We start from the raw sequence: 538431 nt of genomic DNA on the forward strand, positions 1-538431 counted from the left end.
GGGAGGGTTGGAAAAGGGGAGTCATACTGCGGACATTGGTGGTGGAGAATGTGCACTGATGGAGAGATGTGTGTTTGATCATTGTATGACTGAGACTCAAATATGAAAGTTTTGTAATTGTATCTCATGGTGACTCAATAAAAAAACCCAAAAAACAAAAAACAAGAGTAGTGGTTTCTAGAATATTTTTTAATTCACCTGTTTGCTCTCCAAAAATTAGTAGATAAGTTATAGTGGGTTATAATAGATACCTAAAAACTGATACAAGTAGTGGTCCCTATCTCAGACCTGTTATTTTTTTAAAAATTTTTTTATTAGTGAAACACCATGAGGTACAGTTGTAGATTTACAATTTTTTGTGCTTGGGTTTGATTATACAATGATCAGATACCCATCCCTCCACCAGTGCCCATTTTCCATGACCATGGATAATATCCCCCCACCCCCATCCCCCCACCCCCCCCCGCCTCTGTGGCAGGGCAATCCCCTGTGTTCTCTCTCTCCTTTTGGGTGATGTGGTCTGCAAAAGAGGCATTGAGTGGCAAACATGTTCAGTCCATAGTCCACTTTCGACATGCATCTCCCCTCCTGGGAGGATCCTCCAAACACCCTTTATTTGGTGTTCCCTTCTCTATCTGAGCTGCCCTTTCCTCTAGAATGCCCGACTGGCCACTAAGCTATGGAGTAATCCTCCTGGTGCTGATCTCAGCAATTCTTGGGTATTAATCTCATATTTTGTTACTTTATATCCCCCAGATGAATGCAATCTTTCTATGTCTATCCCTCTCTTTCTGACTCATTTCGCTTAGCATGATACTTTCCATGTTGTACCACTTGTATGTAAATTTCATGACTTCATCTTTTCTAAGAGCTACATAGTACTCCATTGTGTAGATGTACCAAAGTTTCTTTAACCAGTCATCTGTTCTTGGGCATTCAGGTTTCTTCCAGTTTCTGGCTATTGTAAAGAGTGCTGCAATGAACAAACAAGTGCAGATGTCACTTCGACTATACATTTTTGCCTCTCTGGGATATATTCCCAGGAGTGGTATTGCTGGGTCAAATGGGAGCTCAATTTCTAATTTTTTGAGAATCGTCCATACTGTTGTCCAGAAGGGCTGAACCAGTCGGCATTCCCACCAACAGTGAAGGAGTGTCCCTTTCTCGCCACGTCCGCGCCAGCATCGGTTGCTTTTGTTCTTTTGAATGTGGGCCAGTCTCTGAGGTGTGAGATGGTATCTCATTGTGGTTTTGATCTGCATCTCCCTGATGATTAATGATGTAGAGCATTTTCTCATGTGCTTTTTTGCCATTCGGATTTCTTCTTTGAGAAAGTTTCTGTTCATTTCATTGCCCCATTTTTGGATGGGGTTGGATGTTTTCTTCTTGTGGAGTTTAACCAGTATTTTGTATATCCTGGATATCAACCCCTTGTCAGATGTGTATTCGGCAAATATCCTTTCCCATTCTGTAGACTGTCTTTGTATTTTGGTCACTGTTTCTTTGGAGGTGCAGAAGCTTCTTAGTTTAAGATAGTCCCATTTATCTATTTCTGTTTTCACTTGCTCAGACAGTGGCGTGGCATCTTTGAAGATACCATTAGCTTCAATGTCATGGAGGGTTTTGCCAACTTTATCTTCAATGTACCTTATGGTTTCTGGTCTGATGTTGAGGTCTTTAATCCATTTTGATCTTACTTTTGTACATGGTGTTAGGCAGAGTTCTGAGCCGATTTTTTTGCATGTAGCCATCCAGTGATGCCAGCACAATTTGTTAAAGAGGCTTTCCTTACTCCACTTCACATTACTTGCACCTTTATCAAAGATTAGATGATCATATGATTGAGGGGAGATGTCAGTGTATTCAACCCTGTTCCATTGGTCTGCAGTTCTGCCTTTGTTCCAGTACCATGCTGTTTTAATTATTACTGCTTTGTAGTACAGTTTGAAGTTCGGGAGGTTGATTCCTCCCATTTTCTTTTTCCCAAGAATTGCTTTAGCTATTCGTGGGGGCTTATTGTTCCATATAAATTTCAGGAGTGTTTGCTCCATTTCTTTGAAGAATATCATGGGTATCCTTATAGGGATTGCATTGAATTTATACAATGCTTTCGGTAGTATTGCCATTTTGACAATGTTAAGTCTCCCGACCCATGAGCAGGGGATATCTTTCCATTTCCTCATGTCCTCTTTTATTTCCTGAAGTAGCGTTTTGTAGTTTTCTTTGTACAGGTCCTTTACTTCCTTAGTTAAGCTGATTCCTAGGTACTTGATTTTCTGGGGCACAATTGTGAACGGGATTGTTTTTTTCATGTTGCTTTCTTCTCTCTCACTGTTTGCGTATAGGAAAGCCATGGACTTTTGGGTATTGATTTTATAACCTGCAACTTTACTATACGAGTCTATTGTTTCTAGGAGTTTTTTGGTGGAGGTTATTGGGTTCTCTAAGTAGAGTATCATATCATCTGCGAATAGTGAGAGCTTGATTTCTTCCTTTCCTACCTGAATGCCCTTAATATCTTTTTCCTGCCTAATCGCTATTGCAAGTACTTCCAGTACTATATTGAACAGCAGTGGAGAGAGTGGGCATCCCTGTCTCGTCCCTGATCTTAGAGGGAAGGCTCTTAGTTTTTCCCCATTAAGGATGATGCTTGCTGTAGGCTTGTGGTAGATGGCTTTAATTATGTTGAGGAAGGTCCCCTCTATACCCATTTTGGCTAGGGTTTTCATCATAAAGGGGTGCTGGATCTTGTCAAATGCTTTCTCTGCATCTATTGATATGATCATATGCTTTTTATCTTTTCTTTTGTTGATATGATGGATTATGTTGATTGATTTCCGAATGTTGAACCATCCTTGCATCCCTGGGATGAATCCTACTTGGTCATGGTGTATGATCTTTTTGATGAGTAGTTGGATTCTATTTGCTAGTAGTTTGTTGAGGATCTTTGCATCTGTGTTCATCAGGGATATCGGTCTGTAATTCTCTTTCTTTGTGGTATTTCTGTCTGCTTTTGGTATCAGTGTGATATTTGCTTCGTAGAAACTGTTTGGAAGTGTTTTTGATATTTCAATTTCATGGAAAAGCTTAAAGAGGATTGGGAGTAAGTCCATTTTAAAGATTTGGAAGAATTCACTACTGAATCCCTCCGGGCCAGGACTTTTGTGCTTGGGGAGACTTTTTATTACCATTTCAATTTCCTTGATGGTGATAAGACCTGTTATTTTTACTGAAATAGAATAATATTGACCCTGGCACTTGAAATGCTCTATTTATCTTATTGTATTTCCTTATTCTCAGAAGGAGGGTCATCAAAAACTTACCTATAGATGGAAAGTGGAAGCAAAGCAAGATATATTTGCACTCTTGCTTTGGGCTATATTAATTCACCTTCTTTAAGTCACAACATAGCTTGTGGCAAACTTTGTCATCTTAATATCCTCTGAATACCATGCTAATAAACTATATTGATGGAATCATTTTCATTGGGCCCAGATAACGATATAAGTTATCATATTTTTTTGGATGTTTGTTTTAGGATTACACAGGTGGTACACAGAACTTAGTCCTGCTTCTGCACTCAGGAATCAATCCAGGTGGGCTCAGGGGACCATATGGGGTACTGGGGGGTGAATCTGGGTTCGCTGCATACTAGATGAGATCCTTAGTCACTATACCCTCTCTCTGACCTCAGATGTGATTATTCTAGAAGTCTTAGGGAGATACAGATATTTGACAGGGTGGGTAGTGATCACATAAGGTCAGGGGCCAGCTGTATTAGTAATGTCTGATATATGTCTGTAGTCAGATGCATTATCCATTGTCCCACTGGCCCAACGTGTATTAGTAATGTCTGTAGCTTGGCAGATCATATATTTTAAAATAGTTTTTGGGCTATGCCTGCTGTTAGTCAGAGCTTACTTTTGGCTCTGCAGTCAGGAATCGCTCGAGGTGAGCATCTGTGTTGCTGGGGATTGAACCCAGGTTAGGTGGTGTCAGGCAATTATCCTGCCTGCAATACTATTTCTCCAGCATCTTGAAGATCATCCTTTTATTATTTATTACTGCTACTTACATAATAAGATGATAGGACATACTGTGCTAGACCATGATGATCATTCCTCTTTACTATGTGACTTAGATAGTGGTCAAGTAAAAATGGAACCTAGAGTAAGAAGGATATACCTTAGTTTCTTTTCTTCTTTTTTTGTAGGACACACTTAAGTGATGCTCAAGAGGCCACACAATTCAGGGTTCTGAACTCAGGGTCCTATATATGGTGTCATTTTGTCTATCATTTGAGCTGTCTTTCTGTCCCCTGCAATAAGCCATGAAGCTTAGTGTATCAGATGGTGCTAGTTTCCAAGGTAGAAAAGCATTTTTTGGTATCAATGAAAATCACTCATAGAATTTAGAGCAAGGTCTTTTATTCTGTGGTAGAGAAATACCATTTAAAAAACAGTTTCTGGAGTAGTATTAAACCTTAGCAAAGACTGAGTGCCTAACCATACAAGTAATTGTCCATACAAGTGCAAAAAAGTTCATGATTTGAGTTTTCACATTTTGAGTTTCCATATATTGAGTTTTTATACAGTTAAATTTTATATACAAATTAATGTGAGGCACCTGGCCTGTACTATAACTATTTCAGGCAAACTGAGATACCATGTCATCCTACTTTGGGATGATATTTGTAATTAAAGAAAGGGAAGAAGTTGATTCATCTTCTTTGATCAGAAATTGAACATGCTGTTGGTGCTAAGGCTCATTGAACTCTGACACCACTCAGACATTGAAGAAGATTTGCCCTTGCCAATAAAGATTTGTCTTTATAAAAGACAAGTATAACTTGGAAGTTCACTTGGCATGGATAAAGAAGTAACATGAGTTATGGATATACATGCACAATGGGAAGTGACTAGTGGGTTATGTGGTTGGTCTGGAGTCTGGAAGGATTAAAATGTTAAGATCATAACCAGTGATATCTAGGAACCTACATTATGAATACTCTTGCCATATTAAATATAAGATGGATTTTTGTGACTCATGTTAATGTCCAACAAAGCACAGAGAAGTCCATCATCACTTGGATAGATTGAATGACTGGAAAGATCAGCTAGCTTTGTTCTGATATTGTTGCTGTGATAATCAAGGGTATTCTTACAAAGTCAAACTAGTATTGGAGAGTATTGTACTGAGACCAATATTGATAATTTTGTGTGTGCTCTTCTTTGGGATTTCAATCACAATCACAAATCATCCTGTTAGTTGTTGATTGCCTCGAGCAGGCCCCAGTAACGTCTCCTTCATCCTAGCCCTGAGATTATATTCAAGGCTGTTTAGGAGAATGAGACCCATCATTGTTACTGGTATTTGGCATATTGGGCATGCCACAGGGAGTTTGCCAGACTCTGCCGTGTGGGCAGGCTACATTTGGTAGCCTGCCAGTTTGTCCAAAGTTGGAATGAGGTAATAAGATGTCATAATAAAATGTCACGCTGGTGGTGGCTGGTCCTGGAGGTCTTTGTCTGCCAGAGCCCTGGTTGGGGCGGGGAGGAAAGCTCAACCCGCTCCCCTCCAAGGGGTCCCAGCGAGCGAGGACAGTCAGGCGCGGGGGCAGAAGACTGCACTCTTCTCTTCCGAGATCTGGTTTTTATAGTCTCTGAGTCTTGGCCGCTGATGGGATTACACGGTGCCAGGGGGCCAGTTGGTGGGTGTGACCCCCGCCTACTGGAATTTAGAGGATCTGGGTGGAGGATGCTCGGCCCAAATCCGGGTAGGCTTGGAGATCTTGGCCCCGGAACCCGCGTGACTTTGTCCTTCTGCCAGTACCTTCATGTGTGCGGAGAGTGGTCTCAGCATGGTGGTGGCTGGTCCTGCGGGTCTTTGGCTGCCGGAGCCCTGTCGGGGCGGGGAGGAAAGCTCAACCCGCTCCCCTCCAAGGGGTCCTGGCAAGCGAGGACAGTCAGGCACGGGGGCAGAAGACTGCACTCTTCTCTTCCGAGATCTGGCGCCGTGTAATCCCATCAGCGGCCAAGACTCAGAGACTATAAAAACCAGATCTCTTTGGGATTTAAATCAGATATTTTGTGGCAAGTGGATTTATCTTCCATCCTGGAGAGAGAGAGAATAGCAATTCATCCACATAAAGATGTATAATTTTCTTGCCTGCCCACCGCACTACTGCAAACTTTTGCAGGACAGAGAGCAGAATATAGTGGGTACAGTGAGTAGGGCATTTGCCATGCATGTGGCCGATCTGGGTCCAGGTCCCCGGCATCCTATATGGTTCTCGAACATTGCCAGGAGTAATTCCCGAGTATAGAGCTAGGAGTAACCCCTGAGTATTGCTGGGTGTGAACCAAAAAGCAAAAAAAAAAAAAAAAAACCCAAACTCTTTCAGGATGTAAAGCGTCTGATTTGTTGTCATGAATGTTTGGTACCATATAGTATCAAAGAAACATGACATATCAAGAGGTACTGGAATCTACTTGTCTTTCAGCGTAACTCATGGTCCAAAAGCAAAAAGGCAGACTGTCTTTCAAGGTTCAAGTCACACACTAGCTTGAGGACAAAACTGTGAGGGTTTGAATTTCTGTCATGTAGGTTTCATACTGTACTGAAGCAATTGCCAAAGTAGAGTGATGCTTAGTAACTAAATTATATTGCTCTGTGATGTAAAAGTGGGAAACACAACTGGTTTTTCTCACCATGATCCAAGTTGTTTGTATTTAATTTTTGGTTTGTGTTTTAACTTAAATTTTTTATTTTCTTGTATTTTCTGTGCTTTATTGTCTGGGACCTTGATGACTAGGGGGAGATTGCCCTTCCCATGAATGAACATATTTTTTTTAAAAAAATGAAGTTTAATTATTGCAGTTTAGATCAAATGTTTAGTTTAATTACCTGTGATTTTGTTGCACAGAGCTATCATACCTCACCACCACCTAAGTGCCCAACACTCTGCATCAGTGTTCTATATTACTTCAGTTCACTTCTTCATAACTTACCCAATCACCTCTACCTGGTATTCTCAGTTCTGTAATCCATGGCCAAAGCTTTGTTAAATGTTCAATATTGCCTATTCCCTTGCATTGTTTCTTTATATACAAATGAGTGAGAGCACCTGATATTTGTCTTTTTCCTCGGATATTTCTCTTAACATGATGCTCTTCAGTTCCATCCCAGCTGTAGGAAACTGTATGATTTAATCTTCTCGTGTGGCTGGATTGTTTTCCATTGTTTGTGCATACCCAAACCTCTTTATCATTCACCTGTCATTTGACATTTGGGTTGTTTCCATACTCTATCCATTTGTATTCAGTACCATAATAAGCATATACATATATAGTTTTGTGTTTGGGGAGTAGATGCCAAGATATTGAATCATTGGTTCATACGGAAATTCTATTCTTACTTTTTTGAACAGTCTCCATACTGTTTTTCACAGAGGCTGAAGGAGACAACATTCTGCATTCCTACCCAAAGTGAAAAACAGTTCCTTTATAACCATGTCCCTACAAATGCTGGTTATTTCCATTATTATTTTTATGTACTTTTCTTAATGGTGTAAGATGATATCACATTGTCATTTTAATTTGTCTTTTTCATATTAAGTGGCAATGAACACCTTTTCACCCACCTACTGGCTGACTATTTTCTTCAGTTAAGTGTCCACCTCCCCTCTCCATTTTTTTTCTTTTTTTTTTAATTTTTATTAGTGAAACACCATGAGGTACAGTTGTAGACTTACAAATTTTTGTGCTTGGGTTTCAATTATACAATGATCAAATACCCATCCCTCCACCAGTGCCCATTTTCCACCACCACGGATCCCAGTATCCCTCCTATTACCCCTATGAGGTAATTTTTTGTTGTTATTGAGATTTTTGAGTATTTTATAGATCTTTGATATTAGCCCTTTTTTGATGTGGTATGCAAATATTTTCTCCCATTCTGTATGGTTTTTTTCTAACCAGAGTTTCTTTAACAATGTAAAAGTTCTTTAATTTGCTGTAGTCCCATTTTTTATTTGTTATGTTACATTTACCAATGCAGTCAAATCATTAAAAACACCTCTGAGATCCATATTCTGGATATGATTTCCTCAATGTATTTTATGGATTTTGGTCAAATATCAAGGTCTAATCATTTTGAATTAACTTTTTTATGTATGGTATGACTTATGTGTCCAATTTCAATAAAATGATTTATCACAGTAAAAACCAGAATTTGTGAAAGACCATTATCTGTGGTTGTTTCTGGGGAATATAAATTGGACAGGAAAGATTCCTGTTTATTTTCAAATGTTATATTTTCACCAAATAAGTACATAGCTAAAAATAAAACCATTCTATAAATTTTATAAAACCTTCTGTGAAGCTTTGCATTTGTATTTAACTCAATTTTTTTTAAACGAAAGGCTTACCATGCTGCCTTTGGTTATTACCTAATGGAGCAATAGGTAGGTAAAAGCTTAGACCTTTACCACCCACTTGTATTCCTGTCAATATAACTTTATTTCTATTTATAGTGACTTGTAGTCAGTATTTGTATGTTACTAGAAATATCACTCATGGCTGGAAGAATGTGATTGCCTAAGTTTCCTAACTCATATAACCCTTTGCTTCATGCAGTTATGAATGCTTTCTGTATGTTTAGTGTGTTTTCCAAGTACACAGACAGCTAAGTTATAGACTATTCAGTCATTTATCCAAGGGTTTACACACAGGCTCAAGACCTATATCACATTTTATTTCTCCCCTTGGAGGACCTCATTGGCATAGCTCTCCATCTTTCTGTACAAACAAGCCCTGGAGCTATAGCTCTTTCTGTGGGATTTCCCTGTTCTCTTCTCCCAGATGTGGTTAATGCAAGAAAAACAATTTTCAGTAATTTCAACCTATAACTTTACAGACTAAGGAGGAAGAATGGAATGGTATAAGAAGTCTCGTAGATAAATAGATTGTTCATTCTCTTGTTTTATTCCCTCAATTGATTTTAAAACGTTTCCTCGTACATTTTTTCTTTTCTTTTCTTTCTGGACCATACCCAGTGGTGGTTCTCGGTGATTACTACTGACTCTGTGTCAGGGAGCACTTGGGGGAGCTAGAGCGCTTGGGGGACCATATGGGGTACTGGAGGTCAGTCATATGAAAAGCAAGTACTTTAACCATTGTACTCTCACGCCTTCCAGTTAATTCTTTACAAAGAAAGCAAGGTAGAAGTGTGTGTGTGTGTGTGTGTGTGTGTGTGTGTGTATGTGTGTGTGTGTGTACAGTGTTAGAACTCAGAATCTCTTTCTGTGCCTCATTGCTGAACCATAATCCCAGAACATGGAGACCAGGAGATTGTTTTTATTTTCGTGGTGATACCCAGAAGTGCTCAGGGTCTATTCCTAGTTATGGGCTTAGGAGTAAACCCTGGCTGTGTTCAGGGGACCATATGTAGTGCCAGAGTCAGCTGTATGTGAGGCAATCACACTACCTCCTATGCTATCTAAGCTAGGTGGCAATAATTTTTATATTTTTGTTTGGGGTTCACACTCAGATGTGCTCTGACTTACTCCTGGCATTGTCACCAGGGATCACTCCTTGTAGTGCTTAGGGTACCATATGGTCTTCCTGGGAACAAACCTGAGTCAACCACATGAAGGCAAGTGCCCTACCCACTGTACTATCTCTTCAGTCTAGATGATAAGCTTTTTAAGTCCTTGTATGACTAAAATTTTTTCATCTTAACTTGTCTTGAGATTACTGATATATATATATATATATATATATAATGATTTATATAGAATGACAGTTTTTCTGCTATGCACTGTCTTTCAGTAATTAGTATTTTATTTAGAGGCCAAAGGCTATTCTGATTCCCATTCTTTTGATAAATGTCCCCTCCCCCTTTCCTCCCCACCCCACCTCTGCCAAGATTTGAGGTTTTTCTGTCATTCATAAAGCAAAATCAGTCTTGTCTTCCATTCACTGTGCTCAGCACTTGGTTATGATTTACCACTAGAGACTATTGGTTTGGTTTTGTTCTAGTAACATTGCCTATTTTTCCTATAATTTGAGAGAAAGTCTTTCCCTCTACATTATGAAATTTGTTCATTATTTTTTCTGTCTTCAAGCATTCTTCTGGCACTGATGCACTGGATAAAGTTTATCTTTGATACAACAAAAAATTCTGTGGAAAGGAAACAGATCAACAATTAGAACCTTTTCGCTACAGATGTCTGTGAGAGACCTGGAGCTGTTGGGTTATCTTGCTTTTTGAGAATTTTACAGAGATGCTGCAGTTTGATTTAAATAGTGAAGCTAGTATTTCTTCCAAAATGCTGAAGTAAGTCTTGAGTATGAGAGTGTTTGACTAACATGTGAATAGGCCATCACTGATATGTGCTTTCCAGAGAGAACATGATTGCGTCTTTGGCTTTCAGCCATAGCTGTGAAAGTTCTTCCTCACTCAACAGGGGACCAACATCTGAGAGAAGAGATGGTGGCTTTGAAGAATTTTACCTGGTGTTAATAGGAGAAGGAAAGGGAAGAGGGGGAGGGGGGGTAGAGGGAAGGGAAGGGGGAGGAGGGGAGGGGAGAACAGCAACATGTTGTGAATGATGTGAACATCATTTCAAAGAATGATGTGGTATCAAAGAATATATGAGAAAAATTAACATAAAGGATATTTTGAAAAATTAAGTTTGCTATTTTTTAGCAATGTTTACCAGATAGAGCACATAAATCTGCATAGACTACTATTACTAGAAAAGAACCTTTGTAATCATGATGAGTGTATTTAGTAACCTTAAAAATTATGACTAGGTAAATGGTTGGATCTATACACAAGTGTGTCTGGGGCTGAGTGTAGATAGAGAAGAGACAAGTATGACAATAATGATTGGGAATGATCACACTGGACAAAATCTGAGGGTTAACAGTAGGTAAAGGGATACTCTTGATAACCTTTCAGTATCAGTATTGCAAACCACAATGCCCAAAGCGGGAAGGGAGAAGGAGGGGAAGAGGAAGGGAGAGAGGGGGAAGGAGAGGGGGAGAAGAGAGAGAGAAAAGAGAGAAGGGAAGGGTAGAGTAAGGGAAAGAGGGAAGGAGAGGGAGGGAGGGAGAAGAAAGGCATCTGCCATAGAGGCAGGTAGGGAATGAGGGATGATGGGAGGGAACCTGGGGACTCTTGTGCTAGGAAATGTGTACTGGTGAAGGGATTAGTGTTGGAATACTGTATGTTGAAATCCAATCATTGAATAGCTTTGTAATCACAGTGATTCAATTAAAAAGTTTAGAAAAATTATGACTAGGAACTGGAAAGATATTTAGGTGTTTTCCTTGCTTGTAGAAGACTGGTAAAAATCCCTGGCACCATATATGGTTCTCTAAGCACTGCCAGGGGTCACTCCTGAGCATATCATGAAAAGCCTCTGAGCATCCCTCACACAAAATTATAACCACAAAAATTTATAAATAAAAATGCCAACTATTTTCAGGTTTGTGTTCCCACTAGTAGAAATGTCTTTTACAGATGATCACAAAACATCAGCAAGATTTTTTGTTTTATATTTGACATGTGATACCTACTCTGTGTTATGAAGAAGCTCAGGCTATTTATTAAAAAATGGGAGTAAAGAGGAAAAAAAGTATTTTTATTAACATTTTGAATATTTTTTCAGTTGCTCACTATTGAGTCCAAAATAAACATTTCAACTTTCATTTTTCATCCTTAGCTTCAGTGGCATCACATAGATCATTTTGTGTCACAACTTTTTTCTGCACTATCAGTTATAAAGGGATTTAGTACAGGAATGTGCTGTCCTAACAGTCAGTGGGAGTAATGAATGGAGTGAAACATACCCACACAAGTCTCCATCTGTGAATATTTGCAGAGGGTGACATGTTATTGGAGACAAGTGAACACAAGATACTATAATCATCGTGTGAGAAAGGAAAATCCTAAAATCTGAGAATAAATTGAATTTTAGTAAAATGTAGTGGCATTTCTTAGGAGAAACATTTTCTGTATTTTGAAATAATGAACTTTGCCCAGTTTGGTGAAGATAAATTCTTCCCTTTCCCTCTTCCCCTAAATTTTCATACATTTTGATTTGTTATTAGGTCCATTCAGATTCTAAATTTGGAATTCATGTCTTTTGGATGAATTGGATTTTTTTTACCCTAAAGTGATTGATAACCTTTTCTTCATTATGCTTTTTTTCCTTTGATGTCAATTTGTCTGATACTGATAGTTTTTTTGTTAAAGTTTGCACAGTTAGGTATTTTCAGCACTTTCCTTCTCACCTGTTTGGGTTTTCTTTGTTTTTGTTTTAACCACACTTGACTGTGCTCAGGGCTAACTCCTGACTCTGTGCTCAGAGATTACTTCTGGCTAGGCAGGGAATCATATGCTGTGAGAGGATGAGAACGGGGTTGGATGGCATGCAAGGAAAGTGCTTTGACTCTGCACTCTCTCTCTAGCCCCAACATTGTTTTGATTATCAATTGTGTATTTAGAGCTTATAATTACCCCACTGAGTGTAATCTCTATGTAGATATTTGCATTAAAATATTTTCCAGGCCTAGAGAGATAGTACAAAGGTTAAATTGTTTGCATTATGCATGGATCAGGTTTGATGCCTGGCAATGCATATGGTCGCCAAGCACCTCAGGAGGCATCCCAGAGCACGGAGTATACCTTGAGCACTATGGGTGTGGATCCCAAACAAAAATTTTCCATAACCTTCTTTCTTGTCTTTTTGTCTTCTTATGATAACTTTTGAAGGCAAAGAATTTCTCTCTCATGGCCCATGCATTCAGGTTCTATTTAAAAAACATTGTCAATGTCAAGTTTGTAAAGAAATTCTACCATGTTCTTTTTTAGAAATGTTATACTTTAACTTTGATATTAAATACATGAAGCATTTAATTGTTTTTGTTTTGTTTTTGGTAAGTACTTCCAGTCCTATATGGAATAGAGGTGATGAGAGTGGACAAACTTGCCTTGTGCCTGATCTTAGAAGGAAGGCTTTAAGTTTTTCTGCATTGAGTATTATGTTTGGTGTGGGCTTATGGTGTATGGCCTTGACTATATTGAGGAAAGTCCTTTCAATTCCCATTTTGCTGAGTTTTTACTATGAATGGGTACTGGATCTTGTCAAATGCCTTCTCTGCAATTATTGATATTATTATATGGATTTTTTTCTTTGATATAATGTATTTGTTGATTGACTTGCATATATAAAACCATCCTTGCATCCCTGGGATCTTTTAGATAAGTCATTAGATTCTATTTGCTAGTATTTTGTTGAGGATCTTTGCAGTTGTGTTCATCAAGACATATATATGTAGAACCTCTTAGCTTTCAGTTCTGCCCTCAGATAAAGTACTTTCTTGTCAAGATTTAATCTACTCAACCAAGTGATGTTCAAATCTCCAACTACTATTGTGTTGCTATCAATGTCTTTTTTCAAGTCTATTAGAAGTTGTTTTAAGTATTTTGCTGGTCCCTTCCCTAGATTTTTTAAATTTTTTTATTGAATCACCGTGAGAACAGTTAAAAAGCTTTCAGGTTTAAATCTCGGTCATACTATGATCAAACACCCATTCTTCACCAGTGCACATTTTTTTACCACCAAGAACCTCAGTATATCCCCCATCTCCTCCCTCTCCCTGCCTGTGTGGCAGATGATTTCCACTTTACTCTCTCTCTTGACTTTGATTACATTCAGTTTTTCAACAGAAGACCCACCATTATTATTAGGAATTTTCCCCCAACAATCAGACCTGCTGAAAAAGCATCATCAGATAATTTGTTTTCTATTGATGATTATGAAGAGCATACTAAAATATCAGAAATTTTGTATTTCTGATATTTTAGTAATTAAGTCTGGAGGAATTTCTGCCAAAAGCTGCTGGGTTCCGAGATTGGTTTATGTGCCTCTGGGGTCATGGTAGTTCAGGAGCCAGAGGAGCCATTCGTGGGCAGCAACTCAGAGTTTTGTCCCTTTCCTAGATTCTTAAGATCAACATTTAAATAATTTGAGAGCTTGAATCTTAATAATTTTAACTTAAGCATTTTATCTATAGTTTTAAAACATTATTTTAGGTAAATAATATTTTTAATATTTTATGTTTTGATTTTCTTTCAATTAAAATTTTAAATTTAATAACCTATTAAGTTAAAGTAAGACAAAGTACTCTAATTTGTATTGAATATAAATTATGATTTCAATTATTAATAATATCTTAAAGCTTTTGGTTAGCTGGAAAATTATCTCTATATTATTTCTTTTATTACTGCATAGTTCTGCCTGTGAGGCCAGTTGCAAGGAACAACTGGGGAGTGACTGGCGTTAAAGATGGAGCCCCTGAGACTTGGTCTGAACAGGACTAGGGATAGGTGACCCCTCCCCCCCCACAGCTTCCCCTTTTGATTTTGCGCAGTAGCCCCTCTCCTTTCCCTTCTCCTCTCCCCTCCTGCAGCCAGCCATAGCATCCAGTCACCTCAGTGGCGGTGGTGCCAAAGGACAATTGAGCACACAGAGTCCGAGAAGGAATGACAAACCATAACATCCTAAAGCATTTTTCCAAGGGTGTGCTGAATATCCCCACGAAAAGTCTTTTCCTTGTTTCCCACAAGAAGTTCAGTCCCTGTTCCTTGAGGTATGTAAACCTGACCCTGCTTGCAATACATAGAGTCTTCTCCCTGCAGAGACTCCTGGAGTACATGTCTTGTCTTTCTATTGTCTTTCCATATGTCGCTACCCAATGCTCACTCTCTCTCAAAGGGCTTTCCCGCTCCCTACTATGGTAGCAAAGTAGGCTCCCAAGGCTGGCTTCCCTTCTGGTAAAATGATATTTTTGGATAATAAAAATGTTTTGAAAAACTAGAAAGAAGGACTTAATATTTCTAATAGTATATACAAATTGATTTAAATTTTCTAATTTTTATTTATAAGTTTTATTTACAGCACTGTGGTTTACAATACTATTAATGGTAAGGTTCATGCATAACAGTCCCGCACCACACCTTACCTCCAACATTGTCCTACTGTCCCTTCCCCCATTCCTGTCACACCCACCCCCATTGTCCCTATGCTGGGGTAAGTTTTTTTAAGATCAAGTCTCAGTTTCTGTTGTCTTTGGACATTTGCTATTTCCCTACTCTGTTTCTCTATGACTATTGTGAATAGTGCTACGATCAACTTTAAAAAATTATAATCACTGGAAATTTTTTGTTTTGGGGACACACCTCAAGACTTACTCCTGACTTTGTGCTCAGGGATCATTCCTGCTGGTACCCTGGAGACCATATGCTGTGCTAGGGATTGGTAAGCAAGGTAAGCATCTTACCCTTTGTACTATCTCTCTAACCCCAACCACCATGAGTTTATCACACTTCATAGTATTAACTTTTTTTTTTCTTTTAGAATCAGATAGGAGTGATTAGGGTGTTGAATCAATTATAGTATTAACTTGTATTAATTTCCTGTTTCTTTGTTTGCTCAGGGCTTACTCCTGGCTCTGGGATCACAGTGATCTGGCAGGTCAGGGATTATATGGTATACTGGAGAATGAAGTTGTTGATCTCATGCAAGGCAAATGCCCTATCCACTGCACTATTATTCTGGCCCCTGTATTAACATTTTGTATAATTTAATAGCCAAATTTTAGTTACAGTTCCAGTTTGCTAAAAAAAATTTTTTTGTTTTGTTTTACAACTGACTTTATTTGATTCAGATATTAAACAAAATCCATATAATGTTCTGTTCAATTAACAGCCTGAACTCTGTTGTAAATTTAGTGTCAGTTATTTTTCTGTTTTAATTGTTGCTGATCTCAACATAAACCAATTAGGTTTTAAGGATTGTTAAAAAAAAAGAAACATTTAATTTGATTATTCTTCTGTATTAAGTTCATGTTCTTGACAATTCCAACAATATTGAATTTGCATTGATGGGGGGGAGTGGTCCATCAGGTTTGTTTTGTTGTTTTTGTGGTCTCATGCATGCAAGGCATGCACTTTACCACTGATCCGCATCCACAATTCCTCAGGGGTTTTGAATAGATTCATTGTGCTTAACAGATTCCCTCTCCTGCATTTCTCTGTCACTTAAAAATAACTGTTGAGTGCCTGGGAAATAGCTCAGAGGACTGGTGCACATACTTTGCTTGCAGGAGGTCTGGTTTGATCCCTGCCACAGCATAGTCCCCTGTGTAGACTTTTTGATTTGCTCCAAGCCAAAAGTCTGTTCAGTATATGTTGTCTTCCTTGTTTTCTAATATTAACTATTATGTTATCCATTGGACTTATCTATATATGCTTACTCTTTACTATGAGAGATGAAGAGAATTTTATGCTTACACTATCCCTAGAGGGAAGAAAAATATTTTGTTGCTGATCTGAACCTAAACCAATTAGGTTTTAAGGATTTCAATGGGGATATTCTACTCTCCACAAAACCTAATGATTTCAACCCACAACCCTCCCCCCACAAACACTGCTTTAGGTTTTTCTTCTATTTGGTTTTGGGTTATGGCTAATCATAGAGGCACCAAGTCTGGAAATGTTCAGGAGATGCATAGGGTAGGTGTCCAGTCCCAGGTGCTTATATTTTCATCTGTGGATTCAGTTTGTTGACTCTGAAACAAGAGATATTCCACTTAAGCTTTTGTCATAAATTTTGAAAATTTCTACACTAGCCACCTTCGTGTTTAGTGTCTGACTATAGAATAAGGTAGCATTTGATGACATTAATTTTACAAAGCTGAATCAATGTTTTTTGTTGTTGTTGTTTGTTTGTTTTTTGGGGGGGATCAATGCAATCCTCAAAATGCAAATTTATTGAATAAAGCTGAGAAAAGCAGTAAACAGTCAAAAATGCATCTACCTAAATTAAAAAATGCCAATATTTATCAAGTTTGGTAACTGTTAAGATTTCACATGCAGAGGTTAATGCACAGGAAAATGCCAGTGCTAATGTCTGGGCATCTTGAAAAGCAAACACAGAAGCCTGGGGAGGTATCACTGCAGTCACTGAAAAGCCTATGTTACCCCTCAGGCATGCACTTCTGGTCTAGCGACTCATTCACAAGCAAAATCGCCACCTTCGTTCCCCAAATTCAGGGACCATGAGTGATTCTGGGTGCATTCCCCCACGGTAGACTCGTCCCCGCCCCCCCCCCCCCCCATAGGGCAGTGCTCCAAGGAGGAAGACAGTGTGAACAGTGAGATCCTATTTGTGACTTCGAATGGGGAACTCAAAGGAGCACAGAATTTGTGTGGGATATCGGTTTTTCTTTTTTTTTTTTTTTTTAGCTTTTTGGGGGTCATACCTGGCAGTGCTCAGGGGTTACTCCTAGCTCTACACTCAGGAATTACTCCTGGTGGTGCTCAGGGGACCACATGAGATGCTGGGGATCTAACCAGGGTTGGCCGCATACAAGGCAGATGCCCTCCCGGCAGTACTTTATCTCGGGTCTCTGTGTGGGATATTGAGGCCATGGCAGTCTATGAGTAAAACGGAGCTTGCTGGAGGAATGACCCATCCTGGGCATCGGAGACCGCAACAATCTGGAATTGCTCTCGTCACAGGAGCACTGCTGAATTGAAACACAAAAATTATAAGTGGTGTGTGGCTGCCAGGCGGGACCACAAAACCCACGGACTCCACTGGCCAGACAAGCCGGGGCAGGTGCAGCTCCGGGCTGTGCAAACCACATCACCCCAGCAGGCTCCTGGTTTCCGGTCTCATACACCTCCATGTCACAGAAATAGCAACAGGAATGTGTGGTCCCTGTTCCATGCAGGGTGACACTCGAGAGCACAGTGTTACAGGCATCGGGATTTTGCAAGCCACAGACAAACCTGTCATCTGAGAAAAGGAGGAAGGTGAATCAGTTCTATCTACCATTTTCACATTAACCAAGACCCAATTTTTTGTAGCCTCACAGGTGGTACATGAACAGTCATATGAACAGTTCTATCTTAGCTCCAATTACTTTTTTTTTAATTTTTAAAAATTTGTTTGCGTTTGGGTCACGCCCAGTGATGCACAGGAGTTACTCCTGGCTCTGCACTCAGGAGTTACTCCTGGCAGAGCTCAGGGGACCATATGGGATGCTGGGAATCGAACCCAGGTTGGCAGCGTGCAAGGCAAATGCCCTACCTGCTGAGCTATCTCTTTAGCCCCTCTATTTTAAACTTTAATTTCTCTTTCTTGTGAAAAACGTTTTCTTGGTTTCTAGCTGGGACATTATTTTTCCTTTCCGTTGAAAGGATATCTGTGATATCTCTTTCTTTGGGACACTTGATAGAAAGTTCTGAACATCCTATAGCACTGTAGCACTGTCCTCCTGTTGTTCATCGATTTGCTCGAGCGGGCACCAGTAACATCTCACAACAAATTGTGAGACTTGTTGTTACTGTTTTTGGCATATTGAATACATCACGGGTAGCTTGCCAGGCTTTGCTGTGTGGGCGAGATACTTTCCGTAGCTTGCCAGGCTAGCACAGCAGGTAGGGTGTTTGCCTAGCATGAAGCCGACCCAGGTTCAATTCCTCCGTCCCTACTGAGAGTATCCCACCCACACAGGAGAGCCCAGCAAGCTCCCTGTGGTATATTGGATATGCCCACAACAGTAACAGCAAGTCTCACAATGGAGACATTACTGGTGCCCACTCGAGCAAATCGATGAACAACTAGACGACAGTGCGATAGTGCTACAGTGCTGAACATCCTAAAGAGATGGAAGTCAATAAGATATTTAAGTGCTTCCAAAGCATTTCCTGGTAGCAAAAGGTTAAAAAAAAAAGTTGCTCTAAGCTTTACTCCCACAGCTGAATATTTCATAAATACATAAATTTCATGTAAAGTAAAAGTGGAAAGGTGGAAAGTCAGAATTACATATTACAAAAATTTAATAGCATAAAATAAAAAACTTCTAGTTGAAAATGGCAAAACTAAGGTGTATATAATTTATTTCCTTTCTAACACTAAATTATACAAACTTCTAAAGGAGTGAGAGTCATCTGTAATAACACTAGTATAGAGGGAAAAAATTCAACCTTCCTAACTGAATAAAAACCAACTTATGTGTAATTTTGGCCAAGATCATACTTGGAAGATTTTGACGGATCTGGGTCACAATGTCTTCTGTGGGAGAAGGGGGTTGAACCACACCCAGAAGTGTTCAGGGATTACTCCTGGCCCTATGTTCAAGGAGCCATATGAGGGGCCCAATATTGCTTGCGTGTGAGACCAGGATTAGGGTCTACTTTAACCTCTGTATAGTTGCACTAGCCTGGGAACATTTGTTTTTAAAACTTGAAGAGCCTACTCAGAGAGTCTTGGGGCATGTATGGCTATGGAAATGTTTTAGGGTGGAAAGTTCTGTGTGTTGTATGTGTTTTTATGCCATGAAAACATGGGCTACATTTATTTACAAGTGCCTTAGTACATTTAGGAAATTGACCACATAATGCTTTCAGGAAATTTTCTTAAACAAAAAATTTCTCACTCTCTTTCTTACTGTTTATAAAACAGTAAAATTAGTAAATAACAAATATAAGAAATGAAGTAAATCAAGGAGAGCATTCAGAAGGAATTTCTAAGAGTAAAAAAAGATAATAGAAAGCAGAACAGCAATAATAATCAGATCAAAAGAATAATTTTTAGAGAAATCAAATAAATTACGACAAAAATAAGTTCCCCCAAACTACCAAGTAAACAATGAGTAAAGTACTAACACACACACACACACACACACACACACACACACACACAAGCTTAGGTTGAAAGAATTATTAGAAAAGAGATTTATATGCTCCTAATACAAAGGTGTATTTCTATATTGAGGATTTTGTTTATTGTAATTCAAAGCTCTTCCACATTTCAACATCTCAAGAATAGGGTGTCAGACAGCTCCCTAAAGGGCATCATTGTAAAAACTGATGTCTGGGAAGAAGGGATCAAACTTGTTGAACTACATTCTTGTTGCTGGAGTCAAAAACAGGCCTGCTCCATGAAATTGCAGTGTCTTCTTAGGAGTCTTCATCCATGGTTCCTGCTCCTTGAGGGTCTAATTTTATTATTATTATCATTTTATTAATTGTTATTATAGTTTAGATAATATGGTTATAATAGAGTCAGTGTTTATGATCAATACATCAATATGTACAGATACTGCACCCCACCCCACCACAACCGCTAGTGTGCCTAAGACCCTCTATCTCTGGCCCTTGGTCACCTCTAGTCTATTTATCTCCTCCTCTCCTCACCTGCTTGGTAATCTGAGCTTTGTAATCCAAACGTAAGTCGCTGGTAGTACTCTCTGTTCCTTTGTGTTCTTTCTCTTTACACCCGAGATGAGTGAGCTCATCCAGCATTTGTCCTTCTCCCTCTGATTTAAGAAATGCCTGAGTACCAGGACTCTTGATTGCACAGTAGGGAAATTTTGAACATGAACAACTCAGTGCTGCAAAGGAATTTTGAAGAGTCAAAAGTTGAATTGTGAAACAATGTAGACACCCACTGCCCCCCCAAAAGTCTACTTATGATAATATTCCTGTAAAAATTATTTTAATATGTTCACCTTAAAAAGTATTAGTGATTTAAAAAATGTACTGTTCATTTAATTGCCAGAGGTTTTTTCCTTGCTACAACTGCTGACTTAGATTTGAAGAAATATGTATTACAATTAGGTTTTGGAAAATCAATAAAAGAGAAAACATTCCAAAATCATTTAAAGGAATAAAAATTCACATTAATTTGTTGTTATTCAACTGTCCTTCCACTGTTCATCGATTTGCTCGAGCGGGCCCAGTAACGTCTCCATTTTGAGACTTGTCTCCATTTTGAGACTTGTTGTTACTGTGTTTGCCATACTGAATATACTCTCGGTAGCTTGCCAGGCTCTCCGAGAGGGGCAGATTCATAATTTTGCAAATAAAAATTACATACCCCCAAATTGAATGCTATTTAATCAATCGTTTACCTTTTACACAGCCAACCTGGTTTGATCCTGTCATCCTATGTAGTCCCTTGAGCATCCAGGTGGAATTTCTGAGTGCTGAGCCAGGAGTAACCCCTGAGCATAAAATATATTTTGTTTGTTTGTTTTTGGGTCCCACCTAACGCTGCTCAGAAGTTACTCCTGACTCTGTGCTCAGGGATCGCACCTGATGGTCCTTAGGGGACCATATGTGGTACTGGGTATTGAACTGAATGTGCTGCAAATGTCCCAACCCCTATACTATCTCTCCAGCCCCCAAATATAAACACAGGTTTGGACTAGCAATTCATTATCTGCAAATTTATCTTCTAGTTGAGCATGTGGCTTCAGAAAGAGTCTCTGCATTATGTGCAATCAAAGAACAAAAGCAATATCTGTGTCAGTGAGTAGCTGAGTAAGTGATGGGATAGTCAACCAATATTATCTGGTTTCTTAAAAGGGAGGCAGATAAACATCTTTGTGCTAACAAAGAAACATGTATGAAAACATGTCCAAAGTATGTCTTCAGGAAAAGGCCTGGTTCATAATGATACTGGCCTATATATAAAGTATTCTTTTATTTGGGGCCAAAACAAGTCAAACAAATCACACAATTCTAGACATATATGCCATTAAAAATATGACTTTCTAGACAAAACACTAGGATGACAAAGACACAAGGTCATGGGACAGTTTGCACTTTGGGTGAAGTAGCCTCAGGCAGGGTACACAATGCCTCACAGAATTAAGCTGACATCACACAGTTTATCTGGAACTGTTGAATGTCTTTGTTTTCTTTGTATTTGTGTACATCAGGGGAGACCAGGCCCGTTTCATCCCCAAACCCTTGTAATTCCTTTGTCTAGTTCAGCCAAAGTTGACTGCTATGCTAGTGCTCTTAAGAGTTTCGTAGGTTTTTCACGTCGCTCTCTGTTGAAAGACAGTTCTGGTGTTTTGGTTTTGTTTTTGTTTCTCTCTCTGCATGAACTATTCTTTTTGATTATTCTTTGGGAAAGTGTCATAAGCTTCCATCCCGTCCATCTGTAGAATGAATATTTCAGTTCTTTGTCTCACCTCTGCAACTAAGGAGCTGCTTGTGGAGATTATAGCAGAAAGCAAGGCAGTTGCTGTGGTTGGAATGTGCTCTTTGTTTCTGATGATTGTTAGGACCAGCATTATTATTTTTGCTCTTGCCTGGGTTGAATGATTTATGAGAGAACTATTTAATTTTTGGAGCACTTGACATTTCTGACCTCTCATCCATCAACCCTTGGAATTACTTTGCTTGGTTAGATTGAAATACTGCTTCGTTCCTCCATGGATATTTTAAGTTTTCCTTATAGGAAATGTTGCCCTGGGTTTACCCAGGAGAGTTACCTGAGCAGATACTGCCAGGAAAGTCTAAAGAACCATTTCTCTGGTTTAAGTTTTTGCTAGCATGAAATTCTTACAAAATAACTTTATAGTTTTTAGTTCACTTTTATCAAGATGTAAAACAAATCAAAGCATCTGACTTTACATTATCACTTTTTTTTGTGTATTTTTGGGCTGCACCCACTAGTGCTCAAAGCTTACTCCTGGCTCTGTGATTGTTTCTGGAGGTACTTATGGAACTATAAATGGTTCAGAGCATCAAAAAACTAGGGTTGGATGCAAGCAAGGCAAGAGCCTTAACCCCTATAGTATCTCTCTGGCCCAATATTGTCTTAAGAATTCAAGGTGGGGCTAAGGAGCAGGGGGAAAAAAGATTTAAAGTTGGGTTAAATAAGCACAAAGCTTTAAAATGCTGCTACTGTCATGATGTTTAATACAAGTGGTTTTGTGACAGGTTATTCTCACCTCAATTATCTTTGCTAAAAGCATTTTGAAACTTCTTTCCACAGTGTAGGGGGAGAGATTCTCTTGTAATATTAAAATAGATTCCTCATTTCTTTTGCAAAACTGAAGGTGAACGACAAGACTATTCAACTTTTGTCACCTATATGACAGTTTTAGAGTGAAATTGGTAAATCCATCAGATTTTATCAATAAGGAAGGAAACTCTGAAACCTTGATTACCCCTCACATAATTAATTGAAAGGGGCTGTTCATATCTACATTTGCTTTGCTTTGCTATAAATTTGAGGATCCAATTAAATTCTCTATGATTTGACATCAGGACACATATTTATTATTTGTCTTTATAATATTGTCAGGGTTATATCTCTGGCCTTGAGGCTTACCTCAGAAAGGATATGAAATACTTCAAGAGTTCATTGTTATGAATAGATGCTGGAGTGGAAACAGCTGCTCTCACTGATGGAGAGGTGACTTTGTCGTTGGGACTGCTCTGCAAGGTGCTTCCTGCTGTCCAAAAATAGGTGCCGAATCAATCATGTTGTCTTCAGCAAAACTTTTGGAATTATGTTCAAAGAGCATGATTCAAAGTTTATTACACCCAAGAGTTTTCTAAAATGGGAAAATGGAACTGATTACCCAACCATCAAGAAAAGATGACTTGTTCCCCTCTTTCTGTTAGGCAATTTATGTCTCTTAAATGTAAGACATAAGATATTAACATTGTGTTCTTTTTACCTCCTTAGGCCCTTCAAGAAAATCTCTTCAATAATACACACTTAAGACAATATCTCTAAAGTTTGAGCCAATAGAGTTCTAGAAGTCATTTCTGTTCCTAATCCAGCCTTGAAAGGATAAGGCACATTCACTTGGCTATTCAGCATGTATTGGTTGTGTTCTTATTATGTACTGTATTCTTTTATATTTCAGGAATACAGCAGTACATGAGACAGCATATTCTACCTTTTAAAATATTCTGGTATTCTGGACTACTTATTGTTTCCCATATGCACAAGGACCCTTTTTTATACTTATTTATTTATTTTTGCTTTTTGGGTCACACCAGGTGATGCACAGGGGTTAGTCCTGGATCTGTACTCAGAAATTACTCCTGGCGGTGCTCAGGGGACTATTTGGGATGCTGGGAAACGAACCCGTGTCGGCCACATGCAAGGCAAACACCCTACCCTCTGTGCTATGGCTCCATCCCCTCTACTTAATGTTTAATATAAAGAACAATCTTATTGTTTAAAGCTATTTTCTCAAAATAGGCACTCTTACCTCTGCCTTTACTATTTTGTTCTCTTGTCTCCCTTCTTTGAGAAAGAAAATCTCTTGGAATCCAAATGATTTTCATTCTGATTTTTATGTACAATTGCTGATTCATGATCTTTATAGATTTACTCTTGAACTTATTCTGTCATCTATATTGCCTTAAGATATGAATTGTTTTTTGGTGATCTGGGTTGGAGCCACAGGTGGTTGTGTTCCTAGTAAACCTGCAGGCAATGCTGATAGTGTGGGTTTATGGACCATTTGGAGCAGCAAAGTTCTGTAGAAGACTGCATGGATTAGGTCTGACTATGTGCCAATAATGTAGTTCTTCAAAACTTAATGTTAACTTTCTTCATTAAAACTCTCCAAAAGAGGCAATTGTTTTTCATAATGTGTTGCTACATAGGAGATACTATAAAAATATTTACGTGAAGACTTGACCTTTATTGAGTCTTCCCATACATTTACAGCATCACAACTAGGAAATCATTTAATAGGCCAATGAATGAGCTTGGAATTTAGAATCAGAAGATGTTTATTAACCATTTCTTCATTTATCAAGTAGGGTGCTTGCCTTGCACATAGCCAGCCTGATTGAGCCGGATTCGATTCCTCCACCCCTCTCGGAGAGCCTGGCAGGCTACCAAGAGTATCTCACATGCATGGCAAAGCCTGGCAAGCTACCCGTAACGTATTCAATATTCCAAACACAGTAACAACAATGAGATGATCATGTGGAAAAAAAAAACTCATATAATTTCTGGACAGGTGGTGTGCTCAGTAAGTATAAGCGCTCCCCAGTATTATATACTATGACGTTCGAGGGCTATAGTGGATTAAAAATAAAGAAGCCTTTTACCCTATGTTTGTTTTTATTTTTATTTTTATTTTTTTATGTAGGACTACTGCTATTTATTAAGCCACTGATTAGCTGATTGAATTGGGCATAAACTCCACCGGGGGAGGGGGGGGGGACGGAAGGCAGAAGGGAGCAACATCCTTTCCCTCCCAGGGAAGCATGGCGCTCTAGTTTAAGTCATGGTCCATTCACTTTTCTGCTGCAAGCTGCTGGGCTCAGGATTAAGTCCTTTTGCCTCTGGAGCCATGGTCGTGCCGGAGAGCTGCTCATGGGGGGCAACTTGTGACCTTGGTAGGGTGTGAAGGATGAGCCTGTACCACCCCCCTTCCCATGAGACTGCAGTTGCCCGTCACCGCCAGCTCATACCTGACTTTCCAATAAGCTCTAAGGCAGCGGCCACCTTGTATGCGGTCTAGATGCATGTCTGCCAAAAGTCGCTGGGTTTCGAGATTTGTTTCTGAGTCTCTAGGATCATGGCCATTAATTGGCTTGATCAGGAGCCAGAGAGGCCATTTGTAGGCAGCAACTTGGGGTCTCGCTGGGATGGGGAGGAAAGGGCTGGTTCCACCCCCATCTGGTGAGGCTCTGCATGTCTCATCACTGCAGGCCCAAACCTGACTGTCCAGTGTCCTCTGGAGGATGGTGATCACTGGGCCGCCAAGGGGAACAGGCCAAGGCACAAAAACTATTCCCACCTGGAGTGGTCCAGCACCAGTAACCTACTGTAGGAACAGGATGCATTTCTGCCAAAAGCCTTTAGGTTCCAAGATTCGTTTCTGAGTCTCTGGGATCATGGCCATTAAGTAGTTCAATCAGGAACCAGAGAGGCCATGCCTCCAATTATATAGCTGAGCTGGAGGTGTTTTGTGGGTGTGTCTCCCACATACCTAACTTTTGACCGTTTACTTTCTTGATAAACTTTGCCCCAAGTTTTTGGGGTCTGACCAAAGGCACAGCAGCAATTTTGGGGTATCTGAAAGTCTGACGGTGCCCAGAGGCTGCTAATGCACTTACCTCACAGGTACAGATTGACCTGCTGGTGGCACCATACCCTCTTACCCTATTTTTAGAGAAGATACAATATGTCGTTGTAGGTAAAGGTAAAGGCCCTCCCATTGTTCGTCGATTTTGCTTGAGCGGGCCCAGTAACGTCTCCATTGGAGACTTTTGTTGTTACTGTGTCTGGCATATCGAACACGTCACGGGGAGCTTGCCAGGCTCTGCCGTGCAGGCGAGATACTCTCGGTAGCTTGCCGGGCTCTCCGAGAGGGGCGGAGGAATCGAACTCAGGTCGGCCATGTTGGCTGCATGCAAGGCAAACGCCCTACCACTGTGCTATCACTCCAGCCCAATAGCTCCAATGTCATTAGAGATAAGGTGTATATATTGTAGATAGGGCAATAGCACAGCTGGTAGGGAACTTACCTTGCATTTGGTCAATCTGGGTTTGACACTCAGCACACCATATTGTCTCCTGAGAAGCACAAAGAGTTATCCCTAAGCACAGAGCCAGCAGTGAGCCCTGAGAAGCACTGGGTATGAACACAAAATCAAAATCAATCAGTCAATCAATTAAATAAATAGTTAGAACTTGAAATAAGACTACGGGATCCCCTTTAAGAAAAAAAATTAGTATATGTTAATAACTAATTCCATGTTGAATGACTGGTAAAGAACCCACAAAGTATAGCTGGAGTCAGAAGAATTAGTTGGTTTCACTTTGGGACTGTGACAGCTCATTGTTGTTGGTTTTGATTTTTGTTTCCATACCCAGTGGTACCCAGGGGCTACTCCAATGTGGTGCTTTGGGGTTACTCCCTGCATACTGGTGCCAGAGCTTGAAACTGGGGCACCAGCATGCAAAGCATATGTTCCAACCTCTCCTGTTTTCTCATTGACCTGACAGCTGATCTTTACTAAGAACTCTCTATACTCCAGTTTTCCTGTAGCTTGGCAGTCACACTCACAAGCTGTCCCCAGCGCCATGTAATCTCATCAAGGGCCAAGACCCAGAGACAATAAACTAATGCTCCTGGAAGAGAGTGCCACAGAATTTCCTGTAGTTTATTACACTTACACTCTACAATCTCTTACACTCTATCTCACTTACTTATCAAAAGTGGCACACATGTGTTTGGTTTTAACATACTGCTTGTATTCCCTTATATCTGGGCTTAAATGGCTCCAGAATGAAATATAACAACCTTCCTACACTTCTTATTGTGGTGGGAAGGTGCTCAGTGGTGGGATTGGTGTTTGAATATTATCTGTAATAAACTATTGTGAACTACTTTCATGAAAATAAAGTATATATAAAGTAATAACAAAATAAAAAAAGAACTCTGTATCAGGCATTGTATATGTGTATATCTAAATACACACATGTTTATATGCATATATGTGCACATATATAAAAATACTGTTATCCTATTGATAGATCAGTCTTTTTAAATGTTTAGATTTTAAGTTTTGGTCAATATTGATTGACCATTTTAACCCTTTCACTTCTCTCTGCTGGTGTTGCAATGCCAAAGGTCATAAACATCATTCTTGGTTGCATTGCTCGTCAAGGGCTGCACATCAGGTTGTGATTCTTACACATTTAGTTGCAGAACTTGCCATGAGTCACGCTCTTTTGTTTGATTTTGTTTTGGGCCCACACTTGGTGGTACTTCGGGAATATTGCTGTCTCTACCCAGAAGTAACCCATTGAGTGGCTGGGGTGGGGGTGGGGCGGGTTGGGGACCATATATAATGCTCAGGATTAGAACTGGGCTTGGCAGGACACAAAGTGAGTGAGTGCCTTACATAGTGTTGTGTCCCCTGCTCTTTGGGTCACACTCTTATCTGTGATATCTGAAAATGTTCTGGTTATTGTGTTTTCTGTACCCAGGACTATGCTTCTGACCTCGGTGCTCCCCTTCTTTCAGTTATGGTGCTTGCTGGAAGTTGCAGGACTTGCATGTAAACCTCTCACCTCAGGAGTGCTGTTCGCATACAAACCTTGTGACAGTGCAGCCTGGAAATGACCTTTGGTCTAGGTAGGGATCACAGACAGCAAAGCTGCAAGGCTCACATTGGATGGGCACATATGAAGGCACCAGGAGTCAAACTTGCAGCCCTTTGTTTGTAAAACAGCATATGTTAGCCCCTGACTCATCTTCCACCTATACAAATAAAGTCTTTGATCTCCACTTAAAGAGGAGAAAAATTCAATAAAGACGAATCGAGATATCACTCACTAGGAAGTGGCTGATCTAAGTTTCCAATTCAGTCTGACTACTGGGACTACCAAATAACCACTTTTCATTTCCATCTGGTGAAAAACTGAAACAACTTGAAATCATCTCTGAGCAGTTCTTAGCAACCAAGAAATCCCCAAACCAAGGTGGGAAAAGGAAAAGTTTGAGAAAGGGATTACATGTGCAGAGGACTCCATAGGCCAAGGTAGTGAACTGGGAAAATGGGAGTATTTGTAATATGGGACACTTGTTAATAGGGCAGTTGGAAGTATTGGTCCAATAATTTGTATTATCTGGGATTTTATTAATAATAAATTAAAGACTATTTTAAGACTTATTAGGTTCTTGCTTTAGTGTTCCTTAGACTTCACTTCAGAAAGCAAAACCCCCAAAGGACTAGGAGTTAACATCTACCTAGGAGAAAACCCCTACATCTGTTTGGGTTACCTTTGGTGGAAATGTGTGTTGTTTACATGCAAGTCCTGCAACTTTCCAGTTCTTAGGAGGGTTTTCTTTTTATTCTCTAATGCTGTTATAAGAGGGATCAATAATATTTGCCAAACTTTAAAAATTTTGTTTTTATGTTGGAATGATTTTGGCTTTTTTTGGGAGGTCACACCCATCTATGCTCAGGGGTTATTTCTGGCTTTACCCTCAGGAATCACTCCTGGTGGTGCTCGGGGGACCATATGGGATGCTGGGAATCGAACCTGGATCGGTTACATGCAAGGCAAATGCCCTACATGCTGTACTGTTGCTCCAGCCCCATGTGTTGGAATGATTTTGTTTCCTCACTGAGCAGCTAGAGATTTGCTTGGACAGGATCTGTCCAGTCTGTCTGGTTTGTTATCATGGAAGTTCAGAGTCTTTCTATAAGAAGTAGAGCTGGCCAATTGCTTCCTCTTCTCTCTTAAAATTCTTTTCACATTCTCCCTCAGAACCTCCCTCTCACTCACCCAGCGAGCTCACAGATGTTATTCAGGAGAATTGGATATACTTCTCACTCTACCTTTCAACATCTGAGCAATTTTGGAAGAACACTTCTGTACTCTCAGAGCCTGTTGCAAGGCAGGGGAAATGCCTTTCAACTGGACTAAAATATTTGAAGACTTTATGAGAAGCATGAGAATATGAGAAGTACTTTATATTTTTCAGGAGATTTTTAGAATGATAACGTTGGTGATATTTTATTTTCAATAGACTCAATGGTTTTTCCCTAATATATGTTAGGTCCTACAGAAAATACCTCTAGTTTTGTGTAAGAAACACAGGGAAAACAAATCATGTCCCCTATCCCTTTAAACTATTGCCATGACCCTATTGTTATTTCTACTATTTATTATTATTATTGTGTGTGCATATATATATTATAGTCTTATACTAACCACATTCAGGAAACAATCCAAATATCTATTGATAGATAGTAGGGTTGACAAATCACAGTACATCAAACAGAGGAGTACTCAGCAATAAAAACAATGCAGCTTGAAGGAAGCCACACATTACAAAAGTAAACATAGGGCTGAAGTGATAACTATACCAAAACCAATAATATTGTGCAGTTTAAATAGGTGCAGTCTATAATGAGTTCCTGGCCCTAATTTTTATTTCTTTTTCTTTGTTTTTATTCTATTTGGGGAATACATCTGGCTGTGCTCCAGGCTTACTCTTGGCTCTGTGCTTAGGAATTACTCTTGGCAGAAATTAGGGGACCATCTCTGATGCTGAGATCAAGCAAGGATTGACAGCATGCAAGTCGAGTGCTTTAATGTCTGTACTGTATCTCCAATATTATTTTTAATTTCTAAATACTTCATACATGGACTGGAGCGATAGCACAGCAGGTAGGGCTTCTGCCTTGCATGCGGCTGACCCGGGTTTGATTCCTCTGTTCCTATAGGAGAACCCAGCAAGCTACCGAGAGTATTCCGCCTGCATGGCAGAGACTGGCAAGCTCCCCCTGAAATATTCAATATGCCAAAGACAGTAGCAACAAATCTCACAATGGAGACATTACGGGTGCCTGCTTGAGCAAATCGATGAGCAACGGGAGGACAGTGATACAGTGCTACTATATACATGCCACATAACCTGTTCAACTCTCAAGTCACAATCAGCAGTCATATTTGCACTGCATAGTATTTCTTTTTCTTTTTATTAGTGAAACACCATGAGGTACAGTTGAAGACTTACATATTTTTGTGTTTGGGTTTCAGTTATACAATGATCAATTACCCATCCCTTCACCAGTGCCCATTCTCCACCACCAATGTACACAGTAGCCATCCCACCTTCGCATCCCCCCCACCCCACCCCACCTCCATGGCAGGGCATTCTTTTGCTCTCTCTTTCCTTTAGGGTGTTGTGGTTTGTTGAGGTATTGAGTGACCATCATGTTTGGTCTAGAGTCTACTTTCAGCATGTGTCTCGCAACCCGAGCAAGTCCTCCAAACACCCTTTACTTGGTGTTCCTTTCTCTATCTGAGCTACATTTTCCCCTAGCATGTGCTTCCAAGCCATGGAGCAGACCTCCTGGTACTTATCTCAACTATTCTTGGGTGTTCATCTCCCATTCTGTTACATTATATTCCCCAGATGAATGGAATCTTTCTCTGTTTGTCCCTCTCTTTCTGACTCATTTCACTTAGCATGATACTTTTTCATGTAGAACCACTTGTATGCAAATTTCATGATTTCATCATTTCTAACAGGAGCATAGTATTCCGTTGAGTAGATGTACCAAAGTTTCCTAACCAGTCATCTGTTCTTGGGCACTTGGGTTTTTTCCAGATTTTGGCTATTGTGAACAGTGCAGTAATGAACATACAAGTGCAGGTGTCATTTCGACTATACTTTTTGCCTCTCTGGGATATATTCCCAGGAGTGGTATTGCTGGGTCAAATGAGAGATCAATTTCTAATTTTTTGAGAATCATACATATTGTTTTACAAAAAGCGTGAATCAGTTGACATTCCCATCAGCAGTGAAGGAGGGTTCCTTTCTTACCATATCCATGCCAACACAGATTGCTTTTGTTCTTTTGGATGTGGGCCAGTCTCTGTGGTGTGAGATGATATCTCATTGTTGTTTTGATCTGCATCTCCCTGATGATTAGTGATGTAGAGCATTTTATCATGTGCCTTTTAGCCATTCAGATTTCTTCTTTGAAAAAGTTTCTGTTCATTTTGTCATTCCATTTTTTGATGGGGTTGGATGTTTTCTTCTTGTGGAGTTCAACCAGTGCTTTGTATATTCTTAATATGAACCTCTTATCGGATGGGTGAATATCCTTTCCCATTCTGTAGATTGTCTTTGTATTTTGGTCACTGCATCTTTTGTGTAACCCATCAACGGCCAGGATCCAGAGACTATCACACCAAGCTCCTGGACTTCTTATTCTCTAATTCTCACTCTCAGAGAACCCGGCAGGTTACTGAAAGTATCATACCAGCACATATGTCTGAATAGGAACACCTGTAAAGTTTATTTGTGTTTTCAGACTGTCAAGAATATTCCACCCACATGGCAGATCCTGGGAAGCTATCTGTGGTGTATTCGATATGTCAAATCCAGTAAATACAATGGATCTCATTCCCCTGACCCTGAATATGGCAGTGTTGAGAAGGATGTGGAAGGAGAGGCTGATAAAATCTCAAGGCCGAACTAGACTGCCAAAATGAAGAAAGACAAAAATGACTGTCTGTACTTTCAATGCAAGTATACTGGCATCTGATGCATCCATTGAGGACTTGATGGTACAAGTGCAAAAGATCAAGTACAACATCATTGGTCTGACTGAGACGAGAAGGCATCAATCGCATCATGCCGTTTTCGACACTGGAGAAGAACTGTTCCTTGGAACATGTGACAAAAGAGGCGTCGGTGGTGTCGGTGTCCTTGTCAACACGAACTTAGCCATGAGCATTGATTCATTACAATGCCTAACAACCCGAATCAGATGATTACACTTGAATAGATTTGGCTCACTGCTGGCAGTTTCTATCTTCGTTGTCTATGCACCAACATCCAATTATGGTGAAAGAGAAATTGAGAAGTTCTACACGGAGCTGGAGAAGTTCTATAAAGAAGACCACACTTTCTACAAGATCATTGTGGGTGATTTTAATGCCAAGATAGGACTGAGAAGATCAGCTGAAGAACTCCATATCAGGACCCATGGCGTAGAATGGAAAGAACAGGGTGAGAGACTGTATGAGTTCATCATGTCGACCAAGACCATCCATGGTAACTCACAGTTCCAGAAGGCTGAATCTAAACGTTGGACATGGAAGTCACCCAGTGGACGGTTTCACAATGAAATTGACCACATCATATTTAATCAACTGATGTTGCTATTATCCCAAAGTTCCAAACGGGATTAGACCACCGTCTACTTCATGCAAAATTCTACTTCACAGAGTGGAAAGAGAGGAATGCAAAGTTTAAGAAGAGAACTCCCAGAACGACCACCAACTGGGAGCTCTTTGGCTCTGTTGCAGCAACATGGGAAGACGCCATTATTGACAACATTGACGAGGAATATGATCGACTGGTTCAGCAGCTCCATGATTGTGCGAGGAACGCCAAGAGAGAGATAACCACAAAAAGATGCCTGTCTTCGAACACTCTGGAGCTTATTCGCCAATGTGGCTTGACGCATGCCTCAGGCAACCACAAGCGACCATCAGAGCTCACAAAACAGTGCAGAGAAGTGATCAAGGAAGACCTCAAAGAGAGAAGAGCAGCAGTGCTGGTAGATGTGGCAGAAGCCGGGAAAAGCATTCATAACGCCCTCCTGTCCTTCACCAACTATAAGACCAAGATGACTGCCCTCCAACATCCTGATGGATCTATCACATCTTCCAGAAGGGCAATGGAGATTATTCATGACTTCTACTCAGATCTCTTTAATAGCCACGTCCACTTACCCACGTACCAAAGTCCGCAGGATGGATATATTGTTCCCAACGTTCTCTCTTCTGAAATTTGGCACACCATCTCATTGGTAAAGAAACAAAGAGCACATGGCTCAGACAAGGTCATACCTGAACACCTGAAGAACCTACTATCAGTACTCATCAATACACTGGCTTGGCTCTTCACATGCTACGTGTCTGAATGCAAGGTTCCATCCCAATGGAAAACCAGCAGTACTGTACTACTGTACAAGAAGGGAGATATCCACCACATTGGCAACTATCGCCCAATCTGCCTATTGTCTGTCATCTACAAGCTGTTCACTAGAGTGATCCTGAATAGGATTGGCAGAACAATAGATGAAGGACAACCATGCGAGCAAGCTGGGTTCTGAAAAGGATTCAGCACTATCGACTATATCCACATGATAACCAAGCTCATTGCGGTTTCTCGGGAGTTCAAGATTCTGCTCTGTCTAATATTCATTGATTTAAAGAAGGCCTTTGATTCTGTTGAAATGGAAGCGGTCATCAAAACCCTAGCCAATCAAGGTGTTCAAACTCAATACATCAGGATCCTCCATGAGCTGTATTACGGATTCACTACCAGGATCTCACCATTCTACAAAGAAGTGATCATCCATGTCAAGAGAGGGGTTCAACAGGGTGATGATACCATTTCACTGAAACTCTTCAGTGCCACCCTCGAGAACATCATGCGATGACTGGAATGGGAAGGAATGAGAGTGAAGATAGATGGTCAGCAACTACACCACCTCTGCTTTGCTGATGACATAGTTCTAATAACACCAAACGCCAAGCAGCACAAATGCTGGCCGACTTCGACCGTGAGTGTGGAAATTTCAGATTACAGCTAAATCTCACAAAGACAATGTTCATGAGAAACAGTCTTGTTCCTGATGTTCCATTCACTCTCAATGGAACGACCATCTTCAAATGCAGCAGTTATGTGTACCAAGGTCAAGAAGTCAACATGACAAATGACCTGACACCTGAGTTGAGCAGGAGGAAGAGAGCAGCTTGGAACGCTTTCAATAGCATTGAAGAAATAGCTAACAGGACGAAGAACCTCCAGCTCCGAGAGCATCTCTTCTATTCCACTATTCTTCCTGCATTAACATACGCCTCAGAGACTTGGGTTCTACGAAAACAGGATGAGAACGCTATTTGGGTCTCTCAAAGAGGAATTGAAAGAGCTATGCTTGAAGTATCATGCTTCACTCAAATGAGAGAAAGAATCCGGACCGACCTTCGTCAACGCTCAAGAATCATGGACACTGTCTCGTTTTGCCAAGGCATCAAAAATCAGATGGGCTGGACACGTAATGAGATTTAGAGATGACTGCTGGACTAGAGCCATTACCTACTGGATTCCACGGGACGTCAAAAGATCACGTGAACACCCACCTATGAGATGGTCAGACCTCTTTGTCAAGACCCTGACTGATAGGTTTTAGGCTCTTTATGTTCCTAGAACGAGCAGATGCCATTGGGCTATGCTAGCACCCAACAGGGATGAATGGAGACATTACTGGCACCCACTCGAGCAAATCAATGAGTAACGGGATATCAAGTAATCAAGTGATCAAGTGATCTTTTGTGGTGCAGAAGCTTCTTAGTTTAATATAGTTCCATTTGTTTATTTCTGTTTCCACTTGGTTGGTCAGTGGCATGTCATTTTTGAAGAAACGGTTAGCCTCAATATCATGGAGGGTTTTGCTGGCATTGTCTTCAATGTATCTTAAGGATTCTGGTCTGATGTTGAGGTCTTTAATCCATTTTGATTTGACTTTTGTGCATGGTGTTAAGTCGAGGTCCAATCCCATTTTTTTGCATGTGGTTGTCCAGTTATGCCAGCACCATTTGTTAAAGAGGCTTTCCTTGCTCCACTTTACATTTCTTGCTCCCTTATCAAAGATTAGATGTTCATACATTTGGGGTCATGTGTTCCACCCTGTACCATTGGTCTGTGGCTCTGCCTTCCCTATAAGATCAGGGAAAAGACAAGGATGCCCACTCTCACCACTTCTGTTCAATATAGTACTAGAAGTAATTGCAATAGCAGTTAGGCAAGGAAAAGATATTAATGGCATCCAGATAAGAAAGGAAGAAATCAAGCTGTCATATTCGCAGATGATATGATACTATATCTAGAGAATCCTAAAGCCTCTACCAAGAAACTCCTAGAAACAATAGACTTGTACAGTATAGTCGCAGGCTATAAAATCAATACCCAAAAATCCATGGCCTTCCTATATGCAAATAATGAGATAGAAGAGACATGAAATAAGCAATCCTGTTCACAATTGTGCCCCAGAAATCAAGTACCTCGGAATCAACCTAAGGAGGTAAAGGACCTCTACAAAGAACACTGCAAAACCCTACTCCATGAAATAAAAGAGGGTTTGAGGAAATGGAAACATATTCCCTGCTCAAGGATAGGAGGAATTAACACTGTCAAAATGGTAATACCCCCCAAGGCACCATACAGATTCAATGTGATCCCTATAAAGATACCCATGAAATTCTTCAAAGAAATTGATCAAATACTCCTATTCATTTGGAACAACAAAGGCTCATGAATAGCTAAAGTGATTCTTGGGAAAAAGACGATGGGAGCTATCACCCTCCACAACCTCAAACTCTACTACAAAGCAGTACAATTAAAACAGCATGTTACTGGAACAAAGGCATTGTATAATATTTCATCTTAATTTGAAACCTTTTGAGTCTTCTCACTTAGGAAATTTCTTCTGCTTATGCAGGTCTTGATTTCTGTTATTTAAGACTTGATAATTTTTAATAGATCCTAGTCATTTCTTGGTGCATAATAAAATAGACTCAGGACTTTATAATTTTTATTACTGATCTTAGTGGAACTCCCACTACTATATTCCTCCCTATTTTCTTTTGATATTATTAAGTAATTATTGCTAGTATAAAGTAAACCCATTGATTTTGTCTGAGTACATTTAACACCTCTGACTACCTTTTGAAATTATTATTCTAGTAATGTCTTAGACAAGTTTTTTAGGTTTTCTAGTTTTGAGTCAACATATCAGCAAATAATGATGCTTTAAAAAAGCTGTTGCTTGTTCTTATTGCATTGTAATGACTAGAAATTTCAAATATTGAGTGATGGTGGTAGCACAAACTTGGCCATGAACATTGATTCATTACAATGCCTAACAACCCAAATCGGATGTTTACATTTGAATAGATGTGACTCACTGCTGGCAGTTTCTGTCTTCGTTGTCTACGCACCAACATCTCATTATGATGAAGGAGAAATTGAGAAGTTTTTTCTACATGGAGCTGGAGAAGTTCTATAAAGAAGACCACACCTTCTACAAGATCATTGTGGGTGATTTTAATGTCAAGATAGGACCGAGAAGATCAGCTGAAGAACTTCACGTTGGGACCCATGGCCGTGAATGGAACAAACAGGGTGAGAGACTGTCTGAGTTCATCATGTCGACCAAGACCATCCATGGTAACTCACAGTTCCAGAAGGCCAAATCTAAACGTTGGACATGGGAGTCTCCTGGTGGACGATTCCACAAAGAAATAGACCACATCATATTCAATCGGCATTTTTGCCTGACCGATGTCACTGTTGTCCCAAAATTCCGAACAGGATCAGACCACCGTCTCCTTCGTGCAAAATTCTACTTCACAGAGCGGGGAGAAAGGGCTGCAAAGTTTAAAAAGAGAACTCCCAGAACGACCACCAATTGGGAGCTCTTTTGCACTATTGCGGCAACATGGGAAGATGCCATTGTTGACAACATTGACGAGGAATACGATCGACTGGTTCAGCACCTCCATGATTGTGCGAGGAATGCCAAGAGAGAGATAGCCACAAAAAAACGCCTGTCTTTGAAAACTCTTGAGCTTATTCGCCAACGTGGTTTGGCGCATGCCTCAGGCAACTGCAAGTGGAGGTCCGAGCTCACAAAGCAGTGCAGAGATGCGATCAAGGAAGACCTCAAAGAGAGAAGAGCAGCAGTACTGGTAGATGCGGCAGAAGCCAGGAAAAGTATTCGTAATGCCTGCCTGTCCTTTGCCAACTACAAGACTAAGATGACTGCCCTCCGACGTCCTGATGGATCTATCACATCCTCCAGAATGGCAATGGAGAAGATTATCCATGACTTCTACTCAAATCTCTTCGATAGCCATGTCCACTTGCCGACATACCAAATTCCACAGGATGGATATGTCATTCCCAATGTTCTCCCTTCCAAAATCCGACACGCCATTTCATCAGTAAAGAAATGAACAGCACCCGGCCCAGACAAGGTCAGACCTGAACACCTGAAGAACCTGCCGTCAGTACTCATCAATACACTGGCTCGACTCTACACATGCTACCTGTCTGAATACAAGGTTCTGTCCCAGTGGAAAACCAGCAGGACTGTACTTCTGTTCAAGAAGGGAGACATCCATGACATTGGCAACTATCATCTGATCTGCCTATTTTCTGTCATCTACAAGTTGTTCACTCGAGTCATCCTGAATAGGATTGGCAGAACACTAGATGAAGGACAACCATGCGAGCAAGCCATGTTCCGCAAAGGATTCAGTACCATCAACCATATCCACACGTTACTAAGCTCATTGAGGTTTCTCGGGAGTTCAAGATGCCGCTCTGTTTAACGTTCATTGATTTAAAGAAGGCCTTTGATTCTGTTGAGACGGAAGCCCTAGCCAATCAGGGCATTCAAGCTCAATACATCAAAATCCTCCGTGAGCTGTATTGCGGATTCACTACCAGGATCTCACCATTCTACAAAGAAGTGATCATCCAAGTCAAGAGAGGGGTTCGGCAGGGTGATACCATTTCACTGAAACTCTTCAGTGCCACCCTCGAGAACATCATGCGACGACTGGAATGGGAAGGAATGGGAGTGAACATAGATGGTCAGCAACTACACCACCTCTGCTTTGCTGATGACATTGTTTTAATAACACCAAACATCAACCAAGAGGCACAAATGCTGGCCGACTTCGACCGTGATTGTGGACAGGTCGGTCTACAGCTGAATCTTATGAAGACAATGTTTATGAGAAACAGCATCGTTCCTGATGCCCCATTTGCTCTCAATGGAACGACCATCTCCGAATTCAACAGCTTTGTGCACCTAGGTTGAGAAGTCAACATGACAAATGACCTGGCACCCGAGCTGCGCAGGAGGAAGAGAGCGGCTTGGAACGCCTTCAAGAGCATCGAAGAAATAGCTAAGAGGACGAAGAACCTCCGACTCCGGGCACATCTCTTTGATTCCACTGTTCTTCCTGCATTAACATATGCCTCAGAGACCTGGGCCCTACATAAACAGGATCAGAACACTATTCGGGTCTCCCAAAGAGGAATTGAAAGAGCTATGCTTGGAATATCACGTTTCACTCAAATGAGAGAAAGAATCCGGAGTTTCGACCTCCGTCGATGGTCAAGAATCAGGGACGGTGTCTCGTTTGCCAAGGTGTCAAAAATCAGATGGGCTGGTCACGTAATGAGATTTAAAGACGACCGCTGGACTAGAGCTGTTACCGACTGGATTCCACGGGATGTCAAAAGACCGTGTGGCCGCCCACCTATCAGATGGTCAGACTTCTTCATCAAGATCATGAACGATCGGTTTGAGGCTGTTCATGTTCCTAGAGCGAACAGACGCCATTGAGCTACACTAGCATGTGACAGGGACAAATGGAGATGTTACTGGTGCCCGCTCGAGCAAATAGACAATTAACGGGAAGTCAAGTGATCAAGTGATCAAGTAAGTGATGATGGTGGACTTTGGATATCACTACTTTCAGTGAATCCTTTGTTTCTGAGAATCAGGAAATTCTTCAGCTCAGGAAAATTCATTGTATTTCTTATTACTTTTCTTCCAACGTGTATCTACCTCCTCCCACTTCTTTTACCCAGATCTCATATCATCTGTATATGACATGTCTCAACTTTTCATCTTCCTCTGATATCTCTATTTCCTTTCATATTTTCGGTTTGGTTTCCTGGCAGCAGATCTTGAGAAGTACTTCTGGAGGGTATGTTCTCAGAAGATATCTGTAAAGGAGTGAAAAAGACGGGGATGAAACCAGTCAAACATGTGGGTTCAGCTGAAGCCTGTCCCTGAGCTAAGATTACAGGGAGCTGTATTAGATGAATGGTCCTATAGTGTCACCCAAAGAGCCAGCTTCAATGAGGCTTTGTCCAGAGGCTCTTGCTGGGAGCACTGATGAGTTTAGTGTGGAATCACTCAAGTCAAAATCAGATTTCTGAAGGGCTCAGCTATGAATGTTACTATGCTCAACATTTATGACAGTTGGAGAAAGGAACACACTGGCCAAACACATCTGGATGAGTCACCAAATGCATATACTACATATTCTCTTTGCAGATTGATTTCTTGGGGCCTGAAGGTAGTACAGGTGTTTAGGCACTTGCCTTTTATGCAGCTTGCTCTGGGTAGATCTCTAGCACTGCATATGGTTTTCTGAACACTTCTGAGCACAGAGCCAGAACTAAGTACTGATAAAAACTGGGTGAGTCTCAAGACATCCCCAACTCTCTCTAAGAAAAAAATTTCGTGGACTGATAAATAGCACAAAAGTTAGAGCACATGCCTAGAATCTGCTTCAGCCAAGTTCAATTCCTGCATCATATGGTTCCCTGAGTACTGCCAGGTGCAGCACATCCAGAGTGGACCTGGGATCCCCAGCACTGTGGGGTTCTGAGCAGCAGAGCATCCCTAGACCCTTGCACTGATTCATTTGCTCTGTCTACCAAGACATGGGACCCCTGGACTTCCTGAGCACAACTTGGGAGCACCCCACCCCAATAAATAGTTTATTAACATTTAAGAATTTATGAATAATTGGGGTCAGAGCAAAAGTAAAGTGGCTAGGGCATTTTCCTTGTGTGCTGCCAACCCAGGTTTCCCCAGCATCCCATATTATGAGTGAGGAGTAAGTCCTGAGAATAGTCAGGTGTGCCCCTTCCCCCATGCCACACACACACACACACACACACACACACACACACACACACAAACTTGTCAACATGACCAATGAAATGGTGGCAGCAATAATAATGCTGTTTTCAACTTTCATATAAAGTTAGAAGCATGTATTTGAAAAACGTTTATACATCTATAAGAAAACAAGCCTTCCAGCTCTTCTGTTCTGTGCTGTTTGTTTTGGTTTCAGATAAAGTTTGCTCCTTTTTCACATTTATGTTTTCAGGTCCTGTATACTTCAGCTCTCCTATACTGTGAAACAGCACTTCTCCCTCACACCAGACCATGAACCTGCATTTGTAACCACAGTAGTTTTCAACTGTTCTATATCTCAGAATGGTGGGTGCAGGCCACTGCTCTAGGTGTTCTACTTGTAAAATTATTTTCTCTCATAAGAAGTATCTTGGAGGAGTATTAAAAGTAGTTTCTCCATGATTTTGGTGCAACTTCTTTGTTTTCTTCCTGCTGTGACTAAAGCTTTGTACAAAGAGAAAACTCAACCTGTCTTCTAGTAGTCTAAACTGATTTTCCTCTTTGCTTTTCTGCAGAGTTTAAAAGAACTTCTAGGGATCAACTCTTTCTTTCTTTGTGACTGGTGGTGGGAGGTGTCATACCTGGCAGTGCTGCCCCGGGGGAGCAGTGTGGGACTGAACCTGGGTACCCCTACATTTAAAGCCTGTGCTGTCTCAAGTTGTCTCTCTCCATCTGGGACCGTGTTTCTTTCCTTTCTTAAAAATATAGGCTTTGTGACTTATAATACTTATAATAAAGTTTCCAGCATATGATAATCTACCTCTTTACCCACAACCCATGTCCACGTCCCTGCACCACTGACCACAGTCCCTTCCCATTCCCATCTCTACCCTTGGCAAACTCATGATATTAAAACATTTTGGTGGTTATAGTTTGTGTCAGTTGTTGACAATAGTGTCAATGTTAACATTTATGGTTTTAATGTACACAATTACCTCACTTCATCATGACCAAAGTGCCCAAGACTCACCACAAGAGTTCCTATTGTCCGTTTCAGTCTGGACCATGTTACTTTATATATATATATATACATCTGATTTACAACTGTTATTGATAGTTGAGTTTTAGGCATATAATATTTCAACACCAATCCTACCTCCAGTGTCAACTTCCACCACAGTGTTCCCATATTTGCTCCCCACCCCAATCCCCACCCCATTCCCACCCATAAGCTTAACAGGAACATTACGGAGTTTTAGAGGTTGCAACTTAGATCTCATGTTTTGAGTTTTGTTGAGTCTGTGCTCACCCATATGACAAGTATAACTGAAACTCTGATACCTGTTCACCTACTGCTTCAGGTTATATGCACATTATTATTCATTGCTGCAGTCAAGTACAATAGCTAAGATATGTATTCAACCTATGTGTCCAACAACAGGTGAATGGATTATGAAGATGTGATATACAAATGCACACAATGGAATATTATGCAACTGCAAGAAATGATGAAATCATGCAATTTGGTGCAATGTGATTGAAGTGGAAGATATGTTGAATGAGGTAAACAAGAAGAAGAAAGACAAACACAGGATGATCTCACTTATCTGTGGTACATAGAATACTGGATGAGTAGTAAAGGGGAAGTGTCTAGATCAGCATTGACTCAAATGTGTAGAGAGGAAAAAGACAAAGAAAGAAAGAAATCAAGGGGAGGGAGGAGAAGAGAACAGGAAATAATGGGTAAATAGATATCAGAGCTACAGTTATATGGGACTACGTGTTTTATCCTCTTTGGGTCACACCTAGTGCATATCTTCCACTTCAATCACATTGCACTCAGGGGTTACTCCTGGCGGTTCGGGGACCATAGAGGATTCCAGGAATTGAACCCTGGTTGGACGTGTGCAAGGCAAATGCCCTACCTGCTGTAATATTGCTTTGTCCTCAGGGACCACATTTCTTAATTAAGCCCATTTGATCCATCCCTTGTCATAGGAACAACTGCTTTAAAAGACTCTCCTTCTCTTATTATCAAGCAACTACCCATTAAGCAATTATTTCTCTATTCAGTATCTTTATAGCTCCTAAACATTGGAAATGACTCTTTAAAAAGAACAAGGATCTTGCAGTTTGCCCAAGTGGCTACAAGGAAAGCAGAATGGTTTGTTTAGGAAGAACAAACTTGTTGAATTCTTCAGCAACAGAAGAATTCAAGAAAATGCTCAGTTTGGTCTTCTATGTTCCTCTCTCACCAAGACCCAGTGCTAACCTTTTCATGTTCCTGGAAACCATTGGGACTCAGCAACCTGGGCTAGAAAGGCTTTGGGCAGAGAGGATGAAATGAGGCTCAAAACTGCTTTGCTCCACTGATGTGGCAAACAGGTGATTATGCTGTTCAGTGGAGCGATTAAAATAACTGTTTTCAAAATTCTGTCAATATGTGTAGATTACTAAATGCCACTGGAATTTAATTAGGTGAATGTCTTCCTGTGTCTCAAATATTGTGGATGGAAATGTGTGTGTATGCTCTGTACAGACCTGTCTTTTAGGAAAGGAATTGACTACCCTGATGAGATCCTCAGATAAAACTTGACTATGTCATTTGCTTTATGTGAAGGTAATTTATATTGAAAGGAATTTTAAACATAAGTTATTGAATAGCATATAATTAGGTGAATGGTGTGGAGAAATGTGAGTTAAGGGATTAGTTTGTCTTTCACAGTGAAATGTTGAAGTTTTAAAACCCCATAAGTAAAATAGCTGAGTTCAAATTAAAATGCACAGACATTAGAGACCTGGATAAGCCACACATTTGTTTTCCATATTGTGATAACACATTTATGATAAACTCAGATGTGTTAAGAATAAAAGATGTTTTAACAAGAAAAGATAAAATAGTCTTAGCAAATGGGCTAAGGGTGTGACTCACTAGAGCAGATGCCTCATGTATGAGGGCCTAGGTTCAATTCCTGGTACCACAAAAAAAATTTTCAAATGTATGGTTCTGATAGTATTGACTTAAGAACTGTATGAGTTTCTAATTTGCTAGTGTGACAAAATGCCACCATGTCTGTGGCTTAAAAATAATATACGTATTGCAAATGATAATGCCCAAAAGTAGAGGGTGGGAGGGGGAAGTGAGAAAAGGAGGGCAGGGAGAGAGAAGAAGGAGGGGAGGCAAGCTGGGTTGTGGGGGGTTGGATGGATATGGAGGATATTGATGGTGGGAAATGTACACTGGTGGAGGGATGGGTGTTGGAACATTGTATGAGTAGAACTCAATCATGAAAAGTTTGTAACTGTATTTCATGGTGACATGGTGATTCAATAATTTTTTTCTTTTTGGGTCACATCTGGTGATGCACAGGGGTTACTCCTGGCTCATGCAGTCAGGAATTACTCCTGGTGGTGCTTGGGGGACCATGTGGGATGCTGGGAATTGAACCCAGGCCAGCCACATGCAAGGCAAACACCCTACCCATCATGCTATTGCTCCAGCCTCGATTCAATAATATTTTTTTAAAAATCCTTTAAGAGTTGAAAAGATAATATAGCAAGTGAGGGGCTAGCCTTGCTTGCCAACCTGAGTTTGATCCCAAGTCCCTCCAGGAATGATCCCTGAGTACAGAGTTAGGAGTAAGCCCTGAGCATAGCCTGCTGTGGCCCCAAAGCAAAACAAAGAAACAAACAAACAAAAAACCAAAAAAACCCAAACAAACAAACAAAACCACTTTCTTAAATATATGTAGGTAAATAATAATGTCTGCTTATTACCTTACACTTCCTTGATTCAGAAATAAACATGAAATTCACAGGGATACAACAGGCTGCCTCAGGCTAAGTTCATTTTGGAGGATCTAAGGGAGAAACTTTTTTTTTCCGTTGTAGAGCTGCCTTTTTGTCTGGGCTTATGGCTCCTTCCTCTATAAAGCAGGCAGTACTATATCTTTGTTATCATATTTGCATTTCACATGATTCTCAGAACATAGGCAAGAAAGGTTGCCAGCAATTACATACTCTTGTGATTAGACGAAGTTCAAACTGATAATTTAGAAAAATCATCCTGTCACAAATTCCTTAACTTTAATCCTATCTGCTGAGTCCATTTTGTCCTAAAAGGTAAAATGCTCACTCATTGCAGGAGTTTGGATGTAGACATTTTTGGTAGGAATTACATTATTTTATTGACCACAGAGCAGGTAATTTCTTAGGAAAGTTAAAAGTTACAAGTCCACTTTCTTTAATGTAGTATACTCTTAAATTTCTAAAAATCATACCATGATAGTTGATAACATAAAGTCACAGACAACTGAAAGAACAATATGATATTTATTATGAAGAAGAAATAGGCAATTGTTATTTCACTTTGCCCCTTTAAAATGACATACCAATCAATTGAAGTTTAAGGTATGATTGATTACTTAGAAAAGCTGATAGCAATGAAGCTTCAAGGTTAGCAGTTCACAATCAAAGAATAAGTTTCTTATCCTAAGATAAACCAAAGTTTACCCAGAGATTTTAGCATTGATTTTTCATGAAAGACAAGTTTGCTTTATTTCATGTTTTCTAGGCTCTGGAAAAGCCACCGCTTTCTCTTGGCTTACACTAAATGTAGATAAAACCATGTGAATTCCAGTGTTTCCCTAAGCTAGCTGATTATGGATATTTGCAAATCTGTCAGTTCTTGAACTTACACAGTTCTTTGATTTCCTCCTTTACACCTCCAACATTTTTTGTTGACTGTCTGGAGAAATTGATTCTTGTAGACTTTGAATCAGTCTTATCAGGCTTCTGCTGTCAGTAAATGAGGTGCTCCTCCCTCCTGGAACAGCCTCAGATTCTGGGCTGGGCTGGCTTCCAGGCAGAAGGAAGCAGATGTCCTTCACCAGCCCTGCAAGGATTGTCTTAGAAGCAGTGCTAGATAGATTTTAGCAACCACTGCTATGTGGAATGTAAACAGTAACATTTTGCTTTCACTGGTCTTTTAAAATGTAATGAAAAGCAGCCAGTTTGGGAGAAATCTGCAGTGAAGCAAGAGCAAAGAATAGGAACCGGCATTAATATGGCCACTAAATGAGTTTAAATCAGCATTAATATGACCACTACATGAGTTTAAATCAGCAGTTACCAATTAAAGAAACCAACTCCTGGGCCAGGTATGATCCCCCCCCCCCCCAAAAAAAAAACCCAAAAACTTACTCTCCTGTGAAGGTTTAGATTGCACCTAATGGTGCTCAGGGCTTACTCCCAGCTCTGTGCTCAGGGATCACTCCTGGTGGACTTTATGCAGTGCCAGGGTTGACTGCTTACATGGCCAGCACCTTAACCCCTGTACTATCTCTTCATCCCATGTGTATAGTTAAACTCCACATTGCCCTTAAGGCAGAGTTACAAATCTCCGAGGGCACCAGCACTTACAATTGCCAGAGACTTTCGTGGACCTCCAGTTCACTGGGGTATTTATGGGCAAACCATTTTGGTTTGAGTGGGCTCAGGAGGGGCAATACTCTCAGTGTGAGCACCGTAAAAGCCCAAAACCAAATAGAATGGTTGTTTGTCCTCTCAGGTTAATAACCTTGGTCTCTTCACCAAAACTCTTGCTGAAACTGTGGGGAAAGAGATGCCCTTTGTTTGCAATAGCAGTTGCATTTCATGCAGCCTGGAGAAGCAGCAAGTCCTGAGAAGGGTCAACAGGGAAACAAAAACCACTGTTCTCTTAAGGGTAACTGGAAAGGAAGAGTTTTCTCTCTCTGATGACAAAACTCTACCTCTGAGTCCAAACATCTTGAATTTGGGTTTTGTTTTGTTTTGTTTCTGATTGTTTGACTATGCCCCGCTGTACACAAGGTCGACTCCTGTTCCTGTATTCAGGGATCACTCCTGGTGGAGTTCAGGAAACTTTATGTGGTATCTAGACCAAAATTTGGATCTGCTGCATGCAAGACAAACACCCTACCAGCCGTATTATCTTTTTGTTCTAATGTTCTGAATTCTACCTCTCTGTGCTCCCTGGCTTTCAGTCTATGAGCTAATAAATGGGGAAGGGGTGGTATTTTCTTTTTTTTTAACTTAAATATACTTGATTCTACATGCTACATTTTATGCCAAAATACATTTCAAGAGCTTAGACTGTTTTTTCTAGATCAGTTAAATGAGTATTTTATTTATTTATTGAATCACTGTGAGATACTGTTATAAAGCTTTCATGATTGAGTTTCAGTCATACAATGACTGAACAACCATACCTTCACCAGTGTACATTTCCCACCACCAATGTCCCCAGTATCCCTCCAACCTTCTTTACCCCACCCCACCCACTACCTTTATGGCAGACACTTTCCTTTTTATGCTCTGTCTCTACTTTGGGGCGTAATAGCTTCTTGTTGTCAGTCTTTAGCTTCTGCACATGATATTAAATAATAATTGTTGAAATAATAGAAATCTTTTTTAAAGAATAGAGATACTGATAAGGAATTTTGGAAATTACATTTGTGTATCCATACATCTTTATTATAATCTCAAAAATAACTCAATATTGTTTAATATAAATTAACATGTTTAACCTCAGGGAAAAAAGTCACAAGTTCCTAAAATCATGTTAAAGGATCAAATCTTCTAACCCAATAGTGTTAAAAATCACAAAACAGTTTGTGCCAGAATTCATTCCTCCTACCTTCCTTCCTTCCTTCCTTCCTTCCTTCCTTCCTTCCTTCCTTCCTTCCTTCCCTTCCCTTCCCTTCCCTTCCCTTCCCTTCCCTTCTCCTTCCTTCCTCCCTCCCTCCCTCCCTCCCTCCCTCCCTCCCTCCCTTCCTTTCTCTTCTCTTTCTTTCTTTCTTTCTTTCTTTCTTTCTTTCTTTCTTTCTTTCTTTCTTTCTCTCTCTCTCTCTCTTTCTCTCTCTCTCTCTCTCTCTCTCTTTCTCTCTTTCACTCTCCCTCCTATCCTGCTCCCACTAAGGGGCTAAGACTCAGGGCCTCACACGTGTGAGGCATATACACTGCCACTTTAACACATCCCTGGCCCAGAAGCTTATTCATTGTATTGCCAGGGTTTACTTCAATTGGTTAATGCAACCTTAAGAAAAAAATTCTTCCTAATGATTGACTCATCAGCATCATTTTACAGTCTGGCAAACTAAAGCTTATACCTAATGCTTCCCAGTAATTAATGGTGCTGGATTGCTTATTGTTTGTGAGGGCTTGCAACACACTTGCCATTTCTGCCAGAACATATTAGTGATAATAATACTGCTAAATGCCAGTAATGAAGATATCAGTGGTAACCTTTCACTTACAATAGTGACGCCATTTCTTGTACACCTTCTTTTCTCTTTTTTTATTAGTGAAACACCATGAGGTACAGTTATAGGCTTACAAATTTTGTGCTTGGGTTTCAGTTATACAATGATCAAGTGCCCATCCCTCCACCAGTGCCCGTCATCCATCACCACGGGTCCTAGTCCATCCCCCCCCCCCCCCCCGTCCCATCCTGCCTCTGTGGCAGGGTATTCCCCCTTGTTCTCTCTCTCTTCTTTTGGGTACTGTGTTTTGCAAGAGAGGCATTGAGTGGCAATCATGTTTGGTCTATAGACTACTTTTAGCATGCTTCTCCCACCCTGGGAGGGTCCTCACAACACCCTTCATTTGGTGCTCTCTTCTCTATCTGAGCTTCCTTTTCACCTAGAACGTGTGGCTGGCCTTCCATTCATGGAGCAAAATTCCTGGTACTAATCTCAGCCATTCCTGGGTGTTAGCCTCCCTTTTTGTTGCTTTATGTTCCCCAGATGAATGCAATCTTTCTGTGTCTATCCTGCTCTTTCTGACTCATTTCGCTTAACATGATACTTTCCATGTAGTACCACTTGGAAAGTAGTACCACTTGTATGTAAATTTCATAACTTCATCTTTTCTAACAGCTACATAGTACTCCATTGTGTAAATGTACCAAAGTTTCTTTAACCAGTTATCTGCTCTTGGGCACTCAGGTTTTTTCCAGATTCTGGCTATTGTAAAGAGTGCTGCAATGAACAAACAATTGCAGATGTCACTTCGACTATACCTTTTTGCCTCTCTGGGATATATTCCCAGGAGTGCTATAGCTGGGTCAAATGGCAGATCAAATTCTAATTTTTTGAGAGTCATCCATACTGTTTTCCAAAAGGGTTGGACCAGCCGGCATTCCCACCAGCAGTGAAGGGGGGTCCCTTTCTCGCCACATCCGCGCCAGCATTGGTTGCTTTTGTTCTTGTGGATGTGGGCCAGTCTCTGTGGTGTGAAATGATATCTCACTGTGGTTTTGATCTGCATCTCTCTGACGATTAGTGATGTAGAGCATTTTCTCATGTGCCTTTTTGCCATTCGAATTTCTTCTTTGCGAAAGTTTCTGTTCATTTCCTCACCCCATTTTTTGATGGGGTTGGGTGATTTCTTCTTGTGGAGTTTAACCAGTACCTTGTATATCCTTGATATCAACCCCTTGTCGGATGTGTACTTGGTGAATATCCTTTCCCATTCTGTAGGCTGTCTTTATATTTTGGTCACTGTTTCTTTTGAGGTGCAGAAGCTTCTTAGTTTAAGATGTCCCATTTGTCTATCTCTGTTTTCACTTGCTCGGCCAGTGGCATGACATCTTTGAAGATACCATTAGCTTCAATATCATGGAGAGTTTTGCCGACTTTGTCTTCAATAAACATTATGGATTCTGGTCTGATGTTGAGGTCATAAATCCATTTTGATCTTACTTTTGTGCATGGTGTTAGGCAGAGATCTGAGCCCACTTTTTTGCATGTAGCCGTCCAATTTTGCCAGCACAGTTTATTGAAGAGGCTTTCCCTGCTCCATTTCACTTGTCTTGCCCCCTTATAAAAGATTAGATGATTATATGTTTGGGAGGAAATATCAGTATATTCAACTCTGTTCCATTGGTCTGCAGCTCTGCTTTTGTTCCAGTACCATGCTGTTTTAATTATTACTGCCTTGTAGTAGAGTTTGAAGTTAGGTTGATTCCTCCCATTTTCTTTTTCCCAAGAATTGCTTTAGCTATTCGTGGGGGCTTATTGTTCCATATAAATTTCAGGAGTGTTTGCTCCATTTCTTTGAAGAATGTCATGGGTATCCTTATAGGGATTGCATTGAATTTGTACAGTGCTTTGGGAAGTATTGCCATTTTGATGATGTTGATTCTCCCCGTCCATGAACAGGGGATATTTTTCCATTTCCTCGTGTCCTCTTTTATTTCCTGAAGTAGCGTTTTGTAGTTTTTTTTGTACAGGTCCTTTACTTCCTTAGTTAAGCTCATTCCTAGATACTTGATTTTCTGGGGCACAATTGTGAATGGGATTGTTTTCTTGATGTCACTTTCTTATCTTTCACTATTTGCGTATAGGAATGCCATGGATTTTTGGGTATTGATTTTATACCCTGCCACTTTACTATACAAGCCTATTGTTTCTAGGAGTTAGTCTCTAGCATATTTAATGATTAGTGCTCTTTCTTTTTCAGTCACATCAGTAACTGTGTAATCTCAAGCTAATGAAACATTATCTATTTTTGCCTATTTGCTAAGTATGTGCTCATGTTTTCTTTATTTTAATTTATATTCTATAAGCTAATCGTAGATCATTATGACAATTATGAACCTAAACCAGTTGGTGTGATTAGAAGGAGAGAAAGAATTGATCATTAGCTCTGGGTCTCAGGGGGAAATGTCAGGGTGCTAAAGACACAATGAAGTGTCCAGCAAACAGAAGAGGAGATGGGATTTCTCTGTAGTGACCCTCTCCTTTGATAAGGCAAAATTATTGCTGAGTGGGAGGAGATGAAATGTTCCCCTGGGAATTCAGACTCCCTTAACTCAGTTTTGCTAAGTTTTCCCTGCTATTCAGATTCCAAAACCAGCAGCTGATTTCCATTCTTCATTCTCCATAACAGTTAACACCAGGGTGACCCTGCCATATGGAAATCTTCTCTCTTTTGGTTTCCTCCTATTCATCTCAAAGAAAAAGCAGTCAACATTTCAGTGACCTCTGAACAATGTGATTGGCATACATCCATAGTCAGATCCTGGACTTAATCCATTAGTAGAACTCCCATCCTCATTTTCTTGCCCATTGACTGCCTAATAAAGTCAGAGATAATAAAAAATTATTCTCTCTTACTCTCTCAGAAGGCAGAAAAAAGAAGGAACACTGAAGGCTCATCTTTGTATTCCTGTATTGTTCTTCCTTTCTGGATTTTCATCCAGTTAAGCTGGTTGCTAAAGTCTTCATGAATTTAAGGTTTCTCTCCTGTCCTGCTCTGTATCCATGATCAGTGTCTTGACGGGGACTTCTGCTAAGATAGTGATCCCCAAATGGGAATCTTCAGCTCTGACTTCTGTCTTGAAATCCTGACCCATATTCCTCATCTCTGTCTGGAAACCTTTATTTCCATATGCCTCAGATCTCTCAAACATAACACGTCCAAAGTTTAACTGCTCCAAATATTCCACCCTAGTTTGGTTTCTTGGTTAGTATTGCAATTCATTTTGCAAAAATGCCTTTCAATGAACTGAAGTTAGTCATAGGCAAACTTCCTTCTTTTAATTCACATCCTCATGCTACAGGAATATTGAATACTGTAGCAATAGGAATGTGAAAGAGAGGGTCAAGAAAAAAAGTTTTAAAATTAAAGTCAACCTGAGATAGTCCTTCTTCTGGTTTGCTTCATTTAACTTAATTAATTAGCTAACAATAATCTTCCAGTTTGATCTATGTTACAGCAAATTGCATGATTTCTCACTTACATGTGACATATAGAAAAACTGGATGAGGGAATATAATATTTTATAGGGAGATGCCTTGATCACCCTTAGCCCTGGCGTATAGGGAGCAGAAGGGCAGAAAAGGAAAGAAACCAGGGGAGAAGAAGAGATATAGATGAGAAGCAATGGGAAGCAGAGGTCAAGGGGATTGAGTACATCAATGTTGTAAAGGAGTGGAATAACTAAATATCCAAACCTCAGAGTGGACAACATGAAAACAAGAGATCCTATTTTCAACCAAATTAAAAAATGTGTCAACCAGGGTTTCAGGCTGAAGATGGTGTAGCAGTGGGGGGTAGAGAAAAGAACCTGGGAATCCTGGTAGAGGGAAGAAGACATAGATGGTGGGATTGATGCTGGAGGATCATCACGGTCACGGTCCTCCCGTTGTTCATCGATTTGCTCGAGCAGGCCCAGTAACGTCACCATTGGAGACTTTGTTGTTACTGTGTTTGGCATATCGAATACATCACGGGGAGCTTGCCAGGCTCTGCCGTGCAGGCGAGATATTCTCGGTAGCTTGCCAGGCTCTCCGAGAGGGGCGGAGGAATCGAACTCAGATCGGCCATGTTGGCTGCGTGCAAGGCAAATGCCCTACTGCTGTGCTATCGCTCCAGCCCCATTTAGACAAACTATGCTGGAGGATAGTTTGTCTAAAACCCAACTATGAATAACTTTGTAGATCATGGTGCTTTTATAAAACATGGTTTTGTTATAAAATAAAGTCAACTGAGTGATTAAAAAATATATCTTCAATCTCTGCTCCTAAGTGACGATCAGGATCCCTAAACTGTTCCTTTTTTACTTTCTTCTGATGCCCGCCTCTTCTGCTAGGGAAAATGTCTTGGATGCAAGGTTGATGAGGACTGCAGGAAGCCACAGTCTGATCAGGGCTTAGATTTGAAATGTCTTCTCACACCAAGTCCTTATCATGAGACACACTGGATCCTCATTCCTTTTTTCCCTTTAAGCAGTTTCCTCACTTTTTGGAATGGGTTGGGTTTTATCTTCAGTTTCCATGGAAATCTTGGAGTGTGAAACAGATGACTAATTTTCAATGGTCTGTCCCTACTCAGGGAAAATATGAATACATCAGAGCACAGAGTCCTGTCTGGGTCATGTTGGCCAAGATAATATTGTTTGTCCACTCACATTTAGGAAGAGAATATTTCTCTTGAAACTTTAGATACTATGATGGCCCAAACTTTAATTTTCTAAAGAAAAAAAATAAAATTTTCCAAACTCTTGTATTTTTTGGTCATAATTTCCTGAAACAACTTCCAAATAAAGGAGCTTTAAAAGATGACTATAAGGTAAAGAGAGAGAGAGAGAAAGAGAGAGAGAGAAAGAGAGAGAGAGAGAGAGAAAGAGAGAGAGAGAGAGAGACAGAGACAGAGACAGAGACAGAGGAGAGAGACAGAGAGAGGAGAGAGACAGAGAGAGGAGAGAGACTGAGAGAGATTCTTGCTTTGCATATAACCCATAGATTCGTTATCTAGAACCACATATGAAATCAGCCAGGAGTAAGCCCTTAGCACCACTGGGTATGTTCCAGAAACAAATGAACAAGTAAAAAGACTACAACCTTAGTCCTCACTGATTAAAGTAAACTCTTCGTTCTTCTTGTCTGTTTCTCCTATTCCTTCTTCTTTACTTCCAATTATATGTAAAACCTCTTAATTTTACTACAAAAAGTCTCTTGCATGTGGTTGGTATGATATACTCCAGGAATTTGACATTTTCCTCTTTATTTTTGGTTCGGAGGCCTCAGCTGAGCAGTGTGCAGGGGCTATTTCTGGTGTGGTGCTTTAGGGTTGCTCACAGAAATGCTTGGAGGACCATATGGTGCCGGGGGTTTGAACCCCAGAGTCCCGCATATGAAGCATACACTCCAACCTTTGAATTTATCTCTGGTTCTTAGCATATTCACTTTTTCAGAATACCCATCTCCTGATCTTTGAACATTCTGCAGTATCTTACTGTTCTCTACACAGGTCTTGTTACTTGACTACCTCTGGTATCCACTGATTCTTTACCCTAAATAACCACTCACACTCTTCTTTATCTTGAAAAACTTATCCCAAAACTTCAACTAAACGGGGCAAGAGAAAAGGAAAAAAACTAACCATTGATTTGACCACTTTATGACACTGTCTTTATGATACATTCTAAGAAGGATAGGAATATCTATCATCCTAGAAAGTGTATAATATCTCTGACTCCGTATCATATTAAAGAGTAAATGGCCAATGTAAACAAGTGTATTTGATACTAAAAAGACAGTGCTACTGCTATTAGCACTCAAAACATTAAATATTTAGATACAAATATAACAAATAGGTATGCAATTTGTACAACAGAAACCTAACCCAATTACAAAATTGCAGGACAGATTAAAACAGCACTACCAAAACTTTGAAAAATAAACATACTAAAATCACAGCCCAATAAGATAATCAGGAGTCTTAACCTAGCCTGGTTGAGTTCCTGTTAAAATGACAATTAAAAATAAATATTCCTTATAAAATATAAATATAATTTGTAGCCTCATTACATAATATTCAAAATGTCCAAGATATCAAAATTATTAAATTTTAAGGGAACTAGATGATGATAACTCACAGGAGAAAACATCATTCTAAACCTGAGATACCATTTTGTTGTTGCTTTTGTTATTTGTTCTGGGCCAGGCCAAGTGATGCTCAGAGCTCAGGAGACCATATGTGGTGCCAGGGATTGATGAAGTCAGCTGCATGCAAGGCAAGCGCCTAAAACCTCCTGTACTATCTCTGGCATATGAGATACTGTATATGTTGGAATTGTCATAGACTTATTACCTGCAATTAGAACCATTCTATGAAGTGACAGCAATCATCTGGGAATGAACCGAACTACACATAATCACACCAGATAAACAGAAACTGATAATACAAATGCAAATTTCATTCCTAAAAAAAATAACCAAATAAGTTTGGCAGTACATTGGAGATGACAGAAGACCCAGTTAATTTGAATCACTAAGGAGAAAAAACACATTTAGTTGTGCCTTAAATTGTTTATAAATATGCCACAATTCTGAGACTGTAATGAAGAAATAAAAGTCAGTGGCAAAATAGAAAATAAAAACAAAGCACCAAATATATATGTATATATATGTGGATATGGTTATATATATGTATAATTTATCTTTATATAAAATATTAGAAATTAAAAAGAGTCAGTGATGAAATTGAAGGTTATCATAAATTATATATAGAGAACACCTGTATAAATAGGGTTAACTTAATTGATGCCCACAAAAGTTAATGGCTTTGATTCCTTAAAAAAATTTAATTATTTTTCGATTTTTTAAGCCGCACCTGGAAATGTTCAGGGGTTACTCCTGTGTCTGCACTCAGGAACTACTCCTAGCAGTGCTCAGGGGACCATATGGGATGCCAGGGATTGAACCCGAGGTGTCTACGTGCAAGACAAGTGCCCTACTCGCTGTACTATTGCTCTGGCTCTATGCCTTTGATTCTTTATAGCTGTAGAGGGTGAAGTACTAATCTTGTAATTGAATATAGAATAAAAATGCATTATAAGTTTAGAAGAAAGTAAAGAAATACCTAAATTAATACAAGATAACTTAATGGGAAAAGGCAGGATAATTATTTGGAAAATAATAGCTTATAAGTTAGATAATGCATTGACTAGCTAAATTTTAAAAGTATTGTAACTTTTAAAGGATCATTATTTTGTAACATTAGAAATGAAAATGAGAAGTAAAATGAGCATAAAATGAATAAATGAATGAATAAGAGAATAACATGTTATTTTACATTTATCTTAATTTTCAGTTTTGATTTGGGGGATATAAATCTATACTGATTAAGAGAGAAGATACAATCAAGTCCAGGTGGAAATTTTGGGGTTTTGATACTGATTTGCTCAATATAGAGTCATAAAATAAAAAACAACTAATGGGCAAGACAGATAGTGCAGTGGGTAAGGTACACGCTTTGCATACAAATGGCCCAGGTTTGGTTCCTGGCACCACATAAGGTTTCCCAAGCACTGCCAGGAATGATCGCAGAGCATAGAGCCAGGAGAAAGCCTTGAGTACACCTGGCTGAGGCTCCCTGCCACTCCTGAAAAGACACAACTTTAAAGAACAGAGCAGCAATGAAACCATTAGCTCTTCTCTGCTCCACAGCTTAATGGAAGTAAATAATGATAAATACATAAACGGCACAATGCAGAGCATCCAACAATTTTATAAGACTTTTTGTTTCAGAAATAAAAATTTCAGTTATCTGAGTTTACAAAAACAACGTGCAACATCCCTTCCTTTCCCATTTCCTTTCTTTCCCCCTTTTCCTTTCCCTTTCCTTTCTCTACATTTGGATACACCCAGCTATGCTCAGGGCTTTACTCCTGTCTCTGCACTCAGGGAATCACACCTGGTAGTGCACAAGGGGTGGGGGTGGGGAGTGGGGCTTCTGTTTTTGCTTTTAATGTTCATTTCAACATAATGAAAAATGTGAACAAAAAAGCACTGAAAAGAAACTAAATCCACTACACTAAGAAATTTATAGCTGACTTTTAGAAAGAATATGCTGAGCTGGAGAGAAAGTACAGGATTAAGGTACCTGTTTACATGTAGCTAATCCTGGTTCAGTTCTCATTATTGCCCATTGCTCCCTGAGTAGCTCTATAGATTGTAATATCAGGAAGTTAATAACTGATTTATTGACAAGTATAAAAATTATATTGTTTATCTCAGTGGTACCTGAAAGGAATTTGATTAATTTCATCATGGTTCCAAGTATAACATAAAAATTACTGCAATATAAATTGAAGCTCACATTCTTGAGTTATGTAAGTGCAAGCTAAAAGCCAAAATTATACATAGCAAATACTGATAAAGCAAAATAATAGCCCATTATAGCCAGGCATAAACAAACAATAACATTAATAAAGTCATTTAAATTGATTCTGAAAGGATATTCTGCAAGTTTGAAAAAAGCATAATAAAATTGCATTAAATTGGGAAGAAACAGATGTTTTCATTATTTGATGTTGATTGCATAGTTGATCAATATAAGAGAATAATCTGAATATTGAAGAATGACAAAACACTAAGAAAGTTCATTTAGAGGTCTATGATAGGGTTTGAATATTAAGTTAGTAATCTTTATCTTGTACAAAGAGTTTAAAGCAAATAAGAAAATGCTATTAAAATTAAAATAGATATGTATAACATGCAGATAAGCATATGTGAGCTGTATAAAGAATATGTAAAGAAAACTGTAGAATTCAAGAAAGATATGTACAAATCATCTTGACCTAATGTAAAGACATTCCTGCTCCTGAATAGACTCAACTTTTTATAGATGTTAGTTCCCCCAAACTTAATCTTTAAATTTAATGTACTACCAATGGAAATATCTGCAGAAATTTGGGGCAGTCATCAAGATGATTCCAAGGTCAAAAATTAAAGGTAGGCCCAAAAATCTGTTAAGTAATGGGTTCAGTGAGCTAATATCTTTATCACTTATAAGACTGATTATAGAGGCTGCTATGATTAAAAAATTTAGATGGGGATACAGCACGTAGTAGAACACATGCTTTATATATGCTGATCCCTGGTTCTATTCTTAGTACCAAAACAAAACAAAATAACTCTAGCTTATAAAAAAAAAATAAGATCAGTGGAATAGAATAGAAAATAAATAAAAAAAAGTAATACATATGGAAGCGTATGCATACATAATACATATGCCTTCAGATCCTGCACCAAACTGAACCTTATCTGAAGCACCCCAGAGGGGGTGGTGAGTCCCACCACTCGCTGTAATAGAGCCCTGGCAACTGAAAACTTTCAGAATCCAATCGCTGCCATTCTCATGGCGATCTCCACAGGCTCAAATGAACCCCATCTATCAGTGAATCTGCTGAATAAATCAGGCATGCAGGTTTTATGACCAAAATATCCAAGCTCTCAAGTACTTGGGGAAGATTGACCTCCCTTTATCCCTTTATTTTTCCCTGAGCCTGACAGTCATACCCATGAACTACCTCTGGCACCATATAAGCTCATTAACCAGCCGTGATCCAGAGATTTACAAATATTGGAAGAAATTAATAAGCTACAAAGATGCCTCCAGACCCCAAAGTCACGATCCAGTTAAAAATTTAACTCCAGCTCTATCACCTTACTTAAACTTTTAGAGCACTTCATACTCTGTGCCACTGATGGACCGGGAGTAGCATACATTGGATAGAATGTAGAGTTGAAGGCATCCAATCTTGATTAAAAAATTATTAGCACACAAGGCTCAACCTATAACTATCGTCAGGAAGCTCCAGGTCTGCGCCAACAGCATCTGTCAGTGTCACTGTCATTGTCTTCCCGTTGTTCATCGATTTGCTTGAGCGGGCCCAGTAACATTGTGAGATTTGTTACTGTGTTTGGCATATTGAATACTTCATGGGTAGCTTGCCAGGCTTTGTCATGCAGGCAAGATACTCTCTGTAGCTTGCCAGCCTCTCAGAGACAGGCAGAGGAATCGAACTCGAGTTGGCCATGTCGGCCACATGCAACATTTGTTGACTTTCAGCACACATCTCCCATTCTGAGCAATTCCTCCAAGGAAAAGTGTGATTTTCAATCCTCTCTATTCCATTAGGGAGTGGCAAGATTCTTAAAATACACAGCACTAAAGGCTGAGATATTAAGCAAAAACATTTTTTAGTATTTTCACTTGATACTAAAAAGGACTACAGAGTCTCCTGCCCCCACACCTGGCTGTCTTCACTGGGGCTCCTTGGAGGGGGGCGGGTTGAGTTTCCCTCCCTGCCCCAAGCAGAGCCCCGGCAGCCGAAGACCTCCGGAACCAGCCACAGCCATGCTTAAGACCACTCTCCACATTTTCGGACAAGCCTTACATGAAGGAACCAGCAGAGGAACCCAGGCATGCGGGACCCAGGGCTGAGATCTCCAAGCCTGCTCTGATTGGGACTGGATGCCCTCCACCAGACGCCCCATCTTCCAGTAGGTAGGCATTATACCCACCAACTGTCCCCCGTGCCGTGTTATCCCATCAGCAGTCAAGACCCAGAGACTATAAAACCCAGCTCCCGGAAGCACGTGGCTGCACAACCTCTTATTATCTAGTTGGATGGAGAACCTGGCAGGCTACCGAGACTATCCTACCTGCACAGCAGAGTCTGGCAAACTCCCTGTGGTGTATTTGATATGCCAAAACCCAGTAGCAATGGTGGGTCTCATTCCCCTGACCCTGAAAGAGACTCAAATGTGGCACTTTCTAAAATCTCAGGGCTAGGATGAAGGAGATGTTACTGGTATCTGCTCGAGGAAATCAATGAACAACAGGATGACAGTGATACTAAAAAGGGAAAATTTGGAATCCCATATCAGGGCTGGAGCGATAGCACAGTGGTAGGGCATTTGCCTTGCATGCAGCCAACATGGCCAACCCAAGTTCGATTCCTCCGCCCTTCTTGGAGAGCTGGCAAGCTACCGAGAGTATCTTGCCCGCACGGCAGAGCCTGGAAGCTCCCCGTGACGTATTCTATATGCCAAACACAGTAACAACAAAGTCTCCAATGGAGACGTTACTGGGCCCACCCGAGCAAATCGATGATCAACTGGAGGGCCTTTACCTTTACCTTTATATCAGAACAAAAAACTAATATGAGGGTCTTCCAGCTCTTGAGTAAATACTAATTGAGCATTCAAAAAATGACCATAAGGGGGATACTTGACCATAAGAGGGCTACTGGTCTTATTATGAGGCGAGTCTGGACCAGGACTTTATTACAGGCCCTTCCTATGTCCTTGCAGAACAGTATGGGGTCTGATGACTTTTATAGGACTTTAGTATAATTAATAGATCAGACCCTGCATACAAAAGATTTTGAGGAGATCTAAATACTGTTTATACTGTTTATTTCCTTGATAAATGCCTATAAATCCCCTTTACCATTTTTTGTTCTTTAGTATTTGAATCTGTCCTTAAACTTTAATTCTATCCTTCAGTCAGTGAACATGACTCAAAATATTTACCCAGAGTTGGAAACTGAGTAAGCCAGGGCTTGTGATTCTTTCTGATGGGGCATGACAGCAACCGTTATCATGAAGGACTTCCTTGGGTTTTCCTCTAAGTTGTCTTGATGTTTATAGGGCATCATCAAGAAACTTTATGGGTTCCTTGATTTTGCATCTGACCTTCCTTTCTGCTATGCTAATACCATCAAATTTGAATCTTATGATTAAAGCCATGGCAACTTCCATGCAGGAATTGTTATCCCAATTGTCAGTTACAGTTCATCCTCTAATAATCCCCATCTACCTGCTCAGCAGAGGACAGGCGTTCTCAGTGCTCCCAGTACTTTAAAAAAACATAATGATGTGGAGTACATTGTACTTATTCTCCTGGTGAACACAGTCATCTGCTATTTTCTAGAACAAGTATATATTTGATCTATTCAAGTATGCTACATTTCCTTTGTCAACAGTGCCAAGGTAGTTCTAGTGCATTCACTTCATTAGGACTCATTTTATGAACTATTACAAGTATATGAATTCTAAGTCAGGAAATAATACCTTCTATCAGCATTAAGGAGATATATTCCATTCTATTTCTGCCTTGATTTAATGCTCTCGGTTTAATATTGTCAGGGATATTCTTGGTTCCTGCTTTGACACGTTTTGTAATCCTACAGACCCTTATGTGAATACTTTTATTTTTCGCTTGGGTCAGAAATTTCCCAGCTGGGCTATGCTGACGGTTTTGTCTTAGACTGTTGAGGTGGGTGAGTTTTTTCTTGCCTGGTATATACTTCAACTGAGACTTGTGTAATCTGTATGTGTGGGGGAGGGGGGCGGTGAATGGAATGATATTTCCCAGCCTGTTTATATTTGTGGGTCCATCTTCTTCTTTTAAAATCCTTGAGAGAGAATACTTTGAAGCAAGTCCTAAACTCAGATATGATCATCAAGGCATAAACTTGGCATAGGAACTAAATTGTTGATGAGAGACTAGGTATGAAAGCTCAATATGGGGGTCTGGCTTTGCTACACCCTGAAATACATCTAAGACTATTTTGTCATGCAAATACTTGTGGAAGCATTTTTTATCTGAACATTATACTGAGGAAAACGTTGTTAAGCAATCTTTCTTCTGCTAATCTTTGGCACTGCATATAGTTCCCTTCCCACCCAAAGCTGTTTTAAATGATCCCTGTGCCAGGAGTAGCCCCTGATCGCTGGTGTGGCCCCAAATCCAAAAAAGGTTTTGTTTTCTAAAGTAAGGAATGATATTTATTCCTATTCACATGAGATAGACTATTGGGAACTGTGTAGTTGTAGGGGCCTTATTTTTAGTTTTTAGCTATGTCTGCTATTATATTCTGGGTACTGACACTAATAAAATGAAAAAACAATGAAAAAAGACTTTGAAGTAATATCCAACTAGGTTTTATAATGCTTGAATGATCATAAAACAAGGATGATTTTTAAAAAAATTGTTTCAAGTTGAAATTATTAAAGGAGGTCAATTACTTTTTTCATAGCTTCTTAATCTTTTTTGTATTGACCCATTATTTTTGGTCATGATTCACTTTTAGCAGTTATCAGTGCATCTGCATTGGTAACTTTTACAGTGGTCAAGAGTCTGGGATTGAGATGGATTTTTATAAATTCTTAAGTTGTGCTTTGCCTTCAAGAAGCTGGAGTCAAATAAGGGTAGGTCCTGTGGTCACGATAGGAAGTGCTAAGTAACAGTAATGAGGAGTGCACTCTCAGGCTATATGGAATGCAATAATAAAAATCCACTCGACAGAAAAATTTTAGATAATTGGTAGGATCTGCTACATTGATTCCTTTGTACCACTTTTTGGGGTGGATAGAATATAGGGAATCCAAAAGAAATTCAAACTAAAAATTTAATTTTTTCGCTGTTAATATTGACCACCCAATTATAATCTGACTGGTTGTTTATTTTCCAACTTCATGCGGTTAACAACTTTGATAGTTTCTCAGTGTTGTATATTAACCCTGAGTGTTTTAGACTTCATCAGTGAATTGCCCCTTTTCCTCCCCTCAGAGAAGCTGAAAGTGCTCTTATGAGAAATATCAAGTTTATTTTTAATCTTTCCTTTGTGCTTTACCTCTCATTCTATTAGCTACTAAATTCCCCCAAGTCATACTTAGTTACTTATAAAGTCAAATCTTCTAGTGACTCTAAATTTTGTATTTGTAGTGAATTACTTGCTTTTCTCTTTCCCCTCTAATCTTTTCATAATTTGCCATAGTGCAATATTCTTTGCTTAAATATAGATCATTAACGCTATGCTCTTAATATTTTGTAGTTAAATGACTCTGAAATACATTTATTCGTGGGCATCCATTATAATTATTTGACTCAGGCTTCAGTCACTGTAGTTCCTAACACTCCCAAAAGCTGGGTTCCACAGAGGAATCTCTGGATGGACCCAGAGTAAGCAGCAAAACTACTCTGGCTTTGATATGGGGCAGTCTAGGAATCATAAAGCATGGTCTGGAAATAAGCAGTAATGACCTAAAAGACATGACACTGTGAAACCTGCGTGAGGAGGACTTAGTCTGGGATTTATGGTAAAAGCCCAGCTGGCTTTTAACCTTAGTTCATGGAGCCCAGATAACTGTTTTATAATTTATATTTCTTACTTTGTTTATTCAAATAATGCAGATTCTCTATAGTAGGTAGTCGGTTCTGAATTAAACAGTCTATTGACCATCAGTCTTAGTTCCCATCTCTTTGTTCCCCCACTGCGGAGTCCTTAGAGGCAGCTCTCGGGCACTGAAAGCTTTGTACCAAGGAACACCCCCACCCCCAACTCATTTTCTTCACACCAGAAGTAGTTCTTAAAGGTCATGTTGTAGAGACATAGTGCATTATTTTTTTTTGTTTGTTTTATGGGGCCACAACTGGCTGCTCATAGTGCTTACTCCTGATTCTTTGCTCAGGGAAAACTGCTGGTGTTACTTAGAGGACCTTATTGTGGTACTGGGGATCAAACCTGGGTCAGCCACATACAAGACCAAAAAAAGCAAAAAAAAAAAAACCCCAAATAAATAAATAAAAATAAAAAAATAAAAATTAGGCTAATTTAATTTTTTTTAAGTCACACCCGACGATGCACAGGGCTTACTCCTGGCTCTGCACTCAGGAATTACTCCTGGTGGTGCTTAGGGGACCATATGGGATGCTGGGAATCGAACCCGGGTTGGCTGCATGCAGGGCAAACACCCTACCTGCTGTGCTATGGCTCCAGCCCCATAGGCTTATTTAATTTTAGTTCTCATTTGTTTTTTAATAAGTTAAGGAGCTGTGTTTGTATGTCCCTAGATTATTGATTTGTACAGAGTAAACCCTTACTGATTACAGAGGTGACATCTATAGAAAATTTTGAATTTCTTATATTTTTTGATTATAAGAATAGTTTTTTTTCCATTATTGAATATTCATGACATAGACCATTACAAAGCAGTTCATGATTGGTTTCAGTCATACAATGATCCAACACTCATCCCTCCACCAGTGTACATTTCTCACCACCAATGTCCCCTGTTTCCCACAATCCCCCAACATTCCTCCAGCCGCCTCTATGGCAGGCAAATTTCTTTCTCTCCCTTTCCTCTTGTGGATTATGGTTTGCAATACAGATACTAAGAGGTCATCATGTTTGTTCAGGGATTTTGGTATTTTTATTGGGAAGGTAAGGCTGGAATTGCTTTTTGAACTGGGTGGCAGCTTTGGGATGTGGGTGTGGCTGCTGAGACTTCCAGCAGTGCAGGGAGGTGAGGAGAGGTAGCCATCCTGACCCAAGAAAGCCTGGAGATTTCATTCACAAAACCCACATATTTGAATTTTCAGCAGATTTTATCTCGGTGAGGTCCTTATCAAGACAGTGGAGCTGGTCGGGTATGGAAGTGATTCTGGATTGTGGGAGCAAGTGGCTGCCAGGGGCTCTGCTTGGTTAGGCACCAGGCTGACCTGCCCCTCTCCAATTTACCCTGGTCTGTTCAGCCTTGTGTGGATCCCAGATTAATTAACAGTGGCTTTTGATCTTTTTCAAGATGTATTTGTGGGTCTCTGAAGTAAAGCTGATAAATGAGTTTATAAGCTGAGTTGGAGGTGGTGTGTGGGTGTGGCACATACCTAACTTTTGGCCATTTAATTTCTTAGGAAATTTGGTCCCGATTTGTTGGGGTCCAGCCAGAGGCACAGCAGCAATTTTTGAATAAAAGGAAGCCTGAAGGCACCATCAGAAATAGGATGACCTGTTGGTGGCATCAGTCCCCCAAGAATAGTTATTTTATTTTAGTAATACTTTAAATTACAAACTTTAAACTTCTAACATTTCAGTTTCAAGACCTCTTTATGTTCTAAAAAAGTAAGTTTCTGAGCCAGAGACATAGTAAAAGAATTAAGGTGCTGCCTTTTAAGCAGTCAACTCTGGTTGGAGTCTCCAGCAACACATATGACCCCAATGAGCACCATTGGGAGTACAGGTGACTCCTGAGCACAGAGCCCGGACTAGCACCTGAGCATCTTCTAGGTGTGGTTCAAATACCCACACAATCATGCACTCCCTCAAAAAAAAATATGAAGTGAATAAAAGTGACTTTCTCAGCAGCATCTTAGCAGTTGTAAATAATTTCAACATTTAAGAAAATTAAATGTCTCCTGCCTCCACGCCTGGCTGTCCTCACCCGGGCGCCTTGGAGGAGGGTGGGTTGAGTTTCCCTCCACACCCCGAGCAGAGCTCCAGCAGCTGAAGACCTTCAGTTTCAGCCACAGCCATGCTTAAGACCACTCTCCACACTTTTGGACACGCCTCACTCATGAAGGAACCAGCAGAAGAACCCAGGTGTGCGGGATCTGGGGCATAGATCTCCAAGCCTGCTCGAACTGGGACTGCGGCTTCCTCTACCCCGATCCCCCATTTTCCAGTATGTAGGCATTACACCCACCAACTGCCCCTGGCACTGTTTAATCCCATTAATGGCCAGGACCCAGTGACCCTATAACCCGGAAGCGCACGGCCGCAAATGCAGTCACACAACATCTTATTATCTAGTTCTTACTGTGGAGAACCTGGCAGGCTACCAAAAGTATCCTGCCCATACAGCAGTCTGGCAAACTCCCCCTGGTGTATTCAATATGCCAAAACCCCGTAAGAACGATGGGTCTCATTCTCATGACCCTGAAGGAGCCTCGAATGTGGCACTTTTTAAAATCTCAGGGCTACAATGAAGCAGATGTTACTGGGGCCTGCTCAAGCCAATCGATGAACAACAGGATGACAGTGATACAGTGAAGAATAATTAAATATAAATAGCACAGCGGTAGGGTGTCTGCCTTGCGCGCAGCCAACCTGGCTGAGCCAGGTTCGATTCCTCCACCCCTCTCAGAGAGCCTGGCAAGCTACTGAGAGTGTTCAATATGCCAAATACAGTAACAGGAAGTCTCACAATGGAGACGTTACTGGGCCCGCTCGAGCAAATCGATGAACAACGGGAGGACAGCTCCTCCTCCTCCTCCAAATGAAATTAAACAACCACCATATTTAATGAAAACCTAGAATACAGATCTGAAGGGATTTCTTTGAATCTAAATTCCAATTGTCTTCACTTGCTTGTGGAAATGCTTTCATCTCTCAATTACATATTTATTTAAATGATAGATAAATATGTTCACTATATATGCTGATAAGGATCATATCAGGGCTATGGATCAAATTGTTTTATTAAGTTGTCTTTAGTCTGAGCTATTTCTCTTTGTTTTTTCTGAGAAATTGCCTTCTATCTCTGATAATAGTGGTAATTACAGTGATAATTATTTTCACTCTAATCTCTCTCTCTCTGTAACTTTTTTGGGCAATGCTTGCATTACTCCTGGCTCTGCACTCAGGGGTCATTCCTGGCACTGCTCAAAGGAAAATATGAGGTGCCGGGGATTGAATCTGGGTTGAACATGTGCAAGGCAAGCATCTATCTGCTGTGCTATCTCTCCAGCCCAAATATATATATTTTTAATTCAAAGAAGTCTAAGTAGCACTGTTAGAAAATATTGCAAACCCCATTCAATGCAGCCATTTTGATCTTGAAAAAAATTTCTTGAAAGTTTCTTGAAAAAATGTAATTACTAATTCAGCTGGCATTTGGAGCAAGTACTCTAACCACATCTGTCTAATGCATTTTGTTGCAGATGTTAGTCTTTTATTCAGGGCATCTAAAAGTTGCTAACAATGAACCAGTATTTATATAAAACTCAAATTTAATTCATTGATTTTGAACTCTCAGGGACCATAAATTCTCCCACATTGAAATTTCCAATTTTCTTCTTCCTCAATTTTATACTATGCATGTTTTTTTTTCTACTATAATTTGGAACATGAAAAAGTTACAAGATCTTTCCATCCCCCACTTCTCTCTAGTATTGCCTATCAGGAGTTAATCACAGCACAATGGACTCTTAACATTGTAAAACACTTTAATGAGTCAAGATTATTCAAACCTAAAATCCTTTTTCAATTGAAGTATAAAATAAATGAAAAATGCTCAGGGATACATAGATGATAGTGTCATGAAACATAATGAAACCATTATTATATAATAGTATCATATTCATCAGTCATTATTAAAATTCTTCATCCATTCAGATTGCTTAGCAATTACATTCACTGCTTCTATTTTCACCAGGCAATGTACAAAGCTCTTGCTGTGAGATTTTAATTATTTATGAAGCCAACCTAAGATCTTATACTTTCCCCCAGAGAGGAAATATTACTATTAATAAAGTTATAGATAATAAACAATTTTTCTTTCTGAAATTTCAAAAGTGGCTAAATAACCTTACTTCCTAAAAAGAATCAAACATTGCAGAACATATAAAATGAATTCATTGTTCTCTCAAAGTAAAGCAACAAGAGAACATTAGCAGAGAAGCTAGGTACTACTTATACCAATATGATGTCGGTATTCGTATTACTTTTTCTAGCTTTAGAAAGATGTGGATGTTATTTTACCATAAAAATATTTTTCCTCTAGGGCTGGAGAGATAGAACCTCCCCAATAATATCACTTGCCTTGCATGCAGAAGATCCCAGTTCAAGACCAGTGTTGCATATGGTTCCCTCAAGCACTATCTGGAGGATCATTGAGCACTGTCAGGTGTGACCCAAAACTCAAACAAACATGTTGTCCCATAATCTTCTGTCCTCTTACATTGTGCTTAAATCTCACTTTCATAAGGGTGCAGGAGGGGGATCGTTCTCCTTTCTCTTATTCCTTCGGTCAGTATTACTTGTTGGTTGCTTAAGGACCACACAGGGCCTCTTTTCCAGGCTCTCAGGATAGATTGATTACTAATTTTAACTTTTCAACCTTTCCTGAAGCCAATCTTTGCATAAATTCCTAGTTCTTCTCATGAAGAGGTACAATCTAGTTTAGAATCCCTTTTGGGAGAGTGGGTTTTCTTTTGGTTTGTTTTAGCCTGTGCAATGAGGTGGACATGGCACTGCACCATGTTCAAATCCAACGTCACTGCCTGCTTTCCTCACATCCTTGCAGTCTGCCAAGGCTGAGAGAACATGCTGCGTCAGCTGCCTAAAAAATGAAAGAACTGAACAAAATCAAGTCATGACTGACTCTGGAAGGGACAACCTAGATAAATCCACCGTATGTTCATATGTGCACATGTGTCTCTCTTCTTTAGTGCACTACTCATTACATAGATATCACCTATCCATGCCTCAGTTTTTGAAATATAATATTTTCTTTGTAGCCTATTGCCAGTGAAATATTTTTAGTCACACCCAACAGTATACAGGGCTTACTCCTGGCTCTGTGCTCAGGGATCACTCCTGGTAGTGCTCAGGGGACCATATATTCAGAGTTGAGGATTGAAACAGGTGGGTGACAAAAGGAGAGAGAGAACAAAAGGGAATGCCCTGCCACAGAGGCAGGGTGGGATGGAGGGATGGGGGGTGGGAGGGGTACTGGGATCAGTGATAGTGGAAAATGGACACTGGTGGAGGGATGGGTACTCATTCATTGTATAATTGAAACCCAAGCACAAAAATTTGTAAGTCTACAACTTTACCTCAAGGTGTTTAACTGATAAAAATTTAAAAAGAAAAAAAAGAAACAGGTGGGTGATATGCAAGGCTTCTATGTCTTACTCTTTGTATTCTCTATCCAGCCCCAAGACTCATTATCAATAAGGGAGTATACATACTTCGTTGCAGAGATTCTTATTCTTATTCTTCAGATAAATTCAGATTCTTATTCTTCAGATAAATCTTAAGTTTTAATTAGCTCTTTGGTCTGTTTGCTGTTTATTTCAGAAACTCCTTTTCTCACTCCCAGTCTCTTTCTTCTATTGCTTTTGCAGGGATCTGGGTCATGGTGTTCCTCCATTTGGAAGTGGTGCTTGCTGGGGGTGGCATCCAGTGGTCATCTTACTCACCAACAGTGATCATACTGCTCAGGCCTTTGTTGACCGGGGTCCCACTTCTGACCAAAGTGTTTACACATTTATTTTTTCTGTGGTACTTGCAGAGACTGTGCCTTTTTGGTCATGGTGCTCACACAAGGCCTGACTGCTATGTGACTGTGAATTGCTTGTGGCACTGAGGGACCATTAATGGCAGAGAGGATCAAATTGTGCTCCAGGCCTGGGGCAGCACCGGACAGAATCGAAAGCAGACATTTTAGCCCCTGAGTCATGTCCCCAGACTCCAAGGTTTTCATTTTTCTGAAAGAGCCTCTAATATTTTCTTAATATAATTTCTCAGTGTCTTCTAGTAACCTTATTAAATTTTAGCTTTGTATGATTCATCTTTGCTAAATGTGTCACTGTTGATAATTTCCTTTATGATAAAGATTACTCATTTGGTGATTATTTTGATGTTTTTTATTTTGTAATACTGTTTTTTATAATATTAATTTTTAGCACAGTGGTAGGGTATTTGCCTTGCATGCAACTGTCCCAGTCGAGCCAGGTTCGATTCCTCCGGCCCTCTCAGAGAGCCTGGCAAGCTACCGAGAGTATCTTGCCCACACGGCAAAGTCTGGAAAGCTACCCGTGACATATTCAATATGCCAAACACAGCAACAAGTCTCACGATGGAGACATTACTGGGCCTGCTCGAGCAAATTGATGAACAACGGGAGGACCGCAACTGTACTGATAATAAATTATTTTAATATAAAATGTTTTGTGCCTCACACATTCAGATCATTACATGACCCCCTTATGGGGCTATGATCCATAGTTTAAGAAGCTAGTTTCTAAGTCACTGACCTATTGACCCAGCACCTAAATACCTACTTTTAAAATTTTATTAAGATACCATGATTCATAAAGTTATTTATAGTTGAGTTTTAGGCATATTATGTTCCAGCACTAATCCCATCACCAGTATCAATGTCTCTCTCCACCTGTGCCCCCGTGTTCTCTCCCATCTCCATCCCAAAATCCCCAGCCTAACTACTTAACAGGAGTATTTTAAAATTTGGTTGTTGTGGTTTGGATCTGATGTTTCCATTGCTGCTCTTGACACTCTTGACTCTCTGGTTAGGATAGGAAGCTAAAGCACTCATGCATATCATTGATGCAGCTGAGACCCTTGACTCTTGCCTCCTGTTACTTCTCATCTACTTCTTGCTACCCCTCTCAATATCTTTCCCTCTTTATCCTTTCTCCTTATATTCTGGGGTTAACATGTTTGAGTTATCCCATCTCTAATATCTTATATTCACTAATATTCATTTTTAATACTTTTATTCTAGTTCACCCCATGTTAGAAATTCATCTAAATCACTTCAACTGCTCTTTTGTTTTATTAAAAATGTTATTGATCAAAGCTGGAGAATAATACAGAGGTTATGGTAACGTGCTTTTCATGGAGTTGACTGACTCAGTTCCCAACATCGCATAGTTTTCTGAGCATCCCTGGGAGGAGCCCCAGGCCTTCCATCCTCCTGAACACTGCTTAAGAGGACCCTCTTCCTCCTCAAAAAATAAAAAATAAAAATAAAAGCAAATAGAAATCCATCCGAATACTGTTGTAAGAGAAAAAGGTTAATAACAGATATCTTCAGTGTCTCTACTATGCCTCCTGCTCCCATTTCTTTCATATCTATCTCTCTGCTTTTCAGGAAAACATCTTGCTATCATCATTATTCTGGTTCCTTTTCATTCTCCCTGGAACCCTTTGACTTTCACTCTCCAACCTGCTTTTTCCAGCATCACCATGGTTGATCTCTCATTTGTTGATTCTTCTTCCTGTACTAAAAACCTTAAGGAAACAGAATTGTCACGCTTTGGTCCTCTTGTATTTGCACTTATTTATTTTAAAAGTGGGAGTTCTTAAATTTATACCTGTAGTATAAAACTCACTTCTGGATTTGTGAAAACCTCTATTTGGTGGCAAATAAGCATCCTAATTTTAATATGCTCAAAACTAAGTTGGTCTCCACTCTACCCCTACTACCTTTGAAAAACAAGCACCATTCTTTATTCTTTTCTGAGAAAGATCAGTGGTAATATGATCATTCCAATTAATCAGACCAGGAATCTTGGGATATGGAGTTGGTAGAAAAACTTTCCCCTGTTTCAATTCTTCCACTTACAGAGTTATAGAGATGTCAACACATGTGACTGGCCATACATATCCTTAGCTAGAGATCATCTTTCAGATTTTTTCTATCTATACAGTGCTGTGTAAATAAGTGCATTAAATTAAATAGGAACATGCAATTTCTGCTTCATCATTTTTGCAGTGGGGGGGTCTGAATTTTAGGGAGTGAGAGAGTAGAAGAGTTAGGGTTGTGTTGTGGAGCTACATCCAGAAATGTCCAGGAGCTATTTCTGGCTTTGGGCTCAAAGGACCATATAAAATCCTGGGGATCAAACCTGGGTCAGCTGCATATAAGGCAAATATCTTAACACCTATTCTTATCTCTCTGCTTCATAATGTTAAAATAGATTTTGCATGATCTCCATTTTCTATTTTTCTTCTTTGCCACCATCTGGAATTTTTTTGTTGTTCTTGGGAGCTGCATAATAGATAAGTATTTAGTTTAGGATGACAGGACCCCTCTTCAATCAAGTTGACCCCATAGAACCGGGTCCATCTGTCAACCAATACTCTGTATTATTTATTTTATTTATATAACTCTACCTTTTATCTCTTCGTAGCAGAAGTTTCTCCTTTTGAGTGGTGAGGGAGGGATCCCTACCTGTCTTAGGTATCACTTCTGGCTCTATGCGCAGGGAACAAACCTGGCAAGCTTGGGGTGCTATATTGGGTGCCAGGAATCAAATCCAGGTCAGCCACTGCAAGGCAAGTGCCCTACTCACTTCACTATCATTCTAGTTTCTGAGCCCACTGGTTTGTTTGTTTTCCATCTCACTTAACTTGCCTTGTTCCTTACCACTTTTCATCCAGCACGATATACGATTTGCTTGTTGTTTTTATTTTCTATCTCTAACCACTAACTTGAAATCTACACGACAGTCATTTTTTTCATGTTACAGATGTTTTATTGCTCCTCTTTGTACTCTTTTTTTAAAATTTTTATTAGTGAGACACCATGAGGTACAGTTGTAGACTTACAAGTTTTGTGCTTGGGTTTCAATTGTACAATGATCAAATACCCATCCCTCCACCAGTGCCCATTTACCACCACCACGGGTCCTAGTATCCCTCCCACCCACTATCCCCCCCCCCATCCCACCCTGCCTCTGTGGCAGGGCGTTCCCCTCTGTTCTCTCTCTCCTTTTGGGTGTTATTGTTTGCAAAAGAGGCATTGAGTGGCAATCATGTTTGGTCTATAGTCTACTTTCAGCATGCTTCTCCATCCTGGGAGGATCCTCCCAACACCCTTTATTTGGTGCTCCCTTCTCTGTCTGAGTTCCCTTTTCCCCTAGCATGTGTGGCTGGCCTCCAAGCCATGGAGCAAAATTCCTGGTACTAATCTCAGCCATTCTTGGGTGTTAGTCTCCTATTTTGTTATTTTATGTTCCCCAGATGAATGCAATCTTTCTATGTCTATCCCTCTCTTTCTGACTCATTTCACTTAACATGATACTTTCCATGTAGTATCACTTGTATTGGGCTGGAGCGATAGCACAGCGGTAGGGCATTTGCCTTGCACGCAGCCAACATGGCTGACCCTAGTTCGATTCCTCCACCCCTCTCGAAGAGCCCGGCAAGCTACCGGGAATATCTCTCCCGCACGGCAGAGCCTGGCAAGCTACCCGTGATGTATTCGATATGCCAAACACAGTAACAACAAAGTCTCCAATGGAGACGTTACTGGGCCTGCTAGAGCAAATCGATGAACAACGGGAGGACAGTGACCACTTGTATATAAATTTCATGACTTCATCTTTTCTAACAGCTACATAGTACTCCATTGTGTAAATGTACCAAAGTTCGTTTCTTTAACCAGTCATCTGTTCTGGGGCACTCAGGTTTTTTCCAGATTCTGGCTATTGTAAAGAGTGCTGCAATGAAGAAACAAGTGCAGATACGACAGCCATTTTTGATGAGTAAGATTCCCAGCATCTTCATTGGTACCAGGGACATAGCACACTCTTCATAAATACATATTTGTTGAATGAATAAATTATCTAAGTTCTTAGTGTCCTACATCAAATATCCTGATATTTGTTCAAGAAACTTTACCTAGGTACCTAGATCTCTCATTAGAGGTTATTTCTGTTATATTGTTTAGACTTCACTTCCAATTTTTCCAATGTGCAAGGTTTGGGGGGGGTGTATAGGGGGTTTCCTACAGCTTTTTCAGAGAAGATTGATACATTAAGTTTCTAAGGTTAGACTTTTCAACTTTATTATGGGCTCAGATGGATTTTATGATGTGGCTTTTCAGCTCTCTGAGGCAGTTTAATCTAAAGTTTTCCTCCCATAACTTGCCATAATGTCCCTTTTCCTGTAAGACCACCCAGCTCTCAGGGTTGTGCTTTTAATCTCTCATCCCATGGCCAGCATGAGCATCATCAGTTTTACGCTTTTACTGCTTAAGTATTTCTGAATAGGCCAGAGAAGTTACTTGAGATGTGCTCACAAACACTGAACCATTTACAATTATTTTTCTCTCCCATGTCACCCCATTTAATATTCCTCCAGCCCTTAACCTCTCCCAGGATTAAAAAAGGTGGGGGGGAATGTCAGGATATATCTTCTCACAATGCTAGAACAAATTTGCTCTGTTGTTGTATACAGATATTTTACCCATATATGGCGTTAGAGCATACCTATGAACATTTTTTGATGTGAATTTCTATATTTTCCCCTAATCTATCCACATAAAAATTAATTGACCGATTTGACTGTCCTGAACTTTGTCCAGGAATAATTGCTTCAGACTAAGTTCTTTATGTTCTTAGTATATCAGGTTTCTTAGTCTATTTTCATCAAGACAATATCGTATGCCTTATAGATTGGTCTTTAGAAACTATCAAAAGACAATAAAAATTTAAGTATTTGAAATCTTTCGGGGCTCAGTATATAATATCACTGGAACCCAATTAAATATCTTCAAATTTCAGGCTGTACACAAAATTTTATGGTTGGTGTGCATTTTTCATGCAAGATTCAATTTAGAAAGGTAAATTAGAATCTCTATATAATCGAGAAACATTTGGCTTAAATTACCGGTGGTGGGGAGAACATTATGTGGCATATTTTATTCTGAGTATATGCATTTGGATTTTATGAAGTAATTTTATAGTTTTGATGTTACAGGAAAGTAAAGACTTTTTTTTTTTTAAGATGACATGATTAAAAGGACTCTGATCTGTTACTCATCAGTGCAGACTAGCTGGCTTTTTGTTTTTGACATTATAGAAACATGATACTCCTCTATTGTTTAATGAAAAGAGCCATTCTTCTTGAGTTACTTTGCTTTGAGGTAAAATTCAAATCCATGGGAACTAAATAGATATGAGATAAAATGTATATGAAATATGCATTTTATAACTATAATGAATATAGAAAATCATCTTTATTTGTTTTTGTCTGAGGTGTAAGGTTGACTAAACAATTTAGATACCTCGCTTGACAAGAAAAATAAATGTTTACTAGAAAGGTGGCAAATATTTTTTTTAATGTGCTAACAATCTGCAAGCTCACAAGAATGTGTTTATTAAACAATACTATAAGTTAAGATTTTTGTTTTTCACCCCATCGCCTCCACTCCAATATTTAACACCTTGCCCATTTTTAAAAAATAGTGGATAGTTAATCAAATTTGTTCTAAAGCTTATTGGTTTTTTTTTTTTTTTTTGGTTAAGGAAGGGTAGGGCTACGCCTGATGGTTATCAATGGCTTCGCATTCAGGAATCACTTCCAGCCACCGGTTCAAGGGCAAAATGGGATTCTGGGGATCAAACCAGGCTTGGCATGTGCAAGGCAAGCACGTTACCGGTTGTACAATAATTCTTTAACAATAAAGTCTAAATTTTGAAACATAGGTTTTATCTTTTGAAAGCACATTATTCATCAAAATTGATTGTATATCTTGTAACAGGCCAGATCTTAACTAAAGAGCAAGACAAAATAATGATTTCTGTTTATAACCTCCATAAGATTTTTCTACTGGGTTATTCTGTAAAAGTGAATTACTTTACTAATGGATGAAAAAGACAATCACTTGTTCTTCTCTTAATATGCACTGATAACTAAGATAGACCTGTTATGTCATTTATAATGTTTGAAATTAAGTGTGTATCAGTTAAGGAGAGTTGGAACAACAAAATCATATTAAAAAAACACTCCATATCTCAAACCATTTTTTTAAAATCTAGGAATATGAAAAAATGAACATTTGTGCTATTTCTTGTGAAAATAAAAGACTGCTTTTGAAGTAGAATATTGAACATTTTGTTGTTGATTCATGAATGTGATGTTTTGCTTCCTTAAAGGCTTCTGTGACTTTAAGATCATGGCCCAGCTTCCAACAGTCATTGGTTTAAAGTTGTTCTGGAGTCAAGGAAGAATTTCATTCCTTAGAACTTGTGGAGTTGCCTCTCTGGGGTTCTCAGCAAATAGCCTTTGGTGACCAGAAAACATCTCTAGGCAATTATTAGTTAGTAATTCTCTTAAGACTTGTGAGTTAGTGAAATGATACAGTATAATTTCAGTAACTTGCCGATCCTTGAGCACAAAACCAGGAATAGGTCCTAAGTATGACCTAACCCCCGCCCCCCACCCCCAAACAAAACAAAAATAAAAATACTCAGAACTAAAGAGTCCACATACAGTATGAACATGCATTTTATCGCATAATTTTCACAGATTATATGCCAAGTTTTTTTTATTTTTGCAAAAAATGTGAAATATGGCCATTATAAGAAGCTTTTTGAGGAAAAATTGTGACCAGTATTTCTGAGAGGAAAAAATGTGAAATATTATGTGGTGAAGTAACTTGGTAAGGACTGTGAAGAAGCATGCCAGGCAGAAGGAACAGCATGAACTAAAGACGCAACATTTAGTACTTCAACTGAAAGAAAATTAGCACAGTGTTCTAGTAGGCTAGTGGGAGCATAGTAAAAATGAAGATGGAAAGGTCATTAGCAACAGATTATGTAAGACTTTGCCAGCAGATATTAAGATCTGGATCATACTGTCTGTGCCATAGGGAACTATTAGAGTTTCCAGCAGAAAAATACATTTAATTTTAAGATCACCCTTACTATAATGTGGATAATGGGTTGGAGAGAGGCAAGAGAACTCAGAAGAGAAAAGACGGCAAGGGGATGGTTGCAGGGTGGGAAAGTAGGTGACGGCAACTGAATTAATGCCGAGAGCACGGAAGGTACATGGCTTTGAAATTTACTGTGCAATTATCATAGAAAACTTTGTGATGGTATAAAGAGGGTCTAATTTTCTGACTCCTGAGTCTGGTGGGGACAGGGGTTACTGTCTAGTTCTATGCAGAAGTCTGAAAAGGAGGAGAGGTTTGAAACAGCAGATCTGGGAAGTTTAATCTGAACTGTCTGACACCAAAAAATGGAGTAGTGAGAAACACTAAGTTAAAACACTAGGTTAAAAATATTACTCTAGAAATTAAGGAGCACTTTCCTAACATCCTAAGAGAAGCCAGAAACTTCTCTTAATACTCATATCAAGGAAAGATGATTAATTTAAACAGGAAGCCCAAAGTGAAAATTTTTCACATTTGCATACAGGTTCCAGATATATAACAGTAAGAAAGCATGGAATGTTAGAGTATCTTCCCAAACCTTGGTGCTATACACACACACACACACACACACACACACACACACACACACACACACAATTGGACCAGCAAAGACAAATAGGGAATAATAACATCACGTGTGGTACATAAAGAAGGTGTGGGAAGAGACTGTGTGCAGCAAAAACCAATCCTTGAACTCTGGGTTACCTAAATTGGGTGAGAGGGACATGAACAGTACTGAATGAAGACAATTTGCACTTATGTGGTGGGCCTGTTAATTGGGTGGGTAACAGTGCACCTCTGAAACATATCAACATTTACACTTTTCTAGCCAATTTTATTCCAACACATTAACCATTTAAAAAGGCAATTGAGAGCCGAAGAGATAATAAAGCAGGTAAAGTACTTGCCTTGCATGTGACTGACCCCAGTTTGATCTTCATCATCCCATATGGTTCCCTGAGCATTGCCACGAGTGATTCCTGACTGCAGAGCAAGGACTAACTCCTGGACATTGCCAGGTGTGGCCCCAAAGCCAGAGAAAGAAAGAAAGAAAGAAAGAAAGAAAGAAAGAAAGAAAGAAAGAAAGAAAGAAAGAAAGAAAGAAAGGAGAAAAAGAGAGAAAGGGAAGGAGAGAAAGAAAGAAAGAGAAAAAGAAAAATTAACTAACTTTGGAAAAGAAAAACAATTGGAAAAACCCACACCAAGAGTAGGCTTATGAGAAATTGACTGAGGCATGCTGGTGATGGATAACCTGAAGGCTTGCAGATCAAGAACCCACTTGCTCTATTCTATTTGTAATTTTTTTCCAGTGCATTGGGACTTCTTTTTAATTCTCTCTGACCACAGTCTCATCTATTTCTGAGGCGAGTTATAGCCAGTACTTGGCAGTTCCATCCATGGATTGTAGAGATATCTCCAACTCCAGAGGCTGAACACAGACACCAAAATTTTGAGCTTCTTTTTAGAAGTACAGCTTGAATAGTTTTTAGGTCGCATGCCTGCTGAAAAAAAAAAGAAGAGCAAAAACACCCATTTAGATACTCTTCCTTTCCCACACAACAGCTGCACAGTCTTTTCTCCATTTCTCCGTCAGCCCTGATCTCTCTTTCTCTCTCTCTCTTCCCCCTCTCTCTCTTCTCTCTCTTTCTCTCTCTCTCTGTCTCTCTCTCTCTCTCTCTCTCTCTCTCTCTCTCTCTCTCTCTCTCTCTCTCTGTTTTTTTGAGTCACACCTGTCAATGCTCAGGGTTTACTCCTGGCTCTGCACTCTGGAATTACTCCAGGAGGGGCTCAGGAGACCATATGGGTCAGCGTGTTCAAAGCAAATGCCTTCCCCACTGTACCATCTCTCTGGTCCTCAATCTGACCTCTAAAGTCTCTCTTCTGGCAAGTCCTACAAAAAAAATAAAAGAGTTCAGGAAAGGATCAAAACACTGAAAGAAATAAAGGACAAGGAAACCTTTTACAATGGAGTACTCATTGATTCCATTACTTTTAATTTTTATATGAACTTAGTTTCTGAATATTTACCTTATTTTTTATTTTAAGCAAACTTACATATGATAAATGTTTGCTTATATTCATCAACATTTAAGATGGCTCTCCCAAAGAACATGCAATACTAATATGAAAATCGGGTAATGTAATCAGATTCTTCTGGCCCCTGGCTATTTTGTGGCACTTGGGGACTATGTGGTGCCAGAAATTGAAGCCAGTTCTCCTGAATGCGAAGCAATTGATCCAACCCTTGGAGATATCTGTCCTTATCATTAGAGACATTTAAAAGAAGTCACTGTGAATTCTGGATATTCTTCTTGTTTCTCTTTAACCTTCTATCAGAACAGTAGCAATAGTTAGTTTCAGAGCTGTCATCCACACTGACATCTGTACTCTGTGAGTCTTTGTCCAGGGAGACAGTAAACATTACTTGTACCTTTGTTGGGCATCTTTGTTGCTTGTGGTGGTTTGATCATAATCATGCTGTACCCCGAAGCTGACTATGTACCTACAATTGATGCGCAAGAGTTTACTCGGGGTGTTTTAGTGAACAATGCTGAAGTCCCACTGAGATTTGAGTTCCTAAAGCAAACAGAACTTCAAAGCACACTCTATCAACAAATAGGAGTGGTACCCAGTAACTGGTGAGACAAGAGGGGTGGGTGGTGACTTTTTAGTAAAACTGGAAGGTGGAAGACATCACAAAGAGAGTTTTGATCTCTTTTCTATGGCCTGTGGATTTTGGCTCCTGTGTATCTGTTAAGTGGTAATTCTAATCTTTGAAAGTCCATTTTCAACCCCATCTAAGGAAGTTTCCTATGATCTGAAGCCAAGGAGGGCTGGAAAGAACTCAGGGTTGTTATCACATTTATCATATAGCACATAGAACTGCAGAACATGCAGAACAGATTAGAGACCCATTTAGGGAATTTATGGGAAGGAAAGGGGTAGAAAGGAGTAAGAATGAGGGAGGCATTAAGAAAGAAAAAAGATATTTTGTGAAACTTTGTTGCTTAGCAAACAAAAAGACCTTTTATCTCATATAAAGTAATAACAAAAAAAAAAACAGATCCGAGTGAATGAAATAACATCCAGCTTAACCAATTTTTTTATCAGTTTCATAAATCCTCCAATTCTAATTAATTCTGAGCCAAGTCTCAAAAAAAGCTATGTTCTATGTCAACCTATGGGGAGAGTTGAAGGAAACAAGTTAAGGCAGCCTTCCTCTTATAGATGTTAGATGTCTATTCACAGTCATAGTGAGCTAGATGTGTATAGCTGCTAGATAGCACCTAGAATTTCATTTTAAAGGCAAGCCTTTGTCTTCTAATTCAACTTCTGAATTGCAGTGCTAAGGAAAATAATACTTAGAAACTTGCTAAAACAAAGCACTGATTCATACTATATGAAAAAGCTCAAGTCCTGGATTAAAACTGGTCAGGGAAAAAAATCAAAACTAACGCCATCAGCAAAGCCCATGGAGGCCTAGCATTAGACCAATACTAATTTCTTAGTCATAAACTTTGATGCTGGCAAAGTTTTCAACTAAGGCGCAGATTCATTAATATCCAATTTTCCTAACTGTTTCAGAGACCAGTGCTTAATGCTAGAACTTCCTTGGCCAAAAGATACATAATGTTATGGATTACTTAAAATGTTTTAAGTTTCAAACAACAGAAAGCAGTTTACACTAGCACTAGCAGAAACAATAAAGATTTTTTTCTATTGTAAATAAAATATTCAGTGGTAGTGTTGGTTTGATGAGGGAGGTTAATGAGGTGATATTCACATTGCACTCTAAGACTGGTTTCTTTCCATTTCTGGGTCCAAATCTTTACAATGCAGCTTCATTATCTGGTTGATTACTTCTAGGTAGCCAAGGTGACTCAGCCATTTGCTGTGCTATTTGATTGTGAGCATTAAAAAAAAGTCACTGAAAATTTTATAGCATTTACAGAAAATCCTTGATTTTCTTCTATTTGGATCATCTTAGGCCAAGTGCCCAGCCTTAACCGAATCACCATAGTAGGAAATGTGCTTTAGATTAGCTAATGATCAGGGATGGAGGTAAGTTGTTTAGAACCTATGAGTCACTAAGGAGGAATTTAAGATGGTAAAAGAAAGAAGAGGTGAAGGGAGAAGAGAATGTGGAGAAAGTAACAAAAAGTACCAGCTAGAAGAGTTTTCAACATCAACAATTATTAACTTTTAGAGGTTCTATTTTTATTTTTGCGGGGAGTGTGTGGGGATAATATCTAGTTGTGCCCAGATTCCGTGCTCAGGAATGACCCCTGTTAATACTTGGGGGACCATATGTGGTGCTGGGGAATCCAACTGGGGTCAGGCACATGCAAAGCAAATGCCTTGACCCCTGTACTATTTCTCCAACTCCATAGGATATAGGAAGCTATTATTTAGTTACTTGTTTTTTTTTAACTGAGTAACTGTAAATTACAAATTCATTCAATGTTCTAACACCAATCCCTCCACCAGTGTCCCCAGTTTCCCTCCCATGCCCTCTACGCCAGTCTGCCTCTATGGCAGGTACTAGGGTTTTTCTTTTTAAATAATTTCTCAAAATCTAAACAGAAAAGATTTTAATCAGTCATATGGAAAAACTCTTTATTATGCCCTTTAGAAACTGACAAATTTGAAGAATTTCCTGCCCCCGAGACAGGCTGTCTTTATTGGGGCTCCTCAAAGGGTGGTGGGTTGAGTCTCCCTCCCTGCAACAAGCAGAACCCCAGCAGCCGAAAACCCCCAGAACTCAGTCATAGCCATGCTCAAGGCCACTCTCCACATGCTCGCAGGAGCCTCACGCATGTAGGAACGAGGCAGAGGAACCCAGGTATGGGGGACCCATGGCTGAAATATCCAAGCCTGCTCAGATAAGGGCTGGGACTCCTCCACCCAGACCCCCAGTTTTCCAGTAGCTTGGCAGTCACATCCACAATCTGCTCCGGGTGCCGTGTAGTCTCATCAACGGCCAAGATCCAGAGACTATAAAACAAAGCTCCTGTAAGAGATGTGCCGCAGTATTTCATGGAGCGCTCAGACAACTAATGTAACTAAAGCATCACACATGTGTTTTTAACACACTTGCTTGTATTCTCTTATATACGGGCTTAAATAGCCCCAGAATGAAATACAACAACCTTCACATACTTTCCTCTTATTGTGGTGGGAAGATGCTCACTGGTTGGGTGGGTGTTTGAATATTATCTGTAATGAACTACTGTGAACTACTTTATGAAAGTAAAATGTATAAAAATTGCAAAAAAAACCTGACAAATTATTGTTTTATAGGAAACCAAATACTATAGACAGTAGGTATTGTGAAGGTGATTTTCTAGTAATGATATTTAGTTGTGCATATTTAAAAGTGTCACTGAATATGTGACTGCAGAACTAAAACCAGCTGTTGATAAAGAAATGTGGATCACATTTACTCTGAGATGACTTGGACTTGTTTTGTGATTAAGTTCAATCAGACAGCATATGCTTGTTTTTTATAGAATGAGTTACAGTTGTGTTATGCTTCTGGGTTCATTTGACATTGCTAGTTCCATAGGTTTTCACATTAAACTCAAGTCACTATATGAATGCTCATTTCACAAGCTCTCATACTCAGCTTAAATTACTATCACTATTATCTTCAAAAGTATGTGTTACCCATCTAGTTCAAGAGTTTTATTATTATAGATAAAATGTTTCCTCATCTAAGTTTTAAATGTAAATGATAGATTAAAGTTGACTTAAATTATTAAAAATGTAAGCAAACTTACTGAATTTTATACCCAACAAGTTGTGTATGAACCTCTACCTTAATGTTTATCATAATTTAGTGGAAAACCAATCCTTCCCATAGTCATAGCTATATATAGTCTTACTAATTTAATATTAGTATTTAGGGATCTTTGTAGATTAGTTCCCAAAGGGATTCTAGATAGTAGGCAAACAACATATAGGCTTTGTTGCAATTGCATTTTATGAAGAATTTGGAAATGTTGAATAACAGCAAAATATTTTTATAGTAACCAGTACTAGACTCTTTGTACATAACTGTTATATGAAAATACCATTTTGCATAAGAGAAAATAAGGACCATATGCAAAATTTTTCAAGGCAGTGGTAAAAAGATTCAAACTCAGAGGCTGACTTCAGAGTTAGACTTATCCCTTTTCTTTCTTCCATCCCTTTCTTTCTTCCTCCCTTTTCAGAATTTGATGAGGGAGGAGGCTTGTGATCACACTCAGGGGTTTAGTTTTCCGGTAACTACCTGGACCCTCCGGGAAACAGAGGCCTTTTCCTCAAGTCAGGGACAATGAATGTTCAAGACTTGTGCGCGCAGCATGGCCAAGATGAAACCACTCTCACAGCCCATAGACTCAAAGTCATATGACAAACTTTACTAGGAGAGGCAATGGTTAAGTAGAGGTTGGAGGACTATGCCTACATGCACTAATGAACAGGTGATGGAGGGAGGAAGGGAGCTGTTATGGCTAGGAAGTAGCTGCTGGAGCACTGTCCCTAAGGCACTAATGCAGAGTCAAGGTTGAAGCATCTCTGATGCTCAGAGATGTTTGTTTTCTACATTTCAAGCCATCTGCACCACAATCAAGGCCAATTAATTTATGTGTTCTTAAAAATGTCAAGTTTCCCTAACAACAGCATGGATCCCAGAGAAGTCAGGAACTAGGGCATTCCCTACGGGCCCAGTGACCTCTAGTGGCAATGGGTTGTGCCAGGGAGAACTCCAATATGGGAGTGTCCAGGGACTCTCCCTGGCTTTGTGCTAGGGATTAACCACTGGCGTTGTGAGGTACCATATGTGGTGCAGGAGATTTAAACTTGGTTGGCTAAATGTAAGGCATGCACCTTCCCCTATATCACTTCTCTCCTCCTCAGCATATTTTATCCATACAGAAAATTGAAAGCATTATGAAATACATTCCACTTTGTCATTTGTTATCATTTTACAAAAATGTTTTATATGTCTTTTTTTTTTTCACTTTTTGGGTCACACCAGTGATGCTTAGGGGTAACTCCTGACTCTGCACTCAGGAATCACTTCCGGCGGTGCTCAGGGGAACCATATGGGATTCTGGGAATGAAACCTGGGTTGGCCATGTGCAAGGCAAATGCCCTACCCGCTGTGCTATCACTCCAACCCCAATATGTATCTGCATTTATTTGAAAAATTTCTAAGTATTTGAAATCATTGACAACATGACATTTTATTCCAACATGCTTTAGCAAGGATTTACTAAAAGTTTTTCTGCTTACATGCAATGTTGGGATAGTATAAAACTCCCTACCCATCTGGATTCTTCTGAGACTGGATGAAGGGACATCTGTATATAGAATTTACGTGATTGTTAATGCTAAAAATAAGATAGATGCACCAAGAATCTCCATCCTGTGGTTAGGGAATTGGGGACTCAAACAGAAGAGGCGGGAAACTTGGATTCTTGCCATTAGTAAGGTAAAGGTAAAGGTAAAGGCCCTCCCGTTGATCGTCGATTTGCTCGAGCGGGCCCAGTAACGTCTCCATTGGAGACTTTGTTGTTACTGTGTCTGGCATATCGAATACTCTCGGTAGCTTGCCGGGCTCTCCGAGAGGGGCGGAGGAATCGAACTCGGGTCGGCCATGTTGGCCGCGTGTAAGGCGAATGCCCTACCCTCCATTAGTAAAAGGATGCAATTGTCAAATAGAACAAGTTCATTGATAAACTCCCCTGGGTCACACCTTTCAAGGTCATCAAAAGAAGGATATGATTTCTGCTACAGATAGAAAATGGATAAAGGCTGAGGCCAGGACAATAGTTCTCAAACTACTCTTAAGGTCATCTTAAAATCTTACTCTTACTCTTATAATCATCCTAAAATCATCTACATTTTTTTTGTTTTGGGGTCACACCAAATGGTGGATGCTTGGGGTACACTGCAGTGCTGGAGATGAGCCCTGGGGCCCACATTGCTCTCCAGCTTTTTGGGTTTTCTCCCTAACCTAGAATTCTGCATTTTTTTCTTTTTGGGAAACACTCAGTGATGTTCAGGGGTTACTTTTGGCTCTGTACTCAGAAATTACTCATGGTGGTGCTCAGGGGACCATATGCAATCACCATGCTAAGAAGACTCTTAGGACTGGGACCTACTCTGAGCTTAATGAGAAATCCAAGACCTTTTTCACACTTTGAGGGATACTGATCACATATCTAATAAAATTAATTTTTCATGTTATCCAACATCTACTTCATCCTCCAATTCTTACCTACTCTTCTCTGTAGATTTTAAATCTGGTTTGTTTAAATTGGCATTCTACTTGGGTGGTATGTATGTAGTTAGTATAGGAAACTGTGAACCATAAAACAAGAAGGTCATGAGGGGTTGGTTCTGAAATTGTCTATGGAGAATTCCCAGAACTCCATTTCCAGCAAGTCTCTACAAGCACAGAGGTTTACTGAAATAAGACATACCCATATACTGACAATAACTCAATTCAAACGACTAGATTCATTATATTGGGAAAGTTGTTATATCTCTTGAAATTGTAATATTTTCATTTCATCTGGTCAAGGTGAGGATTCAAAGATTATGGGCTCTGTGCTTAGCAGGGTGACCTGGTGTGTGTGAATACAGATGAGAGGGACTTTTCCTTGGATGAAAACAGTGCAAGTATGTGGGGGAAAGGTTTAGAATTTGGCTTTGGTCATTATTGTTACTGTTTTGGTGTCTGGGCCACACCCAGTGGTAATCAGTGTTCTATTTGCCTCTGTGTTTGTGGTGCTCAGGGCCAGAGATCAAACGGGAGTCATATGCAGGGCCAGAGATCAAACTAGAGTAAAGTGTATGCAAGGCAAGTGACTTAATCTCTTAATTTCCAGCTCCAGGCTTTGGTCATTTTAATCTCCACACAAAGTACAGATAGAAGTTCCAGACAATCATGTAAAATTAGGAAAGTTAGAGAGTAAAGCATCCCTTAAATTCCAATATTGTGGTAGCAGTAAGATTTAAAAAGTTTGGGGCCGGAGCAATAGCACAGTGGGTAGGCATTTGCCTTGCATGTGGCCAAACCAAATTCGATCCCCAGTATCCCCTATGGTCCCCCAAGCACCACCAGGAGTAATTCCTGGGAGCAGAGCCAGGAGTAACCCCTGAGTATTGCTGGGTGTGACCCAAAAAGCAAAAATAAATAAATAAAATGATACTAGGAGAAAGGAACAAGTAGAGGAGAGAATAAAATAAAAAAAAAAAGATTTAAAAAGCTTGACTCATGAGGTAGAATGTGGTTTTGAGGGCTACCAGACTATACCCCCATTTTAAATACACACAAATTTAATCATGATATATTTCTTTACAAAGTTTTACCACCTACTAAGTCAATAAACTAACCAACTTTTTTAATTAACTGAGGGAAAAGATCTTGACTGGCATTTCATGCAGCAATAATATTTTTCCTTTGTTCAAGGGGCAATGGAATGGGAATTATTTTTTTTTCAATCTGTAGAAAAATACCTGGATTGCAATATTATGTGCTAGGTTAAGTCTATCACTGATGATCTGAGCCACTATATATAGAATAAGATATGGGGGCTGGGGTAATAGTACAGAAGGTAGGGCCTGTCTTGCATGAAGTTAACCTGGGTTCATTTAAAAATAGCACAGTTGGGCTGGAGTGATAGCACAGCAGGTAGGGCATTTGCCTTGCGCACCGCTGACCTGAGTTTGATCCCTAGCATCCCTTATGGTCCCTTGAGCACTGCCAGGAGTAATTCCTGAGTACATCAGCCAGGAGTAATCCTGTGCATTTCCAGGTGTGATCCAAAAAGCAAAGATCCTGCGAGCTCCTCTAGGAGTGAGCTAGGAGTGCAGAGTGCAAAGCCAGAAGTAAGCCCCGAGAACAACCAGTCTAATAAAAAAGAAAATAAATAAACAGCACCCCCTCCAAGAAAATAACCCATACAGGTAAATTTTTTTCTTTATTATTGTTTATATTTACAACAATGAATATGGTAAAGTCTCTGGTACCATGTTATACAATAAACTGAGCATTAAATACGAAAATCACATGGATGTTTTCCATGTAGTTAAAATGTATTTATAAATCATTTCATTTGCCAGTGAAAAGATTATCTGATAGGCAGCAAGGGAGAATAAGTGTTGTTAAGAATTCAGAACAGGAGGCCAGAGATGGGATTACACTCTTTGATTGCATGTAGTTGATCCCAGTTTCATCCCTGGCACTGCACATGATCCCCTAAACCCAACCAGGAGTGATCCTTGCACCTTGCTGACTGTGACACTGGCAACCTCAATTAGCTTAGGGGGAGAAGTAGAGCCCTGGATGATCAGGCTGCACAATCAGAGTGAGTATCCCAGGGACCCCTGAGTACTGCTTAAGAAACATCCTGCCCAGACATAAACACAAATTCAGAGTAGAAGCAGAGCTTTGGGGGGGGTATGGTGCCACCAGTGAGTCAATCTGTACCTGTGAGGCAAGTGCATCAGCAGCCTGATGGTGTGCTCAGGCTACAAGATACCCCAAAATTGCTGCTGTGCCTTTGGCCAGACCTCAAAAACTTGGGGCAAAGTTTACCAAGAAAGTAAATGGCCAAAAGTTAGGTATATGGGAGACACACCCACAAACCACCTTGGGCTCAGCTATATAATTGGAGGCATGGCCTCTCTGGTTCCTGATCAAACCACTTAACAGCCATGATCCCAGAGACACAGAAACAAATCTCGAAATCCAATGGCTTTTTGCAGAAATGTATCCGGTCCCTGCAGTAGTTACCGGCTCTGGGCTAAACCAGGTGAGAATAGGTTTTCGTGCCTTGGCCTGTTCCTCTGGCGGCCCAGTGGCCTTCATCCTCCAGAGGCCACTGGACAGTCAGGTTTGGGTCCACAGTGAGGAGACATGCGGGGCCTCATGAGATGGGGGTGGAGCCGGCCCTTTCCTCCCCACCCCGAGACCCCAAGTTGCTGCCCACAAATGGCTTCTCTGGCTCCTGATCAAGCTGCTTAATGGCCATGTTCCCAGAGACTCAGAAACAAATCTCAGAACCCAATGGTTTTTGGCAGAAATGCATCCAGACCCCGCAGTAGGTTATTCTTGCTGGGCCACCCCAGCGGAGAAAGGGTGTTGTCCCTCCACCTGTTCCCCCTTGGCGGCTCAGTGGCCGCCATCTGCCAGAGGCCATTGGACAGTCAGGTTTGGGCCTGCAGTGACGAAACACGTGGGGCCTCATGGGATGGGGGTGGAGCAGGCCCTTCCCCCCCAGCCCAATAAGACCCTGAGTCGCCACCCATTAACGGTCTTTCTGGCTCCTGATCAAACCTTTTAATGGCCATGATCCCAGAGGCTCAGAAACAAATCTCAAAACCCAGCAGCCTTTGGAAGAAATGTGTCCGGTCCCTGCAATAGGTTACTGGCACTGGGCCATCCCAGGTGGGAATAGGCTTCGTGCATTAGCCTGTCCCCCTGATGGCCAGGTGGATGCCATCCTCCAGAGGCCACTGGACAATCAGGTTTGGGTCCACAGTGACGAGACACGAGGGGCCTCATGGGATGGGGGTGGAGCCAGCCCTTTCCTTCCCACCCCAACGAGACCCCAAATCACTGCCCACAAACGGCCTTACTGGCTCCTGATCAAGCTGCTTAATAGCCATGATCCCAGAGACTCAGAAACAAATCTCAGAACCCAGTGGCTTTTGGCAGAAATGTGTCCGGACCCCACAGTAGGTTACTGTTGCTGGGCCACCCCAGGTGGGAAAGGGTGTTGTCTCTCCGCTTGACCCCCCTAGGTGGCTTGGTGGCCGCCATCCTCCAGATGCCATTGGACAGACAGGTTTGGACCCTCAGTGACAAGACATGCAGGGCCTCACGATGGGGGTGAAGCCAGCCCTCCCCCCCACACCCCAGTGAGATCTCGAGTCACCACCCATGAACGGCCTTTCTGGCTCCCGATCAAGCTGCTTAATGGCCATGATCCCAGAGACTCAGGAACAAATCTCAGAACCCAGCAGGTTTTAGCAGAAATCCCTCTAGATCTAAGTGTTAAATTTCAAAATCACGCGGCCAGTACTGCAGCCACGCGGCATCATGTGTTACTCTTAACCAGCAATAGAAAACAAATTGTCTACTCTTGCATTTTCAGCAGATCTGAGTGTTGGGGTAAAATCTCAAATAATAATTGTGAGTCTGGTGTCAAAATATTGACTGTAATCAAAGTAGAGAGAGAGAGAGAGTGATATGGAAATCATCTGCCCCACAGGTAGGGGGAGGGTGTCGGATGGGGGCATACTGGGGTTTTTGGTGGTGAAGAATGGGCACTGGTGAAGGTACAGGTGTTTCATTGTATGACCGAGACTTAAAACCGAAAGCTTTGTAACTGCTCTCACAGTGATTCAATAAATAAAATCATAAAAAATGGGAAAAAAGATGCAGAGCTTTGAACAACCACAAAACAAGCTCAATGTCTTCCATAACCCCATAAGGTAAAATGTTTTGCTTTGTCATGTCTGTGACTGTCATGTCTACATAACCAGAAATTTGAAAGATAATTTGCGTGTAAATAAAAGGGAAATTAAAAATCTGGCAAATGAGGGGATGGAGTGATATAGCACGGCAGAGAGGGCATTTGCCTTGCATGAGGACGACCAAGGTGATTCCCAACACCCCATATGGTCCTTTGAGCACCGCCAGGTGTAATTCCTGAGCACAGAGCCAGGAGTAACCCCTGTGGATCACCAGGTGTGACCCAAAGAAAGCAAAATAAAAGTGTGAAAAAGTGCTGTCTAAAGTGGGTGAGTGGCCGATCCCACTTCCAGGGGCATGCAGGAAGGGCCCAGGGGACATTGAAAGAGCCTCCATCACAATCTGTCAGTTCCTTTAAAGAAGGTAGATGTCCAGGTGGTCACTGAGGGATTGGAAACCTCTGACCTAAAATAATAGACAGCATGAGTAAGTCCCCAAATACTGAAAATGTGTAATGTGTGCACATGAAGACAGTAAAGCAATGATCTTGTCTGGCTCCTTGGGAATATTGCTCAAGGATTGTGATGCTCAGGGTTTGGAGCCACCCTGATCTGTCATCAGACTATGACAGCTGGCCTATCACAGACACTAGCAAGCTGTTTCTTCATAGCCCGCCAGGCCTCCAAAGTTCTTACCCCCTCCCAGTTGTTCTGCCAAGTCAAGGGAAGATTTCACAATCCAGGCAATGCAAGGCACCTTTTTCTACTTTATAGAATAAAAATAAATAGAACCATCACAGTGATGGAGAAGAGATGCCACAAATTTCAGAGGGCAATGGATGTGGTTGTGTTTCTGAGGCACGTATATGTTGGTCTTGCAGAACGTCGCTCTGCAGAAACTATTGTTTGTTTATTCCAGAACAGTGTATGTAATCCTCTCTAGTGTAGTTGGGGTAGTTGGCTGTTTTTGAGTGCGTTTTTCTGTCTTTCTTTTTGGATTTCTTTTCTTGTCAACTAGGCAAATACTGGGCAAAATGCTGTTAGGTTTTCATGTTTCAGGTTATTTTTTATGCTTTAGTTTAAATTAGTTCACTAAATTCTGGTAATGCTGTGAGAGAGAAAGTAAATTCTCCAATAGGGAATGAACTGCAACCCAATGACATGAAAGAATAGCACAAAAGTCTGAATTTATCTTTAATTTTTACCATTAAATGATAGGACATAATCATTCGAATTGAGAATACACCATTACTTTCTAGATGATATTTGTGGTGCGGAAGAGGTTTGGGGTCAGACCCAGTGTTTCTTTGGGTCTTACTGGGGGGTTGCTCTCAGCAGTGCTCAACTGACTGTGCAGTGCCAGAATTTGTACTCAAGCTTCTTGTGTGTGAAGTCAGCACTTAGCCTATTGAGCTAATCCTGGCCTTCTAGATTGCTTTTTTTTTTTAAGAAATAAACAGATTATTTATGATTACTGGGGAATTAGAAGAAACTTTTTTGACACTGTATTTTTCTGATTACATCAGTGCTAAGAGATGTGTGTGTATGTGTGTGTGTGTGTGTGTGTGTGTGTGTGTGTGTGTGTGTTATAGGGGAGTGCCAGAGACCAAATTCAAGGCTGCATCTATGAAACATGTGATCTATCACTGATAGATAATACCCAGCCCTCAACTTTTCTTAAAACTCATATATTTTAAGCAATGTTAAAAATTATAAAATGATTATAAAAAATATAAGGACAGTGATAGAGGATCATGAGCATTTTTGTAGTGATAGTGGGGTATACATTGTACATCAATATAGTAACCTTTAACACTTTTAATTGTTACCTCATCTACCATAAAAATTAAATAAAATATAAACATTAAATTATCATATAAGCACCATCACGATCATGACCACGACCATCCTGTTGTTCATCATTGCCTCGAGCAGGCCCCAGTAACGTCTCCTTCATCCTAGCCCTGAGATTTTTTAAAAAATGCCATATTAAAGGCTCTTTCAGGGTTAGGAGAATGAGACACATCATTGTTATTGGTATTTGGCATATTGGATACACCACAGGGAGTTAGCCAGACTCTACCGTGTGGGCAGGTTACATTCGGTAGCCTGCCATTTTGTCCAAAGTAAGAATGAGATAATAAGATGTTGCTTCTGGGAGCTGGGGTTTATAGTCTCTGGGTCTTGGCCGTTGATGGGATTACATGGTGTCAGGGACCCAGTTGGTGGGTGTGACCCCTGCCTACTGGAATATGGAGGATCTGGGTGGAGGATGCTCAGCCCTGATTCGAGCAGGCTTGGAGATCTCAGCCCCGGGACCCGCATGCCTTTGTTCCTCTGCCGGTACCTTCATGCGTGTGGAGATTAGTCTCAGCATGGTGGTGGCTGGTGTTGGAGGTCTTCGGCTGCCAGAGCCCTGGTTGGGGCGGGGAGGGAAACTCAACCCGCTCCCCTCCAAGGGGCCCCGGCGAGGACAGCCAGGCACGGGGGCAGGAGACTCTGCACTGTTCCCTTTCAGGAGCAGGGTTTTATAGTCTCTGGGTCTTGGCCGTTGATGGGATTACCTCCAGAACCAGCCACCACTATGCTGACACCAATCTCCACACGCGTGAAGGTACCGGCAGAGGAACAAAGGGATGTGGGTCCCGGGGCTGAGATCTCCAAGCCTGCTCGGATCAGGGCTGAGTATCCTCCACCCAGATCCTCCATATTCCAGTAGGCAGGGGTCACACGCACCAACTGGCCCCCTGGCACCATGTAATTGCATCAACGGCCAAGACCCAGAGAGCATATAAGCACAATACAGAAAAAATAATAGCACTACACTGTAGCACTGTCCTCCCATTCATCTATTTGCTTGAGCAAGCACCAGTAACGTCTCCATTGTGAGACTTGCTGTTATCGTTTTTGGCATATTGTATATGTCACAGGGAGCTTGCCAGGCTCTGCCATGTGGGCAGGGTACTCTCGGTAGCTTGCCGGGCTCTCCGAGAAGGACAGAGGAATCGAACCTGGGTAGGCCATGTGCAAGGCAAACGCCCTACCCACTGGAGCAAATGCTCCAGCCCCACAGAAAAAAATATTAAACATAACATTAAATGCAAAAATAATATTAGAAATCCTCAAAAATGAATGTATACACATAATGTACATATGATATTAGGAATTAAACTAATATAAAGAAGAGACCTCACACTGCTCAAAAAGGGAATTTGGGCATTTCAAGATTTTTTAAGGATTTTAAGAGATAATTCTAAAAGAAAAAGTTTGGCAAATAAAAAGTTGGCATGAAAGACACTCAAACCTTCATATAACAGTAGTTTTCAAAGAATGAACTAGAGTTCTAGAATGTTACATTATTAATTTCTTCACTGTGCTATGGGAGTGATTTTATTCTTGATATTTTACTTCCAGTTCTACCTTTGATTAATAGTCTGAGATATTTTAAGATCTTTTACTGATGAAATGGCGTGTCGGATTTCAGAAAGGAGAACATTGGGAATGACATATCCATCCTGTGGAATTTGGTTTGTCGGCAGGTGGACATGGCTTTCGAAGAGATTTGAATAGAAGTCATGGATAATCTTATCCATTGCCCTTCTGGAAGATGTGATAGATCCATCAGGACATCGGAGGGCAGTCATCTTGGTCTTGTAGTTGGCAAAGGACAGGCAGGTGTTACGAATACTTTTCCCAGCTTCTGCCGCATCTACCAGCACTTCTGCTCTTCTCTCTTTGAGGTCTTCCTTGATAGCATCTTTGCACTGCTTTGCAAGCTGGACCTCCACTTGCAGTTGCCTGAGGCATGCACCAAACCACGTTGGCGAATAAGCTCAAGAGTTTTCGAAGACAGGTGTTTTTTTGTGGCTATGTCTCTCTTGGCGTTCTTTGCACAATCATGGAGGTGCTGAACCAGTCGATCGTATTCCTCGTCAATGTTGTCAACAATGGCATCATCCCATGTTGCCGCAATAGTGCCAAAGAGCTCCCAGTTGGTGGTTGTTCTGGGAGTTCTCTTCTTAAACTTTGCAGCCCTTTCTCCCCGCTCTGTGAAGTAGAATTTTGCACGAAGGAGACGGTGGTCTGATCCCGTTTGGAATTTTGGAACAAGAGCGACATTGGTCAGGCAAAACCGTTGAAAACCAGCAGGACTGTACTACTGTACAAGAAGGGAGACATCAATGACATTGGTAACTATTGCCCGATCTGCCTATTGTCTGTCATCTACAAGTCTTTCACTCGAGTCATCCTGAATAGGATTGGCAGAACACTAGATGAAGGACAACCATGCGAGCAAGCCGGGTTCCACAGAGGATTCAGCACCATTGACCATATCCACATGATAACCAAGCTCATCAAGGTTTCTCGGGGATTCAAGATGCCACTCTGTCTAACGTTCATTGATTTAAAGAAGGCCTTTGGTTCTGTTCAGATGGAAGCAGTCATTGAAGCCCTAGCCAATCAGGGCATTCAAACTCAATACATCAGGATCCTCTGTGAGCTCTATAACGGATTCACTACCAGGATCTCACCATTCTACAAAGAAGTAATCATCCATGTCAAGAGAGGGGTTCGACAGGGTGATACCATTTCACCAAAACTCTTCAGTGCCACCCTCGAGAACATCATGCGACAACTGGAATGAAAAGGAATGGGAGTGAAGATAGATGGTTGACAACTACACCACCTCTGCTTTGCTTATGACATTGTTTTAATAACACCAAACATTAGCCAAGCAGCACAAATGCTGGCCAACTTCGACCATGAGTGTGGAAAGGTCGAACTACAGCTGAATCTTACAAAGACAATGTTTATGAGAAACAGCCTCGTTCCTGACGCCCCATTTGCTCTCAATGGAACGACCATCTCTGAATGCAACAGCTATGTGTACCTAGGTCGAGAAGTCAACATGACAAATGACCTGGCACCCGAGCTGTGCAGGAGAAAGAGAGCGGCTTGGGATGCCTTCAAGAGTGTCAAAGAAATAGCTAAAAGGACGAAGAACCTCTGGCTACAGACACATCTCTGATTCCACTGTTCTTCCTGCATTAACATACACCTCAGAGACCTGGGTCCTACACAAACAGGATGAGAACGCTATTCGGGTCTCCCAAAGAGGAATTGAAAGAGCTATGCTTGGAATATCACGTTTCACTCAAATGAGAGAAAGAATCCGGAGTTCGTACCTCCGTCAACGATCAAGATTCAGGGATGCTGTCTCGTTTGCCAAGGCGTCAAAAATCAGATGGGCTGGTCACGTAATGAGATTTAGAGACTACCGCTGGACTAGAGCTGTTACCGACTGGAATCCATGGGATGTCAAAAGACCGCGTGGCCGCCCACCTACCAGATGGTCAGACTTTTTCATCAAGATCATAAACGATCGGTTTGAGGCTCTTTGTGTTCCTAGAGCAAACAGACGCCATTGGGCTACACTAGCATGCGACAGGGACAAATGGAGACGTTACTGGCACCCACTCAAGCAAATCCACGATTAACAGGAAGTCAAGTGATCAAGTGATTCTAAGATCTTATACTAAAAGTAAATGAAATGTTATCTCTTAAAATTTTCCTCTTAATGTATTGGCTTAGAATGACTCTTGGTTTATGGCATATTGGTTCTGATAATATTTACTATCTTTCTTTTATTTTGCTAAGTACTACATACATACATATATGTGCATTTATGTGTACAAATACACATATACATTAAATGGCTATACAAAAGCAGAAAAAATATAGAAAGAGTTTGGACTCTTATCACATGATGCTTTGAACTATTTAATTTTTGAGATCGTATATTTCTTAAGATTTTAAATTTTAGTTATACTGGAAGCTTTTTTTAAAAAAAGGAGTACAAAGAAAGAAAAGAGGACTGGAGCAATAGTACAGTGGGTAGGGCATCCCATACGAGTACTGCCAGGAATGATTCCTGAGTGCAGAGCCAGGAGTCAGCCCTGAGCATCGCCGGTGTGACCCAAAAAGCCAAAAAAGAAAAAAAAAACAGAGAAAAAAGGAAAAAACCCAGAAAATGTGATAAATTACAGTGTAAAATTTTTTTTTATTCTAGAAAAAGTTACCGTAGTAAGTCAAAAAAGAAAAACATTTCAGAAAGAGCAAGAGAATCATAATATTTATATTCTAAGAGTGGATTTATGTAAAATCTTTTGAAAGTGTATTGATTTTGCTCTCTAGATCCTCAGCTCTATACCAGTCACCTTGATGCATGAGAGTTTTATTGTTTTTGTTTGGTTCAGATATGTTTTAAGTTTTATGCTCACTAATCAGCTTTTTTTGCTAATTTGAATACTTTCTAAACTCTAAAATATATATTCAAATGCAAAACTCTAGTCATTCACTGAATAAAAAAGAAACCTATGCACACTTCACTCATTTAAGTTGTTACATTTTTACTCTGTTTTGTTGAAGTAATACATGGATAAAGGCTTCAGATATGCAATTTCTCACCTTAGCAACTGGGTATATTGATCAAGTGTCCATCATTCTCCACTGACCAGTCTACTCCCTACCTGTTCTGCTCTCCTATCCTCTCCTTGGAGAATCTTTTCTTTATATCTAAAATTTGCTTAGATTTATATGTTCATTTGCTTTATTTATTTTCACAAATAAGTGAAATTATATAGTCTTTGACTTTCTCCTTCTGACTTCACTTAGCATAAGCTCTTCAGGTCCATCCATGAACTAAATGAAAAGATTTTCTATTTTGTAAAGATGACTAGTATGCCCATACACACAAAGGCAACACCTTCTGTATCTAGTCATCTGTTATCTAGCCCTTAGGTTCTTTCCATATCTTGACTGTTGTGACTATGAGCATTTTGACCACTGAGATAATGATCTCAGGGTATAAAGATATATGCATATCTTTTCCCAATTAGTGTTTTCATATTCTTTGCACTAATACCTAGAAGTAGAATTAATGGATCTTAAGATAATTTTGCATTCATTTGTTTTTGCATAATTTTCATTTTTTTCCAAAAAGACTGTGCAAGTTTATATTTCCATCAACAAAGTATGATGGATCCTTTTCTCCACATCCTATATACCTTTTTATTTCTTTAAGTTTTCATAACAGCATTCTAACCAGTGTGAGGTGAAATCTCATTGTAGTTTTGGGAATGGGAGGTCTAGGTTTTGGGCTACACCTGGTAGTGTTTGAGAGTGACTCCCAGCTCTGTGCTTGAGGGTCACTCCCAAATGTTGCTTAGGGGACCATATAGTGTCAGGGATTGATGTAAAATATGCAGATGTAACCCTTTGAGCTAGCTCTCTGACTCTAGAAATTCTTTTTATGTGTCCCTTGATAAAATACCAATTTGGATCTTCTTCCCATTTTTGAAGCAAGGTTGTATGTTTTACTATTGAGCTAAATGATTTGTTTATATTTTTTTCATATTAACCCTTTTCCTGATATAGACAACGTCAGTTTTGTTTATCACTTCTATATGGTTGTAGTCTAGAAGTATCTTCCATATATTGTCTTTGACATAGAGATATGTCATGGTGGAATGGGGGGCAATAAGATGCTTGCTTTGTGTGTGACTGACCCTAGTTTCATCCCTGGCATCTCGTATGATCTCTGTGAGTGTGCCAGATATGGTCCAAAAACCTACAGAACCCACCCCCAAAACTCTGCTATAAGAATAATTAGCTAGGCCCATATGCTGCCTGAGCTCATGTGCTGCTTGCATCCACATGACTGAGCACATGTGGGATGAGCACATGTGTCGCCCGCATCTCCCCTCTTGAGATGTGTACTTTCATGCTTTTGTGTCTAATGCTAGGATGTGTGTAGGGGTCTCTCCACACCTGGAGAAGCCCGTGTTCTCTCTCTCTCTCTCTCTCTCTCTCTCTCTCTCTCCCCCCCCCCCGTCTTAAAAATCCTCCAAATAAAATCAATTTATTTTTAAAAAAAAAGAATAATTAGCTATCTATCATTGATAAATGATCTCTTATCAAAGTTCCAGAAACAGAAATCACTTATCCTCAAACAAAACATTCATGCAACATCATCAGGTATTTTGAGTTTTTTATGACAGTGGTCATTTCTTACACTTTTTCTAGAATCAGTCTAGAATCTAGTAGAACCAGTCTGCATGGGTTTGTAAAATTGAAAATGGCTCAAATTTATAAATTACTATGCAAGAAATGTAATATGAAAGAAGATTTAAGTGTAGATAGAGTATTTTTAAATTAGACTTGAAATAAAAATATTGAAATAAAATTTCAGCTATAAATATGACTGAAAGATACTTTAATGCAAATTTGTCAAAAATTTTTCCATCCGTATCTGATCTTTAAAAAATATATATTTCCACTTGCCACGAAACAATTTACAAGCATACTTCATACAAAGAAAGATGTTCTTAGCACCAACTAAATAAGGAGAAAAACAAAACTTTCTGTAGCCATCGTAACTCTGGCTAGTGGTCTGGTAGTACATTTCTGGGCATTTATTTTACAGTGTCACCTGAACGCTTCCCAAGGTAAAACTTAAACTGCAGTGTGTTATTCACCATCCCTTTACAGTATAAAATAAGGAAGAGTCACAGTCACGGTCCTCCCGTTATTCATTGATTTGCTCAAGCGGGGCTAGTGACGTCTCCATCGTGAGACTTGTTGTTACTGTGTTTGGCATATTGAATACCTCACGAGCAGCTTGCCAGGCTTTGCCGTGGAGGTGAGATACTCTTGGTAGCTTGCCAGGCTCTCTGAGAGGGGCGGAGGAATCGAACTCGGGTTGGCCATGTTGGCTGCATGCAAGGCAAATGCCCTACAGCTGTGCTATTGCTCCAGCCCAAGGAAAGAGTAGCTACTATATATTTCAGATATGTGTTTTTAAAACACTCTATGATTCAGGGTCTGGTCTATCCAAATGAACAAGAACAACCAGTGCTGGCGCGGATGTGGAAAGAAAGAGACCTTCATTCATTGCTGGTGGGAATGCCAACTGGTCCAGCCTTTCTGGAAAACAATATTGACATTGTCTCAAAATACTAGACACTGAGCTCTCATTTGACCCAGCAATACCACTTCTGGGAATATACCCTAGGGGGTCCAAAAACACATAGCAGAAACACCATCTGTACTTCTATATTCATTGCAGCACTATTCATAATAGCCAGAATCCGGAAACAACCTGAATGCCCAGGAACTGATGAATGGATAAAGAAGCTATGGTACATCTGCACAATGGAATATTACACAGTTGCTAGGACAAATTAGATGATAAAATTTGCTTATAAATGGATAGACTTGGAGAGTATAATGCTGAGTGAAATGAGTCTAAAGGAAAGGGTCAGATATAGAATGACTGCATTTATTTGTGGGATGTAAAAAAAAAAGTATGAAACTATTCCCAAGGCCAGGGAAAATGGATCAATGGCTGGAAAGCACCACAAGGACATGGTGTCGCTAGGGGTATGGGGTGGGTGGGGAGGAATGGAGGGTATTAAGATAGAGGAGAATCCGATATGACAACATTAGTTGGAAATGATCACTCTGGACAGGAACTGAGTGTTGAAAGTAGGAAAAGGATTCATGATAACCTTTCAACATCTGTATTACAAGTCATAATGCCTAACTATGAGAAAGGAGAAACAGAGATAAAGAAGAGAGGTGCCTGCTCCTATAAGTAGGCAGGAGAACCCAGGGACATTGGTGCTGGGAAATTACACTGTTTGAGGGATGGGTGTCAGAACATTGTATGACTGAAATCCAATCATAAACGGCTTTGTTAGTAAATAATTAATTTTTAAAAATATCACTCTGTGGATTGTTGGTCTCTGGTCTCTGTATTAAGCATTTTATCCCAGAGATGCTAAATTAGGAACCATCTAACAACTGAGAGCTTTTTCTGTTTGTTCTTCACTTTCAGTTTTATTTGAGGCCAAAGAATTTCATATTCTCCTACTAGTGAAGTGGTTTCTTGCTTTCTTATAAACCACATAACTTACCCATTCAAAATATTTTTCATTTGTACGTTTTGTTGTTATAGTGACATTATCAGTAAACAAAGAAAATGGTTATTTTGAAGGTTATCGGTAAGATGCCTTGACTTCTAAAGGCACTGAATAAAATATATTTGGAAACGTGAAAAAATACTGGGGCATAAAACTCTTTTTAAAAATTTTTTTCTCTTAGTCTTTTCAAAGTTTCTCTTGGTAATATTGCTGATAGCTGCAGCAGACTGGGAAAGAGAATCTTTAGACATATTTGTGTTCTGACCACAGATTTTGGAGGTATTCCACCAATTCCTTTAAAGGTCTGAATAAAAAGAATATGGTTATCTGGGAAAAATCAGAGTTGGCCTAATTCAGTAGAAGGATGACTAAAAGTATGGCACTTGAGCTTTTGGACAAACCATCTTCTTTCTTCCTCTTTGAGAGTAAAAGGAATGAGGAGTCACAGTGGAAAATGTGCTTAATAAGTAAAACAAGTGCCATTTGCTTCTCTAGCACTTAGTCATTTGATCTCTACCATATGGGAAAATCCAACAAGAATCCTGTTGCCATATTTTTCCCTATCAATCTCAGGGCATGGTGTATAATTAGAGTAGCTGAAAACATTAGCAATCTCCAAAATTGATTGAATTTCTACAATATCTTAGACACTATAATTATGAAGTTGTATATTTCTTTTGGTGCAGAATGCTAAACCTGAATAGATCAAGAAATTCATTTGGTTTTCTTCAAGTCTGAAAAATCTAAAATGAAAACTTGCAACTCACAATAATAACTTTTTATACTGACATTTTGATATTTTAGTTGTATTTGTAAATCTGTTTGGTAAGAATTAACATCTGTGCAGAGGCTCTTTACAAGGAAAACACGTCCACTTGATCAGAAGCATCTTTTTACTTAATATGCTCTACAGGAAATGGTTTGCCAACAAAATTCTAGAAAGTGCAGTAGGAAATCATAAAGTTTATATTCAAGTTAATTTAGCTTAAGAAACTCTATATAATTACAAACTTATGACTCCTTAAAGAACAAAATGAAAACTAGCAAAAGATATTACTCAACTCCAAGAGACTGTTTCATATTTACAAATGAAATATTTCTCTTAAGTTGTACCACTGATGTGTTAAAAAGAAAAAAAAAGCAATCTGTTTTCCCTTTTTTTTCCCAGAAGACTCAGTCTTAACCAACATGCAGAGATTATCAGTCATATCTTAGCAAAATGTTAGAGAATGTCTGGCAAGATAACTGTTCGCTAATTAAACTGTTCAGCTTCCTTTAAAGCAGTCACAGATGCCTTTTTTGTTGGGACACTGATTTCTGAAAGCTGGATTAAAAGAGCAAGCACTGTCTTTGATTTTAATTATTTTCACTGCAGTTTGCCCATTCTTACTATATTTTTTTAGTAAAATAGTTATAAAAGAAAATGCATGCTAAATGTAATACACGCATGTGGTATATAAAATGATGTAAAATGATTTGAGAACAAACTGATATTAGAGAGAACTTTAAGTGGACTTAAAATTTAATACTGAAAGAATTTTACCTCTAGTGGCAACACTGATTTATAGAGAGATTTAAAATATTCTTGAAACACTTATTTTGGGGTGTTTTTATTTGGGTACTATATCTATTTGTTGCTCCGGGTATACTCTTTACTCTTTTCTCAGAAATGACCCCTGCCTAGTGCTTTGGGGACCATATATGGCTCCTGCAATTTGAACACTAGTCAAGGGAATGCATATCAAAAGTCTTAACCCCAATACTCTCTCTTGGCCTAGAAGTACATTTTGAGCATGGAATTTTTATAACATATGTATGTAAGTGGTAGAAAGATGACTGACATTGTCTGTAAATCCAAGGAATTAACTTTACTATTTTATTCAAGAAAAATTTGGGGAAAAAAATGCTTGAAATGAAAGCACATGTACCAAATACCACTAGTCTGCCACCTATCTTCCATTTCAAACACATCATATAGTCCATTCAAGTGTTTTGTAATATTTTTTCTAAATAAGCATCCAAATGAATTAATCTGTAAGATATAGGATAGTTCTATGTGGTTGAACAGCATATGTGGTTTCTGTACATTTTTATCATTCTATTAAAGTAGGTATGTCCTCATAGTGATTCGCTAAGAAAATATGTTTAAAAAAATAAAGTAAGTATGTCATGTTTGATTTTATAGATAGGTATGCTTAGATTTTTCAATATACACCAACATGTTCTTAAGATAATTATAATGATGAAAATTGTCAAACTAATGCTATGATAAAAAGTGGTAGAAATAAAGAGAATAGATTATGACATAGGAGAATCATCTTCTATTCTTCATCTTATATACAGCAACATGCATACATCACACTCTTACGTGCATGTGCAAAATGAAACCTTTTGACATAACTTCACTTCAATATACTGCAGATTTTCAAAGACTCCCTGTAATTGAGTGAATGCTTAGAGTCAGGGAGGTAGGTCAAGTCAAGGAGCACATACGTAGCATGTGCAAAGGCCTAGATTCCATCCGCACCACAGCCTGGTCCTCTAGCATTTCAAGATATGGCCTCGACAGCAATAAGAAATATTAAGCCTAGGACACATTCCTTATTTTTATCTTATGAAAATAATTCAATTTCTTTGGGCTGTCAACTAAAGCTGACATTAGAAAGATGAATCGTTTGTCTTGGCAAATGGTAAGGGCTCATGGTAATCTTTCATCAACATTTTTATACATTGAGCTTAAGATTTTAAATTTTCTCTTAGATCTTTTGAAAATGAGATTCAGTTTAGATTTGAATAATTTCACCAGTGTGAAAATTTAAAATCTTCATTGTTTACATAGATCATTTTAGTTTTTAACCTACAGGACTGATTTTACTTCTAGAACAGATTGAGTAAAGAAGAACTTAAAAAGCAGACATTTATTTCTCTCGCATAAAATCATAGGTTGTGGTTCAGAGCTGTATAGAGGTTTCACAGTTTCTAGAAACCAGAATGTTTCCACTGTATTACTCTGCCATGTATAACAAAAATCTTCCATCCAGTAGGCAATAAAAGTTGTCCAAGTTCTTGATGCTGTGGTTTGTTTTCAGTAGTAAACTCTAAAGAGCAGAAAGGAAGACATGCTCCATTTTCCTAACATGCATATTCTCAATATTGTCAAAGTCACATACTTCCTTTCTGTTCACAATTCTGTGATCACTTCTACTTTCACTGGAGCCTAGAAATAACAGTCTTTATAGTATGTATAAAAAGATATAAAGTGAGGTCTCCAACAAATGGAAAATGGGGAGACTAGAAAATAATGAAATGCTACTATTTGTTTTACAGTCAGACAAGAAAAATGGAAAAAAGATGCCATTGCCTTTATTCTAGACCCTCGCTATTAGCCATGACTTCATATAGCAACTGAATGTGGAAGGGTCATGAAAATTTGGTTTTAAAAGTAAGTTTATGTTTCATATCATTAACTATGCTTCGTGTGTGTTTGTGTGTACATGTACATATATACCTGGTGTCACATAAAAATTTCTTGGGCAAAAAGAGATCATGAGTGGAAATGTTTAAGCAGCCCTTGTCTAGACTGCATTATGCCTTCATTTTAACCTATCTGTTCCAACAAATTTCCCACACCTCTCAGGGACCCACCACCAGAAGGACATCATTGCCCTGGCCCAACTCTTCTCTGTACTGACATTTTCAGAAAAGCACCTAAATTGTATTCATAACAAAGGCACACATATGTAAGGCTAATTAAAAAAGAAATTTCATTAAAACAAACAATACAATGAAAGCATTTAGGGAGTTGAAATGAAGTGAATCAAACTATAAGCCAAGAAAAGTTTGAATAAACATTCTTAATTAGTATCAATGTTAAAGATATAACCCTCTCGGAGAACCCGGCAAGCTAGCAAGAGTATTCTGCCCGCATGGCAGAGCCTGCCAAGTTCCCCGTGGCATATTCAATATGCCAAAAACTGTAACAAGTCTCACAATGGAGATGTTACTGGTGCCCACTCAAGCAAATTGATGAATAATGGAAAGATACTGCTATAGTGTTACAGTCAAAGATATATAGTCCTGGTTCAGAGTACAAGGTATTCAACAAAATTTAGCATCTTAAAACTAAAAGTTAAATCTTAAGCAAATTGATATATTTATTCCCTTTCATATCCGGGATCTCTGATCAACTCCCTCCTTTATTGTTGAAATTTAAATTTGATGAAGACTGCCACTATTTCAATACTCCAGAATATCCTTTCCTACTCATTACTCTTTTTTCCCCCATTTTATTTAAACACAATAATTTCCACGTTGTTTGTGATGATGTGTTAACAAGCATTCAATATTTCAACCTTAATCCCACCACCATCACTTACCCTCCACCATTACCTCATTTCCCCAATCACCTCTCAAGCCTACCTCAGTAGCAAGCCCACAATTTTTTAAATATTGCTTGTTACCACTAAATGGCTAATGGAATGATCAAAAAAGTATTTGCATAGAAGAAAACTTGTGAAAATTGTTGTATCTTACCATGGGTACATTAAGTCCATGTCTGAGGGCTTACTAAACTGTTGTTTCAAGTTAAGCCTCTGTGTTAGTGCTTTTAGTCAAGATTGGTTTCTGTGTTACATTACCATCTGATTTGGTGTGCTACTACTGGGATGTCAGTGTTGTAGAGTTCAGAGATATCAATCCAGAATATTTAGGTTGGCAGTCCAGCCACAGACACGGTGGCTGCTTTGGGGTGTAGAGTGGCTGCGGGATTTTTGGGCGCAGGAGCTGGCCTGCCTCGCTTCTCCCAGGAGGTCTCAACTAGGAATGGGTGTCCAAGAAATTTTTGCAGCTAGCTGATCCCTTTTGAGATTTATTATGAGTCTCTAGAACAAGGCTGGTAGATGAGCTTATATGGTGGCAGTGGTGGAACATGGTCATGGCTAACCCATTACTTTTGATTTTGGTTTGGGACCATACCTGGCAGTACTCAGGGACTACTCCTAACCAGGTGCTGAGGAGTACATGCAGTGCCAGGGATCAAACTAGGGTTCCCATGTGCAAAGCACATATGTTAATCAGTTAAGCTTTTCCTCCAACACAATGCATTTAGTTTTAAGCTGAACCCTCATTAACTTGAAATTCCTCTTTTTGTTTCTTAGAGATCCATGGGGCTTTGTTTTCTGAAAATCTTACTCAACCATGATTTATGATTTGCATTTATAGTACAGTTTTTGGGGGCTGGAGCAATAGGACAGCAGGTACTGTGTTTGCCTTTTACTCGGCCAACCCAGGGTCGATACCTCCAACCCTCTTGGAGAGCCCGGCAAGCTACCAAGAGTATCTCACCCGTACGGCAAAGCCTGGTAAGCTCCCCATCATGTATTCAATATGCCAAAAACAGTAACAACAAGTCTCACAATTTGTTGTGAGATGTTACTGGTGCCCACTCTAGCAAAACGATGAACAACGTGGGAGGATAGTGCTACAGTACAATTTCTGAAATTACCAGCTATTGGGTTTGAAGTCTGGTTCTTCCACCAGAGATGACCTTTCATTCTCCCTTAGAGTAGCAGAACTGCTTAGTACTCTTCTCAAGTTTCAGTTTTATTTTTATGTCATTGTTTTGGGGCCGTACCCAGCTGTGCTCAGGGTTGCTCTTGGCTTTGTACTTAGGGATCATTCCTGGTGGTGCTTGGGGCATTGAACCTGGTCAGCCACATGCAAGATGAGTGTCCTACCTGCTGTACTATTACTCCAGCCCCACAAGTATCATTTCTTTTTTTTTTAAAATTTTTTTTATTAGTGAAACACCATCACTTAATCACTTAACTTCCCGTTAGTCGTCGATTTGCTCGAGCGGGTGCCAGTAACGTCTCCATTTGTCCCTGTCGCGTGCTAGTGTAGCCCAATGGCATCTGTTAGCTCCGGGAACATGAAGGGCCTCAAACCGATTGTTCATGATCTTGACGAAGAAGTCTGACCATCTGGTAGGTGGGCGGCCACGCGGTCTTTTGACATCCCATGGAATCCAATCAGTAATAGCTCTAGTCCGACGGTCGTCTTTAAATCTCATTACGTGACCAGCCCATCTGATTTTCGACACCTTGGCAAATGAGACAGCGTCCCTGATCCTTGATCGTCGACGGATGTCAGAACTCCGGATTCGTTCTCTCATTTCAGTGAAACGTGATATTCCAAGCATAGCTCTTTCTATTCTTCTTTGGGAGACCTGAATAGCATTCTCATCCTGTTTGCGTAGGGCCCAGGTCTCTGAGGCATATGTTAATGCAGGAAGAACAGTGGAATCAAAGAGATGTGCCTGGAGCCGGAGGTTCTTTGTCCTCTTAGCTATTTCTTCGACGTTCTTGAAGGTGTTCCAAGCCACTCTCTTCCTCCTGCGCAGCTCGGGTGCCAGGTCATTTGTCATGTTGACCTCTCGACCTAGGTACACATAGCTGTTGCATTCGGAGATGGTCGTTCCATTGAGAGCGAATGGGGCATCAGGAACAAGGCTGTTTCTCATAAACATTGTCTTCATGAGATTCAGCTGTAGTCCTACCTTTCCACACTCACGGTCAAAGTCGGCCAGCATTTGTGCCGCTTGGCTGATGTTTGGTGTTATTAAAACAATGTCATCAGCAAAGCGGAGGTGGTGTAGTTGCCGACCATCTATCTTCACTCCCATTCCTTCCCATTCCAGTCGTCGCATGATGTTCTCAAGGGTGGCACTGAAGAGTTTCGGTGAAATGGTATCACCCTGCCGCACCCCTCTCTTGATATCAACGATCACTTCTTTGTAGAATGGTGAGATCCTGGTAGTGAATCCTCAATACAGCTCACGGAGGATCCTGATGTATTGGGCTTGAATGCCCTGATTGGCTAGGGCTTCAATGACCGCTTCCGTCTCAACAGAATCAAAGGCCTTCTTTAAATCAATGAATGTTAAACAGAGCGGCATCTTGAACTCCCGAGAAACCTCAATGAGCTTGGTTATCGTGTGGATATGGTTGATGGTGCTGAATCCTTTGCGGAACCCTGCTTGCTCGCATGGTTGTCCTTCATCTAGTGTTCTGCCAATCCTATTTAGGATGACTCGAGTGAACAACTTGTAGATGACAGACAATAGGCAGATCGGGGGATAGTTGCCAATGTCATGGATGTCTCCCTTCTTGAACAGTAGTACGGTCCTGCTGGTTTTCCATTGGGACGGAACCTTGCATTCAGACAGGTAGCGAGTGAAGAGCCGAGCCAGTGTATTGATGAGTACTGACGGCAGGTTCTTCAGGTGTTCAGGTCTGACCTTGTCTGGGCCGGGTGCTGTTTGCTTCTTTACCGACGAAATGGCGTGTCGGATTTCGGAAGGGAGAATGTTGGGAATGACATACCCATCCTGTGGAATTTGGTATGTCGGCAAGTGGACATGGCTATCGAAGAGATTTGAGTAGAAGTCATAGATAATCTTCTCCATTGCCGTTCTGGAGGATGTGATGGATCCATCAGGACGCCGGAGGGCAGTCATCTTGGTCTTATAGTTGGCGAAGGACAGGCGGGCGTTACGAATACTTTTCCCGGCTTCTGCCGCATCTACCAGTACTTCTGCTCTTCTCTCTTTGAGGTCTTCTTTGATCGCATCTCTGCACTGCTTTGCGAGCTCGGAAACACCATGAGGTACAGTTATAGACATACAAATTTTTGTGCTTGGGTTTCAGTTATACAATGATCAAGTACCCATCCCTCCACCAGTGCCCATCCTCCATCACCGCGGGTCCCAGCAACCCCCCCCTCCAACCCCCCCCCCGTCCCACCCTGCCTCTGTGGCATGGTATTCCCCCTTGTTCTCTCTCTCTTCTTTTGGGTACTGTGTTTTTCAAGAGAGGCATTGAGTGGCAATCATGTTTGGTCTATAGACCAACAAGTGTCATTTCTTAAAGCTAACTGCTAAGTTCTGAATATTTGTGTTCCCACCACCACAATTCATATGTTAAAGTTCTGTGCATACAATGACAATATTAGAAAATAGAGACTTTGAGAGACTTTACACTTATTGCATCAGTATTTCGTGTCACTTTTGTCATGAGGACAAAAATTAATGGATTTGATGCCTAATAAAGAGGTCCCAGAAGTCCCCCACTCCTCTGCCATCTTAGTCTTAGGCATACATTCCATGGGCTACTGAAGAAGGAAAACTTCAGTCCTTTCCTGGAATCCCCATGGTGGAATCACTGGCCTAACACTTAGTTCCTTTCATCACTCTCCTGTAAAATCATGTGAGCTTTTGAGAAATTGGTGGACAACTGCTTCTTCAGCCACTTATAGCCCATGTCTAGTAGCAGATGTTAGATGTTTTACATAGACGTCTTTAAATAATTAAAATGTTCCATTCTATACTTAGGGAAATATAAACTAAGACACACCACTGTAGGATTCTCTGAAATTCTTTTGTTGTTTTTTTTCCCCCACCATTATCCATTTCCACACTGGATTTTAGATCTGGGTATGGGGAAGTATATTCAACTATTTGTTCCTCACATTTTTTTCTCTGGATAACTCTCTTAGACTGTCCTTTGGAAATATTTCCTTTTGCTATCCTGGTAGATAGAAATTTCCAATTTGATATAATGAGTTTTCTCTAGTTATCAATTTATACATAAATTGACAACTAGATCATCAATATATTCATAATAACTAGATTATCAATTTATACATAAATTTATAACTAGAGAAAACTACAGACATTTTCAAATTACCCTTATTGCATCAATATTTCATGTTATATATTTTAGAACTGATAACATAAAATACATAGTATATATGAAATAAAAAGTTTTCATTATTCTTGAAATCAGTATTTCATTTATATGCTCTTAACCTTTTGATATAAATATATTATCAGTTATTGCAGTATGATCATAATATTTTATACTGAGATGATAGAAAAAAATGACTGTATTACTTTGAGAATTATTTCTCTCATTCTATATCCAGTCTTAGAGGGCTTGTATTTTAATGAATATGAGTAGACTACTTTATTTTGTTTTGTTTTTTAAATAATGTAGGAGTACTGCTACTTATTCAACCCATTGATTAAGTTAATTAAATTGGGATGAAATTCACATTATTTATTTTTTTATTCAGAATGTCAATTTTATTTTATTATTTTATTGTTATTATTATTATTTTTTATCCCTGTGAGGTAAAGTTATAAAGCTTTCCTGTTTGAGTTTCAGTCCTACAATGATCAATCACCCAACCCTCCACCAGTGCACATCTCCCACCACCAATGTCCCCAGTATCCCCCCCATCCACCTCTCCCTTTGCCTCTATGGCAGACAATCTCCCCCATACTCTCTTTTGTGTTGCTTGTTATGGATAGCATAAGATGTCTAGGCTGCACTCAACTGGAATTCTGAAATTTTAGATAATTAGGGTCTGGAGAAATCTCTGAAGGAAGCTGCTCAGTTGTAGATACTTTTGTGTGTCTCTGGATCATGGCTGTTAAGGAGCTTAAGTAGCAGCCCAAGACAGTTTGTGGGCATATTGCGAGGGATGAGAAGAACCAGCCACCCTGTTTCTTGAGGCCAGGAGTTTGCCATCACTGGACCCATGTACCTGCACTTCTCCTTGGGTTTTGGAAGTTGGCGGCCACTGCGGTTCTTAGGGAGCAGATGGAGGGACAACACCTGCCACCATCTGATACATCCTGATGAGAATAGGCTACTTTTCAAATACGTATTATATAACATGCATAAAATAACCATGGATTATATTATTAATCATTCATTAGTGGTGTACTTTAGTACAAAATTATTTTCTTATTGATATATACATTTTTAACTTATCTTCTTTAGTCTTCTAACCTGACTTTATTGATGTTTCATTAGATTCTATTTAGGTACTTTAAAAATATTATATTACACTCTAGAAAATACTGAGGGATAAGAGAGATAGTACAGGATTTATGGTGTTTGTCTTGTATATGGCTAACCATGCTTCAGTCTCAGTCACCACATGGGCCTAAGCAGCACTGCAGGTCCTCAAGCACCACCAGAGTAGTCTATGTAATAAACTCTGATACTGCCAGACCCTGGGGCTGGAGCGATAGCCCAGCGGTAGGGCGTTCACCTTACAAGCAGCCAACATGGCCGGCCCGAGTTCAATTCCTCCACCCCTCTCAGAGAGCCCGGCAAGCTACGGAGAGTATCGATATGCCAAACACAGTAACAACAAAGTCTCCAATGGAAACGTTACTGGGCCCGCTCGAGCAAATCGACGATCAATGGGAGGGCCTTACCTTACCTACCTTACCTTACTGCCAGACCCAGGTGGTACTTATTCTCAGCTGTCACATTGAATTGCCAGTCCAGTTAGTCAAGTATTTCCAAGAGGAGACCCCAGGCCATCTTAGCACTATGTGGGAGTACCCTCGCCTAAACATATATTTAGCACTGTAGCACTGTAGCACTGGCCTCCCTTTGTTCATTGATTTGCTCAAGTGGGCACCAGTAATGTCTCCATTGTGAGACTCGTTGTTACTGTTTTTGGCATATTGAATATACCATGGGGAGTTTGCCAGGATGTGGGCAGGATACTCTCAGTAGCTTTCCGGGCTCTCTGAGAGAGGTGGAGGAATCGAACCCGGGTTGGCTGCATGCAAGGCAAACACCCTACCTGCTGTGCTATCACTCCAGCAATATATATGTTTTATAAACATATATAAAAATAAAAATTGAAAGCTAAAGAGCTCAGATACCTGAAATCATTAACAACATCAAAGATTGTGAACCAGGGATGCTGCTCAGTGGTATAGAACATGCCTTACATGTGTGAGATCCTGGGTTCAACTCATGCCACTGTCACTGTCACTGTCCCCCCCTTGTTCATTGATTTGCTCGAGCAGGCCCAGTAATGTCTCCATTTTGAGACTTGTTGTTACTGTGTTTGGCAATCAAATACATCACGGGTAGCTTGCCAGGCTTTGCCGTGTGGGCGAGATACTCTCGGTAGCTTGCCGGGCTCTCCGAGAGGGGCGGAGGAATTGAAGCTGGGTCGGTTGGGTCAGCCACATGCAAGGCAAATGCCCTACTGCTGTGCTATTGCTCCAGCCCATGCCACTGTAATAATAATAATAATAATAATAATAATAATAATATTTTTTTGTGAAACAAAAGTATATGCATCTTGATATTCTGAAATAAAAATTATTATTATTATTATTATTATTATTATTATTATTTAAACACCACAGTTCAGGGGCCAGAGCAATAGCACTGCAAGTGGGTAGATGCTTGCTTTGCACATGGTTGACTCAGGTTTGACCCCTGGCGCCTGCATATGATTCCTGAGACCTGCCTGGAGTTACTCTGAGCTCAAGGCAATGAGTAAGTCCTGAGTATCACTGGTGTGACCAAAAAACTAAAACAAAAGCAAAAAATACCACACTAAAGGGTTTACCCTTACATTGAACTAATATTATGAAAATAAGTAGCCCGTAAGCATAACGTTTTGAATATCTTTTCTTTCTTGTCCATGACCTTGCATATTTCAAAACATTTTTAGCCTTAAACTGTAGAATTGGGGCAGAGATAGTACAGGTGGCCTTGCATGTGAACCCCGATTCTATCCAAAGCATTGCCTGGAATGAACCATGAGCACAGAGTCAGGAGTAGCCCATGAGCATTAATGAGTGTGGCCTCAAAACCAAAAGAAAGATAAAGAGAATACAAAATATTTCCCTTTTTTTCTGAAACAGAAGTATATGCATCTTGATCTTCTGAAATAAAAAGCAACAGGTAAAACTGTATAGAATATCATCTGGGGAATATAAAGAAACAAAATATGAGATTAATACCCAAGAATAGCTGAGATCAGCACCAGGAGGATTACTCCATAGCTTAGAGGCCAGCCGGGCATTCTAGGGGAAAGGGCAGCTCAAATAGAGAAGGGAGCACCAAATAAAGGGTGTTTGGAGGATCCTCCCAGGAGGGGAGATGCATGTTGAAAGTAGACTATGGAATGAACATGTTTGCCACTCAAAGCCTCTTTTGCAGACCACAACGCTCAAAAGGTGAGAGAGAACACAAGGGATTTCCCTGCCACAGAGGCAGGGTGAGATGGGAGGGATGGGGGTGGGAGGGATATTATCCATGGTGGTGGAAAATGGGCACTGGTGGAGGGATGGGTATTTGATCATTGTATAATCGAAACCCAAGCATAAAAAATTGTAAATCTACAACTGTACCTCATGGTGTTTCACTAAAAATAAAAAAAATAAATTAAAAAAAAAAACCTGTATAGAATATATAGTTGTTCAAAGCAGGGACTTTAGGTTAGACTGCCTACATTTGAACTCTGAATTCATTACTTACTAGAGGTATGTTCCTGGATAAGTTTTTCACTCTCCATCTAAGTTTTCTCATTAATAAAATGAGAGTGGTATGTCTTCTTTTCTTGGGTTTCATAAAATTTTGAACATTGCTCCAGTACTTTGCAAATACCCCAAATATTTTACTAATCTAATAATTATTTCTCATAAATGTGGGAAGCAACATCCACTAAGAACCACAGACTTTGAAGTTAGATTACAAGTACAGAAAGACAGCACCCAAAAGGAGAGAGAGAACAAAAGAGAATGCCCTGACACAGGGGTCGGGTGGGATGGGGCGGGGAGTGAGAGGGATGCTGGGAGCATTGGAGGTGGGGAATGGGCACTGGTGGAGGGCTGGGTATGCAATCATTGTATAACTGAAACCCAAGCACATAAATTTGTAACTCTACAACTGTACCTCATGGTGTTTCGCTAATAAAAATTAAAAAAAAAAAAAAAAAAAAGGAAGATCCCAGGGGAGGAAATTAAAAAAAACAAGTACAGTGAGAAAAGAACTTAAAAATTCAAAAGCAGATGTTGATCTCCAGCTGCACGTTCCATACTCTGCAGGTCCAATTCAGGGGTCTCTTGCTTGAACAGTAGTTGAGGAATGCCTCTCCAACTCCTATTTGATGCAGAATGTGGAAAGCAAACGAGAAAGACTGTGACAATGGGAACATTGCCTGTGTGCCCAAGAATCTAAGAAACGCTTAAGCTAGGCAGTTTCACACTTGCTGTTTCTGATTAGTGGAGAGTAAGTGCCAAATCACTATGTCAAACATCGCCATCTTCCCTGGCACCATTGTCCTGCTGGCTAGAGTAGAACACAGTCAGCACACAGATGGGAACAGTGTAAATGGGATGGAAACCACCAGTACAAACTGGAGCTGTGTGTTGCCCAGCTGTTCTTCAGCCTGACCTGTTGTTCTTCACTCCATCTGCTAAGGAAGAAGGAGGTCAAGAGAAAAATTTCTACTTTGGTACATTTAAAAAAAAGAGAGAGAAAAAGTTCTTTTCTTTTTTTTCCTGAGTAATAACCAGAAAGAAATCAGGATGAGGAGTACACAAAGAGATTGGAACAAGAGAGAGAGTATAGTGGGTAGGGTGCTGGCCCACACAGGTTGACTCTCCAGGACCCCATGTAGTTCCCCAAAATAGCCATGAGTGATTCCTAAGTGCAGAGCCAGGAGTAACCTCTAAGCACCACCAGATGTGGACCAAAACAAACAAACAAAACCAAAAGGGAAAAAAAAAGAAAGAAAACACTGTTGTACTCAAGGTCAAAGGATGCCATTACTTTCTGTTATCTTGTATTTACTTCCTGTCATCTTATATTAAATGTACAATATATTTGATATGGTAATAGAATAGTCATCCTCACTGTGAATGTCAAAACGACCTTCTAAGTTTTCATTGCTTGCGTGAGTAAGCCTTTTTTACTTTTGGAAAACGATTCAGTGATGCACTTTAAAAATATGGAATATTGCATTAACTGGGATGATGTAACAGGCAGAGTTGTTTGAAAATATTTTAAAGATGTGCACAGGATCAGTTCAGAACAATAAAAGAGATAGGACAATGAAAAAATTCAGGATGTTGTTTTTGTTATTTGAGTTTTTAGAATTTTCAAAATATATGACATAATTCTTTACATTATGAAATGACTGTTTTTGACCTTTGTGAATAAAAAAAAATTGAAATGGGTTTGTTTCATGGGTCTTTACTTATAAGAGATAAATGTTTGGAAGAGATAAGTGTTTGTAAAAATGTACAATAATGAGTAAAATATATGGAAATTATAGAAAAAAAACTTTTAATTGCAATAGTATAGGTGTATGCAACTATACATATTTAAGGGGAACAGTTTCACATCTCTTCAAAATATATGTTATCATACCATGCCCACTGGGCTGGAGTGATAGCACAGTGGGGAGGGCGTTTGCCTTGCACGCAGTCAACATGGCCAACCCGAGTTCGATTCCTCCGCCCCTCTCTGAGAGCCTGGCAAGCTACTGAGAGTATCTCACCTGCATGGCAGAGCCTGACAAGCTCCCCGTGTCGTATTTGATATGCCAAACACAGTAACAACAAAGTCTCCAATGGAGACATTACTGGGCCCGCTCGAGCAAATCTATGAACAACAGGAGGACTGTGACCGTGACCATGCCCACTACCAAAACACCAGGCTCTGCTTACCCGTAGCCAACTCACTTCCTCCCCTGTTCCAGATAGCTGCAGTGCTGCTTCTGAGTTCAGGAATTTGTTTTCTGTTTTCTGTAGGTAAGATCAAACTTTATCTTTAGTATGAGGACCTATTACAACATTTGCTTTCATTTAGACTTAATTTTTTTAAATGTGTAATCAAATAGTAATATTGTATTCAAGATGCCTACACAAAGATGCCCCCTTAAAATAGAGAAGTCTTCTGTATGAGTATCAGAAACATTAAATTTATATAACTATGGATGGATGTAAAGCTAAATAACAATGAATGCTATATTTTCAAAGAATGTATTTAAAACAAACATTGACAAGATATAAAAAACAAGTTAAATAAGAAAAATCAGGTTGAGAAGAGAATATAAAAATTGTTCAAGATTTTGGTAGCATTCTACTGAAGTAAATAGTGAGTATTATTCAGAGATGTTATTCAAGAACAAAATAATGAAAATAGACCATCCCCCTTACCCTCAAATGGCATAACACAAACTATCAAAAAGAAAATTCTTAGTGTGAAAATATTATATATAGAATTAAATATACTCCTAAAAGGGGTAATAGAAAAATATTAGCTAGAAAGCTTGCTTACAAAGAAACCCTACTATTTGCTATGTTCAAGATAGTCATCCAAACTAACATAATTAATAAAAGCACTATCTCAATAAAAATATTTAAGTTAAAAAAAGAGCTAAACAGGGCTTGAAAATACAGGAGTTAAGGCACTTGTTTTGCATGTGGCTGACCTTGGTATAATCCCTGGCATAAGAGAGCCAGGCTGGACTCCAAAACAAACAAACAAACAAAACAAAGCAAAACAAACAAAAAAAATGGTAGAAAGTAAAATTATGATCAAATCTGCACAAAAATTTAAACCAAACAAAATTATATTGATATAAGACCATCAAATACTTAATTTTTGTGAAATTATTAAAATTACTAAGGAAACTTTGAGGAAAAATTATTTACATTGTATTATAATCATGAGTGTTTGCTTGTGAAATGACAATGCTGAATTTGGCATAAAGATAAAATTATGAGAAGTAGGAGACATCTAGAAGTACAGGAGATTTTAATTCCTCATTATCAGCTCATAATTGATTAGAAGTAAGGAAATAAATAACAGTAGAAAAAATGGAAAAAAGCTGTTTACATTGTGGAGGACCTAGTATTTGCTATTTATTTTGTTTTTACCACTGTTATATGTATCAATGCATTCACAGTGCCCTTCAGAAATTCATGAGACATTGAAAAATAAAATAGCATCACGAGTCACATTTATTGATGATTGAATAATAAAATAGATGAAAACAAAAATGTACTATGATTGAATCAATTTTTAGGACCCATGTTTAATTCAACTTTTTTCCCAAAAAAAAAATTAGATCAACATTGTATATTGAGTATAAAAGTAAAATGCAGTAAAATCCTGTTATTCAACTTTTGGAATGCACTGACTAAATCAATAGCAATAATCTTTAATGATGAATTGTTGCATTTCTGAGAAAAATGGAATAATATAAATAGAACACCAAGCCCCAAATGTAATAAAAATATTCCTAACAAAAATGATAAACAGAATTTGTGATTGAAAAAATTATAAAATGAAAAAGAAATAAAGCTTATTTAAAATGAAGATATAGGATTTAGCAACAGCAACAGCAGTTGCCTTCTATGCAACTGACCCCTTTTCATCTCTGACACAAAATACTGCCTCAAGCATTTCTGGGTGCAGCCCAAAAGCACACTGAAAATAATTGGCTGTCTCCCCCAAATAAAATAAAAATAAGTATTAAACGAAGAGGTAATCTGGATAAAATATTTCCAAAGATAGAATGTATACATACCTAGCCAAGAAAGAAAATAAAGTTGGTTTTAAAGGATTTCAAATGGGTTAAAAGTTAATATTAGTCATCTCAGAAAATAACTTTGATCGGATTTAAAGGTAGAAACTGGTGCTGGAGCAATAGTAAAGCTAGTTGGGTGTTTGCTTTGTATGTGGCCAACCTAGGTTTGATCCTTGTCATCCCAAATGATCCTCTGAGCACTGCCAGGAGTAATTCCTGAGTGCAGCACCAGGAATAGCCCCTGAGCATTGCCAGGTGTGACCCAAAGCAAAAAGTAAATAAAACATTTTTTTTTAAATTGAATCACTGTGAGATGCAGTTACAAAGCTTTCGTGTTCGAGGTTCAGTCATATAAAGATCGAACACCCATCCCTCCACCAGTCCTCTAGTGTTCTCAGTATATCACTAGAGGTTGAATTGTTGCATTTCTGAGAAAAATGGAATAATATAAATAGAACACTAAGCCCCAAATGTAATAAAAATATTCCTAACAAAAATGATAAACAGAATTTGTGATTGAAAAAATTATAAAATGAAAAAGAAATAAAGCTTATTTAAAATGAAGATATAGGATTTAGCAACTTTCAACCTCTAGTGTTCTCAGTATATCCGCCTCCCCCATCCCAGTCCTCACCCTGCCTCCATGGCAGGCAATTTACCCAATACTCTCTCTTTAATTTTGGGCATTATGTTTGCTCCAATTTTCCCAACACCATTCAAGCCTGCGTGCCAGGGGCAGATGCTAGATCATTTATTGTCCATTGCTCATTTTGAATATCATGGGTGCCACAGCCAGGCACTTCTGGCATCCTAGATTGTAAATAGTTCGGTTCCAGAGACATTTCTTTAGAGCAGTAATCCATTTGGGGATTCAATTGGGCGTCTCTGGACGAGGGCTGCTGGTGTGCTAAGATGGTGCCTGGAGGAACATTGTGAGTCTGACAGCCAGGCCTACAAGCAGGCAGGGAGCCAGGGAGAGACAGCCCAGTGTCTCTGCCACCCTGCAGCATGGAGATTTAGTCCTGGAACCCGCATACCTGGGCCTTGCTTGTGGAATCTCTTGGTAGCCAGGATTCCATCTGGAATAGGAGGGGAGAGTGTACCTGCTCCACCTGGAGTGTCCTGGTGAAATTGGCTCAATATGGGCCCTGGAGAGATCTCTGGCTCTGTGGAGGAGAGAAAGACGGTCTATCTCTCTCACTCTGCCTCTGCCACCCAAGAGTCCCTGGGAAGACTAGGACTGGTAAAGTCTGCATTGAGCTCCTGCTTGGCACAGGCCTGAGCCCTGCCAGCCCACAAGGTGGCCGTCAAGCCACACCTGAAGTCCGCTTGGTCTTCTCAGCATGGGAGTTAATCCCCGCCACCCGATTTCTCAGGGAGCCACGGTCTCAGGTTGGGGCGAGAATTTGCTCTTTGCAGGAAAGGAGAGACCATTCCCAAGCCTTACCCCAGGGTTTCTAGGGTTCTTGTCTTGCTCGCAGAAAAGAATTTCAGGAATGACAAGCAGTGAAGTAACAGATTTTATTTGGAGGCTTTTGAAGAGGAAGAGAAAGAGATAAGCGGATAAAAAGGGGAATGGATAGTAAGAGAGAGAGAGAGAGTGAGAGAGAATAACGTGTCCAGAGAGAATGCGGGCTTCTCTGAGGGTAGAGAGAGCCACAAATGGACTCTTGAGCTGGCTCTTATAGATCCTTCAAGGGTCGTTTCTGACTCAGAATGTTCTGGAATCTCCTTGGGGCTGGGTCACTGAAGTTAACTGGATTAAAAGGGAGGTCCAAGGATTTTTGAAAAACAGGAACTTCATGGGGAGGAGGCCTATATCCTCAGGGTCTGTGGATGGTCTTATCAGGTCTTTGTTTTCTGTATCCACAAGGTGGATCAGTCCTAGAATTCTTCTTCTATGAAACTTTGTTGATCCAAGTTTCGTTGCCAAGGGCCTTTCCCTATCTACCTGCCTACATCACCGGGACTCACTGCTGTGTCTCTGGCTTTTGATCTTGCTTATGAAGCAAGGCAAATAATAGAGTTTACAGGTGGTGCTGGAGTTGGTTCATGGGGGTGACTGCCAGCGCCATGTGTATTAGGCAGTGGGGAAGGTAGCTACCCAATTCCATGAAAGCCTGGAGATTTCAGTTACAAAACCCGCACACCCAAATTTTCAGCAAATTTTCAGCAAATTATATCTTGGTGAGGTCTATCCTGAGACAATGGAGTCAGGCCGGGGGTATGGCAGCGATTTTGGATTGTGAAAGCAAGAGGCTATTGGGGGCTCTGCCTGGGCAGGCACAGACCAACATGACCTCCCCCCCCCCCCCCCCCCATTTATCTCAGTCTCTTCATCCATGTGCAGGTCCAAGATGAACTGTGGCTTTTGATCTCTCTCGAGATTTATCTTTGGGTCTCTGAAATAAAACCAATAAATGAGCTTGTATAGCTGAGCCAGAGGTGGTTTATGGGCATGGCTCCCACATACCTAATTTTTGGCCATTTAATTTCTTGTTAAACTTGGTCCCAAGTTGTTGGGATCCAACCAAAGGCATAGCGGAAATTTTGGGGTGTCAGGAAGCCTGAAGGCAGCATCAGGGTGTTGATGCACTTGCCCCACAGGTACATGTTGACCTGTTGGGAGTACCATACCCCCTGAATAAAACATTTTTAAAAATGTAAAAAAAAAAGAGTAGAAACTTAGATAAATGGACAAAGCACAAATGCTACTAATGTATCTAAGAGTAAAAGTATTTATTATTTCATCAAAAAAAAGATTCAATTGAATTCCAATAAATTCAATACCAACCTGAGTCAGGCATAAAGGGTGTAAATAAAAATGAGATTGTGAGAACCACAGACATAGACAGGGGTTAAAGCATATGCTTGTAATGCAGCTACCCCTCTTTGATCTCTGGCACCACATAATCCTTAAACATCATCGGGTATATCCTTATAGGACTTCTTAGGATACTGAGCTGTAGTCCTGGAGCCCCTGAGCTCCATTGAAATGGCCCCAATACTTCCTGGTGATGTAGGCAGGTAGATAGGGAAAGGCCCTTGGCAATGAAACTAGTATTAACAAAGTTTCATGGAAGAATTCTAGGACTGATCCACCTTGTGGATACAGAAAACAAAGACCTGATAAGACTATCTGCAGACCCTGAGGATATAGGCCTCCTCCCCATGAAGTTCCTCAAACCCTAGGACCTCCCTCTTATTCTGATTAAAATGCGATCCAGCCCAAAGACCATCACCACTCCCAACCTCCTTGGTAACCTCCTTAAGCAATGGACTTTTACCTAGGAAGAAGTCCCATGTGGGGGCCGGTTGGAGAAACCCTATAAAGGCCACCTTGAACAAAGGAAGGGTGTGCATATGCTGCCTGAGCCTATGTGCTGCTTGCACCCACATGGCCAAGCACATGTGGTGCCCGAGCACATGAGGCACCACATCTCCCCTTTTGAGATGTGTACTCTCATGCTTTCGTGTCTCATCCTAGGATGTGTGTAGGGGCTCTCTCCGCCCTTGGAAAAGCCTGTGTTCTCTCTTGAGTACATTACTCTCTCTCTCACTCTCTCTCCCTCCACACCTTAAAAATCCTCCAAATAAAATCTGTTATTTCACTGCTTGTCTACTCCTTAAATTCTTTTCTGAGAGGCGAGACAAGAACCCAGTAACCCTGGGTCCCAGGTGGCAGAGGCAGTTGGGGATAAAGTGACCATCTTTCTCCTCCCCGCTTCACATAAATCACCCATGTGGCCCACTGACAACACTGGCATCTCAGAGCCCATGCACTCAGCCCTACATTATTGGACCCTAACATTAATTGCCTGCTGCATTTGCCAAAGATTTCTGGGGTATGTTAACAAAGGGAACATTAAAACAAGACAAAGGGAGAGAGGAAAAATGCCTGCCACAGAGACAGGCTCAGGGGTGGGAGGGAAAGTGGGGACATCAGTGCAGGGTAATGAGTACTGGTGAAGGGATTGGTGTTGGAAAAACATATGCCCGAAACTCAGTCATAAATATCTTCTTTGTCACTTTGTAATTCATGGTGATTTATCACTTGATCACTTGACTTCCCGTTAATCGTGGATTTGCTCGGGCGGGCACCAGTAACGTCTCCATTTGTCCTTGTCACGTGGTAGTGTAGTCCAATGGCTTCTGTTCGTTCTAGGAACTTGAAGAGCCTCAAACTGATCGTTCATGATCTTGATGAAGAAGTCTGACCATTTGGTAGGTGGCCGGCCATGTGGTCTTTTGACATCCCGTGGAATTCAGTCGGTAACGGCTCTAGTCCAGCAGTAGTCTCGAAATCTCATTACGTGTCCAGCCCATCTGATTTTTGATGCCTTGGCAAATGAGACAGCATCCCTGATTCTTGATTGTCAACAGAGGTCGGAACTCTGGATTCTTTCTCTCATTTGAGTGAAACGTGATACTCCAAGCATAGCTCTTTCAATTCCTCTTTGGGAGACCCGAATAGCATTCTCATCCTGTTTGCTGCGTAGGGCCAGGTCTCTGAGGCATATGTTAATGCAGGAAGAACAGAGGAATCAGAGATGTGCCTGGAGCTGGAGGTTCTTCATCCTTTTAGTTATTTCTTCAACGCTCTTGAAGGCGTTCCAAGCCGCTCTCTACCTCCTGTGCAGCTTGGGTGCCAGGTCATTTGTCATGTTGACTTCTCGACCTAGGTACACATAACTGTTGCCTTCAGAGATGGTCGTTCCATTGAGAGCAAATGGAGCGTCAGGAATGAGGCTGTTTCTCATAAACATTGTCTTCGTAAGATTCAGCTGTAGTCTGAGCTTTCCACACTCATGGTCGAAGTTGGCCAGCATTTGCGCTGCTTGGCTAATGTTTGGTGTTATTAGAACAATGTCATCAGCAAAGCGGAGGTGGTGTAGTTGCAGACCATCTATCTTCACTCCCATTCCTTCCCATTCCAGTCATTGCATGATGCTCTCGAGGGTGGCACTGAAGAGTTTCGGTGAAATGGTATCACCCTGCCGAACCCTTCTCTTGACATCAATGCTTATTTCTTTGTAGAATGGTGAGATCCTGGTAGTGAATCCGTTATAGAGCTCACAGAGGATCCTGATGTATTGAGTTTGAATGCCCTGATTGGCTAGGGTTTCAATGACTGCTTCCATCTCAACAGAATCAAAGGCCTTCTTTAAATCAATGAAACTTCGTCATTAAAGAAGGTGATTTATTTAAAAAAAAAATTTAAAAAAGAACTTTGAAAACTTCAATGAAATAGCTCCTTTTCCTATGTATATCTAAATTACCTAAGGGGGTGTAGAACTGATTAAAAAAAAATCTAAACTGTTTAGCTCCATTTTAGACACAGAGTTTTGAGGCTGGACTGAGCTGTCAGAATGAGCCCATGTAGACTGCGCCGCACACGGTCAGGAACAAGATATCCATGAAAATGGGTGAGATTTCTCATGTGTCCTGACTGGTTTGGATGAAGCTGAACATCTTTTCCTTTAAGCTGCCTTCAGTAAATAATTTCATAAATTTTAGTATATTGAAGGAGACAGTTTTCCTTTTCTCACAGAAGCCTGCCTGGTCTTTGACATGCAGATTCAGGTGCTAGGCCAGCCTGATCTTTGACATGCAGATTTCAGGTAGGCTAGCCCAGCCTAGTTCTTGTGATGCAAATTTCAAATGCTTGCCCAGCTTGTCTTTGGGATGAAAATCCAAATGCTTGTAGCCCAAGAAAGGTTTTAGTTTTGCTTTTGTATCTCTTTCCTGAGGCCAAAATCCACCACTGGCCTGCCAACACTTTGCACATGAGTCCTAAATTTAATCCTAAACACTGCATAACCCCCATATTCCTTTGGTGACTTTAGGAGACCACTGGATCAGCCACTTACAAGAAATTTATATTGCAGACCAGCCTGATTTATAAGTATAAGTCTCTAAATTTTTATTTATAAAAATATAGAATCGAACTCGGGTCGGCCATGTTGGCTGTGTGCAAGGCAAACGCCCTACCGCTGTGCTATCGCTCCATGTACCTCGTGGTGTTTCACTAATAAAAATTTTTTTAAAAAGTGAATAAATTATTAGAATTTTATTTAGAAAATAAGTGAATAAATATATTAATATTTGTACACATAGAAAAATCATTGCCAAACTTAATGCCGGTCACGGTCCTCCCATTGTTCATCGATTTGCTTGAGTGGGTCCAGTAACATCTCCATCATGAGACTTGTTGTTACTGTGTTTGGCATATCGAATACATCACGGGTAGCTTGCCAGGCTCTGTAGTGCGGGTGAGATACTCTCAGTAGCTTGCCAGGCTCTCTGAGAGGGGTGGAGGAATCGAACTCGGGTCGGCCATGTTGACCGCTTGTAAGGCAAATGCCCTACCTCTGTACTATCGCTCTATTTTATAAAGTGGAAGTGTCTGACTCATGCTTGTTTATTTATAAATATATAGCACTGTAGAACTGTCTTCACCTTGTTCATTGATTTGCTCAAGCGGGCCCAGTAATGTCTCCATTGTGAGACTTGTTGTTACATGTGTTTGGCATATTGAATACATCACAGGTAGCTTGCCAGGCTTTGCTGTGTGGGCAAAATACTCTTGGTAACTTTCTGGACTCTCTGAGAGGGGTGGAGGAATAGAACTCAGCTTGCCAGGCCAGCTGCGCTCAAGGCAAATGCCCTACTGGTGTGCTATAAATATATAATGATATAGAATTTCCCATTATAGAATATATCCCTTTGTATATAATATCTATTCCTTTCAATTTTTCAAAAGAAATGAACAGAAATCCTGATTTTTTTTTTCCTGTAAAGGTCTAAAATAACAAATAATGTCCCATCACTACTGTCACTTCTTGTGCGGAGCAGAAAGTTAGCATTTGACATAATCATAGGATTGTGCTGATCCATGCATTAGGGGGCAAATATATGGACTAAAAACTGAATGAAGGACATCCAGAGCAATACATAGCAGGCAGGGAATTTGCTTTACATGTGGCCAACTCAAGTTCGATCCCCAGCACCCAATATGCTCCTCCAAGTCCACCAAGAGTGATCCTCTGAACACAGAGCCAGGTGTGCAGCCCCCACCGTCCCCACACACATACACACAAAAGCTTTAAAAAATAATAGAAAGGAGGAAAGTTGCAATTATTTTGCTGATAGGTTCAGTACTTTTTCAAAAAACAACCTACAAAAGCCTATTTGGAAAAATGAATCAAGTCCCTGCAACCAAGGCACTTCCTCAACTCTGCCTTGTGCAGTTCGCCAGAGTCTGTCATTAAGGAGACCACTTGTCCAGACCGTGAAACAGGGTGGTCAGTCTAAAAGAATCGGTGTTGCTGTAATGACTGATATTTTTATCCTGGTTGTTCTGAGCAGCTTGTGTGTTTTCCAAGCCAGTGGGCACCTATACTGCATCCCTCTATTTCTGTGGCACCCATCAACTCTTTCCAAGATGAAGGTGCACCACAGTGGGGTACATTCCACTCCCACCGTTATTTTGCCTTCACAGGACACATGTTTTCCCCAAGGAGATCACACAAAGTTTCATCTATTCATAGACTCCTCCCCAGAATACAGATGGGTACAGGCTGGCCTTGCCTTTAAGGTCACTTGTGGTTCCTCATGGTGCTTGCCTAAGAACAGCCAGTACCATGCCTTGTCAATACAGAAGTTCAAGAAATATGAATGATTTTCTTCTGTTGACCTTACAGGCATCCAGGTTCTGTGGGGTTGTTATTTATGTATTTTTTTTTTTTTAATAAAACCCGAATCTTCACACATAGGAAGTAAGGAGGGAAGAGCACAGACCTGAGACTTGCTGGATCTGGGTGGTGGCATGGAAACAACTTTGCTAGGAGGAAGACAAACCAAAGTAAATTTATGTCAGAGTAAAGTGAGCGTCTTAAAGAGCGATCATACTAGTTGGAGAGTGAAAGTAAGCCAGAGAGAGAGAGAGAGAGAGAGAGAGAGAGAGAGAGAGAGACAGAACTATCTAGCAGTCTCAGGGACCTTTGTATTGCATACCTCTGTGCTGTTTCAGTGGGAAGTTTCTGCTGTTTGCAGGTTATCTTGAAAAATTCTTAGGCAGTTCCAGGAAGTGGTATACCAGGAGATGGATAAAATATTTGGAGTCAGTTCTTGGAAGGGAGTAAGATGTATACAAAATATCCTGAGAGGACCCAGGAAAGGAGTGTGTGGGTCAATTCTAGGAATGGAATAGCCCCAAGATGCATTTGCTATTCTGGGCACAACTGATTGTTTCAGCAAGCACTCGGAGTATGTTGGGCATTTTAGATAACAGGAATTAAGTTATTTATATTAAAGTGATCTAATGTATGCCCATGAGGAGATGGGGTGTATCCTAGATCACTTTAATATAAATAGACTAGTCATCTGCCAATCTTCCCATCGCATGAATGCAGAAAAACACACTTTAAAGAACAAAGTTAGCAGCAATGAAAGTTCCTTTCATGGAAGGGGAGAATGGTGAGCAGTCACTGATCTGTATTAAACTAGCCCTGCTGGGCAAGAATAGTAGGGATCACTGTGCTGGTGGCAGAACCTATTTCTTACTTTGTGCCTTTGCATGAAACTTCTTGAGCCCTTTGTTTTGTACTCTTGGAGACCTTCCATTGAATCTGATGTGGTATTAGACACCATGCCAGTTTGAGGACTGCTTGACTTTCAGGTTAATATCAGTGCATGTTTAGCAGCCTGGGATTTGCTTTACAGACTGAACAGACACAAGAATTCACTGTATCACTCTCATCCTGTTGGTCATCTATTGCCTTGAGCAGGCCCCAGTAATGTCTCCTTCGTCCTAGCACTGAAATTTTAAAAGTGCCACATTCGAGGCTCTTTCCGAGTCAGGAAAATGAGACCCATCATTGTTACTGGTTTTTGGCATATTGAATACGCCACGGGGAGTTTGTCAGACTCTGCCGTGTTGGCAGGATACTTTTGGTAGCCTGCCAGATTCTCCAGAGTAATACCTAGATAATAAGATATCGCGAAGCCGCAAATGCGGCCACACACTTCCGGGAGCAGGATGTATAGTCTCTGGGTCTTGGCCATTGATGGGATTACACGGCACCGGGGTGCAGTTGGTGGATGTAATGCCTACATACTGGAAGATGGGGGATCTGGGTGGAGGAGGCCCCAGTCCCAATCCGAGCAGGTTTGAAGATCTACGCCCTGGGTCCTGCACACCTGGATTTCTTGGCCGGTTCCTTCATGCGTGAGGCTCGTCCGAATGTGTGGAGAGTGGTCTTAAACATGACTGTGAGTGGAACCGGAGGTCTTCAACTGCTGGGGTTCTGCTCTGGGTGGGGAGGGAAACTCAACCCATCCTCCTCCAAGGGGCCCCGGTGAGGACAGCCAGGTGCGGAGGCAGGAGACTCTGCCGACACAAGAATTACAGGTCAATTTTGGGATTTCCCTGGCAGTACTGTTGTTATGCCCGAAATTCAGATCCCCAATTGTGGAGAGACCAAGTCCACACATGATAATGCAAATGCAAAGGAACTTTATTCCTAGCTTGAACTATGGTCCAAGTCTCATCCAAAGCAGTGGAGTCTTGACAAGGACCCTGACTCCAAGTCACAAGCAGTTTATATAGGTTTCAAGGTTGAGTAAGCACTATGATAACAGTGATCAAGCAACAATGGTCGGTGATTAGTCAACATTTGACAACAGTTAGTTTGTGGTTCTTCCAGAAAAAAGGGAGATAGTGACTACTCATGACCAATCAGATGATTTAGCAGTTCCTTCTTTGGGCATGTTACCCAACTGAGAGTTTACCAGAAATTGCAAGTTCAGTTTCTGGGAAACAGAAACTTAGGCCTAGTCAAAACTTGTTAGCTGCGGCCTGTCATGGCGTCAGTTTCATCCTCACAGTAGAGAACCAAAATGAAACAATCTATTCCTAGTCTGTTTGAAAGGAAATCCATTCTCTAGAATCTCATCTCTTCAAAAATTAAAAACAGAACAGCTTTCTTGAGATATAACTGACATAATATAATGTAAAGTATACGATTTAATGGTTTTTAGTATATTCACAAAATTGTGCCACTATCTGGACAATCAATTGTAGGAAGTTTTAATCCTGCCCCCCAAATCCCATATCCGTTGAGAATTTCTTTCTCTATCAACCATCCCTTCTCCACACAACCACTGTATCTCTTTCCATGGTTTTGTCTCTTCTCAGATTTCACATAAATGAAACAATTCACTAATCTTTCTTTGATGACTATTTTTTAGCATGATGTCTTCAAAGTGCATACATGTTATAGTGAATAATAATTCCTCATCTTTTTAGTGCCTAATATTCCATGGTATGGGCATAGCAAATTTGATTTAGCTATTTGTTTGATAGACCTTTGGGTTTTCTAAAATGTTTGACTGCTGTAAATAATGCTGCTATGAATTTTCAAGGACAGAATATTGTGGATAGGGTTTTTTCCATCTTGCTTGTATGTCTAGGATATGGATTTTAGGAAAATCCAAAGTATTTACCCTCTTTAAAATCAGCAGTGCATTAAGATTCCAACTTCTTCCCATCCTTACCCATACCTGATGTTACCTTTTCTTTTGCTTATCTCGTTCTAGTGAATATGAAGTGCCAGTTTATGTCAGCTGATAATTTACTGTTGTTAGGCTTTAACTAAGATTGCTGAATGGTCTGTTGTTTGCCTACTTTCTTCATCTGCAAGTTAATGGTGCCTATCCTGTGGCCTCCTGAATCCATAGATCAGAATACCTTAAAACTTAAACTTGATTTTCACTGTTCCCAATACTGTTTTCTCTGATTACCAAGACCTGACAGAAAAACAATACGAGAGTTCTGGGAAAAGCTCTAAGTAAATTTTTTCTGCTGATAGAGGTATTGAGTTAATTGGTTTCCCCCTATATTGCTACTGTCCCTTTATGATTGTAATTACACTCAGTTTAGATTTTGAAACACATAAAATCTTAGAGTGTTTTTTGGTCACAGGGCATTTATAAAAGAAAATAATTTTATAGCTCTTCCCCATATTGCAGTACCTTGCTAAAAATTGTAAGGAGTCAGCAAAGGCAATATTTTGATTTTTTTTTATGAATGATTATCCTATAATTGCAACTTCAATTTCAAAAACTCAGCTAGCAAGTAGATAGCAGAGTTTTGTCAGAGAGCTGTAATAAGGATCATCCATTTTCTGGGTTATGTCACTTGTTTTCTAAGCTACACAAAACTAATCCATCAGTATCACACTACTTGTTGTGAGTGTATTCCATCTTTCTGGGATTGATTTCTAAGTAAAAGTAAGCTAATAAAATGAAGAGACTAAAAGAAACAATGATTTTTAAAAAAAAAAGGGCTAGTTTTTTCTTCTCTCACATAGTACTCCAAAGATTGGTAGGCAGTTTATGGCAAGTAGGTGGTTGTGCAACGCCCCCCCCCAAAAAAAAAAAATCAGCATTTGAACTTCACTTCAAACTCTATTATTCTCATTTTTTTTTTCCTTTTTGTGTTATACCAAGTGATGCTCTGTGCTCAGGAATTATTCCTGGTGGTGGTTCAGAAACAGTATGGGATACTGGGGATCTAACCCGCGTTGGTTGCATGCAAGGCAAACACCCTACCCACTGCACTATCACTCCAGCCCCTCTTTTTGGAATTTTCATTACCAACACAGTGTCTTCAAATTCTAATACATGTAGCAGATAAATGCTACTGATGAAATGATGACCACTATTTAAAAAGCTTGTATAAAATCTTTCTGGATGTGAAGTAACTTTACTTGAAATCTTCTATAATCTATTATCTATTTTTTCAATCAAATTTATACATAGGGCAGGGAGAAAGCTCAGTTGTGAAGTGGATTTCTTAAATATTTAAGGCCTGGAAGTTAATCCTGGGCATTTTGTGGTAACTCCAGCATCACTGGGTATAGCCCCAGAACCCCTGGGCTAAACAGCATCACATGACCTTGTCGAAGGATCAAACTGTCTGGTTCAGTTTGCCTACTATGACTGGAAATGGTTCTGAAGCTACTGAGCTTCAAGAGCTACTTAAAAAACAAAATTCCCCAAATTTTCTGTGATTAATTCATAACACTAATTTTTAAGATTTTTTTGAATTTAAAAAAATTTTATCATCAATTTTCTTATTAGTCATAGAACTTTTATTAAAAGAAGTTATATATTATTTGTTGTTATCACGGATGCATAGTGGAGATTATTTAACCATTATAAATTTTACATACTTGCCCTTTTGATTATTTCAGCATTGGGACTTTGGGGCAGAAAGACTGGAAAATATCCTGAAGATTTACCCTTGTGATAGTAGTTCAGACTCTCCGATACCATTCCTTCTCAAAATGTTTTAAATCTATTTCCCTTCCATTCTAAAACAAGTCACCAACTTTGGGGTTCATACAAAAGTGAATTAGTTGGATGAAGAGGAAGAGTTGCCTACATGTTTTGGTGAGAATAAATTCTTTGCTCTATCTTTTCATGTCTTCTTGTAACAAGTAAAATCAAAGATCTTAAGTAATTTTAGTTCTATGAGTTGACCTTTCCTAACACAGAAAAATCAGTTAATTGCCAATTAAGCTGATTTCTATGTCCATAGCTATGAACATTACTGCATTTGGGCCTAGAAAATTAATTTTTTTAGAAACTCTGAAAAATTTGAATAGAGGAATTAAATTTGTCTTAAGATCAAAGATGGACTAGATCTAACAATATCAGCAAATATGTTTGATAAGAGTTCAGAAAACACACAATTAGACATGTGTTTCCTATGGTCTCTTTTGTAATTACTTAGATCTGCTGCTGTTACATAAAATGACTCTAGACAATATTAAATAAATTTTTGATTCAATAAGATGTGTGTTTACAGAAGTGATTGAGATGCTAGAATTAACCCATGAGTCATTGTTTATGAAACTGTGAAAAAGGCAGAAGAGTATTTGGTGACAGTGTGCTATAAGATACTCGTGATAGAAACTCTAAAGGCAAGTCAGGAATTCCCAAAAAGGAAGTTAGGTAGTATTTTGGCCATTTTCAGAGATTATGACTTTTAAAAACAGTAAGGACTTGATCCATCTGGAGACTAAACAAACAACTAGATCATTTTATGTACATATTCAAGCGAGTACAGTAAGTTCGCCTATTGTCCTGCAGTTCTAACTTCTGTCCTTAGCCCATCTGAAAGTTTTACCTTGATTGTGCTATTGACAGGGAAAGCAGGCACAAAATACATTTTAAATTTTAAAAAAATGCAACAAAAGTGTATCAGTGTTGCTTTTAAAATGACAGATTTGTTCCTTTTTGTAATAGAATGATCATGTTTATTAAAATAAAATGCCATTGCTGTATGGAATTTCAGAGTTTCAAGTTTAGGATTGCCTGGAGGAATAACATGGAATAAACATGGAATTCTCAGAGTTTCAAGTTTAGGATTGCCTGGAGGGAATAACTTAACAGAGTTCTTAACAGTTCCCCAGTTCACGTCAAACACTTTTGTCTTTATACTCTTTTGACAAGTGGGTCATTCTCAGTTGAGGGCAGTTGTACTTTTGAGGGGCCTGAGCGATAGTATAGGGATAAGGAACTTGTCTGGCATGCAGCTGATTCTGGTTCAATTCCCTGCAATATATCAAAAATCGTATCCTGCTTAGCACTGAAAGGAATGGCCTCCAAACCAACACCAAACCAAAAATTGACATTTGAAGTAATGGAAGGAGAGACATCATTTTTCTCAAGGGAATTCCCAATATCCTGGCTGAACAGAGAAGCTCCATTTAGACTATGAGGTCTCTTACCAGAGGCAAGAAACATTTTAGGTGTAAGGACATGCACAGCAAGAATTAATGAGGGAAGGATGTATAACAGAAGATAGGGTGCTTTCCTTGCCCTCTATTGACCCAAGTTCTGTCCCTGGTGTTACAAAGGACCTTGGAATCCTTCCAGGCGTGATCCCTGAGTGCAAAGGTGCAAAGCCAGGAGGGAGGCCCCAAACAAAACAGGAGATAATGAGTCATCTTAAATTCTTCAAGAGACCCCTCACCCTCAGAAACTGCTAGAAAGTAGATAGCGATTGAGGCAGAGATTTCATACAAAGGGTTATTTCACCCCTCCCCTTATGAATAACTGAAAGGATTGCCAATCTGGCATGGTTCTGTACAGTCTTCTCTGCCATAATCAGGTGACTATTCTAAGAATATTGGGATTTCTTGAACATAGCTTGTAATCAGAGAATTTCCAGTATTCCTTATGTGTTGTTGACACTAAACTCTGCCATCCTCTCAAGATTTCTGAACTCCATTGAAGATTTAGTTGAGATAACAAAAGATCTTTTCTAAGAATGGCCTGGTTTGGGTCAAAGCAATAGTACAGAGAGTAGGGCATTTGTCTTGTACATGGTCAACTAGGGTTTTATCCTGGGCACCCTATATCGTCCCCTGATCCCATTAGAGTAAGCCCTGAGCACCTCTGGGTGTGGCCCCAAACAACAAAACAAAACAAAACAAATGGCCTTGTCAATATAACAACGAGCCAGAGTATTTCTCTTAGCCCCCAAAGCCCAGGTTCCCAAATTTACTTAACCTACCACCCCTTTTTCATTAAAAAAATCATTTAGTATCCCCCCAAAACCTATTTCTTTATATAGTCATGTACCCTTCAATTGCACCCAAGATTACTACAGCAACCCTATATCATTTCAATACCCCCTAAATTCCCTCTTGCTTCCACCTGAATAACCCCTCCTCTCCATGTTCCCCCCACCCCAACACACAGACACACACGTGCACACAGATGTACCTTCCACTTTGAGAAAAACTTCTTTAGATGATCCTATTTTCAATGTCTCTTTTAAGTACTTTTGTAGTTGGAATTTCTTTTCAGCCTTGGGCTGTCTAGAACTTGTTTGATTTGCCTCCTGTCTCAGGATTCTTTCTGAATTTGGAAAGACTCTTTTTTTTTATTAGTGAAAAACCATGAGGTACAGTTATAGGCTTACACATTTTTACTTTGGACAACCTGACAGGCTACCGAATGTAACCTGCCCACACGGCAGAGTCTGGCAAACTCCCTGTGGTGTACCCAATATGCCAAATACTAGTAACAATGATGGGTCTCATTCTCCTAACCCTGAAAGGTCCTGAATATGGCACTTTAAAATCTCAGGGCTAGGAAGAAGATGTTATTGGTGCCTGCTCGAGGCAATTGACTAACAGGATGATCGTGATAGTGATCATTGTTTTCCAGTCTGCTAGGCAACTTCTAGAGAAGATTCCTGGGTTTGTCCTTTGGACTGATTTTTACCTCTCATTACTGAATTATTATATGAGGCGAATTGGAGTAGTAAGACTAATACTTTCTAATTTTTCTCTTTAGGTATATGATCCATCAACAAACTGAGTCAAGTTTTGTTTATCCTGAGGCGTTTCTGGTAAGTGTTGCCATGAGACAGATAATCCCGAGAAATATACTGAACAGTTATTGTTTTCCCTTTTGATAAAAGATAAGAGGTGATGGCCATGTGCTATTGTGATAAATAATAATACACAAAAAAGAAGATAACATCCATGTAATGGAAGCCAATTTGTGACCAAGTAGTTTTTTGTAATTAGCAAAGTTTATTCAGTCAGAAGTCTAGAATATCAGGAGAAAACTTTGTGTTTTACAACAACTTCTATAGCCTGAGGAGTGATAGATTGGTATTTGTTAATGGATCAAGAGAAAGAGTGTAATTAGCTATCAGACTAACTGAGTGATTTATGGATGCATAGAGACAATGGTTTATGGAGCTAAGCAAAATTAAGACTGTAAAAGCTAACTTCAGTCTGCAAATAGAAGTCTTATTTTAGGAATATAGAGAAAATGATTACAGAGAAGTTGGGAACCCAACATTTGTAAAAGCTGTCCAAAAGTAAAATTCTGCAAAGCTACTTGAGCTCTCCTCCTAGGGAAGCTCTCAATGATTTATGAGCAATTAGATGGTAGAGACTTATTTCCTTGAGAGATATTATATCACAAGCAAGGTTACTCTAGTTCTTCTCCTTGACATTTTGTGTTTTTATATGGAAGGTAAATTTCAGAGCTTTCTTTATATTCAGTGTTATAAAACAGAAAATCCACATAAAGTATGAGAGAGAATTATTGGGAATTTGAAATTCATGAGATAGTAAAGAGAAAACTGTAAGATTTAAGACAAAGCCCCTTAAATCTCTGGGAGTCAAAGACATCTTTGCATATGTTGTTCATTATTTTAAGTAAAGGTGAATGATTATTGACTGTCTGAATGTATGGATGCTAAAGGAGACAGAACTGCAGATCAGAAATATAAAATGTTTTAAATGGAGTAAATAAAAATTAGTGTTCATAGTGCAGGGGATAAATTCATTGTCATCAGTTCTTCAAGAAAGATCTTTTATCCCCTATTTTTGATTCTGCAGGCTAAAAGTATTATATTAGCATGAGCCAATGTTTAGATGAATCAATATGAACATAGTAGTTTTAGCTTTAAGAAACATAGAATAGTGGTAGAATTCTTAGTCTATAGGGAAACTGGTAGATCTCTTATGACTCAGAGTAAGTTTAGTCCAGATAAACGGTCATTAACTTTTTAGGAAAAATTGAGAATGCCTAAGTTTAAAGGAATAGACTGTCTGAAGATACCAATTTGACAGCATCTTTGATATATAATAAATTTTATTTAATTAATTTGTTCAGTATTGATATTACAAAGGAAAAACAGAATGACAAGATATTTAACAAACAACTGATATATGTTTCAATATTTAAAAAACCTATACATTCCAGCTAAACCTGCTGAATATGCGATATTTGTATGTTTTTTAAAATCACAGATTTCATTACATTTAAAGCTGTAATAAATGCTAAATATAAAACTTTTTCAATCAGTACTATTTATTTGTAATGAGGGACCTGAATTTTTTTTTAATTGAATTACCATGAGCTACACTTAGAAAGCTTTCATGTTTGAGTTTCAGTCATACAATGATTGAACACCCATCCCTTCATCAGTGCACATTTTCACCATCAATGTCCCCAGTGTCCCTCTCCCCACCGCTTCCTATCCCTCCCTCTGCCTCTATAGTGATCATTTCCCTCTTACTCTCTCTCTACTATGGGCATTATAGTTTGCAATATAGATAATGAGAGCCATCATGTTTGGACCTGAGAATTTTGAAGGAGAAATAGAGTTTTATTTATCTTTATATTTCCTCTCAACATTTTTTTGTCTTTTTTTTTGCCCACCACATTTGTATAGACATCCATGACTCTGCTATGCCTTTTGCAGAGAACAACTCAAAAGATTTTATAAATTCAATGAAGCCTGTGTCTTACCAGATAAATGACCAGTTTCTGTCAATGTCACTGTCCTATAATAAAACTAATAATATCATTCTTTTGTTTTTACAAAACTCTACTTTGTGCATTGTTTCAAATCATGATTTCCAACCACAGAGTTTTGGTTATGTTTTGGTTTGCAGTATGGTACTCAGTTACTTCTTAACTCATTATATCCAGATGTTCTATACTAATGCACAATACAAATCTGCTCATTCAGTTAGTAATAGACAATCATTCTTGTCCTTTGAACATCTTCCTATTTATAAGGTGTTTTGAGGAAGAAAATGATCCAAGTCCTCATGGCAAATTATTCTTTTAAATTGTTGCAATATAAAGAATTTTCACTAATTTATATTTTAAGTACATCTTACCATGTCTAATTTGTTGACTCATTGAAGATTAAAATAACTGATTACAATTTAAAGTTATATAATGTACTTGAAAAATGTATACTTAGATACCATCATAACTTTATTTCTTAAAAGTAAACACTTCAATTTCATATCATTCATCTGCCTTTTTAGCCCATTGAATCACTGTTTTAGTGTTTTCTATATTCGTTCCACATTCCCTTCACACACAAGAGGAAATAGTGAATAAAATTGTTTATAGTGTTTCTCAAGCTTTTATTTTAAGACTTACGCTATCAAAGTGATAATGAATACTACCCTTCTGTTTATTAAATGTATTCTGTTTACATTTTAACAGTTGCAGTCCAAGACTGGTTCATAGCCTCTGATGAGTCATTTTCTTGATTAATTATATTAGGCTTATTTGTATCTGAACAACAAAGTTATACAATGGTTAGCTGAATTGTATAGTTTAAGACAAGAGCAGATGTTAAGAATTTATATTCCATCTAGTAAAAGAAGTAACCAAATAGTCACTTGTGTAGCCTTTAAAGAATAATATGATTACAAGAATTGCTTTATAAATGTTGAACTTTAAGCTCTTTTGAAAAATGTTGCTTTTTTTTCATCACCCACATTCACAATGGGAAATTAATAAGAACAATTGTCTTTTATAATTAGTTTAAATTCCAATTAGGTTTTCAATCAAATTAAATGTTAGCTATTAAAGACACTTCTCAGAGGTTTCCAATGTATACAATGGAATATAATCTGAGTCATAAATTGATTAGATTATTCCCTGTGTAAGATCTGTTAATACCTCTGCCCTGCAGCAGGTACCACACATATTCCAAACAACTCTTTTTTTAAATGAATCACCATGAGATACAATAACAGACTTACAAACTTTCGTGGTTACATTTCAGTCATACAATGATCCAGTAACTATCCCTCCACTAGTGCCCATTCTCCACCACCACTGTTTCCAGTATCCCTCCCTTCACTCCCACCCCTTCCACCCCCTACCTCTATGACAGGCAAATTCCCTCTTACTCTTTCTCCCCTCCCTTTAGGTTATTCCAAACAAGTCTTGAGGTGAACGGAATCTTTTGACTGACTCAAACAAGCCTAACCTCTTCCAGGAAGTGTAACCTTTTCCTGACCTATCAGCACAGTAGGTTCACTGTTTCCTTAATTTTATGATACTGTTCCTTAATGGATATGACTTCAGACACTTGACTTTGGCATTTCTTTTCTGAAAGAGAATGATTTAGGTTTATTACTGCTTCTTGTAAGAACTATGGAAGTGGAAGCTTTCTGTTGAGAACAGTCAAGTTTGTAGCTGTATTTGTTGAAAGTTGTCTAGTTATTTAATTACTTAAGAGTGAATTGTTTTCCTCATTAGTGGAATGTGTAGAAGAATCCCAGTCCATCTCACAGAAATTTGGTGTATTTCCAGTAAATAATATACATTGGATATTTTTCTTTGTTTTATTTAAAAATCTTAATTAGCACTCTCTTCCCGTTGTTCACCGATTTGCTTGAATGGGCACCAGAAATGTTTAAATTGTGAGACTTGTTATTACTGTTTTTTGGCATATCGAATACACCATGGGGAGCTTGCCAGGCTCTGCCATGCAGGCGGGATACTCTCGGTAGCTTCCCGGACTCTCCGAGAAGGGCAGAGGAATCAAACCCGGATTTGATTGCAAGGCAAATGCCCTACCTGATGTGCTATTGCTCCAGCCCCTCCCCCCCCCAAATCTTAAGTAAAGGTAAAGGCCCTCCCGTTGATCGTCGATTTGCTCGAGCGGGCCCAGTAACGTCTCCATTGGAGACTTTGTTGTTACTGTGTCTGGCATATCGAATACTCTCGGTAGCTTGCCGGGCTCTCCGAGAGGGGCGGAGGAATCGAACTCGGGTCGGCCATGTTGGCCGCTTGTAAGGCGAACGCCCTACCCGCTGTAAATAGAACAATTGTATTGTGATTTCACTTCCTCATCAATAACAGCCCTCTACTGGTTATTCTCCAGAAATCACTTGCAGAGATGTGCACTGAGATCTTTATGAGGCTAATCATTTTAGGAAAGTTGTTAGCAATTACTAGACTAGGCTTAGTCTTGGCTTAAGGACCTTCCCTACTGAGTATTATTTGATTAAAATAAAACAACCCAGAGTGGTCTTTCTGTGAAATAGGTCAAAATCTTTAATGTATGCTATTAAAATATCTCGGTGTCTTATAAAATTTCAATGGACAGGATTTCTTATCAGTACTATAAAATAGCTATTACAGGTGATGAAAATTAAGGAATAGTAGCACTTCTAAATCTTCATAAATCCGTATACTTGCTCCAACTCCTCTGTGATCAATGTGCCTTCTCAATATCTATTTTTGACTTTTTGATTCTTTTAAGAATCTGTCTATAGCTGAAAGCAGCAATGAAATATATATATGCATATATATATTTCATGATCTCACTTGCTTATGGGGGTGGCTAATGATACATAAGTAGGATCTACTGAGTGAAATTTGGGGAAAAGCCTTTGAGTGTTCTGAGCTGGTAGGGGTATTCTTTGCTTTTTGTCTGGCTTTTCCTATCTGAAGTGCAGTAGTGATTATGGAAGAACAGTAACTATCTTATAAGCACATGAAAAATTTAAGTATGGAAGTGGTGATATGTTAAGAATATTATATTATCTTAATAATATTAAAAGATCCTAGGAAACTGGGTGCCAATGACTTTGAAATTTTATATCCTAGTTTATATTTTGTGAAAGAAGAAAAGAAACTTTCATCAAGTGTAATCCACTGCTGTATTTTCAAATTTCTGCTATAGCAGCTCACTATCATCTCTTCCCTTTGTAATATAGGTACATTTACTTTTTTACTTTCCAATAATGAGAAAAAATGAAACAATAATTAAAAAGAAGCACATCTCTGTGTGTCTATAAGAACACTTGTAAATGAATGGGTCCAGGATAGAAAACTAATGAAGAAAAACCTAAGTATTAGGACTCTTACCTATTCATAGGTCTTTCTGTGAAAGTGAATGGTTTATTTTAAATGCAAAGGAAAAAAATTTAAATATTTTCTCTGGGGATTAATACTGGAAAATGTCAGAACAATAGCAAAGTACAATTTATAGACCTGCAGTGACTATCAGGACCCAAATGTTCCTGAAGATTAGCACTGTCATAAGCTTAATTATGATAGATAATTAGGTATTATCTTTGTCTATTTTCTCTGGCTTTCTTTTTTTGAAAAGTCTGTCTTAATTGAACCCAAATTGGAATGGGAAAAAAAGTCTGTCCTTTAACTCATTTTTTAAAATGTGAGCAGAGGAGTGCATCCATTTCCCATGCCCCATGTGCAGGCCGTGTTCTATCTGGCCACCTGCCCAACTCTTCAGGGTGCCACCCTACAGCACAGCTCTCCTCTGCAGGTTCCTAGGTCAGCTGGTTCCTGGGACCAGCTGGGAGAGTGGCCTCCCGTAGGGGGCGTGGCCTCCTCAGAAATGGGTGTGGCCTTCTCTGAGGCACAGCTGCAGTTATATTTTCCACTCCCAGCACTCTACTCACTTCCCAGCCTTTATCTCCTAATTCTGCGGAAAAATCCTGGCCGCCTCAAGTACAATACAACAATAATCCACTAGCCTACTCCAATTCTAATAAAACACCAGTACACAAGAAGCTGTACAAGCCAAATATAAAAGAACACCTCCTCCAATGCTTCACTAGATGCCCATCATAAGCCACAGAATAATGTCTGAGAGGAAGGACAGATTCTAGAAAGGGAGAGGGTGACTACCATCAACCGACCTTATTCAGAATCCTTTCCCACGATAAGAGGGAACAGTTTTTTTTTTCTTTTTTATTAGTGAAACAACACGAGGTACAGTTGTAGATTTACAAATTTTGTGCTTGGATCTCGGTCATACCACGATCAAATACCCATCCCTCCACCAGTGCCCATTTTCCACCACCAGGATAATATCCCTCCCCCCCATCCTCCCATCCCCCCATCCCCCCCTGCCACTGTGGCAGGGCATTCCCCCCTGTTCTCTCTCACCTCCTGGGCGCTGTGATCAGCCAAAGAGGCATTGAGTGGCGAACATGTTCAGTCCAGTCTACTTTCAACCTGCATCTCCCCTCCTGGGAGGATCCTCCAAACACCCTCCACTTGGCGTTCCCCTCTCCATCTGAATTGTCCTTTCCCCTAGAATACCCAGCTGGCCTCTAAGTTATGGAGTAATTCTCCTGGTGTTGTGGGTATTAATCTCATATTTTATTATTTTATATCCCCCAGATGAATGCTATCTTTCTATGTCTATCCCTCTCTTTCTGACTCATTTCGCTTAGCATGATACTTTCCATATTGTACCACTTGTATGTAAAGTTCGTGATTTCATCTCTTCTAAGAGCCACATAGTACTCCATTGTGTAGATGTACCAAAGTTTCTTTAACCAGTCATCTGTTTTTGGGCACTCAGGTCTCTTCCAGTTTCTGGCTACTGTAAAGAGTGCTGCAATGAACAAACAAGTGCAGATGTCCCTTCGGCTACACGTTTTTGCCTCTCTGGGATATATTCCCAGGAGTGGTATCGCTGGGTCAAATGGGAGCTCAATTTCTAATTTTTTGAGGAACGTCCATACTGTTTTCCAGAAGGGCTGAACCAGTGGACATTCCCACCAACAGTGAAGGAGTGTCCCTTTCTCGCCACATCCGCGCCAGCAACGGTTGCTTTTGTTCTTTTGAATGTGGGCCAGTCTCTGAGGTGTGAGATGATATCTCATTGTGGTTTTGATCTGCATCTCCCTGATGATTAATGATGTAGAGCATTTTCTCATGTGCTTTTTTGCCATTCGGATTTCTTCTTTGAGAAAGTTTCTGTTCATTTCATTGCCCCATTTTTTGATGGGGTTGGATGTTTTCTTCTTGTGGAGTTCTACCAGTATTTTGTATATCCTTGATATCAACCCCTTGTCAGATGTGTATTCGGCGAATATTCTTTCCCATTCTGTAGGCTGTCTTTGTATTTTGGTCACTGTTTCTTTGGAGGTACAGAAGCTTCTTAGTTTAAGATAGTCCCATTTATCTATCTCTGTTTTCACTTGCTCAGCCAGTGGCATGTCATCTTTGAACATACCATTAGCCTCAATGTCATGGAGGGTTTTGCCAACTTTGTCTTCAATGTATCTTATGGTTTCTGGTCTGATGTTGAGGTCTTTAATCCATTTTGATCTTACCTTTGTACATGGTGTTAGGCAGAATTCTGAGCCCATTTTTTTGCATGTAGCCGTCCAGTGATGCCAGCACAATTTGTTAAAGAGGCTTTCCTTACTCCACTTCACATTTCTTGCACCTTTATCAAAGATTAGATGATCATATGGTTGGGGGGTGATGTCAGTGTATTCAACTCTGTTCCATTGGTCTGCAGTTCTGCCTTTGTTCCAGTACCATGCTGTTTTGATTATTACCGCTTTGTAGTAAAGTTTGAAGTTCGGGAGGTTGATTCCTCCCATTTTCTTTTTCCCAAGAATTGCTTTAGCTATTCGTGGGGGTTTATTATTCCATATAAATTTCAGGAGTGTTTTCTCCATTTCTTTGAAGAATGTCATGGGTATCCTTATAGGGATTGCACTGAATTTGTACAGTGCTTTCGGTAGTATTGCCATTTTGACAATGTTAAGTCTTCCGACCCATGAGCAGGGGATGTCTTTCCATTTCCTCATGTCCTCTTTTATTTCCTGAAGTAGCGTTTTGTAGTTTTCTTTGTACAGGTCCTTTACTTCCTTAGTTAAGCTGATTCCTAGGTACTTGATTTTCTGGGGCACAATTGTGAACGGGATTGTTTTTTTCATGATGCTTTCTTCTCTCTCACTGTTTGCGTATAGGAAAGCCATGGACTTTTGTGTATTGATTTTATAACCTGCAACTTTACTATACAAGTCTATTGTTTCTAGGAGTTTTTTGGTGGAGGTTATTGGGTTCTCTAAGTATAGTATCATATCATCTGCGAATAGTGAGAGCTTTATTTCTTCCTTTCCTACCTGAATGCCCTTAATGTCTTTTTCTTGCCTAATTGCTATTGCAAGTACTTCCAGTACTATATTGAACAGCAGTGGAGAGAGTGGGCATCCTTGTCTCGTCCCTGATCTTAGAGGGAAGGCTCTCAGTTTTTCCCCATTGAGGATGATGCTTGCTGTAGGCTTGTGGTAGATGGCTTTAACTATGTTGAGGAAAGTCCCCTCTATGCCCATTTTGGCTAGGGTTTTCATCATAAAGGGGTGCTGGATCTTGTCAAATGCTTTCTCTGCGTCTATTGATATGATCATATGCTTTTTATCTTTTCTTTTGTTGATATGATGGATTATGTTGATTGATTTCCGAATGTTGAACCATCCTTGCATCCCTGGGATGAATCCTACTTGGTCATGGTGTATGATCTTTTTGATGAGTAGTTGGATTCTATTTGCTAGTAGTTTGTTGAGGATCTTTGCATCTGTGTTCATCAGGGATATCGGCCTGTAGTTCTCTTTCTTTGTGTTATCTCTGTCTGCTTTTGGTATCAGTGTGATATTTGCTTCATAGAAACTGTTCGGAAGTGTATTTGATATTTCAATTTCATGGAAAAGCTTAAAGAGGATTGGGAGTAAGTCTTCTTTAAAGATTTGGAAGAATTCACTGGTGAATCCATCCGGGCCAGGGCTTTTGTGCTTGGGGAGACTTTTTATTACCATTTCAATTTCCTTGATGGTGATAGGTCTGTTCAGGTATTCCAGGTCTTCTTGGTTCAGCCTTGGGAGTCTGTAGGAGTCTAGGAATTTATCCATTTCCTCGAGGTTTTGATGTTCTGTGGCATAAAGCTTTTCAAAGTACTCCCTGAGGATCCTTTGAATTTCTGTATTTTCTGTTGTAATGACCCCCTTTTCATTTCTGATTCGGTTTATTAGGGTTTTCTCTCTCCCTTTCTTTGTGAGTTTTGCTAGGGGCTTATCGATTTTGTTAATTTTCTCAAAGAACCAGCTCTTGGTTTCATTGATCTTTCGGATTGTTTTCTGGGTTTCCATCTCGTTAATCTCTGCTCTGAGTTTTATTATTTCCTTCCTCCTGTTAGGGTTGTGCTCCTTTTGTTGGTCCTTCTCTAAGTTCTTAAGCTGTGAGGTTAGTTTATTTATGTGGGCTCGCTCCTCCTTCCTGAGGAATGCTTGTAGAGCTATAAACTTTCCTCTTAAGACTGCTTTTGCTGTGAAGAGGGAACAGTTATTGTGAATTCCAATATATTACCTCTAGACAACAACAACAGCATGAAAAAACAGCGCAAATCTCCACTACAAGGAGAGGATGAAGAACAGAGTCCCGAATCCTCAACAGGGGTTACCCAGAGAGATTCTTTATCTCTCTGATAAAGACTTCTAAGATGAAATGCTGAGGATCTTCAAGGAAATACTCAAAGAATCAATGGAGGAGACATCCAGAAAATTAAAGGAAGAAATGAAAGAAACAGTAGAACGGATAGTCAAGAAAATACAAAAAGCTACAAAAAGAAGTGTCACAAATAAAGGATTTGGTAGACAAAATTAAAAACTCAATGGGTGCCCTCAGCAGTAGAATGAATACAAGTGAAGACAGTATCAGTGAGATTGAAGATGAACAACAGAAATCGCATAGGGAACAAAAAACATTGGGAAAAGACCTCAAAATAGCTCTAAGGAGAATCAGAGACCAAGGGGATGATGCCAAGAGGAACAGCATTAGAATCATCGGAGTACCAGAAGGACAGGGAGGCAACCCCAATGAAAAAGTCACAGTCAAAGAAATCATTGCTGAAAAGTTCCCAAAGTTAAAGAATGCAGACATCCAGATCCAAGGAGCCAGAAGAGTGCCAGCTAAAAGAGACCCTAATAAAAACACTCCAAGGCATATCATAGTCATAATGATGGATGCCATGGATAGAGACACAATACTGCAAGCAGCAAGGTCAAAGAAGGAAATCACATGCAAAGGAGCACCCCTTAGATTTTAAAGCATACCTATCAGAGGAAACCATCCAAGCTCGAAGACAATGATGGGATATAGTGAAAAAACTCAATTAAATGAATGCCTCACCAAGAATATTTTATCCAGCTAAACTCACTCAAACTCAATGGAACGATATACAATTTTGTAGATAAACAACAGCTCAGGAACTCCATAGACTCAAAACCAAACTGAAAAAAAGGATTAAAGGGGTTCCTGTAAGATAATAAGGAAAACACTTATAAACACAACCAATCTATATAGAAAGATGGCACAAAACCCCATGACAATAATCTCTCTCAATGGCAACGGTCTAAATGTACCAATCAAGAGATACAGAGTGGCAAAGTGGATCCAGAAACGGAAACCAACATTCTGCTGTCTACAAGAAACTCATCTGAACAGTCAGAACAAATACAGACTCAAAGATAAAGGATGGAAAACAATCCTGCAAGAAAACAGCTCTCTCAAAAAATCTGGGGTGGCCATACTAGTATCCGACAGCATTAATTTTGTGTTGAAAAAGATTAGAAGGTACAGCGAAGGCTATTTTCTCTTCATCAAGGGATATGTACAACAGGAAAAAAAAATCACACTCTTAAAGGTATACACACCTAATGAGGGACCAACTAAGTACTTTAAATAATTGCTAACAGATTTTAACATTGCTAGCAACACAATAGTAGTTGGAGACTTCAACATGGCCTTATCACTTCTGGATAGATCAACAAGAACAAAACTCAGCAAGGAAACATTGAGTTTGAAGGAAGAAATAGAAGAGAGAGGGCTAATAGACCTATACAGGGCTTTACACTCCAAAAAGAAAGAATACACATTCTTATCCAGTGCACACTGAATATTTTCCAAAGTAGACAATGTACTAGGCCACAAAACATACCTCAATAGAATCAGGAAGATAGAAGTAGTATCAACAATCTTTTCAGACCACAATGCACAGAAGATAGAAGCAAATCATACAAAGGCAGCAAGAAACAAATCAAACACCTGGAAATTAAACAACTCAATATTGAACAATGAGTGGGTCAGGAAGGAAGTCAAGGATGAAATCAAAAGATACTTGGAAACAAATGAGATTGAAGACACGAGCTACCAGAACCTATGGGACGAAGCTAAAGCCCGTTAGGAGGAAAATTTATAGCATTGCAAGCATTCCTAAGGAAGGAAGAAAGGACCTACATAGATAACCTAACCTCACAACTCAAGATCTTAGAAAAAGACCAACAAAAGGAAGCCAAATTTGGCCGAAGGAAAGAAATACTAAAATTTAGAGCAGAAATTAATGGTATGGAATCCCCCCCCCCCCAAAAAAAAACAATCTGAAAGGTCAATGAAACAAAGAGCATTATAAACAAGATTGATAAACCACTCACAAAGAAAGAGAGAGAGAACCCTAATAAGTTAAATCAGAAATGAAAAAGGGGACAACACAACAGAAACCAAAAAAATTCAAAAGATCATTAGAGACTACTTAGAGAGTCTGTGTGCCATGAATCAAGAGAAACTTGAAGAAATGGATAAATTCCTGGATTCCTATAATCTCCCAAGATTGAACCAAGAAACTTGGAATACCTGAATAGACCCATTCATATCAAGGAAATTGTAATCAAAGATGTAATCAAAAGTCTTCCCAAAAAATAAAATTCCAGGTCCAGACGAATTCACTAGTGAATTCTTTCAAACACTTAAAGAAGACCTTTTGCCAGTTCTCCTCAAGCTTTTTCCAGGAAATTGAAAAAACAGGAACTCTCCCAAACAGCTTCTATGAGACACATATCTCCCTAAAAACAAAAGCAAACAAAGACACCACCAACAAAGAAAACTATTGGCCATTATCCCTGATGAATATGGCTGTGGAGATCCTCAACAAAATATTAGCAACAATATGCAGCAACTCATCAAAAAAGATCATACACCACAGCCAAGTGGGATTCATCCTGGGGATGCAAGGATGGTTTAACATTCGGAAATCAATCAACATAATTCATTACATCAACAAAAGTAAAGATAAAAACCATATGATCATATCAACAGACACAGAGAAAGCTTTTGACAAGTCCAGCACCCGTTTATGATGAAAACTCTCACCAAAATGGGTTTTAACAGAACTTTCCTCAAGATAGTCAAAGCCATCTACAACAAACCCATGGCAAGCATTATCCTCAATGGAGAAAAACTAAGGGCCTTCCCTCTAAGATCAGGTACAAAACAAGGATGCCCGCCATCCCCACTTCTGTTCAATATAGTACTGGAATTACTTGCAATAGCGATTAGGCAAGTAAAAGATATTAAAGGCATCCAGATAGGAAAGAAAGAAATCAAGCTCTCACTATTTGCAGATGATATGATACTATATCTCGAGAATCCTAAATCCTCTACCAAGAAACTCCTAGAAACAATAGACTTGTACAGTAAAGTCTCAGGCTATAAAATTAATGCCCCCAAATCCATGGCCTTTCTATACACAAATAATGAGACAGAGGAAAGTGACATGAAAAAAAAAAACAATCCGGTTCACAGTCATGCCTCAGAAAATCAAATACCTCGGAATCAGCCTAACCAAAGAGGTAAAGGACCTCTACAATGAAAACAACAAAACGCTATCCGTGAAATAAAAGAGGACACGAGGAAATGGAAACATATCCCCTGGTCATGGATAGGAAGAATTAACATTGTCAAAATGGCAAAACTCCCCAAAGTATTATACAGATTCAATGTGATCCCTGTAAGGCTATCCATGGAATTATTCAAAGAAATAGATCAAGCACTCCTGAAATTCATATGGAACAACAAACGCCCAAGAAGAACTAAAGCAAATCTTGTAAAAAAATACGTGGGGAGGCATTATCCTCCCCAACCTCAAGCTCTACTACAAAGCAGTAATAATTAAAACAACATGGTATTGAAACAAAGGCAGGGCCACAGACCAATGGAAAAGGGTAGAATATCTATACACACAACCCCAAATGTACGAACATCTAGTCATTGCTAACGGAGCAAGAAATATGAAGTGGAGCAAGGAAAGCCTCTTCAACATATGGTGCTGGCATAACTGGACAACCACATGCAAAAAAGAAAAAAATGGACTTAGACCTCGACCTGACACCATGCACAAAGGTCAGATCAAAATGGATTAAAAATCTCACCATCAGGCCAAAATCCATAAGGTACATTGAAAACAAGGTCGGAAAAATCCTCCAGGATATTGAGGCTAACGGTATCTTCAAAGATGACACTCCACTGACCATCCAAGTGGAAACAGAGATGAACAAATGGGACTATCTTAAATTAAGAAGCTTCTGCACCTCAAAAGATACAGTGACCAGAATACAAAGACAATCTACAGAATGGGAAATGATATTCACCAAATGATATTCACCATCTGATAAGGGGTTGATATCAAGGATATACAAAGTACTGGTTGAATTCCACAAGAAGAAAACATCCAACCCCATCAAAATATGGGGTGACAAAATGAGCAGAAACTTTCTCAAAGAAGAACTCTGAATGGCTAATAAAGGCACATGAGAAAATGTTCTACATCACTAATCATCAGGGAGATGCAGATTAAAACAACAATGAGATATCATCTCACACCACAGAGGCTGGCCCACATCCAAAAGAACAAAGGCAACCGGTGTTGGTGTGGATGTGGCGAGAAAGGGACTCTCCCTCACTGCTGGTGGGAATGCCACTGGTTCAGTCCTTTTGGAAAACAGTATGGACGATTCTCAAAAAATAGAAATTGAGCTCCCATTTGACCCAGCAATACCACTCCTGGGAATATATCCCGGAGAGAAAAAAAAAAAGTATAGTCGAAATGACATCTGCACTTCTATGTTCATTGCTGCACTGTTCAAAATAGCCAAAATCTGGAAAAAACCCGAGTGCCCGAGAAAGATGACTGGTTAAAGAAACTTTGGTACATTTACACAATGGAGTACTATGCAGCTGTTCACACTTCACTTAATCACTTAACTTCCTGTTAGTCATCGATTTGCTCGAGCGGGCGCCAGTAACGTCTCCATTTGTCCCTGTCGCATGCTAGTGTAGCCCAATGGCATCTGTTCGCTCCAGGAACATGAAGGGCCTCAAACCAATCGTTCATGATCTTGACGAAGAAGTCTGACCATCTGGTAGGTGGGCGACCACGTGGTCTTTTGACATCCCGTGGGTAACAGCTCTAGACCAGCGGTCGTCTTTAAATCTCATTACGTGACCAGCCCATCTGATTTTTGACACCTTGGCAAATGAGACAGCATCCCTGATTCTTGATCGTTGACCCCAAGTCATCTCCCATGAATAAACGGCCTCTCTGGATCCTGATCAAGCTGCTTAATGGCCATGATCCCAGAGACTCAGGAACAAATCTCGAAACCCAGTGGCTTTTGGCAGAAATGCGTCCGGACCCATTAGTAGGTTACTGTCACCAGGCCACTCCGGGGTGGGGGGGGGAGGAAGGGTGTTGTCATTCTGCCTGCTCCCCCTTGGTGGCTCGGTGGCCGTCATCCTCCAGAGGCCATTGGATAGTCAGGCTTGGGCCTGCAGTGGAGAAACTTGTTGGGCCTCACAGGATGGGGGTGGAGCCAGTCCTGTCCTCCCCGTCCCAAGGAGACCCCAAGTCATCACCCATGAATGTCCTCTCTGGCTCCTGATCAAGCTGCTTCATGGCCATGATCCCAGAGACTCAGAAACAACTCTTGAAACCCAGCGGCTTTTGGCAGAAATGAGTCCAGACCGTGCAGTAGGTTACTGTCGCTGGGCCATCCCAAGGGGGAAATGGTGCTGTCCCTCCACCTGCTCCCCCTTGGTGGCTCGTGGCCGCCATTCTCCAGAGGCCATTGGACAGTCAGGCTTGGGCCCACAGTGGAGAAACTTGTTGGGCCTCATGGGATGGGGGTGGAGCCGGTCCTGTCCTCCCCACACCAATGAAACCCTAAGTCATTGCCCACGAACGGCCTTTCTGGCTCCCGATCAAGCGCTTAACGGCCATAATCCCAGAGACTCAGAAGCAAATCTCGAACCCAGCAGCTTTTGGCAGAAATACCTCCAGATTTAAGTGTTAAATTTTCAGAATTTCAAAATCGCATGGCCACTACTGCAGCCATTCGACATCATATGTTATTCATAACCAGCAATAAAAAACAAATTGTCCACTGTTGCCTTTTCAGCAGATCTGAGTGTTGGGGTAAAATCTCAAATAATAATGGTGGGTCTGGTGTCAAAATATTGAACGTGATTAAAGTAAAGAAAGACTAATGTGGAAATTGTCTGCCCCACGGGTAGGGGGAGGGTGTGGGATGGGGGTATATTGGGGTTGTTGGGGTTGGAGAATGGGCACTGGTGAAGGTATGGGTGTTTCATTGTATGACTGAGACTTAGACCCGAAAGCTTTCTAACTGCTCTCACGATGATTCAATAAATAAAATTATAAAAAATGAAAAAAATCATAAAATAAAAAAATTATTTATGTGCTTTAGATTTATGTTTAAATATTGATCATCATTCTGTTCTAGGGACTAAGAAAACTTTGGATAAACAAAACTAATGTAGATAAAACTAAAAATTTGGAAGAAATAAAAAAGGAACAGGGGAGGAACTTTTACATGTATATGCATGTAAGACATATAAGAATATGAGTTTGTAATATGAACATGAAAGAAAAGAGTAAGAGTGATTACTTTCAGTCACCAGAATTTGAGTTGATATATTTTTCTAATTTGTATTTTTATATACTTCAATATAATAAAATTTTATCTCTTTTGTAACAATATGAAATTACAAACAAGTACACTAAATTAAAAATGGTGTCATCTGCCATTGTAGATTTATGGATCTTTAAGATTGTAATAATCATAACCTTGTTTTTGTTTTCAGATAAAATACAGAGTATATTATTATTCTGGGCTGGAGCGATAGTACAGTGAGTAGGGTGTTTGCCTTACATGCAGCCAACATGGCTGACCCGAGTTCTATTCCTCCACCCCTCTCAGAGAGCCCGGCAAGCTACCAAGAGTATCTCGCCCGCACGGCAAAGCCTGGCAAGCTACTCGTCACGTATTCAATATGCAAAACACAGTAACAGTTGTCACAGTGGAGACGTTACTGTCCCGCTTGAAGAAATTGATGAACAACGGGAGGACAGTGACAGTGACAGTGATCTTATTATTCTACTGCACCATCCAACATATTCTTGATAGTGACTTAATATTTTAGGCACAAGTTATTTGTATCCCTTTAAAAGATAATGCTTAATTCTTCTATGTAGACTTCATATTCACATTTAACAAATTTGAATATGCCAGCAGTGACATGCCAGGAATTGTAGTTATATCAGCAGCAATGAGATATCACTTCCCTTTTCAGGTGAAAAAGTAATTGTTCTCTTTTTTTCCTCTGATTGTTTACTATGTAAGAAATAATCAGCCATCTTGTTAGAAGTCCTGGGAAGAGACCTATATGACAAGGATCTAAAGTGCTCAGTGCAGTAGTTGATGAATACCCGAGAGCTGGCAACACCCAGGGAAATGGAGGGTAGAATTGATTCCTTAGCCCCATTCAAGCGTTGAGATGACTTTATTTCTGGCTGACATTCTGGCTGACATATCAACAGCAACCTAATGAGAGACAGCAGTTGGAAGGTAATTCTAAGAAAAACCTTTAAACTGCCACCATCTGGATATAAATCACAGGTGTTATCCTGGACTAAGATGAGTGACTAATAGAGAATGGCTTTCAAGGGAGTGTTTAAAGGCCTATACTATTATGTTTTAATTTTTGTTGCCTTTCAAACTTTCTATTTGTTTTTATTGATTCTTTCATATTTTAAATTATTCTCATTATTTTCCTTATAAATTACAAATATATTTTATTCTTAATTGGCTTGATTATATCAATTTCTGTAAGCATACTTTACTTTGAAGACTAAAAAGGACCTCTCCCTTATTCCAGATTTCAAACCAATGAATCTAAAACTTAATATCTATAATCAACTATTAGAAAACTATGTTAAGATATTTGATTCAGCTGGCTTAGTTAGGGTAGACCTGGGAATCTAATCTACATTTTAAAAACTGGTAGTCCCAATTGATAATAATTATGTTTTACACTATCCTCCCATTGTTTATTGATTTTCTCAAGCGGGCCCAGTAACGTCTCCATTGTGAGACTTCTTGTTACTGTGTTTGGCATATCGAATACATCACAGGGAGCTTGCCAGGCTCTGCCATGCGGGAGAGATACTCTGGGTAGCTTGCCAGGCTCTCCAAGAGGGACGGAGGAATCAAACTCAGGTCGGCCGTGTTGGCTGTATGCAAGGTAAACGCCCTACCCTCCGAGAGGGACGGAGGAATTGAACTTGGGTTGGCCATATTGGCTGTGTGCAAGGCAAACGCCCTACTGCTGTGCTATCGCTCCAGCCCCCATCTCCTATTTAAAAAATATAATTCTAAATTATATTTATAATTTAGTTAAATTTTATAATTATAAATATAAAAATAAATTATGTTTTAATTTTATAAAATTATTTTAGCTGATTTTTCTTCTCTTTTGCTTTTTATTGTGGTATAACTGATTTATAACATTATATTATTATTATGGACTGGAGCGATAGCACAGCAGTAGGGCATTTGCCTTGCACACAGCCAATATGGCCAACCCAAGTTTGATTCCTCCGTTCCTCTTGGAGAGCCCGGCAAGCTACCTAGAGTATCTAGCCCGCACGGCAGAGCGTGGCTAGCTACCCGTGATGTATTCAATATTCAATATGCCAAACACAGTAACAAGTCTTACGATGGAGACGTTACTGGGCCCGCTCGAGCAAATCGATGAACAACGGGAGCACCGTGGCCGTGACCATGACCGTGATTATTATTATATTAAATATTGGGGCAGGGAGGGTGAGAACCCTCCCCACCCCAAGGGACCCAGCCCTGGTAGCTGACCTCCACTACCCAGCCACCACCACACTCCAGGCCACTTTCTGCCGACATCATAAGACACTTCCTACCCATTTTCCATAATTACCACACCATCATTGATGGGGTTCAGACATTAGGCAACAAATCATAGAGATAAATACCAGAGAGACCAGCAAGTTATTGAGAGTATCCTGCCCACATGGGCAGGGCCTGGCAAGCTCCCCATGGCATATTTGATATGCCAAAAACAGTAATGATAACAGGTCTCATTCCCCTGACCCTGAAAGAGCCTCCAATCGTTGGGAAAGACAAGTAAGGAGAGGCTGCTAAAATCTCAGGGCTGGGAGGAATAGAGACATTACTGGTGCCTGCTCGAGTAAATTGACGAACAACTGGATGACAGTGATATATTAATTATTGATTATTATTTTTAGGAGTATAATATAATTGTTTAATGTTTTGCCATAATGTCCAGTTATTATTTATCACCCTTCATAGTTACAGAAATGTTGGGGCTAGAGTGATAGCACAGCACATAGGATATTTGCCTTGCACATGGACAGCCCAGCTTTGATTCCCAGCATCCCATATGGTCCCTCGAGTACTGCCAGGAGTAATTCCTGAGTGCATGAGCCAGGAATAACCCCTATGTATTGCTGGGTGTAGCCCAAAATTTTTTTTAAAAAAGTAAAAAAAACATAGTTACAGAACTATTTTTGATATGTTTTGAGATTTACTCAATACTTTTCAAGTATAAACTACATTAATTATAGTCCCATGCTGTAAATTAAGCCCCATTTCATCTTTTCATAACTAGAAAATTTTACTAGTTCACCTACTTCTAAGTTTTTCCCCACTCTTCCATCCCCATCCTTCATCCCTGAGTCTTCAATCACACATTTGTTATCTGTAGTTACATATTTATGAACCTTATTTGGGGGGAGGGGAGTTAGACTGCACATTTAAGTGAGATCATGTGGTTTTAGTCTTCTGAGCCTTTTTTTTTTTTGAGGGGTGAAGGAGGAATTTGAATCACATTGTTCAGGAGCTATTCCTGTTTCTGTGTTCTTAAGTGACTGCCTGGTGCTTGAACTAGGATCAGCCACATTCTAGGCAAGTGCCCTGGTTCTACCACGTGTACTCTCTCTCTAGCTCAATATTAGTCTTTTTTTTCTTTTCTTTTTTTTTTTTTTTTGGTTATACCTGGCAATGCTTAGGGATTACTCCTGGTGGTACATTAGTGGACCATATGGAATGCCAGGGATCCGAATCCAGGTCAGCCACATGCAAGGCACACATCCTACCCACTATGCTATCACCCCTGCCCCTGTTTTAGTCTTTTTTGTTCTGACATATTTCATTTTACATAATGTTCATAAGACCCATCTATATTGTTGCAACATTTTATTCTTATGGCTATATCATTTCCTAGAACCATGGACATGACTTGGTAGTGGAGAGGCAGAATAAATAAACAACAAAACCAAAAAATTTCCTGTACACTTTTTAATTTTAAAATGTGAGGGTACTGGGTTGCCCCCAGAATTTTTTCTGCTGGTGCTCAGTGTATCATATGCAGTGCTGGAGTTTGGTTCATTTATATTTAAAGATATTATTGATAGGCATATCTTTATTGTTTTGATTTTCAAAAATTATTCTTGAACCATAGAGACGGTACAAGGATAAAGCACTTGACTTGTGCATGGGCAACTGGGGTAGAATCCCTGACACCACATATGATACCCTGAGTAGTGTTAGGAGTGAGCCCTGATTCCTGATCACAGAGCTTAGGTGTAAGCCAGAAGTAAGTCCTGAGAACAACAGGGTGTGTGGCCCAAAGTAAAGTAAAGGCCCTCCCGTTGATCATCGATTTGCTCGAGTGGGTCCAGTAACGTCTCCATTGGAGACTTTGTTGTTACTGTGTTTGGCATATCTAATATGTCACGGGGAGCTTGCCAGGCTCTGCCGTGCGGGCGAGATACTCTCAGTAGCTTGCCGGGCTCTCCGAGAGGGGCGGAGGAATCGAACTCGGGTCGGCCATGTTGGCCGCATGCAAGGCAAACGCCCTACCCGCTGTGTTATCGCTCCAGCCCAAATAGCTACAATAATAAAATTCTTCTCCTGGACCTGAAAGCTAGTATATCAGGTAAGCATTTACCACCACCTTGAGTGATTATTGAAAGTAGAGCCATAAGGAAGTCCTGAACACTAATAGGTATGGCCTCCAAATTAAAACAAAACCCACAGATCTCTTTCCTTTTTTTCTCTTGCTTTTCATTGTCATTTGATAAGTTTTTCCAGTCTTATATAATTTATTTCATTTTCCTATGTGCTTTAACTATAGATTTTTGTTTGAATTTTAATTAGAGGTTCACATACAGCATTGTATGTACATTTTATATTTCCTTATATGTATCCTTAAAGTAGAATTAGAGTTTTAGCTAACTTTCTTCTTTCGTCTTCATACTCAGTGTGTATCCGTTATTGATCCGCCACACTTTATTTTACTTTTGCCTGTGAGATTTTATCTTTTGTTTTCTTATTCTTTCTTTTCAGATTATAGCAGTTCCTTTAATAATTTTTATGTGTGTGAGATTCATTTAGTAGTGATAAACTGTTTTAACTTTGTTTCTCTTTAAATGTCTTCCGATTCTAAATGATGACCTTGTGATGTAGTCTTTGTTGGAAGTGTTTTTCTTTCAGCAGTTTGAATATATCATGTCACTCCCTTCTGGCCTGTCTTGTTTCTCCTATAAACTCTGTTGAAGGTTTTAATGTGACTTTCTTTTATGTAATGCTTTGCATTTCTCCTGCAGTTTTTAAGAATCTTTCTTTAACTTTTGACATTTTAATTACATTGTATCTTTGCATGGAACTCTTTGAGTTCATCTTGTTTGGAACTCTCTGTGCTTCTTGGATCTGAATTTGTTTCCTTCTGTAGGGTTGGGAAGATTTTGTCATTATTTTTTAAAATAAATGCTTTATTTCTACTTCACTGTTCTTTCTTGGACCCATACTACATGAATATCGTTCTACTTGATGTTGTACTTAACATCTCTTTGTTTAGGAGCAGGGTAAAGTTTTGTATTGGTTTCTAGTTTGTTTTAATTTTGGGGCCAAACCTGCCTGTGCTCAGGGCACATTCCTGGTTTTGTGCTCAGAGATCACTTCTAATAGTACCCTGGGGTTGAATAGAATCCAGTGCATCTATGCTTTACCTGGCATAATATCTCTGGCCTGTAAGCTATATTTGCTTAAATCTTTTTTTCTAGTATCTTTTTAAATTCTGTCTTCAAGAGCTCAGGGACATTAACTGCCTTATTCCTAGTTGGAATCCCCAACAATCAAGGAGAGCAACCAGATCTGTGGAAGATGGTCCTCTAGAACTCTGCTACCAAAGTTACTTGAATTTCTCAGTGTTTAAGTGTTTAATTTTTTGTGTGAAAAGTGTAAAAAATGGTAAAACTATAAATTTTCTTCTTTTTGTTTTGGTTTTCTGGGTCACACTCAGCAATGTTCAGGGGTCACTACTGGCTCTGCACTCAGGAGTGACTCCTGGTGTTTATCAGGACACCATGTGGGATGCCAGGGATAGAACCCGGGTTGGCTCCGTGCATGTCAGATGCCCTCTCCACTGTGCTATCACTCTGACCCCTATAAATTTTCTTAACTCAAGAATTTTCTGGATCATTATTCTATAAAACTTGTATATATATATATATATATACATATATATATATATATATATAAAACACTGTCTGAAGAGTTAGTTCCCCCCCATTTTTATACCCTGGAAATTATATTTTGTAAAACTGGAGTCATTCACAATTGTCAGATACTTTTAAAAATATTATCAATAAATGACATTTATGAAGATTTTATAAGAAAAGTGAATAGATACTCCCTGAATGAATGACTCATAGTTGGTGCTCACTGAGCATGTTCCATGAGTCCAGTTTCCCACCGAGCACTACTCATGGGGTTCACCCAGTGAACACAGTTAATGAGACAGGAAACACTGCCATCCCTATTTTTTAGTTATAGAAAAGCAAGCCCAAAGATATCAAGTCTCATCTTGCCTTGCACGTGGCTGACCCCAGTTCTATTCCCAGCATCCCATATGGTCGGTTCCCTGAACACCACCAGGAGTGATTCTGAGTGCAGAGTCAGTAGTAACCACTGAGGGCCATCACTGGGTATGCCCCCCCCCAAACCAACCACAAAAACCCCACAGAGATATCAAGTCTTGAAGCAGAGGAGGAACAAAACCAGGATCCAAATCTAACCGTGAGGCTAGGCTGCCGCCTGTTTCTCCCCCACTGGAAACACCGACTACACAGTCTTTCAAACCAGAAACTCTGAGTGGTTCTTGAGCATCCTTCCCTCATCCTTTCTGAGTCTCGGCTGCCCTTCTGTTCTATTGATATCATTCCATCAATTGGACCTCACTTCTCTGTGGATATCATCAAGGCTGGGACTAGAGTAGCCACATCAAGAGAAGTCTAGTGAGAAAAACCATTCAACACAGTGAAAAGAGCGGATTGGGCTGGTATGCACACATGGTGTACAGGAGGTAAAGCACTACATGCAGAGCCCTGGGGGCACCAGCACTGATGGCCTGAAGTGGAAATAGACCTGCACCATCACACAGAGGGCTGCCAGAAGTGAGCCCTGGGTCACTGAGCACTGCTGGGAAGGTCCTTCCCCAAGGAGGAATGATGTAATTTCATTGTTTACCTCCTTCCCCATTTAAAGGGGTCCTGCCCCTTGGCCAACCGGGGTTCTATTCCTCTGTCCCTCTCTGAGAGCCTGGCAAGCTACCGAGAGTATTCCGCCAGCACAGCAGAGCCTAGCAAGCTCCCCATGGCGTATTCGATATGCCAAAAACAGTAACAACAAGTCTCAAAATGGAGACATTACTGGTGCCCGCTCGAGCAAATTGATGAAAAACGGGAGGGCAGTGCTACAGTGCTATCTTTTTAAATTTTTTTTTGCAACCCTTCTATTGTATATTTCAGGTGAGTGGTTGTAATCTTCAGTTTTGCTACATCTTTTGCTTTCTTATATTACCTATCTTATTACTGAAGCTCCCATTGTATCCATCCATTATTCTCCCAAAATAGGTGAGCTTTAAAATTTTTTTATTAAGGTAATATATTTATGATGGTGTTAGCATTTATGATCTTGGTGTACATAGCATATTGATAACTATTACTTTGAATATTCTCAGTTATATTGCCAATCACTATTTTCTTAAAATCATTTTTGTGGTTTTATCTTAGTCTTCTGAGACACGTTACTGTTTTTTCAGTCTGTACTCCATTTTTTTGTACTCCATTTTCAAAAAAAATACAACTTTATTCTGATTCTAAACAAAAAGGAACTAGACAAGTTTTTATCACTGACTACTATGATATGACTGCATCAATATTACAATTAAAACTCAAAGGGAAGCAGTTACATTCCAAAACAACAAAGTATGTGATCAAAAAACAAGGATTTTTAAAAAAACTTTCAAATTAATGCCTATTTGTCTCCTTTGGCATTTCACAGATTCAGCATACATTCTTCTTAGCTCCATAATCTAGTGCTGAACGTACTGCACAACTGATCCCATAGGATAATAGCCTATAAAACAGCTTCTGGTTCCAGAACAACAGTACAGTATTAAGTACAATTTCTTTGCATGCACCTGATCCAGGTACTATCCTCAGCACCATATATGGTCTCCCTGAGTACCACAAGGAGAGATGCCTGAAGTCAGAGCCAGGCATAAACCCTGAGCACTACAAATAAAACAAAACTAGATTTCTGATATTGAGCTCCAGGTTTATCTTTTCACATGTCATCTGGGAAAACAGTTTTCTGAGAAGCCTCTCCTTCATTCTCATATTGTGCTGCTCAAGATAGGTCCATGACAGAAAATGGGGGAATGAGTAGGGATAGGGAGAAGGAGAAGGAGAAGGAGAGGGAGAGAAAAATTTCCTGCCTTAGAGGCAGGGGGTGGGAGTGGTGGGAGGTGTGGGAGGACACTGGTGAAGAGAGAGGTGTTGGAATATTATAAGACAGAAACCCAGCCATGAACAACTTCATAACTGTGTATTTAAAAAAATAATAATTTTAAGAGCTGGGTTCATGACAACCACTGGTGGGGTAAGAACAAGCGTGGCAGCAGACTCCAAATTTGGGTCTCCCATTTGTTTTCTAGTGAGTCAGAAGAAGGGCTTCTCAAAGTTCTAGTTACTTTTGGCAGAGATGTCATAATACTGAAAGTATTCTTTCCATGGGAAACAACAGATTTTTGCCTTTATTTTAATACAATACCACACCACAGGGATATTTTCACATTCTTATACCAGATCTCTATGCCAGTTGGGCACATTATTGTGAGCAACTTTTTCTCTTCTACCATTCATGTTTTGGGGGTCCACAACAGATGGTGCACAGGGCTTACCCCTGGCTCTGTCTATGTTCAGGGATCACTCTTGGTAGGCTCAGGAGACCACATGGGGTACTGGGAATTGAATTCAGTTCAGTCACATGCAAGGCAAGGGCCTTCTATGCTGTATTATCTCTCTAACCAAATAACTCTTGACATTACATCAAACATCATAACATACTCATTGGGCTACAATATAGTAGCCATCCCAGAGGGCCTGGGATTTTCCTGGGCTGCAAAGTCCCACAAATAGAACTGGTGTGAAGCACAAGCAGGTAGACCTTTATGCCCATCCAAAGAGGCAGCGTATTTCTTGATTTCACCCATCAAGTGGCTTTTCTCCAATGTCATCTTCCAGATGCCATCATCGCCAATCAAGATGGGATTGAACTGGTCTTGAAAGTTCTCCTTGAGAAGTCATGTCATGGGTACTTCCAAAAGCATATAAAAGCATTTCTGGGCCTGTCACGGTGCTAAAACATTTTTGTTCAATTTTTTTCCCTTTAGGATTTCTAGAGAGTCTGGTTAGTTCTGTATAGATCTCTGGTGTTAAGACTGTGCCATCAATGTCACAAAGCAAGAGATCTGTTTTTGCACCTAATTTTAGGCTAATGAGAGTTTATCCACTTATCCACCATCTTTTCAAGTAGGTAATATATGGGGTCCTATAAGACCACATTTCTAAACACTGCTGGGTTTATAGGGAGGTGTCCCATGGGAAAGAGCTGCGGCCAGAACCAAAATTCCAGGGAACATGTACTCTTCCTTTGGAAAGTGCTAGTAGAGGGCAAGGGTGGGCGCAGAGATAGTGTGTTCAGCCTGTGCTCCCTAACACTTTGTTTTTAACACCTGCCCTTCCTTCTGTTCCTAGAGAAAATTATACTAGACATTTTTTTTTGGTAGGCACTTAAAAAATTCTTCCTCTTATGTGTGTTTGTGTGTGTGTGTGTGTGTGTGTGTGTGTGTGTGTAATTGCTTTCCTTGCACTGCATATGAGGGTTAGTCTTTTTTTACATGCATCCTTTAAGCATGAATTGCCATTTCTACCTTCTCTTGGACCTCCTGGTCCTGTTGACTTTCAAAGCTAGAGGTTTGGGGGCAGCTGTGTGTTCAGAGCAGAACATGGCATGAGACTCAAATCTTGATCTCCTCAGGGAGCAGCCTATATTTGTGAGATCCTTCCCTGCTATGTCTTATTACACAGGCGTAGGGCGTTTTGGTGTGATAGAGACTCTACCTCTCTTACCTTTTCCAGCCTTTTTTTTTTCTGTACTGTTTTGTGGAGAGATTGTTCAGTTCATTCATAGATCCTTTTTAGTAGGTATTATTCCATCTGCAGTTGTGTGTTTGGTGTTTCTGTGAGAGTATTTCCAGGTGCTTACCACCTTTGAAACCTCAAGTTCATGTAGATCTTCCTACACTACCATCTTAAAACCCCCAAATTTTGATGCCTTTAAAGTAAATTCTGATAAGACAAAACTTTCTTAAAATCTCACCTATTAATAATGATATTCATATATCCAAAATATGTAGATGATTGTTGAATAGGCAAACTAAGAAAATGCAAGTAAATATGGACTGCGTTCCTAATAAAAACCCCATTAAATTTAGGATAGGTCATTTGGTTGATTGAGTTTTGTTTTGTCATGAGAATTTTCCTTCCTAAAAGCATTATAAGAATGAGACTATTACCCTTACATTGCACCCAGTCTTTATTCTGTTGTGTGGAAGTGACCTGGAATTCAACCGAGAAGCAGTTCAGATTCTCATTCTGCATTTGGTTTAAGGGAAGAAATCTAAGTTATGGATCTTCAAATGAAAGTTTTAAACATAAGGAATTTAGCCTTTTCTCTCAAATGTGTTTGCTTCATTAAGTTTCGGAAGAAACTGCCCCAATGAAGAAAGAGAAGAGAGATTTGAAAACCTCCAGAGTTCTTCATAAAGGGTTCCTTTGCATAGAATCGTTCATCAATTTCAACAGTAAGAGAAAGTAATGGAATCGTGATCTGAATGAGTAGCTGAAACTTGAGTAGTAACTTACAACTCCATTGAAGTTGTTCATCAGATAGAGGGCACGGGTTGGCCTTTGGGTTATAAATATTTAAATGTTATGGATATTTTTGCCAAAACTAAAACATTTCTTCCCAAAGAACAGCAGTGATTTACTACCCCCTGTATGTTAAAAAACACTTAACCTTCAATAGGCAGCAGAGACGTGGAATGAATTCTCATACATGATTTTAAATAAGACATGGGGCATTCACAAATATGCAAATCTTTATTCAGAACTGTATGAAAACCCATTCCATCCATTTGAAAGTTTATTCTTATTGAAAGTATTTTTTTCAGGGAATGAAATGACTTTGAAGTTGGAAGTATCTGGCATAGGGAATAGATTTTTTTAAAGGTATTCCCAGTCATGTGCTTCCACTGTCAAAGTTGGAAAATTTTGTTTTCTATTTGTCTGAATTTATGTAAGGATGATTTAGTCCTAGTTATAAAAGTTGTATGTATAGCAACTGAAATACACATATATGTGTATATATACTTTTATAATTGTTGAATAAAAAGTTCTCTGCTTGCCCAACTTCTGAAAAAAAGAGGAAGAGAAAATAACCCCAAAACTGTTTAGGAACAATTTAACTGAGAAGCATTGGTCACTGAATATCATAAGAAAACAGAGATACACAAAATTTTTCAGTATTCTTAAAATTTTTCTTTTCTTCAATAAATCTCTTTAAACAATTTAATCGTTTTGTCTGCTTAGTGATTAGTATATTGATGCTTAGTAGCTATGGATTTCTGTTTCAAAAATTGTTTTGTGATTTTTATAATGCAAAATAGTTTTTATGACTTTGAGCAGGAGGAAAGAGAAGGATGTAAAAGAGTTGGTGCTAGTGTGTGTCTGAAATAAAACTATAATAATGTGCATAGATAAAATGATGCATGGAGTAACCAATAAAATATGATGAAGACAAAATTATAGCAAAGTTCTAATTAATCTTAGGCACATGGACAAAGTAAAATGATATAATTTTGTATTTAAATATTCAGAAAAATATGTCAGCAGTACTATCAATTTTTAAAGTATATGAATACACATGTATATATTTGTATATGTACACAATTATTGATATATACGAGTAGTTTGCTCTAGATATATTAAAAATAAATTTAGTCCTTTCATGTAGTGAACTGTGATGAATTCTTTAGTGCCCAGAATTCTTATTTTTTTTTCTTTAAAATCAGCAAACCACATTAACACGTTCATGTTAAAAGGTCATAAAAGGTAGGGTGAAAGTACAAAGATAAATATGTGTATTAAGAAACCTCTTTACTAACTTTTTGTTCACTATTTTACAATTGAATTCCCAAAGGACTTAATGACTATGAATCCCAAATGTAAATCCACCTAAGTTCCAATCAATTGCAGTGGCTTAGGGACAAATGTGACTGTTTTCTTAAGCTTATCTTCTATAAGAACACTCCAGAATGTTCTTGAGTCAGCTCAAGATTAATTAATTAATTTCAAGGTTTCCCAAATCTATTAACATTCAACTTTTTAATCCTAATTTTTTCATATTTTTTATTTCTGCTATCACTTGTGTTGTTTGAGGTATTTCTTCCTCTGATGGCAGAGTTACTGTTAGTTGACCTTCTACCACTACTAAACCAGTGTGTCCATTTTAGCGGTTGCAATTTCACATTTTACCTGAATGTCTCCCAATCTACCAAGATCTTTTGTCTACCAGGGACATGCAGAGAGGAGTAAAATAATTTTTATAAAACATTCCCAAATCCCCTACTTAATACAAGTCAACTTTGGCAAGCAGCACTACCAAATAGTCTTCTGATGACCAAGGATCACATGAGTGCCACAAAAGAATTTCGTTGACCTAAACAGAATTCAGCAGAAATTCCTCAGGTCTTTTGTCCAGGCTATCATTTGGAGAGTGCACCAGGCTTAGTTTGTGCTAAGGGAAAGAAAGGACTCTCAGGTTCAGAAATGATTTCAGGAGAGTCCTACATTTCCTCACTAGTATATTCCCTTTCTCTGCTGTTGGCCTGATCATTATGCAGGAAGTAGCTAAACGGAGAGAATACCGTTCTGGGCCTGCAACAATAAGTGACCAAACTGCTTTTTGAAGTGCAAGAATCAGTAGGAGGTGAAGGAAGTGTCATGGGGCAGCATATCTCTCTATGTAGAAGCATAAAATACATGTTTCAGTTGGAAGCAAAAGTGTATTTCTTAAGTTATTCTAATTCAGAAGTGAGGTGGTCTTGGGAACAAAACCAAGTTCTGCAACTTGTAATGTGGTTTTGTTTTATGGAAAGTAATACCTATGTGTAGAATTTTAGGATAAGTTGGATATAGCTAAGAAGGGGCAGTGCACACACTAAGTCATATATCAGGAGTGTTATGTATGACCCACTTTCACTCAGAGGTGAAAATGCAAGCATAATTATTAAGGATGGTTAAGCTTACCATGACTCTATAAAGACTGGGGTGAAATGGCACAATTGGCTGAGGGATGGAGTCTACAGTGGTTTATCAGAAAATGGTCAGCACACCACCCCCCAGGCAATTGCCACTCAGGTTGACCTTGAAGGGATACCTACACACTTGCAAAGGGGTAAAAAATTTCAGGGTAGAAAAAGTAAAAGTGCTCATGTTTTCTTTTTATTTAGGGTGTGGTGTATAAAGTAGTCAAAAAAATTTGAATTTTTGTCTTTAAAGAAGTACAATACTCCTTTAAACAATGATTTTTTTTTTCTGAACTCACAGTGCTGCTACATAATACTGATCACCAGAGCCCTAGGATCTTTCTCTCAGTTCCCTAAAGTTTCCCTCTCCACACCCACTCCTATACCTTCAGATCACAATTTTATTAACCAACCACATCCTTTGCTTGTTCTTTTTACACTTCTCAAATGAGTTTCTTCTTCATTCTTGACTTCACTTCACTTAGCAAGATATCATTCAGTTATTGCATTCTACACACACATACACACACACACACACACACACACACACACACACACGTACCCCACAATTTCTTTATCCATTTTGAGGTCGTGGCTATTTTAAATAAGGCTGTGGTTAACATCAATGTGTTACAACCTATTTTTTTTTTTCTTTTTGTGTCACACCAGGCGATGCACAGATGTTACTCTAGCTCTGCCCTCAGGAATTACTCCTGGCAGTGCTTGGGACCACATGGGATATTGGGGAATGAACCCAGGTTGGCTGCATGCAAGGCAAATGCTCTACCTATTGTACTATTGTTCTGGTCCCTCACAACCTTTTAGGTTAATGCATTTTGTGATCTCAGTAGGTGCCCATTAGAGGCCAGCCGCACACTCTAGGGGTAAAGGCAGTCAGATAGAAAAGGGAGCACCAAATAAAGGGTGCTGGGAAGATCTGCCCAGGATGGGAGATGCCTGCTGAAAGTAATCTATGGACCGAACATGATTGCCACTCAATGTCTCTTCTGCAGACCACAGCACCCAAAAGGAGAGATAGAACAAAAGGGAGTGCCCTGACACAGAGGCAGGGTGGGATGGGGGATGGGGAGGGGTGGGAGGGATACTGGGATTGGTGGGGGTGGAGAATGGGCACTGGTGATGAGATGGGTACTCGATCATTGCATAACTGAAACCCAAGCACAACAACTTGTAAGTCTACAACTGTACCTCATGGTGTTTCACTTAAAAAAAAAAAGAATATGCAATACCTAGCATAGGCACGTTAAAGGAGAAAAAAAAAACATTCAAAAATTGTCAGACGTTGGAGGATGGGCACTAGTGGAGGGATGGGTACTTGATCATTGTATAACTGAAACCCAAGCACAAAAATTTATAAGTCTATAACTGTACCTCATGGTGTTTCACTAATAAAAAAAAATTGTCACACCTTGGTAAAAGGATGAAATATAGGGAAATATATATACTGCTTGACCATAATAACAAAAAGTTATTTATGATTATCTAAAAGCATGTTCGTGATCAAAATGAGCAAGCCACTGGTTCACAGTTATTAACATTTCAGAAGTTGTACTGAAAACTCAAAAAAATAAAGCAGCCACAGAGGTTAGGTCTGCTGATAAAAGAGTAATAAAAATTTCGAACAGTGTGTGTATAAGTTAAAAAAAAAGAGTGACATTTGTAGGTCAAATTGAAGCTTTATTATTATTTTTTTGAAGAGCCCCCAAGCCATTTTCCAAAATGGTTGAACTAAGCAACAGTTCTACTAGCTGTGAACAAATGTTCTATTTTTACCCTATCCCCAACAACACTTTAATATACTTTGTCATATATACCATCTTCACTGCATGACCTCATTATCAGTTTGATTTGCATTTCCCTAAAAATTAGTGAAGACTTAACAGGTCTGTTGGTCATCTTTATGTTATCCTAGGGAATTGTGTTTTTATTTCCTCTTTCCAACTTTTGATGCGGTTGTATTTTTGTGCGTTTGTTGTGATTGAGTTTTGATAGTGCTTTTTATATCTTGGATATTAGTCTGATGCAGCAATATATTCTCCCAATCAGTGAAGTGTTCTTTATTTTAGGCTTCATTTATTTTTCAGGTGGATGAATTTTAGTTTGCTATATTCCAATTTTCTTATTCCTGATTTTATTTGCTTTGCCATGAGATTGTATCATTGAAAACTACACTGAGGTCAAGATCTTGAAGAGCCCCTTGTTTTCCTCAATATACTTCATAGAGAAAAGTTTGATACCAAGGTCTTTTATCCATTCTGAATTAACCTCTGTGTATGGTGTGAGATAAGGGTCTACTTAAAAAATTTTTTGTGTGTGGCTATCCAGTTTTCCCAGCACCATTTGTTGAAAAGGCTCTATTTTAAGCAACTATTCTTTTTGTTATAAATTAACTACCTATATATCTGTGTATCTCTGTCTCTCAATTCTATTCCATTGATATGTGAGTCTTTGTTCTAGTAACTCACAGTTTTAATTACTATGGCTTTTCAGTAAAGATTAAAGTCTGGGAATGCTGTGCCTCCTATCTTTTTTTCTTGAGATTATTTTGACTATTCTGGGAGTTTTCTATTTTCATATAAATTTTACAAGTATTCATTATATGTTCTTGAAAAATTCCATGAGAATTTTGTAGAAGCATATTAAATTTCTTTGAATAAGATAGCCTTTTTATTTACATATTTAATTCTAAAATATTTATTTAATCACAGTCAGATACATAGATACAAAGTTGTTCCCAGCCCCTTTTTTTGGGCATTGTGGGTTGCAATACAGATACTAAAAGGTTATCATGTATATCCTTTTACCTACTTCCAACACTCAGCTCTTGTCCAGATAAGATTGTATTTGTAAGTGTTGTTAAAGAGTAGTCAAACTATCACTATTTGTAGAAGATATGGTATTAAACAGAGAAAATTTTTAAGATTCCACTAAAAAAGCCCTTGAAACTATAAATTTATATGGTAAAGTAGCAAGCTAAAAATCAATTAATGTAAATGTGTTGCATTTTCACATATTAGCATTGATGTAGAAGAGAAAAAATAAAATAACTATTCCATTTATTATTGTGTCAAAACTTCAAATATCTAGCAATCAACAAAGAAAGTGACAGCTTTTTTTATGAATAAATCATGCCAAAAAGGAATAAAAAGAATATACAAAAAAGTGGAAGCATATGTTCCTTGTTCATAGGTTACAAGAATCAACAGAATAGTCTTTGAATTGACAATTCAGGAAGAAAATGGAAAATTGGTAGAATCACTTGTTTTCCCATTGTTGAACAATCTTTGCACAACAAAAAGTTCTTCAAAGAGTCAAAGACAAAAGTGTTACACAATTAAATTTCAAGGGCTACCATATGTCAGCTAGCTAACTTGCCAAGAATGGCAATATTGTACCCTACATTGATGTCAACACTGGTGGGACATGAATGAAAATCTCAAACTAGACACGGTTCAAGATTTACCTGACTTCTGCCCATGGTGATTGTGATTTTACTTCTTTCCTGGCTCTTTGCCCCTGTGTTTTCATAGTAATTGTCTCTTGATTATTATTGGTGTCATCATAGACAAGAAGACAATATTGACTTACCTCTTCATATTTTATGACATCTTTGATTAATTTGGTGTCTGAAAAGAGTAAATTTTTAATTTGAGTTTCTACTCGGGAAGAAAATATGCATATTTGTACTCCTTTGGTCTAAATCAAGTTTGTAACCATTTCTGACTGAGAGCAGACTGAAGGGATGTCCCTGGATCTGCTGCCTTATCTGAGAAGTAAAAGCAATAGTCAGTGTTTGTCAGTGTAATAGAGATACGGAGCACTAAGATACTTCATATTTGACAAAGCAGTTTTCAAGTTACAATTTCATTTGCCTTTCCAAACACCTTTGTGGAAGGGAACATCCCTCTTTATAAATAAAATTAAGTGATTCATCCCTTCTTAGGCTATCTCAGAGCAGCAGAACTTACAGAAACTGGGCTCTTTATGCTGGGAATCTGGTGCTAGTCCAGAGCTGTCATTAAAGCTTTCCTTCCAGTAGGAAGGAATGATTACAATCTTTTGTTTTGTATGAGTAGTGATCTTCCTCTGCAACTTGTAAACGATTTACCAAAAGCAGTAGGATTTTTGATACTTAATTACAAGATGGGTCAACTACCAGAATGCTATAGATTCTCAAGCTCTCATTAGATACTTTTGATGTTGGGACTTTTTTTTTATGTGTACTGGGAGAAGCAGAAGGTTGATTTGGCCAGCCTGTCATTCTCCATCCCGCCCCCCAATTACCTGGATGATGTATTGGTAGAGTGGAGAGTGCCACTGAAGAATTCTTTCATCTGCCAGTAAAGATGAAAACAAACCAGTGAGTTTGCCCTGCATTGTTCGCCACTAGGTCTTTGTTTTATCTTCTGAAGGTTTGATGTTTGATAATGAATAAATTAGGGTAAAATATGAATGCACCCTCTGTAGGGACTCAGCAGGAAACATCGCGGTTGAGCCAGATCTCAATCAGCAAATGAAAGGGGCTCATTTTGGCATTAAACCCAGGCTTGTGAAGTCTGCTTATTTAGAGGAAAATTCAAGATGAGAAAAGGAAGTATGTGCATGGTGTTTATGTGTGTGCAAGAGAGAATAAGTATGCTGAGGAAAGTTTCCATTTTGTGCAAGCAACACACATTATACATAAAGTAATTTCCTTTGGTGGGAAGTTTAACTCTTTAAAAGAATTTGAAAAGTCTTATTTCTCTCCTTTATCAAGTGGACAAATAGGTTATCAATGTACATGAAGTTTCATCTCTTAGAGGTGAAACATTTTTGTAAACTCACAAACCTAATGTTAAAAAAAATGTGTGTTATTGCCTATGCTGTTGCTGACTCACACAGAAACAACTGGAGCCATTTGTGGAATAGAAAATTATACGGAGGTTGATTTGATTAAGATCATGGAGCTGGTGGAGCAAATTTCTTTGGGACTTAATTTCTCCTTGGCCTCCCCCACCTCTTTAGAAGCTGCCTCCTGTCAAGTTGCTCTGAGGATATGGCCCTCTGTGGCTCCGCCTTCTCCTCTTCAAGCCCTGATGTGGAGGCAATGTCCACACAGCCAGGATGTGCTGGGGGGTCTCTGCTTTTGCTATTCTTTTCACAGCTACCCCTCCCGGAGAGTTCTCACGGGAGGTGAGCTATTCCATCCCATCCTGTCTCTCAGCTTGTGGGCAAAGCTGATTGTGCCTGCAGCTGCTCTTCACCCAGGGCAAGTCTGGAAGGAAGCGATGGAAAGTCAGAGGCTTCAGCTCGAAACCTTACAAAGCAAACCAAGTCTGTTTGAAAAGTGGTCAAAATGTATTTCTGGCATGTCCTCCTCCCTTAAAAAAATTTAAAGATGTCTATTAACATTTATTTTTTAATTTTGAGGAAGTTAATTTTTTTTTAACTGAGGTTGGCTTACAAGACTAAGTTTTAGGGGTAAATTCCACACTCTTCAAAACATATCTTATCAGTCTGCACCCACCTCCAGAGTTCCAATATCCCTCCCATGGGACACCTTCCATTGCCTTTTCGATAACCTCAGTGCTGCTGTTTTCATTTGCTTCTTTCTGTCCCCCTGCTTTGATTCTCTGTAGCACTGTAGCACTGTTCTCCCTTTGTTCATCCATTTGCTCGAGCGGGCACCAGTAACATCTCCATTGTGAGACTTGTTACTGTTTTTGGCATATCCACTACACCACGAGGAGCTTGCCAGGCTCTGCCCTGTGGGCGGGTTACTCTTGGTAGCTTGCCAGGCTCTCCGAGAGGGATGGAGGAATCAAACCCGGGGTTGGCCATGTACAAGGCAAACGCCCTCTGTGTATTACTGCAAATTAGTGTGACCAACTGGTATTTATCTTCTCCTGCCTTTCTCATAATCCCCTCCTGGTCCATTCATGTTGTTGCAAAAGACAAGCTTTACCACCAGCTATTCTGCTTCCATCCACCATCTTCACTGAGCACTCATCCATCACTCAATACTCCTTTTTCCTAAAAAATTTGGCTTAACTATTTTTAGTCATTGTACTTTATAATAAAGTCAGTACAGTTTTATACAGTAAAGTTTCATTAGCTTTATTGGGGGGCCATACCCATACTCAGTATGCTTAGGACATACTCCCGGATCTGTGCTCAGGTTCAGCGATCATCCCTGCCCATGCTCAGTGAACCAGATGTGGTACCGGCTATGTACAAGACAAGCACTTTAAACCGTGTATTATCTCTCCGGCTATTTATTGGCCCATTTAAATGTTAGCCTCTCATTTAAACTCTACCAGTTTAATTTCTAAAGCAACAACAAAAGAACCCTGGATATCAAGTTTGCATGTTGCAGAGAGACACTGGGTGGCAAAGGTAGTTCTCTGATTACCTTGTCACAAGGAGCTGAGAAGCATGAGAATGTTCTGCTTATAGAGAACATACCAGCAAGTCAGTGCTCTTTTAGAAGCAATTTAAATTTCTGCACCCTGAGATTACCAATCTAGTCTTGTTTCAGTCACTGAACTGAGCCCACAATTGAATCCTTGTCTTTACTTATTTGGTTTTACACGGTACTTGACTAGACTTAGAGCAGAATCAACTGATTTTTATGTAGTGTCAGCATGGATTATGTGGGAGAGTATTATCGTTCTCCTTGGTTACCTTACCTAGCATCTGAACATGGCAATTACTGTATTGTTTTCTTTCTGTAGTCAGTTATATGTACTTTTTTGATCTCAAGAAAGAGGAAGATGTAGATAAGGCTGCTAAACTTCCGAAACAGCATAATTGAGCACTATTAAGGAAAGAAATAAAGGTTTTTCTGTTTTAGAATGTCTTAATCATTAAGATTTCTTGAAGGGACAGGATGAATAACTCAGGATAGGATATGCAGATATGATAAAATAAAAAGATGTTAAATGAAAAGTAATCTCCTTTTGTAATTTCTCTAATTGTAATTGACATCAGTGTATTTAGTAAGAATTTTCTCTAACTCTCTTCCCTTCTCACTTTGTTTTCATCTTCTATCAAAGCTGAGATCTTTATCTATTAATTAGTAGTACAAACTTAAGTTAGAGTTGCCAGGGGCAAACGTGTTTCAGCACATAAGTACTCCATTGCTACCATATAATTAGCTGACTCTTCACAAGAGAGAGACAGCAGAGATGAAAGAAAGAGAGGAAGAAACAGCAGAAAATTGTGAGATAAAAGTCTTCACTTTAGGAAAATGTATATTAATAAATCTGCAATTCTTCATAATAGCACTAGATGGCATGTAACTGACTTGAACAAAATTAAGAGAGGAAAGCCAGGAAAGTTATAATTTTAAGAAACAGCTATATTTGAAAGTTATGTTTTCTGTTTATATTTTCTACAGTTCACAACTCTGATATAAGATTTGTATTGAGGATCAAAGGTATGATGCATGTAAAAGTGCTCTTAACTATTAGTGTACTCTAAACACTCAATTAATTTTTGCATAACTGGGGAGCTTTTGTTTTACTGTGTACTTTGCTATTTAAGTGATTATCCTTATTAAGGGAAGCCAAAATTTCTATAACTAGCAGTGTGTTTCCAAATGTATGTAGAAATCTTTAAAACAAAACTATAAAGTGACAGTAAATATGAACATTTTGCTGAAATGCTTCTAATTATTTATAAATTTAGGTAAATAATCCTTTTGGAAGGATTGATGCCATCAACATTCTACAAAAGACTCTTAACTATTAATAAATATCGCCACCATATACTGAATTCAAGTTTATGAAATTTAAAACTACATGTATGCTTCACCTATTTGTGACTCTAAGCATGTTTCCTCATATTTATTTAAAAATTGATGAATTACCAAATTTCAATCCCCTATTCTTCACCCATGAAAATATAACTCAAATAGAATAGTAAAACTCTTCATCCTAAAAGACCTTTTTCTAAATAGTTTACATAAGGTAGATTAGAAGAGAGAAAAATAGAAAATTATAATAGTGCTTTAGAATATTATTGTTATATTGAATTCATTTGATGAATAACTGGACATATAATTCATATTCCCCTTTAAAGATCTTAGAGACGGGGGTATGGTGCCACCAGCAGGTCAATCTGTACCTGTGAGGCGAGTGCATCAGCAGCCTGATAGCGCCTTCAGACTTCCAGATATCCCAAATTGCTGCTGTGCCTTTGGCCAGACCCCAACAACTTGGGGCAAAGTTTACCAAGAAAGTAAACAGCCAAAAGTTAGGTATCTGGGAGACACACCCACAAACCACCTCCGGCTCAGCTATATAATTGGAGGCATGGCCTCTCTGGTTCCTGATGGAACTGCTTAACAGCCATGATCCCAGAGACACAGAAACAAATCTTGAAACCCAATGGCTTTTGGCAGAAATGCGTCCGGTCCCTGCAGTAGGTTACTGGCGCTGGGCCACCCCCTTTTTAAAGGCCTTTTACATGTGGAAATATTAGAGATTTTCATTTTGTTCTTCAAGGTTTCGTGCCTTTGCCTGTTTCCCCTGGCGACCCAGTGGCGGATATCTTCTAGAGGCCACTGGACAATCAGGTTTGGGCCCGCAGTAACGAAACAAGTGGGGCCTCATGGGATGGGCATGGAGCAGGCCCTTTTCTCCCCATCCCAACAAGACCCCCCTGTCGCCGCCCATGAACGGCCTCTCTGGCTTCTGATCAAGCTGCTTAACAGCCATGCTTCCAGAGACTCAGGAACAAATCTCGGAACCCAGCAGGTTTTGGCAGAAATCCCTCCAGATTTTAATGTTACAATTTCAGAATTTCAAAATCGCATGGCCACTACTGCAGCCACACGGTATCATGTGTTATTCTTAACCAGCAATAGAAAACAAATTGTCTACTGTTGCCTTTTCAGCAGATCTGAATGTTGGGGTAAAATCTCAAATAATAATGGTGGGTCTGGTGTCAAAATATTGAATGTAATCAAAGTAGAAAGAGTGTAATATGGAAATTATCTGCCCCACAGATAGGGGGAGGGTGTAGGTGGGAGTATACAGGGGTTTTTGGTGGTGGAGAATGGGTACTGGTGAAGATACAGGTGTTTCATTGTATGACCGAGACTTAAACCTGAAAGCTTTGTAACTGCTCTCATGGTGACTCAATAAATAAAATTATAAAAAATGAAAAAAAAAGCAAGGTGGAGTTCATGCCCAATTCAATCAGCTAATCAGTGGCCGAATAAATAGCAGTACTCCTACTTAAAAATAAAAAGATGTTAGAGACAAAGAATTAGCTTAACACTAGGTTTAAAAGTGCTAATGTAAGTTTTTCCTATAATGGGTTATTTATACAGATAAATTGTACACACATTTGAGATTATTACTCAAGGAGAATTTTTTTTTTTTTCAAAGAGAATTTTGAATCATTTCCTTTACAATAATGAAAAAATAAACTAGTAGAGACAGAAAAAATAAACATTCCATATGGTCCCCTGAGCACCACCAAGAGTAATTTCTGAGAGCATAACCAAGAGTAACCACTTAGCATTGCTGGGTATAACCCAAAAAAGACATAAAAAGAAGAGAGAAAAGCTATAACTGATTGAGCACTTTCACAAATAATGTGAATACTATATTGAGCTAATTAATAGTTCCAACCTAACAATAATCCATTAAAAGAGGTATCATTAACACATAATATTTATAAGGAAAATGAAATACAAAAAAAATTCAAACTTTCCCAGTCACTCATATTGTAAATAGAAAAACTTGGACTGAGGTCAGTGAACATTCACATCAGCTTGCCTCTGATGAATACTTCTAATTAACATTTTTTTCTAAGTGGTCAGTTAGAAATAAAGCCCATTTCCATAAAAATGCATTCACTATCTGTCGATCAGAGTTTTTAAAATAAAGAAAAAAATTTTGGGTTTGTATGTAAAAAGACTATGTTTGGCATTGAGGGTGTGTTTTGAAATAAGATTTTTAAATGGATCATATCTTTAACATGGGGAGAACACCAATGATATTTGAATATGTAGTACTGTAGCACTGTCCTCCCATTGTTCATCGATTTGCTCGAGCGGGCCCAGTAACATGTCCATTGTGAGACTTGTTGTTACTGTGTTTGGCATATCGAATATGTCACGGGTAGCTTGCCAGGTTTTGCCGTGCAGGTGAGATAGAATATGAATGATTTAAAATATTAGAGATCTCTTTGTTTTCGCTACAGTAGATCAGACCATCTGGCCTAAAATTCTCATGGAATTCATTAGAAAACCAGGGGAAATCATGTGTTTTGCAAACACTGGAGATTGGGGAGTGTTGGTATTTATCAGGTTAGAGTTAGGGAAAAGACTGAGCCTATCACTGAGGTAATCCAGGGACTGGAGGTGCTTTTCTCTCTGTATTTACTGCTCTGTACAGGATAACCAAGAGCTCAGAGATAAGTAGTCTTTTGAATAGTCTGGTGTAGAGGGGGAAATGAGGATTGAAGATTAGGAACCTCAAGAGAGGAAGAATTAGAAGCTAGGGAGAGAGTACAGTGAGTAGAGCATTTACGTTGCACATGATTGACTTGGATTTGATACCCAGCATCTCATATGGTTCCCTGAGCACCCAGGAGTAATTCCTGAATACAGAGCGAGGAGTAACCCCTGAGCATCACTGGGTGTACCTCCCTCTCCTGCCCACCCCCAATAAAAGACAGGAAGAATTGGAGAAACTCTCTCCCAGTAAGTTGGAACTGCAAAGGGCCCTGCCTTAGTATGAGAGTTTCTCTAAATGGTCTTTCCAAAGACCTGGGACTCAGAATTATATCATCTCAATTCCTCTCATTTTACTGGAGAACCCCAAATTTCTACTTTATGCAGCAAGTAGAAGTAACTAAACAGACTTTAGGAGGACAGAGAATATTTGGTCTCAAGTTATTCAAACAACTTTCCAAACAGATACCCAACAAAACGTAGACAATAATGCATGGCTTAAAACCAGCTGTAACAAAATAGAGCACTGTGGTACAAATGTGTGTTATTTCTTGGATTTCATATCAAAATAATAGTCCTCCCAGGGTATGGTTTGGTAACTGGGGCATTTGGGATGCAGTTAGAGTATGAGTAGAACTCTAATTAATGGGATTAGTGATTTTTATAAAAGTGATCCCAAAGATCTCAGTTCCTCAATGAGAGGCTACACAAGAAGTCTCCAACTCCAAAGTGAACTCTTACACAAATCATAATTGGTCCAACCCACAGAATTCTGAGTAATTTCTGGTTTTCATAAGCTTCTCAATTCTGTTATATTTTGTTATAGATTCCACAGTGAACTAAGACATATAGAAACAGATCTAAACTTTTCCCCATTTTTTTAATTGAATCACTGTGAGATAGTTACAAAGCTTTCATGTTTGAGTTTCAGTTATACAGTGATTGAACACATATCCCTCAACCAGTATACATTTTCCACCACCAATGTCCCCAGTATCCCCCCCAACCCTGACCCTCCCAATCCCTCAATGGTAGATAATTTCCCTCTTACTCTTTCTCTATTTTGGGGCATTACGGTTTGCAATACAGATACTGATAGGCCATCATGTTTGGTCTTTTATCTACTTTCATCACACATCTCCCATCCCGAACAATTCCTCCAGCCATCATTGTGTTAGTGATCCCTTCTCTATCCCAACTGTCTTCTCCCCCAGCTCATGAGCTAGGCTTATCCAACAATGGAGAAATCTTCCTGGCCCTTGTCTTTACTATCCTTGGGTGTCAGTCTCATTTTATATTCCACAAATGAGTGCAGTCATTGTGTTACTGCAAAGTCCCTCTCTTCTGACTCATTTCACATAGCATGATACTCTCCATATCCATCCACTTATAAGCAAATTTCATGACTTCATCTTTCCTAACAGCTGCATAGTATTCCATTGTGTAGAAGGACCAAAGTTTCTTTAACCAATCGTCTGTTCTTGGGCACTTAGGTTGTTTCCAGATTCTAGCTATTGTGAACAGTGCTGCAATGAACATACAGGTGCAGATGTCATTTCTACTGTGCTGTTTTGCACCTTGGGATATATTCTCAGAAGTGGTATTGTGGGGTCACATGTAAGCTCAATTTCTAAGTGTTTTTGAGTAAAAAGTAAAGTAAAGTAAAGGCCCTCCCATTGATCATCGATTTGCTCGAGCGGGCCCAGTAACGTCTCCACTGGATACTTTGTTGTTACTGTGTTTGGCATATCGAATACATCACTGGGAGCTTGCCAGGCTCTGCCGTGTGGGCGAGATACTCTCGATAGCTTGCCGGGCTCTCCGAGAGGGGCAGAGGAATCGAACTCGGGTCGGCCATGTTGGCTGCGTGGAAGGCAAACGCCCTACAGCTGTGCTATCGCTCCAGCCCCATATTGTTTTTGAGAAAGGCTGGACCAGTCGCTATTCCCACCAACAATGAAAGAGAGTCTCTTTCTCCCCAAAACCATGACAGCACTGGTTGTTCTTGTTCTTTTTGATGGGTTCCAGTCTTTGTGGTATGAGATACAAACAAAATTATAAAAAAAAAAAAAACAGGTATAAACTTTTATTTTGCTTTTAGGCAACACTTGGATGTACTCCTGGCTCTGTGTTCAGGGATCATTACGGGCAGAGCTAGGGCAGGGGTGGGTGGTATGGGGACCATATATGGTGCCAGAAATTGAATGAAGCCCAATTGGTCATTTGCTAGGCAAACTTCTTAACCATTGTACTATTTTTCTGGCTCAGGAGAAGAATTATATTTGTTTTTTATGTTATTGTTGTTGTTTTGGCATCATACCCAGGAGTACTCAAGATTTACTTTAGGTTCTGTGCTCAGATCACTCCTGGAGGAGATCAGCAGACCATATTGGGCACCTCCAATAGACCTAGGATTGCTGCACACAAGGCAAGCACCATACCAGTTAGAGTGTTTCTCCGATCCCTGATTAAAAAGCCACTCAATGCCTCTTTTGAAAACCACAGCACACAAAAGGAGAGAGAAAACAAAAGGAATGCCCTGTCACAGGGGTGGGGTGGGATGGGAGGTATGGGGGGTGGGTAGGATACTGGGAGCATTGGAGGTGGAGAATGGGCACTGGTGGAGGGATGGGTACTCAATCATTGTATAACTGAAACCCAAGCACAAAAATTTGTATATCTACAACTGTGCCTCATGGTGTTTCACTAATAAAAATTAAAAATAAATAAATAAATAAATAATGATCCTAGTTATATGCATGGTGATAATAGCCAGGAATCGAGTTTTAAGGAGAAAATTGCTAAGTATGAAAAACAAATAGAAATTTTAACATGGAAAATCAGGTAACAAATTTTGAGTTACAACTCAGTTGTAAGGCTTAAGAACAAATTAAAGAAAATGAGAAAGTTTATTGAGTATAAATAAAATAACAAAATAACTTGAGGGCTGGAGAGATAACTGAAGAGACTGAAGCACATACTTTGCATGTTGTAGGACTGTGTTCAATTCCCAGCACTGAATGATTTACCAAGAACCAACTTGAGTGACCCCCAACCATTAAACTGGAATTTTCTTCTCAACACCACTAGGTATGACCCCAAATCAAACCAAAACACACTATTGAGTACTGCACAAATAGATCAAGATAAGGGTACCTAGGTCGAGAAGTCAACATGACAAATGACCTGGCACCTGAGTTGTGCAGGAAGAAGAGAGCAGCTTGGAACGACTTCAAGAGCATTGAAGAAATAGCTAAGAGGACGAAGAACCTCCAGCTCAAAATAACAGTGAGAGACACTAAGAGTAGAATTAGAATATTCAACATGATTGGGATTGGGATCCTGAAGGGTAGAAGAAGAATGGAGCAAAAATATTTTTGAAGAGATGCTGGAGCGATAGCACAGCGGGTAGGGCGTCTGCCTTGCACACAGCCAACATGGCCGACCCGAGTTCGATTCCTCCACCCCTCTCGGAGAGCCCGGCAAGCTACCAAGAGTATTCGATATGCCAGACACAGTAACAACAAAGTCTCCAATGGAGATGTTACTGGGCCCGCTCGAGCAAATCGATGATCAACGGGAGGGCTTTTACTTACTTTACCTTTACATGACTATAATTTTTGTAAAACTGATTGAAGGTCAATATGAACCACATACACAGAAGAAAAACTAAAATAACTGCTGAAAACTAATGAAAAAGAAAATATAACAGCAATCAGAATGTGAAGGCAAAGATTTAAGGATTACATTTGAATATGTGACAATTAAACTGAAGGTCTCTTCCTGCAGCTTCAGGGGAAAGCAGGACACTGTAAAATGATTATTTTCAAAGTGTTGGAAGGAAATGCCTGCAACCAGCATGCCAAACTCTGCAAAAAAGTCCTTGGAACAGTGATGAAAAATGTTTCTTTCATACAAACAGATACTGAAAGAATTATCATTAACAGAGCTTACTACTTACTCTTACTTCGGAGCTGGGTTTTATAGTCTCTAGGTCTTGGCCGTTGATGGGATTACACGGTGCAGAGGGCAGATGGTGGGTGTAACGCCTACATACTGGAAGATGGGGGATCAGGGTAAAGGAGGCCCAATCCCGATCTGAGCAGGCCGCACGACATCTTATTATCTAGTTCTTACTCTGGAGAACCTGGCAGGCTACCAAAAGTATCCTGCCCGCACGGCAGAGTCTGGCAAACTCCCCATGGTGTATTCAACATGCCAAAATCCAGTATCAATGATGGGTCTCATTCTCCTGACCCTGAAAGAGCCTTGAATGTGGCACTTTCTAAAATCTCAGGGCTAGGACGAAGGAGATGTTACTGGTGCCTGCTCGAGGAAATCGATGAATAGCAGGATGACAGTGATACAGTGAGAGCTTACGACAAGGAAGAAAATACCTCATCAAAAGGAATATATGGGGTTCTCAGAAAATCAGGGAAGCCAGATGGTAGGAAGGGAAGCAAAAATGCCCAAAAAGAACAAATCTGAAGGTTATATCTGCCTATATTTATAATCACTTGATCACTTGATATCCTGTTATTCATCAATTTGCTTGAGCGGGTGCCAGTAACGTCACCATTCATCCCTGTTGCGTGCTAACATAGCCCAGTGGCATCTGATCATTCTAGGAACATGAAGAGCCTGAAACCAATCATTCAGGGTCTTGATGAAGAAGTCTAACCATCTTGCAGGTGGGCGTCCACATGATCTTTTGATGTCCTGTGGAATCCAGTTGGTAATGGCTCTAATCCAGCGGTCGTTTCTAAATCTCATTACGTGTCCAGCCCATTTGATTTTCGATGCCTTGGCAAATGAGACAGCATCCTTGATTCTTGAGTGTTGACAGAGGTCGGAACTCCAGATTCTTTCTCTCATTTGAGTGAAATGTGATACTCCAAGCATAGCTCTTTTGATTCCTCTTTGAGAGACCCAGATAGCATTCTGGTCCTGTTTTTGTAAGGGCCCAGGTCTCTGAGGCGTATGTTAATGCAGGAATAACAGTGGAATCAAAGAGATGTGCTCGGAGCTGGAGGTTCTTCATTCTCTTAGCTATTTCTTCAATGCTCTTGAAGGCGTTCCAAGCCACTCTCTTCCTCCTGCAAAACTCAGGTGCCAGGTCATTCATCATGTTGACTTCTCGACCTAGGTACACATAACTGTTGCATTTGGAGATGGTCGTTCTATTGAGAGTGAATGGAACGTCAGGAACAAGACTTTCTCATGAACATTGTTTTGTGAGATTCAGCTGTAATCCAACCTTTCCACACTCACAGTCAAAGTCGGTCAGCATTTGTGCCACTTGTCTGATGTTTGGTATTATTAGAACAATGTCATCAGCAAAGCAGAGGTGGTGTAGTTGCCCACCGTCTGTCTTCACTCCCATTCTTTCCCATTCTAGTCATCACATGATATTCTCGAGGGTGGCACTGAAGAGTTTCAGTGAAATGGTATCACCCTGCCGAACCCCTTTCTTGACATCAATGATTACTTCTTTGTAGAATGGTGAGATCCTGGTAGTGAATCCGCAATACAGTTCACGGAGGATCCTGATGTATTGAGTTTGAATGCCCTGATTGGCTAGGGCTTCAATGACCACTTCCATCTCAACAGAATCAAAGGCCTTCTTTAAATCAATGAACATTAGAGAGGCATCTTGAACTCCCGAGAAACCTCAATGAGCTTGGTTATCATGTGGATATGGTTGATGGTGCTGAATCCTTTGTGGAACCCGGTTTGCTCACATGGTTGTCCTTCATCTAGTGTTCTGCCAATCCTATTCAGGATGACTCGAGTGAACAACTTGTAGATGACAGACAATAGGCAGATCGGGCGATAGCTGCCAATGTCATGGATGTCTCCCTTCTTGAACAGTAGTACAGTCCTGCTGGTTTTCCATTGGGATGGAACCTTGCATTCAGACAGGTAGCGTGTGAAGAGCCGAGCCAATGTATTGATGAGTACTGATGGCAGGTGCTTCAGGTGTTCAGGTCTGACCTTGTCTGGGCCGGGTGCTGTTTGTTTCTTTACCGACGAAATGGTGTGTCGGATTTCAGAAGGGAGAACGTTGTGAACGACATATCCATCCTGTGGAATTTGGTATGTGGGCAAGTGGACGTGGCTCCTAAGGAGATCTGAGTAGAAATCATGAATAATCTTCTCCATTGCCCTTCTGGAAGATGTGATAGATCCATCAGTACGTCGGAGGGCAGTCATCTTGGTCTTGTATTTGGTGAAGGACAGGCAGGCATTACGAATTCTTTTCTTGGCTTCTGCCGCATCTACCAGCACTGCTGCTCTTCTTTCTTTGAGGTCTTCCTTGATTGCTCCTCTGCATTGTTTTGCGAGCTCTGATGGTTGCTTGCGGTTGCCTGAGGCATGCGCCAATCCACATTGGTGAATAAGCTCAAGAGTTTTCGAAGACAGGTTTTTTTTGTGGTTATCTCTCTCTTGGCATTCACAATCATGGTGGTACTGAAGCAGTCAATCGTATTCCTCGTCAATGTTGTCAATGACGGCATCTTCCCATGTTGCTGCAACAGAGCCAAAGAGCTCTGTTTTTATATTTATATTATGTATTCATAATACATAATTTAATAGTTGTAATATATAATATAATATCATATTTATTATGCTATGCTTTTTGAACAAGCACATATGTTGGCAAGTATACATATTAGGAATGAACAGAGAGATTAAAAGAGAGAAAAAGACATTAAGTATAAGAAATCCTGGGCTGAATTAGTTTAAACATACACAGAAAGTAATGTATAACATTTAAAATACCTAGCTTCTCAAAAAATTTATGTCTTAGTCACCCAAATTAAATTGAAATGAATGTAGAGACTACCAAGGTGAAATCTGGCATAAATGCAATCTGTAGTGGATATGTGGATATGTGCTCTTATCTTAATAAAATGATAAATTAGTGTGACAGTAGCAAGAATTTGGTATTCAATATTTTCACACATGATTTTCTTAACTTCAAAATCATCCCAACCCTCTTCATAGAGTATTTGTGGCACAGTCACCAATTGTTGAAGTACATACTTAAGAATGTCTCATGAAGAAGTGCCAACCTCAAAAGAACTCCTGTTTTAGAAACAGATCACTAAGATTGCTACTAGAAAAGCTTTTCATGCTTTTAAGACAGATTACCTTATGTTTTTCATGGAAATACTCAGTCACATACAGCTTTCTGAAAGGTGCCTATTTTGTGTCACTAGTCTGAACAATCATAAATTCAAAGACTTTTATGAACTGATCATTCATCTTTACAGGCAGTATCGAAGTGAAGAATTCCCAGTGGTTCCTTCTTTGCTGATAAGTATGTTTTATATTCAAAATACATTTATGGTAGGTTATGTCTTTTAAAAGATATATTAAACATGTTCTTAGAAAAAATGCTTTCTTTTAAAAATTTGTTTTTTATTCATTTATTTATTTGTGGGGCCACACCTGACAATGGTCATGGGTTACTCCTGGCTCTCCAACGAGGAGTCATTCCTGATGGTGCGTGGAGGATCAAATGGGATGGAGAGGATCAAACTCAAGTCAGCCATTTGCAAGATAAATGCACTATCCGATGTACTATCTTCCTAGCTCCAAATTTTGCTTCCTAATGGGAATATTTGTTGTATTCATTTGAATATGCAACATAAAGTAAATCTTGTTCCAAAATAATTAGCAGTTGTACTAATCCTCAAATGTTGGGAATTTCATGATATTAAAAAAATTGTACCAATAATATTTTGTACTTAACAATGCTGTTACCGCATAAAATTAGTTTTATCAGTATTTCTAAGTGTCTGTTGGCAGTTATGTATACTAAAGAATCATATAATCACATAAAACTGATCAGCAAAAGAGGACAAATATGGGCACATTATAATCTGAATTTTTCTTCCTGTCTGTACCTCTGTGTGGAATTCAGAAGATTTTTTTTCTAATACGCACAAGGAAAATAAGATTAGTTTTGCCTCTGAAAACATTGATTCTCAAATGTATTTTCTCTGAGCCACTTTGTAGTACTCTAGATGATGTGTGGATAGGTAAGCATTTCTTCTTTCCATGGCTGCCCAGGTCTTTCCAGTCTACCTCCTTCTGCAGTGTGTCTCCATAACATGGAGACACTATGATGGCCTACTAGTTCTACATTTCCGAATATTTGTTACATATGGATATTTTTCTGTGCTCTCAAATTTCACTCTATGCATAGATGTTTCTACAGACACTTTTGTTGGTGGGCACCTTGACTCTCTTTGTGTCTCAATTTTACTTGACCAAAAAGTCAGAACCCAAATAATATTTATCAAAAACATGCACTTTCCAAGACTAATGCTACCCCCTGTAGTTAATATCTGTAGAGATGAACAAATTCTTCCTGTGTAATGGTATTGGAATGAACACACAGAAGAAATGAGTTTGAAGAAGCAAATGGGGAATGTCTTGGCTGGTGTGCATTGGATTGCTCTGTTTTCCTCCTTCCTCCATCAAACAGGGGATTTCCCCCTTATCTTAAACCTGAAGGAGAAGCTTCACAGAAATCATTCAAAGAACAGTCCTTTAATATATGGGTTTTGGACATCTTTTTAGAATCAAGTTCCATGCAACTGACCATCCCTTATCATGACATGATCATTTGTATCACCATTGAATTACTATGAGAAAAATATAACAGTTGACTATGTCCATAATAGAGCAGGATGCAAGAAATCCTCTACTGAGAATTTTAAGAGTAAATGGAAGAAAAGATTTGCTCAGTCTGGAGGAGTCTACAAAAACACATGTCATGGATGATGGTTTTGAAGGGAAGATGGCAGATTAATTGGACTTACTCTACAAACTGGAGAAAATCTGGATAGATGCAGAGGTATGGAGTTTCTGATGAAAGTTTGACAATCAATAATGCTTGGACAATGAAGCAGAAGGATTGTTACTAAACTGTAAGGAACCTGAATGCCAAAGAATGTGATTAAAATGGAAGGAAATAGGAGAGAATTTGATGGCTTCTTAAAATTAAAGTCATCAAAATATTACAGAATCTTCTATATAATTCAAAGGTGAGATGGTCACTAATTTTGATAATGAAAATATTTGACAAAATTAGGCTACACATTGTAATTTAAATATCATGTGACTCTTAGAACAATCTCTAATCCCCCACTCCAATTGCCTACTTTATTTAAACACCATAGTTTACAAAGTTGTTCATGATGATTAGAAAACTCTTGATAGTAAGTAAAGTAAAGGCCCTCCCGTTGATCATCGATTTGCTCGAGCGGGCCCAGTAACGTCTCCATTGGAGACTTTGTTGTTACTGTGTCTGGCATATCGAATACTCTCGGTAGCTTGCCGGGCTCTCCGAGAGGGGCGGAGGAATCGAACTCGGGTTGGCCAGGTTGGCGGCTTGTAAGGCGAACGCCCTACCCGCTGTGCTATCGCTCCAGCACTGTAATGTAAATCCTGTCCTGGAACTGACATCTGAGAAACTCTCTTCTATTGTTTGATTTTCTTTCTATACCAAATATTACAGAAAGACCAGTGGATCTATTCTAGATGTGGGCATGAATAATATCTTCTGGTTTTGTATTCAGCAATTTTTCATTTAATATCCCAGGAAAGAGCATTTGAGAAATAGGAAAATATTTGATATATTCTTGTGTTTGTGGCCTCCATAATATTAAAATGCCATAGAAAGTAGAGTCTTCCTCCCCACTACCAAAAATTAATGATACAAAGTCAAACCTTTCAGGTGTGAGGTTTATAAATTCTGTAATGTGGGGAACTCTTTTACTGCTTCAGAGAAGAGGAAATTGAGGATGAGAGGATGAGACACATGGATTTCCTTAAAATTTTCGAAAAAAGAGTCCAGCTTCAAAACCAACCAGAAAATGCCTTACATTCTTTTCAGAACTCCAGATCCCTGGTCCTTAAGTTTGAATAATTTTTGCCTCTAAATTTGTTAGAGTTAAATTTGTTCTAGAGCTACTCTATATTATCACCACTTCCACAGACATACTTTTCAAATTGTCACATCTAAAGAAGATCCTTCAACCATTTAATTTATAATAAGGTACCTCCCTTTTCTGTGTGAGATTAGGCAAGAGAGTGAGAGATCATGGGGCACTCCTGGAAAGCTTAGCCGGGCTTAGTACCAATAATACCGTCATTGACTCAACAGAACAGCTTGGCAGCTGAGGACAGGGAACTCAAGAATCATGTCTTCATTGATTCATTTCATTTGTGAAAGAGATTTCTAGTTACATCATCTATATCCCAGTACCACTGCTCTTATGAGAATTACTTAGGAATTCTGGCATCTTATTTCAGAAAACCCCCTCAAACATAAAAACCTGATGATATTTTGTAACTTGGGATATCCAGGCTTGTCACTGTGTCTTTCCAGCATATTTTTAAAGAATCAAGCTAAATATAATGACTTTCTTTAATGCAGATTTTGAGTGATGGAGGAGGTCGCATATTATTGTGTGCCTTTGCTAAAATTCATTTATTTTTCCCAAGTCAGAGAAAATGGGAAGAGCAGTTTCTTCTTTTCCTTTAATTGTTTTAATTGAATCAGTGAGATACAGCTATAAGGTTGTTAATGATTGGATGATTGGGTTTCAGTTATATAGTATTCACCGATGTATATTTCTTCATCAATGTATATTTCCCACCACTAATGTCCCCAATTGCTCTTGCCCCGCCTGCCTCTGCGTCAGGCACTTTTCTTCTCTCTCTTTCTATTTCTCCCTTCTTAACCCCCACCCTCTCCCTTACTCTCTCCCCACTCCCTGCTTGGGGTATTATGGTTTACAATACAGATACTGAAAATTACCATGTATATCATTTTTATCCGAGAGTGGGTTCTTAAGAACTATTTCCTCTCACTTTCTGGTCTTCTTATTCCCCCTCCAATTCCCCATCAATGTAACTCCCAATCTTCACTGTGAGCTGCAAAGTGAGCTGGTAAAGCAGTGGCCCATGATTTATAAATTTTCCTGTCATTTAGCTAAGACATAAGAATACATCAGAATGAAGATAGCCATATTTTAGGAATTTCAGATTCCTAGAATTCAAAGTGATGTCATCTAAATTATATCATGCCAAAGAAGTTTATTGTTTGGGACAAAAACACCTGAGCACAAAGCAATAGTAGAAAAGTAATAAGGCAAAGTACTGAAAGTAGACCAGGAGGGGCTGGAGCGATAGCACAACAGGTAGGGCATTTGCCTTGCATGCGGCCGACCCAGGTTCGATTCCCAGCATTGCATATGGTCCTCCGAGAACCACTAGGAGTAATTCCTGCGTGCATGAGACAGGAGTAACCCCTGTACATCACCGGGCGTGACCCAAAAAGAAAAAAAAAAGAAAGTAGGCCAAGAGACAGGCTATGAGCAGCAAAGGTGTGTGTTTGATTAAACTCCAAAATCTTTTAATGCATTCTTACTTGAATTTGGAATAGATAATATAAACAAATAATATAAACTTCTTTATATTAATACCATAACATATTTCCTAATTTACAAGGAAGTTTCCGATTAGCTTTATAGAAGCAAAATAAGTTGATACATTTTTCAAATTAGTGATTCTTATTGGATATTACTGCTTCTTGTTTCATTTCCTATTTCTGCAAGTGGAAGTACACAGCAAAAGTTTGTTCCTAGAAATCAGGTGTTTAAATCAGATATGACATCATTTAGCCAAAATAAGAGCACAATGGATGCGAAAATCCATTAATGTTAAACTCTAAGAAAGGATATCTCCCTTGTTCAGTTCATACCCACACCCAGAATATGACTCTTAGAAATATTTACTTAATATTTGGCCTCCTTAGGAATCAGATAAATAAAATATTTTCACTAGAACCCTAACCAGAAACATTCTCATATAGACTCAAATGCCATACAGTCCCTTCTTTCAATTTAGCTCCCTTGGGATACAGTTTCAGATTTAATTAGTATATTAAGTGTCTTTTATACCAAGCATTGGTTTACACACATTTACACACATAATCTCATTTAATTTTTAAAACAGCAAAACCTCTCTTAGTGGCATCCAGAAGAGGGGAATTTGTTGAGATTTTTGAAACCACAAAACCTCTGGTTTGGATTACATAAAATGTGAGTAAATATATTTTCATGGATTGTGGTCTCAGAAAGATTATGGCCTGATCTTTTGAATAGGTATAGCTGCCATGCTTCCTGAAACAAAGTGAATTTGTTTCACATCTGTTCTATGTCCAAAGTACTTTACATTATCTTGATATAATGGACATATGTTTTGCTTACTCTCAAGCTGTAGCCTGACGTCTGCTTAGTGTTGCTTCACATTTATCCTCGATGCTGCTGTGATTTCTCCAAGAACAGTAAGAAGGTATGTACATTGGTAACAGGACTGTTTCTACTTTGATCTTTATCCCAGTGCTTCTGCTGAGCCTTCTCTACACATTCACACTCTCGCAGCAGGATTTTGCCGACATCATCTCAACTACCTGTGTTGAGCAAGCTTCTCTAGCTCTTGTAACAAGGATTTTTAGGAAGAAGCCAGGGAGGAATTAGCCATGTTCTCCAGTTGCACAGCTGCCATGCTAATATTTCTCCATAGCTGTGCTGTTGGGGCTTGTCATAACAAAATGTTAACTCCCAGCCCTCTCCTAGTCAGGCTCTCTAGGACTTTGCTTATTGTTATCACCCGGCATTCCTGACCACTGTGTTTTCCTCTACAAACCATTCTTGTAGAAAAATGAACTCTTAACACTCATTTTAGGAAACCTAAACTACTTTGGGACCACTTCCTTTTCTTTTAGATTTCCATTTTCTTTCCTTTCTCTTTGAACTCCAACCTTGTATTCAGGTCATTCCAAATTGGTTCTGCCTCCATTATACAACAAACTTGTACTTATTGGTGACCTCCATTTTTCTAGCTCCTGCTAAAGATTGTTTTATGTATGTTAAGATTCTCAGCACTATTTGCAATAATTACACTCTATTTTTTCTCAAAATAGTCTCTCCACTAGCTTTTAGTAGCTGATCTAGTATTGTACTGCTCCTTTTATGCATTTCTTTTTACTTATCTGTAATGTAAAATTTAGACATTGCAAGGACCAGATTCTAGATTTTCTCTTAACTCTGGACAGTCTCTGGTTTTTAATCAGTTTTATCCATTCTTGTGGCTTTCAATTTTGTCTCTAGAATTCAGGTAACTCACCCAAATGAGAACTGTTTCATACTTAGCAGAAAACTAAAATAGAAATGTACCAGTTAAGACCATTCACCTACAACTTGTTTTGCTAAAAAAAAAAAAGAAAATAGAAAAATAATTTTCTATTTTGTCTTCTGATTCAGAATTTGACTCTTTCTTAAAATTAGTTCCATCTTCTGTGCTTTCTTTATTATTTCAATCCTCTTAGTTTATTGGGCATCTGATTATTATAGGGTAGACAGTACTTTATGTGCTCACAGATGTGCACATAACAATTGGTATGGCATTTGGAGGAAAAAAATATGTATCAGCTGGTGTAATGAAAAGAAACATGATTTAGAAGAAACTTTCCTTTGAAAGATTGTTGTTTTAATTGTAAGATACATCTTCAATTGTTCAATCTTATTTTCTTAGAATTTCAATTTTAATTATAAGAAATATTCCAGTTGTAGATTATCAGTCACCTTTAAATATGATGAACTTTTTGTACCAATGATTGCAATTAATAGACTGTTCTTAAAGAATTTAAATCAATGTTTGGCATAGAATTTAGTCTTTAAGAATGCTTTTCAGAATGTTAACTCAAAATTGGGCAAGTGACAATAAGTTCTAAGCATCACTGGGTGTGGTCCATTCCCCCACCCCCATCCTCCCCAAAGCAGAATGTTTTTCAAAATAATAGTTGCTTGTATCCACTATCAAATGATTGGGTTTATTAACTTTGACACATTGTTAGCATATTAAACAGTATATTAAAGGCAGCATATGTACCAACTATGTAAAATAAAAACTGGAAATATAGGCTATGTAGAATTAGATCTTAATAGCAGTAGTACAACTTTGAATAGTTGATTTGAAGGGGTTAATATTTGTAGTTTCTCTATATTAATTTTATAAGGTTTTAACAATCAGAAAATGTGAGTTCAATAATGAAGGGTGAAAATTCTTCTAATATTTTTTTTCACAAAAGAAAATAGAAGGGGAAATTGCTCCCATCTAGATGCTCCTGTTAAGATTCATTTCATTCACACTTTTCTCTGTTTGCTCACACATCAACTAAAACATTGACTTATTTGTGCATTATGTGTCTAAATAACTGTAAGTATTGTGCTTTTTACTAGCTAAGGCTGGAGCAATAGTACAGAGGGTCGGGCATTTGCCTTGCATGCGGCCAATTCAGATTCGATTCCTCCACCCCTTTCAGAGAGCCTGGTAAGCTACCAAGAGTATCCCGCCCTCACGGCAGAGCCTGGCAAACTCCCCATGGCGTATTCGATATACCAAAATCAGTAACAAGTCTCACAATGGAGATGTTACTGGTGGCTGCTCGAGAAAATTGATGAACAATGGGAGGACAGTGCTACAGTGCTACTAGCTAGAAAGTAGAGCTTAATGTCTTTGTTCTATCTTATATTCATGGTGACGTTGAAATCCGTAGTAATATTTTTAAATTGAATCACTGTGAGATAGAGTATTACAAAGCTCTTCACAATTGGGTTCCAGTCATACAATGTGCCAACTCCCATTCCTCCAACTGTGCATATTTCCCAGCATCAATGTCCCCAGTTTCCCTCCCATCCCCTCTAATACCCTTCCCTGATTTTTATTTTTAATGTAAATATCTGTGTTTTTTAACATCTTGTGAAAGAAAATAAAGTCAAGTAAAATAAAGCATTTAAGTTTAAAGAATAACAATAAAATATATGTATTGCCCACATTTTAAGACATTTACTTAAATTATCTCCATGAAAATAACCCAGTGAATAACTACATATGCGTATGTTTATCATGTGATGACTTTTATAGTTAGAAATGTGAGTGCATAAACATATTGTTGATATTCTTGTTCACTTATATCGCCTTTTTGAGCAAAGATCTATTCCATCTGTCAATGATATTAATAGCAAAAATAAATATTTGAGCTTAAATTATATGTCAAGTTTATTACAAGATTCCTTTGAAGTGTTTTCCTATTAATACTGCATATGACATGGCTGCTGATAACACAGCAAGAAGAAACTGAGGTTTTGGAGTGATGAAGTCAGCCCATAAGGGCACAGAGATTCAAACCCAGGTCTGGGCTATTTCAAAGTCCATCAGTGCTGTTAGTCCCATTTACCCTAAATAAGTTGACCCAGTTTGGAGATTCCAAAAGAAGCCCTCTTCTTTTCCATGGCTATTTCTTCACTTTCCCTTTTCAGTCTCCAGACTCATTCTGATTTCACGCTTGATTTTGAAAGTTTTCTGTCATTGACATTTTTATATAGGTATTGGCAAAAATTGTCATGAGCTCTCATATCAATGAATAGACAAATTTTTATAACATAGAAATCAAGATAAATCATTATAAGTATAAAAATCAAAATAATTGGATTTTTATACTTATAATTGTTTGATAAGTAGACAGTGATGATAGTAGAAACATTTTCTCTCTAAGATCTTTATTTTTCACTTTCAATTAAAGAATGGTTGTAGACCTACCATTTAATATCCTTGTGGGGAAAAGTGAGGTGTTTCAACCTAACAAGGAGAGATTCATTGAAACTTACTTGGAGATTAGATTCTAATCAAATGCTTGCATTTTGATTTCTTTTGGAGTATACAATTATTTAGTTGTTTAAGTTAAGAAATATTCTGCTGTTCTAAGAATTGTGCTGACTTTTGTTGTCAATTTATTTTCAGAAGAAATGGTAGAATTTTAGAACTAGAAATGGACTATTGGAATCATCTAGTTCCACTTCCTTGTTTTAATAATGGAGATTATAAAATATATGTTTCAAATACAATTGTTAAATTCAAGTTTTAATATCCAGACACATTCACTGTAATTCAGGATCATGGATTAAAACTTGAATATTGATTTCTTCAAATGATATATAAAGAGTGATTTTTGTATAAAAAAGCATATGAATAATGCCATAGCTATTATTATTGTTAGTCTAAAAAATAATCTTAAAAAGACTGTCTCAAGATTTCAAGCTAGCAAGCCTATATCAACCTACAGATTTTTACAATCAGACTGCTACAATCATTGATCAGACATGTCATTTCTACATTATGTAATATTTATACACATATCAACTGCTTGTTTTATGGGACTTGTTTGTTTTATTGTTATGGAAGTGAGTCCTAAGATATAACAATCTTTTTCTTATGTATGTTTATCTGAAAACCAAAATGAAAACTAAAATAGTGCTTTAAGTTACCTTACAAGAGAATCTGAGTATAGATTAGAAACATGAAAAATATTGCAAAATTTGGGTCATCTGTATGTGCAAGAAGCCTCTTTCCCTCAAGCTTTGTCACAAGTCACAGAAATATGTAATAAGACTAAACCTATTTCCTGAAACTTGTCTTGCAAAGGGTTACCGTGTTTATAGGATTTCTCTGCTTTCTAAGGTATTGCTCTGCACTCTTGAGGAAGACAAAGAGCCTGTTGTTGATACTGAAAGCCCCCCTCCTCTTTTCATGTTATTTGATCCCTCATGGTTGCAAGTGATCTAAAGCTGTCGGGGTGCTGAAGCAAAGAAATGGAATGAGGCTTTTAGGACTTTTGTGCTCAGACTCTTGGGTGGGAGCTTTAGCAAGGTCTGTTTGTTTTTCTGCAGCTCTATATAGATGAAGATCTGTGGTGTGTTCATTTTCTCCTTGGCCTGGTTCCCACACCCTAATCCAAATCTTGCTGGTAGGTAAAGGTATGCATTTCCTGAACTCCTGAGACCTGCTCTTTTGGTGGGAGCTCATTTGTGGATCTTGGAGACAGTCTATGTTTTTGTTGTAAGTAAACGGGAGCTATGAAGCATCCTCTTAGTCTTGAAGCGGCTTGAACTCAAATAAGAAAGGGGGCAACATGGCACAAAGCACAAGTGGAGTAAGTCTACAAAGATAATCAGCAACAGTTTCTCCCATATCTGTTTGTCCATGTTGCTTTTTCCATCAAGTAGTGGTTTTATGACCTGTTCCAATTCTGACCTGGGCTGGTTCACCCCTCCTTAGGCAACCTGGTGGTCCTCTGCTCCTGGAGAGTTACATATTGATGCTGAACTTACTGCGTGGGCTGGAGCAATAGCACAGCAGGTAGGGTGTTTGCCTTGCATGCAGCCAACATGGGCTACTCCAAGTTCGATTGCTCTGCCCCTCTCAGAGAGCCGGCAAACTACTAAGAGTATCTTGCCCCCACGGCAAAGCCTGGCAAACTACCCGTGATGCATTCAATATGCCAAACACAGTAACAAGTTTCACAATGTTACTGGGCCTGCTCGAGCAAATTGATGAACAATGGGAGGACAGTGACAGTGTGCAGACACCCACTTGGAATAGTGCACTACAGCCCAGAACTCCTGGACTCAAGTGATCCTCCGACCTCAGCCTCTTGAGTAGCTGAGACTACAGGCGTGTGCCACCATGCCCGGCCGCACCACCACGTCAAAGCCTGGCAAGTTACCTGTGATGTATTCAATATGCCAAATACAGTAACAAAAAGTCTCACAATGGAGATGTTACTGGGCCCGCTCAAGCAAATCAATGAACAATGTGAGGATTGTGCAGTACAGTGCAGTGGTTTTATGTCCCTCCCTTAAGCCAGTCAAGTCCTTTGAAATCTTCCCAGTATTCTGTCATAATACAATGTGATAGAATAATGCTCAGGAATTTCTGAGACCAGAGACCAGTGGGCTCACATTTTGTTATGTTGATAAACAGCTGCCATTCAAAAGTCTCTACTACCCTGAGAGGACAACTCTAAAGGGAGGAAAAGAGGTCCAGCTTGCCTCACTTATTTCAATTCCATGGTGATGCAGTATATAAATCAATAGTTTCCAGAAGGCTCCATGTAGAGCAGAAGAACTTCCTGCTCAACCTAGCAACCCTCCAAATCATAAAAAAAAATGATAAATTACAGTTGTTTTCAGATGCTTATTTTGGAGATAAATTGTCAGCAGTCTATAAAACAGAATTCTACTGAAATCAACACAACAGATAATCTAACTTTAGCTCTCCTCCCCTCAGTGAATCTGTTGGGGTTGGGTTGTTTCTTTAGTGAGTGCTGCATTTTGTACCTCTGAGTATGTCAGTTCCAAACTTATGGTACATTTTGAACGTCTGAGTATGCCAGTTCTCAGCACCTGTGTCTGTTGATTCTTTGATAATTTCTTTTTTTTTAAAATTTTTCCTTTTTGGGTCATACCCGGCTATGTTCAAGGTGATACTCCTGGCTCTGCACTTAGGAATTACACCTGGCGGTGCTCAGGGAACCATATGGAATGCTGGGAATCGAACGTGGGTCATCGGAGTGCAAGGAAAACACCCTACCCGCTGTGCTGCTATCGATTCAGCCCCTGATCACTTCTTTTTATCGCCATTATCACCCTTTCTTATTGTATCCTTTCATATGGCTAATAACAAGCCTTGACTTGGCTTTTTTGGAGGTGCTCTGCATTCTTTCTCATACCTTCCTTTATAACTTGTGACTTCCTCAACTGTTTTCAAAATCTCCACAATTTCCACTATGAACCAATTTCTGTCAAATAGCCTCTCCTCTAAAATTATTAGCAAGAAAGCAGCTTAAATACCCAAATGCTTTTAACTTGATCCAAAACTCACTATCTGAATTTTTACCACAAAATGGTGTGCTGTGTTTTATTTTACTTATTGTATTCTATTTATTATGATTGTTTGGGCCACAATTACTGGTGCTTAGGGCTTATGTGTGGCTCTGTGTTCAGGGAGCCATATGTAATGCTGGGGATCAAAACTTGGTCAGGTACATGCAAGGGAAGCACCTTGTCCTCCATACTATATTCCAGACCCTGCATTGGTTACTTAACTATTAATTGATCTACATGATTGTTTTGGTCTCTAGATGTTCTTCTGGGTCAAATATTTGAGGAGCTCTTCCTTGGGCACCTCTTTCACAATGAATCAGCTATCATTCTTCAATCTGTTGTTCGTTTTTTCCTGACTGAACCTAAGGTCTTTGATATTTATTACATTTAACTAAATCAATTCTTCTTAACTTGTTTTCTTGATTTTGTTCCTTCAGTTAAACAGATTTTGCATACATTCTATAGCTTCCCACCTTAAATCATTAGCTGGCTTCCTTAACCACAGCATCTCTTTCTGTCTGGTATACTGGACATGATAACATGTGCACAGAGATGAGTCTATAAATTTTTAACACACATATTTATGTAAAGAAAGCATGTATGATTGACCCAGCAATACAATTCCTGGGAATATATCCCGGAGAGGCAAAAAAGTATAGCCGAAATGACATCTGCACTTCTATGTTCATTGCTGCACTGTTCACAATAGCCAAAATCTGAAAAAAAAAACCCAAGTGCCCGAGAACAGATGACTGGTTAAAGAAACTTTGGTACATCTACACAATGGAATACTATGCAGCTGTTAGAAATGATGAAGTCATGAAATTTGCAAACAAGTGGTACTACATGGAAAGTATCATGCTAAGTGAAATGAGTCAGAAAGAGAGGGTCAGACATAGAAAGACTGCATTCATCTGGGGAATATAAAGTAACAGAATCGGAGATAACACCCAAGAATAGTTGAGATAAGTACCAGGAGGTCTGCTTCACGGCTTGGAAACCAGTAGCATATGTTGGGGGAAAAGACAGCTCAGAGAGAAGGGAACACCAAGTAAAAGGTGTTTGGAGGACTCCCTTAGGATTTGAGATGCATGTTGAAAGTAGACTATAGAGTGAACACAATGGCTAATCAATATCTTTATTGCAAACCACAACACCCTAAAGGAAAGAGAGAGCAAAAGTGAATGCTCTGCCACAGAGATGGGGCAGGGTGGGGGGATGGGACGGTGGGAGGGCTACTGGGTTCATTGGTGGTGGAGAATGGGCACTGGTGGAGGGATGGGTACTTGATCATTGTATAACTGAAACCCAAGCACGAAACTTTGTAAGTCTACAACTGTACCTCAGGGTGTTTCACTAATTAAAAAAAAAAGAAGTCCAGTCTAAAAATCTAACATTTGGCCAAAGCTGGACTCTTGATTTAACAAATATTTTAATTTTAAATTAAATTTTGAAGTCATACCCCACAAAAAAAAGCATGTATGAGACACAGTCTCATATACATGTGTGAATATATACATACATCTCTACACACATGCATTTTGTATATTTTACTGACACAAAGAATGCGTGGCATGCAATTTATGCATAACAAAAAATAATTTTTTATAAGTACAATATAACCTTTGATTTTAATAGACTGATTATTTGGCCAATTGTTTTATCTCCAGCCAAACTATGATTATACTTAGTAAGGAACTAGAGTTTTGGCATAAGTGTTAATGGTATTTTTATTTACATTAATAAGGAACACAAATTATAATGACAGATTGAGCTTCACTCTTTAACATATTGATGCCAGAGCTTCTATTATATTAACTAAGACACACGCAAGTCACCAGTGTCAATGTGTTAATCAATGAAAAGAGCAACTTCTTTCCTGAGTTAGAAAGCCAATTCCTATAACTGGAAATTTATTTCAGTGCTTTTATAAAAAAAATTATTGACAGAACAAAAGCTACAGTTACAACACAATTAATATTTAATCTGCCATGTCAGCATTTTCTCCATCATTTACTTAGGTTCTGATGATCAACGAGCCAGTACATAAAAACCTGACTTGTTTCTGCTGATTTCTCTTTGAGTAAATATTCATGCCATGGTCAGTCTGAAGCTATAGAAAAAATATTGCTGTTTGCAGACTCAGATATGCACAGCAGCACACAACTGTATCACTTTTCCACCACCCAGATAACAATAGATAAAACAACTTCAAAAGCATAAAATATGTAAAAAAAAGCATAAAAGATGTAACAAAATCATTAGAAAGTTGATTTGTTATTAAGATAACATTGGTATAAGTTTAAAGAGTACAACTTCACATCTCTTCATATGTATGATGCCATACCACAGCTACCACCAAACTTCAGTTTCCTTGGCCCTTTGTTAATCACTATTCTGTTATCAGATTCCAAGGGTTTGGTTTGTTTCTATTCCACAAGTTGTACTGCAATCATGTTGTTTTTATCTTTAAAATATTTATTTCACTTATCACAACACATCCACCTGTGATGTCGTAAATGGGAAGTGTTCATCTTTTTTAGAACCAAGTAATATGATGTTGTGTATTTACCACTGTTTCTTCATCGATTCATCCATCCATGGACACTTTGTAAGTGTCCATGTGTATTACCTTCTTAAAGTATATTTACCTATATTTTTACTTTATGTGATTGTTAATAATGTCACCTACCTTGTATAATTTTCAAAATACGAACAATCAACTTTTTAAATTAGCATTTTTACTGATTCTTTCACTCAACTTGGTTTGCCCAAGATTTTGCTTTGCTTGTTCTAGAGGAATGTTGTGGGGCTTGGGCCTTAGTGACAGCTCATATTCCCATAAACTGTTAATTTTTCACTTCCTGGCTGAGGCTTATCCTCCACTCATGCTACTTAATCTCTCCTCCTGAGATATCTATCCCATGTACTATATTAGTTTTTGCTCTTTTTTTTTTTGATCATTACAAAGCTGTTTGTAATTGGGTTTCAGTCATACAATGATCCAGCACCCATCCCTCCACCAGTGTACATTATTCAGCACCAATATCCTCTGTTTCCCTACCACCATACCCCAACCCCCCTCCCCACAGCCTCCCTCTATGCAAGGGACTTTCCTTCTTGCTCTCTCTCCTTTTCCTTTTATGCATTATGGTTTGCAATACAGGTGCCAAGAGGTCATGGTGTTTGTTCAAGACATATGGTATTTTTATTGGGATGGTCAGATTGGATTAGCTTTTCAGTTAGGTGGTTGCTTTGAGGTGTGTATGTGACTGCTGAGGCTTCCAGAAGTACAGAGAGTTGGGCGAAGGTAGCCCATCCCAACCATGAGAAATCCTGAAGATTTCAGTCACAAAACCTGCATACCCTAATTTTCAGTAGCTTATATCTTAGTGAGGTCTGTCCTGAGATAGTGATGTCAGACCAGGGTATGGAAGCAAATGACTGCCAGGGGTTCTGCTTGAGGGGGCCTGGAGCGATAGCACAGAGATAGGGCATTTGCCTTGCACACAGCCAACATGGCTGACCCGAGTTCGATTCCTCTGCCCCTCTCGGAGAGCCCGGCAAGCTACTGAGAGTATCTCGCCTGCACGGCAGAGCCTGGCATGCTAGGCATGCTACCCGTGATGTATTTGATATGCCAAACACAGTAACAACAAAGTCTCCAATGGAGATGTTACTGGGCCCACTCGAGCAAATCGATGAACAACGGGAGGACAGTGATACAGTGATACAGTAATACTATACTAATAGTCTTAGAAGTCTATAGCATAGCTCTGTAATAATAGGGGTTGAGTTTAAAGTCTAGGAATAAATAGGTGAAAGATGACTGAATTGTTAAGGTTGATGGAGAACAGGAAAGTGAAAGTTGCTGCTGGAATGTTGGGCCTTTATAACATCTTGGGCAAATTGGCTTCCATGACATCATCTCAGAGGAGGAAAAAATACAAAGCACCCCACTTTGATCACGATGAGTGAGATAGCACTGAAGAGTCTCAGAGCAGTCTGTCATCATGATCCTCTGCAGAAGATGAGCAGGCTCTTAGAAAACTAAAATACTTCAAAAGACTCTCCATCAACAGAGCTGGCAGCTCTAAATTTTGTTGGAAATATGAAAGTAATAGGAGTATTCAGAGATAAGACAACTTAGTCTTAAAGGAGTCTTACATGCTTTTGATTACAATATCACCACTTTCAGAAATTTAAAATACCTCTAGGAAACTACCACATAGCCTTTGTGATATTCCAAACAGTACTTGTAATGAGTTTGAGTTTTCAAAGCCAAATAGTTTTGGCTGAATACTGCCTTCATTACCCTCATTTGATTTATTGTCTAGTTTGGGTTTGAACATGCTTTATGATGGGGAACTCACTACCTCTCTTACTTTTAATGCAATATTTGGCAAAACATAAAAACCAGTAAGACTGATAACAGAGGCCTGGAACTAAGCCACGTTCTTATCATCATGACTGCACAATGTGTAAACCCACTCTTTTGGGCAGGACAAATGTTGGCAGAAGATGATAGGACACTGTTTCTCTACGGGAGACTCTTGCCAGTGAGGCAGACGACTCTCCCCCAAAACCAATTTACAAATCTGAATGCTGCCCACACCACAGCTATATAATCAGAGAAAGAACAGCTTGTGTATTTTACCTTTTATTCATACAGTGAAAATCTTTGAGGTCACCACATATCAGCAATAATAAAAATAAGTTATAGACGTTTATTTACTATTCAATGTTTATTGACACTAGTTTTATAATTATATCGAATCAAGAAATTTTCCAGCAGACTAAATATTTCCATTTTGTAACAGGCACCTATAATAAATCTCAGATCCACTATCTCTAAATATTGGTAAATTTTTGAGACTTGGGCATTTTTACTAGTCTAAGATCACATAGCTAATACACAGAAGAGTATGATTCAAATGAAGACTGCCTAACTGCAGTGTCCTTTTTCTTCTCCATTTAATGGTGATTATGCTTCGTGCATGGGACATTAGCATTTTAGTTTCGACTGTTATCACCTAAGTCATAAATACAAAACACCATCTTTAAGACAAGATTAAACAATAATGATGTAATTCACTTCACTGTTTGTTGAAACATTAATATCCACTTCTATCACAAAATTGTTTATTAAAATTGTCTGTGTTGATATCTCTCTATTCTATTACAAGAAAGTTAGACTAATTTTTTTTCCATGCCCCAGCTTTCTCCCTAGAAAACTATGAGAAGTTTAAAAGTACTTTAAATTTCAAGAACTTGAAGGAGATTTTCAACTTGTAGTATAGTTGTAAAAAGCTTATGCTCTACAGCCAGATTGTTCAGATTTAAATCCTGGTTTTATTAGTTGCAAGATGTGTGATCTTGAATAATGTTGTCCTTTGATTTTCACTTTCCTTGTGCATAAAAGAAAATTGTAATAATACCATTATCACAGGTAAGTTAAATGTTATTGTGTACAGTTTTATCTTGTATGATATAGTTAAAGTAGTTGAATATTATTTACATGAGATTTTTAATATTTCTTATTTTATAAATGAAGTATTGTTGAAATTATACTTTAAAGAAGTATAACAAAGTATCATAAACGTAAAACAGTATAATACTTATTTTATAAATGTAATACTGCTGGGATAATGCTTTAAAGAAGTAAGGCAAGGCCAGAGCGATAGTACAGCGGGTAGGGTGTTTGCTTTGCATGCGACCAACCTCAGTTCAATCCCTGGATGCCCTACGGTGCCCCCAAGCACCACCAGAAGTCATTCCTGAGTGCAGAGCCAGGAGGAACCCTTCAGCATTGCCGGATGTTACCCAAAGAGCAAAAGAGAAAAAAGTAAGGCGAAGTTGCACAAAATCACATAGTAAAAAGAAATTAAGCTTTTTTTTAAAAAAAAAATAGTTTACTATTGTAAACCATAAGATTGCATGTCTTTTCTTTGTTCTTGAGAAGCAAAATATAAATTTCAGTTTTTCCATTAAAGGACTATTTTATTTATTATGGGACTAATATGTATCTTACTTGGAAATAATTTAAACAATTTATTTTTCATAAGTTTGTAATCTATGAAAGAGGTATGAACAAAAGGTAAAGATCCTTTGATGATTATCTGAACAGATGGAAACTAAAACTAGAATATTTTACTCAGTTTATATTCAAGAGCCTATTCTCAAAGACATGTTCATCAGTTTTGTAGATACATAAGAGGCAGCCTTTGATTTTAATAAAATTTATTGAAAGTTAATCATTTCCATTCAGTAATCACTAATAAAAATTTTACTAAAATTATGCGTGGAAATATTAGATTTTCCAGACATAATTTAGAAATAAAATGCACATAAAACAACACAATCATTAAATGCAAGGTCTTTTGCCTTATGTGATTTTCAGCGAAGACCAAATTTGAGTCAGGAATTAATTTGATTGCAAAATTACTGAACTGCCCAACAGAGAACAAGAAAATAAAAAAAGTGGCAGAAGAAATAAAATAACAGTCATGATAATTACAATTTCTTAGCAGTTACAGAAAGAGTAACTATTTAATCCTGATAAAGTTCCATCCTGCTATCATAGAGCATATACACAATAACGGTCTCTGGACTGGAATGCATAGTTTTATAGCTTAAAAGCAACTTATCTGACTAGTCTTGAAAGTTCTGAAGCCACTTAGAAATGTAAACTGAAAGGCTTTTTAAACAGCATTTTTCCTATAGGGGTATAAAAGGGATGCAAGCAAAATACACACTTTGACATTTGACTGCATTTATAATACTGACACATTTAGTAAACATTTTGATAATGTGGAGTTCAAGTTTAAACAAATGACAAAGATATATCCAAAACCTCAGTTTCCTAACTTAAACTTTATCTTCACATCTGATTAGTTACATCCCTTTTACATCATGCTTCAAAAGAATTTCATTAACTCACGAATCAATAGTGTCGATGAACCAAATTCTAAAACTTGCAGCTTAAATCTAAAACAAGTAAAAGCTAGTTAAACCAAGTAGACAAGATGTACAAATCATGTGTTTTATTTGTTCATCTTTCTTCTTGGTGTGTCTTGAACCAATTTTTGAAAACAAAACAAAACACACTACCCATTCTTTCTAATGAGACTCTAACAGAAGCAGGTTTGCCTTGTTCACTTTAGTCTCTGTATTATTAAGGCATGTGATAGAAGAGCTATTGTGGATAAAACAATATTTTAAAAACAATTACTGCCATCTAAAGGCTCTGTTTAGTATAAATTATATATAATACAATAATATATAAAACAATACGATAATATATAATGATCAAACCGTCACACTCTCCCCCCGTTGTTCATCGATTTGCTCGAGTGGGCCTAGTAACGTCTCCATTTGTTGAGACTTGTTGTTACTGTGTTTGGCATATTGAATATGTCACAGGTAGCTTGTCAGGCTTTGCCATGCAGGCGGGATACTCTCGGTAGCTTGCCAGGCTCTCCGAGAGTGAGGGAGGAATCAAACCCAGCTCAGCCGGGCTGGCTGTGCGCAGGGTAAATGCCCTACCACTGTGCTATCACTCCAGCCCATATATATATAATGATATCACTTAATCACTTAATCACTTAATCCCCGTTATTCATCGATTTATTCGAGCGGGTGCCAGTAACGTCTCCATTCATCCCAGTTGCGTGCTAGCGTAGCCCAATGGTATCTGTTCGTTTTAGGAACATGTAGAGCCTCAAACCGATCATTTAGGGTCTTGACGAAGAAGTCTGACCATCTTATAGGTGGGCGTCCACGTGATCTTTTGATGTCTCGTGGAATCCAATCAGTAATGGCTCTAGTCCAGCGGTTGTCTGTAAATCTCATTACATGTCCAGCCCATCTGATTTTTGATGTCTTGGCAAATGAGACAGCGTCTCTGATTCTTGAGCGTTGACGAAGATCAGAACTCCGGATTCTATCTCTCATTTGAGTGAATCGTGATATTCCAAGCATAGTTCTTTCGATTCCTCTTTGAGAGACCCGAATAGTGTTCTCATCCTGTTTTCGTAGGGTCCAGGTCTCTGAGGCATATGTTAATGCAGGAAGAATAGTGGAATCAAAGAGATGTGCTCGTAGCTGGAGGTTCTTTGTCCTTTTAGTTATTTCTTCAATGCTCTTGAAGGCATTCCAAGCCGCTCTCTTCCTCCTGCGTAACTCAGGTGCCAGGTCATTCATCATGTTGATTTCTCGACCTAAGTATATATAACTGTTGCATTCGGAGATGGTGGTTCCGTTGAGAGCGAATGGAGCGTCAGGAACAAGGCTGTTTCTCATAAACATTGTCTTCGTAAGATTCAGCTGTAGTCCGACCTTTCCACACTCACGGTCAAAGTCCGCAAGCATTTGTGCCGCTTGGCTGATGTTTGGTGTTATTAGAACGATGTCATCAGCAAAGCGGAGGTGGTGTAGTTGCCGACCATCTATCTTCACTCCCATGTTTTCCCATTCTAGTCGTCGCATGATGTTCTCGAGGGTGGCACTGAAGAGTTTTGGTGAAATGGTATCACCCTGCCGAACCCCTCTCTTGATATGGATGATTACTTCTTTGTAGAATGGTGAGATCTTGGTAGTGAATCCGCAATAGAGCTCACGAAGGATCCTGATGTATTGAGTTTGTACGCCCTGATTGGCTAGGGCTTCCATGACCGCTTCCGTCTCAACAGAATCAAAGGCCTTCTTTAAATCAATGAACGTTAGACAGAGCGGCATCTTGAACTCCCGAGATACCTCAATGAGCTTGGTTATTGTGTGGATATGGTCGATGGTACTGAATCCTTTTCGGAATCCAGCTTGTTCACATGGTTGTCCTTCATCTAGTGTTCTGCTAATCCTATTCAGGATGACTCGAGTGAATAGTTTGTAGATGACAGACAATAGGCAGATTGGGCGATAGTTGCCAATGTCGTGGATGTCTCCTTTCTTGTATAGTAGTACAGTCTTGCTGGTTTTCCATTGGGATGGAACCTTGCATTCAGACAGGTAGCGTGTGAAGAGTCGAGCTAATGTATTGATGAGTACTGATGGTAAGTTCTTCAGGTGTTCAGGTCTGATCTTGTCTGGGCCAGGTGCTTTTTGTTTCTTTACCGACGAGATGGCATGTTGGATTTCGGAAGGGAGAACATTGGGAACGACATATCCATCATGTGGTATGTTGTATGTGGGCAAGTGGATGTGGCTATTAAAGAGATCTGAGTAGAAGTCATGAATAATCTTCTCCATTGCTCTTCTGGAAGATGTGATAGATCCATCATGATGTCGGAGGGCAGTCATCTTGGTTTTGTAGTTGGTGAAGGACAGGCGGGCATTACGAATGTTTTTCCCAGCTTCTGCTGCATCTACCAGTACTGCTGCTCTCCTGTTTTTGAGGTCATCCTTGATGGCTTTTCTGCACTGTTTTGCCAGTTCGGACGTTTGCTTGTGGTTGCCTGAGGCACGTGCCACGCCACGTTGGCGAATAAGTTCAAGAGTGTTCGAAGAAAGACGGTTTTTTGTGGTTATCTCTCTCTTGGCATTCCTTGCACAATCATGGAGGTGCTGAATCATTCGATCGTATTCCTCATCAATGTTGTCAATGACGGCATCTTCCCATGTTGCTGCAACAGAGCCAAAGAGTTCCCAGTTGGTGGTTGTTCTGGGAGTCTTCTTCTTAAACCTTGCATTCTTTTCTCCTCGTTCTGTGAGGTAGAATTTTGCACGAAGAAGACGGTGGTCTGATCCCGTTTGGAATTTTGGGACAACAGCAACATCGGTTAGGCAAAACCGCCGATTGAATATGATGTGGTCTATTTCATTGTGGAACCGTCCATCGGGAGACTCCCATGTCCAACGTTTAGATTCAGCCTTTTGGAATTGTGAGTTACCATGGAAGGTTTTGGTTGACATGATGAACTCAGACAGTCTGTCACCTTGTTCGTTCCATTCCAGGCCATGGGTTCCGATGTGGAGTTCATCGACTGATCTTCTTGGTCCTATCTTGGCATTAAAATCACCGACAATGATCTTGTAGAAGGTGTGATCTTCTTTATAGAATTTCTCCAGCTCCATGTAGAATTTCTCAGTTTCTTTTTCACCATAACTGGATGTTGGTGCGTAGACAACAAAGATAGAAACTGCCGGTAGTGAGCCACATTTATTCAAGTGTAATCGTCCGATTCGGGTTGTTAGGCATTCAAATGAATCAATGCTTGTGACTAATTTTGTGTTGACAAGGATACCGACACCACCGACGCCTCTTTTATCACATGTTCCAAGGAAGAGTTCTTCTCCAGTGTCGAAAACAGCATGATGGGATTGATGTCTTCTCGTTTCGGTCAGACCAATGATGTCGTACTTGATCTTTCGTGCTTGTACCATAAGGTCTTCAATGGATGCAGTAGATGCCAGTGTACGAGCATTAAAAGTACAGACAATCATTTTTGTTTTTCTGCGTTTTGGCAGCCCATGTCTGCCTTGGTGTTTTATCAGCTTCTCCTTCCATATCCTTCTCGACTCTGCATAATCAGGGTTAGGGGAATGAGATCCATTTATTACTGGATTTGGCATATCAATTTGGTCTATTTGGCATAGATCACGGATAGCTTGCCAGGCTCTTATATAATATAATATATTATATAATGAGTACATAAGTATACCATGTGTGTGTATATATATATATATATACCTATAACTTGCTGTAGTAGAAATATTATGAAAATATTTTGTAAGGAGAAGTAATTATGGGAGAGTATTGTCAGACTTTTCAGAGAGACCAGTTACACGGGGGTTTGGGTTCCTCCAACTAGGGTGGCATCCTGCAGTGCTGGAGTAAGAGTTTTCCAACAGTGTTGTGTAAAACCCTGTGTTGTCTCTACAGCTTAATTCACATTCCCAATCCCCCAAGTTTCAATTTGAAACTGTCCAGCATGGTTAAAAGTGTACCAGAAGAGGGTTGCAATAAAAGGTTATGAAGCCTCGAAGACTCCAAGAACAAAATGGATCCTGAGGGCTAGATTATGGCTCAGAGGGGTGGGCCACATATCCTGGTTCACCCCAGTGACCCTAGCCCTGAGACCCACACCTCGAGACCAAGATTCTCCAGCTGTGCCCTCCAGCCCCCATACCAGCTACGATCATTGCATTTCTCCTTCCTTTAGGATATTTAATTCAGCAAAGCAGCCGTGGAGCTTTTTGATGCATTCTTATCTGCTCAGGCTTCACAGAAAGAGGTTGTCTGGGAGTGATAAGATCTCAGGTTCATGGCGATTTGCCTCCTTTTCAAGATGCCTGAGAACCTGTACATTTCTGCTCTGTTGCTCTGTTACTCTTCACAGCTTTCAAACTGTGCTGGTGCCAGAGTTTGACTTTTGGATTGTTCGCCTCTACAAAGCTGCTTGAAAATAATGTGTCTAATGCTATGTGGGCACCAGCAAATGTTCTTGCATTTTCCTTGTGGTCTTACAGACCCTGCTAGATGAGCTTCCACACACACAGGATGAGGAATAAGTGCATTGGGAAAGAATAATTCATAGCTATAGCATTTTTAACCTGCCAAGAATAATAGTGTGTCTCCTTTCTAAGAGAGCAGAGATATTCACCCACGAATTGAATGAAAGATGGCTAGTAAGTTAATTTCTTTGTCTAAGAAATTTACACATTGTAACTAGAATATTCAGTTTGCAACATTATTCACACAAATTGTGACAACCTTGATTTGATTATAAAGGTTATAATTTCTATTAATGTTTATATTGTTGATTCCAAATTGTTAGGAAAAGAAGCAATCTATGTAATTCATTGCCTATGCTGTGAAGTTTGTAAGAAAGAGAAGGAAGAGAGAGAAGTATACATTAAAGGTATTAAATGCACAAAAAATTAACTCCACAGAATTTCTAAGGACTAAATTTCCTTTTGTCCCTTGGAAGTCATTAAAGCATACCTTTCTGGCAGGTCTAACTAGAAGCTTGACAATTTATCTAGCTCACTGCTCCATTCTCAGAAAAAAGCTACTCAGCACCCTTTGTCCTCTGTTTACCCCTGTAAACAGACAGTATTCCCCACTTGTACCTCGGGAGAGACTACTACTAATACCCCTGGATCATGCTAGTGCTTCCTAGGGGGACATTTTCACCTACTTTGGGAAACACGGGTCTCAGCTGTTAACATTCATTTTTAATATAAATCCATGTGTAAGACAACCTTAAAAATAATAAACAAGGGGGTCAAGTGATAGTATAGCAAGTAAGGAATTTGCTTTGCATACAGCTGGCCTGGGTTTGATTCCCAGCACCCCAGATAGTCTTTTGAGCACTGCTAGGAGTAATTCATTATTGCAGAGTCATTATTCAATAATTAGTCATTAGTCAATAATTCATTATTACCGTTGTTGGTGTGACCTAACAACCCTGACCCCCTCAAATAATAGACAAACTTTTAAGAGGTCTTATAAATAAGCACTAATTCAGTGATGAACAATGATTATCTTATTATATTTTCTTGAATAATTTTTCATGCTGTTTCTGCTCAGAAAAAAATTACAGCTATCATGCTTTCATAAAGTTTGTCAGGAATTACTAGAAAAATCTATTCCATATTTCAAAATTGAATGCAATATTTAGTCTGATAATTTTTTAAATCTTAGGCATTATCTATTTTTTTTATGATTGAATCACCATGGGATAGTTACAGAGCTTTCATGATTGAATTTCATTCATGCAATGATTGATAGCACAGCGGGTAGGGCGTCTGCCTTACACGCAGCCAACATGGCCGACCCGAGTTCGATTCCTCCGCCCCTCTCGGAGAGCCCGGCAAGCTACCGAGAGTATCTCGCCCGCACGGCAGAGCCTGGCAAGCTCCCCGTGACGTATTCGATATGCCAAACACAGTAACAACAAAGTCTCCAATGGAGACGTTACTGGGCCCGCTCGAGGGCCTCGAGCAATGATTGAACACCCAAGCCTCCACAGTGTACATTTTCCACCACTAATGTCCCCACTGGGAGGACAGTGCTACAGTACTAATGTCCCCACTATCCCTCTGCCCCCCATTCCACCCCTCCCCTTCCTCTATGGTAGACAGTTTCCCTCTTTCTCTCTGCTTTTGGGCACTATGGTTTGCAATACAGATACTGAGAAGAGGCCATCATGTTTGGTCCTTTATCTACTTTCAGCACACATCTTCCATCCTGAGCAATCCCTCCAACATCATTGACTTAGTGATCCCTCTTTTATCCCAGCTGCCTTCTCCCCAGCTCATGAGGCAGGCTTCTCCAACAATGGAGCAATCTTCCTGGCACTTGTCTCTACTGTCCTTGGGTGTTAGTCTCACATTATTTTATATTTCACAAATGAGTGCAATCATTCTATTTCTGCAAAGTCCCTCTCTTTCTGACTCATTTCACAGCATGATACTCTCCATGTCCATCCATTTATAAGCAAATTTCATGACTTCATCTTTCCTAACAGCTGCATCAAATCTTAGACATTTTCAAAATTTTATTAAGTAACCTTCAGAACCTCCCAGCCTTACCACTCCTATCCCAGTTAGTTTTGATAAAAATCATTATTTGCACAGGATATTCTTGGATTGGGCACTAAAAATTCTAAAATTCAAGAAACTTAATAGTTAGCAAAGCAAGATGGGTAGAAAGATAGTCTCTCACTTATTTTGTAAATGATATGTATTTAAAAGGATATATATGTAAAGGATATGTATTTGATAGAGGATATCTTTAAAAGACCATCATAAATAGTATAACTAAAAATCTTTATTATTATCAAATATTTCATCAATGTTCACTTTCTTTAATAGTCATAAAAAATTTTCAGCATTTTGTTTTTAAATTAGTATCCAACTAAGGAGCATAAATTGGCTCATAAGTATCTTGCCTATTTTAGTTTAGTTTTGTCCCTAGACTTATCTCTGTGTGTGTCTTCTTTCGACTCTGTTTTAGTTTTATCTTTCAGCATTTTTTAAATTTGGGGGTCATACCTGGAAGTGCTTGGGGGACCAGATGCAACGTGAAGAATTGAAGTCAGGTTAGCTGCATCAAGACAAGTTCCTTAACTCTTGTACTAGCTCTCAACCCAGTAATTTTTTAAGTAACAGTGTATCAAATAATGATACAACTTACAATGTACGTGACTGAAAATTAAGTTGTGAAGCCAGGGATCAGTCTTGGTGGTAGATTGTGAGTCTTGCATGTTTGAGGCTTTGAGTTGGATCCCTGGCACTACTGGAAAAAGTGAAAAATATCAAATTGTGTATGTACTAAAAGTTGAATTCTGTTCTTCACCATAACTGTTGTGCCCTTTGTCATAATTTACCAACTACCCTTTTACTCTTCTCTTCTGGTAAGCCTAATTGGTCTAGTAGTAGTACAAAAGTTTATTTTTGTTTTATTTAGTTCATTTGTTTGCTTGTTTTTTTCTGTATACTATACATGAATAAAATCATACAGTGTTTGTCTTTATCCATCTGGTTTATTTCATGAAGCATAATGCCTCCTGGGTCCATTGATGTTGAAGAAATATTTTCTCACAGTCTGTGTTTTGCTGGTTGCGTTCTCCTGGTTAATTTAATATTCTTCATTGGTTCTTATTTATCCTGTAAAGTTCTAATGTAGAATGATGATCACCTTCAAGTTAACCATTTTGGTAGGTGTAGGGGTAGAACACGATTACTTCCGTATGTTTCTGTATCCAAGTTTGTCTGATGATATCAGACATTGCTTAATATTGCCTTGACTCATATGTTGTCATATGCAATGTGGTCTAGATAAACCAATATGAAGGTATTTAAAGACTACCTAAAAATTATACAGATGCCACATAATTACTTTTTCTTCTGTCTAGAGAGAACAATGAACAATGATTATCTTATTATATTTTCTTGGATATTTTTCCAATGAATATTTCTTTAAGGTTATCTTGACATTTAGAAGTGTTAAAATTTTGTTGCTAAGTACAATTTTCTTTTAAACATTTATACTACCCTTCCTTTCTTAATAATGCCCAGGTATTGATAGTCATTTAGGAATTCAGTTCTTTCAAACCACACTTAGCTTTTGCATGCAACTTGAATAAATTTTTATGTATTTATATAGGTTAGTAAACAGCCAATAATTTTGATTATTTTATTCCTAAAGAAATTAAATACCAGGTTACATTAACTTAATGAAGTGAGAGTGATTGCCTAGAGATGCCTGTCTAGTCCCTCTAGGAAAGACTGGTAAGCTAGGGGTAATTCCTGAGTGCAAAACCAGGAATAACCCCTGAGCATTGCTGGGTGTGACCCAAAATGCCAAAAATAAAATTAAATGAGATTTATTATTTTGGGGTCAAACTTGGCAGTTCTGAGGGGTCACTCTCAGTTTAGTGCTCAGAGGTTCTTGTAGCAGAAATCAGGGGACTCTGTGGTGCTGGGAATTGAATCAGGTACTCCTGCATGCAAAGTATGTGCTCTAGTCCATTGAGCTGTCTCTCTGGTCTCTTAAAGGGAATTTTAAGTCTGAAAAACTTTGAAAATGTATTGTACTGGTACAAAAGTAAAAAGAACAATGTTTGAGAACATGGTCTTATATTTTGCCTTTTCTGATAATATCTTTTAAATAATGGACTTTCTTGTTTATAATAATCATTTATTAATGATAACAATATTTTGGTGTTGTATATATTGCAAGTATTTTTCCAATGGATATTTCTTTAAGGTGATCTTAACATTTAGAAGTGTTAAATTTTTTTGTTGCTAAGTATAATTTTCTTTTAAACATTTATACTACCCTTCCTTCCTTAATAATGCCCAGGTATTGATAGTCATTAAGGGACTCAGTTCTTTCAAACCACACTTAGCTTTTGCATGCAACTTGAATAAATTTTTATGTATTTATATAGGTTAGTACACAGCCAATAATTTTGATTATTTTATTCCTAAAGAAATTAAATACCAGGTTACATTAACTTAATGAAGTGAGAGTGATTGCTTAGAGATGCCTGTTTGGCTGTTAGAAAGGCAAAAGTAAAAAGGGAGAGAGAAACATGCTGAAAGTAAATTTTGTTTGTTTTGGGTTTGAGGTCCACGTCTGATGATGTTTAGGGCTTACTCCTTACTCTAGGCTCAGAAATCACATCTGTTGGTGCTCAGGGGACCATATGCCATGCCATGGATTGAACCAGTGTCACCTGTATGGAAGACAAGCACCTTAACACCTGTATTATCTCTTTGGCTTAGGTTTTTGTTTTGTTTTTCTTAATAGGAGTCACTCCCTGTGAGCCTGAGGGAAGTAAGACAGTGAAGTTCTGGGGATTTATCTCAGGGCCTTGCAAATGCTAGGTATATGCTCTGCCACTTGAAATCTCTCCTGGGGGTTTAATTTTGAGTGCTGGCTTAGAACTATTGATTGTAAGGCATAAGACATAATATGGTGGCTATTTGTAAATTTGAAATTGTGTGAGTGTAGAGAGAAATAAAACTCTGATTATCTACCAATAACAGGACTAGGATTAGAGGAAATGTATGATGGTATACTTGCTATTTATTTGCTGACCCTTTCCAGAACTCTTTCCCCAGTTCTGTCTTAATCATGTAAGTTGACTTCCAAAGATTACTACCATATCCTAGACATTTTGAAAATGCAGCAAAATATGGTAGGTTTATTTATCTTGATGTGTAAATTAACTTTCAATGACTGAGAAAGACATAATGCCAAATATTATCTCTTGATGCTTTTGTAATTTTTATATATGGATTATTTTGTACATTGTAATATTCTGTAGTTATCATAAAGCTGAGAATATTCTAATAGAAAATACTCAGCTTATTTTATGGGGACATCTTGAAAAAATTAAATTCGTTTCAATATAGTAAATGTACAAAACCAGCCAACAGGAATCTTAATCTCTGGACTATATCTTATGTGAATGTTAAAAAAAAACTCCTGAATTAGAAATCATGAAAATGCTCAGAAGCACAATGGTCAGACCTAGAAAATATTGGGAACTACCAAATTTTACAAAAGCCTGTGTACCCTTAGTGTCAGAAACCTCTTTATGTCATATTTGTAAGATGCATCATCAGTCTTTGTGCCCAGTGTATCTAAATCCTTAGTCTATGTTCCTCCATTCAAACCACTAACTCCTTTCTTCCTCTGAGGACCATTTGACTTATGTTCACCTGGGTTCTGTTTACTCTTGTTCACTGCTACTTAATGGGCTCTTTTTCTTATTCATGTTGTTTACACTTGCCAAGCAAATGACTTCTGACTATTCATGTACAGTCTAGATTACCAAGGGAAAAGAAGCCTAGTTTGGGGGCAGCTTTTTCCAGCCTTTTGACTGACTAGAGGCAAGGGCAGTTCTAATGTGATCAAGTAAACTAGAGGGATGGTGCCCTGGCAACTCTGTAATGTGGACTCACACAAAAGGAGAATCTGAATGTTTTTGTAAAAGAATATTGGATTCTATTATGAAATGTGGACAGAATCTTAGTTTCAATACACATTAAATATCTAGGAAGCAAAGAACTTGTTAGGCACAGGCAGAATTCATGGGATGCATTCAATAAAGGCAAGTAAACAGTGTCATATTAATATTGACCATAAAGGAGTGGACAATGTATTCTATGTGTGAATGCATCACATTTTTCTTTCTTTGTTAGTGTATTGATGACATTTGGGTTGTTTATATATTTTTGCTCCACAGTATTAGAGTAGACATGAGAATATATATCTCTCTTTAAGATATTAATTTCTGTTCCTTTGGATATATATCCCAAAGTAAAATTACTATATGGTTATTTATTTCTAATTTTTGGAGGAATCACTGTATTAATTTCTATCACACTCTATACTTTCAACCAATCATGTAAAAGAACTTCTGATTCTCCATGTCCTCAAACACACTTTTATTCATTTGAACAATATGGCTGAACCTGAAGGACATTATGCTTAAGTGAAATAAACCAGGCACAGAAGGACAAATGCTGCATGATTCTCTTATCTGTGTTATTTACTATAGCCAATCTCACTGAAGCAGAGAATATAAAGAGTAGTGATCTGAGGAAAGAAGATAATTGAGTAGCATTTGTTCAATGCATGAATGGCATCTAGAAAAAGGATCTTTTAGCAGTCATGAGTACATTGTTTACCTTGGATTGATTGATTGTGGGCATATTCTAAAATAACTAATAAACTGTGTACATTACTTACATACACATTTAAATATTAATTTTACCTCAATAATATAAAAGGGTAAAGGCAATAGATAAATTAAGAAGTCTAATAGTCATTAGACCATTCACTACAAAATATTGATGATATAGTAAATAATTGAGAGGGTCTCAAATGCAAAAGTGCTGTCAATTTAGTAATCTTGAGTACCTAGTTTTATGACTTCAAATCAAGGTGACCTGGTGTGATATTTTATAAGGTCAAGAAATACAAATAGGGGCTGGAGTGATAGCACAATGGGTAGGGCATTTGCCTTGCATGGGTTTGATTCCCAGCATCCCATATGGCCCCCTGAGCACCACCAGGAGTAATTCCTGAGTGCAGAGCCAGGAGTAACCCCTGTGCATTGCCGGGTGTGACCCCAAAAAGCAAAAAAAAAAAAAAGAAAAGAAATACAAATAAATTTCAGGTCTGTTCAGAGACTGTGTGACATACTATCACTCTGCCCAGGCATACTTGTTTGTGTTTCTATCTTTTAAAAAATGCTTGTGTTAGGCTGATCCTGAGGTATTTGATTTTCTGGGGCACAATTGTGAATGGGATTATTTTTTTTGGTCACTTTCCTCTCTCATTATTTTTATATAGGAAGGCCATGGATTTTGGGGCATTGATTTTATAGCCTGCGACTTTACTGTACAAGGCTATTTTTATAGGAGTTTCTTGGTAGAGGATTTAGGATTCTAGAGATATAGTATCATATCATCTGCAAATAGTGAGAGCTTGATTTCTTCCTTCCCTATCTGGATATCTTTAATGTCTTTTTCTTGCCTTATCACTATTGCAAGTAATTCCAGTACTATGTTAAACAGAAGTGGTGATAGTGGGCATTCTTGTCTTGTCCATGATCTTAAAGGGAAGGCCCTTAGTTTTTCCCCATTGAGGATAATGCTTGCCATGGGTTTGTCATAGAAGGCTTTGACGATCTTGAGGAAAGTTCCTTCAAAACCCATTTTGGTGAGAGTTTTCATCATAAACGGGTGTTGTATCTTGTCAAGAGCTTTCTCTGTGTCTATTGATATGATCACATGGTTTTTATCTTTTGTTGATATGTTGGATTATGTTGATTGATTTCCGAATGTTAAACCATCCTTGCATCCCTGGGATGAGTCCCACTTGGTGGTGGTGTATGATCTTTTTGATGAGTTGTTGCATTCTATTTGCTAATATTTTGTTGAGGATTTTCGCATCTGTGATCATCAGGGATATTGGCCTATAGTTTTCTTTGTTGCTGGTGTCTTTGTTTGCTTTAGGTATTAGGGAGATATGTGCTTCATAGAAGCTGTTTGGGAGGGTTCCTGTTTTTTCAATTTCCTGGAAAAGCTTGAGGAGAACTGGCAAAAGTCTTCTTTGAATGTTTGGAAGAATTCACTAGTGAACTCATCTGGGCCTTGGCTTTTGTTTTTGGGAAAGAGGTAAAGGATCTCTACAATTAAAACTGCAAAACGCTACTCCATGAAATAAAAGAGGACATGAGGAAATGGAAATAAGACCCCTGCTCATGGATAGGAAGGATCAACATCGTCAAAATGGCAATACTTCCGAAAGCATTATATAGATTCAATGTGATCCCTATAAGAATACCCATGAAATACTCCAAAGAAATAGATCAAGCACTCCTGAAATTCATACGGAATAACAAACGCTCACAAATAGCTAAAGCAATTCTTGGGAAAAAGACATGAGGAGGCATTATCCTCCCCAATCTCAAACTCTACTACAAAGCAGTAATAATTAAAACAGCATGGTACTGGAACAGTCAGGACTGCAGACCAATGGAACAGGTTGGAATATTTGTACACACACCCCCAAATGTATGAAAATCTAATCTTTGATAAGGGAGCAAGAAATGTGATGTGGAACAAGGAAAGCATCTTCAACAAATGGTTCTGGCATAACTGGACAACCACATGCAAAAAAAATGGGCTTAGACCTTGACCTATCACCATGCACAATAGTCAGATCAAAGTGGATTAAAGATCTCAACATCAGGCCAAAATCCATAAGATACATTGAAGATAAGGTCGGCAAAACCCTCTAGGATATTGAGGCTAATGGTATCTTCAAAGACGACACTCCACTGACCAACCAAGTAGAAACAGAAATAAACAAATGGGACTATCTTAAATTAAGAAGTTTCTGCACCTCAAAAGATACAGTAACCAGAATACAAAGACAATCTACAAAATGGGAAAGAATATTCACCCAATATCCATCTGATAAAGGGTTGATATTAAGGACATACAAAGCACTGTTTGAACTGTACAAGATGAAAACATCTAACCCCATCAAAAAATGGGGTGATGAAATGAACAGAAACTTTCCCAAAGAAGAAATCCGAATGGCTAAAAGACACATGAGAAAATGCTCTATATCACTAATCATCAGGGAGATGCAGATCAAAACAACAATGAGATATCATCTCACACCACAGAGACTGGCCCACATCCAAAAGAACAAAAGCAACCTGTGTTGGCGTGGATATGGTGAGAAAAGGACCCTCCTTCACTGCTGGTGGGAATGTCTACTGCTTCACCCCTTTTGGAAAACAGTATGGACGACTCTCAAAAAATTAGAAACTGAGCTCCCATTTGACCCAGCAATACCACTCCTGGGAATATATCCCGGAGAGGCAAAAAAGTACAGTCGAAAAGCCATCTGCACTTCTATGTTCATTGCTGCACTATTGATAATAGTCAAAATCTGAAGAAAGTCCCGAATGCCAGAGAACAGATGACTGGTTAAAGAAACTTTGGTACATCTACACAATGGAGTACTATGCAGCAGTTATTAAAGATGAAGTCATGAAATTCACATACAAGTGGTACTACATGGAAAGTATCAAGCTAAGTGAAATGAGTCAGAACGAGAGGAACCTACATAGAAAGATTGCACTCATCTGGGGAATATAAACTAACAAGTTGGGAGACTAATACTGAAGAATAGCCGAGATAAATACCAGGAGTTTCACTCCATGGGTTGGAGGCCAGCCTCATATTCTGAGGGAGAAGGAAGCTCAGATATAGAGTGGAGCACCAAGTAAAGGGTGTTGGGAGGACCCTCCGGGATGAGAGAGGCATGCTTAAAATAGACTATAGATCGAACATAATAGCCACTCAATGCCTCTTTTGCAAACACAGAACCCAAAAGGAGAGAGAGAACAAAAGGGAATGCCCTACCACAGGGGTAGGGTGGGATTTGGGGTGGGGGGAGGAATGCAGGGAGCATTGGAGGTGGGGAATGGGCACCAGTAGAAGGATGGATACTCAACCATTGTATAACTGAAACCCGAGCATAAAAATGTGTAAGTCTACAACCGTACCTCGTGGTGTTTCACTAATAAAATTTTTTAAAAAATGGTTTTGTTTTTGGGGTAGTACAATTTCCATCAGTGGTCTTTCTTGCTAAAGCCTTACCTCTGATTGCCAGTAACCACAGGAAGGCAGAGGGAGATAGGAGAGAGAAAGACAGAGTATGTTAACCTGATTTACGCCAAGACTTAGATAGTGTGATCCATTCATCCCAAACTAAAATAGCCTATGTGTAAACGTCTCTATCTTTCTCCTGATGTCTTATTCTGTGTCTGATGATTAGATACCAATTTGATCTGTGAGTTTATTTATGCTGTGACCTTGATATTGCACTTGTAGGCCATTGTTGTATCAATCATGTAGTGTGATTCCTTACTCTTTATTTGACTTTCCCAAGATTTATAAATAACACATCTTTAATTTAGGTTTGTTGCTCACTGTTAACTAACCACAGTAGGAAGAAATAAAGTAAGTGTACTAGAAATCAGGGGGAGAACCTTGGAAAGAAGAGAATTAATATTCATTTCTTCATATTCCCAGTGCAAGTGAGTGAATAACCCCCAACAGATGGTTGCATTTAAGCTGTCTAGTATATTATTATCACTGATATAATGTCTAATCAGGATCTTTTCCTATTATTTATTAAATTCAAACCTATTAGCATTTGAACTCCCAAGAATAATATACCTCAGATCTATTATATATTGTCAAATTTTCTTGATATTTAAAATTACTTTCCCTGTCCCCAAACAACAGAAATGGATTTGATTAAAATTCACTTTCTATTTTTGTAGTTTCCATTGTTAACATTCAGAAGCAACAAGTATCTTTGTTTAATCAATGATGTTAGACTGTTTATAAGATGTCTATATAATTAATATTTAAGCAAATGGGGACTTACTGTCCATCTGGCCCGTCTGGCCCAATAGTTCCAATGAATATGAATAAGCCATGGTATACAAGTCTCTCCCGGTGTGCTCTATGTAGTTTTTAAAAAATATGGATTAGCAGGGGATCTCCTGATTCAATATTCTCTGTTATTCTGGCCTCAAGCAGCTTAGACTGTGGGTCACCACCCTATATGGGGTCACTAAAAATTTTGCTTAAAAGTAGACTCGAGCCCCTCTTCACTCCTCATGCTACGCTGATCTTGTCCCAAACCCAGGTCAGTTCATCCACCAGTACTTGAACCTGGGACTTGGATCTCTCCTTGCAAGACCCCAGGCGTCCTCCCAGACGCCTGGAGAAAAGCAGTTCTGAGAGTCTGCCTTCCCCTCTTCAATCCTCACACTGAGCTGATCTCCCAAACCCAGGTTTCCGTGGTGGGCGTGGCCTCTTACAATTGGGCGTGGCTTCTGTAGAAGTGAGCATGGCCTATTTTTCAGCAGGTGGCTGCATCTGCCACAGGTATTTTAGCCATACTAAGGAACCTAGTCCCCAAGGAACCTAGTCCCAACCTACACAGCAATATGAAGAAACAACGCAAATCCTCACCACAAGGGGAGGGCAATGAAAAGAATCCAGAAGACTCTGTCGATACTGCTTACCTAAGGGACCTCTCTGACATAGAATTCAGATACAAAGTCATGAAGATGTTCAATCAACTCAATGAAACAGTCAGACAGACATCCAGTAACAAGACAGAAAAAATCGAAAAATTACAAGAAGAAATGAGAGCAGAAATGTCACGATTAAAAGATTTCATAGATGAAATGAAAAACTCAGTCTCTTCTCTCAACAATAGAATGACCGCAGCTGTAGAGAGAATAAGTGAGCTGGAAGATCAGCTGCACCAAGCCAACAGGCAACAACAAACAGTGGCAAGGGACCTCAAAATAGCTCTAGAGCGAATCAGAGTCCTAGGAGATGATTCCAAGAGGAACAACATTAGAATCATTGGACTACCAGAAGCTCAGGGAAGCAATCCCAACAAAAAAAAACACGGTGAAACAAATCATTGCTGCAAAATTCCCAGAGCTCCACAATACATCCATTAAGGTTCAAGGAGCCCGAAGGGTACCAGCTAAAACACTCTAACAAAAACACTCCAAGACATATCGTAGTTAGAATGATTGATACTGCCGATAGAGACACAATACTGCAAGCAGCATGGTCAAAGAAGGAAATCACATATAAAGGAGCACCCCTTAGATTCAAAGCAGATCTATCAGAGGAAGCCCTCCAAGCCTGAAGGCACTGGAGAGATACAGTGAAAAAACTAACTGAAATGAATGCCTTGCTAAGAATACTCTATCTGGCTAAATTCTCACTCAAAATCAAAGGAACGGTACACGAATTTCTAGACAAACAGCGACTCAGGAACTTTACAGACTCAAAACCAAACCTAAAACAAGGGCTAAAGGGTCTACTATAAGACAAGACAAATCCTACAACCACAACACACCCTCACAGAAAGATGACACAAAATCCCATAACAATAATTTCTCTCAACATCAATGGTCTAAATTCACCAATTAAGAGACACAGAGTCACAAAATGGATTCAGAGACGAATGCAACATTCTGCTGCCTACAAGAAACTTATCTCAACAGCCATAGCAAACACAGACTCAAAGTTAAAGGATGGAAAACAATCCTGCAAGCAAACAGCTCCCTCAAAAAAGCTGGGGTGGCCATACTAGTATCCTACAGCATTAATTTCATGCTGAAAAAGATTAGAAGGGACAGCGAAGGCTATTTTCTCTTCATCAAGGGATACGTACAACAGGAAGAAATCACACTCTTAAATGTATATGCACCTAATGAGGGAACAGCTAAATATTTAAAACAACTGCTAACAGATTTTAAGGAGGACATTGCTAGCAACACAATAGTAGCTGGAGATTTCAACATCACCTTATCATCTCTGGATAGATCAACAAGAACAAAACTCAGCAAGGAAACATTGGCTTTGAAAGAAGAAATAGAAGAGAAAATGCTTATAGACCTATACAGGGCTTTACACCCAAAAAGAAAGAATACGCACTCTTCTCCAGTGCACATGGAACACTTTCCAAAATAGACCATGTCCTAGGCCACAAAACGTACCTAAATAGAATCAGGAAGATAGAAATAGTATCAACAATCTTTTCAGACCATGATGCACTGAGAATAGAAGTGAATCACACACAGCCATAGAGAAGCAAATCAAACACCTGGAAATTAAACAACTCAATGCTAAACAGTGAATGGGTCAGGAAGGAAGTCAAGGACGAAATCAAAAGATACTTGGAAACAAATGAGAATGAAGACACTAGCTACCAGAACTTATGGGATGCAGCGAAAGCCATTTTAAGGGGAAAATTTATACTTCTGCAAGCATATCTCAGGAAAGAAGAAAGGATGATCATAAACAACTTGACTTCACAGCTCAAGATCTTAGAAAAGGATCAACAGAAAGAGCCCAAATTGGACAGAAGGAAAGAGATCATAAAACTTAGAACAGAAATCAATGGCATGGAAACCAAAGAAACAATCCGAAAGATCAATGAAACCAAGAGCTGGTTCTTCGAGAAAATAAGTAAGATAGATAAAGCACTAGCAACACTCACAAAAAAAACAGAGAAAGAGAATCCTAATAAACCTTATCAGAAACAAGAAGGGGGATATCACAACAGAAACCAAAGAAATTCAAAAGATCATCAGAGACTACTTTGAAAGTCTGTATGCCACAAAACAAGAGAACCTAGAAGAAATGGATAAATTCCTGGATTCCTATCATCTCCCAAAGCTGAAACAAGAAGGTATTAGAGTACCTGAATAGACCTATTCACATGGAGGAAATTGAAACTGTAATCAAAATTCTTCCCAAAAACAAAAGTCCAGGTCCAGATGGATTCACTAGAGAATTTTTCCTAACATTTAAAGAGGATCTATTGCCAGTTTTTCTCAAGCTTTTCCGGGAAATTGAAAAAAAAAAACAGAAACTCTCCCAAACAGTTTCTATGAAGCCCATATCTCTCTAATACCAAAAGGAAACAAAGACACCACAAGAAAACAAAACTACCGGCTGATATCCCTGATGAACACGGATGTGAAGATTCTCAACAAAATACTAGCAAATAGAATTCAACAACTCATCAAAGAGATCATACACCATAATCAAGTGGGATTCATCCAGGGGATGCAGGGATGGTTCAACATTCAGAAATCAATAAACATAATCCATCATAACAATAAAAGAAAAGATAAAAATCATATGATCATATCAATAGATGCAGATAAAGCATTTGACAAGATCCAGCACCGATTTATGATGAAAACCCTCACCAAAATGGGGATAGAGGGGACTTTCCTCAAAATAGTTAAAGCCATCTACCACAAACCTACAGCAAACATCATCCTCAATGGGGAAAAACTGAGAGCCTTCCTCCTAAGGTCAGGGACGAGACAAGGATGCCCACTCTCTCCACTACTGTTCGATATAGTACTGGAAGTACTTGCAATAGCGATTAGGCAAGAAAAAGATATTAAGGGCATCCAGGTAGGAAGGAAGAAATCAAGCTCTCACTATTCGCAGATGATATGATACTATACTTAGAGAACTCTAAAACCTCTACCAAGAAACTCCTAGAAACAATAGACTTGTATAGTAAAGTGGCAGGCTATAAAATCAATACCCAAAAATCCATGGCTTTCCTATATGCTAATAGTGAAAGAGAAGAAAGTGACATGAAGAAAACAATCCCATTCACAATTGTGCCCCAGAAAATCAAGTACCTGGGAATCAGCTTAACTAAGGAGGTAAAGGACCTGTACAAAGAAAACTACAAAATGCTACTTCAGGAAATAAAAGAGGACACAAAGAAATGGAAAGATATCCCATGCTCATGGATGGGGAGAATTAACATTGTCAAAATGGCAATACTTCCTAAAGCATTGTACAAATTCAATGCAATCCCTATAAGGATACCCATGACATTCTTCAAAGAAATGGAGCAAACACTCCTGAAATTTATATGGAACAGTAAGCTCCCATGAATAGCTAAAGCAATTCTTGGGAAAAAGAAAATAGGAGGAATCAACCTCCCTAACTTCAAACTCTACTACAAAGCAGTAATAATTAAAACAGCATAGTACTGGAACAAAGGCAGAGCTGCAGACCAATGGAACAGAGTTGATATACTGACATCTCTTCCAAAGCATATGATCATCTAATCTTCGATAAGGGGGCAAGAAAGTTGAAATGGAGGAGGGAAAGCCTCTTTAATAAATTGTGCTTGCAAAACTGGATAGCTACATGCAAAAAAGTGGGCTCAGATCTCTGCCTAACACCATGCACAAAAGTAAGATCAAAATGGATTTATGACCTCAACATCAGACCAGAATCCATAAATTTAATTGAAGACAAAGTTGGAAAAACCCTCCATGATATTGAAGCTAATGGTATCTTCAAAGATGTCACACCACTGGCCAAGCAAGTGAAAACAGAGATAGACAAATGGAACTATCTTAAACTAAGAAGCTTTTGCACCTCCAAAGAAACAGTGACCAAAATACAAAGACAGTCTACAGAATGGGAAGGGATATTTGCCAAATACACATCTGACAAGGGGTTGATATCAAGGATATACAAGGTACTGTTTGAACTCCACAAGAAGAAAACACCCAACCCCATCAAAAAATGGGGCGAGGAAATGAACAGAAACTTTCGCAAAGAAGAAATCCGAATGGCTAAAAGACACAAGAGAAAATGCTCTACATCACTAATCATCAGGGAGATACAGTTCAAAACAACAATGAGATATCATTTCACACCACAGAGACTGGCCCACATCCAAAAGAACAAAAGCAACCTGTGCTGGCGCAGATGTGGTGAGAAAGGGACACTCCTTCACTGCTGGTGGGAATGCTGACTGGTCCAACCCTTTTGGAAAACAGTATGGACAATTCTCAAAAAATTAGAATTTGATCTCCCATTTGACCTAGCAATACCACTCCTGGGAATATATCCCGGAGAGGCAAAAAAAGTATAGTTGAAGTGATATCTGCACTTGTTTGTTCATTGCAGCACTCTACAATAGCCAGAATCTGGAAAAACCCTGAGTGCCTGAGAACAGATGACTGGTTAAAGAAACTTTGGTACATTTGCACAATGAAGTACTATGTAGCTGTTAGAAAAGATGAAGTCATGAAATTCACATACAAGTGGTACTACATGGAAAGTATCATGTTAAGCGAAATGAGTCAGAAAGAGCGGGATAGACTCAGAAAGATTGCATTTATCTGGGGGAACATAAAGCAACAAAATGGGAGACTAACTCCCACGAGTGGCCGAGATTAGTACCAGGAATTTTGTTCCATGACTTGGAGGCCAGCCACATGTGATAGGGGAAAAGGGAGCTCAGATAGAGAAGGGAGCACCAAATAAAGGGTGTTGGGAGGGTCCTCCCAGGGTGGGAGAAGCATGCTGAAAGTAGACTATCGACCAAACATGATTTGCACTCAATGCCTCTCTTGCAAACCACAGGACCCAAAAGGAGAGAGAGAGAATAAAAGGGAATGTCCTGCGACAGACGCAGGGTGGGTTGGGGGGCTGGGGTGTGGGAGGGATGCTGGGACCTGTGGTGGTGGTGGATTGGTGCTGGTGGATGGATGGGTACTTGATCATTGTATAACTGAAACCCAATCACAAAAATTCGTAAGTCTATAACTGTACCTCATGGTGTTTCACTAATAAAAAAAAAAACTAGACTCGAATTATTGTCAAACATTTGAGATTTTTGTACCTACTGTATTCACCTACATACCTTGGGCCATCCTTTTCATAGGTTAAAGGGGTTACTGGGTAGAAAATGTTTAAGAAGACCTATTCTAGCCCCCAGTTTCTTCAAGTTAGAACTACTGTTTTACATGTGGCTTTTTTATCATTTTTTTTTTTAGCAAGCAAGGTTTCCATGTATTGTGTATTAAAAAAATCAGATTTCAACATCCAGAAATGGATGCAGGGCCTGTGCTGAACGGGGGCCTCTCAGCTCCACCAGGTGAAGGTGGTTATTGCTCAGGACATCAGGCAGATGTGCCCTGCAGTGCAGGATCCAGACTGTTTCCAAATTAAGGAGCCTTCTCATCTTGTTTTGACTGATGCTTTCTGCCCACACTGCCTGGTAATTCACCTCTTTCAGCACCGAGTCATACAGAGAATCCTGTACAGCATTCATGTTTGTCACTTGGTTTATGAGAACTATGCAGTGCCTTTCCACAAAGTTCACAGACTGCCCGGTGCTCCTTCCTGGGGTCTGAAAGGAAACTGGAAAAAATAGCCCCTTTCCCCTCCACTGGCTCTGTCTAAGCTAGTTTCTCTATCTTTTCTATTCATTTTCTATGGATGCTCTAGATTAAAGGGGGGGAAAGGTACCAAAGCGTTCGTATAATATAGAACTCTATAATCTAGAGTTGTATGGGTTAAAGTCTACCACAGGGCTTATGGAATCAAAGTCAGGGTATTGTCAGGGCTGCTTTCCTTTGCAGGGATTGATTCTAAGGGAGAGAGTTGATTTCCTTCACTTTTCTCATCTGAGACTGGAGCCACCTCTGCTATTCTCAAAATACAGTATTGCATCTCGCTGTCTCTACTTTCATCACCACATCCCCTCAAACCACAGTAAGAAAATGTTCCTCACTTGTAAAGATCTTGTGATAGAGGCTGGGGATGTGGCTCAGTGGTATGTACTAAAGTCTGGGGTTGGGCCCTGGCATTTGAAAAACAAAATAATCTTCCAATTTTAAGAACTCCTAAAGACCTAATGATTACACTGTGCCCCTTTATTTAACTAGGATAACCTGCTCACCTTAAGGGCCTTGAATTAACTGCATTTATAGTTCTTTTTGCCTGCCCTGTAAGGTGGCCTATACATCAGTTTTAAAATTAGAATATTCATGTCTTTAGGGATTTACTGTTTGCTCCACTATATTTTTCTTACCCTATATTATTTCTAATATAGCCTTTAAAATATCTGACAATTAATATTTTAAAATTGTATTTTAAATAACAGTTTAGTGGATTTTACATTCTAAATGGTCAGAACATGCATATGATAAAATCAAGAGATTACATGTGATTCTATGAAGGACCATAAAAGATTTATTCTGCTTTCACTGACAGTGATATTACCACATTATGAACCACCCATTGGGATAAGTTATACATAGTTTAGCTTTTTACCATGAAGCAGGCAAAACTAATCTCAGAATTTATATAATCTAAGTGGTTAGATTTCTACTTTTTATGACTAAGAAAAGAGTTTTGAAAGATCAAAATAAGGTTTGATAAGTGTGCTTAATTAGGACTAGCTTCTAACTAAGATTTTCATGAAAAGTGAATTGTACCTATTGTAAAACTGCCTGATCAAACTTTAACCATCCCTCTGGAATCTTAAATAATTTGTGGAATAACAACATGTTCCTATCAACTCTATATATAGTGCTGCGGAAAAGGAATGGTTTCCAATAAAATTAACAAATTTTCTGAGTTAAATTCTCTGTATTTATTCTTTGGCTTTATAAGGAGGCTGTCTCTGATTCATTGTCTGATTAATAATATATTCTTAAAATTTTTATTCTAATCTAATTTTATGCTGTAACTTAATGAAGGTGAGTATATAGAGTTAGAAAGCACAACACCAATAAGAGATTCTAATCTATGGACATCCCTTCACTGAACTTGAACAGGGGAGGAATTAGATACCATTTAGCTTAAATTTAGAACAGGAAAAATTTATCTTCCTACTTCCACCAATATTTAAATATTATTCCTGGCTCTGCTTTCAGGGATCACTTCTTGTGGTGCTTGGTATGCTATATGGGGAGTGAGGGATCAATCCCAGGTAGGCCATGAGCAAGACAAGTACCTACCAATTGTACTATAGCTGTGACAACCCTTATCTGGGGAACATAAAGCAACAAAAAGGGAGAGTAACACCCAGGAATGGCTGAGATTAGTACCAGGAATTTTGCTCCATGAATGGAAGGCCAGCCACAGGCTCTAGGTGAAAAGGAAGCTCAGATAGAGAAGAGAGCACCAAATGAAGGGTGTTGTGAGGACCCTCCCAGGGTGGGAGAATCATGCTGAAAGTAGTCTATAGACCAAACATGATTGCCACTCAATGCCTCTCTTGCAAAACACAGTACCCAAAAGAAGAGAGAGAGAACAAGGGGGAATACCCTGCCACAGAGGCAGGATGGGATGGGGGGGGATGAGGGAGGGGTGCTGGGACCCGTGGGGATGGATAACGGGCACTGGTGGAGGGATGGGCACTTGATCATTGTATAACTGAAACCCAAGCACAAAATTTGTGGGCCTATAACTGTGCCTCATGGTTTTTCACTAATAAAAAAAGAAAAAAAATATTTTAAATTTAGTTCAAAATTGAAACATTTGTAAAATGTAAAATAAAAATAATTGAACATTTTAAGTGTTATTCTATAGTTTTCTCATGTAGTGGTCATACTTGACCTTTATTGAACTGCTTTTTTAAGCCTACTATGAATATTCTATTCAAGTTGCACAACATTCTCATAAGGTAGATGAAATTTTATAATCCTTTTCTTTCCTAATGAAGAAATTTTCACACAAAGCAATTGAATCACATGTGATGAAACATTTCTAGTGAATGGTAGAGACAAAATTTATACCACTCTGACTCCAGAAACAAACTTTGAATTATTAGACTATAAGATTAGAATGAAATATTTGGGGGAAATCAAAAGGTTTAACCTTTCTAGAGTAGTTCTTTCTACTCTTTGTCTTCTCTTTGTATAACTGGTGGGGGATACATCTGGTGGTGCTCAGGGCTTACTCCTGGTTCTGGTCTCAGGAATCATTCTTTGCTGACTCGGGGGAACCATATATCGTGCTGGTGATTGAACCCTGGTTCATCACATGCAAGGCAAAAGATTTACAGTCTGTACTATATTGAAAATGATCCATCCAAAGACATCAGCTGATCGTCTCTCTGGTCCTCACTCCAGTGGCATTTGTTTTTACTAGATGACCAATTTAAAGCCATAACAGAGGTCCTCCAAATACTGCTTTGATTCAGGGGTATGGTGCCGCCAGCAGGTCAATCTGTACCTGTGAGGCGAGTGCATCAGCAGCCTGATGGTGCCTTCAGACTTCCAGATACCCCAAAATTGCTGCTGTGCTTTTGGCCAGACCCCAAAAACTTGGGGCAAAGTTTACCAAGAAAGTAAATGGCCAAAAGTTAGGTATGTGGGAAACACACCCACAAACCACCTCCAGCTCAGCTTTATAATTGGAGGCATGGCCTCTATGGTTTCTGATTGAACTGCTTAATGGCCATGATCCCAGAGATTCAGAAACAAATCTTGAAACCAGCGGCTTTTGCAGAAGTGCATCTGGACCCCTCAGTAGGTTAATGTCGCTGGGCCACCCCAGGGGGAAAGGGTGTTGTCCCTCTGCTTGCTTACCCTGGTGGCTCAGTGGTCATCATACTCCAGAGGCCATTGGACAGTCAGGCTTGGGCCTGCAGTGACGAAACTTGTTGGGCCTCACAGGATGGGGGTGGAGCCGGTCCTGTCCTCCCCACTCCAACGAGACCCCAAGTCATCGCCCACGAATGGCCTCTCTGGCTCCTGATCAAACTGCACAATGGCCATAATCCCAGAGACTCAGGAGCAAATCTCGAAACCCAGTGGCTTTTGGCAGCAATCCCTCCAGATTTAAGTGTTAAAATTGCGGAATTTCAAAATCACATGGCCCTACTGCAGCCACGTGACATCATATATTATTCATAACCAGCAACAGAAAACAAATTGTCTACGGTTGCCATTTTGACAGATCTGAGTGTTGGGGTAAAATCCCAAATAATAATGGTGGATCTGGTGTCGAAATAATGAATGTGATCAAAGTAGCGAGAGAGTAATGTGAAAATCATCTGCCCCACATGTAGGGGGAGGGTGGGGAATGGGGGTATACTGGGGTTTTTGGTGGTCGAGAATGGGCACTGGTGAAGGTACAGGTGTTGCATTGTATGACCAAGACTTAGACCCAAAAGCTTTGTAACTGTTCTCACGGTGATTCAATAAATAAAATTATAAAAATTGAAAAAAAAGGTAAGGTGGAGTTCGTGCGCAATTCAATCAGCTAATCAGTGACTGAATAAATAGCAGTACTCCTACATTAAAAAAAAAAGAAAAAACAAATACTGCTTTGGGAATGGTGATGACAGGTCTCTGTGTTTATTCACAATTCCCAGATTTTTCAAATTTTCAAAAATAAAAATATTAGCAAGCTACCCATGGTGTATTCGATATGCCAAAAACAATAACAATAACGGGTCTCATTTCTCTGATCCTGAAAGAGCCTCCAATAAGGCAGCATTGGAAAGACGAGTAAGGAGAGGCTGCTAAAATCTCAGGACTGGGACAAATAGAGATGTTACTGGTGCCCGCTCCAAAAAATTGATGAACAAAGGGATGACAGTGATACAGTGAAACATGCTCAGACTCAGTTAGAAAGTAGAAAAGCTTATTGGCAAGTAGAAGAGAGGAAAAGGAACTCTGTATGTGGGGAGGAACTTATTACAGAACTAATTAATGATGGCTTTGTGTGTGTGTATGTGTGTGTGTGTGTGTGTGTGTGTGTGTGTGTGTGTGTGTTTTAATAGGAACACTGGGTCTTTGTGTTACAGAGAATGCAGGAAGTTAAAGATAAAGTTAAAGATACGGGTTTATTGTGTAGGCCCATTTAATAAATATTGGAACCTTCACATTTCTTAAGATTGAAAAGATTGTTACAGAAAATGCAAGGATCTAACAGATCCTTGTCTGGCCATTTGTCTTAGGTATTATTGCCCATTATTTTAGCTTCCAGGTAAGTCTAAACATTATCTTAGCCTCCAGGTGAGCCTAAACTCTGGGGCAGAATTTTACGACAAATGGAAAATTGTTAACTCCCTGCTCATCAGAAAGAGCGCAGGAATTCCCAGGAATTGGATAAATGTGGATAGGTCAGTCAAAAATTGGAATTCTCACACAGCTGTCAAGGGAAAACTGAGGCTTCCCCCTTCAACACCAACACTATGTCGAACACTGAATCCTCATTTGGGCACCAGTCCTTGAGGAGACCAGCAAGCCAACTGCATGCACCCCCTCCATTCTGGAAAGGCTCCCAGTTTGTTTCCCAAAGAATACTTAAGTATTCTGAGTTTGCTGTGCCCTTTAAAACTCCTGAGTCTCAGCTAGCATGACTTATCTGAAAACTCAGTTGTTGATTTGCTCACTTGAAATGTCACATGACCTTGCATCAGACCAAGTGACCAACTCTGTCGCAAAGAAGGCATTTATTTGCCTGGGGCACATGCTACTGGAGGCTCTGTAACTTTGTGAGAAAAATTCAGCTGCAATATTTTTATGAACTGCTCAGTGTCCCAGAGCTACATCTTTTCCTTCCTGACTTGGGTGGGGTGTGGGGTGTGGGGTGGAGGGAGGAAGAAGGAAAACTGAAGGAACTGCTGAAAATCATGGACTGGGGAGAAGAACCAGCTCCAGTCTCCTGTTAGAAACTGCAGCCAGACCCAGAACCTAACCCCAGTCCCAGTCTTAGCATAACAAAAGAGGAAAGGAGCAGAAATGAAAATCCATTTCAAAAGAGGGAAAAGAATATCAAACAATGGAGCACTCCCTGGGAGGAAGGCAGGAAAAATACTTGACAGCCAGCCCCCACCTCTAGGCAGCTGGAGGAAGGACTTGGCTGTAGAGTGAGGGTCACTTCCCAAATTCAGGGGGCCTCCTAAAACTGAGCCTTTGCCAGAACAGAAGAGAACTGTCCCTCTTTTCCCACCACTAAGCTAACAAACACTGAGTGAAAAATAGCAGGGTTGTACAGTTGGGAGAGCTGCAAGAGACAGATTCCCATGGGAGCAGGGATGTATTCCCTGGGGGAAGCAAACCCACACTTATAAGAGGTGGAACTAAAGGAGTAGAAAGCCTCTCAGATCCTGAAGGAACCATAGCAATGGCAAAAGGAGTTTGAAATCAAGTCCATATTTGGCTATGCCAACACAATACCCACACTCGAGGTATAGAAAGAGGAGAGGTATGCAGGTTTGTGCCAAGAACAAAATAAGCTTATCACAGAATCCACTGTGTCACAAGCTACCTGACTTCCAAAAAATAGTTCAAGGAATTTAATAAGTCAAGGGTAAATACAGCAGGAAGATAAAGTCATGATCAGAACTTGCTTCAGCTAGGACTCAGATGTTAAAACCAATAGGGAATTTAAAATCACCTTGATCGAGGCCTGAGAGGTATCACAGGTAGTAGGACGCTTGTCTTGCACACAGCTGACCTGGGTTCGATCCCTGGAATCACCTGTCGTCACCTAAGTACCACCAGGAATACATAGATAGGAGTAAGTCCTAACTCTGCTAGTGTGTGGCCCTAAAACAAAAAACATAACTGTTATTATTTAAATATGCTCTAAAAGAAAATATAAATAACCTCTAAGAACAGAGGGCTTGCCGTAGAGCTCAGCAGCCTTGGGGGGAAATATCAAATGAAAATACCGGGAGTTAAAAGCCCTGACCAGAGTGATGGTATAGTCACGATCATGATCATCCTGTTGTTCATCGATTGCTTCGAGCAGGCACCAATAATGTCTCCTTTGCCCTAGCCCTGAGATTTTAAAAAGTGCCATATTCAAGGGCTCTTTCAGGGTTAGGAGAATGAGACCCATCATTGTTACTGGTATTTGGCATATCGGGTACACCACGGGGAGTTTGCCAGACTCTGCCATGTGGGCAGGTTACATTTCTTAGACTGCCAGGTTGTCCAAAGTAAGAATGTCTCAGGGCAGGGAGGGAAACTCAACCCGCCCCCCTCCAAGGGACCCCAGCGAGGACAGCCAGGCACAGGAGCAGGAGACTCTGCGCTGTTTCCTCTGGGAGCTGAGTTTTATAGTCTCTGGGTCTTGGCCGTTGATAGGATTACATGGTGGAGGGGCGGGGCAGTTGGTGGGTGTGACCCTGCCTACTGGAAGAAGGAGGATCTGGGTGAAGGATGCTTAGCCCCTATCTAAGCAGGCTTGGAGATCTCAGCCCCGGGACCTGCATGCCTTTGTTCCTCTGCCAGTACCTTCAAGTGTGTGGAGAGTGGTCTCAGCATGGTTGTGGCTGGTTCTGGAGGTCTTCAGCTGCTCGGGGTGGGGAGAGAAACTCAACCCGCTCCCCCTCCAAGGGGCCCCAGCGAGGACAGCCAGGCACCGGGGCAGGAGGCTCTGTACTGTTCTCTTCCGGGAGCTGGGTTTTATAGTATCTGGGTCTTGGCCATTGATGGGATTACATGGTGCCAGGGGCGTGGGGAGGGGGGCAGTTGGTGGGTTTGACCTCTGCCTACTGGAAGATGGAGAATCTGGGTGGAGGATGCTCAGCCCCGATCCGAGGAGGCTTGGAGATCTCAGTATAGATGGTATAGTAGGTAAGGCATTTTTGTTTCATGCAGCTGAACTGGGAAGCATTGCCAGGAGTAATTCCTGAGTGCACACCTGAGCATCATCTGGTCTGACCCCCAAACAAAACAAAAATAACAGAGCTCAAGTTTTTTGTATTCTTCATTTTTTAGATCTCTGAAATGAAATTCCGTTGATAATGTCTTCCTAAACACTTTTACCTGACAACTCAGACAGATTTGATCTAGTGGTTTAAAAATATATATATTGTGATCACATTGTTACATAGTAGTTTCAGGTGCTCATTGTTATATATTAACATCTGTATATCCTAAACACCACAAAAACTTGTTTCTACCAATTTCCATATGATAATCCCCTTGATCTGGTTTCCTTTCCCTGGTAAGACAGTCTGTTCTCAAATCCTTTAGAATTTTTGTTTGGCTTGTTGCTTTATTTCTTTTCATTTCACATAAATGAAAGCATTTATGAAAGTATTTACCTATATATCTTTTTCCATATAACTTATTTGACTGAGCATAATCCCTGAAGATTCAACTTCCATGTTGAAGCAAATAGCATATTTTATCTTTTTAATTTTTAATGGGGGAGTAGATTTGGGGGCATACACTGCAGTGTTCAGGACTTACTTCTGGTTTCTGTGCTCAGAAGTCACTCCTGGCAAAGCTCAAGATGACCATGTGTGGTGCCAGTGATGAAAGCTGGGTTGAGCACGTATAATGTAAGCATCTTAACAGCAGTACTACCTGTCCAGCCCCCTCTTTCTTTCTTTTTTCTTGCTAAATAGTATTTTACCAGTTTCTCTGTGTGTATGTCATATCTTGTTTATCCATTAATTTATTAATTGTTGGACACTTCGTTTGTTTCTATATCTTGGCAAATGTTCACCCAGTAAAAATAGGGACTCACTGCCTATTTGAATCAATATTCTTTTGGTGAATATACCAGAAGTGTAAAACTGTGTCATATGGTGCTTCGATGACTAACTTTTGACCTCCCATATGACCTCCATACGGATTTCCATCCTCACTGTACCAGTTTATATTCCCACCAGATGTGTACAAGGTTTCCCTTTCCTCCCCAACTTCTCAACACTTGTTTTTTCTTATCTTTTAGATAACAGCATCCTATTCAGTTTAAGGTCATATCTCTTTGTATCACTATTTTTGATTTATGATTTTCTAATAATAAACTGGTCCTGGAGGTCTACCAAATGTAGCCTGCCCACACGGCAGAGTCTGGCAAACTTCCCGTGGCGTACCCAATATGCCAAATACCAGTAACAATGATGGGTCTCATTCTCCTAAAGAGCCTTTAATATAATCTCAGGGCTAGGATGAAGGAGATGTTACTGGGGCCTGCTCAAGGCAATCGACGAATAACAGGATGATTTGTGATTTGTGTGAATAATAAACTGATGAACATCTTTATGATCATCTGTATATATATTTGGAGAAATATATTTCAGATCCTTATATAATTTCATTTATTTATTTTTTTTGGATTTGGAGCCACACCTGGTGGCTCTCACAGTTTAATCCTGGCTCTGCTTTCAGGGATTACTCCTAGTGGTACTCAGGAGACAATAGAATGTGTCAGGGATTGAACCTGGGTCAGCTATGTGCAAGCCAGCACCCTACCCTCTCTACTACCTCACTTCATCATCATCATCATCATCATCATCATCATCATCATCATTATTATTTAAATTTTGCATGTGGTAGTGCTCCTCTTCAGTGTTCAGGGACTCTGAAGTCCATTCCTGATGATACTTGACTTTGTTGTGTGGTCTGATAGTTCAGTGCTTGGGTAGACCTGGCGAAGGAGTCTGTCTCATTGTGCTCCACAGGTTATATCATATTGGGTCCCAGACTCAGAGCATTCACATTCAAGATATGGGTCCAGCCTTATAAATGATCTCCCTTGTACCTCTGTTTATTTTTTAAAAATAAAATCAGCAAGAGATACACAGTTACAAAGTTGTTCATAATTGTATTTTAGTCATACAATAATATTCCAATACCCAACCTTTCACTAGTATACATTTTTCACTACCAATACCCCCAGTTTCCTTCTCACTATGTCCCTCTCAGTCTCCCTTTATAGTGACACTTTCTTAATTTTCTTCTTCTCTTTTTCTCTCCCTTTAGGCATTGTGGTTTGTAATACAAGTACTACAAGGTTATCATGTATATCACTTTTCACCACCTTTCAGCATTCAGTTTTTGTTCAGAGTGAACATTTCAAATTATCATTGCCATAGTGGTCCCTTCTCTATCCTGACTGTACTCCCCGCTTCCCACTTGTGGCAAGCTTCCAACCATGGACCAATCCTCCTGGTCCTAATTTCTACTGTCTTTGAGTATTAGTCTAATGCTATGTTTGTTTCACTCAGAATGATATTTTTCATGCCTGAGTAGTCACCACACAACTAGGAATCCCGTGGCTCTCTCTCACCACCTGCGTTAGGTGGTCTCGAGCCACTTCCCTACCCAGGATGACTGATGCCAACAGCAGACGAAGAAGGAAACAAGGGCCAGGCTGGTTGGTAATCAGTTGCCATTTATTCCATTCTCCCCATGTGCCTGCTCCTGCATTCTCCCCACCACATTCTTCTCCTCCACTCCCCTTGCTAGTCTCTCCTCACTCCCAGTCGCAGCCTTGGTCTCTCATCTCTCCCAACTTCCCTGCATTGTGGGTAGCAACCAGACCCAGGTCTGGTAGCACAATCAACATATGAAAGCCCTTCTCTCAAGGGTGAAATACCACCCTTGTGTGTTTCTCCTTTCCTTAATCCAACAATCATTTAATTAACATCTTAATTCTACTTCTTAATATTAGTTATTTTGTATGGACACAGTAAGAGATACATTAAGCTTGTAGGGTGGCTCTCCTGGGGGCATCTCACTATAGATCCCAGACTACAGTGCTCAGGCCATATTAATCTTTTCTAACCCTAGCAGGGTCCTAATCTAGTTGTTACTTTTTGGATCATGACAGAATTTGTCCATGAACATACTCTTTTTTTTATTATTATTATTAGTGAAACACCATGAGGTACAGTTGTAGATCCACAAATTTTTGTGCTTGGGTCTCGACTATACAATGATCAGACGCCCATCTCTCCACCAGTGCCCATTTCCACCACCATGGGTAATATCCTTCCCACTCCCATCCTGCCCATCCCACCCTGCCTCTGTGGCAGGGCATTCCCTTTTGTTCTCTCTATTCTTTTGGGTGTTATGGTCTGCAAAAGAGGCATTGAGTGACAAACATGTTCAGTCCATAGTCTACTTTCAACATGCCTCTCCCCTCCTGGGAGGATCCTCCAGACACCCTTTATTTGGTGCTCTCCTCTCTATCCGAGCTGTCCTTTCCCATAGAACACCCGGCTGGCCTCTAAGCTATGGAGTAATCCTCCTGGTGCTGATCTCAGCTATTCTTGGGTATTAATCTCATATTTTGTTATTTTATATCCCCCAGATGAATGCAATCTTTCTATGTCTATCCCTCTCTTTCTGACTCATTTCGCTTAGCATGATACTTTCCATGTTGTACCACTTGTATGTAAATTTCATGACTTCATCTTTTCTAACAGCTACATAATACTCCATTGTGTAGATGTACCAAAGTTTCATTAACCAGTCATCTGTTCTTGGGCACTCAGGTTTCTTCCAGTTTCTGGCTATTGTAAAGAGTGCTGCAATGAACAAACAAGTACAGATGTCACTTCGACTATACATTTTTGCCTCTCTGGGATATATTCCCAGGAGTGCTATTGCTGGGTCAAATGGGAGCTCAATTTCTAATTTTTTGAAGTGGACACTTCTTCACTGTTGGTGGGAATGCCGACTGGTTCAGCCCTTTTGGAAAACAGTATGGACGATTCTCCTGAACATACTCTTAACTTATAGTTAAGTATAATGTTGCTTTGGCCTGGTCCATTTTGTTGCCAGGGTAGCTCACGGCTTGCCCTGGGTCCATCCAGTCTCTCATTGGGACCCTGCTTTTGGGGTGCTATGAAGTAAGGGCAACAGAGGCTTAAGTTGAGAGAACAGATGCCCAGGACTGAATATTATTTGGAGTCAATTAACTCCCAAGTTACAAAAGCATAGCATTAGCTGCCTTCCTGTGTCTATACAAAAAGGACATTGCTCTGAATTAACTATGCAAAGAACTTAAGGAAAAGAGAAAAGCAGTATTTACAAGTTAACAGAGTCTGATTAGGAGATAAAGGTTATTGACCAGTTGGGGAAGCAGAGCACAAAGAAAGAGGTTACAAATAAACACAGACAAATGGGAGCACTGTGATGGGAGTAACCCAATAAACCTAAACTCTCTGTGGCAAGGCAGAAAGGACAAATCAATGTTATCCTACACATGTCCACCCAAGTATAAGCAAATTTTATGACTTTATTTTTTCTATTGGCTCCATAGTATTCCATTGTGTAGATGTATAACAGTTTCTTTATCCAGTCATATGCATTTGCTTGGGCTGGAGCCATACCACAGCAGGTAGGGCGTTTGCCTTGCACGCAGTCGATGTGGCTGACCCGGGTTCAATTCCTTCGCCCCTCTCAGAGAGCCCAGCAAGCTACTGAGATTATTCCGTCTGCACAGCAAAGCCTGGCAAGCTCCCTTGACCTATTCGTTATGCCAAACACAGTAACAACAAGTCTCATAATGGAGACGTTACTGGGCCCACTCGAGCAAATCAATGAACAATGGAGGACAGTGCGACAGTGTGATGTTTTTGCTTTGGCTATTTTTTAAATGACATTTTGTTGTGGTGGTGCTTGATTTGGTTTTATGAGTTCTTTATTTTATATATCAATTCCTTGTCATATTTGCCTATTCTATCTTCTATTAAGCAGATTGTCTTTTCATTTTGATTTTTTTTTTTTGCTATTTTTGAGTTTGATATAATCCCATTTGCTTTTTTGTTGTTGCTATTGTTTCTCTTGCAATTTGAGTCAGATGTACAGAGAAAGTGTGAATGTTACTATCAAGGATATTACCATATATGTTTGTGTCTATGTATTTTGTGGTTTCAGATTTAATATTCAAGTATGTAATCCATTTTAATTACTTTTTGTTTATGTTATAACAAAATAATATGTGGCTCTCAAGTTTGCCGAATACCATGTTTTGAAGAGACAATTTTTGTTTCATAATGTGCTCTTGTTTCATAGTATGCTCTTAGAGCCTTTATAGTAAATACAGTCCATATGTACGTTGGTTTATTTCAGGGCTCTCAAGCTTCTTCTAGTGATCTATGTCTATCTGAAACAATACCATGCTGTTTTGGTTATTATCAATTTTTAGTGTAGTTTGGGGTCAGAGATCATGATCTCCTTGGGGGAAGGGAGGATAAACCATTATTTGTTCTCTCCCTCCCACCTCCTGCCACAGAGTTTCTTTAGTTACTCTGAGTCTATGTAATTCTTTTTCTTTTTTTTTTTTAAGGAAGCCCATTGCCTGTTTTTCAACAGAACTATATTTTTCCCACCACGTGAATTATTGTTAATCTCAAGCAAAGCAAGAAAAAGTTACTTTTACTGACTAAATTGTGTGTAAATGTATCTTTAAGCCACTTCATCAAATTTAATCAAAGTAGATGAATTTATTTTCATGAAGTCACTGATTTTCAGTGAGTGGGATGGATGCAAAGATGGACTTTGGGTTAGAAACTAAGAATGCCTTAGTCTAGAAATTTCTGCATATCAGACAAGCATTAAACATATTTCTGTTTAAGCTCGAACTAAACTTCCCAGGGAATTCTACTAAATTGAATTGTTGCTGTGGAAACACAACACCATGTGTTATAAAACAGCCCCTAGCAATCTGCTAAATTGCTTTTTCATTAGGCTATATATTTAAAAGTATAACTGATCAACTTAAGCATTTCTTTTCAGCATAATAAACAAAAAACGAAGAAAAATCTTGAATAACAATCCAATTAGTGCTCTGTTGAATAATGCTATTAAAAATAATGATTATAAAAATTCTATCCACAAGTACTGCTCTTGATAACATAGCATTATTTGTTGAGTGCTGACAGTGAGCAGACAGCTCTGCTTTGAGGGCTTATAAGACCTAGAGTTAGGGGATCTGAATAAAGTAGAAGGTTTGAGGGCTTATATCCATCTCTAAATTTCTCTTCCTTTTTATTCATTTCCCCCCCTTTATTACTATAAAATATTGTGTATAAATACATTGGTGTAATTTCTTTTTAAGATTTCTCATTCTTAGCTCACTAAGTGAATCACATATTAATTGATAATAGCTGAAGTCCTTTAAGGAGAAATCTCTTGAAGCCCATGCCAAATCCTTTTAATCTCCAAAAGAAGATTAAATCCTTTGGCTATTGGAATATAATAAGATATTTTAAATCCTATAGTTATTTTATTTTCAGAAAAGGGGCTATTTTAGATAGATAAAAGAAAGAACAGTAAAGGGAACACCTTTTGACTAAGTACTACTTATCTGTAGCTATTCAATGTTTTGACCTAACTGGTTTTTATGTTTGAACGCTTACAAATGAATTTTTCAGCAAAGCAAAGGTTTCTCAAAAAATTAAAAAGTAAACTTTAAAGTAATCGCAAATATACGTGTACATATGAATGTAAATATGCGTATATACGTGCTCATGAGTAAGCATCCTTAGAGATGCATGTATCTTTAAGAAAATCTTACATATTTGTATAGGTATGCATGTATAGTTAAGTAAATATTTAAGCATACACATACACTATCGAATTAACAGTGAACATTTGGAAATTGTGAGTTTAATATGATATAAATTAAATTTAGAGTCATAAAAGACATTGTTGCTATCGCAAACGAGAACAGTGTCATTTTTCAGAAAGTATTTTTCTAGCAAAAAATCAAGATCTAGCACATATTATATATACATATATATATTTATATATGCTTCTGAGATGGAAACCCAGTTTATAATTTATCTTGAATTTTTTTAGTTTTTTTTTATCCCGAGATAACATTTGAAAGACTTTCCAGAAACAGGAAGGAATAAGTTTCTGGTTCTAATTTAAATAGTTATTTGATATGTGACCTTAATGTAGTAAGAGGTATTCCAGCCAGAGTAGTTTCTTCTATGGATCGAGTGTATTTTGTTAAATTGTAAAAATTTAAAACAAATGTCTCCCAAGCTGAAAAAAAAAAAAAACAAAAAACCTCCAGGGCATCATCAGTCATAGGTTTAAAACACATGCCCGAATAATTAACAGCTAAATCATTGTAGAAAAATATAAAAGCTTTTCCTGAACAATTTGTGGTATTAAAGTCTAAACTTAGAAGACAATTGTTCTAGAATGACTGTTACTTTCTTTGCACTTTCACTCAGCATGCAGAAATCAATCACTTATATGAAAGTAGAAATGAAGCAAACAGAAGCAATGAGTACTATCCATTGTGATTTTTCCTTAAAAAGTTCTTTATATGTATTTTAAATTACAGTGAATTAAATGACAAGAGAAAATATGAAAACAGTACCTATCAACTATGCCTAACAGCATTAACATTCACATGTTCCCTAACAGTGCCATTTCCAAGGATGGTTTAGCATCACTGTCACTGTCACTGTCTTCCTGTTGTTCATCAATTTGCTCAAGCAGGCCCAGTAACATCTCCTTATGACACTTGTTACTGTGTTTGGCATATTGAATATGTCACAGGTAGCTTGCCAGGCTTTGCCGTGCAGGCGAGATGCTCTCAGTAGCTTGCTGGGCTCTCCAAGAGGGACGGAGGAATCGAACCTGAGTAGGCCAGGTCTGCTGCGTGCAAGGCAAATGCCCTGCCTGCTGTGCTATCGCTCCAGCCCCATGGTTAAGCATATGTTCAACAATTTGTTGAACATTCTACCATTCCATTTGACACATTTATACAAATATATTCATAGACCTAAATCAGAGCACATACTAGGCATATTACATTTTGATTTTTTTTTAAAAAAAGCTTATAGTGTATAATTTCTCCCTGTATCAGTAGAAAAAGAGCCAATAGCTATTAAAAATAAATGAGAATATTCCAGAGTAAGGCATTCCGCGACTTATTCATTCACTTGCATTGAGACTTTCTCCAATTTAGTGCCACCACAAACAGTGACACAGCTCACGTTGCTGTGTAAAACTTCCTAGTCAGTGCCTGGGATGCCAATTTCTACAAGAGAGATTCCTGGATGAACAGCAGGCAAATATTTTTATACATTTTTCCCCAGATATACAGTTCCATTTTTTTACTTGTTTTTATTTGTTTGTTTGTTTTGCTTTGCTTAGGAGCCACACCTGGCAATTCTCAGCATTTATTCTTGGGTCTGCGCTCAGGAATATTCCTGGTAGTTCTCACAGGACTGTATGGGATGCCAGAGATTGAACATAGGTCAGCAAAGCAAAGCAAGCGACCTGTCTGCTGTACTATAATTCCTGTCCCCTAACAGTGCCACTTCCAAGGATGATTTGGCATATGTTCTTTGAAGCCAAGAAAGACTCTTCCAACGTTGCTCATTTCACCTGCACTGGCTGGTTTGTTTGTTTGAGAGTTTAATGAAATTCATTCATGAAACTAGCATAGAATTAACATTTTAGGGTGTTTTATTTTTGTCGCTCATTATCCTTCTTTGGGAGAGTGGGGGAAAGAAAGTTATAAAAAAAGATGTTTTAAAAATAGATTTAAAAATGGAATCGCTGTAAATTATACTTACAAAACTACTTGTTATTGCTTCAGGCATACAATTTTCCAGTTTCAACCCCTTCACCAGAGGCTACTTATACAAATATCCCCAGTTTCCCTCATGCCCCCCCCCCCAGCTTTTCCCGCCACCATTGTCCTAGTGTTCTTCCCTACTTTATCCCCCATACCAGTGGCAAGCTTCCTACTGATCAGTTTTCCTGCGCTTCATTTCTATTGCCCTGGGACATTGTTATTCCCACTTAAATGAGAGATCATATCGTCTGTCCCTCTCCCTCTGACTAACTTCTCTTCCCATGTTACTATCTAGATTCATCCACTTAGCAGCAAATTGCATGACTTCATTTTTTCCTACAGCTTAGTAGTATATCATAGTGTATATGTATCATAGCTTCTTAAACCAGTCATCTGTTCTTTGTGGTGTTTTCAGATTATTGTTATTGTTAATAGTGCTTCAGTGAACATACGAGTGGTGATATGTTTTTGTCATTGTGTTTTTGGGTCCTTGGGGTATATTTCAAGGAGTGAAATTGCTGAGTTTTATGAAAGTTAAGTTGCTAATTTTTTGAGGAATGACCATATTGTCTTCCAAAAAGATTGAACCAGTCAACATTCCCATCTATAGTGAATGAAGGTACCTTTTCCCCCACATCCTTCCCAACACTGATTGTTATTGTTCTTTTTCATGAGTGCCAGTCTATCTGGTGTGAGGTGATATCTCTTTGTTATTTTGATTTGCATTTCCCTGATGATTACTGGTATAGAACATCTTTCATAAACTATTTGGACATTCATATTTCTTCTTTCAGAAAGATTCTTTTCATCTCTCCTCCCCATTTTTAATGGGGTTGAAGTTTTTTTCTTTTAAAGTTCTGCCAGTGCTTTATATGTCTTGGGTATTATTAGACGAGTGGTGGGCAAATGATTTCTCCCAGTCTGTGAGCTGACTTGCATTCTGGAGAACCTTGTTGTAATAGTTCACATTACTCCTATGTGGTGAAATTGAATAGCTTTTCATGGATTTATTTCCCATTTGCCTTTCCTCTTATTTTAATGCTTATTTGATCTTTTACACACTTATTTACTGTTCTTTTTTACTGATGGTGAGGGGCTGGAGCGATAGCACAGTGGTAGGGTGTTTGCCTTGCACGCAGCCAGCCTGACTGAGCCAGGTTCGATTCTTCCACCCCTCTCGGCGAGCCCAGCAAGCTACTGAGAGTATCTCGCCTTCAGTGCAAAGACTAGGCCCACTGAAGCAAATTGACGAATAACGGGAGGACCGTGACCTTGCTGATGGTCTTTTTTAAAAGTAAAGCTTTTAAAAAATTATGAATACTACCCCATTATCTTTTCTATTTGTATTTTTACTTTTTTAACACTCTAGTTCACACATTTTAAAGGGAGGGGTCCTACTCAGTGATACTCAAGTTCCTGGCTCTGTGCTAAGGAGTCACCCCAGGTGGTGCTCAGGGGACTATATGTTATATTTGTGATAGAATTGAGGTCGGCTACATGCAAGGCAAGTGTTTTCCTCCTGTATTAGCTCTCTAGTCCACATACATTTTTAAAATGAGCTCAAATGTTTTCCTTTGTTTTAACCTGTATTGTTTCTGTATTATTTCCAAAGGCTTCCACAATTTAAGACTTTTTCAAATGTTCTACTGTAATGTAATGATTTGTTGGCTGTGGTGTTCTAGAGATTCAGAGGTGTTAGAAGCTGGATAAACATTAGTGAAGGAAGTAGAGGTGATGAGTCTGAACAACTTCTACACAGTCGGCAATGCTTTATAGTTTTACCTATTGATCAGTGATGAGGCTGTAGAGAAAAAGGTTGATTGTCTTCAGCAAGAACTACTTAATATTAACCCAGGAAGGAGTCCCTCTTGCAGAGAACAGGGGATTTTGAGGCACTTTCCCAGGGGATACAGCTACCTTTCAATCTGGGAAGATCTTACACATTATTTCAAGAAATTCATGCTCATATCTGTTACATGTGGTTCTTTCTTGCCAATCTTTTAATCAGACTCTTGCATTCTTTCTTATTACCTTAGCAAACCATTAACCACCATTCATTAATCAGTACAGAAATTCCATGCCATTCCTCTTTCCAACCAGATGGTCAAAAAAAGATGCACTGGTCACAACTCACGGCCCCCAGGACAGCCCCAGAATGGGACCTGGACATTGCAAACTCCTTTTGTAATTGCTTCTAGCACATTGCTCAACAACCTTAGTCCAGTCTGATTTTATTCCTATTTATTTATTTTTTTAATTCCTCTTTTGTTTTCAACTGGTCTTAATAAACTTAATTTGAAACAATAGAAAAGGTTATGTGTAGGTGCTGGGGGGGAGATTTGTTAAATAAAGATAAAATTCCTCATTTTCTGAGACAGAGTTTATGAAAAATGGAAATTCTAATCATCTTAAATGTGGTCTTTATATACAGATTCTCTCTGGTGAGAGTTCTGGAAAATTGTAGCTAGATTCCTTTCTGCCTCTCTTCCCACTTCCCTCTCTATTCGTTCTTTTTACCTTACCTCTATATGTTACCAGTAATCTTTTAAGTTTTTGGGGGGAGGGGGAACACCCCATTGTGCCCAGGTCTTACTCCAGGCTCATGGCTCAGGGATCACTTCTGGTGGGGCTCAGAGGACTATAAGTGGTGCAGAGTGTAGAAAGCAGTCAATCACATGCAAGGCAAGTAACTTCCCTGCTGTACTATTTCTCTAGCCCCAGTACAATGTATTTAATAAGTCACTATCATATGTTGGATTTTATTCCAAAGTCTGGGGTATAGTGAAAAAGACAGGTCAGTCTGTATCTTCATGGTGTTAATATTCTAATAGGACAGAATGACATTCTTGATGGACACCAGTTTTCCTGGTCAGCTCCTATCATGCTCATATACCTAGTTTCAATAAGATATTATTTAAATTAATTTTTTATTAAGGCAACGTTAGTTTATAAGATCTAATAAGTTTTGGAGTCAGATAAATAGCACAGTGAATAGAGAATTTGCCTTGCACACAGCTGACCTGGGTTTGATCCCTGGTACCCCATATGGTCCCTCAAGCCCTACCAGAAATCATTTCTGAGCACAGATCCAGGAGTCATCCATGAGCACTTCTGGTTTTGATCCAAAAACAAAATGAAAAAAAAAACAAAGTAAGTTTTTAAGGAACAAATTCACACATCTTCAAAATTTGTTACTATATCACACCCACAGAACCAAAGAACCAGTGGCTTTTACCACAGTTCTTAAGTTTTCTCCCTCCCTGTCCCTCTCCTCTGATACAACCTTAGTTCTGATATCTGAGTCCAAGTTGTTTTTTTTTTAAATTAAGATGGCTTTGTCTGTTTCTTTTCTTTGTTTCTTTATATCCCGGATCTGAGAAAGATAGAGGTTAAGGGTTCTTTGGTGGCAGTCAAGAGGAAAGTTGCCTTGTCAACACTGTTAATAGGGGTTTGTGGTTTGTGTAGAGAACTGAGTCTGGAAATTTGCTAAGGATGGTTATTACAATAAAGCATCAGACATAGAAAATATTTTTGTTTGCTTGCTCTGTTTATTTTGTATACTTTAAAAACAAAGAGCAAGTAGGATTTAATTTATTCATTCCAGTCATGTCCCTCATATAATCTTATGATATAGTAGCAATCACTGAAATCTTCCTGAGCCAGACCACTTAGAGATATATTTCCAGCAGAATTCACTTTAATCTTGAGGGTAAGGGCTACTCTGTTATTCAAGGTTCAAGGTGTCCCATTAGAGTTAGAGAGACTACTTCAAATGCAGCTACAACAGGGTTATAGCTGTTCCATAACCAAAAAGCCATCACTACTATATTTTTTAAGAGGATAATAGCACTCTATAACTAGAGAAGTCTATTGCTGGAGAAAATTCTGCTCTCTGTATAATGCCAGACAAAATGATTTAAAATGAAACTTTGTCACTGTGTGTCACAGAGTGATAAATTCCTACTGATTAGCACCAACAGAATGCCAACTGCTTTCAAACCCAACTCTGCATAGCTCCCCGCATTTATCTGAGGTCGCTTGGCCTGAACTTGCTCTCCGACACCAATTTATTTAAATCATGGTTCTTGCTTATACCAACAGAATTGGTTCCTGGTTAGCTTTTGAAAGCAGTTGAATAAATCATGCCACTGTGTAAGTTAAAGAGTTGATGGAAAGGTTTAAGGACCATAGTCTGAGAAGAAGCAGGAAGTCCAGAAGAGAGTCCCACTATTCTGAATGCCACAGATGGCATAGCCAGGTCACTGGCATGGTTATTAAGGATGCTGTGCAGCAGGTTGGGAGTTTCTAGTCAACTCCTGGCTCTCTTGCCACCACAACCCCTGGCCACAGCTGTGAAAAGTCATTCCAAGTTATTCTTCTGTCTTCTCTGTTATTTGTTTCAGGTTTGCCACCTATGAATGGTTCATAAGGAACATTCTAAGGAATCTGCACCCTAATGATTAAGGAGAAGGAGAACCTGTACTTTGGTACTTCTTGAGGAGGAAGTAGTGACCTTCTGTTCCAGCATATTTGTAGCTGGAGGTGTCTCAGAACAGAGCAAGAGAGGTCAAATCATGAACAGCTATGCCATAACTTCAACAAAACCAATATCCATTAAAGGTAAGGTAAAGGTAAAGGTAAAGGCCCTCCCGTTGATCGTCGATTTGCTCGAGCGGGCCCAGTAACGTCTCCATTGGAGACTTTGTTGTTACTGTGTCTGGCATATTGAATTATTCCCACTAATAAGAAATTCAAGTTCTTCACACCAGTGGTTACTTTTTCATCACCAATCAGTGACAAAAAGGAATGTCTTCAAAGTGTATTTCAGGATAATTGTAAAAACTATTTTTTTTTCACTTTTTTCTCACATACACTCTCACACACATTTAAAATATGTAGTAGAGGGGCTCGAGTGATAGCACAGTGGGTAGGGCATTTGCCTTGCACGTGACCAACCTGGGTTCGATTCCCAGCAAACCATATGTTCCTCAGCATCGCCAGGAGTAATTCCTGAGTGCTGAGCCAGGGTGTGCACCCTTGTGCATCGCCGGGTGTGACACAAAAAGAAAAAAAAATATGTAATAGAAATATAAACATAAAAGACACATCTTGGTCTCATCTGAGGCATGCCCCACAGCTGACAGAATAATGTCTATATGATATCCTTCGATTTTGTTCATTTATTCAGAAAACATGTACAATACATTTATCAATTTGACTATTTCTTCTGGGGTGCAGCACTGTAGATGGTGTTGGAATAAAGAATACCACTAAATGGGAGAAAGATGAGTAAATTATATAGCAGAGAATGCTTTTAGCTTTTATGTTAGCCTCAGATACTGATCTGAAGTAATAGTCACTGTTGCTCAGAGGAGTACAAGCATAAGTTCTTGGCCCACGATAGGTATTTCTTTGGGATTGAGATCCTAACATGTGTGTGAATAATGAGCAAATATTCAGTGGAACACACAAACTTCCTATTTAAAAGTTCAATAGTGTATGTCAATGCCTATAGTCTTTTGCATTCATGAGACTGAAAATTTTAAGTTCTAATATATTGAGAGAGTTATAAAATACCTGTTAAGCCAATGTTGCCTTGAGTTTGATATATAATCCAAACAAACCTGAGGTATCACAGGCCCAGTTTTGTGCTCAAATTTACAATATATGTTCTATATATCTCTTTTCTCAAAACAATAGCAATTCAACATTCACATGCTATAAAATCCTAAAAAATTCATGTGACACAAAGTTCTGTCATAATCTTCATTTATCAATATCTCCAAAATCTAACTACCACCACCACATAGAAATTTCCACCACAACATTTGGTCTCATTTTCACCAGTTCAATGACATTTTCAAAATTCAGCTTCTATGAATTTTGTCTTTCTTTTTCCCTCATTGCTTCATATAAATATAGAATTTTCTTCTTATGAAATAGGTCTTTGCACTGCATAGATTTGAAAGACTTGCTTTTGTCGTAGTAACTGACTAACCACTTGACCTTTGTACTGAGCAAGAGGAATTTAGCATGTCTTTCTGGAGGGAAGAAAGAGGGAAGGCCATGTAAATGTATATTTGATTTTTGTCTGTCATATAATTTTATCGTGGCTTATGTTCATGTTTTTGTTTTGTCTAAGAAGGCAAAGTGGTTATTATTCTAGAGGGTAATAACCTAGGAAAAAGAATTATGTGTGAGTTAAAGGGTTTTGCTGAAGTCAGATATTTAACACTTATAAATAAATACTACATCAGGGAAAACTGAATAGAAACATCAGGTATTGTTATGGTATTGAGCTGGCATTTCTGATGCTTGGGGAAGTGAAAAAGAAAGATATATGTAGTGAATAATTGGATTAGTCTATGTTGATATACAGGTTAGGAGAAGAAATGTTTCAGGCAGAGGAAACAGCATTATAATCCTATTGCTGGAAAAATTGTAATATGTTTTAAGAACTTTGAAATGTTCAAAAAAAGGAAGAGTACAATGCAATGGGATTGAAGATACAAAACGATTTAGAGTACATACATTCATTGACTCAAGAAGTTTGAATGTTATGCTCTGAATACTGAAGTGGACAGGTCACTGAAGGACTTAGATCAGGAGATACAATTTCTTTAAAAATCATAGCTGCCTGCCAATTTAAAGTTGAATTTTGGCAGAGGTAGAGTAAGGTAAGAGGTTGGTGACTTGAGTGTTTCCAATGAGAAATGATCGTATGGGACTGGAAGTGCAAAGAGACTGAATAAATCTAGGTGCTATATAAAATGAGAAAGAAATCCCATGATTTCATGATAATTCATTGTTGGTTAAAAAAGGAGTTAAGAATGATTTTTTGTGTTCATGGTGGGAGCATCAGGGTGAATGGATGATGGTGGCTCTTACTAATCGGCAATCTTGAAGAAGAATCTCTATTTCCTATATATAAACTCAATGGCTGGCTTAAATGCATTGGAAATGTTACATTTTTAACTTAAGTGTTTTTTTTTCCAAACAGTTTATTGAAATATTTTTTAAGGGGTGGGTCCATATTCAGTTGTGCTCAGGACTTGTATTCCTTGTTCTGCACTAGTAATCACTCCTATAGGGGCTCAGAGAACCACATGGGGTGCTGGTGAAGGAACCTGAATCAGTCCTGAGTAAGGCAAGACTTACCTGCTGTGCTGTCTCTTTGGGTCTTTGGAATGTATTTTTAAATACAATTTGAGATTGTATCAGCTACTTTTGAGAATTTCTCTTTATCTTTTGTTCTAAACAATTCTATTACCATATGTATAGGCCTATTTTAACTGTCTATGTTCTGCAAGTATGCATTTTGTGGTTTTTATTCAGTTCAGATAATTTGCAGCTATTATTTCTGCAATTCATTTCTAATACTTCCTCTGTTTCTTCTCTCCATCTGAATTGCTTATTATTCCTATTTAGGAGTGATATGTTATTTTTCCACAGCTCACTAGTGTTTAGGTCAATTCTTCATGATTTTGTGTGTGTAAATGTGTGCGCCTCCCCCCCTCCCACCACCACCACCACCACCACACACACACACAAACACACACACTCAATTTCATTGGGGTAGTTTCTATTGTTATGTCTTCAGCTTCACTAATCTTTTATTCCTCAAGGGTATTATCAACTTTGAATCTCAACCCATTAGTTCATATTTTCTTTTTCTTATAAAGTTATAGCATATCTAAAGTACTGTTTTCATGCTTTTCTTGGCTTATTCCATTGCTTCTGTCATGTCTGGATCTATTTTTACTAATTAATTTTTCCCTTCTTTGTTAGGGTAATATTTTTCTGCTTTTTGTTTAATCCCTGGAATTTTTTTGGATGCCAAAGTATAAAAATTTTTATATCTTTGCTGTTACTTGTAGCTTTAAATACAAAGGTCTTTGTTCTAGTTGGCAATTAATTAACATGGAATAAGAAGGATCATTTAGAGGCTTACTTTTAAGCCTCATTGGAATGGTCTAAATAAATTTTAATTATAGAGTTAATGGAGCCTCACCACTAAGCAGATAATTATCTAAGAACATTGTTAAAGTGTCCCATGAATTATGAAGTCCTTCCACTTTCTCTAATAGGAACTCACAGCACTTGAAGTATAGATTGCCTTTATGTTTTCTGCCTTCTCCAGACTATGGGTAATTTTTATAGGCATGTACAAAACAGAACATAATTGCTTCAAAGATTTCTCAGCAAACATCCAGAGTGGCCCCATTCTAATATTATTAAAAATAAAACCATATATTCTTTTATATTCCTCCCACTAAATGGTGGAATTTAATTCTGATCACTTTGATTATGACTTGAACTTAGTGACCTGTCTAGTTACCTACTAGACTAGGCAGGTTAATAATCTTTATTGTTTTAAGGTATTATTTCTAGGGATAATTTGTTATGTAGTCATAGATAGCTAGTGCATGTGATTGCTTAAAATTAGTATTGCTAAACAATTTGTGAGAGTGACTATAGACCTGGGCCTTAAGTGAGTGAAAGCCTTCAAGAGGCTTTTAAGTTTTATTTCTAAATAATTTTATACTCGACAACTCTGCCACCATCATAGGTATTTTCTATAAATACTTCATCTAGCCACCAAGGATAAATGTCCTAAATAACTATTGTATATTTCAAAATCAGGAAATTAACATTAGTGTTCTATTATTATGTAAACAGAAGTTTAAAAAAATACCGGATTTCATCAGTTGTGTGCATATGTCTAAGTTCTTCAAATATTACACTGGGTGTATTTGTGTAACCATAGTTAAGAAAAAGGACTGTTCCATTATCACAATGAAAATATCATTTAATTATTATTTATGCACACCCCAGAGCCTTCAATACCATAATTTTGTCCTTTCAAGAATAATATAGGCATAGAACACTGACTTTTTCATTCAGAGCAATAGCCTGAAGTTCTATTAATTGGATATGAGTGCTAGTCCAAACCACTTTCTTTTAAACACATTGTCAGTGTTCTGAATTTTCACCATTCTAATGGTCTTGTAACAAATTGTACTTAGTTATAACTGCAATTGAAATTTCTAATAATTTTATTATCTTTACATGTCCTTATTATACATACACACTTTTCATACCCTATGCCTTCTAGTTATATTGTTTCCTTTATCTTGACTTAAAAGATTATTTTTTTACATTCTGAGTATAAATAGATCATGAAGAGGAAAGAGGAGAGAAAATATCATGTATCTTCTTCCTGCTTTTGACCCAGTTTTATTCTTAATATGAGCTGTGCTAGAGATAACAAATGAATTTTATGTATTTCAATCTATCATTTTGTTTTCTTTATGAGTACCTTTTAAATTTTTTAATGAATTAGGCCTTAGGTATCTTATATAAGAATTCTTTGTGTCTGTAGTTCTAAAGAAATAACATTACATATTTTTTCTAGAACTTTTATGTTTTATGGTTTGATATTTTATATTTATACCTGTGATCCATTTGGAGTTAAAATTTCTATGAGTTTTTAGATTGAGTTTTGTTTTGTCTTTTATTTGACCTTGAATGTCCATTTGTTCCAGTACTACTTATTGGAAAGACTACGTCTCCATTGAATTGCTTTTGTATCACTGTGAAATGTTAGTTGATCACCTTTATGCAAATATTTCTGAAATCTATATTTAATTGATCTATGAAATATCAGCCTTTCTTGGATACTTTAGCTATACATTTTAACATTGGTGGTGTTGAGCCCTCAAACTTTATTTTCTTTAACCCTTCTTTCTATTTCTGTACACATACTTAAGAATCATTTACTTCTCTAAAATTACGAAAAATTTTATTGAGTAGGGTTCCCATTACTACATTGAAATAAGGGTGATGAGAATCAGATAGTTAAGAATTTCCCTTCTGTTCCAGTTTGCTAAGTATTTAAATTGTTAATAGATGTGAAATATTGTTACATTTGCTGTATCAATTGATATAGTAATGTGGTTTTCTTTAGCTGTTGTGTGGTGGATTATATTACTTGATTTTGGAATATTGAGTTATCTGTGCATTCCCTAAATTTCAGTAGATACTGATGAACTCACTTTACTAATTTTTTGACTTTTTATATTAATTTTCATGAGATACACTGATCCCTTTTTATACTGAACTTATCTGGTTTCCATTTAAGAATATTGGCACTCAGATACAATTAGTTTCTAATTGAGGGCTTCTACTTTCTGGAAGAGATGATAAGAATTGGTAGCACTACACTGTAGCATTGCCCTCCCATTGTTCATCGATTTGCTCGAGCGGGCACCAGTTAACATCTCCATCGTGAGACTTGTTACTGTTTTTGGCATATGGAATACATCACGGGTAGCTTGCTAGGTTTTTCTGTGCGGTCAGGATACTCTCAGTAGGTTGCCAGGCTCTCCAAGTCGAATGGAGGAATTGAACCTGGGTAGGGCACATGCAAGGAAAACACCCTACCTGCTCTGCTATCACTCCAACCCACTAAGAAATACAGAAGGAAAGATTTTGATAGATTTCAACCTAGGATTGATTATTGTACTTTAAGACTGTGTCTTCAGTGAGTATTTTAGACAGATGCTTATAAGAAGGATGTTTAGTAGAATAAAGAATACAGAGAATATTCTAGTTGGACACCTCTTATTGCTCTAAGTCAAAAAGAGAGAATTTCTACGAGTCTCATGTAAGTTTACATTTGATTAAATATTAAGAGCCATGGGGCTAAAGCAATAGCACAGCAGGTAGGACATTTGCCTTGCACGTGGCTGACGCAGATTCGATTCCCAGCATCCCATATGGTCTCCTGAGCACTGCCAAGGGTAATTCCTGAGTGCAGAGCCAGGAGTAACCCCTGTGCATCACCGGGTATGACCCAAAAAGAAAAAAAAATAAATATTAAGAGCCATATCAAACATATTCATATCAGAAAAACAAAAAACTTCTCTTAAAATTAACTATTGAATGTGTAATATATTTTTAAAAAGGTTATTGCATACAAACACTTGACATTTCACTTTGCATAAGCAATAAAATATCTTATCTGATATTCAAAATGAATAAATTATCAAAGAATACAATTTAAGAAATAAAAAAAATCATTCAAATGGCAATTTGAAGAGTGGCAAGAAGCTTAAGGGAAGAGAAATATTGTTACTAAATTAATGGACACAAGGGCATTTCCAGGTATGAACAGTTAATAATCAAATAAAAATCTGATAAGAATTGGTACTATTTTAAAAACATATTCAGTAGAAATAACCATTGAAATCATAGAGACTTGGAAATATCTTTTATGAAAATTTAATCTTAATTTTTGTCTTTGGTCGTACCTAGCTGTGCTTAGGGCTTACTCCTGGCTCTGTGTCGGGGATCATTTCTGGCAGTGTTTGAGGACCAAATAGGGTATTGTGAATCAAACCTGGGTTAGCTACATGCAGGGTAAGTACCTTACCTGCTATACTATTTCTGTGGTCCCCTATAAAAGTTTTTCAATTACAAATTTAATTTTTTTAATACCTTAAAAAGCTTTTAGTTGGAGCTCTCTGGCCTTTAGTAATGGTACAAATTAGGGAATTTGTAAGAAAATGAGGTGAATATTATTTGGAAACTAAAGGAAAGAGAATCTCTGATATAAAAAGGTTTCTAAGTTAGCCGCGGTGTTGTCTGTAGTGGAAAAGGGACCTACTGAGCTCATTCATCAAGGAAATTTAAAAAACAAAACAAAATTCTTTTTCAAAGTGTCATTTATTCAGAAAAAAATGCTTAAATTGAGAAAAATAGCACCAAAACAGAATAGAAATCCAGTGCATTTTCAGAAAAGCATGGTTTACTAATACCAAAGGTATGGATATAAAGTCCTTTATTACTAACTCATAACTATCACGTGGGCTTTCAGAGTACTTTTTGGTCAGAAGGAAGATTCTCCAGCATGTTTGAGTGTGTGCCTCTTAGATCCAGTCCAACAGACAAAAGGGTTCATAGGAAGCTAAAACGGTTCGTCTCCCAACAGTTTCATCAAAATCTCAAAGTAAATAGTAGATGATGTCACTCACCTGTAGAATATAAAGAGACAAAGCATGGGAATAGACTGTATCATACAATGATAAGCCTTTAGCCTTGGATTACAAACCTGGTTAGCAGAGAGTGGGAGGGAGAAGATCACATTAGAGGTGACTTAAGGACACTAGTGGTGGTGGACTTAATTTTGTAAGTAGCACTGTAGTACTGTCCTCCTGTTGTTCATCAATTTGGTTGAGCAGGCACCAGTAACGTCTCCATTGTGAGACTTGTTGTTTCTGTTTTTGACATATCGAGTCGGCCATGGGGAGCTTGCCAGACTCTGCCGTGTGGTCTGGATACTCTCATAGCTTGCCGGGCATTGAACCCGGGTGGGCCATGTGCAAGGCAAACGCCCTACTCCCTATGCTATTGCTCCAGCCTAATTTTGTAAGTAGGTACCATAAATTTTAACAATATAAAAAATAATAAAATACATTTTAAGAAAAATAACAAATTTATGACAAGTTGAGAATTTGTCTTTCATAAACCCCATGAAGGTTATTAAATATTGAGAAAATAATTACATATATTAGAAACAGCTTTGGCACAGATTGTATAAAATGGTATGTTTTCTTTAAAGCTTATCTTTCGGAACTCAAGAGAGAAAACACCTCCGATTCAAATGTATTCAATGTTCCAGGACCGCAAAGGATGAGAAAGATGAATTCCTGGTAGAAATGGGAATCTGAAGCCAGTGCGTATTATCTTTTGAGACATAATTAAGAAACTACACATTTTCTAAGTTGGATTTCAGAATTGCTGTCATTATGGTGCCTCCCTTTTTTTCTTGCTTTTTTTGGTGGGGGGAGGGCGGTGTTTCAATCACACCAAACAGGGCTCAGGGCTTACTCCTGGCTCTGTGTTCAGAGATTACTCCTGCCAGTGGGGATTGAACCTGGATCAGTCACAGGCAAGACAAGCATCTTATTATTCTACTATTTGTTCAATATTTTACCTGTTTTTGAACAGAAATGTCTATAGTAGTTATGGCATAACTATCCCACTATAATATTTTAGATGCTAAGGAGTAATTTTCCCTTTAGTTTCATATGTCTATAGATGGAGAGGTACCAAATTCAAGGAATTAAGGACTTCAGAGAGGACATTCATGCATAATTGATGTAATTTTTGAGGTGAGATTCTTGATTTTGAACTGATGTTGTAATAGAATGAGACTGCTTAGGGTCTGGAAATTGAGGTAGTTGGAAGAGAGAGTGAAGAGAATCCAAATAATATATGCCCATATACTATAAACGTTCTTTAATGGTTTTAAAAATCACCAATAAATTCATTGATCCTGCTCATTTTGAGTTTAAAAAAAAATTAGTGATTTGCTTCATATGAATAGGATGTAGTTAATGTGATGGTATGCCATTTTCAACATTTAGTCCAAACATTAGGCCAAAGTTCCAAACCGTCTAAGTTGGGTATATTTTATTGAATCATTTGTGTAGAACAGTCCTAGGGAGAAGTTCAGGTGATTAGTTTCCTGAACACAACCATGTGATTTTTGTTTTAGTTTTCTGGTCTTTGGGGACCACATTCAGTAGTGCTCAGAGATTACTCCTGGCTCTGCACTTGGAGATGACATCTGGTGGTTTGAGGGACCATATATGGTGCTGGGGACCAGGTCAGCCTTATGCAAGGCAAACACCCTACCCATTGTATTATCAGTCCCTTCCAGGCATGTGATTTTGAAAACAGAACATTTATCTCCTGTTCAGTCTTCATAAACTAGCCACAGCCAGGAATTTGACAGCTATCTTGTGGGAGGTAAGATCTACTTTAGCTACAACTAGAATCCCAATCATCAGAAATCGTGTGAGAAAGTGCGTTTCTTTTTTTTCTTTTTTAATTTTTTAATAGTGAGACATCATGAGGTACAGTTGCAGACTTACACATTTTTGTGCTTGGGTTTCAATTATACAATGATCAAATACCCATCCCTCCACCAGTGCCCATTTCCCACCACCACGGATCCCAGTATCCCTCCCACCCCCCATCTCACCCTGCCTCTGTGGCAGGGCATTCCCTTTTGTTCTCTCTCTCTCTTATTGGGTGTTATGGTTTGCAAAAGAGGCAATGGGTGACAATCATGTTTAGTCTATAGTCTACTTTCAGCATTCTTCTCCCATCCTGGGAGAATCCTCCCAACACCTTTATTTGGTGTTCCCTTCTTTATCTGAGTTCCCTTTTCCCCTAGTATGTGTGGCTGGCCTCCAAGCCATGGAGTAAAATTCCTGGTACTAATCTCAGCCATTCTTGGGTGTTAGTCTCCTATTTTGTTACTTTATGTTCCCCAGATGAATGCAATCTTTCTTTGTTTATCCCTTTCATTCTGAGTCATTTCGCTTAACATGATACTTTCATGTAGTACCACTTGTATGTAAATTTCGTGAGAAAGTGCATTTCTTATCATTAACTTCTAAGTTTGCTATGCAGTAGATAATAATTGCATTCTATAACCTGCAGTCTCCTTTTTGATACTCTGTCCTATAAAGTCTAGGTACCTCAACTCAGCTGCTCTTCAAGGCTGATTGGATTTCCCTTCCTTGTGGTAAAGCTTGGGAACTCCCTCCAGGCAGTTGTAATCTCAAGAATTTTTTTAATGATTACTTATTTTCTTCCTGTCTCTCAAAGGTTAGAATCTTGAGCTCCTCTTATCTAATTTCGCAAATCGTTTTTTTTCCCTTTTGCAGTCTGTTTTCATAGTTATGTAAATTAAATCTAGTTCCTGTTACCCTATCATGGCCAGTAGCATAAGTTTTGATATCAAATTAGATGTGAATACTACTGGGAGTAGGCACCCTCAAGCAACTTTGTCAAAGGAATCTGGATTTTCTTCAAGCTTGTTGGAGGGCAGAAGATTTAAAATTTGTTTTTGGTTGTGACAGGGATAATAAAGAGGGAAAAAGAGGGTAATGGCATCAACACTAACTGCATAAAGAAGCACAGGTTATAAAATGCACCATGTGAACACCTTGTATAAAAGAACAGTTGGTTCCACTTATACTCTAATGCTTTGTCACTTGGCTCTACCCTACAAAAGCTATGCGTGGTTGATGCTAGCTACCATCTGGTGACATATGGAATTACCTGTCTTAACCAACATATTTTTCCCAGCTGCTCTTTTTTTTCCTCCTGAGGTTGGCAATGCATGCACATGCTACAGTTCTGCTTTTTGTTATTTCACCACATATACTTTACCTGATTCCAGGCCAGTACTTTCTTTCATATACATGCATGCAAATACAACTTCACTTTAGTTGATGTTCTTGTTTACACATCAAAATCTCTCCTGGAACATAAAAAAAACCTCTCACTAGTCATTTCTCTCTCAGGCTTAGACTCTTACAAGTCAAATAAATCATTCTGATGGTGGTTGATGACCAACAGAGTTTGTGTTGTATATATCTCTACAAAAAAGCATTGGAATCCAATAAGATATTATATAGAACCAAAAATAGCCGAGATAAGTACCAGGAGGATTACTCCATGGCTTAGAGGCCAGCGGGGCATGCTAGGGGAAAAGGCAGCTCAGACAGAGAAGGGAGAACCAAATAAAGGGTATTTGGAGAATCCTCCCAGGATGGGAGATGCATGCTGAAAGTAGACTATAGACCGAACATGATTGCCACTTAATGCCTCTTTTGCAGACCACAACACCCTAAAGGAGAGAGAGAACAAAAGGGAATGCCCTGCCACAGAGGCAGGGTGGGATGGGGGGGATGGGGGGGATGGGGGGGATGGGGGTGGGAGGGATACTGGGATCCATGGTGATGGAAAATGGGCACTGGTGGAGGAATGGGTATTTGATCATTGTATAATCAAAACCCAAGCACAAAAATGTGTAAGTCTACAACTGTACCTCATGGTGTTTCACTAATAAAAATTTAAAGAAATAATAAATTAAAAAAGATATTATATAGAAGATATTATATTATATTGACTTCTTCATCAAGATCATGAACGATCGGTTTGAGGCTCTTCATGTTCCCAGAGCGAACAGATGCCATTGGGCTACACTGGCACGCGACAGGGACGAATGGAGACGTTACTGGCACCCGCTCGAGCAAATCGACAACTAACGGGAAGTTAAGTGATTAAGTGATTATATAGAAATCAATTTACATTGTCTTCTACAGCATCCTAAAAAGTTTTCTGAGATTTTTCACATCCAGTACATGTAAATAACGTTAGTAATTAAATATGGTAGGACTAATATAAAAAAAATTATTCCTACCTTTTAAAACGTTAGGTCTTAGAGAAGAGGTGCATAGGTAATTACAACCTAAAAATTTATAAAAAGCTTTTATAAATATACCAATAAATTTAATAATTTTCAAGTGGAGAAGAGTAGTAGTAATTAAAAATATGTAATCCTAGGGTTAGTAGGAATTGTGAATGGTTCAGAAAAAAAAGCAGAGATAGGAACTTTCCTATGAAGATTGTGCTTTTGAATATTTTTAAATTTAATCATACTGATGAATGAATTTTCAGGAATCACAAATGATTTTTAATAAGGTAAGCAATTTTACATATATTTTTCTATATTATCCTGGTATATATACATATATACACACATATGTAATGGTATATATTAGAATGCATACCCTTATATATATTTTATAAAATTTTATTTAAAAGAGGCTTGCTCTTCAAGTCCAACTTCTCTCTTGAACATGTATCTCGCTTACCTGTTTCTTTGCTTGCTTATTTCCATTCTGAGGAAACTTGTGTTCTCTTCTGAACACATTTCCTCTCTTTCTCTCCTCTCACATCTTTCTAAGCAAGTTTTGTTCAATAAAAATTCTCTTGCTTCATTGAAAAAGAAAAGATATTTGAAACATTTTATCTAAGACATATCCCAGTGGAGGTGTTTATTGAACAAGTCTCCCACTTGTTGTGTTTCTTAAAAAATGAACTGATTTGTTACTTAGTCTTTAGAGGTGAGTGTGTAGGTTTCTTAAGTAACCCACATATTTTTTGAGTATCTGGAAACTTACTTTGGTTAGTCCCCTTTGAGAAATTTTACACAACAAATTTTGGAGATAGGACATTCTTGACAAACACACCTAGAGTGTCCATATTTGTTTTTAAACTCTGGACAACTTAAAGTATTCCAGGTCACAGCTTATTCAAACACTGGCTTTCCTTTGAAATCAGATCATCTGCCTCCCTTAAAGGCATAGTAGTCACCTTTGACACCAGAAACAGAAGGTAAAACAACAAAGGATGTGGAGAACCAACCTCGGTGCTGATTTTTTTTTCTTTTTCAAAACGGATTTGCCCCTTAATCCATTTCTAGGAGGCTGTTCTATTCCAGAGGATGCAAGTGGTACATTAGATAAATGACCCTGAAGTCTGGCGTGAAAGGTTAAAGGTTTGATGTGACTGGGGAGGTTATGCATGCAAAGAGGCATAGGCACCTTACAAGGCTGTAACAAAGGAAACAAGACTGTTTAAGGTTGAATTTCCCCCAAAGGACAGAACCATGCTTTAATGTCAAAAAGAGTAACAAAGGAATCTCATCAGATCTGAGATCTTTCTTTAGAATTCAGTATTGAATATTTTTCTCCTAAATCTCGCCCACATCACCCATATGCAATGTGTGGAGAGAGTGAGCAGGTGTGAGATTGATAGCACAGATGAATGAGAAACTAGGGATAAGGTAGGATAGGAAAAAGGGGGTTCTGAAACCTCAGGGTTTTTGAGAACTATTCTGAGAATCTTTGAAGCACACTCTACACACAATCTCCAGGAGAGAGAGAGAGAGAGAGAGAGAGAGAGAGAGAGAGAGAGAGAGACAGAGAGAGAGACAGAGAGAGAGACAGAGAGACAGAGACAGACAGACAGACACATACAGACACACAGAGAGAGAGGATATGGGGGGAGGGAGGGATGGAGGGGGGTAGAGGGAGAGAGGGACAAATTAAAGGTCTTTAGAAAATGGGGCTGTAGATTTGTGCTCGAGTCTGCACTTAGTTTTGCTTTGTGTAGGAGGGGACGAATTGGACAAAAGAGGAGGCCCGAGTAAGGGGGTGGGATAGACACTGGGCGGCACTTCTACCTGCACGCACCTCAGACTCCAGCCGAGCTTGGGGGAGTCTGGGGGGCGGGGTTGAGGATGCAAATAGGCTCTCTGAGTGTCCAATCCGGAGCCAGGTGAGGAAATTTGGGTGCCCACCCCACCAGGGAGTGCGAGCACGTGTGCGAGGTGTTCTGGGACCTTTGTCCCGGCAAAGTCACACTTGGCGGGGATCCCCAAGCTTCCTCTCTCTTCGTGGATTTGCATGTTTCTTTTCTTCTTTGTTTTTTTTTTTAATCCCTCTGCATCCCACCTCGCGAATCGCGTCTCTTCTTCATCCCTGCCTGTTGACCACAGCTCAGCGCCGCCCGCACTCGCATCCACAGGAGTGTGCGGAGCCGTTCTGAGCGGCTGCGGCTGAGGCACGAGTCCTGAGCCCGGGCTCTCCTGCCCGCACGCGGCTGCACTGCCCCGCCCTGTGTTGCCGGCTGGCCGCTGAAGGTGGGTCTGTGCTGCGTGGCTCCGGCTCTAGCCTGCTTGGCTTCGGAAACTCCTGCAACGTCCAGAACACAGAAAATAGACTCATCACCTAATTCGCCCGGGAACCAAGCGCTTGCTGGGGCGCGGTGCTGCCCGCCCCCCTTGTTCCTCCTCCTCCACCCCACCCCGTCCGTGCTCCGGCGGCCTCTTGGAGTCACACAGCACCCCCACACCAACCCCCAGCAGACAAAGGGCCTGGGCAAACTCGCCGCCCGCCTCGGCTTCCTTGCGCTCCGGGGAGGCAGCGGCTGCGCCCAGGGTGGATTGTGCGCAAGGAGGCGCGCTCCGGGACGGGAGCCGCTGCCGCGCGGTCTGGGAAAGGGCACAGAGATGAGCCTGACTCTGACTCACGTTTGCTGCTGCTGCCTCCTTTACCAGCTGGGGGTCTTGTGGAATGGGATGGTTGCAGGTAAGTTCTTCCGTGCCTTTAGGCTTGGGGAGTGCCTGGGGGAGTGTCCTCCCACTCCCCCAGCAGAGACGGAGAATTCATGGGTAGATGGGGCTGATGGAGCCAGCAAGAGGGTAGCAATAAAAAGCCGCCCCTGGTTGCCAATAAGGGGGTCACGCTCCGGAGCGAAAGCGTACTCATCTCGCCCTTAATTTAACCCGCCGCGAAAGAATTTACATTTACCCAAATGTATTTAATGAGATTTGCAGAGGTACATGTGAAGCACCTGGAGGCAGATGCTTTGATACCTAAATTTGGTATCTAAATTGATACCTTAATTGATAGTTGCCTCTGATTCCTTCAGAAAATCATTCAGCTGGGCTGTAGTCTGCGCCAACTTGTCTTGCAATAAACCAGACTCAACTGACCCACTGCCTCTGCCCTCACCCCCGTATAATTGTACTTTTATTTGGAAACTGCTGGGGTCTGTAATCTGATCGCAGGGCTTTGGGGGGTTGCCTGAGGTTCAGGGCTAGACAGGTGGTCTCCCCTGTTAGTGCCAGCGCCTTGTGTCCCTGCTAGAGTGTGAGCCTGCAAAAACTCTTGCTCCTGGAACCTCAGATCTTCAAGCCCGCTCTTCTCTGTCTGCCCCGCCCGCAGGGCTACATTTCACCCCAGACCACGAGGAGTGGGAAGTCGTGTTTCCTGCATTCTGGAGCCGGGAGCCAGTGGACCCGGCGGCGGCGGGCGGCAGTGGGGGCAGCGCTGACCCAGGCGGGGTTCGCGGCTTCGGGGGCGGCCGGGTGCAGTCTGCAGGCAGCTCCCGGGAGGTGCGCTCGGTGGCCCCGGCGCCTCTGGAGGAACCCGCGGAGGGCCAGGCTGAGGAGCCCCAGCCTCGGCCCCCTCCGCCGCTAGGAATTGAGGAGGATGAGGAACTGGAGTCTCAGGAGCTGCCGCGGGGATCCAGCGGGGCTTCTGCCCTGAACTCAGGTGCCAGGGCCTCCTGGCAGCCCCCGCCGGGCGCGCAGCCACCTCCACCCCCACTTCCTACCGAGCAAGCCAAGCAGGAAGGCGACGAGGTGCTGTTGCGGATCCCGGCTTTCTCCCGGGACCTCTACCTGCTGCTCCGGAGAGACGGCCGCTTCCTCGCGCCACGCTTTGAGGTGGAACAGTGGCCGGAACCCCGCCCCAGCCCCGCGCCCTCAGAAGCCAGCCCGCACCCTCCTGCCTCCTCCAACGCATCCTGCTTCTACACGGGGGCGGTGCTGCGGCACCCCGGCTCACTGGCCTCTTTCAGCACGTGTGGAGGTGGCCTGGTAAGCTCCTTCACCCCTACCTCCTCCCAGCCTACACCTTCCCTGCCACACCCCCTTACTCTCCACCCATTTCAGACGGGGCATGTCTGCTTGCCCTCGTCTTCCTCCAAAGGACATCACTGAACTTTGCTCTACGGAACGTCATCCTGGAGTCTTTGCACTATTTATCTCTTCTGGTGTTACTCTACAAGCTAGAAGGCTGGTTGAATGACTCCTGCGCCTTGTGCTTATGTTTCTCTTCGTTACTTATAGAAACAACTCCTTGCACCTTCTGTACTCTGGCTCTGCTTCTTCCCCCGCCCCCCGCCCCTTCCCCCCCCACCCCCCCCCCCCGCCCCCTGCTCCCTGCTCTCTAGAGTTTTTCAAAGTTAAGTCCCCGTTGTGGTTTTTTAGAAGATAGAAGACCACCAATCTGGTCGTGCTGACTCTTCTCCGTGTCTGCCCGCACACCCCGCCCCCAGGTCCTCATTAACCATCTTATTGTTTTGGGTGGTTGAATTTTGTTTGTTTTTCCATGTACTATTTCAAAGTTGTCAGAAAGGGTCTCTGGGGAATTGTATTTTGCCAGCTGTCTGGAATTGAAACACATTCACAACTACTCCGGACACCTGTTCTCCTTTTTTGGTAAGACACAAGGATTGAACAAGCATCAGCTGAAAGACAGAAAGCTGTTGACTGATGGTTGACATTAGAGTCCAATAAGCCTACCCAGGATTATGTTTCTGTGATTTAACATTTCCCCCCTAAGGTTAAACATTTTATCTGGCAACTGCTCCTTTCCTCCTCTTCAGTTCATAGAGGAAAGTATCAAGGCTAAGAGGTTTGCTAAAAGGGTTGTTGGAACTAGAAAGTAATAGTCATTTGCTCTGTCTGAAGAGTAAAAATCATTTGATCCTTCTCCCCTCTGTCTTGGCTGGTTTGGAATAATTGTTACTCCCTGTAAATCGTCCTTTCACTTTGTCTTTGTTATAAATTGTCTAGAACAGAAAACTCACACTATAACTATTTTTAGATGTACAGATCAGGAACTTTAAGTGCATAAGCCACCCTCCACATGACATTTACTGTGGATTTAAAGGGGAAAAAATCCACAGATATATTGAAAACTCCCTTGTGATTTTTGGCCTCATATTGCTGTTCCTGGTGAGCCACTGATGAAATCCCCAAGGATTTGTATGAAAGCTACCTGCTTATTTGGAAAAATATCCAGGAGTAATGGATAACAGAAAATGCCAGCTCCATCAAAGTCACCCAAAGTCATGAATGGAAAAAAGATGGTTAAAAACCTAAACAAAATGAAACTGGAAATTTTTACCTATTCCTTTCTGAAGTCCCATAGTCAAATGATGTAAATTGCTGGACAGGACAGTATTTCACCAGATGCTCATAGCAATGAATATTCAAATGTGGACTTTTTTAGCCATGAGTGAAAAAAATTGGCATGAAAAATTTACATGAAAGCTTTTAGAAATGTTTTCAGTGGAACTGATGTCTGAACACTTCTACTAGGGGAAATATTTTGTGGGGCTTTCATTGTCTACTAGTTTCTGGCCAAGGATTAAATAATTACATATAGAAAGTTCCCGGTGTGGTAGAAGCAATAGGGGATAAAGCATTTCACTGTGTTGAAATGTGGGCTTTGGGTCAGATTTTCCAAATGAGCTATGCCTTCTTTTCATACTTAAGGGAGCAAGGTTAGAATTATGAGTGGGTTTTTCATAGACTGAATAGGAGTTTGACATACCTCCCTGTTTATCACGTTGGACTTTTACTCACTTTTCCTATTTGCCACTTGTGTATATGTTCCTAACTGGGAAGTCTTTGTTATTGAGGAAAACTGACATTGCCAGCAATACAGTGTAGCAGTCAGACTTGGAGTAAAAAGTCAGGCAAATTGCCAAGTTGGGTGGGTGTGTAACTCCACGCTCTCCCATGCCAGCCCTTTTCCCTTATGAAGATGGATTAGGAGAGAGTGAGCCTAATTTGTTATCTACAATATGCCTTTGGGTTGCTTTCTAATGACTGACAGGCTCCTGCCTTCTCTGGGCTTCGGTTTTCTTAAGTATAATGAGAACTGGGTGACTTAATTTAGATGTGGGATGGGGGAATTAAGTCTTTGTTCTATTGGATGTCCAGTGGATTTTAGGTCTTGCATTTGGAACACACATACTTACCTTTTGGGGAGCCCCAGTTAGGAAAAGAACCTCCCAAATAGGGAGGACTTGGGGAGCATTGAAACAGTATTACAGTAGCATGAACAATCAAAGATTCTGCCTATGGTGAAAGAGGGGAATTGAGAAAGGAACCCCAGAGCAGGATTAACTGCATTTTGCAAGATGCGGAGGCTTACTTCAGACAAAAAAGAACAAAAGTTCTATGGACAGAGGGAACAGATTGAGAGGACAATATCAAGGAAATGGGGAGAAAAGTATTGTGATTTGGCTAGTAGATAAATACACTAAGGGAATATGATCCTAATCATGAGATCAGACCTCAGAAGTCTTGTCTGCCAGAGTCTGGGCATTGCCTCCCCAATGGCTGATTATCAAGACTTCATTCTTACACCTCTGTGCTTCCAGAATTCTGGGATCCTGTCAATCTGATTGCAGAAATAATGATGTATAGATGTGAGGGATTATTATTTATGAATTCATTCGCCTTTTGTTTGATTTATCTTAGTTGGCAAGAGTTTTGTACTTGTACTAAATGACCTATTGAATTTTCTTTTCCTTTCTTTGTTGCTAATTATGCTTACCAGTCTCTGCACTCTGCAACATCTTTGGCATTATTCTATATGGGAAAAAATTCAAAAGTCTGTAGCAAATAGAAATAAGTGATTGCCTATGCAGTAATGCAAACTCAGCTATATAACAAGTGCTGTGAAGAGAAAAAGTGCTAGAACACAAATACACAGATTTGAATAAAGGGTCATGTGCCACCTCTTCAAAGTTCTTAATGTTTTCAGATCTTATTTTGCTTATTTAAAAAATGCACAAGTTATGTATGCATGTATGGCAGTCTTGTTTGTATGAAATATTCTTAGTACTTCTATTTAGTAGAAGTAGAAGAGGTTAGTAGTCTCTAAGAACCTTGGTAGTCTATAATATGGGATAATAATCAATTTAAGTCATTAATTAAACTTAAGAGGTACAAAAGTAGAGTAATAGAAATCCATTAAAAATTTATTGAGCAGCTCTCATGAGCAAGACATTGTGCCAATATAGAAACAACAGAAAGATGAGAAGAAGCTTTGGCAAGTGTTAAAAAGATTCCCCACATGGTTTGCTTGTCTTGAAGGTAAATAGGGAGATAGAATAAGTCAGGATGTGTGAGAAGCATAGAAAGGCCCAAGTGCTGTGATGATACTGGCTTTTCATTTCCAACACAATATAAGTCATTTTCATTCAGCACTTAGTAAAAATATATGTATGCAACATATACTTTAGAGCACAGTAAGTTTTAAGTAAGTTTCTAAAATATTAGGATACACAAAAAGCACGAAATTTTCATGAAAGAGTGCAACAATTATGTATGAAATTAACACATGATTTTTTTTTGCTTTTTTGGGTTGCACCCAGCGATGCACAGGGGTTACTCCTGGCTCTGCACTCAGGAATTACTCCTGGCAGTGCTGGGGGGACCATATTAGATGCTGGGAACTAAAGCGGGTCAGCTGCGTGCAAGGCAAACACCCTACCTGCTGTGCTATTGCTCCATGGGGGCTTACATGGGCGCAATATCCCCCAACACATGATATTTTAAAGCAAAGCTAAGCCACTAAACCAAGGTGACTAGATCAATACATTCATTGCCTGTGCTTATCTTTGGTGGACTATTGAAATTATTGTAAGAAATGCTGCATTATTTTTCCAGGATGTTCCAAGATGACTATAAGATTCCAAGATGACTACTGATTTATATCAAGAATTTTGGGGCTGGAGAGATAGTACAGTGGATAGAGCATTTACCTTGCATGCAGCCAAACCTGTGGCATTGCATATGGTCCTCAATGCCAACCAGATGTAAGCCCTGAGCACTGCAATGTGTCACTCATCCCCCATACATACATAAGATATGTATAAATATACATTTACATACCTATATATGCATATATCTAGTCTCTCCCTACTCACTTTATCCATAACACTACTTTTCTGGGGTCCAGATAAGCTTGGGATATACTGGGAGAACCTCTGCAGTGTGAAATTCATTTCAGTGTTGGATTTCCAGAAGCCAATTGGTGTACTTTGTACTCACTGAAAACTTATGCTTGGTAAGCATAAATGAGGACACTAAGATTCAAAACTATTAGTAACTTTACTAAACTACTAATAGCACAGTGAGTAGGGTGTTTGCCTTGCATGCGGCCGACTTGGGTTTGGTTCCTCTGTCCCTCTCGGATAGCCTGGCAGGCTACTGAGAGTATCCTGCCCGCATGGCAGATCCTGACAAGCAACCCGTGGTATAGTCAATATGCCAAAAACAGTAACAACAAGTCTCTCAATAGAGATGCTACTGGTGCCTGCTAGAACAAATCGATGAACAACGGGAGGGCATGGCTACAGTGCTATATATGCAAAAGGAGTTTTATACAGTAGTCATTGTGATTAGCTATTCTTTTAAAAATTTTTTCGAGGCTTAAATTTTGGGTCACACCCAGCTTAGCCCAGGGTTCGAGGTCACCTCTAGGATGGGCTTCAGGATAATATGTGGTGCAGGAATGGGACAAGACAAGAGCCTTGATCCCAATACTATTTCTCCTGCACTGTGATTAGCTTTTTATTCAGAACCTGCAGCTTTGTAGGAATTCTTTTTTTTGTTGTTGTTGTTTAATTTTACATGTCACAGTCTCATTGAACATATTCAATGCCATGCCAAGTTTTGAGCCCATTTCTTTCTTCTTTCTTTCTTTCTTTCTTTCTTTCTTTCTTTCTTTCTTTCTTTCTATTTTATTAGTGAAACACCATGAGGTACAGTTGTGGACATTACAAGTTTTTGTACTTAGGTTTCAGTTATACAATGATTGAGTACCCATCCCTCCACCAGTGCCCATTTTCCACCACCAATGATCCCAGTATCCCTCCCACACCCCCGTTCCCCCCATCCCATCCTGCCTCTGTGGCAGGGCATTTCCTTTTGTTCTCTCTCTCCTTTTGGTTGCTGAGGTTTGCAAAAGAGGCATTGAGTGGCTATCATGTTTGGTCTATAGTCTACTTTCAGCATGCATCTCCATCCTGGGAGGATCCTCACAACACCCTTTACTTGATGTTCCCTTCTCTATCTGAGCTGCCTTTTCTCCTAGCATGTGCGGCTGGCCTTCAAGCCATGGAGTGAACCTCTTGGTACTTATCTCAACTATTCTTGGATGTTAGTCTCCTATTTTGTTACTTTATATTCCCCAGATGAATGCAATCTTTCTATGTCTGTCCCTCTCTTTCTCTTTTCACTTAGCATGATATTTTCCATGTAATACCACTTGTATGGTGCTGGAGCAATAGCACAGCAGTAGGGCATTTGCTTTGCATGTGGCCAGCATGGCCGAGCCAGGTTCGATTCCTTTGTCCCTCTCAGAGAGCCCAGCAAGCTACCTAGAGTACTCTCCCGCACGGTAAAGCCTTGCAAACTACCCGTGATGTTTTTGATATGCCAAACACAGTAACAACAAGTCTCACAATGGTGATGTTACTGGGTCTGCTCGAGCAACTTGAACAATGGGAGGACAGTGCAGTGCAGTGCTACCACTTGTATGTAAATTTCATGACTTCATCTTTTCTAACAGCTGCATAGTACTCCATTGTGTAGATGTACCAAAGTTTCTTTAACCAGTCATCTGCTCTTGGGAACTCAGCTTTTTTCCAGATTTTGGCTGTTGTGAACAGTGCAGCAATGAACTTAGAAGTGCAGATATCATTTCGACTATACTTTTTTGCCTCTCCAGGATATATTCCCAGGAGTGGTATTGCTGGGTCAAATGGGAGCTCAATTTCTAATTTTTTGAGAATCGTCCATACTGTTTTCCAAAAGGGCTGAACCAGTCGGCGTTCCAACCAGCAGTGAAGGAGGGTCCCTTTCTTGCCACATCCGTGCCAACACCAGTTGCCTTGTTCTTTTGGATGTGGGCCAATCTCTGTGGTGTGAGATGATATCTCATTGTTGTTTTGATCTGCATCTCCCTGATGTTTATTGATGTAGAGCATTTTCTCATGTGCCTTTTTGCCATTCAAATTTCTTCTTTGAGAAAGTTTCTGTTCATTTCGTCACCCCATTTTTTGATGGGGTTGGATATTTTCTTCTTGTGGAATTCAACCAGAGCTTTGTATATCCTTGATATCAACCCCTTATCAGATAGGTATTGGGTGAATATCATTTCCAATTCTGTAGATTGTCTTTGTATTCTGGTCACTGTATCTTTTGAGGTGCAGAAGCTTCTTAATTTAAGATAGTCCCATTTGTTCATCTCTGTTTCCTCTTGGATGGTCAGTGGAAGTGTCATCTTTGGAGATACCGTTAGCCTCAATATTGTGGAGGGCTTTGCCGACCTTGTCTTCAATGTACCTTATGGATTTTGTTGAGCCATTTCTTATTTGGGGGCGCCAACTTTGGAGGATCCTGTTGTCAAGTAACAGGAAGAAATCCAGGTAGGGAGGGCATCGGGGCAGTGGGCAGGGTAAGGTGTAGTGCTTACTCATGAAAACTGCAGAGGAAGCAGAATAAGCATCCAAAACTAAAGAGAGCAGCTGCAGACTAACTTCACATATTCACCTTCTTCAAGTCAAATCCTGAATTCTACACATATATTTTCTGCATTTCCTTTTTATTTGAATCTTATACAGAAATAAGTATTGAATACTACTTTTGGTACATGCTGACCCAGGTTCAATGAGTATCAGCTGTCGTCTCATCTATACTCAAAGGATTGTCATCTGGTCTCATAATCAGGGCACAAACTGAGAAGAATGTAGTTAAGTAATATAAACAGAATAAAGTACTTAGAACAAATTTGTATGCATCTTTAAAATTATATCCATTAATTAAAAATTTAACTACGAGAAACTTTGGACCATCTAAAATAATATATGAATTCTGCACTGGAGCTATAGTATAGTAGGGAGTGCACTTGCCTTTCATGTGACCAACCTGGCTTGATTCCCAACATTCCCTGACATCCCAAGTGGTCCCTACAAGACTGTTAGTTTCTAGTAGACGAGCTAGAGATAGTTGTTTCATAAATATGTACTTGCCTAATCATATAGCCCTTTCAAAGGGAATTTTATATTAAATACAAGAAATTTCTTTAAAAAGAAATTAGGGCAATCAAGCCAATCAGGGCATTCAAGCCCAATACATCAGGATCCTCCGTGAGCTGTATTGCGGATTCACTACCAGGATCTCACCATTCTACAAAGAAGTGATCGTTGATGTCAAGAGAGGGGTGCGGTAGGGTGATACCATTTCACCAAAACTCTTCAGTGCCACCCTCGAGAACATCATGTGACGACTGGAATGGGAAGGAATGGGAGTGAAGATAGATGGTCGGCAACTACACCACCTCCGCTTTGCTGATGACATTGTTTTAATAACACCAAACATCAGCCAAGCGGCACAAATGCTGGCCAACTTTGACCGTGAGTGTGGAAAGGTAGGACTACAGCTGAATCTTACGAAGACAGTGTTTATGAGAAACAGCCTCGTTCCTGACGCCCCATTTGCTCTCAATGGAACGACCATCTCCGAATGCAACAGGTATGTGTACCTAGGTCGAGAAGTCAACATGACAAATGACGTGGCACCCGAGCTGCGCAGGAGGAAGAGAGCGGCTTGGAACGCCTTCAAGAACGTTGATGAAATAGCTAAGAGGACGAAGAACCTCCGGCTCCGGGCACATCTCTTTGATTCCACTGTTCTTCCTGCATTAACATATGCCTCAGAGACCTGGGCCCTACGCAAACAAGATGAGAACGCTATTCAGGTCTCCCAAAGAAGAATAGAAAGAGCTATGCTTGGAATATCACGTTTCACTCAAATGAGAGAGAGAATCCAGAGTTCTGACATCCGTCGACGATCAAGAATCAGGGACGCTGTCTCATATGCCAAGGTGTCGAAAATCAGATGGGCTGGTCATGTAATGAGATTTAAAGATGACTGCTGGACTAGAGCTGTTACCGACTGGATTCCATGGGACATCAAAAGACCGCATGGCCGCCCACCTACCAGATGGTCAGACTTCGTCAAGATCATGAACGATCGGTTTGAGGCCCTTCATGTTCCCGGAGCGAACAGATGCCATTGGGCTACACTAGCACGCGACAGGGACAAATGGAGACGTTACTGGTGCCCGCTCGAGCAAATTGATGACTAACGGGAAGTTAAGTGATTAAGTGATTAAGTGATAAGAAATTTAGGAACTTGAATGAATAAAGAGCTTCCTTTCTCTTTGAGTATTTCATTTTTATCTGATTCTATACTGTAATCAATTTAAACATTGATGCTAGCACAGCAATCTGCACTAATTAAGCCACATTAAAATGTGATCCACTGATGTTGCATATGTGTGTCAACAATTGATTTGGTGTTTGGAATACAATGACTGATTCTAATATTTTCCACTAATAGACATCACTAGATATCTACTAGGACTCAGTAGAAAAGCAGTTTTTCCTCTGAAGTACATTCCTATGTGAAAGGTATGTGTAATTGGGCCATGAGATGGCTAAATGAGGCTGAGCTGATGCTTTGCATGTAGCAGGTGAGGATCTGATCCCCCACACCACATGGTACCCTGAGCATGACCCCATCCAGGTATGACCTTGGAAGTCTCAACGCACCATAGGGGTGGTCCAGGTAATCTCAGCACTTCAGAGTAGCACCACACACAGGGGCCTAGTGTGAATTGCAGGTCTAGTTGGTTTCAAACTGCTTGGAGTGACCCTTAGACTCCAGGCATTGTTCATGGTTTAGGAGACCCTTCCCCAGTCCCCCTTCTCCCCCCATCCCCTGCTCTTACTATTTTCAATATCACAGATGGTCATGGTTGGGCTGATAGTGACACCAGGGAAGAGTGGGGTGATATGCTGGTACTTGAGTCTATTGAAGAAGTGATTGTGATTTCTCATAAAAAGAACCAGGAAGTTGATAGAATAAGTGATATTGTATATTAAAAGTGGATAAACAGTTCAGGCATGTCTAATTCAAGTACTAATCTGGAGAGAATTCATACAGGGCTCAATTCTGTGAGAAGAAATTAGGTTTGTGTATTAGTAGCTCTCAATATTAATACTCTGTATTTGAAGTGTATTAACTGAGTGATAAAGAGTATACATTTTTAAAACAAAAAAATTTTATATGACATTAAAATATTTTCTATGCAATACTGAAACAGCACATTTTAAATTTAACTCGCTTAATTACAACTACAGTTTACCCCCGAATGGTTTGTGATTTTGTCTCTGCAGGAGATTAAGCAAAAGCATATGAGTTCCTAGGAGTGGGGATTGTGACATGTTAGGGGCATCGTCTTGGCAGGACTGGAGGCAATGAAAGATCCAGTGGTCCCTCCTGGATTAGGATTTGAGGTTAGGGGGCATTCCTAGAAGAGAGTTTTAAGATTCCTTCAAATAAGGGGGGGTGGTCCACATTCAGGGTACAGCTACTGTGAGCACGTCCTCTTGTCTCCATCTCATTTTTATTCTGGGGCTAAGCCCTGGACTGAATGAAGTGAAAAAATAAGAAGTCCACCATTGCTGTCTACCCATATTCTCACACAATGTGAAGGTGTTGGACAACCAATGGGATTGAATAGCTTAGTCCTTGCCTTTCCAGCATGAGCAATGTGATTTTATTTCACACTGAATGTGACTATATTGGCAATAAATTATTAACTAGCTGGTTCCCTTAACTGTTTAATCACTCTCAAGCTCCATCATCAGGAATCTGGATGACTCTGATGTTATTAAACAAGAGCCTCTGCTTTCCTGTTGCTATGAGAAAAATAATAAGATAGTGGCATTTTTCTTCCCATCATAAGCAGATAAGTGTTCTGTCCCAGTTTCAAAAAATTCTTTTACTTTTGCCTGATATCATTTGCAATAAATGACTTCTTTCTACAGTAGTCCACATTAGTAGCTTTTTGCTCATGCTTCTTTATTCTTAACCCTGACTGTGCCCTTCCCTCCAGCACACACATACACACACTCTTTCTTGCTCTTGTTGCACTACTGAGGGTCACCATGATTGACTGTGGAACTCACACACAATTGGTTGCCATGTGCCAGAGATTGCACACTGTACCATAGTGAGGAGAGTCCAGACAACATAACTGCCAGGACTATGCAGGTGCATATGTATTGCTCCAGGAATAGAACTCAAGGTCTTGTGCTTTCAAAGCAGATGTTTTTGACACTGAGCATTCTGGTAAACCCCTGCACATGTTTCTTGATGCTATTTCTTAAAGCCTGGTCTGCAGACAAAATGATGGTTGAGGATAAGATAGAGGAATCTGAGAAGACTGGAGGGGCTGGAGCAATAGCACAGCGGGTAGGGCATTTGCCTTGCATGCGGCTGACCTGGGTTTGATTCCCAGCATTCCATATGGTCCCCTGAGCACTGCCAGGAGTAATTTTTGAGTGCAAATCCAGGAGTAACCCTGGTGCATCATTGGGTGTGACCCCTCCAAAAAATAAGAATGAAAAAAATGAAAATATAGTCAGACCTAAGCCTAAGCAATATATTTAAGCATAATCCAGTATCATTGTAGTGCAAGCTAAAAATCATAGGCCACTTCAGTGCCTCATTTGCTTTGGTTAAGTTCCATACATGAGTGAGGCCATTTGGTAACTGTCTTTTATTCCCTGACTTAGTTCACTTAATACTATTATCTTAAGCTCACTGACAGTGTCTCTAAAGGCAAGGTTAGTCTTTTTTTTAAACAGCTACATAGAATTCCATTGATGTTATATACAGCTCATATCTTTATCTAATGTAGTGTTTTCCCTTGTGTTTCTGATTTTAAATATCTTGCACCAAGCTTGTATTGGGAAACTGTTTCTTATTGATATCTAACAAAGGATCTTGCATATGTAATGTAGATGGATCTGACTTTTTGGTTTATTTAGATTTTGGGCCACTCCTAGAGGTGCTCGGGGCTTACTCCTGGCTCTGTGCTCAGGGATCATTCCTGATGGGGCTTGGGGAAATATAAGAGGTGCCAGGGATCCAACCAGGAATCTTCACCTTAGCCACTATACTATCTTTTTGGCCCCAAGGAATTGCTTTTTTATCTTAAGAATTGCTTTTTTTTTTGTAATTTATAATAGAATGTATTTAATATACACACAGAATGTATATTAGTAAAAGTGTATAATACATACTTCTAACTTATAATAGTATATTTAATACATATCTTATGACAAATAAAATAAACAGAAGAAGCAAATCTAATGAATTAGAGAAAACTTTTATATATAACTTTATAAACCTTTTATATAACTTCACAAAAACACTGTAGTGTGTGCCTCCCACTCAAAGATTATGGAAACCTTCATTTTTTTTGAAATGCTTATGGAATAACATACTAAAGTGGCTTTGAGTACAGCCTAATAGTGTACACTAATATAGTTTAAAAGTCTCTAGTACCTTTTTTGACAGTTAGCTCAGTTGCAGTGCTTTAAGTGGTCTAATAACTTGACTGCTCTTGCCTTTGACTATACAGTGTGGTGTCCAATTTTGGGGTGCTTACTCAAAGGGTCTTACATGTTCTGAGCCTATTAATAACTCACCATGGTCTTGTAAGAGAATCCATCAGCTGCTATATTAGAACTGCATATTCAGTTTCTATTTAATCCTCATTTATTTCCATTACTTCTTCCTTCAGAACCAAAGTGGGCAGTAGTGACCCCAATGGGGGTACTCATGCTAGAATGATCTAGGAGGATGATAGTAGTCTTGATATAATTGGGAGGTTCTTTCTATTTGTTGGTTTAAAGAAGATTGATTTGGGAGGGAATTAAACCGTTTTTCTTTTTTTTTTTCCTGAAAAAGCGGCAGTAGGCCAAATAAGTTTGGGAACTTCTGCTTTAGAAAATATACATTCATTCCTATGCCAGTGCTTATTTATCCTATGCTCATCATTCTGAAATGGATTTTAGTAAATTAGTCATGGAGTGTTTTATATATAGATACATATATTTATATACATGCATATATATAGTTATATGTTATATATATGCTCTGCATGTGTACTCTGGGGCTTTAAAATATTTTTTAAAAAATATTTATAAAAAACTTTTATAAAATATTTTGGTTGTAGAAAATCTGAATATTATTTAGAAAATAAGTAATCTTAAATGCCATACATATATAAATTTAGTTTTTATAAGCTGAATTGTATTATGAGGCCCTATGGGATGTTGCTATGTAAAGGAAATTTATTATAATTTTTTTCATAAACAAAATTCCAGTTTCTGCTTTACTGTTAATTTCTTAGAGTAAATATGGTTTAAATATGACCTGCTATCTTACCTTTTAGTAATTTACTTAAATTCTATAAACATTTTGACAATTTTCATTGACTTTACATTTTGAAAATTTCAAATAGATTTCTGTAACATGCAGTAGTAGATAGCAAATGAATTTAAAGCTTTCCTGCAATAAATAGAGTGCTATCATCTTCTAATCAGGTCAAGGGCAGGTGTCAAATGACACCTCCACTTTTCTTAATCAAATCAATAAGAAAAATTAGTAACTTGAAGATGCTGTTGTTTCTATTTGCAGTGGTTAAAAAAATAAGACTTTTGATACTCAGAATTTGGTAATAAATATTTATTATACACTATCTTTTTTGGGGGGTGGGGGTGGGGGTGGTAAACTCCCAGCGGTGCTCTGGTTTTACTTCTGTTTCTGTGCTACTCCTAACTGTGTTTGGGGGTGCCATATGCAATGCTAAGGATTGTACTCAGTTTGGCAAGCAAGGATCTTAAAGCTTGCACTATCTCTTCAGCACCTAATACCACTTTATGCAGTACTCATACTGCTATGAAGAATGGCAAGTTTTCATTCAAACACACTAAGACACATATTCTCACCTGATTTTATAGATAAGAAAAAGGAAGCTCATGGAGGTTGAATAAATCACCCCCAACAGGCAGCTGCAAGGCCTGGAGGTGAAATTCAAAGCCATCTATGTGTGTGTGAGGTGAGCTATTATTGGATTAGTTTCACTTATTAGAAATTTAAAAATAACACATTTGTTTATTGTAGTTCTTCGATCTGAGTTATGGGTAGAAGTTGGGGTCATCAAGAGGGGTCAAGAAGACCAGAGCATGTCCTTTGTATGTGGAAGCCCTGAGTTTGATTGCTGGTACCACCCAGTTCCCATCAAGTATCACTGGTGTCCCCCCCCCCCCCCCCAAATGCTTGAGCAGCACCACATCTTTTGTTAGAGCACTGAACCTTCTGGCACACACAGTGTGGCTACATGTCAATAGGAGTGGCCTCTGGGCCAAGTACAACTCACCTGCATCCTCTCCCTCCAGCCCCTCCCCCCCGGAAAACAAAAACAACAAGAAATTAATATGAAATGGTGGGGAATGTACACTGGTGAAGGGATAGGTGTTGGAAAATTGAATGACTGAAATTCAATTCTGAACAAATTTGTAACTGCATATCTCACTGTGATTTAATTGAAAAATATAATTAAAAAAGAATTTGACCTAATAGAACTCATTTCTAATGTGACTATTGTCCTTTCTCCACCTAGTTCCCATCTTGTATTAGTTGCATGTTTTGAAGCAATGCATCAACACAATCACACAAAATGAAATGATCTTTTCCTTTATTGGAGAATTTTATTGTCAACCTTCAGTAATACAGTAATAGATGTGTTGTTGGTAATATGCATGTGGAACATAAGGAAGTCCAGATATAGATTTTATCAAAATTAGATTTAGAGCTAATTTTAATGAAGCTACCAGTATGTTTTATGGATAGATTCTAGTCTTTAATAAGTATCTTCTAGAGAAATTAAATATCTGTATGATGACAGTGAATCCTGACTCCTCTCTTTTCTACCTTAGTTAGTTGCAAACATCAAGTGAATCAGAATCTATCATGAGAACAAGTAAAAGAAAATATGTACTGCATTAAATATTTTATATTGGTCACAAAGTTATAATCATAAAAATCTTAAAGAATCAATAGACACCCCCTGACCCACCCACACAAAGTAAACTCTTAAATTTTTTAATTCAATTACTATTTTGGTGGATGGATGAAGAAGTTATGGTAGATATATACATTGGAATATTATAAAGCCATAATGAAAGATGAGATCATGCAGTTTGCTGCAACTTGGATGGAACAGGATAGTATCATGTTAAGCAAAATTAGTCAGAGGAAGAAGGACTAATACTGGATAATACTAAAGGTAAAGGACTAATACTGACTAATACTAAAGGTAAAGGAAAGCTTTACCTTTACCTTTTTAGGCCCTCCCATTGATCATCGATTTGCTCGAGCGGGCCCAGTAACGTCTCCATTGGAGACTTTGTTGTTACTGTGTCTGGCATATCGAATACTCTCGGTAGCTTGCCGGGCTCTCCGAGAGGGGCGGAGGAATCGAACTCGGGTCGGCCATGTTGGCCGCTTGTAAGGCGAACGCCCTACCCGCTGTGCTAAAATGATTAGTGAAATTATCAAATATTACTCCACTAAAAGAAAATTTGTGAAGGTTGTTTTATCTCACTGTGGAGTCATTAAAATCATTAACTGAGGGGTTACTGAGCTGTTTGTTATGATTTGAGCCTTCTGTGTTACTGCTTTTGTTTACTGACCTTGGCTTCTGTGTTATTTTTCCCATCTAATTTATTTTGCTCATAGTGAGCTGTCAAGTCATTTTTGTGGAATTTGGGGGTGTCACTCCAAGAATTCCAGAATCTGTAGAATTTACCTGATGAGTTTCAGCAGTAAGCTTGGCTTGCATTTCTTCTGAGATTCGTGGTGAAGCTGAGATTTGTGGTGAAGCTGTGGCACTGAGTCGTTGCTTACTTGGTGGTGGCTACAGGATGTGGATGTGGCTTCTGGAATTTCCAGCAGTATGGGGGGACCGTGAAGAGGCTGCTGGCCTCCATTCTTAGTAGACCCAGAGTTGTCACCATACTGTTTTTTGTTAGTTTGTTTGTTTGTTTTGGGTCACAACATGTGAGGCCCACTTGGTGAGGCCCAGGGTTTACTACAGGCTCTGCACTCAGATATCATTCCTGATAGTGCCTGGGTTGGGGAGTGTGGGGTTGGGGGACTACATAGGATTCTACAAATCGAACCAGGTCAGCTGAGTGCAAGACAAGTGCCCTACACGCTGTGCTATTGTTTAGACCTGAGCTCTTGATGGAGGAGTTTGTATTCTTGTGTGTGCTGAGTATTAATAAGTGATGACATTTTTTTCCATATGCCTGTTGATCGACCATTGGTCTTCTTGATAGAAGTTCCTGTTCATTTTAACTCCCCATTTTGGATAGGCTTTCTGAAGTTTTAATGTTGTACTTTTTGTAAGTACTTTATGTATTCTGGATATCAACCCTTTATCTATTGTGTTGAATCCAAATATTTTCTCTCATTCAGTTAGCTGTCATGTAGTTTCAACCCCTGTGTCTTTTGCCAATTGGAAATATTTGATTTTGATGTAGTCCCACTTTTATTTTTGATGCTGTTGCCTTTACTAGTGGTATTGTATCTTCAAAGACACTTTTGAAGCCCAGGCATTGGAGTATTGTGCCTATACCTGTGTAGTTTTTAGATTCTGGTCTGATCTTAAGGTCTTTGATCTACTTTGAAGTGACTTTTGTATAAGTTTGTATACAGCTTTATGTTTTTTACGTAGAGTAATCTAGTTTTGCTACTCATGGTCAAGGTCCTCCCGTTATTCATCGATTTGCTCGAGCAGGCCCAGTAACATCTCCATTGTGAGACGTGTTGTTACTGTGTTTGGCATACTGAATACGTCATGGGTAGCTTGCCAGGCTTTGCCATGCGGGCGAGATACTTGTTTTGCTAATACTATTTGTTATATAGGCTGTCGTTACTCCATTCCGTGTTCTCAGCCCCTTTGCCAAAATTTATCTGACCATATATATATGGGGGGGTTATCCTTGGATATTCTATTCTAATCCATTGATCAGTATTTCAATACCACACTGTTTTAATCACTATGTAAATCCTTTTTAAATGTTCATGACATGAATATGAAAAGATAATCTCAAGAGTGGGAAAAAGTACTTGCCAAAACTCACCTGCTAAGTATCTGTTTTGAGAATGCCTGAAAGAACACTCATTCTTTATCATAAGAAGTCAGATACTGCCATTGAAAATAAGCAAAATACCCAAATGAAGAAGACAACCAGATGGAGACTAAGCTCATCGGGAGAAAAAGGTCTTATATTTTTAGTTATTAAGGAAATGCACATTCAACCACAATGCTATACCAATATATATGAACAATAGAATGAAAAAAAATTAACTGACAGTAGTAAACGTTGGCCAGCATGTGGAGCTATGAAAACTCTCATTAGCTGTTTGAATGAATGGAAAATAGTAGAATTACTTTGGAAATTATTTTGTCATTTTGCTATGAAGTTCATTGTGTTTATTATTCCAACTAGCAATTCTGCTTCTCTGTGTTTACTCAAGAAGCAAAAACAAATGTCCACATGAGGGTACTCATATTTTCACAGCAGTTAGAGTCACAATATACCCCGCACTGTAGAACAAAGAAATTGTGCCGCATTTGCGCAAAAGAATACTACTCAGTGAAAGGGTCACATTCCGTAAAATGGATCAAGGCTGGAGCCAAAGCACTCATACAAACTCCATTTGTCAAATTCTAATTCATTGTACAAGACTCTGGAAAAGATAAACAAAAAGCCAATCTAAGGCAACAGACTGTACCTCTTCATTATGCAGTCTCTCACCTCAGTTAGTCTAAGAGCATTCTCCTGACTACTCTGTTCTCCCCGGATAAACAGGAGAATGTGTTGACCATGCTGTCCCCTTCATATGGTGTTCCAGAATTTTAGAGTGAACCTTTACCTTTTTTCAGCCAGAAAAGTAAAAACACAAAATAATAAAACTCAGAAATAGACGGCTAAGGAGAGTAATTCCCATCACCAAGCCATGGAGGGTCACTTCAAATTGCCCTGGAATGTAATTTCATCATGATCTTTTCTAAGGAATTAGAGACATTGCCTAAAAGTATGATATTGCATTATTGAGAATATTCTTGCCCCTCAGATTTTCAGGAATTTCCTCAAAACTTCAGTCTCCAGCTGTGGAAGGTCTGAGGCTCTAACTTGAGTTTCTGCTAGAATTGGTGTCAACAGGAAGGAGTGTGGGCCCTCATTCCCAGCTTCATCCTGCCATCCTGTACTTCTTTACGTCAAAGTGCATGTTAGCATTCATTGCCACCAGGCTTTCCAAAGAGTATGTTCATCTCAAGAATTCTAGGAAATCTGATGAAGACTTGGGGAATTGAGGAACAGAGCTGTATTCAAGACCCCACGCCTACTGGTACCTCATTGTCTAGTAAGCTTTCTTTCCCCTATCATCTTAACTCACACACTCTCTTTTCTCTCAGAATTGTTTCCAGATGCTCTGAATTCTTCACCCTCTATTATGCACAACTCCTGTTCTCTTACCAAAGAAACTTTCTGCATTGAACCCCTCTAATACACAGAAAACAAAGGATCTCCCCATCAACTTGAATTTTCTCTTTATTGAGTGCTTTTTCGTTGGTTTTGCTACTGTTCCATAGGAATGAAATAGGAGTTATTTCATGTGGTGTATGTTGATCTATTTTTCATTGATCTATTTTTCACAAATTAAAGGAACTACCAGAAAATAGGGAATATGACTTCTAGCATCCTGGCTTGTTGGTGATCTTTATACACTTTGACTATTAATATGTATTAATTATGTATGTTATCGTATCTTCTTCAAGTCCATAAACTGTAGATCATCTCATTCATTTGACATAACAATGCTTTTACAGATGTGTGATGTTTTATAATGTGAGAGCACAATAATTTGGTATTTACATGATATTAAAAGTAAAGTAGGCCATCTTTGAAACGTTCAGAATAAGAGAAGGAACACATGGAGGGTGCGGGATCCCGGAGGAAAAGAAAAAAGAAAAAACAGGTTCCAAAAAGAGCCGAGAGCACCGGGAAGTTCCAGATGGAGTAGGCGCCGCATCCCGCCTCCCCCAGATGGAACCCTGGTGACCAGAAGCCTCTACAAACACAGCTCGAGTAGGCGGGAACGAGGACTTTTTCTCAAATCTGCCGGACTACACCTCCCAGGTAACCTCTGATCCCGGAAGTCATGCCCACAGCCCGCCCCCCAGCGCCATCTTTGAAACGTTCAGAATAAGAGAAGGAACACATGGAGGGTGCGGGATCCCGGAGGAAAAGAAAAAAGAAAAAACAGGTTCCAAAAAGAGCCGAGAGCACCGGGAAGTTCCAGATGGAGTAGGCGCCGCATCCCGCCTCCCCCAGATGGAACCCTGGTGACCAGAAGCCTCTACAAACACAGCTCGAGTAGGCGGGAACGAGGACTTTTTCTCAAAACCGCGCGGCCGCTTATGCGGCCGCGCGACATCTCTCTATATACAAAGTGATCAATGAGAAGTAAACCACCCAATCTTTCTCCCTGAAAATCAGAGTTAAGTTTGGAGCATGGCCACAGCCCCAGAAACACAAGGACTTAATGCAGAAACCAGCAGCTTAGAGCAGAAAAGTGAACGGACGATGCGTTAACCCAGGCCATCATTTCTGCCCAGAGGGGAAAAGGGTGTTGCCCCATTCGCCCTCTCTTCTCTGGAAAGAAGGATGGCGGCCGCATGGGAGCCTTGTGGACAGCAGGTATGAGCCGGGGGTGTGGGGGCGACTAAAACCTCATGGGAAGGGGGGCGTTCCGGTCCGTCCTTCACGCCCTACCGAGGTCACCAGTTGCCCCCCACGAGCGGCTCTCCAGCACGGCCACAGCCCCAGAAGCACAAGGGCTTAATGCAGAACCCAGCAGCTTGGAGCAGAAAAGTGAAAGGACTATGCGTTAATCCAGGCAATCATTTCTGCCCAGAGGGGAAAGGGTGTTGCTCCCTTCCGCCCTCCTCCCTCTGGAAAGAAAGATGGCGGCCACATGGGAGCCTTGTGGACAGCAGGTATGAGCCGGGGGTGTGGGGGCGACTAAAACCTCATGGGAAGAGGGGCGTTCTGGTCCGTCCTTCACGCCCTACCGAGGTCACCAGTTGCCCCCCACGAGCGGCTCCCCAGCACGGCCACAGTCCCAGAAGCACAAGGACTTATTGCAGAACCCAGCAGCTTGGAGCAGAAAAGTGAAAGGACTATGCGTTAATCCAGGCCATCAAGTCTGCCGGAGGGGAAAGGGTGTTGCCCCATTCGCCCTCTCTTCTCTGGAAAGAAGGATGGCGGCCGCATGGGAGCCTTGTGGACAGCAGGTATGAGCCGGGGGTGTGGGGGCGACTAAAACCTCATGGGAAGGGGGGCGTTCCAGTCCGTCCTTCACGCCCTACCGAGGTCACCAGTCACCCCTCACGAGCGGCTCTCCAGCACGGCCACGGCCCCAGAAGCACAAGGACTTAATGCAGAACCCAGCAGCTTGGAGCAGAAAAGTGAACGGACTATGCGTTGATCCAGCCCATCAAGTCTGCTGGAGGGGAAAGGGTGTTGCCCCATTCGCCCTCTCCTCTCTGGAAAGAAAGATGGCGGCCACATGGGAGCCTTGTGGACAGCAGGTATGAGCCGGGAGTGTGGGGGCGACTAAAACCTCATGGGAAGGGGGGCGTTCCGGTCCGTCCTTCACGCCCTACCGAGGTCACCAGTTGCCCCCCACGAACGGCTCTCCAGCACGGCCACAGCCCCAGAAGCACAAGGGCTTAATGCAGAACCCAGCAGCTTGGAGCAGAAAAGTGAAAGGACTATGCGTTAATCCAGGCAATCATTTCTGCCCAGAGGGGAAAGGGTATTGCTCCCTTCCGCCCTCCTCCCTCTGGAAAGAAAGATGGCGGCCACATGGGGGCCTTGTGGACAGCAGATATGAGCCGGGGGTGTGGGGGCGACTAAAACCTCATGGGAAGAGGGGCGTTCTGGTCCGTCCTTCACGCCCTACCGAGGTCACCAGTTGCCCCCCGCGAGCGGCTCTCCAGCACGGCCACGGCCCCAGAAGCACAAGGACTTAATGCAGAACCCAGCAGCTTGGAGCAGAAAAGTGAACGGACTCTGCATTGATCCAGGCCATCAAGTCTGCCGGAGGGGAAAGGGTATTGCCCCATTCGCCCTCTCCTCTTTGGAAAGAAAGATGGCGGCCACATGGGAGCCTTGTGGACAGCAGGTATGAGCCGGGAGTGTGGGGGCGACTAAAACCTCATGGGAAGGGGGGCGTTTCGGTCCGCCCTTCACGCCCTACCGAGGCCACCGGTTGCCCCCCGCGAGCGGCTCTCCAGCACGGCCAGGACTCCAGAACACAGAAACCAATTTCTTAACTATCTGACTTTCAGTAGAAATACTTCCAGGGTCAATAGGTAAAAGAGCAGAAATCCAAAACCAACATTTAATTCTTGAACCCAGCCGTAGAAAGCAAATCACTTCACAATGCTTTTTCAGCATGTCTGATTTGGGGGGGGGGGTAAACTCTAAATAATAGTGGTGAATCTTTTATTGAAACAATGAATCTAATCAAAGCAGATAGAGTGTTAACTAGAATTCATCTGCTTCACAGGGACGGGGAGGGGTGGGGGGTGGGGTTTTATTGGGGTTTTTCATGGTAAAAAATAAGTATTGGTAAAGGGAAATGTGTTTGATATTTGCATGACTGAGACCTAAACCTTAAAGCTTTGTAACCTTTCCCACAGTGATTCAATAAATAAAAAAAAAAAAAAAAAAAAAAGTAAAGTAAAGGCCCTCCCGTTGTTCGTCGATTTGCTCGAGCGGGCCCAGTAATGTCTCCATTGGAGACTTTGTTGTTACTGTGTTTGGCGTATAGAATACTTCACGGGGAGCTTGCCAGGCTCTGCCGTGCAGGTGAGATACTCTCGGTAGCTTGCTGGGCTCTCCGAGAGGGGCGGAGGAATCGAACTCAGGTCGGCCATGTTGGCTGTGTGCAAGGCAAACGCCCTACCCACTGTGCTATTGCTCCAGCCCATGATATTATCATATATATTAGTTATATGCTAAATAATACAAATCTAATATAAGGTAAAATACTGTTGCAATTAGGAGCAAACAGTTCTGCCATCAGTTAGCCTTGTTATTTTGATTAGGGTATCTAATCTGTCTGAAACTCCCTTTCTTCATTTGAAAAATAAGAAAAAACATTTCCTACTTTATATGGTTGTAGTTGAAGTTAGAAAAATCAGATAAGAAAATTACCCCAGAGTAGGATTTTGCAACCTCAGCATAAATGACATTTTGGGCAGGATAACCATTTGTATAAGGACAATTTTGTGCACCACAGGATTTTAGCAGCATCCTGGGTGTCTACCCATGTCCAGTGACTGCAGAAACTGTGTTCAGTCACTGTCAAATTCTGCTCTCCTTCCCTGGTACAGGTAGTGGGTACTGGCCACTATTTCAGAAAAAACTGGCACATGGTGTCAGTCTGCTGCAGGACACTGGATTTGTGCAATGTCAGAGATGCTCTTTGTGGATTTTGGTGTGAATAGCTATTCCAGCAGTGATGCCAAGGAGTCACCCTAAACAAAGATTCTTAGTGCTGGGGAGCAAGCTTAAAGGACTAATGTAAAGCATGTGCTAGGCCCTTATGCAATCCCCAACATTGCAAGGTGCTCTGAGCATACCAGGAGCAACCACTGAGCACAAAGCCTGGAGTAGCCCACAAGCACTTTTGCATATGGACACCATCCCCCATGAGACAGATTCCCATATTACTAGATATTTAAGTTGGTGCCTTTATAAAAACACCAATGCAAGTAACAGTAATTCTATAGATAAAAAAGCTATCAGTTATTTTGTCTTTTGTTCCTATGTGAATACACTTGCAAGAAATTTCTGAAATAATCTCTTACTAGAAAGGTGATAAGGGGTGGAATTGTTGAAATTTCATAGGTTATGCCAAAGCACTTTAGGAAAATGTTAATGTTTGTTGTACAGTGGATAAAAGTGTAAAAGTGTTTCCTCCCTCTTAACCTTATTCATAGTGAATATACTACTTTTAAAATATAGTTTATGAAATTAAATGTCTCTACTTAATTTGCTTTTCTGTGGATTGTATGCTAGTGTTTTTGGTTTCCTGTTCAATTAAACATTTAGACATTAAAAACTACACCTAGATCTCCTGCCATAAGATTTCAAATATGCAGACAAGTACAGAGTTAAACCAGACATCATTGGCTGTTTTTATGTAATCTACATTTTAAAAATTTGTACATGATGTTGAAACCCTCATGATACTCTTCCTACAACTAATTATTTTTGAAGTCCTCGTATGCAACCATTATTCTCAAATTTGTAGACAGCTTTCCATCTCTGTTTTAATAATTTTATTAAATAGTATGTATCTATAAACATATTTAGCATTGTTTTAATTTTTTACATAAATAAAATTATTCTGTACATAACCTTTTATAACACTCCTTTATAAAAGTTTCTATTTTGAGATTAATCTAAGCTGACACAATTCCAAAATACTTTACAAACACTAATACAAAGTACTACAATTACTTACAAATACTTACAAATACTAAGTATTACAAATACCTGTAATAACAGATACTTAAAAATACTAAGTAAATACTGGCAAGCAAATCTAGCCAAGATTAAAAGGATAATACATCATTACTAAAAAGTTTAAATCAAGATTTCAAGATTGGCTTAACTTTAAAAAACTATTAGTATAATTCAGTACTTGAAACAAAAATTTAAAATCTATACACAAAATAATATTTGTACCATTTAAAAAATAAACTCATTTAAAAGAGTAACATAAACTTAAAATTTTCCTTATTTACAAACATGGGTAGGTACTTAAAAACCCTAAGGAATCTTATCTGATAATTGGTTGAATTGTGTATGAGAGAAAGCGAGGGAGTGAGTGATCACATGTATCCTAACTTTTTCTTTTCTGTTAGTATGTTTTCTCCTTTCCTGTTCTCTTTCTCTCTCTCTCTCTCTCTCTCTCTCTCACACACACACACACACATATCACATACTTCATCTTGCTATAGTAAAACTTGAACAAGATATGCTTTTAATATTTCCATAAATAAACTTTCAAATATTGTTACACATTGAGGTAATATAAAAAGTAAACCCTTAGGTAATATAGACATCTTCATTCCTTTTCATTCATAAAGCATTTAAATATTATTCTCAGATGGGTGTTGGACATCATCAAGATACAGAGAAAAAAAATGAGTTTGCTTAAAAGAAAGATGGCATAATATTTTAAATACTCACTGCTTTTATTCTGGGATAAAATTATCAGTTAAACAATAAAATTTAAGCAACAATTTTAAGTTCTGTAAATCCACTTTAAAAGTTCATTCTGGGGGCTGGCGGGATAGCACAGTGGGTAGGGCATTTGCCTTACACGTGGCCGACCCAGGTTCGATTCCCAACATCCCATATGGTCCCCTGAGCACTGCCAGGAGTAACTCCTGAGTGCAGAGCCAGAAGTAACCCCTGTGCATCCCCAGGTGTGACCCAAAAAGAAAAAAAGTTCACTTTGTTCTTATCCAGAGTGATCATTTCCAACTATCTTTGTCATTGTGGCCCATTCTCTATCCCAACTGTCTTCTCCCCTAGCACTTGAGGAAATGAACACTTTGGATAGGAACTGCATGCTGAAAATAAGTAAAGGGACAAACATGATTACCTCTCACTATCTGTATTGCAAACCATAATGCCCAAAGGGAGAGAGGGAGGGAGAGAAAGAAAGGGGTGGTGGTGAGAGGGAAACTAAGGACTCTGGTGGTGGGAAATATACTGGTGGAGGAATGGGTGTTGGGACACTGTATGACTGAAACCCGACCATGAATAGTTTTGTTATCCTGTATCACGGTGATTCAATTAAAAAAAAAAATTCACCCCGAAGAATTCAGAACAAATATTTCTATTAATTTCAAGGAAATTTTGAGGCAAGTTCTAAATGAATAAAAGTGAGCTTCATTAAATATATATATTTATGTTTATATATATGTTTTCTACTGTTTTTGTTATATAAAACAAAAATATATGTTTTCTACTTAGCTTATAGTATTTGAATTTATCATCTAATAATATGGTGTCTTGAGTCACTCATTTTATATGCTAAGGCAACATTTTTTGAGGTTTAAAAATATGTGTGCTCTTAATGCATTAATCTTTTTTACTCTGACTCTGCTAAGGGGTTACTCCAGTTGGGACTCAGGGGACCAGATGGGGTGCCCTGGACTGGGTCAGGGATGTGAAAAGCAGGTGCCTTAATACCTGTATTATTTCTCTGACTCAAAAATATTATTTTTAGATGAACTTCTCCCAATGTTAAATAACTAATTTCACTTTGTTAAAATAATTTCAGATTACCCATAAAGAGTGATCTGTGTTTTCACAAATTAAGAGTTTAATTCAGTGAAGCATGTTTCTTCAACCCTTTAAAATTTTTAACTCTGGCAGTACTGAATCAGTGAACCTTGTCATTTCTTTAGATTCTTGGGTAGTTGTTGAATTAGATTTGAAGGCATTTATGCTCATGAATTTGAAGTCTGCATGTTAGATAAGTGAAATAAATAAGTCAGAAATTGCATGACCAAAAAGAATGAAGCAATGTAACTGCCTTTATGGTGGAATATTTTTCAGATTTCTGGTTTTACTTATTTTCTGTAAGAGATCTTATTGATAGTCATAGCAAAGGAAATATATGAAGTTTTATGTTAAAAATCTTAATTATCAAGTGCTTTGTCAGATACCATATAAGAATAATAATTTACTTTCTGCAGAGATTTATAGTTGTATAGAGTGCTTTCACATGTATCATCAAATTTAATGGACAGGAAACTAAGATAGGAAAGGGTTGCTTTACTTTCAGTCAATGTTGCCTTTGTCCTGACTAAACTTTACATAGACACTCCCAATTTTATCTGCCAAGCATCAGTCCAGCTTTGAGGGCCAAAACATGAGCCAAATTTGGCATGCGTGCTCCTTTAAATTAATGAGTACTGTTTAAGGAAATTAATCCAAAATATAGATTGCAGTTTATAATGTTGTAAAGTCTTAGTAGTATGTGGAGATCTGGCTTTTAAAGTTATAATTGAGCTTACTTAGCTTTATTTCCTAGTTTTGGCTGACTACTCGACTTAGTAGATAATAATTCTGATGTCATCATTCATCAAGGCCAACATTTAACAAGTGCCCATTATAAAAATTGAAATGTTATTTATACATGCATATGAAAGAATCTCTGACTCTTCTGAAAGCTTATTATCAGGAAGAAAAGTGACTTTGGCACAAGTGAGAGGAAATCGTGCCCTGTGAAGGAAAGGGTTACTCAGAAATTCTGTTTTCTTCATCATTCTTTGTGTTCAAATCTCTCTGATTTGGAACATGTTAGTCCATAAGATCTTTTTGGTAACCACGGTGATCTCATCTCTGTAGCATGTGGTGGGATATTTAGTGAAGTCATTAGGAAGTTCATGTTGTTCAAAATCTACTGGTCCAGGATAATTTCAGTGTCCACACAGAACTGCAGGACACTTAACCTTTCCTTTCACTAAGTCAGTGATCTCAGCTCTTCCATTTTATCTTTTATGAGTATCTAAGTGAGGCCAGTGGCCTGAAATCTTTTGAGTGAACAATTTGGTTATTACTTCTGGAGGTAGCTTGGCTTTACATATTTTAGTATGCATATTCTGAGGTATGCAAATGATTTAAATTTTCCAATTTTCAGAAAATTAGCACTCTTGTTGGAAATAGTTCATAGTGTTTGTTGATGGGAACTGTTTAGTAGATCAAACCTCTATGGTTCAACAGCTATTACAGACAGATCTTAGTATTCCAATACTGATAGTGAGAAAAATAGGAACTCTAATATTTTTATTAGAATAAAATAATTTGTTTTAGGTCATATAGATGCCAGGTGATGACTCAGACACGGTCTTGTCTGCGGGGAGCACAATCTTCAGATTTTCCTTTATGGTTGAGGTTTCTTATAATTAGGACAAATGATATAAAATTGTTTTATGTGAATATTTGAACCCCAATAAAAAAGCCACTTCATTTCCTGCCACCTGTGGAATGAAAAGAACAAAAAAATTTCATTTATGATCATGTTAATTCTATGTTCCTAATGTTAATTATATGTATGTATATATGCACACATATATGTAATTAAGTGCCAAGTTTAAGGGAAAAATTAATCATTAATATCTGGAAGTGAAGTATCAGAGCAAAGAAGCTTCTATTTTGCTGTGTGGGATACTCTTGATTTGATGAGAGAGTGGGTTTGAATTAATTTCCCCTATTCCTTCCCTACTAGTTGTGTGACCTTAGAAATTAACCTCTCTGTGCCTCTTAGATTCATCTTTTAGATTAAGTAAAGCTACTTTGCATATCAACACAATTTCTGAGATGCTTACACACATATATGTTAAATAAAATGGAGATGAAAATTAGAGAATGATTTGGTGAATGCCAAATACTTATTTAGACCAGTGTTTCTTAGCTGGAAATCACCTTGTTTGGCACCTCAGTATATTCCAAGGTGGGGTACATATGAAAATCAAATAAATGGGGGGCATGGGAAAGAATGAGGGGGCCAACCAGTATGACAGGAGATCCACAGGAAGGAACCAAGTTTGGAAGGATACCACAGTTGGCAAAGATTGAGAAAGACTAGTTTAAACCTTTCTAAATGGTACCTCTTAGCTATTTTTTAATTACACAAAAGCAGATTATTAAAGTAGGTTACTGTATGTCACGTTGTGCTGTTGGTACATTAACTTATTGCCCTAAAATTCCTTCCAATTTTCAGTGCTAAAATACTATCCAAAAACTGATCTCCAGAAGGACTCTTAACACTTCCTCTTCAAATATAGATAAGTGATAAAGTGACTTTCCTTCACCAAGAGATCAAAGCCTCTATAAAACAATCACTGAGTTAATGCTTATTTATGTTGGTTTGCTTATTTTCCTGTACACTTCCATTTCTTTTGTGAACCTTCCAAGCATTTCAAGAGAAGCGTATAGGAAACAGAAGTTAAAAGAGAATCTGAATTGGACTGTGCTAAGTACTTCACACAGTAAGAATAAATTCTGGAGTTAGGGATATGAGTAGGGGAACACATATTTGGCATGTGTGAGGCCCTAAATTCAGTCCTTGGCATTCTGTGTCCTTCTGAACACTTCTGGATGGGGCCTTCATTGGACTGCTTGCATGAGATCCTATGAAAGAGTAAACAAATTAATAGTATTGCATGAGAAGGAAATGAACTTAAATTCCCATGTCAATGCTACCAAATAAAATAAAAGTGAATAAAAATAATTTCAGATTTGTGGTAGAATAAATTCTTATCAAATGGAATGGAAATCTTTAGCAGTAATGATATAAGAGAATTCACAACCCTTCAAATGAATCTTTGGGGTTTTTTTAAAAGATTTTTTTAAATTTATTTTTTATTTATTGGGCCATACCCATAGAATTCAGGGCTTATTCCTGGCTCTGTGCTCTGGGACCACTCCTGGCAGGACTTGTGGGATTATATATGGTGCTGGGATTGAATCTGGGTCAGCTGCATGCAAAACAAGCCATTGCTCTATCACTCTGACTCCCCGTAAATCTCTGTTTTCTTCCACAAATAGATCTATTCATCCCAGATCTATGAAAAATTAAACACAGAACTCAAATTACTTATCTTTTAGAAACATCTATTTTTTTTACTACTTAATTCTTTTAGATTAGTCCATGTAGAGGTTTTTCAAGTTATTGTTGCTTTTTCAAATTAGGAGGAACAATTTGCACTGCTAATTTTCTCCTTACCCATTTCCTTATGCACACTGCCAAATATTTATTTTTGATGAAACTGAGAGCCATTCAGATTATATATTTGAAGAGAGCAAAAAAACATGCTCCCCAAGTATCTTTACAATCATTTTATTACCAATACTATTTTGTAGTGCCTATTTCTCCAATCCTCTTTCAATCTGTAATAATCTCTAGTTTACAATTTTATTTCATGTAAATGACTGCAAAATGCCATTCCACTATTATTTTTGTTTCCTTGATAATTGGTCTGAATGATCATCTTTTCATGACACAGCTTTTAGAGTTTAACCTGTTTTAATTTTCTATAGTATAATTTGGAGATTCTTCTACTTTCATTCTAACTTAAAATTATTTACTTTTAAATAACTTTGTTACAGTTACATTTTTTCTTCTAGCTGGGTAGAGTTTATTCTGGATATTTTGTCATAAAGCGCTTCTACATTTTAATGGTGTCAAGCATGTTAACAAAGTCTCTTATGATTGCAGAATGTTTGAGCTTCTTTAAGATTTTCTTTTTGCTTAATCATAATCAGATCTCTTCACTGTTTTTATTTTTCCCATTCTTTCATACATTGGCTTCAATAAAAAAGCAAGTTGCAGGACTCTGTTTAGATTATATTATTTATTTATATTTTAAGGAATTCAACATGAATCTTCTGATCACATTCATCTTTTTATGTGTGATCATGAGCATGAAGATCTAGAAGAAATCAGATTAAATTTTAAAAGTGACTATTTTTTAAAGAAAAGTGAAAGGTGTAGGACTGAGATTGGTAGTCAAGGAGATCCTTAAGCTTACCAATAATTTGAATGGGAAGTGTTTGTTATATTGCCCAGTAACATGTCCATTGTGAGACTTGTTGTTACTGTGTTTGGCACATTGAATACATCATGGGTAGCTTGCCAGGCTTTGCCGTGCTGGTGAGATACTCTCGGTAGCTTGCCGGGCTCTTTGAGAGGGGCGGAGAAATCGAACTTGGGTCTACCGATTGTGCGGCATGCAAGGCAAATGCCCTACCCGCTGTGCTATGGTTCCAGCCCATGAAATTAAATATAATTTATAATATAGTTATGATTTTATATAACCCATATGCATTTTATATATAAATCATAAAATATAAAAGTACAATCACAAAAAATTTAGAAAAAGATGTTCATATTTTATACTGTATAACCGCTATTAAGAATTTGGTGTATTGTTTTTATCTACCTGCCTGTTTTCCTTTGTATTGAGTTATTTTGAACATTAAAATTAAAGCATACTTAGGATTTACAGTATTTTAAAAGAAATGTAACATAGTAAATGCATTTTAAGTATTTTCACTTGACTTCAGTAACGTCATCACAATGTAACATATGTTTTCCCTTAGTATACCATAATTTAGTTTATTAATCCCTAATGGCAAATATTGAGGTAGTTTCCATTTCATTCTCTGTGTAAAATATTTCTCATTCAACAATTCACTTTCATACTTTAAAATCAAAGTTAAATTTAAGAAAGGCATTTGTAAGCTAGAGAACATTCAAGTCAAATGAAAATAATGATGAAGGATATAGAGCCATTTCATATCAGGAATGGTTGTTGTAACTGGACACCAGCAGAGAGACTGAGATTATCTTAGGTATGAAAAGTAGAAAGGTTCTTGGATGCAAAAATCAGGACTCAAGGTTTAAGGTAATACTGAAAAAGCAAACGAGACTTTCATGCAAATTTTTCTAAGAGTTACTGTTGTCCAGTAGAGGTCTGGATTACTTCAGAGTCAAATTGCTTTTAGTGATTGGAATGCACAAACAGAATATTCAGTATTATCAAAGATACTGATGAATGATTTCTTCTTTGGGTGCAATTTAAAATGAAGTGGACTCGAATTTGTTGTTTGGATGTGCTCTGGTATATATCTTTCAGATAATGTGCTGCAGAGACAGCAATCTTGATGTGGTTTGGGATATCCAGAGTGGTTGGGTTTTCAGCATATCACAGATTATTTCACCTGAGATTACAGTAGTGTTTTTAATCTTTGTATATTCACTGTTGGGATGGACATGCATGAAAGAGAATAGAAAGGAAGGGTGGGAAATGGGTGGAGTGGTGAGTTAACTGTGTTCTTTCAGTTCTTTCTAGTCAAACAATAGTTTGGGGGATTTTGTAGTTAGGAAATCTGCCTTGTGAGAAAGAACTTTGTTGGTACAGGAGTTATTACTCCCTAATATAAAACCACCAATATAAAATCTTGGGTCTTACTTAATGCTATACAAAATGGAGCCGTGGGAGAATATTTCAGTTCTTCAAGGGTCTTAATTGGAAAATGACAACATACAATTTTTTGATTGGTGGGGGTAGGAGTTAAAGTATTCATTAACCAAAGTAAAGGATATTTTAAGATTTTCTCTTTTAATGTGACTGTGATTCTACCAGCTGCCTCCAGCACATTCACTGACCTATAGCCTGCACTGGGTAGCATTGTTGAATAAGCAAATTAATGTATTTATTTGACCTTTATTTGCATCTGGAAAAGTAGTTGCAACACATTTTCCATGTCTCTTGAGCACCATTGCAATGGACCTCGAGTAGTTTGCTACAATCATCTTGTTTCCATGGTAAAATGAGTGTGCAGCTACTCTCCTGGGGTATGTAGGAGGCTGGCAGCATCTCTGTCAATTGTGAGGTCACCAGCGAGACCTGGCAATGATGAGTCCTTCACATTGCAGCTGTGCAACTTTCTCAGCGGTCTCATTCAGTTCTACTTAAAGTGCATAACTGGGCTGGAATTGCATGAGATAAGTGCTGGAAGCATTCATCACCATGGTGAACAGACCTGAAACACCATGGGGTGACTAACCCTATAACCACTAGGTGAATAACTGAATAGGCACCAAAGTCATTAAGTGCTAGGGTGGGTGGCATGTTGGAAGCCACTTAAAAAAACATATAGGTCAAAGTTAAGAAAGTTTAAAATTTCAGGGCTGGTGGTAACTCAATGGGCTAATTACATGCCTTGGATCTGGGCTTGATCCCCTGTACTGCATGGTATCCTGAGTACTGCCTGGAGTGACTCCCTAAGCACTACTGGTATGGTACACACTCATGCCCTCCCTCCCCACACCACCAAAGGTAAAGACGTTGTTTGAATTCTCATGACTAAACAAAATAGAACATGTAGTAGAAAATGAGAACATGAAAGTCTCTCATGTGCAACAAAAGAAAGTCAGGTGGTTATACCATGGGGCAATCCTGAGCAATATAGGCAGGGGAGATCCCTTTTGTTCTTTGGGGTTTTGATTTTTGGAAGTGGGCTTTGGCAGGAGGCATTGGGCCATATCTGGTAGTACTCAGGGCTTACACCTAGTTCTTTGTTCAGGGTTTACTTCTGACATTTCCCCAGGAAACTATAGGTGGTGCTGGGGATTGAACGTGGGTTGGGGCCGCATGCAAAGCAAGTGTCCATACTGATGTGCTATGTTTCTGGCATGTATTTTTGTGATTGAATTTAAGAGTAGTGTGAGCATTTGTGTTTGATCATCTTGTGTAGGATCCCAGATTAAGAAATCTGAGCAATATGGGCTAAGCAGAGCAATTAACTCAGAGTGAAAGAAAAGGAGCAGGAGCGTTTACTCTTTAACGCCTTGATGTCCGATATCATGCAAGGCTTATGTTTAAAGAAGACTTAATTTGCAGTGCTGGCATGACTGTATTAAAGCCAGTTCTAGAGTCCTAGAAAGAGTTCATTCTGGTATTTAAAATCAACTCTAAAAGCGTTTGCCTTTTTTTTTTTTTTTAGCTTCACTCATCCTTCTTCATCAGTCTTCCTTGCTGATTCTTTCTCCTCTTCCCAGTGTTAGAGAATTTATGGTTTGGTCATAAGCCCTCTTCTGACTTTCCACATTCTGTCTTGAAAATACTGTTTCTTCTTATTGACTGCAAAAATGACATTTATGTGGGGGGACTCTCAGATACAAATTTCTAGCTCAAAATTCTCCACTGAGCTCTATACCCAACTTTATTCTGACTTCTTTAGTAAGCTGTCACACACAGATATGGTATAACAAATACAGTTCTATGGGAAAATGTTCTTTACCCCTTAAATCCTTTTTTAAAAAATCCTTACTTTCTAAAATTTACATCTCAATTACAAATCTCTATCTCCCCTTCTTGGGTACTTGGGTCAGACACTTTGGAGTTCTCTCCAATGAACTATACCTCTGCCCTTCTGAATTCTTCCTTTTGAAACATCAACAAATGTTGATGGCTATTCTCTCGTTGATCCTAGAATGGAAAATGGAACTCAAGTGTATTTACTTTTCTCCACATCTGTAGTCTAGCCATCATGGCCTTACAATGACTTTAATGGACTCCAAAGTTTTATCCCCTCTACCCTTCTTACCATAGAATCTTCTTTCAAAAAAAAAGAAAAAGAAAAGAAAAGAATGATTTTCCTCTGAATATATGTGATTATACCATCCACTGACAGACGTTTCCAGTTACACTTCAAATAAAATCTATCTCATTATGGTCTTCAAAGCTCTGCGTGAAGTGTGCTCTGCCTACCCCTCTGTTGTGTTTCGTGCTGCTGCTGTTATTTTCTATGGCTTCTGCCACACTGCCTTGGTCTTTAGGGTAGTTTTTCAATATAGGTCCTGACTCAAGGATAGATGTTCCTTGCTGGTTGAATTTCCTCTTCTCACACCATTATTTACTGCCCTAATGACTGCAATGGCCTCCTAACAGGTCTCTCCTCTTTCCCCTTCAGCCTGTCTTTGATGTTAAGGAATAATCTAGGCCATGGCTTTATGCCATTACATAAGTGAATATGTATTATGAGAAATATAATGGGAAAAAATCATCCTTGATTTCTTATTGCCATCCTTGATTTCTTGCCCCTACCCCAACAGAAGCAACATTTTTTGTTGTTGCTACAGCACTTGTCTTGCCTTTATCTTGCTAAGAAATGCATTTTTCTATTCCTTTTAATTTTAAAATGTTTTATGATGAGATACATATAGAAAAAAATGTATGTTGTAGTGAGTAATGATTTTTTAATGTCTTCCCTTGGTGGTGTGGGTTAGGTCACACCAGCAGTCTCGGGTTATTCCTGGCTCTGTGCTTAAGAGTGACCCCTCATGCTTAAGGGACTCTGTGCACTACCAGAAATTGAATCAGGGTGAACCAGGACTGGTGGCTTTGCAAGGCTACCTTACCACCTGTCCTCTCTCTCCAACCTCAATCTGTTTATTTTTCAAATCTAATGTCATGATATCATTCCTTTAATGTCCCCAAGGTACTCAGCTTGGTCTATGGCTTTACTTCACCTAGTCACCATCCTTCCCCCACTTGCATTCCTTCTCACTTCTCATTTCGTAGTCGTGCATCAAATATTTTCTTCTTAGAGATTTGTCACTGATTCACCTTCCTCTCCCAGTTTCTTTGGAATCATTGTTTCTTTAATGTAAGTTTTTGTATTTAATCACTTATTAATTATATCTGTCTGAATGTCTATTTTTTTACCTGTATTTCCTTCTAATATATAATAGTCATTAGAGACAAATGTTAAATCTTTCCTCTTCCATCACTGTGTTTCCTTGCATATTGTCATTATGATAGGGATTCAACATAGTCATAAACGTTTGTTGTGAGAAAGGCACATTGGAACTTAGTAGTTTTTGAGTAAACTTGATAAATTTAGAAACAGACCTAGAACTAAATGTACTTTGTTTTCAACTTTAAAGGAGCACCAATTTAAAAAAAAATCCATGGGGCTGGAGAGATAGCACAGTGACCGACCTTGCACGTGGCACGGCCTTGCACGTGGCCGACCCGGGTCTAATTCCCAGCATCCTATGTGATCCCCTGAGCACCGTCAGGAGTAACTCCTGAATGCAGAGCCAGGTGTGACACAAAAATTAAAAAAATCCATTTTGATTTATCCTTAAAATCACTGTAAGCAACAAGAGATTCTGATAAGGTGGATGGATGGAAAAAATCATATGAAAATTGATGGCTTTTATTAAGGGTGGGGCTGTGTGAGGGATTAGACTGCCAAGGATGGGAGGAATGATAGCTTTTCTTGGGCAAAAATTATGATGTAAAATAAGTAAAGGCCATCAAAATGAATCAATCATTTTGGATAGCAGTATTGCAGAGACTATAAAACCCAGCTCCCGGAAGAAAACAGCGCAGAGTCTCCTGTCCCCGCGCCTGGCTGTCCTTGCCAGGGCCCCTTGGAGGGGGACCGGTTGAGTTTCCCTCCCAGCCCCGAGCAGAGCTCTGGCAGCTGAAGACCTCCAGAACCAGCCACAACCATGCTGAGACCACTTTCCACATGCATGAAAGTGCCGGCAGAGGAACAAAGGCATGCGGGTCCCGGGGGCTGAGATCTCCAAGCCTGCTCGGATCAGGGCTGAGCATCCTCCACCCAGATCCTCCATCTTCCAGTAGGCAAAGGTCACACCCACCAACTGACCCCCAGCTCCACATAATACCATCAACGGCCAAGACCCAGAGACTATAAGACCCACCTCCTGGAAGCATGTGGCTGTGCGACATCTTATTATCTCATTCCTACTTTGGACAACCTGGCAGGCAACTGAATGTAGCCTGCCCACATGGCAGAGTCTGGCAAACTCCCTGTGGCATACCCAATATGCCAAATACCAGTAACAATGTTGGGTCTCATTCTCCTAAACCTGGGACAGCCTTGAATATGGCACTTTTTAAAATCTCAGGCTAGGATGAAGGAGACATTACTGATGCCTGCTCGAGGCAATCGACAAACAACAAGATGATCGTGATTGTGATTGCATGGAACTCTCATTTTTCATTTTATCAATTTTTACCATTCTTTTAATTTTTTCAGTACCCTAACTATGTTTATTATTTATACTTCGAGTGCTCCATTATAATCAAATTAAAAAGGAATATTTTAGGGCAGCTGTGCATGTTTTAGGGGCCTAGTACCATCACTTAATCACTTAACTTCCCGTTAGTTGTCGATTTGCTCGAGCGGGCGCCAGTAACGTCTCCATTTGTCCCTGTCGCGTGCTAGTGTAGCCCAATGGCATCTGTTCGCTCCGGGAACGTGAAGGGCCTCAAACCGATCGTTCATGATCTTGACGAAGAAGTCTGACCATCTGGAAGGTGGGCGGCCACGCGGTCTTTTGACATCCCGTGGAATCCAGTCGGTAACAGCTCTAGTCCAGCGGTAGTCTTTAAATCTCATTACGTGACCAGCCCATCTGATTTTCGACACCTTCACACGGAACAGCCTGGCAAGCTATCCGTTGTGTATTTGATATGCCAAAACCAGCAACTACAACTGGTCTCATTCACCTAGTACCATGCTTCCTCAAAATATATGTTATTAAAGTCCAGCAGACTCTCACCCTCTTGTGCCCATCTCACTTGGCACCCCATAACCTTAGCAATGTGGTTTGGGTCCAGGGTTTGTCTTCATTGGACCTTTATCTACTCTCCTTCTTGGTGTCTTTATGTAGCACACAAGTGTGATCATCTAGTATGCTTTCTGTTTCTGACTTCAGTAACGTGACCCTTTCCAGTTCTATCCATGTGCTCCTAAACAAATAATTTCATCGGACAGTTGAGTGGCAATCCATTGAGTGTGTATGTGTGTATATGTGTGTGTGTATGTATGTATGTGTATGTGTGTATACAACGTATCACAGCTTCTTTTTACCAAATGTTGGCTGTTGAGTGCATGGGATGCTTCTAGATCTTGACTTTTGTAGACAGAGCTACAATGAACACAGGTGTGACTGTTTTTGAAAAACTGTGCTTGTAGACTTTCATGACCTCAGTGCCTTTCAGCAACTCATTACTGCTTTGTAGAAGTGAGAGATGTGGGCTCTTTCCAGTGCTCATTAAATCTCTTACACTAATTCTCTAACAGTCGGGCAATAGAGTCATTGTTCTCAGCTTTAGGACAATGACTTTCCTTTTCCTATAAAGAATGCTGTCATCTGACATTGTTACATGTTTATTTGGGGGCTATAGTTTCACTTTTAATGGCTCAAGTCAGACTGCTTTATGAATTGTTTAGTAAGCTGCACCTCCACTCTGTCCTGGTTCCTTATCCAAATCTTGCAATCCTGAAATTTGTCCACCATTAAGACTTGGGGTATTTTGTCCTGGTGATATGTTACATGTGATTTTTAAATGAACTATGATTCAAGATTCCCAGATAATCACTTTGAGCCTGTCTACTAAAAAGTTTACCTCAAATTCCAAGGCTCTGGAAAATAAAATTTCCAGAAAGGAAGAAGAGAGAGAAGCTGAGAGAGGCTGGTAGGTATACTTGAGTTATTTGAAGAGAAGAGAAGCAGTGGAAGTAAAGGAGTTAATCTAGAAGCATGGATCGTGAGAGAGCCACTTTGCTCTTTAACATTTTGTTGTTATGCTTACTTTGGGGCTTTAATTTTTGGGGTTTGATTTGATAGTTCATAATTACCTTGAACTTTAACAAATAAAACATTTATACTAGGCAAACTGAAGCAACAATATATAAACATTCATGCAGTTTGGCTAAATTGAATTTCATGATGATAATCACATGATTGTAAATGCTACCTAATTGGATTACAAAGCAGCACTTGAGTAGAGCAGCTAATAGGGACTCATGTTTGTCCATGTAAAGCTCAGATGAAGCAGCTTATTTTGTTAGTGGAAAAGTGGGAACACAGAAAACCTCAAGATTTTCTGCAATTGTGTTTTAATGAAAGTCAGTGTTGAGGGAGATATAGCTGAAGGAGCAGCCTGCACTATAGGACTGCGTCCTTGTCTCTGACCCAGAAACCTGAGGACAGAACTCAGAGCACATAGTGCTCATATACCCCAGGACTGAATGCAGTTGTGCCTTGAGGTTGCATAGTGGATCCATATTGAAATGAGTCACTGTTTATATTTATTCCATCAGTTTTTTTCTTTTTAAAACTAGGGTACTCAATCATTGTATAACTGAAACCCAAGCATAAAAATTTGTAAGTCTACAACTGTACCTCATGGTGTTTCACTAATAAAAATTAAATAAATAAATAAATAAAATTGGGATTCTCATTTAAAAATGTCTATAAATAAAATTCTAGCAGCAAATAATTCTGTGTCATGGGGGTTTCTAAATACTACAAAAATAATTTATTTTAGACAATGTTTAGTATTCCATTATGGTACAAAGAGACACATTTTGGTTCTTTGGTCTCTCAGAACTCATAAAGTGCATAGTAAAATATTTTGGTGCTTATATTTATTATGACTTGCCTCGTGAATAAAAAGTATGGCAAGTGTTAACTGACTTACTCTGTATTAGATCCCATGATAAGAGTTTTACAGGTGCTTTTTAAAAATTGGTCTGAAGGGGCTGGAGCAAACGCACAGCAGGTAGGGTGTTCGCCTTGCACACAGCCAACCCAGGTTCGATTCCCAGCATCCCATATGGTCCCCTGAGCACTGTCAGGTATAATTCCTGAGTGCAGAACCAGGAGTAACTCCTGTGTATTGCCAGGTGTGACCCAAGAAAGAAAAAAAAATGGTCTAAAAATTGGACCTTTAGTGGTGAACTTTAGTCTTACTTTAAATGTGTGGTTTTTTTTTTTTTACTTTTTGGGTCACACCCAACAATGCACAGTGGTTACTCTTGGCTCATGCCCTAGGAATTATTCTTGGCGATGTTCAGAGGACCATATAGGATGATGGTAATCAAATCTGGGTCGGCTGCATGCCAGGTAAATGCCCTACCTGCTGTGCTTTCGCTCCAGCCCCATATGTGTTGAATTTTAACCATGCTTACATGAAACTTATAAAGCTCGGATACATCTAAAAATTACTAAGAATTAAAAAATTTGAAATGTGGGGCTGGAGCGATAGCACAGCGGGTAGGGCATTCGCCTTGCATGCAGCCAACATGGCCGACCCAGGTTCGATTCCCAGCATCCCACATGGTCCCCCGAGCACCGCCAGGAGTAATTCCTGAGTGCATGAGCCAGGAGTAACCCCTGAGCATCGCCAGGTGTGACCCAAAAAGCAAAAAAAAAAAAAAAAAAAAAAAATTTGAAATGACTCTTACAACAACCTTATGAAGTTTTTGTCTAAGTAAAAGTGTGAAATTCTCATAGTTACATCACCATGAACAAATTATGATTCAACAAGTCTTAATCTAAAATCTGTTCTTAGGGCCATTGTATTTTTTTTCATAATAATTTTATTTCACTTTGTTTTTAAAAAATATTTTATTGATTGAGGTTCTGTGATTTGCAATGCTGTTAGTGATGGTTTCCCATGCACATACTTCTAATACCAAACCCTTCCCCAGCATCCCACCTCCTTCCCTCCTGGACCCTAACCCCCTTTTTATAATTCTCCCCCAACTCAGTTGTGTGGATCAGTTCTCTCATTGTGAGGTTTTGGGTACAGCCCTTAACTTTTATATGAATGCATTCAGTTAAATTTTATAGAGATTATTGTTAGAAATCTAACCATCCATGTAACCTGTTTAATGAATGCAACATTACAAATTTATGATTTAGGAAAACAGCATTATTATTATCTTAATTATCAGCCACACTATCTGTTCTACTGGTTCCCTTGAAGATTGCCTACAGCTCAGAATCATATTAAGACAAGTATTACATAACTAGATATTTTTCCCATCCTTTATCAGTATTGTATAATTTGGACCTATTCTTAGCCCAAATATAGGTATGCATCAACTTTTAAAATTATTAATTTTAAATTTTTTCCTTAAAAAAAAACCTTCTCATCAAATTAGACCCAGAGAAAATTTTTTGGATTTCATTTTAAGTTTAAGCTATAGTTTCATATTTAAAGTCATGAAAAAAATGTGGAAAATAAAACACTAGAAGCAATCTTAACATATGCTACTATTATACTTGCCAGATATTATAAATTACCCATTAGAAGACAACTTTTTGCAATATACCCATCCCTAGTCGATAGCACAGCGGGTAGGGCGTTCGCCTTACACGCAGCCAACATTGCCGACCCAAGTTTGATTCCTCCGCCCCTCTCGGAGAGCCCGGCAAGCTACCGAGAGTATTGGATATGCCAGACACAGTAACAACAAAGTCTCCAATGGAGACGTTACTGGGCCCACTCGAGCAAATTGACGATCAACGGGAGGGCCTTTACCTTTACCTTACCTTTACCCATCCCTAGGGTGTGTGTGTGTGTGTCTGTCTGTCTGTCTGTCTGTCTGTCTCTCTGTCTCTCTGTCTGTCTGTCTAGGATAGAAAGGGAGTGTCTGGAAGAGAGAAAATTAAGAGGAGAAGCAGAGGTCGTAACAATTTCAATAGTGAACGAAGTAAATAAAATAAAAATCATGAGGAATCATACAGCGAGTAGGGTGTTTGCCTTGCATGCGGCTGACCCGGGTTTGATTCCTCCATCCCTCTCGGAGAGCCCGGCAAGCTACCGAGAGTATTCCACCCACATGGCAGAGCCTGGCAAGCTCCCCGTGGCATATTCGATATGCCAAAAACAGTAACAAAAAGTCTCACAATGGAGAAAATCAATGAACAATGGGAGGATAGTACTGCAGTGTTATTATTATTTTGTATTGTAGGCCATATTATATGTTGCCAAGAATCAAATCAGGGTCAGCCACATGCAAGGTATACAATCTTAACTTATGTGTTATCTCTACAACCTTAGGTTTATTTTAAAACATCTTATAACATCAGTTCTGTACAGAGTGAAATGTGGAAGTGTGTAGCCATTGGCTGGGCTTTCTGTGTAGGGGATGCAAATCACTTTATTATGAAAACCTCTCTATGCTAAGTAGAACTTATATGTGCAGATTCCTCTGCTCATATTCCATTTGGAAGAATTATTATATGTATAGAAGTAATTATGTTTTTCTTTTGTTAATTATATGTGGCTTATGTTAAAATGAATTATACATTTAATTCACATAGTAAATTTAAAACAGAATTAGGAACTTTGATGTTGGCATATTGGATATGCACAATGAAGGTTCTAGTATATAATTTCTTCAAAAATAATTGCTAAAGAGTTCAAGGAATAGTTAAACATATGTTATGTATAGGTTGGAGTAAAATAGTAAAAATTAAAAGGACCAAGTTATATGTCTTTCCATGTGGAATATTTTCCCAGTTATAATGCAATTTTATATGCTTAAGGAGGAAGGAAATTATAATAGACTTCAATATATTAAAATGAGCTCTATTTGTGAGTTCTTTTTTGCGCCCCCCCCCCCCCATTCTTCCCCCTTTTTTTAATCTTCCCTTTTTACTTACTCTGATATCAGGGACACACACAGCCTTGGTTGCAGTATGTTGGAGATCCCCCTATTTTTGCTGTGGTAGTGCAACTGGGATCAGACTTGGCATGTGAGTGCTCCTATATGAAATGCAAGGGCACATGCTTTCAAGGAGGCCTCTACCGTTGACCTGGCCCTGGACCTATAAATTCTGTTTATTAGTCATAGCACAGCAGGTAGGGCGTTCGCCTTACAAGCGGCCAACATGGCCGACCTGAGTTCGATTCCTCCGCCCCTCTCGGAGAGCCCGGCAAGCTACCGAGAGTATTCGATATGCCAGACACAGTAACAACAAAGTCTCCAATGGAGACGTTACTGGGCCCGCTCGAGCAAATCGACGATCAACGGGAGGGCCTTTATCTTACCTTTACCTAGTCACTACCATGTTTTACAGCCTTTTGCCCTCTGTCCACAGTTGGTTATGATACTGTACCAAATGAACCTAGTTTATGTAAGCAGTACTTATTTTCTTTTGTAATTTATTATTCAAAAGATTTTACAAATGTTCAGTGGAAGGCTTTAAGATTTTATATTCATGCCACTTCAGTGTCATCATGCATTTGCTTTTGATAGGTGACATGAATTTATTAAATATGACTGTCTAAAAGTTGGACTCTCTGGTGGAGGCAATTAAAAATGGCATTGCTCTTCTGTACATGCTGTTCTTGTAAGTGACCCTACGGGCCTCCCATAGGGAGCCTTCAACATTCCAGAATTTTTACTGTGCATCTGTTGCTGGCATCTCGCCTCCCACCCATACAGGCTAAGACTGACTAAATGAAATTTATGCTCGTGCAATACAGTACATAAAGATGAGGTCATGAAAGGGGAGACAATCACCTTATTGGTCGGGTTGCTGCCATAGCTTTCCAAGGAAGTCAAGCATTTTAATGGTATTTTTTGAGTATCTCCTCTTATGTTTTATGTTCCAGATGGGGTTTATACAGCTCAATGAGGACTTCCTCTTTATTGAACCTCTCAATGATACAGTGGCCATCACAGGTCACCCACACCGTGTCTATAGGCAGAAAAGGTCCGTGGAGGAGCAAAGCACAGGGAAGTCAGCTCATTACTGTGGGGTGATTCCAGGTAAGTCTCTCCTGAGAGGATTGGGCTATGTAGTGTGAGAGCAATTATTTTTTAAAAATTCTGTTACTCTGGCCCAGAGAGAGTACGGCAGGCAAGACTCTTGCCATGCAAGTGGCTAGCCCAGATTCTATCACTGGCACCACAATATAGTTCCTACCAAAGTCTCACCAGAAATGATCCCTGAGCACAAAGCCAGGAATAAGCATTGAGCACTGCTGGGTGTGTTCCCAAAACAAAAACAACCGTTTTAAACTCTGTCTATTCGTCTACTGTTTTTTATACTTTTTAAAAAATGTGCAAAGCATTGGGACCACAGATATAGTACAGCAAGTAGAGTGCTTACCTTGCATATGCCTGACCTGGACTTGATCCTTGGCACCACATATGGTCCTTGAGTACATCAGGACTGACCCCTGAATGCAAAGATAGTAGTAAGCCCTGAGCATTGCCAGGGGTGGCAGAAAAACAAAAACAAAAAATAAACAAAAACCAAAATCAAAGGAAAAAACAAAAAGAGTGAAATGTCTTGTGGTTAGTGACAAATTTTAGATTTATCTTTTAACTTTCTATGTAGCACTCATTATAATATATTTTTAAAAAGAACTCCAAAGAACTTCAGAGGTCAATATATAACAAGACCTATAGATTTCTTGGACTGTGAAGTGTTCCTCATGGCATGCTGTTCATCTCACTGGAATAGAAATGCCATCCAGGTCATTCCAGAAATCCTGAAACAGAACACTGTGAGCTCATGGCCATATTTTAGTCTCACTCAGTAAAAATAGTATGGCTAGCTCATTACTTTGACCAGAAGTGCTCTCACTTCTCTCTTCCTCTGCCCCTCCTTCTCTTCCTCTTCCTCTCATCCTTCCATTAACTTGGGGAAAAATTATTCTGGAAACAAAATGAACAGAGGAATAATAAGAAGAGTATATATACACTTTTATTTTCAGTTTTATTCTTAGAATGCTGTAAATCTGGAAGTTTCAGAGCTTCAGACACATTCCTAACATTGGTGGCCTTGGGTTTGTCAGTTCTTCACAAAAATTAAATGGTGATTGTTCAGTAGACTTCTTTACCTTCTCTGGCAGATTTTCAGCACTTGCAAGAATGCTAGAAAAAATAAATGAATGGTTTCTTTACCAAAGGGTATCTGAAAGTCAGAGACAACATTCAGAAAACAATGACAAATTTCACTAGGAAACTGCCTTAGCATCTAATCCACACATATCTCAGTGATTATTCACAATTGTAAGCAATAATTCTAGTTAGAAGATGGGGAAACATGCAAATACTGAAGTTATTACTGTCAAGACATTGAAATGTGATTGCCAATAAAATATTTGGAATTAATGTAGTTAGGACCAAGATATCAATTGTAAGTTTTTGGTTTATTTGTTTAAAAACGATGGTATTTGATCAGGAATATAAATTGTGATAGTAAGTATTATTTTCAGATACCATAGGATATTTATGCCATCAATTATCTGGAGCTTTAATTCAGAATTACAGTATGTTCTAACTCAATGTAGTTTCATTTTTCCTCTGTAATAGGTTGCAGTATTAGTCTATGAGCATCGACTTCAGAAATCTTTAGTGAACCTATCTTTATGAACACAGTCAAGTTGATTTAAATAAGAACCATCCCTCTTTTATGTTCTTTATGGAAATAAAAGATATTTAAAACACAAACAGCTAAATAAAACTCAGAGTATTGGAACCCAGGCAGATAGTATAGGGACTGATTAGAGTACTTTCCTTAAATGCTACCAACCTCAGTTTGATTCCTAGAACCAAATACAGACCCCTGAGCACTGCCATAAGTGATCCTGAACACAGCCAGGAGTAGCCCCTTTGCATTGCTGGCTATGGCCTCCAAACAACAACAAAACCCCCAAAATATCATGAACACGTAAAAAAGAAAAGGCTGGAGGTTGAGGATATAGTTCTAAGGACTGGAGCTTGTGCCTTGCATGTGTGAAGTCCTTGGGTCCATTCTAGCCCTTTTGGGCCAAGCAGCACTCTTGCTAGGCCCAAGCAAAGTATTCTGGCCTCATGACTGAATACTGCTGAATATTGGCCCCATCCTGAATATTGCTCCCCATTAAAAAAAAGTGTGTGGGTAAAGCTTTTGAATTGTAAAACAGTAACAATAGCAGCAACAACTTGGGTTTAGTCTGTTGAAGGAGATTGCCTTGTAGGAGTCATATGAAAATCTGCATGCTGCAACTTTTGAATCATACTAAGTTCCAGCTGTTCTAATTACTCATGTACGTGGATGACACAAAGCAGACTTTGTGTACCGTTATGCATAAAGGAGACATGTCTAGAAAAGTCTTATTTTTAATAGGTTTGTAAAGCATGGTTCGTATTTGCAAGCATTTTTCATAAGCTATCTAATTCTGATTTTTTAAAAAAAAGGCAAGACTGTTTTATATTAATGTTGACCTATTTGGATTCAGTACTTGCATGCCAGAAGAGCTGAACTGAATGATTTACTAGTTTACCTATTTCAGATGCTTTCTAAAGGTCTAGATTTTAAAATGAGCCTTCTATGTAATAAAATGGTCACTTAGTTATACTTATGTGTAACTAGCTCTTCTTCCCTTCAGCCTCAGATATTAATATATTAAACATATGAGGCAGTTTCGGATAATGTTGCAGTATTTGTCTTTGTACAGTAAAATCCTGAGGTTTATTTGTTTTCATCTTGGTTGTTTTCCCTATTTTCTTTCATCATTTTTATGCCTTGGCCTGATTACCTTTACAAGTTATTGATTTCAGACATATTTTAAAACAGGGACAGTGATACTTTAGGGTGACTTTATAATGATCTTTTGATCAAAGATAAAACTGATAAAACTGAGAAGGGGCAGCCACACAGGTTTAGAGTCAGAGATTCCCAAAATTATTTGCCCTACAGCCTCATTTTCAGAGAAAAAAAATGACTCAATGTGCCCTGGAAATCTACCTTCTTTAAGCAAACTAAACACCTACTAGTTGCACTTGATGCCAACTCTACCCCTTTGAATTAGGTCCAGCATACCACATGGGGCAAGCAGTAATATCCACCTTTGCTCTGATTTAGGGGTTGGAGAGCTAGTAGAGGGAGTAAGGCCCTTTCCTGCACACAGTTCACCCAGGTTACCAGCACCCCACATAGTTCTTCAAGTACTGTCAGGAGTGAGTCCTGAGCACAGAGCCAGGACTAAGCCCTAAGCACTGCTGGATGTGTCTCCCCCCGAACCTCCCAGCACACACACACACACCTACAAACATACACACACACACATACACACACACACACACACACAAGAAAATACTGCCTTCGAGTCTTAAGTTCTAGGTTCTAGGCAACTTCATTTTCACTTTAGCTAGTTCTTATTCAACTCTCTTCAACTTCTGAATGTCTTTATTTATAACATGTAGAGAACTAGATATGGGGAGATGGAGTCAAATTAAAGTAAAAAAGTAAAGGCCCTCCCGTTGATCATCGATTTGCTCGAGCGGGCCCAGTAACGTCTCCATTGGAGATTTTGTTGTTACTGTGTTTGGCATATCGAATACATCACGGGGAGCTTGCCAGGCTCTGCCATGTGGGCGAGATACTCTTGGTAGCTTGCCGGGCTCTCCGAGAGGGGCGGAGGAATCGAACTCGGGTCGCCATGTTGACTGTGTGCAAGGCAAACGCCCTACCGCTGTGCTATCGCTCCAGCCCTAATTATAGTTATTAAATCAAGAGACAAAACATGCATTATTTTACATAACTTTGTCTGGTTTCACTATAGTAGGATTAGAATGAGCACAGATTAAGTAAATAAGACCCTAAACTTGTGAGAATGTGTGGGACCAAGATTCAAAGCTGAAGACTCTTAGAGCATAAGAGATAGTATGGCAGATAGGGTGCTTGCCTTGCATGTGACTAACCCTTATTCAATTCCTGACATGTGTGGTTTCCCCATTGTGCTGAGCCCACCAGGAGTGACTCCTGAGCACCACCAGGTGTAATCCCAAAACAAAAACAGACAGACAAAAATAAAAAGAAGGCTCTCTCCCAGGCTCCAGGGAGGAAAGGGAGCAGTATACGAGGTCCTGGGCTTTGGGCTCTGTTCAAAAACTTCTGCTACTGCAACGCAGCTTCAAGGTCTCAGAACCTTTGTTCTCTCTCTCAGGACATCCACTTACATTATATAAAATGGGAAAATGGGAAATATGTTAGCTGAGCCCTAGGGGCTATGTTTAAAATTAAATGAGATTATGTGTGACGGTCGGCAGAGTCTGGCAAGCTACCCGTGATGTACTCAATATGCCAAACACAGTAACAACAAGTCTCATGATGGAGACGTTACTGGGCCCGCTCGAGCAAATCAATGAACAACGGGGGCACTGTGACAGTGACCAAATGTGTGATAGTAAAATCAAAATTCTTAGTTTATGTTCTTAGAAGCGGAATAGTGTTTTAGGTAGAAAGAATGTCATGTACACAAATAAAAATGTTGGGTAGAGCACCAACTAGGGAAGCTGAAGCCATATAGTTGCAAACTGGACAGAGCTTCAGCCTTGAGAAAGAACTCATGGTCTTAACCAGGGTTTCTTAGCTTCTTTTTCCACTTCGTTTCCTTCCTGTGCCTACTCCATTCCCTGAACTACTAACTACCCTAGTCTAATGTTTTGCTTCCATCACTTATATGATTTTTATCTGTGACATACTTGGAATAGCCTGAGGACCCACAGAGGGGCAGTGGTCCCAGTTGAGGAGTACCAATCTACAGAATGAAGAGACTATCAGGAAGTGAAAAGGGACTTGGGCTAGAGAGATCATATAGAGGTTAACGTGTTTACCTTGTATGAGGCCAACCCTGATTCTGTACCCAGCACTAGATAGTCCCTGAGCATCTCCAGATGTGGTGATCCCTGGCACTGCAAGGCTTGAGCAGCACAGAATCCTTGGGCACTTGTGGGTCCAGTTGGCCCACACTCACAGGGAGGGACTTCTAGAAAAAGAAAAAATGAAAATCGTGCTCTTTGAAGATTTTCAGTAGGCAAATGGCATTACCTCTTGGTAAAATGTCAATCTATTGCCTGTGTAGCTCATCCTTATCTTTTTAGTATAAACCAGTTCAGGCCGGGTTGTGCACAAGGAGATATGTGGAAGTGATGAAGATCAGCGACAGCCTTGAGCAGCACACAGACAGCATCTTGATTCTCAGAGCTAAATGAAGCAGGCCACCCCTGAAATAGCTTCCAGACGCCATCGGAACTGGTGTGCAGATGACTCCCCATGGGTGGGGGGCATTAGGCAGGGCACACATTGAGCTCTAATGAGCAGCCACACTCTAAAATGTCCTCTCTCACTGCAAAATGTGTGGTTTCCACTAAGTTGTCTTTCACCATGCATGTGGGCAGAAAATGGTCTCAAGATTTAGGAGATAGTGAGCTCAGCATAGTTGATGTGGACAATGAAGACATCAAAGGCAAGGACTTAATAAAAAGATTACTCCAATATGTGTGGTTTTCACACACAATAGCTAACTTATATGAAGGAGTCTACCAGAAAGTTGAGACTTAAGAAACCTAGAATGTTCTAAGTAGCCTATTTAAATGTGACAGGCAAGTACGAATGCAGCACTCTGACTGCTAGGGCTGAGACAGCTGCCACAGGCTGAGGCAACACTTTCTATTTCTTTTGCACTCGATCTCTCTAACACAGACAGATCTTGGTACAGTTAAGCAGCCCCTCCTTTTCTCACTATTCCCTGGGCGTCTATTGTAGCTCCTCTTTGATTTTCTTTATATCCCTCTTTCCTTCGTGAGCAAGTCTTCTTCCATATGTACACTCCTAAATGCGGACTTCCCCTTCCCCCATCTTCTTCCTTCCCTTTCTGCTCCTCACACCATGTGCTTTCTGGGGTGATATAATCCAGATCCATGGGCTCAATTTCACTTACCCAGTGATTAGTTGCCAACTCTATCTCCATCCTAACCTTGCTGCTGACTGCCAGATGTTCAGGGACTTCTCAGATGTCTTTCTGGCATCTCTAACTTCATAAATCTGAAGCGGAACCCATCCTCTCTCCTCCCAAGCTTCTCTGCCGATCTCCCCACTCTACCTCGTCACAAAATAGAAGCGAAGCAACTGCCCTCCCTTCCCCCCCTTCCTAAACCAAACCAGACAAACAGCAACAACAAAGGGTAATTTCTCTTCTTCCTCTAGGTTGAATTAATTTTGTTCCTGAGGATATCTGCATTCTTAGGCTTTGCTTATATGACATGGCAAAGACAACAACAACAAAAATACCCTACAAAATTAATTCCTAACTGTCCTTGATCTCAAGTTACTAATAAAACCAATGTCATCATTTGTCATTCATGAAGGTCTTTGAAATTAAGTGGTGGTACTAAATCTAAATCCATAAAATTTACATGTAGTGACAGTGGTTCTGTTGTTGATGACTTTTGCAATTCCTGTCCCTTTTGCCTTTCTGTGTCTCATACCTATTTTCATTAAATATGGAATATTGCCATCTGTTTTCATATGCTTTGGTAAATTTAGCTGACTGATTCTACTTGATATTTAGGTAAGTTTTAGTATATTTTTAATCTTTCACTACTGAAAAAAATGACAAAAAATTATGGAGACAAACAATTAAGAAAAATGAAATTTCTTACAATGATGGGGGTTATAGTCAATGCTACATCTCTGAATTAATTCACTTGGGGCTAAAAATCAATGAGAGATGGAAAGGCACAGTTCAGGAATTCAGGAGGTAAATTTATCCCAGCACCATGAAAAGATGTTAGAGGACAAGAAAGGTGGAGTAGGAAATTACTAAAGTGTTACAGGATGGAATTGAATTGTCAAGCCAAAGTCAAAGAGCATCTGGTGCATCTGAAATAAGATTCTAAAGGAGGAATTGGTCAGAGTCCAAGCCGGGGGACCAAAACTTGGAGAGCTGGTATCTCCAAATGTAGAGTTAAATTAGAGCCACCCAGAGAAGCTTGATTAATTGAATACACATATTTATCTCCATGTACCTCCACTAAATGAATGTTTGGGACTGTGCTAAAATAATAGACTTAAAAAATATAAAAGATGACAACTCACAGGGACAAAAGTTTTGTACCTTACTCCCAGTAAACTCACTATCCTGGCTTCTAGCTATTAGTTTCTAACATTTCTATAATGAAGTAATGCATCTCCCTATTCTTTTTGGAACTGATTTCTTTTGCTCAGTCTTACATCTATGAGGTTTGCTTGTATGTTTTTTTTTTCTTTTTTGGGTCACACCAAGCGATGCACAGGGGTTACTCCTGGTTCATGCACTCAGGAATTACTCCTGGCCATGCTTGGGGGACGATATGGGATGCTGGGAATCGAACGCGGGTTGGCTGCGTGCAAGGCAAATGCCCTACCCGCTGTGCTATCACTCCAGCCCCAGAGGTTTGCTTGTATTTTTATACTTTGCAGTTGCTTCTTTTCTATCATTGATATCAGACTTCCATTGTATAAATAGGTCAAATACTTTAATCCATTATTGATGGTTGCTAGAATTATTTGAATAGTGAAACTAAATTTTTCATGTGTGATTTTGTATGTATTTCTGATGAATGTATACTTTAGACCTCGGGATATGCAAATGATGAACTTTGGTGCCAAACATTTTTAAAAAAAAATGTTTGTTTGTTTGTTTTTTTTGTGGGAAGGGGGTTTGGACTATACCCAGCAGTGTTCAGCACTTCCTCCTGGCTCTGCACTCAGAGATCATTCCTGGTGTGCTTGGCAGAACCATATGTGCTGCTGGGAATCAAACCCAAGTAGGCCACATGCAAGGCAAGTGTCATGCCCACTGTACTATCAATCTGACCCTATGTTGTGTTTTTTTATCCTAATTCAAAATATTGATATGCATGTGTGATACTTAACAGTTATCTGCAAATTCTTATCTATATTTTGTGTAATTATTTATTTTAGCTATTCTAAGGACTTAAATTAATTGAATTTATTTTTTTTAATTTGCTCTTCCCTTAAAGCAAATTAATTTAAGCAATTTCTTATATGCTGTTTAGTCTTAGATAGATGATAGATAGATAGATAGATAGATAGATAGATAGATAGATATAGATAGATAGTCATTCCAGAGATTCTCAAATCTTGGCCTGGCCATATAGTTTGGGATATACACAAGGTGTGGGGGAGAGATAGGAGACATATGGTGCTAGGGATAGAACTCAGACCTTATACATGCAAGGCATGTGCTCTACCATTTGTACTATCTACCTTGTCTTTTGAAAATTTATTTTTGTGATAAATAACCTAGTTCTTTTCCAGATTTTCATTTGGAATATCTGTCATTGATTTAGAGCTTTGTAATGTATTTATGTTGCTATTAAAGTATTTATTGAGGTAATATTACTTCATAAAATACAAGTCTGAGATGCACAGTATTATAATTAGACATCTATACATTAACTTTTTGTTTTTTCTTACTGTGGAGAAGTCTGTTGAGATCTTCTCTCACTTGGAGTGCTTTTCAATCAGATTGCCCCATGTTTCTATAGACAGCAGTAGGGTGTTTGCTTTGTGCACTGCCGTCCTTGCCGAGGCAGGTTCAATTCTTCTGCCCTTCTTGGAGAGCCCAACAAGCTACCGAGAGTATCTTGCCGGCACAGCAAAGCCTGGCAAGCTATGTGTGACATATTCAATGTGGCAAACACAGTAACAAGAAGTCTCACAATGGAGACATTACTGGGCCCGCTCAAGCAAATCAGTGAACAAAATCGGAGGACAGTGCTACTACAGTGCTACTGTTAAAAATGTATGTTGATATTTATTTGTGGTTACTTTATTTCACTCAGTGCTTTAAGAATTATTACCTTAAAGTCATAATTTCTATGTGATCTTGAAGGAAAGCAGAAATGCATTGTTAACACCTATATGTGATGTTTTAGTGATTAAGAGCACTGAAATAAAGTTAGCATATGTAGGACTGTCATTCAGACATTTTTTGCAGATAAAACTTATATATGTTTTCTCACTAGTTTGTCTTATTTCTGTGAATACGTGTTCTATCGCTGAAGCGTTAGCACAGTGGGTAAGTCGTTTGCCTTGCACGCGACCGACTCTGTCGGACCAGGTTTGATTCCTCCGCCCCTCTTGGAGAGCCTGGCAAGCTACCGAGAGTAGCTTACCCACAAGCTACTTGAGGTAGAATAAATCTCGCCCACACTGCAAAGCCTGGCAAGCTCCCCATGATGTATTCGATATGCCAAATACAGTAACAGCAAGTCTTTCAATGGAGATATTACTGGGCCTGCTCAAGCAAAACAATGAAAAAGGGGAGGGCATGTTCTAGAAATGTTTCTAATATCATCTTATTATAAACTATCAGTAAAGTAAATTTCACTTTTATTTATTTTATAGGAGACACTAAGCCTGACTAGGTATTTATTTCCCAAATGGCACAGCTAGTTAGTGTGATAGAAGTCAAGTCTAGTCTGTCTGATTCCAAAGTCATACCATAGTATCCAAGACCCAGTAGTGCTGAGAGGACAGTCTCAGCTCCAGCTAGGGAGTTACTCCCTGCAGTTACTTAGTGAGAGGTCAGGGGAGCTCATGTTATGCTGGAGATTGAGCCCAGGGCTCCCACTTGAGAAGCCTGCGCTCCAGTCCTCTGAGCCATTTCCCAACCCCCTGAAATGCACTTCGAATTCCAGGTGTGGAGGGACTTTACAGGTTTTGTTTACCATTCTGTCATCAGCACATATTGGTACTTAATAAACAGTCTTTTGATTGTTGAAGAAATTAAAATTTTCTTTTTATTTTGCAAAGCTGACAGTACATTTGAAAATTCATTTCTTGGTTGCAGATAAAGGAAGACCTCGATTGAAAAAAATAACTGAAAGTGGAAGAGGGAAACGATACTCCTACAAATTGCCTCAGGAATACAACATCGAAACAGTAGTAGTTGCAGACCCTGCAATGGTCTCCTACCACGGAGCAGATGCTGCTCGGAGATTCATTCTGACCATCTTAAACATGGTAGGCAAATTTTAGAGTGTGCAGGGAATTTCTCCAAGGACCATTCTAAGGAAAAAATAAGTGAATATAATGAGGGCATTGCTCTTTCTTTTATTGACTTCAGTAAAATTAAATTCTTTAAGTGAAGAAACTGATCTATCATGAAGAGATATTAAACAAAATATACACCTTAAAAGAAAAATCCAAATTGTAAATGTTGATATAGCAAAAATATTAGTTTTATGACTTTGTGCACTCTCAATTCGCTTAGAAAAGTCAATTTGTTGTAATTAGCAGAAATGTTGTACTATGTATATGCGTATCAGCAGAAATGAAAATTTAGCAGAAATATTGTAATGTGTTTGCTTTGCCCCACAAAAGTACTATAGATGATGAGTTAGAACAAAAACGAACGCTAGTAATGTACTGAATTCTTATAAAGATATGTGAAACTGGCTGAGAGATACATTAGTTAATGAATAATATCTGATAATTAATAATTAATCACTTTAACCAGCTGAGTGGCATTTTGGTAAATTTTTGACAGTTTCTTACAGAGTGTAGTTTGCATCATTTATACCTAACATCTTAAATATTCTTACAATGAATTCATTGAATTAATTACATAACACTATTGAGTAAACCTTCTTCATTGTAGAATTAGAAGAATATAATGAAGGGTGGTTCTTGAGGTGGAATAAATAGAATTGGGAGACAAATATATATATATATTTACATATACATATATATTTCTTATACATATATCTCTTTATACATGTATATCTGTATACACAAGTACATAGAAATATGTAAATTAAATATATGCATATGCTTTTATACATTTATGCATATATTTATCATTCAAATTACCTTATAGGCAAGGTGAGAAGTACTGATTTAAGAAAATATTGTATTTTACAAAATTCCTTTAAAAAGCTTTTTATTGCTATCATTTTTCTTTGTATGCAGTGGCAGGATTCCTCTACCCTAGATTATTTCTGTGTATATGTAGCTGCCTTCTGAACATTTCACCAGCATTCTGTCTGCAGTGGACATACATAGCCTACCAACTTGGTTCTATTCAATTGGCAAGACTTCTGAAAGCATGTGTCTGGCATGCCAGTTTCCTTTTTTTCTATCATAAGTCAAGTACTAAATTTTACAAATCATGCTACCACATTAAAAAAATACATATCCCTTTGCTTTCCCACATGGCTACATACTTCCCATTTTGGGAAATGCAGACCTTATAAAGTTCTAAAACGAATCAGTAGCCATGGCCTGTGAGCAACCTGTCTTCTAGGACAGCTTTGAAACCCCCTTTCTTCTCTCAGCAATATTGGGAGAAAAAACATTATGTAAAGGAATGAACTGAGATCATATAAGTAGTTTGAGTGTTTAGAACTGTTTCCCAGGAATAAGAAAGCCCCTGCATTGTGTGTTCCTAAGAGAAATTAGAGGATGCAGTTACTAAGGTGCTTCTTTGCTTTATCATGAAAAATTGCATGTTCCACAGCACCCCATAGGAGGGCCCAGAGGCTGAAGACATAGTGAGTGCCTAAGAACACTAGGTCTAAAATTCTAGGTATTTGAAAGAATGAACTGTTTCATTACTGTTTATTAAGCTAATAATTAAATAATTAAAAACAATTTTATCCATCAGAGTTTTCTCAACTATTTTGAGATTTCTTAACATGTCTTGGTTTGAAGGAAATTTCAGCTGTTTTTCAGTTTTATTTTAGACTTTTAAATTTTTATTTGATTTTAGGTTTTTAACCTTTTTCAACACAAGAGTCTGGGTGTCCAGGTCAATCTCCGTGTGATAAAGCTTATTCTGCTTCATGAAACGCCAGTAAGAAAGTCTTATTTTTTATGCTTGCTATACTATCCCTCCAAGCACAGATTGTATTGGCTTAAAATCCAGAAATATCCACTGACTCTCCTAGAAAATATATAAAATTGGCCTTTAATTTTGGTGACTATTTCAGGTATATTCCAAAAAAATGCAGTATTCTTAGTGTTCACAGATCCTGAAAGTAGATTTAATTTCCAGAAATGTAATTTTAAAAAGATGTTTTCAATGAGAGGAAACTTTCACTTATCTATAGTTCATTGTGACATAATTTTACAATACTTTTAACCTGGTACATTAGAAAAGTTTTGTTGTAACATTGAATAATGATTTACTTGATCTAAAAATTTTATATTTTTCATTGTCTATTTGTTGTCTCTCTTTTTTTCAGAATATCATTAAGCATAATTTTTAAATTATTGTAGTCTTTAGAATTTTTACCTCAGGCTAAATTAATCCTGAATGTCTTTTAGTTTCTATGTCATGGAACTGCCTGCTTTAATCATTCAAAACATCCCTCTATCTATAGATAGGTGAGCTGGTTAGAGACAGGTCTGTGTGAAAGATAGATAGGTGATAGGTGATGAGAGAGGGAGAGAGGGAGAGCAGGGAGGAGAGAGAGAAACCCAAAACTGTTTACCCCGAAGTCAAAATCTCTTGTTCCGTAGGCAGATCTCTATATAGGACATCATGGAGAGAAAATGCTGGAGAGTTTTTGTAAGTGGCAACATGAAGAATTTGGCAAGAAGAATGATATCCATTTAGAGATGTCCACAAACTGGGGAGAAGACCAGACTTCTGTGGATGCAGCTATACTGATAACAAGGTGAATCTTCCAAAGCCAACTAAAGAGCTTTTCTAATTTAATGATCATGCTGTTAATCCTATCAATCTCCTTATATAGATTTTTTATTTAGATTGTGAGTGCCAAAACTGTTTTGGCATAATAATATTATGAATCTTCCTTATGAACTCAAAAGAAATGATTTATGAATAGTCATGTAATAGGTGACATCTTAAACACTAGGTTCATTGGTTTCAAAAACATGCTTCCTCTCAATTTTGGAAACTGACAATTAACTATTGATGGTGGTAAACTACCATCACCAACAATATGTGGTGAATTTTGTTAGAACTTTAGATTTATGAACCCACACTATTTTAGTCATCAGCATGTAAAATAGGTCAATAAATTCTGTTCAGCAATTGAGAAACTTTGGTTCTATCTGACAAGTTTTATAAACTGCATTGTGAATGTCTGTACTATTTTAAGCATTTGCAATGCAGCAATAAGTATAAATAAAAGAATGTGAAATCATGAGTAACAATATGCTCTGTATCAATGTCTCTCTACCTTTTCCTGACTATGGTTCACTTTTGACTTTGTTCCCTGTCTGTGGTCTCCCTGTTGGTCTCCCTAAGCAGTAGTGCTATAGACCCCATTTACATGATTTTAATCTGTTTTTCCTTGGAATATCTTGGGGGGGGGCCCAGGGGACCTTATTGTCACCAAGTTAAGAAAGCTACACTCTATGATCACTCTATAGTTTCTACTATTTATAAATTTATCTTTCTTAGAACTGGCAAAAATAATTCATTGTTTACTTGTAATTTAACATTAGTCTCAATATTGTTGACAACTCACATCACAGCAAACAGTAACATTTAACCATGATTTTATGTAATTAGTCTATGAATTTATGATATCCTTTTTTGCTTAATAATACATATAAACAGTATTCTAGTGATAAATAATAAATAAAAATAAAAAATAATCTAGAGTCTGATGATGGAAGCCTATGCTGGTTCAGAGTGAATCTCCACAACGAGTTCTGATGGACTCTTCTCCCTCCCCCTCCCTCCATTTCTCTCTTCTTTTTTATTCTTTTTTTTTAAAGATGTATAAGTTTGGGGTTTTTTTTTTAATTAGTGAAACACCATGAGGTACAGTTGTAGATTTACAATTTTTTGTGCTTGGGCTTCGATTATACAATGATCAGATACCCATCCCTCCACCAGTGCCCATTTTCCACCACCATGGATAATATCCCCCCCGACCCCCATGCCCCCATCCCCCCCTGCCTCTGTGACAGGGCAATCCCCTGTGTTCTCTCTCTCATTTTGGGTGTTGTGGTCTGCAAAAGAGGCATTGAGTGGCAAACATGTTCAGTCCATAGTCTACTTTCGACATGCATCTCCCCTCCTGGGAGAATCCTCTAAACACCCTTTATTTGGTGCTCCCTTCTCTATCTGAACTGCCCTTTCCCCTAGAATACCCGGCTGGCCTCTAAGTTATGGAGTAATTCTCCTGGTGCTGATCTCAGCTATTCTTGGGTATTAATCTCATACTTTGTTACTTTATATCCCCCAGATGAATGCAATCTTCCTATGTCTATCCCTCTCTTTCTGACTCATTTTGCTTAGCATGATACTTTCCATGTTGTACCACTTGTATGTAAATTTCATGACTTCATCTTTTCTAACAGCTACATAGTACTCCATTGTGTAGATGTACCAAAGTTTCTTTAACCAGTCATCTGTTCTTGGGCATTCAGGTTTCTTCCAGTTTCTGGCTATTGTAAAGAGTGCTGCAATGAACAAACACTCTTCCTCGTGACAACACAAGAATTGACATTAGTGACCCCTTCATGCCAACAAAGAAACCAACGCCCAATAGGGTTACATCATTTACCTGAGAATACAGCAATCACCATAGCTGGGCCAAGCTACAAACCTGAGTTAGTCTAACTTCAAAGCTTGTGTGCACTAGTCACTATCTCCACCACCAGGTATGATCTCTGTCATCTGGTCTGACCACTCAGGAGTAAATCGTTTTCAACAGCCACTATGGCCCCATATTCACCCACATCAGATTCTGCTCTCTCCTGGTTCACAGGTACTCTCTCTTGACAAAGTCCTGCTGCCCGGCTGGTCCTTCCATTCAACACACCATCCACCACTTCCCACTCTATCACCCATTTAATCCATAATGTGGTCCCAGTTCTCCCCAAGACCCACCTTCTCCCTCATACTTCTACTTTGGTCCCTTTCTCCACGGATCTCCCTATTTCTGCTCCATAGCCTACATCACCAGTCCATTCACTGTGTTCTCCAAATTTGGTGTTCAGATTCAGCTTCCCGGAGTTCAGATTCAGTTGTTCCCACTTCATTTTGGTCCATGCCTTGTGTGCTCTGTCTTTGGGTCTTGGTACCTGCCGTTGTCACAGTTGCTGGTCTATGCACCTTCATTTTTAAGGATAGCCGTGCTTCCTGAAGATTCTTCATATATGCATGTCTTCCTTGGCTATCCATAAGGACTTTGGGCCTCTTTCCCTCCTCTGTCTTTATTCTTACACCTGGTATTTGCTGAAGCTGGGGTGGGGGCAGACCCAGGAGGGTATTACAGGGAGGACTTGTCTTCATATGTCATGGCAGTGAGCCCATATGGAGAGGGAAATGAGGATCCTCTTGGGGCCAGAGTGATAGTACAGTAGGTAAGGTGGTAGCCAGGCTTGGTCCCTGCCATCCTATGTGGTTCCCCAAGCATTGTCAGGAGTAATTCCTGAGTGCAGAGCCAAGAGTAATCCCTGAGCATTGTCTGATGTGCCCCCCCCCCCCCCCCCCCGCCAAACCAGCCAACCAAAATAAACAAAAAACAAACAAGACCCCTGTTTGAGACACTCTTCGGGGAGTGTCTCTCGGAAGGCCAACATTTCTGCTGTGCTTTTTTGTGTTATCTTTGTGACAATAAAGTCTTATGTCCTGTGCTGGGTATGTTACCTTTCTGACAACATTGAAATCTAGCAAACTGAAAAAATAAATAAATAAAAAATAAAATAAAAAATAATCTGTCAGGACACAGTTGGATTTCTATTTTCAGCTATGTAGGTGTGCCTGATTCTAGACTTGTGCAAAAAACAACCATAATGCTAAAAAATAGGTGACAGATGCTTTCAATTTATTCAAGAATGGTCAACAAAAGATTATAAGTAGAAGATTTGTGAGATGACCCCCTCCCCCCCAAGGTCATCCTAGCTTTTATAAGGGGACAGTTTATTGGCAGGGACAGCAGCTGGAATCAAGGTAGAGCACAGTGATCTTACTGAAACTACTTTTCACTTTCAAATGATAGTGTGTAATGCTAATTTATAATAGAGTATAGAAAACTATGTGAAAGCTAAAACTATTTAAACCCAGAATATCTTCATGACCATGGCAAGGGCAATGATTTCTTTACTACAGTACAAAAAAGGTATCAATAAAAATTATTTAGAATGATCATTTAGCTTTTTAAAGTTTAAATCTTTTGTTCAGACTTTGAAGAAAATGAATAACCAAGTCACAGAATTAGAGAAAATAGTTGCAATACATACATACTTCTATTAGAGTTTGTATTTGTGCATGTTTATAAGTACCATTAATAATATATTACTATAAAATCTGAAAATTTAATAAAATATGTATAGAGAAAAGTTCCTAAGATCATTAATCATGATAAAAATGCAAATTAAATTCATATTCATTGAAGATCATAGCTCTAAAAATTGAAAATACTTAACAATGCTATTTCAGTGGTGATTAGTGGAATTATAAATTGGTTCAGCCATTTTGGAAAACAGTATAAAGTTAAATATTCACTGATAGATAACCCAAAATGTGAACTTTTAGATAGTCATTCATAAAGGGTAAGAATAATTTTTCATTAAAAATTCATATTTGAAAATTCCTAGCAACTTTTTTAATAACTGCCCAGACTGAAATAACAAATTTTCTTATAGGTGTTGTGTATGTTGTTACATATTCTGAATCTTTTCCAAACTATTAATAAATGCCAAAATGTGTACTGGTATTAAATGATATGATATGCTATGCATATTTCAGGTTTATAAAGTTTAAGTAATTAGACAAACAATCTATTTGTAGTTCTAGAAAATCAAAAACTTAATGTATAGGGTTCATTGTTCCTTTAAGGATGGAGAAGTTGGCCAAGAAGGGATTTAAGATCATATTCTTTAATTTGTTTTTTAGGTTTTGCAATTTTGGGAGGGCCCACACCTAGCAATGCTCAGGGCTTACTCCTGGTTCTGCTGAGGAATTATTTCTGGCAGTGCTGGGGGAATTAGCCATTGGCAAGACACATACCTGATCCCCTGTAGCCTGGCCCCTGCTGATTGAAATAATGTTTATCATATGCACACCACATAAAAAGGCTTATAGTACTTTAAACCTATGAGTTTACACATGTCAAAATTCTTTAGTATGCTCACTTTAATTATATGTACTTTATGTAAATTTTATTGCTAAAAAGTTTATTAAAGAGACTACTAGTACATTTTATTTATTTCAAGAATAGTCAGTCCTTTTATCTGCTGTGTAGAAATGGTGTAAAAATGTTTCTTAATTATTGAAAAGGGTATTACAGTTGTCAGGTAGGCTTAATTTTTATTTCAATATAGCAAGAAAAAATTGTATCAAATGTAATGATCAAATAGGTCATCTCATTACATTTATTAAGGCAGGAAAATAGGGTGATGTAGATAAGATGTTTTGTATAACATAAAACATAGAGTGAGCCAGCAATATTTTCCAAACATAAATAATTGTGGCTGGTCCTGGAGGTCCAAATAATTGTATAACCTGGAGGTCCAAATAATTGTATAACCTCATGCAAATTTTTATTCATGTGCTATCACCATCACTATCAGAAAAGTTCATATCAATTTAACAAAATAAGATTTTTTTCCCTCAGTCCCAACTTAATGTTTACATTACTTTTAAAGTTGTGTTAGGATTATTAAAACATTATTTTGTATCTTTTGGGGCCATACCCGGCAGAACTCAAGACTTACTCCTGGCTCTTTGCTCATGGATTACTCCTGGTGGGACTTAGGGGACCACATAGGATGCTGGTGATTGAACTCAGGTCAGCTGTGGGCAATTCAAGCACACTCCCCACTGTACTATCTCTCTAGCCCCCATTAGAACATATTTTCTAATGTTTTAGAAAGAAGGAACATGCACCTTCTCCATTATAGACATCTTCTAATGACAAGTCAGAATGATGATAGATTTAGAAAAGCCATATAATGAAATATACACAGCCTGTTTGAAATCACTTTATTTTGGGGGTTCTCCAGGAAAATGGGTTATAGTAAAATTTATCTTTTTTAAATTTAATTTGTTCAGTATTTTCTCATCACCAGTTTTTTTCTTTTTTAAAATTATCAATTAAAGCGCCATAATTTACAACATAATACTAATTTTTTTTACTTTTTACTTTTTAATTTTTAAATTTAGGCATCATTATTTATTGTCACTGTCCTCCCGTTCTTCATCGATTTGCTCGAGTGGGCACCAGTAATGTCTCCATTGTGAGACTTGTTGTTACTGTTTTTGGCATATCGAATACGTCACGGGTAGCTTGCCAGGTTCTGCCATGCGGGTGGGATACTCTTGGTAGCTTGCCAGGCTCTCCGAGAGGGACGGAGGAATAAAACCCGGGTCAGCCATGTGCAAGGCAAACACCCTACCCACTGTGCTATCACTCCAGCCCCACATTATATACAAAGTAACTTAATTTTTTAATTTAGGCACCATAATTTACAAAGTAATACCAGTTATTTTTACTTTTTAATTTTTTAAATTTAGGCACCACGACTTAAAAAGTAATATTTTAATTTAGGCACCATAATTTACAAAGTAATACTAGTTTATTTTACTTTTTAATTTTTTTATTTACACACCATGATTCTTAGCTGAACAAGTCTCGCAATGTTACTGGGCCCACTTGAGCAAAATTGATGAAAAACAGGAGGACAGTGACAGTAACAGTGATTCTTAGCTGGTTTTCAGACATATAATTTTTCAATTTAAGTTGATAGCTGGAGAGATAGCACAGTGGTAGTGCGCTTGCCTTGCAAGCTGCCAGCCCGGTTGAGCCGGGTTCGATTCCTCCGCCCCTTTCGGAGAGCCCGGCAAGCTACCGAGAGTATCTCGCCCTCACGGCAGAGCCTGGCAAGCTACCCGTGATATATTCAATATGCCAAGCACAGTAACAACAAAGTCTCGCAATGGAGACGTTACTGGGCCCACTCGAGCAAATCGATGAACAACGGGAGGACAGTGCAGTGCAGGACAGTGCATTTCATCACCAGTGTCAACTTGTCTTCACCAATGTCCACATTTCCCTCCTATCCCCACAACCTGCCTCTCAGACAGGCATTTTTCAGTTTGCTTATTGTAGTTTGAATCTCAGACTTTCAGCTATGTTGGTTCTATGGTTCAGCTATGTAATTACCAGGCTGTTAAGCCCCTACCACCTGCCCCTGTTACCATTCTTCAGCTTTTCCTTCCTTTTCCCTCCACAGTTTCTTTCCTTCCATATCCTCAGCTTTGTAGTTCAGATTCGAGGGTAATCAAGGTATCCTATCTTTGATGCCTTGCTTTCCCTTGTCCTGTTATTCCATATACTAGAGATAAATGAGTTCAGCTAATGTTTATCTTTCTTTTACTTATTTTTATGTCCTTTAAGTACAACTGCTTTTTGGTGACTAATTTTTCTCACCTAGAGAAAAGTTCAATTTTATTCAATTTTAAGCATGAAATATACTACTATTTTCGTACCTTAAAATTAAAAAATCACTTGTTCTGTAGGAAGGGTAAAAAATATTTAAAAATATATTCTCCTTTTCCTCCGCTGTGATCATTATTTCTGTTTCCAGTATCACTGAAAGGCATTTGTTCAAAAAATGTTTTATAGCCAAGTGACCTAGTTCCATTTAATGCCAGTCTAAATTGTTTAGAATGCCTCGAGTAACTGAGACGGAAGAAAAATGCCTTAAGTAACTGAGAGGGAAGAATCTCATCTTAATGGTGTAAGTAAAAATAAAGATATTCAAAAGTTTAGCTTTGTAAAGAAGGAGGGGAAACAAAAATTTTAACCTTCATGGATTCCTTGCTCTACATTCAATAAACTGAACTTGTAACCAGCCTAGTTTCTAGAGAATGCTCATCTTAGATCATTATTAAATGTTGTGTGTCTTATAAGAGCAGGAAGAAAATTTAGCTATGCTGTCATTTTTAGTTTTCACTAAAATGAATGATGTTTGTATAAATCTGAGCCTATCTGCATTAATATATTGTGTTAAACTGTCCTGTGTGATACAATAAAGCTTATAGCTGATCTCATCCTTGTGGGCTCACAGTTATCAAAACCACAAAACATGTTCTTCCAGTTGTTTAATGATTTCTTAGTGTCCTTTTTCACATTTATATTTGAAATCTTGGGTAAGATATAAGTTGTGTTCCTTGAGAATTCATTCTAAATTAGAATTGCTTTTATGGTAATACTTTTATTATATTTTTATTATAGTTTTTCCTTTCAGATGTACTAAAAATGCTTTTGGTTCATGCACACTACTTTTGAAAACAGTTTCAAAATAATGACATGGCAAATAAGTTAGGATATTGAATAAAATATGGAAATTGTCAAAGTACATTCATTTTATACAAATCAGAATACTTTTTAAATATTATTTATAGGTATATCCTAAGACATTATAAAACTTTATAATAAAACTTATTCTCAGATGCATCTTCATTCCTGGAAATCTGAGGCTACATTTCATTTTTTTCAATATAAATCAGAATGAAAGTAGAATTTATTGGCCTTTCTTGTTGCCAAAGTCTAACAATATCAATTCCAAAAATGCACATAATGAAACTGTGATGCAGACTTTAGTCACCTGAGCCAACATGAGCCCAAAATGAGAGAATGTGATTTTAAATGATCAGAGATTTAGGCAGTAAACAGTTCCTTTGTCCCTCAACCCCTCCCTTGTAATACCCACTTCTCCCAAAAGAATGTTGAATATTGTGAATTAAAGCATATATTGTTTTGGTTCTCTGGAAAGAAGTTGACAGTCTAATATCTGGCCTAAGGTTTTAAAATGCTGTAGACAATTCATTCTGCTTGTGTTATGAGACATATTTCCAATGTTTATTGTTTAAAAAAATACATCAGAACTTGTAATATGAAGAACTCTAAGTGTCCCTTGACAATAGCAGATTCTTTTTTTAAAATTTTTAATAGTGAAACACCATGAGGTACAGTTGTAGATTTACAATTTTATGTGCTTGGGTTTCAGTTATACAATGATTGAGTACCAATCTCTACCAGTTCCCATTCTCCACCTCTAGTGATCCCAGTATCCCTCCCACCCCTGTGGCAGGGCATTCCCTTTTGTTCTCTCTCTCTCTCCTTTTGGGTGCTGTGGTTTGCAAAAGAGGCATTGAGTGGCAATCATGTTAAGTCTATAGCCTACTTTCAGCATGCATCTCTCATTTTGGGAGTGTCCTCCCAACACCCTTTATTTGGTGCTCCCTTCTCTATCTGAGCTGCCTTTTCCCCTAGCATGTATGTGTGACTGACCTCCAAGCCATGGACAGAACCTCCTGGTACTTATTTCGGCTGACAATAGCGCATTCTTTATCATACTTTTATCCTTTTTTTATACTTTATTATACTTTTATCATATTATTGTTTAGTTATCAAGTCATGTTGCTATAGTTTCATGTTCTGTAAATCTAATAGTCATGTTGCTGCTTCATAGATTAAGATATAAAATCTCTCTCTACATCTAAATATACTTTATACTTCATGATACTTGTCCCTAACATGAAGATTGATTTTATATGGCTCCTTGATTTTCTACATTACTCTCATATTCAGTATCATTTATCTTGATTGTTCCTCCTCCTCCTTCTCCTCCGCCTCTTCTTCTTCGTCTTCTTCCCCTTCCGCTTCCCCTTCCTTCTTCCTTCCTTCTTCCTTCTTTCTTCTTTTCTTCTTCCCCCCCAATCCATAACTAACTACAAGTCCTCAGGCTTCTTTCTTGCTAGTTCTTAGGTCCTTGTTATGCTACAGAGGTGAGTATGCTGATTCCTTTCTTTAGCTTCAGAGTAGATGCCTTGTTTTGTTTTGTTTTTGTTTGAGAGCCATACCCAGTGGTACTCAGGACTTACTCCTGCCTCTTTTCCCTGGGATCACTCCTAAGTGCTTGTAGGTGGGTGCCATAGGTCGTGCTGGGGATTGGATCTGGGTTGGCTGTGTGCTAGGCAAGCATCCTACCTACTGTACTATTTTTCTCGCCAGAGTAGAAACCTTTTTATTTTCCTGTAATTTTCCTTTTATCCATGTAAGTGGTCCTTCCTAAATTCTTACACATCCAGTTATATATGTCATGAGTTACACAACAGCAGAGGGAGCCATTTACATTGTCGTGTATGTACATCATCATTAAATAATGTACAAACTGTGCAAGCAGCACAGGGTCCCTGTTATAAATTCAATGATCATAGCTTTTGGGACAGAAATGTTATCAGGTAAATATAATAAAAAGTAAAATCAAGGTATTTTTCATTTCTTCAGCCATGAATATAATACATGACTGATATAATACTGAATACATGACTCTACCAGAATTTCTGTTTTTCTATATTATTTTGTGTTGTTTTTGAGCCACAGAGATCAACTTTACCTTAGTTTAACACCAGAGCTATCATTCTGAAGTTTTGGGTAGGTGGAAAAGAGTCTGTGCACTTCTCTGATTCAAAAGATCTGCAGAACAAGACTTTAAGAATGACAGTGCAGAGAGTAACTCTAGGAATTTTAAATGGTGGGTAATTTGGAACTTTATATTAGCATTTTCATTATTTTAAATCATGGAGAGCATCTGAATTAACTAAGTAAATTTAGATCCTTTGCAAAAAGGGGTATAGTATGGGTGGAAAGAAGGAGAAATAAGTGTTTGAAGCTGGTCAAGAAATATGATGTATTTGAAGGTGGTTTCCTAACGGAAAAGATGCTGGAGTTGTGAGTGGTTAGGGTGCAACTCAGTGACAAATGCAGATTTTTTTAAACCCTTGCTTATAACCCTGAAAATATTTCAAATAGGAGAAGTCTTGTATTTTACCTTAATTTATAAGCTTTCTGGTTTTCCCTATCCAGAATATTGAAAATGATGAAAACAGCTAGTTCAGTGTAGAGATTGAGGATAGTAATCTTTCAGGGACTAGCTCAAGTGGTAATTTTTTTTTTAATTTTTATTAGTGAGACACTATGAGGTACAGTTGTAGATTTACAAATTTTTGTGCTTGGGTTTCAATTATACAATGATCAAGTACCCATCCCTCCACCAGTGCCCATTTTCCACCCCCACGGGTCCCAGTATCCCTCCCCCCCCGCCACCCCTCCCCCATCCCATCCCACCCTGCCTCTGTGGCAGGGCATTCTCTTTTGTTCTCCCTCTCTTTTTGGGTGTTGTGGTTTGCAAAAGATGCATTGAGTGGCAATCATGTTTAGTCTATAGTCTACTTTCAGCATGCTTCTCAAGTGGTAATCTTTTAAAGATTTAGTTTCTGTTTGGGCCAGAGAGAAAGGAGCAAAGGCTCTTACCTTGAATTTGATCACAGTTCAAATCCTCAAGCCCACATATGGTCCCCCTAAGTACTGCCAGGGATTACACCTGAATATCTCTAGTGTGGCCTCAACCAACCTCCCTCACCCAACTCATTTTGTTTCCCCAGATTTATTTTAAAAATTTTGGGCATGCGTTTTTCAGATCAGGTTTTTATAGCAAAAGACATATGTATTAAAGTTCCAAGAAATTATAGACTATCTGATTATTTAGTTCATTAAAATCTCTTTGCTTTTTAAAAATATTTCACAAAAAAATGAATCTACTTTGTGATATCCATTTAATTAGAATACAGATCTAAAACATATGTGTGCAGAATTAATTGAATTAGGACTTATATATGAAAGAAAATGTTATAGATAGAATGATAGCAGCGAATATTCAGTTATCCAGGATGGGTTAGCTGGTTTGCAAATCCATCAGAATAAAAACATAATATGTTACTTGAGAAAAATATGAATATCTTTACTATTTGGCAAGGACATGTTATGATATTCCTGGTTAGAAACACAATAATCAGTTACAGAATGTTGTCTAACTGTATTATATGTGTTACATTTGCAGGGAAGCCTTTCTTTCGTGTTGCTTTTTTGTTTTGCTTTGTTTTTTTGGTTTTGGGTCACACCTGGTAGTGCTCAGGGTTTATTTCTGGCTTTGTGCCCAAGTATTACTCCTGTCAGATTCAGAAGACCCTTTGCAACGCAAGCATACTACTGGCTATACTATCACTCAGGCCATGGGTGATGTTACATCAGATGAGAAGTCTTGGCAATAGGCCTTCAATAAAGTGAAGATACCTCTGACTTGCATTTAAAATCTGAGGCAGGAGATAGCATAGTGAGTAAAATAAACCAAAACCAAATACTTGAGGGTGAAGGTGGTGAAGGAAACAAAAGAAGAAGGGGTAATGTGCCAAACCACCCAAGAATCTGCTTCTATGAATCTGAGTGAAAATGGAAAGTTGTTCTCAGCTAAGAGACACACCAGAATACTAAATTTTCGTATCATTGTTTTTAAATGAAGGAACTCATGTTATAAACTACTATACTTGTATCATTTTTGTTATTTATAACTATATAGTATTATGATAAATTACAGAGAAATTGTATAAAGTATAACAAAATCCTTTTACATACATAGCAAAATATATGATTTTAAGCTTCTGGAATACTGTGTTTCCACATAGAGAGATTATGCACATAGAAATGGAATTGAAATGGTTATATAAAACCAGAATCCATAGAAATTTCCAACTTTGGCAAAAGTGTGATCTGGTAAAAGCAGTGGGCTGTTAACAAGGGAAAGTTGGTAGCAAGAAAAATTCCGTCTCAGTTATAACTCCAGGTTACGGAAAAAATGGCTCCTCTAGGTAGGTACTTGTTATTACAGATATGTTTCTGACATTGAAGTCTTAGTGAAAACGAATGTAAGAGTGCTCCAAAAGAACTCTTCTACATATCAGTATACAAGGCAAGCACAAGGGATAGCTGAATGAGTTGTTCACAGTCACAATCACAATCACGATCATCCTGTTGTCAGTTGCCTCGAGCAGACACCAGTAACGTCTCCTTCGCCCTAGCCCTGAGATTTTAAAAAGTGCCATATGCAAGGCTCTTTCAAGGTTAGGAGAATGAGAGCCATCATTGTTACTGGTATTTGGCATATTGGGTACGCCACAGGGAAGTTGCCAGACTCTGCCATGTGGGCAGGTTACATTTGGTAGCCTGCCAGGTTGTCCAAAGTAAGAATGAGATAAGATGACACTGGGTCTTATAGTCTCTGGGTCTTGGCTGTTGATGGGATTACACAGAGCTTGGGGTCAGTTGCTGGGTGTGACCCCTGCCTACTGGAAGATGGAGGATCTGGGTGAAGGATGCTCAGCCCTGATCCGAGCAGGCTTGGAGATCTCAGCCCCGGGACCCGCATGCCTTTGTTCCTCTGCTGGTACCTTCATGAGTGTGGAGAGTGGTCTCAGCATGGTTGTGGCTGGTTCTGGAGGTCTTTGGCTGCCGGAGCTCTACCCCGGGTGGGGAGAGAAACTCAACCTGCCCCCCTTCAAGGGGGGCCCAGTGAGGACAGCCAGGCACAGGGACAGGAGACTCTGCACTGTTTCCTCTGGGAGCTGGGTTTTATAGGCTCTGTGTCTTGGCCTTTGAGGGCATTACACGGAGCTGGGGGTCAGTTGGTGGGTGTGACCCCTGCCTACTGGAAGATGGAGGATCTGGGTGGAGGATGCTCAGTCCCGATCCGAGCAGGCTTGGAGATCTCAGTCCCGGGACCCGCATGCCTTTGTTCCTCTGCTGGTACCTTCATGTGTGTGGAGAGTGGTCTCAGCATGGTTGTGGCTGGTTCTGGAGGTCTTCGGCTGCCAGAGCTCTGCTCAGGGCGGGGAGGAAAACTCAATATCCCCCCCTCCAAGGGGCCCCGGCAAGGACAGCCAGGCGCGGGGGCAGAAGTTCACAGTAGAACTTCTAAATAGCGAGTGGCAGTACCCTTTTTGTGAGAGCCAAAATCAAAATGAATCATTTTTAAAATGTAGAATTGAGGCCAGTGAGGTAATACAGCATGACTGACTTTGGGTTCAAACCCCGGTACCCAATATAATCTCCTGAGCCCTGCCAAAAGTTAATTACCAGAGCAGAGCCAGGAGTAAGTCCTGAGCTCCACCGTGTGTGGCCCAATAACAGAAAATTAAATATATATATATATATATAAACTGGTAGGGATTACAAAAATGTTTACAAGATTATGAACAATATAATGAACATCATCCATTTAGAATGAACAACATTCTAAATATGAGAAGAAGTTGCTTTTTGACAAAAAGCAATTATATGAAAATAAAGAAAAATAACATTCAAAAAGGAAATATGGCACTTACACTTAACATTCCAATCTTGAATTTGAGCTGATTAGATACAGCTATAGAGAGCAATAGTGGATTGGAATACAGCTGAAGAAGTTTCCCAGAAGGCTACATAAAATGATGAAAAGATGGAAATATGATAGAATTCTTTGAGAGTTAATTTTTTTTTGGTTTAGAATTCCATGTTTCAAGATAATATCTTGTATGAGAATATCATAAAATTTAATTAAACGTATATTCTTAGATTGAAAACTTAGTTTATCTAATTGACAGTTGTATTAAAATACTGGTTCAATTAGTCATACATTATTAAAAACAAGGCAATTTTTTGTGTGTGAAATATTTATCTCAATTTTGTGTTTATTTTTTCTCTTTAGGAAAGATTTCTGTGTACACAAAGATGAGCCTTGTGATACTGTTGGTAAGTGAACATAAATGTTTTTATACACTTGAGTTTGGGGTCCTTAAAACTGCATTGGTTTAAATATAAAAAAATTATTTGTATATGGTGGTATTAGTAGATTATTACTACTTTATCTGATATATATTTTTTTCATGTTTTCAATACCTTAGTTATTAGTGAAAGCTTAAAAATAAACATTTAAATGTTTTCCTAGAGAAAGAAACATGAGATTATTAGATTCTATTACTGGAAAACCAAGACAACCCATGTTATGACCATATTCTTGTCCCTGTTTTATTTCTGAGTTCTATGTGCTTATAATTTGTAGCAGGTTACACCAAAGAAAGCTTATCTGATTTGCCTGATATAAGGATTTTCTATAAAAGAAGTAGCAAATATTTTGTATGTCGACTGATATAAATTAATACCTAATCCCTAAATCATAACCATATATGATTTACATGAAAACTCAGTACTTAGTTTTACTTTATTTTATTTTTTATTTTTGGGCCACACCTGGCAGTACTCAGTGCTTACCCCTGGCTTCATGCTCAAGAATCACTCTTGGCAGGGCCCCAGGGACCTTATGGAATGTTTGGGATCAAACCCAGGTCTGCTATGTGCAAGGCAAACACTTTGCTCACGGTACTATCTCTCTGGCACCTCAGGACTTAATTTTAAGACAATAATCATACATATGTTATATAAACGCATCTATATAAATTAACTTATCTAAAGATATGAGGGGCTGCAGAGATAAGTACAGTTGGTAAGGTGATTACCTTGCACATACATGGTCATCAGTAGCTGAGCATCTTAATTGTGCTCACACATGTGCTTACCAGGGGTCACATTCTGGGTTTTGATGCCCCCGGAGCTTTGCAGTTGTGATGGCATGCTGCAAATTGCAGTGCTTGTGCACATTTGGTAACAATGTTGTTGGAAATGGTCTGTGGTTCCTGGGATCATAGACAGCAAAGATGCATGAATCAACATTGCACACAGGTGATATCAGGCATCAAACTTATGACTTCGTGCTTGTGGGGTAGGTGCTTTGGTCATTGACCATCTCCCTGCCCCCCCCCCCATATTTATACCATTACATTATAAGTATAGAAGAATCCCGTTTTTTCTTTGCTTTTTGGGTTACGCCCGGCAATGCACAGTGGTTTCTCCTGGCTCATGCACTCAGGAATTACTTCTGGCACTGCCTGGGGGACCATATGGGATGCTAGAAATCCAACCCCGGGCCGAATGCGCGCAAAGCAAACGCCCTACCCACTGTGCTATTGCTCCAATCCCAGAATCCCTTTAAAAAATACTAAAATATATGAAGACATGACAAATAAAACTTTTATTTATCAGCATCTATATTAGGCAACTTTGGTTTTTTTTTGTTTTGTTTTGTTTTTTGTTTGTTTTTGTATCGCATCCAGTGGTGCTTGAACTTACCTGCACTCAAGAATCACTCCTTGTAGGGCTCTGGGGACCATATTGGGTCTCAGGGATTGAGCCCATGTTAGCCGTATCCAAGGTAAGTGTCCTACTTGCTGTATTATCACTCCAGTCTTCTATTTAGCAATTTTGCTACTGCAAAAGATGTATATATTTTATTTAAAACATTTTTTTCCCTCCTCAGCTATGAGTGTGATTTCTGGGCACAGTAGGTTATGCGTTTGGGCTTGATGGTGTTAGGGGCCAATCAGCGCTAGCCTTGGCAATGATCAGAAACTTCACAGTGTCAGGAGTTCAGCTTGGGGCCTTATGAATGCAAGACATGCACTACCAAGCGCAACATTGTATTTTAGATGAAGTGAACTTTCTCAGTGTTGTGAACTATTGTATAAATGCTTCAGCTTATTGTACTTATTAAGGTTATATTTTGAGTGTCATTTAGAGGGTTTGAAAAATAAAAGTAGTTTTATCCACCCCTCACATAACACATTTTTTTCTGTTGGTTTGGTCAGGTAGGTGGTTTGGTAGGTTTGCAAGCATTTTTATAGATACTGGAAGAAAAATGCTACTTGATTTCTTTTTTTTTACTATTTCCTCCTTTCCCTTCATTGTTGCAGTTCTAGTGATGGGTGGCCATCATGCCTGGCAGTGGTACTTGCATTTCTTTGTGTTGCTAACTGTTTTTGCCCTCTTATTGTGGTGTCACACACATTTTTGTTGTGCCTGCAGGAGGCACTGCAGCCTCCCACAGGTGCTTGCCAAGGGTCAGACTCCCTGGCCAGGTGCTCACATGTACTTGTAATGATGCTGTAATGTGGTAGCAAATTGTTTATCTCACTGGGAATCACTTGCAGCAGAGCTGTCAGGATTGTGCTTGGTCCATGTGGTGGCACGAGGGAATAAGCTGTTGGCCTGATGCCTGCAAGGTAGGTGTTCCAAGCCACTGTGCTCTTTTTCCAGATCCCTGCTATTTGATGTTTGAATCCACAAAATCAGAATTCTAAACTCTGTACAACAAATGGTTTCATAGTAAAAGTCATAGTTTATTTCAGAGTTTTAGAACCTAGGTTACAGAACTATGATAATATCGTTATATTTCAGAGAAATAAAGTTTAATTTTAGTTACAAATGATAATTATATATCAAACTATAGTGCTTGTAAGGTGTTTATTTCCTGGGGTGGACAGAATTAGGGACAAGTGGAGTTATGAAATTATGATCCCCAAAGATGTTCGTATTCTAATTCCTGGGACCTAGAGACTGGTCAGCATATACCATGAAAGAAAATTACAATTGCTGATGAAGTGATGACTCCCAATTAAACCTTAACAAAGGGAGGCCAGCAAGTGTGCACAGTATAGTTGCCAGGTTACTTAAATGTGGTCAAGGAAAGTCACTCAAACTTGGGTCAGACTCAGAGGTGTGATTACTAAAGAAAAGCACAAAAGTACAGAATTGGCCTTAAAATTATTTTTGAATCACTTGGACCACTTGTCATTCCATTGCTCATTGATTTGCTCGAGCGGGTGCCATTGGGCTATACTAGCATGCGACATGGACAAATGGAGACGTTACTGGCACCTGCTTTTTTAAAAATATTTCCAATAAATACAGGACTGTAATAATTTTATAATGATATCTAGTGACAATTTTAAAAACAAGATGTTATTATTATGCAAATTATTTTAGAGAATGGAAAAGAGTGCATTAGAGCCACATAATTTTCTTATCAAACCCCAGAGTGGGTAGTGTAAGAAAGGAAAAATAAAGCAAGTTACAAGTTCAAAGCCAAATATTATCTTTTTTGGGGGGGATACGCTGGTCAATGACTCAGGGCTATTCCCTTCCATATATTCAGGGATCAGTCGTGGTGGGGCTTAGAGGAACATATAGAGTTCCAGGGACTGAATCCGGGAAAGCCATTGCAGAGCAAGTGTCCTACCTGTTGTATTATCACTGTAGCCCTAGTAGATATTATTTCATAATTTATCATTTAATAAACAACTAGTTATTTTGAGACATTCTATAAATTCAGTGATGGCTTGACATTAGAAGTTCTTTAGGCCTGTTCCTGTACGTCCTCAGTGCTGTGCCGGTCTTCTTCCCCTCCCAGATCAGTTTACCTGCCAGTATTTGAATCTGGGACTTGGCTTTCTCTGTGCAGGTGCCCCAGGCATCCTCTGGGACCCTGAGATGATCGGCAACCCTGAGCTTCTTCCTTTTCATCCCCAACCAACGCTGTGCTGGTTTCTTCCCCTCCCAACTGATCCCCCGCCTCAACCAGGTACCCAAGAGGGCGTGGCCTCTTAAGAAGAGGGCATGGCTTCTGTAGAAGTGGTCGTGGTCTAAATTTGGGCCGGCCAATGCTCACATGGCACAGGGAATTTAATCACACAAAGAAATCTAGTGTAATATCTCAGTACCCATACCTCCACACCAACATGAAGAAACAACATAAATCCCCACTACGTGGGGAGGATGATGAAAGAGTCTAGAAGCCTCTGTAGTTGCTACTCACCTAAAGGACATCTCTGAGAAAGAAATCAGATATGAAGTCATGAAGATGTTCAATGAACTCAATGAAACAGTGAGACGGATATCCAGTAACATGAGAGAAACAATCGAGAAATTACGGGAAGAAATGAGAGCAGAAATTGGAAAGCTATGCACGGAAATGTCACTAATAAAAGATTCTGTAGATGAAATAAAAAACTCAGTCTGTGCCTCAAAAGTAGAATGACCACAGCTGAAGACAGAATCAGTGAGCTGGAAGATCAGCTGCACCAAGCCAACAGGTAACAATAAACAATGGCAAAAGACCTCAAAATAGCTCTAGAGCAAATCATAGTCCTAGGAGATGATTCCAAGAGGAACAACATTAGAATCATTGGAGTGCCAGAAGCTCAGGGAAACAATCCCAATGAAAAATCCATGGTTAAACAAATCATTGCTGAAAAATTCCCCGAGCTGGACAATGCAGCCATTTAGATTCAAGGAGCCTGGAGGGTGCCAACTAAAAGAGATCCTAACAGACATATCATAGTTACAATAATGGATGCCTTGGATAGAGATACAATATTTCAAGCAGCAAGATCAAAGAAGGAAATTACATACAAAGGAGCACCCCTTAGATTCATAGCAGACCTATCAGAGGAAACCCTCCAAGCCCGAAGGCAATGGTGGGATATAATGTAAAAACTCACTGAAATGAATGCTTCACCAAGAATAATCTATCTGGCTAAACTCTCAATCAAACTTGAAGGAATGGTACACTATTTTCTAGAAAAACAGCAGCTCAGGAACTTCATAGACTCAAAACCAAACCTAAAAGAAGGGCTAAAGGGGCTACTATAAGACGAGACAAACCCTTCAAGCACAACAGACCCTTACAGAAAGATGACACAAAACCCCATAACAATAATCTCTTTCAATGTCAGTGGTCTAAATTCACCAATTAAGAGACATAGAGTGGCAAAATGGATTTAGAGACAGAATCCAACATTCTGCTACATACAAGAAACTCATCTGAACAATCAGAGCAAACACAGACTTAAAGTTAAAGGATGGAAAATAATCCTGCAAGCAAAAGCTGTGGTGGCCATACTAGTATCCGATAACATCAATTTCAGGTTGAAAAGGATTAGAAAGGACAGCAAAGGCCATTTTCTCTTCATCAAGGGATATGTACAACAGGAAGAAATCACACTGTTAAATATATACCACCTAATTAGGGAACAGCTAAATATTTAAAACAACTGCTAACAGTTGGACAGAGGACATTGCTAGCAACACAATAGTAGTTGGAGACTTCAACATTGCCTTATCACCTCTGGATAGATCAACAAGAACAAAACTCAGCAAGGAAACACTGGCTCTGAGGAAAGAAATAAAAGAGAGAAGGCTTATAGACCTATACAGGGCTTTATACCCCAAAGAGAAAGAATACACATTCTTCTCCAGCACAACCGTAACATTTTCCAAAATAGACCATGTGCTAAATCACAAAACAAACCTCAATAGGATCAGGAAGATAGAAATAGTGTCAACAATCTTTTCAGACCACAATGCACTGAGACTAGAAGTGAATCACACACAGACACAGAGAACCGAACCAAACCAAACACCTGGAAATTAAACAACTCAATGTTGAACAATGAGTAGGTACAGAAGGAAGTTAAGGACGAAATCAAAAGATACTTGGAAACAAATGAGAATGAAGACATGAGCTACCAGAACCTATGGGATGCAGCTAAAGCCATGTTAAGGGGAAAATTTATAGCTCTGCAAGCATTTCTCAGGATGGACAAAAGGGCCCACATAAACAACTTGACCTCACAGCTCAAGATCTTAGAAAAGGATCAACAAAAGGAACCGAAATCAGGCAGATGGAAAGAAATCATAAAACTTAGAGCAGAAATCAATGGCATGGAAACCAAAAACAATCCGAAAGATCAATGAACCAAGAACTGGTTCTTTGAGAAAATAAGCAAGATAGATAAAACACTGCAAGACTCACAAAGAGAGAGAGAGAGAGAGAGAGAGAGAGAGAGAGAGAGAGAGAGAGAGAGAGAGAGAGAGAGAACCCTAATAAACCGAATCGAAAATGAGAAGGGGGATATCACAACAGAAACCAAAGAAATTCAAAAGATCATCAGAGACTACTTTGAAAGTCTTTATGCCATGAAAGAAGAAAACCTCCCTCCCCGCCCTGAGGAGAGCCCCGGCAGCTGAAGACCTCCTGAACCAGACACAGCCATGCTGAGACCACTCTCCACAGGTTCATTTCACTAATAAAAATTTAAAAATAAATAAATAAATTCTTTAAATATAACTATGCAATTTAATCTAGGACAAACATGTATGATTACTATAATGAATAAGGAAATATCATAAGATTAAAATTAATCATAAAGACAACAAAATAGTGTAGAAACTGTACTCACTAATAAATGTATATGCAATTAATGCATATGTTTTTGAAAATTATAGTTTTGAAAGAAATCCTTTCAAAATAAAAAAGAAAGGAGAGGATTCTACTATCAATACTGTTTAATAGTATATTGGAAAATTAGGCCATAAAATTCAGTGGATACTATAATTGTCTACATTTTAAATAAACTTAGAAATGATAATATTCTTATAACAATTAACAGTTATGAGGATTTGCATGCTTAGAAAAGCAATCCTTACTGGTACTGCCTCAGAGGACCCCTGAAGCACTGCCAAGGTGACCCTGGTGGTCTCTGGCTTTGTTGAGGTCCCCATCCAACCCTGGGTCCTGGCATTCCCTAAACATTCAGGTCATACTATCAGGGCTGAGCAGTGCCAAAAGTGGCCCTTGACCTCTGAGCAATGTGAGCCACTTCTCTAAAATGTATTTTCTCAGGGGTCCAGAAATAATAAAATGGTGCATTTACAGTTTTATTTGAATTTTTTTGATTTTTTGTTTTTGGGCCACACCCGGCAATGATCAGAGGTTACTCCTTGCTCTACACTCTTGAATCACATCTGGCGGTGCTCAGGGGATCTTTTGAGAGGCCAGGAATTGAACTCAAATTTGCCACAGGCAAGGCAAGCACCTTATCCATAGAATCTCTCCTCGGCCCACATTTGGACACCTTAAGTGACTTGACACTTGGTTTTCTCCAGGGAGTGAGTGAAAGTGTAAAATAAAATGAACATGAAGTCAGTAAAGTTTTACAATGCTGCCTTGACATTTTTTTTGTGTGGGGGGGGGAGCAATTACATCTACTATTTGTGGGGAGTCACATCTGACTGTGTTGAGCTGCTTCACTCCCTTATGGGACTTAGGGAACCAGTTGGGTGCCAAGGATCAAACTGGGTCAGCCACCTGCGAGGTAAGTGCCCTGTACTGTTGTTCAGACCCTGTATCTACTCTTGCTTTTCCATCATCAATACAAATGTTGACAGTTTTCACTTTGTGAACTCTGTTCACTTTTACACTTTACAATCTAGGAAATACCTTAGGGAACCCACTGAAAATATTCTGTGGAATCCTGAGGTTCTGAAAAATTCTCATTGATAAATTGAGTAACAAACTTGTAATAATTGACCATGGTTATCATCAGTGACCCAGGATATATTTTGCACATGGTTCATGAAAATTTAAAGAACTTTAAGATTGAAAAAAATGGTAAATGCACAGCACTCACAAAAGTACTTGGTGATCTACACAAATCATCAGCCTTTATGAATATCTCTACTATGCCTATAAATAAGAAAGGTCATACTGTTTGTGAGGAGTCATACTCAGTAAAAGTATGAAAGTATGAAAGGTCATACTTTCTTATTTATAGAAATAAATCTTTTGCCATCAGATTTACAATTGGAGAATGTGTTCATAGTCCTTGCATTCTCTTGCTTAGGGTTTAGACACTTTAATTTGATTAAAAAACTTATTCTGCCTTTTAGCGAGTTAGAATAATAATTTATTCTTGTGTATATGTACAGAAAGAACCAATTTTATGTACATGGAAATTATGAAATAGGCAGTAGACCACCTAGAAAGCAACTGCCAAAAAGAAACATATTCAGAGACTGAAACATACTTAAATATTCCTTTTATGTGACATTATACATGTGAGAATCTCCAGACACTTCCCTTTCCAAACACCACCACATTCTCCAAACCACATTTCAGCAGAAGTAATCATTTTTATTGGGTGAGAAGAGGTCAAGTCATTTTTTAAAAGTAGCTTAATTTCATTAAAAAGACATTGTGACATTTTATCATGCATTTTCTTGCATGTAAAACACAGAATTCCTCAGATTTAAGAAATTACTGGCATCATTTTTCTTCTTTAATTCCCTTTGGGTTAGGATTCTTTCTTTCTTCTGAAATCCATATTTAATATTGAGTGTTTTGAAATTTACTCTTTTTGGGGGGTTCTATACAGAAAAATAAGTTAACTATTTACTATATGTCTTACATCCTAAGTGAATTAATGAAAATAATTGTCTTCCAGGGAATTAAAATAATTTATTGAGTGTTGATATATTCAATGTCCTGTGCTCTATAATGACTGTGAGGTGTTCTTGTTCAATTAGCTAGTGGATGTATACTTTAGCAAAAATATTATCAAGCATAATAGAAGTTTGTATCAGCTGTCTTTAATTTGACATAAACTAAAAGCAGTCTTGGAATAGCCAGTAGTCACTGTGCCCATATGAGAAGCACTACATACTAATCTATGTAGTGCTATCAAAGACATTTACAGATGTAAAGTTCAATACTCTAGAAAAGAAATGGAGATCCTTTGAGGATTGAAACCAACACTTTAAAGCAAAGAGAATGAGTTTAATTGTTTGAACAACTGGAATGAATTTCAGGCTGGTGCCTCCCCTTTAGATTTTAATTTTTAGGTAGGAACCAGCTGAATGGCATCTTAATTTTGCCCTTGTGAAATCCTAAGAAGAGGACTCAATAAACCTTCCTCAGATTTCCAATCTATAAAACTGTGCAATAAGCCCATTTGTAATAGTTTGTGATCCAGCAGTAGAGAAAATGAACCCATTCAGACTAAAAGATGCCTACTAGTATAGATTGATTTAGGATTTATATGCTGATAAAAGCAACAAAATCCCCTTGGGTGAGAGTACACTTCATGTTCTTTGTTCACATTGAAGCTTTGCATACGGGGCACATGATCCTAAAAAGTTTCTTGGAGAAATGAGTTGCATAGTCTCCTGTATTGCAGATGTAATCGAGTGACTGACACAGATTTCAATATTAATATGAATATTTTGTAAATGGGTCAGGAAAATTTGCCAGGGAAATCAAAGACCTCCAAACCATGGAAGTTTGTCGGTTATATTCTCAACCTAAGTAGGTTGAATTTTATGTAAGAGAAATTTTTTAATACTCTTCAAAGATATAAGGTCAAGAATCTTATAATATTCAAAATCTCTAGGAGACAATTCTAAATTATTTGTAATGCAACTGGAGAAAATGATTTGCATGGGAACAGACAGTGTTTCCTGAGATGGCAGATTACATGACAAAGACTAAGACTTGTTTTAAAAAGGTGTTAAAACAAGTAAAAGCAAACATTATTGAAATATAAGAATAAAATGAAAGTCTTAGCAGATAGATTACGTGAAGAAAAGCAAAACAATGATGAAATTTTAAAGTTAAAAAAAGAATGACACAGAAAGTTAGTGCAAAAACACATGTATTTTAGACTATAATGAATTATATAAGGGCTGGAGTGATAGCACAGCAGTAGGGCACTTGCCTTGCACGCGGCCGACATGGCCAACCCAAGTTCATTTCCTCCGCCCCTCTCAGAGAGCCTGGCAAACTACTGAGAGTATCTCGCCTGCATGGCAGACCTGGCAAGCTCCCCATGGAGTATTCGATATGCCAAACACAGTAACAGCAAGTCTCATAATGGAGACGTTACTGGGCTCACTCAAGCAAATCGATGAACAATGGGAGGACAGTGCTACTTGACAAAGACTAATATTACAGATTACTTGACAAATATTAAGACTTTACTTGATTACTTGACAAAGACTAAGTAGTATTACTTACTTAGTTTTTTATTGAATATTTCCTGCTAGGGGTGGCAAAGGGTGTGCATATTTATGAAGGAATTCATGGAAAAAATATAGCAAAAGGAAAATTTAATGGGAAAATAGACATTTTTGAAGAAGTAAGAATGCCTTTACTCCATCATAAGGGACACAGAGTAATAGACCAAGTCTTATCTGTTATCTGAATTTATATAAGGGATGTCTAAGTTACTTGTGTTCAGGAGTCAGGCCTGAGCATCAGACTTGATGTCAAATGGGACAACCAGGTTGAAATTTTACTGATATATAGTTCTTTCTTTGGCCTAAATCTGTGTCATGTGAATAAGAATTTTTGCTGAAAGGTTTCCTCTTGTGCATATTTGTAGGCTGGTATCTGGACCTTGAGACCTGGGAATAAAAACTTGCTGAGATATTCTGAAGGCAAGCATTGACCTTATTTCTCCATTGTGGTTGCCTGAGAGATTTATGATGTGTATCCCCTGGCTTCCTATGTCCTTATTTCTACAAATAATCAGTTGCACAGTGACATTTTATATAACAGTGTCACCCCCTTAGACTCATAATGGAGGTATTTTTTCCCAATATTTGTGTAAACACACAAAAAATAAAACGGCCGGCGGTCTTGCCGTTTCCCCACTCCAGGGAGGTCGAAGGCGATGGTCAGGTGAAGGAAGGAAACGAGGCCAAGCTAGTTGGTCTTAGTAGCCGTTTATTACATGGAAGAGATGTATGTCATGGAGGCCTCAGGAATCCTCAAGCACGCGCATCTTTGTTCTCTCAGCTTCTGTCCTCAGCCCCATCTTCCCAGGTTCTCTGATGCACGTGTCCCCCCAGAGAGCCCTGAAATCTCCCTTATATAGATCATAGTACCTCTAAAGGGCGCAATATAATGATGTCATCAAAAGGAATTACAGAAAGAACACTGAGGCGGCAAACATACATTGTTTCCTTACATCCACAGGCCAGTAATCCTGGCCTCACCTTTTCACAAGCTACAAGCACTTAGATTAGCACAACAAAGACCAGTCTGCTAGAGCTTGGAATCTACATCTCCAAAAAGCAGTCTCATCCAAGCTAGTTAGGACACACAGAAAACTGCTTCTAGGACGTGTTTCTCCTCTCCTTGTCCAAACAACATATAAGCATACATAATATTAATCATTTCGTATGGACACAGTAAGAAATACTTTGAGCTTATAGAATTGCTCTCCTAGGGCCATCTCGATCTCAGACTGCAGTGCTCAGGCCAGATATCTTTCCTATTCCTAGCAGCAGGGCCCTAGTCTCGTCGTTACTTTTGGATCATGACATCATTTGCCTATGATCAAACTCTTAACTTATAGTTAAGAATCGTGGCACCTTGGCCTGGCCCATCGCGATGCCAGGGTAGCACATAACTTACCGGCTTGCCCTGGTTCCATCCAGTCCCACGTCGGGACCCTGCCCTTGGAATGCTAGGAAGTGAGGGCAACTGAGGCTTAAGTTGAGAAGGCAGATGCCCAGGAGTGAATAATATTCAAAGCCAATCAATTCCTAAGTTATAAAGCATAATATTAATTAATTGTCTTCCTGTATCTATACAAAAGGACATTGCATTAAGGTAAACTGCTCAAAAGACATAAGGAGAGGAGAAAGGCAATATTAACTTACAGTACAGCTTCAGTGTCTAAGAAGGATGAGACCTTACAAATTGGTTGGGGAAGAGAGCATAGAAGAGGTTACAGACAGACAAAGTAATGGGAGTGACTCGGGAGCACTGTGATGGGTATAATCTGATAAACCTAAGCTCCGTGTACTCCAACAAATATTCATCATTTCATTTCCAGATTTGGAAAGACTTGATTTTTTTTCACCAGGAGTGTGCTTTTTGTTTGTTTGTTTGTTTGTTTAAACCAATGCACTGTCCTCCTAAGAACTGATAATTTTTACAGATTTGGGTATACATTCAAATGTACTTTTGTGTGAGTGGGAGTCAGGGCAGTTACTCCTAAATGTTGCTTGGGAGACCCAGTGGTCCGCCTGGAGATTTTCTGCCAAACCAGCTGGCAGTTCAGCCTTAGGGGCAGTGCTGTTCAGTCCCTGGAGTGCTAGGGATCAAACTGGTACAAGTCACTCACAAGGCATGTACCTTAATCCCTACTACCTCTTAGAAAGTCTCTTAGTTGTGCCTTTCTCCTCTTCAGGTCCTTGATTTATTTTCATCGTTGAACTGCTGGATTATTTCTTTGCCATGAATGCCTTGGTGTCACACACACACACACACACACACACACACACACACACACACACACTTTTCCCACACCTTTCATTTTATCACTCCCGTTCTTAGCCTCTTTGTGGTCAATGATCTTGTCTCTCCCTTTAGTACATGGCACAGTGTTTCTACATCTCAGATACTCAAACTGTGTATTTCTGAGTAGAGATGAATCCTAATAAGAAAATAACATCTTTCATATGGTTTACAATAAAAGCAAGGCTGAACTCATCTTGTTTAATTTTTGGCTACACGTGTATATCATATTAGGCACAGGCCAGGAAATAAATCAGAAATTTTATATTTCTGTTTTGGTGAGACATGTGGAAGTGATAAGACTTGGATACATAATTCTTAAGGAATTATTATGAAAAGTCCTTCTTCTCAAGACATTTCTTGTCTTGACATCTTTTACTAAGTAAGCTTGATTTTAATTAAGGAATATTTTTATATTTGAAAATGAATTGATGCTATTATTAAATGCTATATGAATAATAGAATATGCTGAGTATATTCTTGGGTTGATAAATACCTCAATTTACAGAACCTCCCTTCCCCAGGTCATCCTGTCAGTGATGAGAGTTGTTGTTATGAGCAACTGGCAGTATGACTTTCATTTCATACATTCTTTCAAAGTGTTGACAGTGAACAATAACACTTGTTAACTATCTACCGAGTGTCATGGGACATTAAGCACATCACCACCTTTCATGAGTTCTCAATTATGAGGACAGTTATCTTATTTACAAATAAGAAAACTATGTTTAATGGTTACCAGGTTTCAGTGTGCCAGTATGTATTTGAAAAGAAATGCAATCCCAATTAGCCAGCACTCCTCAGACAAATGACTAATTTTGTAAAGTGAGTGTGAGAGACCTGAACCTCAGAAATAGTACTTTCCTGTGGTTGCTGGCTAAAACTTGAGACTGTGACTCAAACTCTAGAATATTTGACACAAGGACACCCATCCTAAAAATATATTATTTAAATTTTGCTTTTTTAAAAAAAATACTTAATATGGAAAACAGGACATGGAAATGTATTGTTGAATTTCAATAAGGATTTTAGAAGGTTTCAAATAATTTGTGAAAAAAAATGTAACCAACCTCTCTAGTATTAACAGCTTTGATGTATATATCCAAAAATTATGGTTTTAAAAATGCACTAAAAGTTGTTATCTCTTGGTCTTAAACACTGATTTATTTAATTTTGTCAGGAGCTATATGATATAAACATTGTATACATTATATACAAAGTCATGTTTCAATATTAGTTGAAATTTAAGACCATTAGATATTTGTAATCATAAGCGCATTATAATACTAAATTGCTCTTCAGAGTTTTTTCAATTGGTAGGGTTTTTTTCTTTACTTGAGATTTTAATTCCTAATCATACTGAGTAGAAGCAACTTTTGAAAAATAATAAAATGATTAAGATTGGTATGATGATAAATGCCCAATTATGGATGCATGGATCAAGATCTTGTGGTATAGGGGTTGGAGAGATAGTATATTAGGTAGGGAGTGTGCCTTGCAAGTAGCTGACCCAGATTTGAACCCTATATCCCATATGGTCACCCAAGCCCCAACAGGAGTAACTTCTGAATATATAGGACCAGGAGTAACCCCTGAGCAAGTAACTTGTTCACTCCCCTTCCCTCCAAAGAACTGTGGAATGAACTGGTGAGATAGTACAGCAAGTAAAGAACTTGCCTTATATTCAGCCAACCTGAATTTGATACCTGACACCCCATGCCAGGAGTAATCTTTTATCACAGCTGAGTTTGGCCTAAAATCAAAAAGGTACTTGTGGTGTATATACATGTTGGAATACCATGCAGCTGGGAGAAGGACAAATCATGTAATTTGCCACTATATAGATGGAACTAGAGAGTATCATGCTGAGTAAAATCAGTCAGAGGAAAAGGGATAGATACAGAATGACCTCTCTCATATGTGAGATTTAGCAATGCACACTAACATAGTAACTATTGACCAAAGGCAACAGAATTAAGTTTTAGGAGAGGAGGTTTTGAAAAGGAGGGTTGGGCTTTAGATTCTTGAAGGAGGGAAGTGGGTACTCTGATGGTGGCTGTGATACTGTAGCAGTGTATGCATGAAACCACCATTAATAGTATTATAAATCAGAGCACCTCAATAGAGATTTTTTTTTTAAAGATTAGTAGTTTCATAAAGGAATGTTTGGTAAACCTTTTGAATTTCGGTAGGTTAGTGGTTGTAGATGCTTTCAATGTTTGTAGTTGTATGCTAGAAAAGCACTTCTTTACAGCTTTTTAGTCACCTGATATTTTTAGTTTTAGTTGTCCCTGCTTAATGATTCCAGGATATGGTTATGTTATAACATTGTAAAAATGTGTTAGCCAAAATTCCTGATTTATATGCAATCAGAAAATATAAATTTTCTCAGTTGTAACCTTAAACTTCGTGAAAATCTTCAACTGTGATTTATCTCACCTATTTTTTAGAGTTAAGACATTTTTTAATCTCCAAGGCAGATGAAATCATTAATCGTAGTACATAGTTTTTGTTTTTTTGTTTTTGGCCTATGAACAAGGTCACATAGAAAGGCTAGAAATGCTGATTTACTTTTCCTTCAGTTAGCAATCAGAATGCTGGTTTTTTAGCCATGTTTGTGGTAGACAGCACAGTGCAGCTTTCATTAATGATTTACAAAAGTTAGATGTGTGATCTACCATGTGTGGTTTTTTCTAGTGTGTTACAAGAATTCTATTTTCAGTGTTGCACTAGAACCTAAATTAAGAGCTGCAGATGGAATATATCACTAATGACTTATTCAGAATATTTCAAAATCATAATAATGTGTATTGGAATCTGACTTAAACTCGTTAAAGATTTAATCTCTTTAAGGATTTGAATTTTACTTCAAAAACCATCTAATAATGTAGTCTTAAATTTTCTGAGGACAGATGAGGAATGAATGTGAAACAGAGTAAATCTTGAGTACATAGCAGGAGCACAAAACTAATCTGTAGGCATAAATTCTCTTAGTTAATCTTTTTTTTTTTCCACACAGAAGCAATTCTTTCCATTGTTTAATTGAAGGAAGAGGTGAGTGAGCTTAGTAGTGGGTTTGTACTTAAAGCATAGAGCAAGAAAGATAAAAACTAAACCTAGTTTGGAACATGCCCCTGACCACGTTATCTCTCCATCTTTTATCAGAAGAAAAACATTTACAAGAGTGGCCACTTCTTCTGGAATGCAAATCATTTTTCCACTGAGCTCAGTCTCTTTTTCTTTTCTTTTTCTTTTGCAGGGAGTGGGGTGGGAGCTCAGGTTTGGACCACACCTAGCAGTGCTCAAGGTTGATCCCTGTCTCTTGTGTTCAGGAATCATTCCTGGTGGTGCTCGGGGGACCTTAAGGAGTGCCAGGATCAATCTGGGTCAGCTGTGTGCAAGGCAACTGCCCTGCCCACTGTGCTATTTCTCCAGCCAACTCTGCTTTTCTTAAGTGTTGTCACGAACCAACTTTCACCTTCTTCTTATATTATATTTCATATGAAAGCTTGTCAAAGAGTTTACAAGTCGTTTCCATATGCTACCTAATCCAGTAGTTCAGTGACTTGAAATACCTCCTTCAGAGTTTAGTCCAATAAAATGAACAATTATTTACTGATTTATGTCACACACCCACAACCTGTTTTTCAGACCTACTATTCCCTCTGTAGTTAATTATGTGTCAATACACATAAAAATTAAAGGATTAGGCTAGTTGGTCAAAAGAAAACATAGTAAGTTTGGCTTTATGTGTTGCATTGAATATTTCACAAGTCTATATCTCCCATATTCTAAGAAGACGAAACTTTGAACTTGAGAATTGAAGTTATTTTTCTTCCAATCTAAATGACTTTATTTTTAATATCTGGTTTTTGTTTATCTGCTTTAATTCTCTCTTTATTATCCCAAATAATCTCCTTGCCTGTCTCATTTGGTCCTTTCCAAGAGGCCAGGGTGATGTGCATTACGTCTGAATGGTGAGAATTTCTTTTCTCTACCTGGCAGTAGCACATGCTAGACACCCATCCAGGAATGTGTGTCAGACAACCCAAGAATGTTGGCTTGTTAGGACCTGTGACCTTCCTATTAAACTCTCCACCATGCCTCCCAGTCCAAACTCCACCCTTCTAGCTCATTCTTCTGTTGAAGAGTCTGCTATGCTGTATCATATATCTGTCATCTGTGTCACTCACACTGCCTGCTCTTTGGCCTCCCTGACAGTGAGCATCAAAGCAGAATCAAAAAAATCGCTCCATCTTTCTCTCTTCCTTCTTTCACACAGCATTTTCATTGTCTCTCTACTTCAATCATCCTATGTTCTTTTGGGATCTCCCAGTCTCCTCACCTCCTGAGTTCCAAAAGAATCCCATTTCTCATAGAGAAGACTTTTCATGACTAGTCTGAATGAAAATACAAAAGAGAAATGCAAAAGAATATGTACATTTTGTGTCACTAAAACTTATTACTATAATCTTATCTATAACCTTATTTTTATTGAGCATGCATAGATTGATTCCTCAGCACTTTCCTGACCTTATGGTACTTACATTCTGATGGGAGTGGGAATCTATCGTCAGTCGTTGGGTGTCATATAAAAAGATAATACTGGTAAAGAAAACTATAGGCCAAAGTAGGAGGGCATCTGGGAATTCAAGGGTGGAAATAGAGAATTTAAATTTTAAACCATGATGATCAAAGGCCAGAGAAAATGTATGGGGCATGTAGTCCTTGCCTTCCACGCAGCTAATACTGGTTTGATCCCCAGTGCTGCATATGGTCCCCCAAGCACTCCAAATAAGCCATAAGCATAACTGAATGTGTCCCCATTCCAGAGAGAGACATAGACACACAGACACAGACACAGACACACACACACACACACACACACACACACTGAGATTTGTAGCTTGTGAGTATTGCTGAGTATGACCCCTAAACCAAAATAATAAAATATGATGATTAAGTAATAGGGGCTGGAGCAATAGCACAGCGGTAGGGCATTTGCCTTGCACGCAGCCAACATGGCCAACACAAGTTCGATTCCTCTGCCCCTCTCGGAGAGCCCAGCAAGCTACCGAGAGTATCTCGCCCACACAGCGGAGCCTGGCAAGCTCCCCGTGACGTATTCAATGTGCCAGACACAGTAACAACAAAGTCTCCAATGGAGATGTTACTGGGTCCGCTCGAGCAAATCGATGAACAACGGGAGGACAGTGTTTGTTTGTTTGTTTGTTTGTGATCAAGTAATGCTTCAGTAAGGGGGAAAAAGTGATATTTGAAAATGAGATTTAAGAAGAGAATGTTCTAGCTAGAGCAAAAAGCCAGTGAAAAGGTTTGAGAATAATGTGTTTGTCTCCTCTGTTTTGAAAAATGATAAAATTATGCTCTTTAAGATTTACCCCTCTATTGGTTGCTTTTCCTATTGCTGTTTTTTACTATACCATAGGGGAAAAAAAGTTCAAGCAGTAGGAGTGAATAAAGGATAATATTAGGATATTTGTGTTTTGTGGGGTTTTTATGCATATAGCTGTGTTAAAGTGCCAAATTTATTGAAATTTTAAAATTTACCTTGAAGTAATTAAAAAAATTACCTTGGTTGTGTTTAGAAAATTTAGAGACATTAATTTTTAGTGCCATTAATTTGTATTTGTGCCAATAGTTTTAGATATATTACTATAAGGAGTTAAATTCTTTTTTTCTTGGCATTTTGGGTCATGTATCGTTCCAATTTTAGTATATGTGCTAGCACAGCGGGTAGGGTGTTCGCCTTACAAGCGGCCAACATGGCCGACCCGAGTTCGATTCCTCCGCCCCTCTCGGAGAGCCCGGCAAGCAACCGAGAGTATTCTATATGCCAGACACAGTAACAACAAAGTCTCCAATGGAGACGTTATTGGGCCCGCTCGAGCAAATCGACGATCAATGGGAGGGCCTTTACCTTTACCTTTGGGTCATAGCCGGTAATGCTCAAGGGTTACTCCTGGATCTGCACACAGGGATGACTCCTGGTGGTGCTCAAGGGATCATGTAGGATGCTGGGGATTGAACCCAGGTTGACTGCATGCAAGGCAAAAGCCCTCTCTACTCTGCTATCGTTTGTCCCCAGGAATTAAATTTTTGTCATTTCTTTTTACATTTGTTTTATTCCTCATTTAATTTTCCTCTTTATTATTTCTTCCTTCAACTCTATTTTTTCCTTTTTGAGTGGGGGTAAGGACCATGGTTTACAAACAGTTGTTAGTATGGTTTCTTATGTGAATGATTCCAGCACCGAATGCTCCACCCAGGTATCTACTTCTCTCCACCATTAGTCCCAGTGTCCCTCACTGACTCACTCTTCTGTGGTAAACTTCTTCTGAAGACAAGTTCTCAGTTTCTATTGTTTCTGACCCTATTCTCTTTCTTTGTATATCACATATGATAGAGATCATTCTGTGTCTGTCCCTTTGTCTCTGACTAACTTCACTCAGCATGATACTCTCAAGATCTATCCAGGAGATATCATGATCTTAATGTTTCTTACAGCTCAGTAGTACTCCACTGTGTATATATACCACAGTTTCTTTATCCAGTCATTTGAACTTGGACACTTGGGGTGTTTCCAGATTTGGGCTATTGTGAATAGTACTACAGTGAACATAGGAGAACAGATAGCTTTTCTTTCTTTCTTTTTCCTCTTTCTTTCTTTCTTTCTTTCTTTCTTTCTTTCTTTCTTTCTTTCTTTCCTTCCTTCCTTCCTTCCTTCCTTCCTTCCTTCCTTCCTTCTTTCTTTCTTTCTTGGGCTGGAGTGATAGCACAGCAGGTAGGGCATTTTCCTTGCACGCAGCCAACATGGCCAACCCGAGTTCTATTCCTCTGTCCCTCTCGTAGAGCCCGCCAAGCTACCGAGAGTATCTCGCCTGCACCGCAAAACCTGACAAGCTACCTGTGACGTATTCAATATGCCAAACACAGTAACAACAAGTCTCACAATTTGTTGTGAGATGTTACTGGTGCCCGCTCAAGCAAATCAATGAACAATGGGAGGACAGTGCTACAGTGCTTGCTTGCCTTCCTTCTTTCTTTCTTTCTTTCTTTCTTTCTTTCTTTCTTTCTTTCTTTCTTTCTTTCTTTCTTTCTTTCTTTCCTCCTTTCTTCCTTTCTCTCTTTCTCTTTCCCATCCCCCCCATCCTCCCTCCCTCCCTCCCTCCCTCCCTCCCTCCCTTCCTTCCTTCCTTCCTTCCTTCCTTCCTTCCTTCCTTCCTTCCTTCCTTCCTTCCTTCCTTCCTTCCTTCTTCATGATGGTTTGTTACAGACATTCAATATTCTAGCACTAGCCCCCATCATTACACCTTCCCTCCACTATTGTCTCCAATTTTCCCAACCACCCATTAAGCTGCTCCCATAGCAGTCTCTCAATAATATATTTTATATTGCTTGTTATCATTAATTTGCTAACAGTGATCAAAAAATGTTTCCTTAGAAGAAAGTTAGTGAAGATTGTTGTAACTCACCATGGAGTCATTAAATCCTTGTATAAGGGGTAACTAAGATGTTGTTACAGGTTAAGCCTCTGTGTTGATATTTTGTTAATTGAGATTGGTTTTCTTCTATGTTACATCCCATCTAATCTGGTGGGCTCTCCTGATTAGATCTGACTGGACTCTACAAATCTATTTGTAGATTATCAAGGTAGTAGAGTTTGAGATTCATGCCCACACTCTTCAGGAAATCCAAAATTTTTAACAGGGTGATATTGATGCAGTTAAATTTTTAACTGGGTAGCAAAGCACTGGGTGTGTGCTGGACTGCAGGGGCTTCCAGAAATACGGAGAGATGGGGGGAGGTAGCCCATCCCTGACTCTATGGAAGATTAGAGATTTTGGTCACAAAGCCTGCATACCTGAGATATTTAACAAATTAATGTTGGGGTGGGACTGATCCTAAGCATTGAAGTCCAGCCAGGGGCATGGCTTCAGTTGTGGAGTGTGGAAGCTTTTGGCTGCCAGGGTTGGCAGATGTCTTTTCTAAATTGAGTTTCAGGTCCTTGGGGTTGAGGCCCAGATGTGGAATTGCTGAGTCATGTGGAAGGTCAATCACTATTTTATAATAAACATTCGTATTTTTAAAAAATACTGTATCAGTCAACATTTCCATCAGCAGTTAATGAGGGTTCCTTCCTCAACCTTCCCTTCCCCCCATCACACAAACACACACACACACACACACACACACACACATGCATGCACAGACACAACCACCCCCAGATCCACACCAATAGTGGTTGATTTTGGGTTTTTGTGTGTGTGTGTGTGTGTTGTGTGTGTGTGTGTTGGGTGTCTGTTCATACCCCATTTTTCCATGGGGTTGAGTTTTTTATTTATTTATTTATTTTTTTGTCCAGCGAATTGTGGGCAAGTATCTTCTAAGCCTGTGGGTTGTCTTTTTTTTTTTTTTATTATTTGCAGTGTAGAAGCTTCTAAGTTTGACATGGCCCCATTTTTATACCTCTATTTCAGTTCGCCTGAGCAGATTTTAAATAATTAATGATATTTCTCACTTCACCATGAGCTCTACCTATGTTTTCCTCAGTGTAGTTCATGGATTCAGATCTGATACTGAGACTTTTAATCTATTTTTATTTGACTTTTGTGCATGGTATTAGAAAAGGACCTGAGTTAATTTTTTTTCATGGACTAAGCACCATTTGTTTCAGAGGCTTTCCTTTTTCAACTTCATATTGTTTGCTCCTTTATTGAATATTAACTATATATATATATATATATATATATATATGGATCTGACTGAACTCTACAAATCTATTTAATCTTTCTTTAATGTTCTCTTCTTCCCCCAAGTCCTGAAGGAATTTTAGCCATTGATTTTCATCCTTTTTTTCTTTCCAAATCTATGCTATGAAATTTCCAAAAGTTCATTGGATTCACAGTGCACACAATTCTTATGCTGTCTAATTTCAGTCAGTGTTTCTTTTTTTACTTACAGAAGTATATTGTCTCCTATCTAGGCAGTTTGGATTTTTCTAATTCTCTTTTTAGGTTTTGGCTTCTAGATTATTCATTGTGTAGTCAGTGGAAATATTTTGGATAATTTTTGTTTTTGAATTTTGTTGAAGATTTTTCACTATATAGTGTATATGATCAAATTTTATACATAGATTGTATATACAAAGAATGTAAATTTGTTGGGTGCAGATTCTGTTATGTCCATTGATGCTGGCACATACCAGACATGAATGTGGCTTAGTTAACACCATTTGCACAATCAGCATCAACCTGTTAACAAAGACTGCCTTTCTGTGGTTGCTTAGATCTGTTATATTCTCAGTGAATATCTTAAACATGGAGAGACAGCAGTATTTGGGGTAGGTAGGGAGTGGGCCACTCTCTTTGCTTGATTATCCAGGACCAGAAATGTAGTGATTAGCCTAGCCTAGTAGAGCTCGGTGGATTATGTAGTGCCAAGTGTCAAATTCAAGACTTCAGAAATACAAAGTACACTGACACTTTGAGCTACCTCCCTAGCCCCTTGGGAAAATATATTTTTATGTGTAAGTGGGCCACAACAAGCAGTGCTCAGGTCTGACTTCTGGCTCTGCAATCAGAGATCACTCCTGTTGATGTTCAGGGAACCAATTGTGGTTCTGGGGATTGGACCAAGGTTGGTTGAACAAAGGTCAAGAATCTTAACTTACATCCTATCTCTCTGGTCCTCTAGTGATTTTTAAAAAAAAATTCATTCCAATAGCTATTAAAAGAGACATGTTAAATCTCAGAGATTAATAACAGTTTCACCCCCAAATTATGTTCATTTTGGTTAATTTTTTTGAGGTTTGATTACTGAGTAAAAATAGATTTAGAGTAAAATGATTCTATTAAAAATGACCTTTCTTACATTAAAAAAGTATCAATTTCTTCTGATTTTGGCTTAAGTTCAATTTGTCTGAGTTTATGTATTGGAAATGTTTATTTTGTCATTCTGCTCTGTTTTGGTTAATGTTTGCATGCTGTATCTTTTCCCATTATATATATTTTTGACCTATTTATATTCTGATATCTTATGTTTAAAGTACATTTTTTCTGTAAAGGATATAGAGTTGAGGTTAATTTTTTATTTCAGTTTTAAAATTTAGATTTGATTTAAAAACTATGGTTTTTAAAATTTAATAAAAATTTTTTAAACTAAGTGCCATGTTTCTCTTTATTATTTGACTTTATTTCATGATTATTTTCTCCTTTTTGTTTTTTATTTATCTTTTGTAGTTGTGAGGGCAGGATAGTGTTCAGGGACTATTTCTGGCTTTGTGTTCAGGAGCAATCCTTAGTGGAGATCAGATCCTTGGGCTCCATTGTAATATCATTCTAATTTTTTTTCTAACTAGTGGAGAAAATACATTTTGATTCTTCAGAATTACACTCCTTAGTCCCTGATTAGAATCACATTATGTTAGTAACTATCTCAGGAAATTTTATCTCTATACTTCTTCAATATGCCTTTTTTGAAATTGTTTTTTATTTTTTAATGAATCACCATGAATTACAGTTACAGATTTATAAACTTGCGTGCTTACATTTTAGTCATACAATGATCCAGTACCCATCCCTCCACCAGTGCTCATTCTTCACCACCAATGTTCCCAGTATCCCACCCCTACTCCACCCTCACCCCCCCCTACCTTTGTGGCAGGCACATTCCCTTTTACTCCCTTTGGGTGCTGTGGTTTGCAATACAGACATTAAGTGGCCATCATGTTCGGTTTATATTCTACCTTCAGCACACATCTTAATACACCTTTCAATGAGGCTCTGTAAAATAGTATGATGTACTACTGGGAGTACAACTTTAAGGAGCCATAACCACACTTGTATGAGAATCATCAGTTCGTCTCATGAACTCCCTACTCCTTCCCATGCTCAGGTCTTTGTTCAGGATTCCCTTCCACATTCCATTGGCTTTCCTAGGATGATCCCTGCAAAGAGATTCCCTCCAAAAAAAGTTTTTTCCTACTTTGACTTTTTACCCTGTCTTATGTCTTCAGGTCAATGGAGTGAGGTGCTGGGGGAAAGAAGAATAACTTCCAAATAGTGCTCAAGAGGCTGGACCAACTGCACTAGAGATTCAATGCCAGTGCTCCAAGTTAGGGGTGCTGTGCACACACCAGAGGTTACTCAGCCCACCCTAGGAGTGCTCAGAGACTTCTAGGGCTGCTCCTGGTAGTGCTCAGGGATCTCCTGGGCCACACCAGGCATTGTTCAAGGGATCATATATAATGACGGGGACCCAAATAGGTCAGATGCATGCAAGTCAGTTCTTTAATCACTGTGCTGTCTCTCCAGCTTCCTGATGGCTTTTGATTCTTCCATAATCCTACATACATCTTCGAGTCTTAATATGAATAATTGTTGACTCTCTGTCCTAAGGCACTGTCAGCTGGTATTTGTGTTTGTGACTTTGATATTTTTCACATTTTACATTACATGTACTAGTAGGTCTTAAGTAATAATAAGTTTTATACATAAAAATTTTATAGATAAACCTCAGAGGGCAGAATCATGGGATAAACAGCTTACCTAAGAATTTTGAAATTCAGTGGTTATGCTGAGTGACTAAAAATTAATACTTCTGGAACTAGACTGTTTACTTTTTTTTAGGATACATTCATGATGCATCTGACATAAACTTTGGTTTCCCAATTGGTTCAGTTTTGTAATATGTGTCGTTATGTTTTTTGGCGGGGGGGGGGGGCGGATATCTGATCATTTTGATGAGATAGATCACTGTTCAAAGAAGTGTGCTTTATTTTATAATAAAAGACTTGTCTCCTGCTGTAATACTTGATTCATGTTTAGGTGAAAAATTGGGAGACTCTTTTGATTTTCTTTGTGTATTAAAGCAGTATTTACAAAGGCCCTGTATTACATCTATCTTTAAATAACAGCTGTGTTAAATCCTTTCTCCCCTCTAACCTCTACCCCCTTATTATAATAAGAAACATGTGGGCTCTTGAAAGGAACTGAAAAGTATGGGCTTTTAAACAGAACAATGCAAGTCATTTAAATTAGTCATGGTTACAATTATTCTCCATAACTCTCAAGTCGAAATTGCCTTCCTGTGCCAAATATCGGAGCAACAAGATTCAAATTGATCAGAATCTTAGTTGAAGTCTCTGACTTTACATTTAAGTAAATGAAGAATAGAAGCAGAAGTTCAATTTTGGTTGGTAAGCAACACCTTTGTCTGTAAGAGATTCTATAATTACCAGTCCAATTTTGTATGCATGAGACCATATTTACAAGTTCTCATTATGAAATTATTACAAGCACTTATGGCTTTGAAATATGGGGGAAGAGACTCATAATTTTATCACAAATTACAATTGCAGTTAGCAAATTAGCATGCTTTTAAGTAATGTTTGCCTATGAAAATGTAGAGGTATAGATTTTTTAGTCTTTAATTGTAATCATGTATCGCTGATAAGATTTACTCGTGTTGGAACTATGTTTTATATATTCATTGTCACTGTCGCTGTCCTCCCGTTGTTCATTGATTTTCTCAAGTGGGCCCAGTAACATCTCCATTGTGAGACTTTGTTGTTACTGTGTTTGGCATATCGGATATGTCACGGCTAGCTTGCCAGGCTTTGCGGTGGGGGCAAGATGCTCTTGGTAGCTTGCAGGGCTCTCCAAGAGGGGTGGAGGAATCAAACTTGGGTCGGCCATGTTGGCCTCTTGGAATGCAAATGCCCTACCTGCTGTGCTATCGCTCTAGCCCTTATATATTCATTATAGTCTAAAATACATGTGTTTATATTACAAATAATATATATATATATCATTGTGATTTCTGTTTGATTTTGTTTTGAGGCCACACTTGCCATGTTCAAGACTTAGTTCTGGCTCTGTAGTCAGGAATCACACCTAGTGGTGCTCAGAAGAACATATGTGGACCTCGGTCTTGCACCTGGGTCAACTGCATGCAAGGCAAAGACACTATTCTCTGTACTATCTCTAGGTTCCTCATTGACTTTTTTTATATAACTACACAATAGTTGTTCACTTCCAGGGAGCTGGTGAGGAAGATAAGACCCCCCCCTATCTCCCTCCCGTCCTGGAGCTAGGAAGATAAAGTTGCAGACCTGTTGCTTGATTCCTCTTGATACCCACTCTTGCTTCTAAGTCTCAACCTCTTCATTTGGAGTAGAAATACTTCCTCTTCATTGTCTAATCCTTCCGAGGATGATCAGTGGCTCTCCTTTTTCTTGCCCATGTTTCTCATGAATTTGGGCCACCTTGCCTATCTTTCTGAGTTCTTTGTGATCAAGGGCAATTTCATTGTACTCAACACCACCTTACTAATTCTTTAATCTTAGTTTATATGACCGCTACCTTTTAAAAAATTCACATTTTGTTTTGGTTGAATTAAACTATGTAAAATTGATTTCCTTCACCAAAAATAACAGCAATATTTTCATATTATTCCTGGGAAACCCACAAAACAATAATTCTTGTGGGTTCTCCAAGTTTTACTTATTAATCAAGATAAGGCGGTAGATAATAGTCATGGAGAAAAGACAAGAAAGCAAAACAAATCAGTTGTCAGTATCCATGACCTCTGATCCTATCTTGACCATGAAACCGAAGTGTTCAATATATACCTGCTAAAAGCGTATGGTCGAGTCCTGGAAGTTCACCTCAGAAATATTAACTCCTCAAATCCTACCTTTCAATCACAATTGCCAGTGCATTTTTGGAAAGTCCTGGTTCCCATTCTTTATTGATGACTCAGTTCTGACTTCTGGATTTTATCCTGCAAATTCCTGGAACTCCTTTCATCTTATTTACTATTAGACATGGCATTAGTCTACTGTCTTTTCATTTACTATAGTGGAAATTCATACAAATTCTTTCTTTTTCTATCTTATCTCTAAAACTTCTATGCAAATTCACTATAACTATCATGCCTCTCTGTTTCAGCCATTCACTTAGAGATCATGTATCAGTGAATAATAGTGTCATTACAGACAAAGGGTCTCTGTCTTCAGGTGAACTATGTGTTTTCTGACCCACTTACAGTAAGTATTTCCTTAGTACTCAGCTCTTTTTCCTGTTTCCCTTGGTTGCTGTTCCAAGCCACCTTTAACCCAGGCATCATATAACATCACCTTCTCAGCGGTAGGGCGTTTGCCTTGCAGACAGCCAACATGGCCTACCCGAGTTTGATTCCTCCGCCCCTCTCGGAGAGCCCGGCAAGCTACAGAGAGTATCTCGCCCAGACGGCAGAGCCTGGCAAGCTCCCCGTGACGTATTCGATATGCCAGACATGCCAGACACAGTAACAACAAAGTCTCCAATGGAGACGTTACTGGGCCCGCTCGAGCAAATCGATGATCAACGGGAGGGCCTTTACTTTACTTTACTTTTACCATGGAAAGAGGTCAGAAAGAAATTTTCTTAGCAAAACTATAGGTATCAAAGTCTTATAGCAATCATATCATATTACAAAACTGAAAACAATCCTATTAGGTCAGTAAGAAGAGGAGGGGAATCAATGACATCTACATTTCAATAGGATGTTGAAAATTCTAGCCAATGTAGTAGGATTAAAATACTAAAATATAGTATAAAAAAGAAAAATAAATTGGTAAGAACTGGATACAAGTGTAAACTCTATTTGGGGACAATATATTTAAAGGTGCATGAGAAAATAAATGTGGAATTTATTAAAGTCCTTAAATCTGATGTGAGGGGGATGGATGACCTGAGGGCAGCCCACATTCACTGGGCCATTTGGTGGGGAAGAAAATGTGATCTGATATACGGGCACCATTGTGTTAAGCAGCAATCATTGGCATGCTAATTTTAGTGGAGCCTCTTTTTTGGTGAGACAAGCACCAAGAATTTTACTGAAAATTAAATATAATTAAAATTAAATAGTAAATGTTCAAATATTTGAATATATATATATTCAAATATATATATATTTTTATATATATATAAAACTCTGGCCCAGACAAGGTCAGACCTGAAGAACCTGCCGTCACTAGTCATCAATACAGTGGCTCAGCTCTTCACATGCTACATGTCTGAATGCAAGGTTCCGTCCCAATGGAAAACCAGCAGAACTGTTCTACTGTACAAGAAGGGAGACATCCAAAACATTGGCAACTATCGCCCGATCTGCCTGTTGTCTGTTGTCTACAAGCTGTTCATTCAAGTTATTCTGAATAGGATTGGTAGAACACCAGATGAAGGACAACCATGTAAGCAAGCCGGGTACCTAAAAGGATTCAGCACATTCGACCATATCCACACAATAACCAAGCTCACTCAGGTTTCTCAGGATTCAAGATGCCACTCTGTCTTATGTTCATTGATTTTAAGAAGACCTTTGAATCTGTTAAGACTGAAGCGGTCATCGAAGCCCTTGCCAAACAGGACATTTCAACTCCATACATCAGGATCCTCCATGAGCTATATTATGGATTCACTACCAAGATCTCACCAATCTACAGGGAAGTGATCATTGACGTCAAGAGAGGGGTTCAGCAGGGCGGTACCATTTCACTGAAATTCTTCAGTGCCACCCTTGAGAACATTATGAGATGACTAGAATCAGAAGGAATGGGAGTGATGATAAATGGTCGGCAACTACACCACCTCCTCTTTGATGATAACATTGTTCTAATAACACCAAATATTAGATAAGCTGCACAAATGCTGGCCCACTTCGACCATGAGTGTGGAAAGGTTGGACTCCAGCTGAATCTCACAAAGACAATGTTTATGAGAAACGGTCTCATTCCTGATGTTCCATTCGCTCTCAACGGAACAAACATCTCTGAATGCAACAGTTATGTGTACCTAGGTCGAGACCTCAACATGACGAATGACCTGGTACCTGAGTTGCTCAGGAGGAAGAGAACGGCTTGGAACACCGTCAAGAGCATTGAAGAAATAGCTAAGAGGATGAAGAACCTCTGGCTCCAGGCATATCTCTTCAATTCCACTTTCTTCCTGCATTAACATACACCTCAGAGACTTGGGCCCCACGAAAACAGGATGAGAACGCTATTTGGGTCTCCCAAAGAGGAATCAAAAGAGCTATGCTTGGATTATCATGCTTCACTCAAGTGAGAAAAAGAGCTCGGAGTTCTGACCTCTGTTGACGATCGCGAATCAGGGACGCTGTCTCGTTTGTCAAGGCGTCGAAAATCAGATGGGCTGGATACATAATGCGATTTGGAGATGACCACTGGACTAGAGCCGTTACGAACTGGATTCCACAGGGTGTCAAAAGATAGTGTGGGTGCCCACCTACAAGATGATCAGACTTCTTCGTCAAGACCCGAATGATCAGTTTGAGGCTCTTCGTGTTCCTGGAGCAAGCAGACGCCATTGGGCTACACTAGCACGCAACAGGGATGAATGGAGACATTACTGGCACCCGCTCAAGCAAATCAACGAGTAATGGAATGTCAAGTGATCAAGTGATATGTGCATATGTTTGAAAGAAGAAGCAATGTTTTCTTTTTTTTCTCTCCCTTGTTTTCTCACTTTAAAAGAACACTAGTTCACTACTTACTGCCAAAATTTCCTTCCTTTACCTTCTTTCCCTCCCCCCCCCTTTGGAGTTTGGGAATGAAATCAAGGCCCTGTTCACCTGAGTGTGTGTTCTCACACTGAGTTGCTATCCCTACTGCCTGCTGTCCATTTTGTGTTATATTCATAAGTCTGTGTTTTAGCTCTTGTAAAGTTCATATTTCATTTTGAATTTTACTATTGTTGCTCTACTTGTAGAGGCCACATCCAGTGGTAATCAGGGGCTGAGGCCACTCCCAGTGGACCAGGGCCTCCATTTCCATGCAGTAACATGCAGGGACTGTTATGTAGGGAAGAGGTTACTTTGGTGGTGAGTGCGAGATTTGAATGATGATTTCTCACAAGCCATGGAAAGTGGTGTTTATAAATTCTTTTTTTCAGCATGTCTTCGAGAATAAAATAATTTTACTTAAGGCATAAAATTGCCAAGTAGGAACAGTTTGAGTGACTTATGCAATTGCATGCATGGAACAGTTCAATATTTACATATTTCAGTAGAAAAACTATAAATTTTTATTTTGTCTGCTGATACTATAGTAAGTATTTAAATTTATGGAGGAAGGTATGCCCAGCAGTGCTAAGTTCTTACTCCTGACTCTGTGTTCTGGGATCACGCCTGGCAGCGCTCAGGGACCATATGGGGTACAGGATTGCACCAAAGTTGGCTATGTACAAGGCAAGTGCCCACAGTACTATCACTCCAGCCCCAGCATTTAAATTTTAATTTGTTATATAATGATTGATGTTTGTGTCTTCTAGGTATAGCTTACTTGAGTGGAATGTGTAGTGAAAAGAGAAAATGCATTATTGCAGAGGACAATGGCCTGAATCTTGCATTCACAATTGCTCATGAAATGGGTCACAAGTAAGTACTATTCTGGTATCCTAGCACATTCATATCTGTCACTCGAATTGTTGAATTCAATACATATATTTTGTTTTTCAACTTGTACTTTAAGTTTCTTAAAAAGTAGTGGAATAAAAGAAGTACAGAAGGTCATCTAATTATAAAAATGTCTTCTCAATATTGTAACCTTCCCTGAAATTTTGACTCAGATCATATTGCATCATTATACTCCATATCAGAACAATCATTATGTGGCATGTGCTTGGTTTCATTACAAATTTCCAAGTAATATAAACATTGCAATAGTTGTGACACAATAATGCTATAAATTATTCAAGAGTCCAAAGAAAACAGTATGTATGAATTAAAATATTTCCAGCTTATAATAGTACTTATATTAGTTATTACCTTATACAGAAAGGAATTATTATGTATGATTAATAGTAATGTACTTGATGGGGCCAGAGAGGTAGTATAGGGATTAAGGCACCAGCCTTGCATGCAGTTAATCACTGTTTGGTGCCTGGTACCATATATGGTCCCCTTAAGCACCTCCAGGAGTAATCATTGAGCACCTCCTCATGTGACCGCCTCAGAAAAAAAGTACTTGAAACAGAATTAAACCAAATAACATGTATTATTCACTTTGTCTCAGCATAGTTTGTTTAGTCATTTCATCTACATAATTTAAAGGTCAACAAAAACAAGGATGTAATTTTACAGATAATATTAATAACAGTGACAATAATTAGAACAGCACATGAATAGCACTTCCTATATGCCACATGCACTTCTATGTACTTTATAATCTCCAACATTCTTGAGAGATCATGATTTTAAAGTACCCAGTTAGGGGCTGAAAAGATAGTATAGTTGATAGGGCACTTTCTTGTTTAAAAAAAAGATTAATTTTTATTGAATCACCCTGAGATACACAGTTACAAAGTTTTCATGATTGAGTTTCAGTCAAACAGTGTTCCAATATACATTTTGTGCCACCAATGTCTGAATAGGGCGCTTGCCTTATATGTTGGCAACTTGGGTTCAATCCCTGGCACCCTATGTGATTCCCTAAGCCCTGCCAGTGGTAATCCGTGACCAGGTGTTGACTCCTCCCTCCAGAACCAAACAATAAAAGTATCCAATTATAGGGAGAAAATAGAAAGGATGTAAAAGTTCATTTACCCTCCAGAATTAAAAAAATAGTGCCAGAGAAAAGTTTGAACTCAAGTCATCAAACTCAGGTCACAACATCCTGAAATTCTGCATTAAGATGTTTGCTATCTTGGAGTCTTAGAGTCTCTTCTTAAAGCCAGAAATTTCCTGGACTATGAGTCTGCTTATAGTAGAAATGATAGAAATGTCCTGGGTTAGGGAATCAGTCTTCTCTATAAGCTTCCGTACCTGCTAACAATATCAGCAGTACAATATGAAGTATTTAAATTGGACTGAGATTTGGTAAGGTCCTTACTCAAAGAGGTGATCTTTCTGCAGGCCTTTTTGGTCACTACATATTCATTTGGTAGTGCTCAAGAAGCTGGATCAGTTCCCAGCATTGACAAAAACATTAATTGGACATGAAAAATTGAATTTCCAGACATAGCTATGCTAGGCTCTTAGTCTGGCCTCAGAGCAAAGCAGTGTCTGCCCACAAGGCCATCCTGCCTGGGTCTCATGGGCTTTCTATTCTAAAAGAAAGAATTTATTTATTTATTTATTTATAAATGTATATCTATTTCTTTCAATTCTAAAAGAGCACATTGAGCTCACAGCATCTGTCTTAAGTGCCTGGGCTGGAGATCACTGAGTAAAGCTGAGTTGGCAATGATATTTAAGTGGTAAAAGAAAGCTGAGAAGAAAGAATTCATATATAACATGACACTGTTGGACTGAAAATGAACACTTTCATTCAAATAAACTCAAGGCTCTCCAGTCTTCCAAATAGGACATTATCAATAGTGTTTGTCTTTTACCTGATTTCATGATTGATTTTTAGTGTCACTGCTTTCAGATGTGAAGATATATTGTCCTTTTTCCCTTGTAGGAATTCAGTGTTCAGTGCTCTAGAATATCAAGGAGATTCTAATATTTTTTTAAAAAGATAAATAGATGCAAAAATAATTGTTCTTTAAAGAAAGTGTTCAAGGCAGCTGCCTCCCTCAATATTGTGCTCCAGGAGATAGGATTTAAATTCTGCATTCTAAAGATATTTTAAAAATCTGAACATATTTCAGTTTAATCCTACCAGGAAAAATATTAAGCATATTTGAATGAAACTGGCAGCGAATGATGTTTAGAGATAAAGAAAGGTTATTTCTAAAGTTTTAAGTGAAATTATTCATGATATCATTTCTATTTACTTATTATCAATTTTGCTCATTAGCTGTACATTTCTGATTTGACATACAAGTATATTGTGTACATACATTTTCATGAAACAGATATAAGATGAATAGTAGAAATGTTGGACTGGAGCGATAGCACAGCGATAGGGTGTTTGCCTTGTGCACAGCCAGCCTGGCCAAGCCAGATTTGTTTCCTCCAACCCTCTTGGAGAGCCCAGCAAGCTGCTGAGATTATCTTGCCCGCAGGGCAAAGCCTGGCAAGCTACCCGTGACGTATTCGATATGCCAAACACAGTAACAAGAAATCTCAAAATGGAGACTTTACTGGGCCCTCTCGAGAAAAAAATTGCTGGACAATGGGAAGACAGTAGAAAGATTCAATTTATAACAGTAAAAGTTGTGTTCAATTTATAAGAGTAAAAAGGTGTGATCACAACTCAAGTTACTTTTATTGACATGCAAAAACTTCATTGAAAAGCTACCACTAACTTTATTTTTTTTCCCTTTTTTTCTTTTTTTATTAGTGAAAAACCATGAGGTACAGTTATAGGCTTACAAATTTTGTGCTTGGGTTTCAGTTATACAATGATCAAGTGCCCATCCCTCCACCAGTGCCCGTCATCCATCCCCATGGGTCCCAGCATCCCGACCCCCACCCTCATCCCCCCCCCCCCCCCCGTCCCATCCTGCCTCTGTGGCAGGGTATTCCCCCTTGTTCTCTCTCTCTTCTTTTGGGTACTGTGTTTTGCAAGAGAGGCTTTGAGTGGCAATCATGTTTGGTCTATCGACTACTTTTAGCATGCTTCTCCCACCCTGGGAGGACCCTGACAGCACCCTTCATTTGGTACTCTCTTCTCTATCTGAGCTTCCTTTTCACCTAGAGCCTGTGGCTGGCCTTCTATTCATGGAGCAAAATTCCTGGTACTAATCTCAGCCATTCCTGGGTGTTACTCTCCCTTTTTGTTGCTTTATGTTCCCCAGATGAATGCAATCTTTCTGTGTCTATCCCGCTCTTTCTGACTCATTTCGCTTAACATGATACTTTCCATGTAGTACCACTTGTATGTAAATTTCATAACTTCATCTTTTCTAACAGCTACATAGTACTCCATTGTGTAAATGTACCAAAGTTTCTTTAACCAGTCATCTGTTCTTGGGCACTCAGGTTTTTTCCAGATTCTGGCTATTGTAAAGAGTGCTGCAATGAACAAACAATTGCAGATGTCACTTCGACTATACCTTTTTGCCTCTCTGGGATATATTCCCAGGAGTGCTATAGCTGGGTCAAATGGCAGATCAAATTCTAATTTTTTGAGAGTCGTCCATACTGTTTTCCAAAAGGGTTGGACCAGCCGGCATTCCCACCAGCAGTGAAGGAGGGTCCCTTTCTCGCCACATCCGCGCCAGCACCTGTTGGAAAAGCTACCACTAACTTTAGGGCTGAAGATATAGAACAGATGTTAAGGCATTTACTTTTCATGCACGTGACCCTAATTTGGTTCCTTGTCCATCCATGGCATCACGTGGCCTCCATCCATCCATGGCTAGCCTGGCCGTGGTGACCCTGAATGTCAACAACCAAGCACCACTGGCTGTGACCAGTTGATAAAAAGGGAACTGGAAGGGCTGGATTGATAGCACAGTGGGTAGGGCATTTGCCTTGCACACAGCCAACCTGGGTTCAATTCCCAGAATCCCATATGGTCCCCTAAGCACCACCAGGAATAATTCTTGAGTGCAGAGCCAGGAGTAATCCCTGAGCATCGCTGGGTGTGACCCAAAAAGCAAAAAAAATAAAAGGGGGGAGGGACTGGAGTTATAGTACAGCAGGTAGGGCTCTTGCCTTGCACATGGCCAACCTGGGTTTGATCCCGGTATCCCATAAGTTCCCTGGAACACCACCAGGAGTGATTTCTGAGTGCAGAGCCAGGAGTGTAGTAACCCTGAGCATCTCTGGGTGTGGCCTCAAAACCAAAAAAAAAAAAAAGGAAAAGATGTGAATTATGTCTGTTTCATTCCTATTGTAGTCTAAAATGTAGGATAAAAAGGTGTGATCACAACTCGAGTTACTTTTATTGACATGCAAAGACTTCATTGAAAAGCCACAACTAACTGCTTCAATAGAAAACTAAGTGAGATAATTGTAAGGAAAGGCCACTTCAGCTTTATGGAGCAGAAACATTGGTTTATGACCAGGAACTTAGGTTGGAAGGACTAAAATAGTAGTAAAATATTATTTTATTTGACTTTTATAGAGTTTTACCCAAAATCAATAGAGCTGTGCCAGAGGGATGTGTAATGCTTGATGGATTAAAGCCAGAACATGATATATGTTGAACTACTTAGCTGCTAAAAATTCTCCATTTCAGTAAGCATTATTTGTTGCAAAAGTAAAGATGAATGTTTCTGATGCAAAGGACACTAGCATGAGATTAATGGTTTTTATAAAAGTAAACAGGACTAAGTTAATATAAATAATGTCTATCATCCAGTGCAAGGTATAAAGCACAATGGAAAAAATGTATGGGGCAGGGCCAGAGAGATAATACAGCAGGTAGGGCATTTTCTTTGCACTTGATTGACCTGGGGCTGACCCAGATTCAATTCCTGACAACCCTGGTCCCCCAAGCATATCAGGAGTAATTCCTGAACACAGAATCAGGAATAAGTTCTGTACACCCCTGGGTGTGGCCTCCAAACCAAACCAAACAAAAAAAATGTAAGGGGAAGAAATTTTTCAAAAGATAGATGTTCATATATGAAAATAAGGCAAATTTTAATGGAATGTATATCTATAAATTCTATTTATACAGTAGTTAAATTGACAAAATATATGTCTACTTATTGGTACATATAGACTTAGAGATAGATAACTATAATCAATAGTTAAGGTAAAGCTGTTCCAGCAGAAAACTGTTTTCCTTTTGAACTTCTTTCTTTCCTTCTTTTTTCTACTTTCTTGTTATTACTTGCTTGAATATATTTCCTAAAAAAACAGAGAATAAATCAAATAATTCCATAACCCACATTTTAAGAATGGCAAACTTTTATCACTTAAACTTTTCCATTTCATTTCCATTACCTTTGTAATCACAGCAGAAATACCTTTGTAATGAAATGGTTCTAAACTGATTTGAGGTGAGTTGTTAAGTTTATTGTCTTGAATTTATTTGTAGAAATTCACAGAGCACCAATGGATATAGCAGGAAAAATCAATGTGGGCCACCACATATGAAAAGACTCTGGGGGTGAGATTATGAGTAATTGATGAGAACAAAAAACTTCTTGTTTCACTTTTGCACAGGAAACTCAAATAATGTCAACAAAATGTATTGAATTTTTCCCCTGGAGAATTACTCTTTTCAAAAAAAGCCTCATATGAAATTGTGTACAAGAGTCTGTAAGAATCTGTAGCAAGAAAGAGGAAATAGTTATTATATCAAGGTTTATAATTCTCTTCAAAAACTATTTTTCTTTCTAAACAATGCATGAGGGGAGTGATTATTTTTCTTGGAGTCTGTAGTTTTAACAATGGAATGTTTCTATTACTCTTAAGTGTTTTCATACTCATTAAATAAAAATGGAGTCTTCGTTAACTTACTCTGAAAGCAATGACTTCATTTAAAAATATTGGGACCATACCCAGTGTTACTCAGGTGCTGCTCCTGGCATCATGTTACTGTGGGTTACTTCCAGTGGTACTTGGGGAAACGATGTGGGTACTTATTTGCAAACCCCAACCTCCCATATGCAAAGCATATACTCCCAGCCCTTTAAAGCTATATCTACATCACCATTTTTTTTAATTAAAAAAAAAACCTTAGGAAATTGTTCAGAAATTTAACAGGATTTGTTGATTTTGTAACAAATCAACATGTTTCGGTATGTTTTATATACTTATATGGTCTTATGAAAGTTTTTTGAAATAAGAGATTTTACTTTGATTTCAAGCTCTAATTGATTGTTAACATAGTAACTGGGGTTAGAGTACCATGTTTAGGAAGGATGTCTCCAAGATAACCCCCAGGTTCTAGGACTCGCAAAATTCAATAAAGCTTTTTGACTCACAATTTTACTTCATTACTGTGAAAGGACAGATTGCAATCAATGGGAAAAAGGTGCTAAGAGTGAGAGCAGGTTCCCGGCAATACCACTGCCTTCTCCCCATAAAATTCAGAAGAAACAATATTGTAACCAGAGAATACCTGACTTGAGCATTGGTATCTAGGGTTTTTGCTGGAACTTGATTAAGTAGACATGGTAGTACCCATGGCACACCTTCAGGCTCTCCCCTTGTGCAGATAAAGCCACCCACAGTCCACTGCCATAAATACATTATTGGCATAAACAGTCTGGCATGTGCCAGGGCCCCTAGTAAACAAATATTCTTATCAGACAGGGTATCTGAAGTTATGTCCTAGAATTCAGACAAGGTTCAAACCTTTATTTAGGAACATGCATTCCTGAAAACACCAAAACTTGCAGCGTTAACTCCTCACACAACAAATTCCATGTATTTTTGAATTCTCAAAAGTTTCATGCTGAAAGTAGTAGAACAAATATGATTGCCACTCAATGCCTCTTTTGCAAACCACAACACTCAAAAGGAGAGAGAGAACAGAGGGGAATGCCCTGCCACAGAGGCATGGTGGGATAAGGGGAGTGGGGGGTGGGAGGGATATTGGGATCTGTGGTGGTGGGAAATGGGCATTGGTAGAGGGATGGGTATCTGATCATTGTATAATTGAAACCCAAGCACAAAATTTGTAAGTCTACAACTGTTCCTCATGGTGTCTCACTAATAAAAAAAAATTTCATTATTATCAGGTGCTAGAGGCCCTCTAATAAAAATAATATCAGGGACATAAAAATATTTAAAGATGATTTTTAGTAACATAATCCTGGAGATTTGCTCAAGCGGGCCCAGTGACATTGTGAGATTTGTTACTGTGTTTGGCATATCAACTATGTCATGGGTAGCTTGCCAGGCTTTGCTGGAGTGATAGTACAGTGGGTAAGGCATTTGTCTTGCACATGGCTGACACAGTCGGCCCAGGTTTGATTCCTCCACCCTTCTCGGAGAGCCTGCAAGCTACCAAGAGTATCTCACCCACATGGCAAAGCCTCCAAGCTACCCGTGATGTATTCAATATGCCAAACACAGTAGCAACAAGTCTTACAATGGAGGCATTACTGGGCCCGCTCGAGCTAATTGATGAACAACAGGAGGACAGTGCTACAGTGCTACAATCCTGGAGATATTTTTGTGACTTTGCTAAAGTTGGAGATAGAATGAGTAGCAAAACTGTGCCCTGGCTTAACACTTTGAGCTTCTGCTCCCATATGAAGAGACGGAAGGCAAAAATATTTTTGAGATAATGATTGCCAAAGCTCACACAGCTTATAAGAGATTCAATGGATGTTCAAAGCCAACTGTGTCCAAATCCAAAGCCCATGTTATTAATTTCTGTGCTGTGCTTGAAACATTGAAGGGGACTTTTATCCAACTTAGTTTTTGATTTTTAACTCGGCTTACTTCTGAGTTGCCTCTCACTACCTGCTCTGTTCAGCCACACATCATGTTTCACTGTGGTGCTTATAGTAGTTTCCCATTTTTGTTTAAAGTTACTTTCTTCTTCCACTAGAAGTAGATTTAATAGGTTTTAAGTGCCAAAAAGTAGTGAAGCATGCCTATTTTTGATTATCATGAGATTCCTAATATATTTGCTTGTGCTCATTAAATAATTAACATTCTAAAATTACTGTTAATTTTGTTTTTATTTATTTTTTGTGGGGATGGAGTGTTCAGGAGGGGTGGGGGAAGGTTTTCATTGTTCCTTACCAACCAGCTACAGTTCTGTTCGGTGCAAGAACCTGAAGATTTGGTGCTGCTCAGGAACTGTGGTGCTGGGGATTACCCTGCTACCTTGGCGACACTCCAGGGCTTCAAGAGTTGTTGCTCATGATGCCCTGGGGACCATGTGGTATCAGGGATTTAACTGGAGTTAGCCATGTGCAGGCTGTGCTTCTCAGGCCCTGTACTATCTTTCCAGCCCCTGGAATATTTTCATATAGTACTTTCTTAATAAAGTATGTCTGTGCATAGAATATCCATTAAAACTTGTTAGAAAAGTTATGATGTGTTGTATTTAAATTAAATTTTGAGGTCTATGGAATTTTAATAAATTACCAGGTAAATTTATATAATTAAGATAATATACATCTTCATACTGTTTTAGAAACAATATTGATAATTTTTTTTGTTTGGGGGCCACATTCTGGTGCTTAGGATTCCCTCTCCATTGGACTTGGGGAACCCTACATTGCTGATCATCCTGCATACCAAGCATGTGTTACCACCCATTGAGCTATCTCTCTGGCTCTCACAATGTTTTAAAAAATTTTCTTGTTTTAGTTTTAGGATCACACATGCCATTGGTCAGTGCTTACTCCTGGCTCTGTCCTCAGAAATTACTCCTGGTTGCTTGAGGTACCATATGTGGTACCAGGAATCAAACCAGGGTCAGCAGCATGCAAGGCAAGCATCTTCCCTCCTGTCTTAGGTCTCTAGCCTCCTTTTTGTAAAAAAAGAAAAAAAAAGTACCAAAGACCACATAGAGTGATACATAATTCCATTGTGCTCTTTAGGAAATGATTCTTTATACTCTAGAATAGCTCACTTTGAGATCTTCCTATCACAGCAAATGGAAACTTTGACCTTCAAGTTGTTCAGTCAAAAATCATGAGTTATTCTTGAGTTCTCATCTCTTCTCATTATGTACATTCAGTCATTGTTCACAATACCGTCATAATATATCCAGAATTTTATTAATTCTCAGTAATTTTGCTACCATTCTGGAGCAAGTCACCCTCATTTCTCATTTGGATTATTCTAGGAATCTCCTCAAGATTATCATTTCTACTTCATTTTTTATCTAGTCTGTTTTCAACCTAGATCAGGAGACTTTTAAAACAAAGTTAATTTTTTGGGATATTTGCTTGAGCAATGAGCTTCCTGTTTCACTGGTGAAATGCCCTGCCCTTATAGTATCCACAGGACCCTATCATGGTAGCCTCATTTTCTGCTCCCTACTAGTCTCTGTCTTACTAAAAGGTGTCTGGTTGTGTCCTTCTGTCTCTTTTCTATAACTCAGATACATAAAGCAAACACTCTCCAGGCTCCATCCTCGCTTTTCATTCACCTTGAGTGTTCTCCAGATGATGTTCTTCATTTCTCTTTAGGTCTCTACTGAATTAGCACCTTTTCAGTGATGCCTTATTGATCACATTTCTTAAGTATGTAAGCATAACTTCATTTCAGCTTATTTCCTTTGGTTCTCCTGGTATTCTCCATAAAAAATTTGAAAATTCTGTCTCTCATCTATCTAGATATTTATGTATCTCTCTCTATCTATCTATCTATCTATCTATCTATCTATCTATCTATCTAAGAATTCTTGACTCCTTAGTTCAGTGTTATAGTCCCAGTACTAGAACTATTTGATGGAATACCTGAAAAATTGTACATACTGAAGAATATATTTATCAAATGAAGATTAACTTTCTAAAAGCATAGAGTAGAAAAACCTCCCGAACTCTGTAGAAGAACTGCAGAGATTTCAGTGACTGTTTCATAAGAATGAGTAATATGTTCTTCTTGAAATTCGTTTCATATCTGATTAGTAATTTGGAATTTCATTTGAAAATTCAACTTTAAAAGTCACATTAAGATGTGGAATAGAGTTGAAGAGACAGTGGAATATCCCAGTCTCCATTCAAATACTAAACATCCTCTGAAGGGATTTTTACAAATGATACAACGAAGGTTATTGTAGACCTGAGAAATTTACATCTTATTAGAATGAGGAATTTATAATGAGAAATTTCTACACACTAGGTAGAAGGGATCTGTTTACATAAATACATTGGGATTTCTCTTTAAGACAACAAAGTGTTGATATTGAATGAAGGAATCAAGGATTTGATGCATTCTGGTAGATGGAAGCCAAAGTCCTTTCTTATAATCTGGCAATAAGAAAGTACTGTTCAGTCTATTAAAACACACCAGATTCTTTCAAAGTATGGCTGAATATTTTTTAATTCTATGTCTAAATAGGTTTCAAAAAACTAATATGCAGATGTATTTTTCTGCTCACAATAAAGTTAAGCAACTAATGACAAAATGAAAGCAAATACTTAAAAACTTTACAAGTTTACTTTTGCAAAGGCCCTAGAAGATCAAAGAAGCAATCACCAGGGAAACTAAAATATTCTCACGTTTAAGCAATAATAAATAATCTATTTAGGAAATTTTTAGCATGCAAATAAATCAGGACTTAAAGGCAAATCAGTGATCTTATGGACACACATAACATTAGATGATAGCATTGACATTTCAATTTAAGTAGCTGGAAAAAAGAAACACCATCCTTTGCTAAAGTTAGAAATGACTCGATGGGCAAGTAGCAGATAAAGGGCACATTTCTAGGGATACAAGGGATACAGCTCAATTTTTTCTCCTTCCAGCTTCTTACAGAATGTGCTTTGAGCAACTTAGTGAATGTCTATAGTAATTACCATCATCTCTAAATTCTGAATAATTTTTCCTTTCAAGCTTTATTGTTAGATTGGTGATGCTCTCATTGCATGACCCAATGGTTGACACCTAATACAGTACAAATGACTCATAGTCATCACTGGAAGTGATAGAATTATTTTTAATGCTTTCATTTGAAAAGGGAATAAAAAAAAGCTTTCAGATTTGGTGGCCACATATCTCTCTTCATTCAGAGTGATTTCATTTTCTTCAGCGTTCTTGCTAGATTTGGTGGGAACTTTTCTTATCATGGAGATTGTTGAAGACCACTGATATAGTTTTTGTATTCGATATTTTATTGAGACAGTGATACCAGTTAGAGTCATAGGCAGTTTGTCCAAGTTAATAATCCTAAAGGGACAGATGTGGCAGCCCTCCCACACCAGATTCTCTCCAAATGTAGGTTTGGATGTCATAGTGAGTAGGTGGAAAAAGGGAAAAAATCACCCAGCTAACAAATGGCCTTGCAAGTTTTGGCTTTCTGTTTGCCTTGTTGTAACATATCTTGGCAAAAGTCTGTCTGGAGTAAGGCAGGCAAATTTTCTATAGACTTTTCAGACTTAGAGTTTTCCTAAGTCAGCAAGAAGACACATTAATTTCAGGCTTCTATCGACTTACAATATGTAGCTTGCCTATAATTCTATAGCAATAGATGTTTGCTTTTATTTAATAAGGCATTGAAGTAAGGAAGTTAAACAGAAAAAAAGGTAATTCATGTTTTCTGAATCTTTAACTTCTGGTTAGTGACAATTGGTATATTTAATCTCACCGGAATAAGAGGTTTCAGGGGCCATCTGTCAGTGTCTGCAGAAACTGTGGAACGTTAGACATACATGCTAGATTTTATTGGAGTTCGCTGCAGATGAAAAGAGTCTTAAAATTTCTAACACTATAGATAACTGGGAAAAACTTTTTGAGTGAAGCAAACTATGCAAAATGGTAATATGGCAGGGCTGGAAATATAGTACAGAGGGTGGGGTTCAATCCTCAGCATTCTATATGATTCCTTGAGCACAGAATGAGCCCTGTCCACAAAAAAGTAAAATAAATTAGCTGATCTAATAAAAATTGAAAAGTATTTAATCCCAGATCGTTCAAAAAGAGGATAAAAAGTTTCAGATTTTATCCTGTAGATCACACAGAATTTTGAGAGTGGAACCACCAGGAATAAGTGATAAAATGTGGTTTCTCAGACTATGCTAAGTTTTACCTTGTTGCTATCATTATGCTTTTGATTCTGATGCATACATGGATTCATTGGCCATACCTTCAATGTCCTAGCTTGCCATGGGAAATTAAATAATTTTGCCTAGGAAGCTAACCTTTTTTGTGTGAGCATCTTAATAAGAAATCAGAGTGCTTAAAGCATGATTTCATAAGGCAAATAGTCAAAAGGTTTGATCCCAGAAATGCATTTTTCCCAGCACTGCTGGATGTGGCTCCTATAAACAAAAAATTAAGAATAGGCATTCAGTCAGTTTGGCTTTGTAAAAATCCAGGAGTGAAGAAAAGCTGTTAATTTTGATTAACTGAGAAGTGAAAGAAAGGAAAGACTTGGTGGGAGAGTGTAAGGAATAGCATCTGCAGGAGTCCAGCATCCATTAGCTAGACGGAGCAAGGAGAGTGTATTCCATCCCCAGTAGGTAATAAGCTCTGTGGTAACAACTGCATTCAACTCATTTTGTGACCACAGCTCAAGTATTGGTTGGAAAGCTGCTCAGTCCATTCTATGATGCGCAGTAAAGAGAAAGAAATCTATTTTATCTATGATTAATTTCCTTTTTTAAAAAATAAATGAGGTAATGTGGTTTTTGGCAGATTCCATTTTTTTTTGAAACAGATATTTGCAATGCTATGTCACCATCCCTACCACTAGTGTCTGGCTTAATTTCTAATTTTATTTATTAATTTCATTATTATTATTGAGATATCCTAGCAGTGCTCAGTAAGCCTAGCAGCCCTGCCAGTGATTCTCAGTCAACTGTGCCAGTGGTTTAGTGCAAGGGCCTAAGGATGTGATGCTGTTCATGTCCTGTAGTTCCAGGGAGCCCCTGGGCATCCTAGTGGTGCTGGGAGCTTCCAGGGCCACACCTTGCAGTGCTCAGGGAATCACGCATTGAGCAAGTGCATGTTAGGCATAGGCTCTAACTGCTATTCTTCCTGGATAAAAACTTTAAATATTTTTTTTTACCTCATTGCTGACTTGCTTTGCATTGCCTTTTGACTTCCTAACAGAAGAACCTATCTAGTCATTCTCTGCAAACTGAAATGATGTCAGTGGTGTGGACCATAAAAAAGTAATGAAAGTTGGGGAGATAATTCAAATGACTGTGAGGTCAAACATTGCATGCGAGAGACATGTACAATCCTTAGCATTCATTGATCCCCTGAGCTCTGTCCAGTGTGCCCTCAAAATAAACACCACCGGAGGCACCAAAAACCTCTCATGTGTGTTAATGACAGACTTTTCCCTATGAGCACAGACCATGAGGCAATCAAATCACATGATATCAGACAGCATCTCTGGATTGTGTTAAATTATCATTCTGTAGACACATACTCCACTTCAATTAGACATTGTGATCATTTCTTTTCAAAAATTAATTTTTCATAGAATATGTGGCTTCTAGTGAGAAATAATGAGTCATAAAATGGTTAAATAAATCCTGCACCAAAAAAGTGTGCTCTTTTCAAGTATTATGGTTTACAAATCTGTGCTTTTTTCAAATCATTCCTCAAATGTGAGTGCATTTATAAATGTTCTCTTCTAACTCTTTTAACATCAAAAAGGACCATCTTCGAAATCCAACTCTTGCTCCAGCTTTCCGCAGGATATCACAAAACTTCCTGGCAGGGAGTTTTAAACAAGTTGAGAAGTTTTATATGATAAAAATATTTTTTCAGTTGACTTGACAACCATGTACAATGTTAGTGGAGAGTTTATTTGCCCAAGGCTCTTTGTCAAAATGAATTTAAACAGATTATTAAAATGCTGCTTTATTTTAGTGAGAGGAGAGATGTTGCTAATGTCATTAAGAATGTGTTCTGTGCAAGATTTGTGACTTGGTACACACTATGCATGCAATATATCTATTTCTCCTAATAGAGAGGAGACGTCTACAATTATTCAGAAAACAACTAATTAAAATTAGTTGTGGAAAGCTTTGTCCAGAAAAAAAAGCACTGTGGTTTTGTGGTTTTAGAGGCTATTTGTCTGATATCAGAAGGCCTGGCTCTATGTCACAGCTCTGCTATTTCCTTCTATATTTTCCTCATCTGTAAAATAGAAATTATGATAATAGAAACATGATGGAGACATTGGGAGGACAAATGATATCATCCTTATAAATGATTAATATAGTGACTGGCACAGATAAAAGTTCTAAATTAATTATTTTATTTTAAATCTGTAGAATCAGGACCAAGCATCATCTCCTGATAAATTTAGATGTGCCATTGAAAAAAAAAAAGGAAAGGGGAAAAAAAAAGCCTTGGCCCAGTTTAATGATTCTGTTTCCAATTCCACAATAGTAAACAATACTTGAATCACCAGATCTCTCCATGATTGTAGCAAATTACTTACATGAGAATTAGGATCTCAGAAGGAGCGATAACCATTTATCTCTAATTTGGCAGTAATCTGCCCAATGTAGAAAATGACATTATACTACCTTGAGGGAATGTCCAAATTGCTAACTTGTACAAGGAGTTGTGTTGCTTTTCTCAAATGATTTTATTATTTAGGAGGTCTCACTGGTTTTAAAAAAAGACCAGGTGTCTCTTAGAAATAATAACATTTGTGCATGGATTGAAATATGGCAGGCCACAAATAAAAGAATTGAGCATGTTTCACAGGACAAGTCTCTTGATCTAACAAAGTTACCAACAGATGTGCTCTAACCAGGTGGAGGTGAGATAGTGCTGTAGGCAGAGCCAGGGTGAGAACTGCAAAGCTGTAGCTGAAATGCTAGAGAGAAACTTGCAGATTGGAGGTCTCTCAATCTGCGAATTGGCACCATAATTATAATTTCTAGTTTAACATCCAATCATTTTTATTATTATTTATATTTTCCCCCAGGCTGGAGCAATAGCAATAGCAGTTAGGGCATTTGCCTTGCATGCAGCCAACATGGCCGACCCGAGTTTGATTCCTTAGCCCCTCTCAGAGAGCCTGGCAAGCTACCGAGAGTATCTCGCCCGCAGGGCAAAGCCTGGCAAACTACCCATGACATATTTGATATGCCAAAAACAGTAACAACAAGTCTCACAATTTGTTGTGAGAAGTTACTAGTGCCTGCTGGAGCAAATCGATGAACAATGGGAGGACAGTGTTACAGTGCATATTTTTCCCTTAGGATAGCATTTTCATCAAATCTCTTTTAAAGGTCTTTCAAATCTCTTTGATGACCTTTAATGATGTTTATATCTTTCTGAATTTTTTACTGCCCCCACAAAAAAGGAGAAATTATGGGCTCCCACAAAATTTCAAGAATGGCACTAGCACTTTGCATCTTCATGTAATCGTCACAGATCATCAGTTGGGAAAAAATATGTTTAAAATGGGAAAATTAAGATACATTTTAAATTTTTATTATCTGACTTTCCTCTGCTATTTCTCCAGCCTGCTGGACTGGAGCTATAGCACAGTGGTAGGGCATTTGTCTTGCGCGCAGCTCGCCTGGCTGAGCCAGTTTCGATTCCTCCACGCCTCTCGGAGAGCCCGGGAAGCTACCAAGAGTATCTCGCCCATATGGCAAAGCCTGCACGGCAAAGCCTGGCAAGCTACTCAAGATGTATTCAATATGCCAAACACAGAAACAACAAGTCTCACAATGGAGACGTTACTGGGCCTGCTGGAGCAAATCGATGAATAACGGTAGGACCATGACTGTGACTTTCCTCTGGTCATATGAGTGGGGAAAGGCAAAGGCCATTTCCCAAATGGTCTGACCAAAAACCTTTTACTCCCATTCCCTGTAAGGAAAAACTGGCCCTCAAATTACCCCTTATCTGTTGTCTTTTCCCCCTTTATCTCAAAAGGAATAAAGATTTATCTTCTGATTTTCTGTCACTTATCACAATAGAGTGTGTGTGTCTGTGTGTGTGTGTGTGTCTGTATATGTGTGTAAAACCCTATATGAAATCATTAGTCTGAGATAGAAGAAAAATATGATTTCTGTCTTGTTGAACTTTTCTAACTCCAGAAGTGAGAAATGATACCAGTAATGGATTTTAATTATATTTCTACCACAGCTTAGCAAAAATATTTAATTTTTTTTTGGTGGAGGGCATACTCAGTGGTGCCCAGGACTTACTCCTGGATCTGTGCTCAATTATTACTCTTTCAGGTGGGGCTTTGAGGATGATATATGTGACAGTGATCAAATCTGGTCTGCAACATGCAAGGCAAAAAAGCCTTACCTGCTCTACTATCTCTCTGACTCCCATAAATCATTTTTCTATCTTAATTTATTCTGTCTGTAATAATTTATTTTTAAGATAGATGAAATATGTTGATTTCAATTCAAACTTGTATTTATCTTAATGAAAATGTAGTTTAATACTCCTGATATTTTAAAATTTTCAAGAAAATATAAGTAGTCTAGTTGTGATTTATCTCCTTCTGTAACAAGTTTGTTAGTTTTAAAATACAATGTAGACATATTTGCGTTTTCAGAAGGTTCAAGGAGTATAAACCAACACAGTAGATACTAAGATAAGGATGTTAGTAACATCATTGTGAGACGTAACAATTATCACACAAGTTTTGGTAATCATAGTAGGAGTGTAATAGTCTTAAGTGGATTCAAATTTGTGTTAGTAAAAGATCTCCAGACAAGAGCAAGTGTCGTTGAATGCATATTACTATCTTTAAGTGTTCTACATAGATAAAATATACCTGTATGTTGCCAAAATGGAGATGATATTTATACAGGTGGCAGAAACGTGCCATTTTCTAAATTGACTGGGAAACTGACTCACTAAATAAAATTTATCTTTAGTGTGAACAACTTAGATTTTAAATATAGTCTGAAGTCTACTTTTATTTTTACCTGTAAAATTTCTCTTCTGTGATTTTAAGATATTTCACTGTTGTTTAATTGTGGTCATGAAAAATTTAAAAGATGGTATTTACTTGACATAATTTTAACTTTCAATTATGCTCCAAATCAGCATGGGCATTAATCATGACAATGACCACCCATCCTGTGCTGATGGTCTGCACATCATGTCTGGTGAGTGGATCAAAGGACAAAACCTCGGTGATGTTTCCTGGTCCCGGTGTAGCAAGGAAGATTTGGAAAGATTTCTCAGGTACTGGGGCCACCTCACTTCTGCTGCTGCTGGTGAAAGTTTGTGTGCCTGCTTTCTGGTCAGCTGGGAGGGCAGATGGCTGAGAGCACCAGTTTAAGAATCAAGGCGAGTGTTTGCAGTCCTGATCCCTACCCTGACTCATGGTGTGGATAGAGTCATATTATTTAACCTAACTTCTGACTTTCTGATAAAAGAATGGGCAGGTTGGTTGGTGAGGTTGAAAAATTATACTGATTTTAAAAAATCCATTCATTGGTGGTGGAGAATGGGCACTGGTAGAGGGATGGGTACTCGATCATTGTATAACTGAAACCCAAGCACAAAACTTTGTAAGTGTACAGCTGTACCCCATGGTGTTTCACTAATAAACATTTTTTTTAAAAAAAGCATTTCCAGAAAAAAAATCCATTCAAAGCATAGTATAAACTACACAATGGAATGTTATACAGCTGTTAGAAAGAATGAAGTCATGAAATTTGCTTATAACTGAATTGTCATGGTAAGAAACATTGTTGAGAGAAACTGCATTTATTTGAGAGGTATGTGTGTGTGTGTGTGTGTGAGAGAGAGAGAGAGAGAGACAGAGAGAGAGACAGAGAGACAGAGAGAGAGAGAGAGAATGAGACTAATATCCAAGATCAAGATGAGGGTAAACAGGGGCCAAGAGGACAGGTCAATGGTTGGAAGCTTATCACAAGAGTGTGTGTGGGGTGATGGGCACAGAGATATACCTGATAAACTTTCATTATCTATATTGCAAACCCTAAGGCCCAAAAGAGAAAGAGAGAGGGAGGGAGGGATGGAAGGAAGGAGGGAAAGAGGGAGAGAGGGAAAGAGGGAGAGTTGTAAAGAAAGAGAGAGGAAGGGAAGGTGGGAGGGGGGAGGGAGAGGGGGGAAGAGAGAGAGAGAGAGAGAGGAAAAGTGCCCGCCATAGAGGCAGGTGGTAGGATATGGTGGGGGGCAGGAGGGAAACTGGGCACCATTGGTGGTGAGAAAAGTATACTGGTGAAGGGACAGGTGTTAGAACATGGCATTACTAAAATACAATCATAATCAACTTTGTAAATGTGTAGCACTATCCTCCATGTTCATGGATTTGCTTAAGCAGGCACCAGTAACATCTCACAACTAATTGGCATATTGAATACATCATGGGTAGCTTGTGTAATTATTAAATAAATGATAATTTTTTTAAAAAATACATTCAAGTATTTAATTTGTATCCTCAAAATTTTCTTTTTCTTTTTTTAATTTTTTAGTGAAAAAACCATGAGTTACAGTTGTAGACTTACAAATTTTTGTGCTTTGGTTTCAATTATACAATGATTGAGTACCCATCCGTCCACCAGTGCCCATTCTCGACCACCACAGATCCCAGTATTCCTCCCACCCTCACTCCCCCTATCCCACCTTACCTCTGTGGCAGGGCATTCCCTTTTGTTCTCTTTCTCCTTTTGGGTGCCGTGGTTTACAAAAGAGGCATTGAGTGGCAATCATGTTCATCTATAGTCTACTTTCAGCATGCATCTCCCATCCTGGAAGGATCCTCCCAGCACCCTTTATTTGGTGCTCTCTTCTCTATCTGAGCTGCCTTCTCCCCTAGCCTGTGAAGCTGGCCTCCAACCCATGAAGTGAACCTCCTGGTACTTATTTCGGCTATTCTTGGGTGTTAGTCTCCTATTTTGTTACTTTATGTTCACCAGATGAATGCAATTTTTATGTCTGTCCCTTTCACTCATTTCACTTAGCAAGATACTTTCCATGTAGTACCACTTGTATGTAAATTTCATGACTTCATCTTTTCTAACAGCTACATAGTACTCCATTGTGGAGATGTACCAAAGTTTCTTTACCCAATCATCTGTTCTCACGCACTCAGGTTTTTTCTAGATTCTGGCTATTATAAACAGTGCTGCAATGAACAAAAAAGTGCAGATGTCACTTCGACTATACATTTTTGCCTCTCTGGAATATATTCCCAGGAGTGGTATTGCTGGGTCAAATGAGAGCTCAACTTCTAATTTTTTGAGAATCGTCCATACTGTTTTCCAAAAGGGCTGAACCATTGGCTTTGCCATCAGCAATAAAGAGGGGTCCCTTTCTCGCCACATCTGCACCAACACAGGTTGCTTTTGTTCTTTTGGATGTGGGCCAGTCTCTGAGGTGTGAGATGGTATCTCATTGTTGTTTTGATCTCATCTCCTTGATGATTAATGATGTAGAGCATTTTCTCATGTGCATTTTAGCCATTCGGATTTCTTCTTTGAGAAAGTTTCTGTTCATTTTGTCACCCCATATTTTGATGGGTTTGGATGTTTTCTTCTTGTGGAGTTCAACCAGTACTTTGTATATCCTTGATATCAACCCCTTGTTGGATGTGTATTGGGTGAATATCCTTTCCCATTCTGGAGACTTTGTTGTTACTGTGTCTGGCATATCGAATACTCTCGGTATTCGATATGCCAGACACAGTAACAACAAAGTCTCCAATGGAGACGTTACTGGGCCCGCTCGAGCAAATCGACGATCAACGGGAGGGCCTTTACCTTTACCTTTATTCTGTAGTCTGTTTTTGTATTTTGGTCACTGTTTCTTTTGAGGTGCAGAAGCTTCTTAGTTTAAGGTAGTCCCATTTGTCTATCTCTGTTTGCACTTGCTTGGCCAGTGGTGTGACATCTTTGAATAATTCATTAGCTTCAATGTCATGGAGGTTTTGCCATCTTTGTCTTTAATGTACCTTATGGATTCCGGTCTGATGCTGAGGTCTTTAATCCATTTCGATCTACTTTTGTAGGCTTTAGCTATTCATGGGGGGGCTTATTGTTCCATATGAATTTCAGAGTGTTTGCTCCATTTAAATAAGAATGTCATGGGTATCGTTATAGGAATCTCATTGAATTTGTACAATGCTTTGGGAAGTATTGCCATTTTGACAATGTTAATTCACCTGATCCATGAGCAGGGGATATCTTTCCATTTCCTCATGTCCTCTTTTATTTCCTGAAGTAGCGTTTTGTAGTTTTCTTTGTACAGGTCCTTTACTTCCTTAGTTAAGCTGATTCCTAGGTACTTGATTTTCTGGGGCACAATTGTGAACTGGATTTTTTTTATATCACTTTCTTCTCTCTCACTATTTACATATAGGAAAGCCATGGACTTTTGGGTTTGATTCTATAGCCTGCAACTTTACTGTTAAAGTCTTTTGTTTCTAGGAGTTTCTTGGTAGAGGATTTAGGGTTCTCGAAATATAGTATCATATCATCTGCAAATAGTGAGAGCTTGATTTCTTCCTTTCCTACCTGTATGCCCTTAATATCTTTTTTCTTGCCTAATTGCTATTGCAAGTACTTCCAGTACTATACTGAAGAGCAGTGGAGCAAGTGGGCATCCTTGTCTCATCCTTGATCTTAGAGGGAAGGCTCTCAGTTTTTCCCCATTGAGGATGATGCTTGCTGTAGGTGGTTTTAACTATATTGAGGAAAGTCCCCTCTATACCCATTTTGGTGAGGTTTTCATCATAAACTGGTGTGGGATTTTGTCAAATGCTTTCTTTCCATCTAATGATATGATCATATGGTTTTTATCTTTTCTTTTGTTGATATGATAAATTTTATGTTGATTGGTTTCCGAATGTTAAACCATCCTTGCATCCCCGGGATGAATCCCACTTGGTCATTGCATATGATCTTTTTGGTGAGTTGTTGAATTCTATTTGCTAGTATTTTGTTAAGAATCTTTGCATTTGTGTTTATCAGGGATATTCGCCTATAGTTTTCTTTTCTTTGTTTCCTTTTTGTAATAGAGATAGATGGACTTCATAGAAACTGTTTGGGAGAGTTTCTGTTTCTTCAATTTCCTGGAAAAGCTTGAGAAGAACTAGCAATAGTTCCTCTTTAAATGTTTGGAAAAATTCGCTAATAAATCCATCTGGACCTAGGCTTTTGTTTTGGGGAAGACTTTTGATTACCATTTCAATTTCCTTGATGTTAATAGGTCTATTCAGGCACTCTAGATCTTCTTGATTCAGCCTTGGGAGATTATAGGAATCCATGAATTTATCCATTTCATCTAGGTTCTCTTGTTTTGTTGCATATAGACTTTCAAAGTAGTCTCTGATGATCTTTTGAATTTCTTTCATTTCTCTTGTGATATCACTCTTCTCATTACTGATTCAGTTTACTAGGGTTCTCTCTCTCTCTTTCTTTGTAAGTGTGGCTAGTGGTTTATCTATGTTATTTATTTTCTCGAAGAACTAGAACTTGGTTTCATTGATCTTTCAGATTGTTTTTTTGGCTTCCATGTCGTTGATTTCTGCTCTAACTTTTATGATCTCTTTCTTTCTGCCTGATTTGGGCTCCTGTTGTTGATCCTTTTTAAGATCTTGAGCTGTGAGGTCAAGATGATTATGTGGGCCCTTTCTTACTTCCTGAGAAATGCTTGCAGAGCCATAAATTTTTCCCTTAACAAGGTTTTAGCTGTATCCGATAGGTTCTGGTAGCTTGTATCTCCATTCTCATTTGTTTCCAGGTATCTTTTAATTTCTTCCTTAACTTCCTTCTGTACCCACTCATTGTTCAACATTGAGTTGTTTAATTTTCAGGTATTTGATTTGGTTCTCCGTGTCCGTGTGTGATTCAGTTCTATTCTCAGTGCATTGTGGTCTGAAAAGATTGTTGATACTATTTCTATCTTCCCAATCCTATTGAGGTATGTTTTCTGGGCTAGCACATGGTCTATTTTGGAAAATGTTCTGTGTTCACTGGAGAAGAACGTGTTTTCATTCTTATGGGGTGTAAAGCCCTGTATAGGTCTATAAGCCCTTTCTCTTCTATTTCTTCTTTAAAGCCAATGTTTCCTTGCTGAGTTTTGTTCTTGTGGATCTATCCAGAGATGATAAGGGGATGTTGAAGTCTCCGGCTCCTGTTTTGTTGCTAGCCATGTCCTCCTTAAAATCTGTTAGCAGTTAAATATTTAGCTGTTCCCTCATTAGGTGCATATATATTTAACAGTGTGATTTCTTCCTGTTGTACATATCCCTTGATAAAGAGAAAATAGCCTTCACCATCTCTTCTAATCTTTTTCAACCTGAAATTGATGTTGTCGGATACTAGTGTGGCCACCACAGCTTTTTTGAGGGAGCTGTTTGCTTGCAGGATTGTTTTCCATCCTTTAACTTTGAGTCTGTGTTTGCTCTGACTGTTCAGATGAGTTTCTTGTAGGCAGAAGATTGTTAGGTTCTGTCTCTGAATCTATTTTGCCACTCTGTGTCTCTTAATTGGTGAATTTAGACCACAGAAAAATCAACCACTTTTTCATTGCATTGTTTCCCTGAGCTTCTTTTGAAAGGGATTATTGTTATGGGGTTTTGTGTCATCTTTCTGTAAGGGTCTGTTGTGCTTGAAGGGTTTGTCTTGTCTTATAGTAGCCCCTTTAGCCCTTGTTTTAGGTTTGGTTTTGAGTCTATGAAGTTCCTGAGCTGCTGTTTTTCTAGAAAATAGTGTACTGTTCCTTCGAGTTTGAGTGAGAGTTTAGCCGGATAGATTATTCTTGGTGAAGCATTCATTTCTGTGAGTTTTTTCACCATTGCCTTCGGGCTTGAAGAGTTTCCTCTGATAGGTCTGTTGTGAATCTAAGGGGTGCTCCTTTGTATGTGATTTCTTTCTTTGACCTTGCTGCTTGCAGTATTGTGTCTCTATCCATGGCATCAATCATTCTAACTATGATATGCCTTGGAGTGTTTTTGTTAGGGTCTCTCTTAGCTGACACCCTTCAGGCTCCTTGAATCTGAATGGCTGCATTGTCCAGCTCGGGGAATTTTTCAGCAATGATTTGTTTAACCATGGCTTTTTCATTGCATTGTTTCCCTGAGCTTCTGGCACTCCAGTGATTCTAATATTGTTCCTCTTTGAATCATCTCCTAGGACTCTGATTTGCTCTAGAGCTATTTTGAGGTCTCTTGCCATTGTTTATTGTTGTCTGTTGGCGTGGTCCAGCTGATCTTCCAGCTCACTGATTCTGTCCTCAACTGTGGTCATTCTAGTGTTGAGAGCACAGACTGAGTTTTTTATTTCTTTTACAGAATATTTTATTTGTGGCATTTCTGCTCTTATTTCTTCCCGTAATTTCTCAATTGTTTCTGTCATGTTACTGGATATCTGACTGTTTCATTGAGTTCACTGAACATCTTCATGATTTCATATGTGAATTCTTTCTCAGAGAGGTCCTTGAGGTGAGTAGCAACTACTGAGAGTTCAAGATTCTTTCCATCTTCATCCCCACTTGGTGGGGAATTGCGTTGTGTCTTCATGTTGGTGTGTAGGTATGGGAACTGAGATATTACATTAGATTTCTTGGTATGAGTAAACTACCTGCTGGCTCGGAATTTGGCCATGCCCCCTTCAGCAAAAGCCACACCCACTTCTGAAGAGGCCACGCCCCCACAGGAACCTGGTGTGTGGGGGGGGGTACTAGCTGGGAGGGGAAGAAGACTTACACAGCTTTGGGGATGAAGAGGAAGAGGCTCAGGGCTGCTTTTGTCTGGAGTCCTAGAGGACACCTGGGGTGCTTGCATGGAGAAAGCCATGTCCTGTGTTTGAATACTTGTGGGTTAACTCACCTGGGAGGGGACGAAGACCAGCACAGCGTTGGGGACAAAGAGGAAGAGACATTCTCAAAATTTTCTAGTGAAAATATTCTCTTTGCTCATCCATCATTTCACCAGGTATTACAAAGAATTCTTTTAATGAAGCCTCTGCCTTTTCATTGTTATACTTCTAAACTCTAAATATTTCCATCTGGTTGTAAAAAAGTGAAAAATCTTAGTTATTTTAATTTTAAAGTCCTTGTCCTTTATTCCTTTGGTAATATGTGTAGCTGAAGTACAAGATGATACATAGTGAAAGAGGGATGCTTAAAGTATCTCAAAGTCTAAGTAAAATATGGAAGCCAGAGAGATAGAGTATAGCAGGTAGAATGCTTGCCTTGCATGTGGCCAAATAAAATATGCAAGCCAGACAGATAGAGTATAGCAGGTAGAATGCCTTCCTTGCATGTGGCCAACTGGAGCACCTCCAAGAGTGATTCCTGGGCAGAGAGCCAGGAGCAAGCCCTGAGCACTGCCAGGTGTGGCAGGAGGAAGGAAGGGAGGGAGGGAGAGTGGGAGGAAAAACTGACTAGATAAAATTACAAGACAAAAGTTCTGGAGAGATAAAATATTTGATATGATATTCAATATGTAATAGAATATGCAATAGAAGAGTTTATAAATAACAGTAAGAACATTTTGGGAAGGGAACTCCTGGTGGTACTCTGGGGTTATTCCTGGCTCTGTGCTCAGGAGTGACCCTTTTCCATGCTCAGAGTACCAAATGCAGGACTGGGAGTTCAAACCAGGGTCACAGATTTTATGGCCACATTCAAGACAAGTACTTAGACCTTGGACTATATCTTTGGTTCCAGAACATTTTCATTATTCTAAGAATGTTTCCTGTTGCTATGCTGACAACAACTTTGACATTGAATTCAAAATTTAAGGTTGTCCGCCTATTGCCAGGTCCAAGGCCAGTAACTGCTTGCTACAGACAAATCCTCAGAGTGTCAATTCTGTGATGGTCCCCTCCAAGTTGCCAGGGATGACCTACACCGCCGATGAGCAATGTCAGATTCTCTTTGGGCCACTGGCTTCCTTTTGCCAAGAGATGCAGGTAAGGTTTGTGTCTGGGGTGAATTTGTAGATGATCACATTCATTGTTGAGAATTATTGATTGGAGGAAGGCAAGTTGGCTGTATTTTACAATCTGTGATGCAGTAACAGCTCAATGGTAGCAAAAGGGAGTTTCTAAGAATTCTTTACTCCTGCTACTTTGACTGTAAATCAAATTTAGAAATGACTCAAGAATATCTACTTGCAAATAGTACTGGAGTTAGGAAAGTACTGGTATATGCCAATTCACTATTTTCTTTTAGATTTCTTTATTAGATGGTAGGTTAACTGGGTAAAAATGTATTAAAAATGATGTATGACATGAAGCTGTAAAAAAAGATACTATTTTTCAATCCTGGATACAAAATTAAAAATAATTTTTAGGCCTGGGTATGTGGCTCAGTGGTTGAACACATAGCTTCCATTTGCAAGGTCCTGGGTTCAAATCCTGGAAGTGCAAATATTACAACTTATAGAAACAAAACGTAAAGCATATTTTTCTAAATAATTGAACAAGGGAAAAGACATAAATGTTGGAAATTTAAAAGCAGTGTATATATTATACTAAGTATATACTATACTAAGATATATTAGTATCCAATTTGTCATTGATTATTCAGAGATCACTTATATCCCTCTGGAGACTAAAGTCTGAAGATTGAACAAAATGGTATTCTGAGTATAAGAATTTTAATTCTACTTACCATTCCATTTTTTTAATTCTCTCTCTTGCTTCATTCTATTTGCCCATCTTCTCCCACTCTCTCCTCTTTTTCCCTTCTCTCTGCCTCTCCAATATACCGATAGACTGAATTGGTACCTTTATTTTGCTTTCCTAAACTTCTGTGATTATTCTGTCAAAGGAATTTGATTTTTTTTGGCTTTTTGGGTCACACATGGCAATGCACAGGGGTTACTCCTGGCTCATGCACTCAGGAATTACTCCTGGCGGTGCTCTGGGGACCATTTGGGATGCTGGAAATCAAACCCGGGTTGGCTGCATGCAAGGCAAATGCCCTACCTGCTGTGCTATCACTCCATCCCCAGGAATTTGATTTTGTTAATGGTAAGATTATCTTTGAATACCTGAGACATAATTGAGAACCACTCTAAGGAAAAGTGTAAATAGTATAGTGATACAATTTATCTCTGTAGTGTTTTGTTGTTGTTTGTTTTTAAACCTACCAAACAGTGCTCAAGAGGTCTTGGGGCCCTATATCAGAACTGCTCTGGGGCCCCTGGGATTGCCCTTGGCAATGTTCCAGGGACTATGTGGGGTCATAAATCCAGTCTGATCAGGAGCATGCTAGGCATGAGCCCTAACCATTGTACAACTCGTGCAATGAGTTCATATGAATTCGTGCAATATGTAGTTCATATCAAAGAAATTCATTTGCTTCACTGCCTTGCTGTTATTTTCTTCCTACCAGTTTCTCTCACTAGTGAAAAACTCCATGAGAGCAGAAAATTATTTCTCCAGTCTGTAGAACAGTATACTGACAGAAAGAGAGGTCAGTGAGTTTTATTTGTCTTATAATTAATGGGCTGGAGCAATAGCACAGCGGGTAGGGCCTTTGCCTTGCACACGGCTGACCTGGGTTTGGTTCCTCTGGCCCTATTGGAGACGCCGGCAAGCTAGGAGAGTATCCTGCCCACACGGCAAAGCCTGGCAGCCTGGCAAGCTACCCGTGGCATAGTCAATATGCCAAAACAGTAACAACAAGTCTCACAATGGAGACGTTACTGGTGCCCGCTCGAGCAAATCAATGAACAATGGGAGGACAGTGCTACAGTGCTATGATTAAAATAAATGAATGCATGAGGTAGGAGGAGCTACCCTTAATATGCCTTGTGAAAAATTGTGTAGGCAGTATTAGGCAGCTGGGCAGAGCATAGTTCAAAAGTAGCTGGTGACTAGGATGTAACTCCTGCGATTTATAAATGGCCAAGTCAGCATCAGAGATGAGAGCTTTGCCAACAGATGCGCTGGCTCTCTTCCCATCTGTATCCTGTGCCTGTCACTCATCTCACTAGGTAATTTTTGTATTCACACCATTCACATCTCCAAGCCTTTGGACAATCAAAAATTGGGCTACACAGTCGTGACGGGGGGAACTGAAACCTCATGGGAAGGGGGGCATTCTGGGCTCATCCTTCACGCCCTACGGAGGTCACGAGTTGCCCCCCACGAGCGGCTCTCTGACACGGCCATGGCTCTAGAGCCACAGAAACCACTCTCATAATTATCTGACTCTCGGCAGAAATACTTCCAGGCTAATAAGTAAAATATCAGAAATCCAAAATCACGTGGCCGCTATTGCGGCCATTTGATTCTTGTAACCAGCTATAGAAACAAATTATTTCAGAATGTCTTTTCAACAGGTCTGATTTGGGGGTGTAAACTCTACATAATAATAATGCATCTTTTGTCGAAACAATGAATCTAATCAAAGTAGATAGAGTGTTAACTAGAATTCATCTGCCTCACAGGCACTGGGAGGGTTGGGAGGGAGGTATATTGGGGTTCTTCTTGGTGAAAAATAAGTACGGGTGAAGGGAAATGTGTTTGATGATTGCATGACCGAGACTTAAACCTGAAAGCTTTGTAACTTTTCCCACAGTGATTCAATTAATTAATAAATTAAAAATAAATTGGGCTACAGTCTTTCTTAAATCTTCATGGTAAAGCGAGTACTGAAGGTACATAGGGTTGGTTTCATGGGTAGACACTTCACCTGCTGAAATTGGTATTGCTTTGGAAACCAATGAGCTATGATTGCTGTAATAGCATTATGTACAAGATAATTTTAGTTCGTCTATTTGGAAAAATTGATAGTACTAATAAATGGAAAGTTGTTAGGTTGTGTTTTTTAAAATAAGATCACATCCAACAGTGCTGGTGGGAGGGATCAAATTCAGGGCTGCTCACATGCTAAGCTTGTCCTTTACCACTTGAGCTATCCTATCTCCTCAGCCCCTCCAATTTTTGTGTTTTTTCCCAATTTTTATGTTTTATAAGGTATCCTAAGTCTTAGAAAAACTCAACCACAAATATCTATTAAATGTTCAATTACTTTTATAAGCAGTTTTTAATGCTTTTAGAAATTGTTTTCAATGATACTTTACGTTGTTATTAGTTAAATGTTGCTAGTAATAATTTTCTTAACCTCTAAAATATGTGCCTGATAGTTTGTGATTTGATTTAACTGAATTCTTAATACTACCTGGAGTAAACATTTGATTCTTAGAGTGGTTATAATCGCTAGTTATTATTCAGCACCACATCTTAAATAAACTTCACGAGACCTTTTGTCTATTATTGTAGAACTTTAGTAACACAATTATGTTTTTACATTTATCAAGAGGGAAGAGTTAGTTGAAAATCTAAAGCAGAGGGTGAATTATCATGCTATGATATATTGCCTCAAGTTTTTTTTACAAAACATACGCAGCTTCTTTACATATTATTTTCTGTTTTTTAATGTAATGTGTTTTTTTAATTGAATCATCATGAGATACACAGTTACAAAGTTGTTCATGATTGGGTTTCAGTCATGCAATGTTCCATCACCCATCCTGTCACGAGTATACATTTCCCATCTCCAGTGCCCCCAGTTTCCCTCCCGCCAATACTCCTACGTATTATTTTCTATAAGGAAAAATATTTGAATCAGATCCATTTTTTTAAACCAAATTTGTTTTTACTGACCCCTTTTTAGAGTTAAGAAATATTTCATTTGGGGACCAGTTCAGCAGTTAAGGTGCTTGCTTGCCTTGCATGTGCCTGATTCAGGTTTGATCCCTGGCATCCCAATATGGTTCTCCAAGCATATCTAGGAATAATGCCTGAGCATAGAGCAGGAGTAAGACCCGAGCACAGCCAGGTGTTTCCCAAACACCTAAAAGAAAAGAAAGAACTAGGTCAGTTGGTTACCATACAGACAATACATGCCTGATCCATGTTTGATCCCTAGCACCCCATATGATCTCCATACCCCACCAGAAATGATCCCTGAAAACAGAGCCACGAGTAACCTTTGAACACTGTTGGGTGTGACCCTCTCTTTGCCTAGAGATCCCTGCTGAGAGAGTCCTGAAGGGTCTCTCAGTGTGCCTCTTACTTATTGTGTAAGAATCAAGTCTTACTTTGTACATCACCCTCTCATGCAGGAGGTAGGACTGTATTACCTTTCAGTCTCTTAGATCTAAATGGAAGAGTTTCTGTAATTCCAAGCTAGAATGCTGCTAGATCCCACTCCTGAAAACCATCATTCCGATTCCAAAGTAGGGCAGCATGCAAAGTGTAGGAAGAAGATGGAGAGGGATAAGCTATTAAAAGATGATTCAAAAGTTTAGTTATTGATTTGACAAACACAGACTGTGAGTTTCAGTTATGTTCCAGGCTCTGTTCTATGGGCCAGGAAAGCAATAGCATTCAAAGCCCCACCTACTTTGAGGTTTTAGTTGGGGGAAATACACAATAAGCAAATAGATGCATAATATGTTAGGCCATGCCAAGTTTTGGGGAAATAAAAACTCAGGTAAAAAGAGTTGGAGTAATGGTCAAAAACTGAAAGGTGGGGAAAGTGCTAATTTATAAAGATGAATCTGGGAAAACCTTTGAGAGAAGGTGACATTTATTTAGAGCTCTGGAACAAAGTGAGAGCAAGTCCTTAATTTATGTGGGGAAACACAGCATGAGGTAATAGAAAGAAAAATGCCCTGCAGGGGGATTTGGCTCTTTATTTTGAATTCAAGATGCTTGTGAGACATCCAGGTAGAGGTGATATTAGGTCCAGGCATAATCTAAAAATCTTTTATCCAAAAGTCATCCTCACCTTCAAGTATGGTTCCCACAAAATAAACAAAAATGTTACCCTCAATTAAATTATTTTAAGGAGAGAACAATTAATAATAGCATAAAGAAATGAATTAAAGAGAAAAAAAGTTCCAAGATTGAATACTTGATCTCTGCAAAATGTAGAAATTAGGAAGATAAGAAGAGAGCAGCCATAAAACTCTACAACAGTCTTGGTAAAAATAGAACGAGGAGAAAGTAAGATCAGAGAACCTAAGGAGAGAGGTGTTTGAAAATGGAAATAATTAGCTGTTTCAAAAGACAAGGGGAATATAATGAAGTCTAAACATAAGCAATTGATGGAGTTTTCCCATAGGGTTTTGAACACTCTTATTTTGAAGTACCCTGGAAATCCCTGCATACATAAGTATCAGGAGGCATACCTCCAAATTATGAAGGGAAATTTTTATACAGGAGTAGCTAATGGAAGCTCAGCTTGTTAAGGCCTGCACATATGTTGCCACATCTAACCATCTTTCACTTAGGTTTCTGCTAGAAGATAAGCTCCAGAACATCACAAGAGTTAGTGGTCAGTTCTTTTCATCACTGTACTCTTAAAGGTGTCAAGTACTTGTTGAATGACAAGTAAATCAGTTCAATTATAATTCTAAATTTTCATCTCATGTAAATGATTCTCTGACATGTCTTCTGTGAATATAACATAAAGCTGTCTAGAATATTCACTAATGATAGAAATCTAGCCTAGAAAGCCAGAGAGCTTGTTCCATAGCTTTTTAATGACTTAACATTCTTAATTAACACAAATCCCATTTCCAATAAGTTATAAATACTAAGCTGCATGGAGTAAGTATTTCTTAGCAAATTTTCAACATGTGTGTTTCTGGTAAAATGTTGTTTTGGCGGGTTTTCCTTTTTTTCTTTTTCTTGAGGAGGGGTGAGAGGGGCGGACAAAATGCACACCCCCTGTATTGCCCTCAGGGGACCACAGATGGTGATAGGAATGGAACCAGGATTTTTCACATGCAAAACAAAAGCCTTAACCTCTGTACTATCTCTCTGACACTGGCAGAATCTTAACAGTGCTGTACCTCTGAATCTGACAGTCTAGTATTTGAATTAGATACTTGTAAATAGATAAATATTAAAGACTATAGTATTACATATGCTGATCTAATTAATGACCCAAATTTACCCTTAGGATAGCCACATGCACCTGCAAAATGTTTAAAGCCATAGCTATAGGGGTGTTTATGACACATCTTGACTTTCAGCAATAATAGCTCGCTCTTAGCATTACTTTGCACATGGCTAACCCCTTGGATGACTTGCTTCTGAGTACCGAACCGTGTGGTGTCCAGAGTGAGCCAGCTGCTTCCTCATCCAGTCATTGTTACAGCTGCCTGAAATATGACTACAGAGATGTCTCTCTGGGAACATTAAGAAGTAGCTACACAAAAGTTATTGAATAAGAAGTAAATATGCTAAAAAATAAAAAACCTCCAGGAGAACTATGAATTGCATAGGCTTTATATTGTGTTAAATACTTTCCCTATTATTGAATTATATGGCAACTTTAAAGAGTAACATGGAAAATTCCAGTTTGACACTATTCTTATATCTACATGATATATCAAACATACGAGAATTTTCAAACCTCTTATTTGATGCTTTGAACTAGCAGGCATTGAAATGAAGTCGTTTATGAAGAATGTTAGAGGGCTGAGTCTCTAAGTGTTGGCATTGTGAAATTCCAAAGGCAGTAGGAATTTGGATTTAGAAAGGTTTAACATGAAATAGTCCTTGCTGGCTAGTCGTGGCTTGGAAATGTAAAATAGCATGATCAATAAATTATGCTGTCAAGATTGGTAAAGTCATAAATTTTAAAGTTCCCCCTTCATGTAATAGCACTAAAATTGTGAAGCTAAAACTACCAGCAAATGTTTTGACTTGGAAGATAAAGCTTTATCTCATCTTTTGAGCATTAATTCCATAGAGTACAGGAGCATGTTCATTCAATGATGGCTTATTTAACTGGATAATATAGCTCTTTAATTTCTATTCTTAGCACTGTAGCACTGTCCTCTTTGTTTATCTATTTGCTCGAGCGGGCACCAGTAACACCTTCATTGTGAGACTTGTTAATGTTTTTGGCATATTGAATACGGCACAAGGAGCTTGCCAGGCTCTGCATTGCAGGTGGGATACCCTTGGTAGCTTGCTGGGCTCTCTGAGAGGGATGGAGGAATCGAACCCGGGTCAGCTGGATGCAAGGCAAATGCCCTACTCTCTGTGCTATCGCTCCAGCTAATTGTTCCATAGTTTCTCCTTGATTTGGATTTTATTTTTTAAGTCATCTTCTTTGTAAATCACCTATTTACATGTTCACTTATTTTTTTATTTTGCTTGCTGAGTTGTAGAAATTCTTTCTTCAGAGGAAAATCCAATTTTATTTAAAATGTATGTTTAGCACAGCAGGTAGGGCATTTGCCTTGCACGCGGACAACATAGTTGACACTAGTTCAATTCCTCTTCCCCTCTCGGAGAACCTGGCAAGCTACCAAGAGTATCTCGCCCATAGAGCGAAGCCTGGCAAGCTCCCCGTGTCATATTCGATATGCCAAACACAGAAACAAGTCTCACAATGTTACTGGGCCCACTCAAGTAAATCAATGAACAATGGGAGGACAGTAACAGTGACAGTATGTTTGTAAGTTTTTACTCCAGTTTTGTCTTTTAATTCTGAAATGGTCAAATTCCTAAAAATTGTCATTAAAATTATTCTTTTCAAAACTATTTTCCTCATATGTATTTGTGGAAATAAGCTCTTCTAAAACATACTACTATTCTTTCAGCCTAAATATTTCTTTAGAGGGGCTGGAATGAGAGTATAGTGGGTGGGATGTTTTCTTTGCACGCGGCTGACCCGAGTTTGATCCCCAGCATCCCCTATGGTTCCCCAAGCACCACCAGGCGCAATTCCTGAGTGCAGAACTAGGAGTAATCCCTGAGCATCGCTGGGTGTGACCCAAAAAGCAATAAATAAATAATAAATAAATAAATATTTCTTTAGTGCCAGAGACATTTTGGGTTTTGGTTTTAATTAATGAAGGAAATTTTTCAAAGAGAGTGTTTTACTACTCATATCTACATTTATACCACTGTAACAAGATGAAATCTATATGATGCCAATTTTTTAAAAAATGACTAGCTTCCCAGTTTACTATAAACTGATAAATGATATAAACTGAAACATGATTAATGTTGGTATTGTTCTCTGTGTACTTGAAAGTTGGTGTTCTTTATAGTTTATTCTTCTTCGCTAGATCTTAGATGAAACAAATCAACATGACTTCAAATATCTATTATTTTTCATTTAACTGATAGGCAGGCATTAAAATACCCAATTCTACTCTTGCTTATTTGCTTTTGTGTTTTATCTTCTGGTCTAGTTTTTTCCTTTTTCCTTTTTTTTATTGTATCTTTAAAAATATTTTTTCTGGCATTAAAACTACTATCAAAGTCAATATTTTCCATACTTATGTATTCAACCCATCCAGATATAAATACATTCATATTAATACTGGTAGTCTACTTAAAAAAAACAATTTTCTAAACTTACGTTTTCTTTTTATTCTGATTTTTCTTTTTTGGTCCTTTGTATTTTTCTGTTTAAACCTAATATACTTTTATTTTGGTGTTGTTGTTAGCTAGTTTAACATGTTTACATTCATTTAAGTTCATGGTCTTTATTATTTTTTATGTAAACCTATTTTGTGTTTATAGATAACATTTTATGCTTTAGTTTTTATTTCTCTCCCACCAATTCCTTGTTGAAGTATCCAAATTTTACTCAGCACTCAAACATCATATGTTCTTGCTAAATTGTATCTCTCATCTGGTATATAAAATAAAAAATGAGGGAGCAAATAATGAAAACAAATCCTTAAACTTTGACCACAGAACTGAGATTTATTAGGACTGCAGAGAAATGGCTAACGGGTTCACTGTCTGTGTACTTGTTGGTGGTAACATGGTATGGTAACATGTAACCCTAAAACATTGTCACCTTATTAAAAATATTTCAATGTAAACCAATGTCACCTCATTAAAATATTTCAAAAATAAAATTCATACTGTCTTTATGCATTTTTATACAGTAATAATTTTTTTGACAGATAGAAATCCACTGGGAAATCATTTAATCAGTTCACCTCTTACTAGATATCTAGGTTAGTGACCACTATTAAAAAGGCTTCTTACATGTTTTGTGTAAACATGTATGTTCACTCTGCAGTATTAGTACATGAACACCTTAGATATTGCTTTCTTGTGAATTGTGAACTCCCTGTTTCTATAAAAAAAAAAAAAGTTCAGCTGCAACATAGGCTTCTGTCCAAGTCTTCTTTGGCAGCATACACATGTCGTGACAGTGCTGAAGAATTACAATAGAGACCAGATGGCCCACAAGCCAAGAACATGTATGATTTGGCTTTTCATGGAAAAATTTGCTGACACTGAGGTAGATGGCCCAGATTCTGTTTTATTCTTCCAAATATTATTTTGTTTTTTGTTTTGTTTTGTTTTCACGGACAATTACATTTGTTAAATTCACATTGTAATTACCTCTGGTAAGGCAGCAGCTTCTATCTTTGTTCACTATCCAGAATTACAAAAAGTTCCTTTTTTGAATTCTGTCAATAGTTCATGGTGGTTAACTGCAGAAGGATTTGTCTACTGCAAATCCTACTTTGCCGTTCCAAAGGGGGAATCTTTCATAATAGAAAATTCTGCATCGCTTTTCTATCGAACGTTTGCTTAGAAATAATTTAAATAGCTATATCCCATTTTTATTATGTTCTTTGGAGTTTCATTAATTAAACATGCAGCTTTCCTTTCTCTACTTTTTATTTCTTGCTCTTAAACTCATTGTAGCATTTCCTTAGGTGTTCTACTTAGGAGTTCTTTAAAGATTTCTGCTTTGATTGTTAGTTAGACCTAAGTTACATTTTTTTCTGCCAATGTCTATTTACTTAGCTTCTGCCTCATACTTTTACATATTGAATTTTGTGAAGTGGGGGAAATGAAAGCAAAGACATCAAAGTAACTTATTGGCATTAGTCAAATATTCTCCATTAAGCGAATAAAGATTTTGAGATCAAATGAGCCTGAGTCCTAGTTACCTGCAAAGTAAATTAAAAATACTGGTCATAGGGGCTGGAGCCATAGCACAGCAGGTAGGACATTTGCCTTGCACGCAGCCAACCCAGGTTCGATTCCAAGCATCCCATATGGTCCCCTGAGCACCACCAGGAATAATTCCTGAGTGCAGAGCCAGGAGTAACCCCAGTGCATTGCCGGGTGTGACCCAAAAAGCAAAAAAAAAAATACTGGTCATAATTCTATTATTTTAGTGGCCAGAGAGATCATACAAGGGGTTAAGACACTTGCCTTGCATGCAACCAGCCTGGTCGAACTCCTGGCACTGCATGGTCCCCTGAGTACCATCATATGTACTCATATGTACAGTTCAAAAATCAAAGGAAGTGAAGTTCATGCACAATTCAATCAGCTAATCAGTGGCTGAATAAATAGCAGTACTACTACATTTTAAAAAATCAAAGGAAAATAAAGTCAATTATTGTAGGTTTATAGCATCAATCTTAGATTAATTCTCATTTTATCACCCTTTCACATAATTATACTATCATTTCCTATGTCAGATTCTTTCTTGAAGTATGGTCATTTAGAAACTTCCTTTGGGGAAAAGAGCTGTGGGTAGCAGACTCCTTTTGTTTTCTTGGAAATCTTTCTTCTGGTTCTGCAATAAAATGTTAGTTCAGTTCAAAAATTAGATTGACCTTTTTTCTGTTCTTTATACTTTGTTTATATTTCATAATCACTTAGGTTATAGTTGGGTTACCATCTTTATTAATTACTGCCTCTTAAAAGCTGCTTTCAGTGTTTCATTATTTTGATAATATTTGCTGTAGACATTTTTAGATGATATTCCTTCCATGACAAGTTTACAAAGTTTTAATTTTCTTTTATGCGTGAATAATAAATTGTATGACTGCTTTGAATCCATAAATATTATATTCAGATATTCTAGAGTTACTGATGTGCTTAGTCGCATTAATCAAATCTTTAAGGTGCTAATCCTGTACTTCAAGGAAACACCAACTTGGTAATGGTACATTGCGGGCTGATTTGAGTAGTATATAATATGCTGAGTGCTGCACCTTCTTTTTCTCTAGGGAGTTTATGTAAATTGAGAGTCACTGTTTCTTGAAATTTTTTTGCATTTTTGGACCAGATATATTCTTTGGGGAAAGATTATTAATCAGTTTCAACTGATTATTATGACCTGATTGCTGAATTATTTTCCCTTGTTCTTTCTTCCTTGATCTGTTATGTTTCACTGTGTAGCTAGTACATTTTTTAAAAAAAAAACTATTTTGTTTTCTCTAAGTAGTCACTTTCATTAGTGTAAATTTCACAAAGTCTTCCTATTTTGTTTAGCTTTTACATTATTTGTAGTTACGCCCTCTTTACAATTTTTAATTTTTCCCTCTCTTTTTAAAATTTTCAGTTTATGAGTGGTTATGAAGAACTAGTTTTGTGGTTTTTATTATTTTTAAAGTGTTTTACACGTTAATCTTTTTGCCTTACCCTCCTTTCTCTGTCTTTTCTCTTCTCTCTCCTGCTATTCCTCTCATCCTTGTTTCTCTCTTCTGTCCCCTTAATATTGAAATGTTCTGTGATGAAAAATATTGGTTTTGCAAATATTTTTCCATTTTGAGGTATGTGTATAATCAAATGCTATTAAATTGCTTTTGTTTTCATGGTGCTGGGGATGGATCCCAGAGCCTCACACACAGGGCAAGTGCTCTCTACCACTGTGCCACATCCCCTATCCCTAATATTTGACTTTGAAAGATCCTTTGCGAAGGTGCAAAAAAGTTATGTGTTCAAGTTTAATAACTAATTTCAAGTATGCACACAGTTTTTTAAAAAATTTACCCAAGTGCTTAAGGAAATCTTAAGGGAACTATTTGCTCTAAAAACCCAAGTACCACTTATCTTTGAAGATACATTTTCTGACATATTGGACAATTGCTCCCCCATTTAAATCATTCTATTTAATACAGAATTTTATGTCAGCATTTTAAAAAATATACTTGAGATAAATATTCAAATTTGCATGATTACCTCTAAGTGGTTTTCCAAGTCTCAAAGAATGAAAAAGAAATATTGCATTTTTGTTGATTTTCTGAGAAGGGCCAACCTATACATTGCTACCCTGGAATCTTATGTAAAGCATGTTAAGTTAAAAAAAATTTTTTTTCCTTAACTAGACCTATTAAGTGGTTTCAGCAATTAAAGTAGAAAAAATTAGAATTTACTCTGGCTTTTGTGACATATAGCGAGTATTTGGTTCGAACAAAATACCCTACCTTTCCACTTATCTCATGGTGGAGCTTGGTATTGCAGAGGTCTAATATCACCCACAGGAGATGTTTCTCTTTTCAGGTGAAGATTCCTACCACTTCTTCCAACGGTTTCTTGCTTTAATTTTGACAGTTTGATTTGAAATCTTGAATTTGAGTTATTTTTGAGAATGAAGCTGCCAGCTCTAGCTAGACCTGAAGAACATAAAGGCTAAAGAGATCTCCTCTGTGAGAGAGATTTATTCTACATGACTGTGCTTATCTTGAAAAGTTGCCAAGTTTGCTTTTATGTTCTCAGTGCCTCAAGTGGGAATCAATTAGAGTACCTGCTGTTTTGAATAGCAGATAATGGTGAAAGGTCAGCATTTGGACCACCAACAGTGTTCAACAAACAAGCATTATTCTTAACTACAGTATAGAATATTTGCCTTTTAGTTCCGTATTCACTGCTTAACTGTGAACTTAGCTAAACTAATACTTGTTGTGACACATCTGTAAGCTTTATTGAACATAAGTAAAGCAAAATTCTTCTTTAGTGGAAGATCCTGCATTTGATCTCAGGATTCTCAAACATTCTACACACAAAGATGAGACAGAAGCCTTTTAGGAACTAACACTCTTGGGTTAGAGATTATTAACTGGAACACTTGTGTCTCTCCCACGCCCCCACCAAAGTACCTGATGGACAAGAAACTCTGTTTATTAAAGAGTCTTACATTTTTTTTAGAGAATCTGAATTAGATAGTCTTTAGGTTCCAGAATGAATTTTTGATAAATACTGTATGGCAAATAGAAGCACATTCGTTAAGCAAAGTCATACTGTAAATGTAATAAGACATATTGTGTAAGATTTGTGAAGCAGAAAAATGTATCACAGCAGGAAAAATAATAAAAAACTATGTCACACTTGCCATAGATTATTGAGCTGACAGATCTTTTAGAAATTCAAATTTTTAAATAAATAAAGACTAGGAAAATTATATTTTTGGAGTGGTGACAAATTTAGTATTAGAGTAGTTTCAGACCTGTTTGAAAAGTTCGTTTAAATATATCTTTCCCCAAATATTTAATAGATTTGAGCCCTGTGTTAAGTTTTGCATTACATGACTTTTTATTTTATTTTATTTTTGGTCTGTGTCGAAAGCTATTGTCAGTGTAAATCTCCCAAAATAATTTATTTTTAAATATTAACAATGAGTCACCTGCTAAGTGGTTTTCTTTTCTCTACAAATAGGAAGAACACTCTTCTAATCATCCAAGAGTTGGCCCTTTTGTCTTTAAAAACCTCTCACCTTTAAACCAGTGTCTCCTCACATTACACGGGTGTCTCACCCTTATGTGTTACTTTGTCACTCAACTACTCTGTCCTGCCTGATATTCCATCTTCTACTCCAAGCTTCTGAATAGGTAGTAAGCCTGCTGATGGCTCAAATCACCTTTAAATGTCTCTTCTGGATATCATATTTCTACACATTTTGCTGTTAATGTGCTTATGTTTGATATACTTCAGTGGTTTTAGAGAAATAGACTATAAGGATATGTTGGTGTGTCTTTTTGTTTGTGTCTCTGGATTGACTACTTGCCCATCTCCTCTTTCCTCGCCTCTCCTCCTTTCCCCTTTCCTCTCCCCTCCAGTCCCCTTCCCTTCCTTTCTCTCCTCTCCTTTCCCCTCTTCTCCTCTCCTCTCTTCTCCCCTCCCTCCCCTTCAAATGTGTTCCCAACATCACCCCACCCTGCAAAAAAAAATTGAAGTCTACTTTTATTCAATGAATTTCTATTGTACTATCAAAATAGTCTTCTCAGAAACATTGAATACACTTCCAAAAATGTGATACTTTTACCCTGATTAGTTTAATGCTCCCTTTTTCAGCATGTGATGTGCACAGGGTTGTGGTGCAAGGTAGAAGGCGAGAAGGAATGCAGAACCAAATTAGATCCTCCAATGGATGGCACTGATTGTGATGCTGGTAAGGTAAGTCCACATGTCAGAAAGAATGTTAAATGAAACTTAAGAAACCTGCCAGCATAACTCAAAAGTCATTGTTGTCTTTGGCCCTTCACATATGTCTCCATCTTAATCCTAGTGGAATACTTAGAGTACAAGTAAAACTTCAATGTCTCATTATTACTCTTAATTTACCTATTTTCTTCAAATCCATGGTGGTTTTGCTAATTATTGCTGCAAGTAATTTTCTACTGTTGTAAATTATAATGCTGAAAAATAGATGAATCATTACTTGAACACAAATGAATTCATTTTTTAATATTTAAATTAAACATTGGCAAAATAAACATAATGATAACATAAATAATACTTCTCAGAGCTGATGAATAGTTCCTGGTATGAAATATCTCCTAAGAGACACTGAATACTATAACTTTTCCTTGTTACTTCAAGCATCATGCATAAAATATTCCAATTGATATTTGGGGATTAGTAAATATTTGGCTGTGTAAGTTGTATATTCTAATGGGTTTCATAAGACCATAAGAATTTATAAGAATATGTTGCCAGATCAAAATAATCCCATTGAAAATTTTCTTTTGAAGAATGCGAAGTAGTTGGAACTCAGCTATAATTATGCTTAATTAATCAAAAGATAACAGTTCAGTCATTTATATCTTTAATTTTTATTTTCTGACTAGAAAAGAATTATGGGTAGAAGGACACTAGATCCTTGCCTCTGAAGGACATTGAATTTAAACAAACAACAGTAGCATAGAGAATCTGAAGTTTACTGGTATGGATTACTTAGTGAAAAGAATGTATGGATTATGTCAGTTTAGAAATATATCCATTTTAAAAATGGACAGAGTGGAAATCCAGCAATTTCACTTTTAGAATTTTATCCTCAGGAAAGACACATGTGCACAAAGATGTATGTGTGGGAATGTGAGTTAAGTGGACAATAGCACACATACACACACAAATGTTTATGTGAGGACACAATTGCAGTGGTGAGCAATGGAAAAGAGCAGAAATAGTCAGAGAAGAATTATTTCAATGTAGCTGTTTATAGACTAAGGTAGATACATGGGATCCTACAGAAAAATCTGGGAGACACCAGGGTTAGTATAATTGGTGTGCTGTAGGCATGTCAGAAACTTCATACTTTTTATACCATTTGAAATGTAAGGGGAAAAAAAGTTTGTATACAGATGACACTATGTAGATATAGTCTTGTGTTTCAACCCATAGAAAATGTTTAAAAATACCAACTTCTTACTATAACTTTTAGCTAATTCTTAGAAAAGAGAAGTTGGATGAAAATAAAGCCATGGGAAGATGAATTTCATTTTTCTGAACATTTTTGGGCATTTTACTTAAGCTTGTAGTCAGTTATTCTATAATCTATTTGAAAGAGAAATCAACTTTTGTATGAAAACAACTTTCATACGAAGAGAAAAAGTGTGAAAGTTGTTCAAGTGCAAAACAATTTTAATGACTAGAAGTGTCATTAAAGTGTATCACTTACAGATAGAATCAGTGGAAAAATGTTTCGTTAGAAGGGGACCCCAGTTAAATATCTGCCAGTTGTCTACAGATTGTGTTAGATATTTTTTTGTAAGCTTGTATGAAAAATCAGAAATTGGTCCATTTTATTTATTTTTATTTTAACTTTCATCTTTAAAAAAAATACAACCATGGGGCTAGAGCGATAGCACAGCAGGTAGGGCATTTGCCTTGCATGCGGCCAACCCAGGTTCGATTCCCAGCATCCCATATGGTCCCTGAATGCAAAGCCAGGAGTAACCCCTGTGCATTGCCAGGTGTAACCCAAAAAGCCAAAAAAATAATACAACCATGTGTGAATTGGTTGGGTCTCATCATGCTTAGTAACATATTACTTGAATCATAAAGCTCTACATAAGCAATAACTTTTATCATCCCTGAAAAACAGAAACAGTAATAGAGATATTCAACATGCTTCAACTATAACCAGCCCATTCATGTCACCTAATTCTCCTTTACCAATATAAAGTTTCTTCAGTTTCATAATATGCTGTCCCAAGATTTTTGGGGTAATGGGTGGTACTTTGTTTTAATTATAATCTTTAGAATAATTTGCATTTTTAAGTTCTTGCAAATAAATACATTCATACAGATTAAAATGAATTGCTCATCAAAAGTTACAGATTTATCTCCCTATAAATGTGCTAATGGTATTCTTTTAGTGCTTCTATGTAATGCTATGTGTTGAAATAATTAATGAGCTTCTCAGTTCCACAGGCCATATGGGCTTCAAATATCCATCTGTTCCAGCAGTTGTAGGTGTGACATGTGCCCCTGCACTCTGCAGTTGAGAGCTGTCTACAGAGCTAAAGTCCTTGAGAACCTGCAGCCTCACACTCAGCACTGATGACTCAGTACATCACAAAGCAAAAAAAAAAAAAAAAAAAAATCCTAGAGTTTTGTATTGTGGTGTACTCCACTCATGCTAATCTAGCTGTCAACTAATTCTTCTCAGCGTACATAATTGAGTCTGAAAATGTGCCGACAAAATTTTATAATTCAGAATGATTGGGATGGCACGAATATTTCTACTTCTCTATAGACAGTATTTTCCAAATTAAAAGCAGGCTATTTTCTTTTTTTTCTCCTTTAGTCTTTATTATGCTACCACCTATGTTTACATTTAACAAAGATTAAATACTTGATAAATGATTAGGTTAAAACCAAGAAAAGTGTTTACAGTACTTGTTAGAAACCAGGAGTTAGGAAAGTTACCAATACTTTTCTAAGTGGAACTTCTTGGTTCCCTATATTCTTTAAGTTAAAATGAAGATTATACTATCTTTACAATCACATATTTGGAGGTACAGATAATTTATTTCCTTTTCAAATAATGGTATCCTTTAACATCTTCATGAACCTCTTATAATGGGTTATTTTCATGATTTTTCTGGATATACCCACAGAGAAACATGAGAAAATACAAACATACTTATTAGATCATGTATGACTTACAAAGTATCTTTGTGAAATATTTCTTTAGAAGTTTCACAAATTAAGCTGAACTCATAGATAAGACTGTGGTTTTGGTTTTTAAGCCATCTATGATAAACTTTAGGCTTGCTGTTAACTGGGCAAGGAGTTATGATATACAACTCTGGAAAAAGTACACTTTCACGTGGGCCCAAGCAATATAGACAGTTGAAGTCTGATGACTTTCAACTTGGATTGTTTTTCTGTGAATGGCATTATGTTGTTAAATTCTTCAAACCAGTAACTTGTTGAAAGATTTCACAAGGTCTGTTTTCCTCTCCTTTTTTCAATTTTTAGACGTCATACAAAATAACAGTGATTTTCTAATAATTAAATATCCAACAATTTTGAGTTGTTGAGTCGTTTTAAAAAATAAAAATTTGATTTAAAATTAGTTGAATATAATTAAAATTTAAATATTTAATTAAGAAAATTTAAATTTAAAATGTAACATTCTTAGAGAGTATCTGCAGGAACCACTCATTATACAAAACTGGGCTCAGAAAAAACTTTATAGCAAAGCTTTCTAAATTCCCCAAAACATTTATAATACATATTCTTAAAATTTTCATAAAAAATAATTAAAGATCTGAATGAACAGAAATTTATCTGTTTCTGCAACTTCATTAATAATGAAAATCTCATAAAATGGTGCAACCTCATTAATAAGACTAATTTGTATTGGTTAACATCAGTTAATCAGATCCTTGCATTAAGTTTAACAATTCCTTCAACCCCTAAAAAATAAAAGGTTTATTAAGTATAAATAATTATCATTGACTTTTAAAAATGAAAATAAAATAGGATCATGGTATTTCTGTTATTTCTTCAAAATTCCTTATGTCTATTTTCATTAGGTACAGAAAAGAGAAATTTATCTAGATTAGGGCTGGGACAATCAGTTGGTAACTCTCATCTTTGTGGAATTAATTTAAATTTTCCTGATCTTTTCTCAAGATAATTTTTTTCAATTAGTTTTTCCTTTAATATATTTTCTCTGATCATGTACTTGCTTTTTCAAAAATAAAAAATTCTAATAATTTGTTCAGCAAGACCTGGTAATCATTCATTGGTGATGACAGAAAGTCTCTTTTCTTACTTTGTTTGAAGTTAATGGAAAAATAAATATTAAAAAGGGAGATGCATACTCCTTTCTCTTTTTTCACAGTTATTTTTCTCAGCTAATAGAATCAAATATTCTACAGAATAACTGGATTTAAAGGTCAGAATTGTAAAGAATCTAATTTCCCAGGTCTTCCAAAGAAATAGTTTTCAAGAAAGGAAATTTGCTCTCATTATTGCTTAAATTTGATGGAAATTTATTTTAGGAAAGGGAACAAATACATAAAGGGAAGTGCTAAAATTGTATGTATTCTTAATTATAATGAGACTAACTCAAATATACATGCAAAATGTATACTAAATATATAGGTATTTTACATTTGGAAATACAATGCTACAAATCCAATCAAAACTTTAAAATTTTGCTAAAATACCCAGCGTCACCCTAAATATAGAAAGGTATATATTTCTTCTTTTCCACTCTAAATCTCTCTCTGCTTCTTGTTGTCTCTCTTAAATTTCTATGTTTCTCAGAAAAATGCACATTCTTTTCTTCCCCTGCAACTCCACACCTTCTCTTCATGCCAAGTGCTATGTTCTGAGGGCTGGAGTACCCATGTTAGGGTGCTAGTTTCCATGCCACATGCTGGGGAATCTGACCCAGGACTGGCAGAACTGGATCTTAGGAACTATGACAATAAACAAATACTAACTTACTTTTGGTCCCTTTAGCTTCCACACATGTGAGCTCTTGTAGCTACTGTGACTTAATGACCATTCCAGTGATTCTCTAGGGTAGTGAATGATTTTTCCATTGTGCCCTGATTTGTTCACCTAAGACCTGACTTTTGGAATAGTGGTGTAAGGCTGGAGAATGTAGCAGGAAGACCTCATCCTCTGGACAAATGGCTGGAGAGTGGAGTGTGTGGAGCCCCTGTAGCCGGACCTGCAGTTCTGGGATCAGCAGTCGAGAGCGCAAATGTCCTGGGTAAAGGCAATGTTCCTGCACTGGGGGTGGGCATTTGTTTCTTTCAGATTTGATTTGTACATGTTTGATGGGTAAACCATGCTGGAAAGCCAAAGGAACCCCTCAACCTTACGCCACTTGGGAAAAATAGAAAAAACCCTCAGATAATTTTAAGTAAAATAAAGTAAAACCCCTATTTAAGAAGAAAATAAGATCAACCTTTTGAAGAATAGTCAATGAGATGGCTCAGAGTGCTGGAGTGAAGGCTATGTGGGAGCCCTGAGTTGGATCCTTAGCCCTGCCTGGTCCTCTGATCAGTGCCAAGAGCAACTCTCCAGTATTCAGGAATGGCCCTGAAACCAAAATGAATTTCAAAATAATAACAAATATGGGACTGAAAGAGAAGACAGAGATTAAAGTGCTTGACCTGCACGTGGCCAACCTGGGTTAGATCATTACCACTGCCTGTGGTCCCTGAGCCCAGCAGGAGTGATCCCTGAGCACAGAGCCAGCAGTAAGCCCTAAGCACTGCTGTGTGTGTACTCCCCTCAAAACAAACAACAAATAACCAAGTACTAAAGTACTATTCAGTCTTTTGAGTACATCAAATAAAATGTAAATAAGAGAGTTGGGAGGAAAAGCTATAGGAGACAATCTAATAAAGGGATGACACTTTGGTGGTGGCTGTTTTGAGGCTTATACACAAATAGAGTTGTGAAGCTGTATTCCTGAAATGATATTGTGTTATAAACCAATGCTTGATCAGTATATTTGGGCAAGAGAGATTTGGGCCACCTCAGCTATCCTCAGGGCTTACCCCTGATTCTGTGCTCAGGTGTCACTCCTGTCAGTGTTCAAGAAAAAATATGAAATTATTGGGGTTGAACCAGAATCAGCAATGCTTGGCAAGTGCCTTACCCCCTGTAATAGCTCTGCAGTCCCTCAATACATATTTTGTTACCCAATACATTTTTAAATTTAAAAATGATAAGTCTTTAGGAAAAGAGGAAATGAGAATAAAATTTATATCAGTGAAACTGAGAATGAAGTAAGAATTTACTTAAGCACACATATAATAAGGATCCTTACAGTATCAGCTTCCTCAACCCATTCTAGAGTGATGCTGGGCATGTTTGTAAGAAACTTATTCTATTAATTTTATTTTTTAGAAATGTCTTTGTGTTGAAGTGCCATTGATTTCTGAGAGTACAAATGTTTACCCCCTCTAGGGGTACAATGTTACTACACTAAGTCCTCAATCAATGTCATTTTAACATACATGCTCTAATTTATGCTCTGTACCCAGTGGGCCAATGGCCTCACAAGGAAAAAAATTTTTTTTAATTTTTGGGTATTCTGGTGGCTACACCCAGTAGTACTCAGAGCTTACTCTTGGCTCTGTGCTGAAGGGATCACTCCTGCCAGGGCTCAGGAGACCATATTTGGCTCCAGGGATTAAACTGGCATCAGCTGCATGAGAAGCAAGTACACTAACCCTTGTAACATCCCTCTGGCAGAGTCTTAATGAATACATATAAAATTCCTGGAAGAAGAAGCTACTCAATAATTCTAAAAACTAAACATCATGAAAATCAGTCTTTCTGTTTTGCCCTCTGTCTCTGCCATTACTCTAATGTTTCTTTTATATGCCAAGTTGTCTTTTTGTCTTATATAAATGAAGTCAAGTTGATCAAGATTTTTAAAAAATACACAATCAGAAAGAAAACTGTAGATTTCTTTCTAATATAAGCCATTTAATGTATTTACATTTCCTACATAAATTTATTGTAAAGTCCTAAATATAATGATTAATATAATGACCTTTAAGATTTTTAAATGATTAGTTAACAAAAACCAAGATTTATTATTTGTACTGTCTTTTCTAGGCTAGGTACTGAAGCCAGGGATTGTAATGGTCCCAGAAAACAATACAGAATATGTGAGAATCCACCTTGTCCTGCAGGTTTGCCTGGATTCAGAGACTGGCAATGTCAGGCCTATAGTGTTAGAACTTCATACCCAAAGCCTGTTCTTCAGTGGCAAGCTGTCCTGGATGAAGGTACGCCCAAGCAGATCTCACCAAGTTCATGTGTTAAAATTGAGGGTGCACAAAGAATTGATAGCAGCAGGCAGTGCTGTTTTGCAGGTTGTATTCGAGTCATTTCAGATCGTTGCTCCTTCCACTTTTAGTGACATATGTCAACTCAAAATCATTTGACTGGAAAATGTATTTTAGAGATGTCTCAGAGAGGAGATGAATATTTACTTGAGGTGTTGTTTGGGGGTGAACAGTATGGGTCAAGGGGATGAAAAGGTACCAATGTCCAGTGATAAAGATAATTCATGGAACAGATGATGATTATAGTGAGTAATGCTGAATAGAACATCTGACAGTCACTATACCTATGCATAGATCTTTAAAGTCCTTAAGAAAAGAATTGTAAACATATGTGGTTACAAACACTAGACATGGTATGATTATTTCACATTATGCACATCTCAAATCATGCTGTATAACTGAAAGTGATACAAAGTATATATTAATTATATAATAATTTAAAAACTGAAATAACCTGAAAGTTGCTAAGCACTTTATGAATTCAAGTAAAGTTAAAAAGTGATTATATCAAATATTTTTGAGGATGAGGAGAGGCTCAATGCTAAATTCATTGGTGCTGGGAATGACTATGAAGCAATCAATCTGAAAATTACTTAGAAGTTTCTTAAACCACTGAAGACAGTCTGAAAAACATGGTTTAACAGTCCTGGGCATTTTTCCCAGAAAAAATATGACTTTCAGAAAATCCTGTACAATTGTTCATAGAAAGTTTATTATTAAATATTCAAACACTGGGAACAACCAAATGGATCTTAATGGCTGAATGATGAGTAAAATGAAGCCCATACATGGAATATAAAGAAGCAACTATTGATAAGTGCAATGACATGATGAACTTTATAGCATTGTGTTTTATGAAAAAAGCCAGTCTCAAAGACACAGCATGATTTTTGAAATGACATAACTATAAAAATTGAAACTGAGAGATTTGTCTTTGCTAGAAGCTAGGGATCGTGGTCAGAAGAAGAGTGGGTATAACTATAAATGTGGAGCTTGGTGATAGATTAATTCAATATTTTGACTGTGATGATGCCTACAAAATCTACATAATAAGCACATGTGATAATATGGTGGAGAATCAGGCACACCCATATACAAATTTCACTTTCATGGGTTTGTACAGTGGTGACCTTACTCTGTACTGTGGCGACTGGGATGTAACCCTGGGGGAAAACACACACAAACAAGACCTATTTTTGTGATTTCTTCCAAATTGTTAACTATTTGAAGGTAAGTATTTTAAGACAATTGTATGCTATCTTTTTTCAATTAAGAATAATAATACTTGCCCATGATCATGTGCTGTGAAGTCATTTTTATATCTTTCATTTTTTCTAAACACTCAAAAAATCTATGCAGAAACTTTTGCCCTATCCTTAAAATTTACCCAGAATTGAACCATTTTCCAACATCACTAGAGCGGCTGTGCTGATCTTAGACTATTTCTCTTACCAGGATAAGTGCAAACTAGATGCCTGACTCCCCCTAAATCTGTTGGTTTCAGTGTAACAGCCAATGGAACACACTTGAAATACCAGTCGTGGAGCTGGGGATATAGCTGAGCAGTAGAGTACTTGGCATGCCTGTGTGTGGCTCTGCATTTAATCCACTGCACTGCAAAATAAAGATAAAAGCAAAATGTCAATCATAGATAACATTATTCCGTTCACTCAGAGAAAAGTACAGAGTTCTTCTAGTGACCTTGAAGGGCTACCTGGCTGCCTTTTACCTTTGAATGCTTCTACCTGCACTGACTGCTCTGCCTGGAACAAGTCAGGTACCTTCTTGTCTTGGCTTTGGAAGGTGTTCTTCCTGCTGAAAAACAGTTTTATACCCTCTTAAGTAACAGTTATAAGAATAGTGCTTGTTGTCAGTCTTAGGAGTTTCTCTCTCTCTAGAATCACTAATAGTTCCTGTACAGAACAGGCAAATAATGAGTACCGGGTGGATGACTGATGTGCCTGATGGGAGTGTTGGGGTAATCCATCCTGTTTCTTCTCTTTTCTAATGTATCATTCTCTTGGGATGGTCTCAGTTATTTGCTAGGTATTGTTTATCATGTCTAGGCTAAAGAAGTATGTAAATATTTATCATTGAATTTCTCTCTGACTGTGAACTAAGTTCCAAAGCTTCCTAGCAGCTTTTCCATCTACTGCAAGGGTATTTCCACTCAACACCCCCCCCCCCCCCACCATTCACATCTAGATCAAAATCCTCTAAATAGAAAATCATTCTCTTCCTTCTGGTCTTTAACTCCCAAAGTCTCTCTTCCTGCACTCACACGTTAAAGGACCCATTGATCAATCATTACCAAGCAAAACAGGAACCCTGGCTCCTCAGTCTTCATCTACCTGCTGTCAATCACAGGCTTGTTTGTCCAAACCTTCTCTACTGCTAGCATGTTTGTTTATGACAGTATTGTTTCTTACCTATATTCATGTTTATTCATGACAGTACCATCTCTGACTGGGATTCCTCAAATAGCTGCCACAGCAATTGGGTCCCAACCTCTACAGTCTTCATGTCATCTGGCCAGATCTTTTTTTTTTCAAATCTCCCAATTAAAATTAAAAAATTAAATCACCATGAGATACACAGTTGCAAAGCTGGTCAAGATTGGGTATCAGTTATAGAATATTCCAGTACTAATCCCTCTATCATTGTACATTTCCTACCACCAATGTCCCCAGTTTCCCTCCAGCCACCCCCCACATCCCCTACTTTTCTTTTCTCTTTTTCTCTGTCTCTGTCTTTCTCTTTCTCTCTTTCTCTCTCTCTCTCTCTCTCTCTCTCTCTCTCTCTCTCTCTCTCTCTCTCTCTCTCTCTCTCTCTCTCTTTCCTTTTTGGGCATTATGGTTTTTTATAGCCCACTCATGATTGCAATCATTCTATGTCTGTCCCTCTCCTCCTTCCTCATTCTATTCAGCATGATACTCTCCATGTCCATTCATTTATAAGCAAATTTTAGAACTCTATTTTTCCTAACAGTTGCATAGTATTCCACTATAGATGTATCATAGTTTCTTTATCCAATTGTCTGTTCTCAGATACTCAGGTTGTTGTTTCCAGATTTTGGCTATTGTGAATAGTGCTGCAATGAACATAGAAGTGCAGATGGTGTTTCTGCTTTGTGGTTTTGTGCCCCCAGGGTATATTCAAAGATGTTGCCAGATCTTCTTAAAGGCCCTATCTCAAGCTGTCTGTCTATCATTGCAGTGATAAACTCCCAGCCTGAGTCCTTTGTTCAGACTTATTCTAGAACCTGGCTTATTAGGATTTGTGACCTTCACTTTTCAGAATCTCTCACCTTATTTCCTTCTTTCCTTTCATCACCAGCACCACTGGGCCAAATTCTATTTCTCAGGTACACAATGCACCCTTATTTTCAAACTACTTAAGGGTGTTCATTTTGGGGGGCATAATACTTTCTTTTTCAAACCTTCATCTCTCCTTATTGTTTATTTACCTCAAAAATGTATATTGACTTTTTCATCTGATTTATGTCAATTCCTCTGTGCTTTCACATTAAGATACGCATCCCCATCTGCCTGTGAGCATTCTATCGTAATATATTTTAATGATTGTGTTTATTTTGTTCTCTGTATCTAACATGTGGTCAGGTAGTTATTAAACTCCTTAAAAATATGAGTTTCATGAATTTGTATCCATTTAATAATATATGTAGTGGGGCTCATGCAGAGCTCAGCACATCTCGGATCCCTCCCTTCCTGTGATGCTGCTCAATAGGGCTGGTGGGTCCATGTTTGGGTCCTGCAGTGTAGTGAAGACTCAGGTCATCCAAGCAGTCTTCAATATTCTTTTAGGCTGCCCTCAGCAATGCCAGGGACATGTACCATAAATCCTGAATTATCTTTCTGCCCCCCTCTAAATAATACATTTGTCAAAATATAATCAAAGTGACTATTCAAATTATAAAAAGCCATTGTGGATTATTTGAGACTAATCCTACTTCTGGCTCGAATTGATGATGGGATTTGGAAATAATTTCATTTGAAATATGTTTAATGACATATAAGAAAGAAATGGGAATAAAATTTCCCACAGACTTAAACAGAAAATCAGAATAGGGTGGGTTTAAATTAAAAATATTAAAGCTGTTGGAAATTATAATTAAAGAAGCTCCTAACACTTATAAAGTTTATCATCAAATTGATAATAATCCATAACAGATATTTATGTAATAAGCTGGTTAGTTTGGGGTGACAAACATAAAATAAAGTATGTTGAATGAAAAATAAATAATAGTTTTTAGTATTACAGAACTATAGGAGGAATATATAATTATCCTTGAAATGCAATACATAAGAACAAATGACACATTAGAATGCAAACAACTTTCTGTTATTCTTATGTAGACTATGAATCTATTTTTAGAAAAATTAAATGGAGGGTGTCAATGCATTAGTGAGCATTTATTTTTATAGAAAAAAAGATGCATGGCTTTAACATTCAGCTATTTTGCATGCTCTGTACTAAAAGTTGGCAGAAATCCATGTTTAATGCATATTTTGGAAAGGGTTGGTCTCGTAAATCAAGATAGAGCCTGCCTGCCAGTACTGGCACATAACATAGATCCCATAATGTCACAATCTCAAGGCCAAACTCCAGGAAGCAAGATTGATATCAAGTGTTTATGTCATCCATAAGACTAAGCACAGGTGACAATATGTAGTAGAATGAGAAATGCAAAGATTCTTTCCCCAATTTGCATGTTTCCTTGAAACATGAATGTAATTTTCTACGGTAACCCCTTTTAACTTTATTTGTATGTCCAAATGCAAAGAGAGAATTTTGTATATGTATTGAGAGAAATGTATGAATATATGTGCATTTATATATATTCATACACACACATATATTATATATTCAATCACTATTTAGGTCTTGCCATTATAGCAGCTATTTTCAAGTCCAAAGGTAGGACATAGTGAGCAGTGAATAAACATAACCTTCTTTGAGGTGTGAGACACACTGAAATGCTTTATTGCAGCTTATAATGTCATCTTCAAAGAAAATTTCAAAACCATGCACATTAAAGGCTATGTTCCAACTCCACAGAATTGTTCAGTGCATTATTCAGAAGCCACATGTGCAAGCTGTTTGAAATGTTCAATGCTGAAGGCTCATTTAACTGTCTTTTTTCTCTTTGCAAAGTGATACCCTGTTCCATGTTCCATGCCTCTGGCTGTTATTTGGTATTTATAGAATTCCATCAGCATACGTGGAACTTTACCGAAGACATAGCAAAGATCAGTGTCAGAGACTGTAAAGTATTTTCCATTCGATTTATATGAGCTTAATAAATAGCAATGGACCTGACTGGTGTCAAGCCAATAGAGTAGTAATGTAGCATGGAAATCGCTCTGAAGTTTCAGATTTGGATAATTCTACTACTGGTATTACCAAATCCTGAAGCTCCTCTGCAGGCTGCTTAGTAATACGGAAGCATTTTAAGAATACTTTGAAGTGTTCTGAGTTAGTAGGCAAATGTTTTAACTCCCAAGGTCCATATTGCCTAGAAAAGCTCCAAAGAACCTGCTATCCCTGGATGGTTTGCCCAGAGCAGTAGTGTTCGACTGAAATACTATAAACACCGACAATCTAAGTAAGCAGGACATGATAGTTGTAGCTCTGATACTGAAGCAATAGATCATATCAGTGGATTGTCTCATGATACGGTATTGCATTTCTAAACATCTTCCAATGGAAAAATCTACTATAAATTGTTTATGTTAGACATTTTTCTTGTTTGTTTTAGTCATTTTAAGTAAGAAAATGCCAAAGGCATGGCATTGAAATTTAGAGTATTGAAAATTTGAATGTGATGTTAATAAAGGCTTTGTGAATTAGATACAGCTTAAAGACACACAATTCTGATATGTACTTAAGATAAAGGGAGTTTATTCCAAACAATAATTTATTATGGAAGTGCAAATTATTTTTCAGAAAGAATGATTTGTGTAGTGGGAGAGATTTAGTACCAAAAAATAATAAATGATGCCATTTTTAGAAGCCTGATGATGTATTTCTTTTTCTTTCTTTCTTTCTTTCTTTCTTTTTTTTTTTTTGTTTCGCTTTGGATCATACCCTGTAGTGCTTGGGATGTACACTTTTGTCACTTCATTGGGGATAGGATGATCACTCTGAACAGTGCTTGGGAGACCATGTGGCACTGGAGAAACAACCCTTTGTCTCTCTCCCCAGACCTCAAAACATTTCTGAAAAAGGAAATTAACATCCATTGGATACCTATTACTTTCCCAAGCACCATCTCATTTAATTCCCAGAAGACCTCTCTGGTATTATCTATTCTGCTCAGTTATCAAATTATATTTTTTACTTAACTGTTTGGAAAAGTAAAGCTTGAGAAAAAAATCTGTAGACTATATATCAAAAATAATTGCATATATTAAATAAAAATTTATAAAATATATCCAAAACATTTATGGAATAACTATTGCTCACTTCTTTTCATTTATTTTATCTGTAGAAAAACCATGTGCATTGTTTTGCTCTCTGGTTGGAAAAGAACAACCTGTCCTTCTGTCAGAAAAAGTGATGGATGGAACTTCTTGTGGATATCAAGGATTAGATATCTGTGCAAATGGCAGGTGCCAGGTAAGACATTCTACACAGACAATTTCCATACTCAGGGGAGATTGTGTGAGTATTGAGCAGATTTGGTCTGGTAGACTCTGAATTAAGATTAAAAGGATGAAGAAAAAAAAGACAGGATGTTGATGTATTATTGACCAGATTGTCCTCTTAATTAAATATGACCTACTTTGAAACTTCTTTTCTTCATTGTTATAATGAGTTTGGGCTTGATGATCTATAATAATCTGCTAGTAGTTGTGAGAATCTGAAAATTTGATGCTGCCATGTACATATTATAACTATAAAATGATAATACTTCTGAGATTGTCAAAACAGTTTGGACCAAAAATTTAAGTGCATGCACTGCTCCATGTCTTTTGTCTAAGAAGGAGCAAAAACTGTAAATTCAGTCCTGTTACTTTCTATCTTTCTTTTCTTTTTTTTTTAAACTGGATTAAAAACATCCAAAATGTATTTATCCTTATACTTATTTTTTAAAAATGTTTTATTTAATATTGTGAAATAGATCATTACAAAGCTGTTCATGATTGGGTTTTCAGTCATACAATGATCCAACACCCATCCCTCCATCAGTGTACATTTCCCACCACCATTGTACCCCGTTTCCCTCCCACCATCCTCCAACACCCCGCCCTCTCCCCACACACACAAAGCCTATCTCTATGGCAGGTACTTTTCTTCTTTCTCCCTCTCCTTTTAGTGCATTTTGGTTTGCAGTACAAGTATTAAGAAGTCATTGTGTTTAGGGTATTCAGCATTTTTATTGGGAGGGTAATATACATTTTATGTATGTATGTACACGAATATATATCAGGGAGGTAAGGCTTTTTTAATGGGTGGCAGCTTTGGAATGTGGCGTTACTGCTGAGGGTTCTGGGAGTCCAGGGAGATGGAGGAAAATATCCCATTCTGACCCCGAAAAAGCCTGGATATTTTAGTCACAAAACCTGCATATCCGAATTTTCAACTTCATTCATGGTGGTGCTGGGGTTGGTTCATGGCCATGACTCCCAGTGCTTCCAGGGGTATAGGGTAGTGGGAGGAGTTTGTACATCCTAACTCTGAGAAAGACTGGAGATTTCAGTCACAAAACCCTCATATCCTAATTTTCAACATGTTAATATCTCCATGAGGTCCATCCCTAGACAGTGGAGTCTGGCCGGGGTCAAGGTAACAATTTTGGATTGTGGAAGAAAGTGGTTGCCGGGGGCTCTGCTTGCACAGGCACAGGATGACTGCCTCTCCTCTCCCCACCCCCACCCACACACTGATTTACCCTGGTCTGTTCAACCTAATGAAGGTCCAAGTTTAACTATGGCTTTTGATCTCTTTTGAGATTTATTTATGGGTCTTTGAAGCAAGACCTCTGAATCAGAGGTGGTTTGTGGGTGTGGCTCCCCCATACCTAACTTTTGACTGTTTAATTTCTTGGGAAACTTGGTCCCAAGCTGTTGTGGTCCAAACAGAGGTGCAGCAGCAATTTTGGAGTTTCAGGAAGCCCAAAGGTACCATCAGGCTGCTGATGCACTTGCCCCATGGGTACAGGTTGACCTGCTGGTGGCACGGCAGCCCTCCTGTTGCTTTCTAGAAAGTAATTTCAATAAATTTAAAACAACAGATTTTCAAATGGATATCTATTTTTCTTGTCACAATTAAACATTTAATTTTATTTCTTCTTTTAAAAACTTAGCTTTTACTATGTATACACATGTAATTTATTTATCATTGTCATAATAGTACTATACTGCATGATAATGGTAATTCATTTATCATTAACAATGTATATACACACATACAAAATTCATTCGTCTTTGAGAAAGTAGAAATTCAATTAGAGAACGAGCAGCTTTGTGGAAAAATTAAAGACCAGATACAAGGAATTACTAGTCATAGTTCTACTACTGTCTCAGATTGGCCTTCCCTGAAAGATGAATGTGCAAGAAATTGAATTCCAAGTGCTTTTCTAGCATCTCTGTAGAAAGGTCAGGATCGGGCTCAGGGAGAAATTGAACTGTGGTGTAACTACAAAACCTCTGCTATCTATAAAACTGATTGCACACTTATCTATGCATTTTTTTCAGAACCATATATTATGCAATTAAAGCTTTTAACTTCATTTTACCATTTTATGTAAGTCTGTCAGATTAGTATCTTGAATTAATTTAATTTTCAAAAAGAATTATTTTTTTTACGGTATATGCCAAATGCAATAGCCTAGAATAGCTTTTCACTTAACGGTGCCATGGAAGCCAGATCTTTTACAGAGACCCCAGCTAGACATTAAAGTTATAGCAACAACAACAAAATTTTTGCACCAGTGCTAAGTGAATTTGAAGATTAAAATTAAAGGTCTATGAAATAGAGTGTGACTTCTGACAGCTTTGGGATACTTGAAAAATTCTGGCTTTTTAAGTAAAATGTCTCATTGAGACTTTCAGTATAATTAAACACATGCCTCTTACACACACACACACACACACACACACACACACACACATCACACATACAACTCCCCTTTGACAATCCTCTCTACTGAGTTTGGCAGAATAGAGCATTTTACTTTATCACAAAATATAAGCACTGAAGCCAAATATAGAATTCTGAACTTGTCGAATACACTAATGAGCATAATTGAAAATTGACAGTGTTCAGAGGCAGGGTGAAGGAAATAATCCATTCCAGCTCTAAAATAGTAACAGTGATGTAATGCAATGTATGTATGGTGGGTATAGTGAATAATACTGTATTTTAAATTTGAAAGATGATAAATGTGTGGGGTTTTAAAGCTTTCATCACAAGGAAAATAATATATGTAGTGGATATTAACTAGACTTAATGTGATGGTAATCATTTTATGGCACCTATAAACATAATATAGTTTAATGTTACACTCTTGAATTTAATATAATGTTAGATGTCAGTTATGCCTCAATTAAAGAAAAGGAAAGAAAATCAAGAGCTTTCTGCTGGTGATCCCACTTGGCTCTGTAACCATTAAGGAATAGGTTAAAGAAAGTGTGATTCTGCCCTGATAATCTTTGTCAAGAGTTTGACAGTGGCATTTTAGTTTCTGCTGCCAGAGAAATGGTGTTGCCTGCTCTGTGGAATTGGGCCTCTATTTTTGAACTCGTGTGAGACTATCTTGATCCTTGAAAAAAAATTATGAAAAATTTTCATTGTATGCTAACTAGACATGATTATAGACATATGTCTAACTCTAACTTTTTGTTTTTAAGACATAATAATCCAATTATTACAATTCAAAACAAAAAAATCCCTAATAAGTAAGCAGGTTCAAACTTGTTTACTATTTAATTATTTTATTTTCATACTCTATTTACTTCCATACAAGCTGAATGCTGGGGATGGAGCAATGAAATGAAAGTGCTTCTATAGTTCACACCACTTTAATCTGGTTTTTTTTTTTTGTCATTTGTAGCTAAAGAACAGTTTTTCCTAACTCTAGGGATCCCCAATTTTTTTTCTAGGTTCCTGCTGAGTGAACTCTTCCCCTGCCTTTGTTTTGAATATTTCCTGTGGTGGCTACCTCTTTCATCCAGACACATTTTCTTCATTTCTCCCTGGATAAGCTTTGACTTGCAGATCAGAAAGGAATACCCAGGAAGGCATTGTTTTGTCTACCTCTTGACACTAATAGCAACACCCCCATGCCCCTTGACAAAAGGATCAGAGGAAAAGGTGCTATGTTATGCAGGTTTAAATCCGATGAAAGTCCCTAGACATTCATCCTACAGCTGCACTTTATAATCTACTCATTTCCTCCACATCAGACGATCTCGTTTTCCTATTTAATATATCTTAAGAGTTCCTTTAAAATTATTGTGAAACTTGTTATAAATGGATGCCATTGATCATGATCCCTTTGTTTCTAACAATATTGACAGATCAATTTCTGCCCTTTGAGTATGTACAGCATTGTAAAATCTGGTTATGTTCTGTGAATATCAAAAGAGACTAACATATTTATTATGTAAGAACCTATGATTTAGTCTCAGAAGGTTCATTTTAAGGGAATTCTTAAGTGAATCAATAAAAAATGAATTCACCATTGTTCATACTTTCTTATAGCTGCCATAGAATGTGAGTGGTTCTCAGATCCCTGTGCTACGTGCCAAAGACGATAGGGATAGAGTTTATTTGTTAGCTACAGTGAAAACAAACATTTATATATGGTTTCAGAATACTTGTATCTAGCAATTGTTTTGCAACCACTTTTAGAAGCAAATTCATCCAGATAGTTAACTCTATGTTGAGTTGAATGATTTAGATTAATCATGTTATATTTAATTGAAATATGATTTCATTTGATATATATAAATTGCATCTGTATCAATATTTTTATGTTTCCTTTAGTTATAATTTGTTTCTTTAATATAAGAAAAGTGGCTGGAGATATAGTACAGTAGAGGGGTTCAGGCATTTGCTTTGTTTGCTATTGACCCCAGTACCTCATGTAGCTCTCCAAACACCATATAATGCTCCTGAGCACTGAGCTGAGTGGTCTCTGAGCACCACCAGAAGTGGCTCAAGTCCCAAACCCTCTCCCCTAATACTCTCATCACCATCCTGCTATTTTAGGACACTTGACAGTCTTTGAAATGAATCTGTTGAATTCATTTGCAGCAGAGAATAGAGCATTTTACGAATTTGTCAGTTGAATATAACTATAGAGACTAGAGTTGTCCTAAACTAGTGAGTGGTTCTAAAAGAAAAGTACAAAGATAAATAACTGATTTTATGTTGTGCTTTTCATCTTCTCATTACAGAAGGTTGGTTGTGATGGTTTATTAGGGTCTCTGGCAAGAGAAGATCATTGTGGGGTATGCAATGGCAATGGAAAATCATGCAGAATCATTAAAGGAGATTTTAATCACACGAGAGGAGCAGGTAATTTTTTTAAATTTTATTTTAATTAAAGCACTGTGATGTATAGTTATTCATAGTTGAGTTTTAGATACAATATGTCCTAGCATGGATCCTGCCACCAGTGTCAACTTCCCTTCACCAAAGAATGTTTCAAGGTTCCCTCCTCTACCTCCCTAACTCCAGGCTGCCATCTTGCCAAGCACCTTTTTAAGGTTAGTTGTTAAAGTTTGGGTCTCATGATTTTAGTGTTGTTTATCTGCAGTTTGAATAGTTTTATTATTCTTTAACACCCCACATGTACCTGAATCTCCTTAACCCCTGCCTCCTTGTTCTCCAGAAACTCTTTTGTTTCTTTTATTTTCTTTCAGGAGCAGATAATTATTTATTTTTTAAAATTAATAATTCAAACAGCTTTTGAAAAGAGAGATCACTAAGCTCAGGAATCACTGTTCTGATTCTATTGAAAATTCTTGCAGTGGGTATTGGACAGTTTTTCATGATGATATATAATACAAGTAATAAAAGCCATAAATTCCAACTAGGGGGGCTGGAGTGATAGCAGAGCAGGTAGGGTGTTTGCTTTGCACACGACCGACCCGGGTTTGATTCCCAGCATCCCATATGGTCCCCTGAGCACCGCCAGGGGTAATTCCTGAGTGCAGCACCAGGAGTAACCACTGAGCATCGATGGGTGTGACCCAAAACGCAAAAGAAAGAAAGAAAGAAAGAAAGAAAGAAAGAAAGAAAGAAAGAAAGAAAGAAAGAAATTCCAACTAGTCCATTTCCCAATAATGAAAATATGAAGTCATCTGTTGTGCATTTAATAAGTTGGGGCAGCAAGGGAATAATCAAATTTGCATTGGCTAATGTTATCAGTTTCTACAGACATTTATGACAAAGCATAACATTCAACAGAATATAATGATTTATAATTGCCTGCAGCAGTGACAAAGCATTAATCTTCAGGTTTTCAGCTTTCTGCTTTTGTTATTCTTACTGTTTTTACTAAACTCAAAGCAAGTACATTTTTGGAAAGAGTGTAGCCTGCTGTTGCATAGTGAAAACCCTAACAAGGAAATCTGAAAGTGTGAGTTGCTGTTCCAGATTATTAACAACAGGCAGTCTTCCTTTCTTGTTTTGCTTCAGTCTTCCTTTCTTGTTTTGCTTATTTATCTGTCAGTAACATTCAGGAGAAAGATTGATGGAATAGCTCTCAACAATCTATATGGTGTTCATTTTAAAATACTACCGGATACCAAAAGTGGTATCATCCAAATTAAAAATAATGCACATAAAAATGTGTACTTTATACCCAGAAAATGTTTTATATTCAGGTCCTCAAGCTTACCTAGAAAAAGCAAATATTTTTGCATTGATATTACCACCTTACCTGTGTGTCTCTTGAATCTGCATATTATTTGTGAATTTATTCTCACCATCATTAAGATACTAATGATGAATTTCACCATTTTATAGTTTCAAACTCCTTTCTTGTCCATTAGAACAAAATAAAATGAATGAGACTAAAATTGGTATGTATTTAAGTAAAAGACCAAGTCATTTGTACATGACTACTGACAAAAATTGAATTTTAGATAAAGGAACTTTGTTCAGAAAAGAAAACTAGGCAGAGCTCCTTGAAGTTGATAGTAAGCCCTTTCAAAAGCCTCCACAGAATTAAAAATGAGTTAGTTCAAAGATCTCAAAAACTCAAAAATAATGAATGCCTTGGGTAAGTTGCAGAACCAAATCTCAGTCTCCAAAGCTGTGAAAAAACTGACGGGTCATACAAGTCAAAATCTGTCAGAGCTCATTTAGAAAAGTCCTATTTTCCTGTAGCTGACTCCCAGGTGTTACACTTCCAACTGATAAGTACATTCACAGTCAGCTTTTCTGCTTGGTTATGATGAGAAAGGTTTTTATAATACAGAAGTTCAAATAGACTGAAAGATGGAAGAGCTTTACTATACTAGAACTTTTAAAGAATACTCTGATCTAATTAATATGCATGAAACTAGTTCATTAAAAATACTGATATATATTCAGGATTGGTATGTATAATTATAACTACTCTTTTTTCCCCCACTAAACTTATAAGACAGAAGTATTGGTAAAATAATTAGATGCTTTTTATTCTGTCCTTACTTGGGTTAACCTGTTTCCTCCTTCCCAAATTCAACTTCAAACTCATTTTCACTGTTCTTTAACCTCTAGTTCATTTGTTGATTTGCTATAGGTAAATTATGTTTACAACATTTGTCACTTGAAAAACATCTGAAATGCCTATGGCATTAAAATTAATATTGTAGAGACAAGTTCCTGTCAATTGCTCACAGGGAAGAGAGCAGGAATCTTTGCTCAGACCTTAACATCTTAGGTGCCGAGTTCCCTGCCCATCTCTAGCAGGTCTCGTACTAATGTCTCTTTCCTTCTCCAAGCTATTACATTAGTAAGCCTTCTCCAGTTTTCTTACATTAGTTTACTAAACTTTCTTCCTCCGGTGCCTTACATTTAAGAATATTGTTCTCTCTACTTCCTCTGTGCTTCGTTAAGAAGATTGTGACATCCTAGGGCTAAGTCTTACACAGCAATTGATCTCAGTTCTCACGTCAGTTTTCAGTAAGATACTCCCTGAATCATCTCCATCCACCTCTTAACCTCTAATGACTACTTAAGGAACACTCTAGTATCCATGTGATGTACTTCAAACCATATTTGGAAATTTTTTGTCATTGATCTTTCTTTCCCCACAGATCATAAACTCAGTGAAGAAAAAGTTCATGGGTATTTTTGCTCAGCACTATTTTCTCAACAACCAGCAGAGCACATGATCCATTAATATTGCTAATTTCATACCCATCAAATGTTTCATTGTTGAGAACTTTAAAAAATTAAAACTTGTGAGTGCTTAGTATTTATGTTTTATATTCATATTTATATTCATATTATATGAAGTATTACTTCATCTATTTATGACTAGGAATTTTGTGTTTCTCTTCCTTTTGAATTTTCAGTTTCTCTTGAGACAATTTTATGTTTATAGTTTATGGACTTCCTAGAATTTCTGAAAGGAATTTCAGGCTTATGTTAGTCCAGTTGGCCGTGACACGTGCAGTCGCATATCAGAATTTTCAGTCCCTGTGCTCTATTTAGTTTGCTAAATCATTTTTGTTGGAGCTAGAAAATAAACTCAGAACGTTTGGGGGCTTTTTCTTTTTTCTGAGTGCATTTATCATGTCTTTCATTGTACCTTTTCTAGCCAGGGTATCATTTATTTAAAGAAATTTTTATGGTAAATTGTGTGTTCAGTTGTGGAATTATATAATTAATGACATGCAGTTGAAAAGGATATAAAATGTGTTACTCTGAGTGTTAGAGGTGATAGTGTGATTTTGTGGGGAACACGTGCTTTTAGGTGTTTTTGGCCATATGCTTTCCACAGCAGTAGGAGAATCACGGCTTCATGTTTTTATTTTTATTTTTTTATCTCCTTTTAGTCTGTTTGTTTTTTGTTTTGGGTTCACACCCAGGAAGGCTCAGAGTAACTCTGCACTCAGTAATTATTCCTGACAGTGCTTGTGGGATCACATGGGATGTCAGGGATAGAACCCAAGTTGGCCAGGTGCAAGGCAAACACCCTACCCTACCCATTGTACTATCGTTCTAATCTCGCATGTGTTCTATTTATGAAGTATAGTAACAGAAAATGCATAGTGGATTCAAAAAGACGTGAGTTAACTGACCACGGTCTTGAGAGGAGTAGTTTTTTCTCTACCTTTATTTTCACATTCATAAAATGGGAAGTGTACCTAGGATGATATTGTTGTGGTTAAATGCAATAGTTTAAAGTACCTACCACAATGATTAGCATATATAGCACATAGCATTTTAAAACATAGCATTTATTATTTCTACTAAGAACACTTAAAATTAGCATTTTTAAGATAGCTGATTAACAACTGTCTTTCTGGTAATGAAATTGAATCTTCCAATGTATAAAGAAATATGTTCACAGATCAGAGAGATAGTATAGTGAGCAGGGTTCTTGCCTTGCATGAGGCTGACACAGGTTCAATCCCTGGCACCACATATAGGCCCTCAAACTCCAGCAAAATTTATTCCTGAGCGCAAAGCCAGGAGTAAGCCCTGACCACCACTGGGTGTGACCCCAAAACAAACAAAAAATGTCCAAATTAAGAACAATTTTTTTTAATTTTTAAATTTTATTTTTATAAGGTTGTTCACATTGATTACATTCAATATTTCAACCCCAATTCCACCACCATTATACCTTTCCACCACCATTATTTTGAATTTTCCCACTAAAGAACAAATTTATAACATTAATATAAGAAGCATTATTCTGGGCTAGGGAGATGACTAAAAGGGCAGGGGCACATGCTTTACATTCAGAAGATGTAGGTTCAGTCCCTGGCACCACATGTTTACCAGAGTCCAAAATAAAAAAACAACTCTATTCCAACTTTCAAGCTCAAGATAGCTAATAATAAACTCATTATCTATTTTTTTTTCTTTTTGAGTCACACTCGGTGATGCACAGGGGTTACTTCTGGCTCATGTACTCAGGAATCACTCCTGGCAGTGCTCAGGGGACTATATGGTATGCTGGGAATCGAACCTGGGTTGGCCACATGCAAGGCAACCACCCTATCAGTGTGCTGTTGCTCCAGCCCCCAACTCATTATCTTTTTAATGCTCATTCTCATTATGCTAAAATGGCTTATGTGAGGAAAAAATAGATAGATGCCCATTCATTGATTTTCTTTCTCCAGATGTCTTTGTTTAACCTTTTTCTTCCTTAAACTTAGTTCAACTCACTCATCTTTTGTAATTTGTTTACTTAATTTGATTTTGGGATCACATCCAGCAGTGCTCAAGGCTCTTGGCCCTGAGCGCCAGGATCACTCCTGGATGACTTGGGGGACAATATTGGCTGCCAGGGATCAAATTCAGGTTAGCAAGGGGCAAAACAGGCAACTCTCTGGGCCCCTCAATTGTCTTCTTAGCTATCCCAATTGATCACTGGGGAATTGGTTTAAGTAGAACTATAAACAAAGATATTACTCTGGTCCTGATGCTCAACATACTTCTGAAATTACTCTAAATTCAGACAGAACATTTGCAGTAGCTGCCTCTATTTTTCTCTCTACTCTCCTTATTGGATGTCCTGAAATTTTACGTTCTTTCCTGCACTTCATAAATTCATTTCCTTAGAGATAGGTGGCAACCTCTTGATTATGAGATCCAGTAGTTTCTATTTAATCACCTTTGCATTTAGTTATCGCATGTTTTCATATAGTTGACAATGTAACTTCTTCCTGAGATATTCTAGCTCATAGGATTCCATGCTGCCAAAATATACCCAATCTCCACCTAATCATAATTATTCTTTCTCTTTACTCTTTCTTGATCTATGTCCAATCTCTGTTAAACACTATAACTGTCTGAGATTAAGTGGCTTTGCTCTATTTCTTTTCTCTAAACCCCTTAAGTGACCATTCCTATGAAGGTAACTCATAAAGGTACATTGTATTCTGTTCTTTTTCTGGATTTTCAGAAGTCCTACAGTTCTTGCTGGCTATTTCCTCAGCACATTACACAGTTTCCATACAAGCTACAAAGCAGAATTTGACTGCTTTGAAGTCCATGTCCCAATAGATGATGAACTATCATCATGCAAATAATGACATACTACACCAAGTGCTTGTTTCCCTGTTTTCAATTAGTTTCCAAGTTCATAATATTTGGTTCCTCAGGGTCACTTCTGAATTTTGTACTTATGCCAATCCTGGGTTTTTATTAGATTTCTGCCATGTTCATTTATAACTATATTACTCAGCATCCTCATACTGTTAGATAAATCTTTCAAACCAGTATATAATGACCAAATTCCTGGTCCAAGTTCCATCAAGCTGCCAATTGATAAATTCAGTGTCTTAGATGGACATTTAAATACTTTAGTTTTGATTTTGGGTTCACAATGGCAGTGCTTGGGAGTTATTCTTAGTTCTATGCATAGAAGTGACCTCTGGCCATATTTGGGGGACCATATATGTTGCTGGGATCAAACAGGTCAAGTCACATGAAAGGCAAGTGCCTTAACTCCTGTACTATCTCTGGCCACTTAAACTCTCTTGAATAGCACTATTTTATATCTTACACCCACCAACTGCCCCTGGTGCCATGTAATCCCATCAATGGCCAATACCCAGAGACTATAAAACCAAGCTCCCAGGAGCGGCCACACTTGCGGCCACACTACTTCTTATTGTCCAGTTCTCATTCTCAGAGAACCCGACAGGCTACTGAAGAGTATCCTGCCCGCACTGCAGCATTTGGCAAGCTCCCCGTGGCGTTTTTGATATGCCAAAACCCAGTAACAATAATGGGTCTCATTCCCCTGACCCTGAAAGAGCCTCCCATGTGGCACTTAACAAAATCTCAGGGCTAGGACGAATGGAGATGTTACTGGTGCCTGCTCGAAGAAATCAATGAACAACGGGATGACAATGATTTATATATTCTTCTTATTTTGAGGGGTGGGGGTGATTGCTCAGGGCTTAATCCTGGCTCTGCACTAATGGGTCATTCCCGACAGTGTTCGGGGAACAATATGCTGTGCGTGGGGTCCAGCTGGAGTCTACCACATGGAAGATGAGCCCCTTCACACCTGTCCTATCTCCCTGGCCCTATATTTTCTTCCTTGTCAAGATATTTTATGTGCAATTTAAAATATATTTTGAGTGCTTTGCTTTAGATACTGTGAACATATCCATCTATATTTTCTATTTTATATCCTTTCCATATTTTCCTACACTTTACCTTAATTTGGGGGAATGGGGAAGTAGTCCACAGCTGTTCTCAGCAGGCCTAGGGCCATTTCTGGTAATACCAGGCCAGTCAAGCTGGCAATTCCATGCTTGGTACTGAGGATGTGGTGTTGTTTGGGTTTTACAGTACCAGGGACCACCAGGGCCACCAGGTAATGCTCAGGGATATCACAGTGTTATTTAATAGACCTTACAATGCCAAGAGTCCAGTTGGGGCATCTTCATTCTAGCCAAGAGCCCTAATGGTTGAGCTGTCTCCCAGGCCCCTTCTTTGAAGGTAGATTATCCATTTGCTTCTTTGTGAAACAAAGTTAGAAAGTGGGGAGGAGAAGGAAGTGGTTGTGGCCATAGAGCCAGGTAAGACACTTGCCTTGCAAGCACCTGACCCAGGTTCTATACCCAGCACCACAATATTATTCCCGCAGCACTGCCAGTAATGATCCCTGAGCACAGAGCCAGGAGTAATCCCTGAGCATCATCTGATGTGGGCCCAAACAAACCAAAAATAGCAATGATGCTTCTGAGTAGTCATGTAATTAGTCAAGATAGACAGTTTTTTCCTTCAAGGTAGACAGTTTAAGATACATTTGGCTTATATTCCTCCGTAGGGAATTAACCCTATAATCTTGCATCTCATCTTTTTTATATAATATTGAAACTCTATTTTGCTCACTTATAACAAATCATTATACTTTGTCTTTTTCATTCAATTGAAACAATGTTAGAAAGCAATCATCTACGTTGACTTCTTTTTATTTTTATTTGTTTTGGGGGGCTCGACCAGTGGTGTTCAGAGTTCACTCTTTACTATGCTCAGGGATTACTCCTGGTGGATCTTGAAGGAAATTATGGGATGCAGGGGATAGAATCCAGGTTAGCTTTGTACAGGGCAAGTGTCATTCTGGCTATACTAGTTCTCCAGTCCTTCCCTGCAGGATCTCAATATATACAAAGAGGCACTTGGTATTTGTTTCAGCTTGCACTGATGACTATTTTGTTCATGTAACAGATACTACTGCTGATGGGACTGTATAGTAAGTAGGGCACTTGCTTTATGTGCAGCAGATCGGGGTTCAATCCCTGGCATCTCATGTGGTCCTTCAGGCACTGCCAGAAGTAATTCCTGAATGTAGTGACAGAAGTAATCCCTGAGCATTGCTGGGTGTGGGCCAAAAACTAAAACATCCCCCAAAAAGATGATGCTTTTTAAGTTTTTTGTTATTGAAAATTGAGTAAGTGTTCGTGAATGGAAATTATGATTCCAAAAACACATGCTTCTAATTTCAGACACTGCCACCAGAGGGGTGTCTGCTACCATTTGGTACACTACGCTAATTGCAAACAGTTTCAGGAATTCATATAATCAATCGGAGACATTTCTGGGATGAACAGTTGAGCCTTTTAAAAAGTATCCTTGACATTAAGAGTTTTATCAGATATCTGCGGTTACATAAAATAATATTTATTATCACTTATGTTAGTTTAAAACAGAGAACCATTTAGGAAAAGATGGGTGTCTGCTCCATCGCTATTCTAAACTAAAGGAAGTCTGTGTTTTGAATTTTTCTACACTCTCCTTATGCCACTTAATCTTACTTTGTTTAAAGCATTACATTCCTAACATCTGTTGAAAACCCTTTTCTAAGAAATGCTTATTGTGCCTTGAATAGAAGGTTCAGGTGAGACTAGATTGCTGGTGGCACTTCTACTAACTCTGGCTCCATTTCAAGGCTTTTGTTAATCTCCACGGGGGAGTACTCCTTCCTCTTATCCTATGATCAACTACTCCAGGAACTGATCGGGCCAGCTGTATTTCCTGCAGCTGTATTTCTGTCCTCCTCACACATTCTAACTTACCGCAGTGCCCAGAGCAAAGTCTGCTGTTATTTGCGCTGATCCAACATCATCCTCTTGTGTTTTGAACCTGCTATCCTGTAGCACTTTTTCTCTCTTTACAATTCCTAAGATGCCATTGGGGGCTTTTGTTGGGTTTTTTGTTTGTTTGTTTGTTTGTTTACATAAAACACATTTGCCTATTTGTTCTTGATGTTTGACCTGTGGACTCCACAGCTTTTCAAGATACTTCACTTAAAATTATGATAACTTGTATATATAAACTTCCCCTCCCCTTTATATAGGTATTGAAATACCATAGCAAAAGACAAAAGAAAAAAAAAGTGGGCAAAAGTCCAGTTAAGAAAAGACATTGTATAAAAGCCCCAGATTAATTTATGATTATTGACTCTTCCAGGTTACGTAGAAGTTCTGGTAATACCTGCTGGAGCAAGAAGAATCAAAGTTGTGGAGGAAAAGCCTGCACATAGCTATTTAGGTAAGCTGGTTATAGACATGACCAAACTTATACAAGTGTGAGCCCAGATAGCTGTCCAGAGGGTTCCATGAGGCAGAGGAAATTGATCCATTTCTTGTTGCATATTTGGATAATTCAGGGAGCGTCTCTTAGTATATCAAAGAGGAATTTTGCCCTGCTCTTGTAGGGATTTCCTAGGAGCAAAAGCAACTTGGTTGTGTGTGTGTGTTTTTTTTTTGGAGGAACTAGGAGTTGGGGGCGGAGGGGTATATATTTACTCATTATATATTTATTATATATTTACTCTGATGATAGCTTCTTTTGATGTGCAAAAGTTTTAGTATTTCTTCACATATTATTCCTTTTTTCTTTCACATATTTCTTTCATATAGTATTCCTTTGTCTTTTTTTTTTTGGTTTTGGGTGTCACACCTGGCAGTGCTCAGGGGCTACTCCTGGCTCTGTGCTCAGAAACCATGCAGTAAAGCAAAATAAATCTAGGCCTCCTCAGTAGGCATGTGCTTGGCTGTTGAGCTACCTCTCCAGCTCCCTTTTCTTATTTTCAAATTAGATTAGTGGCTGATTTTGTTGTTGACGATGAGTTTTAGGAGCTTGCCATTCTGGATATTACTTTTAAAAATATTTTATTTTAAAAATATTTATTACCATTTGTTATATATTTATGCTAATGAAAGTTTCTTTTGATATGCAAAAGTTTTAGTTTTCAGGAAAATCTGTTTTTTTCTTAAATTTTATTTTCTATATCTTTGGTTTTATAAATAAATCATTGCTAATTCCAGTGCCGTGAAGCTTATGTTTTCTTCCAAGAGTTATAGTTTCAAGTTTCACAGTGGTACATTTTGTGTTAATTTCTATATAAGGTGTTAAGAGTCCAGGTTCATTCTCTTGCATGTGGATACAGTGTTTACAACCCCATTGGTGGAAAGACTCTTATTTCCCACTGAATTGTCTTGGCACCCTTGTCAAAAATCCCTTCATCATATACACAAAGGCTTAATTATATTCTATTTGTCTGTTTGTCTTGTCAGTATTATGTTTATAATCACTCTGTTTTGATTATTACAGCTCTCTTATGTTTTGAAATTAGAAAATATAATTTGAAGTATTCCCCTTTTCAAAATTGTTTTAGCTCTTCAGGAACACTTGAGAATCTGAATACATTTTATGATAGATATCTTTTTCTACTGTGGTTTTGGTAGGGGTTGCAGTGAATTTGTTCATAACTTTGGTTAATAGTAATATATCAATAATGTTAAATCTTATAAACCATGAACATAAGTTTTTATTTATGAGTTTTAAAAAGTCTTTAGTGTTCTGTATTTTTTATTCTATAAGATATGCACCCCGTTGATAAACAAATGATCAAGATTTTCTTTTGCATGCTATCATAAAATCTATTATTTTTGGATTTTTCTTTATTTCAGACTGCTTTAAAGTATAGAAATACTATTTTTGTTTGTTGGCATTGGTTTTGGGGCCATACCTGGCAGTGTTCAGGGCCTCCTCTTGGTTCTGCATCAAGGATCACTCGTAGCAGTGCTCGAATTGGGGAGTTCATCATATGGGGTGTGCCAGGTATTGAATACAGGCTGGTCTCATGCAAGGCATGTGCCCTACCCACTGTACCCTCTCTCCAGCCTCCTGCAACTGATTTTGTGTCTTGCTATTATATTCTACTACTTTTCTGAATTTGATCTAACAAATTTTCAAATTGACAAAAAATTGTTTTTCCCCCTGAGACATTTTAATTATTAATTTATGTTCTTACTGATAGTCTTATTTAAAACTTCCATTTTTTGGTGTGTGGTTCAATCTTGGTAAGTTTTGTATTCCTAAAATTTTGTTTTTTTGATTTAGGTTATCTAATTGGTCCATATACGCTAGTTCATATAATTTTTTTTTCTTTTTGGGTCACACCCAGCGATGCACAGGGGTTACTCCTGGTTCATACACTCAGGAATTACTCCTGGCAGTGCTCGGGGGACCATATGGGATGCTGGGAATTGAACCTGGGTTGACTGTGGGCAAGACAAATGCCCTACCTGCTGTGGTCTTGCTCCAGCCCCAATAGAACTTTTAGTGCTTTTTATTTCTGCAGCAGTCTGTTGTGATCTTTAAGTATTTCTTATTTTAGCCATAAGTATTCTTTTTTCTGCTTATTTGTCAATTTAAATTTTTACCAGATTTATTAATTAACTTCTGTTTTTATTTAATCTATTATTTCTCTGATTTCTGTTTTATTTATCTCTAATCTTTAGTTCTTTTTTTTTCTGGTATCTTCTAATACATTATGTTTTCATTTCTATGTGTCTTGGGAAACTTTCTAATTTCACTTGTGTTTTTTACCTTTGGATATTAGTGTTTTATGTAATTTTTCACAAAATTGTGAATTTTCCTTTTTCTGGAGAGATAGCACAGCAGGAAGGGTGTCTGCCTTGCACACAGCCAACATGGCCGACCCGAGTTCGATTCCTCCACCCCTCTCGGAGAACCTGGCAAGCTACCGAGAGTATTCGATATGCCAGACACAGTAACAACAAAGTCTCCAATGGAGACATTACTGGGCCCGCTTGAGCAAATCGATGATCAACGGGAGGGCCTTTACCCCCCCCCTTTACCCCCCCCCCGGGGGGGGCCTTTTTCTGTTACTGATTTTAACTTCGTTTAATTTTTGGTCATAAATTATACCTTGTAGAATATCTGTTGCTTAGGACAGGTACCATTTGAAAGGGTATTGTTTATTCTAATACCTATCCAAAGTTTGTTATAGATATCATTTTTCCTGAACACCTACTTTCTCTACCATTCCAATATGATGTCATTTCTTTCAATCTGTAACTTCTCTCCATCAGCACAGTGACCCCTAATGAATCATTCCCTCTTCTATTGTTCTGCTATATTTATAGCATTTGTCACTGCCCAGTTTTCATTTTGTTTTATTTCATTCTAGTTTCATTTGTTTTGATGCATGCTTTTGTATTATCAATTTCTATTGTTAATCCTTGCAGGAAAAGATTCTGTCATTTTGCTTAAAACTGTATCTACAGTGACAGAGACTGACAATAAGATGTCTGGGAATAATAAAGACTTTTGACTGAATTTATATAGAAATAATTAATTTTAATTTATATAAGATATATTACATGACTTAAAACTATTAATATGGAGCAGGCATTATATTCATTTACAAACCATATCTGTATGAGGTTAGAACCATCAATTTCCCAATTTTCTAAATCAAAACAGGAGTTGAGATTTCTTGCAGGGACCCATATCTAAAATGCTGATATTTTAAATTTGAAGACAAGTGATATGGTCATAGTATCTGGATTCTATTTTATTTTCATTTTTTAAAGATTATTTTAATTGAATTACTGTGAGGTAGATGCTTATAAAGCTGTTCATTATCAGGTTTTAGTCATACAGTGTTCCAACACCCATTCCTCCACCAGTGTACATTTCCCTGCGCCAGTGTGGCAAATTTCATGATTTCAATTTTCCTAACAGCTGCGTAATATTCCATTGTATAGATGTGCCATTGTTTCTTTATCCACTCATCTGTTCTTGGGCACTGGGGTTGCTTCCAGACTCTAAAGCCTAGTACTTTAACTGCTGTTTACAGATCTTCAGCAATCACTTATTATAGCAAGTCACTGTTTGTGTGCTTCCTATTTGTGGCAACATACTTATCAGTAATATACTCACTGCATAGCTTGTGTGTTGCTAAAACCCCTGAAGCAATGAATAATTGATGTGTTTTGTTGACTCTTATGTCAACAGAAAGGTCTAAGAAATCTCCATCTTTACTGCTTATACTGACTAATCCAAAAAAAATGTTCATTGACTGGGAAATGTTCTGGACCAGTCTCTACTCTAATGCCGAGGCATTGGAACCCCAGGTACAGAAGGAGGCGACTCTGGAGATGGTCATTAGGATTCCCCTCCACCCAGCGCCACCTTCCACCTAATCAGAGTGGTGACGGGCAGGGGAGTAGGGGAACTGGGCAGCCCAAGGGCGGACCCTGAGCCACACTGAGCCCACTTGTCCGCCGCAGCTTTGGGGCCAGCGCCTGCCCGCAAAGCTACCACCGCACACCCGGCCAGTGTACAGTGGCAAACCTCAGTATCTGGATTTTAGATGTTGAATCATATTCTTGCTTGTTTTAATTAAGAGAACTTTTTAAAAATAAATAAATAAATAAATAAATAAATAAAAGCATCACTGTATAACTGTATCACTGTCATCCCGTTGTTCATTGATTTTCTTGACCAGGCACCAGTAATGTCTCCATTCATCCCAGCCCTGAGATTTTATTTTTTTATTTTATTTTTTTAAATTTGATTAAATCACTGTGAGATAGTTACAAGCTTTCATGTTTGGGTTACAATCACACAATGATCAAACACCCATCCTTCTACAGTGTACATTCCCTACCACCAATATCCCCGGCATACCCCCCCCCTTTCCCACCCTCCCTTTGCCTCCATGGCAGACATGATTCCCCATAATCTAAGAGAACTTTTTGTGTGATGTCCATATAAGTGGTCATCATAAGATTCAGGGTACACTCATGGCGATATTCAACCAATTGGACTGGTGGTTTCAACACTCTGGCCCTGTGGTCTAGACTACTAGGGCAACACCCAGGAGTGCTCACGGTATTTCCATAACTACACCAGGTAGTTCTTGCGCTGGATGCTAGGGGTTCTTTGGGGGTTCAAAGTATTTACCTCTGGCTTCCATTCTCTTCCCCAAGCCCACCTTTGCTTTTACTAATCCTTGCCTTTCATATAACCTTTGTAATTTTTAAGCATGTGTCTTATATGAATGAATTTTCCTTAATTTCTATCCAAATTATCATTTTTTCATTTTTGGTGAATGTGACCTACTGTATAGCATTGACTTGTGGTACATTTCATGAAACAATTGTGTTCTTCAAACATCACCTCCTATTCTAGATGACATCTTTGTTTCTCTGTTGCTGAACTCTATAAACATTAATCTCAAATTAGGTGTAGCCACTAAAAGACCACTCACTTGAAAGGTGGAATTCTGTATCTGTGTTAAATGTCTGGGTCTTTGTCACTCCCCTTGGACTGAGTAGCATCAGGCCTAAGTGACTGGGGTCTTTTGCTAATATAAAGAAACAGCATTTGCACTTCTAACTATCCATAATACTAGTCTAGAGATCAAATTAATGTTGAAAATACTGATCATTGCTTTCATGTTTATTAAAGAATTTACTATGTTTCCCAAGGACATTCCTAACTGAAATAATAGAACTAAAATAAAAATAGTGATGGAGCCAGAAAGATACTTGTTAAGGAAGGCACTTGCATACAGCTCACCCAGGTTCAATCCCCAGCACCCCATATGGTACCCCAATTTCCACCAGGGGTGAACCCTAAGTATAGATCCAGGAAAAATACCTGAGCATCACCTAGTATGGCCCAAAAAATTGATGAAGCAAGGGTGCAAAAATAAGGACAAAGCCTAGCTGCCTAATCTTGACAGGGAAAAAGGAATAGGGAAACCCCACTGCCTTCTAGAGACATTAAAGTTGAGGTGGTGGAACTTGTTGGGGAAAAAATGTGTTAAATTATCGAGGCAAAGATTCCAAAATGCCTTCTATGTTCATGGTTTAAACAAATGGTCAAGTTATAAGGCTATTATTCAATAAGGATTCATGAATAAGGTGCAAACTTAGAAAAAAAAGAAATAACACAAGATTAAAAGCCTTAGATTTCAAGGCTAAGGAATGATAGAGAAAAGATAGCATAAATCATGTTTTCTAAAAGCTCCTTTGGGTGTAGGAAGGAAGTTAGTGGAAATCGTCATCTGAAATAACGTTAGCAAAAAGAAAATAGATCATTTTTTGGCAAACTAATCATTCTTTAACAAATTAACTTGTCTACATGAAACTATATATTATCTCATAAGAGACATTTTATCCCCTCCCAAAACAATTATTCTTTTTCATTACTCTTGCTTTAACCTTTTCCCATATGGAATCATTATCTTCTTTTTTAAAGATATGGTTTTGCTATTTTGTTAATAATTTATCACAAAACCTTAAATAGGGAAAACTTCAGACAGAACATATATCTTTACAAAAATCATTGTAATTTTGTGACTTGAAAATCCAGAAATGGTCTTCTGGGTTCAACTTCCCTTGCCTGCAGTCTTAATGCAGCCTACGATGATATGCATCCCAGTAAAAACAATTCAAAATGTTAAAATGCAGAAGGAGGAAAAATGTATACTTTTAATTTGATCTCCCAATGGACAAGAAATTAAAGAGCCCTCAAATGCTAAAAGTAAGTGAGAAAAGGAAGCCCAAGTATTAAGTTGACTGGAGCCCCACTTATGCTTAATCCTGAGGACCAGCTTAGACTTTCAGAGTCAGGGATACTTTAGACAGAAAGCAGGGCCCTTGGCTCTTTCCACAGGAGAACCTCTAATAGGAGACCCCCCTATATTAAACAAGGACCCCAAAGGACTGCAAGGTCAGTGCCAAGGAGAAGTGAAATGTTTTTGTACCTTAAAAGAAGAAAGGAAATGTGTCTTAGAAAAGCAACCTCTAGAAGTTGTTGTCCAAGAAAAATGCTACTGTGTTCTGCACCACCCATTTTCCTATAAAGTTCAAAGCTCTCAAAACACAACATTGACTTTCAGTTACCAAGGTAGCAGGAATGCAAATGCAAGTCCTCTTGGAAGTATCATATCTTTAAAGGAATTCTATCCAGTCCAACAACTAGAATTTTAGAGTAAAAAATAAATGTTCAAGAAACTCAAAAGAGAGAAAGATAGTTCAATGGGTTGGAACACAGCTTTGCATGCAGGAGCCCCAATCTCCAACACCGCATGAACCCCCAGAAACACTGAGCACAACGCAACCCCTGAGAACTACAGTATTTGGCTCTCCACCTCCCCAAAAATCACACACCAGAACAAAAAAATACGAATAATAGAAATCTGAATTAGAAATAAATAATTGTATCAAGTACAGATTGCCTATAAGTAACTATGGTTAAATTTAAATGTATAAAATTGTAATTTTAAAATCAAAATAAAGAATATCACTATAAAATTGGCTAAGCATGCTTTTAAAGAACCAAATACCATTTTTAAAACAAAATATGCGAACTTCAATCAATAGTAATCAATATAGGAGAAAAAAAATATATATATATCCACTGGGGGTGAGAAGAAATAAAATAAGAGGATATAAATCCAACCATTCCAGTAATAGGACCTGAAGAGACAGTACAGTGAGTAGGGCACCTGTCTTGCACTTAGCTGACCTGAGTTCAATTGCCAACTGTGCATGTAATTCCCTAAGCCCTGCCTGGAGTGATTGCTGAGTGCAGAGCCAGGAGAATGCTCTGGGAACCACCAGGAGTGGTCCCCAAACAATCAATTTAAAAATCCAGTATTTTAAAACAAACAGTTTAATGATCCAAATAGGGGGTGAAGATATCAAGAGTTCCTGGGGACTGGAGGGGACAAAGAAAAAGCGTGCCCACGGCAGTGGCAGAGAGGAGCAGCATTGCGGCATGATGGTGATCATTCCCAAAGAGCCGGTGCTATGCTTTGCCTCTGAAAATATTGACCCGTTCATTGAAAAATGGATTAAAAGTTTTTAATGAAACATGGACGTGGATATTGATCTGTGATACTGACTTATTATTCATTGAATGTTGTGACCTCCTTTCTAGCTCTCCGAGATACTGGAAAGCAGTCTATTAATAGTGACTGGAAGATCGAACACTCCGGAGCATTCAATTTAGCGGGAACCACTGTCCATTATGTAAGACGTGGCCTATGGGAGAAGATCTCTGCCAAAGGGCCCACGACATCGCCTCTCCACCTCCTGGTATGGGAGCATGAGTCTTCATTTTGCCTAGCTACTTCTGGTGCCAACATTCTCATTATGCCTTCTCTACTTGTTTTCTCAAAATATAATTTGGCTTTTTGGTATTTTTATCAAAAATTTACTTTAAGGTTTGATTTCTAAGGAGAAAAATTTACAAGAAGAACAGAGATTTTGTGGATACAGAGTAGAGGTAAATCCCAAGTCAGTAGGAACCTCTTTTTCCCATCAATACATGTTTACTTACCAGAGTGGATGTTTGTAAAAGAGTTCATAGCATCTCATACATTCATGAGCATTGCATAAAGTGACCTTGATAAAAAAGCTATTGTCCTCAGAGAAAATATTTGATAAGTTTACCTAAAAATATTTCCAACTATCTGCACCTATTTTCTTTCTTGTTCTTTTCTTTCTTTCTTTTTTTAATTTTTTGTTTTGGGTCACACCCAAAGGTTCCCAGGACTTATTCCAGGCTTTGTTCTCAGAACTCCTAGAAGGACTTGGAGAACCATATGACATGTGGGGTATTTAACCCAGGTCGTCCATGTGTTAGGCCAAGCGCCTTACCCACTGTGCTCTCTTCATTCCCTTTTCTATATTCTTACAAAGTTGAATGACTCCTGCTAAGAACTGTGAATGTTTGAACACTTGGAATAAGTTTCGTTACCATGAAGTGAAACACTAGCAGAGGACAAATGAAAAATAGCAGCACAGTGTGGCCCTAAGCCCAACCCCATGGCAGGGTCTCATGCCTAGTTGACCATGACCTTAGTTTTTAGTGGGAATAGCTTAGAATCCAGAGGACCAACTCCTCAAGTGGTGTGTTTCTATCTTAATGATGAAGTCTAAAAATCACACTCTTCTACTCTTGCTTAAACCCATATTTGAGACCAACTCTAGAGCCAAAGCAGTAGTACAGCAAAAAGAGTACTTGCTTTGCATGTGGCCGACCTGGGTTCAATCCCCAGCACCTCATATATGTTCCCCAAGATAGCCAATAGTGATCCATGAGAACCAAACCAGAAGTAAGCCCTGAGCACTGCTGGGTATGGCCCCAAAAGAAAAAAAAAAAGACCAATTACAAAGTGTCATCAACAGAATAATCAAAGTGTTTGGTTCCACATTACTTAATACCTTTGTATGTTTTAAGCTGAATTTGTCGCCAACTGGAGACATCTGTGTTACTAGTCTAAGAGCCAGAGGTTAAAATTATTTATTGACCCTTTTGATTTCCTTGCTTTAATGTGCCTGTACATACATGGGGTTCCTGTTTAAATGCTCATTCAGAATTATTTGATCTTGGGTAGAACCAAAGATCTGCCTTTCTAACAGCACAACCCAGGAGGCTCCATGGATCACATTTCAATTAACAGTGTTTTATGTAATTACAATTATTGCATTACCAATAAGAACAAAGGGAAGTAGCAGAGGATATAGTGTCCTTTTGTTCCTGCCCTTAATGTTATTAATTATTTTTTATAAATATAAATTATAATATGTAATAAAAACACTGTCCTCCTGTTTTTCATCGATTTGCTCAAGCGGGCCCAGTAACATCTCCATTGTGAGACTTCTTGTTACTGTGTTTGGCATATTGAATACTCTCGGTAGCTTGCCAGGCTCTCCGAGAGGGGCAGAGGAAATGAACCTGGCTTGGCCAGGCTGGCTGTGCACAAGGCAAATGCCCTACCGCTGTGCTATAAATCATAGTTTATAGAAATTATTAATAATTATAATAATTATTAATTATTATAATCACTTTAATAATTATTTTAATAATTGTGTGTGCTCCACCCCCCAATGCCTTTGAATTCTATTATTTAGTTTGAATTGGTAATGCTGCCCTGAGCCCTAGCCCATCTGCAGGGGGAAAAACGACTAAACAAACATTCTGTGACTCATAATTGGCTCTTTTGATGATCTTGGTTATTTATAATAACATCATCAACAGCAAACATAGTTTTAATGATTGGGTTGCAGAAAATGTCATTCGGTTGCCAGATTATATAAACATGACATAGACTTTTTGGTGAAACAATACTGAGGTCCATTTCCTGAACTCAATTCAAGCTTCATTTTAATTTTTAAAACATTATATATGAGACTTCATTCAGTGTCAGGCACAGGAAGTTTCCTTGCTACACAACCTTTAATAGAACTGGTAATTATTTAGGTTTTTCCTGGAAGCATGAAGCATAATTAAAGTCAGTGAACTATGTCTAAAAGAAGCCATCTATATGACCTGGATTTGCTCAGTAATCCAAGGGAAACTGCACTTCTAAGATATTTTTCTTTAATGACTATCACAGATTGAAAGCCTGTACTGACTTTTGAAAGGCAATCCCTTCTTCTGCCATACTTCACTCTGCCCCTCAACTGAAACACGGTCACACTTTCCTTCTTGCAAAGAAATCTGCCAGATTCAGTTGGTTTCAGAAAGACCCAATGATTTTGTAGCCAATGTCTCTATTTTAAATGGCACAAGATATTTAAGGACAACCTAACCTTTTATTAATAAAAGGGTAGTTTATTAGGGGAAATATGTGTGTTTTCATTAAATTAAGTTGGCAAATAGTGACTATTTCTAAGCTCATTTTATTAATTTTAAAACTATGTAATAATCTGGTTGTGGTTATAAACAAGGTAAGTCAATATCTCTTTTCTGGCAATAGAAAATGCTGTTTTTTTAAGCCAAAATAAGCACTTTAATGTACTTAAAATTAGTACCCGTATGTTATACATGTATAAATTAAAAAGCTGGTATTTTGATTATTGATATAACTGATTTATAATGCCATCAAACTAGTTCCCCTATCGACATGTTGAAATATGTCTTAGTAGTTTTGTTGATACATTGAACAGACTCTTGAAAAGAGGTAGAGAAAATGTAATAGTAGAGTTTAGTCCTTAACCTTGAGTTCATGAATATTTTTACATAAAGTAGAATTAGCATCAGGACCTTGGAGATATTAGAGGGATTAGGGTGCATGCCTGGGACCTTAATTCAATACCAAGCACCACATGGCCACTGAGCATTTTGTTGGCTGCTGATAACCCCCAAGGACCTCCAAGATGTCTCTCATGGTCTTCAGTACTGCAGAGCTCAAGCAGCACCACATCTTCAGACTTTAGCATTCAACCATCTGGTCAAGCTGATTAGCTGAAAAATTGCCAGAAGTTCTCTCCAAAGTTCGCTGAGCATTGCTTTGGAAGTCCTCTCTCAAAAATGAAGGTAGAATTAACGTTGTGAAAATCACCCCTTTACCAAAAGCAATAAATATAATGTTTTCTGTAGCAAAATCCCAGTGGCATTGTTCAAGGAAACAGAACAAACATCACTGCAAGTTTATATGAAAACAAAAAATTCCAAGTAGCCAAAACAATCCTGAGGCAAAAGAAGAATGGAGGTATTACATTCTTTGAATTCAAACTATAATACAAACCTGTTGTAGTCAAACAGTATGGTATTCAACAAAATTTAGATTTACAGATGAACGGAATAGAGTTGAAAACAGAATTAAATCACCACACATATGAATAACTAATTTAGGACAAAGGAGCTGAGAGCATAAAGTAGGGTTAGAAAAGTCTCTTCATTGAAAGTGTTGGGAAAATTGCATAGCTATATGTATAAAAAATAAAATGGATCTCTCTCTAAACAAAAAATTTAAATAAAGACTTGAATTGAAAAATTGAAGAAAATGTGCAAAACACTCTGTGAATATTGCGTTATTGATGTTTTTGTAAATTCAACTCCAATGTCAAGGGAAACAAAATCAAGATTAAACAGCATTATATAAAATTAAAATTCTTTTTTTTAGGAGTACTGCTATTTATTCAGCCATTGATTAGCTGATTGAATTGTGCATGAACTCCACCTTACTTTTTTTTTTCATTTTTTATAATTTTATTTATTGAATCACCGTGAGAGCAGTTACAAAGCTTTTGGGTCTAAGTCTCGGTCATACAATGAAACACCCGTATCTTCACCAGTGCCCATTCTCCACCACCAAAAACCCCAGTATACCCCATCCCACACCCTCCCCCTACCTGTGGGGCAGATGATTTCCACATTACTCTCTCTCTACTTTGATCACATTCAATATTTTGACACCAGACCCACCATTATTATTTGAGATATTACCCCAAAACTCAGATCTGCTGAAAAGGCAATGATAGACAATTTGTGTTCTATTGCTGGTTATGAATAACATATGATGTCGTGTGGCTGCAGTAGTGGCCACGGGATTTTGAAATTCCGAAATTTTAACACTTAAATCTGGAGGGATTTCTGCCCAAAGCCACTGGGTTTCGAGATCTGCTCTTGAGTCTCTGGGATCATGGCTTGATGAGGAGCCAGAGAGACTGTTCGTGGGTGATGACTTGGGGTCTCGTTGGGGTGGGGAGGACATGCCCGGCTCCACCCCATCCCATGAGGCCCAACAAGTTTCGTCACTGCGGGCCCAAGCCTGACTGTCCAGTGGCCTCTGGAGGATGACAGCCACAGAGCTGCCAGAAGGAAACAGGCGGAGGGACAGCACCCTTTCCCCCCTGGGGTGGCCCGGCAACAGTAACCTATTGCAGGGGGTCCGGACACATTTCTGCCAAAAGCCGCTGGGTTTTGAGATTTGTTTCTGAGTCTCTGGGATCAAGGCCATTAAGCAGCTTGATCAGGAGCCAGAGAGGCCATTTGTGGGCGATGACTTGGGGTCTCGTTGGTGTGGGGAGGACAGGCCCAGCTCCCCCCCCCCCCATCCCGTGAGGCCCAACAAGTTTCATCACTGCAGGCCCAAGCCTGACTGTCCAATGGCCTCTGGAGGATGACGGCCACCAAGCCGCCAAGAGGGAGCAGGCGGAGGGACAACATCCTTTCCTCCCTAGGGTGGCCAAGCGACAGTAACATACTGTGGGGTCTGGACGCATTTCTGCCAAAAGCCACTGGGTTCTGAGATTTGTTTCTGAGTCTCTGGGATCATGGCCCTTAAGCAGCTTGATCAGGAGCGAGAGAGGCCGTTCGTGGGCGATGACTTACGGTCTCGTTGGGGTGGGGAGGACAAGCCCGGGTCCACCCCCATCCCATGAGGCCCTGTGTGTCTCATCACTAGGGGCCCAAACTTGACTGTCCAGTGGCCTCTGAAGTATGGCAGCCACTGGGCCGCCAGTGGGAATAAGCCAAGGCACGAAACCTATTCCCACCTGGGTTGGCCCAGCACTGGTAGCGTACTGCAGGGACCAGACGCATTTCTACCTAAAGCCGCTGGGTTCTGAGATTCGTTTCTGAGTCTCTGGGATCATGGCCATTAAGCAGTTCAATCAGGAACCAAAGAGGCCTTGCCTCCAATTATATAGCTGAGCCAGAGGTGGTTTGTGGGCATGTTTCCCACATACCTAACTTTTGGCCGTTTGCTTTCTTGGTAAACTTTGCCCCAAGATTTTGGGGTCTGGCCAAAGGCACAGCAGCAATTTTGGGGTATCTGGAAGTTTGAAGGTGCCATGAGGCTGTTGATGCACTTGCCTCACAGGTACAGATTGACCTGCTGGCGGCACCATACCCCCTTAAAATTAAAATTCTTTTGTACAGTAAAGAAAATTATTATTGAACAAGAAAAACATCCTGTTGAATGAAAAAAACATATACCAAAAATATGACAAAAAGATCAATAACAACAAACTCAACAATAAGAAAATAAACAACATTATTAAAATAATATAGAAAAGCTGAACACTTCAAAGATGACAAATGGCCTGTCTTTGCAAAGTGAAATGGGAAACAGGCACATGAAAATGCCATTATTTTCTATTATTGGGTCTGCCCCCGTGCCTGGCTGTTCCTCGCCGGGGCCCGTTGGAGGGGAGCGGGTTGAGCTTTCCTCCCCGCCCCGACCAGGGCTCCGGCAGCCGAAGACCTCCAGGACCAGCCACCACCATGCTGAGACCACTCTCCGCACACCTGAAGGTACTGGCAGAGGGACAAATTCACCCGGGTTCCGGGGCCGAGATCTCCCAGCCTACTCGGATTGGAGTCGAGCATCCTCCACCCAGATCCTCCAAATTCCAGTAGGCGGGGGTCACACCCACCACTTGGCCCCCTGACGCCATGTAATCCCATCAATGGCCAAGACTCAGAGACTATAAAATCCAGCTCCCGGAACTGCGCGGCCGCATTCGCGGCCACTCAACATCTTATCAGGACATCTTTTATGACATCTTATTGTCTTATTCCTACTTTGGACAAACTTGCAGGCTATCGAATGTAGCCTGCCCACAGGGCAGAGTCTGGCAAACTCCCCGTGGCATACCCAATATGCCATATACCAGTAACAATGATGGGACTCATTCTCCTAAAGAGCCTTGAATATAATCTCAGTGTTAGGATGAAAGAGACGTTACTGGGGCCTGCTCGAGGCAATCAACGAATAACAGGATTATTGGGTAAATAAAATAAAATGACAATTGTATATCTCATAGAAAAGAGAATGAATTCTATCAAAAATGCCAGGAAAAAAGTGCTGGTAGGGAGTGTGGAGAAGATATATTTGTATGCTGTTGGTATAGATAGAAACTGGAACAGCCACTATGGAAAACATGAACATTTCTAAAAATAATACAAGTAGGGCTACCATGTGATTGAACAATTTCTTTCATAGAGATCTGATGACAGAACACTAATCCAATAAGGTATCAGTGTACCTATGTTCACTGCAGCAATATTACAATAGTTAATATGTAGAAACAACTGAAGTATCCAAGGTCAAATGAGTGAATTAAGAAGATATGGTATACATGTCCCATGGAAAATGACTCAGCTAAAAAATGAATTTTGCTACAAAATGATGGCACTGAGGGGATCATGAGAAGAAAAATAAGTCTGAAGAAGAAAGACAAATACTGGATGACCTCACTCATGTATGTGATTTCAAGAAGCAAAGCAAGAGAACAGAAAAATGAAACAGAAGCACATTATTGGACTCTGATCACAAAAGTGAGCATAGGGGAGAAGGGACAAATAAGTGGAGGGGTCCAGTGGAAAGTAGTAGAAGGGTATTGGTACTCTGGAGGTAGGTATGGTGTGGTATGGTAGCATTTTGAAGGGATAAAAAATTATACCTCTAAAACAGTCTGCTAAACAAACTATAACAAAATAAAAATAAATAAAATTTCTAAAAGCATTAATTCTAAATTACTACCATTATAATTGCTTGCTTCAGCTTAGACATTAAACAAGGTTCTCAATAGTTTAGCATCATTTAAAATTCAATGATAGCAGTGGTAGGGCGTTTGCCTTGCACACAGCTGGCCGGGCTGAGCCGGGTTCGATTCCTCCGCCCCTCTCAGAGAGCCTGACAAGCTTCCGGGAGTATCTCGCCCACATGGCAAAGCCTGGCAAGCTACCCATGACATATTCAATATGCCAAACCAGTAACAACAAGTCTCATGATGGAGACGTTACTGGGCCCACTCAAGCAAATTGATGAATAATGGGAGGACCATGACCGATTTAAATTTTTATGTCACATTGCATTATATAAATTGCTTAAAAGGTCCAAATAACATCTTTCATGAGGTTTTTATCTTGTGCAACTGTATTTATATTTTTTAATCTTATTTCACATAAGTATATTTGAGGTATTTTTTCTTTTTCTCTCTTTTTTTTTTAACACACTTACAATTACATTTGGTGGCCATTTGTGAATCTGACCCTGGATATTGGAGGATGAAGCAGGGGTCATACCTGTTTGTGCTTTATTTCCAGCATAGACTAATGAATGTTCACTTGTTCTCAGACAGCCTGGGCGTTTTATTGCCCAGTACACCTATATGCACACAACTATTGTTATTAAATACACTTATTAAAAAGTTCATTTTAGAGGCGTAGGGGGATACCACAGGAGTTGTAGCATGTGCCTTGCACATATGGGATCCTGTTTGCTCCCCAGCATGGCCCGTGTGTCCCTGGCCATCATCCCCAGCATTGCAGGCCCTGAACAGCAGTACATTTTCAGGTCCTAGCCATCAACAACCAACCTGGTTGGTCAAATATCACTGAGAAGTGCTTGGCTGACTCTCTTCCCTCCCCACTCCTCTATCCCAGGACAAGAGCTCATTTTAGCATATTCTTCTTGCTAGGGAATGAGCTACTGTATAAACGTAAAGCGAATAATCTTGCCAAGATGCACAGTGAACTGTGTGAGCACAGGGAGCAAAAGTGCTGACCCTGTCTTAGTGACCAGCGCTCCTTCCAGAGTGGAAGGATTCCTGGGGCTCCAGCATTCAGTTCCTCTGCGTGAAGCATGGCCTTAGATATTAGAGTGTGGGGTATGGCATGATTTTAAGATGGGACCATATCATTGTTACCCCAACACAGAGATCACATGCATGGGTCTTATGTGGGGAAATGGTCTATTCCGTGAACTTGCAAGAATCAGCTATTGCTTCTGACCTTTTTTTTTTTATTTACAGCTTAAACAGGGTGGTAGGTGGGAAATAATATGTACTAGTTGTCTAGAAATAATTATATCTTTCTTAAAACTATACCAAACTGTATCCTTGATAAAATGAGCTCTGGAATCTATGAAACTTAGCACATAGAAAACACTAAACATTTCTTCAATTTTTAATTTGTAATATCGAAGACCAAATTAATCAGTAATTCTCTGAGAAATACATAGTTTTTTCAGGTTCTTGTTTGCCAAGGAAGACAGACATAAAGTTTTTTTTTTTAATTTTTTTTTTATTAGTGAAACACCATGAGGTACAGTTGTAGATTTACGATTTTTTGTGCTTGGGTTTGATTATACAATGATCAGATACCCATCCTTCCACCAGTGCCCATTTTCCACCACCATGGATAATATCCCCCCCACCCCTATCCCCCATCCCCCCCTGCTTCTGTGGCAGGGCAATCCCCTGTGTTCTCTCTCTCCCTTTGGGTGTTGTGGCTTCTGACCTTTTTTAAGTGGGCTTTTCCTCTTTGTTTCAGTAATACAGAGGTAAGTGTGGGATGCCAATATTTTCAGAAATCTGACTATTTCATCATTTCAGCAGCAAATCCTTCTCCTGTCTGCTACTGGGGAGCCTGCAACAGGGTTGTGGTAAGCTTTCTAAAAAGTCCACACCTTTGTTTCAGGCTTTGCTTTATGTTGTAATTTGACAGCACTCCACCCCCTCCCCACCCCCCCACCCCCAACCTGGTGTGTTTCATGTTCCAGGTGCTGCTGTTTCAAGATCACAGTTATGGTCTACACTATGAATACACGATCCCATCGGACCCTCTTCCAGAGAACCAGAGCTCTAAAGCACCTGAACCCCTTTTCATGTGGACACACACGGGCTGGGAAGACTGTGATGCTACATGCGGAGGAGGTAAAGGATTTTCCTTGCCTTAGCTTTCCTCTAAAACAGCAATTGTTTTTCTGATGGAGGGTGATTCAGAAAATTCTGGAAACCTTTACGTGCCATTTTGAAACCCATATAGGATTAGAAGGGAAAGGATATGTGACTTGGTGGTGTTTTAATTGCAGCAAAAGGAAAGCAGTGCATAATCTGCTTTGGTTGGTTTGGTTTTAATTGGCAGGACACACTGAGCAGTGCTCAGAGCTTATTCCTGGCTCTGCACTCAGGGAGGCTCAGGGTACCTATATGTGCTGCCAGGGATAAAACCGGGTCTAGGTCAAACATGCACAAAACAAGCACCTTACCCTACTGTACAATCTCTCTAGCCCAAAAAGTACATCATCTGATCTGAATCTAAAGATTTAGGAAGAAGAAAGAGAGTGCTAGGAGTACAGTGGGCTCACAGATACCCAGGCTGCCTTTAGTATTCAGAGCAACAGCAAAATGAGTCAGAAAATTACCACCTCATTGTAGGGCAGGCAAGAGAGAAAGGATGGCAGCAGCCTTTTGAAGGGTTGCAGTGGGGATGGGGGAGCAGTGAGAAGCTTTTCTACAAGCCTGGGCTTCTCACCTGGCTCTGGGACCACCTGGTCTACAGGGGTCAACAGAACAATGGCTACAGGGGAGCAAGTGTCAAAAGAGATTCTACAGAGCAATTGTTCCTTTGTGCATAGAGGAATGCAATAGAGGTGTTCACATGAGCTTCACAATTTAAAAACTGTCATCAGTCATCCTACTCCATAAGATTTTCATTGACCACATCACTCCATGTTCCATGATCCTCCTGTGAATTGAGGCTCTATCCTTTTCTGCTGATGCAAAGCCATTGGTTCCTACTTTCCTACTGCCAGGGTCCCTAAGTGATTTCACTGTACATCTTCTAACAAGGTGTAAAACAGGAACACAAATAGAAACAAACACATTTGAAATGAAAGCCACACTGAACTTTCTATTTAGTAGAACTTGGGTCAGAGGAATCAGCCCCTACCCAGAGTGGACCTAAAAGTGTGAGAGATGTAAAGGATGGTGATGTAGCTAGAGAGACTGTATAGTGGGTGGGGTGCTTGCTTGTGCTCAGCTCACCTGGGTTCCATTCCAGCACCTCATATGGTCCTCCAAGACAATTAGTGGTTCCTAAACAGGTGGTTCCTGTTATGTTTCTAAAAGCAGTTACTAAAAAATTACAAGTCACTAAGGTTCATTTCCATCTGAAATTTACAGAAAAGTATTTTCCCTGTGAATTGTATTATTTCCTCCCTTTTCTTTTTCTCTTTAATTATGGACTAATAAAAGTTGCAGTGGAATTAAACATACATAATTTGTCTTCTTCCTGAATTAGTGGATTTTTAGGAACTGTAAAGAGTTGGTTAAATTTTTTTTTGTCTTTGGAACCAGGGAGATGGCACAAAGGGCTGGAAACACAATGTTTTTGTATTGTTTGTTTTTGGGCGGTCTTTTGCACATGGGAGCCCAAGTCTCAGGATTTGTATCTTGGTACTAAATGATCTCCTGGGTGCCTCTGGGAATGATTCCCAATTTTTTATTGTTGTTTGTTTGGGACCACTCTCGGAAGTTCTTGGGTTTATTCTTGGTGGGGTTTGGGGACTATGTAAGGATTGAATCTGGGTCAGCTATGTGCAAGACAAATGCCTCAAGTGCTGTACTATGTGTCCAGCCCGAACTCCCCTAATTTTTCTTCAGACCACATTGATTAAAACCCAGAGTGAATTTCACCAGTAACTTACTGTTTCTGTTATTATTTAATAATGTTTCATTATTATTCACCATAAATGTTCAGAGAAATAGGATTTTTAGACTCCCAGGTCATACATAGGTGATTTATTGAATCTGTCCATAGGAATAGGAAACTGAAATGCAAAGCTTAAATGCATGAACATCGATTCTTTGTAAGGTCACCTGACCATGTGTCTGGAGACAGGATTTGAATGCAAGATTCCTAAATTCAAGTCTCCCTTTCTTCTCCTTAGATGCTGCCTTCAAGAGCCCTTCTTACTGTCACTTTTTTTTTCTTTAGAAAACATACTATCTCTCATAGAGTTTGTTTAGGTTTTCTTCAGATTCCAAGAAATATTTACATCTGTAAAATTACTTGTTTTGCAAAATAATCCTTCTAATATATACAAAAACTATGTGTGGTTTATGTTGAACTAGAGTCTTTCAAATCTATCTCATTTTGTTTAGTCAACAGGTTTCAATTATCTCAGACAATATTAATAGGTTACATATTCATTTCAATGCCAAAATATTTTTGGGCTTTTGGGCATTATAATATTTTTGCAGTTCATAAATAAAGTGAAAAGACTGGATTTCAAGAATTGCAGAATTTCTGACTTCATATTGTGAATTTTATAGCCAGGGAAAGCTTTGTAATCTTTCAGCATATTCATGAATTAAATGGGAGCAAGTTCAAGATACAAAACATTGGAAACAGATTCATACAAAATTTATCTCCAGTAGAAAAAAGAAATAATAGCATTATTCTGCTTCACAGGAAATTATTAAAAGCAAACAATATCACAGGGGGTAGTATAAAATTTCAGTATTTGACATAGGTTTAAAATTAGATTGTATTCTCTTTTAAATTAAATTGCCAGTAATAGTGAATGAAAATGTTTTTAAAATATTTAATTTAAAATTTAAATTATATTGCATCTATATTTTTATAGAAATGAACTTTTACTTTAATATCTAAGTTTTAGAGTAACCTAAATTATTAACTTTAACAGTTTTACATTTATATTAATTTATTATGACCAATTATTACAAGACATAAAAATTCTAAATTACATAAATCCTATTGTTTTGAAAGAGGGGTACGAGGGGTTCTTTCTCAGTATTGTTCGTGGGCCATAGGGATATAGGGCTTACCTGGCATCAGTGTTGGAATGGAAGTTGTCATGCATGCCTAGGATGAAACTTGGGGCCTTGTACATGCTATAGTTTTTTGAGCTTTCTCCCCAGCTGCAGAAGGAATTTTGTTTTAAAATGACTAGTCAGGGACCAGATTGTACAGTGGGTAGGGTTCTTGCCTTGCACACAGCCAACCCAGGTTTGATCCCCCTGCATCCCCTGTGATTCCCAGGGCCCACTAGGAGTGATTCCTGAGTGCAGAGACAAGATTAGATTCTCAGCAATGCTAGGTGTGTCCCACCCCTCCAACGCATCCCCCCCCCAAAAAAAAAGCAAAAATCGATGTGAATGTGATGATCTCATGTAAATGTTTTAACAGCTTAACACAATTATCTTGTCTTTTTAATTCTAATGATAATTCTAAAAAACACTTGAATGGACACATTGTTTTATATTTTAGCATTGGCCATTGAAATTAGTCCATTTCTATCATCTTAAATCTTTAGGTGAAATATATGTTTACTTTGTACTGATGCTTGAAAGTAGCATGTACAAAATCTTTGAATGGGTATTTTACATTTCCTTTGGCATGTCCAAAGTGTGATCTAGTTGTTAAAATTCCTTTTGCCTGATTTTTAAGTAACCTTAGTCTTCAGAGATCTTAGATGTTCCCTAATATCTGAGGTTGCAAGTGGAATCAGAATTCCACGTACTGAATACAATGCCATCTTAATAAGCTATAGGGTTTATTCTGAGGTAGCGGATGAATAATGAAATAAAACCTAAAAGGAAGACCACAAAATTCAGTGATTTATTTTGAAACAAATGAAAATTTTACATGCATTCAGGGAAACCTCAGTAGATAGTATTTGCAGGGGGAGGGAAGTGCACTGTATTCTTCACATTGGTCCAAATCCTGCTGGCTCAGAGCTCTGATGCTGTAGGATTGGATTATGATACCTTCTTAGACATGAATTTCCTTGTTTGGAGTATTCCAACCTTTATGTCCAAATTAAGGAAGTGTCTCAGTATACAGGTGTCTGTATCCACTGTATACAGTGGGAACGAGGGGTGCACCTGGCTGTACTCAGATCTTACTCCTCCTGGCTCTGTGCTTGGGGATCTTTCCTGGTGGGGTTCAGGGAACCATATGTCCAAGTATCAGAATCAGCCATAGGCAAGGCAAGCACCCAAGCCCCTATACTATCTCTCCAGCCCCACCTGTATCTTTTCATAGGGTGTAATTTGTATTTATATTTACTTTATTTTATATATTGGGGGGATCTTCCACACAGTGTTTAGGAGGCACAGGGCCCTTATAATTCTCTGCTAATCAGGTCAAATGGTCATGCAAGGACTCCTGTATGGGGTGCTGCTTAGGGAGCCATGTGGTGGCAGGGATCAAACCAGGGTGAACAACATGGAAGGCAAGTGCCTGTACTATTTCTCTGGCCTTCTGTTTCTTTTCTTTTTTTTGTCCTTTGGACCATATCCATCAGTACTCTTGGCTCTATACTCAGGGATCACTTCTGATAGGGATCAGGGATCCATATATGGTGCTGGAGATCAAACCCAGGTCAGCTGTATGCAAGGCAAGCATCCTGCAAGCTGTACTATCTCTCTGGCCCCTCTGTTCTATCTCTGCTGTACTACCTTTCTGGCCCCTCTTTCCATTTTTAAGGCACTTTGCTTATACAAAAAAAATGATATGCATAAAGAAAATGTACCCAAATATATTTTTCTCTGCATTGTTTTATGGAAGTCATATCTAATATGCTTTCAAATTCACTTTCTTATTAATAGAGACTTCTCAATTTAAGTTCTTTATAAAGTTGGATTTTAATATCTAAATGATAATTCTTTTACTGGAGGTGCAAGAGAAAAGTACTTCCCATAACTAATCATTCACTTGCTGCTGATGTCTCACCAATTTAGGAAATACAACCTTGAGCGTCCTAGCACAAGGAAAGCACTTTGGGTTTGAATTACTTGCTTCTATTTTCAGTCATTTCTTCTTTTACTAATAGTTCAATATTGCTGGGTGGTAGTTGGTTTCTTCTTATAGAAAATTCACAGTCTATCCAGTAGGAGTCGAGATAGAAATAAACTCACTATACTGTTTTCTCAGGGGAATACATAGGAATACAAAGTTACTGTAATGAGTGGAAATGTACTGCTGTGGAGAGGGCAATATAGGTTATCAAAGGAGTTAAGATTTGCATGCAGCTGATCCTGCTTTGAATCCTAGCACCACTATGGTCTCCTGAGCAATGCCAGGGGTCATTATTTATTTATTTTTAAAATGTAGGAATACTATTTATTCAGCCATTGATTAAGCTGATTGAATTGGGCATAAACTCCACATTTCTTTTTCTTTAATTCAGAGTTAATTTTGTTTTATTATTTTATTATTACCCCCCTTTTATTGATTCGCCATGAGATACAGTTATAATGCTTTCATGTTTGAGCTTTGATCATCAAACACCCATCCCTTCACCAGTGCACATTTTCCACCACCAACACCTCCAGTATTCTATCCCCACCCTACCTTCCAACCCTTCCCCTGCCTGTGTGGCAGACAATTTCCCTCATACTCTCCCTCTACTTTGGTTAAATTCAATATTTTGTCCCCAGTCTCACCACCACTCAAACATGCTGAAAAGGCAATGCTAGACAATTTGTTTTGCATTGCTTGTTCTGGATAGAATATAATGTCCAGGAAGTTCTGTGTCATTTTCTTCCGAGAGCTTTAGTTTATAGTCTCTGGATCTTGGTCGTTGATGAGATTACATGGTCCTGGGGCCAGTTTGTGGGTGTGACTGCCAAGCTACTGGAAAACTGGGAACTGGGGGGAAGGAGGCCCAGTCCTGATCCAATCGGGCTTGGAGATCTCAGTCACAGGTTCCCACATATCTGTGTTTTCCTGCTGGTCTGCTCTTGGGTGAGGCTTGTCCCCTCTTGAGTAAATTTTGTCTGAGCATGTGGAGAGTGGCCTTAGGCATGGCGGCAGTTGGGTTCTGGAGGTTTTCGGGTGCTGGGGTTCTGCTTGGGGCAGAGAGGGAAACTCAACCTGCCCACCTCTGAGGTGCACCAAGGGTCATTCTTGAGGAAAGAGCTGGCACCACTGTATGCAGTGCCCAAAACAAACAATGAAAAATCCCAAGTATTACTACGGTGCAGAATATGAAATGAAATGAAAATGATCATACTAGGAAAGTAGAAAGAAGTTAGTATATAAAAGTCCTTGAGTTATGTTAGCACTGTAGTTAAGTTTCACTTAAAGTGGAGGAATACCATTAAAATAGTGTGTGCATGGAAATGACAATATCACAGTGGAAAATATATTGAATGTGAACAATACAAAATAAAAATTGTTATTAAAACAAAAAAATGAAATGATTTTAATATTAAGCCAAAATCCTGAGGGGAAAATAGTTTTATAGAAATATAAAAAGGAAGGCTTAGAAGCAAATGGTATGACATGATTTTGGAAGTTGTTCAAATTATAAAGTGCTTAAAATATAACCAGTATTTTATATATCTCTAGAAAATTCTCAGAGAGAAGTCCTTCATCCTTATTAAAATGTATTTACTTAAAATTCACTTCCTTGATGTTAACTGTTAATTTTGCAGGAATTAAGCAGAAATAAGTTAAAAATGATAAGAACAAACAAATATATATGGTCTCTTACAAAAATTTTAACAATTGAAATGTCCTATGATAATCCTATGATAAAGAATTTTAATTATACAGTTAGAATAAACTCACCCCCAAGAATGTGTTTCCCATACTTTTGATTCAAAGTCTAGAAATGTTATATACCTAAAATAACACAGTTTTCTAAAACATATCCACTGGTGAGGAGGTACAGAGGGATAAGATAGGAGGTTAATGGGGCTGGAACGATAGCACAGCGGGTAGGGCGTTTGCCTTGCACGCAGCCAACATGGCCAACACAGGTTCGATTCCCAGCATCCCATATGGTCCCCCGAGCACCACCAGGAGTGGTTCCTGAGTGCATGAGCCAGAAGTAACCCCTGAGCATCGCTGGGTGTGACCCAAAAAGCAAAAAAAAAAAAAAAAAAGATAGGAGGTTAAGGCACTTTCCTTGCATTCCTGCAAACCCAGCACCAGATATGATGCCATGAGTTTTGCCAGGGATAACTCCTGAACATGTGTGACCCTCTCCCCAAAAATAAAGTCTACTTTATGATATAGAGCACAGTGCACGGAAAATAATATATCTATCAAAGCTTATCTCCAATACTATAAAGCAAAGCACCCAATATAATAGTCTTTGTTAAATGTCTTCAGAAAACAAAGAGACTGTTTTATTTTCACATTTTGCCCAAATTTGGCAATGGGATCAGTGCATAATGGTTATTTTATGTTAGTCTGAATTGAATTCAAAACGTCAAAATCAATTTCCCCAATACTGACTTAATAGGAATGCCCCAGAGGTGAAGTGAATTGCCATAAAGCAAGCATTACCACTGTCAACAGCTTGCAGCTACTCATGATTCAGGCAAAAGGCCAGTTACTTCATCACTTGCTGTTTGTCCCTGGGTTCCACAGTATTGGTTGTGTTGTAAATACTGCTATTAGATGCTGGAACAAAAATTTCCTGTGTTGGCTGGGACATAAAACTATATAAAAGTTTAAAAAAAAAATCAAGCAGTAACATTCCCATATGTCTCTGAGGTTTTCATTGTATTTTCATAGGCATGTTGTGTCTGTAGCTGAGCAGATTTTTCCTTCTACCCCCTACCCCAATTGTTTCTATTCAGTGAAATTTTTTAAAGTAGTGCTAAGCTTCTGTCAGGAAACTTATCATGTGAATTTCCTTGCCTCATGTAGGTAGAAATATCTCAATTCAGACTCATGCATCTTCATAGTTTCTTAGATCCTTAAAATGGCCCAATATTTATAACCCTTTTGATATATCAGTGCTGTTTTAGGAGCTTCTTTTTTATTTCTTTCATTTTCTTAACCCTGGACTAATATAAGTAGGGTTCAGTATTTTCTGAGGGTAGAAAAAATGTCCTGAGTTAGTTTATGTGTATGTAGTTTATGTCCTGAGTTAGATATATGTGTAATTCCAAGATTACACATATATCCACCAAAAGTTTTCTGAATAAATTGTCATCTTTTGGTTTTGCAATTGGCAGAAAAATCAGTATTATTTTTTGAAGTTTTTATTTAGGCACCATGATGTTAATATCAACTCTGTTCAGATAAACCATGTTCCAACTCCACACCCACTACCAGTGTCTCCAGCAGTGTCCAAGGTCCCCAACCCGCCCCGCCCCCTTTGGAAACTCAGTTCTTTGAAAAAACCTTTACTTAAATTAGCTTAAGCCTCAACTAATACTCTGTGTCTTCTGGCTGCAAAAACTTGAAAATAGATTTTCAAAGTCATTCTTTCACTTACAAGTAATGTTTGCTTTCTACTTTAGGTAGGTATAATTGTAATGTAGATATAAGGCTTACATGGTACTGTTGCACAAACTTTTATAAACATCAGTTCAATATATACGCCATGTCATAGAAGAGTGGCTGGAGGACAAGAATTGAGGAGCAGGTTGGCCAAAAATTTATGTCCCAGATTCTTATATTACAGTAATTCCTAACTCTGTCAAATGTTTTTTGCTTTTTGTTTTCTTTTTGAGGGCCATACCTGGTATTGATCAGGGTTTACTTCTGGCTCTGTGCTCAGGGATCACTCCTGGTGATGCTACAGCCGTAGCAGGTGCTGGGGATCTGAGTTAGGTACATCAAGGCAAGTGTCCTAACTGCTGTACTATCTTCTTGAACCTAGATTTGTTGTTTTCTGTGTTTAAAAAAATTAATAAGCCAGATCTGCTTCTCTAACATCTTATTTGAAAATGATTTAACAGCAATATGGTTGCATCAAATACCACACACCAGATCTCTGACCACCAAATAGTCTGGTCAGTTCTAAAGCAATTGCCGAGGGCATGAAAGACCTCCTGCCCTTGGCAGTTTAGCACTGGCCCACCTGATTTCAGCCCTGTGTGGGTCAGCTGGAGGAACTTGGTTTTGTTTCTTGTTATTGTGATCTTTTCCCCTCTCGGAGAGCCCGGCAAGCTACCGAGAGTATCTCGCCCGCACGGCAGAGCCTGGCAAGCTCCCCGTGACGTATTTGATATGCCAAACACAGTAACAACAAAGTCTCCAATGGAGACGTTACTGGGCCCGCTCGAGCAAATCGTGATCAACGGGAGGGTCTTTACTTTACTTTACTATTGTGCTCTTTTATTTTTTTAAATTGAGGTATAATAGTTTAAAAGAGTACCAAAGTCATTCTTTTATAGTCGAAGAGCTACACCAATCCCTCCACTAGTGCTTAGAGATCTCTGTTACATTTATATAAGCATTGGGTACACTGCCAAAAGATCTCAACCAGGGGACTTCAGTGCATCCTATTTTCCAATGGCCCTGCTGAGTAGCTTCTTGGTGGGAAAGGGAGCACTGTCTACCAATTCATTTGCCTTGAAGAAATGACTTTTTCCTAACCTACATACCCTCAGGTATGCCTTTTACTAATCTGTGCCTGGACATGTCCCTTCTTCGGGCTTCATGGTACATGTTCAACCATGCCTCATGGTTATGGGTGGAAGAGCACCTTCCACTCAAGGAAATGCTCCTTTTTTCTGCCTTGCATTCTGTTGTCTTCATTGAGTTCCCACAGAATTCAGAGCAGAGTCTCAGGTACTCCAATTAAGGAGTAACTTTATGCCAACTTAGTGTTGTCTCAGCTATAAGACAGAACTGATTATCTAAATAGTTTCAATGACATGATCAGAAACCACTACAGATAGTCATGCATTTATACTATTGATTTTTATTTGTGAACTATGCTCATTGTTGTTGAACCCATAGCTGTTCTTCTCTCGTATGCTTGGTTGTCCCATTATCTCTTGCCCTGTCCTTTTAAATCAAAGTAAAATGCACATACTCAGAAATCATTTCAGCATAGCTCTCTCACAATAGCCCTCTTGTCTCCTATCTTACTGCCAACCTCCCCTTTCTGCAACTGTTGCATGTAGCAGCATTCTCTCTCTACCGCCCCAGGCTGTCTAGTGCCTTAAACATCCTGGAGGTTTTGAGTAGTCCCAGATTCCTAATTAATGGGCATTTAGTGTCCCTTTCATTTGTGGTTTTTGTTTAATCCTAAATCATCTGGTTTAAAATCGGGGAGTGTTGGAATTTGTTTCACAATGTAACATAATAAATTATTATATAGATATTTTAATGAAATTTATATGCAAAATTTTTTAAATTAAATCACCATGAGATACAGTTACAAAGCTTTCATGATTGAATTTCAGACATAAAATGATCGAAAACCCATCCCTCCACCAGTGTATACATTTTATACCACCAATGTCCCCTGTATCCCTCCTGCCACTCCCACCTGACCCTACCCTCTGCCTCTGTGGCAGACAATTTCCTTCTTACTCTCTACTTTTGGGCATGATGGTTTATGCATGATTTTTGTAGGAGACAGATTTAACATACATTTTGTGAGCTTTTTAGTGCAAAATGAGATCAAGTTGCAGTAAGTATGCCTCCAGGGCCCCAACCAAAATGAATAGTGCAAACAATTGATTATTTGTTTTGTTTGTATTTGGAGGCCACACCCAGCAATGCTCAGGGGCTTAATTTCTGGCTCTGTATTCAGGGATCACTCCTGGTGGGTTTACAGACCATATGAGGTGCCAGGGATCAAACCCAGGTTGGCTAAATGCAAAGTATGCACCCTGCCCACTGTAATTCCAGCCGCCAACTGATCATTTTGACTTCCTATAATTTCTGATAACAGAGAACACAGAAAAGCCATTTTTCTGAAATTAAGTGAAAATGGCAACAGTGCCATGGTTTTTTAAAGAAAATATGACAGTCATCAGAAAATGAGGATATCTAGACTCCCAAGGGTCCTTATTAGAGACAATTAGAAAGATCTGAGTTACGCTCAGAAGCAGGCTTTTCATAATTTGTCAATAGCATTGATAATGTACAGACAACTGATAGAATGTGCACCTACCTATATACTTACATTGTCATGAAGGCACATTATATTTTAAATAAATACATCTTTCTGCCCTGTAAAGCTAAAAAAATATATGTCATTTACAAGAAATCCTCAACTAAAATTTCAGGTTATATGCCACATTCCTTTGTAATTTGTCATTTAACTTCTAATGAGGAAAAAATATTACAATTCAACTTCCTTCAGGCAGGGGTGAATTACTGTTATGTAAATTATCATCATGGATCTAACCTAATATTTATTTAATCATTTAGCCAAAAAAATTAGAAGCCTGTGCCCACCCCCTAAATACTAAAATAACATTTCTTCCTATGTTTATTTGCTCTTTTCAGGAGAAAGAAAAACAACGGTGTCTTGCACAAAAATCATGAGCAAAAACATCAGCATTGTGGACCACAGAAAATGCAAGTCCTTGACGAAGCCAGGGCCACAGATTAGGAAGTGCAATGAGCAGCCCTGCCAGACCAGGTAGGCCCAGCCCCAACCCACGTGCAGATCACTGGTTCTGAAGATACACTCGAAATACTGATGAAATCCCATTTCCTTAAGATCTGTGCAAAGGGATGTTAGCAAAACCCAAGATTTGAAATAAGCACGGTCTAAGGAAACAAGCTAATAAACTTGATGTGAAGAGGTTGAAAGTGCAGTGCTAAACTCTGCCTCAACTTAATGATCTGCAATGAGAAATCTACTGGGAGGAATCTATCAAACTGGAAGGAGTCATTTAAACTTCTGGGGAGTCTTCTGATCACCCCTTCAAAAATTAGGCTCTTGGGTTGAATTCGGCTATTAACAAATAACAAATTCTCCAGAATGATACGTTAGAAGTGATACAAATGATAGAAATGAAAGTAGGACCAGCACCATACCCCTAATCCAGAGTGTGGGGAAGCAGTGTGGTGCTCTTGGTTCCCCACAAGAGAGTGTCACTTCCCTCCCTGCGTTCCCAGGCAAATTGCAGAATTGCTGGTCTCTATGCACCAGATACCTCACCTGGGTCTTAGTTACCAGACTTGCTGGTTCCTTAGGTTCCTGTTGACTTTCCCCAGTCAGATTTAGAAGCAAAGTAGGCAAGAAATCATAAGCAGGGAAGAAAGCAGCCATGCTTAGCTACATAGAGTTCACAGAGAGAAGCTTTTGTTTGAATAATCTTCAGATGGGTTGGAGTGATAGCACAGCAGGTAAGGCGTTTGCCTTGCACGCCACCGACCTCCATTACCCTTGGAGAGCCTGGCAAACTACTGAGAGTATCCCGCCTGCACGGCAAAGCCTGGCAAGCTCCCTCTGGCATACTCAATATGCCAAAAACAGTAATAACAAGTCTCACAATGGAGACGTTACTGGTCCCCGCTCAAGCAAATCAATGAACAACTGGAGGACAGTGCTACAGTGCTAATCTTAGATGATTACTAAGAGGTGAAATAGTGGAACCCAAGTATAATTTGGGAGTGGGCTAGCAAGGCTTTTGAGGTTGTTTCCTATCACAAGGCTTCTATAAAAAATTACCTTTTTTTACATAAAATTAGTGCTGACCACCAGGTATGGCTCTGCTGACCAGTGTCCTCAGTTCTGAGTACCAAAACTGTCAGGATCACACAGATAGGTGTGGCCCCTGGGGCAATAAGCACCACTGGGGGAGATCAGCCCCACTCACCTCCTAATCCTCTCCAAACAAAAGATTAGTACTGAGCTTGAGTGGAACTGCTGAGACTTTGTATCAAATGTCCTAAACAATTTGAAGAGATGGAATGATAAAAAGAGAATGAAGCTTGCTTCCTTTAGAGACTGGGACATTTATTTCACTTATTCTGTCCTGCCACTCAGAAATTTGTTATGGTTCAGTGAGTTGGGGTATTGCTGTGCATTCCTGGGGAGTAAAACAGAATTGATTTCATCTCATAAGAGCTTCTGCATTGGGTTCACTATAAATTTCTGCATCCAGCAACTCAGAACATGTAAAAAACTTGTAGATTGGTAATGTGTGTAACTAATATTATCTTCATGATTCTTTCCGGTGATTAGGTATGGGGAGAGTAAGAGGGTAAAAGGAACAACAACAAAAAAATTCTTAGTACCAGATAAGTTTGACTACTATTTAATGATTTTTCTCTGATAAAATAACATTAATTGGTTGTATCAACTATGATAAGCATAAGGCATTAGTGATTAATACATAAGTGTTAACAATTTATTTAAAAAATAACTCTAGTCTTTTCTATCTTGTTATCTCTTTAAGAATTAGTATCATACACTAAAGTTCAGTTCATCTAGTTTCCCTACTCCTGTCTCCATTTTTTCTGAATCACTATATCCCAAAGCCTTTTTATTTATGGTTTAGAGCAAAACCCAATTATTAATACCTCCAGGTCTGTCTCATGTTAATTATGTTAACGAAAGTGTAAAACAATTTAGAAAGTTCTTTCTCCCTCTGCACAGAAGAACCTGTAAGACTTTTCTGTAGATTTAAAGTATTGGAGGTATCAGACACTGTCTGTCAATTTTTCTTTCTTTTTAATTCCTGCTCTAAAAATTTGTACCCCCTACCACTATGACAATATGCATCTAAAGAATAGGATCAAGAATACTGTGTACAAGAATGGGCAAAAGTACATGACAATATTTTCAACAGTGCCTGTCATACATGCCCCCTGTCTGCTTTTCAGCCCAATTCTCTAAGTAAGTAGGTAAGTGAATTAAGCATTGTTAGGAGATGGTGTAGTTACCAACAGAATGGCTTACTTATTGGAAAGCTAGGATGGAGGACAATTTGAATTCTTAAGACTATGGATTAATTTTAAAAGCTTGCCTATTTCTGTAAAAGTAAAATCATAATCTGCTTTCAAGATATGTTTAATGAAATCTACTGTGTAAAAATTTTATGGATGCAAAGTAGAATTGAGGTGGTATCCTATGATCTAAAGAACATAGAGTCTAAAGAGGAGAATGGCAGGTTTCTTCGACCAATTTTTGAGCCACTCCAATTTGAGCCATTCTAATCATAATCATCATTAATCCATAATCAGGAATATCTAAGAAGGACCATGCATTGTCAGAATCCAGGTGTCAGAGGATAAAGAAGTGCTCCACCCCTATCAAGGGCATGGAGGAGCCTTTCAAGGTAGCAGAGACAAGGAGCTGGCTGCCAAGGATCTGAGCAGCAGACACTGTATAAACAAAGCCATGAGGTGAAAAAAGAATGTTGGAATTCTAAATGTACAATTTATATTAGAGAGAGGATTATTGTTTGTTATAATTGACTTGAATGTAAAATCTTTAGATATATAGAATGTATCTTGAAGGTATCTAAATTAAGAGAATTAAAAAGCACTTGCAAATAAAAGTTTTTTGGAAAAAACAAAAAAAAAAAAAAAAAAAAAGAAAATAGAGTTGTTTGGGAAATAAACTTTAGCATATGTTTTACTTTCTAATCAAGTGGAAGATGAAACTAGAGAAATATGTGAAATATAAACCATTCCTTAGTATACTCTAATAGAGAATATATGGTATGCTGAGTACCTATCATATGGTAGACTGTATAATAATAAACAGTTTTACAAGCGAGAAAGTAGAGTTCTAACAGCTGTTAAGTATTGTTTCAGGAATGCGCACAGCACAAGTTGTGCCTGTTGAGTGCAGAATTGAGTACAGGGTTATGATTTGATTGCCCTGTGCTAGAGCATATGCTCAGATAGTCTTGTGGGAGTTTTAATTTCTCCTACATGGTGGTCCAAATAAAAAGAACCCAGATACAGGTATTATTGACAAGAGCCAGAAGGACATCAAATGTTACAGATACCTTTCCTGGGATACATAGACCTTATTCCATTCTAAATTGAGCCTGGGAGGTGCTTAAAATGAGACTCCTTAGAATGAATCCCATCTCCTTAGAAATGGATGTAATAGAGGCCTGAGCAATAGTACAGCAGGTAGGGCATTTGCCTTTCACGAGGCTGAACTGAGTTCCATCTCTGGCATCCTGTATGGCTTCGCAAGCATTCCAAGAGTAATTTCTGAGTTCAGAACCTAGAGTAACCCCTGAACATGTGGGTAGTAGAAAAAGCAAAAAAAAAAAAAAAAGTAATCAAGATATATATCACTGCCCTTGTGACAGTTCTGGAAAGATTTTCATCTAGCTATTAACATGCATGTATCTATGTATTGGGCTGAATCAGTGTAATACAAGGCCATTGGAGTTGTGAAGACTTTGTGTTGAATGAGGGCATGTCACATTTTGCTCTGTGTTTGTTCCTCCAATGTGATCTAATTGTAATTGGCCATAGTGGGTGGCCTCAAGAAGTATATGTCACTCTACCTGGAGGATGTGTTAGAAACCTGGTGGCAGTCCATAGGCTTGAAGCGTTGATGATCACCACCACTTCACTGAAGAAGGGACAGGTTTCTATTATGCTACTACAGGCACATGTCTCTCTCTATGTGGGGTACACTACAGCCTCATTTCAATTTCTGCACCCTTCGGGTATGTCACCAAACTCTTTGCCTTAGCTGCCCTTTTTGTAAAAGACACTGAGGGCTTAGAACATAAGGACAAGGACACTGTGAAGACATATAACTGCCCCCAAATAAGTATTTTTTACCTATTAATTACCTCATGATGGCAAATGGTGATGAGAAATAGGCAAAGAATGTGGTACAGCCTGGAGAGATCTAAGATAGACTTTTAAGATTCTATAGGTACAAGACCTGAAATAAGAAATGTCTAGAGACTCTAGAGCCATAGAAAGTATGGGAATCTTAGAGAAAACTGTAACTACAGCTTATTATTATTTTAAAAGCAGCAGCAGCAAAATCTAATCATTCAGACACTGTACTGGATAAAGAACACATTGATTCATACCGTTTAACCAGTGTGACTTCTTTTAGGTGGATGATGACAGAATGGACTCCATGCTCACGAACTTGTGGAAAAGGGATGCAGAGCAGACAAGTGGCCTGTACCCAGCAGCTGAGCAATGGAACTCTGACCCGAGCCCGAGAGCGGGATTGTGTGGGGCCCAAGCCGGCCTCTGCCCAGCGCTGCGAGGGCCAGGACTGCATGACTGTGTGGGAGGCGGGGGTGTGGTCCGAGGTACTACATTTGTCTTCTCTTTTATCTTTTCCTGTTCTGACTCTCAGCTTGTATATAGTCATATTGTTTTTTTCAGATTTTCCGTAGGTGTTCAGACAGCAGTGTACCTTAATGTGTATCTATTTTCATTTTTTATTATTTGATGTTTGGGGTTCACCTGGCTGTTTTCAGGAGACCGCATGCACTGCAGGGGTTGAACCCTGGTTGGGAGCATGCAAAGCTAGCGTCTTGCCCACTGTACTCTCTGGCCCCGTGTACATTAGTGTCCTGGCTTGACATTATAGGCTGTGAGTACATTAGAGTGGGCGCATGTTAAAACAGTTGTTTGATTCATTGTATATCGCTAAACAGTCAAAAGGGAAGAAGGAGAAAGGAAATTCATGCTCAACCATTTCCTGTGAGCAGGGATTAGATTTTTATTATTGTTTGTATTTAATTAGCAATGCAAGCAAGTTAACAGTTTGATCCTTTCATAGTTGTACTCGAAGTTCAAAGGAAGTTCTTGAAGTCCTAGCTAAGTGGTAAAGCTGGGGTAAATCCAGTGCACCACACACAATGCTTACAGCATGCCGCAACCTATGTGTTCCCTGCCAAACTCAGGGCTTTATTTTCTGTTGCCATAACATAGACCTCGTAGAATAATAAACACCACTCATGACTTACACTGACTGACTCTCACTTACACAGTCTTGCACATATGAAAGCTATATGCAGAGCCAAATCATACATATGCTTAATTTCAGGATACTAATAGAATGTAAACATGATAAAAAGAAAATGTTAGGTTCCAGTAAGTAGCTTTTCTTTTAAAAATAGGGATAAAGTTCTGAGGTGCTATGGTTTGTGACTAACATTTTATTAACCCAAACCCAGACAAGGCACATCAGCCGATAGTTCAGATTTCTATTCTCTGCCCTTACTGAGCTTTGTCTTACAATTTAATCGATTCTTCTGTGTTTGTGATGTACACATATGAGCATGAATGCACTATCCAAATTTTTTTATATCATATCAGCTCATTGTGGTGAAGCACCAGAGAGGTGAAAATACCCTACCATCATAAAGTCTTTTTACAATTTTTAGGAGGAAATAGTTCAGAAATATTCTTATAAATTGTTGACATTAGCCATGAGAGATAACGTGATTTGCCAATTTAAACATTCTTTACCTTTGACTTTATTTTTGATTTTACATTTCAGAGACAGAAGCATCATCACAAAAATAAATATAAATATTAAAATGCCAAGTCACACATATAGTCCACTTGACAGCACAATACATTCAACTATAAGATTGAGAAATTTATTCACAATGTAGGATACTTGAAGAACCACTAGTTTCATTTAGGTTTTCAGGAATATCAATTATAGGGATCTAATGCTTATTCCTGTACTTATAACTACCCAGCACTTACCTGCAGCTCTTTGAATGTTTTCAGACACAAATATAAATGGATATTCAAGTTTTGCCATTTCTCTCATCGTTCCCCTCTGTCTCGATCCTCCTACCAATACTGTTTCTTTCTCTCTCTCTCTCTTTCTCTCTCTCTCTCTGTCTCTCTCTCTCTCTCTCTCCCCCCCCCCCCTCCTTCCCTCTCCCTCCTCTCTCCTGAATTCATCCAGAGTTAGTTACATTCAGGAGACTCAATCAGCCACTCCAATACCATTATCGTTGCTGTGGTCAGTTAGTCAGTGGTGCCTACCTGTGTGAAACAGGAATTCTTGAATCTCATTCCCTAATAGGAGGCCTAAATGTAAATGAGAGCTGAAGCTGTACCTTGAAAGGGTTGGTGGAACACGTATCCACCTTGTAACTATAACATACACTTTATAGCTGTCTGTTGGCATCACTCATACTTCACTTATAAAAAGAACTATATTTTGAACTAAATTATATTTTAAATCCATACAGTTATTTTCCAGGGGTGTATGATCATTTAATCAATCCATTTTATTTTTTTGCTGATTTTAAGTTTATGAGATGGGCCAGGGAGATAGGTAAAAGGGCATTGGCATCTAAGGCCTCCCAGCACAGCAGGGAGGGGGTCCGAACTGCATAAAGTTTGTGAGAAATTAACATTCTGGAAGAACTGCCATTTTCATAAGTACATCTTAAGGCTAAAACACTAAGCCTTAAAAATGAAAATGAGAAATTCCATTAATTATATGTAAAAATCTAGTGCTGATCAAATATGTTACATTTTGGTCAAGATGTTATTCTATGATACTGATGGTCCAGACTCCTGAAACACTTTGCCTCTAGCTCTGTGCCCTCGGCACTACCAGGCCTTCAGATGAGAGATGGGACTGGGCTTGATGATCTGAAATCACTGACTTTGTACAAACTCTCTGGTCCCTGTCTCCCAGTGCTCAGTCAAGTGTGGCAAAGGTGTCCGCCATCGGACTGTGAGGTGCACAAACCCAAGAAAGAAATGTGTCCTGTCCACCAGACCCAGGGAGGCCGAGGACTGTGAAGACTACTCAAAATGCTACGTATGGCGAATGGGTGACTGGTCTAAGGTCAGGATCATCATGTATGTTCTTGCTATTAAATGTCAGTGTCAGCATGTAGGTGGAGACTGTGGTTATCTAAAATTGAACATACACTTTGGTACACTGGGGTTGTGCTGCCCCGTCCCCAGACAATTTCCTCCTTTGTACACATGACCATGGGAATTACTTTTCCAGGTTCAGATCCTGCTTGTGATCATGCTCACTATAGCACTGTATTAAAATGAAGAAAGATAAAACATGCAATGAAAGCTCTTATAGCTATTAGGTTTTTTAAAAAAAAAATTTGGCTACTTTTTGCTGATACAAGTTTTGTGTCAATTTTTTTTTTGCACAAAACTCATCAGTATATTATCAGATAGTTTGAATATGTAATTAGGGAATATAAGAGCAGAACCAAACCAAGGGCATCTGCCATCATCAGAGGTAAGTGATTCTTCTTCCCACCCATGTTTGGGGTTGGATTAGGAAGAAATGGGAAAGAACTAAATTCCTGGAGTTCTGTGGTTAAATCAAGAAGACACAATTCTTTGGGCAATAATTTCATATTATAATTGAATATTTAAAAGTGAAGTGTGCAAAATAACTTTATTAATTCTAGAAAGAATTAATAAAACCCATATTTTAAGATAAGAGCCTGATTGTAATTAGGTGAAAACAACTTTCAGATGTAAATGCTGATCAAGTAGTTCCCTTGCCATATTTAGCTGTGCTAGTTCATCAAATCACAAAATTCTAGTTCTTAGAAAACAATGACTCCTCTCCTTTTATATTATACATTTTTTTAAAATGTGGTGGCAAAGAATGTGGTGTATGTATATAAATAAATAACCTAAAGGATTTTCTCCAGAAATCAGCAACTTGTCAAAGAAATAAATACATAAGGCATAAAAATCTATTTTTTGTAATTGTTCATGCCTTTCCTAACAAAAATTTGCATACAAATATCATGTCAGATCTCAACAAATTGTTCTCTCCTTGCACAACTTACAACATTCATGTTGACACGATATTTTTAACTTTATTGAACCACTATGAATTACAAAGTCATTCATGATTGTTTCAGGGTTACAGTGTCAAGCATCAGTGTCCACTTCCCTCCACTGATGTCCCTTTATGCCTTCCAGCCTGCCCCTCTGGCAGACATTGTTTCCTTTTTCTTTTAGACATTGTAGTTTATAACACTAACTTATTTGGTATCCTGCATGTTGTTTTACCTCTTTTTAGCACCAATTCCTGTCCAGAGTGACCACTACCCTCTATCATTGTCATAATCGTCCCTTCCCTAACCTACCCCCTCCTCTTTTTACAGTGGCAAGATTACTACTAAGGACTTGTTTTCTTGCCTTTCATTTATATTGTCTTTGAGCATTAGTTCCCCTACTACGTTTCTTTATTTCCTGCAAATGAGTATAATCATTATGTTTCTGCCCCTCTCCCTCATTTCACTCAGCATTATACTCTCCGTATCCTTTTATGTATCAGAAAAATTGCATGACTTTTCTTATGATCAAGTAGTATTCCATGGTATAAATGGACCATAGCTTTTTTATTTTTTTTATTTTATTCATTTATTTTTTGATTTCAAGAACTTACTTTATTAGATTAGGAGTAGAATAGATAAAGGGTGTTTGGAGGATCCTCCCAGGAGGGGAGATGCATGTTGAAAGTAGACTATGGACTGAACATGTTTGCCACTCAATGCCTCTTTTGCAGACCACAACACCCAAAAGGAGAGAGAGCAAAAGGGAATGCCTTGTCACAGAAGCAGGATTGGATGGGGGTGATGGGGGTGGGAGGGATATTATCCATGGTGGTGGAAAATGGGCACTGGTGGAGGGATGGGTATTTGATCATTGTATAATCGAAACCCAAGCACAAAAAAATTGTAAATCTACAACTGTACCTCGTGGTGTTTCACTAATAAAAAAGCCAAGGCATCACATACAGTCCAGTTTTCAATGGCTATACAAAACACTATGCAGTTGTTTCTTTTGAAATTTGAACCCAGTAATGGTAGACTCTGGAGCGATAGCACAGCGGGTAGGGCGTCTGCCTTGCACGCAGCCAACATGGCCGACCCGAGTTCGATTCCTCCGCCCCTCTCGGAGAGCCCGGCAAGCTACCGAGGGTATTCGATATGCCAGACACAGTAACAACAAAGTCTCCAATGGAGACGTTACTGGGCCCGCTCGAGCAAATGGTAGACTCATCCATAAAGTTTGATCAGAGTCCTGAAATCTAAGCTTGTTCTTTCTCAAGATTGACTGTTGTATATTTGTAATCATATATGTGGTATCTCTTGTATAGTACAATTTGGTTTATCCTTCTTTTCATTTAGTATGCCAGTGACAATAGGGCTGACTTTTCTATGTGCCATCTAATTCAAAAGCTGCCAGCATTATGCTTCTGTCCCTTTGAATTCAAAAGGAAAGCCAAATCTAGACAACATGTTTTGAGGGCAACATGTTTTGTTACTCTTTATCTGTTTCTCATCTCTGTTTCTCATCTTCCTCTCTTCTTCTCTTACATTTGTGTTTTATTTCATTTTAAAATATAGCCTTTTTTAATGAATCACTCTGAGATACAGTTACAGACTTACAAATTTTCATGATTACATTTTAGTCATACAATAGTTCGCCACCCCCATTCATCTGTTCTTGGGTTGTTTCCTGATTTGGGCTATTGTAAATAGTGTTGCACGTACTGACACTTTTTAAAGGATATATTTATAAAAATCCTTGACTAGGAAATTTGAAGTTACTCCACTCAGTTTATGCAACTTTAATTTGGTAAATTAACTAAGAAAACAACACATTTAAGAGTAAACAATTTTGGGGGACAAGATAATTCTAAATTAACCACATATAATTTATATTTTCCTAATTCTAAGAGAGAAATAGAATAGGATGACAGAGATGGACATTGGCTTGGAAATCAATAGGCACAGGGGAGATTGAGACTCCTTCATTGTGTAAAGAAATCAACTAAACCGTTGAATCTCCTTGCATTGTTTGTTCCACATGAGTGAAATTAGGAACAGACAAAATTCTTGTTTTAAAGATATAGGCAGACTACTCAGCGCAGAAGGCATAAAGTAGGATCAGGAAATAGAGAAGGTAGTACTTGAAGAGATGCCCATGTCTCCGAGGACTGGATTTTCCAGTAAGCATCTTGGGTGGTCCATGCAGCAGGCCCAAAGATTGTCTATGTAATATGATGTAAGTATTAAGGTGGTTTCTTTGAAGTTTATAATCAAGATAGTTAACTTTTGCCTGGAAACAATGGAATAATGGGATATAAACTGAGAATATTAGTTTGGTGACTATGAGCCAGATGTTACAGGAATTGAGAATTCAGGATATTTAGAATTCTGCCAGTATTCAATATCCTAAATGTGTTATTATTTATTTATTTATTTTATTTTATTTTTATTAGTGAAACACCATGAGGTACAGTTGTAGACTTACAAGTTTTTGTGCTTGGGTTTCAGTTATACAATGATCGAGTACCCATCCCACCACCAGTGCCCATTCTCCACCCCCACCAATCCCAGTATCCCTCCCACCCCCATCCCCCATCCCACCCTGCCTCTGTGGCAGGGCACTCCCTTTTGTTCTCTTTCTCCTTTTGAGTGCTGTGGTTTGCAGAAGAGGCACTGGGTGGCAATCATGTTCGGTCTAGAGTCTACTTTCAGCATGCATCTCCCATACTGGACAGATCTTCCCAGCACCCTTTATTTGGTGCTCCCTTTTCTATCTGAGCTGCCTTTACCCCTGGAGTGTGTGGCTGGCCTCGAAGCCATGGAGTGAACCTCCTGGTATTTATCACAGCTGTTCTTGGGTGTTAGTCTCTTATTTTGTTACTTTATGTTACCCAGGTGAATACAATCTTTTTATGTCTATCCCTCTCTTTCTGGCTCACACTAAATGTGTTTTACTAAAACATTTTGCTTCTCCAGTTATCACCATTTTTATCAGAGAAAATGACCAAAAAATAATTTGTTTGCAAAATTAGTTTAATTCCAATAAATTTGACCTTTTTTTGCATCTATGCAGAAGAATGGTAATTAATGGGCCCTATTAACTATGGTTTTCCTAACTTTGTATAAGAAATCTTATATTGTACTCTAAAAAAAAGCTTTTGCAGCTCAAAAATAATACTAAGATTTCCAGGAGTGCTATAGCTGGGTCAAATGGCAGATCAAATTCTAATTTTTTGAGAGTCGTCCATACTGTTTTCCAAAAGGGTTGGACCAGCCGGCATTCCCACCAGCAGTGAAGGAGGGTCCCTTTCTCGCCACATCCGCGCTAGCACCGGTTGCTTTTGTTCTTGTGGATGTGGCCCAGTCTCTGTGGTGTGAAATGATATCTCATTGTGGTTTTGATCTGCATCTCTCTGATGATTAGTGATGTAGAGCATTTTCTCATGTGCCTTTTTGCCATTCGAATTTCTTCTTTGCGAAAGTTAGTCGAAGTGACATCTGCAATTGTTTGTTCATTGCAGCACTCTTTACAATAGCCAGAATCTGGAAAAAACCTGAGTGCCCAAGAACAGATGACTGGTTAAAGAAACTTTGGTACATTTACACAATGGAGTACTATGTAGCTGTTAGAAAAGATGAAGTTATGAAATTTACATACAAGTGGTACTACATGGAAAGTATCATGTTAAGCGAAATGAGTCAGAAAGAGCGGGATAGACACAGAAAGATTGCATTCATCTGGGGAACATAAAGCAACAAAAAGGGAGAGTGACACACAGGAATGGCTGAGATTAGTACCAGGAATTTTGCTCCATGAATGGAAGGCCAGCCACAGGCTCTAGGTGAAAAGGAAGCTCAGATAGAGAAGAGAGTACCAAATGAAGGGTGTTGTGAGGGCCCTCCCAGGGTGGGAGAAGCATGCTAAAAGTAGTCGATAGACCAAACATGATTGCCACTCAAAGCCTCTCTTGCAAAACACAGTACCCAAAAGAAGAGAGAGAGAACAAGGGGGAATACCCTGCCACAGAGGCAGGATGGGACGGGGGGATGGGGGGGATGAGGGTGGGGGGGATGCTGGGACCCATGGGGATGGATGACGGGCACTGGTGGAGGTATGGGGACTTGATCATTGTATAACTGAAACCCAAGCACAAAATTTGTAAGCCTATAACTGTACCTCATGGTTTTTCACTAATAAAAAAAAGAAAAAAAACTAAAAAAAAACTAAAAAAAAAAAATAATAATACTAAGATTTCAATACTCATCAGAGTATTGAGAGATTTGGGGTAAATATTTTTGAGGTTCCCACAGTATCCTAAGATTCTTTTTTTTGAGGGGGGAGTGATTTGGGTCACACCCGGTGATGCTCAGGGGACCATATGGGATGTTGGGAACTGAACCTGGGTTGGCCGCATGCAAGGCAAATGCCCTACCTGTTGTACTATCACTCCAGCCCCTATCCTAAGATTCTTGAGCCTGCTAAGAAGTACATTTCCTAGTGAACTAGGCTTTCCCCACCCCCCCAGAGGATTTTACTGACTCTAAAAGACATGCTTAGTTATTTAAAGCTGTCTGGCCACGTCTGACTCCTGGATATCATGAACTATGACATTTGAGTAAGAAACCTTGGGAATGTAATGCTGTTTCCAGTTGAGGTAAATGATATTAAAACACTCTCTATCTGTATTTAAGACATTAAGCTCACCACTGAAAGTCCAATTCTTTCCCTAGTGGTAACTACTACTTTGTTCTTCTTTTAGTTTATTTTTTCATCTCCTTATTTACAATCTCCAAAAGAAATCTTATGGTTTGTGTATTCCTTCCTCTATGTAACTTATTTCACAAAGGTCCAACCATGTTATTCATTTGTGCTGAGTAGTAGCTTTGAGAATATGTGCCACATTTTTATTATGCAAGCATCGTTTGAGGGGTTCTTCTGTTTCCAAATACTATCTACTATAAATATTATTACAGTGAACACGGGGCTCATATATCCCTCTTTAAAGTGGTATTTTTATATTCTCTGGGTAAATTCTCAGAAATGGAAAAATTGGACCATAAGGAAGAATCTCCACAATGTCTGCAACAATTTATGTTTATACTAACAACATGCAAGGGTTCCCTTGTCTCTACACCCTCACCAATACTGATGTAGAGTATACCTATTCTCACACCTACAAAACAACAGTTCTTTGATTTGCATGTCCCTAATAATGAGGTAGTGAGTGTCTTTTTCCTGTTGGCTGGCTACCTATTTATCTTCATGGGAGGGCCCAGCATATTTAAAATTTTTGTGTTATTTCATTATGTCTTTGTATATTTTTTAGAGCAAACTCATCAAATCTGTTGTTTGATGAAATCCACTTGTTTCCCTTATCACTGGAGTAAAGTCTGAAAACAATGATTAAATTGCTTATATTTTGTCTTCTCCTATGTATTTAATTTCAGCTCTTATATTTAAGCATTTAATCCATTTTTGAGTAAACTTTTGTGCATGATTTTTCTTAATTTTTGCATTGAGTCTGTATAATGCTTTAGATATATAGTAATACGTTTTTAATTTCTGATATTTTGTTTACATTTCTGCTCTTGCATTTTGATAGTTTTCTTCCAGTTCATGTTTAAAATCCAATTATTTTCTTTTATATATATATATACATATATATATTTTATTTGTTGAATCACCGTGAAAACAGCAACAAAGCCTTTCAGTTCCAGTCTCGGTCAGTCATACAATGATCAAACACCTGTCCTTTCACCAGTGCACATTTTCCACCACCAAGAACCCCAGTATACCCCCCACCCACCCCCTACCTGTGTGGCAGATTTCCACTTTACTCTCTCTCTCATGTTGATCACATTCAATTTTATGACAAAAGCCATGGACTTTTGGGTATTGATTTTATAGCCTGCAACATTACTATACAAGTGCTCTACATCATTAGTCATCAGGGAGATGCAGATCAAAACCACAATGAGATATCATTTCACACCACAGAGACTGGCCCACATCCAAAAGAACAAAAGCAACCTGTGTTGGTGTGGATGTGGCGAGAAAGGGACCCTCCACCACTGCTGGTGGGAATGCTGACTGGTTCAGCCCTTTTGGAAAACAGAATGGATGATTCTCAAAAAATTAGAAATTGAGCTCCCTTTGATCCAGCAATATCACTCCTGGGAATATATCACAGAGAGGCAAAAAAGTATAGTCGAAGTGACATCTGCACTTGTTTGTTCATTGCAGCACTCTTTATAATAGCCAGAATCTGGAAAAAACCTGAGTGCCCGAGAACAATGACTGGTTAAAGAAACTTTGGTACATTTACACAATGGAGTACTATGTAGCTGTTAGAAAAGATGAAGTCATGAAATTTACATACAAGTGGTACTACATGGAAAGTATCATGTTAAGTGAAATGAGTCAGAAAGAGAGGGATAAACATAGAAAGATTACATTCATCTGGGGAACATAAAGTAACAAAATAGGAGTCTAACACTCAAGAGTGGCCGAGATTATTACCAGGAATTTTACTCCAGTGCTTAGAGGCCAGCCACATATGCTAGGGGAAAAGGGAGCACCAAATAAAGGGTTTTGGGAGGATCCTCCCAGGATGGGGGGAATGGTGGGTGGGAGGGATACTGGGACCCGTGGTGGTGGAAAATGGGCACTGGTGGAGGGATGGGTACTCGATCATTGTATAACTGAAACCCAAGCACAAAAATTTGCAAGTCTACAACTGTACTTCATGGTGTTTCACTAATAAAATTTTTTTTAAAAAGTTAAATTAAAATTGGAGATATTGATATCAAAAAAAAAGACCCACCACTGTTATTTGGAATTTTCCCCAACATTCAGATCTGCCACAAAGTCATCATTAGAAAACTTTTTATGTTTTCTAATGATTATGAAGAGCATAAGATGTTGTGTGGCCACGCGAATTTGGATTTCTAATATTTTAGTAATAACCTAGAGGGATTACTGCCAGAAGCCCCTGGGTTCTGAGATTGGTGTGCCTCTGGGTTCATGGTTGGTCAGAAGCCGGAGGAGGTGTTTGAGGGTGGCAACCCAGAGCATTGTCATGGCGGGGAGCAGGGCCGATTCCACCCCCAATCCCATGAAGTCCCACAGGCCTCATCAATGCAGTCACATACCTGGCTGTTCATTAGGCTCTAAAAAATGCAGGCCACCATGTCGCCACCACAGAGGGAGACAGGTGGAGGGACAGAAACACTTCCCCTCCCCGGGTGGCATAGCACCATAGTTAAATACACAGTCCAGATGTAGTTCGGTTGGGCATTATCTTTTGCTCAGAAAAATACAATTATTTTCTACTGTGAAGTTTGATTTTGTGTTTATCATGAATTTTATGTATATTTTCCTATGTATTTAACTGTATTTAAATAGAAAGGTAAATTTTCCTTTCCTCCTTTCACTGTTGTTTCCTTAAATAATTATTATAGACTTAATTTATGATGTAGCTTTTTGTCTTTTATCCTTTTGCTTGCCTAAAAAGTTCTTTTATTCTTTTATTTCTATAAATTTTAAATAACATTGGAGTGCTTTTGAATGTACATTTTGCCTTTGCAACTAAAAGGCAAAACTCCTGGTCAAAAGAAATTTGCTGACGGCTTTATGAACATACTTTTCTGTTTTTAATCTCTTTATCTTTTATTTTTACATTTTAATTATAAAGTACCTGTTGGAGGTTTATTTGCATTATTTTGGTTGGAAACTCTGTGCTTGTGGAATTAGATGTCTGTTTCCTCCAAATAGGTTAGGGAGTTTTTTAGCTATTTGTTTAAATGAGTTTTCTACCTGCTATTATCTCGTCTTTCTCTTTAGTATTGTTACTCTGTTTGAACAAATTCTATCTAACTCATTTATTCCTTAAATACTTAAAATAAGGTATTTAAATTCCTTAAATTCTTAAATTCCTCTAATATATCTTTTGGGTTCAATGATTGTCTTCTTCAGTTCTGTGTATGTTAGAGTCAACTTGGAACTTTTTATCAGGTAGGCTGCTTTTACCCATTCCATTTATAGTCTTTCTTCTATTAGTTAAAACAGCTGCCTTGGTGCAGGGAGGCACAACCCACCTGATGTTCTCTGTCATTTGGATTTTTACAGCCACTAGCCTAAATATCTGTTGACAGAATTTTGAAGGGCAGTGCCACTTTAACCCACATACATTAGTCTCTACCAATAATGTGGATTAAAGCAGAAAAGAAGTGTCTCTTACCAGCTTTCTTTCAAGAGAGGGTTCTAACTGTTCTCAAACTCCTCAGCTCAGTTACTGAAATTCATTCATACTAGACCCAGTGCCTTCCAAACTTCTCACTCTTCTTTGGGTCTCAGAGTATGTGGACTTCTGAAAGAAGTTTTTCTATTTTCCTGGACTTGCATTTTTCTGATTATCAATGCCACACATTTAGGGTGCTTTATCTCTCTGATGTATATACCAGGGATTGAGGATCTCTTTGCCTGCCTTACTGTGAGTCAGGGTGGAGTTGTCAGCTAATTGTTTTCTGCTCCTACCTTTGTGTTCTTGGAGAGAATGTCTTAGATGTAGGTATGTAATGGTGGTGTCCATGGAAAGCAGAATCTTGAGGTCTTTCTACACCACTGCCATCTTCTGGATATTCGGGGGGACATAATTTTCAGACACATTTATCAGTCATTATAATTACATCTGTCACTTATTTGTCACAATGTTTTTGAGACAAAGCAATCCATTCTGTCATTTTTCTCATTGACAGTTTACTAACAGTTAACATGAGCTTACTTGTTTAATAAACTCTGAAAGACTCTAAAGACTAGGCTCTTCTACTTAAATCAACAAACTTAAAACTTACCTTTTATTTAACAAAAAACTATCCTAGATCATAAGAACTTGTAAAATATTTAGCTTTGTGTCTCTATGCCTAATAGTTTTTAGAAATTTAAAAATTAAGCACTTAGAGTTCTTGTTCAAATTGATTTTGGTAGTATCATCTCAAGGATAAAAAGTCACATAATTATTACATGTAAGTATATATAGAAATAAGAGGAATACCTGAAATATTTATGTAAGGTGTAATTCGGGGTAGGTACTTTATAGTCTCCTACAATTTTAAAAAAGGCTCTCTTTTTTTTTAGGCTCTCCCCTTTGCACCTGAAAGACCTTGTAAAATTTAAAACTTTCAGGCTGGAGAGATAATACAGCAGGTAGGCACTTGCCTTGTACCTGGTGTCCGAAAAGGAGTGATCCTTGAGCACTGCTAGGTGTGCCTCACCCTTAAAATAAATAATAAAAAAAAAAAAACCTTACAACTTAGAGCAATGCATGTTTCTTCTGTCCTAGGAGTCTCATAATTAAAAGTGATATTTGTATTTATGTTTCTTGAAAAAAATCTTTCACTTAATCCATTCCCTTATTATTTGTACTCAAATTAAGGGAGCTGCTGAAGAAATAAAGTTAAAATTCAAGGTAAATTCTTCTGACTTGTATAATGTTATTTTTATTTAGAATGAAATATAGAGTCTGAAAAGAGAAACATTTTCTCCCTGGTTCATAAAATAGGGGATAAAAATAGTGACCATATTTGAAAATAGACACAGTGCAGATACCAACTAACCAGGCTCACTAAACCTAGGGATCTCTCCCCCTCAGTTTTTTACTCCTTCTGCTAATCTCAGTTTAGTAAAGAAAACACATCATTACATTTCCAGTGGCTTTCAGGTAGAAGTATGTCAGAAGAATTCTTAATTCTTACCTTTATCTGGCTTTTGATAGCCCACAGAATCCTGTCAACGTATCAGTTCTGGAGAGAAAGCATTGTGCAGTAGTAGGTTCTCTGTCTCAAGACAGGTTTTTTTTTTTTTTTTTTTTTGAGTCAAATCTTCCCTTATCCTACTTGAGCCTTACAATGCGGGGTGGGTGGGTGGGTGGGGGCGGGGGACAACACAAGAGTCAAATGTTAACAGGAAAGACAACTTTCAGGTACACAGAGATGCTACAGGAATAAGAGTTCTGAAGAAATAAAAAAGAATAACATTTGTCTAAAAGTAAGTTAACCGAATCTTGTTTTTTTTTTGTACACAAATTTAGTATAAATTAGATGATTTATTTCTGTAGCCAAAACAGACTCAGCATTTCTTTTGTGTTGATAAAGATGTCCTCATTGTACAAGGAGGTACTTACTGTAAAAGAAATGTATTTCCTGTTTCCAGTAAGGTAGAGAAGTTCCTGCTCTAGCTATTTCTTAAGAAATTCTAATTTAAAATAGTCAGTATATCCCTTTGACATATTTTGGGGTGATTTTCCTGAACTATTACTAAGCCTAAAATATATGTACATAATATTTAAACATATTTGTTTGAATTACTTTGAATGAACTTTTTTTCCCTAGTGTTCTTTTGCCACCTAGCTAAAACAGCCTTTGTAAGGAAAGAAGCTAATGGATCAACTACATGTGTGTCTGTCTATGATATCTATATGTGTTTTGGAGCCACACCCAGCACTTTGCAGGGAACCATGGTCAGGATTGAATCCAGGCCTCCTGCATGCAAAGCATATGAGGTTATTCCAGCTCCAAATATTCTTCTTTATACCACAATATTTTACCTAGGTTTGTTGACGTCCTTGTTTCCCTAAGAGAGCCAGTGTATTGAGCTCTTGTTTTCCTTTAATGTTGTGCTATGTTCCATTTCGTGTTAGTAATCAGCATGCACAAATTGAAAACAGTCACCTAAGTGAACTTCATCCCTCCATTTTATTCCTAAAATTAGTGTTATAATGAAGAACATAAACAATGGCAGAGAAAACCTAGGTCCTTATTCTTACCATCTGTATCTTACCTTCTTTGAGGTCAATTCATCCAGTTTAACATCTTACCAGTATTTCAAAACTATTGATAAAATTACAGAGACTTAAAATCAATCATTTGTCTATAACTAGGAATACTCAATAGACCCTCCAAAAAGTCTAGCTCTCCTTGCTTTCTTCCTTAATAGTCTGTTTTTCCCAGTGTTTTAATGTAATTGAATTGATGACACTGGAACAAGGTAATATTAGCTAAATGGAGGCTTACTGAGAATATGAGTTAAGACTCAAATTGTGTTTCACTGCATTTATATCAGTCTGGTTTCTAGCACTTCTGTTTTGGGTGGTTTTCTGTGAATGGTGGAAAAAGCTGTAGAACAGGTTATGTGGAGCTGGATAGTACAGCCAGTAGGATTGCTAATCGATTGATAGTACAGCCTTGCATATGCTAATCTCGGTTCAACCCCTGAGTGTAGCTGGGTGTGCCCAACCACCCCTACTCAAAAACAAAAAAAAAAGAACTCATATAGTGACTCCAGCTAAATCACATGTAGTTTCTTTGCTTTAACTATCAACACAATTATATGTCACAAGAATATCTATAGTATATAGATATAACCTGTGACTCTTTCCTGATACTATAATTCTGTATTTACTTGTTTACTAGTTAAGGATCAGTGACTTAAGAAACAACAGTTCATTATGTCTATAAAATATAATTTTCTGCCTTTATTTGAACTGCAACTTGTTTTCATAGTCAAAAAAGGGTCAAATATAAGAGTGTTATGCATCTAACTGTTATTCAAAATTTGATCTTTCATTAAGCATTCATAGTACTAACTCTTGTAGTATTAAGTGGGTTATACTTACTCAAGTAAATTTTGCTAACCTGAAATTGCATATAATTACTCTTACATGATTAATAGTTTTGGAGGATAGAATCTAGTGATGATAGAGTTGCAAATAATGCTAGAAGCATATATTATATTGATAGCATGGTATTATAAGTATGTTATTTTAACTTCTACTGCAACAGTTTTATTCAGTATACTCTGTTAAAAAGAAATACAAAAATTAAAGCATCACTTTCTAACTATGAAGTTGCATTAACAGGATTTTATGTTTGATTCAATAGTTAGAAATCTTGAAATTGTATCTTACAATAATTTTTTGCATTTTTTTCTATAAGTAATTTTTTATTTATAAAAGATATGTATATATCTGGATTATTTCTAAAAAAGTTTGCTTCACATAAACTGTCTGTTGGTGAAATCTACCTAATCTATTTTCCTTAAAGACATAATTATGTATTCCTTTTCCTTAGTAGGTGGCATTTTAATTTCTTAAAAGAACCGCAAAATAGAAATAATCAACTAAATTAATCAACATTATCAAAGACACCTAAGGAGTGATCTAGCATGATTAAATAAAACTATGGAGTATTCTAATACTGCATAATCATTAAATTAAAATAATTTCATAAAAGATTTCTTACTGACATGTCTGTAGCAAATCTACAAAGGCAGAAGATATATTTCCAGGTCGTTTTAAACTTCATTCAGATTAGCTGGCACCATTCTTCATCCCCCCCCCAAAAAAATATTAAAATGTTCTTTTCTCTATCTTTGTTACAGTGGGTTCTTATACAAAATATGTGACTTTGCAGTCTGATTAGGCTGCTTCCAATTTTCACAAGATCTTTGTCTTGATGAACCTCTATAGATATTTTCTACATAGTTGATTATAATCTGTCAGTATAAAGAGTGGGACAAACGAAACACAATTTGAGTCTTAACTCATATTCTCAGCAAGCCTCCAGTTAGCTAATATTACCTTGTTCTAGTAGTCAAAATTCAATTGCATTACAAAATTTTATGACATCATAGTTGGTGGGAAGCTATGAATAAGGAAACTTCTTCCTCTGGAAAGAAAACAGTGAAATTTTAAAGGAAACACTTTATTAAATCCTATGGGTTTAAACATATCTATATCAATGTAGTCAAGACTGTCTTAAGTAATTAAGTATCTGTATATAACTGTTGATGCTGGTGCTGCAATTTGTGATAATTAAGCCATATCCAAGGGTCAGTCCCCTATACTTTTCTCCTTAAGTCAAAAGGAACAAAAATAACTGAAAAAAATTTGGAGAATGGTGTTGACTTGCAGGCAGCTCTAGTAACCTATATCCAAACTGTTAGTTTTAATACAGCTAAACTACCTGAGGCTTAACAGACTTTTTAAGGGAAGCATAATTATGTTAGGATTTTCTTTCAAATTGAAATAATAGCGAACAAATGCTTTAGCAGACTCTAAGAATAAAAAGTATCTAATATTGACTATAGCTGGAATAGTGAACAAGATAGATATTTACTGAAGACTTGCATGCCATCATTTTTATATTGAATTCAAATTAACTTAAAGATACCTCAGATTTGCATCCCAAAGATCATGGAAAGTCATTCATTCTTTCAGAGGTGGTCTCCATATATGAGAAACCCAGAGTTAAAGAGAAGCAAATACTTTCTGCTGTAGGAATTTTTATATCATTAACATTACTCTGTTCTTGGTAAATCTCATAGAGAGACTAGTATGTTTTCCTCTCATGATCAAAAAGATCATGTCTCCTACATCCCTGATGTAGCCAGTTTGTTATTTAGCACAATATAGACTTTGAAAAAGTTTACATTAGATTATTCAAATTTCAGGGACTAGTCATTTTTTCTTAAAAATATTTATACTGAAATCAAACTTATGTCTACTGATGCTTATGATTCTAATAATAAATTATGAAAATTTATGGGGTAACTAAGCAAATATGAACCTATCATCCTGAAATCACAAAAATTCAAAGATTATGACCTTGTTTTTTTAGAATTAAGCGATATTTCTGAAAATATGCTAGAGATCTTTGGCAATATCTGAACATTTTCTTTCAAAATGCACTTCTCAGTTTATACTAATAATAAATGAAATAATGAAAAGTCTTTCATAAAGCAAAGAATCCCATTTATTTTGGTCCACTCCTACCAGTGACAAGAATGAAGCCTGGGAAAGCTCATGCAAGGCAAGCACCTTAACTCCTGTATTTTCTTTCACCCCCATTATTTTGATACATTCCCATCTTGCTACTTAACTTCCTACCTGGAGAAGATAAATGTCTTCTAAATCATGCAAAATATCCCCAAACTATAGGATATCAAACTGTTTGTCCCACTCTCTACACTGACAGATTGTAACAATTTTTCATGGCTCTCATCTTTAAGATCTGAAAGTTTTACCTGTTTCCCCAGCTGTATTAAAAAAATTGAATTCCCAATAAGTTCAGTTGTATTCAGGTAGTGTCATTAAAGTGAACAGAAACGCACTGGATCTGAGAGGCCGCCACTCTGAAGCAGTGTTTTCCCCTTGCATTGGGAGGATCCTGGGAGGTAGTAGTGGAGCAACCGGAGGTGTTCTGTTTGTTCTTTGAAGGTGGGTTTCTAGGGTTTCCTGAGTGACTTTTTTTTCTGACGAGGGGAGGCAAACCAAGTAAAGAATGGAGACCTCTGATAGTGAAACATCAGAAATTCCAGCTCTCCAGTTTTCTCAGTCTGGGTATGTTTTATTTATTTATTTATTCATTTATTTATTTAATTTATTTATTTTTATTGGTGAAACACCATGAGGTACAGTTATAGACTTACAAATTTTTGTGCTTGGGTTTCAGTTATACAATGATCAAGTACCCATCCCTCCACCAGCGCCCATCCTCCACCACCACAGGTCCCAGCATCCTTCCCACCCCCCCATCCCCCCTATCTCACCTTGCCTCTGTGGCAGGGCATTCCCCCTTGTCCTCTCTCTCTTCTTTTGGGTCCTGTGTTTTGCAAGAGAGGCATTGAGTGGCAGTCATGTTTGGTCTATAGTCTACTTTCAGCATGCTTCTCCCACCCTGGGAGGATCCTCACAACACCCTTTATTTGGTGTTCTCTTCTCTATATGAGCTTCCTTTTCCCCTAGCACATGTGGCTGGCCTCCAAGTCATGGAGAAAAATTCCTGGTACTAATCTCAGCCACTCCTGGGTGTTAGTCTCCCACTTTGTTGCTTTATGTTCCCCAGATGTATGTATAATATATGTGTATGCATTTATATATGTAATTATAAATACAGATAAAGTGTGCTTAATATTCTCTGGATTACACAACACAAAAATATTTATACTATTTTGATGGGCTGGAGCAAATAGCACAGCAGATAGGGCCTTTGCCTTGCACGCAGCTGACCCGGCCGACCCGGGTTAGATTCCTCTGCCCCTCTTGGAGAACCCGGCGAGCTGCTGAGAGTATCTTGTCCACACGGAAAATCCTGGCAAGCTGCCTGTGAGTATTTGATATGCCAAACACAGTAACAACAGGTCTCACAATGGAGACATTACTGGGCCCGCTCAAGCAAATCTATGAACAACAAGAGGGTAGTGCTACAGTGGATTGTGCTACTATTTTGATTCTTACTGTCAGTTTTCTTCTGCAATATAGGAGGGTGTCCATGAGTTCACCTTTAAGTATTATTGGAAAGTTGCTTGTGAATAAATGTGACTGAGTTTTTAAAAATGATGTTTATGTTCTTTGTAAGGGATGGCATAAAGAACGCCCCAAAGTTGTTTTGGGGGACAGTGAGCATCAAAGGGAGAAGTAGTAACATTGTCATCATGACCACTCAACCCCACCACCCCCCACCCCACACACACATAGACACTCTCAGTCTATAACAAATAAGACTTTCGTAAGTCAACAAGAATTATAATAGTTCTTTTACATTGGTACAACTACTCTGGAAGTCTGTATAGTGTGATTCCACAAAACATTAAAAAAAGAAATGGAGTACTAGTACCAGTTACCCCCACTTCTGGGTATTTACTCGAGTAATAATATTAAAGCACAAATTCAAAGGATATATGTGGCCCATATTTTTGAAGCATTATATACAGTAGCCAATAGTTGGAAATAACCTAGTACTCTATTGATAAATGACTGAAGAGGTATTCTATGTAAACAATGAATCATTGCCATTTTTAACTACATGAATGGACCTAGTCTAAATATTATACTAAGCAAAATAAATTAAGAGTTCAAATGCAACATCATTTCACTCATATGTGATACATAAGGAAATGAAATAAATTAATCCAAAATAAATGCTGAGACTATAATATCAGATTAATGGTAAACAAACAGAGAGAGGGAGAGGGTAGGGGTGAGACAATTGGATCAAAGGGGCAGATTGTACAGTGTAGGATAGATTTGAACTTTTAGTAGTGACTGTAATATATAGATAAGGATTTATAATACACACCTGAAACAATGTTATGCTATGTTAAATTTTTTAAAAAGTGACAGATTTTTCTTACAGAATAAATAATAAATATTACACATGTATTAATGTGTTTTATAAAATAATGTATTAATTGTTCAGAAAAACTGCCAGAGAGGATAGTTGCTGCTGTCTGCTGCAACTTGAATGGAACTAGTTGGCATCATGTTGAATAAGAGTAATTCATAAGCTGAGCACCAGCAGAATTTCCACTCATCCCAAGACTTTATTAACTACTTTTTGGTTTAAAACAAATTCTTGTATAATTTTGATGATAAATCTGTATGCTTATATCAAAATTGTTTTGGTTTTTTTTGATGACTCTTTTGAAATATACCTAGTTCTCTGTTAATCAGACATATAGTAATATTTTGCCACATGCATGTCCTAGATTTGTAACCACATGTACAATTTTATTAAAGAGACAAAACCTGGGGCTAGAGCAATAGCACAGTGGGTAGGGCGTTTGCCTTGCACACGGTCAACCCGGGTTCAGTTCCCAGCATCCCATATGGTTCCCTGAGCACCACCAGGAGTAATTCCTGAGTGCATGAGCCAGCAGTAACCCTTGTACATCACTGGGTGTGACCCAAAAAGAAAAAAAAAAGAAACAAAACCAATTTGAACTATAGAACTTAACAGTGAATTAAATACATAGGCAAAAAAATTTTCAAATGCCTGACCTCTCAGAATGGATTTGAGTTCTAAATACCTATGTGTTAAACAAGACAGGCTACTTTTAAAAGACACTGAAACATTGACCAAAAAAAATTAGTAAATTTTAACCTGCCTAGCTTTTGTTCCTTAGTTTTCTTGTTTCACACTCATGTTATTAAAGAGAAGATAGAACAGCCAAACATATACATAAATGAATAGGAATGTTGTGCTAATAATTTCCAGTAGAAGTCATCGCTAGTTTCCTTATGACCACCTCTCTCCAATATGAATGCTACTTTTATTAAACCACTTTAGTTTAATTCATTCAGTCTCCCAAAATAGATTATCCAAGTCAATGCTGCTAACCTTGTTACATATTGGTACTTATCATTATAGAGTATATCAGTTTTTTTTTAAGAAAAAGAACTATATGCCAGTGACAATTTTCTCTTAATTTAGGAATTCTTGTTTCTTATAGAGGCCAGCTGGAAATAAGTAAAGCATTACAGAGCCTTCCTTAGCTGTTGGCCTGGAGAATACACATTCTCTCCAAAATATATATATTTGGCACAGTCTAGAAGGAAGGAATCTCGGATAATCTCCATGCTGGCCAAGTGTGAGGATTATTATTTTTAACCCACAAATGCACTGAAACTTGATTAGGCATTGGAGTTTTTTTCGTATTTTTGTTTTCAGGAATTCAAAGTAGATCAGAATTAGTTTAATTTGCTGTCAAATGTACTCTAAAATACCTCACAGTATTTTAACTACTGTGTTAGTATAATGTTTTAAAGGTTACAGGGGTTCTAAGGGGTTACAGCTTGGAGATTTCCACAATGTAATGCACTCAATATCATAAATGAACTAGAAAAACTAGTTGATTACTTAGCCTCAATTTACAATTTTGCTTATATCCTAATTTTCCAATTGGCCAAATCTAAATTATTTAAATATTTTGAGTAACAAGAAACCAAAACATTGTTAATGTGATTATCCTAAAGTTCTGAAAGGAAATGGCAAAAAGTAACATTTAATAATTTAAAAGTGTGGAAACTATGAAATATCAATATCTGAGATGAGATATTGAAGTTTGGTATTAGTTCCATATTCAAATCACATATTCAGATTATCTCTCTAGGAAAATAGACTACATTCATAACAATTGTTATAAATTACTATACAAATAGACTTATTTTAATGCATGTTTTTACAAAATGGTAAAGTGAAATGCCAAGTTGCATTTTGAAATTTTGTATTCTAATGCTAAAATTTGTTTTTCTTTTGATCAAAGTTCCTGTCATATGCTTTAAGTTTATGGAAGGTGATTTTTCTTTATAATCCTTTTCATATTCACTTTAAAGAACCATTACAAGATCTTTATCTTCACAGAGGAAGAATTACAAGGCTCACTCACATTTCAAGCATAGCTCTTCATGCAAGTTAAATTAAAAAACACATATATGTTTACAGCTTGCCCAACAACAAGAGTGTGAGATGTCAAATATGATGTGTAGAATAGATCTACCTGATCTCAGATACAGGGATCACAGAAGTTCCTGGAATCAGGGCTCACTGGAAGGAGTGATGGCCTTTTTAAATAGTGAAGTTAAGATATTCATGGATATCTCATTTGTGAAGTATTCTTAAGTGAAATTAAGTTGTCCAGAAATATATCCATTACTTTTTTGACAGGATGATGATGATTTTTGGTGAATCTGACAGACCTATGAGACTACATAAGTTTTATCATATCCCATGCTGGAAATTTCTGTTAGCTTCATGAATATTCAGTGCAGAATGACAACTTTATACTCTGCAAAAGCAGATTTAGTTGGTACTGTGGAGAACCCTTAACACTTCTCTTCCTTATACTGATACTTATAAATGTGAAGGATAGTGTATACTGATAACTTTGTGTCCCTTTCTCAGAGTTAAACATGCTATAGCACAGCGGGTAGGGCGTCTGCCTTGCACGCAGCCAACATGGCCGACCCAAGTTCGATTCCTCCGCCCCTCTCGGAGAGCCCAGCAAGCTACCGAGAGTATTTGATATGCCAGACACAATAACAAGAAAGTCTCCAATGGAGACGTTACTGGACCCGCTCGAGCAAATCGATGATCAACGGGAGGGCCTTTACTTTACTTTACTTTTTCATGTCAATATACTAAACTATGTATTTGCCATCATTCACTAGTATTTAGTCAACATTCACTAAACAACTGGTATTATTCTGAAACCGAGGTACAACACATGTAGCACTGTAGCACTTTCCTCCTGTTGTTTTCAATTTGCTCAAGCGAGCACCAGTAATGTCTCCATTGTGAGACTTGTTGTTACTGTTTTTGGCATATCGAATATGCCACAGGGAGCTTGCCAGGCTCTGCCAGGTGGGCTAAATACTCTCGGTAGCTTGCTGGCTCTCCAAGAGGAATGAATAGAACCTGGGTCAGCTGCGTGCAAGGCAAACACCATACCCGCTGTGCTATTGCTCCAGCCCACTATACACTAGACTTTTAAAATTACTTAAATTGTCAACATATGTAAGACAATTATTTGAAAAGATTCAGATTCTTGCTAAATATACTCATTATATCATGAAAATAATATTTACATATAAAATAATGAAAACTTAACCAAGTATACTCAAGTAACATGGGCTCCATCAGGAATTTATTTATACCATCAGCTAAAAACTAATTCTGTGTTCCTAAAATGTGTCAAATTTGTTGTGACAAACTTATAATTTCATCAGGGCTCATTTAAAATCTACACTCACTAACCTTATTAAATATAGAAATTATAACAAAATGTCTGAAAATGGTCTTGAACATCTTTGTTATTTATCAATTTTTATTTTTCTTTTATGTAGAAGTAATGCTCTTTATTCAGCCACTGATTAGCTGATTGAATTGGCATGAACTCCAACCTTACTTTTTTTCCATAGAGCTGTTAGGGTGTAAGTCTCAGTCATACAATGAAACACCCGTACCTTCACCAGTGCCCGTTCTCCACCACCAAAACCCCCAGTATACCCCCATCCAACACCCTCCCCCTACCTGTTGAACAGGTGATTTCCACATTACTCTCTCTCTACTTTGATCACATTCAATATTTTGACACCAGACCCAACATTATTATTTAGGATTTTACCCCAAAACTCAGATCTGCTAAAAAGGCAACAGTAGACAATTTGTTTTCTATTGCTGGTTAAGAATAACATATGGTGTTGCATGGCAGCAGTAGTGGTCGCGTAGTTTTGAAATTCCAGGTGTTTTTTTAATTTTTTTTTTATTTATTTGATAACTGTGGGAAAAGTTACAAAGCTTTCAGGTTTAAGTCTCGGTCATACAATGATCAAACACCTTTCCCTTCACCAGTACTTATTTTTCACCACCAAAAAACCCAATATACCCTCCTCCCACCTCTCCAAATGCCTGTGAGGCAGATAATTTCTACTTAACTCTCTCTCTTCTTTTATTACATTTATTATTTCAACAAAAGATGCACCATTATTATTTAGAATTTCCCTCCAACAATCAGAATTGCTGAAAAGGCATTGTGAAATAATTTGATTTCTATAGCTGGTTATGAGAACTATATTATATCATGCGGCCACTTTGTGGCTGCGCAATTTTGGATTTCTGATACTTTACTAGGTAAGTCTGGAGGGATTTCTCCAAAGAGTTGGAATAATTACAAGACTGGTTTCTGTGCATCTGGTGTTATGGCTGTGCCGGAGAGCCACTTGTGGGGGGCAACTCGTTACCTCGGTAGGGCGTGAAGGACGAGCTGGTACCACCCCTCTTCCCCTGAGACTGCAGTTTCCTCATCACTGCCGGCTCATACCTGGCTTTCCAATAAGTTCTGAGGCGGCAGCCACCTTGCTGCTGGGGGCGGGGGGTTGGGAGGGGGAAAGGGGGAAGGGAGCAACACCCTTTCCCTCCTGGCAGGCATGGCTCTGTAGTTTAACACATAGTCCATTCACTTTTCTGCCGCAAGCTTCCAGGCTCTGGATTAAGTCCTTTTGCTCTGAAGCCATGGCCCTGCCGGAGAGCTGCTCCTGGGGGAAACTCGTGACCTCAGTAGGGTGTGAAGGATGAGCTGGTACCACCCCTCTTCCCATGAGATAAAATTTCGAAGTTTTAACACTTAAATCTGGAGGGATTTCTGCCAAAACCTCCTGGGTTCTGAGATTTGTTCCTGAGTCTCTGGGTTCATGGCCATTAAGCAGCTTGATCAGGAGCCAGAGAGGCCATTTGTGGGCGACGACTCGGGGTCTCATTGGGAAGGGGGGGAAAGGGCCAGCTCCACCCCCAATCCATGAGGCCTCACATGTCTTATCACTGCGGGTCCAAACCTGACTGTCCAGTGGCCTCTGGAGGATGGCAGCCACCAAGATACCAGAGGTAACAGCCAAGGCACAAAACCTATTCCCACCTGAGTTGGCCCAGAACTGGCAACCTACTGCAGGGATCAGACGCATTTCTGCCAAAAGCCGTTGGGTTTTGAGATTTGTTTCTGAGTCCCTGGGATCATGGCTGTTAAGTAGTTCGATCAGGAACCAGAGAGGCCATGCCTCCAATTATATAGCTGAGTCCGAGGTGGTTTGTGGGTGTGTCTCCCACATACCTAACTTTTGGCCGTTTACTTTCTTGTTAAACTTTGCCCCAAGTTTTTGGGGTCTTGTCAAAGGCACAGCAGCAATTTTGGGGTTTCTGGATTATCTATTTTTTTAAATATAAAACCAAGATCTTAACACTAGTAATGCCATAAGTCATGATGTATTAGCAATGCTATTTCCATTGTCAGTTTCTTCCTGCCCTTTACTCATTTGTGCAAAGCTTACTCTCCATCTTTTGCAATGGAGGAAAGAGTCCATACCTTGGCTTGTCAGTAAGATGGATTTACAGCCATTCAGTGCTTATCTCATTCCTTAAAGTGAAGCATTTATTTTTGGTGTGATATCTCGAACATTTTTCCAATTTCCCATTTTTATTGTATACAGGCCATTTAATAAATTTGCCAATTGATTCTGCATTTTTACTACCTTTAGCAAGACTATCTAAAGGTACCGTCTGACTTGTAAATGTAACTTTCTAAAAACTTACGTGAAGCATATTTTTAATTATTTTTCTAATTAAATCATCATCTGATACAGAGTTACAAAGTTTTTCACTATTGGGTTTCGGTCATACAATGTTCCAACACCATTCCCTTCACCAATGTATATTTCCTACTATCAATGACCCCACTTTCCTTCCTGCATCAACCCCTCCCTCTACAAACACACACACAAGCCTGCTTTGTAACAGGCAATTTTCTTCTATCTCTCTCCGTCATTTTCTTTCACACTCCCTCTCTCTCCATTTTGGCATTCATGGTTTGCAATACAAATACTGAAAGATTATCATGTATATCCCTTTACCTACTTCCAGTACCCAATTCTTATCCAGAGTGATCATTTCCAGTAATCACTGTTATATTGGGCTTCTATATACTCCTACCCTCCCCACTCCACCACTTGTAGTAAGCTTCCAACTGTGGGCTACTCTTCCTGGCCCTTGTTTCTACTGTCCTTGAGTATTAGTCTAGAAATTGAGCTTCCATATGACCCAACAAACCACTTTTGGGAGTATACCCAGGGGGCCAAAAACCATTCTGAAGAAAAGCCATCTGCACTTCTGTGTTCATTACAACGCTTCTATATTCACAATAGCCAGAATCTGGAAACAACCCAAGTACCCGAGAACAGATGACTGGGAAAAGAAATTATGAAGAAACTATGCTATATCTACACAATGAAACACTATGCAGCCACCAGGAAAAATGAAGTCATGAAATTTGCCTATGAATAGAGGGACATGGAGAATATAATTCTGAGTGAAATGGGTCAGAAGGAGAGGGACAGACATAGAAGGACTGCACTCATTTGTGGAATATTTAATAAAACATAGAAAATAGAATTTCTTAAGAGTTCCCACTTACACCCATCACCAGATCACCTTTGTAACAAACTGTAAACATCCAAGCTAAGTAAGCATCAACTCTATATTTCTCTCAGTTCATTTAATCACTTAACTTCCCGTTAATCATCGATTTGCTCGAGCGGGCGCCAGTAATGTCTCCATTTGTCCCTGTCGCATGCTAGTGTAGCCCAATTGCGTTTATTTAGGGGAATTTTTTTAGAGGTACATTACTGTTAATTCTCAGCACTTGGCCTAAGAACAACAGAAGAGAAATACAATTTTAGATCATGGAAAAGGTTATAAATTCTAAACTATATGTCTCATTTTAAAAGAATATCATTTTGCTTTTAATTTATTACCACATGGATCTCATTGTGAAATGTTTTTTGCTAATCATTTTAATATTCTCAACTTTGATTTTTTTTTCAGTCAATACAAGTCTCTTTTTTCAAATACTCTGGTCAGGAAATTTTTCTTATAGAAAAAAATGTCAATAGCAAGTTCATCATGTTTAGTTTGACCCACAATATATATATAGCACAGTTATAATTTGATACAGTCTTTGAAACTGTCACTAAAGTCCTAAGATGAGAAAGGATTTTTGCTTTTGGCTTGGTTTGGGTTTTTAGTCACAGTGTTGCTCTAGGCTACTATTGACACAGTGTTTGGGGATCACTACTTGACATACATGGGCATCATGAGGTGTCAGAGATTAAACTCAGACTTTCTGCTTGCAAAGTATGTTCTCCAGCTGTTAAGCTATCTTGCTGGCCCAGAGAAAGATCGGTTTATGTCCACTGCGATATGTAGCTATTTTGATAGCCTCTTACAAGTTATTAATGTAAATCCAAACACAGGGAGGGGTATTATTTTCTCAGGTAGATAGGAATGATGAGTATCACAAGTTACTACAACAAATTTCAATTGCAGAGACAATGAAGCTTATTATTATTATTATTATTTAGTAGGAAACAAGTTTTCTGTGTGCCTTGTTTTCTGTGCCAAAGGGGTGATAACTCTGAAGTTATGAGAATGATTTTCTAAGCTTCGTAAGTTTATCCTAAAGATTATTGTTTTGTTTTTATTCTAGCATGCCTGAGACATCAAGATTGTGTTTCTGTTCAGAGTTCCAGGCTTCTGGTCCATAGAATTGGTTTATGAAGCATTTTATTTCAAAGGCACTCAAGACAATACTAACTTGGAGAACAGATGATTTTTTTCAGTCAATACAAGTCTCTTTTTTTAAATACTCTGCTCAGGAAATTTTTCTTATGGAAAAAAAAATTTTCAATAGCAAGTGACCTGGGACATCCCTGTATTTCTTTTTCAGTTTCTGGCAAGTCAGTGTTCCCATTTTAGTGGAAGTCTATAGTGCTACCTTATTTCAAATATATTTCATATTTAGTTCATATGGGAAGAGCTGGATTTAAATGTGTTAGAAAAAAAATGACTTAGAGAACAAGTGAGAGGTAAGAGGTGGAGCGACAGACTACTGCTAATGACCCCAAATCCCTAAAAACACGGAAGACCCATCCCGTGCGGATTCAAAGGCTTTGTGTCTGAAGTGGGTGTCCTTCCCATGCAGGACTGTGTCACCATTTCTCTAAATCCTTCCCCAGTTATCCCTCTTAAATTGCTAAGCATCCCCACCCCAGACTTTCACAGTTTTCCTTATCAGCTTTAGTTTTCTCCTTCACAATCATCGTTGTATATTGCTTATATATTTTTGCTCCCCACAATTAGAATGTGAACTCATTGGTGGGTGGTGGATGTTGTCTGCTTCATCTGATTCAGAAGAGTGGCATTTTGTGAACTTCTGCTTAATATTTTTTGAAAGAGTGAATGAAATAATATCTATGAGCACCGCATTTTCCATTTGTAAAGCTACTAGATTTAGGGGAAAGATTAAGTCTACTCTGTGTAAAAGCATAGCAGTAAATGCACAAGTAAAACAGGAGTGTTTCGTGTCCATCCATTTGTGTTTATCATTGAATACATAGAACTACCATTAGGTTGTCTATTGTATGACTTGGCTTACCTAGAACAATTTATGGGTATGTAAATGCATACAAAAGTGTATGCCTACAGTCAGAAATTATTACCAACAACTACTTTCCGAGTTTCCTGATTTGAATATGTGATCACATAGCACAGCGGGTAGGGCGTCTGCCTTGCATGCAGCCAACATGGCCGACCTGAGTTCGATTCCTCCGCCCCTCTCGGAGAGCCCGGCAAGCTACCGAGAGTATCTCGCCCGCACGGCAGAGCCTGGCATGCTCCCCGTGACGTATTCGATATGCCAGACACAGTAACAACAAAGTCTCCAATGGATACGTTACTGGGCCCGCTTGAGCAAATCTAAAAACAAATCATGCATTTTTCTCATTCTCTCCTGGATGTGTTTCCTTCTCAATTGCTTCCCCTCCCGCCCCCGCCATTTCCCTAAACTATTTTATTTAATGTGGCACTGTCTTCCCCTTGTTCATCGATTTTCTCAAGCGGGCCCAGTAACGTCTCCATCATGAGACTTGTTGTTACTGTGTCTGGCATATCGAATACGTCACGGGTAGCTTGCCAGTCTCTGCCGTCTGGGCGAGATACTCTCGGTAGCTTGCCGGGCTCTCCGGGAGCGGCAGAGGAATCGAACTCGGGTCGGCCATGTTGACTGCGTGCAAGGCAAATGCCCCACCGCTGTGCTACAATGCATATAAATTTTCTGTAGAGCAGAAGAGTTTTTCTTATATCATACAACCTGAGTTAGAACAAAACAAATTCTTCTAATTTATTAATAGTTGTCTTAATAGTAAAATACAAGAATTCCACTTTTACTTGCCAAATGAAAGAAAATATTTCTGACTATTAGCCTAGAGAGAACATTAGCAAGCAACAGGATTAAGGGATCCTCAGGTGGACAGTCTGTAAATTCAGTATACTTGGACTCAGATGCCAGTTTGACTACTTTTTCTCTTTGGGGGATGGAGAACACATCCAGCTGTGCTTAATCCTGGTTCTCCATTCAGGAATTGCCCAGGTCAGTGGACCATATGGGTTGCCACAGATCAAACACAAGTTGGACATATGCAAGGCAAGCACCCTCCCTACCCACTGTACTGTTGCTCTAACCCCAATTTCACTATTTAAATGTAAAAATGTTGCCAATGTGTTTTACTTGTCTGAACATATATTTTCTCATCTGTGTGATAGAAATAGTTAATGATAGTACACATGGGCTTCATATGAGATATAATAAATCTAACCTCAAATAATACCTGGCATATAATAAATCTGACCTAAAGAGTATTTGTTAGTATTGTAAGAAAAAAACTTTCAAAATCTTGAATTGCTGGTTTCCTCTAATCTTAAAACAGTAATTCTAGAGTGCAGCTAACAATACAAAATATTAAACAATCAGTTAAAAGTGAATAAACTGCCAGTTTTCATGGCGTTTAGTACTATTTTTAATCTATTGTAGCATTGTGTTTTTAACAGCCCCAATAGAGTATCATTTCTGAAGTTATTATTATTATTTGGTTTGAGGAACATGCCCAGTAATGCTCAGGAGTTACTTCTGGCTCTGCACTCAGAAATCACTTCTGGACGTGCTCAGGGGACCATATTGGATGCCAGGAACTGAACCCAGGCCAGACATGTGCAAGGCAAATGCCCTACTACCATTCCCACCCCATCTCTAAAATAATTATAGTTTCTTCTGTTTTTGTTTTCCTCAGAGGATCCTGAAGATAGTGGGTGATAAATATATGCTTGAAAAAACAAATAATTGATGTTTGGGATATTCAAACTATAATTTTGAGACTTCATAAAACAGAACTTTGGTCCCACCATAGTTGGATGCGACAGCAAATACTTAGATAATAAAATTTGAGTTTTCACTGTTACAAAGCTTCACCACTTAAAAATGACCTGACTACAATCACAATGTTTTTACTTGCAAAGTAATTTGGACTGAAAGCAGACTATAATCTACTGCAATATGTTGCTTAAACAAAAAGGAAAAACAAATCCTGGGAAGTTATTTGCTAGAGGCAAGATTAGACAATTCTTATTTCAAGCCCAGATTATTTTGACTTTTTTCTTCTTATGTCTGTCTTTAATCACAGGGCTATGATTTATCTAAACAACCAATTATTTAGTAGTATCTTCTAAAAATAAAGAACCTTGGGATTTTAATTGTTCCATTTCAAACATCTGTTTTCTTAAATTTTCAATATAATTCTTTCCAAAATATATTAGAGAGTAATTACTCGGTAGAGTTTGGTATTTTTTATTATTTGTGTTCTAATGAAAATTAAATTCCAAGTCTATTAGAACAGTTCTGTCCCAGAAATTGTAGGACTTCTGTTATATATTCATTCTGAGTTTATATATTATGTTATATATTCTGAGTTGTTTTGCCCATATTCTTTGGACTTGCTTTAAGATTAACCAAAACTATTGGCAATGACATTTGGCCAGTTATTGGGTTTGTCTGAATATGACTAAAAACCTTCCTTATTATAGTAGCCTGGCAAGCTCCCAGTGATGTATTCAATGTGCCCAAAACAGTAAAGTAAGTAAAGTAAAGGCCCTCCCATTGATCATCAATTTGCTCAAGCAGGCCCAGTAACGTCTCCATTGGAGACTTTGTTGTTACTGTGTTTGGCATATCGAATATGTCACGGGGAGCTTGCCAGGCTCTGCCGTGCGGGCGAGATACTCTCGGTAGCTTGCTGGGCTCTCCAAGAGGGGCGGAGGAATCGAACTCGGGTCGGCCATGTTGGCTGCATGCAAGGCAAACGCCCTACCGCTGTGCTATCGCTCCATCCAGTACTTGGATGGGATGCCAAAAACAGTAACAATAAATCTCACAATTTGTTGTGAGACGTTACTGGGCCCGCTTGAGCAAAATCAATGAACAACGGTAGGACAGTGCTATTAGAGTATAATTTTAAAGGCCAAGTACATTACAAATGTTTTTCATTTGCCTTTACTTCTAGTCAGATTCTACTTTCCTTATCCACCTTTACTCTCCTGCATCCACTGTGAGCCACAGCTCAGGTTCTGTGCAGCATTACAGCCATGGCCCTGACCCAGGTATTAGGTCAGCTCTAGATGCTAAGTTCATGTTCACTTTTAAGAACTATGGTGAAAAGGTGCCTTATACATCTCAAAAACTAAAAAAGGAAACTGCAAGGAATATTTTTAATAAATCTGTGTCTCTTCTAGTGCTCAATTACCTGTGGCAAAGGGATGCAGTCCCGTGTTGTCCAGTGCATGCATAAGATCACAGGAAGACATGGAAATGAATGTTTTTCTTCAGAAAAGCCTGCAGCCTACAGACCATGCCACCTGCAGCCCTGCAATGAAAAGATTAATGTCAATACAATCACATCCCCCAGACTGGGTAAGCAGATACAAAGGAGATGGCTTTGAGAACAAAGAGAAGTTCCCAGTTTCTTTTATTTTGCATGTCACTTTATTTTTCCATTTATTAACTTGGAAGGTGGAGCACATCTGGTAGTGCTCAGGGATCACTCTTGGTAGTGCTCAGGGAAACTATTTGTGATGCCAGGGATTCAACCCAGGGTCAGCCTCGGGCAAAGCACGCACCTTACCTCCTGTACTCTCTCTCTCTGGCCCTGTATATCACATTAAAGCTTAATTATGATCCTTCCTGTTATAGTTTATTCCAAATGATTGAGTAAAACATCTTGTAGACTAAATTAGTTTCATTCCTGAAACTACCACCTCAGAACTGCCTGGGCCCCCAAATACAATTGCCATACCACTCCAAGTCGTTTTGGGAAGATGAAAAACCTGAACCATACTTGTGATTTTGACTAGTTCAATAACAAAACTCTCAATTGAGGTAAAGTCTGTGGAAAGATGAGTTTGTAGAACAAAAACTTCAGATTTCTCCACTGATCTCGTGGTCCTGGGTACAAATTGGAAGGGCCGAAAACAAATGGCTTTTAGATGACTGGAACGTGGATCTATTGAACTAGGTATACCCTTTTCCCCTTCAACTGTACAGACATAATATTAATTGTAAATCACTTCTATAATAATTTGTATACACCATTTTTGTTAGAAATTTATATCTCAATTTTTGTTAGTTAACCTAACCCATCATTAAGAAGCATCATATAGATTTGTAAAAGCTGTAGCCTAGAATTGTATTATAGATATTCATGAATGCACTTGCTTCTATTTCAGCAGCAACTAGTAGCTTTTAACAATACAATTACCTGGTTGTCATTGAGTGATTTATATTGAACATTCTCTGTTTAATCTCTGTATGAAACCTCCAAAGGAGTAACTGAATCACATAGAATAATGTTGCAAAAATGCAAGGAGCTAAATAGTAATGGATGTTTTTCTAGGCATATGACTAAATCAAATGAAAAAATTTGGCTCTTTGTGAAAATACAAAAATTCACGTTCCAGCCAAATAATTAGCATTTCTCAGAAATAATCAGTTCAAGTAAAATTAAGACTAGTTAAGACAAAACATTAAGCAATCTTTGAGCAGATGCATCAAATCAATGTATTTAAAAACAACATAATTCCTTTATCCAACAATTACTTGGAATCTTTCTTGAAATGTCATGTAACAGAAAAAAATGGATTAAAAAAGAATTTGGTTACATTTGCATTTTCTTTGTTTATTATTTGTTGAAGCTCTATCCCAAACATAAAAGAAAAAAATGGTTATAACATCTAAGGGTTTTAGAGTGAAATGATGAATCCTATTAGAATAGTGGCTAAAGAAGTGTAGCAGGAACCAATTCTACTTTTTATGCCAAAATACACTATTCCTTCAGAAAAACTGAGGCCAAGTCTACATGACCAAGTTTCCTATGCCACATTCTCATGTCAAACACTTGGTTATAAATTTCAGTGACTTGTGAGGATCAGTTTTAAAGTTGCCTGAAATAACAGTTCCCATATATCCCACTTTAGCACATGTGCCGAATAGCAAATGAGAAATATGAAATAACTATGAGCATCTTCTTGTTTTGCTGATTCTTTGTATCATACTTCATCCACAACAACTCTTCTGTTTATCATCATAAAGGTGGAGCCAGTGAGCACCTTCACTTTTTTGTTCTAATCTTTTCAACTAAAATTCCCCCAAAGAAGTGTAATTAAAAGTCCTAAAAACAAGAAGCCAGAGCGATAGCACAGCAGGTAGGGCATTTGCCTTGCAAGCGGCCAACATGGGTTCGATTCCCAGCATCCCATATGGTCCCTGAGCACTTCCAGGAGTAATTTCTGAGGTACAGAGCCAGGAGTAACCTCTGTGCATTGTCAGGTGTGACCCCCAAAAGAAAAAAGAGCAAGAAACCATTTGCATTATAGCTCCTTGTACTTGGGGGTCTCTCATGTCTAACACAGCTCTTCCATGAGATTATCCTCTTGTCTCTTCTACTGTAATGTGTGTGAATATCTTTGATCGCTGGAGTACCAGAAGATAAATGAGTCTGAATGAATGTACAAGATCACCCCACTCATTTTCTGCTCACCAAATCCAGCCTGTCTACCTGTATTGAGTTTCCTGTGTTCTGCTTCACAGCTGCTCTGACTTTCAAGTGCCTGGGAGATCAGTGGCCTGTGTACTGTCGGGTGATCCGTGAGAAGAACCTCTGTCAGGACATGCGGTGGTATCAGCGCTGCTGTGAGACGTGCAGGGACTTCTATGCCCAAAAGCTGCAGCAGAAGAGTTGACCCCTAGAAGGCTGGCTGGATCACAGCTCTTTGCAATTTCATTATTTATAAATACACACGCTAGCATGTTCTTCAGACCAAATATTATCAGGTTACTTGTAATTTAATCAAATTAATTTATTGTTATTATTTTTTCCTGCCAAACATCCAGTATATATTTGGGTTATACAAAATTTTTATTTACATTATATGGCTTCACATACAAAGAACCTTTTTAGGAATAAGTTGGACCAAGTTTCCGGACTAAACAGTTTTTTTAATTACAAGATTATTAGGCATAAATATATTTTAGCTAGGGTTGTTTCTAAGATGCTACTCTCTCCATTAATACCATTGTGTTACTGAGAATGTATACTTAGGTAATAGTTTAGTTTTATATGGAGAGAGAAAATATTTTTTGGTGTTCCAATGCAGAACAAGCCCATTTTCTGTAGAAATATGCAGGAGATGAGTAAACATAACAAAACCTCATAGTGTTGAATAGTTTTTTCTTAGAGGATATGAGTTTGGGTCTGAGTTAGAGAAATTTGTAGGAAAAAATTCTACTGTAATGATAACCTTATTTTAATAATGGGAAAGTCCAAATAGAGACTTTGATCATGTTCATGAACATGTACTTGAACACAAGTATTGTAACAATGAGACACTGTAATGATTTACACTGAATCACCATTGCACTGTTGATATAGTGTAGAAAAACTTATAGAAATAACAGCCTACGAAAATGTGTATTGTTTTAACATGCTGTTATTAGAATTTAGGTGTTTTTTAAAATAATTTGATAAAAGGAGGTATTGATTCACCCATTTCATTGTATCTTTTTTTAGCAGATTATCAGACTATAGTACTTAGCCTCACAAATCATTTTAAAAATTACTAAATTTCAGCCTTTTCTTTAGAAACAAGTTGTGGGGGGAAATTTATGATACTGTGGCAGTTTCAGTCTGTTTTATTTCCTTTCAAAAATTAAAATAAAATGTTTTACAATTCTGTGAAACATTAAAAAAATCTTAAAATTTTTCTTGTGAGAAAAAAATTGTACATGATTCACATGATTTCCTAGATTTTTTTTCAATAAACTATGTGAAACTTCCTGTTGGGAGGCAATTCTTCCTCATCTCTCACATTTCCTCATGCTTTGGCACTCTCTTTCATTCTAAATATCTCTTAAGGGACACTTGTGTAGTGAAAATTCTTGGAATATACAGTGTCTCTATTTCCAGCAAAGGGTAGAGATGTTTAGTTCTCATTATAAAAGTTTCAGTTTCCCTAATCTTGGGAGAATACGAAACTTGTATGTCCTGTAATACAAATCCTGTGTGTACAGATATCACTGTACGATCCTTCCCTTGGGAATTAGGGTTCAGAGACCCAATACAAGAAAACACTGTTTTCTGCTAGAGTAATTACTATTGGCAATACAGGTTTGTGTCTCTAAACCCAGGCTGTATTCTCTGAAAGTGTGGGAGATGTACTGGATAGAGTGAAAGAAGTATTCCTCCAAAACTCACAGTTCTTGATACTTTTCTCATTAACATTTTTACCTTCATTTTAGTGTTTATTTTAATATATGGAAATTTTTGTTTCTACATTGTCCCTCGGGCTGGAGTGATAGCACTGGAGTGATAGCACAGCCAGTTAGGGCATTTGCCTTGCACGCGTCGACCCAGGTTCGATTCCTCCACCCTTATTGGAGAGCCCAGCAAGCTACCAAGAGTATCCCGCCCACAAAGCAAAGCATGGAAAGCTACCCGTGACATAATTGATTTACCAAATACTAACAACAAGTCTCACAACAGAGACATTACTGGTGCCCGCTCGAGCAAATTGATGAGAAACAGGAGGACAATGCTAGAGTGCTACATTGTCCCTTACTCTGTATGACCTTTCATTTAATTTCAGAGATAAAAGATTAACCAGTATCAATATATCTTATGTAAGACAGGAGATCTGGAAAGGAAAAAATAAAATCAGAATAGAAGACATTTTTTATTTCATTCCTCAGTTTTTGAATCCATGAATCTACTTTTTTTTTTAATTGAATCACAGAGAGATACAAAGTTACAAAGTAGTAGTTTATGATCAGGTGTTTTTTTTAATACTGTTTATTGGTCTATGGTTCACACCAAAGACATCTTAAGAGAGTATATCTGCACAGCTCTATAGTGTTTTCACCCTGCTAGAGACCTGAATCTTTACATTGATAAAAAGGGGATAAAAAAGATAATGACACAACACACTCTATTTACTCACACTTGGAGGCACTATGAGAGAAAGGTGATACCAGAAATTTACAGGAATGGGAGCCAACTGCCATCATTTATTTGCAGTAACACTCTGAACAGAACAGAAGTACTCTGAACAGAAATGATACTGTACACAATACTGCAACAGTGAATGAGGCATTTGTTAAACAGACTGGGGTTGGCAGAAGTTTTGTGGACAAATCCTTATTCTGAGTAAGTATTTTTGTGAAAACAAACTACTATTTTATTCAGGACATGATCTAACGTAATCAAACAGCAATGAGGTATTGTCCTCCTCTTCCCATGAAATGGAGCTACATTTGGAACATTTTTTTTTCTATATTACTATTGAGTCCTAAGGATTGACTGTAACAAGAATGACTTTGACAAATGGAATCCATGTTTGTGAGCCTCTGCCCACTACTACTATTGGTACCTTTACTCTTTGTTTCTAAACTACTTAGCAAAGACAAAGCTGGGTGATGGAGGAGACTGGATCATCTCCACTGTCACTATCACTATCACCCCTTTGTTCATCAGTTTGCTCGAACGGTTGCCAGTAAGTCTCCATTCATGCCTGTCACATGCTAGTGTAGCCTAATGGCATACTGGGGGCTCTTTCAGGGTCAGGGGAATGAGGACCATCATTGTTACTGTTTTTGGCATATCAAGTACGCCATGGGTAGCTTGCCAGGCTCTGCTGTGAGGGCAGGATACTCTTGGTAGCTTACCGGGCTCTCCAAGAGGTATGGGGCAGCCTCTAATCACTTTTACAGGTGTTCTCAGTCAGGCACATATGCGGGCAGGATACTCTCAGTAGCCTGCTGGGTTCTCTGAGAGTGAGACCTAGACAATAAGACAAAATATTGCCTCCACAACAAAGAATATACAAAGAATACATATCTTACCATATGGCTGAGACCTCTATCCCTAGAGGTACTTTGTAATGAACAATGAAATGGGATATAAGTATGTTGGTTATTCAGGAGCTCTATCCAAGTACATATGTTTCAGAAAGTCCCTGTTGGGCAGGAAGTCAGTTCAAAGGGCTGGAACATATGCTTGAAAGTATCAGATCTGACCCCCAGCACTGCATGATATGCCAAGCACTGAAGGAGCAGCAAAGAGCATAACAACATCAACAGAATGTCCCAGAGAACATGTTGCAAACCATGCTCCTTCCATGTCCCTTAGAATCCAGTCAAATCATTACCCATAATCTGTGAATTAGCAAATATTTATACCTCTGGTAACCTGATTGCACAGATGAATACATTAAGGGAATTTTCTGTATTCCTTTCATTTGTGGCCTCCTCTAGAGGGATTGTGGAGCTACACTTGTTCATTTTTGGTGGTGTTAGTATGTTCTGAAGAACCACTGGTAAACCAAGCACAAATATCTATTTAGGTCAACCAGTCATTAGAAATGTTCTAGAGATCGTAGGTGTGTACTGAAAGAGGCAATGTAGTAAGAATAACAAGACCCTTGACAGTTACGTATTTGTGGTCATGCCTTCAGGCCACCGTCTTAGACTAATTTTGTATATGTGGTGATAAACTATTTCTCTGCCCTAGTCATTTATTATGGTATGCTGGATTAGACATCACCCAATTTATGATGGGCAACTCAAGTCACGTAGTATTTTGTGGGTCCATGGTCAAGCATTCAGTCTCTAATAGGAGACAGTAACAAGCCAGAGGTTGTTTTTCAAAATAAGAATTATGTGTAGAGATTAGCACAGCTTTTCAATTGACAGTAAGGGCCTTTGAAGACAGGTAAGTTTGACTATGAAGGCATAGTTTGTCAAGATGTTTATGAGTTACATACATATGTGTAGCTTCCTCTATTGCTCCTCAGACACTGTCAAAATAGCAACACCTCCTTTTAAAGCACTAATGCATGATGACAGTTCCATTAATCACTATACCTGTTAAGGGTTAGGAACCTTGTAAGGTATTAATATCTTCACTTTATTACTAAGGAAATTAAGTTCCTAGAGATTCAGTAACTTTTGCAAGAAGAGTTTAGCTGCATGTAGTAGAGCTACTTTGGTTCCAAATTCTCTGGCCACCATTTACCACTGGAACCCAGAGTGGAGGTAGCAATTTGAAAAGTATGAGGAATGTGGGATGAGATTCATTTACTGATCCTTGGAGGACTTCTGGTGGAATAGGAACCACTAGAAATCTATGGGGAGAGGGCAATGGGTAGGGTGGCTGGGGGCAGGGCCAGAAAAATTTTTACATTTTCCCCCCAACTGTCTGGCAAAAGTAGTGAAACGAGGAAATGCTGGGGTTGACCAAACAGCCCAAAGCAAAATCTGTTGGATTCTGCACCCCCTATAGATTCACCCAACCCAAACACAGCTAAACTACCAGTTGTCATTGGCCCCTAAACTCACAAAAGCATCTAGAACTACCCATCTAATACAACTGCCGAAAACAGCTGCAACCTGGGCTCAGGCAGATTCTATAAGAAGGAAGAAATATGGACTGGCAGAATAGTCCAGCACCACTGCACTGTAACCCTCCCCGGCCCCCTCCAGATTTCTAGCTCCTAGCCCCTATGTTCATTCCAGAATACTCAGGAGATTTCTCTGAAACAGAAAAACACGGGGAATCTAGGAAATAAAGCAACATGTCTCAAAAGAACGGAAAAAATACCTTAATGTAGTGGACATAAGTTATATACATGATAGAGAGCTCAAAGAAAAGTTCTTAAAAATGATCTGAAACTTATCTTACTGCACACAGCAGTCAAGAAATCTGACCGGCGAGCCCCACAACACCCAGAGAATTCTCTGGGCCCTGTACCAAGCCAATATCGCCAGGAGGTCCCAGAAGGTACAGGTGCTGTCTCCCCGCCTTCTCCAGATGGAATCCCAGAAACCATGAGCTTCTACAAGCATGGCTCCAATATGTGGGCACCAGGTCTATTCTTCCAAACCACGCAGTGCAACCTTTCCTGATATGCAAAGTGAGCAATGGAAAGTAAATTATCTAGCATCCGTCCCTTGAAGGCAGGCTTGTTTGGTGGTGGGAAAATTTGAGTAAAATATAATGCCCAACCGAAATGCATCTGAACTGTGCATTAAACTATGGCACCATGCCACCCCAGGAGGGGAAGGGTGTTTGTCCCTCCACCTTTTCCCCCTGGTGTTGGCGACATGGTGGCCGCTATTTGCAGAGACTAATGGGCAGCCAGGTATGAGACTGGAGTGACGAGGCTCTTGGGGCCTCATGGGATGGGGGGTGGAACCAGCCCTGCTCCCCGCCTTGACAGGGCCCCCAGTTGCCACCCACTAACACATCCTCCAGCTCCTGAATGACCATGATCCCAGAGGCACACAAACCAATCTCAGAACACAGTGGCTTTTGGCAGTAATCCTTCCAGACTTATTACTAGAATATCAGAAATCCAAAATCATGTGGCTGTAATAGTGGCCACGTGACATCATATGCTCTTCATAAATTATCAATAGAAAACAAATTATCTAATGATGTCTTTTTGGCAGTCTGATTCTTGGGGAAAGTTCAAAATAATAATGGTGAGTCTTTTGTTGTAATATTGAATGTGATCAAAGTAGAGTGAGAGTAAAGTGGAAATCTGCCACACAGGCAGGGGGAGGGGTAGGAGGAGGAGTATACTGGGGCTCTTGGTGGTAGAAAATGTGCACCGGTGAAGGGAATGGGTGTTTGATCATTGTATAACTGACTGAGACTTAAACTGAAAGGCTTTGTGACTGTTCTCACGGTGATTCAACAAATAAAAAATTTTTAAAAAATTATCTGAAACTCAAAAGAACAAATGAGCTAAATGAAATCTCCCACTGGAAGTCAGAGGACAAAAATTCCCAAGAGGATTTTTTAAAGAATAAGATAACTAGACTGAAAAATGTATAAGCTTTAAATCCAAACTTGATAATGCTGAGGAAAGAAAAAGCAAGCTAGAAGATAAAATATAGAAAAACACACAAACAGAACTAAGTAATAAAATGAGTTAAAAATTTTATTTTGGGGTCAGGGAAAAGGAATAGGGCTGTGGGTGCCCCCCAAATACTGCTGGGTAAAACCCTGGATATCTCCAAACACCATTGGGGTAGCCCTGGTGGTCCCATCACTGCAGAGACTAGACAATACCACAGCCCTAGATCCTAGTATGTAGTTAATTATCACCAGGATTGGCCCCGATCCCCCTAAGTACTATTTTTGAAGGACCCAAAAGATTTTTAAGAGGAAGTTGCACATCAAGAGAAGTAAAAGGTAAAGGTAAAGGCCCTCCCGTTGATCGTCGATTTGCTCGAGCGGGCCCAGTAACGTCTCCATTGGAGACTTTTGTTGTTACTGTGTCTGGCATATCCAATACTCTCGGTAGCTTGCCGGGCTCTCCGAGAGGGGCGGAGGAATCGAACTCGGGTCAGCCAAGTTGGCCGCTTGTAAGGCGAACGCCCTACCCGCTGTGAAGTAACATCCAATTATACTAATGTCAGAAGTACAAGAGAAAGAAAGGAGCAGAAAAATCTGAAGAATAACAGCTGAAAATTTCTCCAACTTTAGACAATAAACATGTATGAAAAGCACAAAGAATTTAAAATAAACTAAACTCAAAAAGATTCTTACCCAAGGTGGGGATGGGGATGGTAGTGCGTGGGAAAGTGGGGACATTGGTGATGGGAAAGGTACACTGATGGTTGGAGCATCCTGTGACTGAAAACCAATCATGAACAGCTTTGTATCTGTGTGTCTCACTGTGATTCAATTAAAAACAAATTTTTTAAGACCCTTACCCAGACACATCATGGAAACAAAAGATACAGATCCAATACTAAAAACAAGAGGAAAGTTGTTTCCTAGAAAGGAAATGTGTTAATTCTGAAATACTTTTTCAGCAGAAACTTTGGAGGTCAGAGACTAATGACACAACACAAACTCCTGAAAGAAAAATCTTCTACCTAATAATAATTTATCAAATAGAGTTATTGTTCAGAATTGAAGAAAAAATAACTATGCACATAAAGAAAAGCAAAAGTATTTCACCAATAATGAATTATCCATCAAGCAAATATTAGAACCAAGGGAATAGCACAGAGATTAAGGTGCTTTGTTGCATGTGGTCAATTACAGTTAAGTTCCAGCACCACTGATGATCCCCCAAGCATCACCTGGAGTGGTCCCTAAGCACTAGACTTTGATCCCCAAGAGTCAGCAGTAAACCTTGAGAACAGCTAGGTGTGGCCCTCAAAATAAATGATTGGAGTGGTAATAAGAAAACATAAGAAGGAAAACAGCTCAATCCTAAGAGCTGTTAAAATACACAGTAAACGTTGTATATTAAGCACAAAAAAGGTAAATTTAATGAATGATAAAAGATATAAGAGCAACATAAATCAAAACTAAAATAGGTAGTTAGGAAAGAAAATTCATGTTTTTTTGAAGGCATTAAAAACCAATGAGAGGGGCTGGAATGATAGCACAGCGGGTAGGGCATTTGCCTTGCACGCGGCCAACCCGGGTTTGATTCCCAGCATCCCATATGGTCCCCCAAGCATGGACAGGAGTAATTCCTGAGTGTATGAACCAGGAGTAACCCCTGTGCATCGCTGCATGTGACCCCCCCCAAAAGAAAATAAATAGATATTATTTATTTATTTATATATTTATAAATAAATAGATATTATTTATTTATATACCAATGAGATATTATTGTCACTGTGGCAAGTGAGAAATAAAAATATAGACAGTGAGAAGGATAAAAAAATTAACTATCAGTTTAAAATAGACTGTTATAAACAGAATGGTATTTATGAATCTCATGAAAACCTCAAAACAAAACTACTGCAGAAAAAAAGTCAATGTGAATAAGTCTAAACACAAAAGATGACCATCAAACTATGAAAAAAAGAACAGAGAGATCTACAAATGAACCAAACAATCATAAATTGGCAAGATGCATTTATCAGTAACCACCTACTGTAAATTCTCCAAAACATAAGACCTGCTTCCCTGACCCTAAAGTGATTATAATCAAAGACAAAAAACACAAGTTTTAATAAGGTTGTGAGGCAGGGGGTTGGGGGGAAGCAATTCTCACACACTATTGGTGGGAATGAAAAGTAGTAGAGCCAGTATAGAAAATAGTACAAAAATTCCTTTAAAAATTTATAAATGAAAAAATATATAAGCCAGTAATTCTACTTCTAAATATTTATTTGAAGAATATGGGGAAACTAATTACAAAAAATAGATGTATCTTTATGTCCATCACAATATTATTTATAATAGCCAAGATGCAGATAAAACTGCCATTTGATAGATGAGTAGAATAAGAACTGTAGTATATATGTGTATATTATATATACATATATAGTTGAATACTGTTCAGCTACATAATTAACTCATATGTAGAACAAAAAGAAAGCAAAGAAGAAAATCAAACTGTTAGAGAACTGATTGGTGGCTAACATAAGAAGGGGGCTAGCAGGATAGTTAAGTCAATTGTATACTTACTGATGGATAGGAATGAGACTTTTAGTAGCAACCCTGAGCAATATATAAAGATATTAAGTTGTTAATTCTGTACACTTGAAAATTCTAATGTTAATTTCAGTGTTACCTCTAACTTAGAATTAACAATAGAAAAAGATGGGAGGAAATGTTTCCAGGCAGAAGGACTGGCATAAGTAAGCTTGGGGGCACAGTTAAAATGATTTGTTGAAGTGTCAATCATGTAGGCTACTTATAAGGATAATAGTGAGAAATTAGAACTCAAGCTTTGGGCTAGGGATTGACAAAAGATGAGGAGGTATATATGAAGATGAAAAGTAAGAGCCTGAACTTGTAAAGAAAATGAGATATTCACACTAGAGTACAAGGAGGAATCTAAAAGAGAGATGCTGGAGAAAAACTGAAGGCTCATTTCTCCTACCTCATACTTTGGCTAAGAAAAAGGTCTAATCAAATATATTTGGATCTAGGTTCTGTATCTCCACTTGCCAATACAGAGAGCCAAAGAGAAGAAAGGTTCTTCTTGAAGACGTGTGTAATTCCCCAAAGAATCTTTTAGAAAAGCTAACAGCCTGAGAAATATTTGTTCATTAGATGTATTCTGAGCACAGCCAGAAAAATTCAGAAAGTACCAAGCACACATACACATTATACACTTGACTCTTAAAACACTTCGTTGTAAAATTGATTTATTATGAAGTGTTATTACGAAGATTCTCTTACTTTCTCCTGTAAATGTATTGATAAAACTAGCAAAGTATGTTTCAATTATTATAATGTAAGATTTTTAGGTCCAGAGAATTCAAACAACAATGGTGACTACTTAATACAGTTTTTACAACTATAAGTAGGACAGACTTTTTTTTCCTGATGTTCATGCTTGTTGCTATAAAGAAGGTTAGTATTCTCTGGAGTCTTGCTTGATGCGGGAACATCCTGGCTGCTGATCTTATAAGCTCTACATCCCTCTTCTGAAATCTAGTGCTGATACATTCCACATGTAACCCTTACCCCCGGAAAAGAAATCATGCTGCTGAATCAGATGTCTTCACAGCTATACAAAAAAATATAATAATAATAATAATAATAAACTAGGTCTTTCAGAAACCGCTAATGAGTCTATCCTTCACCTTTTCCCAGTTGGAAAGGTTTTCTCTCTCACTTGCATTGAAAGTGAGAAACCCATTCTTTCCCCATGACAAACATGGGTCTTGTCTACAGCTGAGTGACTTGTGGTGAGTAAGCTTATCTCCATTAGTCAGCATCATTCCTGGCTCCATCCATCTTTCTCCACTTCCCTCCTTGGCTTTTTGCAATACAGATGGGTCTGTTTAGGACAGCACGTCATCCCAATCCAGAGACTAGATAGTCTTTCAGCTCCAAATACACTTTGTGGGAACTCAAACCCAGCAGGGAGCTGAGACATCAATTAAGAGTCAGAGAATGTGCCCAAGCAGTATTACTAGAACAAACCATAACACGAGGTGATGTCTTATCCTTGCCCATAAGGAAGCTGATAGCCTAAACGTGGTTAGGTTTCAAACTAGTCTGAGACTCTGGGAGTCAAAGCATGTGGAGAAACCAGATCCTGTGCATTGCATGTGAGATAAAGTGAGCTCAGTCGGCCATGTGAGCTCAGCCAGGCTCTCAAGAGAAAAGTCGTGTCTCTACAGGTGAGTATCTCACATGCTGAGTACATCCAACATTGATATTCACCTTGGAGGCCTTGATCCAGAAAAGTCCCCTCAAGTTGTTAAATTTTTATCTTCTTCATTTATTGTTTTAGTGAGGGAAGGTATGTTGAGGGAGGATACTAATACTAAGGAGAATGTGTGATTCTCCAGAGAGAGGAGTTGTTTCTGACTGAAGAAATTTAAGAGCAATAGATATCTAATTTTGGAATCCCCTTAAATTTAACAAGCCCATTCAAGCAACCTGAGTGAATGTGTGTTTGTTATGTGTATGTATGTGTACGTGCTCATATGTGGTATAGACAGGACACTGCCTGGTTCCTGTGGGCTCATATATCCTTTCCAGAGTAGCATCCACCACTGAGAGCGGTGTCAGGTAGCAATGGGAGCGTCCTCAGGCTCATTAATAATGGACATGTCTGACAGGAGCCACCTCACTGGCCTTTGTTTTCCACGGTAGACCAAGGGCGACATGGATCTCTCTGTTTTGCCAAATAACAACCATCCTGACAAATTCCTGCAGCTTGATGTGAAGTCTTTAATGAGGAACTCAGCCCTGCTTCAAGCCAGCCTGGCCAGGTTTCCAGGTGCAAGTGATCCTGCAGGACAACACTGGCAAAATCTTGTCTACTCTCAGGTAACATGGGGCAATGGGGCTTTACTTCACCTTCCACCTTGTATTTCTTTGTCACTTCCTCACGATTTCATTTGTGGAAAAAAGGACAGCTGTAGGATACAAAGCATAAAGTCACTAGCTAGCTTTTCACTCTCACCATGCAGGACAAAGCTGTTCTCTCTTCCTTAGTATCAGAAGTCCGTCTCTGCTCTCTTCATAAAATAACAGAATTCTCCCACCTGTGTGTTTTTCTCTACACACTAGCTTAATTTCTGATGGTACCTAGTGCTCCTTTCACTCTTTTTCTTCAAACGTTTTTCCAACCAATTGTTAGACCTGTGGATAAGGGTGGAGGAGAGGAACTACCCTCTCTCCAATGGCATCTAAGCTAAAATCATGCAGCTTTGGAGGCTGACACTGTGGGCTCACTCACAGAGAGGACAGCCCAAGATTTCACCTCAGTTACATTGATCTCCTCTCACTTCACACGGGAGATTCAGAGAGTCAAACAGCAGAAACCTAAAAACTAAAGGAAAGCTATAATTGAGGGAGAACTCTGCCATGGAAGGAGACTTATTTTCCACCAGAGCCCATGTGGATTAAGACATTCCCATCAGACCTTCAAACATAAAGTCGGCTATGTCTTATGCTCCTTTCTATGTTGGTGGCTTTTTTTTCTCCCTTCTTTGCATCTTCTATTTTGCTGGCCAAAAGGTAAGAATAAAATTGTGATGAGTTCCACATGCTGGAGTAGACATAAAGACCCTGTTTAGGTTGTACCTCACTAGAAACAGGAATTGTCTTTGTTTTAAGGCACAGAGCTAGTGGGGTGAAGGGTTAGTCCATTCAGACACAGGAAGAAGCATTTCATTTCGGAACAGATGTGACTGACCTACAGACCTCTGTAAGTCATTAAGTCCTTTGGAGTGGTTCAAATTCCCTGAGCAGAAATTTGTTTTCTTTTAAGAAAACAGTTGCTGTTCATGAGTCCTGGTGTAAAGTGATTCCTCTGTGGTGTGTTTGTGGGCTGCCTGGGACCTTTTTCATGAGATCATTCAAATCTAAGTATACTCAAATGGTTATGTAAGTGTTTCCTCCACCTATGAGAGTTTTAATTTAATTCCATTGTAAGCAGCCTATTATGTCAACTGACTTTAAAAGAATTTTGAGTCCTTCTATTTTATGACCCTCAAAAGTTCTTTATCCATCCAATACCTTTACAAAAAAAAATTGCTGCTATTTAGTTTAAGTTAAATGTAGTGAAATATTTGCTGTTCTTCTCTTCTGTTTGTACTACAGAATAAAATGATTTAGAAATCAGTTCAGAAAACTTTGGCCTTTCTGTGCCCTGAAATGTAGCCCTATTTTTTACATCCAATAAATCCTCAGGAGGGTGAAACACATAGACCATTTTATTTTATACTTTATACTGGACTTGGCCTGTGTTCTTCATGTAAAACTTTAGAGTTTGATGGAATTTTTCTCCTTAACCTGAATGAATTCACCAGTTTTAAAAGGCATCATTTTTGATAGGCCAAGATAGGTTGAAATGGTTAATCACAGGAAAACCAAGAAAACCAAAAATCTGCCCCTATATACTTATATACATTCTTAATAACTATGAATAGCAAATAAATATATTATAGCTATTCATATACCCTAGAAGGAAATGTTAAGTGACATACTATAGGAAATATATTATTTAAAACAACGTGTGAGTAACAAAATTTGTATTTACTGTATTAGATTGCAATTTGTTTCATACGTAATTTTCCCCTCAGGATTTTAACATCTCTATGTTCTTAAAATTCAAAATATATGTGTATATACTATACATTTGTGTGTATGAGATATCTGTTCCAATATCTGTAATGATATGGAAAGAGAGTTATATATCAGGTATAATAAGGTAGGCCTTTATGGCTGCTAAAATGCATTTATGGCTGCTATCAATTAGCTCTCCATCTTTTGGCTCATCACTGGCAGTATTAATTATGTCACAGATATGCATGAACTGGCCCCAATCTTCAGTCTGAACTTCAGCAAATGTAGCCTTTTCGATGAGGGACTCCGCGCCAGGCTGTGGGGCGGGTGAGAGCTCTCCCCAACCCAAAGGAACCAGCCAGGAGGCTACCAGAACCATGCCACCAGACCACACGCCAGGCTGTGGGGTGGGTGAGAGCCCTCCCCACCCCTAGGACCCAGCCCTGGCAGCCAACCTCCACTACCAAACCACTGCCATGCTCCAGACCGCCTTTCAGACCGCGCTGCCGCGCGACACATTATAAGACACTTCCTACCCACTTATGCCTCTTGGAGAGCCCAGTAGGCTACTGAGAGTATCCTGTTTGCAAAGGCAGAGACTGGCAAACTCCCCATGGCATATTCGATATCCCAAATACAGTAACTACAATAGGTCCTATTCCCCTGACCCTGAGAGAGCCTCCAATTGTTGGGAAAAGACGATTAAGAAGAAGCTGCTAAAATCTCAGGGCTGGGAGGAATAGAGACGTTACTGGTACCCACTCGAGTAATTTGACGACCAATGGGACGATAGTGATAGTGATAGTGATCAATTAGCTCTGAGTATTTCTGTTGGGATGACATGAAATAGATGGAAAGAATATTGTATAAAGAGTGTAGACACTTGGTTTCTCATGTCAACTCCACAGGAAAAAGTTTGAAAGGAGTCTATCATGGCCCTTACTTAGTCCAGACTAAAATGAGATTAGGACTGGACTTGGCCCCTCATCCAAATCAAGAAGCCAGAATTACAAATACCCCAGAGAAAGTGAACAGCACTGCTCAGGCAACAAAATCTGGAAGGGAAGCTACTCAGACCTTTAGTTGCAAGCTAATTCCCAATACTCAGCGAGGCAGAGAGGAATTCCAGCTCCTGGGCTTGAGCAATAGCACAGTGGTAGGGCGCTTGCCTTGTGCGCAGCAGGCCTGACCAAGCCAGGTTCGACTTCTCTGCCCCTCTAGGAGAGCCCAGCAAGCTACCAAGATTATCTTGCCTGCACAGCAAAGCCTGACAAGCTCCCCAAGACGTATTTAATATGCCAAACACAGTAACAAGTCTCATAATGGAGACGTTACTTGGCCCACTCGAGCAAACCGATGAATAACGGGAGGACAGTGTTACAGTGCTACAGTGCTTGCAGTATTAAGCAGCCCATATGCTCTATGATCTTCCAGGGTGGCCAGATGAGCAGCCCTCCTACCCTCCTGCTGAGGCCCTTATCTCCACTAGCCAGGCAGCACCAGAGTGCCGGGTGCAAATCTTTAGAACTGAGTGCAGCAAATCCCAGTGACCCAGGGAACACAGGCACAGATTGGTGGGCTACCCCCCAGTTCCCAGAACTGAATGTAACATTTCCTGGCAATAAACAAGAAAGTTATGAACTGGTAGATGCTTCTGAATGCCCATCCATGAAAGGGCATTAGATACCCTCCTTCCCCTCAACCTCATCTGCCTGCATGGAGCCAACCAACCCACTCAGCCCTAATATTCCTCCTGCCTAGGCACAAGCCCCTCCCCAATTAACTGCCTGGGAAAAAGTCTGGGCCCCATTAATTTCTTTTCTATTCTATTTCTATTCAATTTCTATTTCTATTTTTCAAGAACCAAAGAACTGGGTTTCTATAACACTACCTAAAACACTACCTCAGAATTTTCATTTTTAAAACTAGACTATTAGGATAATGTTTCATTTGTTTGTTTTGTCCCAAGCCTCGAAGATAACGTTCATTTCGTACATTCTCTTAAATGGGGAAGCAAATATGGGGCGGGGAGATAGTACATTGTGTACTTGCCATGCACCAGGTTATGTCCCTGGTACCCCATATCCTCAGCCTCCCAGGATTGATCTCTGAGCACAGAACCAAAAGTAAGCCCTCAGCACTGCCGGGTATACTTCACCTCCACACACACACACACACACACACACACACGCACGCACGCACACACACACACACACACACACACGAGTGAAGTAAAAACAATTTGAAAGTATTTCTTCCTAAACAAGTACAGGAATTATGTTGTATTACCAACAATTTCGTCATTATTCAAAAGTGTGTTGAAATTATTTTTCATTAGAGTCTGTAAAACAGATAAAATAATGGAGGACTATAATTTGCCAGGCCAGGCTCAGGAGACAGTACAGTGGTTAGGGCACATTCAAGACAGGGTTTCACTCCTGGGGACACATGTTTCCCTGAGCATTAAACATAGTCCAGTGCATCGGCAGAGGCCCCCATCCCCACCCCAGCACCAACAGGGTGGCACAGGTATTGCCAGCACCTCACAATTCAGAGGGCACAAATCCTCTGAACCATTAACCCAGTTGGTGAGAATCCCAGGTGAGGTCTCTTGGCCTCCTGAGCACTACTTAGGAGTCCCCCATTATATCATAAACAACCACCTTAAAAGCAACACAAATTATCCATTTAGCTCATGCACCTTAGATCTGGCTTATCACAAAGGACTGCTAATCAACAGAAGTCTGAGTTAGTCCCTGTTCTTTTGAATCCCTGCATTTTGAAAATACAAAGTATCTCTTGGGCACCAGCAGACTCCCTTAGAGTGGCTGCTAAGGTGCAGGAATTTGTGACAAGAGAACAGGTGATTTCTGCTGACTCAACCTGACAGCAACTCTGGTCACTGTTGATTCGAACCTTCAAACTTCAAAGCCTGCAACTGCAGAAATCCCTCCTGTAGCTCAATCTCTCTGAAGAAGATCTGGCAAAGTTTGGAAGGTTGAGAGCCTTCCTGGCTAACCCTGTTTCCAGACAAAGTCTATTACCAGACCACCCATGGCAGCAAGGCCGCCCTTGACTGATGGACAGGAGCAGTCTGTTCAAAGGTCTGTTGAGTTCAGAGAAGGTTCAAGTAGCAAGAGAGGATACAGCAGATTTTAAAAGCAAGTAGGTTCTTTCTACCCTGGAAGAGAAGGAAGGAGCATCTCCCTCTGCCCCCCAGACAGATCTGCTACTGTCGTTCATACACCTCAAGCTCCCGAAAAATGTATTTTAGAACTACAGTGCTTCCTAATGGAAAAACAAGCAGAGAGAGAGAGAAAGAGAGACATAGAGAGAGAATGTGTTCAATCCAGTGGCAGAATGAGTGAGAAAGAAATTTCTTCTGCAATAAGTCTCAATTTCATGGAAATGGTCAGTCCATTTTAAATAACGATTATGAAGAAAATCAATGATGCATCAAATGTGCACTATTACTGAGATAAGGAAAATGCAAGAGTAGAGGTAATTCTTCAACAAAGATATTGAAGTTTAAAAAAATTCAGAAATACTAGATAGATATGAAAAAGAGTGAATTAAATAAAAACGTCCATGAAGCAAAGATGCTCAAAAGAAAAATGGTGAAAGTGATAAATCAGGGATGGTCATTTAAATGAAAGGCAGAAAAAAATGAAAAGACATATAAAATAACCATAAAAACACAATATACAAAAAAAATCACAATAAATGTACACATCAGATGAGACAGAGTAATTGGGTAGATAAAAAAAGGATCAATGAATACTATGCATACAAAGGTCTCATATGATATATAAAGACAAACATTGGCTCATAGTGTGAGGTTTAAGCAATGTGTCCCAACCAAAACAGTAGGAGTGGGGTGTGCTATTCTTCTAATAAAATAGATGTCTGACTCAAAAAGGGAATGAGAAACAAAGATGGACATTATATAATGATCAAGGATCAATTTGCCAAGAAGATAACAGTCAACAATATTTATGCATCCCACATGGCACCCAAATAAACAAAACAATTATTAACAGGCCTCAAGGAATGCATTGGCAGTATGCAGTAATTACAGGGGATCTTAACACACAGTAATGGATAGCTCATCCAAACAATGAACCAACAAGGAAAAAATCACATTAAATGAAGTCATGAATGAGATTAAGTTAATGGATATATACATACATATTTGTTTAGGAAATAAATACACATCCTTCTCAAGTACACATGAAATGCTCTCTCGGATAAAGCACATGTCATAACACAAAAGAAGTCTTAGCATATGTGAAGTTAGCAGTACTACGAAACATTTTTTTCTGATCACTATGGCATGGAGCTAGATCTCAAGTAGTAAATCATATGTCTAGCAGTGCAAGGTCAAAACATATCCCTGGTGCTTCATGCATCTTCCAAGCGCTGTCAATTGTGGGCATTATAGTACACAGACATTCTCAGGTCACCATTCAACTGTCAAACTTGTAGCACAAGGTAGAACTTTGCTATAAGTGACCCCCTTAAAAGACAAAAGAAAGAAAATGTGAAACACCTCAAAAGTAGAGCTATTAAAAATAGAGTTTTAGATATTAAAAATAGATATTAAAAGTAGAGTAACATATTTCTGGATAAGTTGGGTCAATGAAGAAAACAATGATAAAAATTACATGAGAAACTACAGAAAATGAACTAGAAAGCAACAACAATGAGATTAGCAATAAATATGACCTTTGAGCTTTGTGGAGCACCAAAGTAGAACTTAGAAGGAAATTCAGAGCAATAAGTGCCCATATCAATAAACAAAAAAGTCTCAAAAAATCTAACCTTACAAATAAGAGTACTAGAAGGGGAGGGAAAAAGAGAACCACAAATCAACTGAAAGAAAAAAATAATAAAAATTATATCAGAGGTAAAGAAAACAGAAACCAAAAAGATAAACAAAAGTTCAATGAAACAGAGCTGGTTTTTGGAAACACTAAGATGAACCTATTACCAGATATACCAAGAAACTAAGATAAAACTGTCTTTTAAAAAGGTTTCAGAAATGAAACAGTAAAGATATCACTGATACCACGGAAATACAATGGATCATCCACCATGATCAAGTGAGGATCAACACAGGGATACAAGGATGGGTCAATATGTGCAGATTAATTAAAATACTAAACATTATAAATCATATGATCTTATTCATAGCCACTATGAAAATGTTTTATAATATTCAACATATTCTTTATTGGAAATATATTGGAATAGAAGAAACATATCTCAGCATAACAAAGGTCATTTCTGACAATCTCACACTTAACATACTCAATGACGAGAAACTAAAAACTTTCTAAAGTTTGTAATATGAGGAATTCACTCTCACCACTACCTTTCAACAGAATTTTGTATGTCTAGACAGATTTGATTAATCGAAATAAAAGGAAGGAAGGAAGGAAGGAAGGAAGGAAGGAAGGAAAGAAGGAAGGAAAGAAGGAAGGAAGGGATGAAGGGAGGGAAGGAGGGAATCCATAGAGGAAATAACTATCTGTATTAATAATATAGCATACAACAATATAAATACAATAATACATGAATGCAGTAATACGTAAAACTCTAAACACTCCACCAAAAAACTATAGAAATAAACAGTGAGTTCAGTAAAGAGACAGGATAAAAAAAATCATACATACAAATCTATTGCATTTATCTACACAATGATTTAGGGAAAAGGAATTTTTTTTAAATCCCATTTATAGAGTTGAGAGCAATATAACAGTCAATAGAGTGCTTGCCTTCTATATGCAGATCCTCTGATCCTGGAATCTCATATGATCTCCCAAACCCCACAGAAATAAGCACCACCAGGAGTGGCCTCAAAGACCAAAAACCAATCCCATTGATAACTGTTATCAAAACAGAATAAATATCTGGGAATATTATTTAATAAGGAATGTGAAAGGTCTAAAAATCAATAAAAACTCTAAGGTACTACTAAAAGAATAAGACAAAGACATTCTGTGTTCATAGATTGGAAGAAAAAATTATCAAATAGCACAGCGGGTAGGGCGTTCGCCTTATAAGCGGCCAACATGGCCGACCCGAGTTCGATTCCTCCGCCCCTCTCGAAGAGCCCGGCAAGCTACCGAGAGTATTCGATATGCCAGACACAGTAACAACAAAGTCTCCAAATGGAGACGTTACTGGGCCCGCTCAAGCAAATCGATGATCAACGGGAGGGCCTTTACCTTAATCTTACTAAGATTGATCTCCAGAATTTTATTCAACAAACAAATAAACAAACAAACACTGTCCTCCTGCTGTTCATTGATTTGCTTGAGGGGGCCCAGTAACGTCTACATTGTGAGACTTGTGACTGTGTTTGGCATATCGAATACGTCATAGGGAGCTTGCCAGGCTCTGCCATGCGGGCGAGATACTCTCAGTAGCTTGCCGGGCTCTCCGAGAGGGGTGGAGGAATCGAACCCGGTTCGGCCGGGCTGGCTGCGCAAGGCAAACGCCTTACCGCTGTGCTATCACTCCAGCACATATACTAAAATTTTATCAAAATACCAATACTTTTCAAGACAGTAGAACAATTTAAGAAGTTTCATGGAACCACAAAAGCCTCTGAAAAGCCAAAGCAATTCTGAAAAAGAAAAAAAGTAACTAAAGGCATCATGCTCCCTGACTTTAAATTTCAAAGAGTAATTAAAACAGCATTGTATAGGAGCAAAATAGGGCATTATATGGGAGCAAAATAGGGACACAGCTCTGTGGAACCAAACTGAGAACCCGGAAATACACACACACACACACACACACACACACACACACACACGATGTTAGTGACAAAGGAACAAGTCTATACATTGGAGAAAGAAAAGTCTCTTCTACTACATAGTATTAGAAAAATTGCACGGCCATTTTCAACAAAGAAAGAAAAAAGAAAAAAGTAGACCATGATTTGGTTTTGAATCTACATCTGGGGTGCCCAGGGCTACTCCAGATTTGGTGCTTATGGGACTTTGTGCTAGGGATGGAATACAGGATTACCACATACTCTATAGACCTCAGGTATCTTGCAGGCCTAAGTAATTATTTAACATGATGCACAGAAATTATGTCAAAACTTATTTAAAAGCTAGATATTAGGCACCCAGACATGCATTTAGAGATTTAACTCCAACACCAAGGGAAACAAAAAGCAAGAGCAAATAAGACTGTATCAAACTTAAAGGCTTGTGCACCATGAAAGAATATACCACAGAAACACCAAGACAACCTCACACCTGGGAGAAGATATTTGTATATCTTATTTATATATTTTGGATCAGCACAGGATTTTGACCTGTTCCATTTCCGACATGGACCAGTTCACTCCTCCTTAGGCAACCTTGTGGTCCTCCACTCATGAAGGGTCACCATATTGATGCTGAACTTAGTGCAGACACCCGATGGGCATAGCACACTACAGCCTGGAACTCCTGGGCTGGAGTGATAGCACAGCAGGTAGGGTGTGTGCTTTGCACACCGTCGACCTGGCTGACCCAAGTTAGATTCTCCTACGCCCCTTTCAGAGAGCCTGGCAAGCTACCGAGAGTATATCGCCCGCATGGCAAAGCCTGGCAAGCTACCCGTGATCAATTCGATATGCCAAACACAGTAATAACAAGTCTCACAAATGGAGACTTTACTGGGCCCACTCGAGCAAATTGATGAACAATGGGAGGACAGTGCTATAGTGCTACTGTGAATATATGAATGCCTTTGTGTCTGTATATGGTTGCATTAGGGAAGGGGCCAATACATCTATGAAATTCTGTGGCTGCAGGAACTTCAGTGTCTGACAACTACTTGTAGCTCACATCACCCAGGTCCTCAGTGCTTGACATTCAAGTCACCTCATGGAATGATTGGACTTAACCTACAAACACGACCTCAAAATTGTTGGTAACTCAGCAGTTAAAACAAAGACCTGAGAGATGATGTGTAAGTCCTAAATATATCTCTCATATGTATATATATATGTATCTTTATGATTTCACATAGAAATTTAAGCACTGGTCTTCAAAATGTCAGTAGTCCCAGATTGTTGACAGAGAATGAACAGTTAATTCTTTTCTGTACAGACATAAGTCATAATATATCTTAGAGAAGTAAAGCTGTTTCACAATAACTTTCATTCAGTACAATGAACTTTTGTGAAAATACAATGTTTATGGTTGTTAAAATATTTTTGGGCATGTATCTTCTATAATGCATTTGGAACAACAGTAGAAGAAATGTAAGATTTTGTTTAAATGATAAAAAAATGCTTTGTTTCAGATATTTTAGGTCTTTTGTTGCATCAAATGTAAGAGGCAATTTTTTCACTTGACTTCTAGCCAGTATCATTTACTACTTACCAACTACCTTTCCTCACATTTTAAGAAGTCATAGCTATCTCTTCCCCTTAAATTCTAATAGCTATGTCTTCCCCTTAAATTCTGATGTTATTCTTTCACCTCAGGATCTGTTACTGTTTTTAAAGAACTGTATTTTTTGTTTGTTTTGGGGCCACCCTTGGCAGTGTTCAGGAGTTACTCCATTACTTCTGTCTCTGCACTCAGGAATTATACCTGACATTGCTCAGGGATTATATAGAATGGCAGGGATTGAATCCAGGTCAGCTGCATGCAAGGCAAGCAGTATTGCTATACTCCGGTCCCCAAAATTTTATTTTTTAATGCTGTTCAAAATAATTTCTTACATCAAATATTCCAACACCAATCCCAGCACCATTACACTATCCCACCACAATTATTTTGAATTTTCCCACTACAACCTAAACCTGCCCCAAAAGCACATTCTAAATAAGTTATTTTGTATTGCTTCTTATGAATAATCCACTAAAAATGATGCAAAAAAGTTTTCTTAGAAAAAAGTGTTGTTACTGTGTCTGGCATATCCAATACTCTCGGTAGCTTGCCGGGCTCTCCGAGAGGGGCGGAGGAATCGAACTCGGGTCGGCCATGTTGGCCGCTTGTAAGGCGAACGCCCTACCCGCTGTGCTATCACTCCAGAAAAAAGTGTGTGAAGAGTATTGTATCTCACTTTTGAGCCATTAAGCCCTTGTAGAAGAGATTACTAACAAGTTGTTACTGGTTGCCCCTTGTGTGCTTATATATGTATTTTTTTTATCAAAATAGGTTGCCTTTTACATTACACCCCATCATCTGTGGTGTTGCTCTTTCTCTTCCAAGATTTATTTGTGAGGCTCTGGATCATGGCTGTTAATGAGCTTATGTGGTGCTAGAGACAATTCATGCGCATGACTGCCAGGCTCCACAAAGAACAAGGATATGGAGGGAGGTTGCCCATTCCCACATCCATGAAAGTCTGGAGATTTCAGTTACAAAACACACATACCTGAGTTTTTCAGCTGATTCATTCTCATGAATGAGGCTCATCCTGAGCCTGTTGGAGATTGGCCGTAAGCAAGGCACCTATTGGGCAAAACTGTAAGTTTAACTGAAAACACAAGCCATCATTTTCTGATAGAGGCCTCTGCTCCCCATCCTCCACTGACTACTTTGGAATGCTTTGCGCCATATACTGAGTCTCCCATTGTAATGGGAAATGTGGTAGGACTTTTAAAATACTAAAATATCTCGGAAGGAGATCAAGGATCATCACTCAGTTGGACACAGTTTTAATTGCAAACACTGGAACATGATTTATCAAATTATATTAGATTTATGCAGTGGCACAAAAATCACCAGTGAGCTCTGAAATTTAGCCTTGGAAAGTATGCTGCCAAGAACAAGACCCAAATTGTTTCACCATACTCTTCTCACACATAACCCAATGCTACTGGCATAAAAGACTATAAGATACCATGTGTGTTATGATAGCTTGGGTGAGACTCCAGCCATGATCTCATGGAGGGGAATGTAGCAGATAAGGATCAAATGAGGACTGAGCCAGCAATTGGTGTATGTCTGAGATTTTCATTTTTGTCCTGGAAATTGAGGGGTCAGTAAAAAATATTTAAGCAATAAAATCGCATAATCAAATCTGTGTTTTATAAGACCATGCTAGCAATCTGGAAAACATAATTACTGTACTTAGTGCAGAAGGAATTTTTCAGAGAAAGTTTATATGCCCACGCATGAAATATACACAAAATGCCTCCCTTCATTCTAAGTGAAATAGGGAACATGTTGTATGTTTAATATGTTCTCTGAATATATAAATAAATATGTTCTCTGATAAAACTTGAAACAAGGAAATCTTTATGATTTTGATTCTTAAAACCTGTAATCATATTTTTTCATTAACTCAATTATCAATATGGTCTTTGATTACAGGTTGTAGTTCTCTAACAGGAAGTTTTACCTGTAACTTGTAGCATCATAATATATATTTGCACTTAAAAGTACAGAAACTTTGAACCAGAGACATAGCTCACTGGGTTGGCTTGGGTTGGGTTTAATTTGTGGCATCATATGGCCCCCCGGCACCACCCTAATCAATTCCACAGAGAAAGAAATAGCCCCTGAGCACTGCTGGGTGTGGGTCCCTAATAAAATAAAACAAGGAACAAAATCTCTTAAATCATAAGTTATAATAAAGTTTTACCCATATAAAATAATAATACTACTTGATTCAGAGAATATATTAAAGTCTCTTCATTATCCCTGTAGATAATTATGTCATTTGCTGTTCTGTCTCATTATTTATAAACTTATTCTTTTTATTAGTTTATTTTTCTATTCTTACTGTATTGCTTAAGGCCCCCAATGTAATAATATTTGAGTGTTATGATTACTGGAATCCTTGTATTCATTTTGAAACTAAAACAAATGCTTCTAATATTTCAGTTATTAAGTAAATTGTACACTGGAGGGTTTTGACATATTCTCTGAATTAGATTTAGACAATCCCCCCAAGTTCTTTAAGTTTGCTAAGAAAATTTGCTTTTAATATCCTAAAATATTTTCAAAATGTCTTTATGATTCTATTACAAATTTCTATTTGTTTTCTGTTAGTGTAGTGAATTGCATTTACTCATAATGTTAAACCAGCTTCCTGGTAAAACTTCCTTTTTTAATATAAAATAGTTTCATTCTGTATAATTTCATATATTTTAGTAATCTGTTTAGAAACACTTTGGTGATTATTTATACCTTTAGGCTTATAAGAAAAATTGACCTAGAATTATGTTACCTTTTCCTTTTATTCTTGCCTTTGCTGGGAATTTATGCCAACCTCATGAGTTGGGTAGTAGTTATGTTTTCCCATTTTCTGGAAGAATTCAACGAAAATATAAATTATCTCCTTCACGAATGTCTATTAGAACTTGACTGCAAAATTTCATCAATCTGGTGTTACTTGTGTGTGACTAGGTTAGATATTAAAAATACTAATTCAGGGCTGGAGAGATACATAAGAGTTCAGGCACTTGCATCGCACTCAATTGACCCAATTAGATCCTCAACATTGCATATAATCCCCTTAGTAGCATCAAGGGTGATCCCTTAGCACAGAGCCAAGAATAGCCCCTGAGCACTGCCAGCTGTGACCCAACACCCCAGTTCCCCCTCACACACACACACAAACAACCAAAAAACACTGCTGTTTAAATATCAAATTATCACACTATTAATATCTTCTATTTTTGTAAGTTTGGTGTTACTTGATGTGAAAAAATGCCAACTAATTTTAGAGATTTTTTGATAACTCTATTACATCTCTTCATCCCTATAATGCCTCTTCTCACATTCCCTTTACATTTCTAGGACTGTGGGGTTGTATCTTTTTTCTTCCCGAGCACTATTTCCAGAAATACTTTCAATCTGCATAGCCTACTTAAAGAAATGGTCTAGAACACTGTCAATTTTCTTCATTATTGAATGACATACTCTTTTTATGGGGAAGGGAACCACACCCGGCCTGCACAGGGCTTTTTTTTTTTGGTTGTGCTGGGACCAACCTCGGCCTGCTGTGCTCAAGGTAAAACCTTAATTAACCCTGTAATACTCTTATCTCTGACTCAAGATTTTTTTTAAGGGCTTTGAGCAATAAAGAAAAAAATTACGTCCATCAGATTTCTTTGCTGAATGAAACAACACAAGTTGTGGTTTCATAATTTATTCCAGATGGCCTCAAGGGGGGTCCTTGAGATGAAGAAGAGGACAGGAGGCAGATCAGAAAAGCAGTAAAGGGGCCAGGGTAACAGTACAGTGGATGGGGTGTTTCTCTTGCAAGTGTCCGACCTGAGTTCGATTTATGGCATTCCATATGGTCTCCCGATCACTGCCAGGAATTATTCCTCAGTGCAGAGCCAAGAGTAACCCCTGAGCATCCCTGGGTGTGACCCACACAGCTGGGGGGAAGGGCGGGGGAGTAAGAAAAAAGAAGAAATAAAGATAAGCAAAGCAGGGAAGCCTGTTTGAAAGGGAGGCCTTCAGAAGAACTTTAGGTGTATTTACGGACAAGCTGAACTGACTGCAAACAAACAATGTTTTATCTGGAAGGAGCTGACACTAACCTTAACCAAAGAAACCACAAATATAGATTCAAAGGCATTTATTTAAAACAATTTGAAAAAAAAATATTCCTAGGCCTCTAAATATTCAAACATTAGGTATGAGTAATTTTAAAAACTATGACAGCCCTTAAAGTGGGTCACTTCTGATTGAATAAGTGTTGAACCAGGCATTGCTTTCTAGGGGTGAAACCAGGGAGCAAAAGTTTCGATAAAGCAGAATCAGGGTTTAATTTATTTAAGGAAGAAGAGCCATACAATCTAATCCTAGTTAGAGCTCAGATTTCTCTGGTGTAATGGCCATTGTGTCTTTCATATTTCCCACTCAAAGGAAGAATTTACTGCAGTCATCCTAGTCTTGGTCTAGCCCACAGCTGCTTAAACCTTTCCTATTTGCAACCCCTTTTACCCAAGAAATATAGCCATAGGCAAGTACTGTCAGAAACACCTCAGCTTCATTACACAGCTGATTTTGAAGTTATTTTTGGTCGTTGCATATTCAGAAACCTTCTACTGTTGAAAAAGTTTGGTCATTGCATATTCAGAAACCTTCTACTGTTGAAAAAGTTTTGTCACACACACTTGCTGCAGGGTGGCAACTACAGTTTTAGAATCTAGTCCGACTAAGTTTACAAGATGATGTGTGGGGTGAGAAACTGCAAAAGCGAGTGGTTCATTTAGAAATTGATTTCTCTTAGCTGGTAAGTGCTATGTGCAGAAAAAATTTTTTATCAGTTACAGAATGACAATTCTGAATTTTTTTATCTTAGTGTTTGGGTCCTGAAACATGTTCAACAGAAGACACCAAATTTCTAGACTCATCTCTTTCCTTTCTTCTTGAAACTCTTTTTCCTCCAATCTCCTCACTTTGTTGTAGTATACCAATGCTCTGATTCTTGCGGTATTATTATTTATGCAAAAAAATTCTTATTTCTTACAAATACCCCTTGTTAGACTTGCAGGTAGTTGCATATCACATTATCACAAACAAACAAACAACTGTCCTCCTGTTGTTCATCAATTTGCTGGAGCGGGCCCAGTAACATCTCCATTGTGAGACTTGTTGTTACTGTGTTTGGCATATTCAATATGTCATGGGTCACTTGCCAGGCTTTGCCGTGCAGGCGAGATACTTTCTGTAACTTGCCGGGCTCTCTGAGAGGGACAGAAGAATGGAACCTGGCTCGGCCGGGCTGGCTGCGCACCAGGCAAACGCCCTACTGCTGTGCTATCGCTCCAGCTCATCACATTATCACAGATAACATAAAACATATGGCAATCATCTGTGTAATATGAATAACCATCATTTCAGCTCTTGGTGTACTTTTAATTCCTTCCTGCTTCTTTAGCACAAGCTAAACCGGAAAAGTTTAAAGTGCCACTTTCTGTATTAGGAAAGGTAGACCAGATGACAGTGGTATGACAAATGCCCCCAAAAACATTAGCAGTTAAACACAAAAATCCTTCCTCATGAAAAGCCTAAGGAAGAGCAACAGGATTGAAGGGTAGCTCTTTCTCAGGTAGTCACCCAGAATTTCAAGGTCTTCCACTTGTAGTATTGTTATCGCCAGAGCCCTTTGTTAGAGTGGTCCGAACACAGAAAGTGAAGGATTCCCAATTTATATGGGAGATTTCAAGAATCGGGTCCCATCCCCTTCACCCATCCTGGGAGGAAGCTGATTCCAATGTTACTTGACCACAGACTGGGAAAGCAGTGACTATCCACAGTCAGGAATGGCAGATAGCACCCAGCTCACATGTGTTTGCATTTCCCTGTTCTGCCTGCTTACATTTGTCTACTCCCAATTCTTTGAGACTTTAGGTATTTCTATTGTAAATAGTATGCAGTTACATTTAATTTTAAAATTCTGATCTGACCAGCTATCATTTAAACAGAGGATTCACTCACTCTATTTATGTACAATGTTATGTTTCTATTTTTTTTCCCGTTTGTCTCAGTTTTCCTCTTTATAGTAGCTTGTTTTGTTTTGATTTTTGGTTTTAGTTATTGGTCAGTTGCCTTTTCTCTTTTTATTAATGCTCTACTGATTTAAAGAGCTATACTTTCTGTATACTTTTCATTACTACTCTATCTTGGCACTGAAATGAGTTCTTAACAAACCCAAACAAGGGTTGAGAATGTACTTTCGTTTGGGGACATTTATCTTATATGAGCAAGACCCTGGGATTACTCTTCTGGTATAGGGGGAAAAAGAGTACCAAAATATTAAAAATATCCTGGCTAAGCTCTTACTGGTTTTGTTGTTGTTGTTGTTTTTCCTTGGGTTTTTTTTTTTTTTTGGAGGGTGGGGGCAGGGGCAGAGCACAACACTCAGGAGTGCCCAGGATTCACTCCTGGTGGGGCTCAAGGGCAAGTGCCTTAGCTGCTATACTCTCAGGCCCAAGCTGCCACTGTTTTGCTATTTCAGTTGTCTTCTATTTTAATATGTAAAAATTGGTGAGATTATTGTTACTTTCATGTTGACATAAGATCAGTACAAATAGTTATGTTTACATTCATATTCCACTCAGTATTTGCTTTTATAGCTTAATCTTCCTTCTAATATTGTTTTTTTCTTCCTTAAATATGTTTTTCTAAGATTCCATTGTAGACAATTGTATATTCTCAATTTTTTATATATTCTATTTAAATCACTTGGCTAAATCAATTTATCAAATATTAAATCACTTTATTTTTTATATTACTACTCAAATCACTTTATTAAGTTTTATTTAAGCAATAATAAGGATTAATATACATAAATAATAACAAAGTAATGAATAGTTCAGGAACGTCTAGGTAGGAAATTCAATATTTTAAAATATAAATTATTTTAGAATCCATTTGACTAATATAATCTAATTACTTTTAATTTTATTCTGATAATTATAGTCTATCTAGACCTAGACTGAAGGGCTGGGATGAAATAAATTCATCTTTTCCTTCTTAAGCCTTTTAGAAAAAACAACAACAAGAACAACAACAATCAACAATAACACAAACTCGGGGCTGGAGTGAGAGCACAGTGGGTAGGGAAATTGCCTTGCACGTGACCAACCCAGGTTCGATTCCCAGCATCCCATATGGTCCCCCAAGTACCGCCAGGAGTAATTCCTGAGTGCAGAGCCAGGAGTAACCCCTGAGCATCGCTGGGTGTGACCCAAAAAGCCAAAAAAAAAAAGAAAAAAAAAACCAATAATACAAACTCAACCTCAACCACCACTACTATGTTTACACCACTATCAAATTCCTAATAAATTATCTATTAATTTTCCCACCACCTGTCTAACAGATATGAAAGTAACTGGCATCATGACAATAACACTGTAGGAAAAACCTAAAACTTCGAAGAACATACTGTTACTGTCACTGTCCTCCTGTTGTTCATGGATTTGCTCGAGCAGGCCCAGTAACTTCTCCATTTTGAGACTTCTTGTTACTATGTTTGGCATAGCAAATACATCACGGGTAGCTTGCCAGGCTTTGCTGTGCGGGCAAGATACTTTCGGTAGCTTGCCGGGCTCTCTGAGAGGGGTGGAGGAATCGAACTCAGGTCAGCCATATTAGCTGCTTGCAAGACAAACACCCTACCCACTGTGCTAGCTCAAAGTTAAAACTTATCCTAGCTCAGAGATCACACCTGGCAGGACTTGGGGGCTATATGTGATGCCAGGAATCAAACCTGAGTCCACCGCAAGCAAAGCATGTGTTGTACTAGCTGTACTATCACTTTGGTCATCTTTTAAGTCCCTGCCCCCTCCTCCTCCACTACTCCCTCTCCCTCTTCCTCCTCTCCCTCCTCCTCCTCCTCCTCCCCCCCTCAGCTTACTCCTGGTTCTGTGCCAAGGAATCACCTGGCAAGCACACTACCCTACTGTACTATTGCTTTGACTCCTAATTTTTTAATTTGTGTTACTTTAAAGAATTCTTAAAATTTAACTTATGTGGAATTCTTATTTGATGCTGCTTGCTAAGTGAAACTTTATAAGATTTCTATTTCTTCTCAATTTTACCTTGCTACTGAATAAATTTTATTAAACCTTTTTGTATCCTTATGACAGTTTTGTAGTCCCAAGGCAGGTAAAAAAACAAAGCAAAAAATCTAAGGGTTAACACAAATACATATTATCTGGTTTTATTTCTATTAAATACAAATACAAGTTAGTCGTAAGCTATGACTTTGGGATACTGATCATTCTGGTGCAAGAGAAAGGACAGGGAAGAAGCATGCTGACTAGTAATGATCTGGTTCTTTTTTCTGAGCCATACCTGGCTGTGCTGAGGATGGAGATAGGGCCACTTGAGAGTGCTTGAAGGATCATGTGGTACCAGAAATTGAACTCAGGTCTCCCTCAGGCAAAGCAGCAAAGCATGTAGCAGCCCATTGAGCTATCTCTTTAGCCCAATGCTCAGGTTCTTCATGGGATCTGGGAGTTCTTTGGCCTGTGAAGACATATTGATACATATACTTACATGAGCTTTTCTATGTGTATCTTTATACTTCAAAGTTGTTTAATATCAGGGCTTAGGACATGGTTCTATGGGTAAAGGCACTTTCCTCACATGCAGCCAACCCAGATTCAATCCCTGACACCATATATGGGTCCCCTGAGCCCGACCAATAGATCTCGGACCACAGAGCCAAGAAGCCCTGAGCAGCACTGGGTTTGGACCCAAAACAAAGGATAGTTTAATATGAAAGTCAGTATTATAGCCACGTAAGAGTCAGCTAATCTACAGACACATAGGGAAAACTGAAGCTGTTAGTCTAGTTTATAACTTCTTAAATTATGGGCCATGACCCATATAAGGTCACATAACTAAAAATTTTTTTTAAAACAAATTCCTTTATTATGTATTGTCAGCAAATGTTTCATTCATAGGTATTTTATATGTGGAAAAAGTTTAAGAAGCCATGGAATATTTTGCTTAAAGTTGTCTGAGAGAAAATTTCCAAGAGAAGGAAATTCGATAAAATGTTTTTTTTAACCAACCTTTAATTTCTTAGATGAATAGAGCAATATTAAATATTACTTATATTCATCATGGAATTCACAAATAGGAAGAAGTTGAATTTCCTTAAGTCTCAGAGCAAGAGAACTAGGAAAAAGCTCTGTTCAGGATTGTACAATTTCAATTAAAGGACAATGCCTTTTCTCTGTATTCATCAAACAATATTTTAATGAGATCATTGAAACAAAACAGAATCACATGCAAAAAAAGTATTCAAATACTGAGTGAGAGAACTGTAGGTCAGCCTAGGTCCTAGAATCCTTCATTGTGTGAATCAGTTGGGTTTTCAGGAAGAATTAGGAAATTCTCAGTCTTGGTCACTGCACACTGCACTCTTCACCATCAGTGACCCATTGATAAGAGGAGTCTTTTGCTATACCTTCAACAGAGAGAAAAGAAGAATTTTACTGCTCGAGTAATGAAGCGATCCCGTGCAGAGGGCACCACAGCTGCAGACAGCCCCCCACCATCCCTGACATCAGTTCTGAAGAATAACCCACTCTATGGTGACATCAGTTTGGAAGAAGCTATGGAAGAAAGAAGAAAGAATCCTTCATGGACCATTGAGGAATATGACAGGCATTCCCTGCACACAAACCTTTCTGGGCATCTTAAGGTACCCATACCAAAGAATTAGCACCTTCCATAATAAAGGGAACCAGACAAATAAACCCAAAGTAAATGGTGTCGAGAGATTAGAGACATGGCTCAGGGGCTGATGCATATTCATGTGGGAACCTGAGGTTCAATCCCTGACACCGCATGCCTCCCCAGCACTGTGGGGTGTGGTCCCCCTAAAATGGGTAAAGGGCATTGAGGGACAGAGACCCTTCTTTCAACACACATTTTAGGTCATTTTGTTCCCAACTTCCATTTACCCTTCATAGTATTTGTGCTTCTTTCTTTTTTTTTCATAATTTCATCAATTACATCTGAATAATGTTAAGAGAAAGAAATGATGCGGCATAGAAGAAAGGTTTTCCCAGAAAGTAAAAGGAAAATTAAGTCGCCAGACCTTGTATGTTTTTTCCTAATATTATGACCATTTATGCACATCAATAGTCAAAAATTCATTCTTCTACACTTTCTTTTTTATTGAGGTTTTGTGATTTACAATACTGTTAAGATAGTTACATACATACATTGTTTTAACACCATCCGACCACCAGTATTTACCTCATTAAAACCATCAATTGAAGGCCCTCCCGTTGATCCTCGATTTGCTCGAGTGGGCCCAGTAACGTCTCCATTGGAGACTTTGTTGTTACTGTGTTTGGCATATCGAATACTCTCAGTAGCTTGCCGGGCTCTCCGAGAGGGGCGGAGGAATCGAACTCGGGTTGGCCATGTTGGCCGCTCGTAAGGCGAACGCCCTACCGCTGTGCTATCGCTCCAACCATGTTGTCATATATTCTATTCTTAAGCACTTGCCAAAGAGTATTTTGTTTGGCCCAGGATCTAACTCAAGGGATTAGAGGACATGTTTTGCATGCAGAAGCCCCAGGTTTAATCTCTGATGCCACATAGTTCCTTAGCACCACTGGGTATGTCCCTCCCCACCCAAAAAAAAAAATAGATTAAAAAAGAAGGAGAAGAATAGCATTTTACTCCAATTCCACATAATGGTTTAAGATGGCAGAATTGGGGTTCTGAAGAGATAGTTAGGAGGGTAGGGACTTGCTGTGTGTAAAGTTTACCAAGATTTGGTCCCCGTCACTGTATATGGTCCCCTGAGCCCTGCTAGAAGTGATTTCAGAGCACAGAGCCAGGGGTAAGCCCTGAGCAGATCATAAAAATGATCTGCAGAGTTGGGGACAGAGAGGTAGTGTAGCAGTCAGGGGCACTTGCTTTCCACATGCTGGAACCTGTGTGAGATGCCCAGCACCATCTGGCCAGCACCTCCCAGCATTGCTACTCCAAAGCACTGCAGGGTCAAGCCCTAGGTTGAACTGTTTGGCCTGGCGGCCAAGTATGGCAAGGAATGGCCCCAACATTGTTTGGGAGAACACACTCCCCCTCAAAATAAGAACTACATATTTACATTCTGTACATTTCCTGTGTCTTTGTAACCAGAGAGAGAGAAAAAAGTATCTAAGGTATTTAAAAAAAAAAGTAAAAGTATCTGAAAGTATCTAAGTATCATTCACCCAGTTTAGATCCAACTTTAGTTTTTCTCCCTTTGCTCACCCCTCATGTCACCCATCAAATAGAAAACCTAGAAATACCAGTGAAGCAGGCAGGGTGACCCTCTCTTTCTGAGGTAGCTGGGATTCCTGCCCAGTCTTGACCTGTCTCTACCTGCCCCCAGGGCCAGGAAGTCCTGACATTTCCCAAATACCAAATATCACCATACTTTTAAGCCAAATACCTTAAGCCCCGGAGTGTCTGTCTATCTGTCTGTCTGTCTTTCTCTCTCTTCCTCCCTCCCCACCTACTCTTCTCCCTCTTCCTCTCTTCTCCCTCCTCTCTCCACTCCCTCCCTACCTCCCCTCTCTCTCTAACAGCATTATGCTTCTTTAAAATAATTATACTTTTAAAACAAGTGTGCACTAGAAATATTTTGTCCACTATCTTGGAAATGTCTTCAACTCTTAGTATATTTAATGCATTTTCTCCTTTAATGTAGTCTCTTTCCTGGAGAAGCTTCTATAATAGATGATTTCCCATCTGTGGTAATCTGTGCTTTGTATCAGGGGGAGAATACAGGCCTCAGAAAAGTAACCCTTTAGGAAAGCGAGACTCTTGGAGAAGGCAGAGAAGGCATACTGATTGTGTACGTTTCTTGACTGTACACAAGAACCTCTTCTTCTCCCTTTATTGTTTACATAAGAGACAAGACTGTAGACAGGAACTTTCTATTGTCCTACACAGGAAAATGTTGAAAATGTAAATGTTTTTGTTCATAGCCTTGAAAAAGTTCATGTAAGTGAGCAAAATGGGCTGGAGCGATAGCACAGCAGGTAGGGCGTTTGCCTTGCACGGTTCTGACCCACCAACCCAAGTTTAATTCCTTCGCCCCTCTCGGAGAGCCTGTCAAGCTACCCACAGTAACTCGCCTGCACAGCAAAGCCTGGCAAGCTCCCCCTGATGTATTTGATATACCAAACATAGTAACAACAAGTCTCATGATGAAGATGTTACTGGTGCCCGCTCGAGCAAATCGATGAACAATGGGAGGATAGTGCTACAGTGCTACAAGTGAGCAAATTAACTACTGGTAACAAGAAGACAGAAGATGACCGTGACTGTTTTCTTGGTGGAAAGTGTGGGGCAGGGTCATAAGAGAGCCAAATCCCAGGTAGTTAATAGAGCCTGGAGGAAAGTTCCTTTAACCTAGTTTTAGAGAATGTGTGGAGTTCTAGAAGACAGAGATCACTTAGATGAGAAGCCTCTTCCGTTAGGGACAGCAAAGGAAGACAGGCACAAATTCAAGAACATGAGAGTTTGTCCAAACAGTTAAGTCACCCTGGTTTTACAGAGCTATGGCTTTATGTAACTGATCATAAAAAATTAAGACCAAAAAACAGTGACTAAGGAAAAAATATTTGAATGTGAGACTAAGAAAATGGAATGGTACTGAAACAAGGAGGAGTGCTTTCGTGCATTGTACAGTTTTACCTTACCCGTTATGTTTGGGAAGGATGAGCATCAATCTGATGGGCATGATGCTAGTGGAAGCCGCAGGACACCTCCATACTTGTCCTCTACATGTAAGTTGACTCCCCATCTTACTCTTCCTCAGCACTGACATTTATAGAAATGCTTTTGGAGGTGGTGGGGAAAGGAACCAAGCCAGCAATGCAGCTGCCTTTCCCCTGCATGGTGCTCTTGGGCCACTTTTAGGGGTGCTTGGGGAACTATGAGGGGCTCTAATCCAGATCTCTCCTGACCCACAATAGCATAGCACTTTGAACTAGCTCTCCCAACCCCTAGAGAGGCTTTGGAGAGCTGTGACTCTAAACATTAAATAAACTGTTTTATCTTCATCCTAAGTACCTAAATATATAGTCCTTTCCTACAGCTTCAACTTATTTCCTCATTTTCCCTCTCCTATCTCAAAACCAGCAGGCCCAGCCATTACCTTATTTCAAAATTTTGCCACTGTTAGGGGCTAAGATATTTTTCAGGTGCCTTTGGGAACTCACTCCCATTTTTCTTCTCCTAAATTTCTAAGACTTTATAAATAAGAAGATAGGGGGGAAAAGCCCTCATATTAAGTTACCAAAGCAAGCAACAAGCAGAGTGACAAAGAAGACACACTCCATTACACAAATTCTTATGGAGAACAGAGGCAGAAAACTTGGAGTTGAAGTACAGGTCTCTGATCAGGAAACAAACAAAACAAAGAATAAGTGTGAAGACAGACAAGGATTTCTAAATCACACATCCCTCAGGTCAGGTCACCCACATTTTATCTCAGTACTTTAGCAATTTCAAGACTGAAAGTTGAAGTTAGAAATAATATGATGGAAGAGCTCTATTACCTGACTGGAAATCTACTCATATCTCCCCATGTAGAGGTCCTCAAGCAGTTAGATCAAATTCATTGGTCCCATAGGCCGAACTCAACTGTCTGAATTTATGTCCTTTTATACTAGAGAGGTTGAGAGAAATATGGATGCCAGCCACCACATATGATAAAGAATCATGCCTGAGGTGGGCTTATGAAAAAAGACTCCATTTTTCATCCTGTATTTGTTGCATATCTACTAGATGCCAGGCATGGATGTTGAATGTTTAGTACAGAAGATAACTTTTTTTTACAAAAGCATGAACAGTAAAGTTTTCAAGAATTTTTTGGGCTTAGAAAACTAGGTTAGGCTGAATTAAAGACAATTCTTGTAGCTAGAAATATGAGGCAGGAGAAAGAACAAATGCATAGGAAACAGGCTGGTGTGGAGGAAGATATACTCAGTATTTTCCTTGGGTCAAAACATGCCAAAGTGGGGGCTGGAGTAATAGCACAGTGGGTACGGTGTTTGCCTTCCATGCAGTCGACCCGGGTTTGATTCCCAGAATCCCATATGGTCCCCTGAGCACCACCAGGAGTAATTCTTGAGATCAGAGCCAGGAGTAACCTCTGTTCATTGCCGGGTGTGACAAAAAAAATGCCAGAGTCTGCAGGTAAAAATGTTCTTGCCTCTAAAAGGAGAGTAACAGGTTGAGAACCCTGGAAGGGACTCTTGATCTTTTGGTCTTCCTTGTTTGTAGACATCAGTCACTGGATTTACTGAAAAAATCAAACCTTTAAGGCCCACATAGAGCAGTGTTTCTCAAACTTTCCCCCGTAGTCTCCTTGAAATCTGCTTCCTTTCCATGTACTGCCCCTCAACCACATCCTACCAGTTGGCCTACCAGTCATATGTCATGGTCTCCTAATTACATAATTTTCGCCTGTGTCCTCCCCTGGAATATCCCGAATCTACAAGGATCCCTATGATCCCTAATTGAAAAGCACTGATCTTGACCACTATACCTTTTCACAAACCAATAATCTGACTATAACACACTGCTTGAGATGAAAGAGACATTGAATTGGTTAAAACTTGCCAGAACCCCAGTGTCCATCCAACAGGAATGGAACGGTCTGACAGTCATGCTCACCTCCATTTCTAATTAAGCTAAGGTCTGGATCTGAGGGATGCAGGTCAGTCAAAGGCTGCAGTTGCACGTTTGTCCTCATTTGGCACACCCAGATGTGAATCCTGACACCAAAGCATCACCCAAAGGACTGGTGTGAAGCTGCACTTTCAGGACCCCTGTCTGTTTTGTTCTGCAAAAATTTATTAATTTATAAATGTGTTGATACCTCAAGCCTATTCCCCATGTAACTTTCTCCTAGGAAAATCCAAATGACCTCCGGTTTTGGTTGGGAGACATGTACACACCTGGTTTTGACACCTTATTGAAAAAGGAAGAAGAGCAAGAGAAACATTCAAAGTACTGCCGCATTGGTCTTATTTTTCTCCTTGTTGCTTGTGTTTTGGTTGCCATAGTGACTATTAGCTCTTTGCTCACCTAAAGAAACTGCCACAAACACAGTCTCTTTACATTTGTTTCAATCTTTCTAAATAAATATTTGCAGAAAAACATGCTCACTGCCCTGTGAATGTGTTAAACGTTGCTTGGGACATGGGGGCTTTCATAACTTTGTTCTCTGAAACTTCAGTAAAAATTCCAGACTGAGCTCTCTCCTTTGGGAATCAGCAATTTTGGAGATGGAAACCACAGAAAAGTCACCTGATCCCCCAACATTAAACACTTTGATAGAGAACAAAACAGCACCAACAACTGACAGTCACTCTGTCTTCGTGTTCAAATAACAGTCACCTTGTTTTGAAAACTCTTTCACCTCCTGCCCACCCCACCCTCCAGGAGTTACCAGGAAGGTAGAACAGATCTTAGTTTAGCCAAAAGCCAAGGAGTCAGTTAAAGCCTCTGGTGGTGCTGGCTGTGGGGTTGGATTTATGCAGTTTTATCCTCTTTTATTCCAGTTTATGCCATAAGGAAGGGATGGGGATTTTATTCAAACATAACACTTGAGGCTGGAGAGATAGTACAGGGGCTAACAGGGGTTAAGGCAATATCCCAACCCTGGTTTAAATCCCCAGTACTGCATATGGTTCCTAAAGCACTGCCAGAGGTTACTTTTGAGCACAGAACCAGAAATAGCCCAAGTCCTGCAGGATGTGAGAGATGTCACAAATACAGAGTTCTGAGAGCGTAGGAGGTTTTGGTCCATGTCAGATACCTTAGCCCTTGAGATTTATACCAGAGAGAGAGAGGTCCTCCCAATAAACTTAAAACAATGCTGACTAGTGGCAAGGAGATCATAGAGGTTTTAGAGAACTAAGTCCAATCTAAAGGGGCAAGCCTTTGGACTTATTCCAGGACCCAATGCAAAGTAGTGATTCTTAAAGCACCTAAGTCATATAGAAAGGGGAATTCTTGGGTCATCTTGAAGCATTTCTAGGACACTAGAAATATGGGAACTTTCTGCAGGAATAGAAGCACTGATATGGACAATTTTTGCCTGCATATTCCTGGTGCTGAAGCTGACAAGCACTGATCATGCTACAGACTTGCCATACCTCCCAGTACTGTTCTTTCTACGCTCTCTGTACCAGTTATTACTTCACTAAACACAGACTCAAGGTCTGCTGTAGCTCAACACAGCCACAAAATGGGGTTGGGATGGGTGTATGCTATCATTAACCTCACCACTGGCCTTACCACAACTAACTGGCACTTTAAGAAAGAAGATAATGTGTTCTTCTAGTATTCTGATTATTGCAGCTTTACTAAAAGGGACACTTTCTTGTCACTGGGTAGGGAAGCCAGCTAGATTCAAAACTTGTATCAAAAAGTACATATATATTGTATACACACACGTGTGTATGTGTGTGTGTATATATATATATTTAAATGAGGATCAGATCTCAGAGGTGCTGGGATAGAATTTGAGGTGTAGTACTTGCTAGGTATGTGATATACTGTATAAGCTATCTCCCTTACCCCTAATTTGGTATATTTTAAAAGGAGATCCATTAGGATCTAGAATTAGGATCCAGAAGCTAGCTGTTGTAATTCCACAGCTTCAAACATGGACAGGTGTTGCATTGATACACTCTCTACAGTAGGCCCTATCAAGAATAAACCAGGTTGTCCTGACAAGGTAAGTGGTTTTCAACTGTCAGTCTCTGGACTGATGTGAAATTAGAAATACAAAAAAAGGTTTAAAACCACTTGGTCTGCCTCATTTAGTTGAAAGCTGTGGTTTTTCACCAATCTGTGGATCAGTGGACAAAGGTTCAGTCACTGACCTAGACAACTAAGCAAAGGAACCAAATTCAATTTTTCTAAAGAAGGCAAAGAGATGATCAAAAGACATGTTGAAAGATGCTTAAAATCACTAATCACTAGGGAAATGCAAATTAAAACTTCAATGTGGGAAATCAGCTTAGTTCTGTCAGCCATTATGAAAAATAGGAAACTAAAGTACTGATAAGGATGTGAAGAAAGGGCACTTTCAGACACTTTTGATGGGAATAGCAGAAGGCACCACCACTATGGAAAACATAAATATTCACCCAAAAGTTAAAAATAGAGAGGCTGAAGCAATAGTACAGTGTGTAAGGTCCTTACCTAACATGTGGTAGAGCAGAGTTCTATCCTCAGCATCCCATATGGTTTCAGGAGTCCAAGCAGGAGTAATCCCTGAGTGCAGAGACAGGAGTAAGTCATGAGCACAGCTGGGTGTGACCAAACACAGACATTAAAAAACAAAACAAAACAAAACAAAACAAAACAAAAGACTAGAAACATTCTGTGCTTCCGCCACTCAACTTCTGTGTATTTATCCTCCTTAGAAGCAAAAAAACTCATAAGGATGATGAAGAAATAGGTACAAGAGTTGAGAATTTAGCTTTCACCTGGCTTACTCGGGTTTGATCCCCAGCACAGAATATGGTTCCCCAAACATTGTCAGGACTGATCCCTAAACACAGAGCCAGGGTAAGGCCTGAATATCCCTGGATACAGGCCTAAACAGGAGCAAAAACAAAAATGAAAAACACAAAAGATAATCAAATTAGAAAAAATATATGCACCTCTATGCTTATTGCAGCATTACTTCTCAGAGATATACTATGGAAATATATTTTCTATAAGTGGATGAATGGAAAAGATTTATTTTTATAATAGCTAACAGAAGTAAGCTGATTTCTCACGGTCATGGTCACAGTCCTCCCGTTGTGCATCGATTTGCTCCAGCGGGCCCAGTAATGTCTCCATCATGAGACTTTGTTGTTATTGTGTTTGGCATACTGAATACGTCACGGGGAGCTTGCCAGGCTCTGCTGTGCAGGCGAGATACTCTCAGTAGCTTGCCGGGTTCTCCGAGAGGGGCGGAGGAATCGAACTCAGGTCGGCCATATTGGCTGCGTGCAAGGCAAATGCCCTACCGCTGTGCTATCGCTCCACATTAAAGCTTTAATTTGCATTTCTATGATAATTAGTTATTTTAAGAATAGATTATCTCAAATAAATATCCAAAAGTCCATGGCTTTCCTATATACAAATAATGAGAGAAGAAAGTGATATTTAAAAAACAATTCCTTTTACAATTGTGCTACAGAAAATCAAGTACACTGAAATCAGCTAACTACAAAGATGAAGTGCTGTACTAAGAAAACTACAAAACAGGAAATAAAAGAGGACACAAGGAAATGGAGATACATCTCCTGGTCATGGATCAGAGGGATTAACATTGTCAAAATGGCAATATTCCCCAAAGCATTGTACAGATTCAATATAGTCCTTATAAGGCTACCCATGCCATTTTTCAAAAACAATAGACAAAAAACTCTTGAAATTCATTTGGAACAATTAAAGCCCACAAATAGCTAAAGCAATCCTTGGGAAAAAGAAAATGGGAGCCATCACCTTCCCCAACTTCAAACTGTTCGACAAAGCAGCAGTAATCAAAACAGTATAGAATTGGAATAGAAAACAGACCCAAAGACCGAGGGAATAGAGTAGAATGTACTGACACAGACCCTGAAATATATGATCACTTAATCTTTGACAAAGGAGCAAAAAATATGAAGTGGAGCAAGGAAAGCCTCTTCAACAGATGTTGCCAGGAAAACTTGACAGCTGCATGCAAAAAATGAACTCAGACCTCTGTCTAATGCCAGGCACAAAAGTCAGATAAAAATGGATTAAAGATTTGAAAACAGACTCCTGACCGCGGCCGCAGGTTGTTTTCCCATACTAAGGAACCTAGTCCCCAAGGAATCTAGTTCCCAACCTACTCAGCAATATGAAGAAACAAAGAAAATCCCCAACACAAGGGGAGAACAACGAAAACAATCTAGAACATTCTGTCAATACAGCTCACCTAAGGGACCTCTCTGACATAGAATTCAGATACGAAGTCATGAAGATGTTCAGTCAACTCAATGAAACAGTCAGACAGACAGCCAGTAACACCACAGAAAAAATCAACAAATTACGAGAAGAAATGAGAGCAGAAATGTCACGATTAAAAGATTCCATAGATGGAAGGGGGCGTTTTGGTCCGCCCTTCACGCCCTACCGAGGCCACCAGTTGCCCCCCACTAGCGGCTCTCCAGCACGGCCACGACTCCAGAGCACAGAAACCAATTTCTTAACTATCTGACTTTCAGTATAAATACTTCCAGGGTCAATAAGTAAAATAGTAGAAATCCAAAACCAACATTTAATTCTTGCACCCAGCTGTAGAAAGCAAATCACGTCACAATGCTTTTTCAGCTTGTCTGATTTGAGGGGGGGGTAAACTCTAAATAATAGTGGTGAATCTTTTATTGAAACAATGAATCTAATCAAAGCAGATAGAGTGTTAACTAGAATTCATCTGCCCCACAGGGACTGGGAGGGGTGGGGGGTGGGGTTTTATTGGGGTTCTTCATGGTAAAAAAAAAAGTATTGGTAAAGGGAAATGTGTTTGATATTTGCATGACTGAGACCTAAACCGGAAAGATTTGTAACCTTTCCCACGGTGATTCAATAAATAAATAAATAAATAAATAAATAAATAAATAAATAAAAAGATTCCATAGATGAAATGAGAAACTCAGTTTCTTCTCTTAAAAATAGAATGACCACAGCTGAAGAGAGAATCAGTGAGCTGGAAGATCAGCTGCAACAAGCCAACACGCAACAACAAACAGTGGCAAAGGACCTCAAAATGACTCTACAGAGAATCAGAGTCCTAGCAGATGATTCCAAGAGGAATAATATTAGAATCATGGGACTACCTGAAGCTCAGGGAAACAATCCCAACGAAAAAAACAGCGTCAAACAAATCATTGCTGAAAACTTCCCAGAGCTGCACAATGCAGTCATTCAGGTTCAAGGAGCCCGAAGGGTGCCAGCTAAAAGAGACCCCAACAAAAACACTCCAAGACATATCATAGTTAGAATGATCGATACTGCCAATAGAGACACAATACTGCAAGCAGCAAGAGCAAAGAAGGAAATCACATACAAAGGAGCACCCCTTAGATTCACAGCAGACCTATCAGAGGAAACCCTACAAGCCCAAAGGCAGTGGCGAGATATAGTCAAAAAAAAACTCACTGAAATGAATGCTTCACCAAGAATACTCTATCCGGGTAAACTCTCCCTCAAAATCGAAGGAACGGTACACTATTTTCTAGATAAACAGCAGCTCAGGAACTTCATAGACTCAAAACCAAACCTAAAGCAAGACCTAAAGGGACTACTATAAGAAAAGACAAACCCTACAACCACAACACACCCACACAGAAAGATGACACAAAACTCCATAACCATTCTCTCTCTCAATGTCAACGGTCTAAATTCACCAGTTAAGAGACAGAGAGTGGCAAAATGGATACAGAGACAGAACCCAACATTCTGCTGCCTACAAGAAACTCATCTCAATAGCCAGAGCAAACACAGACTCAAAGTCAAAGGATGGAAAACAATCCTGCAAGCACACAACTCCCTCAAAAAAGCTGGGGTGGCCATACTAATATCCGACAACATTAATTTGACCTTGAAAAATATTAGAAGGGTCAGTGAAGGCTATTTTCTCTTCATCAAGGGATATATACAACAGGAAGAAATCACACTCTTAAATGTATACGCACCTAATGAGGGAACAGTTAAATATTTAAAACAACTGCTAACAGATTTTAAGGAGGACATCACTACCAACACAATAGTACTTGGAGACTTCAACATCGCCTTATCACCTCTGGATAGATCAACAAGAACAAAACCCAGCAAGGAATTATTGGCTTTGAAAGAAGTAATAGAAGAGAAAGGGCTTATGGACTTATACAGGGCTTTACACCCCAAAAAGAAAAAATACACATTCTTCTCCAGCGCACACGGAACATTTTCCAAAATAGACCATGTGCTAGGACACAAAACATACCTCAACAGAATGAGGAAGATAGAAATAGTATCAGCCATCTTTTCAGACCATGATGCACTGAGGATAGAAGTGAATCACACAAAGACACGGAGAACCAAATCAAACACCTGGAAATTAAACAACTCGATGCTGAACAACGAGTGGGTCAGGAACGAAGTCAAGGATGAAATCAAAAGATACCTGGAAACAAATGAGAATGAAGACACAAACTACCAGAACTTATGGGATGCAGCGAAAGCTGTATTAAGGGGAAAATTTATAGCTCTGCAAGCATATCTTAAGTCGATAGAAATGATGCACATAAACAATTTGACCTCACAGCTCAAGACCTCAGAAAAGGATCGACAGAAAGAGCCTAAATCAGGCAGAAGGAAAGAGATCATAAAACTTAGAGCAGAAATCAACAACATGGAAAACAAAGAAACAATCCAAAAGATCAATGAAACCAAGAGCTGGTTCTTTGAGAAAATAAATAAGATAGATAAACCACTAGCAACACTCACAAAGAAACAGAGAGAGAGAGCCCTAATAAATCGAATCAGAAATAAGAATGGGGATATCACAACAGAAACTAAAGAAATTCAAGAGATCATCAGAGACTACTTTGAAAGTCTGTATGCCATGAAACATGAGAACTTGGAAGAAATGGATAAATTCCTGGATTCCTACCATCTCCCAAAGCTGAATCAAGAAGATATAGAGTACCTGAATAGACCTATTCACATCAAGGAAATTGAAACTGTAATCAAAAGTCTTCCCAAAAACAAAATCCCAGGCCCAGACAGATTTACTAGCGAATTTTTCCAAACATTTAAAGAGGACATATTGCCAGTTCTTCTCAAGCTTTTCCAGGAAATTGAAAAAACAGAATCTCTCCCAAACAGCTTCTATGAAGCCCATATTTCTCTAATACCAAAAGGAAACAAAGACACCACAAGAAAAGAAAACTACAGGCCAATATCCCTGATGAACACGGATGCGAAGATTCTCAACAAAATACTAGCCAATAGAATTTAACAATTCATCAAAAAGATCATACATCATGACCAAGTGGGATTCATCCCAGGGATGCAAGGATGGTTCAACATTTGGAAATTAATCAACATAATCCATCATATCAACAAAAGAAAAGATAAAAATCATATGATCATATCAATAGACGCAGAGAAAGCATTTGACAAGATCCAGCACCCATTCATGATGAAAACCCTTGCCAAAATGGGGATAGAGGGGACTTTCCTCAATATAGTTAAAGCCATCTACCACAAACCTAGAGCAAACATCATCCTCAATGGGGAAAAACTGAGACCCTTCCCCCAAGATCAGGGACGAGACAAGGATGTCCACTCTCTCCACTACTGTTCAATATAGTACTGGAAGTACTTGCAATAGCGATTAGGCAAGAAAAAGATATTAAGGGCATTCAGGTAGGAAAGGAAGAAATCGAGCTCTCACTATTTGCAGATGATATGATACTATACTTAGAGAACCCTAAAACCTCTACCAAGAAACTCCTAGAAACAATAGGCTTGTATAGTAAAGTGGCAGGCTATAAAATCAATACCCAAATATCCATGGCATTCCTATACGCAAATAGTGAAAGAGAAGAAAGTGACATCAAGAAAACAATCCCATTCACAATTCTGCCCCAGAAAATCAAGTATCTAGGAATCAGCTTAACTAAGGAAGTAAAGGACCTGTACAAAGAAAACTACAAAACTCTACTTCAGGAAATAAAAGAGGACACGAGGAAATGGAAAAATATCCCCTGTTCATGGATGGGGAGAATCAACATCATCAAAATGGCAATACTTCCCAAAGCACTGTACAAATTCAATGCAATCCCTATAAGGATACCCATGACATTCTTCAAAGAAATGGAGCAAACACTCCTGAAATTTATATGGAACAATAAGCCCCCACGAATAGCTAAAGCAATTCTTGGGAAAAAGAAAATGGAAGGAATCAACCTCCCTAATTTCAAACTCTACTACAAGGCAGTAATAATTAAAACAGCATGGTACTGGAACAAAAGCAGAGCTGCAGACCAATGGAACAGAGTTGAATATACTGACATTTCCTCCCAAACATATAATCATCTAATCTTTGATAAGGGGGCAAGAAAAGTGAAATGGAGCAGGAAAACCCTCTTTAATAAACTGTGCTGGCAAAATTGGATGGCTACATGCAAAAAAGTGGGCTCAGATCTCTGCCTAACACCATGCACAAAAGTAAGATCAAAATGGATTTATGACCTCAACATCAGACCAGAATCAATAATGTTTATTGAAGACAAAGTCGGCAAAACTCTCCATGATATTGAAGCTAATGGTATCTTCAAAGATGTCACGCCACTGGCCGAGCAAGTGAAAACAGAGATAGACAAATGGGACTATCTTAAAATAAGAAGCTTCTGCACCTCAAAAGAAACAGTGACCAAAATATAAAGACAGCCTACAGAATGGGAAAGGATATTCACCAAATACACATCCGACAAGGGGTTGATATCAAGGATATACAAGGTACTGGTTAAACTCCACAAGAAGAAATCACCCAACCCCATCAAAAATGGGGTGAGGAAATGAACAGAAACTTTCGCAAAGAAGAAATCCGAATGCCTAAAAGACACAAGAGAAAATGCTCTACATCACTAATCATCAGAGAGATGCAGATCAAAACAACAATGAGATATCATTTCACACCACAGAGACTGGCCCACATCCACAAGAACAAAAGCAACCAATGCTGGCGCGGATGTGGTGAGAAAGGGACCCTCCTTCACTGCTGGTGGGAATGCCAGCTGGTCCAACCCTTTTGGAAAACAGTATGGACGACTCTCAAAAAATTAGAATTTGATCTGCCATTTGACCCAGCTATAGCACTCCTGGGAATATATCCCAGAGAGGCAAAAAGGTATAGTCAAAGTGACATCTGCAATTGTTTGTTCATTGCAGCACTCTTTACAGTAGCCAGAATCTGGAAAAAACCTGAGTGCCCAAGAGCAGATGACTGGTTAAAGAAACTTTGGTACATTTACACAATGGAGTACTATGTAGCTGTTAGAAAAGATGAAGTTATGAAATTTACATACAAGTGGTACTACATGGAAAGTGTCATGTTAAGCGAAATGAGTCAGAAAGAGCGGGATAGACACAGAAAGATTGCATTCATCTGGGGAACATAAAGCAACAAAAAGGGAGACTAACACCCAGGAATGGCTGAGATTAGTACCAGGAATTTTGCTCCGTGACTGGAAGGCCAGCCACAGGTTCTAGGTGAAAAGGAAGCTCAAATAGAGAAGAGAGCACCAAATAAAGGGTGTTGTGAGGACCCTCTCAGGGTGGGAGAAGCATGCTAAAAGTAGTCTATAGACCAAACATGATTGCCACTCAAAGCCTCTCTTGCAAAACACAGTACCCAAAAGAAGAGAGAGAGAACAAGGGGGAATACCCTGCCACAGAGGCAGGATGGGACGGGGGGGGGGGGATGGGGGGGGAGGATGCTGGGACCCGTGGAAATAGATGATGGGCACTTGTGGAGGGATGGGCACATGATCATTGTATAACTGAAACCCAAGCTCAAAATTTGTAAGCCTATAACTGTACCTCATGGTGTTTCACTAATAAAAAAAGAAAAAAAAAGATTTCAAAACAGACCTGAGTCCATAAGGTACATGGAGGAAAACGTACGCAGAACCCTCCATGACCTTAAAACTAGAGGCATCTTTAAAGATGAAACAACACTGACCAAGCAAGTAGAAGCAAAGATAAACAAATGGGACTACATTAAGCTAAGAGGCTTCTGCACCTCAAAAGAAATGATGACCAAGATACAGAGATAGACCACGAAATGGAAAAAATTATTTATCCAATGTCCATCAGATAAGAGGTAAATACCCAAGATATGTAACTTTATATATATAGAATCACTGTGGGCTGGAGCTATAGCATAGCGGTAAGGCATTTGCCTTGCGCACAGCCAGCCTAGCCAAGTTGGGTTCACTTTCTTCGCCCCTCTCAGAGAGCCCGGCAAGCTACCAAGAGTATTTCACCTGCACGGCAGAGCCTGGCAAGCTACCTGTGACGTATTCAATATGCCAAATACAGTAACAACAAGTCTCAAAAAAAAATGGAGACATTACTGGGCCTGCTCAAGCAACTCGATGAACAACGGGAGGACAGTATCACTGTATGTATATATATATATATATATATATATATATATACATACATACATATATATATTTCACAGTCATGGTCCTCCCATTGTTCATCGAGTATCACTGTATGTATATATATATATATATACATACATATATATATATATATTTCACAGTCACGGTCCTCCCATTGTTCATCGAGTTGCTCGAGCGGGCCCAGTAACGTCTCCATCATGAGACTTGTTGTATATATTATCACTGTCCTCCCATTGTTCATTGAGTTACTCGAGCGGGTGCCAGTAACATCTCCATTCGTCCCAGCCCTGAGATTTTAGTAGCCTCTCCTTACTTGTATTTCCCAACGCTGCTGTATTGGAAGCTCTTTCAGGGTAAGGGGAATGATTCCCATTATTGTTACTGTTTTTGGCATATCAAATATGCCACGGGTAGCTTGCCAGGCTCTGCCATGGGTATATATGGTATTTAGTTATATTATGGTAGAACTTTATAAATAAAAACCTCCAACCCCATCAAAAATGGAAAAAACTGAACAGAAACTTTCTCAAAGAAGAAATATAAATGGCCACGAAAAATGCTCTGCATCACTAATCATCAGGGAGATGCAAATCAAAACAACAATGAGATATCAATGAAAATGAAAACAACCAGTGCTGGCTTGAAGTGGGAAAAAGGGTCTCATTCATTGTTGGTGGGAATGCCAACTAGTCCAGCCTTTTTTTGAAAACAATATAGACCTCCCTCAAAAGACTAGAAATTGAGCTTCCATATTACCCAGCAATACCACTTCTGGGAATATACCCCTGGGGTGCAAAAATACACAGCAGAAATGACATATACACTTGTATGTTCATTGTAGCACTGTTTACAGTAGCCGGCATCTGGAAAGAACCTGAGTGACCAAGAACAGATGACTGGTTAAAGAAACTATGGCACATCCACACAATGAAATACTATGCAGATGTTAGAAAAAAATTAAGACATGAAATTCGCTTAAAAATGGATGGACATGGAGAGTATCATGCTGAGTGAAATAAGTCAGAAGGAGAGGGATGAGCATAAGTTGATTGACTGGACTCATTTGTGAGATATTAAAAAAATACCATAATATGAGATTAACATCCAAGGACAGTAGAAACAAGGGCCAGGAGGATTACTCTATGGTTGGAAGGCTGCCTCAAGGGCTGGGGTGGGGGGAGGGGAGAGGGCAGTTGGGATAGAGAAGGGACAATTATGACAATGATGGTTAGATGGCATAGCTCTGAATGGGAGTTGTGTGGTAAAAGTGGAGAAAGGACCAAACATGATGGCTTTTTAGTATCTTTATTGCAAACCATAATGCCCAAAAGGGGGAAGAGAAAGAGAGGGGAGAGGAAGAAAAAGAGAGAGGGGGAGAGAGAGGGAAAGAGAGGGGGAGGAGAGGGGGTGGGGGAGAGGGGGAGGGGGAGAGAGGGACAGAGGGACAGAGGGAGAGAGAGAGAGAGAGAGAGCCTGTCATCGGGTTGGAAAGAAGTGACAGGAGAAATACCGGGGATACTGGTGGCGGGAAATGTATGCTTGTGGAGGGATGAGTGTTGGAACATTGTATGACTGAAACCTAATCACAAAAACTTCAAAACTGTACCACACAATGATTCAATACTAAATAAATAAATAAATAAAAGAATGAACTATCCAATAAAAGATTTTCTTAAATCTTAAGTATCAATTTTCAAACAAAAATCTTTCCTACACACACACACACACACACACACACACACACACACACACACACAACCCGCTGAAATACCATTCAGCTAGTAAAGAGAATTAAACCTTGCCATTGCCATTCAAAATGAGGGAAAAACTTGAGGACCTGATATTACATGAGCAATTCAAACAAGGAGTAAATAATGTATAGATTTCACTTATACGCAGAATCTAAAAGAATTAAAACCAAATAGACTAAACATTGGTGCCTACATGAGAGGAGGAGAAATGAAGAAGGGACTCAAAAGGGTAAAAAGGTCAAGAGGTACAAACTTTCCATTAGAAACATAGTAGATATAAACAATAATACGTTATAGTGAACCATTGCTGAAGATTATGGCAGACTGAGAATAATTTCATAATAAATGTAAATGTTGAATTGTTATGTTCTACGACAATAAATTTCAGAAATAGAATTACTGACATATATAGGTAGACAACACTGTTAACTGTTATCTTGTACTCCAGTTCATCACCACCACCCCATTGAAGTAAAGTCTAGACAACTAACTTCCCTAAATTTTTACTTCCTTTCTTCTTGAGAGTGGATGTTTGAGGCACGCAAGAATGTGTTCAGGAATCACTTCTAGGAGTGCTTCCTGGAAAAGCAAATGCCTTACCTGTTGTACTATTTCTCCAACCTCATATTTTCTTAAATCTTAGTTATTAATCTTCAAGTGAAATTCTTGCCCAGGGTTTTTAGAAAGTGCAACTTCCCCCTCCCCAAGTTTGTTTTGTGTTTGTAAATTAGTGTCAGGAGGGAGGTCTAAAATCAAAGCATATGGTAATTTTCTAGAGGGGAAAACGTCCAGCTGGAGAGGTTTTTTTTTTTTAAAAAAAAAAATGTTGCTCTCAGAACAAAATGGTTTTTGAGCGCCTGCCATAGAGGCAGGCTGGGGGCTTGTGGGTAGGGGTTGGAGGGAGGGAAACTGGGGACACTGGTGCTGGGAATTGTTTACTGGAGGAGGGATGGGTGTTGGAATACTGTATGACTGATCATGAACAGCTTTGTGTCTATCTTATAGTGATTCAATAAAAAACTATACAAAAATAAAAATAAATGAAAAATTTTTTGCACAAAGCCCATGAATGGTTTTTCCCATTATATTCGTGGTGCTGCCACCCAGTGGAAGTCTTAATGGATAGCGCTGGTTGCTCTCTTTATCTGCTGTGCACTCCTGCCCTCTGGTGGCTGCTTCCACTGGGCTGGCTCTAAATTCATGAAAAAGCATTTAATCCAGGTTGGAATGATAGTATAGCAGTAGGGTGTCTGCCTTGCAAATGGCCAATCTGGATTTGATCCCCAGCACCCATATAGTCCCCTGAGCACCACTAGGAGTAATTCTTAAGCATCGCTGGATGTGGGGAAAAAAACCCTCATTTTACCAAATACATTTCTCAGGTCATTAGCATGTTGAGGCTGCCATGAATTCCTCTGCAATCACTAATTTCCATGTCACAACATATTGTAAGAAAAGGCGAGAGAAAAGAGAGCTAGGACTCTTACCACAAACTCCTGACTCTAGCACATATAATCCACTAGAGCTAAAGGTGCCATATTCTTAGAGCTTTCTATGTGAAACCTTTTCCAGTAGATTAAGATTTTAGGAGTACTATTAGTGTATGGTTTATTTATGATTTGGTATGATTTAACATAATTCTAATCTCTCTGTATTAGAGGTCTTTGAAATTAGTTTTGAGTTACATAATGAATGAGGCAATTTTATAACATGTGGTAAACAATTTAAAAAATTGTTACTAGATAGGGCCATTCACTCACAATCCTATTTTTACTCACATGCCCACAGAATCTAAGAGACTGTGCCTTTTAGGGGACAAATACTTTGCTTTCTTCCAAATAATCACTTAATGCAAGCTCTTTCCCAGTTTGGGATGAGAATATTCAACCAAAGTGAGCAGTTTCAGAAACTGGACCCGGCTTTCTGCCAGAGTCCTTGCTCTGCTTCTGTTTTATAGGCACTGTGACTCACGGATCTTATCAAATTTCCCTTTTAGTGCAGACTGCTGGGGAAAAAAACAAGGCCAAATTTCAAAAAGTATCCATGGCTTTGTCAGTACCATGAGGGCCTATAGCTCCATTTCAGACTGTCCTATTGACATTTTCTTCTTTCTACCTCAGATATAGCATAGTGGTAGGGCGTTTGCCTTGCACGCAGCCAACATGGCCGACCCGAGTTCGATTCCTCCGCCCCTCTCGGAGAGCCCGGCAAGCTACCGAGAGTATCTTGCCCGCACGGCAGAGCCTGGCAAGCTCCCCGTGACGTATTCGATATGCCAGACACAGTAACAACAAAGTCTCCAATGGAGATGTTACTGGGCCTGCTCGAGCAAATCGATGAACAACGGGAGGGCCTTTACCTGGAGCGATAGCACAGCGGGTAGGGCGTCTGCCTTGCATGCAGCCAACATGGCCGACCCGAGTTCGATTCCTCCGCCCCTCTCGGAGAGCCCGGCAAGCTACCGAGAGTATCTTGCTTGCACAGCAGGGCCTGGCAAGCTCCCCGTGACGTATTCGATATGCCAGACACAGTAACAACAAAGTCTCCAATGGAGACGTTACTGGGCCCACTCGAGCAAATCGATGAACAATGGGAGGGCCTTTACCTTTACCTTTACCTTTACCTCAGCTATATAGTCTCCACAGAGCTCCACATTTTCCCAGTGCCCTAAGTCTATTGTAGAAATACTGAGCAGACAGACTTAACTACATAGTGCTGCACAACACAGGCATGCTGGGTCCGAAGATCACTGCATGGATGTGTTTATCACGCAGTGCCTGAAAACAAGTACAAAGCTGGCAGCTGGGGAGATATACATTGGGTAAGATTCTTGACTTGCTCCCAGCTGACCTGGGTTTTATCCACAGCACCACATATGGTTCCATGAACCTGACAGGAGTGATTCATGAGAGCAGAGCTATGACCACAGCTAGGTGTGGCCTTCCTAAAAATCAAACCAACCCCCATTCACCCCCCCACACACACACAAAGATACTCTCACAAAAGAAAAATTTGAAGTTAAAAACATCTAAGTAAGGGAAATATTTTAGTTCATACAAAGTGTTCTCTGACAAAGTTTCTTCACCAGAAGAAATGAGACTCAAGATGTTCCTAATTTTAGTAGTACTATGTAAGTCCCCAACCAATAAGAGTTTCCCTTTATGCTAATAATACTCATTACCTTTCTACAACTGTAAAGCATTGCAATTGCTCACATTTGAATTGGCTTCAGGTTGTTGAAACACCTATTTGATAATTACCCTGATAATAAAACAATGGCTAGGCATGACTTGAAACTGTAGCAGTGAGTATAAATGAAACAACAGTTAGGCTTCTTTCTAAAATGCTTTATTTTATTTTTGCTTTATGGGTCACACCCAGCAATGTACAGGGTTTACTCTTGGTTCTGCACTCGGGAATTACTCCTCGTGGTTCTCAGGGGACCACATAGGATGCTAGGAATCGAACCCAGGTCGGTCATGTGCAAGGCAAATGCCCTACCCCTAAAATGCTTTATTTTAAAGGCTAACATGTTTAGAATGAACATAAGAGTTAAGGGACTGATTTCACTGTTCCTGCTATCATTATTTTTAAAAAATATGTTATCACAATCCCTTTCATAAATATTAAGCAAAATTTAAAACCAGGTTTCATTTTGCTTACTGTCATACACAACTCTTTTTTTTTAAAGGTCTTATATATGATACTTTATTAAGATGCCAAAAAGACTAAGGTTGTATATCATGACTCTTTAAAAGAGAAAATGATCCTTCTGAAGCTTTTGAAATGTGGTTTTGTGGGTCTTCTCCCTTTAAATTGACTTCCAGGAACCTAAATGATCCCCCATATTAAAACTTATGGAGATTTTTAATGATTTTTAAATTTTTTTTATTAGTGAAACACCATGAGATACAGTTGTAGACTTACAAATTTTTGTGCTTGGGTTTCTGCTGTACAATGATCGAGTACCCATACCTCCACCAGTGCCCATTTTCCACCACCACTGATCCCAGTACCCCTCCCACCCTTCTTATCCCCCCCATCCCGCCCTGCCTCTGTGTCATGGCACTCCCCCCAGTTCTCTCTCTCCTTTGGGGTGCTGTGACCTGCAAAAGAGGCATCGAGTGGCAAACATGTTTGGTCTAGAGTCTAGTCTCAGCATGCTTCTCCCATCCTTGGGGATCCTCCCAATACACCCCATTTGGTGCTCCCTTCTACATCTGGGCTGCCTTTACCCCTAGAGTGTGAAGCTGGCCTCCAAGCTATGGAGTAAACCTCCTGGTATTTATCTCGGCTATTCTTGGGTGTTAGTCTCCTATTTTGTTACGTTATGTTCCCCAGATGAATGCAGTCTTTCTATGTCTATCCCTCTCTTTCTGACTCATTTCCCTTAGCATGATACTTTCCATGTAGTACCACTTGTATGTAAATTTCATGACTTCATCCTTTCTGACAGCTACATAGTATTCCATTGTGTAGATGGAAAATGGGCACTGGTGGAGGGATGGGTACTAGATGGGTACTCCATTGTGTACCAAAGTTTCTTTAACCAGTCCTCTGTTCTCGGGCACTCAGGTTTTTTCCAGATTCTAGTTATTGTACACAGTGCTGCAGTGAACAGACAACTGCAGATGTCGCTTCGACTATACTTTTTTGCCTCTCCGGGGTATATTCCCAGGAGTGGTATTGCTGAATCAAATGGGAGCTCAATTTCTAGTTTTTTGAGAATCGTCCATACTGTTTTCCAGTAGCAGTGAAGCAGGCTCCCTTTCTCGCCACATTCGTGCCAGCACTGGTTGCTTTTTTTCTTTTGAATATGGGCCAGTCTCTGTGGTGTGAAATGACATCTCATTGTTGTTTTGATCTGCATCTCCCTGATGATTAATGATGTAGAGCATTTTCTCATGTGTCTTTTAGCCATTCGGATTTCATCTTTGAGGCAGTTTCTCTTCATTTCGTCGCCCCATTTTCTGATAGGGTTGGATGTTTTCTTCTTGTGGAGTTCAACCAGTACTTTGTATATCCTTGATATCAACCCCTTGTTGGATGTGTATTTGGCGAATATCCTTTCCCATTCTGTGTACTGTCTTTGTATTTTGGTCACTGTTTTTTTTTTTCAGTTTCAATTATACAATGATCACTGTTTCTTTTGAGGTGCAGAAGCTTCTTAGTTTAAGATAGTCCCATTTGTCTATCTCTGTTTTCACTTGCTTAGCCAGTGGCGTGAGTCATGCACAATTCTTAAGGCCACTTTGGGAGTCTGTTGGGAAAGATGGTCCACAGATGCCACGGACCTCAGTCTCACTGCCGCCCCATGCTGTGCATTCCACTCCTGCTCCTTTGTGCACTACCTTCACCTGATCTGTCTCAGGCTGAAAGAATAACGAGTAACATCACTAAACTTCTATGTTAATGGTTTCAAAATCCTTTCTACAATCTCCTACATCTCAAGTATAGCCCTGTGAGGACACGTGTAAGACTCAGGGTGTCAGAAAATGGAGCAGAATCAACACTGGAGTGGTCAAGGTTGTGGCTCAGTGGGAGAGCACCTTCTTTAA

General features: G+C 38.8%; 2 protein-coding genes across 2 annotated transcripts; both read left to right on the top strand.

Annotated features, from left to right (window-relative positions):
- The first annotated feature begins 236736 nt into the window (after positions 1–236736).
- ADAMTS19 (ADAM metallopeptidase with thrombospondin type 1 motif 19) lies at positions 236737–485546 on the top strand. Its single transcript, XM_056124756.1, has 24 exons — positions 236737–236782; positions 250765–251181; positions 251821–252476; positions 293749–293905; positions 303772–303944; positions 305692–305775; positions 306444–306601; positions 320496–320539; positions 350177–350282; positions 367380–367520; positions 375073–375223; positions 389360–389461; positions 394396–394526; positions 396392–396564; positions 403136–403263; positions 408051–408171; positions 417253–417333; positions 425053–425210; positions 434417–434570; positions 445879–446014; positions 450428–450632; positions 452999–453151; positions 482127–482304; positions 484477–485546. The coding sequence occupies exons 1-24, from the start codon at positions 236737–236739 to the stop codon at positions 484626–484628; spliced, it is 4005 nt and encodes a 1334-aa protein (XP_055980731.1). The 3' UTR covers positions 484629–485546.
- A 9995-nt stretch (positions 485547–495541) lies between these two features.
- On the top strand, positions 495542–520999 carry MINAR2 (membrane integral NOTCH2 associated receptor 2). The gene is made up of 3 exons (XM_056124431.1): positions 495542–495706; positions 515366–515593; positions 520820–520999. Exons 1-3 carry the CDS (start codon positions 495542–495544, stop codon positions 520997–520999), a joined length of 573 nt encoding a protein of 190 aa, XP_055980406.1.
- Positions 521000–538431: the final 17432 nt, after the last annotated feature.

This window comes from Sorex fumeus, unplaced genomic scaffold, assembly GCF_029834395.1.
Source record: "Sorex fumeus unplaced genomic scaffold, SorFum_2.1 ptg000051l, whole genome shotgun sequence".
Taxonomy (NCBI): domain Eukaryota; kingdom Metazoa; phylum Chordata; class Mammalia; order Eulipotyphla; family Soricidae; genus Sorex; species Sorex fumeus.

Bases quoted from the DNA above. Each gene is read 5' to 3' on its own strand.
- ADAMTS19 (XM_056124756.1), top strand. From the start codon at position 236,737: ATGAACAGCTATGCCATAACTTCAACAAAACCAATATCCATTAAAG. The intron at 236,783-250,764 runs GTAAGGTAAAGG...CTCCGGCTCTAG, and splicing joins AAAACCAATATCCATTAAAG to CCTGCTTGGCTTCGGAAACT. The intron at 320,540-350,176 runs GTAAGTGAACAT...TGTGTCTTCTAG, and splicing joins TGAGCCTTGTGATACTGTTG to GTATAGCTTACTTGAGTGGA.
- MINAR2 (XM_056124431.1), top strand. From the start codon at position 495,542: ATGGATCTCTCTGTTTTGCCAAATAACAACCATCCTGACAAATTCCTG. The intron at 495,707-515,365 runs GTAACATGGGGC...TACCTTCAACAG, and splicing joins AAAATCTTGTCTACTCTCAG to AGAGAAAAGAAGAATTTTAC. The intron at 515,594-520,819 runs GTACCCATACCA...ACTTTCTCCTAG, and splicing joins ACCTTTCTGGGCATCTTAAG to GAAAATCCAAATGACCTCCG.